This window comes from Lepidochelys olivacea (assembly GCF_965140295.1).
Source record: "Lepidochelys olivacea isolate rLepOli2 genome assembly, chromosome: 2".
Lineage (NCBI taxonomy): Eukaryota > Metazoa > Chordata > Testudines > Cheloniidae > Lepidochelys > Lepidochelys olivacea.
This window is the reverse complement of record NC_140412.1, coordinates 223949772-224458794: the sequence shown is the minus strand read 5'-3', so window position 1 is coordinate 224458794 and position 509023 is coordinate 223949772. Positions and strand designations below refer to the sequence as shown.

General features: G+C 42.3%; 2 protein-coding genes and 4 long non-coding RNA genes across 6 annotated transcripts; 4 read left to right on the top strand and 2 right to left on the bottom strand.

The window, feature by feature from the left end:
* Positions 1 to 89327: 89327 nt before the first annotated feature.
* CALCR (calcitonin receptor) lies at positions 89328 to 368262 on the bottom strand. Its single transcript, XM_084620901.1, has 13 exons — positions 367644 to 368262; positions 222909 to 222996; positions 208749 to 208902; positions 203744 to 203854; positions 192328 to 192440; positions 186615 to 186706; positions 176463 to 176589; positions 138052 to 138205; positions 130428 to 130488; positions 130265 to 130331; positions 124970 to 125188; positions 101301 to 101342; positions 89328 to 90978 (listed from the first exon to the last, which is right to left on the bottom strand). Exons 1-13 carry the CDS (start codon positions 367649 to 367651, stop codon positions 90757 to 90759), a joined length of 1458 nt encoding a protein of 485 aa, XP_084477027.1. The 5' UTR covers positions 367652 to 368262; the 3' UTR covers positions 89328 to 90756.
* On the top strand, positions 165325 to 198883 carry LOC311516631. Its single transcript, XR_014710466.1, has 4 exons — positions 165325 to 165473; positions 168321 to 168454; positions 196628 to 196695; positions 197859 to 198883. It is a non-coding gene; the product is annotated as an uncharacterized lncRNA (long non-coding RNA).
* Positions 285180 to 290007, top strand: LOC311515358. The gene is made up of 3 exons (XR_014710117.1): positions 285180 to 285641; positions 287215 to 287267; positions 288623 to 290007. It is a non-coding gene; the product is annotated as an uncharacterized lncRNA (long non-coding RNA).
* Positions 368263 to 414811: 46549 nt separating the features above from the next.
* Positions 414812 to 419116, top strand: LOC311516971. The gene is made up of 3 exons (XR_014710546.1): positions 414812 to 414899; positions 416475 to 416533; positions 418828 to 419116. It is a non-coding gene; the product is annotated as an uncharacterized lncRNA (long non-coding RNA).
* A 74020-nt stretch (positions 419117 to 493136) lies between these two features.
* On the bottom strand, positions 493137 to 499758 carry LOC311516923 (guanine nucleotide-binding protein G(I)/G(S)/G(O) subunit gamma-11). The gene is made up of 3 exons (XM_084621352.1): positions 499328 to 499758; positions 499105 to 499203; positions 493137 to 493593 (listed from the first exon to the last, which is right to left on the bottom strand). Exons 2-3 carry the CDS (start codon positions 499198 to 499200, stop codon positions 493468 to 493470), a joined length of 222 nt encoding a protein of 73 aa, XP_084477478.1. The 5' UTR covers positions 499201 to 499203; positions 499328 to 499758; the 3' UTR covers positions 493137 to 493467.
* On the top strand, positions 497596 to 500135 carry LOC311516924. The gene is made up of 2 exons (XR_014710529.1): positions 497596 to 498899; positions 499758 to 500135. It is a non-coding gene; the product is annotated as an uncharacterized lncRNA (long non-coding RNA).
* Positions 500136 to 509023: the final 8888 nt, after the last annotated feature.

The following is a 509023-nucleotide window of genomic DNA, read 5'->3' as shown; positions in this document are numbered from 1 at the left end:
GTTCCTTGGAACCAGGCATCCGGAACAATCTGATGTAATGTGTTAGTATATGCTGTGGAAGGAACTTCAGCCCCCAACTTGCCCTGCTGCTTCAGAGTTGCACAATATCATAAGCAAACCAATTCTTTTTCAGCTTGTGTTAAACTTTGAGTCTTTGCCACTGTAAATGACACTGAGGCATTGCTAGTTATTAATATCTATGAAGTCCTTATGTTGCAAAGCTGTGCTTTGCTAACTCACCTCCTGAATAAAGGCAGTGTTGCAAAATATCTGACAAAACTGGTTAATTTTGCAGTTTCTCCCCAAAAAATCTCCCAAGGGCTGAATGCCTGCAGATACCTGTTATGTTGCAAGTCATTCAAACAAGCTCAGCCAACAAAACTTAGATTTACTGCATGTGGGTGATATCTATTTTATTTATAGCCACAGTTTGAAAACTAAACATTGCATCAGCCACAAATTCAAAAATGGTTGTGATAATGGTGCAAGCACAGAAATAACATCATGTCCAAAGAGCAGTGTTTCTATGCATATTGACTATTTAAGGATATGTCCAAGTATGCTGTCCTTGTAGTGCCAAAACCATTCATTTCCATGTTCTACGGCTCACTCCTTACAGACATACAAGGAGAGTATTAAACTTCCAAAAGACCCCAAAGTACAATGAGTAACATTTTTGGATACAGTTAAGACTATTGACAATACTGATTTCATTTTATGGTAAAAAAGGTAACTGCTACATGGTAAGATATGCATAGGAGAGCATGCATAAAAAGTGCAAAGTAAACCTCTTCTTTTTATTGCCACACAATGGGTGGCTATGTAACAGTTATGTATGAATTTTGCACTGTGCTTAACCCAGCTACTAAAGGGTTATGTATATGTATGCAGATGAGCTCAACTCAGAAAATGTATGGATGAGCTGAGCAAGCGTCTATGGGAATTGTTGTCTTCCTATTGGCTTCAAGTGGACAGGAATAGTAAAAGGTGGCAACTCTCCTACTCCATAGCTACCTGGGGCTGGGCTGAATCTGTTTTAGTCTGGAGGCAGACGGATGAAAGCTACTAGAAAGAGCAGCGTCTTCCTCTGAACACAGATTGCTCTTGTGATCTCTGTGTCCCCATGTTTATTTAAAGTTAAGCAATTGTTCAGGAAATTCAAGTGGAGATTTCATCATACTTCATTTAAACAATTCTCCAAAGCCTCAACGTAGTAAAGCAGTTGCTTTTTTTCTCTTTATGGGGCAGGGTTTATATTGTCTTTAAAGTACCACTGGTTGTTGAAATGATTCTATAGTTGCTAATAATATGGTAAATATCTATTCAGAAACTAGGAGTTTCTTCTTTTGATTATTGGGAATATTTCATGGGTAGGGCCCTACCAAATTCACAGCCATGCAAAACACCTCACAGACTGTGAAATCTGGTCTTTTGTGTGCTTTTACCCTATACTATACTGATTTCATGGGGGAAACCAGCGTTTCTCTAATTGGGGGTCTGGGCCCAAAAAGAAGTTGCAGGGGGGACTCATGTTTCTTTTAGAGGTGTCGCAGCATTGCCACCCTTACTTCTACACTGCCTTCAGAGCTGGGCGGCCGGAGAGCAGTGGCTGCTGAGCATGGGCCCAGCTCTGAAGGCAGCAGCGCAGAAGTAAGGGTGGCAATACCATACTCTGCCATCCTTAGTTCTATGCTGCTTCTGGTGGCAGCTCCGCCTTCAGAGCTAGGCTCCCGGCCAGCAGCTGCTGCTCTCCTACCACCCAGCTCTGACGGCAACGCTGCTGCCAGCAGGAGCGCAGAACTAAGGGTAGTAGTACTGCAACCCCCCCTACAATAATCTTGCGACCCCCCCCCCACCCCCACAGGGCCATTTGGGTCAGGACCTCTAGAATTACAATACTGTGAAATTTCAGATTTAAAATCTGAAATCATGAAACTTACAATTTTCAAAATCCTATGACCATGAAATTGACCAAAATGGACCGTAAATTTGGTCGGGTTCTACTCATGGGTATATTTGGTAAGTGAATAGTCTGGAGTTGGGCAAAGCAGAAACTTCCTCTAACAAATTGACCAAAACTAGTCTGTGTACATATAAATATGTGGTTGCAAATACCAGATTGTGTGTGTATGTGTATAGATAGATATAATCCATTAAATAGTGCATTAGTATTATATAATGTACATACATGGATTTCAATATGCAGAATTTGGTATTTGCAACCAGACCTCTAACTCCCATGTATTAATATTTACAAAATAAGAAGTGTGTGATCATGCTGCCAACTCTGCATATCCAATAGAAAATGTCGAGGTCAGAGAGTCTTCATTAAGTACATGATAAATTGCTGATTAGTTGTAACAGATGACCATAGGTGATATAGCATCACTGTTCGACAGTAGATCCAAAGTGAATACTTTCTGATGTAAACCTCATGCCCTCAGCTTCCTTCATGAGAATTGTTTAATAGTGGTCACAGTGAATAAAGAAAAAAGGCATCAGAATCTAGTATGTGTGTTGAATACCACCTCACTTGAAGGCCAAATCCAACACTGGATCTTTGTTTAAGATATGATATTAGACAGAAGCAGGATTACCCTGTTTGATTTTTCAGAAAGCTTCAATTGTCTGAAATAGAATTTATATATACTCTAATCATGAAATCATGCCTGTACATTACCCAGACACATTCCTTATGTACTATGTATTATAATACTGCTGCAGCATTTAACAGTGATTAATTTTTGATTTGTCTGGAATTGATTGCAAAGTTAACTGACATTTAAGATCCATTTATTGCTTCAGTGGGGCTTGTGACAATGCAGCCCCACCTGGGGTATCCTCCAGTGGTAGGCCATGGCATAACCTTTGTGCCTGCCTCAGTCTCCCTTTTCTTCCAGAGACCCTAGTAACTCCACACAGGCTTTGAGTATAAATAGCCCTTTGTGGGGTTAATTCATTACAATCATAAACCAGAATTCCCCAGCACAGTGCAAACAATACATTCACTCTTTCAAACTCCAGTAGTCCATCAACACCAAGTACTGCTCCGGCATCTCTCAGCAGCCTCACCCCAGCTCTCAGGTACAGCATCTCTCATTGTGCCTCTCCCCATATCTCACCCCAGCTCCTCTAGCTGGGGTGCTTCTCTACCCTGCTTCATTCTAAGGTCTGACTCTAGTTCTTGCCTGGAGATGTCATCCTTCTGTTGTTCCCCAGCCTTCAGCCCTCTCTGCCTTCAGCTCCGCAGCCTCAGAGATCTAGCAGGCATTGTCCTCTGCTGCTCTCAGCCTTCAGCTCTCTCAGGCCTGGGACTCCCAAACTGCCTTCCTGCCTTTTCTGATCTGGCTCAACCAGGGAACTCTCACCCGTTCCCTTCTTCAGAGGCATCCCTTCCCTGAAGCTTGCAACCTACCTCTGTTCTCCTGAGCTCCCCCTTTAGACTCTATTGCCTTTGGCTGTCTCTCATTTATAATTCCCAGGGGCAGCCCCACCCTCTCATTACACCAAACTAGGCCACCAGTGGCCTCGGAAAAGAACTGGGCTTGATTTCATTTAAAGAGCCAACTATCCTGTTACTCTTCTGAGTCAATTCTCACCCATGTGAGGGGGGCATAATCTTGCTCTTAAAAAGCGCATGCATTTGATATGAATAATAAGGATCTATCTTTGTGCGCGGTATGTATAAATGGCTCTGTATGTATAAATGTTGTTTATTAGTCCACAGGAATTCCATTGTTGCATGGTATATTGTAAAGGTCCAATTATTACAAAGTGTTGGTGATGAAGCATAATACAGTCGTACGCTCAAAGGGCTAGATAATGCGTATAAACAAACACGTACTCCTTGCTGCTTGGAAAAATGCCTCCTCTGAAATACCGGGGTCAGAGGAAAGGCAGAACAAAACTGCAAGTGTACGGTAAGTCAGTATAATCAACCGATCACACACTGAACAAATTGGTATCTAGATCTGTTCTGAGCCCAAAAGGAGGTGAACCCTCTCTCACTGGTGGAATTGTCTACTTGAGTTAAAAAGTCTACTTGAGTGTTTGCACTTGTTGATTTCTTTCAGCAAAGACAAATATCACTGTGTGAATGAGTTTGACCATGAGCTGCTTCATGCCTCCAAGCTGCCAACTTCTGTCTCTTTATGAGCTGTTAGAATGTTTAAGCAGCCAAATGATCCAACTGGCTGAGTTTTCTTGGGTGTTTTATATTTTAAACTACACAAAACTGTGGCCATGAATTGTAATATCTCATAGCTCCACTGCCTTTTTAAAAAATGGTATCTCCTTGGTGCTTCTGTATTGTCTAATAGGGTGTTTGTTTCAACTGATTTACAGAACTTTTATTCTGGGAAATAGAAATGATGTTGTTTTTTAGTGAGATTATTACTGCTGCTGTTGCTATTCACTGATGGAAATATCCTGTGCAGATATGCTAAACGAGGTGAAATGTATATATTTTGTCTACTAGCTACTACGAGAATTTATACTGATAATGGCTGTGTCTGGCTTTAGACGAACAAGTCTATAGCTGAGCGACATTCATTAATACTTACAGAAGCAGCATATCACATTGGAGAGGGCACTGGCCAGTAATGAGTTGTATTCCAGTTTCCGGCACTAACTTGCTGTGTGATGTTGGGAAATTCACCTTGGAAGGGGGACGGATAGCTCAGTGGTTTGAGCATTGGCCTGCTAAACCCAGGGTTATGAGTTCAATCCTTGAGGGGGCCATTTGGGATCTGAGGCAAAAATTGGGGATTGGTCCTGCTCTGAGCAGGGGGTTGGACTAAATGACCTCCTGAGGTCCCTTCCAACCCTGATATTCTCTGATTCTATGTTTCTCTGGGTTTTAGTTTGTCCATCTCTAAACTGAGTAGTGATATTCGCCATCTTCTATAAAGTGCTCTGGAATCTTCAGTTGTTGTTCCAGAACATATTTTTCAAATAGTGGCAGGGATATTAATGCTATCCTTTCTAATGGTAATCAGCAACTAATGCTCCAGATAAGGCTTTCAAAATCATAGAAATGTGGGACTGGAAGGGACCTCGAGTGGCCACCAAGTCTAGTCCCCCGCACTGAGGCAGGACTAAGTATACCTACACCATCCCTGACAGGTGTTTGTCCAACCTGTTTTTAAAAACAGACAATGATGGGGATTTCACAAACCTGCCTTGCAAGCCTATTCCAGAGCTTAACTACTCTTATACTTAGAAATGTATTCCTAATACCTAACCTAAATCTCCTTTGCTGCAGATTAAGCCCCTTCCTTCTTGTCCTACCTTCAGCGGGCATGGAGAATTGAGCCCTGTCCTTCTTGGAACAGCCCTTAATGTATTTGAAGTTTATCAGGTCCCCCCTTAATCTTCTGGCTAAATATACCCAGGTTTTTTTAACCTTTCCTCATAGATCAAGTGTTCTAAATCTTTTATCATTTTTGTTGCTGTCATCCGGACTCTTTTCAATTTGTCCATCTTTCCTAAAGTGGGGCACCAAGAATTGGATGCAACACTTCAGCTGAGGCCTCACCATTACTAAGAAGAGTAGGACAATTACCTCCCATGTCTTACGTATGACACTCCAGTAAATATACCCCAGAATATTCGCTTTTTTTGCAACTGTATCACATTGTTGATCCACATTCAATTTGTGATCCACTTTGACCCCAGATCCTTTTCAGCAACAAGACTTCCAAGCTGGTTATTCTCCCTCTTGTATTTGTGCTTTGATTTATCCTTCCTAAGCGTAGTACTTTGCACTTGTCTTTATTGAATTTCATCTTGTTGATTTCAGACCAAATCTCCAATTTGTCAAGGTTATTTTTAATTCTAATTCTGTCCTCCCAAGTCCGAGCAACCTCGCCCTGCTTGGTGTCATCTGAAATTTTATAAGCACACTCTCCTCTCCATTATCCAAGTCATTAATGAAAATATTGAATAGTACCAAACCCAGAACTGACCCCCGCAGGGCCCCATTACATACACTCCTCCAGTTTGACAGCAACCATTGATAAGTTTTCTTTGAGTTTGGGCTTTCAACAAGTTTTGCACCCACCTTATAGTAATGTCATCTAGAGCACATTTCCCTAGTTTGCTTCTAACACTGTCATGTGGGACTGCCTTACTAAAATCAAGATATAGCACATCTACTGTGTCTCCCCAATCAAATAAGCCAGTAACCCTGTCAAGGAAGGAAATTAGTTGGTTTGGCATAATTTGCTTTCACAAATTCATCCTGACTATTCCTTATGATCCTATTATCCTCTAGGTGCTTACAAACTGTGGGATCTGAGTTACTACTGAGAATTCTTTCCTGGGTATCTGGCTGGTGAATCTTGCCCACATGCTCAGGGTTCAGCTGATCGCCTTATTTGGGGTCGGGAAGGAATTTCCCTCCAGGGCAGATTGGAAGAGGCCCTGGAGGTTTTTCGCCTTCCTCTGCAGCATGGGGCATGGGTCACTTGCTAGAGGATTCTCTGCACCTTGAAGTCTTTAAACCACGATTTGAGGACTTCAATAGCTCAGACACAGGTGAGAGGTTTACACAGGTGAGACACAGAAGTGGGTGGGTGAGATTCTGTGGCCTGCATTGTGCAGGAGGTCAGACTAGATGATCATAATGGTCCCTTCTGACCTTAATATCTATGAAAAAAAATTGAGGGTGTAATAATTTGTTCCTGTATCTTTCCAGGTATCAAGGTGCCCAAGGGCACATTACTTGTCAGAGAAAAATGTACGTGAAGAAGAAAGTGCCTTTCCCTTTGTCTCCTGAATTTTGTAGATGAAGATTCCTGTGTATTAAGACTATAGGAAATAGCCTTCTGCATGCTTTCTAATGAACCTATGCTAAAACCAGAGATGCATCAGACAGTGTAGATCTCTTTGAACAGCCAGGAACACAATCAGGTAGCTGCAAGCATTGCTAAAACTATGGTTGATATTATTCCTAGAAGTAGCAGTACAATACATTATTAAGCTCTATTTCCAGGAACAATAACATGGCATACATGAATGTAAGATAAGCAAATAAGAATGTGAGTGATTCTCAAGTGATTTATCTTTTTTTAATTAAAGGATCCAGGGATATTAAAATACACAGCACACATCGATGTTTATGGCTGTGACTTCTTCGATAGTATGTCAATAATATATCCATGCACTGTTGGTGAATCATGGAATTGCTTAGATACCAAGGTGATAGGTGCCTTAGGAACAGCATGTAGACACAGACAGACAGATGGTCAGTTCAGTGGCAGAATGATAGAGCTTCTCAAAAAAACATAGGGGCTTAATGAGGCAGGAAATTTACACAAAAGGACGAGCATTTATTTTGCTTTTTATTATTTTCATTATTACTAAATGGAAATGAATTTTAGAGAATAGGTAGGAGAATAAATGAAAATGTATGGCCACTGCCTTGGCAACATTTTTGATGTCACCATAGTTAGTTGAGTTGTCATACTAGTTAAGAACATAGGAATGACCAGACTGGATCAAACAAATGGTCCTTCTAGTCAGTATCCTGTCACCAAGAGCAGCCAGGACCAGATGCTTTAGAGGAATGCAAAGAGTCTAATAATGGGCAGCCATGGGTTATCCTACCAAGCGGGAAAATGTAATCCTAACCTTGTAATTTTTGACTGGAGTATGCACTTAGTTAATTATTAGATTTGAGTCAACGAGCTTCATAGGCACTCAAATACTAAGCTGCTGGGTACCATTTAAGAGCACTCATTTCATGTTGCTGAAATTGAGGCTAATTTTTCTCTTAGCTGCATTTTAAAGAAGTGACTGGTATTAATTATTAAAAGCCATCTCCCAAGCACTAATGAATAGCTGGTCTGGCTGGGAATTGAATGAGGTTTTCAAAGTGGAGTGCTGTGCACATTGGAAATTACTGAATCTGCTGATCTGCTGGCAAGAATGAGAACAAAACTAGAACTTAAATAAACAAAAACTTGCTGAAGGTCGATACATTGCTATATCAAGTACTTGAAAGGCATTAGTGAGTTCTGCCTTGGGTGTATGTATTATATGTTATGGACTTTTCAGTTGTAATTACTTTCACCAGGTTATTGACTGATTATCAGGATGAACTCTTTTCTCTAACTTGCATAATGACAGGTTTCAGAGTAGCAGCCGTGTTAGTCTGTATTCGCAAAAAGAAAAGGAGTACTTGTGGCACCTTAGAGACGAACAAATTTATTTGAGCATAAGCTTTCGTGAGCTACAGCTCACTTCATTGGATGCATCCCATGAAGTGAGCTGTAGCTCACGAACGCTTATGCTCAGATAAATTTGTTAGTCTCTAAGGTGTCACAAGTCCTCCTTTTCTTTTCTCTGAGTAGACTATATTGTAGATTTATAAAGGCTCCTGGAAATTTGGTTTATGCTGAAAAAGTTTACTAGCTTTGCAAGCCTTTATTTTTGAGCTAACAAACTAAAACAAATGGCTGGAGTACTGAGAGATGAATGTTAATATTTTGTAACTCTTCAGCATGTATTAATGCACCATGTCCATGGGAAAGGAATTTTCTAGAGAGACCAAAAACTCAACTCCCAGAGCATCGCCCATGGGAAGTTATTGTAGTGAGTTTATTTTCTGTACCCTTCCTCTTTCTCTACTAGTCCACAGGGTGTCACACAAGAAGCACATTACTAATGAGTAAAAGTCAACATTGTGGCGTGAATCCCAATTGTTATTTTACTGTTGTGTCCAGTAGTGCTTAGGAGCTACAGTCATGGGCCAAAACACCATTGCACTAGTCACTGTACGAAGAACAAAGTGATGGTCCCTGCCCCAAAGAGCATACCATCTATGGGTCTGTCTGCACTACAGTCAGGGAGCGTAACTGCAGCCTGTGTAGACCTACCTGAGCTAGCTGAAATCCTGTGAGCTTGGACACACATAGTGCTGCGGCAGTTGGGATTTCAGCACAGGCTAGCTGCCCGGGTAATTCCCAGGGTCCGTGTGTGTGTGTGTGTGTAGGGAGCTTGTGCAGCCCATGCTGAGGTCTGTACTGCTGCTGCTTCACTGCTATTGGTCCCTAAGATGGATAGATTACAGCTAGCTTGGATGCGTCTACGCACGCTGCTATCACACTCTGCGACTGCGGCATAAAGATCCCCAAAGCAGGAGGCCCATGGACTTGGACAGACAGATGGGGGTACATAAGACAATGCTGGTTGGCACTGAAATCAACGGTGGTGCAGAGGTGCAACTGAGAGAAGAAGTGAGCTCAATGCATGCAGTCATGGTGCCTCAACTCACTCACAGCAATACCCTAGTGCTTTCTGGGCCATGCCATTCATTGTTCTTCAAAAATACCCTCAGACCATATTTGGAATGAATGGGGGATCAGCCTTCCACTCCCCTCCAAAGACAATGACACATGAAAGTCATCCTGGCCTTCATAGAAAAGGAACTAGGGGGTCTCTTACACCATTCATAACCGTAGGTGAATGGACTTTTGCAGCTACCAGTGATTATGTGTTTGGAATCCTCGTCTTTTCCGTCTAAGATGTACCATGTTTGTGGTGGTATCATCATTGTCACTGCTATCTCCTCCTGTGTTGACAGCAGCATCATTTCTATCCCTCTGCGCTCCTCAGTGGAACAAGGAGAACACTTGGCCTGACACTAGCTCAGTGGCCTAACAATAAAAGGTCAAGTCAGCTGATGATGTCCATTTCTCTCTTTACACACTCTTGGATTCAGCAGCAAACGGAAAGAACAAGTGGTGCATCCTGGTCTGGTTTCTTGATTTTTACCAAGATTTTAAAAGCAAATTACTTCAAAACCATCTCAGTTGTCAGAGGTGGATGAATGGAAAAGGTCATGTTTGCAAACATAAAGATATTCCCCACCTCTGTTTTGCTTTATTTTCCAAAAGGAACCTCCATAATCAATGAAGAGTAGGGGATGGTGTGTATGAAACTCAGGTGTTACCCTATATAGCCTCAAACTAACAGAGAAAAATCCTACATGGCAAGTCATTGTTCATAGAAACACAATCAGTTCTTTGCTATGCCATTTGTAATGATCAAAGCCTAAGCTATGCCATTAGTTTGAAATGTCGATCACCCTTTGCCAGCAGCAGGTGAAGGGAGGAGAATATAAGCACACGTCAAGAAAAGGAGTACTTGTGGCACCATAGAGACTAACCAATTTATTTGAGCATGAGCTTTCGTGAGCTACAGCACACCTGTAAGTTAATAAGAACCCTCATCAAATCTGCACTGTAAACTTTTGTTTTAAATCTAACTGCACCCTATAGGATATGTCTACACTAGTGACTGTGGTGGTGTCCATGGGCAGACATATACCAGAACTGCCTATTGTCCAAACTTAAGGCCTGAAGGCATGTGTCTCAAGATAAGTAAACTAGCACACCTGAGGGCTGTGAGTAAGGTACCTGCCTTAGGTGTGGCGTGGTCCTGTCCCCATCCCAGTTTGTAGTGTGAATAGGGGTTAGGGGCATTTAACCAGGACTCGAGTTTTCAAAAATAGAACTTTATTGTGTGGAAAGAAAGTGCAAATACACAAGGCCAAACATTTTAGCAGCACTGTAAGAGGGCGACCCATAGTTCAAACCCTCAAGTAAACACTTAACATTTATGTTAATCTATTAAAAACGTGACAATATTTCATTCATTTTACCAAACATTTAGCACACTGTGGCTCATTCTGTGGTTTTCAAACATTAGTGTAGGTATAGTCATGGTTCTCCTTGGTTCCACTCCACCCGCACCCCCACAGTAGGAAGTGGTAGGGATGTGGGTTCATGTCACGCTGCGCCTGTTATGTGGGGGTTTCCATGGAATGGGAAGGCTGCTGTGTCTAGGGTCTCTGAACATGTAGCTTGATAATGCTCTGAAACATCTATGTTTGCTGCCTGAGGAAACCCAGAGAGACCAGGATGTGGGTGGTCATGCCTAGTGGCTAGAGAAGAAGCCAGTTGCTGGGAATCAGAGTCCCAGGTCAGAGCTGGAGTCAAATGGCAGGAGCAGGACTGGAAGAAGGCAGGAGCAAGATGGGGATCATGCAGCTGCAGGAGCTGTTGCAGCTGTGGATGAATGCTTTGAGCAGCCTCTGGACTGCAATCTGCTGACTGCCAATCATTCAGATGGTGTAGCCAATCAGCTGTGCTCGTTAGGTTGCCCATAGACTGGCTCAGCGGCAGGCCCTGATTCCTGACATGCACTTCCCAATGCAACTTGTGGTCCCTTTGCCTCTCCTGCATCAACTGCTCTCTCCATTCTTGGTCCTTCTTCCTGATCCCAGACATTTGGCCCCTCCAATCCCTGTGCTCCCTGTAGAGGACTGGAGGATCTCTCAGACCACATCCTCTCTGGTTTGCTTCTTTCGCCACCTGATCAGGGTAAAACATTCAGCAGGCATGGAAGACACCTCTCAAGGGCACCAGGCCAGAGGCTGAGGATTAAAACAGACAATGCAATGCATTACTAATACAAGACAATTAGGTGGGTGGCCCTTCATTCTCTCATGTGCGGCCGCCCAGGTGAGCACCTTAGAGGGAACGATCCGCAAACCACCTGAATGGAGCTCTCGGACCACACAGTTTGAGAACCTCTGCTGTAGGATAAATCAGATTTGTTTGATTAAATTATTTGTCTATACTCTATTTCTCAAACCAGGATTGGTTTAATTTAAGTAGTTAATATTGAAGAAATATGGCAAACGTTAGGACGCAACAGATGGCACAACCCAACTAGAAATCAGACATTTTTGCTGCATGTTTAAGTAGATTGTTAATACGGTATTAGATTTACAGTCGCAATGAAAAGGGAAAGAAGGTCTCCAAACTTCCTTATGTTATTTCTATAGGTAGCTTTAATAAGAAATGATAATTGTCGCTTTGGAGCCCTTTGTTTCATCATTGCTCTGCAGCTCAAGCCAGGGTGAGTACAGCCTAGCGGGGTGGGGATGTGGAGTGCCTGTTTAGACACTGGATGCCCCGGGGGATTTGTATAGGGAAACTACAGTGAATTTTGCCAGTATTTTCACAGGCAGTGTTGATGTTGGCTGATCTCTCGCTCCTGAGAGCGACAGAGACACGCAGAGCCCATGTGCTACTGGTGTCCTGAAGCCACCCAGACCTGGATGCCGCTTGCCTGTTTACTGCCCTGGCGCCGTGGGAACTCAGTGCAGAGTGTCTCCATGGACATTTCATCAGGATTGCTCAAGAGAGTAAATACGCCATTCCTGTTCAGATAAAGTACTCAGCATGGGGAGAATTGTGCCCCCCCCCTCCACCCCGCCTAGCTCAACAAGCCAAAGACTGGAAAAAGTGGACACTGCCGCTACCTCTGTCCCAGCGCAGGACCCTGAGCTGATGTGGACTGTGTAAACTGCACTGTGATACTCACTTCCAAAAAAATTCTAACATTTTACAACTAAAGTGAGCACTCAGAAGTCAGTGTCTTTGTTCTGTAAATGGGGAAAGAGGGCGGGAGGGGGGAAGGAAAGAAGCAGTGGGGAGAGGAGGTTTTGGGCTATGAGAAGGGAAAAAGTGCTTCTAAGGAGTAATGCATATACACACTTACCTGTGTCTCCCTCCAATTCCCACCCCCCTCCTCCTCCAGCTCATCATCCTCGCTGCGCACTGCAGGGGTCTCCGCGTTGGAGGTCTGCGGGGTGGGGGGGTGTCCGTGCCACGTATGACATGCAGTTTGTTGTAGAAGTGCCAGGTCTGCAGGGTGGCCCCAGATCTGTTGTTGGCCTCCCTCACTTTCTGACATGCCTGCTGAAGGTCCTTCGCTTTCATGCAGCACTATACATAACCCTGTTGTGCCCCCTCTGCAGCATCCCTTGTGCAGTCTGCAAACAGCGGTATATGTTTCTTTGGTTGCTCCTTAGCTGGGCTTGCGTGGTCTCTTCTCCCCACAGGCTAAGGAGATTTCCTGCTCCAGGCAGGAGAGCATCTGGTAGCTCTCTATGTGCATGGAGCTGGCATGGTTGGCGGCTCACAAAGGTGGGCTAGTAGGTGTTTTGCTAAGGTGGCCAATCAGGAAAAGGCATTTCAAAAACTTGATGGGAGTTTTAAACGAGGGAGGGTGGCTTCTGGTGTCTGTGACCATTGGGCAGTGCAGTCCAAAATTGTGACCAATGTGACCACTGTCACAGCGACAGGGGCATTGTGGGACAGCTGCTGGAGGACTGTTGGGATTGACACGGGGAATGCAGTGTCTCCACTTGCCCAACCTTGACACAAGTAAGTCAACTGTGCCTCTGTGTCTTTTCGGGAGATGCTGTTGTTATGTTGAGGTAACGGGGTGCTTACATTGGCACGAGACGAATTTAGGTGTAGACACATGCAAAACTAGGTGGAAAAAAGTCAATTAGGTTGACCTAACTTTGTAGGATACACCAGACCTCCGTTACCTTTCGGATCACCTCTTCCTAGGGCACCAGTTCAATCCCAAGACACAAATTATAATAGAGCAGCACTGAGGCTAAGTTTCACCTGCTGCCAATGGCCCCAAGAGCTGTCTTGGCAGTCAGGGACCACCCATTTGCAGGGCCATTTGCCCTGACACACTCCTTGTGCCTGCGGGTGTGCACTCCGAGGGGAGAGCATGACTAGGCTACACCAGCTCTGTACCACCTGGGGAATTCCTCTTACACAGTGGGAATCCTCCGGGGGCCAGTTAAGCTGGCACTATGGCTGCTTTGCACTGTCAGAGTGGGGCTGAGAATATGGCCTACAGTGTGACTGGTCGAGGGGTCGTGAAAGCAACTCCCCTCCTAGTTCTCATCGGTCACCTGGACTCAATACTCGGAGCCAAGTCTCTGTAAGTGAGAACCAGGAGTCCAGCGAGTAGTGTGCTCCCAGAATGCACAGAAGAAATGTTGTTGTTCTGAATTGTCAGGATTGAAGAAAAAAATAGTCGCTAATTTTATTTAGTTTTGAAGAAAAAAATAATTGCTAACTTTTATTTCTGTACTCCAGCACTAATTCAGTTAGTTCTACTACTTTCCGACAGGGCTATCCGTTAAAGATCATTTGGACTAGTACCATTTTCAGAAAAACAGACCTACTAAAAAATAGACACTCCACCTATCCCATTCAGCAAATGATTTGCAATGGAAAAGAAATCTGGCCTTGCCTTGAAGGGGTTAGAGGAAGAATGAATTTGCTCAGAAATAACGGTTTAATTTTCAGTCCTCCCATTACATTCTCCAAGAGGAGGGTAACCTGAAGAGAGAGGCATTTAATATGGGAAATCTCCTGTGATCTGATTCCTGAACACCTACAGTATCTCGCAGACAAAAGGCAGATTCATTCATTCAGAAAGTGTATGGAGGACTGGCTCCTCAGGTATAAAGGCAATTACAAACATTTGTTAATTAATGTACGGTACCACTGACAATTGTTTTTGAAAAATCATGGACAGCAGAGGAGGTACTAAGATTCTGGGGAAAAGCTCATTAAATTCTGCTTTTCAAAAATGGAAATTAGACTGATCCTGGCACTCGTCACACAGGTCTACATTTTAAAAGTAATAGTGCAAATATTAAGCACAACCGTCACTGAACAGCCGGCATATGAATGGAGCCATAAGCCAAAGCAGCAAAACACATTCAAAAAAAGGAATACATCTTCCCAGACAAAGCTAATTCTTTTTGAGGAGAGGGGTAATTCCATTTATTCAATCCATCATTTCCACCACACAGTTTGATCAACAGGCATTGAAAAATGTATATTAAAAAAATCTGATGACTGCAAAATAGAAGCAAAGAAATGTTCATCAGTTTGCACAAGAACAACCAGTTTGACATCTGTTGCCTGGTTTTGGACACTCAGCAAGTACTACAGTCCCTCTAGAAACAAACCACTATTGGCTGGACTTAGCCCCTTCCAACTCCCACGAACATCTTTCAGCCAAACATCCGAGCTCCTCACGTACTCCTCCATTGAAATCTTCCCCATGCATTTCTTCAAGGAGAGTGGGACATTTGCAGGGTATAGTAGCCACATTTGAATAGGGTCTTGTTTGGCTCAATGTGATGCATAACCAGAAAGGGTTAAAGCATCCTGCTGGATAAATGACCTAAATCCAACCCTTAAAGGCTTAGTGGTCGATAATGTTTTGGTGTGTTTACATATATTGGTAGAGGTTAACAATATACTCAAACAGTCCCTGTCTGTGCTGTATTCTGTTAATTCAGAGATAAAAAGGCCATCTTAACATTTAAATGAACTGTAAACTGAGAATTCATCTCTTTATGAAATGTATAGCAAATCACCTGCGAATGGTGGAAAAACAGGCAACTGCCTTATGTTAATCTGTATAGATAATTACCAGCAATGTTTAGGAAAGGAGTCTACTTCAAAAGTACCCATAGTTGCTCATTGTTCGCCAAAGGACTCCGAACTGTATAAAAAAGTCTTTGGTCCTGATCCTTTTTATTTCAGATAAAAACGGGAGGGATAGCTCAGTAGTTTGACCATTGGCCTGCTAAACCCAGGGTTGTGAGTTCAATCCTTCAGGGGGCCATTTAGGGACCTGGGGCAAGAATTGGAGATTGGTCCTGCTTTGAGCAGAGGGTTGGACTAGATGACCTCCTGAGGTCCCTTCCAACGCTGGTATTCTATGATTCAGATCTGCTTGATGATTCATGCAGGGGATGCTTAAACCCAAGATTGAAATCTCCAGCCCTAATCTGACATCACCCTAAAAATGGACATTCAACTATGAACTGATTCTGAAAGAACTCTTTGGAACTACAAAGCTTACCACCTCTGCTATACATGTCTGTATGTATACTTATCTTTTAAGCAATACTCTCTCTTGTCTTTTTTAATAAATTTTAGTTTAGTTAATAAAAATTGGCTATAAGCATGTATTTGGGTAAGATCCGGCATATTCATTAACCTGAGAGGTAACGTATCCAATCCTTTAGGATTGGTAGAACTTTTTTATATGATGAATAAGATTTTCAGTAATCATCATCATATTTGACGTGGGTGTCTGGGTGGAGGCCTAAGGCTGGGTTACTTTAAGAGAACTGTGTTGTTGGCTTCTGGGTAACCAGTGAGATATTATAGAAGCTGTTTTGTGCTAGATGTACTTCGTAAATCTAAGTATTGGAATATCCACCAGCTTTGGGGATTGTCTGCCCCATTCTTTGCAATGTGCCCTAATTGAGTGACCTCAGTTGGCTCCTTTGGGACTCTGGTCACACTCAATCTCTTTGATTCTTCCCCTTTCCCTGAGACTCTCCACATTTGACTAAACAATTAACACATTTTGTACTTTGTTAGTCTTTACTAATCAATTTGTTTTTAAAAAAGACGTCAAAGAGGAAGCAGTAGCTTGGTCTTGTGGTAAAGGCGCCGTACTGCAACTCACCATATTTGAGCTCAGGTCTATCATCTGCCACAGGCTTCCTGTGGGAACTTTTGCAACTCATCTAATCTCCCCGTGCCTCAGTTTCTCATCTGTAAAGTGGTGTTAAAAACAGACCTTTCCTTCACCCTTTGTCTGCCTCATCTATTCAGATTGTGAAATGTGTGGGACAGAGACGACATATTAGCACAGCACCAAGCACAACGGCGTCCTCCTTTTAGCTGGACTCACTAGGCGCTACCATAAACACAAGTCTAATACTCACTGACTTGAAAATGAATTAAAATAAATAAATCGATGCAAAATTATTTTAAGGGCTTCAAAAATTTAGCACCAGCTGATTTTGCTTCATTCCACATGCTACCTAACATTCATGATGTCTCAATGGCCAGAGAGTCACAGGTGGCTCATTGAATTAACCTCGTTAGGCATTAAGCACCCTGCCTGGGATGCAGCTCTTCCTCCCAAAGAAATGAGATTGGAAATCTATGATTTCAAAACAGCTTGAATGTGACGAGTTCACTGTTCTGCTGATACTCAAGGAACTAGTTGGAAGGTTTGGACATGGCCGTGTTTGCACTGGGTGCTTTTCTATAGTGCGTGTTGCTGTTCTAGCCAAGCACAATTAACAATATTTTTACTAATGACACTCAGACTGAGGTACTTTAGTATGACCAGATACTTGTACAGCCCAGTGCTCCTTTAGGGCTTGTCTACACTGTCCCACAGTTCAGACTATAGGGGTGTGAATAGCAGCGTGCACTAAAGTGCTTCACCGTAACTCCCCCGTGTGGACACTGCGGGTGCAAACTGAAAGGTTCCTAGTTGTGATAATGTAGTTTCCTTCAAACAGAACAATATTAATGCAAACTAGGAACCCTTCTGTTCATGCCCACAGCATCCACATGAGCCAGTTACAGCACAGCACTTTGGGGTGCACTGCTATTCACTTCCCCATATTCTAAACTGTGGGGTGGTGTTGATATAGCCTTAGACAAGTCTGAGGTCAGTGCTTTGAGGGTTTAATCCAAAGGGAATCTGTCTATTGATTGACTTCAGTGGGCTTTGGATCAGGCCTCAATTACATAAATGATTGAATAGAGGAATAGTGACCTAAGGATAGTGGCGTAGTTCCTATTTCTGTGGCTTTTAAAATTAGACAGGACAACGCACTGTGAACCATAGGGATCAATCCTGTATTCTTTTTTCTTTTTATGCTGGTGCAAATCTGGAGTAAAGCCACTGAAGCCAATGGAGTTACTGCAGATTTAAACTGGTGTAACTGACCGTGAAATTTGTCCCCTCTCTGTAATTTTCATGAACCAAATCCTGCCATCAGCAAACACTTGCTGAGTGAGAAAAATTGTGCTATGTTAGATAGAAAGAGCTGCAAATCCGTCATAGTACAAGAAGGCATTTCAGTGCGATTGAGCTGTAGGGTCACAAGGTGCTTAGCTAGCACTGAGCAGAAGTGAGCTGATTTCAAGCTAGAGGAGTTGATAAGGGGGCTGAGTGGCAGAGAAAACAGTTACATGGATTCATGCAGTGAGAAAAGTGTCAGAAATAGCTCTCGCAAGCCCACCTGAAGGTGAGGAGAAAATTTCAGCATCACTTACACACCAACGTGTCTTTGAGTTCAGTGACCCAGGACAGGGGGAAATGACTCATGGGGCAGGGCATCTGCTGTTCATCGTATGGAGGAATCGCATTGCAAAGAAATAAATGTGTGAGAGATATAGAAAATATCTGACTCATTATTATTGTGATACAGGTTTTTAAAATGAAGTCAGATACAGATATGAACCTGAAACACTTAACATCAAATATATTAACATTATATATTATATATCAACATCAATGCATTTCTTCCTCCAGGTTCATGTAGGTACAATATTTAATACAATTAAATGAGCCTTGTTGGTCCATCCCTGCACTTATATTGATTAATATTATTGTAGCTCCTCGAGGCTGCAACTGTTCTTGTGTAGACTCCCTGCCTCAGAAAGTTTACACTCTAAGTAGGCAAGACAGACAAAGGGCTGCAAGGAAACAGAGAGCTGAAGTGACTTTCCCCAGGTCACTGGCAGAGCTCGGAGTAGAAGCCCACTTTCCTGACTCCCAGCACAGAGCCTTATCTGCTAACCCATCTTTTCTTCCTCCTCCAACTGATCTCTGCTGGTGGCCCGTGTAGTTTGTTCTGGAGTTAGGCACTTTCCTGGATTATGTCCCTAGAATCTTAGGGTCCAATCCTGGAAGAGGATGAGTGCTTCTCAAGTCTTCACTGGGAGAGGAGGGTGCCACTGCCCAGCACCTCTCAGGACTGAGCCCTTAGGCACCTGTGATAAGGTAATTGTTAAGGTGATCTTAACCCATTGCACCTATCTTGGGATCTTAGGCCTGGTCTACACTAGGGGCGGGGATAGATCTAAGATACGCAACTTCAGCTACAAGAATAGCGTAGCTGAAGTCAACGTATCTTAGATAGACTTAGAATCATTTACTTCGTGTCCTCGCGGCGCGGGATCGACGGCCGCTGCTCCCCCGTCGACTCCGCTTCCGCCTCTCACCCTGGTGGAGTTCCGGAGTCGAGGACAGAGCGATCGGGGATCAACTTATTGCGTCTACACTAGATGCAATAAATCGATCCCCTATAGAGCGATCACTACCCGCCGATATGGCGGGTAGTGTAGACGTGATCTTAGGGGCAGTGTTAAGTGCCATGGGAGGCCTTGTCTTATGTTCTATGGTTCCCTTTCCTTTGTCCTACCTTCATAGCTGGCATTTTACTCTGCTGTCTTTAAAACAGAGAAGAACACTCCACATTATTTGTAGAACTGTGTGATTTCTTGGGGCACAGGGAACAAGAACATAAGAACAGCCCTACTGGGTCAGACCAAAGGTCCATTGAGCCCCGTATCCTGTCTTCCGACCGTGGCTAGTGCCAGGTGCCCCAGAGGGAATGAACAGAACCGGGAATCATCAAGTTATCCATCCCCTGTCGCCCATTCCCAGCTTCTAAGGTTTAACAAGGACACAGGGAGCATGGACTAACTACGGCTCAGCCCTGTGTGACTCCTGTGCCCATTTGGTACTAGAAGCTTAAAAATATCCCCATGTCGCCTTTAGGCTTCTCTGGATTTCTAATGCTCAGCACAGGTTGCCCCACTATTAGGTTTGTCTCAATTTTTCCCCTGTAAAAATAGAGACAACAGTTCTTTATTATCTGCAGCATTAATGAAAGAATCAGCTATAAGGTCTTTGGAGCAGGGAGCGGGTCTTTGGAGCTTTGTCTTTTTATTCTGTTTGTACAGCACCTAGCACAATGGGGTCCTGCTCCATGACTAGGTCTTCTAGGTGCTACCCCAATACAGAAAATAATTTCAAGTAGCACCGAATGGTAAGTGTACTTCATGCTTTATGTGCCCTTGAGCATGTCACTTTAAACTCTCTGTGCCTTTCTTTACAAAGGACTTTGAGGGCACTGGATGAAAAGGGCTAGAAAAAAGCTTATTGTGATTTAATTATTTGTTATTATTTAAAAAGACAAGGTCCCTGGCCCAAAGTGTTACCTTTTTTTTCTTTATTAGATTGTAAGAGTCACAGTGATACTCTGGTGGAGTACCAGGCATTTGCTGTTCCCTGTCTGAGACCCCACCACCTTGATGCATCCTGCCTAGGAAGCTGTCCTTGAAGAAGGAAAGGACAGCAAGTTTGGACCTCCAGGGGTTGCCTATAAAGGCCTTCCAGGATCAGCAGCTGGTGAAACCAACAAGACTTGGCCCTCCAGCAGCTAGATAGAAGGTCTGGTAAGCAGGTGGTGGCAAATCAGGGCCCAGCAGGCCAGTTAAAAATAGTGACTCTTTCTATCAAATGGCAGTTCTGGGTGAAGGCAGGAGAGGGGAGGAAGTATCCTCCCTCTATCTTTACTCAAGATGCCAGGCCTGGTCAGGATCTAAATCCAACTGCCCTTTTGCATTGAGGTCAGTGAGAGACTTCTGATTTATTTTGTGGACTGTAGGGCCATCCTGAGTTAGATATTATTGGATTGCTGAAAATTAGGTGAGCGCACAGTGCAAGATATCCAGCTGGCTCAGGTGAGCCAGTGACAGCTACTCTGCAATTTTATTTGCATGAAACATAAGAGTATAAGTTATCAAGTTGATTATATCCTGTTCTGTTGATCAATGCTAGAGGAAGCCCAAACTGATTATTTCTAGAGAGCTGGGGGGTAAAAATTATTAAATGTTGGAACAGAGTAAACATCATGAATCAATAGTGGTTTCTGGCAAACCAGGCATGGTCAGTGATTTGTTGAAAGATGACAGTGAAGCACCGCAGGAGATATGTCTCCTTATAAATTAGCCTGCTGTGTCTATAGATATTTATCATCTGCATCTTGGGTTCTTTTCAAAATGAATAGGCACAATGTTTTCAGTGCAAGTAGGAAGAATATTGCAACTCAATAAATTGCAGTGATGGTTTCTCTGATGATTCCAGACACTCAAAAGGAGAGAGAGCGAATTTCTGAAATGGTCAATATAGAGCTAGAATGTGTGTTTTGATATAAGAGAAAATCCCAGGACACTGTCACAATGAACCTCCTCCTAAGCCTTATCTACACTAAAGAAGTGAAGTCTTGCTAACTGAATCAGTGGTAGTTGTACAAAAAATAATTTCAGGTAGCACCATATGGTAAGTGTACTTCATACTTCACGCTGTCCAGGTCCTATTCAACTGAAATTCTGGCTTCTAGTAGGGAAGTTAGTGTTTGGATTCAAACTTCCCAGTTGGTCTATCTTGACTTCATTATTATGGGCTGATCCCAAAACCAGGATTTGAACACTTCTTAACCTTGCATGTGTGGTTCTGACTCTGACTTTTGCAGATCTGGTATTGCTGTAGTAGTCACCTGCCCGTACTTCACACTAGAGTCTCCTGATAAAAAGCAAAGTGGGTCACAACGTGACATACAAAAAGTAAAGCAAAGTTTACTGTCTGCAATAAAGATATTCTCCAAGGGGAGATTATGGGTCTGATTCTCCTCAGATCTACATTGGTGTAACTCCAGTGACTTCATTGAAAGTACAGATTTCCATTGGCCCACACTATTTATTATTTTGTGCATGGAGTATCTCTCTTCAGTGGAAGAAAAGAGGTCCTTCTTTACTGTAGAATTATTGTTCTCTTGATTCAAGAGGACTCCAAAACTGAGTCATGCAGCATTTTTGGTTTACAGCATAAAATAATATCCACATAGAGACCAAAGCAGAGTCACTACTGGTGAGTGTAAAAAGACTGAGTCAGATCTTCAGCTGGTGTAAGTCAACATAGCTCTGTTTGATTCAAGTTTAACTTTAAGCAGTGTCCCATATCCTGGTGATGGTGAAGATAAGAGATACATGGCTCAGTTCTGTAACCCTTGTGCATGCATGCAACATTTCCACTAGGTTTACAAAACCCATACTGAGCATAGGCAGAAGGGATAAGAGTCTTCCCTGCTTACAGGCTGATGACACCACAACACAGCTGCCAGAACTGCCAGTCAGGGAGCATGCACTCCCAGTTTTGACCAATAAGCAATAAGCTGTAAAGGAAGGAGAACAGAGAGGGAAGAGCAGGCAGGAAGGCTGGGGACAATGGAGGGGCAAAAGCTCCACACCAGGCTGGGTGACAGGGAGACAAAGGAAGACTGCAAGCCCCGGATTTAAGGGCTGATTGACTCATTTTAGGTCGAGCTGATGGACTGGGCTAATTGGAGATAAATAGAGGGGGACCAGTTGGGAGAAATCTGGGACCCCTCGAAAGGCTACCCCAAGAACAGTTGATGAGGTCCAATGAGGTTTGTAGGTATCCAGGAAATGCAGGATGGGTTCTAAATAGATATACAATAGCTCCAAACAACACACATAACAAAGTCATCACTTGCAATGTTGCTCGCAAGGAAGCTTGCAATGTTGTTGCTCAGTGGGGTTTTTTTTTGTTTGTTTTTTCTTTTTAAAATTTTATGTCTTTCTAAATGGGGCAGAGAGGAATTTCTCTTTGCAGTATTTCACATAAGTACACCCTGTATAATAACAAATAAATATAAAAGCTGACAGCATATTGTTCATGTTAAAGAGTTGCTGATAATAAGAGAAAATACTTTATCATATTCACGTGGTTGTGATTAATTTTTTATTGGATTCTCACAAAGAAACATTCAATGGAAAGTACAAAGAGGTACATGACTTATGGTGTGTATGTTTTCAAACACTGCACGCTTCCCGGGACCAATAGCATTAAGAAATTATGAAATTTTACAACTTGTCTAAGTGCACGACCATACAGCACTACATAGACATAATACGTTCGGGTAGGGGTAACTAATACAGTAGAAGATGTACACAGCTAGGGAGAGAAGGGGGGCAGATGGTAAGGAGGGAAAAGAGGAGGGGTCAGGTGCAATGGAGTTCTGGCCACATCAACAATTTTTTAACCAAATGTATCTAGCAACAGGGTTCATATTTCTTTGAATTCATATAATGGCGCAGTGTGGCCGTAAGCTATTGTTTTTGGTGGCTAACTCAGGCCTGAATACTGCTGTTCTATTCTGGGCATAGCCTATTCTTCCATTTTGGGGAATCAGGTGCATGGCGATCGTTGCAACCCTCAAGAAGTTCTATGGCCCGTGTTGTACAGGAGGTCAGACTAAATGATCATAAGTCCCTTCTGGCTTATCATAGAATCATAGAATATCAGGGTTGGAAGGGACCTCAGGAGGTCATCTAGTCCAACGCCCTGCTCAAAGCAGGACCAATCCCCAACTAAGTCATCCCAGCCAGGGCTTTGTCAAGCCTGACCTTAAAAATATCTAAGGAAGGAGATTCCACCACCTCCCTAGGTAATGCATTTCAGTATTACACCACCCTCCTAGTGAAAAAGTTTTTCCTAATATCCAACCTAAACCTCCCCCACTGCAACTTGAGACCATTACTCTTTGTTCTGTCATCAGCTACCACCGAGAACAGTCTAGATCCATCCTCTTTGGAACCCCCTTTCAGGTAGTTGAAAGCAGCTATCAAATCCTCCCTCATTCTTCTCTTCCGCAGACTAAACAATCCTCGTTCCCTCAGCCTCTCCTCATAAGTCATGTGTTCCAATCCCCTAATCATTTTTGTTGCCCTCCGCTGGACTCTTTCCAATTTTTCCACATATTCCTTGTAGTGTGGGGCCCAAAACTGGACACAGTACTCCAGATGAGGCCTCACCAATGTTGAATAGAGGGGAACGATCACGTCCCTCCATCTGCTGACAATGCCCGTACATATACATCCCAAAATGCCATTGGCCTTCTTGGCAACAAGGGCACACTGTTGACTCATATCCAGCTTCTCGTCCACTGTAACCCCTAGGTCCTTTTCTGCAGAACTGCTGCCGAGCCATTCGGTTCCTAGTCTGCAGCGGTGCATGGGGTTCTTCCATCCTAAGTGCAGGACTCTGCACTTGTCCTTGTTGAACCTCATCAGGTTTCTTTTGGCCCAATCCTCATATTTGTCTAGGTCCCTCTGTATCCTATCCCTACCCTCCAGCGTATCTACCTCTCCTCCCAGTTTAGTGTAATTTGCAAACTTGCTGAGGGTGCAATCCACATTATCCTCCAGATCATTTATGAAGATATTGAACAAAACTGGCCCCAGGACCGACTTCTGGGGCACTCCACTTGATATCGGCTGGCAACTAGACATGGAGCCATTGATCACTACCCGTTGAGCCCAATAATCTAGCCAACTTTCTATCCACTTTATAATCCATTCATCCAGCCCATACTTCTTTAACTTGCTGGCAAGAATACTGTGGGAGACCGTGTCAAAAGCTTTGCTAAAGTCAAGGAATAACACATCCACTGCTTTCCCCTCATCCACAGAGCCAGTTATCTCGTCAGAGAAGGTAATTAGATTAGTCAGGCATGACTTGCCCTTGGTGAATCCATGCTGATCACTTTCCTCTCCTCTAAGTGCTTCAGAATTGATTCCTTGAGGACCTGCTTCATGATTTTTCCAGGGACTGAGGTGAGTCTGACTGGCCTGTAGTTCCCAGGATCCTCCTCCTTCCGTTGGTCCGGTAGCAGACTCCCACCACAACATCACCCTTGTTGCTCACACTTCTAAACTTAATCCAGAGACTCTCAGGTTTTTCTGCAGTTTCATACTTGAGCTCTGAGCAGTCATACTGCTCTCTTACATTCAGTGCAACTCCCCCACCTTTTCTGCCCTGCCTGTCCTTCCTGAACAGTTTATATCAATCCATGACAGTACTCCAGTCATGTGAGTTATCCCACCAAGTCTCTGTTATCAGTGACCGAACAAAGGCTTGGTGGTGGAGTTAAACCTGTTTTAGCATGTAAAGAACCTACAATATAATTTTCAGCTGAGGTTTGGCTGCTGGAGCCAAGCACTGTTTTGATCCTTGTGTGCACCTCTTTCCACAGCTTCCTGACTGTTGGACAGTCCTGTAGCATATGTAGCAGGGTTCCTTTTTGTTACAGCGCCAACAAACATCAGAGGATAAGGCATTTGTCTTGTGCCACCTCTGTTGTGTCTGATACCTTTAGAATATAATCATTTGTTGTATCAAGCATAGCCTGAGATCCATAAAGGTATTTTTAACTCTGTAATGTGGTTTCCCATGGGATTCTTTTCAGGGCAGTGATAAATCCCCTTCCCATGCTTTCACAAAGAACTCCAGAATAAGAATTCCTCTTGATTAACAAAGTATGCATAGTATACAGGCCTGGGGAGGTTATGAAGCATTTCTACGGTTCCCAGTAATTCTGGGGCATATGGCAGTCCTAGGGCACCCAGCCCAGATCAAATTGATATATTAGCAAGTGTTTTAATTATAAATACTTCACTGAAGGTGACAGGTCATAACACTGCTTTAGCATTAGAAAACCATATTCAATTTGGAAACAATCGTCCTTAGATCATGTTTAGAATTCCTTTTCTCTTGTTCTTTTATTACAAAGGACATTTGCACGAGAATAAGATATTTGCTTTTCAAGAATGCCATCTGCTTCTGTTCATTTTCCCTACCTGAAGACAATGGTCAAGCTTCGGATCTCATGTATATAGGTGTACATACAGAATAGCAGTACACTAGAAATGCCAATCTGTCCCAGTGCCTTCTCTTTTTTGACCTAGTTGATTACAATAACAATTATGATGATGCCATAAACAAAGGATAATCACTGCTGAGCTGAACTTGTAACAAAACAAAGATCCTGGGGGGAGGGAATGTTAAATGCAAATATCCTTTGTTATAAATAAATGAGAAACAGGAAACTAGCACAAAGAAGCATAAGTGTTTTCAAATAGAATATGTTTCAAATCTTCTATAAGCCATCAGAAGTCTGTCTGTCTGTCTGTCTTTTTCTTTCTTTCTTTTAATTTCTTTCTTTCTTTTCTTTCAAGAAATGGGCAAAACAATTTATCTAAATTATGTTAGATCAGTCTGGGCTGCTCAAAGACATTATACAGACTGCTCCTCCCAACTGCTCCATCCTTGCTGTACCCTCTCCCACCCCCATGTCCTGCGTCCACCTCCAGCACCACCTCCTAGCCTATGCCCTGATCCTCTGGATCTCCAGCTCTGCACTACGCCTCCCACAGCTGGGCAAATCTCATAATCTTTATGCCAGGACCTGCCGTTGCTCCCCTTAATGCTGTGCAAATTCAACTGTTATCTCTATGTGGGACAGCTCATAGATCTATCATTTTACTCCAGACCTGTCTTCTTTTGTGCCAACTACAATCCCAGCCTATCTCTTTGACATCTCCTCATGGATGTCTAACCATCAGCTCAAGCTCAAGGTGGTTCATACAGAGCTCTTAATTCCCCCCTCCAAATTCTCCTTGCAGCCTCCTTTCTCAATCACTGTGAACACCATCATCCTGACTGTCACTCAGGCCCATAGCTTGAGTGACACCTTTTATTTGGACTTCTGTCTAGTTCCTCACAACCCGGCTATATTTAAGTCTTGCAGATTCTTTCCACATCTCTGAGATGCTAAATCTCATGCCCATATTCTTATCATTTCATGTGTATTATTGTAGTAGTGATTAGTATTATAAGAAAGCACTCATTAAAGCTTATCAATATTCAGACCTTTGCAAATATGTCATTAACATAATTTGGGATTTGGAATAATGTTAAAGTGTGTAATTTTGTTGCTAGATGTGAGAGTTTGCTGCCATTATTAATGTAAACTGGGATGTTGCTATAGCATGTACGTTAGATTTCCGGTTTGTTCCAAGCAATAGCTGTATGGGTTTAGGGTGGGTTGCTATGAAGCAGTTTTCTTAAGAGTGATATATAGTACAGTGTGTTCTTTATCTCACATTTTTAATATATACCTATTTCAATACAGATTTTTCTTCTCTTTCAGGCAGAGATTCACACTGCCCAACCTCCCCTAAACTAATTCTCAGAACAGCCTGAATTTTGAGAATCCATTTGTATATTTAGTATTTTGGCTAGTTCTGTGGGCCAGATGGTGCAAGCCTTGTAATGATGAGTGCTTATTTTTGTATGTGATCCTGTTTACTTTTAATTTCATTTACTTCGATGACACCACTTCCAGGAGCACACAAGGAGTTTAAACCACCTAGCTCTGTGCTGTTGTAGATAATGACTTGCTAATGAAGGACCCATTGATGTCAATGAAAGTCTTCCCATTACTTTCAGTGCACTTTGGATCAGGCCCTAAAAGCCTGGCTCTTGCTAGTAACTCACTGAAGTTAATAGGTTTCAGAGTAGCAGCCGTGTTAGTCTGTATTGGCAAAAAGAAAAGGAGTACTTGTGCCACCTTAGAGATTAACCAATTTATTTGAGCATAAGCTTTCGTGAGCTACAGCTCACTTCATCGGATGTTAATAGAGGCTCACCAGTATGAGCTTGGAATCAGGATCCAGGCTAGGGTATGTGTGAAAACTGCATTGAGATGTTTGGTTCTTTTTCTCCTTTCTACTCTCCAAGTCCCTGACGTGGAACATGTCAAACAGCATCCTGTATTGAAAGGGACATGTATCCATTCCATTTAAATTCTTGTGTACTTTGTTCATGTGTTTTGAAGGCACTCTCCCTGAGTAAATCAATTTACCATTAAAGAATGTGGAGTTTCACATTTCTGTGATGGGTGCAGTCCTTGTTGGATTTTGGAATGGAGCCAGGAAGCCAGACAGTGAGAAGTCAATCCTGGTGGCTAGGATTTGATCAAGACATCAAACAGAGAAAATACAAAGCAGTAGAGTCTTTATGATGGTAAAAAATCCATGTTCCCAGTAACTCCCTCACATCTGCAAAAATGACCTCGTATGGCAGCATAATCAGCTTATTTTTTTCATGTGAAAACAATAATTTCTTGCAGGGGGTCAGCAAACATCGGAGGTTAGAAGTAATTCCAATGTAATTTTGCTATATTATATGAAGCCACTTCAGACATATATATTTGTATAATACATGTAGGTACCAGTTCATGTTTTCCTCTCCATTGTAAGGTACCATTGTATGTATGCAGACACTTTCCTTTCTCTTTGTTTCTATTTTACAAAACAATGAAACTCAGACTAAAAAGTATTTCCAATATCCACAACAACCACAGAAGCACTGTGCAGTGTATCTGTACTATATAGATTAGGCCTCTGATTCAGCAAAACACTTTAACTACATACTTAAAGCCTTTTGACTTCATGTGTTTAACTGCTTTGCTGAGTAGGAATGGGATTACTCACCTAACTTTAAGAGTGTGCTTAAGAACCTTGCTGAATCAGAGTATAGTTTAGCTAAGAAAATGTTATCTGATTAATGGATTTCAGAAATCCTTCTTCACTGCAAACACATACCAGTAATTTACAAAGCTCGACTATATTGCACATAAGGTTAGACAAACTAATGCCATCCAGGAAGGTAATGCTGATACATGAGAGTGAATTTGCAAATCAGAATGCATCAGAAAAGAGGCTGTGTGCAATTAAAACACATTATCTGCCAAAGGGCAGAACAGTCCCCTACCTGTGTTGGCAAGGTTAGAGCCAGCTGTATCTTGATAGAGTAGGTAGGTTATTAATGTTCTCCTGTGAGAATAAAACAATTATAAGGGGGAGTCCTAATTTAAGGGGGAAGAATGGAATGCAATAATGTGTAGAGGAAGAACCTGACAATGTTCTCACATGGGTGTAAATCAGGCCTAGCTCCAGTGAAGTCAAAGGACTTTAAGCCAGTGTAAAATGAGATCAGAATCAGGCTCCCAGTGTTTTGAATAGCCATTAATGATAGTTCTCATTAAAGTGCTTAGCACGGGGAATGTACTAACACACAGTATTTTGATAGCAATTTGCCCAGGTTACTTTTCATATATTGAGATGTAACCTACCAATTTAGCTGGAAATAAGAGAGCCAATTTCTGTAAAACAGGGCCATTTCTAACCCCTGAAATGCACACTAACGGCAGCTCAGCCCTGTGAGTTTAATAGGTCATTGTCAGCTCTAGTTTCCCTGGCACAGGCCATGTTGAAAGCTTTTAGTTTTGCCGCTGGGTCTTGAAGTGGTTCTTAAACCTTTCAATGTATATTTTTTCAGAGAGCAAGAAAACTGATGCACCTGTGTCCAATTAGGAATCGTGGGCTAGTTTAGCATGGAAACTGATGCACCTTAGGTGAACCTGTTACTGGTGTAAAGGTCATTCTGGTTATGGCGGAAAAGCTTTATCAAAGAGGATGGAAACAGGAGAGATGGAATCAACTATGACAGTTAATGGTGAGAGGGGACTCACAGAGTGGAGCTTTAATCTTTTGTAAAACAATCTTCCTTTTAGATTTAGGCTGAAGACTTGATTGGCAGATATCTCTAAAACACATTAAATGTATTTAGCCCCATGAACTATTCCACTCAGTTTTCTTTAAATAATAAGTCCATTTAGAGACTTAAAAATAATCTAGCTACATTCAGCACTAAGATACAGGTAAACCACATGATCATGAATAGTACAAAACCTGTCTAAACGTGGTAGAGAACACCTCCCGATGAAGTGCAAACATCGCAGCAGTGAGACAAGAATAAAGCAAATGTGTGTAAAATAAACCATTAACCATAGCAAGCACATAATTGAAGTACTGGAACTACAATCAACAGAAAAGAGAGGGTTACAGGCCTGCTTCAAAGAACTATGGGACCTCTGGACTGGGTTCATCAATGACAAAACTCCCATTAATATCAGTGGTACAGGATCAGGCTCTATGGGCCAGAGTTTCAAAGTGATTTAGACTCCTAAAGTTGCAGACAGGCACCTAAATACCTTTAAAAATGTGTTCCTATGTGCATAACCATACGCCTGCACACTAAACCCAACAACTGACATTAAACCAAAGTATTACAGCCCATAGCAGCCTAGATTATTATGTTCCACAGGGAGAGAATAGGGGGGCCTGAGATGCACCAGTGCCTGAGGTCCTCACAAGGGCAGGGAAATGATTAAGTGAGATATTCCCAGATGATACTGGCAAGTGACCTGTACCTGCATGTTGCAAAGGAAAGTGAAAAATCCCCAAGGTCCCTGCCAATTTGACTAGGGAGAAAATTCCTTCCTGACCCCCACATATAGTGACCAGTTAGAGCATTTGAGGAAGAACCAGTCAGCCAAGCACCTGAGATAGAGAATATTTGGTGCCACCTCAGAGCCCTGGTCCATTCCATCCCATGTCCATCTGTGGTAAGCCCCTTGCTTTGAAGGAAGGAGATAAAAAAAGTCAACAGAATACATTATGGGGGGTTTGGGGGGGAAATTCCTTCCTGACCCGTGCAGATGGCCACCTGAAACTCTGAAGCGTGAGCTTTTAGGAATATAAGACATAAACTGAAAGTGAACCCCAGGGCTGCTGACAAATAATCCTGCCATAAGTGACACTCTTAAATTTGTCCCGCTCCATCTTAAAACTAATAAAGTTGTTTGCCCCACAACTTCCGAACCTCACCTTTCTGATTAGAAACCTTCTTCTGATTTAAATCCTCAATTTGTTCACGACCAGTTTATATCCATTTATTATGCAAATGTTGTCCTTTAGCTCTTCACCCTCCCTGGTATTTACTTCCCTGATGTATTTATAGCCAGCAATCATATCTCCCCTCAGCCTTCTTTTTGCGAGGCTAAACAAGCCAAGATCTTCCAGGCTCCTTTATAAGATAGGGCCACCATTCTCCTGCTCATTCTAGCAGCTCTTTTCTGCACCTGTTCCAGTCTGAATTCACCTTTCTTGAACCTGCGTGACCAGAATTGTACACAGCATTTCAAATACAATGGCATTAATACTTCTCTGTCTTTCCTAGAAATGCCTTACCTGATACATTCTAGGATTGCCTGTGCCTTTTTCACAGCTGTCTCACACTGGTGGCTCATATACATCCTGTGATCAAACAACATCCAGGTCTCTCTCCTCCTTCGTCAATTCCACTTGATGAGCCCTTGGCTTGTAGCAAAAATTCTTATTCGACCCAGTGCATGGCCTCGTACTTTGTACGACTGAATTTCATCCCATTTCTGTCACTCCCGTCTTCGAGGTCCAGCTCTTCCTGTGTAATATTCCAATCCTCCACTGTTTTGACGATGCCTCCCACCTTTGTATCATCAACAGATTTCATTAGCACACTCCTCCTTTTTGTGCAAAGGTCATTAATAACACTATTGAGAGAGGATGGTCCCAAGACCGATCCCTGAGGAACTCTACTATTAATCTCCCAATAGGCTGATAATTTACCTTTCAGCACAACCTGTTGCTCTCTCCTCTTTAGCCAGTTCCTCATCCACTTTACAATGCGTGTACTGGTCCCCATCTTTTCCAATTTAACTAATAATTTCCCATGTGGTATCCTGTCAAATGCTTTACTGAAGCCTAAGTACTGTCAGGGGACAGGCCAGCTAGGACCAGCTACTGGCCGGCTTCCCTGCTAACTGCACTGCTAGGCAACTAACAGGCCCAGCTTCACTGGCCTGGAACTGCCTGATTAACCACAGCAGCCTGGTTTATAAGCCTAGCAGCAACAGTACAGCAATAGCTGCTCAACTTGCTCCTTGCCTGCAGCTGCTCTTTGTTCGTCCTTTCCTCTTCTGCCTCTAGCCCTGATCCTGTGCCAGTACCAGCCTGCACCTGTTCCTGCCCCCAGCTCTGACCTGGCTTCTGACTCCTGGCTTCGATCCTTGGCTACACCTCCTGACTGGGACTCTGGTTAACCCTGTGGCTTAGGCTTTGGCTTCTGACTCTCAGCTCTGACCCTTGGCTCTGCTTCAGGACCAGCCTCTTCTGAGTTCCGCTCTGACTCTCGCTCCAACCATTAAGCCAGGCTGTCCATGACTTGGTTGCTGACAAGTACATTAGCTCTACTTCGCTTTCCTTATCTAAAAAGTGAGTTATTTTCTCAATGAAGGCAATCAAGTCAGGATTGCATGATTTTTCTTTCAGAAACCCATATTGCATTGCATTCCCTTACCATTTACCTCCATGAATTTAATTATTTTTTCCTTCACGATTTGTTCTAAAACCTTGCATACTACTAAGAACAGACTAACGGGTCTGTAATTACCCAGAACACTTTTTTCCCCTTTCTTAAATATAGGTCTGACATTAGCTATTCTCCAGTTGTATGATAATACTTCTGAATAGACACATTTATTAAAAATTCATGCTACTGGACTAGCGGTCTCATGTGCCAATTCTTTCAGTATTCTGGGATGGAAATTATCTGGTCCCTCCAATTTAAGCACATCAAGATCTTTACATTTTTCTTCCATCTCAGATGTGGTAAATTCCGTTTCTAGACTCTCATTTCCATCTGTCTTTATATGCACATGTTCCATCTTATTGTTGTTACTGAAAACTGAGGCAAAGTATTCATCTAGTTTTTGGGACATATCTGGATTATCTTTAAAGTCCTTCCCAACCACATCCTTCCTTATTCTCTCTTTTTATTCTTTCAGTGAATGCTTTCCAACAATCGATCAACCCAAAAACTTCCTCAGAGTGCCAATCCTAGAGCCATCTATTGATCTTCATTATCTTGTCATGCCTTCACACTTCTCTACAGACCAGAATATTCCACTGAAGCTCACCTGAGCTTCCACTTCTTTAAGCATCCTATCCAGCCTAGAGTAGTCATCTTGGATCTATTCCAATGGGAATTTAGCTGTGTCATTTAACCTGAGGTAGCACTATCAGTGAATTTTAACCCACTCCCATCAGGGCTCCTTTTCAGCTGCATGTCTACGTCTCGTATCCTTGCTCCTGACAAACAGCATGGTCTTCTGTTCACTGATCTAGTCTGGTGACTGGCCTTTCGATTCTTCTGAGTATGTAGTCCCCAATCACATACACCTGTCTCTTCCCAGTGTTTGTATGAATCTATCTTAAGTTTTGTCTCCTCAGTCCCCTGTACATTATCCTCATTTTTCCTTACTCTCTGATCCCTGGCTATCTCCATCATCTCTTTCTTTCTTCTGCAGAGACTGGCTTCCCTTCCTTTCTTCCTTGTCACCCCATCTTCTATCTGTTTCTTCTTTGCATTCCCCAGTGCGGCAAACCTTTTAGAATCATAGAATCATAGAATATCAGGGTTGGAAGGGACCCCAGAAGGTCATCTAGTCCAACCCCCTGCTCGAAGCAGGACCAATTCCCAGTTAAATCATCCCAGCCAGGGCTTTGTCAAGCCTGACCTTTTAATCATCTCGATTTCACCAACACTAGCTAGTCTCATCCTCTGATTTGTCCTTGTGGTCACATTCTTCCATGAATCACCCTCTTCTTCTGACAGTCTTCCCTTGTTTGTCAGGTGTCCACAGATCTTCAGTTGTCTGTACCACCTGTTCGCTCTTCTCCTGCATTATACCTTCCAGTCCCCATCTGAATTCCATTATCATCTCCATCTCAAATCCTTGGATCTTCTTTGGTATGAGCTCTATCAGGTGATATTCCATGCATAAGTAGTTTCTATCAGATACTCACTCAAGGATGATGTATATCCCACAGCTTCTGCATACAAATAACTTCTTTGTCTCCTCTTCTCCTCAGGTCACTTCTAGTGCTGCCTCTACTGCAAAAACTAACCTTTATTGTCTTTTCTTTCTAGACCCTATGCCTAGAAAAAAGAAAGGGAAGGGGAAAAATCTACCTCCTAAACACCCACTTACAAACTGCCATAGAAACTCCACTCTTGGCTGCTAGCTGTTTGCTAAAAGGCACTATAATATTCTCTGATTATTCTCCATCCCATTCTTTATGCATCCTAACTTCTCGTTTGCTTTTTTGGCCACAGCTGCACATTGAGCTGAATGTCTACCCCACACAGCTGGTGTAAAGGCTCATGTGGGCCTACAAGGACAATTAATACACCTAGTTGCACCCAGAGGGAGGTCAGGCCTAATTAAAGATGAACCCTAGCTGGGGAGGAGCTGGGTGGTGCTATAAAAATGAAAGTCTGGAGCCAAAGCGGGCTGTGGGAGGAGAGGGAAGAACTCTTTGGTCATTCTTTTGGTAGAAGGAAATGGAGAGACCTGAGGGTAACAGGAAGCATCCTGCATGATGAGGTAGAAGCCCTAGGAGGGAAAGATACATGGAAGACATAGGACTGGAGCAAGCTACAGTGGATGACCGTGACCCAAGGAGAGGAAGCAGACCTCTGGAGAGAAACTTGGGAAGGAACTGATCATTACAAAGGGCCCAGAAAGGACATTGGATTTACTGTCAGACTTTCTGTTATCCCGGTAGGGATGGAACTAACATGTGATCTGTCCAGAGATCTGAGCTGCGGGGACAGACCACCACAGGACTGGAGCTATTGCCAGCAAGGTGAGCTAGAGAGCAAAGAGTTGTTACACTGTGTGTGTGTGTGTGTTAGTGGTGAGTGCACTCTCCTAAACTGTAAATTTCACTGAGTTGTCCACAATAATGCCTAGGTCCCTTTGCTGAGTTGGTTACGTTAATTTAGAACCCTGTATCATGTATACGTTTTTCAAATGTTTCCCTCCAGTGTGTCTTACTATGCATTTGTCAAAGCTGAACTTCCTTGGTCATTGTGTTGCTTACTCCTCCAACTTGGTTAGGTCTGTCTGAATTTCCTCCCAAGGCTCTGGATATAACTAATGAAAAGTTTGAGTCATCTGCAAATTTTGCTCACCCTCTGTCAAGGTTCCTTCCCCACTCTGAACTCTAGGGTACAGATGTGGGGACCTGCATGAAAGACCCCCTACGCTTATTCTTACCAGCTTAGGTTAAAAACTTCCCCAAGGTACAAACTTTGCCTTGTCCTTGAACAGTATGCTGCCACCACCAAGTGTTTTAAACAAAGAACAGGGAAAGAGCCCACTTGGAGACGTCTTCCCCCAAAATATCCCCCCAAGCCCTACACCCCCTTTCCTGGGGAAGGCTTGAGAATAATCCTCACCAATTGGTACAGGTGAACACAGACCCAAACCCTTGGATCTTAAGAACAATGAAAAAACAATCAGGTTCTTAAAAGAAGAATTTGAATGAAAAAAAGGTAAAAGAATCACCTCTGTAAAATCAGGATGCTAAATACTTTACAGGGTAATCAGATTCAAAACATAGAGAATCCCTCTGGGCAAAACCTTAAGTTACAAAAAGACACAAAAACAGGAACATACATTCCCTCCAGCACAGCTTATTTTACCAGCCATTAAACAAAAGAAAATCTAATGCATTTTCTAGCTAGATTACTTAATAACTTAACAGGAGTTGGAAGGCTTGCATTTCTGATCTGTTCCCAGCAAAAGCATCACACAGACAGACGGAACCCTTTGTTCCCCCCACCTCCAGATTTGAAAATATCTTGTCCCCTCATTGGTCATTTTGGGTCAGGTGCCAGAGGGGTTACCTTAGCTTCTTAACCCTTTACAGGTGAAAGGGTTTTGCCTCTGGCCAGGAGGGATTTTATAGCACTGTATACAGAAAGGTGGCTACCCTTCTCTTTATATTTATGACACCCCCATTTCCAGATAATTTATAAATATATTAAACTACATTGGTCCTAGTGTCTGTGGCATCCAGGCTTGTGGACTCAGTGTTTTTCAAGCCTGCGCTTGAGCATCCATGCTGCATTGTAAACCTTTGCTTACAATTGCTGGACCTGGGTCTCACAGCCATACTGATGCATCCACACTACACTACACAGATCTTCTGACTCAAATCTGTGGCTTGAGGTGCATCCACACTGCAAAATTACAGGGCTCAGACCCGAGTCAGAGCAGGACTCTGGCTATGACCTGCCCCCGCAGTAGGGTCCCTAGGACCCAGCTCCTGAGTACTTGCTGACCCAAGTTAGACTGATTTGTATGTGGATGGAATGGGAGCATGGGGTCAAACCTGAGTCAGAGCCCTGACTTAGTGTGCAGCATGGACGTTTCAGACCTAGATAAACAGTAAACCAGTTCTCCATTATTCACTACTTTGTAGACTTGTTCAAAGAACTCTAAGAAGTTAGAATTTGTTTTGCAGAACTGTGCTGGCTAGACCCTATCATATATCATGTGAACTTCCCATATGTTTTATTATTCTAGTTTTAATTATAATTTTGACCAGTTTACCAAGTAGGAATGTAAGACTTACTGCTCTGTAATTTCCTGGATGAACCCTTGAGCCTTTTTAAAATATAGATACAATATTTGCTCACTTCCAATTCTCTGGAACAGTGGTTGTTTTAAATGAGAGACTGCATATTTTTGCAAGCGTCTCAGTCACTTCATACTTAAGCTCCTTTAGAATGCTAGATGTAACATCTGGGCCTGGTAATTTATTATTTTTAAATTATCAGTTTTTTCCAGCACCTTTTCCTCTGACACCTGGATCTCTGATAGTACTTCATCTCTATTACCAGAAATGAGCAGTTTTGGATGGGTGTTTCCTCAACCTTCTCTGCAGTGAAGACTGATGCAAACAAATCATTTAGTTCCTCATCTTCATCTTCCTTAAATTGCTCCAAATGACCGCTGGGGACCATGCAGACCCACTGATTTTTTCCCACAGACCTGCCCTCCCTCCCCCCCCCCCCGTGTCTGATAGACTTAAAACATTTATTGATTAAAAAAAACAAAAAAACCTTTAGCTAGTTGCTCTGCAAAATCTTTTAGCCCTTACAATTTCCCTTTTCCCTATTGCCTACTGTAATTTATGCTCCTATTTGTTGACAGATGAGTACAAGTCCTCTGAGTACATGAGCTGTCAGAATTAAAAGGATGTGATGGATTTTCATTACTTAAAGCTTTAAATCAAGACTGGAAGTCTTTCTAAAAACTATTCTATATATATTGCAACCAGAAGTTCTGGGCTTGATGCAGGTATCACTGCATGAAATTCTATGACCTGTGTGATTTAGGAGGTCAGACTACAAGATCACACCAGTCTCTTTTGCCTTTAAAATCACTGAATTTATGAACCTATCTGGTTGTGTTAGTGATATGGACATACATCAGACACCAACATGGTCCTCTATGTGCCAGCAAAGTTGATACTGATTACCCAGGGGGATTTCTATTAAAATAGTCCCAGTGAAGTTTGTACATCTGTTCACAGTGCCAAGCACCCATCTATTTACTCCCTGCCTCCCAAATTCCCAAATATCAAAAGTCACAGAACCAGATTCATCCTTGTTGGCATGCATGAGTGAGTCCCCCAGTACTCCAGGCGGATTCACCACCACAAGGACCTGATGGTGTTTCTGTTGCTCACCCTATTTTGGGCAGCTCTGCTGCTTAAGTCAGCTTTAATTTCTGCCAGGACCATCTCAAGAGTTTTATCAGTGGAGGCTGTTAATGAGATGGATCTGTACATCACCCCATCATCCAGGCCATGCCTCTTTCCTGGCCATTCCCTCCCTTCAGTGTGTTGGTCCTTTGTCAGTGGGGTGAAACTTGTGGCTGTGGACTTTCTGCTTCTGAAGCTGCACGCTATGATTTACGCAGGTTGGATCAGACCCATGGACGTTTAAGAGAAACCATGAAAATCCTGGAATGTATTACCCTTGTGATAGCAATGACAAATGTTCATCCATAGGAAGTTGTCAATTTCAGCTGGGCTGTAAAACACAATAGAAAAGACGAATAAGGTATGTTTTATATTTGGACCCAGCAGTGAAGAGAGAGACACAGGGAGAGTTGATTTAAACACAGCTGTTTGCTGTGATGACTTCATTGTTCTGGCACAAACAGAAATGAGGCTTTGCTCTGAGTAAAGAGTGCCCAAGCGTTTAAGGGGTAGGACACCACATTCCTTCACCCTACTTTTAGAATACGTCCCAAATATATAAAATTATGTTCATGGCTGACATAAAGCACTATATAACCTAATTAAAAGTTTCAGTGAACAGACTTTCAAATTGCAAAGGATTATTCTTTCCCAGAATAGCAACACACTAATTACACAACTTATAAATTCAGGCGCACCACTGGTTTTCAGACTGTCTTGGGATAATGTGATGGTGGTGCGGCATTGTCCTGTACAACAGGAACTGTCAGTGGTAAGGAATCAACTGAATCTGGTACCAAAGCCTCTTCCAACAACTTGTTGAAACTAGGAGTTGTAACAGAAGAATGTTCAATTGGAGGAACTGAAGATCTTGCTGGAACATCCCCGGACTCTGGAGCTTATCAAGGCTGCAACTGGTTCATATGTCAGTTTCATGAAGTACCGTCTAATAGCTTTACCACGAATGACACAAGTCCTGTGCATTTCACAAGTTCTCTAAGTACTCATTTTACTCCATAATTATAGGTGTTAAGCAATCCTGCGAATGAGCATGACTGTGACATGTTCTCTGGTGGTGGTGCTTGAAGAATTGCTTTCTTTCCCTAACAATTTCCTTAAGCCTGGTGCTTCAATTACATGTCCAAAGTATTCAACTGAGGGTTTGGAAAAACTCACAGCTGTCTTGTCCTCTCAGTTCACAGCCTTCCAAATGTTGCAAGACTGCATCCAAATTTCAAAGACACTCCTCATGGTCCTTTCAGTAAGGCCCCATGGGCCTAGAACCCAGGTCTAGGAAATCTACCAAGGAGCTGACAGCTCCAGGCTGCTACCCAGCAGCAGCTGTAAGTTATGGGTAGTTCCAGACTATGGGTAGTTCCGCCTCAAGGGTTTGACAGACAGCAGTCCCATGGCTCCTGATTGCTTCCCTGCCCTATATGAACCCAGGAAATAGTGTGGGTCTTCTATAGCTCCCATGGCCGTTCCTGCTCCTTGCTCTTGAATTCCTGGCTTGACCTGGGTTTCATTTGGACTTTGCCTCCTCTCTTGGACCCTGAAACCTGATTTCTGACCCTTGGATCAAGCCTGGCCTGCACCTGCCTATGAACTTCTCTGCCACTCCCAGCCTCAAGACCCTTGACCCTGACTACCCTTGCTGGGTTCCTGATACTTTCCCATAACAAGGCTGTCATCCATACAGTACTGAACTCTCTTCAGTCCCGTCAGGATCTCATCCATGGCTTTCTGGTGCAAGGCAGTGCTGATGTGATACTGAAAGGTAACCTGTTGTAGCAAAATAAGCCTTTTTGCATGTTGACTGTGAGATATTTGTGAAAAACTGGATCAATCTCCATTTGAAGCATTGAGCAAATCTAATTTACTGAAACACTGTCCTCCACCAAGAGTAGCAAACAAACCTTCAGCAATGTTCCCCCTAATTTCTTACATCCATGTGCAGAATTAATTTTATTATGTGCACCGATATGAGGTGATGTATGACACATCACCTTCATATTGGTGCACATAACAAAATTCATGTGGCAGGGGTGTGGGGCCAAGGGGTTTGGAGAGTGGGAGGGGGCTCAGGGCTAGGGCAGAGAGTTGGAGTGCAGGGGTGCGGGCTCTGGGATGGGGCTGCAGATGAGGGGTTCAGAGTGTGGGAGGGTGCTAAGGGCTAGGGCAGAGGGTTGCAGTGCTGGGGGTGGGAGGGTGAGGACTCCGGCTAGGGGTGAATGCTCCAGGGTGGGGCCAGGATGAGGGGTTCGGGATTCAGGAGGGGGCTAAGGGATGGGGCAGAGAGTTGGAGTGAATGGGGGGTGCAGGCTCTGGGAGGGGGCCACGGATGAAGGGTCTGGGGTGCAGGCTTTCCTGGGCTATGTCAGGGAAAGAGGACTCCACCCCCAGCCCTCTCTCGCTGAAGCAGCCCGGGGCTGGGGCCCGGGGAGAGGCGCCTCTCATCACTGTGGCAGCTCTGGGGCTGGGGCTGGCACAAGGGGAGAGGCGCCACTCCCCGATGCAGCCCTGCATGCCCAAAACTTGCTCCCCGCCCACCCCCTACTTCTCCTCCCCAGGTCATTGTGGCTGCACGGCCACGCAGCTTAGAGGGAACTTAGGTCTTCAGTATGAGGTGATAGATACTGGTCTGCACATAAAGCTGGATTCAGTGTCACTCAGAAATCTCCACACCTTCGGACTGCGTCTTCCTTCCTAATCCCTGGTACGATGGGTGTAGCCCACTCACTGTGCACAATGAGTGACAAGGCTCCAATGTTCTCTAAGAAGTCCAAATCATCTTCCACCAGAGGCTTCCCAGCTTAAGGCACAACTCTGGCCTTGCAATATTTTGGCTGGCTGTCAGACTTAACAGTGAACTTCACTGACACATTGCTTATCTGTCACGTTCCTTTTCAAAAACTTTGGAGTGTATGCCCAGTATTTCTTGATGGTTTTGAGGTGCTTTTGTGATTGCCTTGATCTTAGTCCAATTCATCTTGAGCTTCTCAAGCCAAATAATAGTGGATACTTTCCTTCAATCACATACAAGGGTAAAATGGCTGATTATCCATCTAGTTGAACTGTCACCTGAAGTATCCCTTTTGGACAGAAGATCCTTGGCACCTGTCATAACCATACAGCTAAGGGTAGCCTAGAATTCCTCCTTCCCTGTAAGGAGTTAAGAAGCTCAAATAACCTGGTTGGCACCTGACCAAAGGAACCAATGGGGAAAGAAGATACTTTCAAATCTTGGCCGGGGGAAGGCTTCAAGTGTGTTCTCTGGGGAAAGCAGAGAAGCATCAGGTCAAAAAACGCCTCCTATAAACCATCCTGTACAAGTCTCTGATATTACAAAAAGAGTAAATAAATAAGGCAAGGCACGTTAGATTACCTTTTGTTTTCAACTTGTGAATTATCCCTTGGCTACAGGGAGGTTTATCCCATTTTTTTGTAACTTTAAAGTTTTGCCTAGAGGGGAATCCTCTGTGTTTTGAATCTGCACGGTGAAGAATTTACCATCCTGATTTTACAGAGGTGATTCTTTTACCTTTATTTATCATTTATTTCTTTAAATAAAATTCTTCTTTTAAGAACCTGATTGATTTTTCATTGTTCTTAAGATCCAAGGGTTTGGGTCTGTGTTCACCTGTACCAATTGGTGAGGATTATTCTCAAGCCTTCCCCAGGAAAGGGAGTGTAGGGCTTGGGGGGATATTTTGGGGGAAGACGTCTCCAAGTGGGCTCTTTCCCTGTTCTCTGTTTAAAACGCTTGGTGGTGGCAGCATACTGTTCAAGGACAAGGCGGAATTTGTGCCTTGAGAAAGTTTTTAACCTAAGCTGGTAAAAATAAGCATAGGGGGTCTTCATGCAGGTCCCCAGATCTGTACCCCAGAGTTCAAAGTGGGGAAGAAACCCTGACAGCACCAATGTTATATTTCTGGGGTTCTCAAACTTTTTTTTGCTGGGATCCCCTTTGAAAATATTTCAGGCTGTGATGTCCCTCCCAATACCAGGCCACCCTTACTTTTCTGCTGCTGGAGGCGGCAGTGCTGCCTTCAGAGCTGAGCGCCAGGCCAGCAGCTGCTGCTCTCATGACCACCCTATAACAGTCTTGTGACCCCCCTCTTGGGTTGTGACCCCACTGTTATATTTGGACCCAGCAGTGCAGGAGACAGACACAGAGGGAGCTGATTTAAACACAGCTGTCTGCTGTGGTGACTTTATTGCTCTCAGAACAAATGGAAGTGAGACTTTGCTCTGAGTACACTGTGAGCAACCATTTAATGGGGAAGGACATCACAGTATGTGTGTCTTAATAGAAGGAGACAGTATATTTGAGCTGAAGGATGGTGTTTTGGAATGTAGGTGTTGGTATGTACGTTTTTGTTCTTTTCAATGCTGTTCACTCTGATTATTGGATTTTCCAGAATGACCAATGCCTTCCAAAGATAAGTTAGTGGCAAACAGTTTGGGCTGAAAGTGGATCACTGAAAGCTAATTCAAACAACGGAGTTGATTCTAAAGGGAGTATTGGACAGTAATAAGGAAAGATGTGAAGGCTGTGGTTTTCATTGCCACATTTGTGGGTATGTGGAAATGAGTAATAAGAGGTAGTACCAGCTGAGGCAGAAATGACTGTCAGTATTTTTGGTAATTATTAAATCAGTGAGTTAAATAATGAGAAGTTTTTGTGCTAAGGTAAGCTTATTAATTACTTATTAATAATTTGTAATTATACTTATATTGCTTTTTTCATCTAATAATTGCCTGTGATTTGGGTATATAAGTTTTTAACAAATGGGAAGGGAGAGAAGAACAAAAAGGCTAAATTCTTGTCCAAGGTCATGAAGTGAAACCTGGAACTCTCGGTTACCAATCCTGTACTCCAAGGATGAAAAAATATTTACTTTTGGAAAAACATTCCCTTGAAATCACTGCAATATGAAAGCTCTCAGGTACTCTGTTATCTCACAAAGTGGCTTGTGTGTTGCTGGAACTGCTATAATATTTCTTCCATTCTGTAGTCCTTGCTCTTGTGTTAATACTGTATATCTCTTCTCTGTTCTGGTCAACTTATTTATTTATTTATTTTGAATAACTGGATGTGAATATTAGTGCTTGTAAAAGTGCCAGCATTAATACTATTAAAATACATGGACTTGCAATGCTGCTGCCAATCCAGTTTGGGGCTGTAACTGGCGTTAACCTGTGCCAAACTGTGGTATCACTGTTTGCACAAGAATTCTGTTTAACATTTCAACTCAGTTCTCCAGGAAGGTGTTCACAGAGTTTTCAAAGCATGTTAAGCCTGTAGGAAGAAGTTTTGTGTGGTGGACACTGAATATGGGATCACACTGTATTCCACCACTTGAAAACAGCTCTTGGAGGCAATAGGTTAGTGAACGAAGATTCCACACACACCCCCTCCCCGCAAATGATATATGGTCTGCATTGTGAATCTGGAACCTGCCTCTTAGTTTGGTGTTTCAGTGTTATGCTTTTCTCTGGTTGGAGTGGTGAGTTCTGCCATGTGTATCCATGGGACTGCTTGTGGAGTAAGGTACTAATCTACGTAAGGGCGGTAGGTTCTGACAAAGATACTATAAGGATTGGAAAATTATCCTTTGCCCTGACAAAGGGAAATAGGGTTTTTTTTGGTCTAAGATGTAAAATCATATAAAAATTAGCTACAAATCCACAAAATTCTAAGGTACGACTGCTCCTCAAAAATGGAAGGAAGAATGATACTGGCAATTACCATCTTAAAAGTCCAGTTTCTACCTCTTGTAAAATAATGGAATAAAAGTTAAGAATCCTTCATCTAGCAATGATGCTGTGAGAATTAAATAGCTAGCGACACAGAGCTTGGTATAGCAACAACTACATGGGACAGACAGTTGCTAAATATTTGTAGACTACCAACAAAGACTTGCAGATGGAATGCGTGTTTTGGTGGCAAGGGTTGGTCTGGAAGATCAACTGCTGAGATAGCATAGGGCTAAGGCTGCCTTTTCAGCCAGAGATCCAACAGATGGAATTCTTGTAAGATTTAAGGAGTCAAATACAGTGCAACTCTTCTTACCTCGCATGACTGAAAAGTCATTTTAATTGTAGGTGTTGGTGCCAAACGTAAATGGTCTAGGCACAGGGCCACCAAAATCATATTTGGCTCGATGCCCAAATCTAGCACATCTACTACTTTACATATGTTTGTGCGTCATGTAGTGTTGATCTCTCTGTAATATTTTTTTTAAAATGTGTATTTAAAAACTTTGTACCTCCTTTTAGAAGAATAATAACACACTTCAACACATGTAGGTGTGGTCTTGAAATATGCACTTCAGTGCTGCCTTTGGCTGAATGTTGTACAAATGTACCCACCTATCATGACTGCAACTCTTTCCCTATTAGGAAATAAAAAGTGTTACTGACTTTTCCCTATCAGACTGCAGCACATTCGCTCTGTGAACAAGGATGCATTTGTCTTCCACAGTGTAAGAATAAATCCAAATAGATCACTGATAAGTCATCAAGCATGTTCATCAATGTAACTGAAAAAAAAACCTTTCAGTTCCTTAACTCTCTGCAATGTGAACGAATTGAAATAAAAACCTATAAGCTTTCTTCATCATGGGCTTTGATTGTTAACTTGATAGAAGATATCTCATTGCACATGTCCTCCTGTATCATTGCAGACATTTACCTAGATTTGGTCTGATCACGTGAGGTACTGAGCACTCTTAATATCGATAAAACGACTCTCAATACCCACCTTACGTAATACAGGGACTGTTGTAATATGAATATCAGGATACTGGAAATGGCAAAAGACATCTATGAAGCATGGTTATTTGGGGAAGCTGGAGGTACATTCTGGGAATGCTAAGAATCTTGTTTTGCTGCTTTGATTTATTGACTGACTGAGTTAATTCACTATTTGGAAATGATTCCTTTTTGCAGCTCTCTGGTCATGATTTACCATTGTAAGTCTCATTGTATGATAAGGTGCCTAGAACATTTTGTATGGGCATTTTCAATTCTTTTTTTAATATAAGTTAAAAAAAAAGTTAGCAACAAAATTCCTTAGCTCTTTAAACTTTCTTTTAATAAGAACGCTTTTAGAAAGGTTCGATTCCAAGGAGGTAGTTCAGTATAACAAAATACAGAACGTAGTTACCCCTACTGCAGGCAGCTAAGTTGTGTAACTAATCTTGGAGGTCTATTTTCTCATCAGTGCAAATGCTCTAGCAACTTTCACTTTCTGCATCTGCCCTGAGGGGAGAATATTACATTCCTTAGGTTCCCTTTTTTGTGGATGACGGGATAAAGGACAGCACCTAGACACCTTTGTTTGCACCACTGCAATCACCTCTTTCAGGCCCTGTACCTGCATCTATATTGGAATGCATTCTTTATGTCTGTGAAGCAGAAAACATGAAGAACAATCCTTTACTGAATAGAGGGCTGGGACAGGAGTAAGAATCAGGAGAGGGGCATTGAAAGAGAAGGGTGAAGTCAGACTCTAAGAGTGGGTAAATTGGACCCAATGAAAAAGAGAAATATGACTTAAGGTGGTGTGCAAAAAGCCACCAAACCTGTTTTTCCTTTGCTAGACACCACTTTTCTGGTCCTTTGGCTGTATATGAATGCAATGCTGTACAGGAAAGAGGCTGTCCTTTGACACCTGAGGCTTTGTAACTTGTAGATACAGACAGATTAAATTGTCTTCAGCATTTGCTATTTTCATGCAGTTGCGCACTAAAGAATATGATTTTCTGCTGAGAAGTGATTCTGTGGAAATAATGTCAGAGTAGCCTCCTTAGCATGTTCTCTGAGTGCAGTTTTAAAAAAATCAGTGCAATGCAAATTCAAGGGACACATATCTGACGTGATCTTTTCAAATCAATCTAGATCTTTCAAACTTGTTCAGAGATTTTTATTAACATGCTGTTATGCGGTGGGGGGTTCGGCCACTTTATTGAAAGTGTTGGCTGGGATAGTGCCTTCAGTTCAGACTAAATGAGGGAACCATTAAATGCCCCTTTGTTTAGTGATAGTTGAAGCAATGGAAAATCACTGCAAGCCTGGGCAGTGGGTGAGCCATGTGGTGTAAGGGGTTTGTTGGGGTCTGATAACAAACACAGGAGTGGGGGATTGATTTGATTGCAACTTGTGTGTGTGAGAGGGAGAGAGAGCGCGTGCAGAAATCCAAGGAGAAAGAAGAAGCACAGGAGCATAGTCCTAAGAAAAAGCCCAGAGATAGAGCGTTTAGGGAGAATGCTGGCTGAAAGGGGCTTATAGCTTGAGCAAATAAACTGTCTCCTGCTGTTGATTCCCACTGTGTTCAGGGAAACAGGACTTTATGCACACTCTTTGGAAATAAACAAAGAAATACCTGACTCTGAGATTTTCCTCCTAATGGAGCATCCCATAAGACCCTGAATATTGGCTAACTGCTCAGGTCAAATGGGTTAACAATAGGGCTGTTGATTAATCACAGTTAACTCATGCAATTTAACTCAAAAAAATTAATCACAAGTAAAAAAATTAATCGTGATTAATCTCAGTTTTAATTGCACTGTTAAACAGTTGAATACCAAGTAAAATGTATTAAATATTTTGGATGTTTTTCTACATTATCAAATATATTTATTTCAATTACAACACAGAATACAAACTGTACTTTATATTATTTTTATTACAAATGTTTGCACTGTAAAATGGTAAACAAAATAAATCGTATTTTTCAAGTCACCTCGTACAAGTACTGTAGTGCAATCTCTTTATCGTGAAAGTGCAATTTACAAATACAGATTTTTTTTCAATTACATAACTGCACTCAAAAACAAAACAATGTAAAACTTTAGTGCCTACAAGTCCACTCAGTCCTACTTATTCAGCCAATCGCAAAGAGAAACAAATTTGTTTACATTTACAGGAGATAATGCTGCCCACTTCTTATTTACAATGTCACCTGAAAGTGAGAACAGGCATTTGCATGACACTTTTGTAGCCGGCATTGCAAGGTATTTACGTGACAGATATGCTAAACATTCGTATGCCCCTTCATGCTTCAGCCACCATTCCAGAGGACATGCTTCCATGCTGATTACGCTCATTAAAAAAATAATGCATTAACTAAATTTGTGACTGAACTCCTTGGGGGAGAAATGTATGTCTCCTGTTCTGTTTTACCTGCATTCTGCCATATATTTCATATTATAACCGTCTCGGATGCAGAAACTACAGAACCAAACTGCCAAAAAAGAAAAGCAACCTTCTGCTGGTGGCATCTGACTCAAATGATGAAAATGAGCATGCTTCGGTTTGCGTGTATTATTGAGCAGAACCTATCATCAGTATGGATGCATGTTTTCTGGAATGATGGTTGAAGCATGAAGGGACATATGAATCTTTAGCGCATCTGGCATGTAAATATCTTGCAATGCCAGCTATAACAGTGCCACACGAACTCCTGTTCTTACTTTCAGGTGACATGTAAACAAGAAGTGGGCAGCATAACCTCCCGCAAATATAAACAGACTTGTTTTTCTGAGTGATTGGCTGAACAAGAAGTAAGTCTGAGTGGATTTGTAGGCTCTAAAGTTTTACATTGTTTTATTTTTTAATGCAGTTATGTACAAAAAATGACTCTATGTTTGTAAGTTCAACTTTCGTGAGAAAGAAATTGCACTACAGTACTTGTATTGAGTGAATTGAAAAATTCTATTTATTTTATTTTTACAGTACAAATATTTATAATAAAAAATAAATATAAAGTGAGCACTGTACACTTTGTATTCTGTGTTGTAACTGAAATCAATATATTTGTAAAATGTGGAAAACATCCAAAAATATTTATATAAATGGTATTCTATTTTAACAGCGCGATTAATCACAATTAATTTTTTAAGTGTGCGATTAATTGCGATTAATATTTTAAATTGCTTGACAGCCTTAGTTAACATAAAATAGGTTGTTTACAAAAATTAAAATAGATGCAGATTAGTGCATAAAGATAAATGAGTTTACAATCAGAGGGCCTGATCCTACAAACAGGCCTCATTCAAGGATTATTCAACCAACTGAAGATTTGCAGGATGTGCCCACTGGAGGAGAATTGAAAACTTTCCTTAAGCATAGAACAAAGGGACCTAAGGAAGAGAGGTGCTGAACTCATGTTACATTTGAAAATCCCAGTCTAATTATTCACATACACACAACATAGCTAATACGGGTTTTTTTCAATTACTTATGACCTTCACTAGTGCAGGATCAGGCCTCTAGCAAACCTGATGAACTCTTTATTATGGCTATCACAAAGTGACCATTAATGTATGACCATTACTGTGAATATTTGTCTTCTTTTCTGCAGAACATTTTTCAAGTTTCACTGGTGTGTTTCAAATGAAAAACATAAATCCTACAGCGCTGGGCACTTCCCATTCTGTATTACACACTTCATTGGATTTCCATTAGGCAAATGTTAATAGAGAATGTACAGTGATGTGAAATGAGTAGGCTGTCTTCAACACACAGGGAAATGAATCTTTAAAGAGAGTAAAAGAGGCCAATGGCTAACAAAACTTTTACCTAGCAAAATCACCTCAGTAACAACTTGTTCGTGACTTGCTGCTGTCTACACTCTGGCTGCAGCACATTGACTGCTGTAGTAAATTCACCAGTGGTAAAGTGAGCATCAAACTCATTTGGAAGCAGCAGAGTACAAAGTGACAGGAAGAGCTACGGGTCATGGACTACCATTGTCCCACTGCCGCTCTAGCCGTCTGTAGTACAGGATGTACGAGGGCCAGCATGTTGACACACAGCTGTGTATCCTTCTTTCATTAAAGCTTGTTCTCTGTTGCACACTGATCAAAACTAGGGACGTTTTAAACCTTTCTATTAAATGTGTGTTCAAATAAAAAAAAGGCAACCGCCGTGAATGTGCATGTGGTAATTCAGACGAAGGGGCTCATTCCTGCGGGAGAACAATGGCGACCTTGGTGTGCAGAAAAGCAATTGTTACTGCTTTATTATGATAAAGAGGTATCTTTAATTTTCCCTAGTTTTATTGTTACATACTCGGCCTATCGCTATGTGCCGTGAAATGAGTGTAGTGCCAGAAGCTGAGGCAGTAGAATATTAGGGAGGGACTGTTTAGCACCTGCCATGCTGTAAAGAGGAAGGCATCCTGACTATATAAGGAATGCAGGATATGAGCCACCATCCTGATGAGTAGCCCCTTACACCATAGGTATCTGATTGCGACTCCATGAAAGAAACTAATATCCTAGGCACTATGGTAATATATACAAATTATAATAACCATCACCCTAGTCAGTAGGGCCCTACCAAATTCATGGCTGTGAAAAATGCATCATGAACCGTGAAGTCTGGCTATTGTAGGGGGGTTGCCGTTTTGCCATCCTTACTTCTGCACTGCCTTCAGAGCTGGGTGGCTGGAGAGCAGCAGCTTCTGGCCAGGTGCCCAGCTTTGAAGACAGCGCTACCACCAGCATCAGCGCAGAAACAAGGGTGGCGTGGTGGCAGAGGGTGGGGGGGCAAGGCCAGTCTTATGGAAGGGCGACTGCCCAGGACCCTGTGGTCAGCGGGTGCTGTGGTAACACCTCCTGTCCCCATCCACCCAGTCAGCCCAAGGCCCCTTGAGCCCCCAAGCACTTGGCTCCGAGCCGGGGAGGGGCACGATGGGGGTGCCCCAGCCGGGGGCTCCTACCATGGCAAGGCTGGGGAGGGATGGGACTTCTTCCCCTGCAAGGGCGCCCTGAGACCGGGCCAGACCCACCTCTGGGAAGGCTCTGCAGCTGTTGGCCGGGAGTCCCGCTCTGAAGTCAGTGCTGCCATCTGCCGCAGCACAGAAGTAAGGATGGCAATACCACGATCCCCTTACAAGAGCCTTGTCTTCCCCCCCCCACCCTCAACAAGGCCCTTTTGGGTCAGGACCCCCACAGTTACAACACTGTGAAATTTCATATTTAAATATCTGAAACCGTGAAATTTAAGGTTTTTTAAAAAAAATCCTATGACCATGAAATTTGCCCAAATGGACGATGACTTTGGAAGGGCCCTCCTAATCAGTAATCTAATAGGGACCATTCAAATAGAAGGAACAAAGACCAAAATCACTACTTGCAAGAGATCCAATAATTTCACCAAAATAGTGATCGCCTAGGCTCGTTAGGCTTGGACCTTAATTTAATCAGTGAGCCCTAGTCAACGTTGCTCCTGGGTCCCTTAGTGACAGTTAAGCCATAGGACAAGAATAAACTCCCTTACAGAAAATCCCTGTGGCACAGGGGGTTTCTGAGCCACTGCCACACCAGCTCTGAGAGCAAGGAGCATTCCAATCCAGCCAGGGGTAGAGTGATGGGCAGGAAAGGGCATGTTCAGGGCATTCTTACGCTGGGGGTATTCTGCACCCTTGCAAAGCCTCATGGGGCCATTGCAGCAGATGTGCAAGCAGCAGAGTATGTGGGGGCTGAGGAGTGGGGCTGGGGGGAGCTTGTGTCTCCCCTGTGTCCATGTGCTAGGACAGAGATATATCTGCCTCACTGTCATCAGAGAAGAAAGCCCCGGAAAGCAGCTCCGATAATATTGCCATTGTCATAAAATAAGAATGACATGTAAGTAATTATATTCTTTATGACACTCCCATTTTCAGTTATGGCAAGCTTATATAGGAAAGGCAGAATACAAAAACTTAAAAATGCATTAGGAGTTGGCACCGAGACGATGAAAGTAGTGCAAGATTTCTCACCATGGAATAAAGCCACCCGAGTCTCATTTCCCCCGAATTCTAAATGCATTACTAGTTCCTAGTCCCTTCAAAATGTCACACAAAAATAAAATTAGCAAAGCCTGCCTCTTGTATCCAGTTTCAACCCTGAGAGATTTATTTTTGTAAGAAAAATATTTGCTAGACTAAGCAGTTTGGGAATATTGTTGCATGTTTTATTCTTCCTGATTGTTATATAGAATTTCTGCTTCCCCAAATATCAGGTACACACACTTTCTCTTCTCCCTCATTTCTCTGAATAGCTTTTGACAATAAGATGATGGAAAAACTTTATTGTACAGGAGTAAGATTGCCATCTGAAAGATTTTGAAATAGGGGAGTACATTTTTAACACACTGCATAGAAACAAAGCAGCACATTTCACATTAAGTTGCTCAGGTCACTCCTGAAGTCTTTGCTCTGTCCTTACGCCATTAACTTTCTTGAATGTTTTTATCTGGATTAGGTCTTCAGGGTTTGGACCACTGACTAACCATGTGGCTGTCCTGACTCCTTGAGTACAAGACATATTCTGAAATTCTTACTCTATATTTGCTCAGTAAGAGCTCAGGCAATTTACCATTGAAGTCAGAGACCTTTGCCCCAGTCAGAACTGCATAAAAACAGAGTAAGGATGTGAGCACTTCATCAAAGGCCAAATCATTCCCTGTGCTTTTAGTTGCGGAGAGGATGAAGGGTGCATAATGATGGCGAAAATGGGAAGGTGAATAAGGCTAAGTGGCATCATCACCCCTGAACACACAGAGTGAACATCTGGGCTCCATGGAGTTGAGGGTATGGCCTGCCTGATATGGGGATAGGTTCTGGAAATGGCCACTCTGAGTCACTGAGAGAATCCAAATTTCTTTTGATATCAGTTTCTCAAAGCAACACAACGCCAGACCCTTTTCCCAAAATCTGTATGTTTTTGTGGTGTTCAGTGATCAGTGCTTAAAGTGCTTGCAAGGGTTCTGTTTTACTCCGTGTCTGATTCCGACTGGCTCATGCCAGAGCCTCTTCAAGGTATAGTTCCCTCACATCTTCCATCGCCCGACAAACAATAACAATTAACAATCAACTTTAACATATACCTCATAGAACCACAGGACAACCTCCCTGTTAGTGGACATTGTTTCCCATCATAGTTTTCATTTTCGTTTTCCTGACGTGGTGGCAGCTCCTAAGATGTTTGTTTTTTCCTTATCTGTCTATTTATACATCCACAAGTCCCCGGTGACTCTGACATCATTTTCTAACGGTGCAGGCATTCTTGTTTTCGGTTTTCTGTTGCCCTAAATGTCAGCAGGTGACAAGCCATGCTTCACTGGTGCCATTCTGTAATTTAGTAGTGCTCAATAAGGATCAGAGGCTGACTTGGCATCCTTTTTCAGCGGCGGTTTTATGATTTTGACACCGTTTTCCACCAACCCAATGGGTTGGTGATAATGGGGACTAGCAGTTACATGTCTAAACATGTATTTCACTGCAAGCTGCTTACACTCATGTGCACTAAACTGTGGCCTAGTCAGACATTACAATGGCCTGTATTTTTAGTAAAAAGAAAAGGAGTACTTGTGCCACCTTAGAGACTAACCAATGTATTTCAGCATGAGCTTTCGTGAGCTACATTATAATTATATAATATCTGCTGCAGTTTCCACGGTATGCATCCGATGAAGTGAGCTGTAGCTCATGAAAGCTCATGCTCAAATAAATTGGTTAGTCTCTAAGGTGCCACAAGTACTCCTTTTCTTTTTGCGAATACAGACTGTTAGGGGGCTTATTCCTTCATCCACTTACTTCCCTGGTCCTTCTCGCATGAACAGAGAGCAACAATACCCGAAGTCCAAAGGTGCAAACAATTCAATGTTTATTGGGGTGAACTTCCAGCAAGCATGATTCCAGTTTCCTTCCTTAGTATCCTCCTTCCCAGCTCTGACACCACAGAGCCTTACACCTGTGTCCCTGTTCCCATTCCTACCCTTAGCAAAACATGATTCCAATTTTCTTACCCCCATTCCCTGCTCCCATTTCCCATGCCCACCCACACCCACACCCCTTAAGGTTAACCTGTCCCCCTTATTTTCAGGCTTGACTTGTTTTTTTCACCTCCCTTTCCTGAAGGGCCATAATCTGAGTCTTCTAGTAGCTTGTTTGCTGACCGGATGTATTCATTATTTGCAACTCCTTTGTGCCCATTAGTTAGGTAATTTGCATTTACACAGAGGCTTACTAGCTTGCTTCTGGATCCAAAGCTGTTAGCAGCTCAGACACTGTCTTAAAAGGGAAGCATTTTACTTCCACCAGAGTTCTGATTACTTTCCACTTTCATCTCCTGCTCTAAAACACACAGATCTGAAAAAGAAAGCACAACCTATTGTGGCTCCTTTTGGAACCCTATTAGGATTTTAATGAAGTACCATTTTTATTTGCATTTCTTTTACCCCTTCTCCAATATACACTGCACACGTCCTGGGAAAATGCAAATTCCTTCCATATAGTTTAACCTCCATAACATCATATTAGCCAAATTAATTTTACACAAGGTATAACTGCCTCCCCCATGCCTACAGAGTTTTCATGCACACCCACCAAAGCAACAATCTAATCCCCCAGAGCCATCCCAAGGCTCAGTGTTCCCATCACAGACTAGCACGGCTGTTACTCTGAAACCTGTATTTTTAGTGTATGTGAAAAGCCTTAACATCTGCCTCAGTGTCACTGTTAATTTGAAGCCAGTTTGAAATGTCTCTGGCCCTTTGCTTAGATTTTTCAATCTTTAAATGATCTTTATGTAGTCTTGTTAACATGCTTTTCTGTAACACCTTAGGACTCACCATTCTGGTGTCTTTAAACAAAATCCCATCTAGCACTAAGAGCTCCCTTTTAAAGTGATAACGGGCTGGGAATATGACCTGGCCTCCCTGGGTTAATAACCTTATTAACTTTCTACAGGGTCTCCTCCTGAGCAGTAGCTCTGCAATCACGGTCCACATTTTAGACACATTTTTTAAAAATTAGATGAACATGAACAAAATCTGCTATGGACTTAGGTCCACTGCACTTTTGTCCAATGCTCTAGAAAGTGTCTGTATGCACCAGATTGCTCTCAGGGTTGTATTCAATTTCAAATTTGGAAATCGTATGCTTGTAGCTGAAAAAAATAAAGTCTCTATTTTTGGGAAAATGCAGGGGAAAATTGTCAGGCCCTTTTGGCAATGGCAATTAGTGGGTTATCATCAGTTTCATGTAACACAGGCCTCCCATAAATAGACTCATAGATATTAAGGCCAGAAGGGACCATTATGATCATCTAGTCTGACCTCCTGCACAATGCAGGCCACAGAATCTCACCCACCCACTCCTGTGAAAAACCTCTCACCTATGTCTGAGCTATTGAAGTCCTCAAATCATGGTTTAAAGGCTTCAAGGTGCAGCGAATCCTCCAGCAAGTGACCTGTGCCCCATGTTACATCCATTTATTAAGGCCAAAGACTCCTTTTCTATGTGAGCTTATTGACACAGTTTTTATTAGTGTCCATCACACATAAGCCACTGGGCACCAATTTTGACCATAGTGCTGTAAGAGCACTGTACCAATACCTTCCTTGAAAAGACCTATCGATAACTTAGTTTTGCATTTACTTTCATAGTTCCAGAGGACTGGGGCATCTTTAATTAACTCCTTTGGTTTCTCAAACTCTAAGATTTGCATCCCCTGTTAGACCTCTCTGTACAGTAGCGCTCTGAGGTTACAGGTTTGGGCAGCTCGATTAGGTACAAATTTCCCTACGTTGTTCACTATTCCAAGGAATCTGTGTGCCCCTTTCATGTCTGCTTGGGTGGGCATGATGGTGACAGCCTCAACCTTGCTGTGATCTACCTGTTCACCTTGCTATGTTAACTGTTCTCCCAGGTAAGTTATTTCCCTTGCATGGAATTTGTTTAGCTTTAACCCAGAAGTTCTGGTTCTTTCCAAAGTTGCTCAGTGCCTTTGGTCATGCTGTTCCCCAGATCAAAACATCATCTATGTAAACCTTCAACACCATCAAAGATTTGTTGTACTTACTGGTGAAACACCTCAGGTACTGTTCGTAACTGAAATGGCAGTCTATGGAAACAGTGTCTCACAAAGAGGGTGGTGAATGTGTACAAACGGCTTTGTTTTTCTAAGCCAGAACCTGCCAGAACCCTGCTGAGGCATCAAGCATAGAACATACGCCTTTAGAGGGAATAAGCTCTCCACTTTAACCTTGCATTTTACCCATTTACCTTCTAATACCTGTAAAAGGCTTTTCTTTTAGTGTTAACGCTGTTTCTGGCAATTCATTGGCTTGTGCACCAGTGCCCAACCTAAAACGAATAAATGTCCCCTTTGCTATCAGATTCACAGTCCAATCGTTTGCTGCAACTTTGTCCATGGCTCCTATGAAGAATTCCTCTGAGCTAGCTGTGCAGTTGTTATCCTCTTTGTCCATGCTCTTTGCCGGTTCTTGCAAACTCTTGCAAGGTGAGGAAATCCACTGCATTTTGTGCATCTTTCTCCATTGGCCTGACATTTCTTGGTTGTGTCGGTTGCCACAGCACATGCAGCTCCATGTGCTATTTTTGCTGGACCCCGATCTTGAGAACCACAAGCCATTCTGTCTCAGGCCTCTTTTCTTATAGTGTTTTAGATTCTCTATTATGTCTACAGTGTTAAAGCACTGTCCACCCCATCCCCCATAAGCTTAATTCTGGACTGCGTGACTTTGACTTTATCAAGGGTTAATTCTGGGTCTTCCAGTAATCTCTTTCTGAGTTTTTTGTTCCAGGTCCCAATTACAATCAGGTCTCTTATCAGGGACTCAGTTAGCCTCCCTAAATTGCAAGGTTGGCTCTTCAGCCTTTGATCAGTCAAAAACTCTTCTGTGGTTTCATCTTCTTTTTGTAGCCTGTTTAAAAACATCTCTCTCCTTCGTTTCATTTTTCCATCAAGTTCAGTACTCTTCAAATTCCTTTAATACAGTTTCATAGTTGGTCGCCTATATCTGAAATAACTGAAAAATATTAAGCACACCGGGTGCTTCAGAACAAGCTATTATTGGAAATAAGGCTATCTTCTGACTGTCTTATTTTTGCTGACACCCTTTGCTTCTATAGAGAGAGAGAAGTGCTGTTTAAATCTTCCTCATTTGTTTTCCACCACTCTGGGTATTATCTTAGATCCTTTTTAGTCCTGGTACCATGTGGTGTTCAGTGATCACTAAGTGCTTGCAAGAGCTCTGCTTTGTTCTGTGACTGATTCACTGTCTCTTGCCTGGGCCTCTTAAAGGTACAGTTCCCCACTATTTTCCCTTTGTCGTCTACCTGGAGTTTGGCTGAGTTCAATACTATAGAATGTATGGGCCTGATTATGCGGTGGTTTGTAACCAATCATTAAAATCAGGTTCTGTGCCAAATGACTGGAGGATAGCTAATGTGACACCAATTTCTAAAAAGGGCTCCAGAGGTGATCCTAGCAATTACAGGCTGGTAAGCTTGACTTCAGTACTGGGCAAATTAGTTGAAACTATAGTAAAGAACAAAATTGTCAGATACGTAGATGAACATAATCTATTGGGGAAGAGTCAACATGGTTTTTGTAATGGGAAATCATGCCTCACCAATCTACTAGAATTCTTTGCAGGGGTTAACAATCATGTGGACAAGAGAGAATGTACTTAGATTTTCAGAAAGCCTTTGACGAGGTCCCTCACCAAAGGTTCTTAAGCAAAGTAAGCTGTTATGAGATAAGAGGGAAGGTCCTCTCAGGTATCAGTAACTGGTTAAAAGATAGGGGGAAAAGGGTAGGAATAAATGGTAAATTTTCAGAATAGAGAGAGGTAAATAGTGGTGTCCCCCGGAGGTCTGTACTGGGACTAGTCCTATTCAACATATTTATAAATGATCTAGAAAAAGGGGTAAACAGTGAGGTGGAAAAATTTTCAGATGATACAAAACTACTGAAGATAGTTAAGTCCCAAGCAGACTGCAAAGAGCTACAAAAGGATCTCACAAAACTGGGTGACCGGGCAACAAAATGGCAGATGAAATCTAATGTTGATAAATGCAAAGTAATGTACATTGGAAAACATAATTCCAACTACACATATAAAATATTGGGGTCTAAATTAGCTGTTACCACTCAAGAAAGAGATCTTGGAGTCCTTGTGGATAGTTCTCTGAAAACATCCACTCAGTGTGCATTGGCAGTCAAAAGACTGAACAGAATGTTGGGAATAATTAAGAAAGGGAGAGATAATAAGACAGAAAATACCATATTGCCTCTAAATCCATGGTATGCCCACATCTTGGATACTACGTGCAGATGTGGTTGCCCCATCTCAGAAAAGATATACTGGAATTGTTTCAGAAAAGGGCAACAAAAATTATGAGGGATATGGAACAGCTTCCATATGAGGAGAGATTAATAAGACTGGGACTTTTCATCTTGAAAAAAGAGACGACTAAGGAGAGATATGATAAAGGACTATAATATCATGAATGGTGTGGAGCAAGTAAATAAGGAAGCGTTATTTACTCCTTCTCATAACAAAAGTACTAGGGGTCACCAAATGAAATTAATAGGCAGCAAGTTTAAAACAAACAAAAGGAAGGTATTTCTTCACACAACACACGGTCAACCTGTAGAATTCCTTGCCTGAGGATGTTGTGAAGGCCAAGATTATAACAGGGTTCAAAAAAGAACTAGATAAATTCATGGAGAATAGGTCCCTCAATGGCTATTAGCTAAGATGGCTGGGGATGGTGTCCCTAGCCTCTGTTTGCCAGAAGCTGGGAATGGGCGACAGGGGACGGATCACTTGATGATTACCTGTTCTGTTCATTCCCTCTTGGGCACCTGGCATTGGCCACTGCTGGAAGATAGGATACTGGGCTAGATGGACCTTTGGTCTGACCCAGTATGGCCGCTCTTATGTTCTTAGTAGGACTATCAAGCGATTAAAAAAATGGATTGTGATTAATTGCGCAATTCAAAAAAACCCCCTAATCACGATTAATTGCATTGTTAAACAATAATAGAATACCATTTATTTATATATTTTTGGATGTTTTCTACATTTTCAAATATATTGATTTAATTTACAACACAGAATGCAAAGTGTACAGTGCTCACTCTATATTTAGTTTTGATTACAAGTATTTGCACTGTAAAAAAATAAAAGAAATAGTATTTTTCAATTCACCTAATGCAAATACTGTAGTGCAATCTCTTTATCATGAAAGTTGAGCTTACAAATGTAGAATTATGTACAAAAAAACTCCATTCAAAAATAAAACAATGTAAAATTTTATAGCCTGCAAGTCCACTCAGTCCTACTTCTTGTTCAGCCAATTGCTCAGACAAACACTTTTGTTTACATTTGCCTGTGATAATGAGGCCCACTTCTTGTTTACAATGCAACTTGAAAGTGAGAACAGATGTTCTCATTGCACTGTTGTAGCCGGCGTCGCAAGATATTTATGTGCCAGATGTGCTAAAGATTCATATGTCCCTTCATGCTTCACCCACCATTCCAAGAGATGTGTCCATGCTGATGATGGGTTCTTCTCAATTACAATCCAAAGCAATGCAGACCGACACATGTTCATTTTCATCATCTGAGTCAGATGCCACCAGCAGAAGGCTGATTTTCTTTTTTGGTGGTTTTGGTTCTGTAGTTTCTGCATCAGAGTATTGCTCCCGTAAGACTTCTGAAAGCATGTTCCACACTTCGTCCCTCTCAGATTTTGGAAGGCACTTCAGATTCTTAAACCTTGGGTAAAATGCTGTAGCTATCTTTAGAAATCTCACATTGGTACCTTCTTTGCGTTTTGTCAAATCTTCAGTGAAAGTGTTCTTAAAATGACCAACATGTGCTGGGTCATCATCCTAGACTGCTATAACATGACATATATGGCAGAATGTGGGTAAAACCATGGAGTAGGAGACATACAATTCTCCCCCAAGGAGTTCAGTCACAAATTTAATTAACTCATTTTTTTTTAACGAACATCATCAGCATGGAAGCATGTCCTCTGCAACGGTGGCTGAAGCATGAAGGGGCATACGAATGTTAGCATATCTGTCACGTAAATACCTTGCAATGTCAGCTACAAAAGTGTCATGCAAATGCCTGTTCTCACTTTCTGGTTACATTGTAAATAAGAAGAGGTCAGCATTATCTTCTGTAGTGTTTGTCTTAGCAATTGGCTGAACAAGAAGTAGGACTGAATGGACTTGTAGGCTCTGAAGTTTTATATTGTATTGTTTTTGAGTGCAGTTATGTAACAAAAAAAATCTACATTTGTAAGTTTCACTTTCATGACAAAGAGATTGCTCTACAGTACTTGTATGAGGTGAATTGAAGAAAAACTATTTTGTTTAACATTTTACAGTGCAAATATTTATAATAAAAGAAATATACACTTTAATTTCAATTACAACATACAATACAATATATATGAAAATACAGAAAAACATCCAAAATATTTAATAAATTTCAATTTGCTATTCTATTGCTTAACAGTGCAATTAAGACTGCGATTAATCACAATTAATTCTTTTAATCATGATTAATTTTTTTGAGTTAATTGCTTGAGTTAACTGTGATTAATCGACAGCCCTAGTATAAATGAGCAGAGATTAATGACGTAACTCTGTCTTTATCCAGCTAGGTTTCTTCTCTGGTTTTGGACCTGGAAAATATAATAAAAGTTCCAAGTATTTAATGGCAGAATATATCCCCTAGAGTTTATGGAATCCATGGAAACATAAACATATCCAACCATTTTTGGTGAGAATGTGCAACTTTTTCAAAAATAAAATCAAACAGATTTTACTGATGAAAGATGAATTAATATTTTCCAGCTACAATATATATCCTATTTACGCTGGAGTTTAAGGGCTGAGCCAGTACATGCTGACCATTTTTGAATGATATACATTAATTCACTACACAAAGTACATATAAAGCCTGTGTGATGGGTTGTCACCCCTGGGGTGAAGCCTGGAAGCCACTGGAACCGCTGTTCCCCCAAGCCATTCAGCTGGGTTGGCCTCTTCCGGTGGTCTGCTGGTGATTCAGGGCCTGGACGGGGTTGGCTGTATCACCCAACACAACAGCAGGTGCCGCCACACACCCAACTGAGTCACCTGAGTGCTTTACCTAAGCCACTTCTGGACCCACAATGGAGGCACCAGACAATTTCCCATCTTTATATCCTTGCTGGATTATAAACCCAGAATTATACTGTCTTGCACTGCATAGGGAGCTGTACCGTGCAAACTCATTAATCTGCTCCCCTCAGATGTGGGGAAGATATGTACCAAGACTTTGCTAACTGAGCTGAGATTTTCCCAAACATTTCACTCAAAAACACACTGGTTAAGATAAAACATGTTTATTAACTACAGAATGATAAATTTTAAGTGACAGCAAACAGATCAAAGCAGGTTACCTAGGAAATTAAATTATATTATATAGCATTTGAATCAAACACTATCTCATGCTGTTAGATAGTACAAGTAGTCCATCAAGCTTCCATACACAGGCTAGGAATCCCGTTAGCCTGGGACCAGCACTTCCCCCAGTTCAGTCTTGGTTCCTCAAGTTTTTCCAGGTGTTCTCTTGTGTGGGGAGTGAGGCCCTGAAACGATGTCACTCCCATCCCTTACAGTCTCTCCATAGGATGGGAACCCCTTTGTTCTAAGCCAAGTTCCCAGCACCCTTTGTGGAAAAATACAGGTACCTAAATAGAGTTTGGTATCATGTGATCTGGTCACATGCCCTTGCATGCCTTGCTGAGTCATAGCAGCCATTATCCGTAGGCTGTCTAAAGCATTCCCAGGTGAAGACAAGACTTTTCCATGGTCCACTGTCTTTGTTGATGGGCCATTAGCACTGTCTAGCTTCTCCACCATTGCACCTGAAAGGCTAGCCATTGGGGCCTCCAACTTCACGTCTCTCAGTAACACATACAAAGCAAAACTCTACAACTTCACATACAATGATGACACACACAATACAATGAGACATTAATGTTCAACAGATCAAAACCTGTAGAATGATACTTCACAAAGGGGGCTGGATGTCACAGCCTGGTCCTGCAAGATACTAAGAGCTACATTCACAAAGGGACCTGAGTTTTAGGGGCCTAGAAGATCCCAGAAACCACACTGCTATCCACAAAGACTGAGTTAGACACCTAGGCTCCCTATACAATGAATGGTGAGAGAGAGGTGCCTTAGAATGCCTTCCACAAAAGCCAGTATGCTAAGAGGGGAGTTACCTAAGCTAGCCAGTGGGAGATGCTGATAAGAGGGATGTGTCCTGCTCACCCCTCCCACCCCAAGCTAGGAGCCTAAGTCCAGGCTGCAGGGAGCCGCATCTAAGCTCTCCTGAAGTCTGACAATGTAGTTGTTTCTTGTGAGAATGACTTAGGTAAGTGCCTAGCCCTACAGAAAATGTCTGGAGGAGCTGTTGTTGCTGCCTCCCTCATAACTTTTACCCAATGGTCAGAGCACTTGCCTGGTTCAATTCCTCCCTCTGCCACAGGGGGAGAAAGACTTTGAATGGGGGTTTCAGAGTAACAGCCGTGTTAGTCTGTATTCGCAAAAAGAAAAGGAGTACTTGTGGCACCTTAGAGACTAACCAATTTATTTGAGCATAAGCTTTCGTAGCTCACGAAAGCTTATGCTCAAAAAAATTGGTTAGTCTCTAAGGTGCCACAAGTGATCCTTTTCTTTTTTAGAATGGGGGGCCTCCCACAAGAGTGCTCTAAGCATCAAGCTACAGGATGTTCTGATGTGGGGCTCCTTCAATCTCTCCTGTTGAAGCAGCTCCATAAATGGATAAATAATTAGTCATTGGAGCAGAGGGTCTCCCAGGCGAGTGCCCTAACCACCAGGCCACAGAGTCTTTCTCTGTCTGTCTCCTGGGCTTAGGTGGGAGAATAGGCATCAGGACACTTAGGATATGCCTACACTGGAATTAAACACCCATGACTGGCCCATGCCAACTGACTCAAGCTTGCGGGGCCAGGCTGCAGGGCTGTTTAATTGCAGCATAGACATCCAGGCTTGGGCTGGAGCCTGAACTTTAGGACTCACGCGCCTCAGACCTCGTGCTGCTGGCTGAGCTTGAATTTCTACAGTGCAATTAAACAACCCCACAGCCCGAGTCAGCTGGCACAGGCCAGCCGAGGGTGTTTAACTACAGTGTAGACATGCCCTGAGAGCAAGGTAGCAGTGTGCATGCTCAGAGGCAGAAACTTAGGCAGCTAGGAAACTTTGACCCTGAAAATGCAGGTGGTGAGTGAGTTTAAGTTGCCTACAGGATTCAGTAGGAGTTTTGTGGATTGCACTGAAGCCAAAAACTGGGACTTAGGCACTTATTTCTGAGTTTAGGTACCTAAATTTGGGGTTTGGGTACCTAAGAAGCTTTGTGACTTTAGCCCAAAGTGCCTCCAATGCTAGCTGAAGACACTTAGCACCCTCAAAGGGTTTGTATTGTGAAGTTACACAAAATATCTTCTCAAAGTATGAGCGAAATATCAAGCAACATTCTCTGCCATCTATTCCTTTCCTCAGGGTGTTGTTGAATGCAGATGTCAAAACTAAAGCATCTGTGGGAAATGTAAACTGAGTGTTAAAAGTCATCCCCAGTTTTTGTCAGGTATTTATGAGCTTGTGGTATGTATGTCTGTTTAAACAGCTAAAGAGCCCAGAAAGCACCGGTTGGGCTGTTTGTTGCTGGAGCCATCCATCTCGATCAGAGCTGGCAAATATGTCAGGCTTTTGCTTTTGTCTCGTTGTCTGAAACAATCAGCATTACTGGTTGAGCAACACAGCCACATGGGAAGATGTCCTGGAGACAAAATCGACAGCTTGTTTTGCCCTATTTAATTAAAATGCCTAAATTCTCTCTGTCAATGTGTTCTCTGAATGCAGTAGAAAAACAGATTTGTTGCCTGCTGAGAAACCTTATAATGGCTATGGCCTGAGGACATATTAAATCAAAAGGTGATGCAGTCCTGTGGTTGCTGAGTGGTTAAATTCTAGCCCCTCCACTAGGTTGAATATGACAGCAGCCAGCTGACACATTTCTCCTACACCTTGTCATCAAATATATTTATAAATGAGCCAAACACAGTAAACTTTCCCCATTCTCAGGCACTGGCAAATATAACAAAATTTAAAAGTTTCAAAGGAGTCCATAACTTGTCCTTAAGTAGCCTTCTCCGGTTTTCACTTATTCTGTTCCAACTGGTGAAGGAACATTTAACGATGTTTATGCCAATCCAGTGTACACTTCACTTACATTGTATGCACCAGTAGTTGTGGTTTCTTATGACACAGTTGTAGGGAAATAGTGATAAAACAGGAGATACAGTACGAAACTGAAGAAACAGAAGTAGTGATCATAAGGAGGTAAACATTCAAATATCTAAAGTAAAGTAGTCTGGCAGATTTATTAGTGTATGCTCAAAACAAACATATGAGTTACTGGCTTAGCACCAAATTCTGACCTCAGTTGAACCCACTGAAATTGGTAGGATTGGACAGATATAACTGAGGGAAATTTTTTTCCCCATTGTCTGTAACCATTGATATAACTGACAGAAATAAACACCATCATACTTTATGATACACACTAATTCTCCCCTAGGGCTTAATCCTGCAAAGTACTGAGCACACTTGTCTCCCATCGATTGCAGTGGAGGTTGGAGGCATTCATTCCGTATAGGACTGGGTCTCTGCTGAAAAACAAGCAAGCAATAAAGATAAATATGAAAACCAGAGAGTCAGGTGAAATCTGAGGGAACTTCATCTCACCAACAATAGGTCAGAGATTGATGGATACTGGGAAAAATTGCCCACAATGAATGTTGTTTCTGGGCTACCATCCAGATGCCCACATTCTCCTTTCAAAATAATCTGCGTTTGGGAATTATGTTCCCAAAAAATCATCCTGCAGCCCATGGGCAGCAGGTATAATAGGTCAGGGGAGGTAAAGCCTCCCCTGGCATAGCTGCTGCCTCCCCACCACCAGACACCTGGGCCGCAATGGCCCCGCCTCTTCCCTTCCCTGCTGGGAGTGGGCTTCCGCCAGGGAAGTTTTTGCTTATTTATAATGCGCCATGCAGGTTCCGGGGCAGCTGAGGAGGCAGTATCCGCTACTCAGCTTCCTGGGTTCATCAGTCATCTCCCTGAACCCGGGAAGCTGAGTAGAAAATACTGCCACCTCAGCCACCCTGGAACTTGCATGGCATATGTAAAAAGCTCAGCAGCAGTGTTCTCCGCCTCACCCGCCGCTGCCTGCCACCCCCCTCTCTGGAGGTCCCTGCCGCTGCTCGCTGGTTCCTCCTCTTCTCCCTGCTCAGCCCCCCCGCCACTCTCCCACACCACTCATCAGTCCCTCTTTCCACCCCCGCCACCACTCACCAGTTCCTTCCGGTGTGGCCTCATCTGGAGTACTGTGTCCAGTTTTGGGCCCCGCACTACAAGAAGGATGTGGATAAATTGGAGAGAGTCCAGCAAAGGGCAACAAAAATGATTAAGGGTCTGGAACACGACTTATGAGGAGAGGCTGAGGGAGCTGGGATTGTTTAGTCTGCCGAAGAGAAGAATGAGGGGGGATTTGATAGCTGCTTTCAACTACCTGAGAGGTGGTTCCAGAGAGGATGGTTCTAGACTATTCTCAGTGGTAGAAGAGGACAGGACAAGGAGTAATGGTCTCAAGTTGCAGTAGGGGAGGTTTAGGTTGGATATTAGGAAAAACTTTTTCACTAGGAGAGTGGTGAAGCACTGGAATGCGTTGCCTAGGGAGGTGGTGGAATCTTCTTCCTTAGAGGTTTTTAAGGTCAGGCTTGACAAAGCCCTGGCTGAGATGATTTAATTGGGGATTGGTCCTGCTTTGAGCAGGGGGTTGGACTAGATGACCTCCTGAGGTCCCTTCCACCCCTGAGATTCTATGATTCTATGATTCTATGACTCTCTTCCTGCCTGCCACGGCTCTGTGCGGCTCCCAGAAGCAGTGGCGTGTCCCCCCCTTCGGCTCCTACATGTAGGGGCAGGTGGGGGCTCCACATGCTGCCCCTGCCCCAAGCACCAGCGCTGCAGCTCCCATTGGCCGGGAACCATGGCCAACAGGAGCTGCAGGGGCGGCGCCTATGGACGGGGCAGTGCGCAGAGCTGCCGGGCCGCACCTCTGTGTAGGAACCGGAGGTGGGGACGTGCTGCTGCTTCCAGGAGCTGCTTGAAGTAAGCGCTGCCCAGAGCTTGCACACCTGACCCCCTCCTGCACCCCAACCCCCTGCCCCAGCCCTGATCCCCCTCCCGCCTTCCAAACCCTTTGGTCCAAGCCCTAAGTACCCTCCTTCACCACAAACCCCTGATCCCCTGCCCCATCCCAGAGTCCCAACCCACACTCCAAACCCTTCAGCCCCAGCCCAGAGCCCCCTCCTGCATCCCAAATTCCTCATCCCTGGACCCACACCAGAGCCCGTACCCCCAGCTGGAGCCCTCACTCCCCCGCACCCCAACCTCCTGCCCCAGACCAGAGTTCTCCCGCACCCTGAACCCCTCATTTCTGGCCCCATCCTGGAACCCACACACCCAGCCCATAGCCCGTACCATCTCCCACACCCCAATCCCCTGCCTCAGCCCAGAGCTGCCTCCCATACTCCAAACTCCTCCGCTCCACCCCCCCCCCAACCTGGAGCCCCCTTCTGCACCCCAAAGCCTCATCCCTGGCCCCACCCCAGAGCCCGCATCCCCAGCTGGATCCCTCACCCCCTCCTACACCCTAACCCCCCTGAGCCAGTCCAGTGAAAATGAGCAAGTGAGTGAGGGTACGGAGAGTGAGCGAGGCAGGGCCTCGGAGGAGCGGCAGAGCAGGGCTGTTTGGTTTTGTGCAAGTAGAAAGTTGGCAAACCTAGTTTTGCCACCTCTCACGATTTTGTCACAAGTCACACTATTTGGTGTTTTACTTAAAGCCCCAGCTCCCAGAGTCAAGTGGTTATATAAGAATCCCAGCTTTTATTTAATTTTTAAAAAAGGAAATGTCTAGCCCTCATGGTTTTAAAAAAAGCTTTAAAACATGACCTGAGAGCAGCCAAGAGTCTCAAAAACCAGAAAGTAAAGAAAAAGAACCCCACATTTAACCATTTAAAAAAATTATCATGATTTGTTGGGGTTAACTCATGCTTTTTGAAGGGCAGGGGGTGGCAATACTGGAAATCATTTCTCATAAGAAACCTGCAACTGCATTATTCTTAAACTCTTCCAGCCTTTTGGTAAATAGCTACCTAGCAGATATAAATGTTTTGTTTCTTTGCCTACTCACCTATTTATTGGGAATGTCTCTATTCTGGCCATCAGTGAGGGCACTCTTATTTTTCTTAAACTCATAAAGGGGGACAAAAATTTCTCTGCATTTTCAAAGAGTAATTCAAAGAAATGAAGGCTGAAAGTACCAACAGAGCCCTGATGTCAAGATGATATTTCTCTTGGATAAAAAGTTATTTTAATGTATATAAAAGCAACTGTAAATATGTTGAAAACAAGAAATCATACTTTGGTGAAACATCCACATGTGGCAGGTTTCAGAGTAACAGCCGTGTTAGTCTGTATTCGCAAAAAGAAAAGGAGGACTTGTGGCACCTTAGAGACTAACCAATTTATTTGAGCATAAGCTTTCGTGAGCTACAGCTCACTTCATCGGATGCATACTGTGGAAAGTGTAGAAGATGTTTTATACACACAAAGCATGAAAAAATACCTCCCCCCAGCCCACTCTCCTGCTGGCAATAGCTTATCTAAAGTGATCACTCTCCTTACAATGTGAATGATAATCAAGTTGGGCCATTTCCAGCCCAAATCCAGGTTTTCTCACTTACAATGTGTATGATAATCAAGGTGGGCCATTTCCAGCACAAACCTGGATTTGGGCTGGAAATGGCCCAACTTGATTATCATTCACATTGTAAGGAGAGTGATCACTTTAGATAAGCTATTGCCAGCAGGAGAGTGGGGTGGGGGGAGGTATTTTTTCATGCTTTGTGTGTATAAAAGATCTTCTACACTTTCCACAGTATGCATCTGATGAAGAAAGCTGTAGCTCACGAAAGCTTATGCTCAGATAAATTGGTTAGTCTCTAAGGTGCCACAAGTACTCCTTTTCTTTTATCCACATGTGGGTGTTTCTGTTATGTGTGCTATTACAAACTGATCATATCCTCCATCTCTCAGTTATTCTGTTCAGACTATTAGGATCAAGGAAGCCCATGTGAATGATTTAAAAAAAAAACACCTTTCAGGTTTCTGAAGGGATATTTGCCCTAGATGTAGGCAAGGGATCTGTGGAAATTAGAAGAAATGCTACAGGGATATTGTATCTCACAGTTCTTGTTTCTGTTTCTGCCTTTGGCTGTCAGCCTGTTAAAATATATTTCACATGGTGTAAAGCTGCAGTCAACTGCAAGGGCAGGAATGAGAATTTATGTACAACTCTCTCTAGTTAATACAGGAGGTCTGTTAGCTTCTAGTTCTTATTTCTTTAGCCCTTAGGAGATATTCTCTGGTCCACTCAGCATTTTTGCTCAGAAGGCAGTAAGCAATTGGAAACCTCTCGTAATTCCTGAGCTGGGAATTTCTCCATTATGGAGGAAGGGATTCTAACCCGGTAGGGTTACAAACCGGTGTATCTGATTCTTTCCCTTACAACTGCTTGCAGCACAGGGCATGTTAGGAGCTGGAAAGGGAGTGTTAAGGGCAGATAGGGAGGATGGCTGGAGTACGTTGCATTCCAGAAATCCCCAGCTAAGGTACCATAGCCATCTGGGATAGTGAGAGCAGGTCCCCTACAGCCAGGTTGCTCTAAACTGTGCTGGGGCCAGGGCCAAGAAGTAGGAAGCTTCAACTTTCTCTGACAACTCCTACCCCTCATTGTAACGAGTGTGGGCGGGATACAGCAGAGAATCTGGCTCCTTTGTTTCATCAGTTTTGGAATCAGAACCTATTGCCTTTGGACTTTCAATCTGAACCAGAGGTACTGCAGTACTGCTGACGCGTTTGGATCCTAATTTAAATTTCCCCAGTGTTCAGAATATTTACATCTGGGACTAGATCCACAAAGGGGATTTAGGCTCAGGGTTGCAATAGCTGACTTTTAGGTGCCCTCCTTCCTTCTGGAATCCATACTCCTGAATTAGGTGCCTGGACTCCCTATTTATTGCAGGGGGAGAATTAAGTGCCTAAGAATGGAATTCACAAAAGCCAGCATGTTGAACAGGGAGTTGTCTAAACTAGCCAGTGGAAGTTGCCATGGAGAGGGGTGGGGACAGAGAGAGAGAGAGAGTGATTTTATAGCCCAGAAGTTAAGGCACTTACTTGGGAGGGGCGGAGCTGCGCTATACAGGGAAGACTTGGTATAAAAAGCCACTTGCTAGGCGGACCCCAGAGCTACAAATAGAGGCAGGTAACAGGATAGTTTTGGAGGAAGTATGAGAGGCCTGTTTTCCAGGTTCAGCACTACATGTGATATCAAGGTGGCCAGTGATGGAACAGTGGTGGTGACCCGCCACAGATATGCCATGTTCTCTTTCCTGCCTGAAGCCAGAAGGGACTTCCTGTGCATAAGTTGCAAGTTGGTAGCTCTTCTGGAAGAAAAGATTCTTGGACGGGAGGAGCAAGTTGAGACACTACTGAGAATCAGAGAAACTGAAGAGTTTGGGAAACACCATTACCCCAGGTTCAAGGAATTATGGAACTGCCCACAAAGGAGGAAGCCTGAGAGAGGAAGTCAGAGAGGAGGCCTGGCAGTTTGTAACCGCCAGAGGCAAGAAGTCACAGTTCTCTAGGAACTCTTTACATGAAGTAAGCCTCTTTAATTTCAAAGACCTCCAGTGACCTGACATCCACCTGAATGCTTTAGACACCATTCACTAACTAGCAATTGTTATGAGGTAGGACACACTTTCCTCTCTAATGCATCTTAGAACCGTGGCAGGTGTTTCCCAGTTGTTTTATCCTTTAAACATAGATAGCAGTTTCTGGATCCCCAATACTAAGGATATGGTGCGTTAAGAATGCAGATAGACAGATGTCTCTGAAATCCAGGGAATGGGCTACAACTATTTCTGTTAAATTTGATAATGTAATTAACTTAGCAGGTAAATGCTACCACCAACTAAATAAAAGTGAGCTCCTACTTCCTTAAAGCAGATGCTTCAGGCTCATCTACACTACAGAGGTTACAGAGACAGTGCTGCTGTATTGCCATGATGTGATCACTTGCTACAACAATGGAAGGGGTTTTTCTGTCACTGCCGTTTATCCATCCCCTAGAGAGGCGACGGAAGAATTCTGATCGAAGCTGCCAGCATTTATATTTCTAGGTGGAGAATCTGTTGGTGTGTAAGAGTGTGAAATCAGTCAGCAAGAATAAAAGAATGTGAGCCAGATCCAAAGTGCATATTTCAATTCTTTAGAAAGGTGAATTTTCCTAAGACCTCACTGCTGTGTTTCTAATCCAATAATTTTCAATAGAATAGATAAAACTCCTGGTTTATTTCCTATCTCTGATTCAAATTATTCAGTACAGAAGACTGTACCTCCCAGAAGTGCTTATTGGATCCCCCACCCACAAAGGCATCATCTGGTAACAAACAGTGGCTGCATTAATACTGACACCCGCTTGGTGAGAGGGGACTTAAGCTAGACTTTTAGCACTAAGGATCCAATTCAGGAGTCCATCCATATTCAGCAAAGCACGTGCATAACTTTAGCCATGTGCTTTAGTCCCACTGAATGGTTGAACACTTTGTTGAACTGAGTAGAACATAAGAACGGCCATACTGGGTCAGACCAAAGGTCCATCTAGCCCAGTATCCTGTCTACCGACTGGCCAATGCCAGCTGCCCCAGAGGGAATGAACAGACCAGGTAATCATCAAGTGAGCCATCCCCGGTTGCCCATTCCCAGGTTCTGGCAAACAGAGGCTAGGAACACCATTCCTGTCAATCGTGGCTTGTAGCCATTGATGGACCTATCCTCCATGAACTTACCTAGTTCTCTTTTGACCCCAAAAGCACAAATTGAAGGCAGAACTCCTTTAGCTGTTAGAAAATACGAAGCGTTTTTCTTGATGGGGCCAGCCATTACTAGAAAACGTACTCTCACATGCTAAGACACTTTCATAGTCTAGCAGAGGAGTGGGCAAACTACAGCCCCTCAGGGCTTTGGATCCAGCCCGCGGGATTGCCACCCCCGTGGTGTTGCCGGTCCTGCGTCGCTCCTGAATGCAGCCGGCACCACATCCCTGTGGCCCCTGGAGTGTGTGTGTGTGTGGTGGGGGGGTCAGAGGGCTCTGTGCACTGTCCTCATCTGTGGGTTCCACACCCAAAGCTCCCATTGGCGGCGGTTCCCCGTTCCCGGCCAATGGGAGCTTTGGGTGTGGAACCCAGAGGTGAGGGCAGCGTGCAGAGCCCTCTGCCTCCACCTCCCCCAGAGGCTGCAGAGACGTGGTGCTGGCAGCTTCTGGGAGTGGCGCGGGGCCAGGGCAGGCAGGGAGCCTGCCTTAGTGTCGCGGCCATGCTGCCACCCTGGACCAACTCCAGGTAAGTGGCGCCGGGCCGGAGCCCGCACCTCTCACCCCTCCTGCCCACCGCACCGCAACCCCCTGCCCTGAGCCCCCAGCCACACCCCGCACACCTCCTGCACCCCAACCCTCTGCTCTGAGCCCCCAACCCCCTGCCTTGATCCCCCTCCTGCACCCCAAACCCCTGCCCGAGCCCCCTCCTGCTCCCTGCACCCCTCCTCCGCCCCAACCCCTTGCCCTGAGCCCCTTCCTGCACACCGCACCCCCTCCCACACCCTGCACTCCCTCCCGCACCCCAACCCGCTGTCCCAGCCCTACATACATGGCCCTGCATGCAGTTTCCCCACCCAGATGTGGCCCTCAGGTCAAAAAGTTTGCCCACCCTTTGTCTAGCATAAGCATGATCATTGTTACCGTGAAAATTTTAGGAAGATTTCAGCCACTAATACAGACTTCCTTATTGATTTTTGGCTCTTTGTAGTGTTTAGAGACTCCCAAATGTTTCATTCTGCCTTGATGAATGAAAACTGAAGGCAAATATGATCCAACCACATCATCAGTACTTCTTTGTTCTTCCAAAGAGCTTCAAAATGACCAGTAGAATGATGACATGGGTGAGGACAATGCACGAGACATTCCAGCAATGAACAAAGAGAGAGTTTTCCGATCAGATCATTTGTCAGGAGATCGTTAGTGATATATGGGAGCTTTCATGTCTAACGTCACTACTAGCATCTCAGGTCATGAGCAATAATTGTTACCGTCTGCCAGCTGTTCAAGATGCCTAAATGAAATGAGATGCTGTGGTCTCAGTCCACCTCCTCATGGAGAGCTGGTCACATCACCAAAGCAATGATTACAATTGGTGCTCTTGTTGGGAGTCTCAACACAGAGGCCAAAACTGAACAGCCATAGAGAAGAAATTAGGAATGACCCCTCTGGGTGGCGGATAAGGCACATTTCTGAAGCAACAGGGTTAAGTTAGTACCACTGTTAGCTAAAGGGAAGCCATCAGTTTACTGTGTGTCAACGTGAGCCTTGAATTTACTTCTCAAGGTGCCTTATATAGTGTGTGTGTACCTCTTCTGGTGTGCATTGGTTTCTCACATAGCAAGCACCTCTTGCCATTCCATGCTGGAGATGTTCTGTTTATATCTTTTAATGCCAAATTTCTAAAAGCGCAGGTAGGATTTGTCATTTCAATATTGCCATCTAATACAGCAAACACATATATTCTCTCTCCATTAGAATGCATGCTTTTTGGGGGCATGGACCATCTGTAGGTCATTGCGCATACAGGGGCCTCTATGTGATACCACAGTACAGATAATAATAATAATAAATAATAAATAATCATTAATAATAATTAATATGGCTGAAAGATCCTAAACAGGATTTGGATGATACTGGACTAAGATATCATTTCAGGAGGACTCTTTGCCTCTCACTTTCCTGAAATGCAATGTATTTCAAAACTTCCTGTTTGGAGACCCACATCCGTGGAAGGGCCAGGGTCTGTGCAGCTGAATAGAAAATCAGCAGGAGTAACTGGTTAAACAGAGTGGGAGTGAGGGAGGTGATTTCTGGATTATTTGTGGATGTAGCTGGGTCAAGCAAAATAATAGAAGGGCTAAAGGCCCTTAATACAAAGTCTTTGAACACCAGATCATATAAACAGGGCAGTTCTTGTGCTTTCAAAGCTCTCGAGCCTGATTTCTCAACAGGAAACAGGAAACATCCATCTCTCTGGAGCCTAGCGCTCTTTAAAGCTTTGAGCCTAAATAAGTTCAGATGTGCATTAACTCAGGTGCCTGTGGGAAGTCCATGGCTTCCCTGATGTTACACTCAGCTCCAAGAACAGTGTCAGAAAACTCAGTCTGGAACCTCTGATTGGACTTAATCCCAAGCTCAGCAGGGCTTCCCCATTGGTGTATGACTGGGGCAGGGTGGCTAGGGGCTGGAAAACTGTGTCTGCATCCCTGTCACACCACGTATTCTGGTGATGGTGTTTCAGAAATGACCTGTGTTGAAGCGCGTCCCTTACAATTAAGCACATAAGAATGTGCATACTGGCTCAGACCGAAGGTCCATCTAGCCTGGTATCCTGTCTTCCGACAGTGGCCAATGCCAGGTGCTTCAGAGGGAATGAACAAAACAGGGCATCATCAAGTGATCCATCCCCTTACATGAGGCTATGAACAAAGAACACATTTCCAGGCACATAAACGGGGCTGGAACAATTATTATAAGGAGGGTGCTGAAAGCCATTGAACAAAAGTGTAAACCTTGTGTATGATGGAAGCCATGCATTCAGATGCCATTATTACTTCAAGCCATGGGGTGGTGCTGCACCCCAGCACCTCTAGGTTGAGTCCCGCTGGACACCAATGTACAGATAGTACCCCAAACTGTAGATGTTACTGAAGAACTGGTGCTCATAGTAGAAAGTTTCTCCACAGTTTTAACAGTGGTTTACTTAGTGACAAACTTTCCTAGAGAGGAGAACGTGCTCCTGTCACTCTCAGAAACATAAAGCATTGACCAATGACGATAAAAATTATTTACAGCTCACAACAATTTGACATTTGACTCCAGCTGTGTGACTTTTGCACGCCATAATCCGACTTTAAATATGGTTTGTTTGGACTGTGAGGTAACTGTTTTGTCTTAGTTTCTCATTTGTTCCAAGGACCAAATTACACCAGAACAATGGCCGGAGAGGAAATCCGATGAGCTGATTTTGCAGGCTGTTGGAAAATTAATGCCGAGCCAGCAACGGCAAAAGGCAAGGCCTGCATAACCAGCACCTGCTTTTTATCAGCATCTGGAAGAATGAAGGTAATGAGAACATGAATTGCATTGCCTAGTGACTCGAAATGGGCAGCCCTAAATCATTTGCATTGAATGAAGGAAACTATATGGCTTGAATCTACACTAGATAGTTTTGTAGCTGTTTTTCAGGGTTGGGGCAGTTAGCTACTGGTCAGTTCTATAATTTGATACCTCACCAAGTGAACAATAAGAGATTTATTAAAAAAAACCCCATTAGATACATCCATGGTTAACATGCAGTCGTTTGTGTGAATTTGTATTCCCTGTAACTGTTGGCTACCTACAGTTTCATTACATAGTTTTTGAATGTTATCATCTGAAAGCAGGGCTCTTCCTCTTGTTTCTATCTATTTATTATAATTGGATTTAGCAGTGAGGCTAAAGTGATAATATACAGAAGCGGAATGGGACTCTCTGAGCTTCTTTGAGCTTCAAGATGTGCAGAATCTAGCTTTGACCAAAGAATTATACAAGCCAGGCTGCTGCATTTCCTTAGATTGTAAACTGCGAGAGGCAAGGACCTACCTATTCATTGTGTGTTTGTACAACACCTAGCATAGTGGAGCCTGGGTCTGTGACTGGGATCCTAGGCATTATGCTAATACAATATGCTACTAGCGGTAGATATGCCCAAAGGCCTGTGATGGGATGTTAGATGGGGTGGGATCTGAGTTACTACAGTGATTTCTTTCCTTGGTGTCTGGCTGGTGAGTCTTGCCCACATGCTCAGGGTGTAGCTGATTGCCATATTTGGGGTCGGGAAGGAATTTTCCCCCAGGCCTTGGGGTTTTTCGCCTTCCTCTGCAGCGTGGTGCATGGGTCACTTGCTGGAGGATTCTCTGCACCTTGAAGTCTTTAAACCAAGATTTGAGGACTTCAATAGCTCAGACATAAGTTAGGGGTTTGTTACAGGAGTTGGTGGGTGAGATTCCGTGGCCTGCGTTGTGCAGGAAGTCAGACAAGATGATCCTAATGGTCCCTTCTGACCTTAAAGTCTATGATTCTATGATTCTATACAAATAATAAGTAATACAAAATAGCTGAGTTGTGATAAAGAGACAGTGAAGGGAACTGACTCAAGCTTCTGTCAAAGGTATTTGCGAAGGCTAAGGCAGAGCTGGATCAGGCCCTGAATGCATCATAAATCAGCAGTCTGAACTGGCTAACCGCAAAGAAGGACTTTTAAATGATGTCTGGCTACTTAGATGTCAATATACAAACCAAGGTGCTGAAATGTTCCAATCATGTGTGAGTTTTGCACAGATGATTTAGCTTCAAAGCTCTATGCACAGAAATGTAAATGTTTTGGGAGTCATAAAAATAAATCTCATGGAGAAATAAAATGTTCTTGAATTTAAAATGCCAATTCTTCAGGATAGAAAAGAAGCCTTATATCATGGCTCAGGAAAATAAATAATCTGAGAGAAAAATAAAGAAAAAACATCTATTTAACGAAGAGAGAATTTATCTTAGACGTTTCTATGGCGCCCATCACAGTGGTATCTGGAGTATTATTAAAAACAAACAAGCACAGGAATGAATTCTCCCATCTGCCAGGCAGGCTCAGTCCTGTAAGGTGCTGAGTCCTCTGGACCAATCCAACAAAGTACTTATGCTTGTGCCTAAAACCTTACTCATGTGAGTTGTTGCATTCATTCTAAGGGGAGTTCTCACAGACTTAAAGTTAAGTATGTACTAAATTACTTCACTGGGTTGAGCCAGAGTTCTCAGCACCTTGCAGGACTGACCCCGTAATGTAGAAAAGCTAACTATGAACAAGTGATATTGCGAAAATGAAGTCTATTCTTTTGATGATGTAAATCATGTTGAACAGTATAAATAATTAGACTCTTTACAAGGAGGCTAAAATATTCAGGAAGAAGATGCCAACAATTAGCAAACAATCACCAAGGCTCTGGCATCCAATTTCACCCCCTTCTCCCTGATGTAAGGGGGATCCCCCGTTGCCATAAAACCTGCATAGGTGACTACACCACTCACGCCCACCTGGTGTAAGGGGTGTTTTGGTGGTGGGAAAAGGGAGGAGAGGGTGGAGCCACAGTATGACCCTCTAATGGTAGAGCAGTCTTTAGCCAGAGTAATAGCTACTCTCCCTTTTGCTGGGGACGGCTCGACCACTGATCTGGCCGAGCACTGGGAAGAGGAAAGTGGGTTAGAGTGAAAAAGGGCAGTGTTATGACCTGTGGCTGCATACACATAGTGAGGTCATCAGTAGCACCAAAGCTGGGACTTTCAGCCCCACAACTATAGGCCATTTGAGTTAATGGAGAAACATTTTACCTGCACATGAGCTGCAGGCAGTTGTAACTGCTGAAGGCCGCCTAGTAGAGGGGAGGCATGCTCCTATGCCATAAGCTTACACGCCATACCGCTAACAGCATACTGTGCCTTTGTATCAGTACATTTCTCTGCCAGCATGGAAATAAATCCCTGCTGGAACCTTTCCTGATTACTCAGTTGTGACACCATGAATTTCACACAGGTGTGAATACAACTTATGGGAAGGAGGAAAGAGTCTGACATGTTAGACTGGGACAAACAGAGGCTAAATATAGGATCTCTACATGAGACTGTTCTGAAAGATGCCTCAGCCCCTTTAGTAAAGATAGGGAAATACATAATGTAATCTAAATATAATCAGACCCTTTACAAAGCGGCGTGGGCCACAATTTTCTGGAAGAAGGGAAAACTGGCAGTGACCCGTGTCTGGGCCATATGTCCTACTCCCCTAGCTAATCCTACATTGGAAATCCTACAGTGACATTTGCACCCCAGAAGTTCTGCTCCCTCCCCACAAACCCAGTGGAATAATTTGGAAACAGAAGAAGATCTGAGGGCAATAGCAGCAGGAGCAGTGAAGATGAAGTGGCCTAACTGAAGATTCATAGATTCATAGATATTTAGGTCAGAAGGGACCATTATGATCATCTAGTCTGACCTCCTGCACAATGCAGGCCACAGAATTTCACCCACCACTCCTAAAAAAGACCTCACACCTATATCTGTGCTATTGAAGTCCTCAAATTGTAGTTTGAAGACCTCAAGGAGCAGAGAATCCTCCAGCAAGTGACCCGTGCCCCATGCTACAGAGGAAGGCGAAAAACCTCCAGGGCCTTCCAATCTGCCCTGGAGGAAAATTCCTTCCCGACCCCAAATATGGCGATCAGCTAAACCCTGAGCATATGGGCAAGATTCATCAGCCAGATACTACAGAAAATTCTTTCCCGGGTAACTTGGATCTTACCCCATCTAAAAACCCATCACAGGCCATTGGGCCTATTTACCATGAATATTTAATTACCAAAACCATGTTATCCCATCATACCATCTCCTCCATAAACTTATCGAGTTTAATCTTAAAGCAAGATAGATCTTTTGCCCCCACTGCTTCCCTCGGAAGGCTATTCCAAAACTTCACTCACTTCCATTGGAGTTATTGCCTGGCCATGAATTCTTGATCCACTCTCCAATTATGTATTAAATGTTAACATAATAGCTGGTGGGATTAATGCCATAGTTATTGTTACCCCAACATCTTGAGGTGAGGCTGTACAGCATTTTGGAGTGAGGGGGAGTGAACCTCCCCGCCCGGATCAGCAGACTTGGGCTAGTGGGGCTCACGCTAGGACTCTAAAAAATAGGTCTATGAAGCGCCCCCTTCTCCTCCCCGCCCCCCGCACCACAGGCTTCAGAGCCAGAGCACCAGCCTGGGCTGCAACTTCAAAGCACTGCCTGGAGAGCTATTTCGAGAGGGGAGCCCTGCTAACCTGAGTCTATCGACCCAGGCTGGGAGGCTTGCGCTGGCTCACTCAGAAATGCTGTCTAGACGTAGCCTTATGGTCTCAGGTACAGAAAGTCTTTCCCTTTATCAGTTAAAAGGGGCACATCTATCAGTGCACGTCCTTCACTCCGGGAGCTAGGCATTCCATAATGCCCAGCACCAATGCTAGTCTGAGTATTCCAGGGTAGTGTTGCCTTCTGTATACTGTGGTTAATGTTTCCATGATCCGTTCTGAAAACCAGGGTTTAATATTTCAGCTGCTCCTAATTATCTCTCTTTGAAACTTGGCTTACGAGTTACCAAACCAGATGCATTTTTCCAAGGAATCCACTAAGCTTTTTTGAAAGTACAGATCAATAAAACAGCAAACAGGATTTCAGACATATTTTCCCTAGATCAAATTTGGAATGTCCAGTTTGGAAAACATAGGAATATGCAAACAAATAGCTTTTTAACATGGACAAGGTCACTGTCTAAGCTGCATCACTCAGCCAGTGCTTAACATGGCTGGGTTGGACTTGGGCTCTGTAACGGGGGATACATTTCCCTCTTCCCACCATCCTTGATCACACCAGAAACTGCTCAGCTCTTCTTTTGGTGTCCACTCCATAAAATTTATTCAAGTCCCCTCCACCCACACCTGTACAGTGCAACACAACGGTTCTAATATCGATGACCTATTGCCTTCAGCCCCCTTTCAGTAGGGCCCTGCCACTGGGAGGAACAGAGATCTCCCTTCCTTGGGATCTCCAGTCTAGGCACAGCTAGCTCTCCCCCTGCTAACACTTTCCCCCTGCCTTTTACCAAGCTAGTTAGCTAATGGGCCAATTAGTTCCTTAATTCACCCAGCCTCTCTGATTAGCTATTTTTCTCTATTTCCTCAATCAGCTGTTGCTGGGGAAACTAATTGAGGCCACTTTGATCAGAGTGCTGACCTAGGCCTCAGCACTCTGTCTCAGGCTCTGAAGAGGAGGGTGGCACTCAGATATGCTTCTACTGTCCTGTACTTTGGCATTAAAGAGATTGCCGCCCCTGCTGTGGGGCAGCAGTAGAGTGTCACAAATTACATCAGAGAGCTACAAGTCAGAGAACTTTTGTTCTTTGTTTCCCAGAATGCTGTGAGGATTTTTCACGACTGTCTGTGTATGGAGTAGCTCAGGCTGTGGAGAGAACTAAAACTAAATGGTTTGGAGCCATTAGGGTAGAGGTTGTAGCTTATTATGGACCCAATTCTGCCACTCTTACTGCATAGCACCTTAGTCCATGGATAGTCACATTGGGACAAATTCTGATATCCTTGCTCATGCCGAATAGCATCTTACTCCATGAGCAGTCCTATTGAAATTGGTGGGGCTACTCCTGGTGCAAGGTATTGCTTACTGTGAATAAAATGATCAGAGTCTGGCGACTGAGTTCAATTGCACTACTTACAGAGTAAGATGCTATGCAATGTAAGTATGGGGGGATAGAGCTAGGTTCTTAATTAGTACCTGTTGTATTGTATACAAAGGCCTTGTGCAAACTTCCATACATCTCTGCCAATCAGTCCCAGAATGCAACTCTCCTGCAGTCTTGATATCTCTTGAGCAAAAGCTATTGCTTGGGCATTTATTTGATATATGTTTAATACAGCTACATTAAAGAGCCATTTGCCTGCAAATGTTTATATGAAAATCAGGGACTGACAAGGAGACTGAGACTGAGTGAGTAGCCATAAGGAGGTCCAGGGGAACAGTGGAAAACTCTGCAAAAGCTTGAGCAAAATTTGGATTTCAGTAGACAGTTTGCAAATGGAGAAAGTCTGGTTACCTATAACCCATGCCTACAAATCATAGCCTGTGTCATGTTAACATTGAATTGCACTGTATTTCAGACCAGGGCTGTCTGGAAAATTAGGGAAATTGATATACATGGACAAAGACTAGCGAGATGATCAGTACTCTTGAATTCTCTGCTGCTAAGAACAAATACCGCCCCCAAGAAGCAGAACAAAGTCCTTAGTCTGAAATACTAATGTTAAAAGTGAAAGACTGGTAACAAGCACCATTTCCTTTCATTTTATATATTTATAGTCATTTCTATGGTCTTCATCACCACTGATTATAGGTGACAGTGTCATGCTGTGGTGACTATAGGAAAGCATATGATGGAGTGAGTGGCTTATAGATAAAAGATATTTTTCTATGACTACTGGCTTGTCTACATGGTGTTTTAGTGCATGGCAAGCCAGGGTGTGAAGCTACACCACCCTAGCTTGCTGCACTCTAACTGGCTGTGTGGACCCTAGTTCCGCACACTTAAAGTTCTGCAGTGCACTTTGACTGACTGCTGAAAGTCACAGTGGACCAAACAGAACTTTTAGTGGACCAAATAGAACTTTTAGTGCACGATAGCAGGCTCCACAAGGCCAGTTAGAGCGCAGGCCAGTATGCCGGAGACTCACACCCTGGCTTGCTGCACGCTAACTAGCCATGTAGACAAATCTCAATGCACGAGAACTCTGACAAGCCTGTGTTAGTTTTGATTTCTAGAAACCCGTAGCTTTGCTGGGGACTTAAAGAAAAACCCATTTCAACCATTTTAAAATGAATCATATTTGTTTTTATTGCAAAAATAGAAGCCTCTCACCAAGCCAAAATATTCTGAGTAGGGAATTCAACACCAAACAAATGACATGTAAAACACTCTTGTGCAACACCTTAAATAAAACGAGAACAGAACCATTAGGGCAGCTGAGTGACACTGGTGGAATGCATTCAGCTTAGAATGGGCCCCTTTCGACACCAGGGTGATCTGACGACTGGAGCATCAGGATACTGAATCCACCTTTGAATTGGCAGGTGTTACTGTCTTGGCTGTCATGCATGTAACCTTCCTGAACACACTGCTATGCATAACACCATCAGAGCAAGGCTTGGCTAGTGCATCATTTCCTCACAAAGCGCTCTCCAAAAGCAGTACTTTTGGGGACGGCATAAAAACAAGGCAGCAGCACCCACTGGTTAACAGTGCCTGTGGGTGAGTTGGATGTTTGGGTAGGGTAGTAGTGAGAACCCCCTGTTTGACTCCACCGTTAGTAGCTAATATTTGTAGAACAGTAGGTATGATGGAAGGAGTGAAATCCTGGCTCCACTGAAGTCAATGGGACTTTTGAAGACTTCTGTGGGGCCAGGATGTCCCTCAAGGTCTTCAGGAAAAGAAAATTTCTTTGGAATGAGTGATTCTAGATGATCATCTATTGGTGAATTATTTACACCAAGCTTCAGCTAAATTTAATTATTTATATACACTGCACAATGCAACAGAACCACACAAGTTACATTCAGAAATACACATTTCCTAATATAGAAAATCATCATTGGTTTTTATGGTATAAAAACACAGCAACTAATACATGAAAACAGCCATGGACAAATCAAAGGAACAATTTCCTTAGAATTGTATCTGCATTAATGTTAGACATAAATAATGCATTTATAGCTTATTGACGGTCACTCAGCTTTACCAACAAAGAAATTTGTGCCACTCTTTCAAGCTATTTCATTTTACGAATGATGTATTTTGGCCATATTGCAATAAAACTCAGTTATGTAATATTTTCTTTTGATGAGCCTGTCGTATTTTAGCCAACCTGAAGTTCAAAAAGCTACTCAAGAAACCTAATTAGGGTATGTGGACATCCACTTTATGTAAAAATCATAATTCATCATGCTCTTGACTTGTGAATGTCTGTTGCTAATGTACCATGACAGTAAGTTAGGCTGAGGTACTTACTTGAAAAAGGTTATGTGTAATAATCCTAAAATATACATGGGATGAAACTTTTTCTTTATTTAAATACTGTGTCCTGCTCTGAATCATGGTTTGTAACTCAGGTGCAATTCTAGTTTTTGCCCTGAATGTTTCTGAGCAGTAAATATTTCAATATAAACAAACATTATGGCTGAACATCAGAGCTCTCTGTTTAAAATAGTTGTTTAAAAAGTAAAACTGGTACCACTTTGTCTCTTTGGTGGGCTACTTCTGCCCAGGGGATAGGAAACACAGTGTGGTTCCCTCTTCAGGATTTCCTACACCTTCCTCCATCTGGTGGTGGCGGTGATGGGCCCATCGGGATAGTGGCAGCTGTGCAGCCATCCCTTACTCTCCTCCACCATCATAGATCCTGAACATCCCTGGATCCCATGCAGAGAGGCTTCATCAGGGAGGAATAATATAATGGAGGAACAAACTGTGTCTCTCCTCCCCAGTTCTGGAAGTGAAGGCTAGAATATGGTCCATCTAATAGATACATACATATGCGTTGGACATACTAATTTATGTCTTGTAGTCAGTTTGTAGCCACAGAATATGCCAGAACTACTCCCCACGTCACTTGATGGCTAGTTAATCCTGAGAACTACCATAACTACATAGGCAGAAGCCAGGTAGCAACTAAACGCTTGCTGTGTACGCTAACATAATATATGAGCTCATACTCTAAAAATGCCCTTTTAATAATAGAATATAATAAGTAGAAAGTTTTATGTGATGACTTTATGTATATTACTGGCCTGAGCCAGCTATACCTGCCCATGCTGCATTCTGTAACATCCTAAAGCTGGGCTCCCTTCCATTTTATACAGCTAAATTCATGGCAGATTTTTCTCTGTCTTTTTTCCCCTGAGGCGGCCTGTATTGATGATGGCTTCTGTAATCCAGACTATTTACAATGTTCATAATATTTCTTATGTTCACAGCAATTAAGCAGTCCCCCTTTCAAAAGATGACGACCCCTTTCTTCACTGACTTTGTGGAGGAAACATGAGTCATTACCTTATCTGCCCGCAAAGTGAAACAAAAAACAAACACCCACCACAGGGGAAGTCCACCCCTGTGCAGATGGTCACCACAAAGGCCTATGTATCCCCTTAAATGCCACTTACACCCCCAAATAGGGCATATGTGGGACTTCATTGGTGCGTCAGCCTTGTGCCACTGTCTGTACAGGTATTCATTTCACCTTACATGCACAGGACTAATCCTGCAGGTGAAGGGGGATAATAAAAGTACCAAGAAAGTGTAACTTGTGGGGTTCCACATGGTGGCCAAGTCCACCTGCTCAGAGATCACGGCAGGATCTGGGACTTAGCTAGGTTTTTTGATGTTGTACAAAGAAGCTGTTATGCTGCAAAATGTTCAAGATAAAACAAATGTTAGTCCCGTTATATACAAAGACATCACTGATACAGATATTCCGGTGGGCCGGCAAGATATTACTACAGTGTAAGAAAATAAATGAGTGGGACGTATAAAAATAATCTCATTATTGCAAGCATTTTATATATGGATCATATTATCACTATATTTTAGTCCTGTTTGAAATATGAAGTGATGATGATGTTAATCATGTATCTTGAATGTCTGCCAGTTATTTAGGTATTAATTTCATAATATTTAAAACAGGCAGAGCCAAATTCTGCCACTGAAGTCAATGGGAATTACCTCTGTGTAACTCAAAATGTACTGAACCACAATTGGACCCTGAAGAAGCCTTTCCCATAATAATGGAGCCTTATGTGGGTGTTGGCAATGAGGTCTTCTAGGATGGAACAGCCAGAGCACTGAGAAAGAGACTACTTTATATTGTCACCACCCTTTTAGCCACTGGCAGCATTGCCTTATGGGGCTTTTCTCTTGGCAGGGGGAGTGGGAAGGGGGGAAGAGTGCCTCTTCTGTGGAAATATCTCAGGAATCCTGCAGATTCCTCACCATATAAACAGGGCATGTGTTCTGCTTCCAAAGATCTCTACCCTGGTTTCCTGCAATTTCTTCATGGTTACAAGATAGGGGCAGGAGTGAGAGCAGTGGACTGGCTGAACTTAGCGGCATGATCCCCTGGTTCCCTGAGAAGGAGTTAATATAGCTGAGTGACCACTAGGGGACCTGGAAACATTAGCACAGCTCTTACCAGGGGAAAGGACACCAGCATGCAGGAGGATGTTCTCTGGGGGGCCAGCTGTGCACAGAAGGCCCAGAGTTGGAGGTGTGTAAAGGTGAGTTTTACAACATCTATGCACCCTGATCTCTCCCCCATTTCCAACTTACATTGTGTGTATGTTGGCAGAACTTTGGATTACGCCCTATATAGTTAAGAGTACATACATATGTATATACTAGCTAGAGTTTTTATAGGATATTTGTGGCCTGTGCCCTGCAGTGTAAATTGCTTCCAAATCCACTTTTGGATGCTGCTTTAATTAAAAAAAACAGTAAGTGAGTTACAGGTAGATAGATGCCATCATTTATTTCGTTTCTGAATGTTTTTGGACTACTTGCTCAATACTTTCTCCCTAACTTTGTTGAAAATGTGCATCCTTAATTTATATACAGTAAAACCTCAGAGTTACAAACACCTCAGGAATGGAGGTTATGCGCAACGCTGAAATGTTGATAACTCTGAACAAAACGTTCTGGTTGTTTTTCAAAAGTTTACAACTGAACATTGACTTAATACAGCTTTGAAACTTAATTATGTAGAAGAAAATGCTGCTTTTCACCATTTAAATTTAAATAAAACAAGCACAGAAATAGTTTCCGTACCTTGTCAATCTTTTTTCAAAAACTTTCCCTTTTTTTAGTAATTTACATTTAACACAGAACTGTACTTGCTTTTTTTGTTTGTTTGTTTTTTTGGTCTCTGCTGCTGCCTGATTGTGTACTTCCAGGTCCAAATGAGGTGTGTGGTTGATTGGTCAGTTTGTAACTCTGGTCTTCGTAACTCTGAGGTTCTACTGTAATGTAATTTGTTAAAGCATTAGTATGAAAAACTTGTTTGGACCATATTATCTAGTAGGTGTTAAAATAAATCTCCAAAGAATTTGTACTCTTGACATACATCAGACAGGAGTGCACAAGTGGAATTAACAGTAGGCAATAAAATGTGGAAATTCTGGCTGTACAGAAGAAATGATTTCCATGAAAAGGTGTATGATTTCTGGCTGATGCACAGATGAAAGAGCAAAGAGAAATGGAAGACAAAGAGGAGAAAAATGCAGAACAGATCACAAAAGGTGTGTGTTTGCAGTGTCCCAGGGTATGAGAGAGACAATGTAGGTGAGGTAATATCTTTTATTGGACCAACTTCTGTTGGTGGAAGGTACAAGGTTTTGAGCTACACAGAGCTCTTCTTCCAGTCTGGAGAAGGAAGCAGAATGTCTGAGGCTATGGCTACACTACAGTTTAATGAAGTTGATGTTAGCACTGTAGTGTCCAAGAAGTGGATCTCTTGTGTGGACTGGTCCAGGCTGAGGTTGATGGTGGGATGGAAATTGTTGAAATCATGGTGGAATTATGTTGTTCAGGGGTGTGAATTAGCCACCCCCCACTGAGCAAGATAACTTATGCCGATTTACACGACTGTGTGGATGGCACTATGTCAGCAGGAAAGCATCTCCTGTGGACATAGCTACTGCTGCTCACGGGGGCTGGAGTAGTTAACCTGATGTGAGAGCTCTCTCCTGTTGGCTTAGAACGGCTACACAGAGAGCTTACAGTGGCACAGGTGTATCAGTGCAGCTGTGCTGCTGTAAGCTCTCTAGTGTAGCCATAGCCTGAGTTAAATGCAAGCTGGATTAGCATGAGGTAGTCACTTGAAGTGGGCAATTGAGGGTTAGATTGTTATGTATAAAGGGCTGAAGTGGACAGTTAAGGATAGCTGGCAGCAGCGTTACAAATTGCAATGGGCCATAAAACCAGTGTCCCTGTTAAGTCCAAGGCTTTTGGTTTCTAGCGGAGCTATGAATGTAAGTTCCCGGGCATGCCTTTTGAAGGTGTTGTACCAGCTTCCCTTGAGGACAAGTATTGAAAGATCAGAAATTGAGTGATACCTTTGTGAAAAGGGTTTTTGTCTTTTATCACTTTTCTGTCCCAACTTATATTTAGTTCAGACATGCTGCTTCCTTCCCCAGAGCCGAAGAAGAGCTCTGTGTAGCTCAAAACTTGTGCCTTCCACCAGCAAAAGTTGGTCCAATAAAAGATATTACCTCACCTACCTTTTCTCTCAAAAGGTGTTTGGGTAAAGCATGGCCAGTGGTGTCTTGTAACACTCAGGTTACACCCTCTCACGTGGCTGATGTTACACAATATAACCAAATGCAACCGTCTATCAAACTATAATATATCTGTGCCCTGTTAGAGAGAGTGTCTTTTTACCCCTTTCAACTCTTAATAGAAGAGAACATTCATGTTCTGGGCAAAATTCTCAAACTTGAGCACCTAATCTACATCCACAAATGACATGAAGGGTAATCAGACATCTTACTGCAGAAGAGAGAGATCCTCTCTCCATCCTGAGACTTCATGCACAATTTAACAGGTGGTTTAAAACTCTGATGCACAGCTACACTGTACTAAGTTGAGGGAAACATGCTAATCTTTATTTTTCAACGTTGAGAGGTATTTTCCCTTTTAAGGTTTTTCTCTGGTCCTGAAAGAGGTGCTGGCTGAAGATTCAACCCAGAGGTGCTTATACATAAATAGTCCATCTAAAAGTATCTGTACAATACCATGCTGCACAGAAATATCTGGAGTACATGTAAAATGTTTACTTTTATATTAAAGGTACTTTTAATTACAACCTCTGCCAAATATGGCAATGTCAGAGAACAGCACAGTGTTTCTGGCAGTGGATATGAATTTAGGACTGTTAAGGGAATTATATTTTGCCTGTATAGACACACAAGAATGTGGCTGTATGCTTTTTTTTTTTTTTTTTTTTTTGGGAGGTGGAATGTGAGCTCCCCTCAGAGCTGGCCTCAGACTGTCAGCTTCTTTGGAGATCTTGCCTCCACACCCTCAGCTCACTTTGTAAATATTTTGCTATGGCCATAATTGTGCCCCCTCTGCACCTTGGAACGCAAAGGTCCCAGTGCTGCTGTGATTGTAGGTAGTAGCAAAACTGCCATTGATTTCAATGTGATGGTTAGGATTGGGCCCAAAAAGCACAAGCTCTGGAATTCAGGCTCCCCCTGAACAGTCCATTCGAAGGATGAGAGCCTTCTGTGCCCCCTCCCATGAATAGAGAGCCAGAATCCGGCCCTAAATTTGGTAAACTATAATTGGGTTGGAGTCAATTACTGTTCCATGCATATGCATACAAATTTCCATAGGAGTCAGTAATAGCCAATCCTATATGCTTGCCTGTATCATGAAGACATAGCTGAGTTACAAAAATGCAAAGCACTCAAAATTAGGATATCTTTATTTTGTTAGTTTTTAAAATTTATATAATTGAAAAGAGCCAAACATTGTTTTTCGTTAATACTTGTAAGGGGAAAAAAATATAAGAACAGGAATGCGCTGAGATTTTTGCATCCCAGAACAAAGTTCTATCCCAGAGCAAAGTTTTATTGCCAAGTTATAAACACATGAAAATGGGGAGTTTGCAGTGGAAATGCTGGCAAACCTTTAATTAAGGCAGCGCTGCTGCTAGTTGTTATAAGGTGGAGCAAGCCATTTCCCCCAATTGTGCTGTATTTTTTTTTAACTGAAATGTATTTCTTAGGCATTTAAAAAGGACCAAATGAAAATACAGTCTCAGCATTCCATGCCATGATTTTTTGAATTTGTGTTTAGTTTCTGTACCTAATAAAGAAGAAGAACGAGAACCTTTCTGCTTGATTTAGCTATTCAAACAAACCAGCTGTACAAACACTTCTAAGCCAGGGCCAACATTAAGTGAAATGAGTTGTTATACGAGGGGATGGGGTTTCAGAGGAGAGGGGTCCTACTAAAGTTCTTGGTATAGGTTGTGTCTTCCCTGAAACTACTTTTTAAACCCATTGACTCAAATTTTCCTGCAGCTTTTTGACACTCGAGTACGAAATGTGCTAAAATAATAAACATTTCTAAAGGCTGGATTTGCTCATGCCAAGAAATTGCTATTGCTTGGTCATAGAAGGGTTCTCACCATCATTGTCATGGAGACTTCAGTGCTTTCTCTCAAGCACAGAGGTGAAATTCACTGCACCTTTGTAATGCCTTAGTAATCAGACTGTATGCAGGTGCAGGAAAACGCCACCGAGGGGTTGAAATTCTCCCCCTCAAACCCCAACATAAACAACAGCCCCTTCAACACTGCTGCAATTATTCCAGCCTAGTGAGTCAATTATCAATTGCAGTTCCTCTGTACCATTTGTAGAATTGGAGAATCTATGTACATATGACTCTGGCTTGAACCCATTGCTGCTTTCTGTGCAGGCCTCGGTGATGCTGGCATGGTTATAATGTCTGTAGCATACATGGAGCATGAAGACACCTCTGGAAAGAATATGCATATGAAGTAGGCCGGGGTGGGAGAGTTGGATTTTCTGTTTCAGGAGAAATTCCACTATTTTAATATTTTTTTTCCATTCCAAAATGGAACAAAAAACTAAACTTAAGTTTCCGACATAACAAAATTCTAATTTTTTTTTGTTTCAGGTCAATTGAAATACTTTTTTTGTGGCAAGAGCAAAACATTTGGTTCAAATTTTGACCTTTAAACTTTTAACTTCTTTTTATATAAAACCCCCCCGCAATTAATTTAGTATTGAAAAAAATCATTTGTAAATTAAAAAAATCAAAACCTTCCATTCTGAAAGTGTCAGAATGGGATGTTTCAACCTTATCAAAATGCCTCCTTTTGCCTTTGTTGTTTTGATGAAATTTCATCAAAATCATACATTTTTCAAAACATTTTAATTTTGATGAACATGGCTGTTCCCATTGTTTTGATGAAAACTTTCTGGACAGCTCTAACCTGCAGTCCTCATGTGAAGCTAATATTGAATTAAATAGATCTGTAGGCCAGATTCTCTGCTGATGAAAATTGTTGTAACTCCACTGACATCACTCAAGCTACTCTGGCCCACACCAGAATGTGAGATTTTCATCACATGAAGAGAAAACCAAGATCCTGAAGTTTGTTGCTCCAGCTGAGTTCATGAAGTAGAATGAATCAATGAATGAAGAAGCCAAAACATGACGTTCCCTTAAAAAAATATGTCACTAGTGTACTTTACGTGAATATAACAGACTCTGAAAAACAATTTGTACATATAAGTTACACAAGCATTTATCAGACCTTATGAATTATGTACATTTCTATTACGATAATCTATTTCCTGTAGTTAGAAATTAAGTACACCTGCTGGAGCCCTACTGGAAAGTACAATATGCATCAAAAATGTTCAGAAATATAAAATTCATAGTAAAGCTCCCTTGTTTTCTTTGATTATTAAATCCTCCATCGACCATGATAGCTCACTAGCAAAAGTAGAAATAGCAATACACAAAACACTCTTGTCCGAAAAAAATACCTTCCTTTGTACAGTCAGCAAAGCAGACACGTTCAGTGGTCTCCAACCTAGGTTTTTCACTGTGTGAATGGACAGGACTATATTTTCTCCCCAAATACAACACTGGATTAAATAAACTCTGAATTCCACTGTCAGTGAACTCATTCTTGAAAGGTCATTTTGTAGGAAGATGTGGTCCCAATATGTGTGTTGGAATGAAGAGGTTAGCACAGTTAGGTACAACCAGTAGTCCTCCATGTCAATTTTACAGGTGAACCGAAAAGTTTTGGGGCTCAATCCTGCTCAGAATGTTTAAAATCTCTCCCATATCAGCAAGCATGTGATTCATGTCTGTGAAGCGGGTCCACAGGGTCTGTGCACTATTTAAGTCCCATTCAAATACCTTAGGGCCTCATCCAAAGCCCATTTAAGTCAATCGAAATCTCTTCATTGACTTCAATGGCTGTGGATCAGATGCTCAGTGCTTGAGTGTTGCACAGGCCTTGTGTGAGCTTAACGAACTAATTTCACCTGGAAGTTCAGAATGTGAACTTGATCCTGCAGTTCTTTCTCCTCACAATTCTTCCTGCAGGATTAGACCCTCTACTTGGAGAATTAAGAGCTACAAATGCATTGACATTGTAAAGCAAAGTGCTGGATTTGAAATATTTTCCCTCCTTTACTTACCTGGCAAGCTCTGAGGTTAGAACTCTCAGAACTAATTATAGTTTAGGCAATCGAAGCACTGCTAAGAGTAGAGCAAAATTACTTGTTTATGCCTCAACCAAGTCTGTGATTCTTGCAGGGGAAAAACAAATCTTGGATGGAATCTCAATAAATAAAGTAAATAAAGAAGAAAGGGAGTTTAAAATATATTTGTGACTAGCTGGTGCCTCTGCAGAAGTCACTGGTTAGTGGAATTGTGACATCAGAGATAGCATTTCCTCGTCCTCTTCTTCCTTCTCCTTTCCAGTCCCTACTTCCCTGGTTCTCCCTCCTTTCCCTATCCCTTCTCCTCCTTGAATCCCAAAGATGGGATTGTGACACAAGTGCTAAATCAACCTTCAAACAACTCATGGCTGAATGCTGATATTGAGATAGCTAAGTGAAGCAAGTGACACCAAAGACAGGAGTAGGTGGGTCTGTGGCATCAGAGGTATGTGACTGTCTCCCTTCTGTTTTCATTCCTTGGGCCTGAGGCTGGTAGAATTTTGCTGACAAATATACGTGGATCACACAATAGGTAGAAGTGGAGGCAAACAGAATGAATGGCCTCTTTCTGGCCTATCTTCAAAGGTGCCAAATAACTGGTTAACCTAATAAAAAAGTCAAGACCTCATTGTACAAATACTAGTTGTTGGCTTTAACTTACCCAACTACATGAAAACCAGAGGAGAAACAGTGATACATTTCACTGGACATCCTTTCAGATACTTGGGAACTTTATATACAAGTTAAATTCTATAGGCAAAAAGTCCTAGGACTTGCAAGCACCTAGAACTAGAACTGGGTGAATAATAGGTTTTTTGGTTCACTTGCAATTCTGGGGGAAAAAAACAGATTTTTAAAATATTTTTCACTGAATCAAAAAATTAAAAAGATAAAAATATATGATTCAGGTCAAACAAAATATTTTGTTCAACCTGAAACATTTTATTGTTTTTATTTCAATTGAGCATTTAAAATTTTTTTAAAATAAAATTAAAAGGAAATTTCTACACAATCTTTTTGAATAAAATAATTTAAATATTTAATTTAGAAAATGTCAAAATGAAACATGATTTTTAAAATATTTTAGGGGTTTTGTTAACTGAAACAATTCAAAGAAACTGACATAAATTCATGGAATGTTTTGGTGTCACTGAATCTGCATATTTTGCAGAAAATAAAAGTTTAGCATAAGAGATTTTGTCAAAAATGTTTGCCAAGCTCTACTCAGAGCTGCCCAGGCACTGGTCCTATCAATTTGCAAGGACTTTTACATTCACCTTTGGAAAGAAATTGTAGCTATTTTACTCAGCCCAATGGTGTGTAACGGTCATTTGACACTGGCAATAGAGGAGCCTTACAGCTATAAATAAGTTACTCCTTGGCTGTAAGACTCATTTAACAATCATAAAAAGACCTTTAGTGTTTAATAATTACATAAAATATTGACTTTCTAATTATGAATATTTCTTCGGCTGTGACACTGGTATAAACTAGTTCCTCATCTCTTCCACTGGCCTCCTTTACTGCCAGCACGCAACTTCATTAGACAGACAAATGTTCACCAGCGGCAGGCTCAGTGTGTCAACAGCAATTAACAAAAATCTTAATTTCCAAATACATTTCACAGTTTATTCATAGTGCAAAATTTGTTCCTTACTTATCAGATTGCTGGGTGGAGTATTATGGCTACAGGTTTCCTATGAATGAATATTATCGAGCAACTAGCATAGCTTGAAAAAAAAATTTTTTTGAGATTTTTCCAGGACTTTCATGAGGCTCCCAAAGACGTATTTTGTTTCTCTACTGATGCTTATGCCTACTAGTGTTGAATGTTTTTAATGCAATAAATAGTTTACCTTTGTTTCTGTTGTGCACCTGATGTCAGGAGGGTAATTCTGTATGAGATCCTTTTGAGCTAAGGATTTGAATACCTTGGAATGACAGGTTTCTCTTCTCCCCCACCCCCAAGTGCAAACATTTCCAGGAAAGCAGCAGAGCTGATTAAAATGAAAACAACAACAGATTCCAAGCCCGTTACACCTAATGAAAGATGATCGTTTAAAGTCTAGGGTGAAAGAAAGTTATTTAAAGCAACAAATGCTGAACAATTCCAATTGGTCGTTAGTTAGTCCAGTCTGGAAACTGAACACTCCTTGCTATGAACTAATCCGTTCTTCTATATCTGCTATGGGATACCTTGAATTGTTACGACTATTGAATCTGTGTGTCATATGGCAAGTAGCAGGGACTGTGGAAAATCCAAATGTTTCACTGAATAGTTCCGTTCTCAGCCCTGTTTCTAAAAGCAGCATGCTGTAGTAGTATCAAATACTATATCCACCTCTCTCAGGCAGACTCTCGCTGGGCCATCACTGGCCGAAGCTGATGCTTCTATAGTTCGCGTATGATGTGTTCTGTTTAGCACTCTCTCACAGTGGCACTCAAGTCTGAACTCCTCCCTTCGCCCCACCCTGCCATGAACAGAATGCAAAATGACCTGTTAGTCTTGTTTTCCTCTGAGCTAGGCAGACGTCTCTCCAGATTTTAATGCAACGAGTTCAGAGTCATCTATGTATTTTCCATTTAACTGTTCGTTGGTGGAATCGTGATGATACAGATAAACTGGGACCTCGGTGATAGATGTTGCTGTGTAGGAGGTAGATCGCGTAGAGCAGTGCTCGCGTCGTCTTTGCCCCCATTGGGTCTTATACTGCATCCATTGCCTTTTTAGAGCGCCCTGTACCTGCAAGGGGAAGCCAAGCAATAGTTTTATCGTTATTATTAGTCGATGGAGTTGGCTGGGATTTGAACTGGCATAACAAGGCACAAACTGGCTCCCTTCCCTTTTTTTATTATGCTGGAAATTCTACTTTCCAATATCAACCCAGTGCCATGGCTTTTCACCGAATGTTTATTTTAATCTCCTTGTGTCCACCTTGCTTTGAGGTTAGAACTGGTTGAAAAATATTCAAGAATAGTTTTATTCAGGGTGAAATGTTCTCAGTGCAGAGAGCCAGCACACAGTGCTTAAGTAAAACTTCAGCAGTAAAGCTTAAGTGGTGTACACTCAGGACATTTTGCCCCAGCGAAACTAATCATGAATAGTAAAACTGAAGCAATGCAGAGGCCTTGGTGCTGGCCTGCTGCCCGCCGGTGGTTTTCATCCTTCGTACATACACCATCACGGGGAGGAGGAGAACGCAATTCCCTCAGACAGCTGATTTCAGACTCGGCCTATATAAACCATGCAGAGGAATACCAAACCTCCTTAACATCTTTACTGGCCATTCCCAGGCTTTGGGTCCAGGCACGAAGGAGTGAATGGGGTACTCGCCTGCTTGCTCCCTCCCCAAAGCAGGTGTGTGGAAAATAAGAGAGGAACAGACAAAGACAGAGTGTTGGGGTGGGTAATAATTTACTGCAACAATGTGATGTAAATAACTGCACTGGGAGCAAGCAGGTGAGGAACTGAGACATATGGATGTGTTCCGGGGTCACAGTGGTCCAGGGTGGTACAGATTACATACCACTCTTTCCTCAGGGCTGTGTCTAAACACACAGACTAGCCTTAAGATGGGGTGTACTTTTGACTTAGGTAGCAACATTTAAGTATCGTTGATATCCCTGGTAATGCCCTGAATTCTAATACATTTTATTAGTTCATAGACAGTAAATGTCACCCACACACAAATAGCAGCAGCAGCAGCCTCTGTACCTCTCTGGTGGGCTGTCGTGTCATAGAAACGTGAGGCTTCATTAGGCACTGCTAAAACTGTGAGATGCTTACAAAGCGTATAGTGGGTTACGTCACTATGCTAGGAAGGGATATGTCAGTGGCTTGCAACTTTGTATTTTTAAGCCAAGGGCCAAGCCGAGTGATCCTAAAAATCCTTCCTCATGCAAGTAGTTGGACTTCAACAGGACTACTTAACGCATAACAAGAACGACAGCCATATCATCTCTTTGCTGTAGTCCAGTTGAAGACAATGTGGTTAGAATTGTTTTCAGCTGGAGAAGTGTTGTTTTTATTTACTCTCCCATAACTCAAGAATGGCTGAATGTATTTTTGCTAGAGGCCAAGCACAGAGAAAGCCTAGGTTTATACTGGAAACCACAGTGCATCCTGACTTGTAAGGGGCATGACCAAAGTTTATTATGGTAATGCTAAGGGGAATGAGCTGCATTAATGAGATTTTCGTATCATGCCATTGCAGAAATTTGATTAGTGAAAAGGATCTCCGGTATGATCTAATGTGACAAGGCATTGCTAATACAGCAGCAAAGTTGTAGTACAGAACTGTAGGTAAGTCCTGTATGAATTTCAATTACTTAATGAGCAGCTTTCACCCTTACAGTGGTTCATATCGCGTGTAAATGCAGTGTTTCACATCAGTGAAACCCACAGAAAGGGACCAAGGGAAGCAATCTTTGCAAGGATTCATTCAGAGAAGTTCCCCACATCATTCTGTGGGGCAGGAGGAGATAGGGTTTCCCACCCACCCATGGGGAAAGGTCTAGAGGACAGTCCTTGAAACCTGTTGGATCGGAGGGAGGCCAGGGCAAGCTTTGTAGAAACCTTGTTTCTCTACACTGGCTCTAGCCACCAGCAGCCCCTTTCCCCCCTTACTAGGGTGATCAGACAGCAAGTGTAAAAAATCAGGACAGGGGGTAATTGGCGCCTATATAAGACAAAGCCCCAAATATCTGGACTGTCCCTATAAAATTGGGACATCTGGTCACCCTACCCCTTATCTACCTTGGAACACAACTTCATTGGGGTTGCACTGTGAGCAGGGACCATCATTGCCCTGGAGGCTACTGGAGTGTGGTTGGTGCTCTGCAGAAAAGATGATTTGGAGTTTACCCTTTCTGAGTAAGCTCCAGGTGGCTGGAAGGAGGAGGAGGATGTGTCCCCTGGTCTTGCTCCTGGCCCTCCTATGTCTTTCCCCTCCACTCTCCAGGAGGATCCCAGGACCAGTGAAAAGGCCCCTGTGGGTCCAGAGTGGGAGGGAATGCTGCTGCAGAGGGTGGGTGAGCCCCTCATGCACCCTCAAGCTGCTTCTACTCATGTTGTGGTCTGAGGTTGCACCAGGATAAATGCAGGCTGGGGACAAACATGGCTTAAAGAAGAGAGGCCTGATCATAGTATGAAGAGCTGCACAATCTACTGTGAGTAGCAGCTCATCTTGGTCTCAACAGGGGGTAATACTTTGGTTGTGGGGAGTTTGGAAGAGTGCAAGCATTCCTCTCCCGATTCAACCCAGGGTTAAAACTGCTATGAATTAAAATGAATAAACTCTATGTAGTACCGAGTGCATGAGGTTAAAGAATATATGTTTTTAATTCTTCACTGGCCTTTAGTTTATGAGATTTGTAGCTGCACTTACAAATTGAGTTCAACTGTATTTCTGTGCTAACGCCAAGGAATAGGGAACTGATTTCAAAGATCATATCCTCTGCTAATTAAAACTATCCATATGCAGATTTGAAATGTGTTAGCCACATGACTGTGCTTTTAAAAATCATGTGCGTGACATTAATATGTTAATAATCAAAGAGATTAATCAGCTGGGTGTTACACCACAATGGTGTGTGAAATAAACCAAAGTCTAAGTAAAGAGGAAGTTTGGGCTCACTTTATTCTTCAGCTCTCTGAAATGTTTTCTGTTCTCTGCCAGCCATTCACACCTCTTTGGCAAGAAAGACCTTTGGCTATATTTTCAAACAGACTTTCCATTTTCTTGGCCAACCTTCCAGTCTAGAAGTAACCTCAGAACTGGAAGTATGGTCTAATGAGCAGGCTAACGCAGAAAGCTCATGCCATCTGTATAGTATTGTTGTTGTAGAGAGGTACCGCAGTGCTGCTGGACATTGTCCCATCACAAGAATAACGTTCTGCAGTCATGGGTGGGTCCAGCTCTCAGCTTCGGGAACTGAGAAAATCATCCCCATAATTTACACATTCACTTTCTTCTTTTCCAATTAGTTAAGACATCAGCAATGTACAATGGCTTCTTATTCAGTGTCTTGGCGAACAGTGCTGTAGGCTGGGCTTGTACAGAATGGAGGAAAATAATTTGCAGTGAGGAAGTGAGTGTGTGGCTTGCTGCAAATACTGATGTGAAAGGCTAATAAGTCTTGTGAGGTTTTGGACAAACATCATCTGCTTCTGCCTTGAAGTGAACGATGCAGCAGTACAAAGTAAATCATTGACGAGCGGAACTTCTGTCACATTAATGCTAAGTCCCTACCTCTGTCATAGTATGTTTTTCCATGAAATATCACTCTGCGTTCTAGTCACTTGGCAGTATTTGGATACACAGATCTGGAAATGGTCTCTCACGAAGCCTGAGGACTGTGGCTTTAATCTATGCTGTGCATTCGATCCAAGCTGCAGCATGAGCTCCAAGAGGAATTCTAGTTGACTCAGCCAGAATTCTCCAGAAACCCAGGAGGGAACACATGCTGGAGTGGCAACATTGCCTACCTCTGGGAGAGGACAGCAGATGCTCCTTTCAATGCCAGGCCAACTCCAAGGACCAGTGTGGGGGGATCTCAGGCTGTCCCTTTCAAACCCCTTTTTTGGGGTGCCTAGTGCTGCCACTGATGCTAGCCAAGGGCAGTATCTCTGCTCTTTACCAAGATTATGGCCTTGAAACCCCTCTGTCTTCCCTTGTGCACCTGAAAGAATAACTGGAATTTGGAATAAAGTGATTGAGGACAAAAAGGAGGCGAGGTGTAGACACCACCTTTCCAGAAAGAGAAAATGTCTGAAGATTAATAAGGTCCCTAACTGAATCTCTATAGAACACTGTAGGCCCACTGCTGCTGTCTGTTTTCAGGCAAAACTCCCATTGAAATCAGTAAGAGTTCTGGCAGAGGAAGGACTGCAGCACTGGCCTCTATGGAGACAGCTTCTCACTTCCAGGTGTTAGACCTGTCACCCTACCCACTGAGTTTGTCTTTTGTCTAGTTTGTAGAAAATCATCTTCATCCACTGCTGCTATAATAAGTTTACTTAGTGCTTCGACAGCTACAGACAGAGCTAATTAATCCTCAGAGTGAGGCAGGGAACTAATTGCTATTATCCCGATTTCACAGATGGAAAGTGAAGTAGAGAAATTAGGTGACTTGCCAAATGCTACACGGGGATTTCTTAGCAGAGCTGGGCTGGGCTGAGAACTCTGTAGTTCCTGGCTCCTAGCCTTGAGCTCCCTATTAGATCACTGAAGGCTGGTCCTAATGGTTGTGAAGTTAGACTGGATGAGTGTAAAATCGTCCCTTTCTTAAATTAGGTGCCCCACTCTGACATTCTTTTATGGGTTTTGTTTATATTTATAACTCAAAAATGACCAATTATGGGTGAAATCCACCTTGGGGAGAAAGGGACTCTATGGGGGCTACACTGTAGCCTTGACCCCTGGGGATGGATTGCACCTTTCCAACATCCTCTTTTCTGCCACACTTCACCCACATGTTAGCCCAGTTACATGGACTATACAATTATGAGCACATTTTATGCTACTTGGATATCTACCAACAAAGTCCTGATTTACATGTACTAGCAGACAGTCTTGGGTCTATGTGCTATAAAATATGCCTATAATTATTTTCAAATTACTGATGACTTGATCTATAAATGGGTTCATGAATTTTACAACTGCTGTATGCACACATTGTGTGACATTGCTAAATATTAACCTGTAACTTTTTTAAAAAAGAAAAGGAGTACTTGTGGCACCTTAGAGACTAACAAATTTATTTGAGCATAAGCTTTCGTGAGCTACAGCTCACGTCATCGGATGCATTCCATGGAAAATACGATGAAGTGAGCTGTAGCTCACGAAAGCTTATGCTCAAATAAATTTGTTAGTCTCTAAGGTGCCACAAGTACTCCTTTTCTTTTTTCTAATACAGACTAACACGGCTGCTACTCTGAAACCTAACTTTTTAAAGTTTCACTGATTGGCTGTTTGCAGAGATAAGTGCAAATGAGAAGATTTCTAAGCACATCTCTCATTGTTACTATATATGATCCATTTCACCACGGATTCATTAGACCATCATCATATCTACAGCTGCAATCATGTAGTTAGACACCCAAGTGATAGAATGCACATACAATTATTTAGGGGAGCAACACCGTAGATGCAAAATTGGGAGCCACTTTTCAATCTCCGGCCCTATTTCTTATCTACTTTTAGGTTTTATTTAGTCCAAACATGCCTCTGTGATGTCCAGGTTTGCTAGGTGTGCTAGAGCCATGGAGATGCCTCCTGTTTCATTCCAAGCTGGCAATTCAGAGGAGGATACTCAGTCACTAGGAGACAGTATGTGACTACTCCTTTGCTGACCACCATACACATCAATAAGAGTATGGGGACTAGGGATTCAGTGAGTGTATGTTCTGACTGTTCACTGTGTCCCGGATATCCTCACAGTGATTTGGATCTTCTGGCTGAGTGACAATCAGTCAGACAATGAAGATTCTTAGAGTGGCTGAACACTGAGGAAGCAACTCTCAACTAACCACGGTATTATGAAGCTGGTCCTGGAGATGTCAGGTGTGAAGTCATCAAAGAGGACAGAGATCTCCCTCCTTTGGGGAACTCACTAACAGCTATGGATGTCTCCTACTACCAGCAGTTTAGCTGGGTGCTGGAAGAATGCATGAAGCATCACTCTTCTCCAGTGATTGAAATCTGAGCCCAGAGAGGGATCCGCATTTTACAAATAGCCATTATCAAAACAGTGGGCTGAATGGGCCAACACAGAATGCCAGATCCAAACACCCACTGAACTTTGTGGTGTCCAGAATCTGGATCTGATGAAGATATTGGTACAGTAATTGACTTGCTTTAAATTAGCAACAGGGAAGCCAATGGGAAACTTTAACATTTCCAAAGAATGTAAATATTCTGGATGTTTGGCTTTTTTCAAGACACTTTATTTTAAATAATAGATCATTTTACTGGACCTGAATTGCAATGGAACTCTTGTAGAAGTTAATAGTGTCTACATTACTAACCACCTATTGCAAACACTAAATTATGAATGGGCAGGAGAAACTGAGTGACCTGAGTATTAAGAATTTTGAGTAGTGAAATGAATATGGTATAATTCCTTAATATGAATGTATTCATTCTGATTCCTAATTTTATGTACATATTGTATGAAAGTAAGAAAATTGTGATGTATAGTTCATACTTAGTAATGTTCCTGAAACTTGGCCTTTGATTTTCTGCTTAATACCACATTATGCGTAAATTAGTAAATCATATAATAATTCATACTCTGTCAGCTAATGTCTTATCTAATTTACGAGTGACAAAACTTTGCAATGTATTATCTATGACGACATTGTAATATTTACAAGGACACACAGGGCACAACTTCATTGTTATACTTGGAAACCAGGAATAAGCTGATTACCAGAGTTCTACTGTGTATAAATCATTAAATATGCATTGGCCCAGAGAGAGGATAGCCCACTGGTCAGGGCATTCACCTGGGAGGGAGCAGATGCAGATTACAGTCACCCTGCTCCAGTGACTAATTATTCATACAAAGTGGAACAGCTTCAACAGGAGAGACTGAGAGAACTCTGCTCCAGAGTACCCCCATGGTCCAGGGGGTAAGGGCATTTTCCCAGAGGGGCAGGTACCTAGTTCAAATTCCTTCTCCATATTAGGCTGAGGGGGGAATTGAACCTAGGTCTCCCACATTCAGCCCAGCTCTAATCAGTGGGCTAAAAGGCAAGGGTGGGGTTGGGCACCACCACTTCTATTTGTTTAGGGGTATTCGGTGTGTGCACCTACTGGATGGGACTAGCAAGCTATTTAGGCAGGGGAACACCTACTTTGAGCATCCTGCTGCATCTTCGGTGTGAGATAGGCACCCCTGCACCTCACCTGAGGCAGCTGTCTACATGCGTACTGGCAGAAATTTAGGCACCTTGGGTGAGAGCCACAAAGGGATTTAGGTGTTGCAGCGCATTGCAGCACCTAACTTTTAAGCATCTAGAAAATCACCAATGCTGTGATCCACAAAGTCTTAGTTAGGTTTCTGGGCTCCCTCTACAGTCAGTGGGGAAAGACAGGCAACTTTGATGCGGTTCCGGTCTACAAAGCCAGCACGTGAGGGCAGGAGCCACCTAAGCTAGCCTCTGGAGACGCTGACCAGAGGAGTGTGCGCTAAGCCCAGCCCCTCTCACGGTGCTAGGTGCCTCAGTCTGGGCTCCGAGGAGGCACCGATCTCTGCCGGTGATCTACAAACGAGGGAAAGATAGGCGTTCAGCCACCTACAGTGCATGTGAAGCCCAAAACAAAACAGCTGTGTGTGTGTAGGACATCCTTTGTAATCGTTAACCTAGTGGATAGGGTACTTCCTAGGAAGATCCTAGGAAGTGGGAATCCCCGTTCCACCTGAGCGGGAGAAGGGATTTGAACAGGGATCAGCCACTTCTTAACTGAATACCCTAACCACAGGTCTATGCAATATTCTGGTGTGGGTCTCCGTCCATCTCTACTATTGAAGTTGTTTCATTTTATTTAATTAATTGTATAATTAAATGTTAATTCGGCCAGTGAAGAGGTAGAATGACTATGTAGCCCAGGGATTAGGGCACTTACCTGAGATATAGCCAAACCCTGATCAAATTCCTTCTCCCCTGCAGGAGGAAGGGGGGCTTATACTGGGGACTACCATATTGTGGGTCACTGCCCTAGCTGCTAGCCTACAGATTATAAGAGAAGTCCTCCTCCTTGCTCCACCCCCAGCTGTTTTGTGTGAACTTGCCTGAGGGACTCGATCTGGTAGGCAGGCGCTGAGCATCCCTACTGGATTGGATTCCCACATGCAAGTTAGTTGGACTAATGCCTGTCTTCCCTGGTTTGTGAATCACTCTGTGGCTTAGGCACCTAGAGTGAGGGACCAGTGTGCATGCTCAGAAACATAGGTGCTTAGGGAATCTTTACTGCAAATCTTATGCACCAAGTGAATTTAGATGCTTGCAGGGTTAGGCAGCAGGCAAGTGGGAGTGTTGTGGGTCACAGTGGTACCTAAAAACAGGACTTAGGCACCAAAGTACCTTTGTGGATTGCACCACTAGTAACTTTGGGTGCCTACTACTTTAGGCAGTGGCTGAGCAGGGAGTTTGAGGATCTCAGTGGTGCCTAAATGTTGGAGTTAGGTACCAAAGTCCTTTGATGGATCTAGCCTTTAGTCCAGGGGGGCCAACCTGTGGCTCCGGAGCCACATGCGGCTCCTTGTACAGGCACCGACTCCGGGGCTGGAGCTACAGGTGCCAGCTTTCCAATGTGCCAGGGGGGGCTCACTGCTCAGCCCCTGGCTCTGCCCCAGGCCCTGCCCCCACTCCACCCCTTCCCGCCCCCTCCCCTGGGCCTGCCTGTGCCCTCCCTCCTCCCTCCCTCCTCCCCAGAGCCTCCTGCAGGCCACGTAACAGCTGATCAGGAGGTACAGGGAGGAGCTGCCAGTGGGTGAGAGACGCTGGGAGCAGGGTGGGGGAGCTCATGGGCGGCTGCTGATGTATTACTGTGGCTCTTTGGCGATGTACACTGGTAAATTCTGGCTCCTTCTCAGGCTCAGGTTGGCCACCCCTGCCTTAGTCTATTTAGATTCTATGTCTTTGATTTTGGGACTCTATCCAGGATTTATATTGGGGATAATCTAGTATACTTAATCCTGCCTCAGTGTCTAAATGATCTGGACTAACTGACCTCCTGAGGTCCCATCGAGCCCTTCATTTCTATGGTTCAGATAGCCTAAATTCATACACAAAGTTATTCCCACAGTTATTTGCTCCTGCAGTTGGAGGCCTGCTTAAAAGTATGGCCAATATTGTGTAATTATTCCCATTGATTATCCAGTTAATTTTGATCCATGTTATTACACCAGCCATATTAGTCATTAATGTATGTACAGATGTGTGTAGCTTTAAGGGATAACATACTGAGTCTTGATTTTTGTTGAAAGAAGTTGCGTACCCATCTCCCTTTGCACAATGCTGAAAACTGAACTCTTCAAATGCACACAATTTTTACAAGAAATACCTTGTTTTAATTTCAACAGCGTTTCATGGTAATGCTCCCAATATGTTTCGAAGTATTTTTCTGCTAACCTGCTTTCAGAAAGTGGCTCCTTGTAGATACTAAAGCAGCTCTTGATGTGTCTTACCAAGCTATTTTTATTTATAATACCATTGTTATAGTGGAGTAGACCTAAAAGCAGTAGTAGGCACATAACATATTGATCCAGCTGTCAGAGAGTGGGAGAGAACTTTTACTCAAGGGTTTTTATTTATCAATTACTACTTACAAATCATAAACCTTAACAGGCCAATGCTGATCCTCAAATGAGTGAATGAAATGGCACTTCGTAATGACACAGAACTGTTTCTCTGAATATATGATGCAGAGAGTTTGTATCGCTCAGTTTAATTAGACAAGCAAGTTAACTTTTAAGGTCAGCGGTTGGACTGAGACAGTATACTGTGGTCGTTCATGACAGCATTTCTCTGGGAACTCAATTACTTTTTGCAGGATAAAAGCTATGATTAAAAAATAGTTTCTAGGTTTATGGATATAGATAGAAATAAAAGCTCTGGGAGATCTGCAGGACTTCCATTAATCTCAACAGGGTGTCGATAATGGTGTCTAATGGTCAAAATTCACATATTAGCACCACTGACTATTTCACTGCTGATTATTTTAACCAATCATCCCACTATTCTGAACTGGAGGCAGAAGCTGGTACGTGAAGGAGGCTGATATAGAATTCAACCTATTTTTGTCTTTCCTCTGACTTAAATTAAATTGAGAGGCTAAAGAGTGAGGACCTCATCCCCTGGACCTCATTTTCCACCATCTGCTCTGTAAAGATCATAGTCCTAACTCAAGTACCTTCCAGTAATGTTGCAAGGAAAAAAATATGGGCATGTAAAATACAGATTTATAGTGCTCTAGTTATGTTGATTGTGAACAACAGTCCAACTACTTTAAGAGGCTGAATGTGGTTCAGTACAGTTGATGAACTTCACATGCTTACCTCTCCATTGAAAAAGCAGAATATAGTTGCAACAAGTAAGCCCTAAGAAGGACAAAAACAAAATAGGTTAGAATATTTCCATGTTTGTGCATTATTGCTAATTTAAGGGTCAGAGTCATGAGATGAAGGGATTATGCTACGCTCCTACCTCCACAACCTCAAAAGACTGTCCTGTATAGTATATAGTCCAGTATTACAGTATCGCATTGATTTTTGCCTTTCCACCATGTTTTACTCGTGCCTATGTTGTCATGGTCTGCTGCCATTACCAGCCATTCCAGTTCACATACTTTTGCCTTTAAGCATTACAGTTGCTTCCTGTCAGGGAGTGCTAGAAAAGGGACATTAAATGGGCAGGGTCTAGTCCAAGGTAAGGGGGTAAGCTTAGGAGCAGAGCAGCTCATTGGAATGGAATCTTGAGACAGAAAGGGGGGAAGTTGAGTGACCTAGATGCAACTGCTCTTCTTTCAGAAGAGGGATGCAAGGGGAGCCGCACAGGCCAGGTGTCACATGTTCTTTTTTCAGCAGGAATGGAGTGCCCTAGGAGTTCCTCCTTCCCCTGAGGTCCTCAGCTGCTGCTCTGCCCCAGGCCTGCACACTCCACCCCTTCCCCCACTACCCCACTCCTGCCCCACCTCTTCCTGACCCTACTTTGCCTCTTCCTGCCCAGTTCTGCCCCCTCCCCCGAGCATACCTCCTGCATGCTATGGAACAGCTGATCATGGCACGTGGGAGGCACTGGGAGGGAGGGAGAGGAGTTGATTGACGGGGCTGCCGGTGGGTGGGAGGTACTGAAGGGGAGGGAGGAAGCTGGCTGCTGGTGGGTGCTAAGCACCCACTAATTTTTTTCTATGGATGCTCCAGCCCTGGAGCACCCATGAAGTTGCCGCCTATGCCCAGGAGCTCTTAACTGGAATGTGTGTTTGGAGAAGTGAGCCTGGGAATGGGAGACCGCATATGCCTATGTGGGTGGATGGAAGCATCAGTGGATGGGAAAGAAGGAGGAGAGAGAATGGGGTGAGCAAGAGGAGAGAGAACAAAGAAAAAGAGAGAGAACATTGGTCCTAACTTGACCCTCACTGTTTAAAATTAATCTAAGTAACACAATAGGAGTCAAGAGGGATATTTCATTACTGCTACAGCAAAATGAAACAGCATCAGGTCAAGAACATATGATGAGGAACTTGAGGAAGCATAAAATAAAGAAGAGCAATTTCTCACACTTAGGTGCTGCAATGCAGAACCACTTAAGTAGAAAAGAATTTTTCTTAAAAGATTTCTGTACTATGTTCTAAAAGGTATATTAGATCTTATTAATAGCATTACATAGCCACACTTAACATCAAATGCATTCATTTTAAATCACTTAAAATATTCCTTAAACAGTAATAAAATAAATGTAGCAATGACTTTTAGGGGGAAATTGCAACGTAGTAGCTAGCATTCCTGAGGGATGCTGTGGAAAAAAAAAAGGGGGGGAGGAGGGTTAGAAGTGTTGTAGCTTTGTCTTTATGCCTGAAGTCAAATGATTGCCAGTTAACTGGAGGTAAACACCTTTGTATAGTTAACTCTGGACACTCCCCAAATATATAGTCCAAGCTAGAACCCTAGGGGAACCAGCCATTTGAGGATTATCCAGACTAGCATTTGCAAAGTTGTTAACCACCTTGAGTGCAGTGGCAATCAATAAACTCAAGGTAAAAACCCTCTAGTGATGACAATACAAACCTGCCAGGGTCAGAGTAATAAAGAAAAGAACATAGAACCACTAGGAGCAAAAGATCCCCAGTAGACAATGCAGGAGGCAGGAGGGATACAGTTCAGAAAAATGCGATTTCTACTCACTTTTTTAGAATGAAATGTAGTTAATTCTCATAAACTTCAGCCCAGGTGAGAAGTTCAGCAAAGCAGTACTGGGCAGAGGGGAGAAGGCAAAGGTGACTTTATGCCCCTCCCGCTTTGCTGCTCCTTGATCCTGGAGCAGACTGGGAGTTGATTTGCCTTCCAGGGTTGCTGTAAATTGTGGCCATTTTTGCCCAACTGCCTATGGCCCAGCAGCTGGGAACTGGTGAGTTACTTTTATGCTTTGCCTCATCCCCTTTTCTCCAGCCAACCTCAACAGGACAGTAAGGCCAGCTTTAAAGTTCCTTTTGTGCTGCTGGATTTGGCTCTGAGGTGTGATACAGTTACATCAGTAAAACGCTTTATTCTGTGTTACCCTCTATGGCATAAACACAATAGATACTACTTAAGAAAATACAATCCATACAAATAAAAATTAATGCTCAGTTACTGTAGTTTAAAGAAACAAAAGTTTCCTGTGATTTTTGAAAAACTTGGTTGTAGCTGACTGCATTATTCTGAGTGGAAGCTTAATCCTGCTTTAAGGTTTAGCTTTCGATTTATACAACCAAGCATTTTTCAAAGCCGCATTTTTTAGCCTACTGGAAAAAAAAATCATCTATTTCTACATTGGCTTCATGTTCTTGTTTTCAGCATTGTCAATTTTTTTCCTCCCCCAAGATGTTTCAGAAGAGAGCTTTGGAATCTGTCTCCATTAGCTTTAAGATACTTTGCCAAAGTGCTCTTTAAATTCTTCTGCTCTTGTGTTAGCAAGAATTGGTAGCATTCATTATCTGAGTAGCACAGTATGCATGGTGTAACAATAGATAAACTATTCTAATACTGTAATAAGGATGTGTTAAGGCTTAATTCTCATGACACTCTTATAGTAAGATATTGAACATATATGTGGTATCTATTCTATGCATTGTTTTTTTACTTCAAATCTTCCAGCAGTGAAATCAGAAACAAGCTTTGCCAAAATCAGACAACTTTGAGGGCAATTTCTTTGAAGGGATAATGAATATTCAGGAAGTTGTTCATCTATAGTTTTGGAATAAAGAAAACACTTCAAAAAAAGCATCTCTGTTCTCAACTTGGAAGTTGTTTTCTCTTTATTATATGTCAGTCCTTCAAGGAAAACATGGAGAATGTGGAAATGGAGACTGTGAGATGACTGATTCCAAAATCAGACATGCCCAATGAGCACCATAAATGACAGAAAAGGTGAAACAACCCAGAGGGAAAGCTACAGTAACAGAATTCATAGTTTTCAGAGTAGCAGCCGTGTTAGTCTGTATCCGCAAAAAGAACAGGAGTACTTGTGGCACCTCAGAGACTAACAAATTTATTAGAGCATAAGCTTTCGTGGGCTACAGCCCACTTCATCGGATGCATAGAATGGAACATATAAGAAGAATATTGGACATACCATCCTTGTGGTCATAACAAAAACAAAAATCACAGGCTATTCACAGTCCCCTCACAGCCACCAAGGGCTGATGTTCAACATCTGGAAAAAATGTAGCTAGAGGTTGCTTGGTTTCTGGAAAGACCAGGTCAGTTCACTGCTGTCTGGAGGAGGGCCACTTGGGCTACTGATAAGGGCAGTAGAGGTGTTACAAGCTCACTGCCAGCTAGCTGGCTGCAGACTGAGTCAGTACTTCTGTTGAGCACCCCTCTGGCTTGAAGTAGATTCCATTATATACAGGGTTTACAGTTAGGTTCAATGTCTCTCAGCACCCCCCGTACAAATTGTTCCAGACCCCCTGCACAAACCCACCCTAAATCCTCTCAAGATCCTACCTTGAGGCCCCTAGTTTTCAGTATCGAAGTTTACTCACTTTCCACATTCTTTTTAATCGTCATTGAAGCACTTGTTGCTCCTTCCCCTATTAAAACAATTCTAGGAGCTGAGTTTAAGGGAGAAGTGGCCAGAGTACTACTTGTTCTGCCCCTTATGGAAATTGTGGTCAGCCTTATCTGCCTCAATTTGGGCCAGCTGCCAACCTTTTTTGCAAGCATAACTGTTTATTGATCTGTACTGCAATAGCACCTAGGGGCCACAGGCAGGGATTGGGGCCTTATTGTGATAGATGCTGTACAAACACAGAAACAAAAGATAGTGCCTGCCCCAAAGAGCTTACAACATAAATATGACAAGAGACAACAAGTGGATACAACAAGCAGATGGGGGCAACACAAGGAGCAGTGACACATTCCTGGTTGGCATTGCCAGCAAGAGTCACATCACACCAGCAGCCTAACCATTTTTGTGTTTTTCAGAGGCATCACGGCACAGGAGAGTTTTACAAGAAGCGAGGTGGCATTGCAGAGGACACATTTCCAGCTTCCTGTTCCAGAATAAGAGGAAATCAGTAAATTAAGGAGATTTAGCCTAATGCACACTGCTAGGATTAGATCAGGAGGACTCGCGCAGCATAAGTTTCTAACATTAAGCTGAAAAGAATAGAGGACGCTAATACTGATACTAAACTGGAAGAAGTGGTAGATACGCTGGAGGGGAGGGATAGGATACAGAAAGACCTAGACAAATTGGAGGATTGGGCCAAAAGAAATCTGATGAGGTTCAATAAGGATAAGTGCAGGGTCCTGCACTTAGGACGGAAGAACCCAATGCACAGCTACAGACTAGGGACCGAATGGCTAGGCAGCAGTTCTGCGGAAAAGGACCTAGGGGTGACAGTGGACGAGAAGCTGGATATGAGTCAGCAGTGTGCCCTTGTTGCCAAGAAGGCCAATGGCATTTTGGGATGTATAAGTAGGGGCATAGCGAGCAGATCGAGGGACGTGATCGTTCCCCTCTATTCGACATTGGTGAGGCCTCATCTGGAGTACTGTGTCCAGTTTTGGGCCCCACACTTCAAGAAGGATGTGGATAAATTGGAGAGAGTCCAGCGAAGGGCAACAAAAATGATTAGGGGACTGGAACACATGAGTTATGAGGAGAGGCTGAGGGAGCTGGGATTGTTTAGCCTGCAGAAGAGAAGAATGAGGGGGGATTTGATAGCTGCTTTCAACTACCTGAAAGGGGGTTCCAAAGAGGATGGCTCTAGACTGTTCTCAATGGTAGCAGATGACAGAACGAGGAGTAATGGTCTCAAGTTGCAGTGGGGGAGGTTTAGATTGGATATTAGGAAAAACTTTTTCACTAAGAGGGTGGTGAAACACTGGAATGCGTTACCTAGGGAGGTGGTAGAATCTCCTTCCTTAGAGGTTTTTAAGGTCAGGCTTGACATAGCCCTGGCTGGGATGATTTAACTGGGAATTGGTCCTGCTTTGAGCAGGGGGTTGGACTAGATGACCTTCTGGGGTCCCTTCCAACCCTGATATTCTATGATTCTATGACGCTGCTAGTTGTTTTTAATAACAGTCAATACTGGAGAGTGACTTGCTTGTTTTTCAACATCAGGGCCTCAGACACTTTCTGTTGGATAAACGTTGCTTCTTCACTGGGGTTGTGAAATGTGAGCATCACAGCCCCGAGATACACCACAAGCTCCTCCTGAGACTGCAAGGCCGTTAGGGGGTGTCTACACGGCCTGTGGAAGCAAGCCTGAGGATGGGGGTGGGCTTCAGAGCCTAAGCGGCAACTTTGAAGCACTTGTCTACACAGTTATTTTTAGAGCGCTAGTGGGAGCCCCCTAGCCCAAGTCTGCCGACCTGGGTTGGGAGGCTTGCTCCTGTGGGCTGTGTAGACATGCTTTCACTCTCTGGGATGTCTTTATCTTTACCTAAATGGATGCCATGCTTTCCTTCTGTACTTATGCTGCAAGGTATATGAAAAATCTTCTCCATTTTTATTTTTGCTCCACCAGCATTCACAGCTCCGCATGTACTTTCTCCTTACCTGTGAAACTGCAGACCCACAGTATTATTAGATATTAGCTTTGTGTTTTCTGAGCCAGGGGACTTAGGGTACAATTGATTTTAAGATTGCTGTGTTTGTACTCTAGCTTTAAACAGCAGGGAGCTGCATTTCCAAGAATGTCATTGGTGGGGGGGGGGGAGGCAATGATTCCTTCCTTGAGGACCACAGTGTGCAGATTTCTCCTTAAATTTCTCTTTTCTGTATCTCCCGTGTTCTTTGCTGATACCATTAGTTTGTACTCGAGCTGCTGCAATCTTTGTTGAAGCTGAGGTCACTCATCCTCCATCAAACAGCCTTCTCTCTACCTTCTCCACTCACTGTATGGAGTAATTAAGCTCTCCTGCTATATTTTGTCAGAGACATGCGATAACATTGATTTTGGAGTGGAAAGCGTAAGTCAGGACTGGTGTTATTTTAGGATTAACACCAAAGTTACAACTTCTGAAATTCTTTTTTATTTAACTACTGAAACTCTACGAAGATCACCTGAATCACAGCCTTCTGTTGAATCCTGCCCTAGTGTATGTTCAAATTTACCAGTCTTGGGACATTTGTGCATCTTCTTGAATTGATGGCTAGATTTTTCCCATGTTTGGAGGCCAATATTGGTCTAAGCACATTCTTTGCTTGACAGTTGTTTGGTTTGGTTTTCACTTCACAACAGTGTCTTTGAGTAGAGTTATATTCTGAAAGGTGACCTGTAAAAAATAGCTCGATGGGGTTTCACGTGGATTGTGTCTCAATGACTGCATATTAAATTTGCTCATTTTACCAATTAAGAGATACTTGCTAACTGCTAGGCCTGCAAGCTCAGCCTGAATTTTGGCAGCCAAACTGCCTGCCTTCTGCATTGTGCCTCATCACCAGCAATAAAGATTTTGTAGGTGTGATGCTGCCCTCAGTTATACCTCTTCACTCAAGGCCGGATTAATCTGCCCTCGCTCGACCTCTTCCCCCCCGAGGCCCCGCCCACTGCTTGCATGGGGCGAGGGGGCGGAGAGGAGTGAGGAGATGGTGAAGAGGTGCAAGTGGTGGGCGGAGCCTTGGGGGGGAAGAGGCTGAGCGGAGGCAGAGCCAGAGTCTCAGTGCTGGGGCCCCTTCTGAGTGTGGGCCCAGCCCCTCAACGCCATCAGTGTCATTATAAACCCAGTGCTGTGTGCACCTCCATGCGGTCAATTACACCTGTGCAACCCTATTGCCTTCAGTGGGATTGTACTGTTGTACTGAGATGGCATTATTCAAAGATCGTGGGGGTTGGATAGTTGGTCTTGAAACTGGAATTCAATGAACCATTCTGGTGAGGATGTGGGTATGAGCCAGAACAGAATCTGGTGCACACACGCAGGTCCTGCAGAGCAGACAGTAGAAAAGAACAGTAAATATTTATTTGTCACCAAATTGAGCAAGTTTGCGCCTGCATGCAGAATGAAACTGCGCTTTCAGGAAATGGAAACTGAGATGTGAAGTATCCTACTCTGAGTTGTCTCTGTAGTACCCTTCCCAATTAATCACAAGTACTGTTCAAGCCTGTGTAACTCTAAAGTTCTGGAGAAACAGAAATCGAAACTAAACATTGAATATTTAGCTTCACTGTAAAGTTGATTTTACTATATGGTGCTGAAACTTGGATACTTATTAAGACCTTCTTATTATCTGAACTCTACGTTTTCATAAACAGCTGCCTTAGACAAATCCTCACGATCAGATGGCCAGGAAAAAAAAATCACAAATGAAGAACTCTGAAAGAAGACAAAGCAGAAACCAATAGGAAAGGAAAGCCTGGATTTGTGCTGGATTTGCCTGGATTTGTGCTGGAAATGGCCCACCTTGATTACCATGCACACTGTAGGGAGAGTGGTCACTTTGGATGAGCTATTACCAGCAGGAGAGTGAGTTTGTGTGTGTGGTTTTTGTAGGGGGTTGAGAAAACCTGGATTTGTGCTGGAAATGGCCCACCTTGATTATCATGCACATTGTAGGGAGAGTGGTCACTTTGGATAAGCTATTACCAGCAGGAGAGTGAGTTTGTGTGTGTGGTTTTTGGAGGGGGGTGAGAAAACCTGGATTTGTGCTGGAAATGGCCCACCTTGATTATCATGCACATTGTAGGGAGAAAGAAAAGGAGGACTTGTGGCACCTTAGAGACTAACCAATTTATTAGCGCATAAGCTTTCGTGAGCTACAGCTCACTTCCTCAGATGCATATCGTGGAAACTGCAGCAGGCTTTATATATACACAGAGAATATGAAACAATACCTATTCCCACCCCACTGTCCTGCTGGTAATAGCTTATCTAAAGTGATTTCCAGCACAAATCCAGGTTTTCTCACCCTCCACCCCCCCACAAAATTCACTCTCCTGCTGGTGATAGCCCATCCAAAGTGACAACTCTTTACACAATGTGCATGACAATCAAGCTGGGCTATTTCCTGCACAAATCCAGGTTCTCACATCCCCCCCACCCCCATACACACACAAACTCACTCTCCTGCTGGTAATAGCTCATCCAAACTGACCACTCTTCAAGTTAAAATCCAAGTTAAACCAGAACATCTGGGGGGGGGGGGGTAGGAAAAAACAAGAGGAAACAGGCTACCTTGCATAATGACTTAGCCACTCCAAGTCTCTATTTAAGCCTAAATTAATAGTATCCAATTTGCAAATGAATTCCAATTCAGCAGTTTCTCGCTGGAGTCTGGATTTGAAGTTTTTTTGTTTTAAGATAGCGACCTTCATGTCTGTGATCGCGTGACCAGAGAGATTGAAGTGTTCTCCGACTGGTTTATGAATGTTATAATTCTTGACATCTGATTTGTGTCCATTTATTCTTTTACGTAGAGACTGTCCAGTTTGACCAATGTACATGGCAGAGGGGCATTGCTGGCACATGATGGCATATATCACATTGGTGGATGTGCAGGTGAACGAGCCTCTGATAGTGTGGCTGATGTTATTAGGCCCTGTGATGGTGTCCCCTGAATAGATATGTGGGCACAGTTGGCAACGGGCTTTGTTGCAAGGATAAGTTCCTGGGTTAGTGGTTCTGTTGTGTGGTATGTGGTTGTTGGTGAGTATTTGCTTCAGGTTGCGGGGCTGTCTGTAGGCAAGGACTGGCCTGTCTCCCAAGATTTGTGAGAGTGTTGGGTCATCCTTTAGGATAGGTTGTAGATCCTTAATAATGCGTTGGAGGGGTTTTAGTTGGGGGCTGAAGGTGACGGCTAGTGGCGTTCTGTTATTTTCTTTGTTAGGCCTGTCCTGTAGTAGGTAACTTCTGGGAACTCTTCTGGCTCTATCAATCTGTTTCTTTACTTCTGCAGGTGGGTATTGTAGTTGTAAGAAAGCTTGACAGAGATCTTGTAGGTGTTTGTCTCTGTCTGAGGGGTTGGAGCAAATGCGGTTGTATCGCAGAGCTTGGCTGTAGACGATGGATCGTGTGGTGTGGTCAGGGTGAAAGCTGGAGGCATGCAGGTAGGAATAGCGGTCAGTAGGTTTCCGGTATAGGGTGGTGTTTATGTGACCATTGTTTATTAGCACTGTAGTGTCCAGGAAGTGGATCTCTTGTGTGGACTGGACCAGGCTGAGGTTGGTGGTGGGATGGAAATTGTTGAAATCATGGTGGAATTCCTCAAGGGCTTCTTTTCCATGGGTCCAGATGATGAAGATGTCATCAATATAGCGCAAGTAGAGTAGGGGCTTTAGGGGACGAGAGCTGAGGAAGCATTGTTCTAAATCAGCCATAAAAATGTTGGCATACTGTGGGGCCATGCGGGTACCCATAGCAGTGCCGCTGATCTGAAGGTATACATTGTCCCCAAATGTGAAGTAGTTATGGGTAAGGACAAAGTCACAAAGTTCAGCCACCAGGTTAGCCGTGACATTATCGGGGTTAGTGTTCTTGACGGCTTGTAGTCCATCTTTGTGTGGAATGTTGGTGTAGAGGGCTTCTACATCCATAGTGGCCAGGATGGTGTTATCAGGAAGATCACCGATGGATTGTAGTTTCCTCAGGAAGTCAGTGGTGTCTCGAAGGTAGCTGGGAGTGCTGGTAGCGTAGGGCCTGAGGAGGGAGTCTACATAGCCAGACAATCCTGCTGTCAGGGTGCCAATGCCTGAGATGATGGGGCGCCCAGGATTTCCAGGTTTATGGATCTTGGGTAGTAGATAGAATATCCCAGGTCGGGGTTCCAGGGGTGTGTCTGTGCGGATTTGATCTTGTGCTTTTTCAGGAAGTTTCTTGAGCAAATGCTGTAGTTGCTTTTGGTAACTCTCAGTGGGATCAGAGGGTAATGGCTTGTAGAAACTCGTGTTGGAGAGCTGCCGAGCAGCCTCTTGTTCATATTCCGACCTATTCATGACGACAACAGCACCTCCTTTGTCAGCCTTTTTGATTATGATGTCAGAGTTGTTTCTGAGGCTGTGGATGGCATTGCGTTCCGCATGGCTGAGGTTATGGGGCAAGTGATGCTGCTTTTCCACAATTTCAGCCCGTGCACGTCGGCGGAAGCACTCTATGTAGAAGTCCAGTCTGCTGTTTCGACCTTCAGGAGGAGTCCACCTAGAATCCCTCTTTCTGTAGTGTTGGTAGGGAGACCTCTGTGGATTAGTATGCTGTTCAGAGGTATTTTGGAAATATTCCTTGAGTCGGAGACGTCGAAAATAGGATTCTAGGTCACCACAGAACTGTATCATGTTCGTGGGGGTGGAGGGGCAGAAGGAGAGGCCCCGAGATAGAACAGCTGCTTCTGCTGGGCTGAGAGTATAGTTGGATAGGTTAACAATATTGCTAGGTGGGTTGAGGGAACCATTGCTGTGGCCCCTTGTAGCATGTAGTAGTTTCCATCCCACCACCAACCTCAGCCTGGTCCAGTCCACACAAGAGATCCACTTCCTGGACACTACAGTGCTAATAAACAATGGTCACATAAACACCACCCTATACCGGAAACCTACTGACCGCTATTCCTACCTGCATGCCTCCAGCTTTCACCCTGACCACACCACACGATCCATCGTCTACAGCCAAGCTCTGCGATACAACCGCATTTGCTCCAACCCCTCAGACAGAGACAAACACCTACAAGATCTCTGTCAAGCTTTCTTACAACTACAATACCCACCTGCAGAAGTAAAGAAACAGATTGATAGAGCCAGAAGAGTTCCCAGAAGTTACCTACTACAGGACAGGCCTAACAAAGAAAATAACAGAACGCCACTAGCCGTCACCTTCAGCCCCCAACTAAAACCCCTCCAACGCATTATTAAGGATCTACAACCTATCCTAAAGGATGACCCAACACTCTCACAAATCTTGGGAGACAGGCCAGTCCTTGCCTACAGACAGCCCCGCAACCTGAAGCAAATACTCACCAACAACCACATACCACACAACAGAACCACTAACCCAGGAACTTATCCTTGCAACAAAGCCCGTTGCCAACTGTGCCCACATATCTATTCAGGGGACACCATCACAGGGCCTAATAACATCAGCCACACTATCAGAGGCTCGTTCACCTGCACATCCACCAATGTGATATATGCCATCATGTGCCAGCAATGCCCCTCTGCCATGTACATTGGTCAAACTGGACAGTCTCTACGTAAAAGAATAAATGGACACAAATCAGATGTCAAGAATTATAACATTCATAAACCAGTCGGAGAACACTTCAATCTCTCTGGTCACGCGATCACAGACATGAAGGTCGCTATCTTAAAACAAAAAAACTTCAAATCCAGACTCCAGCGAGAAACTGCTGAATTGGAATTCATTTGCAAATTGGATACTATTAATTTAGGCTTAAATAGAGACTTGGAGTGGCTAAGTCATTATGCAAGGTAGCCTGTTTCCTCTTGTTTTTTCCTACCCCCCCCCCCAGATGTTCTGGTTTAACTTGGATTTTAACTTGAAGAGTGGTCAGTTTGGATGAGCTATTACCAGCAGGAGAGTGAGTTTGTGTGTGTATGGGGGTGGGGGGGATGTGAGAACCTGGATTTGTGCAGGAAATAGCCCAGCTTGATTGTCATGCACATTGTGTAAAGAGTTGTCACTTTGGATGGGCTATCACCAGCAGGAGAGTGAATTTGTGTGGGGGGGTGGAGGGTGAGAAAACCTGGATTTGTGCTGGAAATCACTTTAGATAAGCTATTACCAGCAGGACAGTGGGGTGGGAATAGGTATTGTTTCATATTCTCTGTGTATATATAAAGCCTGCTGCAGTTTCCACGATATGCATCTGAGGAAGTGAGCTGTAGCTCACGAAAGCTTATGCTCTAATAAATTGGTTAGTCTCTAAGGTGCCACAAGTCCTCCTTTTCTTTTTGCGAATACAGACTAACACGGCTGTTACTCTGAAACCTGTCATTGTAGGGAGAGTGGTCACTTTGGATAAGCTATTACCAGCAGGAGAGTGAATTTGTGTGTGTAGTTTTTGGAGGGGGGTGAGGGGGTGAGAGAACCTGGATTTGTGCAGGAAATGGCCCACCTTGATTATCATACACATTGTGAAGAGAGTTGTCACTTTGGATGTGCTATTACCAGCAGGAGAGTGAGTTTGTGTGTGTGTGTGGGGGGGGTGGAAGGTGAGAAAACCTGGATTTGTGCTGGAAATGGCCCAACTTGATGATCACTTTAGATAAGCTATTAGCAGGACAGTGGGGTGGGAGGAGGTATTGTTTCATGATCTCTGTGTGTATATAAAGTCTGCTGCAGTTTCCACGGTATGCACCCGATGAAGTGAGCTGTAGCTCACGAAAGCTCATGCTCAAATAAATTCATTAGTCTCTAAGGTGCCACAAGTACTCCTTTTCTTTTTGCGAATACAGACTAACACGGCTGTTACTCTGAAACCTGATAAGTGTACTTGTGTTTTAAGACTTGAAGACTGTAAAAGTAGCAACTAACAAAGGACATATTTAATGAGACACCAGCAATATCTATTGACCCATATGTACGCAACAATATAAAAGAAATAGTTACTTCTTTTGCCATGCTTAACACGTAATGTTTGATGACTTTCTAAGACTATGGAATGTAGACATTTGCTTTCCCTAATACTGTCTGTTTTACTCTGTAGAAATAAAAGATGCCCCTGAAGGAGCCTTGAGGAGCTCAGCATAGGAAGTGAAAAGCTCCATTGCAATCTAATTTGCAGGAAGGGGCAAATTTGATGGGAAAATACCTGAAACAGAACAACATAGGATAGGCTTTAGGTAATAGCGATCGTTGCAGTACAGAAGAAATTGAGGAGTGAAGTGAAGATGATGGAAGTCCTATTACTAAGGGCTTGGCTACACTTACATTTTATGACTTTACACTCACCCCCCTGAGCGCAGCAAGTCAGAGCTCTTTAAAGCGCTAGTGTAAACAGGCTCCGAGTTCTGAGAGCCGTGCTCCCAGTGCTCGGAGCCATTCCCCTCATGGAGGTGGATTACCAGGAGCGCTGGGAGACCTTTCTCCCAGTGCTTGCGTGTGACCACACTCGCACTTCAAAGCACTGCTGCAGGAGTGCTCCCGCAACAGTGCTTTGAAGTTTCCAGTGTAGCCATGCCCTAAGGAATTAGCAGATTTACCTGAAGATAAGGATGGAAATGTGAGGAAAGTGATGGAGAATAGTCCAGTTTTCCTGGTAGCATAAAGGAGAGTGATGATAAAGAAGTATGTGGCTCACATGAAAAGGAGACTAATGACAGATAAAAGTCTGGTGTACATGAGAAGGAGAGCAATGATAAAGAAGAATCAGCCTCACATGATGACAGAAACAGCAATGAGAAAAACGGCACACCACAAATCAATATACCAGATCCTGCTTTATGGCTGGCCATCCTATACTCTGCCAATATTGATCATACAACTTTGAACCGGCCAGGCAAAATTGGGGATATTATGTTTCCAGTAAATGAACAGAAACGACACTTCTCAAAGTCACACTGCAAAAGTGTGCTTGAGAATGGTGAGAAACCGAATTGGTGTTGGCTAGTTTACTCGAAATCAACTGACAAAGTGTTCTGTTTTTGTTGCAAAATATTTGACAAGAATGCCAAATCTTTGCTTGCGCCTTCCGGGTACAATTACTGGCATAACTTAGCTGATGTTGTGAAGCAACATTGAAAGTCACCTGGCCATTTTACGGCCTATTCCTAGTGGTTGGAGGTTGAGTCCAGGCTCAAGCTGAGTAAATGCACACACACAGAAAACCTGCACATTATTAATGTAGAAACCCAGCATTGGCAGAACGTGCTCAAGCATCTGATCTCTCCCTTGCAAAGAATAATTTGACTTTCTGGGGCTCGTCAGATAATTTGTTCACTGAACATAATGGTAATTTCCTTGGTTTGGTAGCGCTCCTTGGGGCATACGATGATGTCATGCGTGAGCACCTACATTGAGTAGTTTGTAAAGAAACTATGGACCATGACTGCAGCAAAACAATACAAAACATATTGATGTGGCTCGGCAAAGTGAAGTACTATGCTATAATAATGGACTGCACTCCTGACAGATGCCATCACTGCTGCCAAAGAAATGGCAGAAAACTTAGGAGTTGAGCCTGTCTTCAAGGAAACTCATATTCATTGGAAGAAGAGACAGTTTGGTTAAAAGAGCAGAGTGAGGTGATGGGAACCTCAGAAGAAAAATTCAAAAGAGAGGTTTTTTGCTTACTCGTTGACACTGCTTGAGTATCCATCTAAGAAAGGTTTGGACAAATGAAACACCACAAAAAGACCTGGGTTTTTTTGTATGACTGTAGTAAGCTGCTGGCAGACAGGAAAATGCTTTTGAAAAATTGTATGGACCTTCACTGGATGTGACATATGGGGAATGTTTGGATGTCAATGATAAAGACCTCTATATAGAATTGGACAACCAGTTACATTTTGCAACACAGGAAGCACTCTCCACTCCAAGTTCTCCAATTCATCCATGATGCAGAACTGAAGGATACTTTCCCTAATGTGGATAGCTTTGAGGATTCTGCTCATGCTGCTGCTGGTCACAGTCGTGAGTGATGAGCGCAACTTTCTGAAGCTCAGGCTTATTAAAACATATCTTCGATTGACGATGGTCAACGAGAGACTGACATCACTTGCTATTTTATCACTTGAAAATGCCATTGGCCAGTGTTTGGATTTCTCTGATGCTGTGCTTCAGTTTGCAAGGGCAAAGGTAAGAAAAGTGACCTTTTGAACTAAAGGTCTAGTGTTTACTTTCTAAGGCAGTCACTTACTGTAACACTATTTAATACTGGCCCACCCAGTGTTGGTGCACAGTTCAATTTCTTGATGTTAGTACATTTCAGTTAAAAAGGTTCTATAAACACAGAGGAAAAATTTATTTATTTGCTTATATATGGCACGAAAAAATACAGATTTACAGATCCTAGCATGCAAATGTATTGTCTTATGATGGATAAATCATGCACGCATATTGTGCATCAAAGTCATGAAATGGATCACAAATGTAATAAAAATAACATATTCAAAAGTTTAACAAATGGGGAGAGGGGAGCACCAAAACTGCTCCTTACCTGGGTGCCATTTGGTCTAGGGCCGCCCCTGGGCAAGTCTACACTAAAAAGTTAAGTCAACCCCGCTACATAGTTGAGGGGTAATCCACACCCCTGAGTGATGTAGTTAAGCTGACCTAACCCTCAGTTTAGACAACACTGCCTTTCAGGGAGGTGGATTAACTACAGCAATTGGAGAACCCCTACACTCGGGAGCATCTACATGAAGTGCTATCTGCAGCTCTTCTAGTGAAGGCAGTTAACATCAACAGTGTTGAGGTGAAGATTATGAAACATTAACTTTGCAGGGCTGGCCATTGTGTGTAGATGGCTGATACTCGTCTTCCGAAGCAAGTCCTCTTTTCTCAACTTTGTTATGGTAAGAGGACTCGTGAGGGACAGAGGAAACACTACAAGGACACCCTGAAAGTATATCTTCAGAACGGAGGCATTGACCCCATGAATTGGGAAAAGCTGCCTGGCAATAGACTGCAATGGCATTGCATCAAACATCAAGCCTCAGCCTGTTTTGAAGAGAATTGCCCTGCTCAAGAGGCTGCAAAATGACAGAGGATGAAGGAAAGTGTGCAGCATCCTGACCAGCAGTTGTGCTCTCTCCAAGCAACCACCTGTCATCTACGTGGAAAAACCTGTAGCGCACGGATTGGCTTCCTCAGCCATCATAAGTCTCATCAATGACTTTTTTTCCCTTGGCAGCCGTCATCCTTGTATCGAGGGATAGCTGATGATGAGTGAAGACATAGCTTAAGACTGCAGCAGCAAAGATGGAAGGCCGTGGTGAAGGCCCTATGCTTCACATGGAATAGAGAGGCATAAAAATATAAGAGACTTATGTGAGGCACTGTGCAGAGAAAACATCTGGAAAGTCTCTGCTACTGGCCACGTTGAGGGAGAGGGTCAAGGTGAGGAGGGAAGATGGTAGGTCTCCTGCTGAGAAATGGCTGACGCTGAGTACTTGGGCACCCACTATCCTCTCCTCTCACTGCTGGAGCCTCCACTACTGCCCCTTTTACGCAGGAATATATTGTACAAAAATAGTGCTCTAGAAATAGCCAAGTGGCAGAAGACATCTTTTTGCCATTTTTAGTGGCTGAAATACACGAAGAGAGTTTAAAAATGAACAGCAACCCAAGTAAAAGAGAACAGGAAATGAAAGAAACATTCATCCTGTCAGGAGTAGCCCCATAGCTCTAGCTTTCCATGGCAGGATGAAAAGTTTCTGTCTGCTTTGGCACAAAGCACTAGTAGTGCTGTCCTTTTAAACCTGGGTGTGCATGAATGCATATCTTGTAAAACGGAGCAAAGCAGCATGGTATTTTTAAATGGTTAGTTTTGCTCTGCATAAAGCAATTACTCCACTTGTCAGCAGGAGTTAAATTTACAAGCTCCAAGCAATTTCTCTCTCAAAAAAAAATCAAACCTGCTCTTAGAAAATACAGAGCAAACATCATGTAATTGAGGCCTGTGACCTTCTGAGAGCTGTGTCCTTATTTGGCAAGGCAAGTGCTTAAATACTGAGCATTTTGCTCAGAAGCTGATACAAAATGTTGAATTAATCTTATTTCTTATGAAGGGCTAACTCCAACTTTCAGGAGCTCTGATTCAGTAAGGTATTTAAGCACATGAGGACCTTTAGGCATCGTGAATATTGACGGCCGCAGGATTATTCAGGTGCTTAAAGTTAGGCACATGCTGAAGTACCTTGCTGAATCAGGGCCAGGGAGACCTGTAGCTAGATAGACTGCAGTAATGGGCCGTGTGGATTTGCGCTGCATGAGTGCAAGCACGGTGGGAGGACAGAATTCACACCTGAACTCCCTGGTGCACACCACTTCACTTCTTTATGGGATGCCGCTTGCTCTCCCATATAAGTCCCTCTCTTCGGGCCACCGTGGAGAAATTTTTCATGCTTCTAAGGGACTTCTGAGTGCTGGTGAAAGGAACCTGTGTGCAAAATTCTGTAATTTTGTATGAGATATATGGCAGGATGATGTCTTCCATAAACTGCCAGAGTGATTTTATAGGCTTTTGAAAATCATGCCCTCTAAGGAAAATCAATAATTAACTAGATGTTCTGGAATTCAAATCTTTGCTTTGAGACACTTATATTAGTGGATGTCTGTGTTCAGTTGGATAGACGTGTCCATCCTTCTAGCTAGAGCCTCTGCTTCTGAGATAGCTGCTATGCTTTAAATATTCCTCTTAATGGGGGAAGTATCTCTTCTGTTTTATGTAATCTTCAGTTCCACATATTTTGAAACTGCACAACTTGTATTGGTGATGCTGAGGGGGGCTCTAAATTTCCATTTGAGAGATCTCTTGGAACCACTATGGTGCAGAAACAGCACATATTCATATCTGGAGCAGAGAAGCCATTTGTAACATGGATTTAAGGTTCAGAGGGGTTTGGAAAGCAGCCAGCCCTGTTCTGGAGAGAAGACCAGCAGGGAAGTGCTCGGAATCATGGAACACAGCTTGGCAGCATCAGGTTATTGGGTCTGATTATCAGCTAGGGAATATACATGAAGGCCCCAGCTCCCTAACGGAGCCTGTGACCAAAAGAGGGCTAGGAATAAACTCTTCTGTGACTACAGCAGAGAACCGTGAGGGGATAGGAGCCCTGTGGCCCACTTCCTATTGGGGTGGATGTCTTGTCCATTAAGCTGGCAGAAGCCAGGAAGCCCCAAAATCAAAGTTGAGAACAGGGCTATTACATTATTTTGTTGCTCCACGTTTCCTTTCTTTTGTACTGGAGAATAAACAGACCCCTGAGGTAAAGGCCATGAACTGAACTGGGAAGTGCTGATTATTTTTCCCAGGCTGGTGATTGAGTCCTCCAGCCTACACCATTTTTCAGTGTCACAATTGGGGGAAAAAAAGGCTTCCTTTTTATAATTTATAGATCAACTCCACAGATCTGCTAGGAGGATTTTGACCTATGTATAGTAACAAACATGATGTGACAATACTGAGGCACTGCATTTGAGTGATGAACAAATAACCTATCATAGCCCATATAATGAATAGCATATGTTTGCAGTGAAGCAGAATGTTCGGGGAAACAGACCACTTCTGCTTGAAATGATGAGTGTGGAGGATAATCTCATAAAGAAGAAAGAACAGTTTAGAGCAAGAGTGGCTCCTACTAGTCAAATTGACCTTTAGTGTGGGAAACTTAGCAGGGAACACCTCACTGTATTGTTTTCCAGCTAGGAATAATACCCTGTGAAAAAAGTACAGTTTATTCTGGGAACAAATACTCTGTCATTCGTGATCTTCAGTCCTCCTATTCTGACAATAGACTGCAGTGTTGCAGTTTGTACTTGTACTAATTGCGAGTGGACGGTTTGTTCAGTATGTCAAATCACAATTGTCATACACTGCTGCAATGGGTTATCGAAAAACAAACAAACCCCAAATCTGTCATACTAGCTATGAGAAGATGCTGGGAAAACAAGTATTTAAACAATTCAGAGCGGAACGTAAAAGTTACACTGAAACCATATAAAGAAATAACTGCTAATTACATCAACAGTGCTACAAGAAAATGAGCACACAGAACGTCACAATAATGTGACTATTCTGAATATGTGATTGTTATGAGAAATACCTGTAAAAGAAATGCTCTGAAAATGATCCAAAACTCTAACTCATAATAAAACTACCACAGAAAATCTGCATTTTGGTACCCAGCTAAGGATCACACAATAAGATAACTGCAGGGCACTCATGAAATAACTTATGTTGTTATATGTTGCTATGTAGTACATTGTGACCATACACCACTGCTATTGGAAACACTGATAATTATAAGGTAACTCATATTCCCAAAGCTCTGTACCAACCAACTTTAAGAGTTCTGGCCAAATGTCCCAAGAATTTGTTTACACTAGGAGATGCTAGATAAAGTTTTCCATTGTTGCTGTCAGTGGGGTGGCTGTTGGTAGGAATGGTGGGAATATACGGAATGATGGACTGACATTTCAAATAGAACTTCTCTGAACAAGGTTAGAGAACATAGGGTGGGATCCATGAAGGAACTCAGGCTTAACCCTGAGTGTTAACTCAGGTGTTAACCCTCCCACCCCTGAAAGACAAAAGTTTTTCCGCGACAAGTACCTGTGTGAACGGGGGGTTGCAACACTGAGCATCATGGTGCCTAACTTTTAGGTTCCTAGAAAATCACAGGAACAACACTGAGATCCACAAAGCTGAGTTTGGCACTTAGGATCCCTATACAATGAATGGGGAGAGACAGATGCCTTAGGATATGATCCAGAAAACCAGCAAACTAGGCGAGGAGCTGCCTAATCTAACCAATGGGAGACACTGACCAGAGATGAGTGTGCCAAAGTCCATCCCTCTCTTGGATATGTGCTTAAGCCTGGGCTGCACAGAGGTGACTATCTCTGCTTGTGATCCACAAGTGGGATCCCATCTCTTGGAGTCAGGCAGATGAGATGCCTACGCTGTTTCTTGCAGGACTGAGTAAGGCACCTGCATTGCTCCACACAAAGCAGCCAGAGGAACAGGCAGTGGTGCCCATCTTATAACTTTTAGCCTAGCAGTGAGAGCATTCAGCTGAGATGTGGGAGACCAAAGTTCAATTCTACCCTCTCTGTCAGAAGGGAAAAAAGACTTGAAAAGATTCTCACACCTGTCAGGAAAGTGCTCTGACCACTGAGCTATGGGATAGTCTGATGTGGGGCTCCTTCAGTCTCCCCCATTGAAGCTGTTACACAGTGGATAAATAATGAAAGAGTGATTGGAGAAGAGGGAGTAGACCTGAGGTGTCTGGCCTCCCAGGTAGGTACCCTAGCCACTGAATTAGAGTCATTCTCTCTCTGGACCTCTGAGCAGGTAACTATCTACAGTGGAACAGTCATGCCCAGAGGAAGAAACATGGGCACCTAGGGAACTTTTAAACTGAACACATAGGTGCTGAGTGATTTAGGCTCCTACAGGTTTTGGCAGCAGTTTTGCAGATCTCAGTGGAGCCCAGACTGGGACATAAGTGTCCAACCCAAGATGTAGGTGCCTAAGTCTGGGGTTTAGATGACAAAGTAGTTTGTGGCTCCCCCCCATTAAGGATAAAATGGTGGTGGTGACCTGGAGCCCTGTCTACACTAGAGCACCCGCCACTTTTACTATTGGCAGAGCTGAACCAGTGGCAGCAACAGTGGGGAATTTCTGGTCAAAAATCCTAGCACAGAGACCCATTTTACTTGCTCGGGGACTGATCTGTGGCTGTGGAAGCCCATAGGAGGTAGAATTTGCTTTCCTTGGACCTCTACCTCATCTTAACCCTCCCCACTTTACAACCGTGTTTGAGGGCACTTCTCTTCCCACTGTGTTTTCCCTTCTAATGACATGGAAGGACTACCCCTTTTTTCAGTGATGCCTCTGTTTAGGATTTTGTTTGTTTTTTCCATTGCCTTGGTATGTTCTAATTCCTACTGTTTGTTATTAGGATATTGTATTAATTCTCAGTGTTGTTTTATAAATAAAATGATTATCCCCACGGTCACATTGCCTCACTGTAAGTGGAGATAGCTGTATCATGAGCCTGACACTCAGTTACGATGTTAGGAAAGGCACACTTGTATCCCTAGAGACCACAGACGTGACAAAACACAGCGGTGCCTACAACAGGAAAAGATACACACCTTCTCACTATGTCTGATGGGAATTATGATATAAAGATGGAGCTTTTAAGAATTACACTCAGCTGTCCCTGCTAACCAGGCACTTGTCCATGCTGAAATAAGCACCTCCTAAATAATTACTCAAATTTATTTACAAGAAATGAGTGGAAACAGATTCTGCTGTAAGCTTTTCTACCTATAGGCCACCTGAATTTATTTTTAGTTTTTCATTCAGTGGTTTACTTGCACAAAGAATTGAGTGTCATTGTTAGCAAAAATCCAACATAATTTTTTTCAATTACTGTAGCTTATTTTACATAAAATAATTTAATTTTCCACCAAATACACGTAAGTTGTGAATAAGCAGTTTTCCTGGCAACTATGTAAGCAGTGTCAGGATGAGCTCCACCCTGACATCTGGTGGTGAGGTGTGGCAAGTTGTGGAAAAGAACTTCAGGGGCTGATCTCATTTGCATAGGCACACCCACCCCGCCTAGAATGAGGCCATAGCTGCCCAAATGGTCACTTTGGCTGCTGTAGGATCCCCAGTGTCTCTGTTATTGGGGCAGGAAGAATAAATTGTTATTACCCTGATTATGGGAATCAAAGACAGTGGGACTGTACTTGGCCTTTTGTTATGATGGAGGGACTCACCATCAACTAAGTAGCACTCGCTAGGCAAGGGTCATGGGTTCCAAAACTCTGTGAATTGAGAGAGGTTGGGGACAAGTATTAATACTTGGTGGTATGGGCCCCCTGGTGAGGGCCTTACATGCTAATTGTATTTCCTCCTCTCTCCACTGTGGAATATCAGAGCTAATTTTGATTTCATTAGGAGTCTAGTTACAGGCTGCTGAGCTCACTTTGGACTAATGGTGCACCAGCACTGAGGCTCCCCTACTACAAGCTGAATTCACCAAAGAGCTGAAATCACTGACAGTTGTGTTAAGTAGTGGGGGAGCCTGAAGATATATTGTGGAGAAGTTTGCGGGATGGCTGGAGTGCCTTGTGGACAGGCTGGTGGAGCAGTTCATAGGACGGCGGGAGCTGCTGGTGGGCCGCGGAGCAGTTTGTGGGACGGCGGGAGCTGCTTGTGGGCCGCAGAGTGGAGCGGAGCTGAGCGAAGCAGTTCGTGGGGCGGCTGGTGGAGTGGAGCGGAGCAGAGCGAAGGCCTATGGAGCTGTGGGGCGGTCAGCTTCAGATCATGTGAGGTGCCTTTTACCCCTGCCCCCATCTCCACCCAGGTTGGGAGGTAAAGCTCTGCAGATAAACTTTTGAACTCTGGGGCTGCCCTGACCAGGGACAGAGACTTTTGGGTCATCGGACTTTTGGGACTTTGGGTGATTTGGGGTTGCTGACTCAAGAACCAAAAGGGAAAGGGCATGCCCCAATTTGCTTGGGGTGGGTTTTTTGCTCATGGGTTGTGTTATGAATCCTGTTGGTGGTGTTTCCCCAACATAATGCCACATTGTTTCTCTCTGTTATTAAAAGGCTTTTTGCTACACTCAGACTAGATGCTTGCGAGAGGGGAAGTATTGCCTCTTGGATGCGCCCAGCGGGGGTGGTATATATTTGTCCCAGGTCACTGGGTGGGGTCTCGAGCCGGTTTGCATTGTGTTATTGGAATGGATCCCCTAGATATTGAACCTGGCCCTTGTTGCTGCCAACTCTGAAGGACAGAAGGGTTACAACTATAATTGATAAGCAAGGCATAGAACAGTGCTGTAAGTACAACACCTACTAAAATACACATGCACCTGTTATGGACAGCTTTTGCTCCTGCAATTGCTATGTATGCAGGCAAATTTGTGGTTTCCCAGGTACATTGGTTTTCAGGCATTTTGAGAAGTAGACAATCATTGTACATGCAGCTGAAAATATGGCCTAATATGTCAAGGTAATTGATACATAGATATCAGTGGAATTATTATGTTATTACTTTCCCCTTGGGAGGGGGGAAATTGTTTTGCACACTATCTCACTGATCTGTAACTTTCAAATAATTCTCCATCATGAGCCTCTGCACGAAAAAAAAAATAAGTAGAGGCCAATGGGATGTTTGTTCACTTTACACATGTCTAATATTAATATCACAAGTGCAATTTTTTGAAGTCTGCCACCCTCGGTGAATGATGGACAGCATGCATTGAAGCCAGGGTAGAGAGCCAAGCAATTGAAAATGATGTATTACTGTACAAAAGAAAGAAAATAGAAGACAGCCCTTTTGAAATATTGATACTGTTCTAACATTTTGATTTTATAAGCGTTTTGAAAGAGTTGTATTTTAATTTAAACAGCTTAAAATTGCGACTTAACAATTAACTGAGCCTTAATTATCTTGATCCTTTCTTCCACTGCGTACAAACATCTCTTCCTTGACACAGCGATTTCCACATACAGTTAATTTTAATATCATCCCCTCTGCAGTGTTTTTGGAAAGGGCTGTCTGAGCACATTTGCATTAGCAGGGCTTTGAACAACATTTAAAGCCTTATGTGATCTCAATTTTCTTTACTCAATGCAGAAACATCACTATTCTGTAATTCTTGAAGCATTTCCCCAAGCTACTGGTGACTGTTTGCACACTAATAATAGAGCCACAGAAGAAGGGAATATATGATGTGAAAATGTTGGAGAAAAAGGAAAAAAAACAAGCAGTCATAATTACTTTCAGAGACAAAGCATTTGGCAAAAGAATCCTCTGCTAAAATTAACCCTACTGGCAAATACATGTACACATAACTTGCTATGATATTCCATACCTGGTAATGCATTAATATATGCATGATGTAATCATATATTTCTCCAGCAAGTCTGTTTTCTGGTCTCCAGGGAATAATGACAAACTGAATTCCTAGTAAGGGCACCAGGATTAGTGTGGCTCTGACAGCTTTCATGTACATGTTGGACTCAGCCCGATGAGTATCTCTTAGCTTTGTCACCAGAACTCGGACGATGTTAAGCAAAAAGAAAAAATTGACCTAAAAAAGAGAGAGTCTTTATTGGTAAAACACTCAAATTAAAATACAAAACCCAGCAATGACAACAAAACACAGCTTCATGGCCCTGTTAGAGCTCAAAACAACAGCTCATTGGGATTGACATTGTGCCCGCAAGGGCGGGGGGAAATACCAGCGAATGGATGACACTCAGGCGTGAAAATAGTAAGTTACGCTTTATTGAAGGAAGAACTTACGCTCCAATCTGCGCGGGAGCCCCTAGGACGTGAGGAGGGACTGCAGGGGACTCTGGCCATTCGGGACAGCTGACCAGGCAGGACTCCGCCGATGGGGAGTCCTCTGCGGTGTTATATTCTCCATGCTTATCTCAGGGTTTCATAGGGTCAACAGCTGGTTACATTCTTACATGTATAATTTATGCTTGTTATATAAACTGACTTGTTTACAGGCAAAAAATATGCTGAGCTATGCGAAGATATCTTTTGGCAGGGTCTGTCAGACAAAGTTCATTGAAACTGCCTGCATCCTCCGCTTACATCCAGTCACATGCTCAGTCCACCACTTAGCTCCTCGCCAATCTTCCGCAACCTTGCCCCTTCAGGCATACAGACCAAAGTATAACAAGGAGTCTGGTGGCACCTAAAAGACTAACAGATTTATTTGGGCATAAGCTTTCGTCGGTAACACACCACTTCTTCAGATGCATACTCCATGCATCTGAAGAAGTGGTGTTTTACCCACAAAAGCTTATGCCCAAATAAATCTGTTAATCTTTAAGGTACCACCAGACTCCTTGTTGTTTTTGTGGATACAGACTAACACAGCTACCCCCGATACTTGAGACCAAAGTATGTAACCTTGGGTGCCTTAACACACCTACTGCCAGATTTACATCAGTGGAGGATGTGCCCCCTAAATCCCTTTTTGGGCTGTAAGGGCTCAATCCTGCAAGGTGCGGAACTCTCTGGCTCCAATCTGGCAAAGCACTAAAATTATGCCCACTCAGTACCATCGAGTTGTTTACTGAACTCAATGGTACTACTCATGTGCTTAAAGTTAAGCATGTGCTTAAGTACTTTGCTGGTTTGGGCATTAAGGACAGAATTTTCAGAAGGGCTCAACACTCACATTTGTGGTCAGATATTCACATGAACTCCCGCTAAAGCCAATGGGAGCTGTGCATGCTTATCACCTCTGGAAATCAGGCCATTTGGTCCCTAAGGAAACGGTACAGCCTGAGTATAAGCAGAATATGGACTTCCCATCTTTCTAGTACAGCTAGCTCATGTACTTTCACACTAATGGCACGATATCATGCACATAGCAGTGACATAGTTTCTCCACTTGTCAGATTTTTGAAAACATTGGAATGATTTTGCTGTATTACTCAGAGCTATATTAAAATAGTCGTAACTCCATAAATAGATGAGAGAGCATATCTGGGCCTTCCAGCATGAAAAGCCATGATCAGGAAAGCTTCAGTATTGTAACTACTGAGAAATACCTCAAATGTTTTACATTTGTGCTCTGCTTAGCAAGGAATAATATATGATTTCTGTGTCCCCACTCGCCACTTATTCTCCAGGCTTCCCCCAGGCCTCGCTGACTCAGATCACCTAACCTTTACTTTCAGAATTCCTTCAGGCAACTGATTAAAAAAAAATGTCTGTTAAGGTAAAAAGATGTGGCTCCTTTGAACCTGCCTGTCACTCTGTTTCTGCTGGGCAAAGAGCAGATATTGTGTTTCCATGACACAGCCACATTATGAATAGCACATTTTCAAACCAGGTATTATAACTGAGCCCCTGCAACCTCAAAGGCAGGGGGGCTTTGTCTGGATGGGTGAGGGAATAAAAGGTAGTAGCTCCTTTAAAAATCACCCTCTCTTGTGGATTCGGGTGGTGATGGGTAGGCATTATCTGTGATGGTGGGGCTCCCATAAACCATTGACCCCCTGCACATCTGAGAGAGGGGATTTAAGCCCTGTCTCTCCAGGTTAAGCACCTTCTCATGACTGCATTAGCTCTATTTTAAAGAAAGATTAACTTTTCCCTAGAAACATAGGGTGTCTGAAAGATACAGCATTGGAGAAGAGTATTAAAAATCCAAAAAGACTTATGTGCCCTCTGTCAGACTCAGCATTATGACAGCAGAACATTTTTTAGGCTGCTTTAATAAATCCGGTGCTGGGAGCTAAATTCCTTCTAAGCTGCACGGCCGCACATCAGGCTATAAAGGTGTGACGAAGTTGGGGAATTTTCTAGTGGTTTACATGAACAGTGTCTGCGCGCCTCAGTTTTCCTGTGTGCTGCATGTTTAACAAGGTGGTGGGAGAGGGTTTTTTGTTGCAGAGGACCAGGTGTGACCTCACCTAGCACCTGGGACCCCGGCCAATGGCCTGGATATGGGGGATTCTAGTGACTGGTGACCAAGAGGCTCAGCCCAGCTTGGAAGGCAGCCAGTTCAGGGCAGTGGAAGGACAATGGGCTGAGGATTGAGGACCCCGGTTACCTGACCAACCAGTTCCAGCCATGGGGGAACATAGGATGGAGGAGATAGGGCCCCAGCAACCTGTTTACCTGGGATGGAAGACAAAGCACAGGGGAGGAGCTGTTGGGGCTGGTGATATAGGACGCCTTGGCTAGAAAGAGGGGACTGCTGGACTGGGGAGAGAGAGCAGTCAGAGCCCATCTGGATGTAGTAGAGACCTAGATATATTGTGCTGAGGGATGTTAGGCCTGAGGGCCCAGAGAGTTTCCTGTGCTGGGTTCAGATGCTCAATAAACCCTTCTGTTTTACGCTGGCTGAGAGTCACTCCGGTCTAGAGATTAGGGTTGCATTATTCCCTCTGGGGGTGGAGGACCCAGGGGATACAGAGTGAATTAACTCCTTAGGGGGGGCCACAGTGAGAGACAGGCATTCAGAGAGGTGCTGTTCCAGGAGGCAGAGGGGCCTATGGCTTAACCCTCAAGAGAGAGAGTGGACCCCAGAGAAGGGCTGTCGCACTGAAGGGGGTTCCTCCCAGGGACCGTACAGAGCTGGGAGAGAGCATGAGTCCTGAGAGTCTGTGATAAAAGGGCCAAGCACGCGTGCAGCCATAGAGGTCTGGGGAAAGGAGAGAGGTAGGTGGGGAGGGGAGCAAGTTGGGGGCATGCAGGGCTGCTGCGGGGAGAGACACCTCTCCCCCGGCCCTGGAGCTGCTGTCAGTGGGGAGAAGTGCCTCTCCCTGGGAGCTGCTGTTAGTGGGGAGAGGGCTGGAGGCTGTCCCCTGGCCCCAGCCCTGGGTCAGCCTGTACCCCAAACTCCTCATCCCCTGCCCCACTCCACAGCCCACACCCCCAGCTGGAGCCTTCATCCCCTGCACCCCAGCCCCCTGCCCCAGCCTGGAGCCTCCTCCCACACCCTGAACCCCTCATTCCCGGCCCTACCCCAGAGCCCTCACCCCCCTGCACCCCAGCCCTGAGCCCCCCCACTCCAAACCCCTTGGCCCCACCCCGCCACACGTCACCTCCATATCGGTGCACATAACAAAATTCATTCCACAGGTGGATATAAAAAATTAGAGGGAACATTGGCTGTGAATGATTGTAAAGAGGAGGAGTTCACTGAGTATTCTCATTCTAGGCAGGAAAATTTGTTACCATACCAAGCAGTGTGACTTGTTTTCACAAATGCTATATTACAAAACTATCCTGTGTAGTTTTCCATTTCCCATATGTGATTAGAATAATTAAACTTAGAACGGAGATAGTAAGTTATTTTCTAGACAATTTTTAGGAAGCATACTGCAGCTTGGTATTGCTGAAATCCAGTAACAGTTCTTAAAGGAGGTTTAGAACAAGATTTTAAAGATTTTTAACTACTCTGAAACAGATCCATGTTCATTTATAGACATTTCCACAATGCTCAGCACCATCGCATTTGATCTCTCAGAAAAATAATGTGGATGTTTGCAAGTAGATGTCAGATCCCAAGCCAATGAAAGTTGAATCTGTTGGGATGCTGACACAGTGCATCTGGGTGACAAATGGAGATAGGACTAATGTTTGGTATGAATAAAAACTTTCCCAAAATTTCAGGGTGTTCAGGTCTGTTTACCAGTTTGTGTATTTTATATTAATAGGACAGTGGAACTAGTGGATTCCCTGATGCATATACTCCTGTCATATGAACATTAATGGAAGTTACGGGGTTGGTTTTACTATATAGGCAGAACTTGTAGGTGCCTAGGGTGGCAAGACAGAGTGAGTGGGAAAAAAACAAAAAAGCCAACCTTGGGAATCCTAGCTGCAACTTCCTTGATTTGCAGTCTCGTGCTCTGTGCTGCTCCTACTCAAGCATTCTATTCAGGTTCTTATCCCCCCAGCCTCTTCCCAGTTTAGCTCCCTACCTCTGTTCCCTTTTATTACAGCATCCAACAAAAAAGGGTAATTCACCACTGGAACAATTTACCAAGGGTAGTGGTGGATTCTCCATTACTGGTACTTTTCTATCTGGTAAAGATCTATCATGTCTCTAGGGAAAAGTAATTTTAAAATCAAGACAGGATATTTTTCTAAAAGCTATGCTCTAGTTCAAACAGGAATTATTTTGGGAAAGTTCTGTGGCCTGTGTTATGCAGGAGGTTAGACGAGATGATCACAATGTTCCTTTCTGCCTCTGAATTTATGAAAACCAATGCTGAATTATTGACTTGGTCTCAGGCTAGTCTGAAACATAGTTATTTCACGTATACCACATATAATGCAGCACATTTAGCACAGGTAAGGTTAACTGCATACAATAGAAGATTCAGTAGTTTAAATAGCTTGGCCATGATTTTCAAAAGGAATGAATGATTTTGGATGCCTCTGTTTTTAGATTGCCCCAACCTGAGACACCTTGAAGGGGCTTGATTTTCAGAAAGTGCTGAGCACCCACCCTCTGAAAATCAAGTCCCCTTAAGGGGGTCTCAGGTGGGGCATCCAAAATCACTTGCTACCTTTGAAAACCTTGGCCAACCTATTTAAGATACAGAATCTTCTATTCAATGCAATTTTGCATCATTTCTGGGAAGAGCAACTAAACTATTAACATGATAACAAATAATATTCTTACCAATAAAGCTGCCATTACGGGTCCATGAACAATATAGAGCAAGTGAGTGTCAACGCTCATCCAGCAGCTGGAGGAAGAATATATCATTAATTCAAATACATTTTTATACAAAGCTATAAAATGTGCTAAGTACCTTTAAAATAGATATAATACTCATACTCACTTGTCATTGAAGTATTTGGCTCTTGCAACAGCGTGAATAGATGCTGGCACTAAAGGAAACCCTACAATGATTAACGGTATACATCAGCCTTCATATTTTTTGGCATGCATTTCATGTGACACTTAAAATAACATTTCTTCTTTTTAAAAATCACGTATAAATGGGAATTCAAAGCTTTGACAAAAGACTTATAATAATAATATAATAATTGACTTTGAGTCATATGGCTTTCTCAGTTGTGAGATGTAGAGGAGAGTAATTGTGATACTTCTGTCAAAAGCAGCCATGGAGAAGTGTCTTGCTACCATCTCAGCTCAAAGCTGCTGTCAGTCACTCCAGGCATGTTGAAATATATGCAGGGAAAGGGGGAATGGCCAGCCACACTGGGGAGTAGAGAGAGGGAGCATGATATTCTAGGTGAAGTATTCCCTTTGGAAAGCAGGGTTCCTTGATATGTAAATCCCCACTGAATAGTGCAGCAGTAACTTATTCTGCGTGCCAGGTGATGGAGCAATAAATGACAATACAGCAACCAGGCTGCTTTTACTGAGGCTGAGGCCCAGGCCCTAGAAAATGTATAGAGTGGAGCCAGGAGTCTTACAAGCGTGTGAAATCTTGGAGTGTTTACTCTGCTAATCCTGCAGATTCCCAGATACTGTACATTCAGATGGCCCTACTCCACATGTCTATCATTAGTAAGGAGGATATGGTAGAAATCCTGACTCTTCCTATCCCCATATCAGCTCACGTAAGTCCTCTTTTGATGTGAAAGGGGAGGATACTGCACTTACAGACTGCTGTAGGGGGCCCATTTTTCTTTTTATGCCAATCCTGCAGAGGGAACCACTTGTACGAGGCTGAAGGTGTGGAAACCTGCCATGCTGTATTCTCTTCCTAGACCGAAGGAGCAGGCTTGATGTTTTCTAGTCATCCGGGGTTTTTTTTGAGAATCCTGCCTCCAAACCCTTGAATCTTGGGAAATCCATGCCACACTAGTTTCCCACCCCCACCATTAACAGCGTGGTGATTCAGTAATCAAGCCTTTCCCTCTGGTTGCATGTTACTTCCCATTCCAACAGGCTAAGAACCATGAAAAGGGGAGGTTTGCTAAAATGATAACATTAATTTATACAACATTTTACTTTGTAAACTGTGATGGACCTGGTAAGCAGGAAACGACCTTATCCAACAACTCTGTACAACCCCTTCCCTTGACCATGTGTGTGGAAGGGGCCCAGAAACATGGAAAGACCCTGACCTAGGATGTGTCCTGGTTCTTGGAAAAACAGCAATGGCATGTCAAGCCAGGAGCAGCAAGGAAGCAGGATGCATGGAGAAACCACCAGCAACTGTGTAGCTCAAGGTGTGACTGCTGGGTGCAGGTCTGTGAGGGACTTGTGAGGAAGCAGCAGAGACTGGGAAGGAAGCCAGTACAGAGGGGACCCAATAAAAGAGATACCATTAAGTGATCCTGGCTTGGAAACCTGCAAGTTCCTATTTGCTTTGAATAGAAGACTGGGCTGAAGAGGGCACCCCAGGCACTAAGCCTGAAGAGTCCGAACTCTCTGCTGGACTAACCCAGGGGCCCAAATAAGATCTGCTATTGTTTCCTTTGAGTTGTAAGTATTTAAGCCTCCATAGCGAGGGTATTTGCAACCTTTGCTTTTCTTGCCATCCCTGGGAAAATACTCTCTCTCTTTAGCTAAGTGTCTGAGTGGTGATTGGAACCCATCTGTGCTAGTTCTTAGGGGGCCTAGCGACTGAATCACCATCAGTGCTTGCCTCTGAGTTACACTGGCCCACCACTAGCACCTTAGAAGTAGTGAACCAGTCATCAAGGGTTTAACTAGGTCAGTCAGAGTATTATGGGTTGGGGTCACGCTCCCTTACTTCCTGTTTACTGAGTGGGAGTTCCCCTCACTGCTCCACACACTCTGTTGCAATGTATTTAAATAAAGCAGCAACTTCGCAACCCTTAGTCCTGTGAGTAGACTTATTTTTGTTGCATGAAGCGGTCTCTTTACAACAACTTTGGTGCACCACAGTCCAGCAGCTGTGCTAATTACCAAACTAAAGGCCACTGCTACGGTGTCATGTCTTAGTGATGCCTCGCTTTAGCACTGCCAGCCAAATCTCTGACTTTCTAGCTGGCCGCTCCCTTTTGATATGTAACCAATTGCTGCCATGGGGCTGCCAGCAGCTCTGTAGTGATAAGCTAGTGCACCTTCTAGTCACCATTCCTTTTTCTGCACACCCGAAAGCCATATTTTCATGTGAATTTATTTGTTTGCCGCCCACCACACAGTGGAGGTTACCACACTGTGGAGGATCCTAAGTTTGTAGACTTTATATTTATAAATTAATTAGGGCTGTCAAGCAATTTAAAAAATTAAAAAAATTAATCGAGATTAATCACGTGATTAAAAAAATTAATTGCGATTAATCACACTGTTAACAATAATAGAATACCATTTATTTATATATTTTTGGTTGTTTTCTACATTTTCAAATATATTGATTTTAATTACAATACAGAATACAAAGTGTACAGTGCTCACTTTATAATTGTTTTTGATTACAAGTATTTGCACTGTAAAAAAACCAAAAGAAATAGCATTTTTCAATTCACCTAATGCAAGTACTGTAGTGCAATCTCTTTATCATGAAAGTTGAACTTACAAATGTAGAATTACGTACAAAAAATGCATTCAAAAATAAAACATGTAAAATTGTATAGCCTGCAAGTCCACTCAGTCCTACTTCTTGTTTAGCCAATCGCTCAGACAAACATTGTTTACATTTTCAGGAGATAATGCTGCCCATTTCTTGCTTACAATGCCACCTGAAAGTGAGAACAGATGTTCTGATTGCACTGTTGTAGCCAGCATCGCAAGATATTTACTTGCCAGATGCACTAAAGACTCATATGTCCCTTCATTCTTCACCCACCATTCCAAGGGACATGTGTCCATGCTGATGATGCATGTTCATTTTCATCATCTGAGTCAGATGCCACCAGAAGAAGGTTGATTTTCTTTTTTGGTGGTAGAATGTAGTTCTGTAGTTTCCGCACTGGAGTGTTGCTCTTTTAAGACTTCTGAAAGCATGCTCCACACTTCGTCCCTCTCAGATTTTGGAAGGCACTTCAGATTCTCAAACTTTGGGTTGAGTGCTGTAGCTATCTTTAGAAATCTCACACTGGTACCTTCTTTGCGTTTTGTTTAATTTGCAGTAAAAGTGTTCTTAAAATGACCAACATGTGCTGGGTCATCATCCGAGAATGCTATAACATGGAATTTATGGCAGAATGTGGGTAAAACCATGGAGCAGGAGACATACAATTCTCCTCCAAGGAGTCCAGTCACAAATGTAATTAACGCAGTTTTTTAAACAGGCATCATCAGCATGGACACATGTCCTCTGGAATGGTGGCTGAAGCATGAAGAGACATATGAATGTTTAGCATATCTGGCACATGAATACCTTGCAATGCTGGCTACAAAAGTGCCATGTGAATGCCTTTTCTCACTTTCAGGTGACACTGTAAATAAGAAGTGGGCAGCATTATCTCCCATAAATGTAAACAAACTTTTTTCTCTTCGTGATTGGCTGAACAAGAAGTAGGACTGAGTGGACTTGTAGGTTCTAAAGTTTTACATCGTTTGGTTAATTAGTGCAGTTATGCAACTAAAAAAAAATCTACATTTGTAAATTGCACTTTCACGATAAAGAGATTGCACTACAGTACTTGTATGAGATGAATTGAAAAACAATATTTCTTTTGTTTGTCAGTTTTACAGTGCAAATATTTGTAATCAAAAGTAATATAAAGTGGGCACCGTACACTTTGTATTCTGTGTTATAATTGAAATCAATATATTTGAAATTGTGGAAAAACATCCAAAAATAGTTAATAAATGTCAATTGGCATTCTATTGTTTAACAGTGCAATTAAAACTGCAATTAATCGGGATTAATTTTTTTAATTGCGATTAATTTTTTTGAGTTAATCGCATGAGTTAACTGCAATTAATTGACAGCCCTAAAATTAATACATTTCAAAGTGAACTAGTTGAAAAACAGTTTTATTCCTTTCTATAGTCAGGAGGAATGTAGCTCTTTGGATTGCTTGCTTTAAGCGCCAGTGACCTCATCAGTGCTTTTAGGAGAAACACAGAGACCTGAACTCAGGCCTTGGCAAGCAAAGCTTTGTTCGGTTCACCTTCAAAGAATGCTCATGGCCAGAAAAGTGACCATGTCAATATGATGTCATTTTGGTCACTGTTATCAGCTCCCTGGGGGTCTTCAAGAGATATCCACTTACTCAGCTGCCAAAATAATTTTTCACTACAGTTAGGACTGCAGAGTCAATGAACATCAAACTGGATCTTTTTCTGTTTCATGCATCACTAACCACAATATTAGTGATGTTCCTGTTGCAGAATCTTTTTAATGACAATAATGCAGAAGAAGAAGCAGGAAGAACGTAGCTCCAGATCCCATTTTTATGGAGCCACTTAGTAATACCAAAATTTAAAACCAGGGATTTACGTGAAAAATGTATAGGTGCAGTGCTACACATGGTGAGAGTGGTGTTTTATTATTCTGTTAGGTGCATATGTACAGAGAACTTGGCTCTACACATTCAAATGTACATCTTTAGGTACAATTGAAAGTTTTCATTAGTATATTATAGTTCAGCAAGCTCAAATTTAACTAGCTTTAATTTCCAATGTTACTCTCCAAATTTAGGCCAAATTGTGATCTGCCCTTGTGCAGTTCCACAAAGTTTGGAGGGGTGAACCAGAAACAGAAACAGTGAATAAAGACTGCTTGGTCTTTACTTCTTCCAGGAAGCAAAACACACAGAGAGGGATGGAAGAAGATGAGACCATGATTCAACTCTCTTTCCCCAGACCTGGGCATGGCGCTGCGCTGGTTCACCAGAAAGAGAAGGGGCAATCTGTACCATCCTTATAGATGAAACAGAGCATAAACCCCTTGGGCTAACTAAGAAGCGCTGCGGGAGACGGTGCATCCTTAGGCACCAGGCAAACCTCTCTTGGTCATTCCTCAGAGCGGTGCAGCTATGTGCTGTCCCCTATATTGAGATGTGTGAAAAATCACAAATTGTAGCCTCTAGGAAGCATCTGAAAGTAGCCAGCCAGTGATAAATATGACAAATCCCTACAAGCGAGCCCTGTTCTTGCTATGGCACAAAATGGAGTTAGGCTTGAGTGCACTTTCAGTTACATTGTGAAAGAATCTGTTTCAGCATGGCCCTAACCAATGATCCCCCATTGAATTAAATGCAGTTCAGGCTGTTTGAAACAGCAAAACAGAGTGTAACTGAGTGCATTTGAAACTATTTCTCCTGACCAGTGATTTAGGGGTAATTTACTAAAACACTGAAATAATAACAGATAAAGAAAGGGATCTCAGAAGGGAATGTTGCTCGAACAAATCATGCTAGAAATACACAGTTGCCTCAAGGGTCAACATATTACAGAACCTATTCAATTATTTTAATTACCTCCGCACGGGGAAGCATGGGGAACTTTCTCAGATATTTTCTTTTCTTTAAAAGCTATGTTTTACTATTGCTTTAGTGGGTCTGGTAAATAAAGCGAGCTCGCCTAGTACTGAAATTGACAGCGCTGAAATCAGATTATTGTTATAGTTATATAGTATACATATACAGTGTTTTCAAACACAGTTGAGTCACATTCACTAGCCATGAAATGAGAATTTACACAACAATTTACTGTGTAAACTAAGGGCCAATGACATGATGACATGTCTTATAGTGGCAGCCATGCCCTAGAACTTCCAGCCAACTTTTGAACTTTCTAAGTGGCTACTCTGTTTTAATGTGTAGAAAGGAAACATTTAAACGTGACACAAAAAGAAAGGTGTTTGTTTCACTGTTCTCCTATTTGGGCCTGATCCACCACAATAAATCTGAACCTTCTGAACTGTGGAGCCTTCATAAGGCCGATGTTCTTGCTCTAGCACAGGTCAGCTATTCAACTGACAGACACGCTGCACATACCTTTCCCCAATTATGAAGTTGTCCAAGGATAAAAAGACTTCCCCCTATTTAGGGCTCATAATGTTCCATGCATTTTTAAATCTTAGAGTATGCAAAATCCCTCCCTTCCCATGAACGTTGCTAATCTCACAAGAAAGGGAGAGACAATTTCTATCTACTCTGGAATTTACAGGATGGAGATGTTCTCCGGGGCTTAAACTGGGAGAAGCTTTTAAGTTCTGTTTAATTCTTAAGGTTTCTGATCAGTGGTGGTGTGCCATGGAGTACTGAGTCCCATATAGCTCAGGAACTGAGGAGACTGCCACACTCTTAAGTGATCCCTCCCAGGGAAAGGAGCGAAGCATTGCATTTTGCTGTCTCTGTCTATAAAGGAATCATAGAATCATAGAAGATTAGGGTTGGAAGAGACCTCAGGAGGTCATCTAGTCCAACCCCCTGCTCAAAGCAGGACCAACCCCAACTAAATTAACCTGTCATGGGAGGCCTGAGAAGTGGTCAGGGAGGAATTGAGCAACAGATGCAGGTTCAAGTCAGTTCTCATTTTTGTCCCATCTAGTTTATACCTAAGCCCACAATTTTTTTTCCTGGTGAGGTTTGGTTTCTTCCTACCATAAATGAAAAGAAGCTCAGCAGACATGAATCTTGCAGAGGGGGTGCTGGACAGCACAGGGTAAATTCTGTCGGCTGCCTCTTGGGTTTGTAATAGATAGACATGGGCAAAGAATCCTGAAATGAGAAGCATGAGAAAGACCTCTGAGCTGCTTCCCAGATGTGTTAGTGAGTTCTGTGATATGGGCTGGGCACTCGTTCACCGAGAATTGGAATGAGACCAGAAATTCGTTATCTGTAGCCAGCTAAAGAAAGTATTGATGGTAAGGGCTTTCTGTCACCACTTACCTGGGCTGAATTTACAGCAAATACTTTTAAAATGAAAGAGTCTGCATCCCACTGTAAGGGACTGGCTGTGTGTATGTGCATGTGTTGCCTGTTAGTGGCCAAACAACTGAGGAGGATGAGGGCTACCACTATTATTACTCCTAGACAAGAGACATGTTTTACAGACTCAGAAGAGGCCTGCATATTTGGAGCTGAAGGAGCATAACTCTAGACACAGCTCCCTAGGTTGTGTGCATGTGATTTACATTGTCATTGGATCTGTTCTCTGCAGCACATGGATTTGTAACATCAGTTACAGGGCATTGAGGATGTTTACTTACTTATCTGTATATCGCTCTGAGATACTTAGACATATTACCTTATATTTTGGGGGTTAGAAATTTACATGTTCAACACTTAGCCATTTCTTCCAAGACTACCATCATCAAGGATACCAACTACTACTATCACAGACATGTGTGTATTAATTACGAGTGCACACACTGTCCTGTGCAAATAAATGAAATCCAGTTCAAATTTAGGCTCCCAAGAGATCAAACTTAGGTTCTAATACACACCCTTGAATAAAGCTAGTTCATGTGTGCAAGTGGTGGCAGGATCGGGTCCCTAGCGTATAAAAGTGCCATAAACATTGGAAAGAAGCGACCGAGAAGATATGAATTGTAAAATACATACCCCAGCCCAAGAGGTAATACCAGTGCAAACGCTGCTCTTCAGCAAATACTGCCACCACAATTAGAGTGTGAAGATATATGCCCTCGCAGAGCATCCAGAAGTAGTTACAACCCAGCATGTACTGGTGAAAAAACTGCAGCACCTTGCAGCTTACCTGTCAGACAAATTGGAGAGTAGTAAACTGTAGATCTGGACAGACAATGGTTTACAAACTGTATCCAAGCAGACAAACAAAAGATCAGTGCCAAGCTTCAAAGACAACATTTCCTAGCATTTGCTAGATTTCTTCAGCAAATGTCATTGACAGAGCTATAACATATTCATACATCAGAAAAATGGAGTCAATGTATCTCATAATTGATAAAAATCAGGTGCCAACAGCAAAATTAAAACAAGCATGATCTGGTAAAACCACACTTCAAAACACTTTCAGTCTGATAAGTTTTAGAACTGAAGTAAACAACTTTTTCTAAAAAGCCCAGACAAGTTCTGTGCAGAAGAGTTAAACAACTGAGTCTGTCCAAATGTCTAATTCAGCTGTTTTATTTTGCATTTATTCAAATAATTACTAGCTATAAACAGCTCTCCTGTTTGATTTTATACTAATGATCCACAAAGATATATACAAGGGATGCACCATATTTACAGGTGTGTCTACACTTAGAATGCTAGAGCAGCCCAGCTGTAGTGCTTCAGTGTAGACACTACCTACTCCGAGAGGAAGCGTTTTCCTGTCAGCAGAGATCTTCCACCTCCCCGAGAGGCAATAACTAGGTTGACAGAATAATTCTTCCATCAACCTAGCGCGATCTAAATGGGGACGTAGGTTGGCTTAACAATGCCATTGAGAGGTGTGGATTTTTCACACCCCTTGCTGATGTAGTTAAACTGACCTAATTTTCTAGTGTAGACCACACCTAGAGCTCTTATTCACTGCCTACTGAGGACGAACTGCTATTGGACTCAGTGGGAGTTTCTCCTGGTTAATGTGCCATGAATGCTGAGGAGGGCCTCTAAAGGTATATACAGTATTACAGTACTTTCCACTGCTCTTACGGAAGCAAAAAACAAGGGGGAAAAAGGAGGAGAGGTGTTACAAAAGGCCAGACTGTGCCCAGCTCCTGTGACATTTTTCCAAAAAGGAAGAAGGTGTGAGGATTCTCTCACCTTGGTGACCTCTAGGAGAGGTTAAATGTAACTGCAATCCTTGCACTCGCTTGAGCACAAGCCCTGCATGAAGCCATTGCTACTAGAAACCTGAAATGGGGCCATGGCCATTGGCTCACAGGTTGTGAAGGGAAGTCCAGTTGTCTACCATTTTCTGCCTACCTGCCAAAGCTCCAATGGTGCGGAGCAACTCTGTATCTCCCCCTAAATGGGTTAGTGTCAGTGAAGCACAGTCAAGCTGAGAGGATTGAGCAGGACAAGGCCAGTTGCCTTTACAGTTCAAGGTTTCCAGTTCTCTATAAACCAAACCTTATTGCCACAGGGTATGAGGAGAATTCTGTTTGTATACAGAGGGGCTCCTTGCATCCCAACATGCAAGGAGGTTTTGAGGATGCGATGAGCTAGGCTGTTGCTGCAGTGTCTGCGTGAATCCACTGGCTTGTGGCAAGGAAGCACAGGAGCCTCAGAACACCAAGGCTGCAATGGTGACTGTTGAGTGACAGCTGCCATTCTGTGGCTGAAGCAGCAGATTCCTTCCCATTGCTTCTGTCGAGCTCCCCAGGGCACAGCCTGATTACTTGGGCTGTGAGGTGGGTTTAGGCTTTATTTGCCTCTTTAGTGACAAAGAAGACATTATTTTCTGTCACACAAGCAGAGTACTGTACATATTATCTCTTTCTGGAGGGCTCAGCCTGCTCCTCTTGGCTAAAAAGGCTTGTTTTATCACTCCTTAAAACTGTCTTTTCTAGCTATAAAGCACACACATTTACTTGTGTTTCAATATCTGGGTGTGAATTTCAAGGCTCAGGAAAATGCAGAGCTGACAGAATTAACTTGCAGGGCTGACTTTATTTTTTATCATTTCTTTTTCCACTCTATACACAGGCAGACTAGGCAGTTCATCATTTTCCACGGTGCGGCTGAGTAGCTTTGACAAAGCATACAGACAGAGGAGTAGGATGTAATACAGATGTCTTGTAGGAAAAAAATAAAATCCTGTTTTTTATATTGGCAAATGTGCTCATTATGCTGCTTAATTGTGTCTCATATTGTTTTTCACAAGTCTGGGTCAATATGTGCCATGCCTCAGCCCTTGGCATGTGCTGAATATAGCCTGTCAGCTGGGGGCCAACCTTTCTCCATTCACTTTTTATTGATCGCTCATCCTCTTAAGCATTGCCTTGGCTGACAGGCACACAGAGATCTATAAAGATTGCTGTTGAATCTTACTGGCTTTTTACCTGACATAAAGTAACTATGCCAAGGTCTAAAATGTCTGTGGACTTCCGTGGTGAACTCATCACTATCTTGTAGACAGAGTGGATCAAGATGAGCATATCTTACATCTGGCCAGCACTCCCTCAAGTGTTGGAGGGCACCAGCTTGGCACCTTCAGACACACGTTGCATCTAGCAGCTATTACGAATCATGGTAATTGTCTGAGAGTGCCGCCTACGGCCACAGTGTCTTCTGTGTGAGTACTGAATGGTCATGTGCTGGGTGCCCCTGTCCCACGTTAAACACCAGACTGCGTAAGACCACTCCACTTGGTAGTGCTGACTCTGGTAATGGTGCTGTAGAGTCGATTGGCAATGGCTGGGGTTAGGGAGAGGAAGAAATGATTGGCAGATGCTGCCTGATGCTTTCTGGCCAGCCACTGCCAAATCAACAATTTTGTATTTCCCATCTGAAATGGTAATGAATCTGGAGTTCATTGCACTGTGAATGGCAGCTGCAGTTGCATTTTTCCACCAGGTATATATGCACACTTGTAGGGTAATTTGACCAAAACCAGTTATTGTCATAATTTTCTCTTCACATGTAAGATCTAACGCACACATAAGCACAGTGCAAGTTTCATGGATACTAACTGTATTTATTTCCCATGATGCAACACTTCCCAAGCTTCATTTTCTTTATATTTATTTCCCCTTCCCAAACAATTAAAGTTTGTAGCTTTCTAAATTCAATTCTGTACCTACCTGACAAGCTAATCCCCACACACCCATTTCAATTTACGGCTTCTTTGAGGCACTTAGTCACTAGATATGCAATAGGTTTAAGGAAACTATCAGGCTAGGCATGAGGGATGAATTTGATTACGCTTGGATCACATCTCATTAATTTGAGAATAAATTCAAAAATGTTGGCTTGAATGGTTTAAACATGGCAATCCATCAAGATGGATCATGTTTAATGAACATTATTCAAAACATGGAGCAAATCAGTTTTTGCTTACGATGAACAAAACAGTACAGCATCTTTCATTTGTGTACAAGTGGTGTCATGGAATTTGTGTGGAACAGCTACAGTCACAAGCAGCATTTTTCTTAGTCCTTGTCAGTTCTATTAACGTGAAAGAAAAAGAACGAATGCTGAAGAAGAATTTACATTATAATTGGCAGGCACAGTTACCAAGTCATTTGGCAGGTTATTAAAAAATGCTGACAAATATAGAAGCACTGTATCAGCACAGATTTGTCTGAGCTATGAAAAACCACGCCTGCTCTAAACTAGGTCTCTGTAAAGTGCTTATGTTACTGTAACAATTATACTGAAACTGCAAAAAGTTAAAGGAACAACTCTTCCACCATTTACATGCCTGATAACTTTGACTTGCATAATTAATTTAAAAAAGTAATTTAATGTGGCTCCGTCATATGTTACGCTCAAGTGACATCGGTATCACTATGCCGCTCAGGGGTGTGAAAAATCCACACCCCTGAACAACACAGTTATACCAACCTAACTCCTGGTGTACACAGCGCTGTGCCGATAGGAGATCTTCTCCCGTCAACACAGCTACCGCCTCTTGTGGAGGTGAATTCATTACACTGATGGGAGGAGCTCTACCCTTTGCATAGTAGCATCTTCACTGAAACACTACAGTGGCACAACTTCACTGGTGCAGCTGTGCTGCTGCAGCATTTTAAGCGTAGACTTGCCCTTAGAGTATAAGCTTTTGGGGGAAGGGACTGTCTCCTTGTTATGAGTCTGTAAAGAGCCTAGCACAATTGGGCCCTGGCTTCTAGGTGAAACCACATTAAAAATAAATACAGCAATATTATTTTATCATTATTATTAATAAAAATAATAAAAAATATTCTGCTATCTACAACCCACACATTTCTTGGAGACATTTCCAGCTACAATACATAACAGAAATAATGCAGGGGATACAGAAACTGATCGGAACATCCCTACATGGGAAAGTCATATTTTCTCTTACACGTAATCTGTCCAATTAAATTTTAGCAAGACAAGCCAGAGGCTGGATTTTGTGATGCTCTCGAGGTCTACAGCCCTGATCCTGCCAGAAGATCCACAGCCGAGCTCCATTCAGAGATTTCATGGGGGTCCGCTCATGTGGATCGTCTTGCAAGACTCAGACATAAGATAGATTTCAGAGTAACAGCCGTGTTAGTCTGTATTTGCAAAAAGAAAAGGAGTACTTGTGGCACCTTAGAGACTAACCAATTTATTTGAGCATAAGCTTTCGTGAAGTGAGCTGTAGCTCACGAAAGCTTACGCTCAAAGACATAAGATATGCATTATACTGCAAGTTACATTTTATCTGTTCCTCTGTTAACACAAGGGCACTTGCTCATATATACTTGACACTTCTCAGATAAGACTTTCCATACCACTTGATCACCTCTGAATAAAAACCACTATTCAAGAACAAAGCATCAATTATTATTACTATATTATTATCAAAATCCATGAGGATTATATACAAATAGCATAACACCGTAAAATATCATATACCATGAATCACTGTTTGAAACTAGACAGATTTTTCATACCTTCTCATTAGTTTGGATGAATGGGGCAAATTTCGGTCACAGCTTTGGACACAGCTGAAGAAAGTCTCATTGATTTCCTGCCTTCCCTCCCTCAGAGCTGTTCCCTACAGTATTCAGGGTGTCAGGCTGACCTGGCGATCTGGTGTTTCTACCTCCCTGGGCCAGCTTTGAATAATCTAGTTCTAAGAGTATTAGAGCAAGTGCTGACTACACAGAATAAAACCTCTCATTCTAATTACCTCTGTTTATTTGTGATCAGTCTGGGTGTGCATACAATTTATGTTCAAACAATTTCAGAGAAACCGCTCTGTGACAATGAGCCAGACAAGGTTATTATTTTATATTAAGCCATCTATGTGGGCCAGATTAAGTCAAAAGGTGCCAAATTTGCCTCAGTTTTAAAGAGAAATAAACATATTAGATCCTCACTTGGGGGTCAGTCAGTACAGTTCCATTGACTTCAGTAGAGCTCTCCTGATATATATTAGCTGACGATCTGCTCCATTGCATAGTTGTACTGACTGCTGCAGTAGCTGTATGTGATTTATTATCGGCATTCAGTTTGAAGGCAATAAAATATTTTCTCAGACATTCTTATTTAGCATTAAAAGGGAGTGTGTTGGGTTTCAACTACTGAGCTGCTTCATAGTTTTTTCTGGTTATTAGGTTATTATTCTAGGAAAGTATCCTTAAATTCCAAGTATCCGTATTTTGGACAAATAAGCAGTAAAGGACTTTTCCAAAGTAATGTTATGCTAAGCATTGTGACTCTAAAAAACTGGCTATCAGAACACATCATACCTGCTCATATGTCAGTGCCTATTTTCAGAAGTTTATGACTCACCCATTAAAACATGTTCCAGTCAGAAATATGGCACACAGGCTCTCAGACTAAGATGGAAGTTTTAATATACTTTTTTAAAATTTAAATTTAAAAAATAAAATGGACACAGCTTAGAGGTACACTGCATTCTGTGTAGTTCAGGGACATAGTATGTAACGTTTTAAAAGGGTACAATTTTCAAAAGTACCTACATGATGTAGAATCCTAAGTCTCATTTCCAAAAATGACTTAGGAACTTACCCAAAGTCTCACTGAAAGTAGAATAGGAATTAAGTTTCTAAGGGACATATGTGTAAAGGTATTTAGGTTCCTGCAGGTGCAGGTTTTCAAAAGGCACCTAGGTGCCTAACTCCCATAGGTGTCTAAACACTTTTGAACATCCCACTAGGTGCTAGTTCCATGTAGGCATCTGTCATAAATATAAAGGGAAGGGTAAACCCCTTTGAAATCCCTCCTGGCCAGGGGAAAGCTCCTCTCACCTGTAAAGGGTTAAGAAGCTAAAGGTAACCTCGCTGGCCAAAATGACCAATGAGGAGACAAGATACTTTCAAAAGCTGGGAGGAGGGAGAGAAACAAAGGGTCTGTGTCTGTCTATATGCTGGTCTTTACCGGGGATAGACCAGGAATGGAGTCTTAGAACTTTTAGTAAGTAATCTAGCTAGGTATGTGTTAGATTATGATTTCTTTAAATGGCTGAGAAAAGAATTGTGCTGAATAGAATAACTATTTCTGTCTGTGTATCTTTTTTGTAACTTAAGGTTTTGCCTAGAGGGGTTCTCTATGTTTTTGACTCTAATTACCCTGTAAGATATCTACCATCCTGATTTTACAGGGGGGATTTCTTTATTTCTATTTACTTCTATTTTTATTAAAAGTCGTCTTGTAAGAAAACTGAATGCTTTTTCATTGTTCTCAGATCCAAGGGTTTGGGTCTGTGGTCACCTATGCAAATTGGTGAGGCTTTTATTCCAACATTTCCCAGGAAAGGGGGGTGCAAGTGTTGGGAGGATTGTTCATTGTTCTTAAGATCCAAGGGTCTGGGTCTGTAGTCACCTAGGCAAATTGGTGAGGCATTTTACCAAACCTTGTCCAGGAAGTGGGGTGCAAGGTTTTGGGAAGTATTTTGGGGGGAAGGACGCGTCCAAACAGCTCTTCCCCAGTAACCAGTATTAGTTTGGTGGTGGTAGCGGCCAGTCCAAGGACAACGGAAGGAAAGGAAGTCCAGAAAGCAGCTGAAACTGAAAGCAGCTTGTTTTTTCTCTGCTTTGTGGCCAAGCAGAGACAAAAGGGGATTATCTTTGTGAATTGCAGGTTTTCTTTGCCTGGAGGCAGGGTACTTAACTCCTGCAGGGAACTTCACAGTCTTCCAACCCAGAGTTTTTTTTCTTTTTCTTTTCTTCCTAAAAGTAAATAGGGGGTGTGTGTTCTACCCATTTGCTTTTTCTTTGGGCTGGGTAAGCAGGTTTCCAAGTAGTTGGAGGTTTTTTGCTTTAATTTGGGCCCAGAGAAGAGACAAGGGAATTGTCTTTTTCTGTAGGCTGACAGTCACTATCAGAGAATAGGTATTCTATTCCAGCACAGCAAAATTTTACAGCCAAGTTTTGTTTGTTTATTTCTAAACCTCGGGTGTAAAGTTAGTTAAAAACAGAGAGGTTAGAATGACCAAATCTGCAGCTCGACTACAGCTGGAATTAGCCAAATTTCAGGCTGAGGAAAAACAAAGGGAACATGAAAGACAGATAGAACTCATGCGGCTGGAGAAGGAGGTACAGGAGGCTGCCCACAAGAGGGAAATGGAGGCAAGGAAGCATGTGGAGGAGGAGAAGGAAAAAGAGAGGAAGCATGTGGAGGAGGAGAAGGAAAAAGAGAGGAAGCATGTGGAGGAGGAGAAGGAAAAAGAGAGGAAGCATGTGGAGGAGGTGGAGAGGATAAAGGCCCGGCAGAATATACCAACAAACCCTAACAATCCTTCTCCAGGTACCACTTCCCATCCCAGAAAGTTCCCCACCTACAAGGCAGGTGATGATACTGAGGCCTTCTTAGAAAACTTCGAAAGGGCCTGCCTTGGGTACAACATCTCTACTGACCAGTACATGGTAGAGCTGAGGCCGCAGCTCAGTGGACCCTTAGCTGAGGTGGCAGCTGAAATGCCTAAAGAACACATGAACAAGTATGAACTGTTTAAATCCAAGGCGAGAGTCAGAATGGGGATAACACCCGAGCAGTCTCGTCGGAGGTTCCGAGCCCTAAGGTGGAAACCAGACATGTCATTTACCCGACATGCCTACCACATTGTGAAACATTGGGATGCCTGGATATCAGGAGCAAGTGTTGAATCTCCAGTAAATTTGCCCTTCCTAATTCAAATGGATCAATTCTTAGAGGGTGTTCCTGAGGAAATAGATACATCCTAGATGGGAAACCCAAAACTGTAATCGAGGCAGGAGAGATTGGAGCCAGATGGGTGGAGGTGGCAGAGAAGAAGAAAACTGGTCGCAGTTGGAGCGGAGACCAGAAGGGACCACCCCAGACCACACCCTATTACCGGGGGCCACCCAAGGCCCCACCTACCTCCCAAAGAACCCTCCAGACCCCTTATCGTCCCACCACCCCATTCTCCAGCAACCCACCTCGCCCCGGTGACCCGTCAGCTGGACGATGTTTTAAATGTAACGAGCTGGGGCATGTAAAGGCCAACTGCCCCAAGAACCCCAACAGATTACAGTTCATTGCACCGGAATCACCCCAGAGGTCTGCAGGCCCAGATACCTCCCAGATACCCTTGGAGCGGAGGGAAACTGTGAGTGTGGGTGGGAAGAAGGTCACCGCGTGGAGGGACACCGGAGCACAAGTGTCAGCTATCCATGCTTCCTTAGTGGACCCCAATTTAATCAACCCAGAGATCCAAGTGACGATTCAACCCTTCAAGTCCAACTCTTTCAATTTGCCTTCAGCCAAGTTGCCTGTCCAGTACAAGGGCTGGTCAGGAATGTGGACTTTTGCAGTCTATGATGATTATCCCATCCCCATGCTGTTGGGGGAAGACTTGGCCAATCATGTGAAGCAGGCCAAGAGGGTGGGAACGGTCACCCGCAGCCAGGCTAAACAAGCCGTGAGGCCTAGCTCTGTTCCGGAAACTTCTATCAGGACCCGGTCAGAGGTGATGGACCCAGACCCCAGGCCAATGTCTGCAACAGCAGTAGTGGATCCAGTTCCAGAGACCCAGGTGGAACCAGTCCCAGAACCGGAACCAGCCGAACAACCAACACCAGACCCAGTGTCAGCACTGAATCCAATACTTGCAACCTCAACACCAGAGGGCCCCACCGACCCTGAACTGGCAGCAGCAAATAACCCGACCCAAGAGGCTCAGCCGGAGCCTGAATCCCAACATAGTGCACCAGCGGAGAGCGGTTCACAGTCAACAGAAACAGCTCCATCCCCTATATCGCTTCCAGAGGGACCAAGCCTAGGTCCACAATCCAATGAGGAACTGATGTCTCCAGCATCAAGGGAACAGTTCCAGACCGAACAGGAAGCAGATGAAAGCCTCCAGAGAGCTTGGACGGCGGCACGGAGCAACCCACCGCCTCTCAGCTCTTCTAATCGATCCAGGTTTGTTGTAGAAAGAGGACTTTTATACAAGGAAACTCTTTCTGGGGGACACCAGGAAGACTGGCATCCTCAGAGACAGTTGGTAGTTCCAACTAAATACCGGGCCAAGCTCTTGAGCTTAGCCCATGATCATCCTAGTGGCCATGCTGGGGTGAACAGGACCAAAGACCGTTTGGGGGGGTCATTCCACTGGGAGGGAATGGGCAAGGATGTTTCTACCTATGTCCAGTCTTGTGAGGTGTGCCAAAGAGTGGGAAAACCCCAAGACCAGGTCAAAGCCCCTCTCCAGCCACTCCCCATCATTGAAGTTCCATTTCAGCGAGTAGCTGTGGATATTCTGGGTCCTTTTCCGAAAAAGACACCCAGAGGAAAGCAGTACATACTGACTTTCATGGATTTTGCCACCCGATGGCCGGAAGCCATGACTGGAAAAAGGCTAATGTAGTGCCAATCTTTAAAAAAGGGAAGAAGGAAGATCCTGGGAACTACAGGCCAGTCAGCCTCACCTCAGTCCCTGGAAAAATCATGGAGCAGGTCCTCAAAGAATCAATCCTGAAGCACTTGCATGAGAGGAAAGTGATCAGGAACAGCCAGCATGGATTCACCAAGGGAAGGTCATGCCTGACTAATCTAATCGCCTTTTATGATGAGATTACTGGTTCTGTGGATGAAGGGAAAGCAGTGGATGTATTGTTTCTTGACTTTAGCAAAGCTTTTGACACGGTCTCCCATAGTATTCTTGTCAGCAAGTTAAGGAAGTATGGGCTGGATGAATGCACTATAAGGTGGGTAGAAAGCTGGCTAAATTGTCGGGCTCAACGGGTAGTGATCAATGGCTCCATGTCTAGTTGGCAGCCGGTATCAAGTGGAGTGCCCCAAGGGTCGGTCCTGGGGCCGGTTTTATTCAATATCTTCATAAATGATCTGGAGGATGGTGTGGATTGCACTCTCAGCAAATTTGCGGATGATACTAAACTGGGAGGAGTGGTAGATACGCTGGAGGGGAGGGATAGGATACAGAAGGACCTAGACCAATTGGAAGATTGGGCCAAAAGGAATCTGATGAGGTTCAATAAGGATAAGTTCAGGGTCCTGCACTTAGGACGGAAGAACCCAATGCACAGCTACAGACTAGGGACCGAATGGCTAGGCAGCAGTTCTGCAGAAAAGGACCTAGGGGTGACAGTGGACGAGAAGCTGGATATGAGTCAGCAGTGTGCCCTTGTTGCCAAGAAGGCCAATGGCATTTTGGGATGTATAAGTAGGGGCATAGCGAGCAGATCGAGGGACGTGATCGTTCCCCTCTATTCGACATTGGTGAGGCCTCATCTGGAGTACTGTGTCCAGTTTTGGGCCCCACACTTCAAGAAGGATGTGGATAAATTGGAGAGAGTCCAGCGAAGGGCAACAAAAATGATTAGGGGACTGGAACACATGAGTTATGAGGAGAGGCTGAGGGAGCTGGGATTGTTTAGCCTGCAGAAGAGAAGAATGAGGGGGGATTTGATAGCTGCTTTCAACTACCTGAAAGGGGGTTCCAAAGAGGATGGCTCTAGACTGTTCTCAATGGTAGCAGATGACAGAACGAGGAGTAATGGTCTCAAGTTGCAGTGGGGGAGGTTTAGATTGGATATTAGGAAAAACTTTTTCACTAAGAGGGTGGTGAAACACTGGAATGCGTTACCTAGGGAGGTGGTAGAATCTCCTTCCTTAGAGGTTTTTAAGGTCAGGCTTGACAAAGCCCTGGCTGGGATGATTTAACTGGGAATTGGTCCTGCTTTGAGCAGGGGGTTGGACTAGATGACCTTCTGGGGTCCCTTCCAACCCTGATATTGTATGATTCTATGATTCTAAGCAGTAGCTCTAAGCAACACCAGGGCTAAAAGTGTGTGCCAGGCACTAGCAGACATTTTTGCCAGGGTAGGTTGGCCCTCCGACATCCTCACAGATGCAGGGACTAATTTCCTGGCAGGAACTATGAAAAACCTTTGGGAAGCTCATGGGGTAAATCACTTGGTTGCCACTCCTTACCACCATCAAACAAATGGCATGGTGGAGAAGTTTAATGGAACTTTGGGGGCCATGATACGTAAATTCGTAAATGAGCACTCCTAGTGTTTGGGACCTAGTGTTGCAGCAGTTGCTCTTTGCCTACAGAGCTGTACCACATCCCAGTTTAGGGTTTTCCCCATTTGAACTTGTATATGGCCGTGAGGTTAAGGGGCCATTGCAGTTGGTGAAGCAGCAATGGGAGGGATTTACACCTTCTCCAGGAACTAACATTCTGGACTTTGTAACCAACCTACAAAACACCCTCCGAACCTCTTTAGCCCTTGCTAGAGAAAACTTACAGGATGCTCAAAAAGAGCAAAAAGCCTGGTATGATAAACATGCCAGAGAGCGTTCCTTCAAAGTAGGAGACCAGGTCATGGTCTTAAGGGCGCTCCAGGCCCATAAAATGGAAGCATCGTGGGAAGGGCCATTCACGGTCCAGGAGCGCCTGGGAGCTGTTAATTATCTCATAGCATTCCCCACCTCCAACCGGAAGCCTAAGGTGTACCATATTAATTCTCTAAAGCCCTTTTATTCCAGAGAATTAAAGGTTTGTCAGTTTACAGCCCAGGGAGGAGACGACGCTGAGTGGCCCAAAGGTGTCTACTACGAAGGGAAATGTGGTGGTGGTGTGGAAGAGGTGAACCTCTCCATGACCCTTGGGCGTATGCAGCGACAGCAGATCCAGGAGCTGTGCACTAGCTACGCGCCAACGTTCTCAGCCACCCCAGGACTGACTGAACGGGCATACCACTCCATTGACACAGGTAATGCTGACCCAAATTAGGGTTCAACCTTACCGGGTGTCTCCTCAAGCTAAAACTGCTATAGAACGGGAGATCCAGGATATGTTACAGATGGGTGTAATCCGCCCCTCTGAAAGTGCATGGGCATCTCCAGTGGTTCTAGTTCCCAAACCAGATTGGGAAATACGTTTTTGCGTGGACTACCATAAGCTAAATGCTGTAACTCGCCCAGACAACTATCCAATGCCACGCACAGATGAACTATTAGAGAAGCTGGGACGGGCCCAGTTCATCTCTACCTTGGACTTAACCAAGGGGTACTGGCAGGTACCGCTAGATGAATCTGTCAAGGAAAGGTCAGCCTTCTTCATGCATCTCGGGCTGTATGAATTTAATGTACTCCCTTTCGGGCTGCGAAATGCACCCGCCACTTTCCAAAGATTTGTAGATGGTCTCCTAGCGGGATTAGGAGAATATGCAGTCGCCTACCTTGACGATGTGGCCATATTTTCGGATTCCTGGGCAGACCACCTAGAACATCTACAAAAAGTCCTTGAGCGCATAAGGGAGGCAGGACTGAACTGTTAAGGCTAAGAAGTGTCAAATAGGCCTAAACAGAGTGACTTACCTTGGACACCAGGTGGGTCAAGGAACTATCAGCCCCCTACAGGCCAAAGTGGATGCTATCCAAAAGTGGCCTGTCCCAAAGTCAAAGAAACAGGTTCAATCCTTCTTAGGCTTGGCCGGTTATTACAGACGATTTGTACCACACTACAGCCAAATCGCTGCCCCACTGACAGACCTAACCAAAAAGAAACAGCCAAATGCTGTTCAGTGGACCGAAAAGTGTCAGAAGGCCTTTAACAAGCTTAAAGCGACACTCATGTCTGACCCTGTACTAAGGGCCCCAGACTTTGACAAACCTTTCCTAGTAACCACAGATGCGTCCGAGCGTGGTGTGGGAGCAGTTTTAATGCAGAAAGGACCTGATCAAGAATTCCACCCTGTAGTGTTTCTCAGCAAAAAACTGTCTGAGAGGGAAAGCAACTGGTCAGTCACTGAAAAAGAATGTTACGCCATTGTCTATGCTCTGGAAAAGCTACGCCCATATGTTTGGGGACGGCGTTTCCACCTGCAAACCGACCATGCTGCACTGAAGTGGCTTCACACCGTCAAGGAAACTAACAAAAAACTTCTTCGGTGGAGTTTAGCTCTCCAAGATTTTGATTTCGACATCCAACACATCTCAGGAGCTTCTAACAAAGTGGCTGATGCACTCTCCCGTGAAAGTTTCCCAGAATCAACTGGTTAAAATCGTCCTTGAGATGTGGAAAATATTGTTAGTCTTTATGTACTTGGTAGTATATTTAGAGATGCATGTGTCTTATTAACTCTGTTTTTCCTAGAGCTCCAGGAAGAAATCCCAGCCAGTGTTTCACCCTAGCTGAGATTTGGGGGGGCGTGTCATAAATATAAAGGGAAGGGTAAACCCCTTTGAAATCCCTCCTGGCCAGGGGAAAGCTCCTCTCACCTGTAAAGGGTTAAGAAGCTAAAGGTAACCTCGCTGGCACCTGACCAAAATGACCAATGAGGAGACAAGATACTTTCAAAAGCTGGGAGGAGGGAGAGAAACAAAGGGTTTGTGTGTCTGTCTGTAGTCGTCTTGGCCGGGGACAGAACAGGAATGGAGTCTTAGAACTTTTAGTAAGTAATCTAGCTAGGTATGTGTTAGATTATGATTTCTTTAAATGGCTGAGAAAAGAATTGTGCTGAATAGAATAACTATTTCTGTCTGTGTATCTTTTTTGTAACTTAAGGTTTTGCCTAGAGGGGTTCTCTATGTTTTTGAATCTAATTACCCTGTAAGATATCTACCATCCTGATTTTACAGGGGGGATTTCTTTATTTCTATTTACTTCTATTTTTATTAAAAGTCGTCTTGTAAGAAAACTGAATGCTTTTTCATTGTTCTCAGATCCAAGGGTTTGGGTCTGTGGTCACCTATGCAAATTGGTAAGGCTTTTATTCCAACATTTCCCAGGAAAGGGGGAGTGCAAGTGTTGGGAGGATTGTTCATTGTTCTTAAGATCCAAGGGTCTGGGTCTGTAGTCACCTAGGCAAATTGGTGAGGCTTTTTACCAAACCTTGTCCAGGAAGTGGGGTGCAAGGTTTTGGGAAGTATTTTGGGGGGAAGGACGCGTCCAAACAGCTCTTCCCCAGTAACCAGTATTAGTTTGGTGGTGGTAGCGGCCAGTCCAAGGACAACGGGTGGAATATTTTGTACCGTGGGGAAGTTTTGACCTAAGCTGGTAAAGATAAGCTTAGGAGGTTTTTCATGCAGGTCCCCACATCTGTACCCTAGAGTTCAGAGTGGGGGAGGAACCTTGACAGCATCTAAATCCAAAATTTAGGTCTCAAAACCCCCACTCAGCTACCACCTAACCTTGTAGGTGCCTGAAGTCCCTAGGCACTCAGATATCTGTGTTAAAGTTTCCATGGCACCTAAAAAGCTGTCAGTGGGCATGCACAAAGCCACCTCAATCTTGAAGCCTAGGTGGCTAGCTCATGCCTAATTCCCAGTGGGATTCTCATACTAGGCATTCCCCCTCCCCCACATCTTGCCTGTTGTGCCCAATCCAGTGGCTGCGCTCAGAAGCTGCCTAATAGGTCTTCGCATAAAACACTGATGGGGGTGCCCCAACCTTACAACCTTTAGCCCAGTGGTTAAAGCACTCACACATGAAGACCAGGGTTCCAATAATCAATGATCAAGAACTGATCATCAATAATTAATCAATAACCAAAATGTAATATGGTTTGAAATTATCAAACAATTAGAGAGAACTTGGCTAAGTCAGAGTGATTGAATGTATTAGAAAGTTAGCCCTGGTCTACACTAGGAGTTGAGGTCGAATTTAGCAGCATTAAATTGATTTAACCCTGCACCCGTCAACACAATGAAGCCCTTTTTTTCGACTTAAAGGGCTCTTAAAATCGATTTCCTTACTCCACCCCCGACAAGGGGATTAGCACTTAAATCGGCCTTGCTGGGTCGAATTTGGAGTACTGTGGAAGCAATTAGATGGTATTGGCCTCCGGGAGCTGTCCCAGAGTGCTCTGTTGTGACCGCTCTGGACAGCACTCTCAACTCAGATGCACTGGCCACGTAGACAGGAAAAGGTCCGCAAACTTTTGAATTTCAATTTCCTGTTTGCATGGTCACCTGCAGCTTGCCATGCTGGCCAGAGCTCATCAACAGAGGTGACCATGATGGAGTCCCAGAATCGCAAAAGAGCTCCAGCATGGACTGAATGGGAGGTACGGGATCTGATCGCTGTATGGGGAGAGGAATCCATGCTATCAGAACTCCGTTCCAGTTTTCTAAATGCCAAAACATTTGTCAAAATCTCCCAGGGCATGAAGGACAGAGGCCATAACAGGGATCCGAAGCAGTGCTGCGTGAAACTTAAGGAGCTGAGGCAAGCCTACCAGAAAACCAGAGAGGCAAATGGCCGCTCCGGGTCAGAGCCCCAAACATGCTGCTTCTATGATAAGCTGCATGCCATTTTAGGGGGTTCAGCCACCACTACCCCAGCCGTGTTGTTTGACTCCTTCAATGGAGATGGAGGCAACACAAAAGCAGGTTTTGGGGAGGAGGAAGATGATGATGATGATGAAGTTGTAGATAACTCACAGCAAGCAAGCGGAGAAACCGGTTTTCCCGACAGTTAGGAACTATTTCTCACCCTGGACCTGGAGCCAGTACCCCCCGAACCCATCCAAGGCTGCCTCCCGGACCCGCCAGGCAGAGATGGGACCTCTGGTGAGTGTACCTTTTAAAATACTATACATGGTTTAAAAGCAAGCATGTGAAAGGATTAATTTGCCCTGGCATTTGCGGCTCTCCTGGATGTACTCCCAAAGCCTTTGCAAAAGGTTTCTGAGGAGGGCAGCCTTATTCCGTCCATCATGGTAGGACACTTTACCACACTAGGCCAGTAGCACGTACTCGGGAATCATTGTAGAACAAAGCACTGCAGTGTATGTTTGCTGGCATTCAAACAACATACGTTCTTTATCTCTTTGTGTTATCCTCAGGAGAGTGATATCATTCATGGTCACCTGGTTGAAATAGGGTGCTTTTCTTAAGGGGACATTCAGAGGTGCCCATTCCTGCTGGGCTGTTTGCCTGTGGCTGAACAGAAATGTTCCCTATTGTTAGCCACGGGGAGGGGGGAGGGGCTAGCCACGTGGTGGGGGGAGGCAAAATGCGACCTTGGAACGAAAGCACATGTGCTGTGTATGTAATGTTAACAGCAAGGTTTACCGTGAAAGAGTGTACCCACTGTTCTATAAAATGTGTTGTTTTAAATACCACTGTCCCTTTTTTTTCCCTCCACCAGCTGCATGTGTTTCAAGGATCACAGGATCTTCTCCTTCCCAGAGGTTAGTGAAGATTAGAAGGCGAAAAAAAAGCACTCATGATGAAATGTTCTCTGAGCTCATGCTGTCCTCCCACACTGACAGAGCACAGACGAATGCGTGGAGGCAGACAATGTCAGAGTGCAGGAAAGCACAAAATGACCGGGAGGAGAGGTGGTGGGCTGAAGAGACTAAATGGCGGGCTGAAGAGAGGGCTGAAGCTGAAAGGTGGTGGCAGCGTGATGAGAGGAGGCAGGATTCAATACTGAGGCTGCTGGAGGATCAAACCAATATGCTCCAGCATATGGTTGAGCTGCAGGAAAGGCAGCAGGAGCACAGACCACCGCTACAGCCCCTGTGTAACCAACCACCCTCCTCCCCAAGTTCCATAGCCTCCTCACCCAGACGCCCAAGAACGTGGTGGGGAGGCATCCGGCCATCCAGCAACTCCACCCCAGAGGATTGCCCAAGCAACAAAAGGCTGGCATTCAATACGTTTTAAAGTTTTAAACTTTTAAAGTGCTGTGTGTCCTTGTCCTTCCCTCCTCCACCACCCGTCCCGCTGCTTCTCTCCTCCATCACCCCTCCCAGGCTACCTTGGCAGTTATCCCCCTATTTGTGTGATGAATTAATAAAGAATGCATGAATGTGAAGCAACAATGACTTTATTGCCTCTGCAAGTGGTGATCGAAGGGAGGAGGGGAGGGTGGTTAGCTTACAGGGAAGTAGAGTGAACCAAGGGGCAGGGGGTTTCATCAAGGAGAAACAAACAGAACTTTCACACCGTAGTCTGGCCAGTCATGAAACTGGTCTTCAAAGCTTCTCTGATGTGCACCGCGCCCTCCTGTGCTCTTCTGACCGCCCTGGTGTCTGGCTGCATATAACCAGCGGCTAGGTGATTTGCCTGAACCTTCCACCCCACCATAAACGTCTCCCCCTTACTCTCACAGATATTGTGGAGTGCAAAGCAAGCAGTAATAACAGTGGGAATATTGGTTTTGCTGAGGTCTAACCGAGTCAGTAAACTGCACCAGCGTGCTTTTAAACATCCAAATGCACATTCTACCACCATTCTGCACTTGCTCAGCCTGTAGTTGAACAGCTCCTGACTACTGTCCAGGCTGCCTGTGTATGGCTTCATGAGCCATGGCATTAAGGGTAGCCTGGGTCCCCAAGGATAACTATAGGCATTTCAACATCCCCAACGGTTATTTTCTGGTCTGGGAATAAAGTCCCTTCCTGCAGCTTTTGAAACAGACCAGAGGTCCTGAAGATGCGAGCGTCATGTACCTTTCCCGGCCATCCCACGTTGATGTTGGTGAAACGTCCCTTGTGATCCACCAGAGCTTGCAGCACTATTGAAAAGTACCCCTTGCGGTTTATGTACTCGCCGGCTTGGTGCTCCAGTGCCAAGATAGGGATATGGGTTCCGTCTATGGCCCCACCACAGTTAGGGAATCCCATTTCAGCAAAGCCATCCACTATGACCTGCACATTTCCCAGGGTCACTACCCTTGATATCAGCAGATCTTTGATTGCATTGGCTACTTGCATCACAGCAGCCCCCACAGTAGATTTGTCCACTCCAAATTGATTCCCAACTGACCGGTAGCTGTCTGTCATTGCAAGCTTCCACAGGGCTATTGCCACTCGCTCCTCAGCTGTGAGGGCTGCTCTCATCTTGGTATTCATGTGCTTCAGGGCAGGGAAAAGCAAGTCACAAAGTTCCACGAAAGTGCCCTTATGCATGCGAAAGTTTCGCAGCCACTGGGAATCGTCCCAGACCTGCAACACTATGTGGTCCCACCAGCCTGTGCTTGTTTCTCGGGCCCAGAATCGGTGTTCCACTACATGAACCTGCTCCATTAGCACCATGATGCCCGCATTGCCAGTGCCCGTGCTTTGAGAGAAGTCTGTGTCCATGTCCTCATCACTCTCGTCACCATGCTGACGTCGCCTACTCGCCCAGTTTCGCTTTGCCAGGTTCTGGTGCTGCATATACTGCTGGATAATGCGTGTGGTGTTTAATGTGCTCCTAATTGCCAAAGTGATCTGAGCGGGCTCCATGCTTGCCGTGGTGTGGCGTCTGCACAGAAAAAAGGTGCAGAACGATTGTCTGCCATTGCTCTGACGGAGGGAGGGGCAACTGACGACATGGCTTACAGGGTTGGTTTACAGGGAATTAAAATCAACAAAGTGGGTGGCTTTACATCAAGGAGAAACAAAAACAACTGTCACACAGAATGGCCCCCTCAAGGATTGAACTCAAAACCCTGGGTTTAGCAGGCTAATGCTCAACCCACTAAGCTATCCCTCCCTCTCGTATTTCAGGCAGGAATTCACAGAGGGAGGGAGGGAGGGGGGAGCAAACGAATACAAAACAAATCTGGTGTATTTCCTGTTTTGATCCACTCCATCTATCTTTTACATCTTTGGCTGGCAGCAGACGGTGCAGAAGGACTGCAAGCCATCCACATCTCTTGGCTGCTCGGCAGAAGATGGTACCATATGACTGCTAGCCATCCTCATCTCCTGCCTGCCCGGCAAAAGATGGTACAATAGGACTGCTGGCCATCCATATTTCCTGCCTGCTCACCATAAGATGATACAATAGGACTGCCTGCAGGACTAAAGAGAGTGACCTGGTCGAGTCACTCCTAATTTAGTCTGCCCAGGCGCTCCTGACCAACCTTACCAAGGCGGCCAGGAGCACCTCGGACACAATGATGATGGTTTTCAGGCCTATTGCACCATCTGCTACCACAAGACAATGGGTTGCTGCTGCTGTGTAGCAATGCAATACCACGTCTGCCAGCACCCAGGAGACATACGGTGACAGTGAGCTGAGCGGGCTCCATGCTTGCCGTGGTATGGCATCTGCACAGGTAACTCAGGAAAAAAGGTGCGAAATGATTGTCTGCCATTGCTTTCAAAGAGGGAGGGAGGGAAGGAGGGCCTGATGACATGTACCCAGAACCACCTGCGACAATGTTTTTTTGCCCCTTCAGGCATTGGATCTCAACCCAGAATTGGGCAGCGGAGACTGCGGGAACTGTGGGATAGCTACCCACAGTGCAACACTTCGGAAGTCGACGCTTGCCTCGGTACTGTAGAAGCACTCTGTTGAGTTAATGCACTTAATGCACTTACAGCATTTTGTGTGGGGACATACACAATCGCCTATTTAAAAACAATTTATAAAAAAACAACTTCTATAAATTCGACCTAATTTCGTAGTGTAGACATATCCCTAGAGATCAGAACAGTGCCTAACAGATATAGGCATCATGGTTACCAAAATCTGGAGAACCAGCCCCCCAGTGATGACAAGATGTTCCCAGTCTTGGTTCTGAAAATGGTATACAAATTGACATTCTTATAGCCCCCCCCCTTTTACAGTTTGGTTCTATTATTTCCTCATTTACTCAGACAAGATACATTTCAGACATCTGTTATTTACTTAGATCTCTTTGGAAAGTCCATCAAATTTTGCTAACTTAAGCATCTGTTCCTGCATCTTAGGACATTGCTAAAAATAATATTCCTTGCTTAACATTTCTTGTGCTGATAAGTTTTAGCAGGCTAGCATTTAACTCTTCTTAGCACGACTCCCAAAGCATCATAGAATCATAAGACCCTGGAAGGGACCTTGAAAGCCCTAATCCTGGTCATCTAGTCCAGTCCCCTGCACTCATGGCAGAACTAAGTATTATCTAGACCATTGTCCATTAGTTTAAATAGCTCATCAACAAAAATCAGGTTTGTTGTGATTTATCCGATTCTTGACATTTATGCCTCAATGTAACATTTTTAAGTGTATTGTTTTTGTATTTGCAGAATCATAGAATAGTTCAGAGTCATTAAAGGCCCCCCTTCCTGTAAGGGCTTTGCTTTGAAAGAGCAGATGAAAGTTTGTGAAAGGCAACCTAACCCATAGAATGCACTCAGCACCACCTTCACTCCCAGGTCAACTGTTAGTATTTGTGCTAATTAATCTAACATTTAAGCATGATGTGATGGGCAACTCTGATTTTGTCATGTATGTGTTGTTCAGGGCAAATGATATACAATCTACTTGTATTCTGCTTTTTAGAATAGCAAGTAGGCTGCAGAGCTAAAAGAAGTCCAAGGTCACCTCCTGTAATAACAATAATTAGATATTCCTGTCACTTATGTACACATCTGAAATAGGATACTTGCTTCCTTCAAGTCTCTTAGCTACTGGGAGAGATACAGAACTCCACATTACTCAGATCTCTTGAGAGTAATCAAAGAGAAAGCGGCAGGTGAGTAAACATCTCAATAAAATACAGAGAACTTGATTAGTGTCAGAGTCCTTTGAACAATCATTCCACTCCACTTAATAGTTGCAGCCTCACAGGAGCTCACTACTCAGTCCATACAAAGGTTAAAATAAATAGAGTCTCTCTCGTGTTTGATAAGAGTGTCAGTGTGGATGAGGCAGAAAACAGACTTCACATCACTGCTGAAGTTCTGGTTATGAGAGTTTAGTGGACCTGTTAAAAATAGAGCAAGTGAGGAAAGATACATAATGGAAAATTTGTAGTAAGAGTTCTCTTTCTTAGATTGCAGAAATATGTAAGAATGACAAGACTGGTGACACAGGGTAGGCAGCTGATACTAAAAGCAGGTTATCCTGGTCTGGTAATTCAGGCTGATTAGTATAGTTATCAGAATGCAAGTGCTGATGGATGAGAGCTAGCTGGTTTAGGAACAATTCAGAGAAGACTGATAATACTCGGGGGTTTGGATAAGCAATCAGATAAAATGGTAAATTAAATCAAGACTGTTGATTGAGGGGCTGTTCCCTCTGTTTATTGCTCAAGTTTGCAATTTGGGGATTGTGTTAGCGCTACAGTGGCTCCTGAATGTTCAGGTGGCGCTCAGTGTAGCATGTATGATTACCTGCCCCATGGGCAGATGGCGTATGTGTGCATCCGGTGTGAGGATGTGTGCATCCTGGCCCTCAGAGACCGCGTACAGGCTTTGGAGGCCAGGATTGCGGAACTGGAGGAGCTAAGGGAGGCAGAGAGGTATGTTGATGAGGCTTTCCGGGACACTGTAGATTTGTCCCACCTCCGGTCAGACAACCCCTGCGCTGTTAAGGGGGATGAAAGGCTCAGGGAAGGAGAGCAGTCAACAGGTGCAGAAGGAAACCTTCCCATAGTCGGGACCGTCCTTCCAGATGATGTTGGGGTATCCTCTCGCACTGAGGTTACCTCTCTGTGGGAGGGAACTCCAGTCATTAGGAAAAGGCAGGTGTTAGTAATGGGAGATTCGATCATTAGAAACATAGATAGCTGGGTTTGTGATGACCAGGAGAACAGTATGGTGACTTGCCTGCCTGGTGCGAAGGTTGGGGATCTCTTGAGGCATCTAGATAGACTTATGTGTAGTGCTGGGGAGGAGTCAGTGGTCGTGGTACATGTAGGTACCAATGACATACAGAAGGGTAGGAGAGATGTCCTGGAGGCCAAATTTAGGCTGCTAGGAAAGACACTGAAATCCAGGACCTCTATGGTGGCATTCTCAGAAATGCTTCCAATTCCACACGCAGGGCCAGGTAGGCAGACAGAGCTTCAGAGTCTCAATGTGTGGATGAAACGATGGTGTAGGGAGGAGGGGTTTAGATTTATTAGGAACTGGGGAAACTTTTGGAATAGGGGGAGCCTATACAGGAAGGATGGGTGAATGAGACTGCCTCATGTTAAAGGAGGATATTGATATAATAGGCATCACAGAAACCTGGTGGAGTGAGGACAATCAATGGGACACAATCATTCTGGGGTACAAAATATATCGGAAGGACAGAACAGGTCGTGCGGGAGGGGGTGGCACTATATGTGAAAGAAAATGTAGAATCAAATGAAGTAAAAATCTTAAATGAGTCCACATGTTCCATAGAATCTCTATGGATAGTAATTCCATGCTATAATAAGAATATAACAACAGGGATCTATTATTAACCACTTGATCAGGACAGTGACAGTGACGATGAAATGCGAAGGGAGATTAGAGAGGCTATCAAAATAAAGAACTCAATAATAGTGGGGGATTTCAATTATCCTCATATTGACTGGGTACATGTCACCTCAGGACAAAATGCAGAGACAAAATTTCTCAATTCTTTAAATGACTGCTTCTTGGAGCAGCTGGTACAGGAACCCACAAGGGGAGAGGCAATTCTCGATCTAGTCCTGAGTGGAGCGCAGGATCTGGTCCTAGAGGTAACAATAATAGGACCGCTTAGAAATAGTGACCACAATATAATAATATTTCTGCGGTGGGAAGAACACCTCAGTAGCCCAACACTATGGCATTTAATTTCAGAAAGGGGAACTATGAAAAAATGAGGAGGTTAGTTAAACCGAAATTAAAAGGTACAGTGACTAGAGTGAAATCCCTGCAAGCTGCATGGACACTTTTCAAAGAATCATAGAATCATAGAATATCAGGGTTGGAAGGGACCCCAGAAGGTCATCTAGTCCAACCCCCTGCTCGAAGCAGGACCAATTCCCAGTTAAATCATCCCAGCCAGGGCTTTGTCAAGCCTGACCTTAAAAACCTCTAAGGAAGGAGATTCTACCACCTCCCTAGGTAACGCATTCCAGTGTTTCACCACCCTCTTAGTGAAAAAGTTTTTCCTAATATCCAATCTAAACCTCCCCCACTGCAACTTGAGACCATTACTCCTCGTTCTGTCATCTGCTACCATTGAGAACAGTCTAGATCCATCCTCTTTTGAACCCCCTTTCAGGTAGTTGAAAGCAGCTATCAAATCCCCCCTCATTCTTCTCTTCTGCAGGCCAAACAATCCCAGCTCCCTCAGCCTCTCCTCATAACTCATGTGTTCCAGTCCCCTAATCATTTTTGTTGCCCTTCGCTGGACTCTCTCCAATTTATCCACATCCTTCTTGAAGTGTGGGGCCCAAAACTGGACACAGTACTCCAGGTGAGGCCTCACCAATGTCGAATAGACATTGTCGAAAAGACACCATAATAGAGGCCCAACTTAAATGTATACCCCAAATTAAAAAACACAGTAAAAGAACTAAAAAAGAGCCACCGTGGCTTAACCACCATGTAAAAGAAGCAGTCGGAGATAAAAAGGCATCTTTTAAAAAGTGAAAGTCAAATCCTAGTGAGGTAAATAGAAAGGAGCATAAACACTGCCAAATTAAGTTTAAAAATGTAATAAGAAAAGCCAAAAAGGAGTTTGAAGAACAGCTAACCAAAAACTCAAAAGATAATAACAAAATGTTTTTTAAGTACATCAGAAGCAGGAAGCCTGCTAAATAGCCAGTGGGGCCCCTGGACAATCGATACACAAAAGGAGCACTTAAAGATAATAAAGTCATTGTGGAGAACCTAAATGAATTCTTTGCTTCAGTCTTCACAGCCGAGGCTGTTAGGGAGATTCCCAAACCTGAGCTGTCTTTTGTAGGTGACAAATCTGAGGAATTGTCACAGATTGAAGTGTCACTAGAGGAGGTTTTGGAATTAATTGAGAAACTTAACAGTAACATGTCACTGGGACCAGATGGCATTCACCCAAGAGTTCTGAAAGAACTCAAATGTGAAATTGTGCAATTATTAACTATGATTTGTAACCTGTCCTTTAAATTAGCTTCTGTAGCCAATGACTGGAAGATAGCTAATGAAACGCCAATATTTAAAAAGGGCTCTAGAGGTGATCCCAGCAATTACAAACCAGTAAGTCTAACGTCCGTACCGGGCAAATTAGTTGAAACAATAGTAAAGAACAAAATTGTCAGACACATAGAAGAAAATAAATTGTTGGGCAAAAGTCAACATGGTTTCTGTAAAGGGAAATCATGTCTTACAAATCTATTAGAGTTCTTTGAAGGGGTCAACAAACATGTGGACAAGGGGGATCCAGTGGACATAGTGTACTTAGATTTCCAGAAAGCCTTTGACAAGGTCCCTCACCAAAGGCTCTTTCGTAAATTAAGTTGTCATGGGATAAGAGGGAAGATCCTTTCATGGACTGAGAACTGGTTAAAAGAGAGGGAACAAAGGTTAGGAATAAATGGTAAATTTTCAGAATGTAGAGGGATAACTAGTGGTGTTCCCCAAGGGTCAGTCCTAGGACGAATCCTATTCAACTTATTCGTAAATGATCTGGAGAAAGGGGTAAATAGTGAGGTGGCAAAGTTTGCAGACATACTACACTGTTCAAGATAATTAAGACCAAAGTAGACTGTGAAGAACTTCAAAAAGATCTCACAAAACTAAGTGATTGGGCAACAAAATGGCAAATGAAATTTAATGTGGATAAATGTAAAGTAATGCACATTGGAAAAAATAACCCCACTATACATACAATATGAGAGGGGCTAATTTAGCTACAACTAATCAGGAAAGAGATCTTGGAGTCATCGTGGCTAGTTCTCTGAAGATGTCCACGCAGTGCGCAGCGGCAGTCAAAAAAGCGAACAGGATGTAGGAATCATTAAAAAAGGGGGAGAATATCTTTTTGCCCTTATATAAACCCCTGGTATGATCACATCTTGAATATTGTGTACAGATGTGGTCTCCTCATCTCAAAAAAGACATACTAGCATTAGAAAAGGTTCAGAGAAGGGCAACTAAAATGATTAGGGGGTTGGAACGGATCCCATATGAGGAGAGATTAAAGAGATTAGAACTTTTCAGCTTGGAAAAGAGGAGACAAGGGGGGATATGATAGAGGTATATAAAATCATGAGTGGTGTGGAGAAAGTGAATAAGGAAAAGTTATTTACTTGTTCCCATAATATAAGAACTCGGGGCCACCAAATGAAATTAATGGGCAGCAGGTTTAAAACAAATAAAAGGAGGTTCTTCTTTACACAGCACACAGTCAACCTGTGGAACTCCTTGCCTGAGGAGGTTGTGAAGGCTAGGACTATAACAGGGTTTAAAAGAGAACTGGATAAATTAATGGAGGTTAGGTCCATTAATGGCAATTAGCCAGGGTGGGTAAGGAATGGTGCCCCGAGCCTCTGTTTGTCAGATGGTGGAGACGGATGGCGGGAGACAGATCACTTGATCATTACCTGTTAGGTTCACTCCCTCTGGGGCACCTGGCATTGGCCACTGTTGGCAGACAGGATACTGGGCTGGATGGACCTTTGGTCTGACTCAGTATGGCCATTCTTATGTTCTTATGTGGCAGCTGTGGTCAAGACTGCTGTTTTCACCTACACTTGGCAGGAAAGTTGTAGCCTCTCTCTCAGAAATTGCTAGAGTTCTCCATGCCTTTATCACTTTATGATTAGACACTGAAATTCACATAACAGGTGCTACAACATAAGACCATTTAGAGTTACATTTATGCAGAAAGTGATTAGGATGTTACACCTCAGGAACACGTTACTGTAGTGCTATGGGATCTGTACTGGTTTCTCATTAGATGTAGGTGAACTATCAAATGTTGCTTTGACAAGAATGATTTGGGACTTGGCTACCTGAAAGACATTCATAGATTCATAGACCACCGCAATAATCTAGTCTGACCTCCTCTATAACACAGGCCATTGAACATAACACAGGTCATGGAATTTATGAGAGAGAATATAATCCCTCTCTTTGTGATACTATGATAGTTGAAATCTACAGAGATGACTAAACTAAGACTCTGCCTTAGGAGAGAATTTAATAGGAATGCTCATAAAGTAAGGCCTGCAATGGTATGGTAGTAGAATCTGACCCAAAATAATAGCGTTTTTTTCTCCCCTGCTATCAGCTAATTAATTTGGTATTGCCTTTCTATTGAAAAAGCACCCCTAATGATTTTCTTGAGAAAGTCTGAATCTTTCTCATGAAGGGTAGCTACATGATATGTTTACAAGCTGAATCCAACTGATTAATGCTCTTTACTGAAGTGCTGTCTACATATGCTGCATATCCTTTTATCATTAATACTTGGATCCTACAAGTTGCATACTGCTGGTCACTATCTCACTACTTAGCATGGAATTGCTACCTGAAAAGGGAATTTGATACTGACGGGGTGAAATGTAACTCTAAATTTTTTATACAAAAGTTATGAAGAAATTAACAAGAATATAAAATCTTGGGGATAAAAGAGAATTACTTCTTTCTTTTTATGCTGTTTAATCCTTTACAAATCTATCTTCAAAAATTAATGAAAATATTATTCCACCCAGGGAAACAGTACATTCATTTTTAATAGTACATTCATACATGAGGGAGAAAATACATTCTTTTTGTTTTCAATATGTCAATTCAGTATTCACGCTGCATCTTCATCAGTGCTAATTGTGTTAAGTTTTAGGTAACAGGAATAATTGTTCATTCCTAGGATAAACTATGAGAGGCTGACTAGGATGACTCACTGCTGAGTTACTCCAGTTTTATGCCAGTATAGTTCCAATGAATTCAGTCACACTAGAGTAAAACTGGAGCAATGCAGTGGTGAATTAGGCCCTGAGTTTACTGCTGGCAGACACTTCCTTTGCAAATGACCCTTGTCATAAATATATGTCATAAATATAAAGGGAAGGGTAAACCCCTTTGAAATCCCTCCTGGCCAGGGGAAAGCTCCTCTCACCTGTAAAGGGTTAAGAAGCTAAAGGTAACCTCGCTGGCACCTGACCAAAATGACCAATGAGGAGACAAGATACTTTCAAAAGCTGGGAGGAGGGAGAGAAACAAAGGGTTTGTGTGTCTGTCTGTAGTCGTCTTGGCCGGGGACAGAACAGGAATGGAGTCTTAGAACTTTTAGTAAGTAATCTAGCTAGGTATGTGTTAGATTATGATTTCTTTAAATGGCTGAGAAAAGAATTGTGCTGAATAGAATAACTATTTCTGTCTGTGTATCTTTTTTGTAACTTAAGGTTTTGCCTAGAGGGGTTCTCTATGTTTTTGAATCTAATTACCCTGTAAGATATCTACCATCCTGATTTTACAGGGGGGATTTCTTTATTTCTATTTACTTCTATTTTTTATTAAAAGTCTTCTTGTAAAACACTGAATGCTTTTTCATTGTTCTCAGATCCAAGGGTTTGGGTCTGTGGTCACCTATGCAAATTGGTGAGGCTTTTTATCCAACATTTCCCAGGAAAGGGGGAGTGCAAGTGTTGGGAGGATTGTTCATTGTTCTTAAGATCCAAGGGTCTGGGTCTGTAGTCACCTAGGCAAATTGGTGAGGCTTTTTACCAAACCTTGTCCAGGAAGTGGGGTGCAAGGTTTTGGGAAGTATTTTGGGGGGAAGGACGCGTCCAAACAGCTCTTCCCCAGTAACCAGTATTAGTTTGGTGGTGGTAGCGGCCATTCCAAGGATAACGGGGGTAATATTTGTTACCTTGGGGAAGTTTTGACCTAAGCTGGTAAAGATAAGCTTAGGAGGTTTTTCACGCAGGTCCCCACATCTGTACCCTAGAGTTCAGAGTGGGGGAGGAACCTTGACAACCCTCCATTCATGTTAAGGCAGAGAGGCAAGCTCTTGAAGAAATTCTACATTCAGGCCGCCACATAATCCATAACTGAGGCCTGCTGTGGGAAGGATGGGTCACGACACAATTGGAGCCAAATCCTGCCTTCCCTCCATGAGCACTGTAGGCCCTTAGTGCAGTCTAACCATTGTGGTTTGGTTGTGCTTGAAGGGAGAAGCTGAACAGAGCAGGGTATTCCACTCTACCTGCATGCCACAGAGTCCTGCTCTGCAGCACCTGCCTCTGTGGTTGTTTGGAAGGTGGGGGCTGGGCAGAACAACCCATACAGGGGGAATCTAGGCCAGCAGCCACCATTACTACTGGTCTCATGGGGTAGAGAAGGATTCTCTTCCCTTGACTCCTATGGAGGTATCCTTCACATAACACGTTAATTCATGCTTTGCACATGGGACCAGGGTGTGGTCATGAAAGATTCCCCAGTGTTCTGAGACTCCAGTGTAGAAGGGCCTTAACTGTTACGCAGCTAGACTGTGGCTTTTAAGCCACAGCTCCTAGGGCAGCATGATCTCTTTGGTGCTACTCTTTGTGTACAGGGAGAATGCAGCATGCTCCATCGAAGGTGAGGTCAGTGGAATAGATTGCTCCCCTTGGTGTGTCAGCCCTGCTTTGTGGGCCAGGACCCTGCCCCCTTCTTAGAAGTTCAGCTGTGAACAGCTCCTGTGTAGCCACACAAACATATGGGATGCTTCTTCCCGGGTTGTATGGTTGCACAGATACTGCTCCCAACCTGAGCCATAATGATGATGAAGCACAGGGCAGGGCTCAGATTGGTAAGGACACTGTGGTATCCTTAACTTAAAATCTCCTTAGCTGGGTTGGTTTGTCTTGAACCCTCAACAATATTTTAAGAGGGTTTATTTTCCTGCTTGGTTTGGAAATGGGAATCAGCTGTGTGCAAATAATTTTTACAAGGAGGTTCAAAACAACACTAGTTCCCATTCTGAAAGATGGTGCCAGCATTTGTGGTGTCAGGAAAGAAACATGTGCCACTGAAATACATGCTGCTCTTCTATACCTACAGACAAAGGCTAATTAAAAGCAGGCTAGCTGTCACTGGGGATATGGGACCGATGGCAGCCTATGAGCCCTGATTCATCTAACTCTGCTTGCAGGCTTGTCTTGGTAAACTAGCTTGGGAGAAGGAAACTAATTGGATTTGAACATCTTATTTCTACATTTCATTAGCAATTATTCTGGGGCAACTGCAAAATTAAGGCACAGCTCTTTTGTTTTGGTTTCAAAATTAGAAAGCATAAAAAAGAGCAGCCCTCTGCTCTGCCCTGCCATGCTGGAGTCTCAGCTGGAATTCCTAAGAGCAACACTTTGCTCCTTTTGCTAGCAGTGGTTGGAGTGCTGTGAAAACAGCACAGTTGGCCTCTTCGGGATGGACTTTACAGTTCTCTGCAGCAAATCCTCCTTCCTTCAATTTCTTCAATTGTGTTTCCCCAATAAGAATTTTATTGTAACACAGAGCAAACAGAATGTTCTTGCATTTAGAAGAATGTATTTGGTCTCTTGGTGGTGAAACGTGGTTTGTGTTGACGACACAGAACTCTGTGTGGCAGAGGGAACTTGATTTTTGAATCACGGAATTGCTTGACTGCAGGTTTACGGCACTTGCTAGCAGTAGTCTCCTCAACCTTCATGATCTGAAGAGTGAGTACGGGCACGATGGTGGGCACCCATATCATGGTAGCACTGTGTAACAGCACCAGCAGTTGTCAAGTCCCTGTATTCCATGTACATGTTGTGGGTTCCACTATGAGAATCATAGCATAGCCAGATACCAAAGTTTTTCACCCGCAAAGGGGACTTTTCAAATACCTGTCCACAGTACAATTTCAATGTAAGTGTTTATAGGCTCTAAAGGGAGTCCCAGCCACGGATCCTATGAACAGGATTGGTAGGAGTGAGGCTGTGAAGCCTGGTGTGAGTTTGAAGCTGAGTAAAATGGAATGACACAAAGTACCTCTGAATGAAGGAGAAACCAACCCAGCATGCAGTCTGTGCAGGACAGTGATGTTCTATGCACGAACATAAACAGAATGGCATTCACCTGTTAACTTTTCAGTCTGAACCCAAATTCTCAGCCTAACCATTTTTTCCCTCCCTGCAGACAGAACAAGTCAAGGTAGTTAAAAGAAAACCATGGGAGACTGACCAAGGCCACTGCCAGCTGTTTGATGTACGACTGAGCAACTGTCTCTGCGAGAAATGCAGAAGTGTGATTGGCAGTGCAGATTGACAAAGGTATTTAGGCACCTAAAGATGCAGAGAGGTGCCTACTGGGATTTTCAAAAGTGCCTAAGTGAATTAGGCATCTCCCTCCCTTTGATTTTTCTAGTCTTATCTACAATCAGTAGAGGCCTGAAATCTGGCTGTTTGTTCCTTTTTTGTTTACCTTGGCCAATGAAAATCAGTGAAGTCAGTTTCACCTTGGTCATAGCTGGGTTTCTATTCCTGTTCTTAGTTGTGCCCTACTGAGATTTCACATAGAAGGGGAATGCTTATTTGTTTTAAAACACATGTTTTTTATGAGATTCGTTTCTTTTTCAAAATTAGAACCATTTCTATTTTGCTTTACAGTATTTACATTTTAGCTAAATTTCAGATGACCGTGTTTCTTTAAGGACACAATCTTCTCATTCTCACACCCGGTGTAAACCCACTGATTTCAGTCACAGTTTGCATGAGGGGAAAGTGAAACCAGAATTTGTCCCGCACTGACATGCACAAAACCTAGCGAATATTTTCCTTACGACACTTGTGGTTATCTTATTCACACAATTAGTCCCACAGAAGTCAATTAACTGCTACAATTATAAACATGGGGCTCAATCCTGAGCCCCACTATGACTCATTTGCATACCTCTGGCAGTGCAAAGAAACCACATAGTTGGTCAGCTGTGGAATTCTCTGGCATAGTAGGAGATTCCTAAATGGCAAGGTGACAGCATAGCCTTCCTACAGGCATCTCTCAGCCCCTAGTGTAGAGGGTGTGCCAGAGGCTGGAAGAGGTGTGGCTACAGGTCACTGAACTTCAGCAATCTGCAGCGAGAAGATTCCCCCTTGCGGGCTGTTGTAGCCAGTTTGTATTTTAGAACACATCTTAGTTTGATCTAGACTATGCTGGGGTCTAAAATGGCTCTGGTTTCCCCGTAAGCAACCTACACGGAACTTAGAAAGAGGAACAGGGATTTTAGGATGGAGAGGCACCAGGAAGTCATAGCTAGGAATGCTAAAGTGCAGATAGAGCAGTTCTGTGAATAGTTGCTTTAATAAAGAGCCAGTTTAGTGTAGTAAAAATGGAGTCCTCCCATGTTATTATCCAGCACACAGTACACAGAACAACCCCCACTACATGGAGCTGCATTTCTTGCTGGCTCCCCAGTCTTTGTTGTGTCCAGCAGAGACTGAGCAAATCAGAAATTTGAGGCTAACAGTGGTTATACTGAAGTTAATAGGAATTTTAACAATTTATCTTCAATGGGATCATTTTTGGATCGGTTACTGAGACAATTATATTTTAAAAATTTCTCAGGACTCTGTCAGGCTACATCAGAAAGAATCATAACTAAGAAAAGGCAGAAGATGCCTGCTGCAGTGCTAACAAGGAAGATAATAGTTACTTTCAGAAAAGAGCTACAATTATTTCTGCTTCTTCAATATTGCCCGTCACCTTTATTTTCCTGGCTCTCATTCCCTGTTTATCCCTCAGGCAATTGCATTTTAGTCCCATAAATCATATAAGCTTTCCTCTCCACACTTTATCATGATACACTGTTCATTTCTTTCTGTGTCTCCCCATATTTTCATACAGATACAGGAAAACCTCATTTGAGCTGAATGATGGTGACTTTACTTTTAATGAGTGAATGGGGGATTATTTATGGCATCCTGCTGGTAATGATTTTTTGGTATATTATTTATACCACAAATTTTGTTGTTAAAGTTTTTACCTATTGAGAATATTTGCTCTAGTGCTGTTCTTTCACTTTCCTTTTATGCACCGTTGGCAATGCTAATGCTGGACTGGAGTGGGGAAGAGGTATGTGGTTTCTCTTGGAGGCATAATTCTTTTCATGCAACGCACTTGGCATGGTGTATCTGTACAGCACTCCTTAGACAGGGCAGATCAGCAATGCACACTCACCCAATCATTGGGCTGGAGACAGGTCTGCTCCCAGCTAGTGCCTCTTCAAAATGTGCAGGAATGGGGAGGAGACCATGTGATGCTAGTCCTGAAGAAAGCACAGTGCACCCTCCTCTATGAGAGTCACTGAGTGGCTGTACTTCCTGTGGACTCCAAGATATCAGACCTGGCTGAAAAGCAATGCTCTTAGGCGTGCCCAATGGGGTCTATACCAAGAAAGCAGCCAAAACCAAAGTGATGATGGAGGAGGTTGCTGGGTTCAGTTTAGAATATCTTCATTCCAATCTTGCCCTGCCACTTGATATGGAAAAGCTGATGAATATGATGAGAATTGAAAATGTTAGTCCAGTGTTCTTTGGCCTTCCTCACTTCCATACAACAGAGTTGGTATGACTGTGATTCTATAAATCCACAGCTTTGTAGCAAGCTTGATGTTACAACGGATCTATGGAGGCTGTCAGGCCCAGAGCAGGCATGAAACATGGCGGCAGCAGCAGCAGCTGTTGTTATATGAGCACCTACATCTTTTGAGCATCCTCCAGCACCATCTATGACAGCCAAAATATTTGAGGGCTGCTACATATTTGAGGTCCCATCCGGACAGGTTAACATGACCTGGTTGTAATCTGGAGCTGGAGGCTGTTGGATGGTAATGGCCAGGGACTTAGTTTTATCTGGATTAATAACCAGTCCAATGCATGCAACTTCTTGCCTGACCAGATCAGCCACTAGTTACAGTGATTCACCAAACTGAGCCAACAAGACAATGTCATTCACTTATTAAAGATCCCAAAGCAGAATGGTGGTACAATAATACTGTCATGTGTCTTCAGCATCTCAGGGGTAATGTTACAAACCCCTAGTGCCTTCCCGGACTTCAGTTCATGGACTGTGGTCCAGATCCCTTCTTGGTTGAAGGAAAGTGGCTCTACTGTGACTTCCTTCCCCTCTTCAAGTGGAAGCAGGGTGACCAGATGTCCCGGTTTTATAGGGACAACCCCAATTTTGGGAGCTTTTTCTTATATAGGAACCTACTACCCCCCATCCCCTCTCCCAATTTTTTATACTTGCTATCTGGTCACCTTAAGTGGAAGAGGGACTGCAGGTGACGGACAATTGAAGAGCATCATGACACGGTCTTCCCATCAATACAATTGATTCTGCAGACTCTGGCTGATGCTGCCAGCCCAATTCTTTACTGGAGAAGCTGGTACCACATTCCCTTGCAAACACCGCAAAGTTGAATAGGGAGTGGCAGCTAGTAGTAAACTTCCTTCCAAAGTTGAACCCACTCAGCCTTTGCTTTTGCTCTCCATACACGTGTCTTTGTCCATATGTTTGCATTTGGAAAGGAAGATGATGTCTGTCTGTATCTGTACAAGTTTTTTCATGCAGTTGATAGATTTCCACTCCATAGGGCTAAATGCAGTGCCTTGCATGATGACAGGTGTCAGAGTAACAGCCGTGTTAGTCTGTATTGGCAAAAAGCAAAGGAGTACTACAGCTACAGCTCATGCTCAAATAAATTGGTTAGTCTCTAAGGTGCCACAAGTCCTCCTTTTCTTTTTGTGAATACAGACTAACACGGCTGTTACTCTGAAACACGCGTCTTTGAAGACTCAAATGGTAGTCTTGTTTTTTACTTAGCGCCAACAGCTGTGAGCATTTACTCCCTGACTCATAGATGTCATTTGAAGGGCTGGCGCCCCATCACTAAGCTGGCAGAGGTCAGCACAGATAACCTGAAACAACATCACTGACAGGGGAGTGAGACTTCACTCCATAATGCTTCAATAGTCTTATGTGGTTCAGAATGGAAAGCTGTCTGATAGCTTGGTTGTAATAAGAGCTTTTGGCTGAATCAGACTAATTTCAGCTCATTAACCATCTGTCATCGAAGTCAGAGGCACACTTTTGTCAGCAAAAGCTGATGGTCAGTGTCAAGTTCAGCACTTCTGTGAACTTGTAACATCCAGTGTTAATCGCCAATGATTGTTAAGGAGGACATGATTAATAACAGTCCTAGTGAAGCCAGCTGGGCGGTATCAGGTCTGCTTGTGAATCTCTGGCTGACAGAAGAGCCCGTCAGAGATCACCATGTTGTTGGCAGCTGCAAATTCCAGCAGTTGCTGCACACTCCTGTTCTGCCCAATACCAAACTTCCTGAGTGTACGCGACCTGATGTAATTTTTCCTGCGTGCAGGAAACTAAAGTCACCCCGTATCGTGATGACATTTCTTTCCAGAGTGTCATTAAAGAGTGACCACAGTTGCTGGTAAAAAAAAATATCTGCAGCTACATTGTTGGCCTTGGTTGGATCATTACATTGCGATGATGGTAAGATGCCCACAGCTGGTACAGAATCGGATGGTGCTAAGTCACTCATTAATCACTCACCAATCCTGCAATCATCAGGCATTGGATGAAAGTACAATGCCCACCTGTGCTAGATCAACCTGTTAGGGCAGCCTGAGGGAAAAAAAATCATATCATCTTCGATTTTCTTTTCACTCATTCCTGGCCAGTGCACTTCAGCTAAAGTGCAGATCTCAGTGTTCAGGATTTTCAACAGCTTGATAAGGGGGAGGGGCTTTAGCTGTTTCGGACAATGTGCAAATGTTCCAGTTTTACATTTGTCACCAACATGAAGAAAATACTGGAATGGCCGCTTTACAAGGTTTTATTGGTCATTTTTTGCCTCAGTGGCAAAGAAACTCTTGGTTATTTCAACTACAAAGATATCTGACAACTGCCACGTTAGTTTCAATGTGAAAAAAGGAATTTAGTTTCATAGCATTATACATATATACACACACATATACACTGCTATATCTCTTTATTCGATTGTCCATAGACTCTTTGCTCTTCTTCTTCCCCTCATCCTGGGAAGTCAGGGTTTGTATACTTTTTCTCTTCCATCAGTTTAGGTCCACATAAATTCAAGAATAAAAATAGAATCAAATAATAAGATAGAACAAAAGAAAAAGAAAAGCATAATAATAAATACATTTAAGAAGCAGTTTCACTTACCATTTTACATTGATGGAATTGCCACAAAATGGGTTTAAATCAGTGCTAAGGAACATATCCAAGGGGCAGGGTATAAAAGATTCTTTCCAGGTCCAGGTGTATGCATTGGAACCTGGTCTCTTGATAGTAAAAGGCTCCGTAGGAAGAGAATGGGTCTTTAGGGTTAGGGAAACAAGGACTTGTTTCCTGGTCTCGTCCCCTCAGCATCCATTACATAAGACAGGCTTCTTTCTTCCTTCTTGTTGTTGTCTTCCATTGGTGTTACTGACATCTTCATAAATATATAGGAGTTCACTGGGAGCAGCCTTTCCATGCTACCTCATATTTAAAATCCACTCTGAAACTTCCAGAAGGGAAAAATGCCCAAGGAATGAGGTGGAATAACATTTATTTTTAAAGTATTTTTCCATGGTGCAGAATAAATAAATGCTACCTACGTCACATCTATATCTGGTCATTAAATAATGGATATCTGTGACTGTTTGAAATTCCCATTGGTATAGCAATTCCTCCTCCACTCTATGATATGTATGCCTGCGTATTTCTGATGCTTGAGATGCACTAACCCATGTGTCCATCAAGCTGGGAAGAACCACAGGAGAAATGAGGACAAATATTGCAAACTGCAAAAAGTCAGAAGCAATCATCTGAAATGGACTTTTAAAAATGGCAGGTGTAACAAATATAAATCAAAGCAATATATAAAACCTTTATTTGCTTTGTTAAATTACTACGAAGTGAAAAGTGAACAGGAATATTTCTGGTGTGATTTAAACATACATTTATTACATTTTCAAAAGATTTTCATTATTTTTTGAGAACATGCCCCCAAATGGTCATTTTCTCTTCCCAGCCATATGGTATGAGAAGAATAGAATAATAATAATAAAAAAATGTATTGCTTAGTACTTGTGGGGAGCTCTTTAACCATAGATTTTGAAGTGCTTTGCAAATAAATTCTGTTACCTTCCTATTTTTAAAGACATGGAAATTGAGACACTCAATGGTTATGTGACTCACCCAACATCACCTTGTTAGTCAGTAGAAGAACTCAGGTCTTCTGACTTCTAGTTTTATGTCTTATCTACTAGGGAGCAGTTCACTGCTGGATCAGGCAGAAGAAGAGTTAATGGTGAGGGAGAAGGCACAGAATAAGGCTCTGATTCATCAAAGCAATTAATCATGTGCTTATATTCTTTGCTGAATTGGAGCTTAGTCATATGAATATCTTCAGTAACAGCAGTGGAAAGCCAGAAATGTACTGGACAGGTAAATTTCTTCGTATATATGTTTCCTTTTCAAGTATGATCCAATCTAAAGAATTTCCTCTAATTTAAGACACTAATTAAGGCCCCAATCTTGCAGGGTGCTCTTCATGGACAGATCTTTGTACTTATATGGAGTCCCACTGAAGTCATAAGTATCTATCTATGCTATTCCTGTAGCACTCATTATCATAGTTACTAAGGGCCAGATGCCAGTGCAAACTGATGTATCTCAATTAACTTCAATACAGCGATGCCACCTTACACCAAGAAACCCTGGCATGTTATACACCAAGAAACCCTGGCATGTTAATCCTGGGCCAGGATTTGATCCCAAATGAGGATCTGGTCCTAAATATCTACATATATTTGCCTCATGTCTCCTTTATACATCAGTAACTCTCAATGCACAAACCTTCTAGCTGTGACCTCAACATTTATTAAAAAGCACTCTGATTTAGATAATTTACCTCTTCCGCCAGGAAGTATCATTTTTTAACCTGAGCTTGAGGTAATTATTCCTACTTAAATTTCAGCAGCCTGATGTTGATGCTTTGCTTATCATGTACAAGCTCTTCATCTTCAAATATCAAGAGTATTTTTATCATACCCTTTGCGTAAAATGGAAACATAGGAATATGGAAACAAAATATGCAGTAAGGTAGAATGAAATGTGTTTGATTTCTTTTTCTGTTCTATTTTTTAATCTCCAGATGGCCCCTGAAATGGATCAGATTTTTCTGTAGTCTGTTCACATACTACTTTAATTATCTTGATTAACTGGTAGCACATGTTGAAAGATGCATATAAGAAGGTAATACCATGATATTATTTAATTGCTTTTTGAAACTTAGATCTAGAGAAATGATTAAGCCATAATTTAAATATCCTACTAGAAGACAAACTGATAAATATTATGACATAACTTTAGAGATCACAGGCCTGACATTCTGTATCAGTGTACGCTACTTCAGCTCTATCGGACTGGGGTGAGTTACTCCTAATGTGAGTAAGGTCAGACTCAGGCCATCTGTGTTTAACACAAATTTTTGAAATATTTATCAGCTGATGGACTGGCAGAGTCCAACAATATGCAGAGCTCCTTCATCTACCTAAAGAGGACTAATGGTACTTAAAATGAACTGAGCTTGTGCCTTGCTTTATTGGCTACTGGGAAGAGTTTGGTAAACAGTGAAAACTGGACTGTATACTGGTCCCTGCTTCAACAGTACAAAGCACCCAGAATCCCAGTGGATTGGTGCCCCAAGAGTTCCCCTGCTTGGGGAAGTCCCCAAGGATTATAGAGCCATATGGTGGCCACTTTACTCCCCATCCCCACTCTCTGATAGAGGGCATGTCTGGGAGAAAGGGCGCATAGGCAGGGCCACTCTACCCTTCAGGAGCCATTGTTAGCCAATGTAAAGTAGAGTCACTCTGTGCTGGGGATAGGACTGCAGGCCAGGATCAGAGAGACAGAAAAGTGATTTAACTTTTGAGCTCCCTGCTGAACTGTACCGATGAAGTCCTGGAACTCTAGCTCAATGGATTGTGCAAATTCTCTCTCAACATTCCAGCAAGGCCATGCTGCTAACAGAATTACTTTACTTTCAAAGCCTTATGCTCCTCAGGACAAATTCTGAGATTCTTATTGAGCAAGTATCTGCCAATGGGAGATATGCTTGTGTAAGTCTCTCTGAATTTGGTCCTGTATTTTTGACCTAGTGCACTGCAAGGCTATCGTTTACAAACGTATCCATGGTGGATTTGTTTAGCTATGTTCTGTAAAAGAAAGGAATAATTAAATACTTACGGGATCCCTTTTTACAAGGCCTGGATTAGGCACTACTGCGATGAGGTGGGCGATGGTAAACACAGAGTTAAGAACGTAGGAGAAAAACAAATTCTTATGCAGTGTTATCCTTTGACAGCTGAGGCTCCTGAAAAATATGTACCACAAGTTGTAAATCAGTGCTTTTATTCTGATGTCACTTTAACAAGCACATACTGGCAACTGTTTCTCAAGAATGCCCTTTGGCAACAGTCCGTCAGAAAACACATGCCTAGCATTGCAGCCATGGGACACAGCAAAGTTTTTATTTTTTTATTTTTACACCTGTTTAGCACCACATGCTTTCCAGACCATGCTGTGAGGAGCTATCAGCTTAGATTCAGTACCCTAGAGGTTGGTTTTTTCACAGCACCAGAAATGTTAAGTGGTGAAGCAGAACCCTAATAATTATTACAGATGTGCATGAATGCAAATTCTGAACAGAAGGAATACTGTTTTCAAGGAACTGCTCTCTGGAAACTGAATATCTCAGACATTCAGATAAAAATTAGTTGATACTTTAGGAATTAGTGATGAGCCAGGGTGGGAACCTTGGACTGGAATCCCCTTCAATTTCAGGGAGATTTGGTTTCGTATCCTGCATGGTTCCAGCTCAGATCACGCACCAGAATAGGCCTCTTTTTCTGTTCAGATGTGGCTGAAATCTTAGATGATTTGCTGCTTTTTTCAGGATTTCCACCATTCAGGGTAAAAATCTCACAAGAACAGCTCATATTTCTGTACCAGCAAATCATTACCATAGCCTCGATTTGGCCTCAGACCTGATCTCTAGCCAAAAGCTAATTCACATCTGAATCTAAACATCACCTCCTCAGCTCGTCTTTACTAAGAAGGTCTAACCTCAGTGGGGCCCTATGGTAACTGAAAGTGAGCAGGCAAAACTGCTAGGTAAATGAATGATCAGCAAGTGAACCAGGTAAACAGCTAAGTGTAGCTGAGGGAACTCTTACTCTGCACACTACAAGGAGCCATTTGAACTGATGGCAGGCTTCCATTTAAAATCCACTGTTCTGTGTGTGTGTGCGCGTGTGCATGGGTGGGGCTGTGCGAGCATGCACGCATGTGCATGCTACAGGTTGGTGTGTGCATCCAGAATGCTCTGTCTAAAAAAAGAAGTAAACAGACTCTAACAGATCTAACTCCAGTTTCCTGTTAGTGATTCTGGGAGGGCCACTGTCAGGAGCATTGGCCCCTGTTGTGAAATGGGGTCAGATGACACCACAAATTAAAGAAGAGCATTGAGTCCCATGGTGTTGGCATGGAGAAAGTGTGCGCTGAAATACTAACTCTGCTGCTGTGGTCTCCTCTGTGCTAGTCTGTGGGGACAGAGTGTGACATAATTTCTTTTAATGGCTTGCAAGTATTGTCACAATGCTGGTCCTCTGGGGCTTCTCAGGGGTGAGAGTTTATTGGAATGAATTTGTTTTGCACAGGAGGCACATAAGTGCAATGAGTGCCACACCTGTTATTTGGTCCAGGGTTAGAAAGCTCTCCCTTCTAGCTCACAGGGTCACCCAGAAATGGTAAATATAGTACCAGTCACTACTGAATCACTGTATCGCTTTAGGTAGTGCAGCCACTGCCAACAGCCAAGACACCACATAGTCCCAAAGTAGGGAAAAAGTGTGTCCGGCAGTGAAGGACTGTGGATGTATGAGGGAACTTGTTCACTTAACAGCCACACATGCAAGCTGTCTTGCACAGAGTCTAAAGCCAAGGGCTCTATTACTTCAATCCAAATGTCTTGTGCTACTCTCTGTTTGCCTGTCCTTCTCTCTAGCATAGTTCAAATAATCGACCATGTGGGGTCTAAGTGCCAAAACATGACTAAAAGTAGCATTTCAGAATAAAAAGTAATTTTATTCTCTTTTTCCACACACCCTTATCCCCCAAAGACCTTGCATATTTGGACGTCAGTTGAAAAAGGAAAATGTAGCCAGTAGAATTTGCATAGGATTCTTGTGATATGCTCTCACAAGCTTTTTTACACAGTAGGCTGGCAGCTGCCTGCTGTACTAGTTGTAGTTTTCCTGCCACTAGTTCTGAAGAATTTCTGAAGTGCCTCTTCCTGTTTTCTAACGATGATCATTTTAATGATCATTTCTGTGACTTAAAACTGGGTCTCGGTGGTGAAGTAACCAATGGAGATTCCAGATAGCATTAATGCTTTGCACTTACGCTGTAGTACGCTTCATCCAAGGATTTTGAAGCACTTCACAAACACTAATTAATGAAGGCTCAGGAAACTTCTGTGAGCTAGTTAAATACAAATCTGAGAGATGGCTATACCAGCGCAGAGAAGTCAAATGGATATGCAAGGTTGGAAAGTGGGTCAGTCGAAGAGCTATCATTAGAAACAAGGAGTCCTGATTCCCAGTCCTGTGCCCTAGGCATTAGAAATGTTGCTTCTTCCCTTAATATCTTGATGGATTTGATGGTATTATTACCATCATACCTATGCACACATCACAACCCTCTCAAAAAAACCCCAAAAAACAGATAATCAAATACAACTGCAGTAGAAACTATACAGATGTCAACATGTGTGCCCACTGTAACTACTCAATCGCTAGAAATGTCATCTTTTCTAAGGCCTTGTTTATATTACCGCAGTAAGTTAATCTAACTCCAGTTACGTGAATAACGTAACCGGAGTTGACGTAGTTTAGGTTGAATTACCGCACTGTGTGAATGGGAGACACTGTCCTGTTGACTTCCCTTACTCTTCTCAGAGTGGTGGATTACCGGAGTCTATCTGAGAGTGCTCTCCCGTCGATTTAGCGGGTCTTCACTTGACCCGCTAAATCGACACCTGCTGCATTGATTGCAGCAGTGCCGATCTACCGGTAAATGTAGACTAGCCCTAAGAGAAGGAGAATACTGTGGCAGTGGTGGATACCATTGTAAGGTAACTGTTAGCAAATGTGGACTTTAATGGTAACCGACAACTCTGGTGGTATTAGTGGAGTAGGATGACATGAACAAGTAGTTGTAACATTATGTTCCTGAAGTGCACTAAATATTTAATGTAAAAAAGAAAGATTATTTGTGCCCTAGGTAATTTCAAGTGGCACATTAAGATAATGCTTTGTTGAAGAGAATGATGGTGTTTTGCTCAGGGACAATACTTAGTGTACTTAAAAGACCTTATTAAACTATGTTTATCATTTTATTTTTTATTGTTTGTAAGTTTGAAACACTTTCTTCTTCCTCACCTAATTTTGCCTTTTTTTTACAAACACTGATTTTTCACCATAGTTTTGAAATGGAGAGAATGGAGGAATGAACTTATACTAACAACAATTTACATTTATATAGTGTCCTGTCATACCAAATCAGCTTTGATTTTGCATCGATTGATGACTGCACAGAATGAAGAACAGATGGCCGTAACTGGTCTGGGCTTCAGCCCTTTTGCATTGCTCCAATGGCACAAAGAGGTCAGAAAGCTGATTCATATAATCAACTAGGAATTTCCCTGGTGTGGAAGAATTCCCAGGTGATATAGCTGGCTTTACACAGCTCACTCTCCTGGCTATGATATAGGGGAAGAGTTCAAGGACGGAGCTGCCATGGCCAGAGTGTACTTCTTTCTCCCTATAGCCAACTGTGGAATGGCCTCTTGAGGCCTGTGGAAATTCTGCCTAATTTAAAATAGCCCTAAGTCTTCTGCCAGTGCCTGGACTAGCCCCTAGCAGTCCTGGGGAGCAGGAGAACACAAAAGTGGCTTTAAAAAAGCTCTGACAAAGCTGTAGCTCTGAGCCAATGTGTTTGTACATGAACTACTGCTGCTGATACAGACCTGATGGAAAATGTGTATGGAGAATTTGTAAGCTTCACAGAGATAGTGGCTATTGCTTTAAAAAGAAAAATGGATGAATTTGTAGTTTAATTTTGAAAGGCTTCCCCCAGGCAAAATGGCACAGGCTCAAAGTAGGTCAACTTTTTGGTCCTAGTCTTTTTTATACTACCTTTTAGCTAGGGTACTTTCATTCTTTTAACCAAAGGTTCACATGGCTTATTTACAGAGCAGCACAAAGATCCTAGAAGATTTTAAGATCCAAATATCAAGGCATGAAACTATACCTTGTGTGGTTTTCCATGATTCCTTATCTTCCTAGCTGACTAAATGAAGTAATTGAATTAGTGTATTGAATAGTGCTTTGTTTTAAATTACTGGAGTGAGATAAAGAAACAGGTGAAAATCAATTAAATTTTGTGCTTTCAAAATTGGAAATTTTAGTTCAGAGAAGCACTAGCTTGGGAAATAGAAATGCTGTTGAGAACCCGGGCCTCATCAACCATTCCTTCTTACTGAACTGTAAACTCTTGTTGAAGACAAGGCACATAAGAAATGAATGACTAGATCCTGCATTACATATCATGGTGGAGGAGGGCAAGAGTTCTTGAAGATCACAGGTTTATTACTGTGGTTAGTCAGAGCTTGCAAAATCAAGTTGGTGATTTGGTTAGAGTTGATTCTCCAATGGGCAAATTTTGGATTTGGTTTTTTTACTAGAAATCCTGGGATACATAAAAATCACAGAGTAATTGAGAGCAGTGTATGCAAATCATGTCCTTTCCCTCTCACTGAGGTAATAAAATAATTTGAAATTGCTGGATGTTTTCTGTTGGAGGTAAAATCCTGTATACCTTACTTGTGCGAGTAAGAACTTCAATGGAACTAGTCCCCTGGGTAAAGATAGGATTTTGGGTTTTCTATATAAAATGGCATGTCCCGGAGTCTAAAATGAAAAAGCCTTATCATATAATATTGGTATCTCACTTTAGTTTGGTATGTTATATAAATGAACATGCTCTTGCAGGGGTTGGAACGCTGAAGTTCACTCCTACATACGACAGGATAATTACAGTTGTCTTTAGGACAGAAAAGAAAAGAAGCCAACAATGAAAGCAATTTACAGTCATGGTGGTGTGGTGAGTGAGGAGACTATGTTAGATTCTGAGTCATTTTGCTGGCAAATCAATTTAAGACAAAACACACTTATGCCACACTCCTACAACTCACATATACATTAGTGCTGCCTTGCAAAATTGTCAAAAATTTACCAAGCACAAAATCTTATCACCCACGTTATCTGAGGATAATGGTACTGAAAAGACTAATTATATTTTAGTTGTTCATTCAGGCACTGATCCTGCAAACACGTATGCACATGCTTAACTTTACTACTGTGAGTAGCCCCTTTGAAACTAAACTAAACTAAACTAAAGATAGTCAAGTTAAACAAAGCACAGCATGGGATTGCCTGCAACAGCAGGGGACTGGATTCAATAAAGGAGATTCCTTCCAGTCCTATGTTCTATGTTCACAGAATCAAATTGGGGCCTTAAAAAACCTGGTCTCTCAGGATGAGTGGGAGAGTAGAATTTTGTGACACTGCATTAGAAAGTTAAAGAATAGACAAATGCCTAGTACTGGCCTTCATAGAGCCGCAGTTTATAACTATAAGAAAGAGAGAGGAATCTTGCCCTATCACAAAAGTGCCAGTAAAGTGAATAGTTCACAAAATACTGAGCAGTTTTTCGCATAGTAAATACGGTTTTCATACCCATGTTCCTTCTCAGCTCTCCTTTAATACCTTTGTCTGAATTTTGTAAAACAAATTCAAAGTTTAGTCACTTGGATAAGAATTGGCAAATTCAAACAAAAAGTGTTTTTTTCTTATATATCTTTATAATTCTATTAGTATGTCTATTAGACTCAGGGCCATATTCTCAGCTAGTGGCATAGCTCCGAAGATCTCAAAGAAGATAAGTTGATTTACATTAATTGAGGAGCTGACCCATATGCTTTGATATTGCCAATATATATGCAGGTGAAATTTGGATCAAAGAAACACAAGCAAAATTAACACATTTTAAATTGAGCACAATTTTATCTAAAAGAAACAGTTTTCTCCCTTGTACACCTCTAACGTGTATCCTTCTAATGTACCTACCCTTCATCAAGCTGTCTAGAAGCTGTAAACAAAGGTAAGGGACACATATCTAAGATTAGATCTTTAGCTGTGTAGAACTATTGCCTCACTACCCATGTATTTCAAATCACTGCCATCAATCATTAAATAGTCCAGGCCAGTGGGTCTCTCTCTCTCCCCCATAAACAAAACGACTCTATCTTTCTATCCCTCCTCCACTCCTGTCTCTTCACTGATTAAACTACCATCTCATCTTCAACATGATTTTCTTTGACAGATTTGGAGAGCAAGATTTTTTCCCATCTTTTTGACCTACTCTCCCAACAGAACTTCCTTGACTGCTTCCAAATTGGCTTTCAATCACTTCCCAGTACTAAAAATACTGAAAATAATATGGCACCTTGTCACACCAAATCATCCTGGTTTGTGCACCAGCATAACTAATGGATAGTTTGTTTTAGCCTGACGTGAATTTTTAAGACTAAATTATCATCTCCAAATAAATACGGGTTTATAATAAAAAGCTTGCAGATTTTTAATTACTACTGATTGTCATTATTGTGCAATTACTCTTTCTTATGCACTGTATAAGAACCTTTTTAGAGAAAAAGATGTTTGTCATATTTCCTGTTTTCCATACTCTTGAAGTCTTCTATATATATGTTTTGCAATTAGCTTAATTGGTTTTGATGTTGCTTTCTTTCTGTTCAGCTCTTGAAAGATGCAAACTTATTCTGGAACTGAAATTCCAGTAGGATATAATTGTGCGCATTACTTGTTCTGATGCAGACATACTTTTAAAATTGTCATGCTTTTGTTGTGGTGTGGAGTGGAGAAAGCTTTTCTGAGTGGCTTTTTATCACGCAGATTTGGAAATATTTAACTAGTCTTTGAAATTTGCAGTTGTCCTACAATTAGTTTTGGTTGTGTTGTGCTGTGGGGGGGGAGGAGGGAAAGGATAGCTCAGTGGTTTGAGCATTGACCTGCTAAACCCAGGATTGTGAGTTCAATCCTTGAGGGGGCCATTTAGGGATCTGGGGCAAAAATTGGGCATTGGTCCTGCTTTGAGCAGGGGGTTGGACGAGATGACCTCCTGAGGTCCCTTCCAACCCTGATATTCTATGATGGTCCACATTTCCCTATTTGTGAGTTAGAGTTCTGGGGATGGATCCTCACCTGGTGTTGACTGGTATAGTATCATCTGTGGACCTGGTCCCTAACCCCAGAAGTTTTTTTAAAATTTGTCTGTGTCATTCCTTCTGTTTCGTCAAAATATTTGTGAATATGCACTATCAGTGCTGCAGGTTTAGTTTATTATATAATGATGAAAGCAAGTACTGTACTAATGTTGCTTAACAACAACACGTCTGGTGTAAATCAGCATAGCTTCAGTGACGTCAATGCAGATTTACCCCAGATGAGGATCTTCCCCAATGATTCATCTTCATGTTTGAACATTTTCCTTGTAATTTGCATTCTCGTGCGCTCTCTCTCTCTCTCTCTCTCACACACACACACAAACACAGCAGCCGCCATTAAGAAGTCATCACTGACCAAGAGTTACCATACATTGGTATCTATGATACTCTAAATACAATGAAAAGTTAGGTAAGAACAAATTGGGGTACTTAAACTGTTAAAAATGCTGTTTTTTTAGTTAGGGTGACTACTAGGGCTGTCAACTAATTGCAGTTAACTCACACGATTAACTCAAAAAAATGAATCGCGATTAATCAGTTTTAAATCACATTGTTAAGCAATAGAATACTGATTAAATTTCTTAAATATTTTTCATGTTTTTCTGCCTTTTCATATATATTGTTTTCTGTGTTGTAATTGAAATCAAAGAGTATATTATTTTTGATTACAAATATTTGCACTGTAAAAATGATAAACAAAAGAAATAGTATTTTTCAATTTACCTCATACAAGTGCTGTGGCGCAATCTCTTTGTTCTGAAAGTGCAACTTAGAAATGTTGATTTTTTGTGTTACATAACTGCATTCAAAAACAAAACAATGTAAAACTTCAGAGCCTCCAAGTCCATTCAGTCCTACTTCTTGTTCAGCCGATCATTAAGACAAACCAGTTTGCTTACATTTACAGGAGATAATGCTGCTCTCTTCTTATTTTACAGTGTCACCAGAAAGTGAGAACAGGCATTTGCATGACATTTTTGTAGCGGCATTGCAAGGTATTTACGTGACAGATTTGCTAAAGATTCATATGTCCCTTCATGCTTCGGCCACCATTCCAGAGGACATGCTTCCATGCTGATGATGCTCATTAAAAAAATGTGTTAATTAAATTTGTGACTGAATTCCTTGGGGGAGAATTATATGTCCCCTGTTCTGTTTTACCCACATTCTGCCATATATTTCATGTTATAGCAGTCTTGGATGACGACCCAACACATGTTGTTTATTTTAGGAACACTTTCACTGCAGATTTGACAAAATGCAAACAAGGTACCAATGTGAGATTTCTAAAGAAAGCTACAGCACTCGACCCAAGGTTTAAGAATCTGAAGTGCCTTCCAAAATCTGAGAGGGAGGCGGTGTGGAGCATGCTTTCAGAAGTCTTAAAGAGCAACACTCCCATGCGGAAACTACAGAACCCGAACCACCAAAAATAAAATCAACCTTCTGCTGGTGGCATCTGACTCAGATGATGAAAATGAACATGCTTCGGTCCGCACTGCTTTGGATTGTTATCAAGCAGAACCCGTCATCAGCATGGACGCATGTCCCCTGGAATGGTGGTTGAAGCACGAAGGGACATATGAATCCTTTAGCACATCTGGCACGTAAATATCTTATGACGCCGGCTACAGCAGTGCCATGAGAATGCCTGTTCTCACTTTCAGGTGACGTAAACAAGAAGAGGGCAGCATTATCTCCTGAAAATGAAAACAAACTAGTTTGTCTGACCAATTGACTGAACAAAAAGTAGGACTGAGTGGACTTGCAGACTAAAATTTTACATTGTTTTATTTTTGAATGCAGGTTTTTTTACATAATTCTACATTTGTAAGTTCAACTTTCATGATAAAGAGATTGCACTACAGTACTTGTATTAGGTGAATTGAAAAATATTATTTCTTTAGCTTTTTTACAGTGCAAATACTTGAAATAAATAAAATATGAAGTGAGCACTGTACACAATGTATTCTGTATTGTAATTTAAATCAATATATTTGAAAATGTAGAAAACATCCAAAAATATTTAAATAAATGGTATTCTGTTATTGTTTAACAGTGTGATTAATTGCTTGATTAATCATGATGGATTTTTTTAATCGTGTGATTAATCATGATTAATTTTTTTAATTACTTGACAGCCCTAGTGACTACCATTTCTCTTTACTGAAAACAGCAGGCTCTGTTCTGTCCTCCAATAGCCCTATACTACTCTCACTGAAGTTAATGGAAATTGTGAATATATATCTGAAGCAGAATTGAACCCAGGGAGATACCTCTGCCACTTCGACAGAGATATTTCATAAAAAGCTATATGCCAGACTTACACTGTGAAGTATACAATTTTATTGTCCTAATTAAACTGCTATACAGATGTTGCAAATATTTTTATGAACATCAAGACCCTTTCAAACTCCTTCCACAAGATCTCACTTTATAACCTCCAGTAGGATTCAGAGGATGATTACACCCTATGTAATTTGTTTCAGGTTCACTGGGTTTCTGGTCCGTGGCCCAGATCAGCAATTGATGAGGAGTATTATACAACTGAGGTCAGAGAATGGTGGACCCCAAATTATAACCCAGTAGGATCCTTTGGTATTACAATAGCTACCAGCATACTCAAAGAGTCAATAGGCAACTGGTGAATCAGTGAGGCCTAATGAATCCCCAGTCACACCACCGTTCTACTGGCCACACCTCGGATGCCAACCATAAAGAGGATAGTGATATACGATCCAGGCTATATGCACTACTGAAAGATCCCTGTACATTGGAGAGATCCTCCTGCGATCAGGTACTTTAAGATTACTTGGCACAAGAACTGGGCATATAAATTTCTTCCCGTATTATCAGGAACAATAATAATAAGTTATCATAACTGTCAAGTCCCCCTGTATTCCCACAACCACTCCTAGCATTTGGTAATATGTCAGAGAAGAAAAAAAGCAGAAGCTGAAAGAAACACTTACTTGAAATAGAAGAAAATCCCCAGGGAAATCAACAATGAAGTTATAGACAAAGCATGGCCTACTATAGCCATATAATAAAGTATGAATGCCATCTGGAATAAAAAAAAAGAAAACGTGAAAAACTAGCAAGGAGCAATTTAATTCTTATTGTGCGCAAGAATTTGCAAAACCAGCCAAACAATTTTGATTTATTTTGATTTAGAAGCTTATTTGAGATACTCCTGAAACATTCACAATACATTAAAAGGCATGACTAAAAGTAAAGAGATGAGATTAAGTGTTTTTTCACAAGCAGGGTCTGCTTCTGCCCCCAAAGGCAATGGCAAAATTCTAATTAACTTTAAGGGGAAACAATTAGATTTATTAGAACAAAAAATCAGATCCATATTGCAAATGCCACCTAAAACACATGGCACATTCTTCAAAAAATACTTTGGAAAAACAATTTGTGTTAATTAAATTTCCCATGTCTGAGTCTCCTCTCACTTACACCAATACGAAGAAGTAAGTCCATGGGACAAATTCTGCTCTCAGACTGATGTAAATCCAGTGAAACTGCCTGGCCAATAGGCGTTACACCAATCAAAAGCTATTATAAGTGGCAGGAAAAACAGACACCTGGTCGATATCACCAAAATATAAAATAGGCTTATTCATTGTTTCATTTGCTGTCAATTTACTACTGAAACAAAATCACATGCAACAGCACTGGCAATAGAATGCTGCATTATTCAAATGTCATATTTGTTCTTGGCCAAGCCCTTGAGTGTCCTTGAGCTATAGAATGATTTCTGGAAACTGGCAGCTGGGAAGTCTCCACTATTACCTTCTTTAATGAAAGGATTGATATTTTAGTAGCATACTCTGAGAAATCATTTATTAGCTGGTCTGCTAGGCTTCCTTTCTGTCTGGAGATGCTTCATTAGTTCTTCTTTTGTTCCACACAAGAAGTTTCCCTTTTTCGTCTTAAATAATTAAATGAACTCTTTTTAAAGGAACGTCCTCCTCCACAAAATACTTAAGTACCATACCAGCATTTCAGGCATTGTTTTCCTATTCCCCACTGCCCTCCCTTTTCCTCCTGTGTTTCTGGCAATGTGGGAAGAATTGAGGGAGAAGGGGTGTTTCAACAACACTTTGAGATCACTCATCTTCAGTTAGCATCTAGCTAGCTTCTAATTACCCAGCTTTCTTTAGTTGTGCTGCATGTGATTCTAAATTTATGGGAGTTATGAACACAATTTGCAGTTTCATTTAAAATAAAAGCAGAAAAATTAGTTCTTCACGGTGCAGGGGTATTTTTTTAAACTACTCAATGCTCTTGCCATTTTACAGTTATGGTGTCAAGTCCTGCTGCCACTGGCTTAAATGGGAGCAGGACTGGGAGTCTTTTTTGTTTGTTTGTTTACACTGAAGTCACTTTACACAGTTCTGGACATCTTAGTGGACATAAAGTGGGTGTAAATATAATTGGCCAGATTATTGATACCTACCAGAGTATTGTATAGTGGCCACAGTGTATATAAGCCTATTTGAATGTATAACCTAGAGTTTGACTGTTTCTGCACACACAGTAGTGAGGGTGCAAGGAGCCTTCCACCTCTTTATGTTCCTACACAGTGATCAGCCACAATATGGGTGGAGAGTGCAAATGCTAGGCTAGCTGCTCTGGTGATGATAGAAACTCCACATAGAAGAGGGTAGGATGTAGTGAGGACAGGGTAACTTTCTTGACTATCTGATTAGAATACTATTTTTTCATGTATGTTCCTTGTCGTTCCTTGACTGTTTGCTGAAGTTATGCTGTTGCTTTTATGCATGTCCTAGTTAGCACATCTTCATAGCCAGAACTTAGTTCACACAGAAGCCATCCCTAAACTTTTTGATTTGTTGTTGCTCTTGTACACCAAGATTGCTATGAACCACCTATAAAATGGAAAAGAACTATGGGTATTTACATACAAATGAAAGTACCAAGTATGTTTGTGTGTGTTTATCCTGAAAGACTGAAACCTGTTCAAACTGTCAAACATTCATTTTAGGGCTATGAAGGCATTTTTAAACACATTACCTCAAAGTCAGCAATAACATTTGTGATAACACCATAAAAGCAAACTGTGTGTTTGTTCAATGCAGATTTCTAAAAATTAAATGAAGGTAAATCTGAATGCATTGGACTGTCAAATAATACATCATATAGTGTCTCTGCACAACTGTAACAGCCTCTGCAGTGTAGACTAATGAACTGATATATCCTACAAATATAGAATATTTGGTATCTCCTATTAAATCAGGACATATGTTGAACTGTTCTAGTAACTCTGTATTCCTAAAAACTCCACCTTGTTTTATCTCATCTCCCATTTAGGATTTATAAAGCTTTGTATATAGCTTTTTGTCTTCAGTATGGAATGCTACTAAATGAAATACTTTTGATGGTCACTTTTTTCAACAAAAAGAAAAGGAGTACTTGTGGCACCTTAGAGACTAACCAATTTATTTGAGCATGAGCTTTCGTGAGCTACAGCTCACTTCATCGGATGCAGTATGCAGTATGCATCCGATGAAGTGAGCTGTAGCTCACGAAAGCTCATGCTCAAATAAATTGGTTAGTCTCTAAGGTGCCACAAGTACTCCTTTTCTTTTTGCGAATACAGACTAACATGGCTGTTACTCTGAACCTTTTTTCAACATTTCTTAACTGGAAGGAACACTTTGTTAAAGGTAATCTTAGAAAATAACACCTCTTATTCCAATACTAATGAGATTATCACTATATACTGGATAGAAGTTTATAAATTAAGCACACTCTTGGTTTAGGAATATATGGATTAAAGGTAAGCGGCCAACTTGGCATAACTATAGAGATGGGATCCTGCTGCAGAAAAATAAAATGGAAAATACAGAAAGACGTAACATATGCAAAAGTTTCCTTTGTATTTTATCTGCACTTTGGCTGAATTATGTTCAAAATTCTTCTTCTGGAAGGCATGCTTAATAGATAACAGAACTACATTTTTGCCTGTCGGTATTGTGCTAATATCTAGAAAAATGACGTTTTCACAGTCCTTTTATTCAATGCCTTTGGGACCTCAAGTTGTTACTATTACTATAATAGTTGTTACTATAATTGTCTGTGTCACACATAGGTTAGCACATTTTACACCAATGGTTCTTTATGGTAAAGAAAAATCATCTCAGATCAGTCCAATAGATCTTTCCAATACACTGTAGAATGGTCCGTTACTAAGTATAACCGGACATTTAGGTAGCTGTTTAGAAAACGAAAACAAATGAGGGTCTGGCTCTTTTCCTTCTCGAATTCCAAGGAGTCATAAATTATTTACTGTAATCAAAGTTTTCTGGGGTTCCACTCAGATTTCAGAAATGTGTTGATTTTGATAAGCACCCCTAAGTTTATATTTTTTAAAGCTTTTCCTCACATTTCTTGGTCCTTGTCTCTTTTTGTGTCACCTTTGGTTCAGTATTCTTAATTCTCTCCTCAAGGTTAGCATCCTAATCCTGCAGACAATTTATGCACATATTTAACTTTACTCACATAAGTAGGGCCATTGATTTCAGTGGAATTGTTACATGTTTAAAGTTAAGTGTATGCAGCTTTGTAGGACTTTCTGGCTGAGCAGTGTCTTTGTATCAACTTATTTTCAAAGGGCTTGAACGCAGGGCAATGACTTTTACTTGTGAAAATGTGGGGGGTTTTTTGGTTTTTTTTTTTTTTAAAGTCATGCTACGATTTAGCCCAGAAGAAATACCATCAACAGCTGGAGTTGCTTGTCACAGTAACTTCAAATGAAACGTTAAACTGCATCTTCACTAGCACTGGGCAAATAAGTAAAAATAATAGTCATTTAAAATTATTATTACAAAATTAGTTATATTAATTGATCACAAATTCTTCATCCAGTTATTAGCCCAGCTCTAGGGATGGGTAAATAATTTAAAAATACTATCAAATAGGGGGACAAATGTGAAATGTATAGAGTAAATATTTGAAGGCTTATAACAAGATTATAACAGGGTTCAAAAAAAGAACTAGATAAATTCATGGAGAATAGGTCCATTAATGGCTATTAGCCAGGATGGGCAGGGATAGTGTCCCTAGCCTTTGTTTGCTAGAAGCTGGGAATGGGCACCAGGGAATTGAACACTTGATGATTACCTGTTCTGTTCATTCCCTCTGGGGCACCAGCCATTGGCCACTGTCAGAAGACAGGATACTGGACTAGATGGACCTTTGGTCTGACTCAGTATGGCCATTCCTAAGTTCTTATGTTTGATCAGCTCTAATCCTTTCCTTGGCTTAGTTATGTCACTATTTCATGGAATATTTTCCATATCTGGCTAACTATGTCAGTTATGGAGACAGTAGATCCTATAATGTTGATATCTGTCTAGTATAAAATAGAGAGAGATGACCAACTCATTTTAGAAAGGTAATAAACTGTACTCAGATAGTAAAAATGTTTAGTTCCTATCATCCTAGGTAAACTGGAACTAGTTCTGTACCCTATAGGTGACAGGTTTTATACCATACTAGAAATCCTTTGTGTAATTTAGTTTTCCAACTGCTTTTTTAATGAGAAAAAAAATCACCAGATGATCACGTTGATGGACAGGATAGAAGGAGCCATTGAAGTAGGTCCATATAATACATATTTACCTACCATAAATGAATATTCGAAGTAAAAAAAAGTGTCAGAGTAGCAAAAAACATTTCAAAACTCATTGATGTACTGATGGACATTGATCATTCATTTCAACCCATAGATTTGCTAGAGACCACAAAATTCTGGGTTGAATGTTTTATACAAATAAAATACAATTAAGTTTTTTTTTAATTTATCATTGTACCATTTTCTGTATTCGCTTTTCCCATGATCTGTGTCCATTTTGATTACCATTTCTTTTGGCAAATTCACAGTGGGTATATGATCCAAAATAGTGCTCCCACCCCGCAGATTTATGCATGTGCTTACTGTTACATATTCTGAGTGGCCCCACTGACTTCAATGGAGCTACTCACCGTGCATAAACAGACATGTGCAAGTCTTTACAAGATCAAGGTCTAAATGTTTCCAGAAAAATTACGTCTAGTCTGTTCTACAGTATAAGTAATTGACTGTTGTGGAGCACACACAACTCCTAATGAAATTAATTGGAGTTGTAGGTGCTCAGCATCTCTCAGAAACAAGTCCTAACCGGCATGGCACAATATACCATAAAAGCACAGTGAATCTATTGTGTCTCTATGATCTCTTGGAGAGAGCAACAGTAACACATTGATTCATGGCTTGCAGGGGGTTTGCTCTTTCAGCAAAGACTGACACAAATGAATGTGCTCATGTGAATAGCCACATTAAATTCAAAGGTTTCCAGGATAAGGGCCTAAGATTGCTATAGTCCACTGAAATATAATAATTATCTAAGAAGCTTTTATTCTGAAACAACCTCCTCTCCCCACAGAATTCACATGCCAATATATAATTTAAAATACTTGATAAAAACATATACCTTAGTGGCAGTACACAAAAAAAAACCAAGTAATTGGATCATCTCTTACATTGTCAAGATTCCAGCTAATCTGCGATATTCTGGCTAAACTTTAGATCATATAAATTTATCACAGATAATGTGCTGTTGGCCCAGCTCAATATCAGTCTCAGAAAATACTGAAATGTTAATCAGAGCCTACCTTCAATTTTTCAGAGGTGAAGGAGTTACACAGTGTATAGTTGGACCAAGTCCGATTGCTCTCTGGATGTCGGAACCAATTTCCTGTTTCATCACAGTATTTTGAAGCCCTTTCTGTCAACAAAATGCAAGTGTTACTACTTTAGTGCATGAACATTACAAAAATCCCAGCTTCATTTAGATGCAATAAATTATGCAATAACTCAATACGAAAAGGCAACTGAAAATTGTTTGTGTGTGAGAGCAATGCCAAAACCTGCTAACTGAACAATGCCGGCACACCTGGATGCTCATTCACAAACACACACATATCTTGTCTTTGCACAACCTGGTATGTTCACACATTCTCAGTTTTCATGCCCAACTGTGCTTGCATGTAGTTTGTTGGTGCAAGGAGTTTCTGAAAACCTGACCTTTAAGGGAAGAGCCTGACACCATTACACAGGCACAAAAGGACTGAAATAGTTAGCAGAGCTTCAAGAAAGGGGAGTGAGGGGCATCTGACTCTGGAGAAGCCATAAATGGGAATCTTTACCCCTTGCAATTTATGGATCAACACGGAGTTCCTCTCTCCAAGGCAGTGCAGTGAGGCCACAGGTGGGACTAGTAGGCTGATAAACTATATGGCTAAAAACACGGCTAAAACAAGCAATGGGGAGTGGGAACAAAGCAAATAATGTCTTCTGTCACAGCCCATGAGCCACAGTAGTGGCTACGCAGTCACTGTGCTGGCAGTGTTTGTGTGAGCGCGCATGCGTGTGAGAGAGATAATTCTGTACTCTCTCTCTTTAAGCCCCAAACTCACTGAAGTCAATGGGAGTTTTGCCTGCATTGAGATTTTAAGATTGGTCACACCACTGGTGAAAAAACTTCAGCAAGTAGGTATCCTGGTGATTTATAAAAACCTAGGGTGGACAGACGCTATAGGAAACAGTCCATACCTTCAGTTTCATTTGAAATGGTGACAAGCAGTGTCTGTTTAGTTAATTTACTGCATGTAGGGATCCTGTCCACATGTGTACATAATCTCAACTACTGAGTGCTGAGCACTCCAGCTTGATTCTCCAGCATCATAGCCTTGGCTTGAAGTGGTTTCCATTACATATAGGATTCACAGTTTGATTCAATGGCTTTCAGCATCCCCATTATAAAAATTGTTCCTGCACCCCTGTCCAGCATTGTTTTGTAAAAATGTGCTATACAGAGAATTACATGTCAACATCTGGGCCAAATCCTGCCATCCATATTCAATCCTCACTCACCTGGGACTCAATGGAAAGCCTGGTTGAGCAAGAACTCAGATTTGGGCCATAGCTGTGAACGGCTGGTGTTTTCTGGGACTGAAGTGAACTCTTTTAAAATAACATAAAAGTTATTTTAATTTTCACCTCGTCTAACTTTGTAGTTGTATTAGATCAATAGCCATATCAGCAACATTTCCGATCAATACAGTTTTACAGAACAGATTAATAATATTTCATATACATACTTTGTTCACTCTGTGCATTAATTTTCTTCTTGAATTCTGATATTGTGTGATTTATTTTAATTCTTAAGATTTATCCTTCCCCACATACTAATGAAAAAAGCAAGTGAATGCACCGACAAAACAAAGATTTATATAGAGCGTGTTATCCTTCTATGACCAGACACATGCATGATTTAGAAATAGTTGGAAGACTTGGAAATAGTACATTTTACATGCTTCAAAAAAGAACACTCTTGAAATAGCTGCGAGTTTCAGATCAACAGCTCTGGGGGCCTACTGTATAAAATCAGTACGTGCACAGGCAATACAGAGAGGAAAAGTACACATTATCTCAGCCTTCCATCAATTTAACTTAGATAATCTTAGACTGCATTCATAGCATCTTTCCCATTGTACTCATTGCCAGATATTATCTAAAGCTGGAATGAGTTTCAGTCATAAATAGAGATTAACAGTTACTATACTACAGAACACAATGTACAGAGTTTTACCTACTATTCTATGGTACTGCACACTGTATAAAGCTTTGCTGATATGCTATGGATCATAACATTCCTAACATCCATCTCTGTATTCTGATGTCTGAGTTGTGCTCTGAGGTTCAGAGGGTAATCTTCTGTCTAGTACTTTCCATTTAGCCCAGAAAAAACATCGTTGATCCTGGTTTGGTGGCTTTTTCCTCTATCCCCTTACTGCCCTCTAATTTCTCTCATTCACTCTCCCTCATCAGAAAGTGCAGTGTGTGATGTTAGTGTGTTGATCAGTGTGTCTCTTTTTCCGATAAGTCATTTAGTAAGTTTGACTCCCAGGCAGTGAGCAAAGATCATCAGTCAAGGGGCAATTTTCTGTAGCAACACTCTCTGATGTTGGCGGTTTATAAATAATTAGTGACAGGCTAGCGGGTTTGGAGCTCATCTGCCTGTGACAAACCTGAGATGTGGTAGTCAGATCATAGACTCGTAGATATTCAGGTCAGAAGGGCCCATTATGATCATCTAGTCTGACCTCCTGCACAATGAAGGCCACAGAATCTCCACCCACCCACGCCTGCAATAAACCTCTCACCTATGTCTGAGTTATTGAAGTCCTCAAATCATGGTTTAAAGACTTCAAGGTGCAGAGAATCCTCCAGCAAATGACCCATGCCCCATGCTACAGAGGAAGGCGAAAAACCCCCAGGGCCTCTTCCAATCTGCCCTGGAGGAAAATTCCTTCCCGACCCCAAATATGGCGATCAGCTGAACCCTTAGCACGTGGGCAAGATTCACCAGCCAGATACCCAGGAAAGAATTCTCTGTAGTAACTCAGATCTCACCCCATCTAACATCCCATCACAGGCCATTGGGCCTATTTGACATGAATAGTTGAAGATCAGTTAATTGCCAAAATCATGTTATCCCATCATACCGTCTCCTCCATAAACGTATTGAGTTTAATCGTGAAGCCAGATAGGTCTTTTGCCCCCACTGCTTTCCCTGGAAGGCTATTCCAGAACTTCACTTCATGGTTAGAAACCTTCGTCTAATTTCAAGTCTAAACTTCCCGATGGCCAGTTTATATACATTTGTTCTTGTGTCCACATTGGTACTGAGCTTAAATAATTCCTCTCCCTCTCCAGTATTTATCCCTCTGATATATTTATAGAGAGCAATCATGTTAGGGAAGATTAGCATTTGAAGCAGTTTTATATGAGTTGCCTCCCACCCCTATATGATAAATCAGGTGCCTCATCCTGGGGCATCGTGCTCTTTCCCAATGCCCACTATACTGACTCTCACAGTAAAAATATTTGATTTCTGTTTTAAACCTACTATTCTGGATTTAAATGAAGTAGTGGCCATTTAACCCAGGCTTTGCTTTGAGCTGTTCTGCTGGCTGTTTTTAAGGCAATGTGACTAGAGCGGTCCTAGAGTAGGCGTTGGGCTATGAGGTCAGGATACTTAGTCTTTTCTTTTTTGAATCAACACAAGTACTAGTAACAGAGGGCTTTGAAAATAATAAAATAATGTGTGATGGAAGGACAAGATTTATATCTGTGTATCAACAGGGGGAAACAAAAGTGGCGGTCTTTGGAGCATTCAAATGATATGAATTATTGCAAATATGACGTTTTGATTGTGAACTGTTCATTTGGACTATTCATCATTCATATTCTGGGACTGGAGCACTGAAATATTTTAAACAAGTTAACAAGGAGCAATAAACAATCAGATACATAGTTTTGTATGAAAAATTATTCATGCTAAAATTAATGAAGCTTTTAGGATTCATAACCATTTTCAAGAGTAAGCCAGAAGTCATTTTCATGTCACAAATATATTGCCCCATGAGTCCCTGTGAAACAAACTTGATAGTTTTATTCAATGATCAGCTTTTTCACTATTAGATCAACTCCACTGATAACAGACTTCTGTGAGCTTTTAAATTTTTTGATTGTTGCTACTAAACATTTTCTTTTATGTCAGCAAATGCTAGTAGTTGGATTGTTCTTGCCATTCTCTGGAAAGAAGTGATGCATGCTTTGCCTCACTGACTCTACACACCCCACAGATGATGAATAGCTGATATCCCTACAGAGCATCTGATTTATGTACGTCCACCAATAAATTATTTATAGAAAAAATATTTCAACTAACAGATAAATGTTTATATCACACAGAAGCCCATATAAAGCTTCAACTCCAATGTTGTCATCATAATAAAAAAAAATCAGAAAAGTCCACGAGAAGCTAAGCCAAAATATATATAATATAAGCATATTATGTACCTTGGGGAAATAAATAATTAATTCAAAACTATAACTGTCCATCAGGATGAAAAGAGGAACAGAAGTGCACAGGAGCGAGAGGAGGAAAAGAAAAGACCCTGAAGGACTTGAGGGTGAGTGGACAGAGATTTAAACTGGAACAATAGATTTTTTTTTTTTAAATTTAACCCTGAACAGAATGATGTCACCTCAAAATGTATATAAACTGAGGCTGTACTTCCATATTTGGACTACGGTAACATAGATATGGCATTTAAACTTTACTCATTAAGCCAAATAGAGGCCTGATATAAGAGGATGCAGTGCCCTAATAAGTTAGGGGTAAATGTGATATTTTGCTGCACTCTTTTAAACTTTACTCCAAGAGCTCATCTTGATAGTGAAAAATGACTGATTTATTAAACGAAATCAAAGACAGAAACAAAACCAACAAAATGCATGATCAAATGGTACCTTGTGTCCAAACAGGCTTGTAAAGATAAGCAAGCACACACTTGGTTCTGGGAGATGCTTGCCTGCTTCAACCAGACAGACTTCCTAAGCGCTAGGGCAGGTTTTGTTTTTTTAACATATTATTTTTTAACTTTATTTTTTAATAGGGAAACAGCCTGCAGATATCCAAGCCAAATTAAGTTGATGAATTTTATATACACACAACTCGTGTACTATTCTGTACAATTCAGACAAGCTAATAAAGGATAAAGAAGCAGTCTTGCTACAGATGGGTAGGGAGAAAATATTCTGCTTGTCAAGAAAAAAGACTTTTTCAAATACACAAAACTAATTTTGCAACATGTTATAAATGATAGATGTCATAATGTACTTTGCACGGGCAGTTTCCTGTATTACTTATGTGATAAAATTGGGCCAAATTCCTCCCTGGTGTAAGCCATTAACATCAGTCAATTATGCTAGTGATATATTTGGTCTTTTACCTTATTAGCACTTCTGTTACCAATAGTAAAAATCTACATAATAGACCACATTCATTCCTGTTTTGACTCCACTGATTCGAAAAGGATTACACAAAGGACTAATCTGACCCAATGCATAAAAAATTTGCACCTAAAAATATCAACCAAAACCACAGCACTTTAGAAGCACTACTCCAAGATATAGGGGATGAGCCAATGCAGCTATTGTAGTTAGTGGAGTTGAAACAATGATCAATTTGTCTCAGGATGTTTTCCTGACAGACTGCTTTGTAAGAACATAAGAATGGCCATACTGAGTCCTACCAATGGTCTACCTAATCTAGTATGTTGTCTTCCAACAGTGGCCAGCGCCAGATGCTTCAGAGGGAATGAAGAAAACAGGGAAATTATCCAGTGATCCATCTCTTGTCATCCAATCCCAGTTCTGGCAGACAGAGGTTTAGGGACATGCAGAGCATGGGGTTGCACCCTTGGCTATCTTGGCTAATAGCCATTAATGGAACTAATCTCCGTGAACTCATCTAATTCTTTTTTTGGACCCCGTTATACTTGGCCTTCACAACATCCCATGGCAACAAGTCCCACAGGTTGACTGTGCATTGTGTGAAGAAGTACTTCCTTATGTTTGTTTTAAACCTGCTGCCTATTAATTTCATTATGTGGACCCTGGTTCTTGCGTTACGTAAAGGGGTAAATAACATGTCCTTATTCCCTTTCTGCTTTTATAGCCCTCTCTCATATTCCCCCTTAGTCGTCTCTTTTCTTTAAACTAAACAGTCCCAGTCTTTTTATTCTCTCCTTGTATGGAAGCTATTCCATCTACCTAATCAATTTTTTGCCCTTGTCTGCACTTTTCCCAATTCTAATATATCTTTTTTGAGATGGGGGCAACCAGAACTGCGTGCAGTATTCAAGGATTATCATTTTGCACAAAATGTTCCATGTGAGAAAGAGATTGCAATAAGAAGAAGTAATTTTGTACTGAGCAGGGCAGAATTGAAAGAGTTTATAGAGGCTTGGATATTTTTTTAAAAAAATATGTCCAGTAAAGAGCAAAGGAAATGAGTAGTGTCATGGGGAAGGAGATACAGAAAACTGTAGGAGATTGGTCAGACTAATGATCATAATGATCCCTTCTGGATTTAAAATCTATGAAGCACATTCTCAGCTGCTGTAAACTGGCATAGCTTTACTGAAACAAATGGAACTATATCAATTTACACGAGCTGAGACTGTGGCAGAAAAATAATCAACTGAATGCCGGGGTACATTGGTGCTCTCTTTGTGCGTTCCTAGGCCATTCTCTCCAGAGTACCGTCTCATCTTATTTGTTTTTTACACTGTTTCCCTTAGCTGTCAACATCAAGTGTAGGCTTGGCACAATTCATTGTTGTTTTTTTTTATAGTTTCAACAGAAAATATCAGTGTTAATTTTTAAGCATTTTTTAATTTTTATCTATTTACATTTTCCACACTTGTGCAAAATTATGGGTTTAAGCATTTTTTGTATTGTTCTTGATTTAAATTTTCACAGTTGCAGGAAATTACGGGAAGTCAGACAATAATAATCTAATGACAGCAGATGGTGAGATTCAAAAAACTAAAGCTTTATAAATGTTAAATCACAAACTGTCAAAATCACGTCAAAATTTTATCCTTAAATCAAACTCTAAGAAGTTCTCAAACAGCATTTTTCTTACTTTACCAATCTGTACATTTCTGTTAATATTGATGGAAATATTTTTTGTCATTTTGTGTGTGTATGGTGAAACTGACATTTATCGACATTTACCGATAAAAATCGAATCCTGCTAAGTCTAGTTAAGTGTCACTGTGAGGTTGGATTTGAGTAGCTCGTGTATATAATGTACAAAGAAGCGGATGACCAAATGCTTATGGTCAGACTATGTATGATCACCAGATCCTATTTCATTTTTCAAATTATGAATGCAGAAAGTAGCAAAGTCCAAAAAGAAAGCTGCACAGCATATTTTATTCTTGGATTGTTTGTCCTAGTATTCAAAGCTGCACATGGATGTTAGGCAAGAAGAAAATTAAGGAACTTGAGGTAACTTAGTTGTCAGTGATTTATTATATGATACATTGCAAACCTCCCTGAAGCCCCAATCCAGCAAAGCACTAAAGACCATGCTTTTTGAAGTCAATGGGATTCCACATGTGCTTAAAGGGAAGCACATGCTTAAGTGGTTTGTGGGATTGGAGCCTTAAAGAAAGGAAAATTTGACTATGTTGCTGTTTTTTCCCAGTAAAACTGTTATTCACTAGGAAGACTTCTTTTTTCCTCAACAAAAATCTGAAAATCTAGTGCGTTGTATTGACCAGTAATTACTTGCAATTCAAACCTGAACACAATTTATCAGTAAAGTTCAACCTGTGCTTTTGTCCCCTCCAGTTCCCTCCCTTAGCAGCTGCAAGATTCTAGTCACCACAAGACTTACTGTCTCCCTCATATGTTTTTAATTCCTCATGTCAAGAGCAGCCACCTGTGAAACAAACTTCTGACCACATGCTGGCTTGTGCAGCACCTGTAAATTATTCTATGGTGCCTGATAGGAGGAAAGTTACTCCAGCTGAGCCGAAAGAAGATGAACAAAGAAGATGAACTGGTCACTGTGTCAGGGAAAAAGTGGCAATTGACAAAGATGCAGACTAACGAGCTAACAAAGGAGCAGAGAAAAATGCTAAATGAAAAGTGTGGAATATGAAAGACAATAAGTGTCATCCATGAACATTACAGCAGTAAGATTAGCAGGAAAATTGCAAAACAGGGATTTCCCCCCTTGTAGTTGTAAACAGATCCCACTAATTAGAAGCTGTTCACTATGCTAACAACAGACACTAAAATTAATATAATTCAGAGATACTTAGGTCCGAAGGGACCACTGTCATCATCTAGTGTGACCTCCTGTATAACACAGACCATAGAACTCCCCAAAATAATTCAGAGAGCATATCTTTTAGAAAAACATCCCACCTTCATTTAAAAATTATCTGTGATGAATCCACCATAACCGTTGGTAAATTTTTCCAATGGTGAATTACTCTCACCTTTAAAAATGTATGCCTTATTGCCAGTCTCAATTTGTCAAGCTTCAGCTTCCAGCCATTGGATTGTGTTATACCTTTCTCAGCTAGACTGAAGAGTCCATTATTAAATATTGTTCCCATGTAGATACTTATAGCTTGTAATCAAGTCATCCCTTAACAGTCTCTTTGTTAAGCTATATAGATTGAGCTCTTTGAGTCTATGACTGTACAGGGGGTCTTCTAATCCTTTAATCATTCTCATAGCTTTTCTTTGAGCCCTCTGCAATTTATCAACATCCTTCTTCATAGCACTGAAACAGTGTTGGCCGAATTCTGCCACTTTTATTCATGTTGATTAGTACCTTATTGTGCCAGGTGCTCCACTGAAATCAAAGGGACAAATCGTGGAGTAAAGTACTGCTCATTGTGACTGAATGTAGCTATGTCTATATGAGTGGTTTAAACTATTAGATAGAATAATGTTGTTGTAACAGGGACCATAAGTACAAAACAAGACATTGGAGACAGCAAACCAGGTGGGAAAGCATGATTTTCAAACTAGCAACAGATGGCTTGAGAGCTGGAAAAAGTATTACTCTATAATCATCCAAATACAGTGTGATGAGGCTGTTGATGTCTATGGGGAGACTTTTGTGAATTCTAAACTGTCCAAGATCTGTTTTTGCTATCAGTCCAAGAGCATATGGAATAGAGATGAAACAGGATTGTTTTTTGTTGGTTTCCCATAAAAACCATGGAAGCAATGGTAACAGCAGACTCTTAGTAAATGGAGCATGTATTTGGGGGTGGAAAGTGTCAAAAGAAAATCTAATGGTTGTGGCACAAAAATGAATCTTCTTGATCAAAGGGATTCATGATGCATGACAGTTCTTCTTTTAAGAAAATGTGATAATTACAAAAAGGAAAACGAATTGAAATTGCAGCTGCTGACCATATAATAATCGGAGGGTGCGGGGGAGGGGGAAGGGAGAAGAATTTTTTTTACTGAAGATGATTACAATAGAAATATTACTGTAGCAGCTACACTTCAAAATTAAAATGTTATGTACAGGGGCAATATCAAAATGTAAATGAAGAACAAGTGACAACTGTTCTTTCTGACAAGCACCTTCAACAAAAAACACAGACCTCCCACAAGATTAAATTTATAATTAAAATTACAGGAGAAGGGTGTTGTGTAAATAGCGACGAACCATGTGAGATAAGTTTATATTTTGCAACTATGCTTTTAAGCTCTGGAATTCTGTGTCTGATGGAGTTCCAAATCAGTCAGTTGGAGCACAGCTGGAAATGAGCTTAAGTATACTGACTGGTTAAACAATGAGGTGCAACGGGGTTCAAAATTAGGCAGAAGGCATTCACCCATCCTGACTGGAATCTCTGAATAAATTCTTCTCAAGGCAACTGTGCCAAAATGCTGATTTTTTTCAAGAGGAAAATATTGGATTTCATCCCAGTCCCTAAAAATGAGATTGAAAAAATTAGCGTGTTTACCTTAGAAAGGAGATGAATAAGAGGGGACAGGGTAAAAAGAATATAAATGATGAATTGCCTAGAGAAGCTAGATTGGGAACTTCTGTTGACTGTTTGATAAAAAGGGGACATTCACTGAAATTAAAAGGTGGGAAATTCAAAACCAATAAAAGGAAATATTTTTCCACACAATGTGTGGTTAAACTGTGGAACTCACTACCCCAAGAAGTCATTGAAACTTAAATCTGAACAAGACTCAAAAAGGGGTTTGATAGTTATATGGATATCAAGAATATCCAGAGTTATCATAATTAATTGCAATAATTTTGAAAGGGTTATTAAACCTTGAACTTCAGGATTAACCCAACCTTTAACGAGTAGAGACCAAGATGAGACCTAATGTGGATGGTGGGGGGCAGATTATCTCAGCTCTACCTGCACAGGGTTCTTACACCTTCCTCCAAAACATCTGATGCTGGCAACTGTCAGAGACAGCAGCGTGGACTTGGATTGTAAACTCTCTGGGTCAGGGACTGTCTTTTTGTGTGTGTTTGTACAGCACCTAACAAGGTTGGGCCTTGGTCCCTGACTGGGGCTCCAATGCAGCATGATAATACAAATAAACAAATAAATAATAATCAGTGGACCTTGAGTCTGACCCAGGGTGGCATTTCTTATGTTTCTAAATGTGCAATAAATTCACTGCATGTAATAAAGAACTAATTCTGGCTCCAGGCAGTAGCACTGGGGATTTAAGGCATTAATTTTTTAGTATGTATTAGTCTATTCATTTACATTCAAATGATACTTACTAGAGTAAATATTGCTGAAGCCTCATTATATATGACTGTTAATATTTAGAATTATACAGCTAATAAAATGTTTGTTCACATTATTTTTTAATCCGTGAATGGCACACTTTGCCGGAGGGTTATCCAAAGTTCCATAGCACTACGAGGCATAAAGTAATTCTCCTGGTTAAATATCATTAGAATTTAGAACAAAATTGTGTCTTCCTTCAAATAATGCCAAATTAGTGGAGTTGAACCCTTATCTAAATTCCTAGTTACACATTCATTGCTTAGATCAGACATCTCCCCACACTTATATATTTATCAATGTTTCTATTTTCTACTGAAACCTCTCAAAAATGTTTTGGAACCACACATTCTCTCAATCTCTTTGGCTACAAGTTATTTCTATGAATAATTCAACAAACAATCTGCACTAGGACTCTGTAGTATAATAAAAGTTGATTCTGATTCTGTTCTTCCACAGGCTTTGTAAAACTGTCTTTGCCAGTAGAAACTGTAGAAAGGAATACCCAGAAATATTTATTTTATGAAGACAACAGCACTAGACTTAACATCTGCTGCTCAGCTCAGAGTATCTAAAATGGGATAACTATAACTGCAGGCAAATATTAAAATTATCCAGCAAAACTTTCATATAATTGATTTCAGAGATGTCAAATGAACATGTTCTATAAGTGAAATGAATGTATGCTATAACTTAAGAGTAAGAAAACACCCCGAGATGATTACAGAACTGGGTACATTTTCATTTAAGAGTCTCTGAGATTTCACAATGCTGTAAAAACCATTAGAAACATGTGAATTTTCAACAACATGAAGACTCCAAAGACTTTCTTACTAAAGATAAAAGATGAAAGGAAATACTCTACCAGTTGGATCAAAGTCTGGAAAATAATCTGGACAATTCTGAGCAGTGACTCTTCCAGCAGGTGTGTCATCCCAGCACAACCATCCATCCCAAGTTCGGTTGCAGAACAGACCTAGTCATTTAGGAAGAATGTGATAATTCATTTTAAAAAACTGATCACACTTAACCCACTCTGTTCTATTCCTCCACTGTCCACTTGTTGCACAGTACAGAGTTCTTCATGCAGCAAAATAAAATTATTGCTACACATTGAATTGCATTCAAATGTAAGTCTTAATGTCTGACTGCCATTGCTGGTGGTGTCCTTCTTGTTGAAAAGTGATGCTTTTTCGCCAATTGAAAAGAACTTCCAATATAGGGCCTTATCCCGCAAAACCAAAAGTCCCAGTTCAGCAATCCATTCATATTCAGCAAAGCATTTAAGCACACGCTAAAGTGCTTAACTGATTTGGGGATTTAGTCACATGCGTAGTACATGTACCTTCAGTTTTTCAACACCTTTGAAAATCAGGCCCTGATTGTATAAAGCTGGAATTTTAAAAATTTAGAGGCATGCCCAGTTAAAGGCCACTTTTGAATATGTAGGTTTCTATATTAAACACTAATGGAAAAACTGTGGCTTTTATGTCAGAGCCCATGATTAGGGCTTCTGATCTTAGGTTTTAACCAACAGACATCAACAAAAGCTCCAATACAAACAAGCAAACAGAAAATAAAATTGGTACTTAGCCAATAAACACTGAAAAAACACCAGAAATGGTATCTAAGGGCTTGTCTACATAGAGCTGTAATGTGTTTGCATTTTTACCTTCAGTCCTTTTGGTACGATGTCCATCTGTTTGCATTATTGCTGTAATGTGGACTACCAGGGTGTGACTTCTAAACCACATTAATGTGGGGTGCATGAACTGGTCTGTGTAGACCCTGCAGGTGTCCACTAAAGATTTCCTAGTGCACTTTACTGTAGTGCTGTTTGAAACAATAGTACTTTAAAGCACACTAAGGAACATTAAAGAGATTATTCATGACAATATATGCAAAGAGAAAGTCCTGAACATCCCCCTCCCTCCAATTTTTGGACATCTACATACAATTCAAAAATTGCTAAAAATACACCCCCTCCTAAGAAATTAATAAACTCAGAAAAAACAGATGCCCTACCCATGATGCAGAGGTTGCAGACACAGACCCAGGTCCTGCAATATGATGCATATAGGCAAACCCCTGCCCTTGTGTGCAGTGCAGGAGCGGTGCCTTATTCAGATCTCCTCCCAAATGATCCTGGGGGATGCAGATTACAGCTCTGCCACCCTTCCTCTGCTGTATTACACATTCCTCCCCATATCAGGCTAGCCCCACTGCTTGATGCAGTCCTGGGAGAGCCGAGCTATAATCCTGTCTTGGGCAAGTACCACTTGTTAGCGCATAAGGAGGTAGCACTGCCTAAGCTCCCTAATGGGGTTATGCCCAGCCCCTGAAATGGAGCAGAAGTGCGTGGGGAAGATTCCTTAGCCCTTTTCCCCACCATACTTATCTACCCACTCTGGTCTGGGCACAACTGAGTCCTGACTTCCCTCTTCTAATTGTTAAATCAGAACTAGTTTACAGCCTGTTACACTGAGTTCACAGATTGATAGCGTAACAAATGACACCACAGTTTTGAATGCTGTGACATAAATCTGCCACTAGCTGCAGGTTTAGAAACAAATGCAATTAAAAATCTAAGCTTTGGAAGTATTTTTAATTTTAAAATCAGATTACGCAGGAGAAAGAACATTCACTGCCATGGCCCACTGCAACACCTACTGAAGTCAATGGACATGGAGTCATTGACTGTGGTGATCGGGGGTAACATGAATTTTCAAAATCCTTTGATGGTTGGTGGGGGAGATTTTGAAAGGCACAAATGGCAGTTAGGCTCCTAACCGACACTAGAAATTAACGGGATTTGGGCGTCTAATTGTGATTGTGCATTTGTATCTCTCTCCCAATGGAAGCAAATCTTCTTAAAGAAAGTGACAGCATTTATAACAGATGGAAAAAGATTTTAATAGATGACTGACCTACTGAAGAAACTATACCCATAGTAGATATTTTAAGTCAGTAGATCTGTTGTCTAAAAATGGACGCTTTCAAATTTAATGTTTCAGCTGAAATTTACCGTGCAATTTTTCTTTTTAGGATCACTTGTTTTCTTATTATCTAAGAATCCATGTATTTTTATTTTTCTCCAGCACATCTGTGTTGATAATGAACTACTTGTTCAGGTTATTAACAAACCATGATGTTACCTCAGTGTGGGATAGAAGTACATACCCTCAGTTAGTTATGTTTCTTTCTGTAAAGCACTTGACTGCCCTTCTCCAAGGGTTTGAAATATATTTGCATGAGCTTGAGGAATTAGTTGGTAAAATCAAAAGCAGAGAAAAATAGCAAAAGCACAGTGCAATTCAAACACATTTCTGAAAGGCACTGCGGTCTGGGCTGTATAGGAGGCTTTGATTTTAATTTTTAAAACATTTGTCATGCCTTGAAATGAAAAAAAAAAACCACTGATGTTTTTCAATACACTATGCAGCCTTTCCTTCAAGGAAAACAACAAGACAATTTTTTTTCACTGGACATATCAGATATGCACATCTAAGTGATAAAATAGAAAAGTGACAATCAGAAGAGAATAATGAATTATAACTGGCCCAGGAATAATACAATTTTGAAAATGAAGGAGGGGTGGGGGAAATGCTTCTCTTGAAATCACTTAGATTGAGATTCTGTGCTGCAACTTAAAGGCAGACTATGGCGGCTTTAAGCCACTTGTGTGCCCTCCCAGTCCTGGGCTCCTTCAAAGGCTGGAGAGGCTCCTGAAGTATAAAGCCTTGGGGTCTAAGTTATGGCAGTCTCTCTGGGTTGCCCTATGGGCTGTAGGGTGCATGGAATTGCTGCAGCTTTGCATGCTGAAGCCCTGCTCCTGATACATCCACTAAACCAAGGGATCCTCTCCTCAGAAGACAGCATTATAGCCGACTTCTGCAATTCCTGAACCAGGGCAATCTGCTGACAGGGTATTTAGAGCCTCTTTATGCTGCTCCAGGCCTTTTTTTGAGGTCTAAAGGATTGGAGTGAGGGGTAAAGGTCTTTTTTCGTATAGATTTTTCTTCATAGAACCAAACTGGAAAAAAATCATTTCATACATGTTGAAATCATCTCAGTTATTCTCATCATCATAAGAAATAAAAAAACCCATATCTTGTATCAAACCCAGCTGAATCAAATGACAACTTCAGTCTAGCTGTCAGTCAGCGGCACATAGGAGTTGCCACACTGCACTAGACCAGCATCCATCTCCTGTCTGCGGAAGAGCAGCAGCAGAGGAAATTGCAAGAAGTCCTGCAGTGCAAATTAGTCCCTGATCCTGCAAATCCTTAAGCACTTGTGTAACTTTACTCACACAACAAATCCCACTGAAGCCAATGGAACTTTTTATACAAGTGAATCTACACAGGTTTGCAGAACTGGGGTCTAATAGAATAAGCTGCCCATAATGGATTTTTTCCCCCTAAAGCCCAGCAATTAGAGTTTTGCTTTTGCCCTGACACATAAGGGCTTATATCCCTTAATGACTGGTTTATCCTGTCTTATAACTATGGAAGTTCTCATTATGGACCTAAATCCTATGCCCATTGCAGTCAATGAGAGCCTTTCCACTGACTTCAATACACTTTATATCAGACCTTGAACATCTAAATGTCAAATCTCACAGAGCTCAGTAATATCCTGTGGGCACAATAATATTTTGTGGTACTAAGTCCTTTAGTTTACATATCCATTGTGTAAAAAAATACCTTATTTAATCCAATATAGATGTCATAAATTTGTCAGCTTTCAATTTCAACAAAATTCTTTGTTCTTGTATTATGAGAAAAACCTATCTGATTTACCCTCTCTGTACCATCCATTATTTTGCATCTCTTATCATGCCCTCTTTTAGTTGTCTCCTCTCTATACTAAACAGTCCCAATAGGTTTATTTCTTTCCTCACATAAAATCTCAATGCCTGTAATCATTTTGTCAGCCTTCTCTGGCTTATTTTTATTTCCACGGCATCCTTTTCGAGATAAGACCAGAACTGAACACAGTATTCCTAGTGAGGGTGCTTCTGGATTTATAACATGACAGCATTATACGTCCCACATTATTTTCCATTCCATTGCTTTATACATCCCAATATTTTGTTTGCTTTTTTGACCACTACTCCACAGAACCAGCCTTAGGTGTACTGTCGCCCAGGATGGAAAATGTGCCCACCCTTCCTTCAAAAAGCACACACACACACACAAATTGAACCAAATTAAAAAAAACCACGACTCCCCGCTTTGACCATGATTTGGTGCCACTGAAAATTGGCAGCCTACGGCTCACCCAGCCACTCTTGCTTCAGCAGAGGTTTCTTTGAGCTGTTCACAATAATGCCTATGACTGGATGGTTACATTTAACCTAGAACACAGTACATTTAGAACATCTACGTTAATTTAGAAACCAGAAAGGTGTCAGTCAATAAATAAATTATGAAAAAATGAAATGGCTAGTTGAAGCAAATAGAATGACATCTATAGTGAAGAGATTGCTAGTCACATTTTCTCTCTTTAAAGTATTTGTGTGGGTTTGATACTTGTGAAAGGTGCTGGACTGACAGCCGTAAAGACTGATGTTCCCAAAGCATGAACAGCAATAATTCAAGCTTCACCGCATTGCCAATGCAGTGTGCCTCAACGGTGTCAGGGAGGAATGATCTCTAAGGGTGAGAGGATAGTTCATTCTCTATGATCATTTGTAGGGCTATTCTCCCTAAAACTGATACAATAGGTGATAAATTGGTATATTTTGCAAATGCAGACAGTAAGACTATGTATAATAATATTAGTACACAGAAGGAAATGTTCCTTTACAGTTATACAGAAAATATGTAATTACAGGCTTTTCTCCCCTCCCCCTCTTTTGTTTTTACCTTTTTTTCTATATGGTGGATCTCTGTTCATTCTCTCATAGCATTTGAACTGTGAATCTATTATCTTCTGTCGTACTGGTGAATGTTCAGTTACTACAGGCTCTAATGTAGGATCAGTATAATTGACAGTAGAAGTAAGACTTGGAGCCATTCTCTGCAGAAAGGAAAATCTGTTAATGAAAGTGAGTAAAACCAGGAGGAGAAAATCAAAAACATGAGGTTCAGAAATCTCTGTTATCCTTACTTCAAAGGCCTTTTATCTGCACATATGCTTAGTAATTTTTATGGAACTTTTATCTTTGGCAAAGCAAATTGTAAAGATAGTAGTTTTTCTCCACTAGAAACTCAGCATTTTAACCACATTCTTTCCCTTACACTAGGTAACATAAAGAATCATTAGAGACCTTGAAAAGGCTGAGAAACTTTTCATTTGTATTATTGGCCTACAGGTACTTTTTAAAATCTGCCCTCCCACAAGCAGCTGCTCCCAGCTATCCTTTCTAGTCAAAGTAGGTTTTTCCACTGTATCCAGCATTGTGTATCTTATTGCCATATCTTATAAATCAACGGAATGTTTCATATTCTGAGTGATAGAATATGTAGCCCCCTTTGATTACAATGGGCTATATTGTGGCATTTATTCCACAGCCCTGTGTGAGGACAGGGCATACTCACACTACTCTACTAGAATGAGGGAAAGACTGTCTCAGCCAGGGAAAATCTCTTCTGTGCTGGGTCAGTGCTCATGGGAGTGCACATCTTGTTCCACCCATTAAGATCTGATTGATCCCTCTATTGCACCAGACCAACTCTGTGGGCCAGTCTAAAGTGAGAGAGCGTGGGGCTTTTGTTCCTCTCCACCCTACTCCACCCCTGTTTTGTAATGTGCTCCCGATGGGAGGAGAATGGAATGAGCAGTTCTTATGGTCCCTTTCTTGTTCGACTCCCTACCTCTCCACAACAGCCATCACAATCTGGCCCATAGGGATTTGTGGGTGCTTTTCACCTTTAAAAATCAGGCCACATTTATTTCGGTGCATACATTTTTTTTGGAGTGTAACTTCAGGCACCCAAGTTTGAAAATGTAGGACCCAACCTTTACTATTCCAAGCCTAGTTTTCCTTAGAGACTAGGCATGCAAATCTGTTGGCTTTAATACAAGATTCCTTTTTGGCTGCATTGTGTTTCTCAAAACCAAAATGTATCTTTGGCTTTCCCACAAAAGATCCCAGGAGTATGTTTTAGATGATATCTACTCCATTTATAAGTCACTCACTGCAAGCCTGCGGGGTTTATAGTAGCATTTGATGATTTAAACAGGCATTTATAGTTGTACAAATAGAAAACATGACAATTTTCAATGGTATTTTAATACCATCCTATTGCTCCAAAATAATACTTGTTCCTTATTGCTCAAGTGATACCACAAACTATTGCATTCAAATGTTTGTTTCATTTAACAGTACTAGATCACTTTTATATGGTCTATAACATGGACAGTGCGTTTGAATTACAGAAAGCAAAGATTGTATTCTATCACAATTCTCCTGTTTCAAGTTATTTCATTTTAGCCCTATAATGCCCCCATATCTAATGGAATTTACAATCTCATTTGCTACCAACATTTTAATTCACTAACAAACAGCCATCATTTGGAGTGTAAGTGGGATGAAGAACACATTTTACTTCATTATATGCAGATAATTGTTTGAAACAGGAAGAAGGGAGATATATTCTTGATAGGTTCTACTCTATTCTTTTAAATTTAGGTACTTATACTACACCCTTCACTCAGTAGTGAGATATGTCTGGATGGTTCCGTTTGGATACTTGGATAAAAATGAATTAAAGTGTATAGAAAGCCTAGAACCAAGAACAAATATGTAAATGTACCCCAGATCAGTGAAAAGGGAGTGGGACCCACAAAAGACCTTCCAAAGCAACATCAGCAACAACCAAATATCAAGCATCAGTCATTAGGATGGTTCCAAATGAGATCCATGATGTGCTGATGTGACAAGGTGCAAGAGGCACTTGGGAGAGCCATGATCAGAATGCCCCAAAGAATTTGACGCTTACACCAATTTTACAGCAATGCAACGTCATTTAATTCAATGCTTCAGAGAGATACTATTAAAATGTCCAATTGCTACAGCAAGCCTCTACTTGTATTTTCTACATGTTACTCCATGTAGCCATTAATTTCAGCCCCACCCAACCCTGGTGTTGGAAAAAGGGGATGTTGCGGATTTAACTTAATTTCAAGGAGGAATTAACAAAACATTCAGTGAGCAAGGAAGGCTACAGAGGGATGGGATGAAAGAATAGAGGGACAGGGCCTCCATATGAATGGTCTCTGCTTTTGGTGGCTTCCCTGCCATGCATGGAGATTTGGAAAGATCTGCAGATTTTGGAGGTAGAGCCACCTGATTTTTCTGTGCATAGAGCTTCCTTTCCCCTAAATAGGTTTCCCCTGGAGAAGGGATGATCTGACCCCCTTTTTGGCCAAACATGATAAAAATGAATTCAAAGATTAGCAATGCCAGAAGAGATTGAAAAGTTTGTGATCCTGAACTATACATGTTTGTTCCACTAGAGTTTTCCTTACAACTTAGAGAAAAATTCAAATATGAGGTAAAAGGGGAAAATATAAATCTATATGTTAGAACAGTAAGAACATGTTAAGTAATTAAAAAATCTTGCCATCCTTTTCTAACCTTTTCAAGATGATCTTTTTTATATATATAAATAAAAGAGGACTGTGCATTCACCGAGGCTACATAGGACAGAAACATAGTGTACCTTGAAATTAAAAGCAAGAAATGCCAGCAGAAAGGAAATGTACTAAAGGGATCTTGTAGTAAGTGCGGACACGATGATTTACTATTGTAAAGCCATTTTTAAAGGGGATGATAGTCTTTTTGTCAGTAGGATATTTCTGAGAGAGAAGACATCTTATTCTTGAAGAGCAATTTTAAAAATTGCCACACACAAAGGGACTAGGCCTGTTCCCAAAGAAGATAATGGCAAAACTCTCATTGGGTGTATAGTTAAAGGAGAACACCTCACTCTGTGATTGTTGGTCTTGTGTGGGTGTGGGTGTGGGTGTGGGTGTGGCAGCAGTGTGTGTGTGTGTACAAATGGGGTAAGATCTCACACCCTGCTTTGTTAATTTTGTATTTAGGACAGTGCATTTTATCTGTATCTATATCATCTATTGTTTAAATTAAGCTATAATGTAACAAATGGGACTGTATTCTCTAGTCATTAGAAAATGTAAAGGGTGAAATCGTGGCCCCATTAAAGTCAATGGCAAAATTCTCACCAACTTCAATGGGCCCTTGATTTCATCCAGAGAAATTAAAAACACAGGGGTGACTTTCTTAGGAGTGTCTTATAAATAGAAACTGCCTTATGGCATATAGTAAATATTTTCTGTATTTGGATAAAAACCAGAACATTAACATTTTGATACAATGGGCCCAGATTCTCAAAGGTAGTCACTGACATAAGCTCAGTTTTGTTTTTTTAGTGCACAATCTTTTTAGTCCATACATCAGGTAGGTTTGCACAGTTTATTTGTGCATGCATACTTTTGAAAATCTGACCAATGTTTTGTAAGTATGAACAGTATTTTTTTTCTCTCTCCCACTGTCTCTTAAAATCAGGTACAAAAGTCTGAGGACAAAATGTGAAAAATACATTTTTGGAGCTGTCAAGTTTCCTTCCCCACCTGAACTCTAGGGTACAGATGTGGGGACCTGCATGAAAGACCCCCTAAGATTATTGTTACCAGCTTAGGTTAAAAACTTCCCCAAGGTACAAACTTTGCCTTGTCCTTGAACCGTATGCTGCCACCACCAAGCGTTTTTAAACGAGAATAGAGAAAGAGTCCATTGGGGACGTCTTCCCCCAAAATATCCCCCCAAGCCCTACACCCACTTTCCTGGGGAGGGCTTGATAAGACTCCTCACCAATATGTACAGGTGAACACAGACCCAAACCCTTGGATCTTAAGAACGATGCAAAATCAATCAGGTTCTTAAAAGAAGAATTTTAATTAAAGAAAAGGTAAAAGAATCATCTCTGTAAAATCAGGCTGGTAAATACCTTACAGGGTAATCAGATTCAAAACATAGAGAATCCCTCTAGGCAAAACCTTAAGTTACAAAAAGACACAAAACCAGGAATATACATTCCCTCCAGCACAGCTTATTTTACCAGCCATTAAACAGAAGGAAATCTAATGCATTTCTAGCTAGATTACTTACTATCTTAACAGGAGTTGTGAGGCTGCATTCCTGATCTGTTCCTGGCAAAAGCATCACACAGACAGACCAAACCCTTTGTTCCCCACCCTCCAGATTTGAAAGAATCTTGTCCCCTCATTAGCCATTTTGGGTCAGGTGCCAGTGGGGTTACCTTAGCTTTTTAACCCTTTACAGGTGAAAGGATTTTGCCTCTGGCCAGGAGGGATTTTATAGCACTGTATACAGAAAGGTGGTTACCCTTCCCTTTATATTTATAACAGGAGCTTTAGTCATTTCTATTGTATATAGGAGTGTAGCAAGGGGCATGGCTCCCTCTGGGCCTGACAGGGAGGAACCCAGCCCACTCCCTGGTGGGTAAATCCAGGCTAGCTATGCCTGCCCCTTCAGAAGCAGAGGGGCGAAACAGGAAGTACAAAAGGTGGGCCCTCCAGTTCAGTTGGATGAAGCCAGTGAAGGAAACAGACACCTCCCACCACTGCTGGGGCTTGTGCTCTACATCACAGAGCATTTAAAGGGGCTACCAGAGCTGCCAGCTAAAGAGGGCACTGAGGAGCTGCTAGGACTGCTGCTAGCTGTGTACCCTGAGGAGACAGAGGACATGCACAAAGTGAAGGTACCCAGTGAGGGGGTTATAGGAAGTAGTCCAGGAACACCAGACAATAGTCTGGTTGTAGTGCCAGAGTGCTGGTTGGCATGTTGTAGTGGGATCCCCATTGACCCAGTGGCAGAGCACTCCACTGTAAGGGCCTTGGGATGGGACCCTGTGGAGTAGGATGAGCCTGGGTCCCTTTACCCCACCCCTAGGATGGCTGCCTTCCCTCCTTAGACCAAGAGGTCTGTGTTTGTCTGCCGTGTGCCTGAATTAGGACATCAGGCAAGAGACTATTGGGGGGCCTGCCTGAGGGCCTGAGCCCCCAAGACTATGCACTGCTCTGCCCTGCCTGAGGGCCAGGGACCTAGACTCTCTGATGCCTGGCTCTGCCTAGAGGACTAGGGCCTCAGAGGCTACTAATTCCCCTTTAAGCCAGCTTTTCCAGAGATGTGGAAGCAAGGAGGCGTGGCCTCCCTCCAGGCTTGACGGGGAGGGACAGACACAGGCCTCTACAAGGACCTTATACTGCACCCACCACTCTGGTATTAAATGGCTTGATCCAAAGACCACTGAAGTCAATGGTGGTACATCTAGAATGAGGTGACGTATTATTGTTGCATCCTCAATTTTTTCTTTATGAGGTTACTTAAGTAAGTATCATAGACTGCAAAAAAGGGTTATGTATCTCTTATCCTTATTTGCATACAAAGAAGCTTTAAAGTCACTTGGGACAAGTAGGGGAAATGACTTTATTCATAACATCCTATGGTCCACTCTTCCACAGCTATAGGCTCAGATACACATATAGGCTCCACATACAGGTCACATAGGTTCCTATCCAACTCCGACTAACGTCAGTGGACATTGGATCAGGTTATTAGTTCCTTGGAGAAATTATCAAGGAATTTGGTTAGAAATCTAAATTTGGAAATTTAGATTTGGAGGGTTGTAATTGGGTATTTTTGGAATTAACCTTAAGATGCTTTTTTTCTAACATCTGTTATGTCATAAAAGATATTTAACAAGACTAAGTAATCTTTTATCGATTAATATCTGCTATACTATGTGGGTTTGTATTTTCCGTAAGTACATTATTATGTATTGAAAAAATTTCCCAGCCATCAGTTATTTCAGATGGAAGTACAAATAATGTCAATATGTTCAGTAAAGTAGAATACCTTGTGCATTACAAATTATTCTTTATTAAAGAGAAATAAATAATTCACAACTTCATAATCAGGACATTTGGCATATGGCATAAGTGATCAGTATTATTTCTTCTGAAGAAACTGCTTTAGTGATGTCTCATGCAGCAGTTTAGCAGCCGTACATATGATGTCACTCCTAAAAGTCCAAGTAAATGACGTCATACATACGACCACCAAGCCACCACTCAATAAATGACAGTTATAAGAAGATGAATTATTATTATGAGTAGAGTGCTGGGAATACTGATGATCTCTTTATACCTAGAATTTGTAATACAGTCCAGATGAAAGCAATTTGTATATATTATTTGTCCCACTCTACTATGAATTCTTAAACACATGTAAATCCGTCTGTCTTATCGATGCAAGATTTTCTTCATTTGTACAACAGAGACTCCAGATAAAAGAAACATAAAATATAGTTGTTTCAGAAACTGCTTCATGTGATGAACAAGTTTCCAAAAAGGCACTACTCCATCATTAGTAATGATAAAAACATAAAAAGTACTGTATAAATTATTGACTCTAAGTAACATTTAGGATCAAACGGTATATATTGAATCACTTTCTTTCCTTCCAGGTGTCTTTTTTCTAAACTAAGTATAGTAAAATTGGTAACCTCTAATGTTGAGCCCAGAAAAATCTCTTATGAATTCTGGCCAAGTCAATAATATATTATTATTGGTTCTGGTGGCTGAAAAATATCCTCCCAATTCTTTTTTAAATTGCTATACCGTCACCACTATACGGATCACTAAATTCCTATCCTTCGGTACATCCAATCTTTGAGTGGGAACACAGCACATCTCAGCAAGGGTTACACAGACCCTCCAGAACCTTGAATCTGGTCCCATGTCTCTTCACGACTATTAATGGCAGGATAGTGATAGAATCCATTGAGCATGCTTTAGGAGGGCAATTAATGCACGGTACTCTCAATGTTATAGAACATTATAATAATTTCCCCCCATCTTTTAATATTTGTTTAACATGAGTAAAATAACTTTGAAATATTTAATGTTAGTTCCTCACATTCATACACTGAACATTAAAATTCTTCTAATATTTAGCTAGCATTAAAGCAGGATAGAAGCTAGTTTTTATACTGCGATCCCATGATGCTTACATCACTAATATTGGCAGGTCTTTAAATAAGGAAGAGACCATCACTAGCATAATGGGAAGCCACCGTAATTTTAGTGAAAAACAACTTTTCTCTTCATTAATATTTATTATACTACTTTTGTGAGGCAGTCCTGCAAGCCTGGCTCACATGGGGAATCCTTACTTATATGAGTAGTCCAATGGAAGCCATGGGCTTGAAGGAAGACTATATTTGGCCTTTTGTCACAAGGAACTGCTTTAGACCAATCAACTTCAGTCAATCAACTTTAGACCAATCAACTTGAATTCACAATGACATTATTTTATTTTTTAAATTTTAAAAGCAGAGACTGAGCTAAAACCTTGGAGCATCCCTTAATTTGAGAATCTACCTTTTTCGGTGCAGGCAGGCTTTTGTTTAATAGAAAACTGTACCCATTTTGTTTGTACCACAGTTTGAAAATAAGCAATTGCAGAAACACACTCACCACGTCTAAACTATAAAATATTTATTTGCCTTCAAGGGGGATACCTGTACAAGTACAACTTGTACATTTGAGCCCCAGTTGCTTACAGCTGGCTGGCAATATGTAGCTGCAAGGTGGAATATTCACTTTAAAGTAATTTTTTCAAAGGCAACAGCACAGATAATCAGATCCTGCTCCTTCCAAATAGCTCTTAGGGGAAAAAAGTAAATAGTGAAGAGATTTAAAATGATGATTCACCCCTTATTGCATTTATTATGAGAAGCTTCCACATGTAATATGAGGCAGCTCAGCGAGATCCATTTTCTTCTGAATAGGTTGGCCGGTGGAATTCGGTCCTATACTTTCCTCAGGAATCTGCAAAATTATACTCTGTGTACAATATGTGCTCAACAGATTCCTCTATATTTTAAATTAATGATCAAAATCAAGAGTGGATTCTTTTACCTTTTTTCAATAAAGTTAACGAATAGTAAAAATTGCTTTGGACTTTAAGAACTATACAGCACCTGCAAAAATGGAAAAGCCCTCTCAACAGAAAATAATTTAGAAAGTTATATATATTTTAAGTGTGAGGTGGCATAGGACCACTCAAGAAAGCTCTGATTGGCTAGAGGTGGTGGAGGACACTGCCTTCCAGAGATCCGGCAGGGTCTGCCTCCTCTGTTGTGGGGGTGGGATGGCTGCAGGAAATTGGCTAACAGACTAATGGAATTTCACTGGTGATGACGAGTGTCTTTCTCAAACAAAAACAAGCGGCTGGTTGCCCATGTCTTGAATTTCATTACGGTGGAGGTTGTCACTCCAAAACCAAGAGAGGAGATTGGCTGATGGTCACATGGGTGGCTCTAGGCCAATCAGCTAGTCCCAGGGGTTGGGATTGGAAAAGATGCTGCCACTGTATTGGCAGTTTGATTTTTGGACTAAAATAGAGAACAGCTGGATGGACCCTGGAGCCACAGCAGAGGGGTGTGATCCAGAGAAAAGGTGAACTCAGTTGAAAACTCTGGACTAACTCATCAACAATGGGGATAGATGGTCCAGGAAACATGAAATGGAACTCACTGTTCAATGAGTTCACAGCACATTCTAGCTTCAGTGACTACAGCAAAGCATTGAGTCTTACTTCATTTTGGGCTGGGGCTACTGGAACTCTTAATCAGGTCAACAAGCATTAATCTATATATTTAGATGTGGGGGACTGGGTACACTGTCTTGTTGCTGGGGAATGCATATGTGTAACTTCCCAAAGGGGGTCTCCTCTCGCCATTGCCCCTGATATGGATTGAGGACCTGTCCTGCTTAGTTAAAAGTATTGCTTTATTGCTTATAGCAGTGTCCATTCCTGGGGTTACCTCCTTCCTCCCCAAGGGCGGCGGCGGGGGAGGTTGATGTTTGCCAGGGAAAAAAAGGGTTTGTCCCTCGCATCTGGATTAAGATCTAGAATCCACTCAACTAACTCCAGATGGCCCCCTACCTGGCAAGTGTTATCATGGACAGGATTTGTGGAGGTTAGGCAGGAACCCTTGGGACCATGTCAAGTCTGGATCCCTCAGGCTGCCCATCCAATCCCAATGATGCTGACATATCCTATGGTGACCCACTGACTGCCCTGGTTTATGGGGGATGGTCAGAGCAGCTTCTTGGCTTTCCAGGAGGGGCTAGAATCTGCATTTCAAACGTATTGCCCCCCGAAGCAACAGAAAGCCAGGGTCCTGCTCAGCCAGCTGTGGGGAGCTGCCTAGAGGAAGTAAGAATAGGACATAGCCGGATGACCAGAAAGACACTGTTGAAAATATCTTTAGGCAGCTAGGGGAAGTTTTTTTGGCTTCTGACTTCCCCCCCATTCCCTATGAACAGATGAAGCAATTTTATTCTCAGACTCAGAAACCCACAAAATGCTAAGTGAGTTTGCCTTGAACAACAACCCACCAGTCCATCAAAGGGATGAATCCCTACCCGGCCTAGATCCTGGAAGAGCAGTTGACTGGGTGATTGGCAGAAGGGGCCTATGTTCTGCAGTCACTGTGCACCTTGCTGGCCCAATGCCCAGACATGGGCTTTAGAAATTTTAGGGAGAAGGTTGCTCAGGTGGTTGACTCACAAAAGTCTGATGGGGGCCAGGGCTTGCCTGCCACCAGATATAAATAAATTATATTAAAAATTGTGAAGGCTGTAGTGATAGAGTACCAAATGAAGGGTATGCTCATTAAAATGGCAAATGTCTCAGTAACAGAACTGCAGAAATTTGTCACCATTACCTAAGTTTTCCATAATATCAGTTTACACAATTATATACAATTACAATCTGCTTTTGATTCTGTCACACTGGTTTACCCATGATTAATTTGTTTTCCTTGTTTTTAAAATGACAAATATTTCAAGGGTACATGAACCTTTCAGAATTTGAAACAGTTCAGACCTTCCATGTATAGTGTAGTCACTGAGGTGTAATGGCTATGCAAAAGTTGTGGATTTAATGACCCTTTGTCAAGGATTTTAATAATCAAAAGACATTTGTAAAATACAATATTGGTCTAATTGCATCTAAATCCACTGTGTAGCCTTAATCTGGAGCAGAATCATTTTATGATTACTGAACACTTTGCAGGTGAGCCTGCACAGAAATATAGGGAAGGCTCAGGTGAGAGAGCTTACCCCATTGTGCCCCCTTTTAGGGGGCATGGCTAACACTGCAGCCTGTACACATGATGCTGGCATCAATTTGCAAGTCACTCCAAAAGGGGGTGGGGGATGACTTCTTCCTCCTTTCTAATTAGCCAACAAAGCTGGCCAGCCACAGAGGGGAACAAACAATCCTGTTTCAAACCGTCCCCCCTTCATCCATGTTGGAGCTCTGGGAGACATTGTGCAAATGCTCCCTCCTTCTAGTACCCCAGCTGGGGTAGTTCTGCACCATCACCAATGCAACTATCAGAATATGATGACACACTTTCCTCTGAACAGAAAGCTTTTATTGTACATATATACTTAGTCCTGCCATGAGTGCAGGGGACTGGGCTAGATGACTTCTTGAGGTCCCTTCCAGTCCTATGATTTAGCTTACATCATATGGTCACTTCCTGTTTATAAAGCACTAGCTGAATCCTGGACTAATGACCTCTGAGGCCAAGTTAATAGGAACTATTTTTCTAGTTAAATCTGCACTCCCTCCTCCTCCATCTCCCCTCCCCAGCTACAGCCACCCACCCTCTACTTCATCTTGCTCCTCAGGAACCCATAAATATTAATCCCTGTTTTACTAAACACAATCTCTCTTAGTTCTCCCTGATCTCCTCCATGATCTCCCTTCCCGATATACTTCATCTCACGTTCACACAACAACTCCTCTGGCCTCTCTCCACCTCCTCTCACCCTCTCCTAAAAGCTAAATGGGAAGCAGGCCTGGGGAACTACCTAACTGCTGTGCCAGACTGAAGGAAGCAAGGGCCAGCAATGTCTCTAAACTGTGCTTAACACATATGAAAGGGAGCTGATGGGGAGCCTCATATAAGTGCTCCTCCGTCATCTGTTAGAGCAGAGGAGGAGGGAGTGGCATAGAGGTGAGAGAAAGGGGAAGGAAGAAGAGTCAAGAAATTAGGAAAAAAGTATAAAAAGGACTAGAGAGGGGGATATTGAAAGAGGAGATGGGGAGGGGCAGCTAAAAATTAATTTTAAAAAATTGCTTATTGGAGAGGGTGGGCATATAAACCTTCGTCGGGGTCATGGGGACCAGGGGGTCCATGCCTAGCTATGAGGAGTTGGTTAGGGTGAGAGGATGGGCAGTGGGTGTGTAGTGGAGGCAGCCATGTAGGTAGATGGATGGTTAGTTCCAATAGCAGTATCCATTCAGAATGCAGACTGACCTTACATTCATTGAATCACTGTTCAGCATCCTCGTACTCTGACTGGCTAAGATTAATTCCAGTTCAGCACAATTATTTATAAAATTTGAGTCTTAAGTGAAGTCCAGAGAAGAAGTTTAATCAGTGTCAGAGGTAGTTTATAGCATAGACATCAACACTATTCTTACTGCATATTTAGAATGCATAGACACTCACTCATAGTCACTCAGTCCTCACTCTTTCCTCTCTGTATCACCAAGAAACACTGATCTTAAGGCATACCATATTTCTGAGAGATTTCTTCTGCCAGTAGTTTTATTATTCTTGTTTTTTAATCAGTTGGACACCCATTCCTTGTCCTCTGTGTACAACAGTAATAGTGTAGACTTGTATTAGATTTCAGAACATTTCTACTGGTTACCATTTGTCAGGTGTCAGAAGAACATAAGAATGGTCATACTGGGTCAGACCAAGGGTCCATCCAGCCCAGTATCCTGTCTGCCGACAGCGGCCAATGCCAGGTCCCCAAGAGGGAGTGAACCTAACAGGTAATGATCAAGTGATCCCTCTCCTGCCATCCATCTCCACCCTCTGACGAACAGAGGGTAGGGACACCATTCCTTACCCATCCTGGCTAATAGCCATTAATGGACTTAACATCTATTAATTTATCCAGTTCCCTTTTAAACCCTATTATAGTCCTAGCCTTCACAACCTCCTCAGGCAAGGAGTTCCACAGGTTGACTGAATGCTGAGTGAAGAAGAACTTCCTTTTATTTGTTTTAAACTTGCTGCCCATTAATTTAATTTGGTGGTCCCTAGTTCTTATATTATGGGAACAATAACTTTTCCTTATTCACTTTCTCCACATCACTTATGATTTTATATACCTCTGTCATATCCCCCCTTAGTCTCCTCTTTTCCAAGATGAAAAGTCCTAGTCTCTTTAATCTCTTCTCATATGGGACCCACTCCAAACCCCTAATCATTTTAGTTGCCCTTTTCCGAATCTTTTCTAATGCTAAAGTATATCTTTTTTGAGATGAGGGGACCACATTTGAATGCAGTATTCAAGATGTGGGCGTACCAGGGATTTATATAAGGGCAATAAGATATTCTCTGTCTTATTCTCTATCCCTTTTTTAATAATTCCTAACATGCTGTTTGCTTTTTTGACTGCCGCTGCACACTGCATGGACATCTTCAGAGAACTATCCGTGATGACTCCAAGATCTTTCTCCTGATTAGTTGTAGCTAAATTAGCCCCAATCATATTGTATGTATAGTTGGGGTTATTTTTTCCAGTGTGCATTACTTTATTATATTTATCCACATTAAATTTCATTTGCCATTTTGTTGCCCAGTCACTTAGTTTTGAGAGATCTTTCTGAAGCTTTTCACAGTCTGCTTTGGTCTTAACTATCTTGAGCAGTTTAGTATCATCTGCAAACTTTGCCACCTCACTATTTACGCCTTTCTCCAGATCATTTATGAATAAGTTGAACAGGATTGGTCCTAGGACTGACCCTTGGGGAACACCAGTAGTTACGCCTCTCCATTCTGAAAATTTACCATTTATTCCTACCCTTTGTTCCCTGTCTTTTAACCAGTTTTCAATCCATTAAAGGATCTTCCCTCTTATCCCATGACAACTTAATTTACATAAGAGCCTTTGGTGAGGGACCTTGTCAAAGGCTTTCTGGAAATCTATGTACACTATGTCCACTGGATCCCCCTTGTCCACATGTACGTTGACCCCTCAAAGAACTCTAATAGATTTGTAAGATGATCTTCCTTTACAGAAACCATGTTGACTTTTGCCCAACAATTTATGTTCTTCTATGTGTCTGACAATTTTATTCTTTACTATTGTTTCAACTAATTTGCCTGGTACGGACGTTAGACTTACTGGTTTGTAATTGCTGGGATCACCTCTAGAGCCCTTTTTAAATATTGGCATTACATTAGCTATCTTCCAGTCATTGGGTACAGTGGCTGATTTAAAGGACAGGTTACAAACCATACTTAATAGTTTCGCAATTTCACAGTTGAGTTCTTTCAGAACTCTTGGGTGAATGCCACCTGGTCCTGGTGACTCGTTACTGTTAAGTTTCTTAATTAATTCCAAAACCTCCTCTAGTGACACTTCAATCTGTGACAATTCCTCAGATTTGTCACCTATAAAAGACTGCTCAGGTTTGGGAATCTCCCTAACAGCCTCGGCTGTGAAGACCGAAGCAAAGAATTCATTCAGTTTCTCTGCGATGACTTTATCGTCTTTAAGTGCTCCTTTTGTATCTCGATCGTCCAGGGGCCCCACTGGTTGTTTAGCAGGCGTCCTGCTTCTGATGTACTTAAAAAACATTTCATTATTACCTTTTGAGTTTTTGGCTACCTATTCTTCAAACTCCTTTTTGGCTTTTCTTATTACATTTAATTTGGCAGTGTTTATGCTCCTTTCTATTTACCCTTCTAGGATTTGACTTCCACTTTTTAAAAGATGCCTTTTTATCTCGCAGTGCTTCTTTTACTTAGTTGTTAAGCCACGGTGGCTCTTTTTTTTTTCTTCTTTTACTGTGTTTTTTAATTTGGGGTATACATTTAAGTTGAGCCTCTATTATGGTGTCAGAAGCAATTCATTTTTCTTTTACTTACGATTAGAAGCATAATCAGTAAGAAGCAACTGTGAGTTGTTTTTTCCATTGTGGATTCTTTCTTCAGTGACACGTTTCTGCTGACCCTTCTGGGAATTGAACAACAACAACAAAAAACAGATTAGACCTTATTTATCCATGGCCAGTTGTGACAATTTTCCTGCCCATTTGGTATCCCGTTAAAAGTTTTGCATGTGTTTTTGTGTATGTTTATGATTGCACTGAATACACTGAGGAGGATTGTATGTTTTCACGTCTGTCTCTCTGAATGTTTCTTTTCCATCTGGAGAGAAATTCATTTTTATCCTTTGCACTTTTAAAACCTTAGTTTTTATAAAAATGATGTGATTAAAAGCACATTGCAGTTTGGAGGAAAAAAGCTGAGCCAACATCAGAACATCCCATTTTGACATTTTTGGAATGAAACATTTCAATTTTTTGTTTTGAAATTATTTTTATTTTAGAACTTTTAAATTGTTTATATTACAATAGAAGACAAAAAAAGTTGAAATGAAAATGGTTTTGATTTTGTCAAAATGAAATGTTTTGATTGGAAACAAATTCCCCTCCCCAAACTTTTCTTTGAGAAGAATTTTGAAATGTTCAGGTTTCATTCAAATTCAAAACAAAAACCAAATTTTGAAATCTCGTAATTCCTCATGAAACAGAATATCAGTCCTCAACACAACACTTTCCTGGAGATAGTTTTTAAAAAGGCCTTAGTGTCCCAGAGAGGAACATTATCAGAAGCAGCATGTGGCCAGCTCAATCTTCCCCCTTAATTCCTCAAAGCCAGTTGGGTCCTTTGGGTGCCTGCACAATACCATTGTTCAATAAAGAATAACAATGCTTAATAATAAAGTAATAATAATATCAATGACAAGTTTCTTTCAAATGCTGCTGGCAACTTTATTTATTCAAGTCTTTCTGCAGTACCATAGATAACCTTCAGACATTGTTGGAAAGTGACCGGCATTCACACCTGTATTTTTCTGATATCTTAGAATCAGAGACTGAGATGTGTTCTGCTGAAGTCTTGGGACATGATCCTGCAAGACTCCACATATTTGAAACTTCCATAGACAGCAGTGGGAGTTCTGAGGGCAAAAGACAGAATTTGGCCCTTTATCAATTTTACAGCTAGTGAGCACATACAACCACTCACATGCAACAGTGCATCAGCATCAACATTGTAACTAAATCACTCATTTCCAAGCAGTCTGGCATGAAATATATTATCCTTTGGGATGAAGGAATACAAAGGGGATACTTTCTAATCTAAGGAAGAAGGAGCACAGGCTTTCTAGCAGGCTGCAGGGAGCAACTGCCACTTCTATTGCCCTTGTGTAGCAATCAGAGACATTAATATAAGTAACCCATATGATTTTAAAAGTTTTTAAAACACATAAGGCCTGATTCTTCCTTGCCTTGCCTCTTGTGTTGTGATTTACATCTATACAAAGTAAATGGAAAGTGGGTATAAATTGCTACCATCAGAATGTGAATATTTTATCCCTACTTTGCTCAGGTGTGAATGACAACACACGGTAAAAAGCAATGGAAAACTTCGCCCAAAGACAGCAGATTTGTATCTGATAAGATGTAGTCCCTGTTTGAACCTGGGCAGTGTAGAGGGGAAATCTCAATATTGATGGAAAAATGGTCATCGATAAAATTATCGTAATTTATTTTGATAGAGTTCGATAATTACAACCTGCCTGCCCCTTTACTGAATTTCAAGAGATACCTATAATTATTTTTATACCCACCATGCTTGTAGAGTATAACAACATATGCTCTATTATGAACTGTCAGGCTAATTTAAAGAAATTCCAGGAGGCTTCTGCTTTATGTCAATTTGTAAGAGGCTCCTAAAAAGTCAAATACGATAACGCTCTCAGCCATAGAACACCTGTGTGTTTATACAGGTTCTAAAATGCAGCTTTTATAAACTGCTACCTTGTTTTAATGCTATACTATTGCCTTTTATGTTATGTTTTGAAAATGTGTATAAGCTTTGGTTATTGTCCTTTGTACAGGACATTTTATAAGGTGTCTTTAGTACCAGTTGTAAATATACTGTGGATGACAGGTTGTAAATCCAAGGATCATTTTGGTTAAAAAAAACAAAACAAAAACAAAAACAAAAAAACCCAACCAGACTACAAGGGGTTTTATCAAAAAATTCAGTACCACTGCTTAAATAAATTCCTTACCAAACTCTGGAAAGCAAGAGCCATCTCTCCAGAGACGGTGAAGATGAGACAATGCCTTCTCAAATGGCTATTTAAATTTAAATACTCTTTAAGAATTAATAAGTTTTAAAATACTATTTTGAGAACTGAAAGCTTTTACTGCTGACATAAGGATGCTTGGGCTTATGTGAAGAAGAATTTCAACTCCTATTAAATCCTGATGAAGCTAAAAGGGATCTCAGAAAATGGACTAAGTAAAAGATAAATTCCAGCTCTAAAGATGTTCTAAGCTGTTCCCACCAGAAAGACAAAGGCAGTGTAACAATCAAGTTGAGCAAAAAATTACAGCTCTATTGCATATGTATTAACAGATTCTACATTCATGAACTGAAGACATTACCAAGACCAACCCACAAAGGTACTGAGCTAATAAAAGGATGACTACAGCTAATTTGAATCTAACCAAGCCTGAAAGAGGTGCATTTTTCTTCTCAATGAAATTCAAGGCAAGCGAACAGTATAAAACTCTGAATTAAGCACAAGTGCTCTACTCCTCTCTTCAACTTTACAGCAATTTGTCACAGTTCAGGGCAACTACATCTGTGTTTCCCTCTTGTTGTCCGGCAAGGGCACCAACTTTTAAACTCTCAGCTCCTCAGCCATCACCTGTCTTGGGAGGAAAAATACGTCTCCCTCCCATCCGACTGGGGTTTTTCCAGGCTGCACAGTTCCCTGCCTACACTATGAATTACCCTGCAAGTTAGACTGCCTAAGCAGGCCTGCTTTGTTTTCTCCTCAGACAGTGTAACTGTCCACAATTATAAGGTACCACACAGCTTCTCCTAAGCAAGCACATTTATTCTTAAGGTGAAAGCATATTAAAACAATAAAAGAACTGCAGGCCAATAAGCTTACCCAAGATGATCCCAACAAGGGCTCTGGTAGCAGTCACTTCTTCAAACCCCACACATGGGCTTTTCCCTGTGGTTACAAGCTCATAACACCTTTTGCTCAAGAACCACCATAAATCTGTAAGTCACTCCTTTATACAGTTTGTGCCTTTGATTTTGGGACCCTGGGAATAGGAAATCAGTAGATAATATGTTTCACCTCAGGGGTAACTTCAAAAGATAGGATCTGTATGTGGGAATTTGCATTCCCTTCCTCCTGAGTATTTCCAAGGAAATGCATCCAATTAAAAGTTCATTCTTGTCTGGCATATCATTTAAAAGAGTTCACTGAAGCTCATAACACTTCCCAGGATTTAGATTAGTCATGTCTCCCCCTAGATACTTCATATATAATCCCACAATAATACATAAACATTTGCATTTTTAATATAATATGCTCACTAGATACTTAAACAATTCAATAACATTTAACTTAATGCAATAATGTTTGTCCAGAATTTTGCAGGAAATTGCCATATCTGTCACATACACATCACAGTTCATCCTGCTCAATTCTCCCTTGCAAGCAAACAGCAGCTGTAAAACAATAGGTAGGAAGAACAAGAGAAGATACAATGCAGTACAAAAAGCAGCCATCATTCTGCAATATGATGACATCACCAAGACTACAGCATTGTCGGTGAGATAAAGTTGTAAGGCACTGGCAAGGAATTAGATTTAAATGTTTCTTGTAATGCTGAAATGCTATTGTAACTTAACACCATAACAGCTTCTCCTGTTAAATTCCAGATTGTTCAGATTATGTATTCCTGGAGAGGAAACATAGGCTAATCTTTGGTAAACAGAGAGAAATAGTGGGATTTAATTCAGATTTAAGAGTTTTGATATTCATTAATTTGCCTGTTTTAAGACAACTCCTTCAATGGCTCCTTCTGAACAATTCATGCAGTTTCATAGGATTTATTTACATTACATTATAAATTTTTAGATTATCCAGAATAAACCATACAGGATTCACCTGCTTTTAGACAAAATTATTTTGCCCATCTATAAAAGTTTTTTGCTATTTTTGATATACTAAGTCTCGACTCACTATTAATTTGGAGTAAAGTACTTTGGTTCCCTCCCAGAGTAGACATACTCTCAAAGGTGTAATCTCTGTTGAAAGTTCTCTACACAGAGACATACAGAAAAGAATGCAGCTGAAATAATCTTTGGGTTTTTTTTTGTGTTTTGTTTTATTTTTCTTTCTTTAATAGTAAAACAGTCGCAGTTAACAGTTGTGATTATTTTGCTTGTCTTTAACCATGATGTCCCCAAGGTATGGAACAAACTCCATGTGACTAAAATAGCGGGAGTCATATCTCTGAATTGGCATTAAGAGAGACAATTATTAGGGTTTGGCATCCTATTTCTTGTTTCTCTACACTATAAATTATAGAAGTTTTTGAGATAAAATGACTTGATGTTCAACATCTTGAAAGCCTTCCCTTTCTACCTCACAGAAGGGACAAGCTGGTTTGCATCTGCAGTGCTCAAGAGGTGACATGTTGGGTGATGACCACAAAAATAATCTTCAATAACAGTATATTGTCCACATATTTGTACTTGATCAGGAATGCCAAACAACTGAACCAAAGGAAACAATGGTGTAGTTAGATCAGAGGTTAAATGCTTACAATTTTTCCCTACAGCTTTTCCAAGGCATGTGTTTGTTCAAAATTGTATCATCAGAAAAGGCAGGTTTGTAGGTGAAATCTGCTTGCTTATGCAAGATTAGAAAAGATAAAGGATGTGTAGTTATATGTGTATATACACATACTTATGTGATTACTCTGTGCTATCCAGCAAACTGCCAGTCTTGCTTGTAATTCTCCATTCTTTCTTTTCTGTTCTTCATGTACCTCCTACTGCATTGGTGGGAACATGGTACACAGGAGACAAATATTTTTCCATATATGTAGCACAGTTATTTTTTTTTTAAATATGCTTTTATTGTTAAACAGCTAGCATCATGACAACATAGTACTAACAGAAAACTCAACAGAATGATATAGTTAGTGGAGACCATGTGAACAATTAATAGTGATTATAGTTAAAAAGCTAGTTTTTGACCAATAGGTGCCACAAAGTTATATCTATGATACCACCATTTCCACCTACATTTAGCACTGGAAAAAATTACATTATCGCACTGTGTGGTAACTGTTGATAAATCCTGTCTTTTAAAATGATTTCCTAGTGAGACTGTGGACACACTTTCTTACATGTTGAAAGAAGTATTTTTAAAAGATTTCATTCTCATCTCTCCTCCTAATTAAAAAGGCTGATTGTAACTACCTTTATATATCCACTTCCCCCTTTCTGCTTCCTATTTCCTCTGGTGGTTGTGCTAAAACATATTAGATTGTAAATGGGTAAGAATTATTTCCCAGACTAAATCTTCTACAATCTTTCTTGTTCTGCCCAGCAGTAACCACACCTCATAAAACTCCAGTACCTATTTTCATCTCTTTTTCAGACATCTTTTCCAAGAGCATTGTCTTCTATAAGCCAAGTAAGAAGGATTTTGATGTAAGACTGGGTTTTGGTTTTGTTAACCATACTAAAGCCCAATAATAAACTTTGCTAGGCACTTGCGTTAGAATCAATACAAGATTAAGGATGATGATCACAATAAATACAAAAGTATATGCAAGGGTACATCTCTCCAGTAGGAATTAGTTAATGGAGAGGAGCATAAACAATGGATGGGATCATCCCCTATAGACATACATGGAGAGGGGGAAACTTATGTTGAACTCCACCTCCTGTGGGGAAGGGAAGTGGGGAATCAGCCATCTCCATGTCGCTGTTTCCTGTCTGTGTGGTCAGGGATCAATGTGTGAGAACAGGTAACTTCAGTGGTGAAAAGCAGCAAGGGTGTGGGACTAGTGCTGTGTGTGCATCATCTCTGAACCAAGCCTATGAAGAACCTGCTTACATGTAGAGATTGGGTGTCCAGCAGCAGGGGCCAGCAGAGGAATTCCTGGCAGTGCAGCTACATTGGAGCTGTGCTCCCAGGGAACTGGAGGGAGGCAGCAGGGGCTCTCTGGCCTCCAGTGGACACCTAAGATCTGGTCTTGCAGGTGAACTCTCTGCTTATTCCAGAGGTTCAAATAGCCTGTGAAAACTCCATGAATTTGAAGTCATGCTCCTCTTATGCCTCCATCTGTGACTGAGACAAGGCAGGTGAGGTAATATCTTCTATTGTACCAACTTCTGTTGGTGAGAGAGACAAGCTTTCAGGCAGCTCTTCTTCAGCTCTGGGAAATGAACTCAGTGTCGCAGCTAGATACAAGTTACAACATTGCATGCATCTGTTTGTAAGTGTGACAAGCCGCCTTTATAGATAATAATGCCTGGTAACCTCTAGCTAGTCTACCATTTCTAAACAGTGAGTGCAGACAGGCTCACTCTTTGAACAGATCTCCCTTAATTTGCCAAATAGCAGTTGGTCATTATAAGAACTCATAACTCTGAGACACAGGAAGGGATGGTAACTCCTGGGCACTTCAGGCTTTTGTTACACAACTATTTTAGGTGGCTTTTTATTGCATTTTTCCCATATGTGCACCCACTTTTCCTCAGCAGATGCTTGTTCTAATAAACAGTCTCTCACTCACTTGGTGACCCTTATTATAATGGAGTTTTCTAAATTCTGATCTCCTTTGAATATCTAGTGACTCTTATGAAAACCCAAATGACTCTTTGTTTCTTTCTTATAAATGCCAGCTATTGTACACTGCAATGTTGTTGGATGTTGGACACCAAGTTTCCAGCACCAGGGGTGTGTGGTCGGGGCTTGCTGCACTCTTCCCTTCCTGCTGCAGATAAAGCCCTCTGCTTGGGTGGTGTGGCACATCCCCTTAAAGAAGTGAGTCTTGGAGTTAACACCCCTTTGAGATGGATGGGTCAGTTCATAACTGTCTGACAGATTGTACCAGGCTATCTGCAGACTCAGACATGATTGCATGTCTGATATTATGATTGCACTTGGGTCCTCTTTTCAAGCTCTCTCTGCAACCAAAGGGCTATAAACTTACACTCTTTTTAAAATGAAAACTCAGATTCTGATGTCATCTAGAACAGTCCATGAATATGTATTTGGTAAAGTTCATTATTAGTTATTAATCATAGACACACTCTTAAAGCACAATATTTTCTATTATAAAATAAACTTTTTATACTCTATTGGTTGTAATAATTACTCGTGAAACGCCAATGTGTTTTTATGTCTTTATTGGTTTGTTCATGAAGCATGGCTCATGATGTGTTCTGAGCTATGATTACTAGTTCTGCTGCCTACAACTGCACTACTAACAACACTCTTCTGTTGGTCCTGCAACTTTCTAGAGTTCCAGAACTGGATTTAAAGTAATAATCACATTGTCTTTGATCCTTATGTTAGTGTCTACAGCTGCAATACTAGACCAAACAGAATGTTCATTATGGGAAAGTGCTGCGTTAGCCACATAGTGTGGCATGTCCACCAAGTAATCTCACCACATGAAAGGAGTGTTCTATTCAGTCAAAAAAGGACTGAGAAGAATGGGAGAGGTTTCAGGAAAGACTCCTCACTGGTTTTGGAAAAAGAGAGTTTGTTGAGACATGAAGAAATGAGAAGAAAAGAATTTTGGAGAGAAATGCTGAATAAAAGTGTTTTGATCATTCATATATTCTGCCTATAATGCTGCTTTGTCCTGCAATACATTTACAGTATTGCTGGTTTTGTTTTAGTCCTTTTAGCTTTCCAGCCTGATCCTGCAGAGATTGAGCAGCCGGAAGAGCAGCAGCCCATGGTGAGGGCTGCCACACCATGGCAAGCCTCTTGGATGGAGGAAATGGCAAGGACAGCCTCCTTCGAGGGCTTTGACCTCCTTGCAGACAGACTCACTAAAGAGCTGTCTGCAGAAATCTTATCTGGGAGGAAGGGAACTCAGGGGAACACACCAACTGCGCACTGAGCTCCTGCATCCAGACACAACCACAACAGGAGAGGAACATCAGTCGTTACTATGACCCAGCAGCAGCATCCAGGATCCAGAATCTCTACTGGTCAAACCACCCTACGGCTATCAGAGAGATCCTCGATGGGCCCTCATCCTACTGCACAATCCCATCCGAGAGACTATTCTCATACTTCAAGGGGGTGTTTGACCATGTAGCTCAGAACAATGCTCAGTGTCCGGAGTGCCTTCATCCTCTACCTGGGTTGACTATGCAGAGGACCTGGAACAAGACTTTACCTCATGGGATTCATACATACATACCTGAGATTCTTTAAATGAAGATTTACTGCCCAAGCAGAGGGCCAAATCCACTGGTACTTGATTAGTTTTACTCAGTTTTTACTCAGGTAACACCCATTCACTTTCAGAGGAGTTTACTTGTGTAAGTGTTTCAGAGTTTGGCCAGGAAATAAGGTCCTTAACCTTCTCTTGTAAAAGCACCAGTCAAGCCAAAAGAACTCTGAAAAATATCTGTTGGGATACGTATCTTTAGTAGGATTAATATCTACCAAAGTTGCAAGAAAGCCAACATCTGCAAGTGTAATAGAATCCTTCCCAGGCCTCTTTAAGTAAATTGCATTCATGGAAAGCACTTACTCTCTTTGAAACTACTACTAATTTGGAAAATTAGCACATATTGTACAGTCTGTTGGACCGAACAAGGCTCAGTCAGTGAACTTGTTTTAGGAAGCTGAGATGGGTGAGATGGTACTTTAGCTTTCTGTTACAGAAAGAAGAAGACTATACTTGACAGAAAGGCAGCTACAGTCCAAGCAGATGGACATATATCAAATAACCAACTAAGGTTCCTTTGTATTTAGAACTTATATGGTAAATGACATGTTTTGTTGCCCTATTTTTCTTAAAGATGACTAGCTAAGGAGAGAAGACTGTTTTGCCATGAACCATAGGGCACACTCAACAAAACAACTAGTGGTAAATGTGCAAAGACATGCTCAAGGAATTCAATACTTGTCTCTCATGTATTTTGAAGGTATTCTTTGTCCTGCACAATACCTTATTGAATGTTTGTGATTAAAAGGAGTGATCATAAATAGGGCAAATTGTGAAGGGTGCACATTTTCATACTGAGCACGACTAGTACATAAGAGATTTTTTTGAAGACCAAAATTAAACTTATTTTGGGCAGCTTAATCTTTTGACACTGGAAATATGTACTCTAAATAAGAATTAATTACCTGAAAATCCTGTATATAGATGTGCCAGTATGACCAACAGGTTATCAGAAAAGGTGGTTGTTTTACAATGCAATAGCCCACAGGTAGTTTTCATGCAGGGAGGAAGATGAACTAGGCTCAGAGCAACCATGGATAATTCAGCAGTAAAGATCAATATGGAATATATTGCTAGCAAATAAAATTGTCACTTTTGAATTAGTTAGGAAACCATCTCTAATCTCAGCTGTTAGACAACTGCTTGTATAGTGGTTAAAAGAAAGACAAAGGAATCACGTACAGAAAGGAATTGACATATCAAAATGGTTTTGCCAACTGGGCAAACTGGCTGTAAAATTGACAGTATTTTTAAGGTCTGTGTTAGGAAATTTCCTCTGAAGTCTTTGGGTCCCCGTCCCCCCCCCCCCCAAAAAAAAAAAATCAGCCTGAGGAAGATTTAAAGCTTGTAAAATTTCAGTCCAAAAGGTGATTGCTTCACAGAGTTAAAAGTCTCTGAAAAGACAGGTTTATTATAGTGATGATTTTACCCTCCTAGGGACTGATTCTCCAGTGGTCTACACCTTATGTAGTCACTTACACTTGTCCAAAGTGAGTGCTAAGTGGGTATAAGATGCTATAATTCTGAATTTCTCAGGTATAAATGACTAAATAAGGTGCAAGGCAATGGATAAAGAGACATTATATTCTCATAATAATGAGTCTCTGGATTAAATATCACATATCAATTATCTCACATAAGAAGCAAGTTTATGTTAGAAAAGGATCAAAAACTTTAAGGAAATCCTTAAATAGAAATGTTTAAAGATTATTACTGCTAAAATTAACAGGTTTGCTTGACTAGTTAGTTTCTGTTGCTTTTTTTTTTTTGGATACTCCACCAAAAACACTCAATATTTAAATTTAAAATTTATCATTTTACTATGGAATAAGTTCATACAAATTTTGGGGAAAAAAAATTCAAATGAAAACAACTTATGTTAGAATATAGTGTGCATTTGCAGTGTGTAGTCCTATATTTTCACTATGGATTGTGTGTTATGCACAACTATACAATGTGTAATTGCATATGATCCATAATAAACTAGAGATAGTGGGCCAAATCATATGTGGTGACAACTCTGTTGTGTTTCATCCACTTACAATAGTCCTAAATTTGGGTCAGTATTCCAAGGGAGCTTTTATAATATATTATCTAAATGAGCAGTAAGCTCACAACCCTAATGGTTCACAGCAGAATTAGGTCAAAAGCTATAAACACCTAATACCACCAATGGAAGGTTTCCTTTACATTAATTTTTATATTGCTAATTCAAAATAAACCAAACTATATTATGGTACAACAGTAAGCAGTAAATATCCAAAGTATCATATAAAGATTTAGCATATGTCTTCATACCCAGGCTCTTACCTAGGCTTTAGCCTCGTCCTCATCCCCTATTGTCCACAAAGAAAAACCTCTGAGCTGGATTTGGAGGAGTTTTATTCCTAAACTAGTTTACATAGCTGGGGGTGAGGGTGAGAAGCTTTGCTCCAATTTAACTTGGGCTGGAACCCACCCACTTTGCAGTGAGGATGCAGGCAAAATAATTCAAGTTTTGACAGTCTCCAATGCTCTTCCTGTAATTCTTCCTGAACAACAAACAAGTTCTCCTACAATTGACTGGGAAAGAATCCTAGGGTGCCTCTGCACAAAGAATTGTGGGATATGATCAAGACACATACGAGTGTAGAAACAATGAGGACACAGTAACTCAGGTAGAGCTTTGCGCTCACAGCTGGGCTAAGCTAACCAGGTGCTAACCTTAGATCTAGGTGCCAGTGACCTGAGTTAATTGGGTAGGGCAGACATAGCCTTTCTTTTATTAAAGGATAATCAGGCAAAAATACTAATGATAAAAAAGAGAAAAAATATGAATGCCAGTAAAAATGTCATCAGTGTATAATGCCAAATATTTTGGAGTGGTAGAATAAAAGAAACAGTCAAAGTAGAAGAAGATGGTAGGACAGAAGATAGCAGTATTGTAGCAGGACCAGAGGAAGGAACATGACAGAGCATTTCTGTTGCTTTAAGAATGCTTAATGGAAAGAAAAGGGTTTTAGGTAGAACAATGTTGACCACTTATCACATGATAAATGAAAAACAAACACACTGAATGAATGCAAAAAAGATTACTAATTATTCCACAAGGCAATCTAATTCCTTGCCGCCTAGCATTACTGTGAAAGCTATGGTTTAAAAGCCACCATCACATTAATATAAATTAGCAAGAATGGGCTAAAATTCCAAAAGGCCTTCTTAAAAGTGCCTTCTATATTTGCAGGTACATATCTGGCAACGGTGCTTGCAAAAAAAGTAATTAGGTGTGCAATTAACTGATATGTGTGAAAATGTAAGTTGCGTATACCCAAAATATTGGGCCAGATCCTCAGCTGGTATAGATCATTGACTTCAGTGGAGTTACACAGAGTTATGATAGGTTAGGATTTGAATCACTATGTGCAAAAATTAAAGTGATCCTTTCAAAATATAGATCTATCTGTCTGAGGGCTTGCCTACACTTACTGGGGGATCAACGAGTGGCGGTCAATGCATCAGTGGTCGATTTAGCGGGTCTCGATTGCAGATCGCTCTCCTGTCGACTTCTATAGTCCACCAGAACGAGAAGAGTAGGGGGAGTCGGTGGTGGTAAGTAGATCTAAGCTATGTCGATTTGAGTTATGCTATTCACATAACACAAATTGCCACATATTTTAAAAAGAGACATGAGTTAAATAAAAATCACTAAATAAACCGTAATTGATATTCCAGTAAAGTTATTTTTATATTAAACCATCATTGATTCCAAGAGCTCATGCAGAATGCGACTTTCATGCCTGCTTTTGCAACTAACTTTTTACTGCTCTTGACGTATGTCCCAGGTTGAATGTACAGTACATTCCATACTACTGAATGTATTGCGGACATTCTAACATTTCATTGATGCACTAAAGGACCAACAGCAAAAGAGGTTAAGGCAGGCAATGAAAGCCAAGGGGGGATGTTTGAACTAAGTGTGTTTCTCCTTCCAGCTTCCAAAATCTTTCTGTACCACATTAACAGAATCTTTGTTTAATCAGAATTGAATGTAACATCACTCATTACACTGTGTGCTCTTTGATCAATGTACACGCATTCTTTGATTCCCACACATAGTGTCTTGTTGAATAGTACTAAGCAATGTTTTAATGGTGTGTTTTAGATGCCTCCAGTATTCACAGGATTACATATTGAAAGAAAAGAAAATGATACAATATTTATTTGCAGCTAAATCCTGAAATCCGTGCTCTGTTTCCACTCTCTTTTTACTCAGGGAATCTCCTATTGATCCTTTGTTTGTATACATATCATTTTATAGGTTGTTATTGAAAGCAAATAAATACTGCGGGGAAAAGATAGATATTATACTTTCCAGTTGTCTCTAATTCTTATATAATCAGACCAAGTGTGACAATCATTAGACTGGATTATAAACTAAATACCGCAACACATTTTGAAGTAACTTTTTTCTCATTTGGCAATGGAATAACCAGTGTTGCAGCTGAATCTGTGGTTGTTTCATCCTAATCCTGATGAAGGAACATTGAGATGAAATAGCAGCATTTTTGTTCCCAGAGGATATGTCTGATTTATACACAAATCTCACTAATAAGAAATGCAATGCTGCTTATAGTTTAATGTGAAAATATGCAGACAAAGATGCTATAACACTGACATGAAAGGTTACAACATCTGTTAACACACCAATACTGAAATAAATTAAAGATAAGGGGAAAAGTAGTAATTTGGAGCTGCTATCCATTTTTTATACATAGTTTTAAAACGGACTTTGTAATACTCTCTATGAAGAACATTGACATTAAACAGAATTAAGGAAATATGGGCCAGACAATTAAACAAGCCTCTCTCCAGAGCCTATTACAGATTAATTAACTACTTCCTGTCTTATCTCCGCCACCAGTAATTTTGATACTATTATTTTACAGGCTTAGATGGAATGTAACAGTTTCAATTAGGCCAATATCAGCACATTGCTTAACTTTCCATTAAACATTTATTACAATCCTTGAAGAGGAAGCTTGTTATTACAGTGCATTTTTTAATTCTGAAAGCACCAAAATGATGCTTTAATTAAAACCCCTATGCTTGACTAACATTTAGATATAAAGATTTTATGTGCATGGTAACTAAGAAGGAAATGTTCCACATCAATATAAAAGATTCTCATATTTGAATGAGAGTTTGAGGTTATAGTGGAAATACTAGAAAAAAGTTCTCAGCTTTCAGACTGCCATATTTTTCTCCATCCACACTCTACTTGTTGCAAATCTCTTAATGCCTGATCCTCAAAGTGCTAAGTGCTTCCTGCAAAGTACTGCATGTTCTCAGTTCCCTTCAACAAAAGAACTTCAAAAGCAGACTTCAACAAGAAATTGCAGAACTGGAATTAATTTGCAAACTTGACACCATCAAATTAGGCCTGAATAAAGACTGGAAGTGGCTAGGTCACTACAAAAAGTAATTTTCCCTCTGTTGATACTCACACCTTCTTGTCAACTGTTGGGAATGGGCCACATACACCCTGATTGAATTGGCCTCATTAGCACTGATCTGCCGCTTGGTAAGACAACTCCAATCTTTTCATGTGCTGTATATTTATACCTGCCTACTGTATTTTTCATTCCATGCATCTGATGAAGTGGGTTATAGCCCACGAAAGCTTATGCCCAAATAAATTTGTTAGTCTCTAAGGTGCCACAAGGACTCCTCATTGTTTTTGTTGATACATACTAACACAGCTACCCCTCTGAAATTAGTTCCCATTGACTTCAACAGGAGCTAAGGATGCACAAGATGTTGCAGTATTGGTTCCTTAGTGCTGGCATTTTACTACTCCCCAGTGATTTTCCTTTTACTGATTATACACATAAAGTGAACTTTTGAGGGAGCACTGGGGAGCTAATTACACTCCTGAAAAGAAAACAACAGAACTTGGGACTGGGGAGGGATATACTGGCACTGACATTGAAAATGGTACATTTTCAGATACTGAAAATGTATTAAAGCATAATGTATTGCCTCTCTTAGCTTTGTTGCTATTCCTTTTCTTATTAATATACAATTCTAATTAGCTCAATTCTCTCTCTCATTTTAACCCTATTCTTTTGCATATCAGTAATAATATTAGTTTAGTTCTGAAGTACATAATATAGGGCTATGAACATATATAGGGTACCTTTCCTCTGGGGTCAGAGGCAGCAGCTGACTGGCTGATTAGTCCCACACACTGCACCTGGGAAAAGACCTACAGCTTGTCGGGCTGATCCTCATAAAAAGAGAAGCAAGAAATAGAGAGAGTGAGCTGCAATGCCTACCAGACACTAGAGCTACTGATGGGAAGAACAGCTTCCAGAAACAAAATGGACAGAAGGGAGACTGTGGGAAGTCCTATTATCATTAAGGCTTTGAGGTAAGAATCAGGAACTTTTGGGTTGGGGAATTTATTGGGGGGAAGGGACAGATTTGGGGAAGTTTTGATCTTGTTTTGTTGAGGAGACTGAAATAATAATAAAAAGCCCTTCAACTGACCTTGCTGGAAATTACCTTCCCCCAGACTCAATGAGAAGGTTTCAGGCAGAATTCCACCAGGGAGGGTGCTGGCTTAGCAAGAGCAAGCTTGGGTCCAGCTGGAAGAGGGGGCTACAAGACAGGTCACAATCCTTTACAAGGACCTAATCTTGTCCTGTCCAAAGCACTGAGGGGGAGCAGAGACCCAGCATGGTGCAGCTTTAATTACAAGAATCCTACCAACTCAGGACAGTGGACACACTCTGGAGAGGAGCAGCATATTCCCTGCCTAGCACCCTTTGCATATTCAGGAACCTGTGATGGTTCAGGGGTCAGTGAAACCTCCAAAGTATTCAGAGGTATCATTAAATGTAGAGTAGCTGCTAAAGCCAACTTCCAGTGCACTTCTATGATGAGGTCTTCACTCTGAAGCAATATAGCAATGTCTGCACTGGCAATATGCTGTACCTGTGTTGCAGCTCATTCTGTTGAGGCAAAGTAAATTTATTTTTATGGCCCCTTTATAGTAGTTAAGATGAAGCCTAGAATCAGGCCTAAACTGTCTATATCTCTAGCCTATAAAAGGGTCCCTTGGCAGATCTTCATAAGAATGGCTTTATTGGGTTAGACCAATTGTCCACCTAGCCCGGTATGCTCTCTTCCGACGGTGGCCAATGCCAGACGTTCTGAGGGAATGAACAGAACAGGGCAATTATCCAGTGATCCAGACTCTGTCATCCAGTCCCAGCTTCAGTCAGTTGGAGGTTTATGGGCACCTGGAACATGGGGTTGAGCCCGTGATCATCTTGGCTAATAGCCTTGATGGACCTATCCTCCATGAACTTATTTTTTTAAACCTAGTTATACTTTTGGCCTTCACAACATTGCCTGGCAATGAGTTCCACAGGTTAACTGTGTGTTGTGTGAAGAAATATTCCTTTGTTTGTTTTAAACCATGGCCACTGGGAGCTGCGAGGGACCATGCCTGTGAATGGTCAACAAACAAAATGTCTTGTGGACCGCCTTTGGATTACCCTGATGGGCCGCATGCTGAAGATTGCAGATCCCTGACTTAAAATATTCATACATGATCAAAAGTTTCACATAGAAAAATAACACATTACCTCTGCCATAAATTCTATCCCCAGATAAAAGTGCCTTGAAATGGAAAGTACTTTGTGTAGCAAATATAGGATGGAAGGGAATCCTATTGAGATGAGAACTGGGATTCAAAGGAAGCTTTCAAAAACGTTGGAAAAAATGCAACACCCTTTACTCAACAGCCCCATCCCTCTTGATTCTAAGCATACAAGTTGTCTGCTCCCTTGATCTCAAGCACATGTGTAAGTTTCTGCAGGATTGGGGCCTTATGAAACATCAAGGCAATTATTCTGATGAATTTAACAGAATCTGGTTGAAAATATAGGATCCCAGGCTCTGAGGGAATGGGCTTTACTGTACTCAGGAGGACAGGTGGCACTGGGGGGAACCTCCCGCCTTTCCCCCCTCTACTCTATGGTTTGTTTAGTTTTCTGATGACCACCAAGGTTGCTGGTAGTGATTGCTCACATGCTACAGATAGCCTTTCCCTGTGGCTTGCCTTTCATTCTTGCTGGTGGGATCTTTGACCTTCCTCTGCAGTTTGGTTTAGACACATCTGATGTCAAAATAATTTCATTAATTGTAACCTAACTTTCTAGTTCAGGCAGTTTTTGAGAAATTTCAGCACAATTGTACAGTTATGTTTTCACAATCAATATACTGTAGACTGACAATGATTTGTCTAAAATGTATGGATCCTGTCAACTTAATCAAACAATTGTCTGAAATTGTTACTTACAATTATTACAAATAATGTGGATTATTTTGACAAAAGATTAGAGAATAAAGAATTGCTCTATTTTCAGTTTCTTTCCTCTATGCATTTGACATCACTTTGTGCATAATTAGTTTCACTGTTTCTCCTGTGTAATAACTTCCCTCTCTTTGGGTGGGTGTTTTGCAAAACAACAGGGGAGAGAAAAATATTTGTTTCCACATAAAACAACATGATTATAAAGCCACAAATTGGCAGGTGAATTAAGAGACAGGTTTAGCACTGGAAATTATATATGACTCATTTTTTTAAATCACACTTCAACTTGATAGAGTCCTTTTATCTCTATGCCCATATCTGACCGTGAGCGGTGCAGGGATGGTCTCTGTATGTAGGCAGGGTTCAGTTTGGATCGGCTCATTCAGAGCTCTTTGCAGGATCAGGGTATATGATACCAGCACACAAAACTGATGTTTTTACATAGGGAAAGCCTTCTAGAGCAGCGGTTCTCAAACTGTGGGTTGGGTTTCCAAAGTGGGTCGCGATCCCTTCTTAATAGGGTTGTCAGGGCTGTCATTAGATTTGCTGGAGCTGAAGGTCAAGCCATGCTGCCCAGGGCCAAAGCTGAAGCCTGAGGGCTTCAGCTCTGGGTGGAGGGGTCAGGTTACAGGCCCACTGCATGGGGCTGAAGCCTTTGGCTTTGCTGCCCCCCGCCCCACTGTGGTGGTGGGGCTCAGGCTTCAGCCCTGCTCCTGGGGTCATGTAGTGATTTTTGTTGCCAGAAGGGGGTTGCAGTGCAATGAAGTTTGAGAACCCCTGATCTAGAGTTTACTGCTTAGAAGTAAAAAGTCAATATTGTGTACTTTATTTCCAATTCCAGCATGGCAGAAGGAAGGGATAATTAGGCTTATGGGCTGTGAGATTGATAGTATTTAATTAGTACCTGCTAGACAGCCACCAGACTATCTTGGTGAAGCTAGATGTACCAGGGATATCTCAGACACATTGCTTTTAGCAAGATGCTATTAGATCTGTAAGACCTTGAAAGCTATTCTAGTTTACTCAGTTCTGCTCTAGTAAAGCCGCTATGCCTACGCTTTAGTAAAGCCAAAGGGTCTCTTGGGATAATTACATTTTCTGACATCTACACCAATTCAGAAACACTACCATTTTTGGTTCAGGAGACTTGTTTTAATAAGCCAGTTGATGGAGGAGTACTTTTCTGTATCCATGGACAACATTTCAAAGCTACCTTCTGCAACTGTAAAAATCTTTGGGCATCAATTGAAAGACCCATATTCTTATGCAGAAATGTTCATCTGCATGTACTAATACAGGTTTGCCTGGCATGAATGTGTGCAATAAATGTGAGTGTGGTGTGTGTGTGGAAGTCCAGGACAAGGGAAGCCTGTGTATTCTGTGATTCCATGGCTACAGAATCATCTGCAGAATCCACCTCTTCCACGGAATTCTGGCCAGAATATAAGTTTTCATTTTATATCAAAAACATTTCTAGTCATTCGGATTCTAAAGAAAATTTTCCAACTGTAACCAGAATGCAAACAGAGGGAGTAATGTCTGCCTGAATCTGCAGAAAGCCTCAAACAGTATTTCAAAGGGAAGTGTAAACAGCCCCTTCATCTTGCTGGGATGTTAAGCTTTCATTGTTAATAATCATTTTTAAAAATTATGATTAAATGATGGGGAGTGAAACAGCTTAACAGAGACATCCTCATATCACAATCCTAAACTGCCTCCCACACCTTCCCAGGTGGCAAAAGCCCCTACTTCATTCTTCCCAGTGAAGTATACTCCCCTTTTTTCCTCTGATAACTTTAACAATGCATTTTAGAGTACAAAATTCCATAGCACATGGAAATGAAAAATGTGGGACAACATAAAATTAATCATCAATTCACAGTGAAACTGGGAAAGTTGTCCTGATTGCATAATTCATTTTCATATTAACTAAATGGTCCAAAATCATAACTAGTGAAATAACGCACATCTTGCCTTTTCCCACTGATAATGATTTGATGTTGTGTTCTTCTGATCCCACCCATTTTTTGATTAGATCACACAGCATTCTAGCTGATACAAAACTAATACAAATCTAGCTTATGGATGGATCTGGAGATCTGCGTTTTCTTGAATATAGCCCCACACAAGAGGAGCTGAGTGTTGGTGCACAGGGAGTTGCAAGTCCTGGGCCTGGATAAATAACTCCAAATTTCAGAAATCAACAGTGCAGATGTGACAATATCACATAGGCATTAGTGACTTGACCTTTGCCAGGAAAGGTTAAGTGTACATGAAACAGATCAAAGCTGTGAGTGAAATGAATGACAGACTGCACAGTTATGTCAAGGACAAATCTTTCATTACCCTCGAGCTCAAGAAAAAGCCATTGTGTATTTCGTGCTGGACCTAATGATGATGCCGCATTAAGGAGTATAAACTCGGAGCCTATGCACAGGCTCCAGTTCAGCAAAGCACTTTAATAAATACTCAGCTTCAGCATATGCTTAAATCAATCCTTCTTCAGCAAAGCACTTAGCCATGTGCTCAACTGACATGCATGTACTTAGTCATTGGACCTTTGGCCAACTGAAAGGGCAGCAGTGCTAGGCTTAGAGGATCCATGCCCAGTGGGGACTGCTGCAAGGTGAAGCCCGTTGCATTTGCGATGGGAAAACTGAGGTGATCTCAGTGGGGAAACCCCATCAATAAGATAGAAAGGGGACCTTCACACTTGTAAGATTTGACCAGTTTGATTCCCCCACCCCGCTTTCTAATCAGCTTAAGAAATAGATAATAAATGAAACTATGGGATAGAATATTTCAGAACAATTAACTGAGCTTAAACTGCAGAAGCAGGAAAGAGACAATATTCCTCTTCTCTCCAGTCTCCCCACCAAAAGCTGTTCAACAGGATATCAAATTCTGAGCAGTAATAGTTTGCTCCCACACTCAGAGCTCGTCATAAGCAATATTTGTAGCACACTACATCATAGCAGTAGAACACACCAAGCAGAAAAGCCACAGAAAATCTTTTAGAAGGTTACTGGCGTTTGGAAAGGTGTAAATCACATCACAAGCAAATGAATAAAGAAAGCACTATATAATGAAAACAATATTTTTCATTTATTATCTGATGTGGCTATCTCAGTGGACGGACCATGACCCAGAAGATTTCCCTCCGCCTAAAATAGGCTTCAGAGGAAAGAGGGAGTGTTCCGGTACCACCCTCAAGCCCACCACTAGCAATCCACTCCATCAGTCAGTCAGTTTCTTGACCAAAACTGAGATAAATCCTGCAAAGTGCTGAGCACTAATGGGAGCTGAAGGAGTTCAGAACCTCACAAGATCAAGCTAATTAGCAGAAGACCTGTAGAATACAAGGCATTTTGTCATCTTAACTGAAGAAATCTTGAGATGGTGGTCAGTAGCTGGAGAGGTAAAGAAGAATACAGAGAAATGTGAAGATACACGTTTCCCAAGGTCGACTACATGGGTGTTCCCCACCAATAAAAACAGAATTTAAAAAACCCCAGTCTTTACTTCTGACAGGTTTCAGAGTAGCAGCCGTGTTAGTCTGTATTCACAAAAAGAAAAGGAGTACTAATGGCACTTTAGAGATTTAACCAATTTATTTGAGCATAAGCTTTCGTGAGCTACAGCTCACTTCATCGGATGCATTCAGTGGAAAATACAGTGAGGAGATTTATATCCACACAGAACAGGAAAAAATGGGTATTATCATGCATATTGTAAGGAGAGTGATCACTTAAAATGAGCTATTACCAGCAGAAGAGCTGGGGGGGGAGGAGAAAACCTTTTGTAGTGATAATCAAGATGGGCCATTGCCAGCAGTTAACAGGAACATCTGAGGAGCAGTGCAGGGGAGGGGGAATAGTTTTACTTTGTGTAATGACACATCCACTCCCAGTCTCTATTCAAGCCTAAGTTAATTGTATCCAGTTTGCAAATTAATTCCAATTCAGCAGTCTCTCGTTGGAGTCTGTTTTTGAAGTCTTTTTGTTGTAATATTGCGACCTTTAGGTCTGTAATCGAGTGACCGGAGAGATTGAAGTGTTCTCCAACTGGTTTATGAATGTTAATTCTTGACATCTGATTTGTGTCCATTTATTCTTTTACGTAGAGACTGTCCAGTTTGACCAATGTACATGGCAGAGGGGCATTGTTGGCACATGATGGCATATATCACATTGGTAGATGTGCAGGTGAAAGAGCCTCTGATAGTGTGGCTGATGTAGAAGTTACAAAGATCACTGATGTTCTAGTGTCAGTTTGTGTAATTCTGTTTGCAAGGGATAGGTTTACATTTAACTAAACCGATCTTAATATATGCAAGAAACAATTATTGTTGTGAGCAATAATAATTATAATCAGCCACTCTGCTCTTTCACTTTCTTTTTCTGGAATACATGCTAAAATGATTCCTGAATTTCTAATGAAGGAAAAGGACTCGAAGCTGTTACTGACAGTACACAAAAATAAAGAGTTGACAGTAAAATGTTTCAGAGTGGTTGTGATTTAAATATTATATTTAACAAAGCACACGGTATTTGAGTATTCATCTAAACAGCAGAAATGTAATCTCATTACTATATTGATTCTGAAACCAAATAAACAAAACATATTGCAGAGTTTCCAAGTAGCAGCAGCTAGAGGCCAATACTTATGTGCTACTAGTTACTATTAAAAATATTACAAACCAATTGTCCGACTACAAGAAAACAAATAGTAAAGAAAAAATGACTGTCTATACTATGTTAAGTCTGTTTCTTTTCTGCACTGATCCTAGCTTTCTAGATTCCAGCACTTACACGTAGATCCTGACACAAAAAGAGCTTGCATCAGCAAATCCATGAATGAGACAAAAATCAGGGTCTGCAGACTTGTGAACTGAACTTCCAGCATAGTCATTGTACACAGGACATCTTAGAGAGAATGACTCTGTACCCTGGTGGTTAGAACACTCATGTGGGAGATCCAGGATCCAGTCTCTCTACTCTAATGGGCTAAAAATTATGAAGGAACTCCTTCTCCATTTTGTGTGAACTCACATGCAGGGCCTGATCCAGTGGGTAAGCTCAGAGTACACCTGCCAGATCAGGCCCCACAGGTCAGTTAGGTGGAGGAATACCTATCTTCTTCTGGTTTGTGAGCCCACCTACAGGGTTCAGCAGCAGGTGAGCAGGGGGTTTGTGAATCCCAGTGGGGCCTGATTCTGGGATTTAGGCAGTCAAAGTGGTAGTTGGGCACCAAAATAGTTTTGTGAATCTAGCCCTTATTGTTTTTACCTCTTGTCTCTGATTGCTATGTACCTTGGAGGGAATAAATAATACTTTGTTTTGAAGAAGCTGTTTTAGGGTCACTTCAACCAGCTGCTGGTCAGAGAGTCTCAGATGAAAAGGACTGACAGGTGCCAAACCCAGTTGGTCCTGCCAGGTTACCACAGTTGGTAAATGGGGGAAGGGGTAAAAAAGGTGCTGCACCTAAGATACCTAGTCTAATAGCGGTAGGACTGCATCTCTCCACTAGAGAGGAATGAAGGCAGCAAAACCTGTCCCCAAAGTGGAGCACTTGAGCAGGACTAAGGTCTGGTCTACACTACACACCTAGATCGGTATAACTACATCATTCAGGGGTGGGGAAAAATCCATATCCCTGAACGACATACTTATACAGATATATACAACATACTTATACTCACCCACCATGTAGACAGCGCAATATTGGCAGTAGAGCTTCTCCTTCTGACATAGCTTCCCCCTTCTTGAGTATCTGGATTAACTAAACTGAGAGGAGAGCTCTCTCCTGTCAGCTTAGAGCATCTTCATTAAAGTGCCGCAGCTGCGCTGATGCAGGGTTTTAAGTGTAGATGTGCCCTAAGGAGCAAATCAAACATATCCAACTTTAGTTCAATTTCGGATATTACACTCTTCCTTGTGGTTAATAAAAAAGTTTAGTGCGCAATACCCTAAATTGAAGTGAAGTTGGATATGTTTGACTTGCTCCATTTTTTGCAAAAATGAAATACATCAATAATAGTGCTGCAATATATATTTGAAAAGGATATTTTAGGATCATTTGTCATCAACTCTTAAGACACTTAAGAGCTGATGACAAATAATTAGTAAAAGTCTTATAATTTGCAACCAAAAGTACAAGGTCTTTGGGAGCAGGGACTATGTCTTTCTACCTGTACAGTACTATGATTGAGCACAGTAAGATAATCTATATTACTTTGAAATTACAGAAAATGCCTTGTTATATCTAAATCACTGCTATACTTGTTTTGGAGTTAGTGAATAAAAGAAAAAAATTAGATTAATCCACAGAGGAATTTAAACTGCATTCTTATGGCAGGATAGAAATCCACATTTCAAGCAGCTTTTTATTAAATAAACCAATGTCTAATATGACATTTTAACTAAAGGAATAATGGCCTTTCACAAGACTGTCTGTCTGTTAGGCAACTTGATTATTAATCTGACATTCTTCCTTAGGTTGATCTCAGGTCAGTTGCATTGAAGCATTCAAGACTTCTGATTATTCCAGGTCATGATAAAGGTGTGTAATATGCTTGAAGTGTGTCCAATTTCCTGGGGGAAGTTCTTTTCTTTTTGCTTCCAAATGGATATATGAGAAGGGATCAATAATTGTTTTAAAAAAAAAACCCACTGAAATATTTAAAAATAGATTAACTCATAAGGGGAAGGACTTTAGTTCCATTTTAGTTTTGCTTTTAATTTTTGTATGTTATAATATCCTTGGTTTCTGGTCATTAAAAATATGCTCCATTAACCAATCACCAATAGGTGACTGCCTCAGAATGATAGGAGCTTATCAACCATCACTAGTTTGGAAGCTTATAGAAACTGTTTTGCCTATCTGGTACCATTCATGTTAAGTGGAAGTTTGCTATTAACTTCAAGGGAAATAGGATCAGGTTCTCTAACTGTACATCTACACTGAGGGCGGGAAAAAAAACCCAACCTGGAGCACCAAGTCTCAAAACCCAGGTCAGTTGCCTTGGGCTCAGGTTACAGGGCTAGAAACAGCAGCTTAGACTTTCCCACTCAGCCTGGAGCCCAGACTCTGAAACCTGGCAAAGTGGGTGGGTCTCAGAACCCAAGCCCAGATGACTACACTGCTATTTCTAGCCCCCTAGTGTGGTTGGCTCAGACTCTGAGATTTGCTGCCACAGGTTTCTCCCCCCCACCCCCGCAGTATAAACATAACCTGAATGTGTCAGACAAAGATGGAAGCTGCAATCAAATACATCTCTCCAGCTGAACTGCATTTAGCAATGGCAACTTTGAGAATGCTAACTAGACATTTAATGCAAAAGCCTTAACAAAAAAAACCTCAAATCAACCTGACTCCATAAAGCTCAAAAGCCCATCTACCCATTCTCTCTACCCAAATGCCCTGCATTTGTAGCTCATACTGAGCCTCTGGGAAAGCCTAACAGAGGCTCCAAAGCCAAATTAGTTTTATTTCCCACTTTTTGCTAAAGTCCTGAAGTTATACAGATGAGATGAGTTTCCAGCACAGAATTTGCTGATCTCTGGGTGAATGCTTTCATTGCCCTTACTTGAAATTTGATTCCAGGAGCCAATCTCATACATTGCTAGCTGGCAGCTCTCCAAAGTTTGGTATCAGAGATGGAAAATATTCGTACTGTGAGAAGATACAATGTAAAAACCCTGTGGACTGCAGATTATGATGATATATTAATAAGAGCAGATATGATTCCCTAACTCCATATCACAAAGAAAGATAGGCAGCTGCTTCTGATTTTCTGGCTGCAATTTAAGAATTTTTTTTCATTTTAGCACCTGTGACTGAAACAAAATGTCACACCTTATTTTGAGACATGTCAGGAAAAAAAAACTTGTTTGAAAACAATCTCGGGTATAGGAATGAAGCAGTATTATGAAAACGCATTTAATTGCTAACTGAAGCAGTTCCATCAGAAAATTAAGCATACAATATCAATATATGGAATTTAAGCTAAATTTGTAGATCCTATGTAATTGCTTTCTACAGTCAAACATAGAGTACGACTCAAGTGTTAATGCTAGAATAGACTGAAGTCAAACAAAATTCTTGCATTACCTTACAAATGAGGACGGGAAAGTTTTATTTTTGTATTTGAGCTGAGGGATGGAAACTCTCCACACTTAAATCTAAGTTATTCCCAACAGCACTTAAATCATCTTACATCAAACCATAGAAGGCGGTAACCAGGCAGAGATGTATTTTGCTCACACATAGTAGGTTACCCTGATCAAATCAAATTGTGAATATAGCCCTAAGGAACTTAGGTGTTACGATACTCATCACAATACCTAACTTTCAAACTCCAAAAAACAAACAAAAAAAACCACAACTTATCAAAGGAACAACACTGTGATTCACAAAGCCTGAGTTATGTGCGTAGGCTCCCTATACAATGCATGGGGGTGATAGGTGAGTTAGAATGCAATTCACATAAGCCAGTATGATAGGCAGGGAGCCACCAAAGCTAGCCAATGGGAGATGCTGATGAGAGGCATGTGTGCCAAGCCCTCTAAAGAGTCATTGGGCAGAGAGTGAGAATGGACTCTGTATTCTGGTGATCAGAGCTCCCACTTCAGAGTGGAAAACCGAGGGTCCAGTCCCCCTGGTCCAATTAGTCTCTTTATTTATCCACAGTGGAACAGCTTCAACAAGAGACTTATGGAGCCCTACATCAGCATATCCCATGTCTCAGTGGTTAGAGCACTCTCCTGAGTAGTGGTTCACTCTTATTCAAATCCTTTCTCCCCATTTCTGGTGGGGCAGAGGGAATTGAACCTGAAACTCCCAGTTATAAGGTGACCACTGCTGCCACCAGCTAGAGCCAGATTTTGTATGGGGCTCAGTCTGGTAGGTGGCCTTTGAGCACACCTCCTGAGTTAGGCCTCACATGCCAGTTAGGCAGGTGAATACCTATATTCCCCTGTGGATCACTCTGAAAATTAGGTAGGAGATAGTGTAACCCACACGTCTTCTGGGTGTGGTGTTTTGTCCCATCTAGTGGCACCGAGACCCCTTAGAGAGATAAAATGCTCTACAGCCTTAACTAAGAGCCAGTTGGCTTTTAGTTCATGCAGTCGAGGCTCATGCACTAAGCTCCAGAGGCCCCAGGTTTGATCCCGCCCACTGATGAGTGGGGGTCTGTCAGCATTACAACAGCATCCAGACTCAGAGAGTGAGGGAGCAGTGTGCATACTCAGAGGCAGAAATGAAGGCACCAAGGGAGCTTCTATCCTATAATACACATCAAGTGAGCTTCAACTTCTATAAGGTTTGGTATAAGTTTTGTGGATTGCAATGAAGCCTAAAACTGGGACCTCAAGCACCTTAACTCAGCTATAGGTCCCTAAGTCATGGGGGGATGTTAGGCACTTAAGTCGGGCAAGCCATTCGTCCAGTTTTAAGCTGGATAGTCCTACTTTTCTAAGGTTTGTCCCCCATCCGGTATTGAGACAAAACCTGATGTGGTTGTGTCTGGTATCAGACTGGGGATGCCATTTTGAGAATTGGTGTGACCTTGCACACCAGTGGGGGCTGGCTCACACCATGCCTGGCAGTACCAGAATGGCCAGTATTCTGAGGATGCGTGAGTGGCCACCCTTACCCAAGTACCTTTGTGAATCTAGCCCTTAGGGAACAGAAGTCAGCACTATATAGATGCAATTTAAAACTTCCACAGTTTGCTTTGGAATAGGCTGACTTGAACAACATAACATACAATTTCATGAAATATTTTCCTGGGGGAGAATATCCTTGGGCCCAAACATACTGTATCCTCTTTTAAAGGTGAATATGCTTTTACATAGCATCTCTGCTTACAGCAATGTAACTCTTCAACATTAAAACATATACAGTCTCTCTCTCCCCCCTATATATACACACATAGTATATACACAGCTCATTATCTCCAATTTTATTGTATATGATTATTGTATTATAAAGAACTAAGTATTTTTATTATACGACACAAATCATGTTCATGTGGACATTTTATAAGTGGAAAGTTCTACTTTATACTAATTTTTAAGGAAACAGAAGAATGAAGAAGACAATGAAGCCTAGGAATGCCCATCCCTTTGCAGACTCAGGAAATGAGTGTGTGTGGCAGTGGTATGATCTTAGAGGATACCTGCTTAATACTCATGAGGAAAGTGAAAACAAGTCCAAGGTCCTTGACAATATATGTCCTGGACAGTCACCACACTTAAGCATTTAATCCCATTTGTCATATGGGAGGATGAGGGAATAATGCTTCAAGTCTACTGTTTCTGAAGTTTACATTCTCAGACAAAGTTGAGATGAATGCAACTCCCTCTGCCAGCATACAGAACAGTCTCTAGGAAATGTTTAGGGACAGGGGGAGGCAAGACTTTGAAGGAGCTGTAATGCGAGAGGAAAGCCTGGGGCCTGGACTACACCTAAAACTAAAAAAAAAAAAATTCACACCCGAGAGACGTAGTTAAGCCTGTGTAAGCCCCGGTGTGGACATTGCTAGGTCAGTGGAAGAATTCTTCCTTCTGTTGTCCTATGATACTAATGGATTTACTACAGTGATGGAAAAACCCCTTCTGTCCCCCTAGCAAGTGTCTAACTACAGCATCAAAGCTACAGAGCCACAGTAGTGGAGCTGTAGTGCTTGTATTATAGACATACCCTGAGTTACAGATTGGTTTGTACTGTAAAAGGTTACTCACAGCACCCAGTTTGCTTTTCTCACAAGGTGGGCCAGTATCCCCTTTATTACTCTAAGCCATTAAGCAGAAAGAAGGGGGGTGGGATGGGATTGATAGTGCAAATCAGGTGTCACCCTTACACTGCAATAAAGTTGTCTATTATACTTGTAGTTTTGGGATGACCTTTTCCCAGAAGCTCCCTGCATAGTGAAACAGGTATGCTATCTCAGGAAGCAAGTGGGGCTTAGGCCAGGAGATGGTAATTGGGCAGCAAGTTTCTCTGAGTGCAAAACAGCAGTATTTTTCTGATCTTTTGCTGAGTCCTGGGGAGTGCTACAGAAATGCTGTATGTGCATTCAGTAACTCATTTACAGGAGCACCAGTTCCGAATGGGAAAACACAGGACAGGATGCTGGGACCTTTAGCAACCAAGCTAAAATGAGTCAAAAGTATGTTGAAAATGTAATTAAAATCTGTTATCACCTACCTGAACCTATATATGGCATCTCTATGAAATTTTATGCAATATAAAAAACTTCTAAAATCTGGTTTGTATTCATCCCTGAAAAAATATATATTCCAGAGTCTTTACATATTGTATTTTCGCTGACAAATGCGATTGGGAGGGGAAAAAAACCCTAACATATGCTAGCCTCTTGTACACCAATCATCTGGAAAACGGATATGGATTAGACATTCTTGATTAAACAAGCAGAGACCAAGTGACAGACATGGAAGGCCAATTTTGTTTTCTTTAAATCCAATGGATACTATTAAACTAACAGCTGGATTTTAAGTACACTTCATTCAAGTACAACTGAGACCTAATTTTTTATTTAACTAAATTCTAATCCAAATCACTAATACTTTTTCAGTTATAGCCAAATTATTCCTTGTTCTATACTTCAGATGTGAATCTGAAAGCAGGAGAGTAACAACAAAAATATTTAGAATTGGCTTCTCGTGTTCTGATTGGCTTCATAAGAACATAGAGTTTCAAACTAGAAGGGACCACCCGATTGTCTAGTCTGCCCTGTACATCACAGGCCATTAAATACCACCCCATCACTCCCATTCCAAGACAACAAAAAGAATTAGATTGAAGTACTGTTTTTCCTTTAAGCACAAAAAGTTGAAAAATAAATCCACTTAGGGTCCAGTTTTCAACTGTCGTCTAAAAACATCAACAATTTTTGCTTATGCATCTATTTGTACACCCCACTCTGTTTCATATTCAAACGAATTTGTACCTCTCAATAGCCCACTACTTCCTCACAGCCTCAGGGAGGTCCTGTCAGAAGCCCCCACCTCAGTTTACTCTTCAAGAAGCTTCTTCGAGAACTGACAAACACTTTTGTCTGTTTATAACCTTTTTGGGTTCTGACTTTATAAATATAACAAATCTTCAAAATAAAAGTTCAGGTCCCTACCATTACCCTAATATTAGGTCATTCCCAGGCCTTTTCTGCCTGTTGTCTCACTCACAAATCTCAGGTCTCTGCTGGGGCCTACTCACTACCAGCAGCCTTGGTTCTCCTGGAGAACTCTCCCTCTGCAGCTTCCTGCTATCCTTCATAAGGAAACCAGGTGATTCCTGTTCAGAAGTGCATCCTTAGCAATCAGGATTGTCTAACCCCAGGCCTTTAGCCCTTAGTGGGCAAGTGATCTTGTTAAAGCATCTGTGTGGCAATAGAGAATTGATAGAGACATTCCTCTGCACACCTGCCACTGAGGGTATTGTGTGCACAAACAGGCGTTCTTGCAAGTAGCATGTAATCATTTTGAGGCCAAATGAAATATTTGTCCTATTCATTAAAAAGAAGAACAAATTAAGACTCTATTCATAAAAATGTTGTCCGAATTATTTCCATAAAGTGTCATGGGTGGAACTCACTCTCTGACTTATACAAAATTATTTTTGGCTTATTCCTAATAACCAAATACCAGCACTATTATGACATAACTGTGAAGTGGGAAAGGATTCAAGGTATTACCATGCCACTGAGCACAGCAAGAATCTAATTTTACTTGCAGAATTCTCACAGCAAGGAGTGCCAGAACATAGAGCTTTTTAAACTGAAGAGGAGTTTTCCCAGGCCAAAAGATACAACGAGCATGTGTTTTGCTCTTTTAGGGCTCATCATGATGTTGCAGTAACCAGTGCCTTGCAAACAAGAATAGCAGAAGTCTCCCGACAAGTTTAGATTCCACACCTTATTACTTTTTATGGGGAGCACATGAACGGGGGTGGTGGCCAGATAAAAGGATTTTCCTCATTGTTCATCAAAGCAGGCCCTCTTTGCTGTAGCCAACCGGAATAATTAACTCCTACTGGACAAATGGCTCAGCCTTACAAAATCCTCTTCACTCAGAGGTCTTTACCCAGATCCCTGTGTCTGTCTCTCTGCTGATAATTGCATCAAGGTCTCTGGAAGCTTCAACAAAGATAGCAATATTATATGCAAATATCTAGAGGTTCAGTTACACTTGACTGATGTTAATACCTTTCCCTTCCCTTTTCAGATTTTAGATAATCTTCTCCAAGCACAGAAATAATGTGTAAGGCATAACAGTTTCTTGTGTCACTTCAGCATAATCTCTTCACTTTCATTCTTTAGATTAAATTATGTATTATTCATCTGCTGCAGATGGGTTTCAATTACAAATGTGAAATTCCCAGGTCTGATTTGACTTTTACTAAAATCCATTCATACTGGGCGAAATCCTGATCCTGGTTTTAAACAGCAGGAAGAGGTGCTTAAACTGGATATGGCCACATAAACCAGCTGTGGACCAGATCAACTGCTCCTAAAGATGTTTGGTCCTAATGTGAAGACTGCGGGAGAAGAGGACCTACAGGTCGGTGCTACAGAGCAGCTCACTGGGCAGGGAGTTGACATAAATAAGATCTCTATCCCTGTGGGCAGGATGTGCCATAGTCTTCCACCATACGCTTTCCTCTGAAATTTCTGGTTTTGGTCACCGTCAGAGACAGGATGCAGGGATAGAGAGACATAAAAAGGTAAGAACGGCTATATAGGTCAGACCACGTGTGCATGTAGCCCAATGTCTTGTCTCCCGTAGTGGCCAGTACAAGAGCTTCACAGGCAGTGTACAGAAAAGGGAAGTTAGAAGAAAACCAGTCTTGTTTCCCAGCCTCTGTCAGTCACAGGTGTTAGAACATAAGAACGGCCATAGGGTCAGACCAATCACAGCCATTCGAACCCATTTACAGTTTTGGCCTTCACAGCATCACCTGGCAACAAGTTCCAAAGGTTGACTGTACGTTGTGTGAAGAAGCACTTCCTTTTGTTTGTTTTAAATCCACAGCATACTAATTTCATTGGGTAACTCCTGGTTCTTGTGTTATGTGAAAGAGTAAATAACACTTCCACATTCACTTTCTCCACACCAGTCTTGATTTTATAGACCTCTATCAAATCCCGCCCCCATTTTCCATGACGATGCCATGGATTTATATAGTGGCATTACGATATTTTCTGTCTCATTATCTATCACTTTCCTAGTGGTTCCCAATATTTTGTTAGCTTTCTTGACTGCTGCTGCACATAGAGCAGATGTTTTCAGACAACTATCTACAATGACTCCAAGATCTCTTTCTTGAGTGATAACAGCTAATTTAGACCCCATAATTTTGGATGTATAGTTGGGATATTTTCTAATTTGCATTACTCTGCATTTATCAATATTGAATTTCATCTGCCATTTTGTTGCCCAATCACCCAGTTTTGTGAGATCAGTTTGTAACTCTTCGCAGTCTCCTTTGGATTTAGCTATTTTGAGTATTTTTGTATAATCTGGAAATTTTGCCAGATCACTGTTTACTCCTTTTCCAGATCATTTATAAATGTGTTGAAGAGCACTGGTCCCAGTACAGATCCTTGGGGGACACCATAATTTACCTCTCTCCATTCTGAAAACTGACCATTTATTCCTACCCTTTGTTTTCTGTCTTTTAACCAGTTACTGATCCATGAGAGAATCTTCCCTTTTATCCCATGACTGCTTAATTTGCTTATGAGTCTTTGGTGAGGGACCTTGCCAAAGTCTTTCTGGAAGTCCACTGGATAACCTTTGTACATATGTTTGTTGATCCCCTCAATGAATTCTAATAGATTTGGTGAGACACAATTTCCCTTTACAAAAGCTGTGTTGACTCTTCCCCAACATATCGTGTTCATCTATGTGTCTGATAATTCTGTTCTTTACTACAGTTTCAACCAGTTTGCCTGCTACTGAAATTAAACTTATCAGCCTGTAATTACCAGGATTGCCTCTGGAGCCTTTTTAAAAAAATTGGCCTCACATTAGCTCTCCTCCACCATCTGATACATAAGCTGATTTAAGTGATAGGTTACATACCACAGTTAGTACTGTAGTTCTGCAATTTCATATTTGAGTTCCTTCGGAACTCTTGGGTGAACACCATCTGGTCCTGGTGACTGATTACTGTTTAATTTATCAATTTGTTCCAAAACCTCCTCTACTGACACCTCAATCTATGACAGATCCTCAGGTTTAGGGTCACCCCAATCATTGAACCCCTAACCATCTTGGCTAACTGCCATTGATGGACCTACCATGACTCTGATACAGTGTGGCAGTTCGTGTGTTCCCAAACCTAAATGGATCACCAATCATTTGTTTGCGCTTTTTGGGACTACCGGACTAATTTACCCTCTCTCTTTCATCTGCAAGCTCCGTGTCCTCTGGTAGTTTTGTACCTCATCAGATGAGGATGGGGCCAGCAGCAGAACTCGCCTAGAGACAACTGGCTGTTGCTGTATCACAGAGTGAGAGCCCAAAAAGATGGATGGGTAAGGAGAGAAAAGCACCTGTACTCTTCCCACCTCCTCACCAAGGCAGGGAGCCATAGGAAAGCACACAACAGGTCCCTCAAATAAATGAAAAGCTGACTGAAGGTGGAGCGACACAAGCACCTGTCAGGGAGGGAGTGGGTGCACTGTAGGAGGAACTGATCACAGCAGAGCCTGGAGTGTAGGAGCAATCAGCATGCAGGGGAAGCGGCATGCAGATAATGAAACTGTACATTCACGGTGATCCCTCCAGCTCCCCTAGCAGAAATGGTGGCAGCTGCTGGGCTGCTTCTGCACTCCTTATTGGTCCTTTGATCTTCCTTTAACTCCACTTTCTCAACCTGTTGCGAGTGTGACAACTCTTTCATTCTGAGTGTGGGGCTGCGGGAAGAAAGAGCTGGGCTTCTTTTCTTGTGGCAGATCAAAGGGAGCTGAGGAAAGCGGAGTCCCTTAGCCTTTCATAGCACTCAGTTCCTATTACTGTTAAACCAAAAGATTGCTTTCTAATTTAGCTGTCACAGTCTTCAGCACAAGTTTGTTGCAAGCTAAAAGGGAAAAAAACCCTACCCTAGTAAATCCAAAATTACAGAAGGAGTGTTTTATGTTTCCTTACATGAAGTCTAAAAATAATCAACATTGAAATCATGTTGCAATAGGTTTATGAATTATGGTGTCATGGATTCTTCAATTTCTCCCTGGTAGCAAAATCCTCTAGGAAAATTGCATTCAGAAATACAATGGAGTAACCATGCTAAGGTAACACAATCTTTAATAAATGCAATAGCTGTAATTTTAGGAATGATCTTTTAGCTACTAGTATGGGTCTTGGCCACCTATAAAAATCTTAATTATGAGCCAGATCCTCATCCTTGGTCCTGTTTGGTGCAGGGGCCCATAGTGCTGTCTTGATTCTTAGTGGGGAGGTCTCTCCACCCCTGTGTATTTTAATCTTAAAAAAAAAATCCAAATCTAAGTGCACGATCTAGATCGTTCTGTTGCTTAATTAAACCCTACTTGGATCCAAGAATACACGTGTCCAGATTAACGAAAGCATGATGAATAGCATGTTGAATAGTTCACACAAATCTTCCATGAGGTTTAATTACTAGTTCTGAAATGGACGTCTGAATGGAGACCACTGTTTTACAGTTTAATTAACTCATTCTCCCTTGAATGTACAGCATGTTGCAATCTGTTCATTATATACCAGAGGATTATCCAGACCAAAAAAAGAGAAACGGCTAAATAAGGATTTATCAGAATAAAAATACAAACTATGCTAGTTTGTATCCTAGGTACTGTATTATAGCTGCAGTATAAATATGAACCTAAATCTTATTTATACTATATCCAGGGGAATTTACTTACTGATATTTATAACCATAAAGAACCTATTATGTTATGTTTGTCCACCCTTTGCTATTATTTTGTATAAGAAATATCATGCACAGAGCAGCAACTGGAATAGCATAGTTTTCATGGCAAGTAAAATCTTGGGAAGTTGAAGAGCCTGTTAATGCATAACTAGAATAAAATAGAAATTAGTGTCAAAAGTTGGACATCACAATCTCACAGACCAATATCATTGTGATGAAAAACCTGTTGATTCTATTCTTATCAAATCCATTCAGATGGAGCTGCAAGGATACAATATGAATAGATCAATAGATTAGAATAGCAGTAGATTTGTTTTATATTTATGTATTTATAGTTCTTTTCAGTTTATTTTAATTTGTTTCAATTTTGAATACTACCCTCAAAAATCACAAAAAGAATTCAAAGATGATATTAAAAGCGCACTTAATTTACTTTTTACCATTCGTGCTTGTTTACTCTCTGCATTACATTCAGCTGTGGGCCCAACCCCTACAATGGTTCCCATAGACTGTAAGCTCTAGGGGGCAGGAATCATGTTTTTGTTCTGTGTTTACAGCACCTAAAACAATGAGGTCCTGGTCCATGACTAGGACACCTAGGTGCATCAGTAATATAAATAATAGATTCAGGCAGACAATTATTTCCACTGGAGGAGCCAGTGAAGGACTGAGGCTTAAGGCAGTAAAACTAACGGTTCCTCTTTCTATTCAGTTTCCCTTTCTGGATCTCATCCATTAATATAAGGTTATGCTGCATTACAAACCTTACAGCAGAATGTTTGAAACCCCCAAAATATTTTAGCCAAGTTTCTCAGATTAGTGATTTTACAACCCTCCATTTATTTAAGCAAGAAGAAAAAAAAGTGGTGAAAATGTAACCCACTGGGAAGACTTAATCAGGAAGTTATTACACAACCTTTATCTTCATTACCACAGAACAGCAAAGTTCACTCTTACAACTTTAAGGTGAACTGTACTTCCCAAATGCCCCAACTACTTCCCCTCCCAACTCACTGGTAAACTTGCCTGTAATACAAATACCCAGAATCAAGACTCCCATTGACTTCCATGGCCTTTCGATCAGGCCCTAACTAACTGGTTCCAACCTTGCCAACCCCAATCTGCTAACCCAATCTCCTTTTGTAAGACTTCAATCTGGAAACCTTTACCATTCCCAAACTTCCATCTGCCAATCCTCTCTACACCACCACCAGACAAGTTCCACACTTGTTGCAGAACTCTCCCCTTTCCCCCTAGAAAGTTTTCCCTACCATTTTCAGTATATTATAGATTCATAAATTCATACACTGGCACGGAAGTGCCATCCATCTGGCTCCCATAACAATCTGATCCATTTCAACAACTGAGAATCACAGTGAGAGCGGCAGCATTGTAGCATGTCACATACATGTGAGTGAAATGTGAATAATTGCACAGACAGCAATGGCACTCATAGCCATAGCCAAAAAGACAGCATGTACCCTGCATTTCACTTTACTGACATTCATGTTACATGCCACAAAATATAATAATCATATTTAGCACTTTTCATCCAGAGCAGCAGTTCCCAAACTTCTTCCGCCGCTTGTGCAGGGAAAGCCCCTGCCAGGCCGGGCCGATTTGTTTACCTGCCGCATCCGCAGGTTCGGCCAATCGCAGCTCCCAGTGGCTGCAGTTCGCTGCTCCAGGCCAATGGGAGCTGCTGGAAGCGGCGGCCAGTACGTCCCTCGGCCCGCACCACTTCCAGCAGCTCCCATTGGCCTGAGCAGCGAACCACGGCCACTGGGAGCCTTGATCGGCCGAACCTGCGGATGCGGCAGGTAAACAAGCCAGCCCGGCCTGCCAGGGGCTTTCCCTGCACAAGCGGTCGAATAAGTTTGGGAACCACTGATCCAGAGGTACTGTAACCCTTTCACATCCTAGATACATAACAGATCACTCAAAGTTCTAAAACAATGTTGTTCTACTTATATGAGTACTTATATGGGCTAGACTGTACCACTAATTTCAATGGGACACTTCACTTAAAAATGATGGCATTCTATAGCCACTTTTTCAATACTTGGATTATTTTCCAAGTATCAGATTGTGATTTAGACTAATATAGCCATGCATGGGAGCATGGGGGAATAACCTCCACCTCTACTTTTAGTACCCCTACATTGTGACTCAGAGACAGAGTGGAAGGACACAGGCTATGGGTCTGGAACCCTCCTTCCCGAGCAAGTGGATGTTGAGTCCTGGCTCCACCCCTTCAATGAATCAGCCAGCAGAGCTGACTCTGAGACAGATGGCGATACAGGGCTGCAACAAATCACTTTTCCCCAGGAACAAATGGGGGAAGCATGGCAGGTACTGTAAATCTGAATCACAGTTTCCTCCCCGGGATCCTCCTAGGCTGGCACAACTGAGGGCCTCTCCTTATACAGGGCTGAGTCTAAAGGCTGAATCAAATCCTTAATGAAGATGATTATCCCAATAATAGGCCTGATTATCCAATAATTTATACACATCATTAACTTTACTAACATAAGTAGTTCCCTTAGTGGGTCAAATTCTGCCACTTAATAGAATCTGGCCCTCAAGCAAGTACATTGATTTCAATGAGAACAATTAAGGAGTAACATATTATTTAACATGAGTAAAAGTGGTTGAATCTTGCCAATCATTCTTTTGTTCTGGTACTATAGACAAAGCCAGTGTATCCAGTCATCAGAGGAAGCACAATTTCCCCTCACAAATCCTATTCCCAGAACTGGCGTGACATAAATAATTAAGTCATTATTAGCATAAATTATAGTAATAAGTAAGCAAGAGGGCTGTAATTGTGCTGCTTTATGCTTAAGCAGCAGTGCAGGAGGGACGACGACTAACTCTTTCAATGCAAACTCAGAGTATTACGAGACAAAAAAATAATGCTTCTCTTCTTCCAACAGGATTTTCCTGCAATGGAATATTACTCAATATTATTTTTAAAAGTAGCACTGTCAAGTATTTTAAAGTTCTCAGAGCAAAGCAAATGGTATAAATAATAACATTCGTATTACTATGGTAAAGAATTTGGGTTTGATCCCCTGTAGACACAAATAATCCTTATACGCATAGGAACAGGTTCTGCCATGCTTACTTACACAGAGTACTACCTTACTCTGCAAATAGTCACATTGAATAAAACAGGTTAGGATAACAGAATCTGGCCCCAAAGTATTTCCACTGAAGTCAATGTCACTATTTGTGTGAGGCCTGCAGAATCAAGCCCTTCATTTCTTATTTTGCAGCCTGGTCTACACTAGAAATTTACTTTGGTATAGCTACACCTCTCAGAGATGTGAAAAATACTGAGAGACATAGCTATCCCGACCTAACCCCTGGTGTAGACAGCATTAGATTGATGGAAGAATTGTTCCCTTGACCTAGCTACTGCCTCTCAGGGAGGTGGATTACCTACACCGATGGGAGAAGCCCTCCCGTCAGCCTAGGTAGGGTCTACACTGAAGCGCTACAGTGGTGCAGCTGCGCTGCTGCAGCATTTTAAAGTGTAGCCATACCGAGTATCGCATTAGAAATATTTTAAACATTGTGGCCTTCCTACAAAAGGATTTACTCAACACTGGCCGTGTAGACCCCAGCTTTATTTGGTATTTTAGGGAAATTAGTAAACCAAGGAAATTATACTCCATTCCAAACACATTCCTGCTTAAAATGTACAAGTCAGGTTATTAAATATTATTTCATTCAAGACATCAAATTAGAATTTATGCTAGTCATAGATACTGTGCCAAGGAAGCAGATTCCACAAGACTAAATTCAGCAGGACAATGATGAAAAACCCTAGTGACTTTGCGTTAACCTCTTATGTTTACTCACATATTTAAACAATTGATGATGAACTATTCCTCACAAGACTTTAGAAACAGAGAAAAAGATCTGTGGTGATAGATCAATGAGATATCACCACCACTAAACAAAGGCTGAACAGTAGCTAACTTCTAAATATGTGCAAAGACACCTACGCTAAAGGAGAATTCAAATATTATGCATGATTATTTTCTCTCAATTTATGCACATAACTGTCATTAAATCTAATAGGAGATAATATATGTAAATTTATGCCAAAACAACAATATATTTCATTAGTTATTATGGCTGATACAGACTGGAATAATCCAATATTTACAGTCTATAAATACCCAGAGCTAAGAGATAACAAATAAATTAGAGAAATTTACCATATCCTTAATTTCATGAGACCAAATCTCTTTGCACAAGCTACATGTAGCTTATGCTTGAAAGAACTAACAGCATGTCATTAGCAGAATCCTTGTTGAAGGCACCAGCAGTAAGTTGTTTATTGGTAACTATAAGAATGCCCAACTCATGTAAAAAAGACTGCTCATCTGTACTCCATACAAACCAGATTTCTATAACGGATTTCCCATGTCCTTTTGGGCTACTCTGAACAGAATTCTGCACCTTTCAAGGCATAACTCCAACTCAGTACATTTCAAGTAGCAGCAATTTACTTGCCATTACAATTACATTTTCTGCCTTGCAGGCAGTTCTATCAAACGTTAATCCAGGTTTCTTCAAGCTAAAGCACAATATCCCGGACTCCAACATTTTAATAATAATTTCAGATAAATTCAAGGGAACTGATGATTTTACATGATTCATTTACATTCTCCAACCAAGAGAGACAAAGAAATTTCATTGCAGCTACACTTCATCAGCTACTATTTCTGTTTGCTGTTATTTCCCATGGAATTTTTTATTTTCAACTATAAAGCTTGGGTTGACACAACATGAAATGCAAAATTGACAGACGTGACAGTGGTAATACAGATATTGGGCCATATTTTATGGACAGGCTGACCTGTTCTGAGGGGTGAGGATGACAGCATCAAAGGTAGCTTCAAGAAATCTTTACATATTTCCAGTACTGGTGCTTGGTCCCTAGAGTTAGCCCAATCTGAACACTATTCTATCTTGCATTGGCTTACAAGGACCCTCTTAGGGGCATTCTGGCTGGATTCAGATTGTCCTATGTACACCATCTAAGCTGGGCATGAGAATTGGATGAACTTCTATACTGTGACACTGGAGCAATTACCCAGGCAAGTGGAATCCTCTGCTTGCTAGGTCAGCCAAATGGAGCAGTGCAAAGCAGCCTTAACAGAACAGGGAAGTCTGGTTCTATGTACCCAAAGCACTGCACACAGAATAACTAATAAATCCCCATCACACCCCAATGTGATAAGTGTGAAAAGTATTATTAGCCTCATTTTGCAAATGAGAAAGTTGAGGCAGAGGGAAAGTTATATGCCCAATACCATACACTGAATCAGTGGCAAAACCAGGATTCAGTCAGGAGTTCCTGACTTCAGGATCCATGCTTACTCCTCTAGACATTGCTGGCTCTCATGCTGAGGTTTAGCCATGCAAATACAAGTTTTGCACATTCACCAGGTGACTGACAACTTTCGCAGGCACAATCTATGTGCCCAACACTGAAAGTGTGTCTGAGATATGTGGTGTATATAGCTGTGATTCTATTTTCTGGGTACTGCATTGTCAAATATGAGAAACTTGCCTCAGCTAGGGATGAGGGTTTGGGGGAATTTAAGATGGAGCATATTACAGAGTGATGTGTCTATTGTGAAATTCTCTCACACAAAAGTTCTTTCTTTATTGTTTTTCTTAATCGTAAACTAAACTCATCTACACTGAAAGTATATGTTTTGGAAAACATAACAATGTTGACATTCAACAGACGTATGTTTAAACACCAAGTTCACATTGTGTATATTTGGTACCCAGTACACTCATCAGCCACTGGACTTGTATTTCACTTGCTGAAACCTAAAAAATGAGTCAGCTATATTTGTTTTTATTTATATTTCCAGCTCATGACATTTGGTAGGCATAACATTTCTAGGACATAAATCATCATTTAATTCTGTTGTTTTAGTGTGAGTTCAAACTGTCTTTTTCTGCATTTCACAATAAACATCAAACAAGACACTCACGCTCCAGCAGGCCAGCATGACTAATCAGTACTCAGTCACTTCTGGTTGTTCTGGCTTTTATGGGAATAATGGTTTCAGGGTCTATTTGCTGCAGATTGAAAGGACACGGGAAAATTGAACATATTGTAGTGCCTAGGCAAATAACGTCTTCCCCTTCCTCCCAGATATTGGCAACTTGCAGGTTTGCTTTTCATCCCATGGTTAATGGGTGCATAGTATTGAGTTTAACATGGTCAAGTTGCATCTGTGGGGAGACATTTGTGAATATTTAAATCTCCTGCAAGCACCTTTCAACTCTGTTGTCTTATCAGCAGAGAAGACACAGAATATTTTGTTACTTATGCTAAAATAAACGTAATCCATGCCTGCTTGGTGTGGCACTCTGTCCTCCTCTAGTGGCACCCAGCCCAGCTAGAGATTGATAAGCCTGCTACAGCCTTAGCTAAGAGCCATGTGGCTTTTAGTTTATGCAGTAGAGGCTCATACACTAAGCTTCAGAGATCCCAGGTTCAATCTCACCTACTGAGGAGTGGAATCTGTCAGTGTTACATAAATTTTGCTTGAAATCTTAGGCACTAGTGTGACTGATGCTCTATAAATGTGTAAATATGTATACATACAGCATGGCACAAAGCAGTACAAACACAGAGGAGAATATGGTCCTCTATATGCTTATATAGAAAATTGATGCTGGCCCTCTGATCCTATCTATGCTTGACGCTGTAGGAGACAGTGACCATTTTCATTTGAGATTATGGTTTAAATTTGGATTCTTCTAATCCCAGGAGAACAGTAAGATTTAGTTAGAAACCAGTTCATAATTTTAATGTATCTAAAAGATATCTGTTCAGAATATTAATTTTGCCTTGAAGAGTCTTGAATGTTAACATGTTGTACTCAATGGGTGAGGAGCTTGAGTACCAAAGGGCTGCAGAATTGGGCACTAAATCTCTCAAGAAATGTATCCAGTAACATTGCAGAACCCGGATTTCCAAATAAATATCTTTCTCCTGTAATTTTAGTTTTGTCCATGCCTTGGAGAATTCTTTAAGCATACGGTTCTCAGAAGTTGATTACTGATGCTGTTTATAGGCCTACTCTGAAAACCACCAGAGTCTTTCCATAGACGTTAGTGGGAGTCAGTCAGGGCCTACGTGTTTTGACTGTGGCACAAAGGGCAAAGTGATGCTTAAGGGACGAGGGACAGAGTGACTACTGAATCACGTATGGAGGAAGAGGCTGTTTCTATTTCCAAATGTAGTCAAAATAGAATAGCCTTATCAAAACTTCTTTCCAACTACGGTAAATCTTGTCTTAAAAAAAATCAGAGGTGCAGGGTATACATGAACATTAATCCCCACTATTGTCTTTAGGTAGCAGAGCTCTTCCATAAGAATTTAAAGCTTTAAGATCACCCAACTATGATATAAAATCTCTGCAATACAGCGTGGTCTGTAATTGGCTCCACCACATGAGATTTAAAGGAGACCATTAGGATATGGCATTTCTCATCTTGTTTATTAATTGTACATTAAATTAAATTGTAGAATCAAGAACTGGTCAGACCTAGCTATGCTTTCTAGCCTTCTTTTACCCATTTTATCTTTTAGGGTTCTCCATAAGGCCAGCTTCTGTCTTCCAGAAATCTGATCTCTGCAACTTTTTGAAAGAATTAACAGTACAACCAATGTTACATAGACAGCTGCACTCCAGAGAAAAGCATAGTGAAGAAGCTTGGCAACATGTGACCTCCAGAAGAAGAAGGGGGAATGTCCGGGTTCCAGCAACGCAGACACAGGTAACTAACCGCTTTCATGTTCTCTCCACAGGTACCTTTGCGGAGAGTGGACCAGATGATATGTCTGGGGGGAGAAAGCAGAAGGAAACTCCGCTGGTTGGAAGGCATGAGGTGCACTGTCCTGAGATGGGGGGTTCCACGACCACCACTCCCAAGAGAAGGAGGCGGGTGGTGGTGGTCGGGGACTCTTTCCTCCGGGGGACTGAGTCATCTATCTGCCGCCCTGACCGGGAAAACTGAGAAGTCTGCTGCTTGCCAGGGGCTAAGATTCTTGATGTGACGGAGAGACTGCCGAGACTATTAAGCCCTCGGATCGCTACCCCTTCCTGCTTCTCAACGTGGGCACCAATGATACTGCCAAGAATGACCTTGAGTGGATCACTGCAGACTACGTGGCTCTGGGAAGAAGGATAAAGGAGTTTGAGGCGCAAGTGGTGTTCTTGTCCATCCTCCCCATGGAAGGAAAAGGTCGGAGCAGGAACCGTCGAATTGTGGAAGTCAACGAATGGCTACGCAGGTGGTGTCTGAGAGAAGGCTTTGGATTCTTTGACCATGGGATGGTGTTCATGAAGGAGGAGTGCTGGGCAGAGACGCGCTCCATCTTACGAAGAGAGGCAAGAGCATCTTTGCGAGCAGGCTGACTAACCTAGTGAGGAGGGCTTTAAACTAGGTTCACCGGGGGAAGGAGACCAAAGCCCTGAGGTAAGTGGGAAAGCGGGATACCGAGAGGAAGCACAGGCAGGAACGTCTGTGAGGGGAGGGCTCCTACTTCATACTGAGAATGAGGGGCGATCAGCAGGTTATCTCAAGTGCTTATATATGAATGCACAAAGCCTTGGAAACAAGCAAGGAGAACTGGAGGTCCTGGTGATGTCAAGGAATTATGACATGATTGGAATAACAGAGTCTTGGTGGGATAACTCACATGACTGGAGTACTGTCATGGATGGTTATAAATTGTTCAGGAAGGACAGGCAGGGCAGAAAAGGTGGGGGAGTAGCACTGTATGTAAGGGAGCAGTATGACTGCTCAGAGCTCCGGTACGAAACTGCAGAAAAACCTGAGTGTCTCTGGATTAAGTTTAGAAGTGTGAGCAACAAGAGTGATAGACCACCGGACCAGGGGGATGAGGCTTTCTTCTGGCAACTCGCAGAAGCTACTAGATCGCACGCCCTGGTTCTCATGGGTGACTTTAATTTTCTTGATATCTGCTGGGAGAGCAATACAGCAGTGCATAGACAATCCAGGAAGTTTTTGGAAAGCGTAGGGGACAATTTCCTGGTGCAAGTGCTAGATGAGCCAACTAGGGGGGGAGCTTTTCTTGACCTGCTGCTCACAAACTGGGAAGAATTAGTGGGGGAAGCAAAAGTGGACGGGAATCTGGGAGGCAGTGACCATGAGTTGGTTGAGTTCAGGATCCTGACACAGGGAAGAAAGGTAAGCAGCAGGATACGGACCCTGGACTTCAGGAAAGCAGACCTCGACTCCCTCAGGGAATGGATGGGTAGGATCCCCTGGGGGACTATCATGAAGGGGAAAGGAGTCCAGGAGAGCTAGCTGTATTTCAAGGAATCCCTGTTGAGGTTACAGGGACAAACCATCCCGATGTGTCGAAAGAATAGTAAATATGGCAGGCGACCAGCTTGGCTTAACGGTGAAATCCTAGCGGATCTTAAACATAAAAAAGAAGCTTACAAGAAGTGGAAGGTTGGACATATGACCAGGGAAGAGTATAAAAATATTGCTCGGGCATGTAGGAATGAAATCAGGAGGGCCAAATCGCACCTGGAGCTGCAGCTAGCAAGAGATGTCAAGAGTAACAAGAAGGGTTTCTTCAGGTATGTTGGCAACAAGAAGAAAGCCAAGGAAAGTGTGGGCCCCTTACTGATTGCAGAGCCATTGGCCATTATCTTTGAAAACTCATGGCGAATGGGGGAAGTCCCAGATGACTGGAAAAAGGCTAATGTAGTGCCAATCTTTAAAAAAGGGAAGGAGGAGGATCCTGGGAACTACAGGCCAGTCAGCCTCTCCTCAGTCCCTGGAAAAATCATGGAGCAGGTCCTCAAGGAATCAATCCTGAAGCACTTACATGAGAGGAAAGTGATCAGGAACAGTCAGCATGGATTCACCAAGGGAAGGTCATGCCTGACTAATCTAATCAGTCTAATCGCCTTCTATGATGAGATTACTGGTTCTGTGGATGAAGGGAAAGCAGTGGATGTATTGTTTCTTGACTTTAGCAAAGCTTTTGACACGGTCTCCCACAGTATTCTTGTCAGCAAGTTAAAAAAGTACGGGCTGGATGAATGCACTATAAGGTGGATAGAAAGTTGGCTAGATTGTTGGGCTCAACGGGTAGTGATCAATGGCTCCATGTCTAGTTGGCAGCCGGTGTCAAGTGGAGTGCCCCAGGAGTTGGTCCTGGGGCCGGTTTTGTTCAATATCTTCATAAATGATCTGGAGGATGGTGTGGATTGCACTCTCAGCAAATTTGCGGATGATACTAAACTGGGAGGAGTGGTAAATACGCTGAAGGACAGAGATAGGATACAGAGGGACCTAGTCAAATTGGAGGATTGGGCCAAAAGAAATCTGATGAGGTTCAATAAGGATTAGTGCAGGGTCCTGCACTTAGGACAGAAGAACCCAATGCACAGCTACAGACTAGGAACCGAATGGCTAGGCAGCAGTTCTGCAGAAAAGGACCTAGGGGTGACAGTGGACGAGAAGCTGGATATGAGTCAGCAGTGTGCCCTTGTTGCCAAGAAGGCCAATGGCATTTTGGGATGTATAAGTAGGGGCATAGCGAGCAGATCGAGGGACGTGATCGTTCCCCTCTATTCGACATTGGTGAGGCCTCATCTGGAGTACTGTGTCCAGTTTTGGGCCCCACACTACAAGAAGGATGTGGATAAATTGGAGAGAATCCAGCGAAGGGCAACAAAAATGATTAGGGGTCTGGAACACATGACTTATGAGGAGAGGCTGAGGGAACTGGGATTATTTAGTCAGCAGAAGAGAAGAATGAGGGGGGATTTGATAGCTGCTTTCAACTACCTGAGAGGTGGTTCCAGAGAGGATGGTTCTAGACTATTCTCAGTGGTAGAAGAGGACAGGACAAGGAGTAATGGTCTCAAGTTGCAGTGGGGGAGGTTTAGGTTGGATATTAGGAAAAACTTCTTCACTAGGAGGGTGGTGAAACACTGGAATGCGTTACCTAGGGAGGTGGTAGAATCTCCTTCCTTAGAAGTTTTTAAGGTCAGGCTTGACAAAGCCCTGGCTGGGATGATTTAATTGGGGATTGGTCCTGCTTTGAGCAGGGCGTTGGACTAGATGATCTCCTGAGGTCCCTTCCAACCCTGATATTCTATGATTCTACAGTACATTCTGGAGTCAACCTGTACATTTCATGAATCAGGCAAGGGGTCTCATGGGAGCCATTTTTCAGTCAAGTCTCCAGCTGTACTTATTTTGAAGTAAATAGAACACATGTTGTGTTAAATATTAAAACTTGCCAATTGAGCATACTGCTTTTTAAAAACACTATTTTTCATTTGCACTTCCATGTAGGACTGAATGTGGCATGAAGCCACCAGCCAATATTGAGGACATTTGAGTTGGTATTGCGGCTGACACAGACACAGCAGTATAAATGAGAGCAGAGCTTTGTCCTAAATTGCCACGAAGAATAAGAGAGAGATGAGAATAATTAGAAATTAAATTGAGTTAACTTTTATTAAGTTTAATGTAAAAATTACTAACTACACTAATGACAGGTTTCAGAGTAACAGCCGTGTTAGTCTGTATTCACAAAAAGAAAAGGAGGACTTGTGGCACCTTAGAGACTAACCAATTTATTTGAGCATAAGCTTTCGTGAGCTATAGCTCACTTCATCGGATGCATACTGTGGAAAGTGTAGAAGATCTTTTATACACACAAAGCATGAAAAAATACCTCCCCCCACCCCACTCTCCTGTTGGCAATAGCTTATCTAAAGTGATCACTCTCTTTACAATGTGTATGATAATCAAGTTGGGCCATTTCCAGCACAAATCCAGGTTTTCTCACACACCCCCCCCCCACACAAACCCACTCTCCTGCTGGTAAAGCTATTATAAAAGCTTTCATAAAAGACAAAGTCTGGTCTAGCATGTCCTGTTTGGGTTATGGGCTCGGTTCAAAACCACTGAATACAGTGGGCTGAATTCCACTGAATTCCATTGACTTTAATGGAAGTTGGCTGAGATCCAATATTCCCAGTTCTGCTGCAGACTTGCTACAAACAAGTCACAGGTGAATTTCTTTGTGTCTCAGTTTCTCTATTTATAAAACAGAAAAAATACCTACCTACATGACTTTTTCAATAATGTACGTAAAGCAAGTTGAGATCTGTGGTTGAAAGTGCAAAGCATGGAACAGTAAATGTTATTTCTTTTTTTTCCATTTTGTGGGGGATTTACATTCAAGTTAACAAAACAGATGAGCTACATGGAGGCACTGTTATCATTGGGCGGGATATGCAAAGAGGTTGTTGGTGGTTTTGGTTTTTTGCCTATGGCCTACAGTTACCTATAAATTTAAGCTGCAAACTGTGAAGTACTAATGAGAAAGAAAAGTAAAAAGCTCTGAAGTATGGATATCAGGTCAAGTCAGAAAGCAAGCAGAAAGGCGTCCTTTTAGGATTTTTCTAATATAACATACAGATTATGTGCACTTTTTACAGAAAGTGTCAAAAGAGGTGACAGTTTTGTCATTAAGGACATAAAGTAATATAGATGCTTCAGAAATTCCTATGTACTTCACCTCAGAAAAAGTGTGTTGTATTATTATTCTTGTACCATAGCAATATCTAACTCCAATTCCAAATTTTCCATATGGGTAGTAAAATGTTTCTTAAATTTTAAGAATTAATTTTATTTTTACTAAAGATATGACGTTTGGACAATATTTTTGACTCATCAAAACAATTCCTCCTGGAGCTCCATGGCAAAAATCAATCCAGAAAAATCAATTTATACTGCTCTGAGACTGTACTTTTGATTGCTGTAATAGCAAATATAATAGCTCTCCTGCAGCAGGTGCTTATTTCAACTTGGATTTTCAGTTCTTTCTTTATGAAAGCAACTGGCTGGATTTATTGGCAAAAAACCTTGGTAAAAGAAAAAGAAAGAGAACCTTTTACTACCTTTAATGAATTGCCTAACAAGAAAATGCCAGCTACTGCTGAAGTGGGATTCATAACACTGCTTACTCTAAATCCGCCATGCTGTACTACATTATCATACTTACTTTCCCTTGCTATTCACCCTTAGTATTAGCAGATTACTTAGACGAGAAATTTCATAGAATCATAGAATCATAGAATATCAGGGTTGGAAGGGACCCCAGAAGGTCATCTAGTCCAACCCCCTGCTCAAAGCAGGACCAATTCCCAGTTAAATCATCCCAGCCAGGGCTTTGTCAAGCCTGACCTTAAAAACCTCTAAGGAAGGAGATTCTACCACCTCCCTAGGTAACGCATTCCAGTGTTTCACCACCCTCTTAGTGAAAAAGTTTTTCCTAATATCCAATCTAAACCTCCCCCACTGCAACTTGAGACCATTACTCCTCGTTCTGTCATCTGCTACCATTGAGAACAGTCTAGAGCCATCCTCTTTGGAACCCCCTTTCAGGTAGTTGAAAGCAGCTATCAAATCCCCCCTCATTCTTCTCTTCTGCAGGCTAAACAATCCCAGCTCCCTCAGCCTCTCCTCATAACTCATGTGTTCCAGTCCCCTAATCATTTTTGTTGCCCTTCGCTGGACTCTCTCCAATTTATCCACATCCTTCTTGAAGTGTGGGGCCCAAAACTGGACACAGTACTCCAGATGAGGCCTCACCAATGTCGAATAGAGGGGAACGATCACGTCCCTCGATCTGCTCGCTATGCCCCTACTTATACATCCCAAAATGCCATTGGCCTTCTTGGCAACAAGGGCACACTGCTGACTCATATCCAGCTTCTCGTCCACTGTCACCCCTAGGTCCTTTTCCGCAGAACTGCTGCCTAGCCATTCGGTCCCTAGTCTGTAGCTGTGCATTGGGTTCTTCCGTCCTAAGTGCAGGACCCTGCACTTATCCTTATTGAACCTCATCAGATTCTTTTTGGCCCAATCTTCCAATTGGTCTAGGTCCTTCTGTATCCTATCCCTCCCCTCCAGCGTATCTACCACTCCTCCCAGTTTAGTATCATCCGCAAATTTGCTGAGAGTGCAATCCACACCATCCTCCAGATCATTTATGAAGATATTGAATAAAACCGACCCCAGGACTGACCCTTGGGGCACTCCACTTGATACCGGCTGCCAACTAGACATGGAGCCATTGATCACTACCCGTTGAGCCCGACAATCTAGCCAGCTTTCTACCCACCTTATAGTGCATTCATCCAGCCTATACTTCCTTAACTTGCTGACAAGAATACTGTGGGAGACCGTGTCAAAAGCTTTGCTAAAGTCAAGAAACAATACATCCACTGCTTTCCCGTCATCCACAGAACCAGTAATCTCATCATAAAAGGCAATTAGATTAGTCAGGCATGACCTTCCCTTGGTGAATCCATGCTGGCTGTTCCTGATTACTTTCCTCTCATGCAAGTGCTTCAGGATTGATTCTTTGAGGACCTGCTCCATGATTTTTCCAGGGACTGAGGTGAGGCTGACTGGCCTGTAGTTCCCAGGATCTTCCTTCTTCCCTTTTTTAAAGATTGGCACTACATTAGCCTTTTTCCAGTCATCCGGGACTTCCCCGGTTCGCCACGAGTTTTCAAAGATAATGGCCAGTGGCTCTGCAATCACAGCCGCCAATTCCTTCAGCACTCTCGGATGCAACTCGTCCAGCCCCATGGACTTGTGCACGTCCAGCTTTTCTAAATAGTCCCTAACCGCCTCTATCTCCACAGAGGGCTGGCCATCTCTTCCGCATTTTGTGATGCCCAGCGCAGCAGTCTGGGAGCTGACCTTGTTAGTGAAAACAGAGGCAAAAAAAGCATTGAGTACATTAGCTTTTTGCACATCCTCTGTCACTAGGTTCCATTTATTTCCATTTGTCTTTTCACAGTACTTTGAACTCAAGATACTATACTATGTGTCACCTATACACCATCAGCCAAATTTTCTGGGGGTGTAAATTGATGTGGATTTTTATCAGTTTGCACCAGCAGAAAATTTGGCTCCAATAACAGTTGACTAAAATTACCAATTTTATAACAACACTACACTAATTGCTGCAAGCATGGTATGGGTTATCCATTTCTTGGACTCTATAAGGCAACACTAATATGCCACCTATTATCACACTAATGTTATTTTAACGTGATCAAATGTAATAGTCAAATATACTACACTGATTAAATTCTGATGGGTAAAACATAAATAGTCAGATGACTGGCCCAGCACACTTGATGAACTAAAGGAAGTTCATTCAGACACTAGAAAGTGGAGTGTGACTGTATACAATAACCTGAATTTTTTGGTAATCTATGGTTGCTTCTGTCTCTATGTAGAGAATCTGAGTGTACTGTGCTGTCCTGTACTATTCTTGTACTTCAGTGGAACTCATCTAGAAAAATTTATGAATAAATCTTAAAGATAAAAGTGATAGGATTAAGAGAATTCAAAGGGGTGCAGTATTCTGCAAACCCATATCTGGGACATACATAAGAACATTACATAGTGCTTTTTATCTTCCAAACACTTTATGAATATCTATTCATTAACTGTTATAACAACCTTGTGAAGCAAATGAGTGTTATCATCCCCATTTTAAAATGGAGAAACTGAGGCAGGAGGTCTATGGCTTTTAATATTCAAAGACAGGCACCAGCCAATTTTTTGTACACACATCATGATTGCATATGTAAATTGAGTACTGTTTGCACAAATGGCTGGTGATGCATCTAACTGGTTATTTACCTGATTTGTGCACACCATCAAGATACTTTACATACATGCATCCACCTCTGAAAACTAGGAGAGTTACTAAAGCCATGGTTGTGCAGTCCTGTGTTTTAAACTGACTGTTTCAATATTGGATTAGTGGATCTCAGGAGCTGAGAAGGTCAGTTTGGATGAACTTTCCTCAAACTGGGCAGCTCTTCATCTCATTCCTTTTCTCCAAATCCATGAAAAGCTACTCTGCAATTGCGGACTTCCTGCTCCGCTGATATGTTCCAAAGTGCACTGGGCTGTGACTGGAGTTCCAACCGGGAAAGTGCTGGTTAATGGAATCGATCTATTGGGATAAGGTAGATAATTGCAGGGGAAAGAGAAGTCCAAATAGTCAGCTGTCTCTAAGGTTTTTCAATATTTTTATTTTATATCCTAAGGGATGTAAAATGAGAATATGAAATAGTAAACCGTAGAGAACCTCTGAATATTTGAAAACAAAGCAAAACAAAAACAGAAGTATCTACCTTATCCCCAAAGGTAGACTCCATGCTCCAGTGTTGTTCATTGATGGGATTGAAGTCACCAGCCCTGTGCATGCTGGGACATCTCAATGGAGCAGGAAGTCAGAGATAGCAGGGTTGCACTTCACGGACCTGAAAAACAATCAAAAAGATTAGGTGAAACAATATGGTATATTTCTTGGAACAACTACTAATTACATTAATTTACCAGGGCTACTACTGATAAAAATTATAAAGACATCTGGCTCCTTTCTACTCCCACCGCAACGAGTGGCTTCAACACAGAAAGGATCAGGCCTGTTAGTATTGTTTATTACCTGTTGTGCCCTGGGAGTCCCAGTCTAGGATCAAGGACCCATTTTGCTAGGTACTTCCCTGTCACCATGCGCTCACAATCTAGAATTATAACAAGACAAAAGTGGATGAAACTGCCAAATAGAGTAGAACAGGTAAATGAATGAACAGGGAGACAAGCCTAGCCATCTCAGCTGAGGACCTGCCTAGCCATTGTAAGTATGAATCACCTTTAACATCTCTTTAGTTTTTCATTGTCCATGTTGGTAATATGGTATGGAGATGAACCATTTCACAGCCCCTCTGAACAAACTGTAGTATTTACATTATCTCTGCATCTATAGTTCTGCCTGTGAAGGCTTGCAAAAGCTAGAGGCTGCAGTATGTTAAATTAAATGTTCTGTTGAAAAAAATAGATCACTGCTTTGATGGGTATTGAATTGTGTCAAGCTTCTGGGCTGTCTGGAGTAGTTATGCTGCCCTCCGCTTACTATAGGGAAGCAAAGCAATGATCAAAATGTAGACAAACAAATAAAAGGGTAAAATTTTATATCCCAGCTCTGAAAAAGAAAGCATAGTCTTCATGAAGAATTTCACAGTTAGGCAAAATTTCAAAAGAGGATCAGTTGATTGAGCTCTCAGTAGCTTTGCAAAGTATATCTATAACACTACCTAAAACACAGAGCTGGACTGGTGGAAGACATTGAAGCTAAGAAAGCACAAAGAGGGGATCTCTGCTTTGTTGCTACAAGCCTGAGGAAAACAGAAATGTTTATAGTGTTGTCTTCCATTCCCAAACGAGAAAGAAATGGGAATTTAAAGAAAACAATCCTTTTGGGCATATTTTGATTTTGGAAGGTCGATCAAAGATGATGCTTCGTTTAACAATGATTTCTGAAGCACATTAATTGTGGCATTTATTGCTGGGTGGCCTGTGGCAAGTGATAACAGAATACAGCAAAAATTAGTTAAAACTGGTTTATAATATGCTTCCAAGCATCATATCAGGACATGAAACAGATATATGACAAGAAAGATTCCACTCTCTGCAAACAGTTGCACAGACTACAAGTCTGAATGCCACTGCCAGTTTACCAGTAAGTACAGCTGATGTTTAAAAATAATTCCAGAAAATTCGAAATCTTCTTTTGAATCCAATTGTTTCAAAGTGAGAGAATTTTTACATCTAGCTACCCAATTCATGAGCACGGGTATTACTTACTCTACAAACACACAAAGATGTCCAGATATTATTATTTGTGCTCATCAGTGACTGTCCATGCACATGTCCTCTCTTTGAAATGGTTTGTATGAATTTGTTGTCTATCATAGTGAACTATTCCGTAGGTTCAGAACTGTTCTTGGTTATCATCACACATGCACAATTCCTGTTAGTTGCACTACCTGGAAATGTAGTATTCAACTGAAGTACAAAACAATGAGCCCCATTTTTTACTTTTTAAATCTATATTTCTGTTACTTCACCATTGCCTTTTAGAAGCAATTCATAGTTCTAATGTCATCTGAAAGAATAGTGACACATGTTTTGGTGCTTTGGTGTTTTTCTAACAGCTAAAAACAGCGTTGTACAAAAGATACATAATGAAAAAAAGTTAGGACCAAGTTTGTCAACAGGTAAAAGAACATTTCAGTGAACCTGCTTTAACTTCCAACTATGGCTTCATTCTGAGCAATGTGGGCCTGAGGTGTGACAAAATCAGGGTCATGAAAATATGTGGTTTTGCAAAATTTGATGATTTGGCTGAATTTCACTTTCAGATTTGAATGAAGATCAAAATTCAAAGTGAAACTCAAATATGTCTGAACAGAATTTAATGAATAGCTTTTGTCATAATTGCCATAATGAGACCAGTCACCACTCTCTTATTAGCAGCAAAAGATAATAATTGATATTATTCTGTTGACTTCAGTGGGCATGAAGGATGGCTAGCCCAACACATTCTAAATGGAGTTATAATGTCAATCCTAAATAATTTGTCTTGTGAAGATATTTCTCCATTGTAGAATTTTAACTAAATAACTTGCAAAGACAACGTTAAGCATATATTATTTCAATTCATACGGTAAAGGTTATATTTACTTTACATACAGAAGTGTGCCCATTGGTGGGGGAGGAGGGAGGAGAGAAGAGGACAAGGAACCTCTTCACCCATCAATGCATCTGTAGAGGCATCAGGTGAAATACTATCCAGTTGGGCTGCTGCTGGTACACTTACCACTACTCAAGGACACCAAGAAGGTGTGATCTGTTAGATGTGGGTCTGATCAACCCTGTATACCTGCTAGTTCAAAGAGGGAGATTTACCTTTCTGCAACAGATGGAAGGAGGGATGCTTATTTTGCTTATTCCATATTCCTGAGGCTTTCTGCCTGTACCTGCCCTGTACAACTGAATGTCCAGATTTACCACTATTGTGATCTGTATTACACAGTACTGTACTAGGTGCAGTTCTTACACATAGTGAAAGGCAGACCCTGGTGAGAAGAGTTTATAATCTAAATAAACAAAGTAAGTATTATTATCCACATTTTACAGGTGACAAACTAAAGCACAGAGAAATTAAGGCCCTACTCCAAAACCCACTGAAATCAACGGGAGTCTTTCCATTGAGTTCCAGGGGCTTTGTGTCAGGCCTTAAGTGACTTTTCACAGATCACTTAGGAAACCTGCAGCAGAACAGGGAATTGAACCTGATCTCCTGAGACTCTAGCTAGCACCTTAACCACAAAATCATCTCTCCTGTCCCTTACTCAGCTACTTCAGACACACGCCTCCTCTGCTCCATGTTACAGGTAACTTAATCCAGAATTTAGTCCCAACACCATAGATTGACTTTAGGTTCTGAATTACTGGAGTATACTGTACAATGGCATTTTTAGATTGAGATCTCTTACAAGTCTGGCATCTGTTTATTTTTGAATGCTGAAAAATACACCATTATTTAAAGAATAATTTTAACACCAAAAATGTTAGCAATAATTCTTAATTCTTCAGACTTAAGAGTGATGTTATTTACTGCAAGCAAATGCAAAGAAAAAATATATACAGCATTGCATAGAGCCATTTGTCCCCCTCAGCTACCATATGCACACATAATTCCCATAACTTCATTGGGAGCTGTGGAGGGGTTTACAACATATTAGGCCAGAATAGAATATACGAATCCTTTTATACATCAGTCTATTACCTTTTAACTTAAATTCACCAGCAGTACAAATACTCAGATATTCTGAATTATTTTACTTCTTCACTGAGTTTTAAAGCTTGTAGCTGGTAAGTTTCATGTGTGCACTTTTCATCTGTGCAACTTTCATTTCCCACCAGCTGGGAGAAGTTTTGTGTCCCACCAGGGGTATAAACTATGTTTCCAGTTACCCCTGTATTGATAAAATACCAAGTGCTTTGTGTTCTTGTTTAGATGATTTTATCTGAGATTTGAACCATGTAACACTTTTACAAGGGATATTACTTCCATTATATCTCTGGGGTGGATGACAGATAAACAACAGATAATTTTGGCTTATCTGTGTCAGAATCAGAATTGGGATTTCTACAGATGCTTCAAGTAGGGATGTGTACAGCTTCCATGACTCATCCTTATTGGCCCCAACAGATCTCCAGTAGGGAGGATAGTCTGTTAAAATGGGCATTTTAGTCCATTACCCAATCACCCATTAGTACAGGTTTTACAGTCTCTGTTGAAATTTAAGGACACTAGGGGCCAGCTCTTTCCCTCCCACTACTCCCCACTTTCCCAAACTTTCTCCTTCATGCTGCTCAAGCAGTGCAAAATATCTGGAAGTCTACCATTCTGTGTCCAAGTGGAATCACTGGCTGGCAGAAGAACACTGTAGTTGGCTCTGCACCACCTTTTCATGGGCCCTCTGGTGTCAAAGGTGCATTGGCTTTGCCTCCATTCTCTCCCCAGACACATTGAACTCTGGTGATCTCAAGACTGGTGGAACAGTCACTGGGTGACTGTTGAGGTTGGTACAACTTAGAGTAGTTCTTAGGAAAAATGGCCACTAGCTGATCCCATGATTTGGGGAGTAGACAAATGTTGAAGCCACTTTTTCCTTCTCTTCTTGTGGCATATGCTGTGCAGAGCTTGGCCAGACCAGGTCTGACCCTCTCTCACAAAGATCATCCTCTGCCTCTTGGTTACTTAATTTGCTGTTATGGAACCTCCACAGAAATGGACACACCATGCACTTGGTTGATCAAGCGCTGCATGGATAGAGGCTTGCCACTTTGAATAGATGTTAGTAGGTTTGACACTTAAGACATCAAGTTGATTGTGGACATTTTCTGCAGGAAATTGTCCAGCACACCAGAAACATTGGCTTGGCATCTTATAAAAGTAATGATTTTGCTCCCATATATCTCATTCTAAACCACAAGAAAATCTAATATGGTTCCTAATACCATAGCTCACATAGCCAGATATTTACCTCTTAGCACGAAGACAGCCAAAAATATAGACAAAAATTAATGCTCTTCATTACTAAAGTAACCACTCCTTTGTGAGGAGCCAAACAGGGAAAGTGGCCTGCAGACCTCTATAACACTGAAGTATCACAGACATACACTATGGGTTTTCTGCCATATTTGGGAAAAGGCAAGGAAAGACACCAACAACTTTTAGGGTAGTGAGTTTTATTTAATGTAGGTACCTTTATTTTATAGTAGTCCCATCACACTGCCTTGAAAGGACATGTGGAAAAAGTGAGGAAGCTTTCATTGTGGGGAATGATGGATTAAATTATTAAATAACTAGGAGGGAATAAACCTTCAGCAGATCAGACCCAGTAGGTCCTCAGGCCCCATTCTCATCTAGATAATTGTCCACTGAAAACATGTTTCAAATATTGACAGCTATGCCCCACCCCAGCAAAAGTGGAAGGGCTTCCCTTCTGCTACAGAAGATGGAATTAAAGATTATCTCTCAGAGCTCCCTTTTATTTAAAAGGAGTCAGTTTAAGATGCTGGGGCAAGGTAGATTGGTAATGAGATGCACTTCCAAAAAAAATCTTAGATCTGTCCCTACATATATGCTTTTTTAGGGACACAATTAGGCTATATTCTCTGTTTAATGATTCATCATAGCGATGTGTATGGTCCTCATCCAATTAAGGCAGTTGAGAGCCAGCAATTGGCTTCAGTGGTTTTGGTTCAGGCCCTGTAAGAGTATCCCTTTTGAGAATGGTATTTATTCACATAAAACTGTATCACAATCTGTTTGAATCAGGCAGGATGCTAATTCATTTATCCTCAGGAGAGGAAAGTGTCATCCAAAGTGTGGCACTGTGCATCAGTAACATGTGTAAATCTAGCCCCATATTGATTAACCTTTGACCACTGGGCAGAGTGAGAGCAGATTTTGAAAGCTACTCCACATACCTCCACTAGCCAAACCAACCTGACATACAAAAGAGGAGTTTGAAACTCTTCCATTGTCTGCTGATGCACAGTAATTCACTGACTAAGGGGGGGGGGGGGACATATTGAGACCTCTGACACAACCCTAAGAATGAGTATGATTTTGTGACTCGATGGGACATTATGGGATTTGATATAGAGCCTGATCCTGTAAATCCTTATTAATGGTCCCTGTTCAGCAAAGCACTTAAATATGCATTTAAATTTAAGCATGCATGTAAGCCTCACTGAAATCAATAGAGACAGACTTAGGCATGACGTTTAATTTTTCCTGAATTAGGGCCAATGCAAGCCAAATTTAATGGGACTATTGACAGAAATAAAGGTGTGCAGAATCAGGCCATTACTGTATATTCTTAAGCTCAACATTATGTTGGGCTAACTTTATGTTCCCATCATGTTTTTCCTGGGACCATTCTCAACGTATGAAACATAAGAGGTGTAAGCAGCTATTACTGGAAACCAAGAGGAAATTACAGATGACTTTATTTAGAAACAGAAATATTCAGAATACATATTTATCAATTCTCAGGTTCTGTTCAACTGGTATTTCTTTTCAGTTTTCCTACTACTGTAATGGAACTCACATACATTTAATCAATATTTAACATGTTTATTCTTAACTCAGCTACGTTATTCTAATTTTTGTCAACTAACTTTTACATTGGTTATGTCTGTTGATACTTAACCTGCATGAACAGAGTGGTGAACAATAAGATTTCCATATGGATCTTTGTGAAAGCCCCACATCTCTGTCAGAAGCCTTGAATCTCTGTGAGATATTTCTTTCTATTGCACAGTAGATCAAGCTGAACTGTTATTTAGATCTGACAGCAATAATATCTTCAGAATAACCCTTTTATTGATCCTTAAAGACTTCCTTAAAAGTACACTGGCGACATTGTTTTTATTTTCCGCAATTTAATGTCAGTAGGAGTTCTCAGTTGCTGGACAGAAGTACTTTACACTCCTGCTTTAATCTAACCCTTTGTGGATTCCTACTGAAGTAATAAACTAGTGCTTTGTGCATGTAGGTAACATGAACAGAACATAGCACTTTTTGACATTCCCGCTGCCAAGTGTTTTCTGCTTGAATGAAAGCATTTGTGGAAGTTAACTGAATGAGCACAAAGAAAATTACATAAACCTAGAACCAGGGACCTTAATAAAAGGTCACAACTTGATGCCCAAATTGTGACAGGTTATCTTCCCTCTCTTATGAAATAAACATTAGTCATACCACACGTAAGCCCTTTATTTAGTTTATATCTAAGAATGCACCATGATATTTGATAGACATGGTGCTTTTCTTTTCAGAGATATAGTTACACCTGTAATTGTGCTAAAATAGAAATGGGCTCAAGACACAAAATTCACATCTGCATCTTAATCCAGATTTTGAAACTCCCAAAGTTTTGTTGTATTAAGATGTGAGGTTTGGTTCAAACGACCTAATTAGCCCCTAAAGAAAAGGCCAATCATTTTCCAATTCACTGTCAGTCTACCATAGCCAGAATATAGCGACCTTCCATACATTATGAAGTGTACTATCTTAGCCAAATGTCTGCTTGTTAGGGTTAGTGAGGTATAAGAGGAGTTTTCTCTAATGCTGAGATTAGAGATGGTATTTGTCAAATGCTACCTGTTGCCAGGATAGCTCCAAGAGTGGGAGTCTGACGGTGCCCCCCATAAGGCTTTATGGAAATATTCTTATGAATATATATATATATATGACATAACTGGAATATGTTCTAGGTTACATATGCCATGTAACATATCTATGTAAAGGTTATGATCTTCTGAATCCTATTCATTAATCCTATTCATATGCATGTATCATTTTTGTATTTGAAGTTATGAATATTGGCCTTGTACTGGCTTGATTTCTAAATCACCTTGTAGAGCATTTGGTCAGTTCCCGGAAAGGAATTCGCAAAGTTAACTGCCCAATCAAGAAGTACTTAAGGAACAATGCATCTTGGAATGCTCCAATCCACATAAGAAGTCTTCCTGGAGACATTCAAGATAGCAGCTGGGCAATGGTTTCTGCATGTAAATAGCCCAACTTGATTGTCATGCACATTGTGTAAAGAGTTGTCACTTTGGATGGGCTATCACCAGCAGGAGAGTGAATTTGTGTGGGGGGGTGGAGGGTGAGAAAACCTGGATTTGTGCTGGAAATGGCCCACCTGATGATCACTTTAGATAAGCTATTACCAGCAGGACAGTGGGGTGGGAGGAGGTATTGTTTCATATTCTCTGTGTATATATAAAGTCTGCTGCAGTTTCCACGATATGCATCTGAGGAAGTGAGCTGTAGCTCACGAAAGCTTATGCTCTAATAAATTGGTTAGTCTCTAAGGTGCCACAAGTACTCCTTTTCTTTTTGCATGTAAAACTGTGAGTCATGTATAGACATGTGACTCCAGAACTGGAGCTGGACTTTGCATAGGAGCAGGTCTCCACCCACAAGAGAAAGTCTATTTAAGCCAGTGGGAGACCCCTCCATTTTGTCTTCAGCTGGCTAAGGAGATAGCCTCTCCACCCCCAAGGATACCTGAAAGAAACTGGAACAAGAGACAGTAACTACAGGAGGTGTGATTGATTGCTGGACATGGACTGAAAGGAGATTAGTCTGTAAAAGGAAGCTTACTGGAACTGGTAAGGTTTTGTCTGTATTCAGTTTTATTAGACATAGACTTGCGGGTTTTATTTTATTTTGCTTGGTAATTCACTTTGTTCTATCTGTTACTACTTAGAACCACTTAAGTCCTACTTCCTGTATTTAATAAAATCACTTTTTACTTAACTCAGTGTATGTATTAATATTTGGGGGGGGCAAACAGCTGTGCATATCTCTCTATCAGTGTTATAGAGGGCGAACAATTTATGAGTTTACTCTGTATAAGCTTTATACAGGGTAAAACAGATTTATTTAGGGTTTGGACCACATTGGGAGTTGGGCATCTGAGTGTTAAAGACAGGAACACTTCTGTAAGATGCTTTCAATTGTGCCTACAGCTGTTAGGGGACGTAGTTCAGACCTGGGTCTGGCTCAAACCAGGAAAGGCACTGAAGTCTTAAGCTGACTGGGCAGGAAAGCAGGGGCAGAAGTAGTCTTGGCACATCAGGTGGCGGTTTCTGTTCAGTAGATCATAACCTTTACATAGAGATGTTACATGGCATATGTAACATAGAACATATTCCAGTTATGTCATATATATTTATAAGCATATTTCCATAAAGCCTTATGGGGGGGGGCACCGTCACAGGGAGATTGCCTACTGACACTGCCTTGTGTTGGCAGGATATTTATACTATTGTGCACAGAGGCCTGTATGATGGACTGATATTTGCAAATATTTATACAAAGGAATGTAAACTGAAAATGAAAGGTCTCCGTTACTAGAGGATTTTGGAAAAGCTCAAATGGGGAAGGAAGCTCTTTTTTCTAACTAGACTTCTAATGTTGATCCTCTTAAAAGTCTGATTTGATTCAAGGTCCAATTGTTGTAATGGATAAGAAGTTTACAAACGTGCTTAAAACTGCAGGGGGCTGAAAGAAAAACTGGATATTGACACAGTGGTCATGCACGCTACTCTATTCTACCATAACAGAGCATTAGGAACTGGAAAAAGAATGGACAAATTCTAATCTGATGACTTTGGGAGAAAAATGACATTAATTGACTCCCACTGATGTCAATGAAAAAATTCTGATTTACTTCATCTGGAGCAGGGTTTGTCCAATATGAAGTTGATGGGAATCCAAGGCAGAGGGGAGATAGAAGTAAGTGAAACAGGTCTGACTAATGTGGAATTCCTTTCATATGAGTTGCGAAATACTGTAACACTGGAAATGGAGTAATCCGATTCGGAAAGTGAAAGACACATGACACCATGTCACAAGTGGAGGACAGGGAAGACCACAGGGAATAATCTATGTGAGCATAGAGTGGGGACACTGAGAAAACTGGGCGCCAAACAAGTCCCCTCAGTCTACCATGTTGTTGATTTCACTCAGCATTCAGAGGAGCGCTGTTTCGAGGACTCATACTTGTCTTGGGGGCAGGAGGAAGTTCTGGGATGGAGAGGACAGAGCATCAACATGGGACAGACTTTGCTGAAACACACATATGCAGCCTGTCATCAGTCTTCAGAGGTTTGCAAAACCCGGACTACACCCAGGAACGGGACAGGTCCCAAAATATTCCTTTTTTCCCCATCCGAGACATAGACCAATGGCCACCCTCTGTGGAGAGAGCAGACAGAAGACTTGTTACATGCTTTTTGTAAAGTGTGCTGCCCTAGAAGGAAGGCCAACATTTTGAAACTGCAGTTTCAGTGTTTCCAAGTATATTATATAAGGAAAAATAAAAGTCCTGTTCTTTAGCACCCCAAAAAGGTTAATGCCTTTCAAGGTAACCTGAGAATCAAAGTCTTTTAAAACTTGTTTTAGACTGGTACATTATGGCCACCAGCCCTAAGTGCTATGTGGAGTTTGTGAATCAAAAGGAATTCCTGACTGCCTGAAGTGGTGTAAGCAAAATGACACATTTGACACTTTTGAAGTCTCAAAGTTAAAATTGATTTGCTCTTTTTTCTTTAATACCAAGAAGAAAACTCAGAGATTGACTTCTGTTGGCATGGCTACCAGGATTTATCAACCAAAGAAGAAAATGTTGACAAAGGATGAAAGGTCATTTCACTCAGAAACATGTTTACTTTCATCAGGAAACCACATCTTTTGGAAATGTGGAGGCTTGCAGTTCTGGAGCTGACTTGCTATAGATGGGGCTTTATGCAATCCCTACATTCCAACACCCCCCCTTGTTGTGGAAATGCCATCCTCAGAGTCACATTAGAACAAGCCACCCACTTCACCAGGGAACCAGGAGCCACAAGCAGAGCCCAGAAAGAAGGTGAGGTCAAGTAGGGGTGAAATGCAACAAGAGCAATTGACTCCCAGAGCTGACGATGGCAACAACACTGGTGACTGACTCAGCCCTTCCCATGGCAATCTCCAGCAGCATAAAGAACGACGAGTACTTGTGGCACCTTAGAGATTAACAAATTTATTTAAGCTTGAACATGAAAAAATGCCATACCTACTCTAACGAAACCAATCGATTAAGGTGGGCTATTATCAGCAGGGGAAAAAAAAAAAACTTTTCTAGTGATAATCAGGATGGCCCATTTCAAACAGTTGACAAGAAGGTGTGAGTAACAGTATGGGGAAAATTAGCATGGGGAAAAATAGATTTTAGTTAGTGTAATGACTCATCCACTCCCAGTCTTCATTCAAGCCTAATTTAATGGTGTCCAGTTAGCAGATTAATTCCAGTTCTGCTGTTTCTCGCTGGAGTCTGTTTTTGAAGTTTTTTTTGTTCAATAATTGTGACTTTTAGGTCTGTAATTGTGTGTCCAGGGAGGTTGAAGTGTTCTCTGACTGGTTTTTGAATGTTATAATTCTTGATGTCTGATTTGTGTCCATTTATTCTTTTATGTAGAGACTGTCTGGTTTAGCCAATGTACATGCCAGAGGGGCACTGCTGGCACATGATGGCATATATCACATTGGTAGATGCGCAGGTGAACGAGCCTCTGATAGTGTGGCTGATGTGATTAGGTCCTATGATGGTGTCCCTTGAATAGATATGTGGACAGTGGGCTTTATTGCGAGGATAGGTTCCTGGGTTAGTGTTTTTGTGGTGTAGTGTATGGTTGCTGGTGAGCATTTGCTTCAGGTTGGGGGGCTGTCTGTAAGCAAGGACTGGCCAGTTTCCCAAGATCTGTGAGAGTGAGGGATCGTCCTTCAGAATAGGTTGTAGATCCTTGATGATGCGCTGGAGAGGTTTTAGTTGGGGGCTGAAGGTGATGGCTAGTGGCGATCTGTTATTTTCTTTGTTGGGGGCCTGTCCTGTAGTAGGTGACTTCTGGGTACTCTTCTGGCTCTGCCAATCTGTTTCTTCACTTCAGCAAGTGGGTACTGTAGTTGTAAGAACGCTTGATAGAGATCTTGCAGGTGTTTGTCTCTGTCTGAGGGGTTGGAGCAAATGTGGTTGCATCGTAGAGCTTGGCTGTAGACAATGGATCATGTGGTGTGGTCTGGATGAAAGCTGGAGCCATGTAGGTAAGTATAAACACCACCCTCTACCAGTCAGTAGGTTTCCGGTATAGGCTGGTGTTTATGTGACCATCGCTTATTAGCACTGTAGTGTCCAGGAAGTGGATCTCTTGTGTGGACTGGTCCAGCCTAAGATTGATGGCGGGATGGAAATTGTTGAAACCATGGTGGAATTCCTCAAGGGCTTCTTTTCCATGGGTCCAGATGATGAAGATGTCATCAATGTAGCACAAGTAGAATAGGGGCATTGGGGGACAAGAGCTGAGAAAGCGTTGTTCTAAGTCAGCCATAAAAATGTTGGCATACTCTGGGGTCATGCGGGTACCCATAGCAGTGCCGCTGACTTGAAGGTATACTGAAGGGTTAATGTCTAGCTATTCCACCTGGAAGCAGGCGGGGCACACCCTGACTGTTTCCTAGGAGCAATGCACACATTGCTCTATCCAAGGACAAGGGCTAGATATGAACCCTGAGAACTTGATTGTTTGGACAGCAACTGTGGGAGGTTTCTTTAGCCTGGGCTCAAGGCCTGAGAACCAGGATTGTAGTAGATAGAGGATGGTAACTAAGCATATGAATCAACGTCATACATTCCTTTGTGTAGCAGTGTGTAATGCTTAGGGGGAGAAATATAATAAAAGGAGAAGGTGGAAGGCAGGGGGGGCAGAACAGCCCATCTCCGCTGACCAGCCTGTTTGCTTGCATAAAGCTGTGTTCTGTCTCATCACTGAACCGCAACAACTGGCGCCCAACGTGGGGCCCTCAGCACTCACCTCGCCCGGCAAGGGTTTCAGACGCGTCACTCATCCACTTCGTGGATCCCGGTGAGTATTTTTCATTGTGGTAAGTATGGGAAGCTCCCTCTCTGCTTTGCAAGTGCAACACCGCAATGAGCTGCAGTATTTGCTGCGTAAGGCTCAGCATGACTGCCCGGCTCGAGAACTCACTCTCCTGCTACAGGAGGTGCGTGCCAAGTGCCCGTGGTATCCTGAAGCTGGAAGCCTTAAGCTAGCGGACTGGGAGCGATTGGGCCAGACATTGCACAAAGAGCCTCGGGCACCCGTGCAGGCTTTACATGCCTGGCACCTCTGCCGCGACGTGGTACAGCGTGTCGCCTCAGACAGACCCTCCCTCGCGAGGCTGGTGCTCTCGCCGCCCCCGTCCGCCCCTGCAGTCATCCCCCCTCCTGGCGATGCGACACAGCGTGTCGCCTTGGAAAGGCCCTCTTCAGCACCAACAGAGGAGCTGCCGATCCTGCCACCCCCGTCCGCTCCTGCAGCCATCCCTCCCCCTGCTTCGCCCCCAGTGCCTCTATTACCACCGCCTCCCTGGCCTTCCCCACCGGAGCCGGTGTGTGATCACCCTCCCCCCATGGGTCCCCCGGAGAGTCATCTGCATCTGCTCAGAAGCTTTCGCTGGTGCAACAAATGGTTCACGCAGCGAAAGCTCGATCAGATCTTACAGCAGAGGAGCTGGCTGATCTGGTCTCCGTTTGCCCGGTGACCTGGCAGAATGATGACCAGGGCAACCCCGTGGGCACCTGGACCACTCTGCCATACTCGGTGGTTAGAGAGGTAAAGAAAGCAATTCGTGAATTTGGCCTGACTAGCACCTTTGTGCGTGGTCTCATTGAAGGGATGGGTGCTGGGTACTCCCTAATCCCTGAGGATTGGAAAACGCTGCTGCGCATGATGTTGTCACCCAGTCAGTATGTTATTTGGCTTAGTGAGTATCGGCAGATGGCAGAACGCCAAGCCCAGGTATATAGAGAGCAAGGTATCATTTATGAGCATTTGGCAGGGGAGGGCCAGTTTGCTACTATTGAGATGCAGTCTCAACTCCCTCAGGCCGTCTTCCCCATTATTTCCACCTGTGCCCAGCATGCTTTCAAGAAGGTCCCGGATTCAGGCAAGCCTACCAAAAGCTTTGTCAGTATCCGTCAGGGTGCCTTAGAGTCCTTTTTGGATTTTACCAACAGATTGCAGGAGGACACTGACTTTCAGCTGCCAGGGGAGGTCTGTGCCATACCTACACAGGTGACGGGACCTCTCCCTGCCGGCTTTGTAGGTCTTGTTCTCCCTCGCTCACATGCTGGGAAACAGGGCTTTTTTGTCATTCCAGGGGTCATTGATGCTGATTACACTGGCATTATTAAGGTTCAGGTGTGGACTCATCTTCCACAGTCGCTCCCGCGTGGACGGTCAATTGCACAATTGATTTTAGTCCCCTATCAGGTGCCAGCTGCCGCGGATCGAACTCGGGGTGGAGGAGGCTTTGGATCTACGTTGTCTCACTCGCCGTCTCACAGCGCGTCTTCTCCACTTGTTGCTCTGACAATGTCAGTCCGCCCCTCGAAACCTCAGTTAACACTTCTTTTAAATGATGTTCCTTTTACAGGGCTGGTGGACACTGGAGCTGACGTTACAGTGATTCGTGACCTGGAGTGGCCGGTTAGTTGGCCTACGGTTCCTTCTAAAGAGTTGTGGGGGATTGGGGGTAGCAAACCCGGGCGCCAAAGTTTGTCTTGGGTCACGGTCTCTAAACCGGGAGGCCGTGCCCTTGCTACAATCCGCCCTTTTGTGCTCCCTGTCCACCTCAATATTTGGGGCCGTGATTTACTTACAAGGTTAGACACCACCCTCGATATTAACATCTGATGGCTCTCCCCACCGAGGTGTAGTCACTTATCAGTTGGGTGACCCCCCTCGTTGGCATTCTCGTTTTACACTGCCTCAGCGTTCTGCACAGCGTTCAGAATTGGCTGCTGTTATTTTGGCTTTTCAATTTTTTGCTGATTGTCCCTTTAATTTAATTGTGGATACCCATTATGTTTATCAGGTAATTGATCATTTACCCCTTGCCCTCATTACCCCTCAGGTTGATGCAGACCTCCTTCACCTGTTTTTGTCTTTACAGCATCTTCTTGCCACTCGTCATTTCCCTTACTTTGTTGCTCATATTCGCAGTCATACCCCTCTGCCTGGGCCACTCACTGAGGGCAATGCACGCGTCGATCGCGCGTTGCGTGGTCAGGTAAATTCCCTTTTTTCTGACCCCATTGAAAGCCATGCCTTTTTTCATCAGTCTGCCTCTGTTTTGGCCCGGCAGTTCCACATTCCTGCTGATCATGCACGTTCTATTGTTCGTTCCTGCCCCCACTGTGCTGCTGCTGCTCCTACTTTTTCTTATGCCGTTAACCCCCGAGGTACCGCAGCAAATCAGCTGTGGCAAATGGATGTTACTCATGTACCACAATTCCGCCCCTATTCATTTTTACATGTTTCCGTTGATACTTATTCAGGTTTCCTTTGGGCAACCCCACAACGTGGGGAAGCCACTAACAAAGTTATTCACCATTTGCTGGCCTGCTTTTCTGTTATGGGTCGCCCTTGCCAAATTAAAACAGATAATGCCCCAGCCTACTGCTCTGCAGCCCTCTCCACCTTTTGTGCCCGCTGGGACATCCGTCTTAAACACGGAATCCCTTATAATTCCACGGGCCAAGCCATTGTTGAACGTGCCAATCGCACACTCAAAACCTTGCTAGATAAACAATTAAAAAAAGGGGAGCTGCATCTCCGAACCTTAGGAGACATTCAACAACAGATGTATATTCTCTTGTTTACTTTAAATAATTTAACACTGAATGCAGATCAGCAGACCCCTGCGGATCGGCATTTTCACAAATCTGAGGTACTGGAAAGACCGCGTGTCTTTTACCGTCAGCTGCCCGATCCACAGTGGCTGGGCCCAGCACCTCTAATCACTTGGGGTCGGGGATATGCTGCTGTGTCTCTCCCTGCAGGACCGTTGTGGGTTCCAGCCCGGTGCGTGCGACCAGCACTTAAACAACATGGCATGGCACCAGGGGCTGTCGAATCCCATACCAGAGTTTCAGCTGACCTTGGAGGAGACCGCGTTGCCCCCCCGAGTCGACAACGGCGGGACGGAAACGGAGGAGGCGTAACGTCCCAAGCCAGCCCGTGACAGGGGGAGCAGTAAAAGCATTGGTCGCCACGGCTCAACGAAAACTGGCAGCAGATCAGCAGCCAGAAACTCCTAAGACTTTGTTTGTGGCGATTCTCGCCCAAATCACTGCTAATTCTGTGATGATTGTGTGCCTTTTGTGCCTGCTATTTTTTGTAGGGGTTGGCTCGGAAGCGCCTCCCCCGTTACAAGCCCGAAGGAGAATAAGATACTGCTCTTTGCTTATGCTAATCTTTTCTCCCAGTATTTTAGCATGGCTAATTGGGGCCCGGCCAACTATACTCTGCCTCGCACGGCTATATTCCTTCACACACCGTACCCGGCCGGGGCTCACAATGTCACCTGTGCGCGTGTAGTTAACTGCACTAGTACAAAGGTGCCATTGGGCTGTCAAAAAATTTCTCAATCCCTTTTAAATTGTTCCCATGCTGTTAATGTTTTATATAATTATGGCCATATCATCCTACCATCAGGATGGGTTTTTACTTGTGGTTCATGCACCTTTAATTATATTCCTGCAAATTTAAGTGATGGCACCCTTTGCTGTCTTAGTAGAATGATATTTAGATTGCCTTTTGCTGGTTATAATTGTAGTAAAAGAAGTGTACCCCTTTTAGATGATTATATTGCAGATGTTAAGCTTTTGGTTATTTTGTGTTTGTAATCATTGGGCTTATTTTTTGTTGTTGCTGTGTACAATGTATTCCTTCCTTGTTAAGACTTTGTAAAATTTTGCCCTGGAAAGCTCCCCAGGTTATGTCCTTGTCTGTCTGGGAGTTAAATTAGCATGATAAAAGAAATTGGCGGCTACCATGAGATGGCCAATTATCAATAAACAAAAAAAGGGGAGATGAAGGGTTAATGTCTAGCTATTCCACCTGGAAGCAGGCGGGGCACACCCTGACTGTTTCCTAGGAGCAATGCACACATTGCTCTATCCAAGGACAAGGGCTAGATATGAACCCTGAGAACTTGATTGTTTGGACAGCAACTGTGGGAGGTTTCTTTAGCCTGGGCTCAAGGCCTGAGAACCAGGATTGTAGTAGATAGAGGATGGTAACTAAGCATATGAATCAACGTCATACATTCCTTTGTGTAGCAGTGTGTAATGCTTAGGGGGAGAAATATAATAAAAGGAGAAGGTGGAAGGCAGGGGGGGCAGAACAGCCCATCTCCGCTGACCAGCCTGTTTGCTTGCATAAAGCTGTGTTCTGTCTCATCACTGAACCGCAACAGTATACATTGTCCCCAAATGTGAAATAGTTGTGGGTGAGGACAAAGTCACAAAGTTCAGGCACCAGGTTTGCCGTGACATTATCGGTGATACTGTTCCTCACAGCTTGTAGTCCATCTTTGTGTGGAATGTTGGTGTTGAGGGTTTCTATATCCATAGTGGCCAGGATGGTGTTTTCTGGAAGATCACCAATGGATTGTAGTTTCCTCAGGAAGTCAGTGGTGTCTCAAAGATAGCTAGGAGCGCTGGTAGCATACAGCCTGAGGAGAGAGTCTACATAGCCAGACAATCCTGCTGTCAGGGTGCCAATGCCTGAGATGATGGGGTGTCCAGGATTTTCAGGTTTATGGATCTTGGGTAGCAGACAGAATACTCCTGGTCGGGGCTCTAGGGGTGTGTCTGTGCAGATTGGTTCTTGTGCTTTTTCAGGGAGTTTCTTGAGCAGATGGTGTAGTTTCTTTTGGTAACTCTCAGTGGGATCAGAGTAATGGACTGTAGAATGTGGCGTTAGAGAGCTGCCTAGCAGCCCCTCGTTCATATTCCGAGCTATTCATGATGATGACAGCATCTCCTTTGTCAGCCTTTTTGATTATGATGTCAGAGTTGTTCCTGAGGCATTGTGTTCTGCACGGCTGAGGTTATGGGGCAAGTGATGCTGCTTTTCCACAATTTCAGCCTGTGCACGTCAGCGGAAGCACTCTATGTAGAAGACCAGTCTTTTGTTTCGACCTTCAGGAGGAGTCCATGCAGAATCCTCCTTTTTGTAGTGTCATTTTCACTTTGTAACAAAGATAGCAGTTCTGTACTGGTTTTTGTAACTGTTCTCTGAGTAGTAGTTTCAAAATTTTAATCTCACAAAAACAAAAGATATTTTTCAGATAAAATCTTTTGGACAGATTTTGCATTTTAACTTTGAAATGTAGATCTCCAAAAAGTGTGATAAGTGAAGCATGTGAAGCTGAGAGCAATTTCAGCTGAACATGGGTTATTCCGCCTATAACATAATTATGACTAGCATATCTAGCAAAGAATGAGTAGGAACCTGTTTTTGATTAGTCAGCTAGAATTAGCAGTTACCCAAATGACATATGGGGTATAGGAATGATTCAAGCATTGGTCATCTGTGGAAATTCTCATCCAGACACACAGAGCCACAACAAACGAAAAAGGAGAATCTAACAGATGTTCAATCATTCTGGTCATGAGCAGCAGCCAGACAAAAAAATCCAATTGGAATCTAGCCCTAAAAGCTTGTATCAACAATACATTTTTACTAGAAAAGAAAAATGGTGGTGAGAGTCTCCAGCCAACAGCTAGAGTTATTGAACCAGAATTTCCATTCCAAGGGAAATACTGACATTTCTAGATAACATTTCATTTGGGATTGGAATGAAAAGTGAAAATTTTGAAGTGTCTCATTCAATGACTTTTTAAAAAAATGTTGTTCTGAATTCAACTTCATTATAATTTTGTTATAATTAATAGAATATAAACATAAAATGTCAAAACAAAAAAAATTAAACCGTTCCATTCTGATAAGGTAATAATGAAACTTTTCAACCTTTATTAAAATGAAGCATTTCATTTTTTTAAAATGAAATCACATCAAAATTACCACATTCTTGTGGAATATTTAGGTTTTGGTGAATCATCATTTCCCAATAGGAAAAAAAAATCTCTCTCTGAAAATGTCCATACTTCTAGTGGTTAAGCAGCACAGGATAAGAGAGCGGGGCTAATGGGTAAGTCTATGGTCTCTTGTATTCTCTTTTTGCTGCCTTACAGCAATCTTCACCTAATGTTTTGAGATAGCCCTGCAATTTTAAGTGCAATAAAATCACTGAAGGTGACTGTCAGCCAAAATACATGCATCTGTAACACAAAAAATTAAATAGGCTATCAGGCATATGTTCAAATCTGTCCAAATTGTGGATGAAAACAGAGTGTTTGTAAATAGAGATGACTGAATAAATAATAAATAATAATAATAGCAGCTCATGAAAAATTCTGAAAGTGTCAAATGGCAGGGTTCAAAATGAACCAATTTTCATTTTCCTCAATTTTTCATGCTTTTCTGGGAAACCAGTAGAAAGTTAGAAACAGAAATACATTATTGAACCCATAGTGAAATTTGTTAAATAACAAAAAAAATGGTAAATGAAAAATTGCAATAATAACTTTGGTAACAATATCATTAAATGTGATGAAAATTGTTAAATTTTTAAACATTTTAAAAAATGTTTCAGTTTTTCAAAGCCAATGGTTTTTAAATGACATTTAAAAAAAGGGGGGCTTTTTTGATGATAAACATTTTATGGATTTTTTTTAAACCAGTTGTACTTGTAAACGGAAGACTAGAACTGAAAAATAGGGGGCCTAAGAAAGAAAAGTACTCTGCTCCACAACAAAATCGAAGCTATGCAAAATAGCAAGAATCTGAGTTTACTGAGAATTAAACCCAGAATGGATGAATTAGAGTAACCTATAGTTATAAAAGTTTTAGTAAAATCTTTATTGGATATAAAATCTGACCTCTTGGTGAAGGTGAAGCAGGTGTACTGAAAATACCATTTTATTAAATATCTTACTCTGATTTCCCAACACTTAAAGAAAGACACAAAACTATGATTGTCTCCCAAAGAGAGAGAGAGAGAGAGAAACTGACTTTAAAAAAAAATAGAAAGAAAGAAAAGGCAGCTCTATTGTTATTTAGCATGGTGGATCACAGTATTTTGATTATATCTGGACCACCCAGGACAGTAGCTAGCAGATTATGTTTAACAGGAATGGTCTATAGAGGCACAGAAAAGCTGTCCAAACTCTGATTCTTATTAAGAGGAGTAATTTTTTAAATCATCATTATTATTGCAATGGTTCCAAGAGATTCTTGGAACGAGAACTACAGAGAGAGAATGAGATGAGGAGCCACTACAGGGAGAGAGAATGAGAAAATGTATTTCCCTGGGACACTTCTGTTTTCATTGTGATTTATTAATATTGCCAACAGCTAATTGTATTTTAAAGTGACATGGAAGCTTTGAAATGCCATGTTACATTGGATTGAACTGATTTACAGTAGTGAAGTACAGTGTCAGGAAGCTGTTTTGGTTTGTCCAAATCAACTATAGTTTGGCTTGAGCCAGAAGAAATGAGAGAGATTTCAATATGTATTTTGAGGAGAGGGCTATTTATAGTGGACAGAAGTGTCATAGAAACTCAATACAAAAGGAAATAATGTTGCAGCAGCTGCTGCTTTGAATTTGCATGTTATTTCTGTTTTGTATTTTCTCTTTCCTCTATGAAACTAGAGGACTAGAGATATATCATAATCCTCTCTTGGTTACTGTCCTTCCCTCCTCCCCCGGCCTTTTCTTCTTGTTTTCATCTTTTATGTTTTTGGGTTTTTTTTCAAAATATGATACATTTCTGCAGCCTAATTAAGAACTAATACACAAGTATAATACTACATCTATGTCAGTTTCCTGATCTGTTGCATTTATTTATTTATGCATGCGTTCAAGTTCAAAACAACACTTGAGTCAGCAGTGTGCCCTTGTTGCCAAGAAGGGCATTTTGGGATGTATAAGTAGGGGCATAGCGAGCAGATCGAGGGACGTGATTGTCCCCGTCTATTCGACATTGGTGAGGCCTCATCTGGAGTACTGTGTCCAGTTTTGGGCCCCACACTACAAGAAGGATGTGGATAAATTGGAGAGAGTCCAGCGAAGGGCAACAAAAATGATTAGGGGTCTGGAACACATGACTTATGAGGAGAGGCTGAGGGAGCTGGGATTGTTTAGCCTGCAGAAGAGAAGAATGAGGGGGGATTTGATAGCTGCTTTCAACTACCTGAGAGGTGGTTCTAGAGAGGATGGTTCTAGACTATTCTCAGTGGTAGAAGAGGACAGGACAAGGAGTAATGGTCTCAAGTTGCAGTGGGGGAGTTTTAGGTTGGATATTAGGAAAAACTTTTTCACTAGGAGGGTGATGAAACACTGGAATGCGTTACCTAGGGAGGTGGTAGAATTTTCTTCCTTAAAAACTTCTAAAGGTCAGGCTTGACAAAGCCCTGGCTGGGATGATTTAATTGGGGATTGGTCCTGCTTTGAGCAGGGGGTTGGACTAGATGACCTCCTGAGGTCCCTTCCAACCCTGATATTCTGTGATTCTGTGATTCATGCAGTACATTTTAAGACTATCACTGCCATGAGCGGGGGCTTAGAATAATAAGCCATTTGATCATGCATCCGATGAAGTGAGCTGTAGCTCACAAAAGCCTATGCTCAAATAAATTTGTTAGTCTCTAAGGTGCCACAAGTACTCCTTTTCTTTTTGCAAATACAGACTAACATGGCTGCTACTCTGAAACCAACATTATAATTGACAATCATATTTTTTTGCCCAAAGATATCTGTACATGGTTTGATAGAATGACAATTTTATATTAACTTCTGTTTTCATTTAATTTTTTACATTAATTTAGTTTAAAATGATGGTTTTTAAATTTGAAAAATGTGAGAAGTTTTAGTATTATGTTGTAAGTGCCATAAATGAGCAGAGTAAGAGGACATCAGCACCTGCATATTATACAATAAATAAAGAAAGAGATGGACTTCTTGATTGACAGAGTTTGGACACAGATTCAGGAAGCTGATTTGAAATGAAAGAATGGGGGGGGGAGAAAAGAGTACAGCTGCATTCAAAAAAATCCAAAGTTTATGAATATTCACAATATTCACTCAGCTATAGAGAAGCTGTGTGACTGAAGTAAAGAAAAATAGAGAGAATAATGTATTTGAATATTACTGAATGCACTGTAAAAAAGAAAACTAGAGGAATAAAGTATTTTATGTAGCGTACTTAAAGAAAATTTGGATCTGCTGTGTCTCTGACCTCCAGGGGCATAGGGCATCACAGTGTAACCATATCACCAGCTTATATTCCATCAGTGACAGCAATATCTCAGCTCCCAACCTAGCACAGCAACCCTGAGATGGCTGCCTGTGCAGTCATAACCTTTTCATTTCCTTTTCCCATGGCTAAAGACCAAAGAACATCTATTCAGGTAAATAAACTCAACAGCATTTGGTAGCAGTAGGTGGATGATACTAACTCTGCCAGATGAGTGGGGTTTCTCTACACTAGAGCAATGCATTGATTGTAGTTAACTATTCAAATTGTAATTACCATAATTCAGCACATCCACACTTGGCATGCATACTCTTGGATCACCTCCACATTCACACTACATTCAATCAAGTTATTAGCAATACCTCCCAAGTACCTATCCTGGAGTTCCAAGCAACTACCTGTAGGTCAGCTGAAGAGAATGATTGTCCATGAATTCTGATTTGGTGAAATAAAGAATGAGAAATTGGCAACAATGATGATGTGTGAGACTCTGTAGTTTTGTGCAAGTTTTGTTTGTAAGATTTGCACCCCAACTTCAAAGTGAAACTCTTCCTGCTGGAATTGAAGAGGAAGCAAATAAAATGTTTAAATGAACTCCTTAAAGGCAAAACCACCAAGTTTTGCATAGCTCTGATTTTTCAGGCATTTATTTTTAGAAATGACTTTCTCTCTTCCTGGATGGCAGTCTGTTATCTTGCTAAGCAATCAGATGTATTTTTCAGCGCAAAGGTGTTACATGAAGATCTAGGATAAACTTTATTATGTGGATGATGCAATATCTGTAAAGGAATGGCATACAAGGCATACCTTATTTAATACAAAAATAATAGATCTCCTCAGTGATCAGACTTCAGTAAACAACAACAAATGAAGATGAGAAGAGAGAGAGAGAGAGAGAATTAAAATAAAACAGTAAGAGGTTTGTTCTCCTTGGCATGAAATCATTTTTTCTGTGGAAAAAAACTGGTTATGCTGCAGCATAACAGCTGCAAAGTTTTAAAAGTTGTCACAAAACTGAAGATTTAAAAATATTTCATTGCTTTATCGCTACATTGCCAATTCTAGCTACACAAATTGAAGCTGTGACAGATGTTAGCAATGCATTTGGTCCCACAATACAGGTTTTCTTCTGAGGGACAGGAAAAAAACAGATCTTTTTTGTTGTTGTTGTTTTAAATGTAGGAACACAGCATGATGTTCTGCTGCCCATATGGTTTGGGGAGCATTCTTTTTTATTGGCAAAGTCATCTTTGCATTTCATCCTGATAAAATGTTTGGCTTTGCAATTATGCAAAGCCATTAAAATACAATTTGTGTTCGTGGCTCAAACCCTAGCAATGTGCATCTTTCATCTATCCCCAAATAATTCCCTTTTAACACTGCTCAAATCCCTTAGTCCCTTGAGTTGTGTGTATCTCTTATCTTCAGCACTAGGATAGAAAGATGCATGGCTAAAAAACCAAACCCTATAAGAAACAGAGAGAACAATTTCCAAAAATAGGAGACCATTTCAGGGATGTCATTGTTTTCAAAGTCCTTGCTGGCACAGGCTTTCATTCTTTACTTAATCATGACCGTAACCAATAATCGGGGGAGGAGGGCGAGCAGGGCATGCTATCAGTGTGTTAAGCAGCTAACATCTTAAATATCAGAAACAGAGAGCGGTAATTTAGAAATGTGTTTGGTCTTTACTGGAACATAGAAGCCCATGTCCACACTGAAACTCATAACAACCTGTTAACAGCAGAAATAATGCACCATCTGGGGAAGGTAAAGCATAAGCAGATATAAAGCATTATGGGCCTGATCCCAAAGTTCATTCAGGTCAGTTAGACTCTTTCCACTAACTTCAGTGGACTTTACATGTAGTCCTACATACAGATAGCTATACTGTGCCCCCTGCTACTTATATTGGATAAGACAAGAGTTGTACACAAAGTTAATACGGCAAAGCAATCATTTGGGAAATGTTCATTCTGCAAGTTTCATTGCATGCATAAAATTTCATTACCGATTGCCTCAAAGCTTAAAGATTTAAAATTTAATTCTGTAGGCTTATTGAAGGAACACACTACTCTACTAGTTTGTTGTGGGTCACAAAGTTTGAATTAGAATTGCCCTAATGTTCCAAGACTAGCATGAATTGTTCGTTTTCAAGAGGACCGCAAATGCTAATTAAGTAGATGCCTTATGAGTTGTCACTTTGCATATTTCAACAGTCATAGCTATGTGTGAATAAATTATATGCACTATTAAAGGGTGAATATCATGCTCCAAATGTAATAAAAAAGAAACTCTCCACAGAGAAGACTTAATTTTCTCATTTACTTAAGAAAATGAACTATATTCCCATCTCACAAAACATGAATTTTAAAAACACTAACCCTATTTATTAAACTTAAACACTTAAAGATGGTTTTAAAGCAGAGGTCGGCAACCTTCAGCACGCGGCCCATCAGTTCCCGGCCAATGGGAGCTACAGGAAGAAGTTTGGGCTGCAGGGATATACTGGCCACTGCTTCCCGCAGCTCCCATTGGCTGGGAACGGCGAACCGTAGCCACTGGGAGCTGCAGGGGGCCGTGCCTGCAGATGGTCAAGGTAAACAAAATGTCTCACCTGCCAGCGGATTACTCTGATGGGCCACGTGCCAAAGGTTGCCGACCCCTGTTTTAAAGGGGAAAAATCTGGAAAAGCAAGAAGGGGCAAGTTCTCAGCTGGTATAAAATCATTGTGCTCCATTTAAATTAATGTGTCTACTCCAATTTACATCAGGTGAGGATCTGCATCTAGAAAAAATAAGGTTGGACCCATTCCCCAGTACGAGACTGGAAGAATATTACAAAATGTAGATAGCAAAGGATAGTGTCTCAATATGGACCTAATCCTATTCACTGAATTCAATGGCAGAGACATGAGCAGGATCATCGCCTATGATGTTATTATCTTAACTGTAATGTTACTTATGTGATATGTCAGAAATATCTCAGATAAGAAGTGGACCAGGAGCACAATGGCCATTGTAGTACAGTGGTGCAAAGCTATGACTTAGCCAACCAATATGAAAACTACACAAGAAAACTCTCTTTAAATATACTGTTCAGTACAGACCCATTCTGGAAAAGAAATTAAAAAAAAAACATTTTAACAACATAGCACTTTGCATCACAAAAATATAATAAAATTTATTAACTATAGGTCAAATCCTGCAGATTCTGTTAAAGGAGTGCTTTGTATCAATTTCTCTCTCTTTTTTATATTTATATATATAAATATAAAGAGAGGGAGGGAGAGAGAGAGTTAATTCCTGTAGCTCAGGGGGTCTCAGACTTAATTGCACAGCGATCCCCTTCTGACAATAAAAATTACTGTATGACTGCAGGAGGGGAGACTGAAGCTTGAGCCTGCCCAAGCACCACCACCCCAGGTCGGGGGGCCAAAGCCAAAGCCTAACCCTCACTGCCCTGGGGGGGAGCGCAAAGTGGAGGGCCTGTAACCTGAGCCCCGCCATGCGCTTCGGCTCAAGGCGGTGGGGTTTGGGCTTAGGCGTCAGCCCTCAGCAAGTCTAATGCCAGCCCTGGTGACCCCATTAAAATGAGGTGGAAACCCACTCTGGGGTCCTGACCCACAGTTTGAGAACTGCTGCTTGTAGATGAAGCTTAAGAATATGTTTCCAGGGTTTTGTAGGACCAATTCAATTTTTGTTGTTATGCACTCCATTGGCTCCATTTGGCTGCTGTTTATATCAGCTCTTAACAGTCCTCGCTACTCAGGCAAAAACTCCCCTGGGTACTTAAAGTCCGCAAGGTTTAGCCATACTCTGATCCAGAACATCTCCTTAAGATCTGGACAAGTAGGGAGGCCCCAGCTGCCTCAGCAGTACCATCTCCTGACTCTATGGATACATCTCTCTGGATGATCCACAGGGAATCAGTGTTGGTGGAAGAGAAAGGAACGGGAAAGAGGCACAACTCTGTGTCAACATCCTCTGTTTCCAAGCACAAATCAAAACAGCAGGGAATACAGCTTAGATTTGTATTATCACCCTTGGAGTCCTCTCTACTACCAAGCAGCTGCAGGAGCAAGGGACCCAACAAATGAAAGCATAGCTCCTGGTGAAGTTGCAATGCCAAGAGGAAGAATACCAGTGAAACAGCCGCCTTCCCTGCGGGACAGCTCAGCTCTGTGTGAAAGGGATTCCCTTCTTCACAGTTCTCTAAGATCTATTGGACAGAAAGGGCAGCACCTCCAGAATCCTAATCCTTAACCAACATGAAGGGAATAATACATGGAAAACTCTGACGTTCACCCTACAGAGTTTTCCTCCATCCAAAAGTTTACTATACCAATCACTGGGGTTTTCAGCAGGTAGAGCAAAGGTTAGGGTTAGGGTTAGCCACAGCTCCTTTTCTTAATAGAGCGAGGATATTCTCCTCAGAATTTTCTGTTAAGTCAGAAATTGGCAGGTATGTAATATCATAAAAATCAGCTGGGGTATACAGACAAAGAAGTCAATGGAGCTATGACAACTGACACCAGCCAAGGCTAGAGCCTGTCATCACTAACTAACAAATGAAGGTCTTATTGTATAGCAAAGGCTGAGCTACAGTTTGTGAAGTGGTAAAATAAATTTCTACACCAACCACCAGGAAAAGAAAGGGAGGAGCAGGGAACTCATTCAGAAATGCTAGCTGTAATCTTAAAAAAAAAAAAAAAAAACACCAAGAAAAAACCAACTATTTTCACATGTATTTCAGAGTTTAGTCACACTGGAGAGTGCTTCTTTATCTTATGAGATTTCATATCATCAGGCTGAGCAAAACTGCTCTCTGGAACATCCAGTGAAATAAGAAGCAAAACTCCCACAGATTTCAGAGAGAGTTTTGCCAGACTATCGAGTCCAGGACTTGGCCCCCCAAAATTAGTAAGGTGTTGCTATGTCACTATAAATATTAATATCCCACACAGAAGCCATAGTGAGAGGAACTATAAAAATAAATAAGATCTCAGTAGATGGCCCAACTCTGCAACCATCACTTGCACAAGTAATATTCGCTCATGACATAAAGCCTTTGCTTTCAGTGAGGCTGCTTACATGAAATTAAGGTTGCATGATAAAACCTTGTAACATGTATTGTGGCAGGGAATCAATCCAGTCCTCTTCAAATGTGAATATATTTGGAAAATTACAATATTTTTCACCAGAGCCAGCAAGGTCAAATTACCCACTTCAGCCAACGTAAGCAGTTTTGACTGATTAATGATTCTCAAACTAAAGCTTGTTGCTTTCTTCTAAGTACCCTTTTAAAACTAAATATCTAGATTGCAACATTTATTTTATTTTGATGCAATATTTGAGCAGTTTTTTTAAGTTGATTGAATATATACAAATAATTTTTACTCAAATTCATTATAAAACATTTTAGCCACTTTCAAATGATTGTGTTCTGTTTGGAATGAATTGTTACCAATAAAGGGCTTCAACTTTATGTTGAACGTTCTTGGGCCTGATTTAAAGCCTACTGAAGTCAATGGAATCTTTCTTTTGGCTTTTGGATCAAGCCTGTATTTGGCCTGAAGAATTTATTATAACATCAAGAAAGAAGGTCATTGCTATCCTAGGAACTAATCTAGCACCCAAAGTCAAAGGAAAGACTTGCATTGACTTCAGTAGGAACTGGATCGAGCCCTGTACCCTTCTGCCAGGGAGATCTACATGCAGATTCCTTAAAAGCCAAAAGAATTCCTTTTAATCCAACAGATGAACTGAAGAGAGATTCTGAATCCCCCTGTTTTGACTAGGTCCCCACCGCAGCTAAATCTGCAAGGATTCCCAGATCTTCACTTCTTCCTTGTTCAACAAATAACATGTCCCTATCTGGGCATGTTAATTTTTTTTAATTTAAAACTGTTTTTATTTTTCTTAAAAGAGAATGCATAAAGGAAAGAGAAGAAAACTTATGAAAAAGAATTCAGTCCATAAAAACACACATTTAAAAATATGTAATGAATATATATTTAAGTTCATTAGGGTTAAATCCTCCAGCCAAAGGTTTAAGTAAGGGGGACTTCAAGGGAGGGTAACTCCCTCTCCTTCACAAAATGAAAGGAGCTAGTCTTCCCCAGCTCCCTGGTAGAGTACAGCTCCTGCTCCCCCCACTGCCTCTATAACTGGTAAAGTCAGGGTAGTTAAGCACTGGAATAAACTGCCTAGAGAGGTTGTGGAATCTTAGTCAATGGAGGTTTTTAAGAGAAGATTAGACAAACACCTGAGAGGGATGTTCTAGATAATACTTAGTCCTGCCATGAGTGCAGCAGGGGAACGGACTAGATAACCATTCGAGGTCCCTTCTAGTCCTATGAGTCTCAAAGTGATAACTCACCAGGAAAAGGAACCAGTGCCTGGCTGAGAAGTTTCTTGGGTTTCCAGTAATTCTACCAGTAGGTGGAGCAGCAGCAAGATGGAAGACTTGTCGTCTCCTATCTGGCCCTTCACCAGCTCCTCCTACTCTCCAGCTGGAGAAGAGAATTAGAAGACTTCTCATTGCCATCTCTAATGAGAGCGCAGGGGAAGAGAAGAGGAGACTCCACTCCAACTTCCTGTCACTCTCTCCAGCAGGAAAAGATTCCAGAGGACAACAAAATGGCCCCGTCAACTCCCTGTCCTGCCCAAGCATTCTGTACTAGTGGCAGTCAGGTGGGGAGAAACTGAAAATGAAGGGAAGAAATAGGAGAGATGTATGAATGAAGAAGTATGGAAAAGGGGAGAAAGGAAGAGTAATGAGGCAGAAAGGAGATTTGAATGGAACAGTAGAAAAACTAATCTTAGGCAAACATTGAACAACTAAAGAAATGAGATGCAGATGGAGTGGTGAAAAATATGTAGTGACTTAAAGAAGGCAAGAACAACAGAAACAGTGGGAGCCATAGCAAGTAAAGGATATTTTTCAGTTATTCTAACAGAAGCCTGGTGCCCAACGGAGGAGGGTCTTGAGAGAGCTGGGTTTAGATGGCAGATGCACACAGAAACCCTGTATTCTTTCAGAAAGGCGAAGGGATAACCTGCCATAATTTTATATGGTGGTGCCTATTGGTTTGAATGGTTTTGGTACAGGTTTGTTGATATTTTAATATTACATTACTTTTCTCTGGGAAGTTACAGTTATATTCTAGAAAAGGGTAAGTACTTTTTTTTCCAAAAATTATTTCTTCTGATCTCAAGATATTAACAAATGCAGAATATGGCTTCAGATATTTAAAAATTTTCACTGAGAAGTGATCCCAGAGTCTCCATTTTTATTTGTTGTTTTTACATCATCAGTACAGGAGCCTCATATAGGTCAAGTCTATATAAAAGGGCATTTACCGGAATGAAGGTAGTTAGAACCAGGGATGTATAAAGTACTACTAATCACACACACATTTAAATGGCTGGATAGGAACAGTTTCCTAAGGTACATAATTCCTTTCAGAGACACTTCTTCTTTGGTGTCTTCCCTTGGGCATACCCTGTCATCACACGATGATGGAAAGCTGCATCACAATTACCACCAAAATGGGTGAGTGCCCCCTTACTTTGATCTACTTTAGCTTGTGGTGGGAGCCCCTGCAGCAAGGAATTCAGAAGCATGGCAGATAGATCAGGAGCAGGAGATAGCTAGTTGCACCACAACTCTATGGATCCACTGGTCTGATACCAGGAGCAGGGACTACAAAGTGGGCTATGGATTCTACTTCTGGAATCATAACTCCTGCAAAAGTGTTGTGCGGGTTCCCCCTGCGCGGGGGAAGTTTATAAATCCCAGAGCTCCCCTCAGCAGTTTACCTCTGAACAGCCCAAGAACATGGGCTGTGGACCAGGATTTGGGACTTGAAATACTGTTGAAAATATTTCCCTGGTACACCGGCTATCAAGTGCACAAATGGTAGTTATTAATAACAAGTGTCCTTGGCTACGGCTGTTTCAGGTGCATGGTTGTTAAGTTTCTTTTGATTAAAGGAAGTAGTTCATCAGCATAAAGAGCTGTATTTAAACCTCCTTAGGATCATGTAGAGTTCAATCATGAATGTAAAATACTGTTCAGGTTACATATTGAACACACTCTCAAAACATCTTTGAGAGCGTTTCATCTTCCTGTGGACAGAAAATGTTTCAGTATGTGCAAGGAGACTTTCTGAAGTCATTAATATCAAAGCAACTATATGTCATACCCAACCTAAACTAATTCAGAAACCATAAATTCATATAAGGGCTTGTCACAGTGCAGCTCCTGCCTGGAGCACCTCACTGTAGCAGGCCACAACATAGCAGTCACAGCTGCCCCAGTTTTCCCTTTCAGAGTCCCCATTCACTTCAGGCTTTCTTGACACAATACCACCCTTCTGGGCCCTGGTTTATTATAAAACCTTGTGCAACTGGTCCCAGACATATAGTCCATTTCTCATTCCAGTGCAAGCAGTCACTAAAGCTCATCCCTTGATGCCCCACATACCACACACTGGCACCTTTGATCACATTCAGGCTCTGTCAGTCCTCCCCTGTCCTTGTACCAGGACAGCCAGCCCCACCCTCCCAATTGCAGTGCAACCCCACTCTTGCCAGTGAGAACCCCCATTAGACTTTCTGCTGGGGAGAAAGCAAGGGAACATCCCTTATTCCCTGTGGCCTTCTCGTGATTCCTCTAGGTCCAGGTCTCCAGCCCTGGAGAAGTCAGCAGCTAAACTCCTCTGCCGCACCGCTGCCTTCAGTCCTCTTAGGACCTAGGCTCCAGGTTTTTGGGTTAGAGACAGCAGGCAGCTCCCTCTGCAGCTCCTCTTGTCTTCATCCCTCTGGCCTTCCAGACTGGGGATGCTAACTAGCAAACCTCTTGCCACACACCTTACATTCAGCCTTCCACCATGAAACACCTACTCCTTCCTTCCACAACCTCCTCCCATTCCACATCGCTGGTAATTTTCACCTGTCCCTGACTGAACCAGCCTGCTCTGTCTCTCTGGGTATGCCTGCACTGCAATTAGACAGCCGCAGCTGGCCCACCACAATTAAACCACTAGACCCCTGTGAGCCTTAGTCAGCTGGCATGGGCCAGCCACAGGTATTTAATTGCAGTGTAGACATACCTACAGGCTCTTTCCCTGATTCTTTATTGCTCCCAGGTGCTGACCCATCCTTTTGATTGCTCAAATGGAACACCTGCTCTGGCACAGGAACACTGGACCGACTTAGTTTACTGGGACCAAGTTCCATGTGACAGGGCTGTATTATCTATTTATCTTCCTTCTTATTGTGCTAGGACATTAATTGTATGTACTCAGAGGCTCTGCAGTCCTATCAAGGTGCTTTCATTCCATTCATAGTGGAAGAATATGTAGTGAGTGACAATTGCCACAGTTCTGGTTTAATTCTGAAAATTCTAGGCTTTCATTACAAAAACAGATCTTTCTTATTAGCTGTGAAGATACACCTAGCATGTTGTAAACCGATATAATGCAACCCAGCCCAATGAGAAACTGTATCTGAGCCTACAAGGGCAGTACAGAAGGAGGGAACTCAGTTACCCCATTCTCCTCAATGATGTGTGAACATCAAAACCTAATTCAGCGCACTTAAATGCTAAGTGAATTGAGCACAGGCAGTTAAATAAAAAACCCTAGTATGCCAAATGCTGAACCAACAAGAGGGGATGCCATTTTAGATTTGGTTTTGATGATTTGAGTAGTGAGGACCTCATAGAAGAAATGGTTGTAGGGAACAACCTTGGTTCGAGTGATCATGAGCTAATTCAGTTCAAACTAAATGGAAGGATAAACAAAAATAGATCTCTGACTAAGGTTTTTTTATTTCAAAAGGGCTAACTTTAAAAAATTAAGGAAATTAGTTAGGGAAATGGATTAGACTGAAGAATTTGTGGATCTAAAAGGCGGAGAAGGCCTGGGATTACCTCAAGTCAAGGTTGCAGAAACTATCAGAAACCTGTATCCCAAGAAAGGGGAAAAAATTCATAGGCAGGAGTTGTAGACCAAGCATCTCAGAGAGGTGATTAAGAAAAAGCAGAAAGCCTCGAAGGAGTGGAAGATGGGAGGGATTAGCAAGGAAAGCTACCTTATTGAGGTCAGAAATGTAGGGATAAAGCGAGAAAGGCCAAAATCCATGTAGAGTTGGACCTTGCAAAGGGAATTAAAACCAATAGTAAAAGGTTCTATAGACATATAAATAAGAAGAAAACAAAGAAAGAAGTGGGACCACTAAACACGGAGGATGGAGTGGAGGTTAAGGATAATCTAGGCATGGCCCAATATCTAAACAAATACTTTGTTTCAGTCTTTAATGAGGCTAATGAGGGGTTTAGGGATAATGGTAGGATGACAAATGGGAATGAGGATATGGAGGTAGATATTACCACATCCGAGGTAGAAGCGAAACTTGAACAGCTTAATGGACGAAATCGGGGGGCCCAGATAATCGTCATCCAAGAATACTAAAGGAACTGGCACATGAAATTGCAAGCCCATTAACAAAAATTTTTAATGAATCTGTAAACTCAGGGGTATGACTGGAGAATTACTAACATAGTTCCTATTTTTAAGAAAGGAAAAAAAGTAGTGATCTGGGTAACTACAGGCCTGTTAGTTTCACATCTGTAGTTATGCAAGGTCTTGGAAAAGTTTTTGAAGTAGTTAAGGACATTGAGGCCAATGGTAATTGGGACAAAATATAACATGGTTTTCCAAAAGGTAGATCGTATCAAACCAACCTGATCTCCTTCTTTGAGGAGGTAACAGATTTTTTAGACAAAGGAAACACAGTGGATTTAATTTACCTTGATTTCAGTAAGGCATTTGATACGGTTCCACATGGGGAATTAGTTAAATTGGAAAAGATGTGGATCAATATGAAAATTGAAAGGTTAAATGAACTGGTAATAATGAACTGGTTAAAGGGGAGACTACAAGGGGTCACATTGTAAGGTGAACTGTCAGGCTGGAAGGAGGTTACTAGTGGAGTTCCTCAGGGGATCTGTTTTGCGATCAATCTTTTTATTACTGACCTTGGCACAAAAAGCAGGAATGTGCTAATAAAGTTTGTGGATGATACAAAGCTGGGAGGTATTGCCAATATAGAGAAGGACTGGGATATCATACAGGAAGATCTGGATGACCTTGTAAACTGGAGTGATAGTAATAGGATGAAATTTAATAGTGAGAAGTGTAAGGTCACGCATTTAGGGATTAACAATAAGAATTGTTGTTATAAACTGGGGACGCATCACTTGGAAGTAACAGAGGAAGAGAAGGACCTTGGAGTATTGGTTGATCACAAGATGACTATGAGCCGCCAATGTGACACAGCCGTGAAAAAAGCTAATACAGTCTTGGGATGCATCAAGTGAGGTATTTCCAGTAGAGATAAGGAGGTGTTAGTACCGTTATACAAGGCACTGGTGAGACCTCAGCTGGAATACTGTGTGCACTTCTGGACTCCCATGTTTAAGAAAGATGAATTCAAACTGGAACAGGTACAGAGAAGGGCTACTAGGATGATCTGAGGAATAGAAAACCTGTCTTATGAAAGGAGACTCAAGGAGCTTGGCTTGTTTAGCCTAACCAAAAGAAGGCTGAGAGGAGATAGGATTGTTCTCTATAAATATATCAGAGGGATAAACACCAGAAAGGGAGAGGAATTATTTAAGCTCAGTACCAATGTGGACACAAGAACAAATGGATATAAACTGGCCTTTGGGAAGTTTAGACTTGAAATTAGATGAAGATTCTAACCATCAGAGGAGTGAAGTTCTGGAACAGCCTTCCAAGGGAAGCAGTGGGGGCAAAAGACATATCTGACTTCAAGGCTAAGCTTGATAAGTTTATGGAAGGGATGCTATGATGGGATACTCTAATTTTGGCAATTAATTGATCTTCAACTATTAACGGCAGATATGCCCAATAGCCTGTGATGGATTGTTAGATGGGGTGGGATCTGAGTTACTACAGAGAATTCTTTTCTGGGTGTCTGGCTGGTGAGTCTTGCCCACATGCTCAGGGTTTAGCTGATTGCCATATTTGGGTGTTGGGAAGGAATTTTCCTCAAGGGCAGACTGGCAGAAGCCCGGGGGCGGGGAGTGGGTTTCGCCTTCCTCTGCAGCGTGGGGCACAGGTCACTTGCTGGAGGATTCTCTGCACCTTGAAGTCTTTAAACCATGATCTGAAGACTTCAATAGCTCAGACATGAGTTAGGCGTTTGTTACAGGAGTGGGTGAGATTCTGTGGCCTGCATTGTGCAGGAGGTCAGACTAGACGATCATTAGGGTCCCTTCTGACCTTAAAGTCTATGATTCTATGAAATGCAAAAACCTGTGTGTCTCTATAGTATAACGACTGCACACTTAAAATACAAAGAGTGAGTAAATCCAACAGTTAAGGTTCTAACAGAAAAGTTTATTCAGCCTCATTGCATATGTGGTATTTTATTCCCATATTTCTAGTTAAATGCATAGCTTAATGTTATTGTTTATGTAGCAAAATACATGCCCATAATGCACAAAGGATATTTGAATATTTGAATTCAGTAGTACTTCATTTTGTACTGATGCATACATAAGCTTTAGAAAAAGGTGTTTTTATTTAGTCTGTTTTTATGCTTTGGCATGAAAATGTTAGAACTCCACACTATTTGTTAAAGACAGAAAAAGAAGTGTTTGCACTGCTGCATAGCAGAAATATTTCCAAGTGCTTGTGTCAAGGTTCCTCCCCCACTCTGAACTCTAGGGTACAGATGTGGGGACCTGCATGAAAAACCTCCTAAGCTTATCTTTACCAGCTTAGGTCAAAACTTCCCCAAGGTACAAAATATTCCACCCGTTGTCCTTGGATTGGCCGCTACCACCACCAAACTAATACTGGTTACTGGGGAAGAGCTGTTTGGACGCGTCTTTCCCCCCAAAATACTTCTCAAAACCTTGCACCCCACTTCCTGGACAAGGTTTGGTAAAAAGCCTCACCAATTTGCCTAGGTGACTACAGACCCAGACCCTTGGATCTTAAGAACAATGAACAATCCTCCCAACACTTGCACCCCCCCTTTCCTGGGAAATGTTGGATAAAAAGCCTCACCAATTTGCATAGGTGACCACAGACCCAAACCCTTGGATCTGAGAACAATGAAAAAGCATTCCATTTCTTACAAGAAGACTTTTAATAAAAATAGAAGTAAATAGAAATAAAGAAATCCCCCCTGTAAAATCAGGATGGTAGATATCTTACAGGGTAATTAGATTCAAAAACATAGAGAACCCCTCTAGGCAAAACCTTAAGTTACAAAAAAGATACACAGACAGAAATAGTTATTCTATTCAGCACAATTCTTTTCTCAGCCATTTAAAGAAATCATAATCTAACACATGCCTAGCTAGATTACTTACTAAAAGTTCTAAGACTCCATTCCTGGTCTATCCCCGGCAGAAAACAGCATATAGACAGACACACAGACCCTTTGTTTCTCTCCCTCCTCCCAGCTTTTGAAAGTATCTTGTCTCCTCATTGGTCATTTTGGTCAGGTGCCAGCGAGGTTACCTTTAGCTTCTTAACCCTTTACAGGTGAGAGGAGCTTTCCCCTGGCCAGGAGGGATTTCAAAGGGGTTTACCCTTCCCTTTATATTTATGACAGCTTGACTTCTGATATAAATAAAAAGCTAGGACTAAATATTACCCCCTTTGTTTAGGTGCACCAAAAAGGAAAGATGATGATATAACTTCTTCACATGCACAGCAGCATGGCAGGTTCCATACCCAGTTCTTCAGAGAGTATTTGGTGGTGGCAGGAAATGGGCTACCATACAAATTAGTTCACTATATTGCCAAACAGTCAAGACCTGATAGCCATGGGTATGCCCACACTCATCACTGGCTAATGCATATGCTAGAGTCTGAACTATGCAGTGGTTCTTTTTAGAAAGAAGCAAAGATTATCCACCAGCACATACAAGCAACTTTCCCAGCACTTGCAAAATGGCTTTGATAGGAGATGCATGGCTAAAGCAATCACTGCTCGTCTTCCCCATGCAGTTCCCACACTGGAAGGCAGAATTTCAATTTTAAATACTAACAGCATTGATACATGCTAACAGCTAATGATAGCAGCCTTCAACTACCTGAATCGGGGTTCCAAAGAGGATGGAGCTCGGCTGTTCTCAGTGGTGGCAGATGACAGAACAAGAATTAATGGTCTCAAGTTGCAGTGGGGGAGGTCTAGGTCGGATATTAGGAAACGCTATTTCACTAGGAGGGTGGTGAATCACTGCATTGGGTTACCTAGGGCTGTGGTGGAACCTCCATCCTTAGAGGTTTTTAAGGCCCGGCTTGACAAAGCCCTGGCTCGGATGATTTAATTGGGGTTGGTCCTGCTTTGAGCAGGGGGTTGGATTAGATGACCTCCTGAGGTCTCTTCCAACCCTAATTTTCTATGATTCTAATCATACTGTTCAGATAACCATGTTCTCCTCCTATCACAAACATTTTCTCCTAGTCTTTTCTTCTCAAGCACATACTCATTCGGCTTACTTCACAGCAGCTAATGTACAGAAGATGATTTGCACTAACAAAACCCACAGTAATGTTTTGTTTGGCATATATGCATCAATGGAGAGTTTTAACTTGATCCATTGGCTTTAGGACTGCTGAGTCACACGATTAATTTGAACGATTTTAAATTTCCTTCATGATTAGAGAACTAATGATTTTGAATGAGATTGGGAGATATGAACTGAATCAGAATTGGTATATATTTTTTCCTTTGATGAATTAATTGTAATTGATTTATCTACTGACACTCTTGAGGGCTTGACATTGCAGTGCTTAGATAGGCAAAATTATTGTTGTTGAAGTCAATGGGAAATTTTTCTGAATAAGCACTGAAGATCCTGGCCTCATGGCTGAAAAACTAACACTAGTTATACCTACTGAGCCTCTGTGAGGATTATAATAGTTAGATGTTTCAAAGCTATGATCCTAAAATATACTTGGCTACGAACTACAGTAGAATTTCTGAGTCATGGACATGTGCAGTTATTCAAGAGTTTTAGGTCTGTTCATAAACTTTGTTTTGCCAGCGTTCAAGAGCTGGGGAAGGGAGTATGCAGGAGATTAAAGCATAAAGATTTCTTCATTCAAGAGTCCATGGATCAGATTCTCAGCTGGCACTGAGCCATATAATTCCACATAAGTCAAAAGTGTTACACCAGTTGAGCATCTAGCTCACTCAGTTTAATTGTAGTGACTTCTAGAAGGGCTTTCACAATAAATAGAAATAAGAACAGAAAAAGTGATATACCAAGTCAAACTAATTTAAGATTACTAAATGTTTTCCTTCAAATTTTGTCAACCAAATGAATCTCAAACAATTTTTACTAAATGGCAGAATATTAATTCTATTAAGTAATGTAGAAACTTAGGGTTATTCTGTGAATGGACCCATTGAAACCATTGGGACTTGCAGAATGAGTTACTGCTCAATTTGACTAAAGTTGGTAGAATCAGGCCTGAAAGATGGGATCCATGAAGGGACTTCGGTGTTGCAAAGAGGAGTGTCACAACCCCTTACTTTAAGGCACAAGGAAAAAAAATCACAGGATGTGATCCATAAAGCCGAGTCAAACACCTCAGCTCCCTTTACAATGAATGAGGAGAAACAGGATGTGAGTCACAAAAGCTAGCATGATAGGTGGGGAACCACCTAAGTCAGCCGATTAGAGATGCCAACAAGAGGGGTGTGTGGTAAGTCCCACCCCTCTCTTGGAGATTGGCACTTAAATCTAGGCTGCAGGGTGGTACCAAAGTCAGTTTAGCAATCCACGAATGGGAACCAGCTGCCTGGTGTCAGGTACCTTAGGTGCCAAAGCCACATTTTAAGAGAAGAGTTAAGCACCTACCTCACTCCCCACAAAACAGCAAGAAGAGATGACACTGACAACAGTGGTGCCCATCTTTTAGCCCGCGGGTTACAGCACTCACCTGGGATGTAGGAGACCCAAGTTAAATTCCCCTTTCCTCTGTTCAATGGGGAGGAAAGGACTTGAACAGGAGGGTGCTCTAACTACTGAGCTATGGGATTCTGATATGGGGTGCTCTTAATGTCTCCTGTTAAAGCAGTTTCATTGTGGATAAATAATGAAAGAGTGATTGAAGCAAGGGCAACTAGACCTCCCAGGTGGTTGGCCCAGAGAGGGAGGGTGGGGAACACATGAAACACACCTTTATTCACATAAAACTACATTTAAAATTATTTTTATAAGGTTACAATGTATACACAGAAAGATATGAATGAAATAGAACAAAACATCTTAAGTGAACATTAAACATGGATCACTAAACCATCATCATCAACAATATTTTGAGTGAAGTTGGTAACACACCAAGTCAGCTGTAAAATGTCCAGTTACAAGTCAATTTATAGAAGAGTAATCAATCTGCAGCCAGGCCACAATCAGTGTGCACAACAACCCTGCCACATTACAGCCCTCCACCCTGGCCACTCTGTTCTGGTGAGATTTTGAAACATCCAGTTTTGCCTGGCCTGCCAAAAAGTTAACCAGGTAAGAAGCTGGCAGAATGCGAGCACAGTATCTCACTCTAGAACAAGCAGGGGGTTGGAGAAACCCACTTACAAACCACTGAAGAGCTGATACAAAAAAACAAAAACAAACAAAAAAAAGAGGATTCAAACAGGGGCAATGAGGGAAAAAATGAAAGCTTGTCTGATGCTGGATAGACAAAAGCACTGTGCAAACACCTCAGGGTTGAAAACCAGCAGCTCCTCTAAGATCCACAGGCTTCTAAGATCCACAGCGGGTTAGGCCATGCTCTGTGCAGAAGCTGCCAGGCATGAAAAAGGCCACTACAGAATGCAGGCAAATCTAAACTCTGTAATTGACCAGGTGCCAACAAAAAAAACCCCTTCTGACAGTTCAGTGAAACAGGGTGCAACCAATGATAATTGTTAAAAGAAAGTGGTTAATGTACTTTTGCATCTGATCCAGGAGACTCGGGGAGGATCCAGACACACCAGTTTTCTATTTGCAGAAAACCGAACACCCTTGCCCCACACATTCTCCAAGGCCATATCCCCTGCCCACTCCATCCCCCCTCCCTCACTGTCCCCCATCCTTGCTCACTCATTCATTTTCACTGTGCTGGTGCAGGGGTTTGAGGTGTGAGAGGAGGTGAGGGCTCTGGCTGCATGTGTGGCCTTTGGGGTGGGGCCAGGGATGAGGGGTTTGGGGTGCAGGAGTGGGCTCCAGGCTGGGACAGGTGGTTGGGCTGCAGGAGGGAGTACGGGCTCCGGGCTGGAGATGTGGGCTCCAGGGTGGGGCCAGAAATGAGGGTTTCAGGGTGTGGGAGGTTGATCCAGGCTGGGGCAGGGGGTTGGGTGCGGGGGGGGGGGGGGCTGAGGGCTCCAGATGGGGGTGCAGACTCCGGGGTGGGTCCAGGGTTTGGAGCACGGGAGGGGGTGTTGGCTCCAGGCAGCAGTTACCTCAGGTGGCTCCCGGGAAGCACCAACATCTCCTTCGGCTGCTAGGCAGACGCATGACCACGTGGCTCTGCGCGCTGCCTGCACCCCCAGCACCAGCTCAGCAGCTCCCATTGGCCAGGAACCATGGCCAATGGGAGCTGCTAAGCTGGAGCTGGGGGTCGAACCCCCACAGCCATCCCTCCACCTAGGAGCCAGAGAAAGATGCCGGCAGCTTCCCGGGAGTCATGTGGAGCTGGTTAGGGAGCCTGCCTGTGCTGCCAACTGTACTTTTAACAGCCTGGTCAGCGGTACTGATGGGAGCTACCAGGGTCCCTTTTTAACTGGGCATTCCAGTCAAAGACTGGACACCTGGCAAACCTAGCCACAACACTGACGCCACAAGATTGTTAGCAATCAAAAGCAATCCCTGAAGAGAGAGTCCAGGAAGGAGCCAGCGCTATCTCTACAAGTGGCCCTAGTTCCTCAAACACATTGACCAGACCCAAAGAAAACCCCCAATACCTTAATCCCAATGGTGCCCCACTGTAACTGTTGGGGCAACAACGCGGGACTGCTGAATTGCCAAGAGCCCAACATGCTCAAATTACCCTTAGTCCAGTTAATGGAGGCAGGGGAAATTTGTTCATATACTTGTGCCTGTTTACAAAGTGCCTACAAGTTACCTTCAGACATAATGAAAACGGAGAGGTCATCAGAATAGGCTGACAGAGAAACTGGGAAACCCTCTGGCACAGACAGGCCAGTCAAATGGTTCCACACTCCGGGCATACAATACCCCAGACAGAGGGCACCCCGACATATGCCACTGCAATTTGGGAAGCAGCAGCTAAAACCTCCCATTAATCTATAAGACACTAAAAACTTTATGGTACAATAAAGAAATATATGATGTGAACACTGGCACAATTCCAAAAGCTTCTAATTTTTTAAGATAGCTATGGCTAATTCTATTAAAAGCCTTCTTCTGATCTATCAAAATAAACCCCACATCTAGTTTGCGAACAGTGAAAGTTTGCGAACAGTGAAAATATCATGAATTAAGAACAGATTACCAAAAACAACAACAAAAACCCAGCAGCTAGGAATACAATATGTCTGACAAAGATGTATCAAAGTCCAGACAGTCCTTCAGCTGGTTGGCTAAGGCCCTGGGAAAAAAATCTTCTAATCAAAGCAGAGGAGAGAAATAGGTCTCAGAGCTCTTCTTTTTGGTGCAACTGGGTGGTTACTGAGGGGCAACTCTTTCTCCTGGATACATTCCAGCACTACTAGAAAAAAAAGTCAGTACCACGAAGAGGCCAAAAGGTTTGTAGAATTCAGACGACAGCCCATGGATACCTGGGGCCTTGGCTGTAGACAGCTGCTCGACTGCAACAGAGAACTCCTGTAATGACAGTGGGGCGTCCAGGCAACACTGTCCTTCACAAGTTAGATGGGGTAACCCCTGATGTAGCTCTGCCATTGTCAGCACATCACAAGCTTTGAGCAAATACAAAATACCGTAAAAGGAAACAGCTGTTTTCCAGATCTCAGCAGGGTTGGTCGTCAAACAATCATCCAGCAGCCAGAGGCAAGAAATCTGCCTATGGCCAGCAGTCCTTTTTTCCCACCTGGAAAAAACCCTCATGGGAACATCAATGTCATGCAGCTGGATAAAACTGGTCTGAACCAGGGATCCCTGCACCTTCTCTTCCAACAAGTATCTCAGGAGTTGGCACTTCTCAGAGTCGGATGAATCTGCACCAGGATCCCCACATCAAGGTTGCCATCAGGGTAATCTGATTATGGGCCACGAGATATTTTGCTGACGTTGACCATCCGCAGGCACAGCCCCACGCAGCTCCCAGTGGCCGCGGTTCACCATTCCCAGCTAACGGAATTTGGGTCATATTCTGAATAATGATATTGACAATTTGTGATCCTAGTTTCTTGTTAGTATACTGAACACTAATGGAATAAAGAGCAGACCCTCTAATCCAAATATGGATTCATTTTTCCTCATAGAACACGCATGAACAGATCCCTAAATTTAGTATGAATACCATATGTGATGAGGAAAGGCCAATTTGCTAGTACAATAAGGAAATTACCATCAGTTAAAATCCGGCCTATATGTGAAAAACATGCTTTACAATAAATCTTGGGCTGGTTCTTCTTTGGAAAACTGTGTAGACATTAAGGTCCAGATTTTTAAAAATATGTACATTGACAGATGTAATCAATCTGCAGTCAGTGTTACAATGTCTAATTGATTTAGGAGCCTACATCTCATTTTCAAAAGGGATTTAGGCACTAAGGAGCCTAACTCTCATTGACAAATTATTTTAAAATGATATTTAGGCTTTTATATCAGTGAGGTGTTGCAATGCTAAGGGAAGAAATGCCTAAATATTTTTTTAATCTATGTCTTACGCTCTGATTTTGGCAGAACAGTACAGTATAGAACCATGTGCAGAAGAACCACACTCCTATAGAGATGTTCCCCTCCTGCTCTATGTTGTTCATGACAGTGCTTCATATTGTTAAACTGCACTGAAAAGGGACTGAATAGCTTCACCCAGCTGATTTAAAGTGACAGCCATTGTAAAAGATCTGTTGCCAAGTTACATAAGGCCATATCTCCCAGCTCCCACACACCATAGACTGAGTAGCTGGGCCAATGTGCAATGAAGGTTCTGTTTGAGAATGAACGAAGGATACTCTCCCAGCAAGCCGTGAAGTGCTCTACAACTGCTATGACAGTCCTGAGGTTGCTCCACTGGCCTCTTACACAATCGTACCAATGCTTAGTCCTCTGGTGGGTAACCCATAAATCCTATCCTCACCATAGGTAGACAGAGGCCCCCCTGGAACAGGGCTCTGCAGCATGCAAAGGATACAGGCCCAGATTTTCAAAGGTATTCAGGCTCCTAACTTTCACTGATTTAAAAAAACCCAGAGTTTCTGTATTCGGGCAATGATATGGGATGCCCCAACCTGAATGACTGGAGCCTGAGTACATTGCCTGACATGCCCTGAAGGAGTGCTACAGAGGAACTAGGCCTCAACAGATGTAATCAATCTGCTCAGCTTTTGAATACTGTCCTCACTGGCATTAATAAATTATGCTTATTACCCAAGTTCTAGCATTGGAATAGTAGAATTTTATATTCCACAGAATATTACTAAGACTTTGGTTTTGGAGCCTGGACTGTTACAATATTGGCAAGAAACATATTAGAAAAGGGATATTATTATTATATACAGCAAATCACTACTGATATCATTAAATGGTACAGTCTAGACAACTAGGAATAATTAACACAAACTGGAGGAGAAGGAGGAAAAGGCCAAGACAAAAGAAAGAAAAAGGAGCCTCATGGGGTTGCTGTCCCCTTGAAGGGGAGTCTGGGGTCAGGCTATCCATGTTGAACTAATCTAGGGGGAACAAATCTATCTAGGAAGTTCATTGAATAACGAGCACCTGAGCTTGGTAAAAAGCCATCAGGGCTCTGTGGCAGAGAGGTGTGCTCAGAGAAAGAGCCTCTTCTCAGGCCCCCAGGAGAAAAGTTGTACAGCACCTGAGTCAAGGTGAGAGACCACAGGCCAGAGAGGCCAGAACTGAGAATCCTAGGCCCCAAGGTAGAGTGTTGTGCAACCACGAAGCAAAGGGGAGAGACTTTATTTCAAGATTTGCATTTAACAAAGTAGAAGCCCAGCAGGGGAATTTTGTCTTACACCCTTTGGACTGTGTAGAGTTCTTAAGGGGACCTGTGAAAGGGAAACTGAGGGAGCATCTGCAGCACCACAGCAGGTCAGCAGGGGATGCGATAGGGTATGCCCCCCACAACAGGGAATCTCTGGGCGAAATCCATGAAGGATTTAGCTGTTGCAAAGCTGAGTGTCACAATGTCTAAGCTTTAGATGCCTTAAAAAACCCCACACACAACGGGAACAGCACTGCAATCCACAAAGATGAGTTAGGTACCCAGACTCCTTATACAATTAATGGGGAGAGATAGTGGCCTTAGAATGTGATCCACAAAAGCCAGCAAACTAGGTAGCTCTTTGCCGAAGCCAACCTGTGGGAGGTGCCTTTGTGCTAAGCCCTGCCCCTTTCCTGGAGATAGGAGCCTAAATCCAGGTTGTGGAGAGGCACCTAGCTCTGTTAGCAAGCCATGAATAGGAACCCCTCTCCTGAGTCAGGTGTCTATGTAGTTTTATATGGGAATGCCTTAGATACCTGCCCTGCTCCACACAAAAGGCCAGTGGAGGTCGTGGTGCCACCAGAGCCCACCTTAATACTTTTAGCTCAATGTTTAGAGAACTCACTTGGAATGTGGGAAACCCAGGTTCAGTCTGCCCCTCCCTGGCAGAGGGGGAGAAAGGTTTTGAACAGGGTTCTCCCACCGCTCAGGAGAGTGCCCTAACCACCAACTTATGGGATATTATGATGTGGGGCTCCCTCAGGGTCTCCTGTTGAAACTGTTTTGCTGTGGATAAATAATGAAAGAGTGGGCGGAGCAGAGGAACTTGAGCCAGGGTCTCTTCCCCACCAGCTGGGTGCCCTAACCACTGGACTACAGAGTCATTCTGACTCACTCTCTCTCTCTGGCCCAGTGACTCATTAGTTATCCACTGTGGAACAGCTTCAACAGGAGAGGCTGAAGGATCCCTCAGAGGTCACCTAGTGGATTGGTGGACAACTGAACACCTGTCTTCCCCTGGTTCGTGAATCACTCCGGGGCTTAGCTAAGAGATAGGCATTCAGACACCAAAAGGGAAGCAGCAATGCATATGCTCAGAAGCAGAAACTTAGGTGCCCAGAGAATTTTTACTTTGAAAAACTTAGGCATAGAATGAGTTTAGATGCCACTAGTGCAATGGCAGTGCATCATGGGATATATAGATTGGCTAGAGGAAATAATCCACAGAGGAGAATGCAGGCATGAGGCACCCAAACTACCATGATAGCAAAGGTGAACCTAATCAAATTGAAATGTTTTAATTAAATGCAACAAACAAAATATTTTGATTTGGGAATATCAAAAGTTTTGTTCAAAAATTTTGAAATGGAACATTGACACTTCCAAATCAAAATTCTTTGGAACTTTTGGTTCCCCAAGAAGTTTTGATAAATTGACTTTCGTTCCAGTTCATGACAAACAAATCTTAAAATATCATAATTTTCCCCTAGATGGAAATTCTGATTTTCAGTCCGCTGTGCCACATATCTTCTTCATTTGTATGCTGAAATCATAAAAGGAAAGGGACGTGCTTGCCAAAATTATCAGACTGAGTATAAGATTTGTTTATTGTATAAAATCCACTCTGTTATACTTGTGCCACCCCAAGGAAGTTGATGGTGTTATATGGGTATTAATGAAAGTGGACTTTGTCTGTTAATAAACTTTCCCATAATTAATGCAGAAACATCTGCAAAGATTCTCTTCTTAAACAGGATGATACAATGTAGGACTGGAAGGGGCTTCCTAGGTCATTGAATTCAGTCCCCTGCTATAGCAGGCAACCCCGTCACATAATACTGTTCATGAACTTCTTAAACTCCGTCTTAAAACTAATTGACTTGTTTACCCCACTATGCCTATTGGGAAGCTGTTCCAGAACCTCGCTTCTTTGAGGGTTAGAAATCTCCTTCTAATTTTCAGCCTAAATTTGTTCATGGTAAGTTCATCATTTATTTTTGTGCCAACATTGTCCTTTAGCTTAAATAGCTCTTCCCCTTCCTTGGCATTTACCCCCTGTTGTATTTATAGAGAACAGTAATATTCCCTCTCAGATATCTCCAATCTACTTTTTCGGGGTGGCACAGGTGTGAATGAGAGCACATACATTGATATTGTGGGAAGCAGAATGGACTAATGGGATCAAATTTTAGTCCAAGATCTTAGATGTACATAATCACAACACTCCTGTGAGCAAGGCAGGTAGGTAAGTATTAATTTTTTTCAAACAGGGGAACTGACAGATTATATGACTTGCCCAATGCCACACATCAGACCACGGGTAAATCTGTGACTGGAAACCATATCACTCAATTTCTAGTTCCACTAGGCTATGCAGACTCTGATTATATTCACTTATGTGCCCTGTTAAAGATCTGTGCATGTAAGCAGAAAATCTTAAGCAAATTTTCCAGCTCAGCACATTTAACATGAGCCATTAAAGTCAATGAAGCTTTTATGTGGGTCCTGTGATATAAGAAAGTTATCAAAATTGTTCTTCTATGTAGTTTTACCCTAGGACATAAGCACAAGGCTAAACAAAGGCATTTTTGTCCAGGCCTTCTATGTTCTCCATAGATAAAAGGTAGAGAGAAAACATTTCTTCCATGGCAAATTCAGCAGGCAGTTATTTTTTTTTAACAGTTGAAATATGCTCATTCCATAGATACAAATGTGTTCTGTACAGAATCTTTTGATATGCTTGCCGAGTGTTTTAGTGTTCTTGTCACAGTAATTTATGCCTAATTAAATAATAACAACAGTGACTATGATGAGAGGAGGAAGTTTTATACTGGGAACATTCATTAGAGAAATTTGAGCCATATAAGCTGTTTCTACTCCAATGATAACTCCACACTGAAGATAAAATGTCAAAAGATTTTGTAACCTATTCCGAGGAGAATCTTTCTAAATCATACTGTATGAATAACTTACAATATCTTTTTATTTTAGCTTCAAATGTTCAATTTCTTAGTCTTTCTTTCTTGGCCATTCCTTATAAAAATTCTTTTTTGATCAACTCCACCATATAACAGAATTTTAGAAGCCAATGTTACGGTCTGAAATTAATGCAAGTTCCAAAGTTAATGTGTATTTAACCATCCCAGCCAAACATTTGAACTTGGGTTTGAATGGTGATGTAGGGAAATCCATATCATAATCAAAATATATTTAATCTGACATGCCTGGTGAGAGTAAAAAAAATAGAACTGAAAATAATGGACAGTTCAGTTAAATGTTAATTAAGAGCCTGGTCCTTAAAACTGCATGTAAAGTTAATTGTTAATTATGGATCACCGTAATTCTGGAATTTTCCAGCTCTTCCGAGTTTGACTTTGCAACCTTAATCGTTTTTATGAACTTTCTTGTGTGAAAATAATAATGGATACACAAAGTACATCAAAAAACAAAACATATTTCAGCCATAGCCCTTCATATATTTTTCTTAATCATATTAGTAGTAGTTTCTAATGGCCTACCAAGAATGGGGCTCCATTGTGCTAGGCACTGTTCAAACACAAAAGCGTAGGAAACAACCCGTACCCCAAATATTGTATCAATTAAGATCAATTTCTCCTCAGACCAAAATGAAGGATTGTAAGACTGTCTTATTTGGGACATAGATTGCGTCCACCTATCTGAGTTTAATACCACATCGCACATTGTGGCCACCTCCAGAGTGACAAATAATATATACAGCTAACTCTAAAGAGAGTGTTTTCATCTTTTTCTGCACAGATGTACAGGCCAAAACCTCTTTCCTCCCCACTACTGGAGAATGGTTTCTCTCATTTTATCTTCCCCTTGCTCCTCTCTTCTTTCAAATATTGCTTCTTTGATATCACTCCTCCACTTATATTGAGCCGTCCACCTATTTGACCTCAGGTACACTCCCCCACCTGTATAAAATGGCCACTTGCCTCCCTCTCACTCATTGACTATCAAAAAAATGGTCATAAACGAACCTCTTCTATGCAGCTAGTAAACTGTTGCTCAGTTCTGCATCCTGAAATTTATGTTATCTCCTAATTATACTGCCTAATATATGATCCCCGGATAATTCTGATTTTAATATTTTACAACATTATCCATAGTGGTGATGGAGTCCTAGAAATTACATTATAATATTAAATTGTAATGTATAATAAAAAATAAATGTCATTATATGTTTTCAATCTACTCCTGCTACTCCTCAGAGAAACAATTGTTAAGTTCCAATTTTTCCCAGCTTGAAAATTCATAAATGAACCATAAAAATCATATTAATTGGTACTAATTATGATGAGATAATGATGTTGCTAATGAAAGATAAGGAAATAACCCTACCGTAGCATTTCCATAAACCAGCATGCTCAAAATGCTTTTTAAATATCATAACTGTATCACAGCAAGTGATTTTAACTCAGATATCACAAACATTTAGCACCACATTGTTAAACTGTATTTTTTTGTCTTCTGGTGAGAATTAGCATCTAACTGACACACTTTAATGAATGGGATCAAGGGTTACAGTTAATTTTATCCAGCAGCTCCTGAAAAGTTCAAACAGTTCCTCTTGGTAAAATAACCTCTTTCTTAGAGCTGCATCTAACATTGCAACTAGAACCTAATAATCCAGCCATGCTGGATGCTAATCATTAGCTGTACAAAAAGATTAAGATCAATTTCAATGCAATTTAATGCTTTGTTTCCACTGTTCATAGAAAATGGCTCTCTGAACTGAGCTTGATGCAGTCCTATTAATATTGGATCAAAGTTTGAACTGACCCTGTGCAAGACCTGGTATGAGAGAGAAAGGTGATTCAGTGCGGGGCTGGTCTCCTAATATGGATTGGGCCATTCTGACAGCCAGGGTTCAACCCTTTTCCCCCAGTTACCTCCACTATACTGTAAACCATGATGAGTCTGGCATAAATGCTATTCTACTGCCTCTACACCACCTGAGGGTTGCCTCATGCAAGGGTAATTTTCCACTGGCTAGATCCCCCAGTTTTAGCACAGCTTTTTGCTGGTTCCTGGTACAAATCTGTCCTAGTGGACCAGGTAATCTGACCCTTTGATTAAAAAATGCTGGCACCAGATCTCTCACTAGAAGACTTTTGAACTGTTATTTACGATTTGCAAAAGAGTGACTATTATTTCCAAAAAAATTTCATCAATTTCAAAAAGAACTCCTACTGCAGTTAACAAATTGAGTACCATAGGGCTATGATTATGAAATGATATAACAATGTCTATGTTGATATTCATTTAATTTTTTACTCTGCATGCATTGTTAATGTTCCCTTTCCACCAGGTGATGCCAGCAGCAGCAAAAAAATCAAGTTCAATATCTAGGGGTTTCCTCTTAACGTTACAAAGCAGAACTGTCTCGAGAAATCTGGGAAACTAAACACCAGGCCTGAATGCCTCTGACCGGGAATGCTGCCCCACTTGCAAGCACTAAGTGTATATAAAAGAAAACTTTTATTAAGAGTACAGAGAACACTGTATTAATTTGGGAGCACACTGCAACAATGATTCAAAAGTAAACATGCACCCCCCACAGTATCATGAGCAGTGGTCCTTTGCCTCAGTTTCTCACCTTGTGGCACGAAAGTCCAATGGATGACCATCCTTTTAACATACCACTCCCCTTTTCTGCTGCACCCCACTTACAGTTTGTCCAGTCAGTAAGGTCCCAGAATTCTGGATGTGCATTCACATCCAGCTCTTGAGGGGAGTGATGCCTTTGTAGTTGCTACTGCAATTTGCCACTGCTGCTGCCCACCAGCCAACTTCAGTGCCTTTAGCTACAATGCTGTATTCTCAGGTTCTTCCACCTAGCCCAGTTCTTAGTGATTTCAGCTCTTAGAGATTTCACCAGATAGTGGGGAACCTTACTACTGCCAGCAACATTAGCCCCATACCAGGTCTAAGGCTCAGCCCCTTAAACCAGCTTATTACTGATGTCAGCTGTAGTGATCACTGACACAAAACAAGTACTGTCAACAGAGTCTAATCAGCTCTAACTTGAAAGACTGGAGGGAGAGGATCAAATAGCATTTAAGACCTTTTGAACAGAACCTACTAAATAGAAACACCTAGCTTTACCCATTCCCCCTTTGTTTTTCATATGGGTTTGGCATGACTACCCCACACTCAGTGAGTTAGCTTACAGTTAGGGTGGCCCCCTCAATTAGGGCATATTAAGTACAGTTCTGCTGCCCTTTAGTCATACAATAAGGAAAACAATATTTCATTACCCCTTAAATGAATGTTAACCCACAACAGCCAAAATTGATCTTTATGGCAGAGCAGATTTGTCTGCTGATCATTTAGACAAAGTAGGTGTGTCTATGTGAATACAGTCTGCTCCTGAGGTCTTTCCCCCCAGTTCATTAATAGAGGGCAGGTCAGAGGTCATTCAGATCATGAGCTTACATCATTAATTACAAAACAATGAAAATCAATCCCACAATCAAATGCTTGTCTTAATCATTATTGGTCATTTGAGGTAATAAAACAGATGATAGCAAGCCATCCAGAACTTTCCTTCTGTCCATACATTTTAATAAGAGTGTGATAAAAAGGATAGAAAATTTACATTTTCTTTGCTGACCACAAGACAGCTCTTGCTCTTTCAGCACAATCTAATCCAACCTCAGGCCCTGTTTTAAATCTAATCTGGATCCTAACACCGTCTCTTCAACCCATCTCTGGATAAAATATGGTATAACAAAAAGGATTTGTTTTATTTTAATAACTACAGTGGTGGATATAACATCTCTAAGCCACAGAATAGAGATAGATGAAGAAAACTATGAGAAATGGACAAAAATAGGTAGGGCCCTACCAATTTCACAGCTGTGAAAAACATGTAAGGGACGTGAAACCAGCCCTTTCCCATGAAATCTGATCTCCCCTGCTGCCGGGAGCCCGGGGCTCCTAGCTGTTAGTCCGGACATGTTGGGGAGGGACAGGAATTGTCCTTCCCCTGCATGGTTGCTCTTGGTGGGGAGATCAGACCCTCTTCCAGAGGCAGTGCAGAAAAAAGGGTGGTATACCCTCACTTCTGTGCTGCAGCAGCCGTGAAATTGGTAGGGCCCTACCTAGTCTTGTCCATTTCTAATAGTTTTCTTCATCTATCTCTATTCTGTGGCTAAGAGAATTCCAGGCTTCCATTTCCCACCCCCCGGCAGCTCCTGCCATGGCTCCACTGAGTTCAGGGCTTCCTCCCCCGGCAGCTCCTGCCGGGCTGGGGGCTTCTGCTCCCAGTGACTGCAGCCACGGCAGCCTGGGCTTGGGGCTTCTGCCTTCCCCAGCCGAAGCAGCCACGGCTCTGGGCTTCCTCCCCTTGCCGTTCCACCCCTGTCGCATCAGCCGGAGCTAGGGACAGTCAGGGCTCGGGGCTTCCTCACCTACACACCAAACCGCCCCAGACGAAGCTTGGGACAGTCCAGGCTTGAGGCTGCCCGGGCTCAAGGCTTCAGCCCCATGGCAGCAGCCAGGGCCCAGGACTCCCAGGCTCGGGGCTTCTTCCCTCAGGGGTCCTGCTGAGGCTCAAGTGACCCAGTCAGGACTTCTGCCCTGGGGCTTCTTCTAGGGCTAGGATACCCATTTTTCCAGTGGGGCCCGCAAATTGGCTGGGGGGCCCTGCCTTAATCTGTCACTGGCCTGGACTAGCAGCTAGGAGCCCCTGACTGGGGTGCTCCCAGCAACATGGGGAAGATCCTACCCACCTCCACGAGCCTCCTCTAACTGCAGGAAGCTCGGAGGCTGCTGCCTTCAGAGACCAGCTCTGAAGTGAGGGTGGCAATCATGGGACCCCCCCCACAACAACTTAACAACCCCCCCCCTTACAACACCTTGACATTTCAGATGTAAACATCTGAAATCCTGAAATTGACCAATTTTAAAACCCTCTGGTCATGAAATCGACCAGAATGGACTGTGAATTTGGTAGGGCCCTAAGAATACGGGAGGAGACATGGAGTAAAGGAAGGAGACTTCCCAATAAGAGTGCCAAACTGTTCTGTACTCAATTTATTTATTCATCAGAAAATGATAAGAGTACCAGGCTAGAAAGGCTAACTTGGCAACTATTCCCAACCTTCTGCACTTGTTCAGTCCTTGTTGTTAATCCAGATAATTTTTTTGCATGGGGAGGACCACAATACAACAAGTCTCTAATAGACATCTCCTCTCCCATCCATTATATCACAGACCCAAATTCCTCTCCTACAGTCTCACAGACCAACGCCCCTCATCATTATCACACTGCATTCCTATAGTAACCACAGCAATTGTTTACATGGAAAAACAATATTAGGAACATATTTAATGTATTTTCAGATGTCCTTTAGTATGATTTAGTGGCTCTAAACAAGGAGGAGAGATAGCACCATGAGAACACCACCAAGTGCTCAATAAACCACAGTTGGAGAACCTCTGATGTACATTTTAAACAACCTTTTGAAGCCAAACATGCTTTTCAGGAACTATTATCATCTTCAGACATCCAATCAAGCTTCACATTCTTTGTAATTTAGGTTTTAGCATTTGTGAGCAGTGGCAGTGTCTCTCACACAGCTGTCTGTAGGAATATGCTCCCACATTAGACATTAATCTTCTTTTGTGCCAAAGTAGAATGTTTATTTAGTCATTGAAATGCATTACTGAGAAGTAAGGACACAGTGAAAAATGCTTCAAGCTATCCTTGCTACAGAAGGATCACACAACGAATGTGGAATTTAGCAAGAAAGATGCTGTGTATTAGAAAGTGTATTAGGGATTAATTTTTTGGTCTTAAATAGTTTCTAGAAACAAACAAAGGCTGTAGCCAAAAATTAAATGTTAAATTGTACAGAATCAGCGTGTCATCTAGCCCCTTTTCATGGCTTGTGCATTGCAGGGGGAGGATCTATTTAAAGTCATTTTATCCGCCCATTAGAGCGTCCAGAAGAATTCAGCGACAACCTGTCTGTGAAAATCTTAATTGTGAATGCCGTAACTGAATGAGCAACCTGGAAATTTTATCTATTCTGAAAATAATTTTTTTTAAAAATCCACTCAGATTCACAAACTGATTTACAGTCAAGTCTGACTGTGTGCTAATATTAACATTCCCTCAATTCAGGTTGTTAACAGTACAATTAGAGTATTTTAAAAATACATATTTTGTCTTACCTTATTGAAAACTAATTGCTTGTCTACACCAGGGGGAGGGGAGCAAGCTTTTTGGCCCCAGGGCCACATCTGGGTATGGAAATTGTATGGCGGGCCATGAATGCTCACAAAATTGGGGGTTGGGGTGCAGGAGGGCATGAGGGCTCTGGGGTGGGGATGGGGATGAGGAGTTTGGGGTGCAGGAGGGTGCTCCGGGCTGGGACTTAGGCGTTTGGAGGGTAGGAGGGGGATCAGAGCTGGGGCAGGAGGTTGGGGAATGAGAGAGAGTCAAGGAGGCAGGCTCTGGGCGGCACTTACCTCAAGCAGCTCCCAGAAACTGTGGCATGTCCCCCCTCCAGCTCCTATGTAGATGCGCAACCAGGCAGGTCTACGCGCTGCCCTGTACGCAGGCGCCACCCCTGAAGCTCCCATTGGCTGTGGTTCCTGGCCAATGGGAGCTGTGGGGGCAGCTCTTGGGGTGGGGGCAGCGTGCGGAGCCCCCTGGCTACCCCTATGCATAGGAATCAGAGTGGGGACATACCGCTGCTTCTGAGAGCCATGCAGAGTGGGGCAAGACCCCAAGCCCGCTTCCCAGCTGGAGCAGGGCAAGCCCCAGACCCTGCTTCCCGGTGGGAGCTCAAGGGCTGGATTAAAATGTCTGGAGGGCCGGATGTGGTCCCAGGGCCATAGTTTGCCCACCTCTGGTCTAAACGGTACCAGCAAAGCACATTAAAGGGATGTGAATAGTAAAGTGCACTAAAGTATTGCACTCTAACTGCCCCATGTAGACCCTGCTGGCATGCTCTAAAAGGTATTCAGTTTGTATTAACATAGCCACAAGACAACATTAGCATTAACTAGGTATCTTTTAGAGCATGCCGCATCAGCGTGCTTTACAAATCATACCCCCCTTGGTTTGGTTTTCCATGGCATGTAGATAAACCCAAATAATAATAGTTTAGACATCTGTTAGGTCTTGCATCTGAGTGCTTTTCAAAAATGTGTGAGTTTAGGCACATGGCACTTTTATGAAACAGGGTGGGTATTATTTTTCTTGTTTTTCAGATGTGAAAACTGAAGCCCAAGTTCATGGAAGAAGTCTGTGGTAGAGTTTGTTTTTCCTGTGGATCTTCCAACTTTCTGGGGGCAGGAAGTCTGAAGGTGTACACAGCCATTCAGTGCATCTCCCATCTGGCATCTTCTCCATTCCCCTTAGCCCCAGCTACCCTGTCTACATGGCTAATGGACCATGTGGGTTTTTGGAAGAGGTGGAAATGCAGCTCCATGGGAGAGTGGACCATCTCAAGCTGCTGTGATTCTTCTTTGCACCTATGCACAGTGACTTTCTCCAGGTTAAACTAAGGTCTCAAGTGTGTGCCAGAGTCAGGAACAGAAGCCACATTTTTGATTCCCTGCTTATACTATAAGACTATTCTAATATTCCTCTATATTGACTATTGGTCCTAGTACCATCTTTGTCAAAGTTAGGCAACTTAGTTGTCATCTTCCTCCTCTTCAATCCATATTATACACTGGTACAATACTGTTCTGTTGGAATCAATTTGATATGTTAATTAAATTCTAAGGTGATAATTAGATATGCTGGTCATAAAATTAAAGTTATTTCCTTTGCACAAGTAATCATGAATAATAAGGTTGTTTCTATGTTAAATCACTGTGTGTGTTTAGTGAGTATGGGAATTACAGAAGTAGTATTGAGCTTTTATAATTTGCGATTCTACTGCAAAGCCAACTCACGCTGTTGGTCTAGAAACCACAGAAGCACAATTGTAACCTCTAAAGTAACCTTGTAACCTCTAAAGTAAACAGAATAAATCATTTTTTTAAAGGGGTTAACCACATTTGAAAATAATTTCAGTGTTAGATAACCAAAGCCAGTCGGACAGCATGGCTTGCCAGAGAGTGACGCACACTTCAGCTTATCTAATTCTGCATTTTCACTTTACAAGAAATTACATTATGTATATTTCTTGTGAAATATGTTCAAGCAAGCTATGAAGTATTCCTCTACTATATAGCTGTTCATGAAGTGTCATGGCAAGTTGTATAACATAAATAAAGCCTCTGGTTTTTAGTTTAAACTGATATTTTAATGGCACGCTTGTATATAAAATTCCAATATACTTGCATACTGACAAACATTAAATTTAAGACAAACCTTTCCACACTCTTTCCTTCTCCGTGTTCAAATATATTTGTAGTGTTCTTGTGGCCTGTGGCCATCAGTCACACATTCTTCCTTGTTAATTCTGAACTGAGAAGTAATGAAGGGCTGATGTCCAAGGTTCTCATTTTGGATATGCCTTATAATTACTGTAAAAATCCTCAAAAACTTTATCATATCCTCTCCACATAAACTGAGAAAAGCTGGAACAATATTTATTTTTCTTGGCAATGGTGATAAATAATTAGTCTACAGGACGCAATTTGTTTAGCAAAATGAAAAATATACTATCACCAGTTCACACAAGGAAAAAAAAAATCTGTAATTTACAATTGGGATGGTTAACTTTCACATATCAATACCTCTTCATCAGCCTGAGTACCTGAGACATATGTCTTGTGGTTGATTAATACTACTGTGTCAGCAAGGAAAACATCAACACTGAAAACATCATAAAAAGAGTAAGTTTGGGGAGTAGAGTTCTTCCTTCATTTCTCAGTGAAACAAAATATTTCCTTAAAATGTTTAGAAGAGAGGAGACTTTTCCCATTAGTTAATAATTTTAAGTAGCAGTACTTCAAATTTTGAGCCTAAAAACCGTTGACATTGACCATTTAAAGATCTTCAGCAGTCAGGATTTGTTGCTGCTGTTTGTTTTAAATCTAGCAAATCTACAGTGCTATTGGCTGAATGCTTCAAATACATGATTGAAGGGACATTTTAACAGATCCATATTTCAAAGCTACCCCTTTTCTTTCTAGTGTAGCTCAGCCACGTGCAGCCATTGTTGTGACAATCAGACCTACACATTTACTCTAATTGTGAGCTCAACTATAAAAAGTGATGTCTTAAGATGGCATAGTAACCTATCACAACAAACTTTGATGGGAAAATGTGCAAAAGTGAGACAGAAAGACTAATTAGTCCAAATGAAAAAGGTCTTCTGGTATAACGCAAGGACTATTTTAAAGATCATGCTTGCTAAACAAGAATAGCATGGAACTGGAAATCTGTGAACCAATATTGTGGTGTCAGAAATTAGGCCTAATTGGTGGACAAAATAATGAGGGGATGGGGTATTCCACCCATCAATCCCTAATGGGGTCCTTAGAGAACAGACTGGGGGCAGGGTGGGGGAGGATGACTACCACAATGTTGGCTGATTGAAAGACTAGAGAAGCAGAAGCTGCTGTCTGCTAACAACTGCTGGAGCAAGCTTCACCATCATGGCTGCCACCCCCACCATCTCCTGGGACTCTGGACCTGCTTCATCCTCATCCTAATCCTAAAAAGTGTCCTGACCAGACTACGCCAGACAAAGGGACCCAGATGACACCACCACGACCACTGGTTCCAGCTAAATCCTGAATACCACTTGGGATGTGCAACTTTGTCTGTCCCCCTTCCCTGAATGGGTCCTTTTCCTTCCCATCTCTCTCCATTTTCCTTCTCTCTAATAAGAGTCTGGCTTAGCCAGGCAGGATTGTGTATTTTACAACACTGCTGTGAGACTGTGATCAGAAAGAGGCAGATAAAAGCAATGTAGCCCATGCTGGTACAAGTTTGCCAGGGCTTGGAGGGCTGAGAAGACTGTTTTCAGAGTGGTAGCCGTGTTAGTCTGTATCAGCAAAAAGAACGAGGAGTATTTGTGGCACCTCAGAGATTAACACATTTATTTAAGCATAATCTTTCGTGGGCTAAAACCCACTTCATCGGATGCATGCAGCGGAAAATACAGTAGGAGGATATATATCTATATATCTATATATACGCGCAGACACACACACAGAGAACATGAAAAAATGGGTGTTGCCATAACTTATCACTCTCGTTATAGTGAGTAAGGTGAGCTATTATCAGCAGGAGAAAAAAAAACAAAAAAACCTTTTGTAGTGATAATCAGGATGGCCCATTTCCAACAGTTGATAAGAAGGTGTGAGTAACAGTAGGGGGAAAAATTAGCGTGGGAAATAATTTTACTTTGTGTAACGACCCATCCACTCCCAGTCTAATTCAAGCCTAATTTAATGATGTCCAGTTTGCAAATTAATTCCAATTCAGCAGTTTCTCACTGGAGTCTGTTTTTGACAGTTTTTTGTTCAAGTATTGCCACTTTTAGGTCTGTAATTGAGTGCATTCATTCACCTGCACATCTACCAATGTGATATATGCCATGAGCCAGCAATGCCCCTCTGCCATGTACATTGGCCAAACCGGACAGTCTCTACGTAAAAGAATAAATGGACAGACGTCCCTAATATTGCATGTTCTCTTTAAACAAAACAAACAAAAATAATAGGATTTACCTTTACCACTCTATAGGTAAGCTGTATTCTCAACATTTCGGCAATAGAGCATGCAACACAGAGTGTGTTATGGTGTCAAACTGAGCAGGAGCCACAATTTGCAGGGGAAGAGAAGAACTGCACTTTGCAGACCTATGACAAAATTAAAATACAAGTATGCTGGAATGGCCCTTTTAACCTGTTTATACAGGATAGTCAGCATATAATACGTACACCTTTTTTGACTAAAAACATATTTTACTATGTAAATCACACATCAACTGAAAAGACAAGATCATATTCTTGGATCCAGGGAGGCTATGTTCTATGCAGGACCAAAAGACAAGGGGAAGAGCTGGTATCATGCCACCTTTTTGCTCTAAGGGCAGCCATGAGCCAGCTTAATGCTTAGCAGAGCTCAGAAAAGCCAGGGAAAAGGCACAAAGTAGACAACACAATGCTGACAGTCTAACCCATCATTTTCAACAGCATATGCACTCATGTTACAAACTGCTAAGAGAATATTATTGCACTTTAAAGCTAAAATAGCATGTTAACTTCTCTCCAGTGATCTTAATTTTATTTTCAACTGTTCTTCCCTTCTGAAATTTGCAATTCAATGCAATCAATTTCACTTTGGTTAAACACTTTAATATGCTGTGATAAAGAGACGCAATTGATAGTCTAATTTTGTTGTATTTAAAATAGTTGCTGTATTATCAACACACATGATAAAAAAAATGGCACTGGCAGTTATGTAGAAGCGGTTTACTCATCCTCTGGCTGGATGAGGGAAAGATACAGTATCTTACATTTTATATAGCACATTTCATCTCAAAGGATTCCAACCTGCTGTACAAACTATACACACTAAAATCACATCACTTTCAATGCAGCCATCTTTGGGATGGAATAAAGTAGTTGCTTAATAGTCTACAACAACTCTATTTAACAATTTAAGGACCAACCATGTAAATATTTTTGCATGCAAGTAACTCTTGCCTTTGTATAGTCCATTGAGTTCAACTGGAATTATTCACACATTAAATTTACTAGCATGCACAGTTATTTGAAGTACCGGGACCTAAAACAGCAGATGAAGGAGACTTCAATCCTTATCCAACTGAAATTGCATTGCAAATTTGTGCAAGGACTGTCTTTTTGTTCTGTGTTTTTACAACGCCTAGGCCAATGGGTTCCTGATCTATGACTGGAGCTCTTAGGTGCTACGATAATAAATAAAATAAATAAAAATAATAGATGGAATGTAATTACAAGAGCTTGTTGGAAAAAGGAAAATGGGGAGAAAATCCCAAAAGTTTTCATGCAATATTTTTCCATTGTTTTGATAAAATTTCAAAACCATCCCAACAGCTTTCAGTCTAATAAGAAAATGGGTGAGGAGAGGGAGAGGGGAAACCAAACATTTTTGCATGTTATTACATGTTCCCCAATTGGAATTCTTGCAGGGCAGTGTGGCTAACTCTTGTAAAAGGCAACATGGAATCTTTAATGATCATAAGTGGTCTAGATCTCATTTTACATCTCTTCCAAAAGACAGTGTCTTCAGCAAAACAGAACCCCCATAGCATGGGTTCAGTACTGATTCTGAATTAAGACTAAAAGAAAAGGAGTACTTGCACCTTAGAGACTAACCAATTTATTTGAGCATAAGCTTTCGTGAGCTACAGCTTACTTCACGAAAGCTTATGCTCAAATAAATTGGTTAGTCTCTAAGGTGCCACAAGTACTCCTTTTCTTTTTGCGAATACAGACTAACACGGCTGTTACTCTGAAACCTGAATTAAGACTGCCACCTAATGAATCCTCAGTGCAATTTCCTGCAGCACTTTTGGTTTTCCAGGATGGTTTTACCAAGCTTGACTCTGATAAACCTTACGTTATCTAATGAAATCACAATCCGAGGTGCTGGGTGTCAACTCAGCACTTACCTTTGGATGGTTAGCCATAACACTGGGCCAAATCCTGCTGTCCTTACTGCATCCTGACTGGGACGTAAATCGCTTTTACTTCTGTAACGCCAACCCACACATGGGCGTCACCAACGGGGCTCAAACCTGGGACCTCTGGAGCTAAACAAATGAGCTTCTGCTGCATGAACTAAAAGACATGTCTGTTAGCCAAGGCTATAGCAGGCTCATCATTCTCTAGGGGGCCTAGCCACCACTAGAGGGGGACAGAGCGCCACTCCGAGCAAGCAAGGGGTTACACTTCAATGGGAATTTTGCCTGAAGAAAGATAGAAGGAACTGAACCATCACTTGGAACCACAGTGACCTATCCATATCAAGGGGAATATGTAACAGAGTATGGTGCCATTTGTTCATTTGGACAAACTCCTTCCTCTTTTGAAACTTTCTCCCTTCCCTTTTGTGCTTGGCAAATTTCCTGAAATATGCACGTCAACTCAGAAATAATGAAAATCCACTAGTTCTTCATTGATAATCAAATGCAAATAGCATTACCCTTTTCAGTTAGGGCATCATATCCAAGGCAAAGTATTTTGTGGAGGATCATTGTTTACATAATCTCATAGCTGTCAAAAGCCAGTGAGATCACCTTGAGAAGGATTAAGGGATTTGCATTGATGAAATACTAAAATAAACATGATAGTAAGGTAGTGCAGGAATTAGGGCCGATTGTTATCTCTCTTACACTAGTTCTATTCTGGCATAGTTCCACCAACTTCAATGGAGTTACTTCTGAATTACACCTATGTAAATGAGAGGAAAATATGGCCCATTATCTTTATGGGCAGAGCAGTCTTAAATTCATACCAGTGAGTCAATTACCCACTGCCTGTGTTTTGTTGTTTTAACCTATATTTTCTTGATTAAATGAGGAGCTATTAGAATTTTGAAAAGTAGTTTATAAATCAGCTGGTAGCCAGGAACAATAATATTCAAAAGATTTCCATAGAAATGGGCTCATTACGTTGTTCGTTGTGGAAACAGGGTAAGTGGGTTTAGCTTGCATGTTAAAAGTCTAAAAGGAAATTGTTGTAGGTAGCGCAATTAATCCGGTGGTTGCAAGATAAAGTTTGTGTGTGGGGGAGAGATCATCAATTATTTTGCTGACCCATTCTTCAGGTAAATTACACAAACTTAGGCTGAATTCACAAAAAGATTTAGGCACCTAACTGCTCCTTTAGGGGCCTACATCCCAGAATCAGGCCCCACTGGGATTCACAAAGCCCCTGCTCAGGTGTTGCTCAACCCTGAAGGCCTCTAAACTCTTCCAGAGCCTAATTTTTTGCTGAAAAATTTCCCTGGGTCCCTCTATTTCTGAGCACATACACACTGCAACCCCATGTCAGGCATCCAGATTTATAAGGCTCAGAGTGATGCATGAACCCCAGGGAAGACAGGTGTTTCTCCACCTAACTCACCTGTGGGGCCCAATCAGGTAGGTGTGCTAGCAGAAGTACCATCACCACTGTTTCCCTGATAAGTTTTAGCCCACTTGTTAGGGTATTCACCTTAGATGTGGGAGACCACAGGTTCCACTTTCACCTGAGAGAGAGAAGGGATTTAAACTGGGCTCTGCCTCTTCTCAGGTGAATGGCCTAGCCAGTGGGCTATGGGATATTCTGAGGGATGGGGGAAGGACCCCTCAATCTCTCCTGTTGAAATTGTTTCACTGTAGAGAAAGAATTTTAAAAGTCCTTGCAGCAGGAAGACTGGATCCTGGATCTCCTCCATGTCCCAGGTACATGCACTCACAACAAAGCTACAAGTCATTCTTATTGCATTCCTGCATTCTCTCTGTCTCCCCCAAGGACTCTCTAGCTGTGGTTAGTGCACTCACCTGAGAGGTGGCAGATCCCAGCCTCTTGCTAAAATAGCATAGGCACCTAGCACAAAAAGAGGTTTACAGTTGAGAATCCCAAGCGGAGGGAGGAGCCACCCCTGTGGTCCAGATTTAGGCCCCTATCAGTGGGAGAAAGGTGCGACTTAGCACATCCATACCCCTCAGCTTGGCATCTCCCATTGGCTACCTTTAGGCAAGGAGCCATCTCATGTGCTGGCCTTTGTAAATCCCATTCTTAGACACCTATCTCTGTATAAGGAGTCCAGGCACTGAACTTAGGCTTTTTGAATCCCAGTGATTTTCTAGGCACCTAGAATTTAGGCACAGTGATACTCAACTTCATCACATCTAACTTGCTTTGTTAATCTAGCCCTTTGTGCCTACATACTGACACATCACTTCAAATCACTAATTAACTCACTCTGCCCAGCATCTACCACCTGCAGATAGTCAGGAGTCTTTAAGGTCCTGCCTGCACCACTGAAGTCTATGGGGGGTTTGCTGCTGATTTCAGCTGGAGAAGAATTGGACCTTGGGTGCTTGACCAGATACCAAATCAACCATGTTAGCAGGAATCAGATAAAGTATGCCTGAAGCAAAGAACATGACATTTCCAATTTAGCCTATCAAGTGTTAATTATGAAATGCCTGAGGTACTTAGTACAATGAAGACAAAAATGATAGCTGAACTAAATTTTGAACCAATGTGCTGCTTCACCAACTGTATCAGCAATAGTTGCCATGTCTTGATCAAGCCTAGATCAATTACCATAACATAATTTAAATAATTTAAATTATTTAAATTAACAGATTTGATGATCAAATATTACATCATTTGGAAGTATAAACCGGCCACTATTAAAATCATGCAAAACTGTTTCATTTTAGGAAAAACTGTTTCATTTCCTTTTTTTCCCTCTCATCTCTTCTGTCCCTCAAAAGGTTATTTATCTTAAAATGGGAGACATTTGCTAAGATAAATCAGTTACAGTATTTAAATAAAAACAATAATGCAACTTGAAGTATCGTCATCTCAAACAGCCACAGAGCAGCCTGGAAAGGGCACTGAACGGAGTAAAGTTTTGAAAAGACTGATGATAGGCAACAGCAAAAAATAAGAGGCATGTTGAAGAACATAAAAGCTGCGAATATTATGTATGTGGATGTCACTGCCTCAGTTCTACCTCTGCTGAAATTCTGCTATGTGCCTTTCCCTTCTTCTGTCATACTGCTTATTTTCCACTCCCTTTGCTATGGCTTCCCTGAATCCCAGCTCTCCAAAGTGTAGTTGTGCAAGGAGGTGCTGCCTGTCTTTTCAGACGTTTAAAGAAGCACAACCACTTCACCTTATTCTTGTTCAACTTCATTGACTCCCCATTAACTTGTGGATCCATTTCTTAATTGTTTCCTGTCTCTAAAACTTTCTACAGGCTTGCTCCAAATTTATCTCATGGATCTTGTCTCTTCCTATTTTCTTTTCTTGCAACTTCTGCTCACCTAGTATTGCACCTCTGCTGTGTCCGTCCACTCATTCTGGCCTCTGTTGATTCAAGAGCCTTCTTTACAGATCTTGTTGTCTTGAACATCCTTCCTGTAACATTCTGCCTTATCAGATTCTCCTATTTTCATTTCTTCCTCCTTGATTATACCTCTTAATTTCACTCAGCTTCTACTATAATTTGTTAATTAACTCTAACCATATTATTTAACTTTGTAGCATTGTGTGTAACATTTGACATGAAAGACACTATTCCAAATAAAGTTGTACTCTGAACAGATATGCTTCAAAAGATGTCCTGTTCCTTGAACATTTTCATTGATTAAAATTGGGGAGGGGGATTCAGTCCTTCACATATTCACAGAAGCTGTCTGGAACTAGCTGACTGGGACATATTTTATTAACACAAAATATTGCATTGTACTTCTTAGAATAAACAAAGCACATGATGCTCCTTGCAATATGCAGCAGATGGAAGCTGTCTACTTGTGGCTTTACACATCCCTCAGTAAGTTCAGAGAGTTAAATCCAACATGTGGGGATGTATGTGGTTTTGAGACACCCTCTGGGGGACTATGGGTCCATAAATCAGTGTATTGATTGCATTCATCCAAACATGCATTTTTCACTTGTGACAGATGTACTGTCTATAACAGGGGTGCTGGAACAATTTTTAGAGTGGGGGTGCTGATGATGGAAACCATGGAAATGATGTATTTGGTGTTTGTTATTAGTACTTCAAACCCAAGGGTGTGGCAGCACCCTCAACACTTCTTGTTCCAGCACCACTGGGCTACAGTATTCATTTAGTAGGCAATTCAAACCGCGTTATAGTTCTAATGAAAGTTAGAACTAACCAGAGCTTGACAAATTTACCAGACATCCATCAGCCCAAGGTAGATACAAAAGATGAAGGTAGTGGGGAGAAGGACTCCACTAGTGAGGTCTAGGAGTATTCCACATTTGCTAAAAGTGTATAAGGAAACACTCATGTAGTGGATGGATCTTAGACTTATGTGGCTCCCTAGTGGATTGTACAATGTGTTCAGCAGTGATTCATTTGGTCCCTCACTGAGGTCTGTGTTTAAAAAGGTGCTGGTCAGTAATTTGATTCTGTTTGACTGAGTTTCTTCACATTTAAAGGTTAGTCTTTGGTCATTTTTGGGTGCTGGTGTGAGGAACATGATTCAGTTTTACACAGCTTTAGAGATGTACGAGAGCTGCCAACTTGACTTCCTGTGGATATGGAAAACATGAACTCTAGTGACTGTCTGCCATCAACTGGCTGTAGGTATCTAATATTTGTAGGGTTGCCACCCGTCCGGTTTTCACCCGGACAGTCCAGGTTTCAGCTTGTGTATTCAGCTGCCATTTCACAAGCCCTGATGTCCATTTATTTTATCTGGGGGGGATGAGGTGGAGCTGGGGCAGGGCATGGGGGATGGGGGGGGAAGAGGGAGAGTAGAACGCAGGGCCTCAAGGGAAGAGATAGAGCAGTGGTAGGGCCTTGGAAGAAGAGGTAGAGGAGGGGCATAGCCTCAGGGGTCTGGTTGCCACCTTTCTAATGACTGGTAATTCTAAATGTTTATCGAATAAAGCAAATATTAGACCAGAGGTTCTCAAACTGTGGTCCGCAGACCACCAGCGGTCCACAAGTTCCATTCAGGAGGTCCGTGAATAGCTCCCTCTAAGGTGCATGCCTGGGCGGCTGCACATGAGAGAATGAAGGGCCACCCACCCACGCACAGGCGTGGCTCCACATATTAGGTGCCTGGACCCTGGAGAAGACGCACATGTAAGGTGCGGGGGTGGCCCTGGGTGGAATTGGGGGTAGGTGGGAGGGGGCAGTGAGGTGAGAAGAGGGGGTGGGGGGAATTTGGGACATGCAGGGCTGCAACGGCGGGAGAAAGAGGTAACTTTCCCCAGCTCCAGGGCTGTAGCTGAGAGAGAGAGAGCACGCGCGTGCCCTCCTTCCCAGCCTCAGCTCTGTGGCTGCTGTGGTGGGGGGGGAGACCCCACTTCTTCCCAGCCCCAGGCCAGGGGCTGCCACAGCGGGAGAGAGAGGGCACATCCATTGCATTAGAAAAGCAAGACTACTGACATTAAAATATGAGTTGTGTGCTTTTATTTGTAGAACAAAAAAAACATTTATCATTAATTTTTTTTAAATATAGTGCTTTTATCCAAAGCGCTTTGCAATAGTTAGCTAATGGTACAAACAACATTTGGAAAGATCATTAAGTGGTCCATCGAGACACTCAGCAATTTTCAAGTGATCCACGGAAAAAGAAGTTTGAGAACCATTGTATTAGACTATTTCTAATATTTATCTATTGGGACCTCCACATTATCTGTGTGTCACCACCTCTTGAGGTGGTCTCTCCAGAGGCCTCAGCTTCTCCTGGCTGACGCTCTTAAATTTGTTTTCAGTCAGGTCAGTTCCTGGACCCTCACCTTCTATTAAGCCGGTCAGCCCTTCACCCTTTGGGCTTGCAGTCTCTTTCAGTCTCCTGGCTGTTTTCTTGGAGGCCGCCTGGTGCAGGGCTGTTATCACCTTCCTATCTCAGGCCTTTCTGCCTCCCTTTTCTTCTCTGCTTTCCTCTTTATAGCAGGCTCTTTTTCTCTATTGCTTGCAGCTCTAGGTGCCTGCTTCCATGATTGGCAGGTGTGGAGTTGTGATCAAGCTGCTTGCTTGTAAACAGGAGAGACTCTCCTCCCCTCCCATCTATGTTCAGTATGGGCTTTGTAGACCCTATTACAATGTATATTTATGTGTCCATCACTCAGATTAGTGGGCCTGCATCTGAGGTAGCTGTTGCATATCAGCTATTTCATCTAATAGTTGAATATCTTTCCTGAGTGACATGGAATTCATTTAAAAAACCTTAGTGACAGAAGGTTGTATAGTTTATGTGAAGTGGGTAAACAATACTCTTCCGTTGCTAGAGCCTCCCTCTGTTTTCAGATCTATGGGAGGCAACATGCATGTGACGTACAAGCTGCAGAAATCCGTACTTGGAGAAGGAAAGCCTCTGGAGAAGCCACAGTTCTGAACTAAAGCAAAGATAAACCATAATTTCTGTTGCTAATTTCATCCTTCTCCACTGATTGGTGAGAATATGTTGTCCTCCAAATTTAATGAATTGGCATTACTGGCCAAACTGGGCATCTGGCCAACACCCACTGAAGTCAGTGGAAATATTCCCAATAACTTAAATGGGTATTGAATTTGTCCCTCTTTGTCAAATTACAACCCATGCACCCATTATGAAGTTAATGAAACTACACAAGATGAAAGTCAGTGTGGAATTCGACTCTATTTGTTTGAGAGGTAGATAGCAGCCCTTACTTAATGATTTGGAGGATGGTGTGGATTGCACCCTCAGCAAGTTTGCAGATGACACGAAACTGGGAGGAGATGTAGATACACTGGATGGTAGGGATAGGATACAGAGGGACCTAGACAAATTAGAGGATTGGGCCAAAAGAAATCTGATGAGGTTCAACAAGGACAAGTGTAGAGTCCTGCACTTAGGACAGAAGAACCCCATGCACCGCTACACACTGGGGACCGAATGGCTCGGCAACAGTTCTGCAGAAAAGGACCTAGGGGTTACAGTGGACAAGAAGCTGGATATGAGTCAACAGTGTGCCCTTGTTGCCAAGAAGGCCAATGGCATTTTGGGATGTATACGTAGGGGCATTGCCAGCAGATCGAGGGACGTGACCGTTCCCCTCTATTCAACATTGGTGAGGCCTCATCTGGAGTACTGTGTCCAGTTTTGGGCCCCACACTACAAGAAGGATGTGGAAAAATTGGAAAACATCCAGCGGAGGGCAACAAAAATGATTGGGGGACTGGAACACATGACTTATGAGGAGAGGCTGAGGGAACTGGGATTGTTTAGTCTGCAGAAGAGAATGAGGGGGGATTTGATAGCTGCTTTCAACTACCTGAAAGGGGGTTCCAAAGAGGATGGATCTAGACTGTTCTCAGTGGTAGCTGATGACAGAACAAGGAGTAATGGTCTCAAGTTGCAGTGGGGGAGGTTTAGGTTGGATATTAGGAAAAACTTTTTCACTAGGAGGGTGGTGAAGCACTGGAATGCGTTACCTAGGGAGGTGGTGGAATCTCCTTCCTTAGATATTTTTAAGGTCAGGCTTGACAAAGCCCTGGCTGGGATGATTTAGTTGGGGATTGGTCCTGCTTTGAGCGGGGGTTGGACTAGATGACCTCCTGAGGTCCTTTCCACCCCTGATATTCTATGATTCTATGATCTGCCAACATTCCCCATCTGAAGGGCAGATTTCCATACTTGTGGCAGCAAAACCTGAACGGAGCCTTGATTTCACCTAAAGTCAATAGATTAGATAGATTCTAATTCTAGTAGAGTCTGAGTCTATATCTATGCTAGCACTTTTGTCAGTCCAGGGTGTGAAAAAACACCCCCCCCAACCAACATAAGTTTCACCAACAAAAGCACTGGTATGGACAGCACTATGTCAGTGAGAGCTGCTCTCCCACGGACATAGCTCGATGTTTGTTGTGGATGATTTAATAATGCTGACGGGAGAGCTCTCTCCCATCAACATAGAGTGGCTATACAGGAGACCTTACAGCGACACAGCTGTGCCACTGTAAAGTCTGTAGTGTAGACATAGCCTGATATAGGTCACACTTTATATGCTTGTGCCTGAAAAACAAAAAGTTGTTGCAGACTTTAGATTGGGTAATTTAGAATCATAGAAATATTGGGCTGGAAGGGACCTTGCATAGTCATCAAGTCCAGCCCTCTCTTACACCTCCTCTGATCATCAGCTAGTAGAGAATTGTCTGGATACACGTTTTCATCAACCTTTCAGCTAAATGAAAATGGGAAATCTAGCATTCAGACACACTTCCTGAAGGCTCTTCAGTCTATAAACCAACTGGTGTACTACAATGAGACGAAAAAATATAGCACTTTCATCTCACAGATATACTAAAGATTCTAATTCCTTCTTTTTAAAAGGACATTGTACCCTTATTGATCACCCTATCAATCTGAAAGACCACAGCAGAAAAAACACTTCACATTATGAATGTACTGTTAAGTCCATTTGATTTTACCATTAAAATCTACACTTTCATATACATTTGACTTGTGTGTGTTCAAAATTTTGATTAGATTTTTAAGGTCTGATTGTGCAACTGCACCAGCAGAGCCTAGCATCTGTGCTTATTCACAGGGGCTTTGCATTCCCTGATATGAAAGACTGGGGCTCTCTAACACTATGATAGATACTAGAAGCCTTCCAGAGATTGGGACTGTTTTTAATTTGTGTGTGGGGCGGGGGGGGGGGGGCTGTGCCTATTGCATACTTCAAAATGTTGAAAGAGTGTCCACCCAGCACTTCTGAAGGAACTGAGCATGTCTTAGACACAATGGCTCTAGGAGCGTCGACTAGAAAACTGTGGCATGCATCTCCTCCAAACTCCACTTGTAACTGAAAGTCACAATTTAGTCCTTGGAATGAAAAGGTAAATAACCACAAGTGAAAATGATGAATGAATGGGAATCTCCAAAGCACACATACATGTTAACAATATTTCTTATCTTTAGAACCTTCTGAACTGTGTAAAATGGGTACAGTATTCTACTAACTGTTTTCAGCAGGATAGGTGGAAATATCAAGGGAATGGAATTGCTCATACCAAAATAATGCAATATATTTTAGCCAGCAATATTGCATTGCAGGACAATATGTATTTTGGGCCAAGGCCCATAGTGTTTTCTCAGTGACAAGCTGAATTTGAGCTAATCATGTCACTTTAATTGAAGTTCAGGAAAATATATAAAATGCCAGAGACTGTGTAATTTTTAAAGCTATTTCTGTAGCTCCAGAGAGGTGATGTGAACATAGAACCATGGCTTTAAATGAAAAATACATTCAGAATAAATTAGATGTAGCCTCAGTTGTATACAGTGACTCTGGTTTTAAATAAATGGAGAAAAGGTGTTTGCAGGAAGTGAAAACAGTTTGGCAATTCTGCTGAGTCCCTTTTCAATTTTACCTTTTGGAAAGACCTGGATTTATTTAATGTAATATAACAGAATCCATTGACTAGTCTCAGTAGTAACACTCCGAGGCATCACCTGATGCATTGTAGATAAATGACACATAATAATCCAAATTAATCCCCTGTGTAATTCCACTGATTGTAATGCAGCTGCTGAATAAATCTGGCCCAATCTTTCCAAATTTTGTTTCATGGGAATCTACCACTTCTATTTAGTACCAGAGATTACTTTAACACTAGAGATGACTTGCTCAGTCGTCATCAATCTAGCTATTTAGTTCTATGGTTTCAAATCTACCATAACTGGAGAGAGACTGCTCAGTATGATTTTTTCTTCAACTATTGTGAATTGGACCAGAGTTTTTGACACATTTAAAATGAAGGTGGACCTCAAGACAAACTGGTAGGCGGCTGTTCAATTTGATGAACAGATGTCAGGAAGCACTTTGTCATGCAGAGTAGAAAGATTCTGGCAACTCACCATACTGATTCACTACACATTCCCAAACATTTCAAATGTATGTGCTCTCTATCTGCAGTCACTTTGCAAGTTATCCACTTGGGTTTTAGATGGGATACCCGTTAATTAAATGGACAGCAGTGTGACAGGTTCCCCCCAGGGTGCCACTTGGAACTGGGGTACCACTGAGCCTGCCTGACCCACCAGCCTGGGCTCCCTTTCACACTGTGTTGCTGTGATAAGTTACCAAGCTCTCCAAGCCTGCTCTTTTGTCAGCATACACACAGATAGGGACACACCCAGCTGCAGCTTTGCACACAGATGCTGAGATCAGCTCTGCATGGGAAGGCTCAGTTAAGGCACCCTCCCACACTCTGGAATGTAAACCCACAATTATACCTTCTTGTGCTGCACAGAGAACTGTACAACATAAGTTCATAAAATTTGCCCCCTCCCTCAACATGGAGAGAGACTGCAACAACTTTCTGCCCCAAGTTACAATTTCCACACACTGGTTTTAGACAAAGCAAAAACAAGTTTAACAACTACAAAAAGATAGATTTTAAGTGATAGCAAACACATCAAAGCAGACTACCTTAGTAAATAAACAAACCGACAAACTGAGTTTAACACACTAGATAAGGAGGATATGAATTAGAAAATTCTCACCCTGAGTGAAACAGGCTGGCAGATTCTTAAGGCACAAGCTGCCTTGGCTTTCCCAAGTTTTAATACACTGGCTAAAAATCCCTCTAGCCTAGGACCGTCACTTCCCACAGTTCAATCCTTGCCCCTCAGGTGTTTCCAGGTGTGTTGTTGTAGGGAGAGTGAGGTACCATCATGATGTCATTGTCCCCCTTTTACATTTTCTTCCCACTGCTGGAAAGTTCTTTTGCTGTGACCTGGGTAAAACAGTTCCCATTGTGTAGTGCTATCTCTAAGAGGTTTCTATTGTACCCAGTTCCTGGGGTAATCCTTGTCCTTGTGTGCATTTTCTCAATAAGTCATTAACATTGTTTGGCCTTTTTACTGCTGTACCTGAAAGGCTGCTTGTGAGCGTTTTCAACCTCACATGTTTCAGTAACATATACATAGCCAAACTTCATAACTTCACATATGATGATAGCACATACAATCCAATGAGATATTAATGTCTAGCAGATCAAGACTTTTAGAATGAAACCGCACAAGGCATACTTTGTACAAAACATATTCTAATTACATGACAGTGGTGAATATTGGGGTGCCAGGGTGTCACAGGTAGGTACTTGATATTAGTGTCCCATGACAAAGACTAGCAGCTTGAAGCACCATATTATTTAAAATATTTCCAGGCAATCTGGCACATTCTTTTATAAAGCTTAAAATCATACATATGAAGAATAGACCACTTGCAAGAAACATCCACTTACACAGCTATCATTGTCTAAATGCTTTCTTGTTTGGAAAAAAAACTAGAAGTTTCAGAATTATTAGAATATAACGGAGGAAAATTAAATGCACAGAGATTTGAAATTAAAATCATTTGTTTAAGATGTCATAATCTCTATTTCAGCTGTAAAGTATGAACATTAAGTGCTAAGAACAGGATTCTCAAACATGGATGCAGCAAAAGACATATTTAGCACCTAAACAAAACAATTACCAAAATAACCTGACTGCCCACAGCTCCCAGTGAATTCCCATAGAAACAGAGTGCTCAGAGCCTATGAAAATCTGGCCATTTTTATGTAAGGGCCCAACTATGAATTTGCCAAATACTTTAAGCATCCAAGTTTGAACACTTTCACTTAAAAATACAGTATGTAAATCCTTGCTCAGGTGTAATCCATATATATGTTTGATCCTTTGATGTTTTTCAATGTAAATTCTGCAAGATAATACGCTTAAGAAAAACTACGAAGACACATTAACAGTATGTTTATATGATGCCACCTACTGGACATCTTATCATCCTCCAATAAAAGACGAGGGATAAATAAGTACAACTGCAAAACCTATAAAAGTCTGTTTAGCAGGGAAGCTCCCTAACATTAAAAGAACAAAAAAGCAGACAAAAAACACTTCTGCTCCTTAAACTCAGGGTATCCCCAGAAATCTGGGGTTAGCTTTCATTATTACCACAGTCCCACTCTCACATATCCTTCTTTTCTCCTCTGCATTGGCAACAGATCTTCATAGGAGTTTATTACAGATATGTTCCTTTTAACTCTTCACCCCTTGCTCTCTGTATTCCTGCTGAGGCATTTTACTTTTTAAATAATCTGTTCATTAATTTTTCAAATGTCTTAGGCCAGGGGTGGCCAACCTATGACTCCAGAGCCACATGCAACTGGTCAGAAGTTAATATGCAGCTCCTTATATAGGCACTGACTCCGGGATGGAGCTACAGGCGCTAACTTTCCAGTGTGCCAGGAGTGGTCACTGCTCAACCCCTGGCTCTCCTCCAGACCCTGTCCCTACTCCACCCCTTCCCACTCACTCCCCTGAGCCTGCCATGCCCTCGCTCTTCCCCCCCCCCATCCCAAACCTCCTGCATGCTGATCAGAGGTGCAGGGAAGGAGGGGTAGGTGCCGATTGGCAGGGCTGTAAGTGGACGGGAGGTGCTGGGAGCAGGGGTGGGGAGCTGATGGGGGACTGCTGACGTATTACTGTGGCTCTTTGGCAATGTACACTGGTAAATTCTGGCTCCTTCTAAGGCTCAGGTTGACCACCCCTGTCTTAGGCTAACAAGCATTGTAGAAAATGGAAGCCACAATATTCTTCTGTCTGGAATGATTAAAAAGACATGGCACATGCATGCATACACCCACATCCACACAGGTGCTGGAATTAATGGATAATACTATTTCATCAAAATCAGATCCCCTTGGCACCTAAGCAGAATGAGAAGTTAAGAATGGAATTTTACCCATAACTGTATTTCTTGCCTTTTATGAGAGTCTCTCTCAGCTTTGGTGAGATTTAACTGCTCCACTGCTGCATTCTGCTTCAGTGCTTTCTTACATTATATCTCTTCATTACATCCCTCCATTAGAACATTGCACTGCAATAGGAAAGTACCAGTGCATGGGAGGCTACTACAAATACATCTTGCCCTCCCTCACGTCTAGTATGTTAAGTAGCACTAAAAAATTTGCAAAAAGTGGTCCGAGTTTTAAAAATCTCCAAAAATACTCCTCAGAAAAGTGTATGGTCCTATGTATTATAATTGTTTAGATGTATTATAGTGCCACGGAGAGACGGCCTGTGCTAGACATTGAACAAACACATAGGGCCTGATTCTCACTCACACTAAAGTCCCATTACACTATTCCGGCAGAGAAAGGGGCATAAATTACATTTATGCCCACGTTAGGATCCCTTTACAGTGCTAGCATGAGGGAAAGTGGCTTTGGGGCCTGGTCTACGCACAGTTTTTGTAGAGGTATAACTATGTTGGTTATGGGTGTGATTTTTTTACAAATATAGTAATTATCCCTCTATAAAAGTGATAGTTTATTACCTTTCTCACTGGGGAATAAGTCATACCACTTTAAGCACATTTACATTGATATGAACTATGTCCACACCATGGGAATTATACCGCTTTCAGTATGCTGGTATAATTAAAGCAGTACAGCTTGTATAGACTTAATATAAATGAAAGTCAGGATTAGTCTGTTTAAATATGTGCTAAGAGAACTGTTGGAAACTAGTTTTTATTTGTGAGGGTGACGGTTGCAAGTCACAAATGTGAAGCTCAGGACTGGCTATTAGCTCCTAGTTCAGCTAAAGGAACGAGTCAACTTTGTGCCTCCTGGATTCTTGGGTCACTAGACACTAGTCTGGTTCCAAGAAGCAACTTAGAGAAGTCCTGCCATTATGACATAGTAAAGAGATTTATTTCATGTAGTAAGAGATACACATTTTTATTGGTATTTTACCATTCGGTCTTCAGTCATAAAAGAACAGATGCTAAATTCCAGTCTACATAAATAGTTTATTGATTCAGGCTGGTAACCTAAATTACTATTTATTGGTTGCTTATGGGAGCACCCATAATGCACTAGCTGCTTTCCAGATATTCAAGAAAGACCTCAGAGTCTAAGGACAGACATAGGTTATGGGAAGGGGAATGAGAAATAGGGATTTTTTTATTATTAATTATTATTATTATTATTATTTTTTAACACCAGTCAGTCAGATTCATGGTAGGCAGCATGGCAAAAGTGGATCTTTACAAGGACAAGACAGAGACCTTGTGCATAGGCTCAGGATTTTAGATTCATGCACAGAGGTCATGGGGAAGAAGGCATGGAGATGAATGTATGAGAAGCTGACAGACGGAGGAGCATATTGCTATTCTGTTGAGAACAAGATTGATTTAATACAATGATTAGACACCACAGTCAGCAACTTTGTCACAGTGGACTCTGGCACTAAAGCTGAGCTCACCAACCACAGGAGGATCTCCTAAGTGTAATGTAATGCTTCAGTGATGTACAGCTGGACTAGCACCTTCTAAGCCTGCTGTGGCTGAGGGGAAAGGATGACCCAAATTGGCCCCATAGTGCCACAGGCAGCCAGTGTAACTTAGAGCAGCCTCTAGGATTATTGACCAGCACACAACCAGCCCAAGGTCAGGGAGAATGTAAAGTCACATCCCTTTCTGCTACCCTGTGCACTCTTTGGTCATACCCAAGAATTTGAACCTACATCAGCATCTTATCTGAAATTATATCTAAAGAGAATATCAAGGGATGTGAATTTAGTCAAGTAAGAAAATGTTCAAGTTACGTAGAAAAGGGAAACGAGCAGAAGGAAAGCTTTTAATTAGCTATCCTTCTCTAACATTCAAGAATGAGTACATAACTGGGTATTTCTGATTTCTTTTGTTTTTTATTTTTAAACTATCACTCATTAAAGAATTTATTTGAGTCTCCATCCATCTCATCTTCACTTTAATGATAAACTGTACATTACCATGATCCAAAAGGGTCAGGACAAGTCAATAGTGTACTAAGAATATTTCATTTGCATAACCTTACTTTCTTGGACATATACACACATTCATTATAGCATACATAATATGTCCTTATTAAGGTGATCGGCACATTATATATATGGCAAACAAAAGTCTCTGACTTCTTAAGATAGTCTCCTTTCTAAAGCCAGAATTGTAGAAGAGAACTGAAGTTAAAGATTTTAAAGATTTTCAAGGCTCAAAAAAAGAAATTAAAACACTTCTGAAAATGAGAAAGCAAGTTGTCAAGGGAGCCTTATCCAAAGCTTATTGAAGTCAATGGGGGCCTTGCCATTGATTTCAATAGGCTTTGGATCAAGCCATTAAAAAGAAAAGACATCAATCACATACAATACTTGTATCTATTATTAGGGAATTAATAATTTTTATTAAGGAAATCCAGTTTTTGCTTTCAAACAGTTTTCACAGGTTTGTGTATGTGTGTATATATATATCTTACCCAGCAGTGCAAGCAGGGCAGTACGGTACGGCATACCAGCAAGATATTTATAGCGGATACGGTGTATTGGAAAGAGGAACAGCAGAACGTGGGGCTGTTGGGGACCACAAGGCTGAACCACAGGCTCTACCAGGAACTGCAGCGGGGAAAGGAGCTGAACTCCCAGCCCTGCCCCCTACCCTTCCACGGAGCTGCATCTCCTCCAGTTCCCAGCAGCAGCCCCACCAGAGGACAGGGCTGGGGGCAGTACAGCCAGCAGAGGAGCTGCCGGCATGCTGCTCCTTTACCCGCTGCGGTTCCCGGGAGAGCCCTGAGCCACAGGGCTCTCCCGGGAACCGCAGCGGGCAAAGGAGCAGAACGTGGGGCCACCCAGTGGCCCCACACAGGCAGCTCCTCCAGTGCGGCTGCTGTACCACCACCCAGCCATTCCCACGCCAGCCCTGTCCTCTGGCAGGGCTAGCTGCCGTACAGACAGAGGAGACCCTGCGTGGAAGGGCTGGGGTGGTACAGCCATGGCACGCCAGAGGAGCTGTGGGCGTGGGGCCACTGGGCAGCCCCATGTTCTGCTTCTCCAGCATAGCGGGAGGGGGAGGGGGGTGCGGTACTACTAGGCTTATTTCTACACTGCTGCTGGTGGCAGCGCTGCCTTCAGAGCAGCTGCAGAGTGGTGGCTGCTGGACGGGAGCCCAGGTCTGAAGGCAGAGCTGCCGTCAGCAGCAGCGCAGAAGCAAGGGTGGCAATACCATACCAGGCCATCCTTACTTCTGCTCAGCTGCCTGCAAAGCTGGGCCCTCAATCAGCAGCCACCACTCTCCAGCCGCCCAGCTCTGAAGGTAGCAGCGCAGAAGTAAGGGTGGCAATACAGCAACCTAGCATAAAATAACCTTGTGACCCCCCCTGCAACTCCCTTTTGGGTCAAGACCCCCAATTTGAGAAAAGCTGGTCTCCCCTGTGAAATCTGTATAGAATAGGGTAAGTTAAAAGCACGCAAGACCAGATTTCACGGTCTGTGACACATTTTTTCATGGCTGTGAATTTGGTAGGGCCATAGACATAACTGATAACAGTAATCGGTTGTCAACCTCTATGTGGACCAACACTAGAGGGGGAAGGGACAGTTTCCCAGTGGATTTCACAGATATCTGCTGATATCAGAGGAATAGGATGAATGACAAAACCTGAAGAGGGTTCTTCTGTCCATGCTGCACTAATGTTAGTGGATAGGACTTCTGTAACATTTCTGTTTTACCTTAATCTAGATTAGATATTCTGTGCTGGCTTCATTTTGGTCACTTTGTGCTTTGCCTAGGAATAAAACTAGGGTCCTACTTTCCTACTGCTTTGAAACCCACCTTATTAAACTGGATAATGCTATTGAGCTATTTACAGTATAAGGTTGATATCGAGTTGTAAGTAACATTAAGACTGACGCCCACTACACATTTAAAACTAAGAAGTGACTTTGTAAAAATGACATGGGTTTCCAACTCTATTGTGTCTTAGTCAGGGTGGAGTTCCTTCTGAGGTGTCTCTACATTAGCGCAAGGTCACAGACTCATGGCTATCCTATATTACTTATTTTAAATAATATTTCTGATAATCTGACAATAATTTAAACAGTTATTTATTTTTTTAAAAACACCCTTCTAAGTTATAATGTCATATCAATAACAACTTTCTATGTCAAAAAATAAAATGAAAAGGTGAAATAGAATTAGCTATAAAAGCACAGAAGGGTTCTATACTTAAGTTTGTCATGAAAACGTCATGAAAACAACGAAGTTAATCAAGATCATCAAGTAACTGCTGAAGAAAATTTTTATGCAGACAAAGTTCAAGAAACTGAACAAAACACAGAACAATCGTCTGAAACAGATACAGACACAAAACAAGAAATTACAACAGTTGAAACCGTACTAGGATGGGATATAGATGACACTGGCGCATGGCCGAAATCGTTAACAAATTACGTGACATTATACTTGAGAAAGGCCCTGTGAGAACAGTCTCGAACATCCTAAAAGACATTAGAGGCAGGAAATTCACAGAAAACAATTACTACAAAAGACTTTCTAATGGTGACGGTGGCTTGTGTACTCTAAATGCAAGGATGCTGTATTTTTTCCCCATACAAGATTGTCAACAGTTGCAATTTTAACATAGCAACCGTGGGTATTAATGATTGGCAAAATCTTAGTCACACATTACCATAACATGAAAAGGCACACCACCACATTGGAAGTATGCACAAATGGTGTAAGCTAATTGTAAGGTTAAAAAAAACCAGACAACTCTTGATGCCCAAAATCAGAGAAGCAGCATTGGCGTCGTGTTCTTGAACATCTATTGCTGAATATCCATCAACAAACAATCTTGCTTTTAGAGGAAGCACTGACAAATTATACCAGCCCAAGAATGGCAATTTTTTGGGCCTTGTACAACTGCTGGGAAAATTTGACAGTGAAGAATGAACATGTCCAAAGAGTAACAGAAAATGAAATACATGACCACTATTTGGGACCAAGAATTCAAAATGAACTGATCATACTAATGAGTGGTAAAGTGAGAGACAAAATTGTTTCATTGGTTTCTTTGGCAAAATATTTTGCCGTAATCTAGATTGCACACCAGACATAAGTCATGAAGAACAGATGTTGTTAGTAGTGAGATCTGTCTACACTAGTGATTCAGCACAGATTCCAGTTAAGGAATCATTTTATCACATTTTTAGAAGTCGAGGACACTACAGGTTTTGGACTTATTCAAGCTCTCCTTGATGAGCTAAAACGAATGGGATTGTCTGTAATGAACATTAGAGGACAAGGCTGCAATAATGGCACCAATATGACAGGATGCATTTCTGGTGTGCAAGCTAGATTGCTGGCGGAAAATACACGAGCCTTTTTTTGTTCTATGTGCATACCACAGCCTTAATTTGATTTTGTGTGATATGGCCAAGTCTTCTGTAGAAATTATTTCTTTTTTTGGTTTGCTGCAATGCATTTACATGCTCTTTTCAGCTTCCACTCAATGATGGCAAATATTCAAAGCACGTTAGTGGTATTACCGTTAAGCCTCTATCTGAGACAGCGGAGTAGAAAGTGTAAAAGCATTGAGATATCAATCTGAGGAAGATTACAAAGCCCTGTTTGCTATTTCAGAAGAACCCAGAGATCCAAAAGCTAAAAGTGAAGCACAGTCATTGGCCTCTGAAATATCCAGCTTCAAGTTTCTAACATCTGTCTTAATCTGGTATGACCTTCTTGTTAAAATCTCAAGTGTAAGCAAAATAATGCAGAGTCCAACAATGCAGCTTGATTCAGCACTTACCTTACTAAGCAGCACACAAGACTTTTTTGAAATACAGAGAAACTGGATTCAAAGAAGCACAGGTTACAGCAAGAGAGTTTGCAGAGGCACTCGGTGTAGAACCAAAATGTCCATGTCCGAATGTAAAAAGAGTTTCAAGGAAAAAATGGCAAGCAGAATATGAAGGAGCAGATGAGCCCATAGAAGATCAGAAAAGAAATCTGAGGTTGAATTTTTTAATGTTGTGATGGAAAAAGCAATATCTACTGTTGATGAACAGTTTAACACGATGAAGAGTTTGGATTTTTTTATGACATAACTAAATTCAACGAAATAGGAAAACAAGAGCAGCTAATGAGAAAGTGCAAGAACCTAGAGAGCCTCCTGAAGCACGGTGATAGTTTTGATTTAAATTGACTTGAACTGTACGAAGAATTGAGTACACTGTCATCAATGTTGCCACATGCAAAGTCGATGACAGACGTACAGTTTATTCATACCAGCAAACCTGTTGACATGTATCCTAATGTGTACATTGCCACTCGTATTCTACTGAAAATTCCTGTAACAGTAGCATCAAGAGAACAGAGTTTCTCAAAACTAAATCTCATTAAAAGACTATTTCTGCTCTATGAGTCAAGAATGCTTGACTGGTCTTGCTATTCCTGCAATCAAACAAAACATCACTTCATGTTTGTCATGCGATGACATTATTACTGATTTTTCAGCCAAAAAGCCAGAAAGATTGCTTTTAATTAAAAACAAATCCTTGCTTCAATACCTCTTCATAGTAATTTCCAATTATATTATTAAATTCATTATATTATTTGCATCATTCTGTCAATAAATAAAAAAAAAATTCTATAGCACTACTTCTTTAGTGCAAGTATAGTCCACCAGCATTACAGTGTGCTTAATTTGTTTAAACTGTTTTTAATAAAGTGCATGTGGCAAGTTTTCCAATACCGTAAGCTTATGTTTGTGTTGCTAAGAGCGAGTCAGGCATAGGGGCACCAGTTTAATAATACTGCATAGGGCCCCATAAATCCTAAGGATGGCCCTGGCAGAGAGAACTCTATGTAACCTTGAAAGCTTGTCTCTCTCACCAACAGAAGCTGGTCCAATAAAAATATTACCACACCCACCTTGTCTCATAAATATAATTGGCATTTTTGACTAGCTGTAATGATCATACTAACTATGTTTTCTTCAGATTGTCTACATATTTGAGGAAAACTCTAAAGCATACCCAAATATCACAATAGTTACTTTAACATCTCCATCATCAATCATCTTCTCAAATAATCTGTCAAGGTTGCAGCACATCTGGTGAATCACCTTCAAATGAATTAAACGTAATTCTGCCTCTCTGGCCAAGTAGTGAGTGTTATGCATGTGGTGAGTGGATATGAGTATTCTCTTCTTCTTATCAGTAAAATTGAACTGTAATGTCCTGTCCCATTTGGCTTTTATCCTGATCAGCAGAGGAGTTGGTTGTGCCAGTATTAACATCACTACTGATATCTCGCTGTTATTGCTGAAATTTTTTTTCACTGAGTTTCTGTCAGAGGAGGGAGGCATTTTTAGTAATCAGTCAGGGCTTTATAGGATCATTACTAGTGAAAACTCCTGATGCAATGAAGGATGCACTGAATCAATGCATGATTGGCCATCCTGACCATGCCCTAGTGCAGTAGTGGGCAACCTGCGGCCCACGGGCCACATGCAGTCCAACAGGGTAATCTGATTGCAGGCCACAAGACATTTTGCTGACTTTGACTATCTGGAGGCACGGCTCCCTGCAGCTCCCAGGGGCCATGGTTCACTGTTCCTGGCTAATGGGAGCTGTGGGAAGTGGCGGGCTGTGCTGGCCTCCCAAAAATTCGACCTCCTAAAAATCTGAATAGTAGTCCACTGTAATTAAGTTCTACTTTTCACTGAAGGCTAATAAGTCTGCTCTCACCTTTTCCTGTGGTTTTGTGTGCTGCTCATATGCTAACTGTCAGGAATCAGGGCCTGAAGAGAGCTACTCTCCAGGCAGCTTATCAGTACAGCTGGTCTGCAGGAGGCTGCCTGAATAGCCACACCACCTGATTGGCATCAGAGGCCAGCTTGTAAGCCAGCAACAGCTTGCCAGCTTCTCACTGCTCACACCCACCACTGTGCCTGCTCCTGCATTACCTTGTTCCTGCCTTGCACCCAACCTTGCCTCTGTCCTATTCCGAAAACATCCTTGCCAGATACCTGCTTGCTCCAGTCCCTGCCCTCTGGTTTGGTCCTTGGCTCTGGCTCCTGACTAGAACTCTGGCTCAACCCTCAGCTCTGGCACCTGCCCTTTGTTTTGACCCTTGGCTTTGGCTCCTGATTACTGACTACAGCTCTGACCCTAGCCTCTAGGCCTGGCTCCCACCTGACCACTAGGCTAAACAGCCCACTTCCAAGTCCACTGACAGTAAGAGAGTCTTTTTGCTGGTGGTTATCAGAAGACCGATAGGTATCAAACCCTTCTATCCAGGAGCAGAGTTGTCATTCCCAGACAGTAAACACACTCTTGAGCCCATCTAAGACAGCTGTCAATGCCCAGGTGTAAGGCATGCACTTAGCATTTGTCTTCTGGTCATCTGGCTCTCTTGACTGCCTCTATTTGGATGGCCTTTTCCATAGCCTTTGATTCTACCAGCTTCACTGTTGAACTTGGGAGATTGAATCCAAGAACATGCTTCACTATGTCCTGATCCCCTTTCCCCAAACTTGCTGATGCTGGGTTTATATGCCCTACTCAGGGTGTCAGCTAACACCAGTAATCATCCTGGACAATATCTGATCTCCACCTGATAGCACCCGGTGCATCAGCATGCACTGCAATCTCTTTGGAGCCCTATGAAGGGACTTTGTCATGATTGTCTCTACAGGTTTGTGGTCTGATTGCACTATTGCTGGTGGCCATAGGTGTACTGATGGAATCACTCCTCCCCAAATACCACAGCCAGAAAATCTTTCTATTTGGGTGTACCCCTGTTCAGTCTCTGACATGGCTCTGCTAGAAAAGCAACTGGCTGCTTCTGCAAAAAAGAGCTACATCCAATCCTCTCTCAGATACACCACACTGGAGCGTCAGTGGTTGTCCTTCAGGACAGGGGCATCCAGTAAATTTATTTCAGCCGGTCAAATGCTTGCTGTTGGGAGCCTGCAGAGTCCCACTCAACAGCCTCTCTCGTAAGCTGACATATGGGTCATCCTACTGTAGCCAGGTGTGCACAGAACTTGGACAGATAATTTATCATTCCTATGAAGTGCTGTACCCCTTTGACATCCACTGAAGCTTCCAAGTCTGACTTCCTTGTTGGGATCTGCTTTCAGTCCCTCTGCTGTGAGCAGATGTCCAGTGTATGCCCTTAATGCTGTCTGAGTCACACTTTTTCTGGGTTGAGCTTTATGTTCTTGTCCTTGCATCCGTATAGAAAAGCTTGTAGTTTTCTGTCATAGTCTTGTTCAGCTTCTGTGTCATTGTTCCCTTCATCTAAAAGAAGGATATCATCTGCAATTACTTTCACCCCAGGCAGTCCTTTGAGCTTATGCCAGTCAGCATTAGCAGCCATCTGTAGTAATCAAATGGTGTTGGAAAGGTTGTCAGCATGCTGGACTCTTTTTTATCTAAGCTTATGTGCCAAAACCAATTCCTTACATCGCAGACTCTAAATATTCTGCCTGTGGAAGCTTCTAGCAAGCTGTAATCAACTGTGGTTAATATCATCCTTTCAATACCCAGTGCAGTGGCTTTGGCTCTATGCAGATGTGTAAGTTGCCTGAAGACCTCTCTACCACCACCATGCTGTTTACCCAGGCTGTACTGGTCTCTACATGTGCTATGATACCCCTATGCTGCAGACTTTCGAGTTCCTTTCTTGGGGCCAATGGAGTTTTCCTTCATGGTAAGCACACAGGTTCCACTGTGGGGTCTACTTCCAGCCACTGCTTTCCTCTGAGGCACTCATCTTTGAAAACATTCCTATATGTTTTAAATTTTTCTCCATTGTCCATGAGACTCCCTCTTTTGCTTCTTGCACTATAATATTCTGATGCTGATAAAAGTCATGGCTTGTATGGCTATGGTCCCCAAGAGGGGCCTGTGATGCTTACCATCCACCACCACAAACTTCATAGTAAGTAAGCCAAAAAATAAGACTGTGCCAACTGAAGTCCCATTTTCCTATGGGTTGTACATTATTAGAATGAACCTGCTCTTTTTAATGGTTATGTTCGAGTCCAAGTTACCCCGAGGAATCACATTGCAGGAGGCCCTTCTGTCCTGCTCAAATCGCACAGGGGGTTTCCCTCTTAACATTGTTGCATGAAGGTTAGTATTGTCCTTTGTTGCTTTCCTGTCCAGCCTGAACCTGATGTGCTCTGAGACTCAAGGAGAGAATCATTGTTATCATCGTTGTCTGATGTGCCCCTTGCACCCCACATATAACTCTGACAATCTTTCTGGGACCTTCTTCCGCTCTTGTACACACTGTTAAAATTGTTCAACATCCCACATTCCTTGCAATGCTGTCCCAGTGCAGGCTACTTCTCCTTTACCTGCTCATGCTGTCTCCCTATGGAGTAAATGCATCTCACTATGGGTATAGGACCCTGGCCAGCTGCACTCCTTTGCTGCTCTCTAGCTGCATGTGCTTCTGGGGGTGTTATGCTTCCTGGGCTTTTCATTATTTCTTTTGAGGTTTCTGCTGCATAATCCATTGTCTAAGCATTTGTCAAATGTAAGTTCACATTTCCAGAGCAGTTGCTCCAGCAGGCGGTGATCCCAAGTGCTGGAAACCATCCTGTCCCTGATTATGGAATCTGTGAAGTCCCCAAAATTGCCTGTAGCTGCCAATGTCCATAAGGCAGTAACACAGGGTTCTATTGCCTTCCCTTCAGATTGGCCTCAAATGACAAAATTCCATGTTGCTCCACAGTTTTGTTCTGCGTTGGGGAGCAATAGTTGCCCAGAGCTCCTAGGACTGTTGTGAGGCTTGAGGTAGTGCTGCAGACTTCTTTGCCTTGTTCCTCATAAGGTAAAATAACAGTTTTCCTTTCCTGCTGTTGTCCTCCTGCATGGCCAGGTCTGTGAATGCCTGAAACTCCTCCTTGCACCATGTCCATCACTGGGCTAGGTTTGTGTCTGCAAACTCCAGGGGGCTTCAGACTCAGTTCCATGGCCCACGCTGCCACCTGTTGCACTGCAGAGAACTCACAGCTCAGATAGTCCCACCACGTTTCATTTGCAATGAGTGAAGGTGAATGCAGGTTAAGTTGAACAAGTGGAACTTTATTACACCCTATGCAGTGCTCTGTCCATGTGGCTGAGTTGCTTCAAGCATAACTCCCTGTTTTCCTAAAACGCCCTCCAGGGAACATGGGCCCTCTCACTCCAGTTCCACTGATCACGATACAGCGTAGGCAGGTCTTAGGCATTTTTTCCAGAGTGTCATGTCTTTCTGAGAATGTCTTGACAGTGGTGATGGCTGAAGGAGAGGACTGGATATATTTATATGAGAAGCCATCTGTAGGTATTTGCAGTGATGATCTCTGAATACTCTATAATTTTCTCAGATCTGAACAAATGGCATACAAAACAATATGCTGCTGATTTGATTGTGCTGCCATTAACATTAATGGGAATTCTGCCACTGACTTCAATGAAACAAAAATTGAGGCCTGTACTGTACAAATTTCCTACCCTGAGACTACATTCCTCTTGCTATGGATGGCTCCAATTAATGGAAAAGGAGTACTTGTGGCACCTTAGAGACTAACCAATTTATTTGAGCATAAGCTTTCGTGAGCTACAGCTCACTTCATCGGATGCATACTGTGGAAAATGCACAAGTACTCCTTTTCTTTTTGCAAATATAGACTAACACGGCTGTTACTCTGAAACCTCCAATTAATGGGTTTATCTATGCTTCCCCCATAACTGCACACTGACACAGGTGCTAGGAGAATCAGGCCTTAATGACTTTCTAATATCTGGGTATTGCAATTCATCTGTCCAAAGAGTTATTTACAGCATAGTCTGGACTCAGTTTTAGCCCCAGAGGAATGCACATATAAAGGACTGGCTCCAAAGCTGATCAGTGTCAATGGGAGTATTTCAGTGAACTTCACTGGCCTTTGGATGAGCCCCATAGTGCTCTTTATTGTTTGTATGTATTTGAAATACTGTCCATAAAAGGAAGTACTGCAAATATAAGATGTGAAAACTTTATTATACTCTTATCTGTATAAGAAAATGACTAAACCTATATAAATAATGTGCCACCTACATACATATTCCTATTGAAATTCTGGAAGTTCAAAAGCAAATTTCCTTTGCTGGGCTATTTACGTGCATATTTTCTTCTCTGTTAATTAACTGTGTACTTAGCAATGCATCTTCACACAGAAGATAAACGTCAAAATAATATGTATGCCCTTGTTCCATTTAAAGTAAACCATCACTTCATCTGACTGTATTCTACCAGTTCTACAAAATCATTTTTCTACATTTTCTTGTTCTCCCACCCTGTTTTTACCATCAGTTTTCTTTTTCTTCTCCTTTCCCCTTTCTCTGTCTGAATCTCTTTGCCTTTCTCCCTTCCTTCCATTCCCGCATCAGCGTACACACTCATCCTTACTCTTCTCCCACAATTTGTCCCCTCCAACCCTACAGCACTACTTTGAGCATAGCACATCTCCCTCACCTGGAGCTTGTGCCCTTCTTAGGAGCAAAGATTGGGTGGTTGAAAGAAGGCATGGCCTCAGTGGGAGCTAGCCTAGTTGATGAAAACACAGAGCACCAGGAGTTCTTGTCAGTAGATTTGCATAAGGAGGTGGCCAGTCTCAGCTACTTCTCCCAGTGCTAAAATTGTGGGTGCTTAAAAAGTTTCTTTGGATAATCAGGTGAAGTCTGAATTGGAAGGTGTCAAGTCGTGAATTGAGAGCCCTAGAATATTTATGGTACAAGAGATTGCACACAGCTCATTTAATAATATCAAGAGAGGTTGAGATATTCTCACTAGCTATTTGCCTCAAGCATTAAGTGTAACTTGGAGAAGCACAGTCACAACCAGCCAAAGAGCATCAAGTGCCTTTTGTTGTTCCTTGTGCTCCAATGAATAAAATGTGACATCTAAAGTACTGTTGCTTTATGCAATGTCATTCATTCAGTTTCTGCAAGGAATAAGGCACAATCTTCTAAAGAAGGCTACTATCTGGTGGCAGCTGATACACAGCAAACAATGCTATCAGGCTTAAGCAACAAAAATTGATAGACCTCTAAGAGCCTTGAAGGAAGCTTTAGACAGGTACCTGACTAAGTGTCCAGTAGGGAAGATCTGGATACAAACAATAGCAATAAAATCTCTTTTTTCAATTATATTTGTTCATGTTTCTAATTAGTTTAGTGTTCATTAAAGGAACCAGATTGATAGCAATTGAAAATGAAGCTATTTGTTTATCTATAGCACAATTACAGCACAGGCTGTAGAAGTTCAAGCTACCCATACTACCTCTCTAATGCACCTTCAGCTTGTTCAGGAGACAGAAACTTTAGGAAGAAGAGGCTAACTCTCTGTGCTCATTTAGTCTTTCTTCTGAGTCTTCCAATAAGGATGGTAATTCGTCCCACTGGTGACAGCAATTATTGTTCTGTGGACACTGCACACGTAAGTAAATATTTCACTTCAGAAAAATTTATATGGAAAATTAAATTATCCTTTGAAGAGGAGTTGTACCAAATCTGGAGAGTAAATGTGAAATAGGAGGATTTTAGTCTTAATAGCACATAAAAACGTAAGAGTGGTCTTGTGGGGTCAGACTAATGGTCCAGCTAGCCCAGTATCGTGTCTTCCAATAGTGGACAGTGCCAGATGTTTCACAGGGAATGAACAGAACTGAGCAATAGAGTGATCCATCTCCTGGCATCCAGTCCCACCTTCTGGCAATCATAGTTTATGGGACACCCAGAACATGGAATTGCATCCTTGACCATCTTGGCTAACAACCATTGATGGACCTATCCTACACGAACTTATCTTATTCCTTTTTGAACGCAGTTATACTCTTGGCCTTCACAACATCCCCAGGCAAGGAGTTCCACAGATTGAATGTGCATTATTTGAAGAAGCACTGCCTTATGTTTGTTTTAAGCCTACTGCCTACTAATTCATTGGGTGACCCCTGGTTCTTGTGCTATGTGAAGGGTAAATAACACTTCCTTATTCACTTTCTACACACCATTCATGATTATATAGACCTCTATCATCTTCCCCCCCACCACATCAGTAGTATCTTTTCTAAACAGAACAGCCCAGTCTTTTTAATCTCTCCTCCTAGGGAAGCTGTTTCATACCCCTAATCATTTCTGTTGCCCTTCTCCATATTTTTTCCAATTCCAATATCTTTTTGGGAGAGGGTGACCAGAACTACATGCAGTATTTAAGGTGTGGGAGTAATATGGATTTATATAGTGGCATTGTGATATTTTCTGTCTTATTACTATCCCTTTCCTAATGGTTCCCAACATTCTGTTAAATGTTTTGACTGCTGCTGCTGCAGCACATTGAGGAGATACTTTGGAAGAGCTATCCACAATGATCCAAGATCTCTTTCTTGAGTTGTAACAGCTAATTTAGACCCATTCATTTTGGATGTATAGTTGGAATTATGTTTTCCAATGTGCATTACTTTGTATTTATCAACATTCACCTGCCATTTTGTTTGTTGCCAGTCACTCAGTTTTATGAGATTCCTTTGTAACTCTTCACAGACAGCTTTGGACTTAACTATCCTGAGTAATTTGGTATCATCTGTGGACTTTGCCACCTCACAGTTTACCCTTTTTCCAGATCATTTATGAATATGTTGAACAGCACCATTTCCAGAGGAGATCCCTAGGAACCCTGCTATTTACCTCTTTGTATTCTGACAACTGACCATTTATTCCTACCCTTTGTTTCCTCTCTTTTAACTAATTACTGATCCATGAGAGGACCTTCCCTATTTTCCCATGATTTCCTACTTTGCTTAAGAGCCTTTGATGAGGGACCTTGTCAAAAGCTTTCTGAAAGTCCAAGAACAATATATCCACTGGATCACGCTTGTCCACGTTTGTTGATGGCCCTCAAAGAATTCTAATAGATTTTGTGAGGCATGATTTCCCTTTACAAAAGCCATGTTGACTCTTCCCCAACCAACATATTGTGTTCATCTGTGTGTCTAACAATTCTGTTCTTTACTATAGTTTCAACCAATTTGCCTGTTACTAAAGTTAGGCTTACTGGCCCGTAATTGCTAGGATTGCATCTGGAACTTTTTTTAAAAAATTAGCATTTTGTTAGCTATCCTCCAGTCATCTGGTACAGAGGCTGATTTAAGTGATAGGTTACATGCCACAATTAGTAAATCTGCAATTTCACATTTGAGTTCCTTCAGATCTCTTGGGTGAATACCATCCGATCCTAGTGACTTATTACTATTTAATTATCAGTTTGTTCCAAAACCTCCTTTATTGATACCTCAATCTGGGACAGTTCCTTAGATTTGTCACCTAAAAATGGCTCAGACGTGGGAATCTCCTTCACATCCTCTGCAGCGAAGACCAATGCAAAGAATTCATTTAGCTTCTCTGCAATGACCTAGTCTTCCAGGAGTGCTCTTTTAGCACCTTGATCATCCAGTGGCCCACTGATAGTTTGGCATGCTTCCTGCTTCTGGTATACTTTAAAAGAAATTGCTGTTAGTTTATGTCTTTTGTTAGTTGCTCTTCAAGTTTGGTTTTTTTGAATTAGGCCAGCCTAATTATACTTTTATACTGGATTTGCCAGAGTTTATATGCTTCTTTCTATTTTCCTCGGTGTGATTTGACTTCCAGTTTTTAAAAGATGACTTGTTATCTCTAACTGCCTTCTTTCCTCTGCTGTTTAGCCCTGGTGGCATTTGGTCCTCTTACTATCTATTTTATTTGGGGTACACATATAGTTTGAGCCTCCATTGTAGTGTTTTTAAAAAGTTTCCACGTAGCTTGCATGCATTTCAATTGTGTCTTGCTTTTAATTTCTGCTTAACTAGGCTCCTCATTTTTGTGTAGTTCCCCTTGCAAGTTAAATGCTAATACAGTACTACATATACTTCAGTACAATCTTAACTCTGGAGCTGCTACTGACCCCTGTATAATAATTCATATAATGCATCTCACTATTTTAAAGGGATTTGTGCCTATTGTCTTCTGACATCTTTAAAGAGGTGACATACATCTCATCTTGAGTAAACTCAGAACTATGTCTGTGAATTCACTTGGCATCACCCATAGAAGTGTCCATTTTCTAAAATGAACAACGGAATAACAATCTGCTCTGCTAATCTTGGAGAAGCAGTTCAGTATTCACTAGTTCATCCAGGAACTGAAAAGCATTTCACACACCTGCTTCCTAACCTGTGTTTTGCACCAAGCTAACAGTGGCACAGCATGGCATATTTAGCATGTCACAGCTAAGAGTAAAACATTTTTCATATAGATAAAGCTAGAGGTGGTGAACAATAAAACAAAATATTAATTAATGTATTCAAAATATTTGCAAATTTTGTCAAATGTATTATTCACCCAATTCTTGGCAATAGTAAACAAGACTTAATTAATGCCATAGCTCAGGAATGACATGCTCCTTGTTTATGCTGTTGTACATGACTAATCTGGAAAACATTTGTTGCACTGTGTCACACAGAACAAAATGTATGTTTCCAGAGTGACTATTAGTGATTAATTATCCGAGGTATGGTGAAAATAGCCAGGCTTGCCAAATCTCTGTTGTATCTTCTATAAAGTATAATTGCATTAATTGATTAATAATCCAAGTTCAGATGATAGACCTAGGTTCCAACAACAAATTTTTGCCCTATTGGGTGCTATGCCTGTGCATCTGAATCACCTTCATTGATGAAGAAAAGATTGCAGGTAGAACAGTGGTATGTGGTATTAGTGCACTAGCAGCTGAAATGCAGAGGCTGGAAGTGCAAACCTCACTTGGTATGAGCAGTATTGTTTAATGGAGTGGGGGGTAAGGGTGCAAAAGTAAGAGTACCACTACTGTAGCATCAGTCCCCCTTCCTTTGGCCCTATGGAAGCCTCTCCATGGAGGTTCCATGAGGTCTGGGAGTTAGGGAGGAGGAATAGCTTCTCTCTGCAGCAGTGCCCATCTCTCAGAACTGTAGAACTTTAGTGAACAAGCGGTAACTTACCTGTTAACCCTGTATGTGATAGGACCCCCTGTGAGGGGGCAGCGGCTAGAGAACAAGCCCATGGCAACATAGCTTTCATGGTGCTTGACCTCTGCTCCTTCGTATCCAGTGATTTCTCCTATCAATTATGTAAAATGGTCCCAGTTTCACACTTTGACTGGATACACAAACTTTTGGTTGTTCTTCCTGTCAGGATATTTGTATGTTCCTCTATTGCCAGATGGTGAGTCACAGCACAAGTCACTGAACCAAGTCACCTTGCACCAGGATTTGACTATAGCCAGAGTACATTAACCCATACTGGAACTGTAAACTTAGAAGGGAAAGAAGAAACATGCTCTTGGGTCTCATTTGACGTCCACCAGGAGATGCTGTAATTACACCCATGTCAGGACAAGCCCTGTACATCTAACCCTTTTTCTCACAATGGAAGCATATGGTTCTCTCTGGTATGTTGTTGCTCCCTGAACTAGACCCTGGAGATTGAACTCTGCCACATCCATGATTGGTCTTCTATCTTGAGAAGGGAAATGGCTTGTATCATTCTGCTGCAGTCTATTTGGGCAAAATGGAGAAGTTATCCCACCAATTCTTCTCCAGAGTGCACTGAGCTGCACTGGTCCTGTACACTCCCTCTGTACCAGTGAAACCAGCAAAAAACACAACCTTCTGCAAGGGGAATTTCTTTGGCCAATGACTCTGTCCAGTGTCTGTATGCCCATTCTCTTCCCAATGAAGGAAGAATCTGCAGGAACCATTCCAAGACAACCCGCTCTGCCATGTGCAACACTAAGTAGATTTCTGATTCTAGCCACCTCCAACAAAAGTCCTTGAGTGCTAGTGTCCCAAGGGATACCTCTCTCCACAGAATCAGCACAGAATCATTTGTTTCCAGAAGATCCATGATGACTGTCTTTACATGCTAGTAATCCACAACCATTTGTCTGTCTAAGGTTGTGGTTGCCACTTGTGCTTATCCTCATAATACTGGTCCCACCTGAATAGTTCACTGGTCCAGTGGACAGGCCAATCAGTACAGTAGGCATATACATTATTGGAACATCTCCAAGAAGACCTCTGAGACACTTCTAGGTACTGTGCTGGTTAAAAGGAGGCCCAGTTGTAATGTGCCCAAATTCAGGCTTTTCAGTATCTGTTAGTGGATTTGGCTCCTGTCCTATTGACAGGGTTTCCAAATTGTAGTTGCTGGGTGGATATCAAGTCAATCATCTTTGACTGATGTTGCTTAAGCTACTGCTGACAGTGATATGTGTCTATGGTCTGAGATAATGGCCATTGTCTCTCAGTGGCATTTGCATGCAGTCTTAGTTACACTGGATCCACATAACCATAGATCCTGTCTCACCCCAAGTCTGTAGACTAACCCAAATATCTCCACGCCCACTCTGTGGATTAACCTTTAGCATCAGCTTATGTGGGGACAGTGTGGAGATCCCTGATATAGTATGAAGGGAGTAGAGGGTCCCCTATGTAGTTGCTCCAACCATTCTCTCTATCATCAGTTCAGCCTCACCATAAGAAGCCTTGCATGGACCCTTATACATGCATGATTTTCATCTATAGTACAAAGAAAAATATCTAGAACCTAGTAGACAACCATGGACCATATTGTGATACTTAATTTTAGTCAGCATTCCATATTGAAATAAATGGCACAACTGGGCCCTATAATTTTTCACCACTACTTATTCTGCATCAGAAAAAAAACAGTGAAATTTTAGGAAGATTTATCTCTAGAGCTTCTGAATTTTTGGAATTATTTGCTACAATGTCTGTAAGGAAGCAGGTTCATTTAGAGCCAAGAAATTATATTCCTGGCATTTGTTACAGTCCTGAAATACATGCTTCTAGCAGTCAAACTCACTCCATGCCTTGGTGTGAAAGTGATTAAAAGCGATGACAAAATAAAAAGTGCGTGTGAAGACCAAAAACAGCACAGAATAAACAATATGTAACAATATGCTGTTCTTTGGCAGGCTATTACTAGTAAATATTGAAGTTAACTAAAAACTAGATCAGAGTTAGGTAACAGTGCATTAGTTATTCCCCTCTGGACACATTCATGAAATGATCATGTAGGGCTCAGGCTGTCAAGGGTGTTTTGGGTGCGAGCAGCCTCAACGCCCATGGACTTTAATGAGTGCTCAGGATGCAGTGTGGTCCAGGACACTAGTCCGAGTCAAGATATCTGGGTTCTAGTCCTGGTTCTGCCACTGACCTGCTAGATCACCTTAGGAGAGTCATTTCTCCTGTCAGCCTTTGTCTGTCTTGATTATTTAGATTATAAATTCTTCAGGACAGGGATCCTTACTGTGTTTGTACAGGGTCTAGCACAATGGGGTCTCCAACTCAGCTGAGGCTTCTTGGTGCTACCATAATACAAATACTTGGGAGCTGAAAGTGCTCAGTACTTTGCAAGATCAATCCCCAGGGAGCCAATCCTACACTATTGATGTTAATGGGAGTTTCAACATTGACTTCTATGTACTTGTGACAAAATGGTCCAATCCTGTTGCCATTGAAGTTTATGGGGATTCATTTTTTATCTCTAGAACTGATGTGCATTGACAGAACTTGAGGGGAAATTTGCATCATACCTGTCTGTATTATATGTGGTTGAAACAAATATTATAATTTGGTCCCTCGCTTTCTTGAAAATCTAATACATAGATTTGATTTTTTCAAATGAAACCCAGAATCTTCTTTCATATCCAGGGAGTATTCATGAAAATATAAACCATCTCAAACTTTCACTTCCTCTAATTTTGTGCAATGGTGGTGGGATCTCTCTTTTTTATATTATATAGTTATTATATAAAGGTGGTTTATCCATCAATACACCAATCTTGCTTCTGATACATAGAACATTATAGACATTGAGACTATAACACAAATTTAGCAGAGTGAGAACAGTAGGCTAGGTCTTAAGTGAAGTTATTTGTTTTGAGCTGGTAGAAAATTGGGATTAAATTTCAAAAATAAATTTTGCAGATTATTTCTGTTTTTTTCACCAAATTCTCAACCTTATAAAAACTGACCATCTCTAATAATCAGTAAATATCTTAAAAAAAACCAGAATTCATCAAATCATATTTTCAAAGAGTTTAATCAGCTAATTTTTGTTGTCATCTGGCAAATAAATTAACCATTAACAGTTCAAACCTACAAGGTGCTGAGCCTCTCTTGAAGGTGCTTAGGGCCCTCCTCATTAAAGCCACCCACTAGAACCGGACCCTAATAAAGCTCGAAATTTTCAACCAGTTCTATAGATAGTCAAATAATGTTAATAAATAATTTCTAAATTTTATTTTGCATAACTTTTTTCATTAGTTGACTCTATTAAACATTGCTATAACTTATTTATGATGAATTCTGACAAAAGTTTCAACAAAGAATTCTGACTTACGTTATATGACAAGAGATGTAAAGTCTGAGCAGTCTATTCTTTTTAAAAACATAATGCTACTTACTGAATATGGAACACTTTTTTTATATTTCTTAAGCATAGCCCAATATGCAATAGCAATTCTATGGAGAGTTGTAAATTCTGTCACTAATCGAATTTAGACTTTGCTGTGCCATCTTCAACTCAAAGCTAGTTGGCACTCAGCCATAAATGATGATAAAAATCAAGGGTGAAATCCTGCCTCTATGTGAGTTTTACCATTGATTTCAACGGGACCAAGATTTAAACCCAAATATTTTAAGCAGAGCTTTTTCCATGAAGTTACTATTTAAAAAATAAATCAAGGAACTGAAATGTCAGGTTTCGGTTTATCGAGAATAATTTGCTATCAACCAGCATGAGTGTAACTGTACACATCACAAAGATAACTTACTGGAGGTCACCTACTTCTAAAGGTTGTCAGATATCTGAAGAGATTCAAATGAAACATTAGCTTTCATGCATTTAATTTACCTTCTTGGTAAATAGGTGTAGAATTCTGACTAGTAAATTAAAGTATTCCTTCAGCTAACCATTACCTACAGTGTGGGTTGTTAGTAAAAGAGAAATCTTAAGCTGTTCAGCATGGATACTCTCTCAATAGTAGAACAATAAAAGATCTTCCCAGTTGGGAAAATGAAAAGCTTCTACAATACATTACCTATCTTAACAGTAGAGCAAGAAGCTTGATTTAATCCAATATCTGAAGAAAAAATAATTAATTTGGATAAACTGAATTATCAAACCCATCCTCCATGCATCTCATTCAGCTCCTCTTACGACAATCACAGGGGAAATGAATATGTTTGGAGAAAATACCATACACTATATGCTAATAGCTAGGAGTGATTACCAAAATATTGGCAATAAGGAGTTTATTATAAAGATTTTTAAAAATAATATGTATCTGTCTGTGCTCCCCCCTCAATTATTTTGCATTCATCCTTTGAATTAAAACTACTATTATGTAACTGAAATAAAGGAAAATAGTAAACGCTATAATATTCTCATTATTAATAAAAAGGTTCAAAAAAAACCCACCTAATCTTGTCAACAAGTCTACTGAAACACCACCAGGAAGAAAGAAATGTAACAATTCAAAGACCAGATTAAAAGGTACCCAGATTGCATTCGGGCATGGAAAGTAATAGGCACACAAGAAATGAATTCCCATCAAAGATGCCAGTATAGAAATAATATTTGCTAGGGCTCAGAATATCTCAGTGTATATTTGTAGCTTTTAAGTGCAATAAAAAATACTGATTATCAGTTCGACAGATGGAAAATAGCCTGGAAATATCCTGAGACATTAATTTGAACCATTAAGTAATGACTCAGGTGTCAGTTAAATGCCCCATGTTTCAGGGATGGACAATTGCTCCTGTCTAGAATTCATCTTGCATTTGAAATGATCAGCCAATCAGCGTAAAGGCTAAATTAACACTGTGGAATTCAAGATTCCTCTTCTCCCTACCCCAAATTATTAGCACTTCTGCATCCAGCTAACACCACTTCTGCTTTACACTGATAATCACTTAATTCTCTTCTCACAGAATTTCAAATGGCTTCTTATTTGAAACATTAAGTCCAACCGCGGGTTGTCAAACATGCTGCAATGTTCAGATTTTACAGTCCAACTCTGTGTGGTCACTAGCTTGCACGCCATTCTGTTAACTACCTAACATCACGCAGACTAAAGGTCTTGTCAAAACGACAACTCCTTTGGCGGGGATCAGCTATCCCCGGCACGCTTAGAAATCCACCCCAAAAGTTACAGGGCGCACGGGGAGGCGGGACTGTTAGTGTATGCAAGACCCCAGGCCGGGCAGAAGGGAGTGGGCGAGGGTGTTCCGCCAGAGGATCCCCCTTCTCTGCTGAAGAGCTGTTGCCCACCAGCCTTGTGATAACTAATCTGCAGCAGAGCGTGTGGGGCTGACCAAACCTTGCTCACTTGCAGCTGTCCTGTAACTGAGGATGGAGACGCTGGATCGCGTTTAAGCCAAGCAGCCCGCCTGCCCTCACGGTGTCGTTCTTTGGGCTGAACACACACGCACGCACGCCACACACTCACACTCACACACTCTCTCTCTGCAGCTATAGAGTCTCGGTCAGATGTTTTATTTAGAAACGCTTGCCCCACTGCATAGGTTCTGGAACTAGGGGTGTGGGATGACCAGATGTCCCGATTTTATAGGGACGGTCCTTAATCGGGGCCTTTTCTTATATTGGCGCCTATTACCCCCACCCCGTCCCGATTTTTCACACTTCTAGCTGGTCACCCACCGCTGCACCCGCTGGCTTGAAGTGGTTCCCAAGGGGTTACCGTTTGGTTCAATGGCTCTCAGCACCGCCACTATATAGGTGTACACAGGCGCTTCCCACCCCCCACAGCTCCCCACCGCTCCCCTGCAGCCCTCGCCCCGGACCGTATCACAAGGCACCGCGATGGGAGAGAAACAAAGTTGCCGGGACTTACAGTCTCATTCCTCTGAAGCGCTGGAGCCGCGCGTCCCCTCCGCGGCCGGTCCGTGCCGAGCCCCTTCAGTCCTCAGAGGCGGAGGAGCGGGGGGTCATTGCCCGGCGCCGGCCCTTAGATCCCAGGCACAGGGAGAGCCCCTGCCTGCCGCCGCCGCCGCCTCCAGCCGCTCCTCAGCGCGGCATGTCCCCGCGGCGAGCCCTGCGGGAGGCGCCGACCCGACCCAAGGGCAGCAGGCGGGCGGCTCAGAGCAGGCATAGACGGGGACTCGCGCGGGCAGCGGCAGCATGCCCGGAGCCACGCATGAGGGGCTGCGCCTGGGAACCTAGCGGCCGCGCCCCCCACCCAGCTCCGGATCCGGGGCCTCTGCCTACCACCGCCCCCTGCTGCTGCAGCGCCCTGCCCCCGGCTCCTGCCCGCCGCCTCCCGCTCGCTGGCCAGCCGGGCTCGGCAGCGCGGTGTGAGCGGGAGGTGGCCGAGGGGACGGTAGGCGGCGCCGGGGGCAGCCCCTCCCGGCTCCGCTGCGGCCAGCTGGTGCCCGCCGGGGAAGAAGACAGGACCAGGGACCGGCGGCTCAGCCCCGGCTTTAAAGGGGCCGCGCTCCCAGCCGCCGGGCAGCTTGGCGGGACGGAGCGGGAGCGGCGCGAGCCGCGTCACGCCGGAGGGAGGGGGCTCGGCGGCAGAGGGGCGGGCGCGGGCGCGGGGAGCCGCATCAGCCCAGGGGCCGGGTGCGAGCCAAGCCCCGGCTCTGGGTGTGCAGCTGGGGCTGCGTCCAGCCCCTAAATTGGGTTTCCGCCAGTGGCCCCAGCAGCCTGGGTAGGAAGCAAGAGCGGGGTCCCATTGGGGTGGCCAAGGAATGGAGGTCGGGTCCCAACCGCGGCCACCTTCCCCCAAACAGAAAGCCCGGGATGGGGGGGTGAAAAGGGAGGAGCTGCCTGGCACCCCGCCCCCGCGGAGGGCGCTGACTGTGTGTGAGAAGGGGTCGCCAAAAAATCCCACCACCCCAGCAGGCGGTCACTTGTGGCGGTCCCTCCTGCCACTCTCATCAGAGCCGGGGTGGCAGGAGCCCCAGCCCGCTCACAGGGGTCCCTGCTGGGCTCAGGCCTCCCTGCTCCTGGCTGCGGACAAAGTAGTGGGCTAGGGAGAAAGAAGATCTCTCAGCCCCACCTGAAGAGATCCTGGACAGTTGTAATTCAGCCCTGGTGGAGATCAGATGAGGTATCCCCCTTGGAGCCGATCTGCTAATAGTTTCAAATTCATTGATTTTTTTTCCACCATAAAATTATTCAATGAACATTTTTCCATTATTCACCCAGTTCTGCGTCATGATTTCACAGGACGGAGTGCCGAATACTGAAGGCTCAGCTACATAAGCCAGTAGGTGGATGGGAGTGAATGAAAAGAAGGTGCCATGTCCCTATTAGGTACAGTGCATGAATAGTTACAAAAATGATATAACCTGCTGCTATTAGTGGTACTAGGGAATATTCCTATAAACCTTTTATATCCAGGGGTAGAAAAATTTCCCTAATGAGACAGAGATACATGGGAAGCAGTGAGCTAGAGTTAAAACATCAGGATGAACGCTTTCACTTTTTAAAGTAAATGGTTTAGCCCTTTTGATTTTGAAGATTCCCCTTTCAAAGGTGAACCAATACAGTGATGTCTTCATGTGACTGCAAAGAGAAGATCTAGGGTTGCCATCACTGCTCATACCTTCACCAAACAGAAGCAGAGCTAAATTTGGGAAGACTTTCATTAGTTGCACTGCTACCCTTTAGAACAGCAGGGATTGGCAGAGCAGGAGTCCTGTCAATTTCACACTGCTGTTGCTCTTAGGAAAGCTATGACAGGATGCAGTGGCAAGCAATGGAAGTATTTATGGCAGAGTAACCCACAAAATACTCAGTATCAGAGGCCAAAGAATATGTAGAATAGCAAGGCATCACTTCTCTGCATAGTAACTAGAAGGCTGGATAGGAAGAGTAGAGGGTTTTCTCTATCCCCAGTAACCAGGAGGGTCTAGGGAGGGTGGAAAGACAGAAATACTGCCTTCTCTCCTTTCCAGCAGCTAGAGAGGAGTAGGTAGAAAACAAGTTAGTCGTAGGTCCCCATGCAGGGTCTAGGCACAGTGCTTTCATAGTAGCTGGGGCTTAAGGGCTGGGTTTCTCCTCAGGGACATATGGTCTTGCTGGTGGGTCCATATAATTATATTGTATTTTTCAAGGTCCCTTTTTAAATCCTATTTTATCTTTCACTTTTTTTCTCATGGAATATCGTACATCTGCTGAAATACATCTGCCATACCATTGTCTGGAAATACCTCTTCCAAGCTTTTCGGAGTACACTGCTATCCCAGTTAGCCATTAGCTCACACGCAGTACAATTCTGCAACTCTTATTCACGTTGACTAGCACTTGCACAGGGACACCCCTTTTATTCTAAGGGATGACATGCATGAGTAAGTACCACTCCGCAAGAGTAGAGGATGCTGCTGAATCAGGTCCATAACAGAGTTTCATGATTTATTTATGAACTCTCACATGATAACTAGTTGTACTCCCTTTTATTAACAACAGTGGGGTCCTGACAATGCACCTTGCCCCCTTGGGCAGAATAGATAACGGAGTTGTTTTGTGTTGTTGTCATTGTTTCATAAATGGCAGATCTAAAAAGTCAAATCTTAGCTGAGAGATTTTGGCGAGTTCCCCCCCTGCTATCAAGAAAATACAGCTAAAGGAAAATGTTGGTATATATTGTCTTTCTATAGCTTGTTAGTGAAAGATAAGGTTGTGTTCCCAGCTCTACTATTTTTTACACCATCTCAAGATATTTATTTTTGATATTTTGTCTAAAGTTAATTGTAACAATTGGAATTTATATGAGGCCAAATCCAGCTGCACTGAAAACAATGGGAAAATTGCCATTAACTTCAACAGGAGTTGGATTAAGCCCATAGTGCCTTTCACGTGAAGATTTTAAAGCACTATATCAAAGTGGGATTGATGCCTTTGTAATATTAAATTTATACTCTAAAAGTGGCTGGACTGAAAACTCTGGTAATGAAAGGAATACTTATAGAACAAGCAAGAGTAATGGAGGCTTCCTCATACTGTCTGCAAATATGCTTCAGCTCTGACCTGGATGGAGCCCTACGTGTGAGACGATACTTCAGTCTCAGCCACACTGCCAGTACGGAAGCCATTCAGCCTAGACATCATTAATTGGATGATTTCTTTAAGTTTCACAGCAGAGGTGCACAGGGTTATGAAGAGAGGGTAGTGTCCTGAAGGAGCAATTCAGGGAGTGCATTCCATGCATAGAGGAATGCAGTATGGAAGAAGGCACAGAGATGCTTGGATGTGAAGCAAATGGACAGACAGACAGGCACTGTTAGTACAGCACAGAAAAGGAGGGAGGCTACACAATAAGAGGCAAATGTAGAGAAGCAAGTGCAGACAGGCAGAGTGGTGAAGGGCAAGAAGCTTAAACTTGATGCAATGAAACAGGGAGAGCTAGCGGGAGGATTTAAAGAGAGGGGTGATGTGATCAGACAGATGTACAAAGAAGATCTTAGGAGCACCATTTTGTATGGACCAAATGGACATGAGATAGGTATTAGGGAAACTGAGAGGAAGAAGTTAGAATAAGGAACATAGAAGATGGTGAGGGTCAGGGCAAGTACGTTGGCTGCCTGGACAGAAAGAAAAGAGTGAATAGCTTAGAAATGCTATGAATAAAGAAATGGTATAGCCTGGGTATGCAGGGTAAAAATCAGTTACTAACCTGATCTGGTTTTGAAGCAGCAACCTAGTCTTGAAAGTTTCTGCATTTCATTACTAGTCCTAGGAATCATCAAGTCTCCCAAGAAACTTGTGTTTTGTTTTAAGTTTTCCCATTTCAAACTTCATGGATTAATTTGATGTTATCCTGTTCTTTAGAAATGGAAAATGCAAGGCATATTTGGTCATCCAGCATCAACTATCTCATTAGAATGATGCACAGATTGCCTCATATAATGATAGATTTATTTCAATCAGTTTCTTAATGTAGTACTAGCATGGGTAATTACATTCTCCTTACCTAAATTCCCTCTGCAGTTTTAATTGAATACAATATTCATTCTTCATTTTACATCTAGGAATTTGCTAGTGGATCCCACCAGAGTTTTGTGGAGGGGGGGTCTAAGCAGGAAGAGAAAAAATGGTTCTCATAGATAAATACCTTGTTTAAAGACAAATATCTTTGATACCATAAATAGGAAATTGTAAATGGAAATGATTAAAAACATGACAATTAATTGCTTTATGTTTTCAAAGGATACACAGTAAATGAATGCATTCCCTAGGGTGAAGTTCCCTGTTATGACTATTCATGCTTTATTAATTTTTCCATATCAATTAGAATAATTTATCATTTCATAAACAGCTATATATTTTTAATTGGAAAAGCCCTAGGTAATTAAAAATATTGGTGGCAAAAATACAATATGTTTCCCTTGTTTCTTACAGGGGGCGGAAAGGGAAGGCAGACAAGATAATGAACAACCAAGCAATGGGGAAAGTTTTCAGACAGATATATTCTGATTCATTCAGGCTCAATAGGTATTTTCCAGCTTTGCTGCAGAAGGCTAATACTCCAGGCCCACTCTAAACCTGTGTGTGTGGGTGTGCATGAATTCCAGACAGAAATCTAACCAGGCATCAAAAAAAAAAAAAAAAAAAGAAGAGCTTTTCAGCAGAACCAAATACATGAGCAGCTGCTATAAATTACTTAATTTATATAGGTATATTTTATAAATCATTAAGTATAATATACTACACACACCATCTTTAGAAACTATGCCAAGAGCATGTTGAAATTTTTAGAAAGACCTCTGGCAGGTACATTCCATAAGCTAAATATACTTGCGAGGTCACATTAACATAAGCTTTGTGTTAATTCAGTTTATAATGTATTTCTAATGCTGGAAAGTTAGAGTTCCCTGGACTCCAAAACCAATGCAATAGTCTATGCTGGCACCTAAAGACATCGGCATAAGTTTGTATGGGTGAAATCTGCCCCTGTATAGGGACCCAGGTTAAGGCTTGAGCACAATTGAAATCTCATTTATACCCTCAAAGTATAGTTTAAGTGAGACCTAAGTGGTGCATTGGCTTTGTACTGGCTCTCAGAGGAAGGATGAATTTCAGCTAAAATCTTTAATTTCCATAACTTAGATAATACTGTATCTGCTATATGCTAGATTCACAAGGGGGATTTAGGCACCTAACTGCCCCATGAGGTGCCTATGACTAACATTTAGCCACCAATGGCATTCACAAAACCATTGCTTAGCTGCCACCTAACCCTGTAGCTGCCTACAGTCCCTAGGTGCCTAAATTTCCACAGGTAAAGTTTCCTAGGTATCTCAGTTTCTGCTGCTGGGCATATGCAAAGCCACTTAAGGGCTTATCTACATGGAGCAGCAATGTGCACTACGGGGGCTGTGATTTCTAAAGTGCATTAATGTGTTGCACGCTAACTGGTCCATGTACTGGCATGAACTAAAAGCTCCCTACTGCCCTTTGACTTTTAGTTCATGCCAGCAGGTTCTACATGGACTAGTTAGTGTGCAACACATTAATGCACTTTAGAAATCATACCCCCATAGTGCACATTGCTGCTCCATGTAGACAAGACGTAAGTCTTGACACTTCCTTAACTCTGGCAGGATTCACAAACTAGGCACTTCCCTGCCATCTCCCAGCAGGGCCTGATCTAGTAGAGATGCTCTTGGCACACCTAACCCACACAGAAGACAGCAAGGAAGAGGAAGTGTGCTCCCTCTCACACTCAATAGCACAACACATATCCAGGAGGTGGGAGATCTGGGTTAAAATTCCACCTTTACCTTATTCAGAACAAGGACTTGAACTGCCCTGGTCATAGCAGGGTATTTATACACTGTGTATGGAATACTTATGTAGTCATTGGGCCAATGAGAATGACTCTACACCCCAGTGACTAGGGCACACATGTGAGAGGCCTGGATTCAAGTATCTGCTCTGAATCCGACAGAGGAGGGACTTCAACCCAGTTCTTTGACCTACCAGGTGAGTGCCCTAACCACTAGGCTATTGTGTATGGGGCCAGGGGAGCACCTCCTCCTCAGTTTTTCTTGAAAAAGGGCTGACCTGGTTTAGACACCTAACTCCAAGCCAAGATTCACAGCTGAGAATCCTGAGTGCAGATAGGTGCTTCCCTCCAGTCCAGAGTTAGGCACCTAACTCCCTTTGAGAGGTGGGGCTTAGGCCACACTCTTCGCCTTGGCATTTTCTACTGGCTAGCGTAGGAGTCTCCCTCCTCAGTGTGCTGGCTTCTGTGAATCCCATGTTTAGGCACTCAGCTCTTCCCAGACATTGTATCGGAAGTCTGAGCTAACTCAAGGCTGGGAATTTCACTAGGTGGCAGGGCCTAAAGTCCCTTTTGTGTACCTAGCCCCATGTGTCCATGTTATCACTGAGAAATTATGTGCTGGTTTTGTAAATAAGAGTGTCATCATCATCATGTTCCTATTACGCCTGCACTATAAAGTAGTGTTGAAAGTACGCAGCTCTGATAAATCTTGAGTTTGGTTTTGGTGTTGTATTTTGATGATTTCCAGACTGTATTTAAGCTCCTGAAGGTATTACTGGCTTAATTGATTTTGTTCTGGACATCCTGGCTTGTTCCACCATCCTGGCTGATGGTGCTGTCCAAGTATGTGAATGTTTCTACATTGGTGAGAACATAATCCTCTATCCATACTGGTGATGGTGAGGCTATATTAAAGGTCATAATATCTGTCTTACTGCGGTTCATTTTCAGTCCAATTTGCTGACTGAATGCGTTGAGTCGAGTTGTTTTTTCTTGTATATGGGGTTGGGTATGTGATAGGAGAGCGACATCATCTGTGAAGTCCAGGTCTTCAAGGAATGAGAAGAGTGCCCATTGTGGCAAATTGCTGGCACGATTATGATAGGTCCCGCACTTCTTCTTCTTGTGGGGGGGTTCAGGGTGCAGTTTCCTGCCCCTGAACTAGGGTATCTACTGTCCCACTAGTAACCCAGAGAAGGGTAGTGGAGAGGGAGAGACCCAGGCCCGCCCTCTACTCCGGCTCCCAGCCCAGGGGCCCTAGAGATAGTGGCAAACCACTTGAACTAGTGCTTCCTTCCCCTGGGCTACTTCTCTTCAACTTGTGGGGCTTCCTGCCCTCTCTCTGCACAAGCCGGGTGTCCCTTTACCTAGGGTCTTGGTCTTCTAGGCAGCCACGGCACATCTCCAAACTCTCCTCTACTTCAAATCCTTCAAACTACACTCTGCTCCAACTCCTTCCCCTGGCTGATTGAAACAGGGTTTTTTTATCAGGTGACAGGCTTCAGGTGCTCTAATTGGCTTCAGGTGCTTTTAATTAATCTGTAGAAATCTTCTTCCCTCTACAGGGAATAAGGCTTCTCCTCATCCTGGGACTTACATATCTTTCCTAGATCACTCTCCTGCTGCCTTCTGGCCATGCTGTATCACACCATTTAATGCCTCTTGGCATGTCTTCTGTGGTACGCCACATTACTCAGTTGATGGCAATATTGAAGAGGATTGCAGACATGACACAACTCTGATGTACTCCTGTTTTGACTTCAAAACTGAGCTCACTGTGATCAACACTGCATGTAAAGTTGAAATAGAAGCTTTTGATGACATTGATTATATGGAAAGGAATTCCGTATGTCCACAGATGCACCATAGGCTGGTCCTGTGAATGCTATCAAAAGCCTTCTCAAAGTCTATGAAATTTATGTAGAGTTGCCATTGCCATTCTAAGCAATGTTCTATTATGTTTCATAGAGTGAAGATCTGGTCTGTGCATCCACACCCTTTCCGAAAACCAGCTTGCTCTTTTCTGAGAATGCCATCAACTGCCTCTGATATACGCTGGACTATGATCTTACACAATACTTTGCTTGGCACAGATAAAAGTGTGATAGCACACCAGTTATTACAATCACTGAGAGTTCCTTTCTTTGGTATCTTCACAATAACCCCATTGGTCCGCACATACTACATCATCATAATAATATAGTAATGCAGAAAAACTGGAAAAGGTTTTAGCAGCCTTTATTCAACAGCACTGATTTGTTATTGTTATCCCAAATACACTTTAGAAATCAATGTGTATGGTTTGTAATTACTTTCCCTTTTCAATGTAATTGTTTTATAACTAGGTCATTGGTAGATACTGTTGATTGTACTGTGCAGGTACTAACATTATCTTTCTTTGGACTCTTAGCTGAGGTGGACCTTGATGGAATCCACTTCTGCTATTATCAAATTAGTAACTGCCTCTTTGACTGCATGTTAATATTGCTAATGAAGATGGGTCTGAGTCATAAAGCTTGTATCTGGATTGGAACTTCAGTGAAGTTCAGTGGTGTTCTGATCTGGGCCAACTATGTCATTCAGAGCTGGAGATTCTGAATTTCCTGGGGGTATTCAGATTGTGGGTTATGGGTCTATAATAACTGGGATGAACCTATTGCTAAACAAGAATCAAACGAGAAGTAATCCTGTGTTTACTTTGCCTTTCTTTTTTCATCTTAAGTCAGGTATGGCTGCAGATGATTTTTTCTGTATTTCAGCTCTCTTTTTTATATTCAACTCCTTTTCAGTATTGACAGGCAGTGTGGTCTAGTGGAAAGAGCACTAGATGGAGACTCAGGAGATCTAGTTTTTATCTTCAGGTCTGCAACTGATCAGCTGTGCTACTTCAGGCAGATCACTTCACCTCCTTGTGCCTCTGAGGCCCTTCCAATCCTTCGTCTGTCTTGATTATTTAGAATTTAAACTCTGGCACAGATACTGTCACTTATTATGCGTATGTACAGCACCTAATACAATGGGGTGCTGATCTCAGCTGGGATCTGTAGACACTACCATAATAAAAATACATCACTCGTGGGAGCAAAGTGATTATGATTAGGAAATCTGCTATGATTTTTGTATGTAACCCTTCTGCCCGTCAGAGTTGGCAGCAACAAGGGCCGGGTTCAATATCTAGGGGTTCCATTCCAATAACACAATGCAAACCGGCTCGAGCCCCCACCCAGTGACCTGGGACAAATATATACCACCCCCGCTGGGCGCCTCCAAGAGGCAATACTTCCCCTCTCGCAAGCACATAGTCTGAGTGTAGCAAAAGTCTTTTAATAACAGAGAGAAACAATGTGGCATTATGTTGGGGAAACACCACCAACCGGATTCATAACACAACCCATGAGCAAAAACAACCCCACCCCAAGCAAATTGGGGCATGCCCTTTTCCCTTTGGTTCTTGAGTCCAGCAACCCCAAAAGTCCAATGCCCCAAAAGTCTCTGTCCCTGGTCAGGGCAGCCCCAGAGTTCGAAAGTTTATCGGCGGAGCTTTACCTCCCAACCTGGGTGGAAATGGGACGGGGGTAAGAGGCACCTTACGTGATCTGAAGCTGACCGCCCCATAGCTCCATAGCGGCGCTCCGCTCCGCTCCGCCAGCCGCCCCACAAAACTCCTTCGCGCAGCTGCACTCCGCTCCACCAGCCGCCCCACGAACTCCTTCGCTCAGCTGCGCTCCGCTCCGCCAGCCGCCCCACGAACTCCTTCGCTCAGCTGCGCTCCGCCAGCCGCCCCACGAACTCCTTCGCTCAGCTCCACGGCCCACAAGCAACTCCTGCCATCCACACACTGCTCCGTGTCGAACTGCTTCGCCAGCCGTCCCGCAAACTGCTCCACAATATATCTTCAGGCTCCCCCACTACTTAACACAACACTCAGTGATTTCAGCGCTTAGGTGAATTCAGCTTATAATAGGGGAGCCCCAGTGCTGGTGCACTGTCAGCCCAAAGTGAGCTCAGCAGCCTATAACTAGACTTCTAATGAAATCAAAATTAGCTCTGATATTCCACAGTGGAGAGAGGAGGAAGTGCAATTAGCATGTAAGGCCCTCACCAAGGGGCCCATGCCACCAAGTATTAATACTTGTCCCCAGCCTCTCTCCATTCACACAGTTTTGGAACCCATGACCCTTGCCTAGCGAGTGCTACTTAGATGATGGTGAATCCCTCCATCGTAACAAAAGGCCACGTACAGTTCCAAGCACAGTTCCCATAATCAGGGTAATAACAATTTATTCTTCCTGCCCCAATAACAGAGACACTGGGGATCCCACAGCAGCCAAAGTGACCATTTGGGCAGCTATGGTCTCATTCTAGGCGTGGTGGGTGTGCCTATGCAAATGAGATCGGCCCCTGAAGTTCTTTTCCACAACTTGCCACACCTCACCACCAGATGTCAGGGTGGAGCTCATCCTGACACTGCTTACATCCTCCCCCAGCCGAGACTTTGTCGTCCCGACAAATCACACTCCCTTTATACCAACTCATTGGTTTCCTCCAAAGGGCCTCAGGAAGCCCACTTTAGCTTCCACAAGCCTGTGTGCTAAATGTATTGGCTCCTCACTAGTCACCCCAGGTGCATCATAAGTTAACCGTTTCACTGGTCTTATCACCCTGTCTCGTCTATTGAGAATCTCTGTTGCCGAAGTAAGGGGAACATCCTCTTGAGTGACGGATGGAGAGGCTTCCCTGGAGGGTCCCTCGGCTACTGGTGTAGGCCCCTGCACTCCTAGTTCTAACGCTGGAGGGTCCAAGGTGCCCAGGACATCCTCTACCTGTCTGTCCCCATTGTCCAATAACCTGTGTGTGTCGTCACAGGGGGGTCTCATCGGCAGCACCGGGGTATCAGAAAGGGGCCTAAATAGTTCCGCCATTGGGTTTAGGGCGGAAGAGGGAAAACTCTCGTTTGGTTCAGCTGATCGAGACTGAAATCTTGTCTCCATCCCAGGATACACCAGGGTTGTGTCTTCCTCCTCAGACTCACTCTCAGATGTGCAGATTAGGGGTAAGTTAGCTGCAGGGGGCCCACTGTCTGTGTTGGATGGCGGCTTTGGTCTAGCACCTCTGTTCTGCCCGGCGGCCCTGCCGTGGCCCATCTCACAAGGGGTGCTTACCAATTCCCCCACAGGGAGCAAAAGGTTTCTATGCACCGTCTTTATTTGCCCTGGACCGTCTTCAGGTTTGATCTTGTAGACCGGCAGATCTCCCAGCTTTTCCATCACCAGGTAAGGTATTGCCTTCCATCTGTCAGCTATCTTGTGTTTGCCAGCAATACCCAAATTTCGCAGCAGGACTCTGTCCCCCGGCTGGAGCTCCTGCGAACGCACTCTAGCATCATATCGATGTTTGTTGCGGTCTGCGTTCTTCCGAGCCGCAGCGGTAGCTAAGCGATAAGCATCCCGCAGCTTTTCTCTTAGTCGGGATACATATTGCTGATGAGTTTCATAGCTATCTCCATCCTCTGATACACCAAAGCACAAGTCTATGGGTAATCTTGGTTCTCGCCCAAACATCAAGAGATATGGGGTGACTCCCGTAGCATCGTTCTTTGTGGCATTGTAGGCATGCACCAGAAATGCGACATGCTGGCTCCAGGTTGCCTTCTGCTCTGGTCGCAAAGTTCCCAACATATCTAATAGGGTTCGATTGAACCTCTCTGGCTGAGGATCACCTTGGGGGTGATAAGGCGTTGTCCTAGACTTTTTAATTCCTGCTATCTTCAGCACCTCCTTCAGAAGGTGACTCTCAAAATCCCGCCCCTGATCAGAGTGTATCCGAGCCGGGAATCCATAGACTGAGAAATATTTGTCCCACAATACTCGAGCAACGGTGGTGGCCCTCTGATCACGTGTGGGATATGCTTGTGCATACCGTGTAAAATGGTCAGTCACTACTAGAATGTTTCCAACATTCCTCTTGTCTACCTCTACAGACAAGAAATCAATGCATACCAACTCCAAAGGTTTGTTGCTGGTGATGTTCTTGAGATATGCAGCCCTCGTGGGCAGAGTTTTCCTTTGAACACATCGAGCGCAAGTCTCACATTTCCTGCGAACATCTTCAGCCATTCGGGGCCAATAGAACCTACTACGAATAAGTTCCAGGGTCCTCTCCATCCCTAAATGCCCAAAGTCATCATGCAGGGCCCTCATGGCCAGGGCTCTGTACTTTTTTGGCAGTACTAGTTGTGCTCGTTGTTTTTGTAAAGGGTCAGTGGTCATTCGGTGTAGCACTCCCTGAATCAGTTTTAGTTTGGTCCATTCTCTCAATAGTAGTTTACCCTCCGGGTTAGGTGGGACAACCACAGTTGGGCTTCGCCCCTCCCTTTTGGCAAGTAGTGTATCACGAATGTCAATATCTTGCCGCTGGGCTTCTTGCCAGTCAGCCGCATTGAGCATGGGCAAAGGAGATTGGTCTAATGCAATATAGTTCACCGAAGCAGAAGGCATGCATTCAGGGGGCAGGCCCAAAGCTTCTGCAACACATCCCTGAAAGTCTTCACGGGCCTCTGGCTCTCGGCGACTCACACTGCAAATAGCTCTCACTCCATCTGTGGGTATCACAGCAACTTCTGGAGCCTGCGGACGCCTGGACAATGCATCTGCATCTACATTGCTTCTCCCTGATCGGTACTGAATGCTGAACTCATAGCTAGCCAAGGCGGCCACCCATCTCTGCCCTGTAGCATCCAGCTTAGCACTTGTTAACACATAAGTCAGTGGATTGTTGTCTGTCCACACCTGGAACTGAGCACCATACAAGTAGTCTCGAAATTTCTCAGTGATGGCCCATTTCAAGGCCAAAAACTCCAGCTTGTGGGTGGGATAGCGAGTTTCACTATCAGACAATCCTCGGCTGGCAAAGGCTACAGGTTTACATTTGCCTTCCACTTCCTGGTACAGGACTGCTCCCAGACCCTCCAAACTGGCATCAGTATGCAGGATAAATGGTTTGCTTGGGTCAGCAAAAACTAGGACTGGAGCATGAGTTAGGCAAGTAATGATTTCTTGAAAAGCCCTTTCACATCTCTCATCCCACCGTGGCCCAAATGGTGCAAAGGGGCCATTGTGTCTCTGCACAGGAGGCTTTGGGGACCTCCCCTTATTCTTGGACTTAGATTTGTTCTTGCTGGACTGATGTCCCCTGGTAAGATCATTCAGAGGCTTTACAATCGTAGCATAGTTTTTCACAAATCTGCGGTAGTAGCCACTAAATCCAAGGAAGGTCTTGAGTTCTCTGTAGTTACTTGGACGTGGCCATGTAGTGAGTGCTTCTATTTTATCAGGATCAGTACTCACACCTTCTTGGGACACAATGTGACCCACATACTTCACTGAGGTTCTGCAGAACTGGCATTTGTCAATTGAAAGCTTCAGACCATAATCCTCCAACCTATCAAGCACTTTAAGAAGTCTTTCTTCATGCTCCTCTAAGGTTCTTCCAAACACAATCAGGTCATCCAAATAAACTAACACTTGCAGTAAATTCATGTCTCCCACAACTTTCTCCATGAGACGTTGAAAGGTGGCAGGTGCTCCAGAAATCCCTTGGGGCATGTGTTCGAACTGATAAAACCCTAATGGGCAGATGAAGGCTGTCTTCTCCTTATCTTCTTCTCCCAGAGGGATCTGGTAGTATCCACTTCGAAGATCCAACACAGAGAACCACTGGCTTCCCAGCAAACAGTCTAAGGCGTCTTGCACTCGAGGCATAGTGTACTGGTCGACCACTGTACGGCTGTTTAGGGTGCGGTAGTCAATACACATCCGGATTTTCCCATTCTTTTTGCGGACTACCACAATGGGTGAGGCGTATGGGCTGCGGGACTCTGTAATGATGCCATTCGCAGCCAGCTCCTGAAGATGATGTCGCACATCTTCCATCTCAGAGAGAGCAATCTTCCTAGATCTCTCCCTGAAAGGTCGAGAGTCATGTAGTCTGATATTGTGCTCTACTCCTTTTGCACATCCCACATCCCACTCATGCAGTGAGAACACCTTGGATCTTTCACAAAGTTTCTTCCTCAGGCGATCTTTCCAGTCCTCGGACACTGGTGAATCTCCAAAGTCAAACTTTGCTGGGTCTATTGCCGGAACTGGAGTTTCATACTGGGGTTTTACAATCGACTCAGGCTCAAAGAGGTCTGCTATCTTTTGTCCTTGCTTCACAAAAATATCACGACTCGTTTCATTAGCAATCAGTATAGTCACCCTTTCCTGGGCTTCAGCAGGTAGGGTTATGACTCCACTGGGGACCAGCACTCCTTCAGGGAGCTCTCCTCCCATCGGCTGCTCTATCATTGCTAACGTCCCTTTACTGCCTTTCAGACAGGTACTCATGACAAGCACTTCTTGCTCCGTCCTTGCAGGCACTACTAAGGGGGTTGTGCCCGCGTACTTCAGTGCCCCAAGCGGTAGCTCAGATGTGTCCCTTTTAGCGCTCTCAATTTTCCTATAGGCTTCAGCACAAAGCGTATGGATCATCAGGGTATTCAGGTACTGGTCCCCAGCCCACCTTCTGCAGTAATCCGCGAGTACCTTGAAGAGACTGGAGTTGGTCCCTATCAGCACAGACACATCAGAAGTCCCTTTAGGGTCAGGGCATATTAAGGCAGCTGTGTCTACCTCTTCTCTCACCCCAGCAACCTCCTCTGGGAATTCCAGGTGCACTATGACATACCCTTGATAGGGGTATTCATCCATGCTGAGGCCACATAGGCCAAGGCCAGTCAGTGGCTGTATAGGCAGGTGCCTAAGCATCTGTTGGTAGAATGACTGAAATATAATAGTCACTTGAGATCCAGTGTCAAGCACTGCTTTACACTCCACCCCTTCGATCCTCACCATGACCTCTGCTCGAGGCCCTATCAGTCCTGCAGGGATCCCAGCTGGACAGTCTTTTCTGGGGGAATCTTCAAATCCTGCAGACCTGGGGGGTCCCCGTCCCCAGACCCTCTGGCAGCTACCGGATCTCTCCCAACTGATCCTCAGCTTTCCATACACTAAGGAGGGGTTTTCTTCATTACGGCACTTGGCAGCACTGTGTCCATCCTGACCACATCGGTAGCAGAAGAATTGACCTTTCCCCCTTCGCCTGGGGGGGATGGTGGCTCTAAGTGCGGGCTTCTCAATCGCCACAGTTTGAGGCTTCTTATTCCTAGAAGTCTTAACTCGGTCAACGGTACTTTGCAGCTCAGCTATCCGTTCCGTCAGGACCTGCATTTGTTGGGCAAGTTCCTCTCTGGTGCTCACCATCAGTACACTGGCCATTTGCAGTGGTGTTGTGCTGGCTGGCTCCGATGTTTGGGCTTCCCAAAACTCACTGGCAGCCTGCCTTTCTTCCTCCTCTCGGACCTCTTTTATCAGCTGGGAGTAACTTGGGGGATGTTCCCGTCGTTCTCTTAGCCGGAGATGAAGTAGAATTGGGTTCTGATACTGAGTTCCTCTTACAATTTGAGCCAGTCTGGTCTGATCCATCTGCTCAGCAGTCACTGCTCCCCTCATGACAGCTCTCTGAAGCAGTCTCTCCAGTCTCTGTATGTAGGCTGAAGCCTTCTCGCCCTTTTGTTGTCGGGAATTAAGGAACTTACAGTAGCTGTCTTCAGGGCCCTCTACGCTCCCAAAGTTGTGTTCAAGGGCCTCTAGGCAGTCCTTCACACTGACCCCAGGGTCAATGAGCTTCAGGGTGCGAATCACATCTAATGCTGGGCCGCCAAGGCTCTCTATAAGGCATCTTCGCTTTTCTGCATCTGGTACGGCCCACTCTTGCAGCATTTCAGTGGTATGCTCTAACCAGGGTTCAAACTCCTCCTCCCCAGCAAATAATCTTAACTTACGACAAGAGTCTGACTCAGCATGGGGCAGCACAACCTTTTCCAATATTTGCCTCAGAGCTTTTGTCCAATCATCAGCCGAGGCTGCAGCCTCCGAGCTAGAAGCTGCTGAGCCAGGGCCCAACAAACCTGACATATTAGCCATTATACAAACAGTAATTTCCTCAAAATATAAGCACAAAAAAAAATATATAAATTGTTTCCCAATGTAGTGGATCACTCAACAGGTGCTTGCGAGGGGTACTGACCCAGGCGATCCCGGACGAGCCCCCAAAAATGTAACCCTTCTGCCCGTCAGAGTTGGCAGCAACAAGGGCCGGGTTCAATATCTAGGGGTTCCATTCCAATAACACAATGCAAACCGGCTCGAGCCCCCACCCAGTGACCTGGGACAAATATATACCACCCCCGCTGGGCGCCTCCAAGAGGCAATACTTCCCCTCTCGCAAGCACATAGTCTGAGTGTAGCAAAAGTCTTTTAATAACAGAGAGAAACAATGTGGCATTATGTTGGGGAAACACCACCAACCGGATTCATAACACAACCCATGAGCAAAAACAACCCCACCCCAGGCAAATTGGGGCATGCCCTTTTCCCTTTGGTTCTTGAGTCCAGCAACCCCAAAAGTCCAATGCCCCAAAAGTCTCTGTCCCTGGTCAGGGCAGCCCCAGAGTTCGAAAGTTTATCGGCGGAGCTTTACCTCCCAACCTGGGTGGAAATGGGACGGGGGTAAGAGGCACCTTACGTGATCTGAAGCTGACCGCCCCATAGCTCCATAGCGGCGCTCCGCTCCGCTCCGCCAGCCGCCCCACAAAACTCCTTCGCGCAGCTGCACTCCGCTCCACCAGCCGCCCCACGAACTCCTTCGCTCAGCTGCGCTCCTCTCCGCCAGCCGCCCCACGAACTCCTTCGCTCAGCTCCACGGCCCACAAGCAACTCCTGCCATCCACACACTGCTCCGTGTCGAACTGCTTCGCCAGCCGTCCCGCAAACTGCTCCACAATATATCTTCAGGCTCCCCCACTACTTAACACAACACTCAGTGATTTCAGCGCTTAGGTGAATTCAGCTTATAATAGGGGAGCCCCAGTGCTGGTGCACTGTCAGCCCAAAGTGAGCTCAGCAGCCTATAACTAGACTTCTAATGAAATCAAAATTAGCTCTGATATTCCACAGTGGAGAGAGGAGGAAGTGCAATTAGCATGTAAGGCCCTCACCAAGGGGCCCATGCCACCAAGTATTAATACTTGTCCCCAGCCTCTCTCCATTCACACAGTTTTGGAACCCATGACCCTTGCCTAGCGAGTGCTACTTAGATGATGGTGAATCCCTCCATCGTAACAAAAGGCCACGTACAGTTCCAAGCACAGTTCCCATAATCAGGGTAATAACAATTTATTCTTCCTGCCCCAATAACAGAGACACTGGGGATCCCACAGCAGCCAAAGTGACCATTTGGGCAGCTATGGTCTCATTCTAGGCGTGGTGGGTGTGCCTATGCAAATGAGATCGGCCCCTGAAGTTCTTTTCCACAACTTGCCACACCTCACCACCAGATGTCAGGGTGGAGCTCATCCTGACACTGCTTACATGTATTTAACTTTTTTGTAGGGAGTAAGTTTCCTCCTGGCTGCATATTATTTCTTTAGGTCCATAAACATACGTAGCATTTTAAAGAGAACAAAAATAAATGTTCTTGTCCCAGAAAGTTTATAATCTAAAATGAGATGACAAAACACATGAGACATCATGTGGAATGTAGACAAACACTGGGTGAGATAGGGGAACAAGAGGATGACCGCTACAGAAGAAAGATACGTTTGAAGATGTTGATACATTTAACTTAAGGATTCACCTTCCCACCTCTCCCTCACTGGTATATTATTTTCCTTCCACCTTTCTTCACACCACTCAAGCATACACACATGCACATGTACACGTTTATTCCAGTAACATTACTGACACAGTATCTTTTCCCCTTGTTTTCCAATAACAGCTGCCCATTTAAATCTCCCAGCCAAATTGTTAACACAAACCAAATGCAGTCATCAGGACCAGATATTCAGCAAGGGCTGAAGAGCACAGAGCAAAAGTCACAAAGGATGTGTTTATGTGATGATGATTTAAAACTCTCCTTTGCACTCCCCTGATAGTGGTGCTCCTCTTGGTATGGCCATCCTAGCTGGGCATCTGAGGGGTAACCAACCAGGTCACATTTCTCCAGCCACACTTCTTTTTGCCTGCTACAGTTCTGTGGGTCTGAAAAATCACATTTACACAAGCTTGATCCTCCTTCTGCTATTTAAAGGCTGCAATTCAGTGAAGCATCTGGCCCCGCATCTTCCAGATTTTAAGATATCACTGGAGCTGCCAATGGAAACACATTCACTCTGACATTCTTCCTATTCCCATTGTGTATAAGTTCCATGGCTTTAAGCCCCTATCCACTCCTCAGTACTTCTTTCCATGTTAAGCTCTTTGTTGTTAATCAAGTCTTATAAATACATTAGTATTATGCTTTTGAACATTTTTTTCCCCAAAATCAAATTGGACATAGAAGGGATACGGAATTGCTGCTCTCGTAACAATTCTTTTTAGCTATAGCCATGTATTGAGTAGCAAGCACACTGGAAGCTTCCCATCCCAACACAGCTCTGCCAGTGCATTTCAGTCTTGGGCTGCAACATCCTTTCTATTCAAGTGCTGGATCTTCTATGAGCAGAGGGTGCCAAATATGTTGAATGCTTTCAGATACCAGCAAGTTTAATGAGTTTGAAATGTTTACTTAAAGGAAAACTCCACCTTTTTTGCTTAGTCCAGCGAATTGAAATTTGAGAAAAGTAAGAAGTACTTATTGTGAAATGGATTTTAAAGTACGTTTTTAAAATGAAAGGCATTTCTCAGTTTGTTGCTTGTCATGGCCATGTTGCATTAAAAAAAAAGTGGCATGTTTGTTGACATTAGGCGACTAGGAAGTAGAACCCAGTGTAAGAAACAGTAAACCAGTGTGTCCTGCCTTACAGGGCTTTAACAAAGACCACATTTTTAAAGTGGTTATAACGTGCCTTTACATTTGCATCTGCAATTTTACATATGCAGAGAGAATTTCAGTTTTGTTCAGAGAGCCAGTGCAAAGGCTATGCATCACTTAAGACCTACTTCAGCCCTATTTTGAGGGCATAATATGACTTGAGTGATGCACAATATTTGTGCTGTTCCCTCAGCACAGGGGTGAATTCCAGTCACATCATTTTGCATGAGTGGAAGCTAATATTTGTGTAATTGTGCAAATCAAATGCAAATCCTGACCTGGCATGCAGGGAGACCTCCTATGACCCATGAAGCTCCACTGAATACTGCCTGCTTGCATCTCCTTGCAAGCTCAGGGACTATTTTTCCACATCTTTTGCACATCCCAATGTTGATTTCAGCTTGTGCAAAACACTGTGAGTGATAGCTATTAAATAATTTTAAATAATAAATAATGATTAAACCAAAATGTAAAGAGCTTGGAAATGAGTTTATAATGTATTATTTATGGCTCCCATACTTTATTGTTGTTGCTATTTGCATAGCCCTGCAAGAGCATCTGATGCTAACTGGTATGTAGGATGTGTCAAACAAAACCCACACAGTGGGTATCACATTTATGTCACACTATGGCAACAAGACCATGACTTGCAATAAACTGAAACTTGGCACTTTAATTTTATTTTCAGTTGTATGCCATAAATCATTGATGGCATTCTCCTTAGTTTGTTGAATTTACAGATTACAGGGCAAAGCAAAATGAGAGGTTTTCTTTTAAAATGGGTGAGTCTGGTCTTTTTGCTGGTATGCTTATCAGGTATGGATTTCTTTGCAAGATGGGATTCAGATTGCAGACACATTTGAAAGTCTGGACTAAAGACATAATGTATTTGATTTATCTGTTGCTTGTGTAATAGCTATTATCAAGCTGCGTGAGCCCAAAGAGATATTTGTGCCTGAAGGAATGCCACTGTATAAATATGCAAGTTGTATTGAATTTTATTGTGCTAGTGTAAAGTTTATTTACTTCAAATGACAATACCACACAAAAATCAGAATATTGGCAAACCTCTATATTCTGACAGGTTTCAGAGTAGCAGCCGTATCCTAAAAAAAAAAAAAAAAAAAAAAAAAACAGGAGTACTTGTGGTACCTTAGAGACTAACAAATTTATTTGAGCATAAGCTTTCGTGGGCATTGGATGCACTGAATGGAACATATAGTAAGAAGATATATACATACAGAGAAGGTGGAATTTGCCATACAAACTGTAAGAGGCTAATTAATTAAGATGAGCTATTATCAGCAGGAGAAAAAACTTTTGTAGTGATAATCAAGGTGGCCCATTTAGACAGTTGACAAGAAGGCGTGAGGATACTTAACATGGGGAAATAGATTCAATATGTGTAATGACCCAGCCACTCCGAGTCTCTATTCAAACCCAAGTTAATAGTATCTAGTTTGCATATTAATTCAAGCTCAGCAGTTTCTCCTTGGAGTCTGTTTTTGAAGCTTTTGTGTTGCAAAATTGCCACCTTTAAATCTGTTACTGAGTGGCCCGAGAGGTTGAAGTGTTCTCCTACCAGTTTTTGAATGTTATGATTCCTGATGTCAGATTTGTGTCCATTTATTCTTTATTCTACAGTACTACAACTATTACTACTAATAGATGATGAGCCAGGATGCAAAGTTGGACCAAACCACACCCTGGGTGGGAGGGGGCACAGGAGAGAAGAATTCATTATCTTTTCCTCAAAGTCTTAAATGGTGCAATTTTGTCATCCCGTGAGTATGGGGCCTGTGGGCGTCTTACCGTTAATTTCAAAGAGCCTTGAAATACATTAAAGGTTTTTGTGTGTGTATTTTAGTGTTTGTATTTGTGTGTGTGTGAGAGAGAGAACAGTATAAAAACAACACAGTTGTAAATTTATCTCTGCCAGAGCTAAGATGTTTGGCATAATGTCAAGAGTGGGGGTAGTGAATGATTTTCATGACATTTTACAAAATATTGTTGTTTTAATAGTACATATTCCATAACTGACGAGCTTGGCCCAACTTAGTCAAGAGCTATTACTGAATGAAAATAAAATATGTAACTTTTCTCTTGAAACATTGGAATTTAGAGATTGTCCTAGCAATGTTAACTGAATTAAATTTGTACAGTCAGTATCCAATCCTGATCTTTATGAAGTTATATGTTAGTTTGGACATGGATTTCAGTTGGAACAGAATCAAGCTAATAGTAATTATTTTGTTGCTTCATCACCCTGAGATGTAATCACACAGAAGACTTACAAGCAGAGTTACTTTATTTCTAGTATTCCTAAGAGAAAAAAAAAAGATTACCAAGTATGACTTGCTGCATGGAATTTGGCTGTTTGAGTTCAATGGCAGGGCATTTCATACCAGTTCAGTATTTGTGCACAAATATTACCAAGCACATGACTGTGCTTGCATAAAAGCTCTACGAATTAGACCAGTTTCAGAAAAAAGAGAGACCCACTTTGGGGCTTTTCTTTTCTTTGCACAGTTGAATGTCCAGCTGCAGATTGCTCTTCTTTGTCCATTTACAGTACATTTCTCCCTTTGTTCTGTGATTTCCCCCCACTTTCTTTTCTTTGATGAAAGTATGTTACATGTTCAAAATTCCTTTCGAAACAGAAAAGGAAAAGCCTGGACAATTTTAGTGGTATTCTTAGAGGATATGTTTTTTTACAAACTAAACTACGTAATATATTTTTAAAAGCCAGTATATTGGCGTTTTACTTTGCATTGCTATTCTAACAGCTAAATAAGAGTTTAGTTTTGCATTTCTCACTCAAGGTATCTCAGTGCACCATAGGTGCTGAAACTAGAGGTGCGGGGGGTGCTTCTGCACCCCCTGGCTTGAAGTGGTTTCCATTACATATAGGGTTTAAGTTTGATTCATTGGCTCTCAGCACCCGACATGGAAAATTGCTGGTTCCCCGTTCTCAGCCAATGGGAGCTTCGGGGGAGGTACCCTCTGCCCTCCCACCCCAGGGGTCGCAGGGGCGTGGTGCCAGCTGCTCTGGGAGTGGCGCAGGGCTGGAACCAGGTCAGGCAAGCAGGGAGCCTGCCCTGGACCCACTGCACGCCACTGCCACCCTGGAGCTGCTCCAGGTAAGCGGCACTGGGATGGAGCGTGCACCCCGATCCCCTCCTACACCCCACACCCCAACCCCCTGCCCCGAGTCCCCTGCTGCTCCCCAACCCCCTGCTGCACCCTGCTCCCCTCCTGCACCCCAATCCCTTGCCCTGATCCTGCACTATGGACCCCTCCCTGCACCACTGCACTGAGCCCCCTCCCGCACTCCGCACCCCCTCCTGCACCCCAACCCCCTTCCCTGAGCCCCCTCATACACTCCACACCCCTCCTCTGCCCCAACCCCTTGTCCTGAGCCCCTTCGTGCACACTGCACCCCCTCCCACACCCCAACCCCTTGCCCCAGCCCTACATTCATGGCCCGCATACAATTTCCCCACCCTGATGTGGCCCTCAGGCCAAAAAGTTTGCCCACCCCTGTGCTAACCAGACCGCACATGCTCTGAATAAGCGAGCTAGCTATATCGCAGGCTGTAAGGGCTGAGCAGGATTTTCCCTAGAGTTGCTGCTCCTGGCTGCTGAGGGCCACGGATGTCTGTTCTGCCAGACATCAGAACTAAGAGTAGGAAGACTGTCTCTCCTGAACTTCCAGTGTTCCCCTTTCTGACACACAGGCAGCATGGAGGAAAGGAGAGAAGAACTTGACTGAAATGCAGTGGAATGAAAAAAGGGGCTGTCAAGGTTCCTTCCCCACTCTGAACTCTAGGGTACAGATGTGGGGACCTGCATGAAAACCTCCTAAGCTTACTTTTACGAGCTTAGGTTAAAACTTCCCCAAGGTACAAACTATTTTACCTTTTGCCCTTGGACTTTCGCTGCCACCACCAAACGTCTAACCGGTATTTATTATTGGGAAAGAGTTCATTTGGAAACGTCTTTCCCCCCAAAATCCTCACCAGAACCTTACACCCCTCTTCCTGGGGAAGGCTTGATAAAAATCATCACCAATTTGCATAGGTGACCACAGACCCAAACCCTTGGATCTTAAGAACAATGAAAAAACAATCAGTTTCTTAAAAGAAGAATTTTAATAGAAGAAAAGTAAAAAAGAATCACCTCTGTAAAATCAGGATGGTAAATACCTTACAGGGTAATTAGATTCAAAACAGAGAATTCCTCTAGGCAAAACTTTAAGTTACAAAAAGACACAAAAACAGGAATATCCATTCCATTCTGCACAGCTTATTTTCTCAGCCATTTAAAGAAATCATTATCTAACGCATATCAAGTTAGATTACTTCCTAAGTTCTAAGACTCCATTCTGTCCCCGGCAAAAGCATCACACAGACAGACACAGACCCTTTGTTTCTCCCCCCTCCAGCTTTGAAAGTATCTTGTCTCCTCATTGGTCATTGTGGTCAGGTGCCAGCGAGGTTATCCTAGCTTCTTAACCCTTTACAGGTGAAAGGGTTTTTCCTCTGGTCAGGAGGGATTTTAAAGGTGTTTACCCTTCCCTTTATATTTATGATAGAGGCACGGGAATAACGGGGAGGGAGCGGATTACAGGAACCAGAGAGTGGAGCGGGGAACAGAGCAGGAGGGTGACAGGGGGAAGATAGGAGGAAAGAGGTGGTAGGGACAGAAGCCAAGAGATATGGTGGACAAAAACAAAGGAGTGCAGAGACCGACTATAGATTCAGGGAAGAAGGGTAGCTAGAACCACTAGAGCACATCACCCTATTGGAACTGAACCCAGTCGTCATGAGTTTTTGCATTTCTCTCCTGTCAGCAAATAGCTATGAAACCCACTGGCAAAAGATGTCTTTCTTCCCCCGCCCCTGCCCCGATTGGTCAAAATAAAAAATAACAGCCTACTACTGTTACCAGTTATTCCTTTAGTGAAGAGAGTGATTGGGGTTTGTGCTGTGGATCTAAAGGTCTGAGTCTTGCTGGTAAATCAAGTTGGAGGGTCAAAATAGTACCAAATTATGTAATTTCTATTTTGTTTTAGTTTTTTAAACATTGGAAATTACCTTAAAAATGACATTAAAAGAATATTATTTTGGTTTTAAAGTCAAGCACTCAGAAGTTAGGAAATGCTAGAATTAGGGTTGCCTCTTGTGTATATGCCTTATCAGACAGTCTTAATGACATAATCACATATTATTTTTCCCACAGGATCCCCACCTTATCCAGTGAATAGGTTATTCATTATTACTTTTTATTCTCCACATTCATTGTGTGGCCCCGGCATTATTCTTTCTCTGCCTCCGCCACAGAGTTCCTGTGTGAGCTGGGCAAGTCACTTAAACCCAAATGTTCATAGTTAGTCACTAACTGTGAATTTCACATTTTCTGGGTGGCCAACATGAAACACTCACGGTCTGATCTGCAGAAGTGCTAAGCACTCACTGCTGCCATTGACATCAGTTGGAGCACCCAACATTGGTGGACACTTCTGATTATTTTGGCCATAATCTCTCTATGCCTCAATTCCCCATCAGTAAAATGGGGATGTTATTATGTCACCTATTCTTACTGGGGTGTTATCAAGATAAATTCATTTATGTTTGGTGAAATACTCAGGTGCTATGGTGAGAGTGCCATAGAAACACTCAGGAGGAAGTTAATAATTTTATATTCAGTGCAGGGTTTGGATGGTGTGCACTAAATAATCCTGGGACCACACACTGAATGTGGAGAATAATAAGAAATATTGAATAATTAACTACCCATTCGTTGAATGAAGTAGGGATTCTGTGGAAAAAATAGCATGGCATCATGTAATTAAGGAATGTACCATAATGCATTACAAGTCGGGCGGGGGAGGTTTGAACTAAGCTTGCATGGACAGTCTCAATTCTGGCATTTCCTGATTTGAGGGCTTTAATTTGCAGCATTAACATTCTTTTCAAGTACATTTTAAAAATATAACATATAATGTTGCTTTCTTTTCTTTCTTAGGGCCTCTGAGGGCCAACTCCAACTTTAAATAATGAAGTTGATTAAATCATACTCATATTTATTCAATAATTTAGTGATTTTAAGAAAAAATGGATGAATATTCTCTACTTAACTGTCCGGCTTATAGAATTGTGGATATGTGTGAATTTATATGTATTTTGCACATTTTTTCAAAGTAATATTCTTAATTTTCTTCCATTGTTCACAGATCTACAAATATATCCATTAATTTGGCTGTGGCTTTGACTTAGGGATGTGTTTGGGGAGGAAAAGAAGAGTGAATATATTTGTTGGAATTAACAAGAATATTTCTGCATTATTTCTACATTGTGTCAGTTGTTTTTGAATGAAGTACTGTTGCTGGAAGACAAAGTGACTTAGGCATGTTCCATAATGGGCTGTTTTTCTGCAGTGTTCACTATATAGAAGACTGAAAACATGGAGGGGATAAGATTGAGGAAATTAAACTTCCAGACAAACATTCTGAAAGTTTTTCTAAGTTTAATTTTAAGCTCTCATTATCTCTCTGTAATTGTAATCTGATTCTTGTCTGCTCGTCACCTCTGCTCACTCTGCTGTTAAACTCCCCCCAGGAGCTCTGGAATTCTGTGAAGCTTCTCTGGGATCAGAAAGAAAGAGAGAGAGCACCAGGAAAGCAGGAGGACCTTTAGGGCAAGTTAGGAATGAACTGAAGGAATTAAAAGAGTTTGTCTGCCTGAGGGCCAGATCCCACCTTTTGCACCAAGATGGATTTGTGGCTCCAGTGGACATATTCTCTTGTAGGCAGGACCAGTGAGGGTTCTGAGCTGGGGTGTGGCCATGACTAGAGTCCTACCAAATTCACTGTCCATTTTGGTCAATTTCATGGTCATAGGACTTAAAAAATTATAAATTTCATGATTTCAGCTATTTAAATCTGAATTTTCATGGTGTTGTAATTGTAGGGATCCTGACCCAAAAAGGAGTTGTGGGGTGGGGGGCGGGGTCACAAGGTTATTGTAGGGAAGGTTGCAGTACTGCTATCATTACTTCTGTGCTGCTGCCGGACCAGATTTCATGGGGGGAGATCAGATTTCATGGTCTGTGATGGGTTTTTCATCGCCATGAATTAGGTAGGGCCCTAGCCATGACATGGGAGAGCCAGGTGGGATGTTCAGGGAAGAAAATCCAAATATCTCTGTCATTGGCCTGACAGAAACTTGCCTCCAGGGGTCTCCTACCCCAACTATTCTTACATTTCAAATCCCAAATGTGTACTCTTCACTTAGATGTCATCAGGCTGCGCTCCCCCAGGCCACTCTGATTAGCTCTGTGGTATCTGAGTTTCATTCTTGTCTCAGTCTAACACTTTCACACTTTCTAGTACTTGAATCCAATGAGTACTTATAGTAAGTGTTGCCAGCTAGTTCTGTCAAGTACATCTTGAAAAGTTTAGCCCCTTCCAAGTCCATAAACTATGTTGCCATAATGGGTGAATTTGTGGATTGGAAATGAAATTCAGTTATTTCATTACCAGTAAAGGGTTTCCAGGTACAAAAATATGGGTCATGTGCACACAAGGTGAACTGAATTGAAACTGTCTTTTCAGCACTGAAGTTTTCAGAAAATAACATTTGTAATGATCCCATACTGCTCATTGCGATATGGCAGCATTGGTCAGCTGAACAATTGTTTCAATGACATTTGACCTGATTCTGCTCTCAAACTGATGTAAATCAGGAGTAACACCATTGAAGTCAATGAGCTTGCTTCTCTTCTCACTTGCAGTGGTTTTACATCGGGGTGTCTATATTGATTTTGATGGAGATATGTTTGATTTGCACCACTGTGGGAGGATAATTAGACTCAATGAATTAACACCAGTGTAAAGTCTCTCCTGTCAATGTAATAGGTTAAAATAGCAGCCATTGTTGAAACCAGGCAGACCCAGAGGGAATGACACCAGTTTGGAAAGATGGGGAGAGCTGATTTTGAGTGACACTTAGATGTTGCTTGGGGTAGTGATCTTGATTAAAAGGTGTTGAAAAGGGTTAAGACACAGAGATATGCAATGTCTTGACTCAGTTTGGATCAAGTTATGCTGATTTACATCAGCTGAGGATCTGATGTTTAGAGTTTAAGGCCTTTGGGACAGACTTTGTCTTCTGTAAAGTACCATACACACTAGGGGTGCTATAAGCATCAAAAATAATATATATAGCTATGGATTTGGAGAGAAAAAAATTAGTGTCTGAAATGCTTGATTACATGAAAAATGTTCAACTCAGGATTTCAGGGAATTGGAGTTTATCTGTGGGACTCAGGAAATTAGTTGAGTGCTGTAAACAAAATCAACTCCCACGATTGTTTCTCCTTAGCAGGAAAACATTAGTGGATATACATTGATACAGATTTAAAAAAATATTATAAAGTGAATGTGGTGCACTTGTGAAAAGTGCTGGGGACTGGAGGCCCTGTAGAGTTAATACTGTATATAGAGAAAATGGGATTGCTAGAACTGCCTGGAAAATGTATTTTGTTTCCATGAAAATTTTAGAAGAAAATGAACATATTTCACCCTCTTGACATTTATCACTGAATTTTTCCAATTCTAATTTTTTGGTTGTCAACAAATGAGAAAAAAATGTTTTTGTGTTTTCAAATTTTCAATGAACTCCCTCAACTAATTGAATTCAAAGGGAAATGTTTGCAATAAAGCTTTGATTTTATCAAAAAGGAATGTTGCATCTAAAAAAGTTCTGGTAAAAACTGTTAATTGAGCCGTAAGCATAGCTTCCCTTCACTTGGAGGGACCGTCTTTAGGTGTCAGAGGATTTGTTCAGTTTCCATAGTCATTTAGCCCTTGGTTGTTCTAACCCGATTGAATGGAAGGGTGACAATGAGTGTCAGTGCTCGTTTTAATGATGTGGCCACTTCTTTCCTGAGAACATCAATTTATCTCCCACAGGTCACTTAACTTCTGCCTCAACCAACAACAGTCTGGGTCAGATCTGAACTGTGATCAAGACATGAAAGATTTCATACATCAATACCAATTCTCTAGCCTTTAGTCACGCTCATTTACAATGGAAATGTCCTATTCAGCAGTACAGCCTTCTCCTCTTCTCAGTCATAACTTTTACAAATATTTTGAAAGAATGACAGCATTTCATTCCTACTTGCAGGGCTAGACAGCAGAATGGCCTGCAAGGGGATGACAGCCTTGGGGACACTACTGTAGGGATAGAAAACCGGTTAATGGCAGATAACTCCCATTGATTTTAATTGCCTATGTAAGGAAAGACTGTGAAAAAGCTGTGTAAGGCCCTCAGAAATTGGCCTTCCTTCTGGAATGTAAGGTGACAGAATGACTTTAATTTGATAGTGATATAAAATGTCAAGATTTTGGGGTAACCTTCAAGGCTTTGGCCCATATCATCTGCTGGGGAGGATCAGATCAGGCACTCAGCTGCTGCCGTGATGGGCACCAATACAAATCCCTAAGACAGACAGATAAATCAGGGAGAGGAAATCTTCTGGACAACCCCTATATTATCCTGTTACAAAGAAAGGGTTTGCACAGGAAAAGGCTCTGGGGCCTTCCCCCAAATCTGAAGGTCCACGGAAGATCAAGCCCATTCATGACGAGGAACTCAGCCTCTACCCAGCCCAAGTAGCTCCACTGGATCCACATTGTCGGAGACTCCCCCAGCCTCCACTGCCTTCAAATGTATTATCTCTTCTGCAAAGCCAGAGGGAGATGATATGCAAACTTTAGAGTCCTGCCCCCATCTCACCCATTCCTCTACTCCTTGCTAACCCAGCCTCATCCCCCTTCCACCAGACAATGTGAAGAGGCCTTTGAAGGGTCTATAGTGGGGTGGCCAGCACTGAGGCTTCTCATGGAATCTATGGTGTGAAGACCAATTGAGCTTCCCTTTCACATGGAATGTGGGAGATCCATATACAGAGAATCCACTGTGTATGGAGAATGAAAAGGGAAACTTCCATAAGTGGTAATGGTAAAGTGTGGTGCTAAAGCACAGGGTTCAAAGTTACTAAAATAGTGTCCTTACTTAATCAGTGTGTGACACTTCAAAAACTGTGTCGCAACAGGAAGGGGCTATCTTTAAAACAAGCACTTGTCCTGAAGTGCCTGCTGTTCATGAGACATCCTCAAAACCCTCCTATATACTAAAAAATGAGGCGCTGAAGAAACACTCTGAAAACTCAGAATAATTTCCTCTTTCCCTGGTTACCCCTCAGCAAGATGTAAATGCCTAAGTTATTGTACAGCGTGCGTTAGACAAAAGCAAAAGCTGTCCTAACTGTCAGCATAATCCAGAAAAATTGATGACTTTAAAGACCTTCAGCATAGGGAGTGCTGCCACTGTTAACAACCTGCAGTGACTCAGCTATGGTTTGCGTGAGAGCAAGTCATTTTGCCACTTACTGTTGGTTATTGAATTTGAAACCCTCTGAGGTTTTTCTGAAATAAGAGCTGTTAAAAAGTGAATGCTAAGAAGGCGATCTATTACAGGAACAAGAGGTTTTAAAAGAAAAGATTGATGAAGTTAAAGGGACTCTCTCAGGTCACTGTAGCTTAACAGTCTGTTTCTGATCGTGGCAACACTGCTGTAAATCAGGTGTAACTCCACTAAAATTAATAGAATAACACAGAGATGAATCACTCAAAAAAATACAGGCTTGGTAAAAAGCAATCTTAGAAAATACTTAGCATCAGTAAAAATATTTGCATGATTTTTTTTTGAAATTCCAAACAAACTTGTGGTTTTTTGGTTTGGTTTAAAATAGGGCTGTCAAGCAATTAAAAAAATTAATCATGATTAATCATGTGATTAAAAAAATTAATTGTGATTAATCTCTCTGTTAATAATAGAATACCATTTATTTAAATATTTTGGGATGTTTTCTACATTTTCAAATATATTTATTTCAATTACAACACAGAATACAAAAGTGTACAGTGCCCACTTTATTTTTATTAGAAATATTTGCACTGTAAAAAACAAAAGAAATAGAATACTTCAATTAACCTAATACAAGTACTGTAGTGCAATCTCTTTATCATGAAAGTTGAACTTAGAAATGTAGAATTATGTACAAAAAGTAACTGCATTCAAAATAAAACATTATAAAACTTTAGAACCTACACGTCTACCCAGTCCTACTTCAGCCAATCGCTCAGACAAAGAAGTTTGTTTACATTTGCAGGAGATAATGCTGCCCACATCTTGTTTACAATGTCACCTGAAAGTAAGAACAGGCATTCACATGGCATTGTTGTAGCTGGTATCACAAAATATTTACGTGCCAGATATGGTAAAGATTCATATGTCCCTTCATGCTTCTACCACCATTCCAGAGGACATGTGTCTATGCTGATGACGGGTTCTCCTCTATAACAATCCAAAGCAGAGCAGACTGACATGTTCATTTTCATCATCCGAGTCAGATGCCACCAGCAGAAGGTTGATTTTTCTTATGGTGGTTCGGGTTCTGTAGTTTCCTCATTGAAGTGTTGTTCCTTCAAGACATCTGAAAGCATTCTCCACACCTCATCCCTCTCAGATTTTGGAAGGCACTTCAGATTCTTAAACCTTGAGTCGAGTGCTGTATCTATCCTAAGAAAGCTCACATGGTACCTCTTTACATTTTGTCAAATCTGCTGTGAAAGTGGTCTTAAAACGAATGTGTGCTGGGTCCAAGAGTGCTATAACATGAAATATATGGCAGAATATGAGTAAAAAAGAACAGGAGACATACAATTCTCCCCCAAGGAGTTCAGTCACAAATTTAATTAACACATTGTTTTTTTAACAAGCATCATCATCACGGAAGCATGTCCTCTGGAATGGTGGCCGAAGCATAAAGGGGCATATGAATGTTTAGCATATCTGGCACGTAAATACCTTGCAACACCGGCTACAAAAGTGCTAGCAAACGCCTGTTCTCACTTTCAGGTGACATTGTAAGTAAGAAGCAGTCAGCAGTATTGCCCCTAAATGTAAACAAACTTGTTTGTCTTAGCAATTGGCTGAACAAGAAGTAGGACTAAGTGGACTTGTAGGCTCTAAAATTTTACATTGTTTTGTTTTTGAGTGCAGTTATGTAACAAAAAAATTCTACATTTGTAAGTTACACTTTCATGATAAAGAAATTCCACTACAGTACTTGTATGAGGTGAATTGAAAAATACTATTTTTTTATAAAATTTTTACAGTGCAAATATTTGTAATAAAATAATATATAAAGTAAGCACTATACACTTTGTATTCTATGTTGTAATAGAAATCAATATATTTGAAAATGTAGAGAAACATCCAAAATATTTAATAATTGTCAATTGGTTGTTTAACAGTTATTGTTTAACAGGACAATTAATTGCGATTAATTGTTTTAATCACAGTTAATTTTTTTTTAGTTAATCGTGAGTTAACTGCAATTAATCAACATCCCTTGTTTAAAACAGTCACCTGATGTATGTGCAACCCAATCAATGCTGCACTAGTATAGGAGAGCCAGAAGGTGAAACTGACAAGACTATTGTCTTTGGCCAAGCTGAATAAAATGCAAAGGGAGAAAGGTAAATCTGGGAGGGGGGTGTTAGATTATTCAAACTGAGATCATTTAAGATATTATTATTAAGATAGGAAATAATATATGTATATTATATAAGTACAGGATTGCAAATTTTGTATTCTCCTCAGAATATGTATCCCACAGAAGTGAGCTCTTCTGGCATGAGGACTGCAGGATCTGTACTTCGTAGCATTAACAGAGAAAATGAATACAGTGTCACAGAGTCAACGAGCGATTTTACAAGAGCCTGCATCTTAAAGGATTTAAATGGTTCCTTCCAGTATCATTACTTTGCCACTCATCTATGTTGAATTCAACCTACCATTGTACCAAATGGTAGCATTTCACCTAATTGAGTTAGGTTTTTTGGAGTTCTTCCCAGTCCTCCCTAACCTTGACTAATCCTTACGCATTTATGTGCCATCAGCAAGTTTTCTCACTTTGCTGTTCACTGTATCTTCCAGTTTGTTGAAAAATATTTTGAATGCTATCAACCTCTTTCCACGCTGAGTACGGGCCATTTCTTCATGGTTTTTTCCTCTAGTTATTTGATTTCATAAATATAACCTGCTGTAGCATTTCTTTAGCACATTTGGGACTCATAATTTCCTTTGCTGTTTTGCCCTTGATCAGAGATATGATATGAGTTTATATTTGATGGCAACTGCATATTGTTCACTGTCTGATGTGTGGCATATATGTTGAGCTGCTCTTTTTTTTTTAAATTAAAATAATATATAAATGCTGGCTTCAAAAATGGAAGTGCTTGCTTGATTTTACTTGTTCGTCTGTTCCTAAGATGCTGATTCACTTTTTAGCTTCTCCAACCCAGACTATAGACTGATTCATTGAGGGCAGAGAAACAGGTTGATTAATTCCAATTCTCTGTAAATTGCACAGGACAGCTACATTATTTGAGCTGTTGCAGAATCCTGAAGATCATCCACAGAATAGGGCAAAATTGCCCAAAGTTACAAAATGTGCAAAATTTCTTGCTTTCCACTACAATTTTTAGATGTGTTCATGGTGGTAAAAATAGTGACAGATCTTGCAGATGAAGTCTATTTTTCATTACAAGACAAACTCCCTGTCCTCCATGCTAAAAAGATTTGAGTCTGAAGTTAAATAGTAAAATGCACATTGGCTGGGGTGTTTCACCAAGCTGATGCTTCACTACTCCCCAACCTAGTAATCGTTCAAAGCACATGGTATATCAGGTTGGCTATCAAACACCTTGTCCACACCTTCAGATTTGTAGAAACCTTTGCCCCATCTACATCTCATCATTCACTCCCCCAAATTCCCCTGCCCACTCTATATCAACTAACTGGACCCCTTTTGTTTCCTTCTCCCACAAGCATCTGTGCACTTTCCTCCATGCTGCTACCCTCCAGGACTGGGCTAATCTCCACCATTCAGCTTCCCTCTCCTCCTTCAAAATATCCTAATCTTAGCACATGTTTTCAACTAGCTTGCCAGTTTAATAAAACACATTTTAAAAAAATCTATAAAGTATCAAACTAAGCCTAACAAAAACATTAAAAGTTCACACATATAACATCACTATCTTATGCAATGCAAACCTCACCCCCATCTGAAGTCATCTCTGTCTTCGTTATTCTAACATGAGCTCTTAGAGGTAGGGGTCTGCCTTTCATTCATCTGTAAAGCACCATGCACACTTGAAGCTTGATCCTGCAAGATGTTGAGTTCTCTGGCCCTGATCCATCGTTGGGACTACTCATGTACTTAAAGGCCAATGTGCAGTTAAGTGCTTTGCTAGATTAGAGATGTATAAATAATAATAAATGTAATAGAGCGTCCAGCCCTGGTGTCTCTGCCTCAGTAAAAGAAAATATATTAGAGACAAAGATTTCTTCATTGTGACTGGAGGAAGGACTCGAGAAAGCTGTAATTTATTTGTATTTAAGAAACGTGAGTGGAAACTGTTGGCATGCTAGCCAATCACGTGAGTGATGTAGGATCTCTCTAGCCTATTAGCCATCCTTTGCTTTGAAGAGATAAGGTGAGTTGGGGTGTGGGATAAATGGATGGTAAAACATTACCTAAATAAGAGTGAGATCCCCTGGGATATTTGTTTTACTACTTTTTTTAAACAAAACAAAGCAAAAATCTCATTGCTTGTTCTGCAGTGCCTAGAAGGAAAATGTCAGACACCACATTTTTAACTATAGTATTATTACTTAATATTTCTATTATGCTAATACCCAGAGTCTTTGTTTGTGCTTGGTGCTGTACAAATACATTTGAAAACTTGGTTCCTGTCCTAAAAAGTTTACAAGCTAAGGTCAATATGTTTCTGCGAGTGCACAGAGATCTGCCCATGCAAAGCTCATTGTGGGATCAGGGCATATTCACATGCATAAAGTTAAGCAGGAGTTTAAATGTTTGAAAACTTGGAGCTTATTAAATACTACACAAAGTTTCACAACAAATACAATATTTGTCTTGGTATTCCATTGAAGTGAATATGTATATCTTAACCTATAATATTATTTTTTATAGTTTCCAACTTGGTCTCTGAAATGTGGGTAATAGGCCATAATCTATTATAGGGGAGTTATGGTTATTTCCTATCAGCATTTGTTTATACATGCAGAGGAGACCCAAAACAAATGAATAATTTCATATTTTAAGTGTATATTTTTGTAACTTGAATTTACTTAATCTAAAATTTCAAGTAAGCTTTACACCACAGTCATTTTTGGTTACAGTATATGCACAAAGTAATTCTATATTTTGCACTTGCTTCAGAATCTATTGACTAAGAAGATAGACTTAAGCCTTCTTCTTACATCCCCACATTGGTTCCAGAGTTCAAAATGCTGATCAGCTGGGAATTATGTTTATGTGTAACTTACATGAAATTAGAGTTCAAAGTAAACGTTCAGGAAATAGTTCATGATCAGGGCCTCAAAAGTTAAAGGGCAAGATTCCTACTTCATTCTGTTTTAAATCCTAAGTAACCCCATTAGCTTCAACAGAGTTTGCAAAAGTGTAACCCAGGTCATATTCTTACTCAAAGGATTTATTTTCCTAGGATATGATGAAAAAGCTTATTGGCTAATTTTATGGAAAGCAACGCAATAGAACTATGTAAAAATCACTTCATCTACAAGATTTACAGCTTTAGAGCTCAGATCTGGATAGATGTTTTGTCTAGGTTATTAACTTCTGTGTTCCCAACCAGTTTACCTTGCAGAAGTTACAAATCAAATCTGAGGTTGGTGCCACGTGCTTCTATAGCCTAGTCTAGTCAAGCATATTAACAATATTTATAGATTTTTGTTTCAAAATGAGATTTTCCTAAAATTACTTTCAGTATGTCTTTACAAGCGTCACAATGATTGGGAACATAGTAACAAACTGTCAATATAAGTCCCTTTCTTAGTGATGCGTTTTGTAAGTAAGGAAATTCAACCGTCGAATCAAATCCTTAGCTGGTGTAAATTAGCGTAGCTCCATTTCTCAATAGAGCTACGCTGATTTACACATGCTGAGGATCTGGCCCATGTTACCTGTTACTGATGCATTACTTTCTATCAGGGATCAGAGTGGCACTTACAATGTGCATTTCCCAATGACTGAATTGGTCTAATCCTTCTTGTACTAGCTGCTGGTTACTGCTCTCAGTAAAGGTCTGGATTTTCCTGGGAATGAAAGTCACTCCTAGATGAAATTTCTGGAGAGATCTCACATGCTTTGAGACAGGTATATCAGGGGCAATGTCTAGATCTAGTCCATCTGGTTTCATTTCACTACACAACTAGCTCTTAGGCTTTCTTCATTTGGTTAGAACTATCCTGGTGCTAGTAAACGTTTGGCCTCATTCCAGCAAAAGGATTATCATGGTATATATATAAAGCATGGAATATGTATATTTTGCAATATCTAGATTCATAGCATTTCACTGCTACATTCATCTTCTCAAGGTTAATTACATCAAGGCTTTCAAAAACCCAGTTCTTCTCATACTTTTCATGAATTCTGGTGCCATGACAGCAGCACGTCTTTCATATTATTGTGTGATGAAATTTGATAAAGGGGTAGAGCAGGTGAAATAGTAAGCTCATGTATTTGAAATGCCTATCATTCCACATTAATTTTAACAATCCAACATTTTTCAATTTCCGTTTGCCATATTCACTTTGTGTCAGTTCTCCAGTGACTTGTCCTGCATTGGATTCGCTTTAAGCAGCAGAGGCTAATGAATATCAAAATAGCAATTTCAGTAGCATTGACTATCCAAGTGCCACATGCTGATTTTGATTTTTGCAGCTCTTGCCCCATTTTATTAATAGACTGAAATATATAAACCATTCCGTGGGTTTCTTCACAGATTTGTCTACAGCATCCTCCTCCGTTCTCTCTCTTAAGGAGCAGACCCTCAGTTGGTGTAACTCAGAACAGCTCCATCAGCTTCGACGGAGTAAAACTGATGTATCTGAGCTGTGGAATCTGGGCCTTGTTTTTCAATCAGAGAACAACATGACTTTTGTAGGCTATTATTATGTGGTTATTCACTTGGAATACTTTTTATCCATGAAGGGACAAATTCATCTAACCCTATGTGAGAAGTCACATTGACCTTAATGGGACTATTCACACATGATACAGGTGAAAAGGGTTTGGACTTCAAAGTGGTGGAAACAGTGTTATACATGACATCAGGGCTGCTGCTTAGATAGTAGATTTTTGTGTTGTCATGCATTCAAATAGGAAGTAATGTACTCTACAGCTTTTAGCATTTGAAAACTGGATGGCTGATTAGCTCTTGTAAAGATACATCTGTGCTCGGTCATCTTTTTCAATTTCTTTTTATCCATTTTTCCTCACATTTTCCTCAGTTACTTCTTCAGAGAATATATCCAGGTGTGCAGACTTACTCCAGCCATAAAAATAATATTAATTTCAGATATCACTAGATATTTATTTTATGAATTCATTTATTTGTGTACGCATCGATTAAAAATACTTTGTTACCTGACTATCCAATGCTTCTTTAATCACTTGCCATTTATTTTGTATCTTGCTGGTATTTATTTTGCTTTACTATAAAGAGATTTGGTGCAGCAATTTTCAAATTATATCAAATTTCTCTGGTGTACATTGGGGAAAATCAATAAAATGAGAGGGAAGCAAGAGCTATGACTCATCGACTAATACAAATGGCTGATATGTGTCGTACTGGAATGCGTGAAATGAAAAAATAACAAACAATCTTTAGAAAAAATGTTTTTTTTTAAAAAAATAACCCATTTATTGTGTTTCAGATCTGCTACTTGTTTGGGTCTAAAATATTGTTTGTGGGTGACCAGTGATACGGTTACTGAAATTTTATCAAGCTGTGTTCAATTATCACAACATTTCTGCTCAACTTTTGGATACATCTTCATAGGCTGCAGCTTGTTGCTAATGTCAACAAAGTGGAAGACTCTCTAAGTTTGATAAGATCATATTCTCCTCCAGCAGGTGTCACTGCAGCCAGTGGGAATAGACAAAGTGACAGAAATAGGGCTATGTTGCAAAAACCCACTTACTAAGCTGCTGCATAAACATTTTATTTAGAATCTAATTATTTCCTAGTCATTTAAAATTAGTTTTAAAAGTACAAGAGATCTCACTGATAGATTTAATAAAGATGAATTTGCAGTTTACTGATAAGGTGAGCATTTTCACATCTTGATTCTTTTACTTTTCTAGCAAAATGAGATGCATCTAGTATATTAAACCAAAGAAAAGAGTTTTAAAAATTAAAATTTGTCATCATAGAGTGATGACATGATATTTTATGCATATCCTTCGAAATAATATTTAACTCCCTCACTGCCATAGCGGTGGCAAGCTCCAAGATTACAGATTTTGAATTTACAATGTCAAAGGCTTTTCACTTCCCTTTAGCATAGCCTAGCTTTCAAAGTAGGAACTGATTCTTGTATATAATTATTATTATTTAACATTTATATTGCCGTAGCACCTGGAGGCTGACCAGGCTGGGGCCTTTGTCCTAGGAACTATTCAATCACATACTAAAGTATAGTCCCTGCCCCAAAGACCTTATAATTTTTTTTACCATTAGTAAGGCTGATTTGTTCCCATTGACAATCACTGGGACGTAGGATTCTAAGTAATTTAGGTGATGTAGAAATGTTTTGCCCTTACATTTATGTCCTAGCAGTATTCCTCTTTCCAGTTCCTGTATGTATTTTTTGCTTCAACACAGTGACTCTGTTGATTCTTCATGGTTTTCTTTCAGGGTCAAATTGCTTCTTCCTGTGCCTCCAAATCTCTTAAGATCTTCCATTCGTCATACACTCCGTTTCTTCTTTTCTCATAGAACCTGCTACTAGTTTCCCTAATTTCCCTATTTTTTTCATTAATGCATTTGATTACCAGGCAAAAATGCAATGCACATAGCCTATGATTAGAGACATGAACATTAGACCCACAGAAGCATAAGTATGCTTGGTTGTACTTGTATGATCAGGATACTCTTCAGATTGTCAAGTAGGTCTTTTAAGTATAATGGTAATTTTTGTGTGAAACATTGTATATATTATTAACAATGCTATGCTAAAAGGGCCTGGTACAGCTGATCAACTGTTCTATTCACACTGCAATTTAAAGAATATAATACAGTCACCATCGTCTAGAAAACAAAACAAGAACAAAAGTAAGATATTTCAAGATTAAATTAAGTCTTCTTAATGATGGAACATGGTGTTCCATGAAGGAGGAGTGCTGGGCAGAGACGGGCTCCACCTTACGAAGAGAGGGAAGAGCATCTTTGCGAGCAAGCTGGCTAACCTAGTGAGGAGGGCTTTAAACTAGGTTCACCGGGGGAAGGAGACCAAAGCCCTGAGGTAAGTGGGAAAGCGGGATACCGGGAGGAAGCACAGGCAGGAATGTCTGTGAGGGGAGGGCTCCTGCCTCATACTGAGAATGAGGGGCGATCAGCAGGTTATCTCAAGTGCTTATATACGAATGCACAAAGCCTTGGAAACAAGCAGGGAGAACTGGAGGTCCTGGTGATGTCAAGGAATTATGACGTGATTGAAATAACAGAGACTTGGTGGGATAACTCACATGACTGGAGTACTGTCATGGATGGTTATAAACTGTTCAGGAAGGATAGGCAGGGCAGAAAAGGTGGGGGAGTAGCACTGTATGTAAGGGAGCAGTATGACTGCTCAGAGCTCCAGTACGATACTGCAGAAAAACCTGAGTGTCTCTGGATTAAGTTTAGAAGTGTGAGCAACAGGAGTGATGTAGTGGTGGGAGTCTGCTATAGACCACCGGACCAGGGGGATGAGGTGGATGAGGCTTTCTTCCGGCAGCTCGCGGAAGCTACTAGATCGCATGCCCTGGTTCTCATGGGTGACTTTAATTTTCCTGATATCTGCTGGGAGAACAGTACAGCGGTGCGTAGACAATCCAGGAAGTTTTTGGAAAGCGTAGGGGACAATTTCCTGGTGCAAGTGCTAGAGGAGCCAACTAGGGGGGAGCTTTTTTTGACCTGCTGCTCACAAACCGGGAAGAATTAGTAGGGGAAGCAAAAGTGGATGGGAATCTGGGAGGCAGTGACCATGAGTTGGTTGAGTTCAGGATCCTGACACAGGGAAGAAAGGTAAGCAGCAGGATACGGACCCTGGACTTCAGGAAAGCAGACTTCGACTGCCTCAGGGAACAGGTGGGTAGGATCCCCTGGGGGACTAACATGAAGCGGAAAGGAGTCCAGGAGAGCTGGCTGTATTTCAAGGAATCCCTGTTGAGGTTACAGGGACAAACCATCCCGATGTGTCGAAAGAATAGTAAGTATGGCAGGCGACCAGCTTGGCTTAACGGTGAAATCCTAGCGGATCTTAAACATAAAAAAGAAGCTTACAAGAAGTGGAAGGTTGGACATATGACCAGGGAAGAGTATAAAAATATTGCTCGGGCATGTAGGAATGAAATTAGGAGGGCCAAATTGCACCTGGAGCTGCAGCTAGCGAGAGATGTTAAGAGTAACAAGAAGGGTTTCTTCAGGTATGTTGGCAACAAGAAGAAAGCCAAAGAAAATGTCAGCCCCTTAATGAATGAGGGAGGCAACCTAGTGACGGAGGATGTGGAAAAAGCTAATGTACTCGATGCTTTTTTTGCCTCTGTCTTCACGAACAAGGTCAGTTCCCAGACTGCTGTGCTGGGCACCACAACATGGGGAATAGATGGCCAGCCCTCGGTGGAGAAAGAGGTGGTTAGGGACTATTTAGAAAAACTGGACGTGCACAAGTCCATGGGGCCGGATGAGTTGCATCCGAGAGTGCTAAAGGAACTGGCGGCTGTGATTGCAGAGCCATTGGCCATTATCTTTGAAAACTCGTGGCGAACGGGGGAAGTCCCGGATGACTGGAAAAAGGCTAATGTAGTGCCAATCTTTAAAAAAGGGAAGAAGGAGGATCCTGGGAACTACAGGCCAGTAAGCCTCACTTCAGTCCCCGGAAAAATCATGGAGCAGGTCCTCAAAGAATCAATCCTGAAGCACTTACATGAGAGGAAAGTGATCAGGAACAGTCAGCATGGATTCACCAAGGGAAGGTCATGCCTGACTAATCTAATCGCCTTCTATGATGAGATTACTGGTTCTGTGGATGAAGGGAAAGCAGTGGATGTATTGTATCTTGACTTTAGCAAAGCGTTTGACACGGTCTCCAACAGTATTCTTGCCAGCAAGTTAAAGAAGTATGGGCTGGATGAATGCACTATAAGGTGGGTAGAAAGTTGGCTAGATTGTCGGGCTCAACGGGTAGTGATCAATGGCTCCATGTCTAGTTGGCAGCCGGTGTCAAGTGGAGTGCCCCAGGGGTCGGTCCTGGGGCCGGTTTTGTTCAATATCTTCATAAATGATCTAGAGGATGGTGTGGATTGCACTCTCAGCAAATTTGTGGATGATACTAAACTGGGAGGAGTGGTAGATACGCTGGAGGGCAGGGATAGGATACAGAGGGACCTAGACAAATTAGAGGATTGGGCCAAAAGAATCTGATGAGGTTCAATAAGGATAAGTGCAGGGTCCTGCACTTAGGACGGAAGAATCCAATGCACAGCTACAGACTAGGGACCGAATGGCTAGGCAGCAGTTCTGCGGAAAAGGACCTAGGGGTGACAGTGGACGAGAAGCTGGATATGAGCCAGCAGTGTGCCCTTGTTGCCAAGAAGGCCAATGGCATTTTGGGATGTATAAGTAGGGGCATAGCAAGCAGATCGAGGGACGTGATCGTCCCCATCTATTCGACATTGGTGAGGCCTCATCTGGAGTACTGTGTCCAGTTTTGGGCCCCACACTACAAGAAGGATGTGGATAAATTGGAGAGAGTCCAGCGAAGGGCAACAAAAATGATTAGGGGTCTGGAACACATGACTTATGAGGAGAGGCTGAGGGAACTGGGATTGTTTAGTCTGCAGAAGAGAAGAATGAGGGGGGATTTGATAGCTGCTTTCAACTACCTGAGAGGTAGTTCCAGGGAGGATGGTTCTAGACTATTCTCAGTGGTGGAAGAAGACAGGACAAGGAGTAATGGTCTCAAGTTGCGGGGGGGAGGTTTAGGTTGGATATTAGGAAAAACTTTTTCACTAGGAGGGTGGTGAAACACTGGAATGCGTTGCCTAGGGAGGTGGTGGAATCTCCTTCCTTAGAAGTTTTTAAGGTCAGGCTTGACAAAGCCCTGGCTGGGATGATTTAATTGGGTATAGGTCCTGCTTTTGAGCAGGGGGTTGGACGAGATGACCTCCTGAGGTCCCTTCCAACCCTGATATTCTATGATTCTATGATTCTATGTAAAGTCCATTGATTCCATGTATTTGCACCTACTACATACCAGATGTCAGTTCAGAGTTTTAGATGTTGTAAGTGATGCAGTTTGAGGCTGGTGGATCAGGTGCAAGCTCTTGCCAAGGCTATAGGTGTCAGCTAAGCTCTGACAAATTCATAGCTGGAAACCAGATCAGCTCACCTGTTTGTAAGTATTGTTCAAGATAGGTGTTAGACATTTAAGAATGTGTTTAGTGTTTAGACTCTTTAAAATGCTTTTAAGTTGCTGCATGCATTAATCTTACTTGTAATGTCTTTATCTCATGCTATAAGGTAATGAGTTCATTTGTTGTATAATTGTAAAAATGCCTGATCTGAATTTGTCAACTCAGGCAGGAGGCGTGGTTCCCCTGTCCATCAAGAGGACTACCAAAACTAAGTGGGCCCTCTGACACCCATAAAGATGCAAGAAAGCTCATCCCATAAACTTGAATTCTGGAGGAAGGAAGGAAAGATAGCTGATGTGAAAATTCTTCATCTCTTTGCTGTTCGGGCTCTCACAGGGCAGGAACTAGGAAACAAAAGCAGAGATCCCCAGGGTGAACCTGGGCTAGCCCTAAAAGACAATCAGTGCTGACAGATTACTACATCTCTGTCACCTTTTGGAAACATAGACTGTAACTCGGATGTCTGCACATGTTGCCTGCTTAACCTATAAATAACTTTATCGTTTCTTTTCCCTACTTAGTTAGTTTAATATAGGACTGGCCACAAGTGTTGTCTTTGGTGTGAGATCTGAGGTAGAAATTGATCTGTGGTAAATGACTGGTCTCTTAGGACTGAGAGCAACCTGGATATTTTGTGAGCTTTGGTGTAAGTGACCTTTTATCACTAAGTCCAGCTTGCCTGGGTGGCACGATAGACTGGAGTGTCCAAGGGGACTGTTTGTTACTCCAAATTCTTGAGATTCTTATCTAACATTATGGACCAGATTTCAAAGAGATGCATGCATGCAGCGGCACACGCCCAATTGTGCATGCCTAATTTGTTCACATAGATACCCAATTTGTTCTGCAATCATGATATCTGTGCACACAAATGGCTAGTTAGGCGTCTGATCATTGGTACGTTCAGTCAAACATACACATCTTTGAAAATCTAGCTCTCGATACTAGAATAGCGTGCTGCTGTTATATTATTCGGCTGTTATCCACGGTGTATGTGTTTATTGGCTAGATAGCAGACAGTCTCCATGGTTATCAGTCCAGTACCTTCCACGATTACTAACTTCACTTTAAAACATTGTTTACATTTTTAAAAATAGTGACAGACTAACTGTGGGTCAAGAAATTGGCTACTACAATTTATGAATTCATCATGATGAAAAACAAGCTGGAGATGTAGCAAATTAATGGAAAATGTTAACAGAGTTTGGTCAGTCCTTGAGAATATTGGTAAAGGGGATTTGATTGAATGATTTGCCAAATAGCTCTCAAAGACTCTAAGAAAATTAATCTATTAAACTGGAAATTACCTACTTTGACAAGTCTTGAAACACCTCCAGGGGAGAAGGGGTGTCAAAAAGCACTGGTAACATGTAGTTCAACCAAAGCAGGGAACAAGTTAATTCAATCTACCAGGCAGCCAGGAGTTGATAAAATTGGAGATCCCAGAAGTTCTTTATTTCTTGAGTATTGTGTAAGTCCTTGATGAAGAAGGAAGGTATTTTCTGTGCCTCGACACCACAGTGATGTTGCATTATAACTACTTAGATATGATGGAAAGACAGGCAAATAGATACTAAATAAAGACTGTTGAAATTAAAGAATTGGGATTATGACAATGCAACTGAGTTTGTTATGGAAAAAATTAAAGAGTCATAAGAAAAAAATATCAGCTCACTGGATTCCTCCCCCGCCCCCGCCACACATACACCCAGCAGATGAAATGAAACAGTTGATCATTACATAGATAGCTTCAGGTTTAAGGATAAGACCTTTTCCTGTAGCCATATGTAAGGTCTGAGGCCTTTGTCTGTAGCCATACTAGGAAAGCAGCAGCCATTGGCCAAAAAGCAGAAAGCTACATCCTCACATTTAATCTAAATACCATTAAAACAATGTACTATCGGGCTGTTAAGAAAGCGATCCTGTCCTAATAGGACCCATCACCATCAGATAAAGAAACAGATCTTAAGATGGTTAAAGAAAACTTTGTTTGATGGCATTCTGTCTAATAAGAAATCACTTATCAACAGTTGTGACGGTAAAATCTACACTTCTATTGCTTTGCCTTTATGGTCCTCACTTCTCTATTGTTTACCTGTATGGTCTCTGTCTGGTTCTTTGATAGTTTCTCTCTGTTGCATAACTAATTTTGCTAGGTGTAAATCAATTAAGGTGGTGGGGTATGATTGGTTAAAGAATTGTTTTACAATATGTTAGGATTGGTTAGAAAATTGTTTAGTAATATTTTAGTAAAATGATGGGTTAAGGTACAGCTAAGCAGGACTCAAGTTTCTCTACATAAATTGGATCCAAAAGGAAGTTCTTTGGAAACAACTCCAGGACACAGCCCCAAGATCAGAGCTGTCAGACCTCAGCACTCTGCTAATGACACCATGCAGAAGCTGGAGTTCCCCAGCTGACCTGATCCTGACTGACCAACATGAAAAGTTCATCTGCCTTATTGGGAGTGGTGAGCATTGTATGCTTAGAGTGTGCATTCTGTTTTGGTGATTGTTAATAAATAGAGGTTAAGTAGGCTATTAGTGTGTAAGGCTCTTTAACTGATAAAAGACTCTGCAAACCCTCAGAGTGTAAGGTTATGCCCTGAGCCCATGGAAGAGTAAGGGAGGGTGCCTAAATTAAGAAGGTTACACCTTGAGCCCAAAGAACAGGGTAAGTGTGGGTCCCCTTGGAGTATGCGAATAACAGATTTTTTTGCAGGTAATACAGGTAAATTGACCATGAAATCCCTAATAAACATTATATCAACCACAATCTCTCCACCACTGAGAGGATAATTATACAATTCCTGACATTCAACCACCAAGATAGTGATCAAACTGGCAGATAAAGGGGGCACCATCGTAGTCCTCAATCGTGATTACTATGTCAACAAGATCAACCAACAACTCTCTGATCCCATCTACTATAAAGAACTCAAAGAAGACCCCATATCACAATTCACACAGGAATTTAAGGATATTGTTAAATCTTTCCCCAAACAACTCCAAGAGAAACTACAACCTCTTCCCCCAGGAACACATGCCAGGGCATGGTTCACCCCTTCCCTGATACTTGCCCCTTTTGTGGTGAGAGGGAGACCCTGGTGCACATTTACATCAAGCACGCCAAATTGCAGCCCCTTTTCTGGCTCCTCCAAAACCTTCTTCTTAGGTTCTGGCTGCACTTTTCCCTGCACCTTCTGATCGACACTCACCCCACCTGTGGTCCCATGAAGTCACAGATCTCCTTGTCAACCTGCTCCTGGCACTGGCCCAGGTGGCCATCCACCACACCAGGAGGAGTATGCTGGTCAGGAAGGTGCTCTGCGACTGTGGGGCCTATTTCTACTCCTCCCTGAAGTCATGTCTCCAGGCAGAGTTCTTCTGGACCATGTCTACTGGCTCACTGGATGCCTTCAAGGAACAGTGGTCACCATCTGGGGTTCTCTTTGCCTCCCGCTTTTGACCCTGTAATCCCTACTGTCATTTCTATTCTCTCATTTGTTATCCCCCGATTCACCAGATTCACCAGGATTCACCAGAGTCCTGGGTCCAGTGGCTCCTCCTCTTACGCTGTGGGAGGGGCTTTAGATATGGGCAGAACTTGAGCCACCCCCGTAAATTCAATTGGTGCCCCTCCAAGGGCGCTCAGGTGAGTCAGGCATACAGCAACAACTCAGCTGCACTGACTTATCCTTCCACAGAGCCTGCAATGACACAACCCTCAGGCATATGGCTGCAACCTATCCCTAAGATGAGCCAGAGTGAGATGACCCCCCAGGCTCAGGTATTTCCCCAATCCCACCAGAGCTGCGGATCAGTTCATGCAATAGCACTAGGTAGCCAGGGATCCTTCTGCTGCTTCACAGTGTATCAGACTATCAAGATGCCCAGCCTGATAATGATTCTTTTCCTGAGCCCTGTTCCAGTTTTGTCTTTGCCCTACTCTGACCTTGCTCCAGCCCAGTTACTGACCTGCTCCAGCCTTGCCTCTGCTTCCTGACCCTCCCTGGATACTCAGACTCTTACTACCCAGCTTTGACCTTTGGCCTGTATCTGGACGCTGGCAACAATACTGATTTAGCTTGTCCCTGGACTCTGAACACCCTGCTTCAACCCCTGGGTTGCACCTGGACTCTGGCTACGGTACTGATTCTGGCTTGTCTACAGAGATACATACCGTAACACACTTAACTCTGCGTTCACCAAACAAGGACACTCCACCAGAGAAGTAGATTGCATCATGGAACGAGCCACCCAAATACCACAAGAAAACCTGCTTCAAAACAAGAAAAAGAAAATCCCACCAACCACATACCCCTAGTTGTCATTTACTACTCCACACTGGAGCCCATATGGGGTATCATCAACAGTTACCAACCATACTTTCTGGGGTACCCAATCCTGAGAGAAATCTTTCCTGAATCTGTCTTCCAGGGCCTTCCAACAATCCCCAACCTCTCCAAGCTAATCATCAGAAGCAAGCTCCCCACAGACCAGCACATATCAACTCAAAATGGCACCAGACCCTGTTGGAACAACAGATACAAAACTTGCAGACATATCTCCATTGCTATGATGATAAATACCAGCCACAATACACCTTTCAAGAGCCAAAGGTCCCACATATATTATCACAGTTTGTGATGTACCTCATCCAGTGCATCAAATGCCCCAGCAACAACAATGTGGGTAAAATTAGACAATCACTATGCTCTTGAACTAACTCACTAGAAAAAAGATAAAAGACAAATCATCTTATCACCCACGGGCAAAACCTTCTCAGGAATCGATCACTCCATATCTGACCTCCCAGTACTTGCCCTCAAATGAAACCTGCACAACACCTTCAAAAGTTTTGTTTGAGAGCTTCAATTCATAACTCTGTCGGACACTAAATATCATGGACTTAACAGAGAGATTTGTTTTATTGCCCATTACAACAATTTGTAAAACATCCTGCTGCCATCTAACCCTCCTTTGTTCTACAACTGCAAACATGTTCAGTGTCCACTTCATTGTAAGTTGTCTCCTACAACATGTGTGAACCCCTTATGCTTAACAATCTGTTTCACCTTGTATTTAGCTGTAACACTCTGGTTATCTTCTCCAGACCTGAAGAAGAGCTCTGTGAAGCCAAAAGCTTGTCCCTTCAACTGATAGAAGTGGATCCAATAAAAGATATTGCCTCATCTAGTCTTTGTTATGGAAGATAATCTTATATCTGTGTCCAAGAAAAAAAGTAGAATTAGACATCCAGGATCAAGATAAGGAAGTACAGAACATTCTGTTACCCCAGAACTTGACCGAACTTGACCAAACTAAACCGCAGCCATTTTGGGTGTATTTAGCCACCCAAAGCAGAACTAGGAATAATTGTCAAGGCTCTCATAGGCAAGGCCAAATTGCTGCAGTTGCAGCTTTGCTAATCAGAATGGGAGTATTGGAAAAGAGTTAACAGATCATAAGAATGGAAGAGAGTGAGTGAATAGCGACCTTGGTTTTTGAGTGCCCCTGACATACAAGTTTTATTGTTGTTATGACTAGAAATACTTTGCTGATAAGCAATAATGAGCAATTTGTTGAAGCTAGGAGAATTGGTGACCCAGTAGGGGTTAGTATGAGTTATGTGTTTTGAGAGAGTTTGATATAAAAGATTAAAAATAAATACCTCAGAGCAGTCCGAGAGAGCTTTTCTTCAGGCAAGAAGCTGATATCTAAACTCCCCAGCAGCTGGATGGAAGAAGGGTCCCCTGAAGCCTGGCTGTTGATCACTTGAAACCATCTCAGACTTTGGGTAACTACTTGGGGTGCTCTGAACCTATCGCTATAGCAGGGGTTCTCAAACTGGGGGTCCCCTCAAGGGTCACGAGGTTATTACATGGAGGGTTGTGAGCTGTCAGCTTCCACCCCCAAACCCCGCTTCACCTATAGCACTTATTATAGTGTTAACTATAAAAATGTGTTTTTAATTAATGGGGGGGGGTCACACTCAGAGGCTTGCTGTGTAAAAGTGGTCACGAATACAAAAGTTTGAGAACCACTGTGCTATAGCATATATGTGTCTATGCCTGAGCCCTAATAAAAATTAGTTTTAGGTAAAAGCACTCTGGTTTGTATCAATCATTTATCAGATGGAGGAGCTCTGTCCCCATTGATTTATTCTTGACACCACCTGGAGAGAAACAGATTAAGTTACCACTGCTTTGGGTTCAGAAAACCCTAGGTAACAGGATCACCTTCTTATATGTTAAGAATGTTATATATCCTAGTGAGTATCTCAATGCCTTGCCTTTACTTTGGAAGAAAATGCATATTTACAACTGCTGGCTCCTATAGTAATCAGAGCATATCTGAGGAATTTACAGTATGCTTTTCATGCTATGTTAAAGGCTTATTCTTGTAATGAGACATTATCTCTCTGTGTATATAATTGCAATGTGATGTTTTATAGCTTACAGCCCTGCTGTGAGTTGAATTACTTCTTTGTGATTACAAAGATTGCATATAGCTCAAGTTGTTGTACAGTCTGATTTCTTGTTTCATGGAGTTAGGGACATGTGTATTCATTGAGTGAATATTGGAAATTCTGTTTCAAAAACGCGATTAAAAATGAACACCTCTGTCTCCAATTCTGACTGGAAACTGTAGATTTCTCATTGCTCTTCTGAGATTTATTTCTCCAAGTACGACTGGCCCATGAATCAGTTTTCTTGAAAAAAAGTTAGAGCTTTATACAACCATTTTAGCAAAAATTTTGTAAGATTAACATGACTCATTAAACAAAGTGGCAGAATTCTTCCGCTTGAGGAATGAGTTGCAATCATACTTTCAGGAAATCTTCAATGTAAGAGCTTTATTTTGCTTTTGCAGATCCATATCCATACTCTGTGTTTCAGGCTCATCTCTACTTGAAATAAAGAAAATACTGCATTTGTACATTCTGGATGAAGCTCATTGATTGGGTATCAATTTTACCCTCTGAGCATTTTATACCGTCCCTCTGAGTCTGCAGGTTATTTCCAACATCCCATGAAATCCACTAAACCTACCTGCACTGGTATCCATGTGCCACTAATTGTACATAATTGGTAATCTATTTATTTGTACCATAAGCTGTATGGGGCAGGGAATTCAGTTTCTCAGTCTGTACATTTTAATGGCAGTGGTGCTATATACTAATAAAGGCAATAGCAGTCATTTAGGTGTTTTAATCTCTTCAAACATTTAACAACCTTTATATTGTTAGGATTTTGTGTTAACAGGTTGACATTCAGTTTCAATTTTTTTAAACTTTTAACATCAAAATCTTGTATGTATATTCAGTATTTACTGGACATATTCTAATGCTTATTACTCACTTAATCCACAGTCAAAGGATCTAAAATTTACAAATTGAAAGCCTACAAAGAAGATAAATCTGAAAAACAGGTAAATGCTTTAGTAATTTGAGACTAAAAAGTGTTACTCCTAGCGAGTATTATTTGGGGACCTTTTGCTCTACTCACTTGGAAAGCAAGAAGGTACATTGCTGAGTAGAGATTACATTAGCAATGGTCAAAATGTGATTAAAGACACTGAAAGTACATGCGACGTTATTAATCTGGGCACATTTGGTGTTCATCTCAATGTGAGTATATATGGCTGGTTGTCCACAGTTAAAAAAATATATATTTTTTTCCTTTTCAGCTGCCATTGGGTTTGGTAACCAACCAGCTTTTCAGATGTACCCTAAAAATTACTCCCATTTGTCAGAGAAACCAACAATAATCTCTTATTGTTTCTGATAAGGGAGTTACAGTCATTGAGCAATAATAGCTAGTTTCTAGGGGAATACTGGGAAAGGTAAATGCTCATGCCATTTGCTTTCTCTCTTAAGAGGAATTGGTGAGCTGCAACACAAGTAATAAACTGCTCCATTTAAATGTCATGCAAAGAAAATAGACCTTTTTCACGTCATTTTGCAAGCAGCCATTTGTGGAGCTGAAAGGAAACTGGACAGAATAAAATGAAAAGTACTGTAGTGTAGGGACTTTAATAAAACTCCTCTGTCCTGAGCCTGTGCTGCAGAAGCCCACACAAAACATCCCAAGCTTTGAAAACAAAGTTTAGGACTTTCAAAGCATGGAAGGCTGCTGTTCAGAGACTCTATTTTATCTGGTTTGTAATGTAGTTACTGAAAAAAATGAAGGCATCCGACAAAGTGAGCTGTAGCTCACGAAATCTTATGCTCAAATAAATTTGTTAGTCTCTCAGGTGCCACAAGTACTCCTTTTCTTTTTGCAGATACAGACTAACATGGCTGCTACTCTGAAACCTGAAAAAAAGATATTTTCCTAGCTGTGATGAATAACATTCTTCTCCAGCATCCTGTAGACTCATTTAAAATCTGTCTCCTGGCCTGTGTATGTATGATGTAGGCTAAGTTTTCAAACACTGGGGCCTTAATTGTACACAGACCAGTAATTGTACACAGAGTATACTTTTGCATATTTGAAACAAACTAGTCTACGTGCAAAACAATCCTAATAACTGCACCTCTAAAATGGATAACATGTGCATAGGTATAATTTCTGGGTGCAAATTAGGCACCTTTGTTTGAAACTGTAGTTGTGTTTGCCTGTGATGGCTACACCTGAATAGTCCTCAGTTCACAAACCTGTGAACTTCTTTTCATATCAGACCTATTTTGTTTCTCTGATAACTATTACTGTTCTTTTTGAGGCTTAATCAACCCTGTTTCATCGGATAGCATTCACCCTCCCTATCAACTCCAGGCTGATCAGATTTGATTGTGTCAAAGTCTGAATCAGTATTCTGATGTGTTTGTCTTGAGCAGTAATCAGCCCAGAAGTGTGCTTGCCACTCCTCACAGAATTGAGTTGGCGCGGAGTATTCCTGGCCTAATTTTCAAAGCTGAGTACCCACTGAAGTCAGTGATCCCAATCCAGAAGGGTGCTGGGCACCTCCTCTGAGAGGTTCTGAATACTCTCAGTTCCTACTTAAGTTGGTGGGAGTTGAGGACACTCATCATTTCACAAGAAGTTCATTCATAGATTTTAAGATTCATATAGTTTTAGTCCAGAAGGGACAAGTATATTCATTTAGTCTGATCTCCTGCATAATACAATTAACACAATGAGGTACTCTGTGCGTTGCAGGACTGGGACCTTTCTGGTGACAGAGTGCTCACACATGTGCGCATTTGTGGGTAGGTGGATGGGGGACAAAGCATAAGTCTATTGAAAATTTAATTTCCATATTCTGAAAAGGGAAAATTCCTCACCCAGCTGTTTGGCATTGGAATGTGGCCTATCTTTAACCTCTGGACAACTCCAAGCAAATATCACTCTATCATCCCCAACTCCCTACCTTTCATTACAGAGTTACCCTTTGTAAAAAAAAAACCTTAATAAATCAGGCCCCATGAAGGGAGGCACATTCTAGAGCCAACCTCAGTGTGGGGGTTGATTGAAAGAACCTCAAGAGGGGTGGAGAGTGTACTGTTGCGGTTCAGATAAAAGACAGGACACGGCTTTAAGCAAGCAAGCAGGCTGGTCTGCCGACGGGATTGCCCCCTGTCAGCTTTCCACCCTCTCTTTTATTTCTCTCCCCCCCTGCGCATTACATACTGCGACCGCAAAAGGCATCAATAAAGGAAATAATATGACTTTGATTAATATTCTTATTTACCAGCCTCTATCTACTACAATCCTTGTTCTCAGGCCTTGAGCCCAGTCCAAGGAAGCTTCCCACGGTTCATGTCCTCTGGGCGACTTCCCATGGTCCATGTCCTCGGACGGAGCAGTGTGTGCACCACTCCTACACAACAGTCAGGGTGTGCCCTGAATGTTTCCAGGTGAATGAACTCTACATGAACCCTTCAGTGTACCACTAAGGCCACAAGAGGATGTGCTGGAAAGGGTCACCCCGTGACAGGCCCTAATCATTGGTCGGGCTTCCTAGGTACTATAGTAATGTAAGTAATAAGTAAAGCTTACAGAAGGGGCCTAAACAGAGGAAATCTCCTAGAGGAGTTCTTCTCTGAATGTACTGGAGGGAGGAAGGGATGTATCTCTCTTGTGGGACCTCTTATGGTGGAAATAGGACTGTTTATTTCTTCCTAAGAAATCAAGTTAAGAGCTTGTTTAACATATCCCCCTGGCCATTGACCTTCCCTTTGTCCTCATCTTCCTTAGATCTATCACACAGATCTTAGCTCACTTCTTGCCTTGTTCAAATCACCACAAACCTTTTAATAATATCATCCATTTCCAGGGGTTTCTCCTACTTTAGTAGGGGAGAGTGTGGCTTAAGAGTTATTTTAAAAAGCCTGAACTGAATCTATGCTAGAGCTCCCACCCTGGGTACCATGAGTGCAGCTGTACTTGTGGCACTGAAATAGTGGGAGATTTTGCATAGCATTTTTGGGGTGACACAGCCCCAGAGACTCTTACGTAGAACTCTCCCTGTACTGAAAGCAGGGAAAACCCGGGGAAAGATTGACAGTGCACAAAAGGTCTCTGGAGACTTGAACAGGGCAAAAGATGTGTATTAATTTCAACCACAAATTATGATGACAAAGACAAAGGGCAATTCTATGAAAATGGTGATCTATTGAGCAAGCTGTTGGCTTGGTTTCTCAGGAAGAAATAACATTTAAAACATGACCTCAATAAAAGGAGAGACAAATCTGGGTTTTCTTGAGCCCTCTCTGTGTGTGTACAAAAATATGAAGTTCCTTCATTTTTTTTCTGACATGGGGGATAGGGAAAGGATTGTGCATTTTAAAATACAAGAAAAGGAGTACTTGTGGCACCTTAGAGACTAACCAATTTATTTGAGCATAAGCTTTTGTGAGCTACAGCTCACTTCATCGGATATAGGTCACGAAAGCTTATGCTCAAATAAATTGGTTAGTCTCTAAGGTGCCACAAGTACTCCTTTTCTTTTTGCGAATACAGACTAACACGGCTGTTACTCTGAAACCTGTCATTTTAAAATAATTTCCCTAATGAAATGTCAAAAAGAAAAAAGAAATGGAATGTTCTCTTATGAAAACACAGAATTACATTGATATAAACTAATAAGACTTAGAATATGTGGGCATCACTCAGAATTCCTCATGAAATTTAATGAGTTAACAAACCCATCTCTGTTATTATTTATTTGTATTGTCATAATATAATGAAGCCATATAGAAGATGCGGCTCAAACCTTACAACAGTTTTAACTGATCTTATTTTAAAATCAGAGAAGGATGAGAAACTGTAGATCTTATAGACCCATCTCCATTTTACTCTAAGTGTAGACTTATTACACCAGCTCATTAAGGTCCTGATTTTAAGAAGGGATCCATGCAGGCAAATCTGAAGCCCATGCAGAATCTCATTGACTTTAATGGGATCCAGTATGGGTTCAAGAGTCTATGTAGATCCTGTTGTAGGATCAGGGCCTAAAATGCTAACCAATTTATTAGAGAGGGGAAGAGCGGGGTCTACTTTTACATCAATGTTTGACAACTTTTAATATGACATGTTTCCATGTTATAATGTATATAGTAAAAGGCATTAAGAACATTATATCTGTGTTGGTGACACAGCAAATCTTTTTCCTTTCTGCTCTGAAGATTTGTGTGTTCGAAAAAGAACTTTGACCCAAGGTTTATTGAATGGTAAACTTCCTGTACATAAAGGCAGTGGCCAAAGAAATAAAAACAATCAGATATCAATTCAGACCTGCTGGAGAGGTCTTGCGGTCCTCAAATGAAATCAAGTGGTCCAATTGCAGTACAATCATTGGTTACAGCAAGTAGATGATCCATATATTAGCAGGTACTAGCTGCTTTCTGTCATCTCACTGCATACGACAGAGATTCTTCTGTATTTGCCAAACTTAAGAGATCATAATTCAAAATATCAAATTATCAGTTTTATAGCAGTTTTGAATGTATCCAACAAAAGCGGCAAGAATTGATCATGTTCCTACTTTCTGATAAAATGGAGGTGAAAGGAATATTCAGATTGTGAAACAATCTGGATCTTTACTTAAATATTTGGCCACCAACATTTTTACTGAAGGTGAATTCTACTCTTTGACTCAGGTGGTGGATCACTTAACTCTGAATTTTTGCCATGTAGATTCAAGAGCAGAATTCAGCAATTATTTGGAAAATGTCCAGTTTAACATGGACTGATTATTAAGAAAAGAGAGGATAATTCAGGCTAGTGTTTTATCTTCAAACTTGTGTTTTAAGGAACAATGTACATTTACATATTGTTTTATTAGAAATATTTTCCCTTTAAAATGATGTTACTCAGACATTCCACTCAGTATATTTCAGGGTTATTACTGCTCTTCTCAAGTGGCTAAAATTATTGAAACAGGCTTAGCTCCCTGTATTAGAACACTGACAAATGCATGCCACTATGATCAGGAAATGTGTAGGTAATTTGTCTTATTCTTTATCTAGCTATGCACTCATGAGAAGGTAAGTTTATCAAGGGATTCTGGTGCCATCATAAACCCCAAGAGACATACTTGAATGAATTACTAATGTTACCAGAAAATTGGGATGTAATTAACGCCTTGTACATAGAGGGCCAGATCATCAGCTTGTATAAATCAGCATAGCCCCATTGACTTCAGAGGATTACACCAGCTGAGGATGTGGCCCATATTCCTGGGAACTTTATTACATGTAAAAGCACCGTTCTGATATGCTTGCTAGTACCTGACAGCTCTGCATCCTGCTATTAGCATTGGCATGGCCAAGGCTTCCAAAAGCAATTACAGCTGTGCTGAATTTTAACAGCCATTTCTTATAAAAAGGAGAAATGAAGATTTCACAATGCTCCAGATTAAGCTGATCAAATAAAATGCAAAAGCTAAACAGCAGCACAGAGGTACTATTCAAAGAAACAGCAGGTCAGTAATTGGAGTTTTAAAGCTTGCATTTTTACAGCTGACCTGATGGCCTAGATGCACATGAAGCTCCTAGTTGTCATGTAGGGAATGTGGGTTCAGTTCTTGAACCTGGTCTGCCAATTTGCATTGCAGATGAGTTGGAGCAGTGAGCTGTGGGAAGAGTGAATGTTTCATGTAGCTTAACACACACAACAGGTCTGGGGGGATCTTTTGCTCTTTCAGGGTTGTCCCAGGATGCTGGCTTCCCTCATTCTCAACCTACTGCTGCTGGCTTTTTTCTGGGCTTGTCATGGGTGCATATACCCCATGCTGACCTGGCAGCCAAAGGGATGCAGGTACTGCTGGCCAGTGGCCAGTGCTGATTGGTAGCCTCACAGAAGCTGGGAAAATAAAGAGCTGGGAAGCAGAGAGGCATGGCAGCTTTCAGAAGATCAAGCAGGCTGCAGAAGGAAACTCCTGCCCACAAGCTGCTGAGAAGCTGTTCAGAGACTGCACCCAAACACAGGATAACTGGATGTATGGCCTGGGGAAGCCTACAGAAACCAAGGGAGGTAGAAAGGAGCTCAGGGCACAACAGTGGGAGTTGTTGAGGCCTGATTTTCCCTGGTTTAGGGCCCTGAGCTGGAACTCAGTGAAGTGGTTGGGCCTGGGTTCCCTTACCAACCCTAGAGAGACCTACAAAAGGCATTTCCGAACCTCCTGAGCATCAGGACCAGCTGACTCTGCCAAGTATAAGGAAAAACCCTCATGCACCCCGACGGGACTGAGACTAGCCCATAGTCCAGAGTGAGACTACCATAGATACCCGGGCGAGAGGAGCTGACTGATTGCCCCGTCAGTTGTAGTGAACTCTGGTGTAATGCTCTACCAGGCCAAAGGGGGTGCTGTTGCATCGAGGCACCAGCTCACAGAGCCCTACAGCTGTAGCTCTCCAGTCTCAGCAGCAATCTGGTGCTCCATTGGGATTTGCTCCATAGAGTGCACCGCAGAGCTGAAGTCAGAACATGTCTGCTTTGGGGATTCCAAGCTATGGTGCTTTCTGAGCATCAGGGAAGCAGTGCTGTTTCCTGTGGTTCTCTATCAGTGTGACAGATTCAGGGGAAAGGCTACTAGGTCACACCAAACCAAATGCTGCTACCTAGAGAAGATGCAGCCACCTGCAAAAGATTTCTTGTTACCAGACTGTGAGACTGAGCTGCATACACCTCAAAACATCTGTTCTGTTGACAGGGGTATGTGATACCTAGTTGTTCTGTCAGAACAGTCCTTACACTACAGCTGCCCCTGAATCACCTCAGAGGTGATCTCATCTGTACATAAAGTACTATAAGTTCCTGCTTCTCAGATATCTCCATTTTAGTCCCACATTCCCAGTCTTCCACAGAAATTTGGTATCTCCTCACTTTTATTGCTGAAAAGTTACATCAGAAATGCAGAATGAAACAGAGGGCAACAGAAAGTTATTTACCTTAAAGGAATGAATCTTACAGCATTATGAGTTCAGTGTGGGGTGGCAGGTTGAGAAGTGTATTGTTACAAGTCAAGTGTCTGTGAGGCAGTGGGGAGAACTTACTAGTACATATCTTTCCCAAGCCTCATTAAAAACTACATCCCCATCTCAGATGAAACAAAAATCTCAATCTTGGACACATTCAAATTGTTCAGGCAATGTCTCCCTCATTAGAAATCAGTAATGATTATTTTCTCAGAGATGCCTGTGAAACCCTGTTATCCTTGCACGAGTTTTTGCTGGTATTTATGGATGACTAAATCTGAAAACAATTGGTGCACACATGTAGCTGGGGGCATAATTTGGCCTGCAGAACTTCTGTCAGTGTTAATGATGTACAAAATGGCAAGAATCCAACTTTATGGTCAGAGCCCAGGGTGAGTTTGTGCGAGCTGAAAACTCAATACATTTGATACAGGTATGGAAATGAGTGAGCCACAGTGGATATGGAACTCCACAGTGCCATGTTACACAGTCACCTTTTAGACAGTTCATGTAAAATATTTCAAAGGTTATCTATCAAGTTTACATTAGGGCATCTAGCTTCCCACGGATACACGGATACAACCTCTATTGACTTACAGAACTTGGGCAGGGCTGAATCTGGTCCATTAGAATCAGAAGATTAGGGTTGGAAGAGACCTCAGGAGGTCATGTAGTCTAACCCCCTGCTCAAAGCAGGACCAACACCAACTAAATCATCCCAGCCAGGGCTTTGTCAAGCCAGGCCTAAAAAACCTCTATAGATGGAGGTTCCACCACCTCCCTAGGTAACACATTCCAGTGCTTCACCACCCTCCTAGTGAAATAGTGTTTCCTAATATCCAACTTAGACTTCCCCCACTGCAACTTGAGACCATTGCTCCTTATTTTGTCATCTGCCACCACTGAGAACAGCTGAGCTCCATCCTCTTTGGAACCCCCCTTCAGGTAGTTGAAGGCTTCTCCAATTCCCCCCTCACTTTTCTCTTCTGCATACTAAACAAGCCCAGTTCCCTCAGTCTCTCCTCGTAAGTCATATGCTCCAGCCCCCTCTCCAATTTGTCCACATCCTTTCTGCAGTGGGGGCCCAAAACTGGATGCAATACTCCAGATATGGCCTCACCAGTGCCAAATAGAGGGAGATAATCACTTCCCTCGATCTGCTGGCAATGCTCCTACTAATGCAGCCCAATATGCCGTTAGCCTTCTTGGCAACAAGGGCTCACTGCTGACTCATATCCAGCTTCTCATCCACTGTTATCTCCAGGTCCTTTTCTGCAGAACTAAGGCCAATCGATCCCCAGCCTGTAGCGGTGCATGGGATTCTTCTGTCCTAAGTGCAGGACTCTGCACTTGTCCTTGTTGAACCTCATCAGATTTCTTTTGGCCCAATCCTCCAATTCGTCTAGGTCACTCTGGACCCTATCCCTACCCTCCAGCATCATCTGCAAACTTGTTGAGGGTGCAATCCATCCCTTCATCCAGATCATTAATAAATATGTTGAACAAAACCAGTTCCAGGACTGATCCCTGGGGCATTCCGCTTGATACCAGCTGCCAACTAGACATCAAGCTGTTGATCACTACCCGTTGAGCCCGAAAATCTAGCCAGCTTTCTATCCACCTTATAGTCCATTCATCAATCCATATTTTTTTAAGGTAAGGTGGTTTTGTTTTTTAAATGTGATTGTCAAGCACAGAACACCAGGCGTTAGTGAAGACTGCCCAATAAAATGCTAAGGAGCTTCACAATTGCCCTATATTTTAATAATCTGGTAAAGCTAAGGAGTCATTCCTTACTATTCAGGATAGATTTTTCTTTTAATGCTTTCATGACAGCCTCTTTTTTCAAGTGCATTTTGAATGAGAAGAAGTCATCTTCAGGGAGTTCTGTACGTGTTCATTTTATGTTTATTTACCAATCATATTTTCTGCAAGATGATGCCAATTAATGAAAAATGCAACCAGAATTGCCTGAAGGAGACCAGTTAGTAGTTGAAATATAAACTTCAGAAGAAAAGCTTGCCCTAGATAACAAGCAAGCATGAAAAATCAGGACACTTTTTTGGAGGTGGAGGGGCATAGTTGTGTATAAGACAAAGTCCCTAATACCTGGACAGTCTTGGTATTATCAGGAAATCTGGTCACTCATCCTAGGTTGCCCAAAGACTGTTGTCCAAATGAATGCATTGATAGAATAAGTCAATTGCCTCTTTTCTCTTATGATTGTTTTGCCTTTCCTTATCGATCCAGGATAGAGTATGCTGAGGCTACATACCACTTCTCTGCCTGTTAAACTCAGGTGCTCCCACACTAATAAGCAATACGTAAAATAAAACATTTGTAATATGCTTACAAGGGCTTGTCATTTTGGTAGAAAGTTTATTTGGGGGGCTTCATTTTGTATTTTTTAAAATATAATGGTATTATATCAGATGGAATCTGTGCTAGTTAATCAAGTTGCTGGGTGGCTGATCCCTATTCCCTGGTAAAGGTTAAAACAAAAGCCCCTCAAGCTGTTTGAAATGAGCTTATTAATAAAAATACAAATTTATTAATATTTCATGGACTAGTTTGCTTTCTATGTGGATGAAAAGAGAAGAACCTGTTCCTCTAAGATCGACTACAGCAGGTCAGAAATTGTTCCATGAGCATCAAATAACTTCAGTGCGCCAACATCCTCAAATAACATAGTAAACTCTGCCTCGTTCTTTTGATTTTAATAGAAAGGAAATTGCTGCAATGGAAAAATTGTCACAGATACATTCTCTGCTGATTTGAAAATAAATCTTTTTGTAGCTTTGACTCAACGTTTTCTTTTCCATTTTAATAAATGTCATAGTTGTAGGAGACAGTTATCCTCTCACAAAATTCTGTTGCAGTGGGACTTAAGTATGTGCTAAATTTTAAGCACATGCTTAAGTGTTTTTTCTGAGTAGAGATACATTTAGCAGGTGTTTAAATGTTTGCTGAATTGAGGCCAAAATGTGGCTCTTATTTTTTTTTTTTAAATAACCGTGTATGGTTAATTCTAGGCTTATTATTAAGGTTGCCCAATACTTCCCATTACAAGAGCCTGTTTACAGTTGCTTATAAATTTGAAAAACTTTAATTAGCTCAGATTTTCAGGATAGATATCTGCCTCAGGCTGGATATTTTTGAAAACTTTCTGCCAAAACAGTTCAGTCTTTTTCAGAAAAGGTGGCTAGGGAAAATGCACTGTTTAGCCCATGATAAATTCTGGTCACCATTTTATGAAAGCTTCTTTGGAGGAGGGGCGTGACATTTGGCATGGGAGGCCTGTGTGTCAGAGGTGTGATTTTTGCTGTCCCCATGAAAATCTACCCAATATTTGGCCATGTTATAAGTGTGAAGAGAAAGTCAAAATAGGAGAAGAGAGGAGAAGAGAGGAATACTGAACGTTACACAAACTCAAAAAGCATGCAAAGAGGCAAGAGAAACATAGCTAGGACAAAGATGTCATGAAATCAAAGAATATGAAACTAGAAACAACCATAAAGGTTCATTGCACCATTCAGAGAATGATGAGAAAGAAGACAAGAAAAGGAATTAGCTACATGAAAACTAAGGATGGCAGAGTGTACGATATAAAAACAATATCCTGGAAAGATGGACTGAATACATGAAGGAACTTTTGACAGTTCTGAAAAAATGGAAGATATAAACATTAAAAGATGGAAAAGCACACATTATTACAATGTAGAAACTAAAAAGACACTAAAGAATAAAGTAAGGAGAAGCATCTGGGCAGGATGGTATTGTGATTGGAATGCTATAACCTCTGAATGATGATTGAAAAACTTATCTGCTAAAACTTTTAAGTCAGATATACACACAAGAACTTCTGGAGGACTTTAGGAGGTCACATGCTAGAGAATGTGAACATAAACTATACACCTGCTTAGTTTTTGTTAAAAATTGTTGGCACACAAATACATCAACATCTTGAGACAAGAATTTGGCATGAGTAGGCAGGAAGGAGGCAATCTTTTCCCTCAGGATTTTATGCAAGCACGTGATAGAAGTGCAAAGAGAAACTTATATGCGCTTTGTAGATTATGAGATGGCATTTGATAAAATCCAATATGACACAATGATACATGTTCTTCAAAAACATAACACTGGCTTTTGAGATACACAATTAATTTTAAAAGCCTGCATTGGGGACAGAAAACAGCAATCATAAAAAACTATGAACTATCTGAGCATTGCAGCATCAAGGAAGGTGTACATCAAAGTTGCATTCTATAACTATTTGACATGTATGTAGATGGTATAATGAGGCACAGTTTAGAAGACACCAACCAGAACATGCAGATTGTGACAGGTTTCAGTTGGTCCACTGAGCTGCTGGGGAGTGGTGGGGAGCTACTGCCTCACCCGCAGGCCTTGGTCACACCTTTCTGTTACTAGGGAATTAGCAGAGGGAGGTGTGCTGGCCAGAGTCTGTAGTGTGCCCCTCAGGCAGGAGGAGCACTGGCAAGAGTCCGTGGCAGTGTTGGGATTCTGCTACCCAAGACGGGTTGGCCAGGATAGGGGAACGCAGGCCCACCCAACTCCACTGCATTTCAGCCCAGGGCCCTGACAGTGGCGGGAGGAGAGGGTCCCACCACTGGGTCAGCAGGGAGCCATCTGCAACATGCTGACCAAATAGACCCACCACACTGTGCAGTTCTGCCCCTGGGCTACTTCCTACCCAGCCTCTCGAGCAGGTCCCTCTGGTCCCTCCAGCTCGCCAGGGTATTCAGCTGCTGGCAGCTCCAGCTCCCTCTCCGCATCAGGCTCACACTGGCCCGGGTTATTGCCTGGCTCCTCCAGTCCCTCCGGGTACTTGGCAGCTGGCAGTCCTAGACCTTCCTCCAGGTCAGGTTTCTCCTGGTCCAGGGCCTCCCCTGGCTCAGCAGCAGGGTCTGGACAGAACAGCCAGCAGCCTGTGTCTGTCTCCCTCCCTGGTGCTGCCCTGACCCACCCTTTGTACTTCCTGTTCCACCCCGCCCCTTCTGGCTTGGCCTGGCCCCGCCCACTCAGGCTGTGAGAGTGGTTCTTTACCCTCTGGTTCAGAGGGAAGCCACCCTGGCTCCCTACACAGATCAATGGCTTATTAATCAATAATGAAAGATACATCAATGACCTATTTTGCATCACTTTGACTAGAGAAGTATTTCAGAACATGCTGACATTGTTCACAGCAATGAGCAAGAAATACAGAATGGCTGTTAATGTTAGGAAGACAAAGTGTGATAAGAAAACACACCTGCACACAAGGAAGGCAACAGCTATACCTTGATGGCTGAGCGGTGGAACAAGTAAACAGGTTTCCCCCTATTTAGGGAATCTAATTTAAACATCAGATGGAAGATGTGACCAAGAAATTAAGAGAAAGATACAGCTTGCAAAAAATATGTTCAACAGCTTCCAAAGATTTCTATGTTTTCAAAAGTTTAAAACTGCACAGCAGCACTAGATTGCTGAAGTGCTACATGTGGTCTGCTCTTCGGAAGCTGGACACTTAAAAAGACACTGAAAGAACACTTGGAGCATTCATGTTTTGGAGTTATAGAAGACTGTTAACAATTAGCTGGATAACCAAAACTACAAACAAAGGAGTGAGGAGAAGAATGAATTTAAAAAGAGCACAATTACTTGCGATCCTAGGTAAAAGAATAACGCCTTTTTGTAGACACATAGCTCACCGATTGCAAAGCGACTTGCTTCCAGCAATCATCTCTCAGGCAAGATCACAGGCAGACCAGAAAGAGAAAGAAAAAAATCCAGTTACATCATAGATACCACCAGATGGACTCTAAAAGAGAGTGGAAGTTTTACAACACTGTCATGATGGTGAAAGATGGAATGTGGTGATTGACAATCTTCACATTGGAGATGTTACTTGAAGAAGAAAAGTCTAAAAAATTGCAGTTCATGCTCAGTACAGACTTGATAGAGCATCACAGCTAAATTCTATCAGCCCTGGATGTGCTCCATCCTAAGGCTGAGAAGAACTTTCCCTGCAATTCCATCCCTGGGATGCTGCAGGCCAGGCTGGGCCAGGTCTGTATCTGGGCTTGGGTCTGGGCACTGAACAGGGACAATGAGTTGGGGGAGGAGTGGGGGACACACTGAGATTTGATGAGGAGCCTGGGAAGGCAGACTGGGAATCAGAGTCAGCAGGAATGGGGATCCTGGGAAGGAGGGGGTGTGAGAAAGAGAGAGCTCAGATGAGGAGCCGGGAAGGGAGAAATTGGCTAGGCTTAGTTAGGAGACTGGGGAGGAGTAATTAGAAATAGTTGGGCAAGGAGACTGGGAGTGGATAGAAGACTGAGACAGACAGTCCAGAGTGGTGAGACTAGTACTTGCTGGGCAAGGAGATGGGGACTGAGATGAGAAGCCTTAAGAATGGAGACATGAACTAGGTAGGTAAGGACAATGGGAGTGCAGGGTATTGAGAGGTGTGGAAGAGACAGGACTTGGACAGAGACAGGTTGTAGGGGATGAGGCAGAGGGGTTAAGCTGGGGGGAATAGACAAAAGAGTCTACTCACTCAAGAACACTCCCCTCTCTGCAGTTAGCAAATGTCTGTGCAACCTACCGGCAAAGGGTCTCATCATTTTGACACTGCCTCCAACCACATCTAACCTGTTGCTGACCCATGTGGGTGTCAGTATGATACCACATGATGGAATTTCTGTTTTCAGTTTTGCTTTTTAAACAACAGCAAATTACACAAAAACAAACTGTGAAAAGAACATTCTTGAGGTTTCAAAATCAAGCACTTAAACTTTAGAAAATACCAGAATGAAGGATGCCTCTCACAGGAGTGTTGTGAAAATAAATTCACTCATGTCTGTGAAGCACTCCGATATTATAGTGATGAACTCCATAGACAAGCCCATGTGGAAATTAATAATTCTGTCTTCAGAGCAGGGTTTGAATAGAGTGCAATAAATAAGACCTCAGGCTGCATATTGTTCAATGGAAGAGAAAACAAAATATTGACTCGCTGTTCATGAAGTGAGTGCTGTCCATTCTGTGCATTTCCTAACTTAATTCTGGCACTGCCTAACTTTTGAGTGCTTGACTTTGCAACCTTCAAGATCTTTTATCAGGTTTGTGTGCTATCTATCTATCTATGTTTAAATTGTACATGGTGGGGGGGTGGAGAGGCTCTGCTATTTCTGAATGTTCCCAGGTAGACGTCTCTGTCTCAGGGAGGCAGGTACGGCATCAGCAGAGAGAAGGGCCAGCAGTATCTCCTGGGACAGAAGAGGCTTCCTAAAGAGAAGAGATTGCTGCTTCTTCCTAGAGCAACAGTTTGAAGAGCGTTAGGAAGAAAGAGCAGCTCCTCAGGTGATCCGAGATGCTTTTCCTGATAGTCGCTAGACTTGCTCAGTTGGACCCATTGAAATCAATGTGGCTGTTCCATTGACTTAGTAGGTATTGGATGAGGCCTTGGTGGATCCGAGACAGGGACTTGTCAGCGGAGGCTCCCACAGACTGTATCTTGCTCCCTATAATGGTCCACGTGGTTTTACTGGTGTTTCAAGTGCAGTACAAACAGAGCCATATTAATGGACAGGCTTACGGGGCCCCTTAATTATGATCTTACATATGTCATTTTATTTATTAATGGGGCCATAAAACATATATGTAGCCTGTATGCACCACTGTTAGAGCAGGAAATACTGTTCACAAGTTTACATTTTTATTTAGTAACACTGGACACTCCCTCCCTTGAAAATTCTTTGAGTGGTTTTGACACGACTTGACTGTTTTTAGATGAACACAAGTGTGCTTGACCTACAGTGTGACTATGTAAATTAATGTACACACCACTGTGCGGTTGCTCACGCTGCTAAAGACTAACTGTTCCTGCTATGCGAATTTGTGAATCATGGATTTGTGTACCAACTACTGCTACTCAAGCAAATATGCTAAATAGAGGGGTGGGAGTTTAAAAGAAGTAGCTATATTAGAAAAAACTCCAAAGCTTAGTGTGTTTTAAAAACAAAACAAAAAACAAAAAAACAGAAAAGCTCCTACAAGAGATTGAAAAAAAAGACAGGGAGCAACACGCCTGTCGGGAGCTGGTAATGTTGAGAACTTGCACACAGAAGGAAAGGCCATAGAAGTATAGCAGTGTATTACTATATTGAAAGCTGCGCAAGAAGAAAAGATACACTGTTTTTACACCTCCTGCATGGTGGAGAAAATTAACTGAAAAGGAAACGGAGTTTGGGGTTGTGAAAGATTCAGCTGTGTTCAGAAACATGGATGTGGAAAACATCCTGACGTCTGCACAGGTAGTTGCATGGAAAAGGAAAAATATTTTAAAATCATTTATTTTTATTTTGTCTGCACAGTTATGAAGTAGTTGCATGAGATTGGCTTATTTACTCTCTCCATCGACTGGAAATGTTTACTGCGTTACATGTCAAACTTTTCTCCAGTAGCTCATTGTCTTTTACAGAAGGATTTAGTGATTGGAAACATCCTGAGTGACTCTGAGCAAGAGAGGGGCACAGAACACTGAAACTGCATGCTGGCTTGTATAACACATCCAAAATCATCTGGGAGGGACAGGGTTGATGCTGATCTGGCAGTCCAGTTTACTTCAGTACTGCAGAGGTGTTCTTCAGCAGGGGTTGCAGCTGTAAAGTTTCTGAGTGCTCATGGATTTGGCTTCCATGGCCAGCATGAAATGCTAGGATCCAAAAGCAGTGGGTATTATTTGGGGATTTTGGAGCTAAAATCAGTTTGATCCATTTCTGCCTGACCACCTGGCTAAATTTGGGCAGAAGAGGGAAAGCCCTCCTACCTCTCCTCAACTATATATGACAAATTCATTGAATTGAAGAGAAAGAAAATTTAAAATGCCATAACAGTAGAATTACAGCAAGCCAAATATTACTCTGTAATTGTTGATTCAGCTCCGGATGTAGCACCTGTAGACCAGCTCATATTCATCTGTGGATGTCTCAATTCAGAGAGGCAAATAGCTGAGTGATTCATCAAGTTTCAACCACTTGAAGACCACATAGATGTAAACCTGGCTGAACCTGTGCTGGCTATGACAAATAACCTAGGTTTGGATATGCCTTACTGCTGTGGACAATCGTATGATAATGACAGCAATATGGCTGGTTATTGCTATGGTCGGTAAGCCCATCTAAGGAAAACCCACTAATACAGTATGTGCCCTGCAAGACACATTCCCTAAATTTATTTGAAGTCAACAGTGTTCAGATGCAGTCCCTTTTGGGGAGCGGGGAAGATGTGAGGTTATGCTGGCACTGTACTTTCTGCTCTGCATCAACATACTGTTGGAAAACTATTTTCCACAATGTAAATACTGACACTAATCAGAGATTGTTGACTCTCAAAGTCTGTCAGATACATGCTGGTGTAGTTGTGCCAGGTCTATCACAGCAGTGTGTCAACAATAAAACAGTATTCAACAAGCCTTGGAAGGGCTGTCAAAAGAACAAATCAGGCTCCGGAAGCTCATTTAAATGCAGCTTCTCTTCAGAAGAAAATGAAACCCAGTAGACCTTGCAAAGGGAATTAAAACCAATAGTAAAAGGTTCTACAGACATATAAATAAGAAGAAAACAAAGAAAGAAGAAGTGGGACCTCTAAACACTGAGGATGGAGTGGAGGTTAAGGATAATCTAGGCATGGCCCAATATCAAAACAGATACTTTGTCTTAGTCTTTAATAAGGCTAATGAGGATCTTAGGGATAACGGTAGCATGAGAAATGGGAATGAGGATATGGAGGTAGATATTACCATATCTGAGGTAGAAGCGAAACTCGAACAGCTTAATGGGACTAAATCGGGGGGGGCCAGATAATCTTCATCCAAGAATATTAAAGGAATTGGCACATGAAATTGCAAGCCCATTAGCAAGAATTTTTAATGAATCTGTAAGCTCAGGGGTTGTACCTTATGACTGGAGAATTGCTAACATAGTTCCTATTTTTAAGAAAGCAAAAAAAAGTGATCCTCACTGGTGAGACCTCATCTGGAATACTGTGTGCAGTTCTGGTCTCCCATGTTTAAAGAAGGATGAATTCAAACTGGAACAGGTACAGAGAAGGGCTACTACGATGATCCGAGGAATGGAAAACCTGTCTTATGAAAGACTCAAAGAGCTTGGCTTGTTTAGCCTAACCAAAAGAAGGTTGAGGGAGATATGATTGCTCTCTATAAATATATCAGAGGGATAAATACCAGAGAGGGAGAGGAATTATTTAAGCTCAGTACCAGTGTGGACACAAGAACAAATGGATATAAACTGGCCATCAGGAAGTTTAGACTTGAAATTAGATGAAGGTTTCTCTCCATCAGAGGAGTGAAGTTCTGGAATAGCCTTCCAAGGGAAGCAGGGGGGGCAAAAGACCTGTCTGGCTTCAAAATTAAACTCGATAAGTTTATGGAGGAGATGGTATGATGGGAAAACATGATTTTGGCAATTAATTGATCTTTAACTATTCATGGTAAATAGGCCCAATGGCCTGTGATGGGATGTTAGATGGGGTGGGATCTGAGTTACTACAGAAAATTCTTTCCTGGGTATCTGGCTGGTGAATCTTGCCCATATGCTCAGGGTTCAGCTGATTGCCATATTTGGGGTCGGGAAGGAATTTTCCTCCAGGGCAGATTGGACGAGGCCCTGGGGTTTTTCGCCTTCCTCTGTAGCATGGGGCATGGATCACTTGCTGGAGAATTCTCTGCACCTTGAAGTCTTTAAACTATGATTTGAGGACTTCAGTAGCTCAGATATAGGTGAGAGGTTTATTGCAAGAATGGGTGGGTGAGATTCTGTGGCCTGCATTGTGCAGGAGGTCAGACTAGATGATCATAACAGTCCCTTCTGACCTTAATATCTATGAGTCTATGAAACAATTGGTGACAGCTTTCATGGTACACTTTTGGAACACTCTGCTTGATTGGTTCAAACTGACTAACATCCAGATGCAGAATATAGACCTAGATCTAAGTACTGCTGTTAATTTACTGCCCTCCCTGGAAACCTGCATCACCAACTGGAGGCTTACAATAAACAATGTTCTGTCTGAATATTTTGGAGCCCAGTATAAACTGGGTGTGCTCGATGTCAATGACGCTTGCAGATGAGCAGCAGAACTTGCTGCCATTTTACCTCAAGACATGGATCAAAATGTGCCTGGCAAATGCTATCCGTTTAAGTTCTTTGCAGAGAGTGAGACACAAGTCACTGTACACACTGCAGCAGATACTATGGCATAGTCGTCTTCATAGAATCTCCTTCCTTAGAGGTTTTTAAGGTCAGGCTTGACAAAGCCCTGGCTGGGATGATTTAACTGGGAATTGGTCCTGCTTTGAGCAGGGGGTTGGACTAGATGACCTTCTGGGGTCCCTTCCAACCCTGATATTCTATGATTCTATGATTCTATGATTCTATGATTCAGTCTCATTTCCTAAAGTTGACATTGCCCTGTGATTTTTTTTCTCACCCTACCTGTGACAAACTATAAAGGAATATACAACACATGCTTTTAATCAAGTATTTTGACTATAGACCCTGCATGAGTTCTATATGATTGCCAGGAGTGGCACTGGGAGGGGGCTTTTTATATTATCAGTCAGCACTTGACCTAATGTCTAATTTTATTTAATTTCTGTCATAAGCCCCCATACTATAGCAATAGGCACACAAGCAACCATTGAAGGACTGATTTCTGCAATGCTTCTTTACATCAAGAAGCATCTTTGTGAATGACTGGCCTTCTCTGGTAGAATAAAGATGGCAGAATTGAGCCCTAGATGAATATTTTAACTAAAATTATTTAAAATGATCATGTTGTTTGTATTGTTTAAAGGGAGTGTTGTAAAGGCCAAAACTATAACAAGGTTCAAAAAAAGAACTAGATAAGTTCATGGAGGATAGGTCCATCCACAGCTATTTGCCAGGATGGTCAGGGATCCACCCCATGCTCTGAGTGTCCCTAGCTTCTGTTTGCCAGAAGCTGGGAGTGGATGACAGGGAATAAATCACTTGATGATTGCCCGTTCTGTTCATTCCCTCTGAAGCACCTGGCATTGACCCTGTCAGAAGGCAGGATACTAGGCTAGACGGATCATTGGTCTGACCCAGTATGGCTGTTCTGATAATTCTGTGAGAGGTGCTGTGTTAATAGCACTGGAGGCTGAAAGCTTTGGTTCATCGAGAGAACAGGCACAACATGGGCAGCAGCAATCAAATCATCCCTGCAGGGGTAGAGCAACAAGTTTCATTGTTCTTCAGAGACTAGTAAAGAGGATTAAAGTTTTACAGATGGCGCCTGTTGTTCTGTGATCTCACATTACTTTGGGATTTTTGCAGGTCACAAAGTGTATGATTCATCTTCATTCTTTCCATTCTTGAACTTCATGAAATAGCTACTGATTCACTCTGAAGTTCAGCTAATGCCTAATAGCTCATCCTGCCCCTTACTAATCCAATAACATTCAGGCAGTGTCAGAGGCTAGGGGATCATATCATTTCAGCCAGTCTAGAGGGGAAAAAAAAAACTCATGAGAAGTGATTATGGAGTTATCTACTGAAAGCCAAATGGAATGGAGGAAGGGAACCGTGCCACTACACTTCAACCAGAGACAGCTGAGAGAAATAGAATTTCTCTTCAACTTGAGGAGAAGAGATAGGCAGAGGATGTTAAGTCTGTTTTTGCAAAACTTAATCAGCTGGGGTTTGGTTCTGCAAAAACAAAAGTAGGGTGGTTCAGATCTGGGTTCAATTTTACTGAGATTATGAAAATTTGAGTAAGCAGTCTGGATAAAAGGTTGTGGTTCCATCTATCGTTGTAGTGAGCAAAGGAAAGCTGGTGCTGCTCATGATGTTTTTGTTTTTTGCAAAACCTCGTCCATCTGATTTTGGTTTTGCAAAACAAGGGTGACTCCAATTTGGGTTCCATTTTATCCCAACCACCAAATTTGGAAGGGATTCAGACTCAAGATTCTAGTTTGTGGCCTCGTCTACATCTAAGCATGGGGGGAAAGACACCTTGAGGTAGCTGGAGCCCTAGACACCCCTGTGACACATAATAGACTAGTCTTCTGTAGACTATAATACTTTGGACTAATTTTCCTTAGTAGGTTTAGCATGCGGGCACTGGGTGGTGTTGCTGCCTGTGATATACGAATGGTCAAACTAGATCATAGAATCATAGAATCAAAGAATATCAGGGTTGGAAGGGACCTCAGGAGGTCATCTAGTCCAACCCCCTGCTCAAAGCAGGACCAATCCCCAATTAAATCATCCCAGCCAGGGCTTTGTCAAGCCTGACCTTAAAAACTTCTAAGGAAGGAGATTCTACCACCTCCCTAGGCAACGCATTCCAGTGTTTCACCACCCTCCTAGTGAAGAAGTTTTCCTAATATCCAACCTAAACCTCCCCCACTGCAACTTGAGACCATTACTCCTTGTCCTGTCCTCTTCTACCACTGAGAATAGTCTAGAACCATCCTCTCTGGAACCACCTCTCAGGTAGTTGAAAGCAGCTATCAAATCCCCCCTCATTCTTCTCTTCTGCAGACTAAACAATCCCAGTTCCCTCAGCCTCTCCTCATAAGTCATGTGTTCCAGACCCCTAATCATTTTTGTTGTCCTTTGCTTGGCTCTCTCCAATTTATCCACATCCTTCTTGTAGTGTGGGGCCCAAAACTGGACACAGTACTCCAGATGAGGCCTCACCAATGTCGAATAGATGGGGATGATCACATCCCTCGATCTGCTCGCTATGCCCCTACTTATACATCCCAAAATGCCATTGGCCTTCTTGGCAACAAGGGCACACTGCTGGCTCATATCCAGCTTCTTGTCCACTGTCACCGCTAGGTCCTTTTCCGCAGAACTGCTGCCTAGCCATTCGGTCCCTAGTCTGTAGCTGTGCATTGGATTCTTCCGTCCTAAGTGCAGGACCCTGCACTTATCCTTATTGAACCTCATCAGATTCTTTTGGCCCAATCCTCCAATTTGTCTAGGTCCCTCTGTATCCTATCCCTGCCCTCCAGCGTATCTACCACTCCTCCCAGTTTAGTATCATCTGCAAATTTGCTGAGAGTGCAATCCACACCATCCTCCAGATCATTTATGAAGATATTGAACAAAACCGGCCCCAGGACCGACCCCTGGGGCACTCCACTTGACACCGGCTGCCAACTAGACATGGAGCCATTGATCACCACCCGTTGAGCCCGACAATCTAGCCAACTTTCTACCCACCTTATAGTGCATTCATCCAGCCCATACTTCTTTAACTTGCTGACAAGAATACTGTGGGAGACCGTGTCAAAAGCTTTGCTAAAGTCAAGAAACAATACATCCACTGCTTTCCCTTCATCCACAGAACCAGTAATCTCATCATAGAAGGCGATTAGATTAGTCAGGCATGACCTTCCCTTGGTGAATCCATGCTGACTGTTCCTGATCACTTTCCTCTCATGTAAGTGCTTCAGGATTGATTCTTTGAGGACCTGCTCCATAATTTTTCCAGGGACTGAGGTGAGGCTGACTGGCCTGTAATTCCCAGGATCCTCCTTCTTCCCTTTTTTAAAGATTGGCACTACATTAGCCTTTTTCCAGGAGATCTGGTGATCTCTCCTGGCCTTAAACTCTAGACTCTATAAATAGTATCAGGCAGATTTAATCTTAATGGAGACTGGAGAGGCGGAGGAAGCAAACCTCTCCAGCCAAATCCTAAAACAAGGTTCCTCACATGAAATCACCTGGAGACAAACATAGGTTGCAAACTGAGAATTGTCACTAGAGCCTTGATCACAGCATCCTCTGATTAAGGCCTGGCATCCTACAGTAACTTTTGAACATACTGTACTTTATTTTGAAATGACCAGGGAGGCACCAGAGGATATTTTTTACAATTTGTTTTGTCAGTGGCATTTCTTTAGTTATTGGCTTGTTTCAGGTTAGCACCGTACTTCGGCAGGGCCACGTCACTCCGTTACCCACTGGAAGGAATGAAGAGTGCTGGCTGGCAGGAACACATTATGAAAAGTGTGGTGGCTCTGTCTATTCAGTGGAAGCTCTCCAGCAGTCAGAGCTTTTTCCAGGATATTGTTTGTTTGGATTTTTAAAAAAATTGTTGGCAAAATTATGGCATCAAGCGTGTGGTATTTAAGGTTTTATGTGAGTAAAGGAACGAAGCTTCATCACTGGAGGGTTAAGAGAAAGTTAAATTACATGTCATTCTTGCTCAAGCTACATCCTGGTCACTGTGGCTGCTTATCTGTAAAGGTCCAGGTTGTGCCCAGTTGCTTTGCTGTTGAAAGAGGGCAGGGAGTGTACAACGAGCCTCCATCCTTGTGCTCTGTGCTGCCTCTGGACACAGCTGCAGTGCCTATATTATGCAATGCTCAAGGACCACTCCCTCTGTGCACTCACTGGGGAGAGGAGAGGGACAGAGAGAAACTGGGGTCATGGCCCCACTCTCCTAGAAACCAGTTAGTGAAACTAGCCAGGCACACAAAGGGAAGTATGCTGCATGTCCTCAAGGCACAGTGCCCAAATTGTATGACTGGTCACGACTTGGTACAGAGGGGCAGTTTGAAGCAGGAATAGTGCAGAACGGCCTTCCCCAGAGCAATGAGTTTTCCCTTCTCCTGCGTGAATTCTGAATCAGTCTCAGCTCGGTGCTGCTTGGCTTAAAGATTGTCCCGAAGACAGCACTAGAGCAGTGGTTCTCAATGACCGGTCTGTGGACCAGCCCCGGCCTCTGAGATCTCCCTATTTAGGAAGGCAACAAGCCAGTCCCTGGTTTCAAAAAGGTTGATGAACGCCGCACTAGAGCACCTGTGTAATGGGTGGGGCTGTCTGTGCCAATAGTTATTCCAGTATATAGGAGAGTTATTGAAGACTATAAGAGCCACAGGAGCGGGGATTTCAGGTAGCAGTCGTAGGAAACGAAGTACAGCATGGCATAACAGTAAGCCTGACGTCTATGGATTGCTCTTTATTTATTGTGTGATGTTTGGTGATTTTTTTGTCAAGCCTATTTCTGGTTTTGCCATTAAACCAGCTGCAGTACAAGTTAAACGTCCCAGACTTAATATGTCAGTATTCCACACCATCTTATTTTAAACCAATGGCACCAATAAAAGATACAGCTTTAGTGCTATTTACATTTCAGCTTTGATTATTCAGGTGAGTGCCATATAACATTGCTATGCTCTGGTTTCCTTTTCTCCTCCCTCCAAAATCAAGATGCACGAGAGGCACAGCTAAAGGATATTGGAGGAGCCTCATATAAGTAATTTGGTTTGGGATGAGATTCTGACCTTCCCCAAAGTATTGGCATGTTGTAGTATGGCCCATTACAAGGAGAAGCCTGAGGCATGACATTCATATCTGGATCTTGATCCAGGCTTCTTTAGTGTTTGAATCCAAAGCTCCAATTTGGGACCACCTGTACTTTCTATTAATGAAATATATGTTTCCTACTTCACATATTTCAGAAAATAGGCTGTTCATTTCAGAATATTTTAGCTGTTGTTTGGATTGTCATTCTTTGGTGTACAGGAATAGAACTGCATTTGGGGTGGTTAATGGAGTGAATACTGAATCTAAAGTTTGCCTCTTTTACTGTGAATTTATGGCCATCAAACCCTTTAATGACAGCAGATTAAGATTTTCTGCTTTCAGTAATTTGTGGCACTTCTATTTTCCATATGCTGGAAAAGTACCACATCTGTTCTTGTTTATATGATTGTGTGGCAGTTTCATAACGCACAGAACTTCTAATAAAATGCTAGTGTTAATTGTCAGTTCAGTTCCAGTCTGATGTTCTTATCATTTATAAATGAGTAAAGATCTTCAGAATGTTGTTTTAATTAAAATTGTGGTGCTGTACTCAGAATAGGGTAAATATTTTAAATTTGCTATCTTGCAAACTAAACTGGAGCAAGGTACGTCACTTTTTAGGATGCAGAATTGCATGATTCATCATGTTATGCAGACACCAGATTGCTTTTTTTATAAGTACCAGGCAAGCTATATAGCAAGAAAATAAAACAGAAGAGAGAAAAGTAATACCAAAAAATTGATGAAGTATCTTGTCAAAAGGTCTTATGGTACTGTAAACAATAGACTAGAACACTTTTTTAAAATAGGCATTGACAGAACAGTATGTGCCAAGATCTGTCCTGAGTTTCACTCCTGCAATCCAACTCATGGCAGAATTGCCCCCTATGTCTCAGCATACCAGAAGATGATGTACTGTCCTGGCACTTGTTTAATAATTACACCCATTTAAAAATCAAAGATCTCAGCTCATTCTTTTTAGTTTTTCAGATTATTGCAGTGCTAGGTGCACTTGGTCCTGAAGCAGGACCAAGGACACCTAGACCACACTGACAGATGTTTGTCGAACCTGTTCTTAATAGCCTCTAGTTATAGGGATTCCACAATCTCCCTATGTAAACTTTTCCATTGTTAACTAGCCTTAGAAAAGAAAACTTTCAAATTGTAATATCTAAGATAGATCTCCCTTAATGCAAACTAAGCTGATTATTTCTTGTCCTACCTTTGGTGGACAGGGAGAACAATTGATCACCATCGTCTTTATAACAACTTTTTACATATTTGAATACTGTTATCATGTTGCTCCTTAGATTAAACATGTCCAGTTCTTTCCTCATAGGACATGTTTTCTAAACCTCATAGCACTTTTGTTGCTCCCTCTGGACTTTCTCCAGTTTGTCGACAACTTTCTTAAAGTGTGATACCCAAAATTGGACCCAGCGCTCCAGCTGAAGCCTCCCCAGAGCGGAGTATAATGCGTTTTTTTTTTTAAGCGAGAAGCAAGGCCGATATGAATTTAGGACAAAATATCTTGGTTTGTTGTCATGTTGTAGAAGTAACATACTGCGCATATAAGTGCACAAATGGGATTGATAATGGAAGAATGGGGCAGAAGAAGAGTGTACCAATGAAGAGCAAATATAATATATTTGAAAAACTCACCTTTCATGCCATGCATTTCTTTCTTCAGCCAAAGTGAATTCTATGGAGTCTTGTTATAACAGCAGTCACTGGAGTCAATTGATAGTGTCCCTTGTCATATAATAGGTATCTAAACTTCAGCAAACCTGGCCCATGTCAAAAGTAAGTCTCTTAACAGCACTTCTGTGTGTCACACCTTTTAATTATACGTGTCAACCACCAATTAATTCATTCCAGCTCCAAAAGGCTTCACTAAATGGATTTTCAAATTTCTGAGAAGACTATATACATTTTATTTGTTTTTAATATTCAGATCTTTATTTTAGGAAAGTTACCCGTGGTTCTCTTCAGTTATATGGCTCCATGCTGTCTTACTTTATGGCTAACGGGAGTGATATAGGGTCTAAAATGTAGAATGTAACAAAGTGCAGCATATTGCTGCCAGTGACTTTTCAAAGACACTTATATTCACCATCTGCTATAGGTTTTCAGCACATAACCAGCAGTAAGCCTTATAATTTTCATGGGGTTTATGGAGAATTGCAGGTGCATGGTCAGATTTGACGGTTGTTTAATTTCTTGCTTTATTTTTACTTTTGCTTTCTTATCGTCATTAATAAATACAAATACATCATTAATAATAATACTGCTGCATGAGAAGTATCTGAAAGAATGAGGTGAGACCACATTGACTAAAAATCTAACCAACTTTAATGCAGCCGGAGCCCTCACAGAAGCACTTGGCTCTCCTAGAGCTGGCAACAGGCCCCACCACATGAAGACTTTGCTTCAATTCTATTTCCCCAGCATCTCTCTCAAATCACACCTACCTGCAACCTAGCCACTGTGGGAGGAGAAATTCATTGCAATGCATTTGTCAACACTGTGGTTTTATGAAAAATAGTCCTTGTCAAGCAAACTAGATATCTTTTGATGTGATTATAAATTTGATTGACAAAGGTAACTGATAGACTTCTGCAAGGTGTTTGATTTACAACATTTAGGCAGTCTTATAAAAAAAACCACTAACCAAAATCAATATAGTACATATTAAATGGATTAAAAACTAGCTAATTGATAGAGCTCAAAATACTGAAAATGGAGAATCATTGTGAAATGGGAATTGTTTTTAGTGCAGTCCAGCAGAGAGCTGCTGTTGATGTAATGCTGTTAAATATCTTTATCTATGACCTGAAAGAAAACATAAAATCATTACTTGTGTAGGCAGCCTCTATTTGAAGGGTCTCTGAACTTAGCTGGTAATGTTCTAGTTGGAAAGATCCTGAATGCTGCCATTCAGCCTTAGACACTACAGCTCCCATGGTGCCTGGAGAAGAGAGAGACTTCTGCTCCTGGGGATAAGGGGAGCCTCATGATGAAGGCAGAGGCAGCATCAGTGGGACTACTGTCTCCTCTTCCACCTCCCTCCCTGAGGAGCATGAGGACTCTGCAAGGCCATGGGGAGGGACAATCTCTATGGTGCTCCTTTTTGGAGCGCGTGACTCCTCAGCATGCCCCAAAACATAGTGACGCCCAGTAAATCCTCCAACGGAAATGAGCTGAGTTTGGAATTTTTAATGACACCTGCAAAGGAGGAGGGTGCACATGATTTCCTTTTTTTGTTGCAAACCCGTCACCCAGCACTGGGGCTCCCCCCGTACAGCGCAAACTGCTCCACGTGGCAGACGATGCCATTGGCCCACACAGTGCCTGTTGGAAAACAAATCTCGCCTATCGTTTCAATTTTTAAACAGCCCTCTCTTTGCTAGAGCAGCATGACTGGATGTAATAGTAGAAATGTAGAGCAGCATGAATTGGGTTTTCATCAGCATATTGGCATTTGGCACACAGGCAAGGGACAGAATATTTTCTTGTACTCATTGCAGGCAACCATGTGCATGCTCCAAAGACACGAGGAAGGACCTTGTCATGCAGCCATTGACAAGACTTCCCATTGTGCTAATATTTTTCCTTTTCATCACTTTGATTTTGCTTTGTGCCACTGAAAACAATAGCTACTAGTCATGTGACATAAAGGACCGCTAGTTATGGGCCCCTCTTTGTATAATTATCTTATTTAACAAGCACAAATGCAGATCATTTCTTCTTTACGTTGTGTGTTTTATTTGGTAACCAAGAACTAATCCAGTTTCAATGGGAGGGAGGGAAACATGTTGCTTTGGGGAAGATCATCCCTCATTCAGGAACACAACATACAGGGGACAAAAATTATGAGTCCTCACTTAGAAAGCACCAATCCAGTTGAACGGACAGGGATGCGGGGAGGGAGCAGGGCTTGCTGCTCCATGCAGTGCTATGAGGTTTGCCCTTAAATCTGCAGATCTCTGAGGAGCCGAGCAGAGTTCAGATGATCCATAGGGGTTAAGGTTGTCTATGTGGAGAATCCCTGGCTTCCTGGAACCTCTGGGCTTCTTCAGGACTCCTCCACTAACCATTGCTTCTGACAAGAACTTGGTAGGAACTGAGTTCTTCATTTTGGGGGGAATTGGGGAATTTTGAAACTTCTTCCATTCTGAAACCAAAACAGTTTGAATTTTGCAGCAAAATCAAATTCTGAAAAAATAAATGGTTTGGGGATCAATCAGAATGTTTTGTTTCAACAAAGTCAAAATGTTTTGTTCCATTTCTGCCTTTTTCCTATTTTCTAGTATACATTTTTAAAAAGTGAAACAAAATGTCATTTTGAAATAATAAAAAAATAAAAATATTCCAGTCCAAAAAGGTTGAAACAAACCTTATAGAAACTCCCTTTGTCCATTTTTCTTTCAAAATTAATCTTCATCAAAGCTGACACATTTCTATGAAGTGTTTTGCTTTCAACAAATTGGCATTTTCTGAGAGAAAATGTTCCACGGAAAAATGTCCAATCAGCTCAACCTCAACCCCCTCACTCTCATCTAGCTCTTAGTGTGGGTGGGTGCGGGGGGGGGGAGGGGCGAAGTTCATACATTGTGAATTCACAGAACACCTACCAACTCATTCACCAACCAGTGCTGTCTGCAAACACCTTTGTATAATCTATGTGCAATTTTTTTAAGTGCCACCCTTCAATGAGTGGATTGAGGAAGCTGCATGATAAATTTGATGAATGGCTTGACTCTTGGTTGTTCCCTCTCCCCTAAATTTATCCTTGTAAAGCAAATGTTCATGCCTTCAAATATGGGGAAATTGTAACATGGTTAGTACACTGCCTTGATTTAATTCTACATAACTTGATAGGATGAAGGAAGCACACTACTCATTGCCGGCATAATTTTGCGTCAGCTTAATTGTTCCTTTAAAACTGGTCTTATCTTGTGAGATGCACATAAGCTTCCCTTGCACATTTTCAAACAGAAAGTGATCTATCAATAAAAGTAATTCCATCCTGTGCTTACTTCAGTTGATCTTAAGTAATGCAAAGGCATGAATGACTGCAGTGTCAGAGGAGGATTATAGGGGCTCCATTTCCAAAAAATTCTTATAAGAAATGTAGGCGTGACCCTATATCTATCCTCATCTTTCCACAGGGAATGACTCATACCATAGAAGTAGATTAACTCTCAAAAGATGTACTAGTGGATTGACACTCCCAGCTATCAAGGGCTATAATTTATGAATAGCAGGGAATTCATTTATATGAGCTCTCTTCCTTCCACATGGCTCTACTTTGTGGCCAAAATCATGATATATATGCCGAGCTCCTATGGCAGGTCAACCTTTCTTCCAAATAGGTCTGTGGAGCCAGGGGGGTTGGTCTTTCAAGGCTTGTTTGGTTAGGTTGACTGAAGAGAATGTTCCAACTATAGAAAAGTTGAAGTCATGACTGTTTCATTATGAGTGACACATTATAACAACATTTGAGCCATCTGAGACAGTCAAACCAATGTAGAGTTACTAAGCCTCACAACACCCCATTGATGTAGAAATAGTATGTATTTATTATTCCAGTTTTACAGAAGTGGAGGTCAAGAGGCATTAAGGCCTCAAGCCTCAGAAGTATTCAGGTGCCTAACTCTATTGATTTTAACAGGGGTTGGGCACCAAAATTATTCTAATGATCTGGGCCGAAGTGATTTGCATTCAAGGTCACACAGCAAGTCAGTGGCAGACCTGGGAATATAACCCCAGAGTCCTGAGTCTCACTTTCAGGTTCTAAACACTAAACACTTTCTTCTTAGGGAGGGAGAACTAAACTCTGTTAATACCATGATACTGTGCTTTATGTAACAATGCAAAATATTGCTCTGTCTTCTTAAAACTTTACATCAGATTCACAAGGAAATGTCCTTGCATCCATGTGATATCTGACTAAAAGAGTATTCATTCATATAAATGGATCATTACAAAACCTTTTTGTCTCATTAGTTAAACAGGATGAAATACTCCCTCAGACCCTAAATGTCTCCTACACTCTTTTAAAATATGATTTTTCCTATCTTCTTTCTCTTTAAGTGGTGCTGATCTATTATTATACACAAAATGAGCTAGAAAGCTTTCTGCTTTGATGCTACATCCATTTTGCTTACAGGATCCCAACCACATTTGGAACTCATCAAAGTTACATCAAAGAGTGTTATACGTTGCTGCATCAAAGAGGTAGTGATGGGGTAGCACTTTTAAGAGCTAAACCAGTAGTTTTCCTCCTCATCTTCATGTCTGAAGGGATTTCAAAGAAAAAAGTGGTGAGGCATCTTTATAAACAATAAACAAATGGAACACCTTCTGCAACAGTGAGGACTTGTCTTCAAATGAGCTTTACTGTTCACCCATAGAAATAAATTCCATATACTTAAAGTAATATAATTCATTTAGGAGTGGTCAAAAATCTAGTTCAGCTCTTTAGGAGTAATGTAACTTTTGAGGAATGGTAAAGGGATGAATAATGATATTTAATCATTCATGGTGATTGCTTGTATTTAAATGAAGAGAGTTGGATTGTCTCCCAACAATCAACATATGGAGGGATGCAGCCACTGTCTGTGCAGCTCCAGGCTGCCACATGGGAGGGTGACTAGCAAAGTAGCTACAATGACAACTCCGGTATCCCTTCCCTGTAGATTCTTGTGCATCATGAGTTTGAGAGTGCTGCAGTCTCTAAATGACACAGCCCCTTCTCTCGCGAGAGGGACAATTCTGGGAGAAATCTGTGAGAGGAACTTCAGAGTTTTCCTTCCCCTTACCTTCCTGCCCAGCCTGTTCTGAAGGTCATTGGTTTGTATTTAGATCAGGTCAGTATAAATGAAAGAGTGTGAAAATGATTTTTGGTTCCCAATATGGAATGAGTTATCAGTCTCAGTTCCAGTTTCCAGGGGGCAGGTGTTCATATCAGATAAAGCACCTGTCACAGACCTACAGAATCTGTGCTAGGCTCTGCTTTTAACTATCTCTTGGAGTAACCCCTGGAGTGTGGCAGATCCCCAAGGAGTCCCATCTTCCTTTAGGGTAGGCCCCGCAGCCTCACTCCCTCTTAGGCTGAGCCTCTGGGTTCTAGTGCTCCTGTTTCATACCATGAGCTCTGCCCAGAGTCCAGATGAGACACACTCCTGGTTAGAGACTTCAGGGACCTGCACCTCACCAAGTATTTGCAGTGGCACCAAACAGCCTTTTCAAAACAGTGTAGAATTTATTAGTCAGCTGGAGCACTGCATTGGAAATCTTTAGGTTAGCATAAGAAATAAAGGTTCAAACATAGTCCATAATGGTCAAGCCAGAGCAAACCACCAGCCAAGCTGTAGGGGTTCTATCTAAGGCTCTGTCTCTCTCTGACACCGCAGTCCCAGAAGAGCACAGACAGCTTCTATCCCCTGGTGGTCACATCTCCATCCTTTGTTCTCAAGGCAGGGCCATCCTGAGTTCCAACCCCAACCCCCCACCACTGCCAGAACATCCACTGTTAAGTGTCAGTTGTTGAGTCATTGGAACATGTATTGTCTCTCTGGTCTGCTTGTTGATCTGGACCTGTTTCTACCAGTTCCTTAATGACCTATACGTTCTACCCAGACAGCGAGGTGACACACTCTCCTGTGTTGTTCCAGGAGCAGTGTTAAACCTTTCCCCCCCCCGGGTAGTAAGGCATAGTACAGAAGCAAACTGAGGCACACATAGGATTCATAAAAATATTAGAGAAAATCCCCACTTTGTCATAGCATCATCAAAAATGGCACTAGTCACTGTCTGAGAACTAGACAGACCTATCTGTATCTTGGAGACTCTGGCTTACTCCTACATGGGCTCCTTTTCAGTCTCATGGACCTGTTATCTGACTCTGCTCTTTATTTAGTACCAGTGTATCTGAAAGCAGACTTGGCCAAAGTTCCTTTAAAACAGGGTATGTTAGTGGGGCAGTGTTGGGAAGCTTGTACTGATACTGACCATGCTTTACCTATTCTGTCAATAAGCAAAGGACTTTCCCAAGCTTTGAATTTACTTCAGAATAAAAATCCATTTTAAAAGAGAGCTCAGATTATTTCTTTATTTAATTTGCATTGATGTGGCAGAACGTTCTCAACTTGGCACTGTATTATGGAACATTTTATCAGAAATAAATTCATATGTTGTACAAGGTACTTTTCTGTGCCGTTTCACAGATGCTATAATGGTTTTTGCCACCATGTAAATTTCAATTATATATTTTTTTACATTAAGCAGAATTGTGAGACTCCCATTTCCTGCTATGTAAGTCTTGTAAAATGAGCATTGTTACATTGGATAATAACTTGCCGATATCTACTGTAATCTCTTTTTTTTGCAAGAAATTCACTTGTAAAGGTTCATTTAATGTAAATTAATAAATTAAACATCATTAAACTGCTATATAAATCATTCATTTAAAAAGCTACTGTATATCTGAGCCCACACTCTCTAAAAATGAACACAATCTCCTAATGATTAATGCTATAATTTTCATCTTTTTCCATGTGACTGAACACAGGACTATAAACTAATCATCACAGCTTTTCGCATAGTGTGATTTGCAGTCAATATATCATTTTCAACTTACTTCACACTTGTTGCATTTCTCAGTCAATTTTAGTTGACTCTTTCTGAAAAGGATGCATCTTCTACTATAGGAAAATGCCTATCCATTAATATACTGTGAATAAGCCTTGCAAAATTTTACTCTCCTTGGATGAGTAACTTTTACTGATGGACAAGTAAAATATCGTTAATTTTCCCCATTACTATCATTACCGTCATCATAGTAAATGGCCCCTGAGCCGATAATTGTTCATGATAATTTTGCAAACCTGCCACAAATAGATATCAAAGCTCAGATAACCCTGAAGTTCTCCTAACTTCATCCAAACTCTACTCTGCTGGTGCTTAAAGACCCACACGTTGCCTGACATTGCACTTAGTTCTTGGGAACGTTTTCCACGGGAAGACAATTCTGCTGACCCACCGCAGCCTGTATTTTGATTTTGCTGTTGGTGTTTCAGTGGATGGCACTCTCCCTCTAAGTCACTACAGAAGCAGTGACACAGCAGGGTGTGAGGAGGCATTGTGATTATGCTGCAGGCCTTGTCATCTTTTGGATGTGTAAGACGTGTAAAAAAAAAAAAAGAGAGAGAGAGAGAGACCCTGAATGCTTGTGGTCATGTGCAATTATAATTTTTATTAACGATTAAAATGCAATGTAAATGATCATGTCTATATAACACAGAGATTTGTTGTGGCTTCTCTAACTACTGCTGCATTCTGGGGAGCAGGGGGGAAACCACACACCAGTGGCAGATGGAGACATTCTATCTGCAGAGGAAAGAAGCTGGCACCATGCCCTGGGGGAGCCCATATAGGAGCAATAGCTGCTGCAGCCAAAAGAAGGTGCAGCATGAACTCCCTCGGTGCTAGCTGAGGTTCAACAGCCAGGGTAGAAGGGGGTGAAGCCAGGCCTCTGGCTCCATTTCAGCCCTCCCCCCCACACCCTTATTGTGTGACATGATTCCTTTTTGGAACTCCTCCTGAGATAATACAGCTAGACTTTTTGCCATGCTTGGGGCTAATCATAATCTAGGCCTTTGTAAATAAAAGGCAAAATTCTCTCTCGGTTAAATGGGTACAACTTTATTGAAATAAAATTTGTACTGCTATTACCAAGGGAATTTGGCCACTAAACTACAGCAGTTCCTTTGGAAAGTGTATTTGTCTCCTCTGTCACGAAAGGCATAAAGGTACTTTAAGCTAATTATGACTGGATCTTCAGTTTGATTTGTACAAAGATCTTTATCTTTGAGCTCACCTGATCTGATTCGCTCATTTATAAACCCTATAAACTGCTCTTTTTAAAAAATGTACTGAATTCTTAACATGAATTATCACTCATAATGAAAGCTAATGACTATTTGAATCGTGAATTGGGCTTAGGACACAGTTTTCTCATCCACTCTCATACAGGTATGCCTTTCCCCCAAATAAAATATGAGTTTATGAAACTATTTTTCCATTGACAAGAGAAGAACACTTATAAATGTAAAAAACTGAAGAGATGTTATAAATGTTTTACGCCAGTAAAATGTACACTAGCCACATAGGTGTAAGTGTACTCAAGAAAATGCAGCAGAATCTAATTGAAGCGAAATCCAATTTGTCTAGGTATTCTACAGACTCTGATTTGGAAAGATTGCTAGCACTTTGATTCAATAGGAGATTGCGTCCATTTCTAGTAACTGTTGCTGTGGTGGATGTACATTGATCTTGTATCTTAATGATTGGTATCCAAACTATTTAACTGAATGCAAATGTTTGTGAAAAGTGCCACAATGACATCCCTCTTGTGACCCACAATACACATACACCCAAGTTAGTAGCCAGGCAAGGATGCTTACTGGGAGTGGTATTAGAAACTTGAATATAGTGCTAAGATCTACATTTTGGATATACAGTATACCAGAGGTGTGTAATTGGTTTGGTGAGCTAATCTACATCCTATAATATTTTTTTTATTTTTTTTTTATAATTTTTATAATTTTTTAATTTGCCTAGTATTTTTGTAATACAAATATAAAATTTCTGTATGGACCAAATTCAGTCTTGATCATCAAGTCATTCACTCAGCCTAAAACAATTGTGTTAAGAGAATACTGAGGACCAGATTCAGATCCCCTTACTCATGTTGAATAGTATATGTAGTCTTGGTCCTTCTCAGGGAATAGTCATTGTGAGGAAACATACCAGAGTCTGGCCCTAAGATGTCATAGTTAAGAGCTCAAAAGTCTGACATGATAGTGTGAAAGTAGAATGAATTATATTGAAATTATAATTCATTAAAGAAATGCTACTTGAAGGGTTTGTTGAAATATAGTTGTCAGGAAGAGGAACATTAAGGAGTGTGAGACAATGGGTCCTCAAACTAATTAACTTTTTAACTAATTAACTAAGTTTCCACGGTATGCATCTGATGAAGTGAGCTGTAGCTCACGAAAGCTCATGCTCAAATAAATTGGTTAGTCTCTAATGTGCCACAAGTACTCCTTTTCTAATTAACTTAGAGCTCCTACTGAACTAGGAGATTGGTAAAAGTTAGTATGCAAATAAGGTATGTGATGTATATTTGTCAGTTTCTGCTTTCTTTTGTCTCTTATGTTAAATTGGCTTTGGCTTAGCTGTATAAATAAGTTATCTTGAGCCTCAGAGAGGGGCTCACATCTGGGTGCATTAGCAAAGCGCTTTGCTAATAAACAGAGCGGTCTGACAAATTATGTGAGTCCTGAATCTGACTTTGACAATTTGGAGGTTCCACTGAGATGGCAACCGTCTTCTCTGGGGCTGTGTGACTCCTGACTGTTCTTAGGATCGCCGTGGCAAGCCGGCACCTGGGCATTTGGCCCGAGCGGTCCTCCGCCAGAACGGAAGGGTGCATGACCACAGTGAAGTCTACGCCATTGAACCTGTTGGTTCCCATTCTGTTCTGGTAGGGATCCCGGGATCTGACATCAGGAATCTGGTCAGGTAATTATTTCTGTGTTTTGTCCGGACTGAGGACTGTCTTGTCTCTGTGTCTATCCGTCCTCCCTGTGGTGTGTTTGAGTCTGGGCGCCATCTCCGTCTGGGGATCGGCTGACCAAAGGGTTCCTGTCCCCCCGGTCTGCATGAGTGAAATCTGCACAATCGCAGCTGCACCGCGCCTTGGGTAAAACCCTTGGTGTGAAAGCAAGGGTGATTGAGGCAGTAGCCTGTGGGCTCCTTTTGTGTGTTGCACCGGGCATCGCTCTGATGAACCCAACTTTCCTTGTTGTGTGATTGGTGTGTGAAGTCCTCCTGTATGGGTAACCAGACGTCTAAGTCGGGACAGTTCCCTAAAGGAACGCCGGCTCAGTTTATGTATTTTAGGAAGAGTCCGGACTCCTGTAAATTTCTGGAAAAATGGTCTAGGCTAAGGGGGTCAGGTAGAGTGGCTACTACCACCACTACGCTTCTGTCCCCAGAAGCCTTTACACCTACTCTGAGGGAAAATGGGCCCTTTTCCCACAGAAATGGTCTATAAGGGACTGCTGCAGGCAGAGAGAGAATCTGATCAAAATTGTTTGACTATTGGGTAATGTAATCAAAATCACTAAAGGATGTAAGGGGTTTCTATTGGTACTTAACTTGGCTGCTCCTGGTTGTGTCTAGTTGTACAAGATTGAAGTGTAATCGGGGTACAGTTGTGTAAAAGAGTAATCACAGTGCAAGGGATGTTAGGCAAAAGAGAATTTTGTGTGTGTGTATAGTGCTAAAATCTGAAGCTGTGTCTCAGCTATTACCTGAGAATAAACTTATAGCTTGGTACAGCAGAGAAACTATTGCAAACATGGTCTGTTGCACAAGAGGGGAAACTGAGATACACCACCTCATGAATTTCATAACTGATCAGTGAGTGGGGTAATTCACTAGCCTGACTATAGAACAGCCTGACTATAGAACAAAATAAGTACAGCCTGGAGGTAATTCTTCTGTTTTTCCTGCAATTAGCAAGGAAATTTGTAAAAGAAAGTGGTATTATAATTAAGCAATAATCTGTCCCCACAAGGGGGGTGGAAATTGTTTCTTTTGTTTTTAGACTCTACAAGCAAGCTGGTGCCAGCAGAAGAATAACTCAGAATATCCTGGATCTATGTTTTGTGCTGTTTGCTTGTGGTGTTTGTCTTGTTGCTAGCATTGTTGTGTTTTAATGAACAGAAAACCTCATGACATGGGTGGGGGGTGGCTTCAAAAGACTGACCTTGGGGGGGTGGGGAGAAGATGTGTATGGGAATGCAAAAGGCTAACTCAGGAGAATCCCAAAATTCAGTGGCCACTGTTAGGATCTTGGGACAAAGACAAACTCAGCCAACCTAAAACTAAATTGGCAAAAGGAGAGGTTGATTGTTTCATGCAGTGGTGGGAAGAGGCAAATCATAGGTGGACAGGATCAAAACTTGCCTCTCTCAAAGATTCTGGCTTCTATCCCACCAGATGCAACTCATTTTACTGTTGTTGATTTGTGCTCTGCTTTCTTTTCTGTCCTGGTTCACCCTGACTCCCAGTTCCTGTTTGCCTTTTCTTACAAGGGGCAACAGTACACATGGACCACACTGCCCCAGGGGTATACTGAAAGCCCGTCATATTTTTCCCAAGCATTAGCCTGAGACCATGCTGACCTTGTTTTCCCGTCTAGGTCCACACTAGTCCAATATGTAGATGATCTACTCCTCTGTTCCCCTTTGTTGTCTGCCTCTGAAACTGACTCTTTAGTGCTCCTTACTGCCCTAGCAAATAAGGATCACAAAGCTTCTTGCTCTAAACTACAACTCTGTCAAGCTTCTGTCACATACCTTGGCTTTCTCCTCTCCCAGGGTTCCCATGTACTTTCTCCCACCCATGTCTAAGCTATCCTTAGCTTTCCCCGACCCCGCTACCCACACCAGGTCCAGAAGTTTTTAGACATGGCTGGATTTTGCAGACAATGGATTCCCCAATATGCCTCCCTTGCAAAACCTCTCCAGGAACTCACTTGATTCTCTGTGCCTGACCCCATGCCATGGCCCCCTGAGGCCAATTCTGCCTTTGTTTCCCTCAAACAGGGTTTGGCTTCTGCCCCTGCCTTAGGGCTGCCTGACTATTCTAAGCCTTTTACCCTTTTCTGCCACGAACAATCTGGGTATGCACTTGGAGTTCTCACTCAGATGCACGGAGAAAAGAACCGCCCAGTGGCTTATTTCTCTGCCACTTTAGACCCTGTTGCCCAAGGCTTACCCCGCTGCCTGCGTGCTGTGGCTGCTGCAGCTCGCCTAGTCGAAATGTCTGATTCCCTTGTTCTCCGCTCTCCTCTTACCCTCCTGGTCCCTCACTGACCTCACCCTGCTCCAAGACTCTGCGCCAGAAACCGAGAAAGAATCCTGGGTTGCCCAAGGTTGCTCTCTACATCCCGATTCCTTTTGGCGCTCGCCTGCTGGCGCCTTTGTAGCCCCCTTTTCACTCTACCCATCTCTGGCCGCCCTGCTACACGGTGTTTCGCATGTCAGAAAGGAGGGGATGGTCTCTGCTGTAACTAAGACAGGATGGTGGGCCCCCCCATTTTAGCTCTTTTGCAGCCCGCCACTGTGCAGCCTGTACCATTTGCCAAAGCCATAATATTGGTAAACCTGTAAAAGCGGCCCAGGGGTTCCGGGGCCTGCCTCAAGCACCGTTCTTGCACAAATGCCTAAGTGTCAACAATATGAATTTATATTGGTTATGGTATGTTTATTCTCCGGTTGGATTGAAGCCTTTCCTTGTCGCAAGGCTGACTCACTGTCTGTTGCCAAATGTCTGTTAAATCATATTATGCCTGCCAAGGGAATTCCTGCTACTCTGTCCAGTCATCGGGGTACACATTTTACTGGACAACTTGTTCAACACCTGGACCATATAGTGCGTATCAAACACCTGTTGCACTGTCCCTACCACCCACAGAGTGCAGGTGAAGTTGAAAGACGAAATGGTGTACTTAAGAATAAGCTTGCTAAAATTTGTGACTGTGCAGGATTAAGCTGGCCAGTAGCCTTACCATTAGCCCTTATGGACATGAGATCCACTCCATCCCAAAGGCATAAATTAAGTCCCTTTGAAATTGTTATGGGACGCCCTATGCGAGCTATGACTACCATTACTCCCGTTTCAGATTTGAACTTGACTCACAGTGTGCTCCTTCAGTATTGCAAGGGACTAATGCAAGCTGTAAGTCACTTCCATTCACAGGTTCGAGTCGCCTGGCCCACGGAACCCACCTCCGATGTTTGCCACAACCTCGAGCCAGGTGATTAGGTCTACGTACGGTGCCATCATCGAAAGCACGTCTTGGAGCCCTGGTGGAAGGGTCCTCATCAGGTACTGCTTACTACACAGATGGCTGTTAGACTATCTGGCATCGCAGCATGCATACATGCTTCACAGTGTAAGAAGGCACCATCCCCAGAGAACCAATCATCACCTCAGGACAACACAGAGTCAATTTTGACTCCAGAAGAAGACGTAGAGGAACAGTCTGCAATACCTTACAACCTACGCTCTCGTAAGGGTTACCAGAAGCAGACAATGAACAAAAAAAAAAAAAAGCAGTAGCGAGCCTAATGCCTACTGTCTGGTGGGCATAAAACCATGACTGCGGTTCCCTCAGTTGAGGTTGTCAGAACCAGAAGAGCCTTGCCTCCAACATGCGCCTCTGCCTGTTCCTTGGCTGCTGGTATCTTATGGTCTGGGGAGACCACGATGACAATTCTTTCATCCAGCAGCAGGTGTGGATAGCTCAGACCCTTAATATTTCTAATTGCTGGGTCTGCAGTCACATCCCAGCCCACTCTCAAACTGGTGTTCCTGTCCTGGCTATCCCACTCAAGTCCCCAGACCTCACTGGAGGGCCTTGTCCATTTAACAAAATATGGAACAGCAATGACACTTGGGAAGCGGTGGGAATAAATGCATCTAAATGGATAAGTGTGGTGGAGGGAAAAGGTCATTGGTGTTGGGTGTGTAATGGGACAGGACTGGATCTGGGGAAAAGCCGTTGCCTTCAGCATATTGTGGCCAATGGTGTATGGGATTATTCAAACAAAACTAAAAAGTGGCGGGCCGGGTATGGAGATATGAATTTTTTTCTCAACCTGGGATCAAACAGAGAAATCACTCATGTTCCCCCTACAGTAACCTTAGTGAAATCAATACAGTCTTTCAATGTCATGCAAATAACACCACTCCTCGTAAGGAGAATTACTCTGTACCCTTTGGGGAATACTACTCCTCCTTTGCAAACACCTATATGACAAATGGGTGCAACCGACCCTTCCTGGCCTTAATAGGCCATCACTGGGTGTGTGGGACCAGAGCTTATACCACACTACCAGCTAATTGGTCAGGAATCTGTTATCCCGCCTGACTCTTCCCACAATTCTGAGTGCTAGGAACCTTCCCTCAAGAACGCCTCTGCAATTTCAGGCGAAAAAGAAGGGACTTAATAGATGCCCAATGGTATGTAAATAACATAAGCCCCTTAACATGGGAAGAGGCCATTGGCGGTTCCTTAATACCATTCGGGGGAGTAATACATCATGCAAAAAGGTCTACAGTAGGACCCTGGTCTACAGTAGGACTTTAGGTCGAATTTAGCAGCGTTAAATCGATGTAGACCTGCACCCGTCCACACGATGAAGCCCTTTATTTCGACTTAAAGGGCTCTTAAAATGGATTTCCTTTCTCCACCCCTGACAAGTGGATTAGCGCTTAAATTGGCCTTGCTGGCTCGAATTTGGGGTACTGTGGACACAATTCGATGGTATTGGCCTCCGGGAGCTATCCCAGAGTGCTCCATTGTGACCGCTCTGGACAGCACTCTCAACTCAGATGCACTGGCCAGGTAGACAGGAAAAGAACCGCAAACTTTTGAATCTCATTTCCTGTTTGGCCAGCGTGGCAAGCTGCAGGTGACCATGCAGAGCTCATCAGCAGAGGTGACCATGATGGAGTCCCAGAATCGCAAAAGAGCTCCAGGACCGAAAGGGAGGTACGGGATCTGATCACTGTATGGGGAGAGGAATCCGTGCTATCAGAACTCCGTTCCAGTTTTCAAAATGCCAAAACATTTGTCAAAATCTCCCAGGGCATGAAGGACAGAGGCCATAACAGGAACCCGAAGCAGTGCCGCATGAAACTTAAGGAGCTGAGGCAAGCCTACCAGAAAACCAGAGAGGCGAACGGCCGCTCCGGGTCAGAGCCCAAACATGCCGCTTCTATGATGAGCTGCATGCCATTTTAGGGGGTTCAGCCACCACTACCCCAGCTGTGTTGTTTGACTCCTTCAATGGAGATGGAGGCAACACAGAAGCAGGTTTTGGGGACGAAGAAGATGATGATGATGAGGTTGTAGATAGCTCACAGCAAGCAAGCGGAGAAACCAGTTTTCCCGACAGCCAGGAACTGTTTCTCACCCTGGACCTGGAGCCAGTACCCCCTGAACCCCCCCAAGGCTGCTTCCTGGACCCGGCAGGCGGAGAAGGGACCTCCGGTGAGTGTACCTTTTAAAATACTATACATGGTTTAAAAGCAAGCATGTGAAAGGATTACTTTGCCCTGGCATTCGCGGATCTCCTGGATGTACTCCCAAAGCCTTGGCAAAATGTTTCTGGGGAGGGCAGCCTTATTGCATCCTTCATGGTAGGACACTTTACCACTCCAGGCCAGTGACATGTACTCGGGAATCATTGTACAACAAAGCATTGCAGTGTACGTTTTCTGGCATTCCAACAACATCCGTTCTTTATCTCTCTGTGTTATCCTCAGGAGAGTGAGATATAATTCATGGTCACCTGGTTGAAATAGCATGCTTTTCTTCAGGGGACACTCAGAGGAGCCCATTCCTGCTGGGCTGTTTGCCTGTGGCTAAACAGAAATGTTCCCCACTGTTAGCCACAGGGAGGGGGAAGGGTTGAGGGGGTAGCCACGCGGTGGGGGGAGGCAAAATGCAACCTTGTAACGAAAGCACATGTGCTATGTGTGTAATGTTAACAGCAAGGTTTACCCTGAAAGAGTGTAGCCACTGTTTTATAAAATGTGTCTTTTTAAATACCGCTGTCCTTTTTTTTTTTTCCTCCACCAGCTGCATGTGTTTCAATGATCACAGGATCTTCTCCTTCCCAGAGGCTAGTGAAGATTAGAAAGAAAAAAAAAACGCACTCGAGATGAAATGCTCTCCGAGCTCATGCTGTCCTCCCACACTGACAGAGCACAGACGAATGCATGGAGGCAAATAATGTCAGAGTGCAGGAAAGCACAAAATGACCGGGAGGAGAGGTGGCGGGCTGAAGAGAGTAAGTGGCGGGCTGAAGAGAGTAAGTGGCGGACTGAAGACAGGGCTGAAGCTCAAATGTGGCGGCAGCGTGATGAGAGGAGGCAGGATTCAATGCTGAGGCTGCTGGAGGACCAAACCAGTATGCTCCAGTGTATGGTTGAGCTGCAGCAAAGGCAACTGGAGCACAGACTGCCACTACAACCCCTGTGTAACCAACCGCCCTCCTCCCCAATTTCCATAGCCTCCACACCCAGACGCCCAAGAACGCGGTGGGGGGGCCACCGGCCAACCAGCCACTCCGTCACAGAGGATTGCCCAAAAAAAAGAAGGCTGTTATTCAATAAATTTTAAAGTTGTAAACTTTTAAAGTGCTGTGTGGCATTTTCCTTCCCTCCTCCACCACCCCTCCTGGGCTACCTTGGTAGTCATCCCCCTATTTGTGTGATCAATGAATAAAGAATGCATGAATGTGAAGCAACAATGACTTTATTGCCTCCGCAAGCGGTGATCGAAGGGAGGAGGGGAGGGTGGTTAGCTTACAGGGAAGTAGAGTGAACCAAGGGGCGGGGGGTTTCATCAAGGAGAAACAAACAGAACTTTCACACCGTAGCCTGGCCAGTCATGAAACTGTTTTTCAAAGCTTCTCTGATGCGTACCGCGCCCTCCTGTGCTCTTCTAACCGCCCTGGTGTCTGGCTGCGCGTAACCAGCAGCCAGGCGATTTGCCTCAACCTCCCACCCCGCCATAAACGTCTCCCCCTTACTCTCACAGATATTGTGGAGCACACAGCAAGCAGTAATAACAGTGGGAATATTGGTTTTGCTGAGGTCTAAGCGAGTCAGTAAACTGCGCCAGCGCGCCTTTAAACGTCCAAATGCACATTCTACCACCATTCTGCACTTGCTCAGCCTGTAGTTGAACAGCTCCTGACTACTGTCCAGGCTGCCTGTGTACGGCTTCATGAGCCATGGCATTAAGGGGTAGGCTGTGTCCCCAAGGATACATATAGGCATTTCAACATCCCCAACAGTTATTTTCTGGTCTGGGAATAAAGTCCCTTCCTGCAGCTTCTGAAATGGACCAGAGTTCTGAAGATGCGAGCGTCATGTACCTTTCCCGGCCATCCCACGTTGATGTTGGTGAAACGTCCCTTGTGATCCACCAGAGCTTGCAGCACTATTGAAAAGTACCCCTTGCGGTTTATGTCCTCGCCGGCTTGGTGCTCCGGTGCCAAGATAGGGATATGGGTTCCGTCTATGGCCCCACCACAGTTAGGGAATCCCATTTCAGCAAAGCCATCCACTATGACCTGCACATTTCCCAGGGTCACTTCCCTTGATATCAGCAGATCTTTGATTGCGTGGGCTACTTGCATCACAGCAGCCCCCACAGTAGATTTGCGCACTCCAAATTGATTCCCAACTGACCGGTAGCTGTCTGGCATTGCAAGCTTCCACAGGGCTATCGCCACTCGTTTCTCAACTGTGAGGGCTGCTCTCATCTTGGTATTCATGCGCTTCAGGGCAGGGGAAAGCAAGTCACAAAGTTCCATGAAAGTGCCCTTATGCATGCGAAAGTTTCACAGCCACTAGGAATTGTCCCAGACCTGCAACACTATGCGGTCCCACCAGTCTGTGCTTGTTTCCCGAGCCCAGAATCGGCGTTCCACAGCATGAACCTGCCCCATTAGCACCATGATGCATGTATTGGCAGGGCCCATGCTTTCAGAGACATCTGTGTCCATGTCCTGATCAATCACATTACCGCGCTGACGTCGCCTCCTCGCCCGGTATCGCTTTGCCAGTTCTGGTGCTGCATATACTGCTGGATAATGCATGTGGTGTTTAATGTGCTCCTAATTGCCAAAGTGAGCTGAGCGGCCTCCATGCTTGCCTTGGTATGGCGTCCGCACAGAAAAAAAGGCGCGGAACGATTGTCTGCCGTTGCTCTGACGGAGGGAGGGGCGACTGACGACACGGCTTACAGGGTTGGCTTCAGGGAGCTAAAATCAACAAAGGGGGTGGCTTTACATCAAGGAGTATTTCAGGCAGGACTTCACGGAGGGTTCCAATAAGAAATGGTGCACCTAAGTTATTGTTCTTATTGGAACAAGGTTAGTCTGGCCTCTGATTGATACATGGCTAGATTTACCTCCCTGCACCTTCTCTGTGAGTGACTGCAGTGTGAGCTAGAGGAATGAGTCCCCTAGACGGGGAAGGAGGCAAATAAGTACAAAAGAAATCTGGTCTATTTCTTGTTTTGATCCACTCCATCTATCTTTTACATCTTTGGCTGGCAGCAGACGGTGCAGAAGGACTGCATGCCATCCACATCTCATGGCTGCTCGGCAGAAGATGGTGCAGTAGGACTGCTAGCCATCCTCATCTCTTGCCTGCCTGGCAGAAGATGGTACAGTACGACTGCTAGCAATCCGTATCGCCTGCCTGCTCACCATAAGACGGTTCAATAGGACTGACTGCGGGACTAAAGAGAATGACCTGGTCAAGTCACTCCAAATTTAGTCCCTGCGCCCTTGTCTGCCCAGCCGCTCCCAGCCGACGTGGCCAGGAGCACCTCGGACACGACGATGACGGCTACCAGTCGTATTGCACCGTCTGCTGCCAGAAGGCAATGGGTTGCTGCTACTGTGTAGCAATGCCATACCGCGTCTGCCAGCACCCAGGAGACATACGGTGACAGTTACCTGAGCGGGCTGCATGCTTGCCGTGGTATGGCGTCTGCACAGGTAACTCAGGAAAAAAGGCGCGAAACGATTGTCTGCCCTTGCTTTCATGGAGGGAGGGAGGGAAGGGGGGCCTGACGATATGTACCCAGAACCACCCGCGACAATGTTTTAGCCCCATCAGGCATTGGGATCTCAACCCAGAATTCCAATGGGCTGCAGAGACTGCGGGAACTGTGGGATAGCTACCCACAGTGCAACGCTCCGGAAGTCGACTCTAGCCTCGGTACTGTGGAAGCACTCCGCCGAGTTAATGCACTTAATGCACTTAGAGTATTTTCTGTGGGGACACACACACTCGAATATATAAAACCGATTTCTAAAAAACTGACTTCTATAAATTTGACCTTATTCCGTAGTGTAGACATACCCTAAGGTTACAAGCAGTAGTTGAAATAATGGCAAATGAAACCGGAGAAAGTTTAAGAGCCCTGGCCAAAGAAACAGGGGCAATCTGACAGATGGCTCTCCAAAACCGTCAGGCATTGGACATAGTGCTCGCGGCAAAAGGAGGGACTTGTGCTCTTATTGGAAAAGACTGCTGTGTGTATATACCAGACAACACCAATGAGGTAATAGATCGTGCTAGCCACTTAGAACAAATCACATATCTTCCCCACGAAGAGCCAAGTTCTTTATGGAAGTGGCTAAGTAACCTTTTCAATTTCTCTGGCATAGGAAACTGGTTGTTTCAGGGAGCCCTAACTCTCCTGTTTGGAATCCTAATAATTTTTGTATGTTTTCAGTTACTTTCCTGTTGTATCCAAAATTGTGTCAGGCATGTTACACAGATAGTTGCCCCAAACCAGAGTGCTAATTTGGTTATTTTAAATATCACTGATGAACAAAGAGATAAAGAACGATTGATATGTGGAACCCAGTCATTGTTGGTCATTGCATAGCTTGACCAAAAGGAGGGATTGTGAAAGTAGAATGAATTATATTGAAATTATAATTCATTAAAGAAATGCTACTTGAAGGGTTTGTTGAAATATAGTTGTCAGGAAGAAAAACATTAAGGAGTGTGAGACAATGGGTCCTCAAACTAATTAACTTAGAGCTCCTACTGAACTAGGAGATTGGTAAACGTTAGTATGCAAATAAGATATGTATATTTGTCAGTTTCTGCTTTCTTTTGTTTCTTATGTTAAATTGGCTTTGGCTTAGCTGTATAAATAAGTTATCTTGAGCCTCAGAGAGGGGCTCACATCTGGGTGCATTAGCAAAGCGCTTTGCTAATAAACAGAATGGTCTGACAAATTATGTGAGTCCTGAATCTGACTTTGAGACTAGAGATAAGGTTGCATAGCTAACTTTCAAGCAGGATGTGTTCTTCCTTTTTATTGACCCTCTCTTTCATGAGAATGAGAGGTCTTGGTCTTTTCGGATATATATACCTCCGCACCCCTTGTATTATATATAATGTTGATTTTGGATGTTTATGGACCCTGACTAACCATCTCCTTTGTCTTCATTTGTGTGTGTTTCAAGTAGACACCCAGTTCAGCTAGACTCATACACTGAACACTAACCACACAATTAACTGATAAAATATATTCACCCAATATAAACATAAACAAGAGAGCTTTTGTTATTGATTAAACTTGGATGAAACCTGGGCAACCCTGCAGGAAATGATATTTCTTAAGACTCCTCTGTACTCTTTTCCCTAAAAGAGCTGGGTGAATAATGAACAAAGTTAGTTGTAAAATAATTTATTTGAAAAATGTCAAAAAGATTCATTGATTAAATTATTTGATAACTCTTTTCCCAGGGGCTCTGCTCTCAGCTCTGAAAATGCTCTTGTACTTGCAGAGTGAGAACTACCCCAAGCAGGAGCTGGTCACACTTGGAGAGTCCAACTCTTTTATTTGGCAGCGGCCAACCAGCCACCCCAGAGCCTTCTCTGACAATATAGTGCCTGGACTCCTGTATGACAAGATGGTTGGTATACAATACCCCATTTCTCAGAACTTCTGGGCCTGCTTCATTAACCAAGCAGCATGATCATCTGGCTTGTCACTGAGTGATAGCTCCTTACTGGTTTCCATTCTCTCTAATTTTCCTTATCTACCTTAGAAACTTCCAGCACATTCTCCTGAAGACTCTAAGGCTTCTCTCCTGATCTCCAAATGCCTCAGTTGTGTGAAGTTGTGTGGTCATGTATGAAGACAGCTCCTTCACTGACCATGCACTGTGTTCCTTGCTTTTGAAAGATCAATCTTACAGCTTCTGTTTGAAAAGGGGAGAGAAAGAAGAAATGACAAGACAGAACTACAGCTGAATATCTGAATCATGGAGTTACCTGTACATCTTATTCCCTATGCCATGTAGGAATTACAGTCAGAGGTGTGCTGTAGGTGATGATGAAATACTAACAGATTATCTCAGTTTTAAAGATGCCTGTGCTCACTCTTTAAGGGTCAGCCCATCTGTGTTTTAATCCACACTTTGTTTTTGAGCTCTGCTGGCTACCCAGTGGGTGGGTTTCAAAGTCTAGCTAAGGGGACTCCCCTCAGAATGAAAATACAGATTTATTAATAACATTTTGCAGTCACAACACTGGAAATGTTTCCCATTTGTTCCTCATTGAGACTTAGATTAAAAACCAAATCCATCCAGTGTTGCAGAATGGAAGTCTGTCCCAAGTGACCAAAGACTCCCCACCCTGTTCACCAGAGAAAAATCAGTATCTGGGAGCTTTCACTACCTCATACAAGCTACCGCTGTGTGGAAACTGAGATTTTTGTATTAGTACTCTTTAATGCAGTCCTTGTTTAGAGCCAAATAGACAAATCATTATGAGTGTGTAAACCTTTTAATATGACATATTTCTTTTTTCATTTAGGAGTCTATTTTTTTTCCCCATGACTACAAATGCAGATTAGTGGTAATAGCAAACTGGCATGTCAGCTTACTAAAGAGAGCAATTTTAAGAGTCATGGCCCTCCTTCCAGCATGCAGCAGCAAACCTCATTCACCATTGTCAAATAGGAAGATGAATCTATTTTAAGTGACTGAAATATTATGCACAGCTTGAATAAATGTTTAAAATAAACACAGTAGAAGAAACTGTTTGCGAAAGAAGATAAATTAGCTTTGAGTGCACATATTTTCACAAGCCCAATAGCTCTATTAAAACTCACATATCTAAGTCTCTTAGACTCCAGCTCTGCAGTGTGAAGCATGTGGGCAGACCCCTCTGCTGGTATAGAGCCCCATAGAGGTCAGAGGTCCATTTGTGTGATCCACTTTGCAGGACTGGGACCTTTAGTGGTGCACTGGCGTTTACGGTGTAATTACCAGTAGGGATGGAGGCCAAAGTATAGTTTTTAGTCTCTACACAGCACTCTTTCAGCCAATGCTATTTTTAATTTTTCCACCTGAAAGGACAACATTTAGTTTTAGGATGTTAAGACTTAGGTCTCCAACTTCAGTGCTGTTGTTCAGCACTGCTCAAAACAGAGCCAACCTGGGATTCTGAAAGAATCAACTATTTTTGTTTTGCTTTGTTTTGGATGTTGTTTTGTTTTGTGGGTTTTTTTAAATGCAACATGAGGGATTTTTTGTTAGAAAACGTAATCACGCTATAAAAAATTCAACTGTCACATAGAATACATGCTTTAATATTACATGAATTGCTCTTACAAATGGTCAGGAAAGTTTTTTAAAATTCCAAGACATGCACAGTAAGTGAAACTGTAACAGGATAGAAGAAAAAACTCAAAGATTTTTTGCTCTTTTTGTTCAAATATTCATTTTACAACAAGTTTGTAACTGCTGTGACTGAATCTGATGAGGTAATTAAAAATTAAGCTCTGTAAAAGTAAGGAACAGCACAACCATAATTAGTACAATTATGAAGGCCACTCACATATAGTAGGTTTGAAAATCGGAAATGGAATGCAACCATTTTAGAGCAGTGGTTGTTAACTAGGGGTACATGTACCTCAGGGGGTACTCAGAGATCTTCCAGGGGATACCTCAACTCATCTAGATATTTGCTTAGTTTTACAACAGGCTACATAAAAAGCTCTAGCGAAATCAGTACAAACTAAAATTTCATACAGACAATGACTTATTTCTACGGTTGCATATACTATACACTGAAATATAAGTACAATATTTATATTCCAGTTGATTTACTTGATAATTATAGGGTAAAATGGGAAAGTAAGCAATTTGTCGGTAACGGTGTGCTGTGACACTTTTGTATTTTTACATCTGATTTTGTAAGCAAGTCGTTTTTAAGTGAGGTGAAACTTGTGGGTAGGCAAGACAAATTGGACTCCTGAAAAGGGGTACAGTAGTCTGGAAAGGTTGAGAGCTACTGCTTTAGAGGATTGTGTTCTTTGTAAGCAGTCAGAATCAGCTGATATTTTTTACTCCTCTTATTTTTTTTTCCCCCCCTACTTTCCCTAAACTCACCTGGTCACTGATTCTCCAGTAAATTTTCAAGAAGCTAATGAGCTCCTAAACTTCAGGACAGAATATATGTGCATTTGACTGTGATTTTGCCCATCTGATTATTCTAGTAAAACCAACAGAGATTTTTTGACACTGCAACAGAAATATTAAGTTTTTAATGCATTCTTTGGATATCTGTTGGTGACTTTAGACTATGAACTATCAGTAAGAATGAAGAGAGATGTTTTCTAGAACTGGCTGCATGCAGATTTGTATCCACTCTCCCTGACATTTGAATATTTGTATTATGTATTAAAGTGAAAAAGGTTGAAGGAAAAGGAAATTATACTACTCAATATTGGTCCTTTGGATTTTGTTCACCAGTTGATAATAAATTATTTTTTTCTTGTGGTCTTGATTCATTTCACTTTCATAATGTGACTTTAATTTTAACAGAAAGTGTAGGTCAGTTTGTCATTTGGAGTTATAAAAAGAACTTGAAAAATTTATACTAGTTGTTGATAGGGAAACTCTATGGTTGGCTTTTGAAAAATCACTGACTCCGAACACAGATAATATAGTGCTGCCAAAATCTGAACTTCTGTCTAGGAGATGATATTGCAATATGTAGTCAGACACTCAACAGTAGAATGATTATTCCTTTTTTTTTTTTTATGGTGGGCCTGAGAGACAATCTACAAGTGGATTTATTTGTTTTGGTGGATGAGGAGAGTATCCAAAAGCAGGTGAACTGTGACTGTAACTAGCCTGTCTACCAACTGCAAGACTACACAGATTATTGCTGTCCTACATGGGGACTGGAGAATTCAGAAAAAGATCAAGTAAACCTGCTTTTATCAAGTATAAAGAGAGTGTTGCACTGCAGAGTTTCCACATCAAGACCTATTGGATACACACAGATCTTTCATTTGCATGCAATGTCTGACAAAGTGAGGCAGAACATTTTCCAGAGCTCCTGCCAGAAATGTACAAAGGATTTTTTCAAGTTTATCTACAGATGTAAATAATCTTTGACATTTGTTCTGCACTGTAAGTGATTATGGTTATTTCTTCACTGCAGAAAAGGTGGGGGAGCTTAAAATGGGATAATTAACATCCATTAACTATCCTGCTGTAAAATTCTAGTGGAGACAAGGTGCTTTTGTTTTATTGCAAGGTCAGTCACGGATGAGGATAGAATGTTGACCTTGCCTCGCTAGCTCACAATAAAAACTACAGTGGCTTGTCTCCACGAGGATTTTATAGCAAGATGACTATCCTGTTAGTTCTTTCATGGTAAACACACACCTTTTTTGGCAATGGAAGCAAAGCCTCAGGGACTTTACTACACGATATGTTTTAAGGCAGACTGATGTTCTCAGTTGCACCACAGAATTCAGGTTTTCTGAAAAGCTGTCATGGGGGACCAAAGCAGAATAATGTGGTATGAAACACCTTCAAAGCAGTGGAAGATGGGGAAAGCAAGCTTCTTGGTATGTTCCCTCCCCGAGCCTTTGGGCACAGCTGAGCCTCCAGGGAGCTTCAGTGGGCACTTGAACAACACCTTTCAATTGGACTAACTGCACTGGAGAACATTTCAAAGTGCTAACTCCCTTGCCAATGCTAACAGACTCTTCATGCTATGTTTCCCTTGAATAGACTAACATACAGAATCTACATACTAAATACATCCATTTGCTTTAATAATACATTTACAGTGCCCAAATCTGTGCCCACTACTTGATAAATTATAGAACAATACATTTCATTCAATAAGATATGTGAAAGCTGTTGGCAGAATCTTTATTTCATTGCCACTTGTATCGTTTTTTATAATATACAGATCCCAAGTTGTCCCTTTGCTGCTGCATTTCTGTTCCTGTCCACCAGCTGGGAACATTTTGCTATGGCAAGATAAGCAGATCTGCTTTCACTGCCCAAGCTGTACTAGTTTTATACCAAACCAGACTTTTAAGTATGATCATCTGAAAATAGTAGTATGTAAACATCCACTAATAAGTGCAAAGATTCTTCCATTTAATTATTGAAAACCAGAATAGCCTTTTTAAAGTCCATTTTTACATTAATCCCAGCCCATGATTCTTCTGCAGAATTTATTGGAATGGTACTTAGATGCCAAAAAGACAAAGGGATTCCCTTTAAATGTGGGATTTAAATGGTGCAGATTGAAAGATTAGGGACAAATTTTCTTTTTAGTTTACATCAGTGTCACCCTAATGTCACTGGGGAAACAAGGGTCTAAGTGAGGAAAGAATTTAGCCCTTGGTACTTATCTTGTCATGATAAATTCTGTCCAAAGTGAGATGACTTTGCAGGGACAGAAAAATGATCACATCCTCTCATAATAGATATGTCACAGACTCACCATCCCGGAGAACTTCCTCATAGCAAGACCCAACATTACAACCCGTAACAGGATGGCTTGCCCTATGTGCTGGAGAGCTTGGAGCTAAGCCAACCCTAATTACAGGATGAAGCCCAGCTGAGAGGAATCAGGTGATTCCATTGTAAAAGGAACAGAAATTTGCAATGAAAGGGAAGGGGAACCTTAGGAAGTTGTGGTAGAGTCTGCAGAGAGTGAGGAAAGCTCTCCAGGCAGGCAGGTGAAAGAGAAACCTTGGGTTTTGTGTGGACTTATGAATGGACTTTGGGGGGTTTGAATTTTACTTTCAGTTCATTTTATATTAATAAACCCCCGTCCCCAAACAGGGATGTTTTTTCTAAAGAAAAAAGCCTGAAGTGAAGTTTATTTGAATAGTTCAAGAGGAGAAACTGAGGCAGTGCGACTCTAGGCCATGAGGGGGGTCTACAGGAGGTATCCAGCCTGGTTATACAATTCCTTTACCTGACCCTCCACCTCCAGACTTCAGTGGTCTGTGCATTGACTTGCCCTGTGGCCAGGTCACACCGAGACTCCTACCAGAGGAACAATAACCCAGCACAGAAGAATTAAAACTCTTCCACCCTTCCCAGCCTCAATCCTACAAAGACTTTTTGCCCCTCTCCCAGGCTCTGCAGAGTTCTTCATCATTCTAGTACAGCGTGCTATCTCCAGGGGCTTTCTCCCTGGAGGCCTGGTCCCTCCTGAGCTACTGTCCATCTGCAATTCTTTGCTGGAGCCTCTCTCCTCCATACCTGCTTTAGGAATCGTTTTCTCCCCAGCTGCCCTCTCCCTAGGATTCCAGCTCCTTCCTGCAGTCCTCTGTGTGGTTTCTCTCCCAATGAGCAAATACTTTCAACTACCTCTCTCCTATTGCCCTACAGTCCTTCCTTTATGGGAACCATGCACTCAGGTTCTCCTGAAATAGGTCTAATCCTTAATTGCTGTCTTCCCCTCCAGATGCTATAGCAGGAGAGCCCAGGGCTAACTGGGCTCTCCTGCTCCCCATAAGCCTATCACTGTCATGCGGGGTACCTCATCACAAGGTACATAGGCCCAGATCCACAAAGGCATTAAGGCTCCTCACTTAATGGAAGTTAGAAGCCTAAATACCTTTTCTGGGTCTGGGCCATAGTGTTAAATTGCCCCTTTCCAATCCCCTACCAAGCTATAGTAACCAGAGGTGATGCAGCATTTCTCCCCAAGGTGTGGGAACTGCTGAGCAGAAGCTTCATGGGAGGTAATAGGTGATAGTTAGGTAGAGCAGGGGGTTGCTAGCCCCATTTCCTCCTCCACGTCTCATCTCTGTTTCCCAAATCCAGCTGCATAAGAGTGCACCAGTGGAGCGAAGGGAAAGGGGGACTACAGAGCATGGCTTAGGTGGACATTAAATTGGGAGGGAAAACTATTCCAAGTTCCATTCGCAAGCCAAGCTCCGTCCTCAAGCCATGCTCTCCCAACAGGAGATGGCAAAAGGAAACATCACAGTACATTGTGCTGATGTTGAAAATGGAATCATACGTGCACTGCTAAACCATGCTGGGATCATCAGACTTGGCTGGGTTGACTCTCCCTCAATGAGCAAATACACCCCTGGGTTCTGCTAGGCTCTTCTCCAGCTTTTTGGCAGGGTTACATTGGCTTCTTTCCCCCGTGCACAGTGGAACTGCAAAGTTCTGCTGTGTCTGGGCCCTCACAGGTGGTGGAGGAGGTCAGGATTTGCGCCATATTTCAAATCAATAAGTGCCAGGGTTGATACAAAATTTTCTGTCAGAACTGTGTTTGGATGGAAAATGGGGGTTTCCCCAAAAGTGTGTGCTTTCTGCAGACAATTGTGAGTTTTTGTACAAAACAAAACAAAACAAAACACAAAAACTGGAACATTTTTATTTTTGAGCCAAAATGAAATGTTTTTTGACCAAAAGAAAAAGAAAATTTTCTGTTTCTGGTGAAAGGTCTACTTTTTACACACACACACACACACCAACATTTTTAACCAGCTCTAATAGATGCGAACATGTTAGTTTCACCGCTATGTTTTTTAAAAAACGAAAGATAAACACCACAGTTATTTTAAAGAGAATTTTAAAAGCAGAATTTGGATGATCTAAGTGTTTTTACTTACAACGAGACAGCAGTTGTGAAGGGAAAATGCTCTTCCCTGGATTCTGTCGGAGAAAAACACAGTTCTCACTCTCAGGTTGGGTGCAGCAAGTCAGATACACTTTATTATCTCAAGCAATTGCACAAAGGGAGAGAGTGCACTAGGACACAGCGTTTTCCCCCACCTAGGCAGATCTCTCTAAAGATAAACAATTAGAACAAGTATTTATATCTTTATTACAGACAATAATAAGCAACAGCTGCATATTGTTTATACATATTCCTTCATATCTTATTTTTCTCAATTTCTCTTATAGTCTACATTTTATTCTTATCCAATGCAAGGTCACAACAGCCTCTTTCACAGTTCTTTTCCACTCGCTTCGCACTATCCCTGCTTCTACAAATCTCGCGTTATTAAAGCTAGAGTTACCCTGACTCCTGCTCATTTCAGAAGCCTGCATCCAAATTCCCTTTATCTACTTCCACACTCCCCCCTTTTGTGCCCCCAGCACAACTATCAATTTTAAACTTCCATTTTCATTAAATTTTGTATTTCAAACTCTGCATCAAATACTGCAACCTTAGGGGTTTTAATTGGATACAATGACAATGCATGGTTAGTATGGACATGGAAAGTATTATTATTATGACATCCTTTACAACAACAACAACATAACCCTAAACCAAATAACAATACAAGCAATAATGTGCCCACAATAATACTATAATGGGGTTGTTACACAGTTTTAGTCACAAAACACAGTACATCATACTTAATACATAAAGTAGACATTCTATAAGCAGTATGAAAGGCATACTTTTCAACTTGATATATATTTTGAAGCATATGAAGTTGCCCTTGCAACTCAGAAATTTTCTGAATCTCTGGTAGGAGTGAAAGTAAATTTTGGAATCAATCAGGTATTAGGGTGGTCCAGTTAAAGAGTATCTGAAACCTACGGGCTGATTGAAAAATTCTATCAGCAGGTCTGCAGCAGTGGTGAGATTAAAATGAATATCTTGTAATATGGTGGCCTCAACATGCACACAGCTATCATTAGCTTGGAAAAGTAGGTGTCCTGTCAGGGTAGTTCCTTGTCCCATACCCTCCCAACAAACTTTGTCATGAACAGTGACAACTTCCCCTGGCTTCAGTTTGCGTACACACTGAAGCTGTGGGGATTCTAATGGCCAGAATGTCCCTCTCCCAATCCAAATGTCGGGTGTTATTCTGGGAGCACTGACTAAAATTAATTAGGCATACCAGGTAGTCTAAGTTCCCAAATGTCTTGGTGAATTACCCAGTCCCACATGCATCCTCCCCATGGACCCGGCAGGATATGGTATGTGGGAGCCTACATCCCTCCAACTGGTCCATATGTGTGCTTTCTGCAGACAATTGTGAGTTTTTGTCCAAAACAAAACAAAACACAAAAACTGGAACATTTTTATTTTTGAGCCAAAATGAAATGTTTTTTGACCAAAACAAAAAAAAGAAAATTTTCTGTTTCTGGTGAAAGGTCTACTTTTTACACAGACACACACACGCACACACACACACCCCAACATTTTTAACCAGCTCTAATAGATGCGAACATGTTAGTTTCACCGCTATGTTTTTTAAAAAACGAAAGATAAACACCAGAGTTATTTTAAAGAAAATTTTAAAAGCAGAATTTGGATGATCTAAGTGTTTTTACTTACAACGAGACAGCAGTTGTGAAGGGAAAATGCTCTTCCCTGGATTCCATAGATAAAGTAATATCACTAACCTAAATTCACTGCCATAAAATTATTAACCAAAAGATCAGATCATCCTTTCTCAATACTAGTCATTCAATCTTTGTTCTGCTTTCCTTCAAACTTTAGACAACTAGATGCCGCTTGTCTGTTTTCACTTCTGTTTTCAGGTTTGTTGCGATTTTATTTTTGTTTTTTGTTTTTAAGGAGTCCTGCAGTTACTGGCTAACATGATGGCAGTTTTCTGTCCTAAACTTTTCCATATATAGAAAATGAATCCTTCCGACCCTCATCTGCTTTCTCTCCCTGTCTGAATACATTGTTTTTTTTGTTATGTGACTTTCATGCTAGTGAGGGGTCCTAGAGACTTGAAGTCCTTTATCCACAAAACAGGTATCACGCTGGCAGCAGTAGCAGATTGAGCAGGCAGATGTTGCCCCAGATCCCTGCGCTATATATAAATGGAGGGTTACAGAGCTCCTGGAATGTTGCAGTGGTTTTGATTTTAAATACCAAAGCCAGCTGGAAAACAGTTGACTTCCTGAGTGGCTTTTCAGCTTCTCCCCTCTCTACTCCTCGTCCATACCTAGCAAAGTTCTCCTTATCTCTTTCCTCCTTTATCCTCTTGATAATGTATCCAACATCTCAGCCCCCCCCCCACTTTACCTCCCCCATCAGCTGTTCCTTCCTTTTCCCACCAGAACTTCCCTGATGCTCCAGGGAAGGGTGCATTCTCAGGTACCTGTCTAGGTAGGGGAGAGGCAGAGTGCAGTTTTGATGGACCCTTTCTTAACAGGTTTCAGAGTAGCAGCCGTGTTAGTCTGTATTCACAAAAAGAAAAGGAGTTCTTGTGGCACCTTAGAGACTAACCAATTTATTTGAGCATACGCTTTCGTGAGCTACAGCTCACATCGGATGAAGTGAGCTGTAGCTCACGAAAGCTTATGCTCAAGTAAACTGGTTAGTCCCTAAGGTGCCAAAAGTACTCCTTTTCCTTTCTTAACAATCTTACTTGTGTCCCTGAGCAGCAGAAATCCTGATTTGCCAGATGTATTTGGTGTCCTTCAACTCTCAGCTAATGGGGATTCTGCTGTACTTCAAGTCTATATTTTGTAAAGGCTGATAATGTAGTCCTGTACCAGTGGCCCTGATTTACTCAAATAGTCCCATTGACTGCAGTGCACTTCCTTGTGTGAATAAGTGCTGCTGATCTAGCCCTTATATTGGAAAAGACCAGTTTACCTCATTTAAAATCTGTATGCTATAGAGCAATGCAACATACCTGAATGCTTTATCATTATTTTTATAATACTGGGTGAAATAATAAACCCCCAGTTTAATCATGCAAATAGATAAAATGGTGACAAAAATCCAGTTAGCATTCGTACTCCTCCATCCTCCCAGTCTGAGCATTCGGAGAATTCAAGAACATGTTGTGACCTATAAAAAGATTTATTGCACTCCATGTGGCAAAAATGATAAAGGCCCAGGATGGGCACAGAACGAGATATTTGGCAGTACACAGAGGGTCAGATTATGTACTTCATACAGAGGCTCATGTAGTGGACAATATACCACTCTGTCAGCCTTAGGGCAGTTCTCTCAGCAGGTGCAATCCCTCTCTCATCTTCCCAGCAGTGTTTTTAACCAGTATTTTGTAGTGAAATTCACTCCTGTGCAGTTCTTGGGAAAGTATTTGCCTCTAATGTTCCATCTTTGTGCAGTGGGTGATTCACACTGGTGATTGTTTCCCCTTCCAATTTTCATGTCCTCGCTTGTCAGCATTTCCCAAGCACATTACAACTCCAAGAGAGAGTAAAACTTCCTTCCTTCCTGTTTTGATGTTAAGTTGATCAAAGTGTGCCACTCTTCAGTTCCCATCAATACAATTATACTTTCATCCGACAAAAAAAATATTAGCAATTTTAGGGACTAATGCAAAGCCCTCTGAAGTCAAAGTGAGTACAGTAACTCCTCACTTAGCGTCCTCCCGCTTAACATTGTTTCAAACGTGGCTGCTCAATTTGGGAACATGCTTCTTTGAAGTTGTGCAATGCTCCCTTATAACGTCGTTTGGCTGCCTGCTCTGTCCACTGCATTAAGATTTTGTGGAAGAGCAGCAACTTTACAAGGGAGCATTGCACAAGTTCCTCTTCTCTGCCTCCTACCCCTCCTTCCCAGAAAGTCCTAAGCGCGAAGCGCTGGGAGGGAGGGGGAAGAGCAGAGAAGCACTGCGTCTCCACTCCTCCCCGGAAGGTCCTAAGCGCCACCAAACAGCTGTTGGGGGAGGTGGAATCCGGGTGGGAAGAGGTGGGCCTGGAGTGGAGCGGGGACGGGAAGAGACGGGCCTGGAGCATCCCCCAGCAAAGTCACTGCCTGTTCTTCTCTGGGTAAGCTGCCATTGCCGCTGCAAAGGTGTTTCCTAGCGTCCTTGCCTGCAGCGGGCTGTGCCTGTGTGGGGTAAGCCAGGGGCACTTCCCAACCACAGTACAGTACTGTACAGTGTATAATGCCTTTTGTCTGCCCGAAAATATTTCCTTGGAACCTAACCCCCCGCATTTACATTAAATCTTATGGGAAAAATTGGATTCGTTTAACATCGTTTCACTTAAAGTTGCATTTTTCACGAACATAATTACAACGTTAAGTGAGGAGTTCCTGTAGTTCACTTATCACAGTGGCTTTGGATCAGGCCCCTAAAGATACTCTTTGTTGTTCCTAATATCATTTTAAATGGGTTTGTTGAAAGAAAGAAAAAATTCCTAGAAATCAACTACTGATTTCATTTCCTTGGGCAATGAGAGTTGTATTAATTCATATTGTGATAGTAACACCCCAGGATATTATAGAAAGGGGGAAGATACATGGCACTCAATTTCACAGTCATTTTTATTTATTTATTTATCATTTGATTACAATTTGGGGGAAAGTATGTGCCTATAACCTTGCATCTTTGTGTTTTAATCTGGTTTTTTTTTTCAGTGTAGTTGCTCATTAAAGAGCCTCTGTTGCTGCATTTTTGTATTTATTCCTTGTTCTCTTTTCTTGTTTTCTTTAGCATAAAGCTGCTCTGCATCTCTGATCCAAACTGGGGATAGAACATGAGGAAACACTGATAATGATTTAAAATTAAATACATGTGATCATCTCTTTCATAGTATTGGCTAGGGGCTCAATGCCCAACCAAGTATTATTTCTTAACTCTTTTATATTGAATGGAGCCCAAACTAATAAAAAGGAAGAGGGTGATGATGATCCCTGCACCGTTGAGGCAGTTGGTACTGTTCTGAGACCAATCCTGTGAACATTTATGCAGAAGAGTAATTTTACTCGCGCTAGAAATCCCACTGACTTCAATGGACTGTGAGTGGCAAGGTGGGTGAGAGTAATATATTTTATTTGCCCAACTTCTGCTGGTGAAAGAGACAAGCTTTTGAGCTACACAGTCCTTCTTCTGGTGTTCTTCTGTGACCCTCAAAAGCTTGTCTCTTTCACCAGTAGAAGTTGGTCCAATAAAAGATATTACCTCACCCACCTTGTCTTTCTTATATCCTGGGACCAACATGGCTACAACAACACTACACCTATGCATAGCAGTTACCCGTGTTCATGTTTTCAGAATTGTGCCATTGGTATGTTATCTACAGTATGGCCCCAATCCTGAAAACACTTATGCATTTGCTTAACTTCAAGGTTGGGAGTAGACCCACTGAAGTCAATGAAACTACTCACATGCTTAAAGTGAATTGTGTGCAGGAGAGGGACCTAAATGAAAAAAGACCATGAAAGATCCCTTTGCTTGTGTAGAGTTCATTGTAGGATCACAGCCTAAGTTCTCAAAAAATTTATTCCTGACTTTAATGCTGCAGTATGTGTAATTATACAGGAATTTCATACAAATAGGCCTTTAATTCTACTTCTCCTTTGAATAAATATGACATGGAATTCTCCCTAAAGACATGTTCTTTCATCATATACAAAATGTTCAGTCATTTCTGTCCAATGGATAATCTTTTTAGGAAGCCTTAATTAAAATAGGGACTTTACATAGTGAAGCTTTATTTAGAACAGCATCATTAGAACTAAGCAATGACCTAGACTCCCCAGTGTCTTGATTCAATTTAAACAACCCCTTTGGTGCCATTGCCTTATGGATTACCATATGCTAAACATTAACTAATAAATACTGTTGAATAACAGCTAATCTCTTTATTGCTGCTAATCCATATAATTTCCTTAATGAAATATGACATTGTAACATCCTAACAGTGTGGTCTATTAGAGCTATAAAGCAGTGATTGAAGCCCCATAACTCGGAACATTATTTAAAGCTGGACTTGAAAAAACACAAGATGTTAAATCCTAGTCTCATTGAAGATGATTGAGGACTTCTGCTGATGATTGAGGATTTGGCTCTAACATAGGAAATTATCCCTATTCAGGCAGGACACGTCAGCATGTGTGTATGTGCCTTCCTGAAATCAGATGGATTAAGCACATACTTCAATGCTTTTCTGAACTGGGCCCAAAATGGGAAATTGATAGGGGTTTTGATTCAAAGTCCACTGAGTTCAGTGAAAGTCTTTCTGTTGAGTTCAATGATCCTTGAATCAAATCCAGAGACAGGAGATGGTCTATATCCATGATTCAGTAAAGTACCTAAGCACATGCTTAACACTGAGCATGTGAGTAGTCCCATTGACTTCTCCCTAGCTCAGATTTTTACTATATGTGACTCTATACTTTCTTTCACATATAGTGGCACTCCCCCACCAGCGTAACCTAATCTGGACTATGTATATTCCTATATATTTTATACCCTAGTATTACTGTGTCCCATTGATTATAATTGTTCCACCAAATTTCTGTGAGGCTTATTAAATCAATAGCCTCATTTAATACCAGACACTCAAGTTTATCCATCTTATTATTTAGACTTCTAGCATTTGTAAACAAACACATAAGTATGGGCTGATTCCTGCAAGGTGCCAAATGTTTTCTCCAAGGTAGAGAGCATATTCACTCCCATTGACTTCAGAAGTATTTTAGCAGCATATAATATCTGTCTATCAAATCTTTACATGTAGCCATTTATAGCATGCTCATCACCATATTATCTGTGGACTGAGTCTTAATTAATGCAAGTGTGTATTCTGACACACTCAACAAACTCTGAAAATCTTATTTTCTGACAATTTCAATATAAAATATAATATAATATAATATACCACTCATTAACTAGAATGTTAGGGGAGAGAGAAATATAACAAATTCACAAGCATAAAGTGTGAAACTAGGGATGAATCAATCTATGGCCAAATTTGTTAAAAATTGATGTCTAAAGTTAGACTTTAACTCTATCTGTAGTCTTCCATAACAAGTATTAAGGATCCCAACTTTCAGTATCCTTTTCTTTTTTTTAAACAAAAAAGGACTGTATCTTCAACATGTCCCAATGTGCCTTGGTTTTATGGCATGAATCTTATTTTAGTGCAGGATGCCATTTGTCCATCTATAGAACTGAACACAGATTTTTTAAAAAAGGTTCTGAAGCGTCCAGATAAGTATTTGTTCACTTCCAGGCAGAAAGAATGGTTATTATAGTATTTCTGATGACATCCAAAAAGGCAGCTTTTTAAGTTTTCCCACTTTAACAAGATTCCAAAAGTCCATTTGGTTTGGATAAACATCTGAGTTTTTGAATGCTTATCTGCACCTAAACAGAACTATAAACCTTTTGATGTTCAGCCATTCTTACTGATCTCAGATTTTGGTCACTTTCTGAAACTGATCCCATAAAAAAGTGTATCATCTAGAAACTCCATTGCTTTTGTGGGTATACATTAAAGGGCCCATATTAATGTTGGTTTTATTTTAACTATTTAATAGTTGTTTTAACTAAGATCTAATTAGCTTTTTCAGTGATGATTAGACCTGAATGGAGTCCTGTATAAGACTTTTGAGAGACAACATAGCTGGGCCATTAACCTGAGTTCTATTCCAGGCTCCACATTTGGTGTACTGTGTGATCTTGGGTAAGTGATCTTGGCCAAGATCCTCAAAGGTACCAAGGTGCATAACTCCTATTAAAATGAAAGGGAGGAAGTTGCTTGAATACATTTTAGGATGTGGGCCTTGTCTGTCTATCCCCTCCCACCCTTTATCCACCTTTTCTACTTAGATTGTAAGCGCTTCAATGCAAGGGCTGTCCCTTACTACATGTTCGTACAATGCCTAGCACAATGGAATCCCAATCTCAATTGGGGCCCCTAGATGCTGTTATAATACTAGTAGTCAATACTACTAATAAAGTTGTGTTTCAAGGTATTAAATTGGTGCCATGCTCTCTGCTACCTGTGGCTGATCTGGAAAAAATCTGTATGGAACTTTTATTGTTTTAGTCTCTTGAGTTTTACTATGAACTGACTGAGGTTCTGACTTTGCAAGCCCAGTGTTCAGCCTCTGCAATAATGAAATGCACTGACCTGTCCCTGGAGATGAGAGAATAGGGTCCTTCTTGGGTTTTATGTACCTTCGCATACAGTAATTAATGCTTTCCCCTAACAGAAATATGACACGTACATGTTCCTTTTATAATTGTAAGTCAAAAAATTTGGTCCAAATAGACTCTTCTGTCTCACACATTTTTTTCGTCTGAGGCCTGTGGTGATCCTTGAGTTTGTTATTTTAGAAAAAGTACTAAAGATGTTCTTTCCAACAGTCTTAAGTGAAATGTGTCTCTTCAGCAGACTGGTGACCTCAGAAGGGCAGTGTATGATGCGCAAACTAGCAATTAAATCCTAATCCGTTGAGGTCAGATTCAGTGTCCATTATTTATGTTCCCTTTGCTTATACATGCATGACCAGCTTTCTTTAGCTCTAGGACTTTCTCGGCATTATAATAGAAAGAGTTTCAACACACTTCAGATCTGCTTTAGACTATTTCTATCACGACTGAGCATTTAAGTAGCCACAGTTTCTATGTATCACCTCTACTGTTTATTGCTTAATGCTGCAGTTACTGTCCAAGACTGGAAGCATGCTTAAGCAGTATGCCAAGGATATCATGTGCATTATATTTCAGAGCACACACGGTATTGGCACCATTTTCGGACAGAAAGAAACAAGGGTAATGCCCTGCCAAAAATGATTGCAGAAGTGAGTATAGTCCTGTGGGTAGACCATCTGAGCAGGAGTCAGGAGACCTCGGTTCTGTTTTGGGCTTTGGGCAAATCACTTAATATCTCTGTACCTCAGTTTCCCCATCTGTAAAATGGGAATGAAAATTCTTACCTCTTACCTGCATTTGTAAGACTGCTTTGAGACCTATTGCTGAAAAATTACATGAATGAGCAAAGTACTATTATTATTTCCTGCAGCAAAATCATTTGACAAACTAGATGTGATGGTGTTTACCTGATACAGTTTGTGTACCTCTTGTTATAAGATTTCTGCCATCATATGGTTAGATTAGTATTCCTATCCCACTATTTCCCTGTGCTGGTGATGTCACATACTTGACTTGATTTATCATTGTTTTGGGGAGAATCAACTTTTTGGGCTCACAGCACTTTAATCACTAGTCATTTAACCCAGCTAATAGATGAAGAAAAGATGACATCCAGTAATATTTGGTATTTAATTACCCTGACATTATTACTTTAAAAGGATATGTTTATGGAGGAGATAGTATTATGAGATTGCCTACAATGGCATGTGGCCCACTGGTGACTTCCAGTAGCAAAAATCTCCAACTGCTGGAGATGAGACACTAGAGGGAGAGGGCTCTGAGTTACTACAGAGGATTCTTTCCCAGGTATCTGCCACATGCTCAGGGTCTAACTGATCACCAGATATGGGGTTAGGAAGGAATTTCCCCCCAGGTCAGATTGGCAGAAACCCTGGGGGTTTTTCGCCTTCCTCTTCCTCTTCAGTGTGGAGCATGGGTTGTTCGCAGGTTTGAACTAGTGTAAATGGTGAATTCTCTGTAACTTGAAGTCTTTAAACCATGATCTGAGGACTTCAGTAACTCAGCCAGAGGTTAGGTGTTTATTTCAGGAGTGGGTGAGGTTCTGTGGCCTGCAGTGTGCAGGAGGTCAGACTAGATGATCATGATGGTCCCCTCTGACCTTAAAGTCTATGAGTCTAAGAAACCACAAATCCCAAAGGGTAGTGATAAAAACCAACACATACTCCTGGCAGCCACCACTTTGAATTCCACTCATCTAAGGAGGAAATTCCAGACTATGCAATTAAAACTATAAATGTAATCACTGTGGGTGAAGGTGGTGATCAGACCACTTATGTGTGGTTGTGTACATGAAGTGACCAAGTCATGACAGCTATAGGAGAGTGGTGGAAGGCAAGCATATCAGTGAAACCCTTTTCCCTATGAACTGAAAAGAAGTTACCTCAGGTTAACCAGACACACCTGAGTCCAATTAAGGGCTGCCAGTGACCTTTAAACCGCCCCCTCCTCTGGTGAGAGAAAGAGAGAGGTAGGAGGGATGAGAAACAAGGTTTAACAAGGAGAAAAGGCTTCTCCTAGGTGGAAGGCTACTCTCCCAAGTTAACTTCTGTTTGGGAAAGGACTGGCAACCAGAAAACAGCGTAATAAGGCTATGCCCTGGGGAGGGGCCAGGAAAATGTATTTATTTTATGTTGTGAGTTTGTTTCTGCTTAAGAGAATTACTCGGGCCTACCCTGAGTTCCACCTTGTAAATACTGAAAAATAAAGCAAAGTGAAGAATTAAAAATTTCTGGAGTAGGGCTGATTTACTACAACTTCTCCCCTGCCAGAGGGAGGCACACTGAGGCCAACGAGGAAAAGGAGATGCCTTCTCACAGTGCCTATGAAGGCAATTTACTTGTGGAGGTGTCACTGAGGGCATAATTTTTCCTGCAGAACCTTTATTACAGATGACAATGCACAAGAGGGAAAGAACCCAGACTGACTTTGTAGTGCTGGCAGTTAGGAAAATAATCCTTTTACTTGTACACTAAGCAAATTCGATATGGAAATTGTTGAGATGAACATGGAACGCTACACACATCTATTTTTATATTCTACTTTTCGGAATACCGCCATAGCACACTTTAAGAGACTTTAAGAAATCCACTGAAATATCATGGAAAAGTGAGAAAATATGGTAACAATTCTGTTGGTCTCTCATGAGGGTTTTTATCCCCTCCAAACTTTTAGGACTTTTTTTTTTTTTTTTAAATTTCCCAACAGAACTCTGAATGTCTGCATTCTCCCTATAAATGTTCATTCCTATGTTTAAACCTACTAAATTCTTGTCTTTAATGATATCTTGTGACAATGAGTTCAAAAGGCTAACTGTTCATGGTTTAAAAAATGTATTTCCTTTTATCAGTTTTACATTTGCTGCCTTTCAGTTTCACTGTCTCCCTATTCTTGCATTATGAGAAAAGTTAAAGAGGAGTCCTATATTTACCTTCTCTGGACCATATATTATTGTGTACACCTTTATCACATACCCTCCTCACATATGGAATGTCCATTCATCCATGCCTCTAATCATTTCTGTCACTCATCTCTGAGCCCCCTCTATTTTTGTGAGATGTCTTGCATGAAAATAAATCCTCTCTGTTTAGCAGTTCATCTGCTTTTGCCTCTTTCTTATCTTTCACATGAAGTCATAATCCTGTATGTGTGAAATCCTAATTAGTTATGTGATTTAACTGAAGTCTGTAAAGAGCTTCAAGAAGAACAGCGCTAGAAAAATGCAAATGACTATTATGGTGATTAATAATATTGTAGTTATTATTTTGCTATATTTTATTTTTTGCTTCTCAAGATAACTCACTGCTGTTTTTTATTGTAATTAGTAAAGTAACAGATAATCATATTTATTCCCTCCAAGGGCAGTTCTGACAGTAAGTGGCAACACAAGGAAAAAAACAAAATCAGCTCTTTCCATCACCATTACTGAATCTGTAAGACATGCCTATCTAGATTCCATAGGGGACCTTCCTATTTACACAGGACGGTAAAGTAGAAATGGAATGCTGTTGTTTATCGAACTCTTTTTCTCAGCTCTCATTCTCTCTCTCCAGCTAGCCTGAAGCTTCAACTCAAGCCCCTGCACTGGCATTAATTGCAGTCTACAGAGAAGAGAGACATTCAAAAGACTTGCGCATAGAAGACAGCCAGAATAGCACTGATAAGAGACTTCTTCACAACCAGTAAGCGAAACAGGGAGTGCTGGAGAGGTTTCCTTCTGTTGCCATGCAACCAAATAGATACAGTGCACTCACAAAGAAATTCTATGCACCGAAATATAGGTTTCTGAGAATAGCATCATTCAGTTATGGTCAATGGATATTTTACCATGAGATTCATAAATGAGGTCTTCTTGAGTGGTAATCCCTGGCCATACACAGAGTTGTGTATGGTTGTATGCATACAGCATTTGTGTTATCCCTCAAAGCTCACACACTGACTGTTATATCCACTAGGGAAACATATGTGTATTAAAATCAACTGAGGATTTGTCCCCAAAATACTTACATAATACTGCAATCAGAGAAAAGAGGAGGAAGTGGAGCACAGGATCTGTGGGTATATTATATGCTTTCCTCAGGAATGCTGGGTTCCATGTAGTTTGCGCCTGACCTCTCTGCAGGACTGAACTTCCCCTATTTAGAAGAACATTCAGTGCACAATGGGTGAAGCTCCCCACACTTAGTAAAAAGAAAAGGAGTACTTGTGGCACCTTAGAGACTAACCAATTTATTTGAGCATGAGCTTTCGTGAGCTACAGCTCACTTCATCGGATGCATACCGTGGAAACTGCAGAAGACATTATATACACACAGAGACCATGAAACAATACCTCCTCCCACCCCACTGTCCTGCTGGTAATAGCTTATCTAAAGTGATCATCAAGTTGGACCATTTCCAGCACAAATCCAGGTTTTCTCACCCTCCGCCCCCCCACACACAAACTCACTCTCCTTATCATACACACTGTGAAGAGAGTTATCACTTTGGATGGGCTATTACCAGCAGGAGAGTGAGTTTGTGTGTGGGGGAGCGGAGGGTGAGAAAACCTGGATTTGTGCTGGAAATGGCCCAACTTGATGATCACTTTAGATAAGCTATTACTATCAGGACAGTGGGGTGGGAGAAGGTATTGTTTCATGGTCTCTGTGTGTATATAATGTCTTCTGCAGTTTCCACAGTATGCATCTGATGAAGTGAGCTGTAGCTCACGAAAGCTTATGCTCAAATAAATTGGTTAGTCTCTAAGGCGCCACAAGTACTCCTTTTCTTTTTGCGAATACAGACTAACATGGCTGTTACTCTGAAACCCACACTTAGTGTTCTGAATCCATTCCCTCCTGCAGGTTTTAGTGAAAGAAAATATGATTGTAGACCAGGGGTTTCCAAACTTGGTTCGCGGCTTGCTCAGGGTAAGCCACTGTCGGGCCGTGAGACGCTTTGTTTACCTGAGCGTCCGCAGGTACAGATGCTCTCAGCTCCCTGTGGCCACGGTTTGTCGTTCCCAGCCAATGGGAGCTGCGGGAAGTGGTGGCCTGGCCCACACCGCCTCCTGCAGCTCCCATTGGCCGGGAACGGCGAATTGAGGCCACTGGGAGCTGCCAGTGCCTGTACCTGGGGACGCTCAGGTAAACAAAGCGTCTCACGGCCCGACAGTGGCTTACCCTGAACAAGCCGCAAACCAAGTTTGGGAACCCCTGTTGTAGACTACTATGTTTTTAAAAATCTCAAGCCCAAATCATGTATTTCCCAGCTGATGCACTTTCCTTCCTTTAATAATTTAACATCCTCCCACTAAATAATATGATCAGTGGGTAGCACCTGTTATCCCAATAACCTGTCACCTCCCCCTCAGTTTGCTAGTGGCTAAACTATGAAAAGCTTATTCTGAAATTATATACAGTATTTGTAATTACCAGAAGAACAATACACTTTTCTCTTCTGCTGCTGTCCTATGGATGTAGGGAATGTGACAAAGATAAATCAACCAACTTCATTCAAGTGATTTCATTGGGAATTGAGGGCATGCTGCAGTATTTTGCAGAAGGTGTTCATCCTCTCAAAGGATCATGCTTTCTAATTTTTACTGCACTGAAAACTTTTCCTTAAATGCTCTAAATTTTTACACTACAGAAATGTCTCATAGACTTGAAGACCAGAAGGGACCATCATGATCATCTCTTCTGGCCTCCTGCACATTGCAGGCCACAGAACCACACCCACCCCCTCCTGTAATAGACCCACAACTTCTGGCTGAGTTACTGAAGACCTGAAATTATTATTTAAAGACTTAAAGTTACAGAGAATTTACCATTTACCATTATTTAAACCTACAAATGATCCATGCCCCTTGCTGCAGAGGAAGGTGAAAAACCTCCAGAGTCTCTGCCAATCTGCCCTGCGGGAAAATTCCTTCCCAACCCCAAATATGGCAGTCAGCTGGACCCTGAGCATTTCAGAGGATACCTGGGAAAGAATTCTCTGTCATAATTCAGAGCCCTTCCCATCTAGTGTCCATCACCAGCCGTTGGGGATATCTGCTACAAGCAGTCTCAGATATACGTGTCATTGTGAAAAGAAAAGGAGGACTTGTGGCACCTTAGAGACTAACAAATTTATTTGAGCATAAGCTGTAGCTCACGAAAGCTTATGTTCAAATAAATTTGTTAGTCTCTAACGTGCCACAAGTCCTCCTTTTCTTTTTGCGGATACAGACTAACACAGCTGCTACTCTGAAACGTGTCATTGTAGGCAGTCTCATCATACCATCCCTACCATGAACTTATCAAGCTCAGTCTTGAAGACAGTTAGGGTTTTTGCACTCACTGCTCTCCTTGGAAGGCTGTTCCAGAATTTCACTCCTCTGACAGTTAGAAACCTTCGTCTAATTTCAAGACTAAACTTTTTCATGGCCAGTTTATATCCATTTGTTCTTGTCATTTTGTTACAGATTTCGCTGTGGTGGTGGTGGTAAAATCAGGGGGTTTCCGGGTGCCAAATGTAGGTCCAGTGTGCTGCAGAATACACAGGGCCTTAACTATACTAAATAAAGAATCATAGATAAAAAGTGGTCACCATATTGATTTGTAGCTTTGCTATGGGGATATAAACCAAGACCAACTATTATCCAAAGGACATGGTCTCACATCTTCTTTATTCCAGTATCCCCATTATAGCATTGCAGCAAGGATGGGATAAGAGTAATTGGACCAGATCCTCAGGTGGCATAAATGAGAAGTTGATTTACACCAGATAAGGCTCTGGCCACACATGTATGGAGAATTGCACAGGTTCATGTCCCAGAGCCCTCACTCCCATCGCCAAGACAAAAAAAAAAAAAGAAAAATGCAGAGTTTATATACAGCAGACGAATAAGAATTTGTTTCCTCTACAGTACATTTGAATGTAATCAATCTCCATTTTAACAAGTTGTTGAATACTCTTGCTCTATAACCTTGTACAATAGAGAAAAAAAGTTACTTCTCAGAGATTTCCAAGAGGAAGGGTGGTGACCTAAAAAGTAGAAAAGGAAACTACTCATATGACAATTTCAATATCCCTGCTGAAAACAGCTCCCTGGAATTACATGAGTCTCTTCCTCTTCATGCTCAAACAATTGGAAAATTACAGATAGAGTTATATTTTTAACCTAACAGATTACAGAGAAAAAAAGAATGGAAACACAAAATAAGGATTTCGGAGTAATGAAATCCAAATAATTATTTCTGTAACTTCTCCTGTGGTTGTGTTAGGGTTTGTCTACCCAGGAGAAAGTTACATCAGTTGAACTACAGGTGTAATTTTAAACAGGTGCAAATGGTTATGTGGCCACTCTTATTTTACTTTAAGAGTGATTTATTGCAGGTGAGAGTCAGCTCTACACTAAAAACTTGGCTGACATAGCTTCAGTGCTTAGGAGTGTGAAAAATCCATATCCCTGAACAACATAGCTATGCTGAGCTAATCCCCACAGTAGACACAGCTAGGTCTATGGAAGACTGTTTCCATCTTCACAGAGGTGGAGTTCCTACAGTGACTGAAAAGCCCCTTCCGAAGCTGTAGGCTCTGTCTATGCTATGGGGTTATGCCAGCATAGGTAGGGCACAGTAGCTACGCCGCTATACTCCCTGTAGTGTAGGCATGGTTTAGCTTAAGTCAACTGGGACAGGTTTAAGCTAAACTAAAATAAATCATTCTTTAAATATAATAAGAGTATTTACAAAGGGGTTTTGTACAAGCTTAACTACAGCAGTTTAAAAATGGATTAAAGTTAAATGAGTGAAACTTTCATGTATAATCAAGTCCTCATTCTGGGAGTTATGTATATGCTATAGAATTGGCCTGTAAAATAAAATATGATCTTGTTTAATATAATTTCTTGCGCAATACAGTCATCTATCAAAAATACACATATTGCTCCAAGCTACTGTAGCAGGGATGACCAACCTGAGCCACATGCGGCTCTTCAGAAGTTAATATGCGGCTCCTTGAATAGGCACCGACTCCAGGGTTAGAGGTGCCAACTTTCCAATGTGCCACAGGGTGCTCACTGCTCAACCCCTGGCTCTGCCACAGACCCCTTCCCCACTCCACCTCTTCCTGTGCCCTCCCCTGAGCCTGCAGTGCCTTTGCTTCCCCCTCTACCCCCCAGAGCCTCCTGCACGCCATGAAACCGCTGATCGGGATGTACGGGAAGGGAGGGGGAAACGCTGATTGGCGGGGCTGCTAGTGGGTGGGAGACGCTGGGAGCAGGGTGGGGGAGTTGATGGGGGGCTGCTGACTTATTACTGTGGCTCTTTGGCAATGTACATTGTTAAATCCTGGCTCCTTCTCAGGCTCAGGTTGGCCACCCCTGTACTGTAGTATCTGAGCATCTCATAATCATTGTGTTTATCTCCACAACTCCCCTACGCAGTAGGTAAGTGCTATTATCCCCATTTTACAGATGGAGAACCGAGATAGAGAGAGGCTATGTCGCACAGGAGATATGCAGTGGGAATTGAACCCAGGTCTCCCAAGTCCTAAGCTAGTGCCTACTAGACCAGTGTTTCTCAAATGCTGCCACCGTGGCCACATGCAACCACTAGGGGCTTTTCGTGTGGCCATGACAGCCTCCTGGGTGGTGATAGGGGAGGGGGCAGGCACAGAGCATCGGCCTCTCCCACTTCCTCCTTGTTGTTCCTGGATACGCTGCCCTGCACCGCTTCGGGAGAGAGGTGGGACAGAACGCAGCAGAAGCAAGGGGAGTTCTTGACCCACATTGGACAGAGGGGGTTTGGGCAGCAGGTGCCAGTGGTGGGACTTCAGGAACCTGGCTGTGCAGCCCCGGGCTCCAACTGCGAGGCAGAAGGTACTGAACCCCCCCCCCCCGCCCCCAAGCTCTGGCCACGTTGCCCTGGCCTCCAGCTGCAGGGCTTCAGCCTCCAGCCCCTGATTCCAGCTGCGTGGCAGCAGGCTCCGGCCCCCAGCTCCAGTCCCAGGCTCTGGCCAGGCAGGCGCCGACCCCCAGCCGCATGGCAGCTGGCTCCAACTGCAGGGCTCTGGCCATGGGGTAGCAGGTGCTGACCCCCAGCTTCGGCCATGGAGCTTCAGTTGGTCTCTGGCCGCACGGTGACAAGCACTGGACCCGGGCTCCAGCCACGTGGCCTCTAGCCCCTCGTGCTGATCTCCTGCCCCAGCTGCACAGCAGCAGGCACTAACCCACAGCTCTGTTCCCGGGCGCCAGTCACCAACCGCTGGGCCTTGCCAGGCAGCAGGCGGACGCTGACTCCTCGCTCCAGCCACGCACCCCTGGGCTCCGGCACCCAGCTCCAGGCTCTGGCCATCCGGCAGCAGGCACTGGGCTTGGACGCTGACCCACAGCTCCGGCTGCACAGCAGCAGGTTCCAATCCCTGGCTCCAGACACACAGTTCCTGTCCCCGTCTCCAGGTTCTGGCTGCGGGTACTGTGCCCCGGTCCTGGCTGCATGGTAGCAGACACCAAGCCCTGGCTTTGGCCACATAACAGTGGGGCTCATCACCCATCCCCACAGCCCGTGGCCACTGCTGCTGCCTCCCACGGCCCTGTATACACCACCCCCAGACCACCACCCCTGAACCCTGCTGCCTTCCTGGCCTTGCAGCCTTCCCCCTCATTGTTCCGGGGCCCCTGCTTCCTCTCCCGGCCCCGCTCCATCCCACCACTGCCTCTGCTATTTAACTCGTTCTAAGTTTTAGAGTTGCCAAGCATAACAGCTGGTAATATTTTCTATTAAATAAGGGACAAACCCTAGTCCCTAAGCACCTGCACAATCCTACAGCCCCAGAACAAAGTGGAAAGGGTGCAGTTCCCCGACACATGCAGAGACGAATGCAACAGTTCTGCAGCCTCTGTGCACCACAAAACCTAGCTCTTCATGTGCCTCCCTATGCGCTAGTGTGTGTGGAGAGGAGTATGCTGTCCAAGGAAGTTGGTGAATCTGTGACTTCTCAGGTACACAGGTCAAACCCCCGCATCTGCAGCAAGGATCTCTGCAAACCTAAGGCTGCGGGAGCAGCTACAGAATTACTCTGCTGTCACTTCACAGATTGGGGAGGATTCCTCAACCTAGGTACACACAATTTACTCTGGCTTTGTGCAGGATCCAGGGGTTCAGTCTAAGTGAATAATATTAACATTTGTATTAACAAACTAATCAAGACGTAGAAATCTTTCCTTTATGTGAACAGAAAATCAAGGCACAGCAGAATATATACAAGGAACACATACATATACAAACCTCCGGGGAAGAGGCCTAACATTATTCATGCTTATCGACACACTAATTAAACATCCTTTAAACTAATGAGACAATGGTACATCCTGTTTGAGCGTGAGAAGCATGAGTTGTCATTTTACAATGAAAGAAAAATAAACAACGTCAATCAAATGTCTTTCCCCCCACTGAACTAAGATATAAAATAAATTTGGAAAGGTTAAACTCATCTAGTAATGCACAAAATCCCAAGTGAAATGAAATACTACCCACCGGCAGGAACCATAGCATAAGATGGACCCGTTTCACCCATATAGTGCAAAGGAACAGTGCCTGAGTTTCAGCGCTACATAATGCCTCCTCCCATCACAAACCCTAATGATTATCACAGTTATGCCTTGTAGGTCATAGTGTAGAAAAAGTGGTTCAAGCTTCTACTTGTGATAGTGGTATAGATATCAGGCTGTCAGAGCCATGTGACTTGGTAATACACTCTTCTACACAGGTCATAAACCCTGGTTCTCAGCTCTGTACTCTAATAGTATTCTCTGCAACAATACTTTTAATGGGCTGAACCTGACTGTCAGAGACCAATTAGTATGACTATGACTGTTGCTTTAACTAGCTGTTAAATCCAGGATCTCTTCACAATAATTATTGTTACAGAGCACCTTGACTGCCACTTCCTCAAACACCCCCTTAGAGAGATCCCTTATCTCACATTATACACAGAAAGTGAAGGGCCAAATTCTGATTTTACCTGCTCCATCAAATGCTGAAGTAACTCCATAATCTCCAATCACAGGAAATACTCTGAATTTACACAAATGTGACTAAGAGCAGAATTTGGCCTTGTAATGAAGTTGAGGACAGATCTGAAGCAACCCTGTGCACCTATTTAGAGCAAAAATAGATTGAGATTTTAATTATAAACAGGAATGTCAAATGATGACAACTTGTTTGGCTGGGTTTTTTTAAAGTAAGAACATTTAAATAGCTTTAAAATTAATAAAAAATAAAGGACTTTTCCTCCAAATCAAAGAGACTTGGAAGGTCTCTTTAACAGCCACAAACTCCTGTTGGATCCCAACCATAAGCCTTCATAGAATCATAGAATATCAGGGTTGGAAGGGACCTCAGGAGGTCATCTAGTCCAACCCCCTGCTCAAAAGCAGGACCCATCCCCAATTAAATCATGCCAGCCAGGGCTTTGTCAAGCCTGACCTTAAAAACTTCTAAGGAAGGAGATTCCACCACCTCCCTAGGTAGCGCATTCCAGTGTTTCACCACCCTCCTAGTGAAGAAGTTTTTCCTAATATCCAACCTAAACCTCCTCCACTGCAACTTGAGACTATTACTCCTTGTCCTGTCCTCTTCCACCACTGCGAATAGTCTAGAACCATCCTCTCTGGAACCACCTCTCAGGTAGTTGAAAGCAGCTATCAAATCCCCCCTCATTCTTCTCTTCCGCAGACTAAACAATCCCAGTTCCCTCAGCCTCTCCTCATAAGTCATGTGTTCCAGACCCCTAATCATTTTTGTTGCCCTTCGCTGGGCTCTCTCCAATTTATCCACATCCTTCTTGTAGTGTGGGGCCCAAAACTGGACACAGTACTCCAGATGAGGCCTCACCAATGTCGAATAGAGGGGAACGATCATGTCCCTCGATCTGCTCGCTATGCCCCTACTTATACATCCCAAAATGCCATTGGCCTTCTTGGCAACAAGGGCACACTGCTGACTCATATCCAGCTTCTCGTTCACTGTCACCCCTAGGTCCTTTTCCGCAGAACTGCTGCCTAGCCATTCGGTCCCTAGTCTGTAGCTGTGCATTGGGTTCTTCCGTCCTAAGTGCAGGACCCTGCACTTATCCTTATTGAACCTCATCAGATTTCTTTTGGCCCAATCCTCCAATTTGTCTAGGTCCCTCTGTATCCTATCCCTGCCCTCCATCGTATCTACCACTCCTCCCAGTTTAGTATCATCCGCAAATTTGCTGAGAGTGCAATCCACACCATCCTCCAGATCATTTATGAAGATATTGAACAAAACCGGCCCCAGGACCGACCCCTGGGGCACTCCACTTGACACCGGCTGCCAACTAGACATGGAGCCATTGATCACTACCCGTTGAGCCCGACAATCTAGCCAACTTTCTACCCACCTTATACTGCATTCATCCAGCCCATACATCTTTAACTTGCTGACAAGAATACTGTGGGAGACCGTGTCAAAAGCTTTGCTAAAGTCAAGATACAATACATCCACTGCTTTCCCTTCATCCACAGAACCAGTAATCTCATCATAGAAGGCGATTAGATTAGTCAGGCATGACCTTCCCTTGGTGAATCCATGCTGACTGTTCCTGATCACTTTCCTCTCATGTAAGTGCTTCAGGATTAATTCTTTGAGGACCTGCTCCATGATTTTTCCGGGGACTGAAGTGAGGCTGACTGGCCTGTAGTTCCCAGGATCCTCCTTCTTCCCTTTTTTAAAGATTGGCACTACATTAGCCTTTTTCCAGTCATCCGGGACTTCCCCTGTTCGCCACGAGTTTTCGAAGATAATGGCCAATGGCTCTGCAATCACAGCCGCCAGTTCCTTTAGCACTCTCGGATGGAACTCGTCCGGCCCCATGGACTTGTGCACGTCCAGCTTTTCTAAATAGTCCCTAACCACCTCTTTCTCCACAGAAGGCTGGCCATCTATTCCCCATGTTGTGATGCCCAGCGCAGCAGTCTGGGAGCTGACCTTGTTCGTGAAGACAGAGGCAAAAAAAGCATCGAGTACATTAGCTTTTTCCACATCCTCTGTCACTAGGTTGCCTCCCTCATTCATTAAGGGGCCCACACTTTCCTTGGCTTTCTTCTTGTTGCCAACATACCTGAAGAAACCCTTCTTGTTACTCTTAACATCTCTCGCTAGCTGCAGCTCCAGGTGCGATTTGGCCCTCCTAATTTCATTCCTACATGCCCGAGCAACATTTTTATACTCTTCCTTGGTCATATGTCCAACCTTCCACTTCTTGTAAGCTTCTTTTTTATGCTTAAGATCCGCTAGGATTTCACCGTTAAGCCAAGCTGGTCGCCTGCCATATTTACTATTCAAATATAATTAGTAGTAAAAGCTTTGTAACCTCCAAGGCCTGAGGGTGGACTGTGTGTGGCTAAGAAGCTAAGTGATTAGTATTACTATTGTCTTGATTACAGCTCAGATTGAAACTGTCTTTAAACCACATTACATAAAAAGAAAGGTTTACCGCTGATAAGTGGCTACATACAAAGAGTTCTGTCAATTAATATTTTTCAAAGTATGTCGCTAGAAGAAAATAAATCTTGGCCTTGTGATATAATGAGCCAAACTTGCCCTTGTTGTAACTCTGCTAACTTCAGTGGAACTACTTCAGGGAAAATTTGGACCAATATTGTTTATTAATACGAAGTCTCCAAAGACAGAAAGTCATTTAAAGTCATGTTTTTGACAAAAGTTTCTTACCTGTTTTCTAACAGCCTTGAAAAATATTAAAATCAGGTGTGTTTTAAAAATCATTTTTTTCTTTCCCACCGTGTTTGTTGTTTAATGTGTACATTTCACTTAAGGTGGCTAATGAAAACAGTTGTGTGCATTGCCTGCCTAGCTAGCTATCCATCCTCTATTTCTCCTTCACAGTACTATAATTTCCAAGTTGCAAACGTGACCTGGAGAATGTCTGAAGGTGAACAAAAATGGTTTCGCTCATGTTTTTAAACTAAGTATGAAACATTTCTGTCAGTATGAGGTTTGGTATACAGATAGTTACACATGTTATTATTGTACCAAACCTACAGTAAATATGGAGACTAAACTACCTGGATCTAAACAAAGATACTAGCAGCAATCTTAGGGCGAGGTGATGTGTGCACCTCATTGAGCAGGGCACATGAGGGACTCCATGCTACACACCAACCTGCCAGTTTCAGGGCCACCCCTCCTTCCCCCTTTCTCGTGCCAGCAGGGGCTGGGATCAATCCCCGAACTATCCTGCTCAGAAAGTCGTGCCCCTCCTGACTCCCAGCCCTTGGCGAGGGGTCACCGCAAGGGGCTCCCGAAGCATCAGGCGGCAGTCACGGCTGAGCCCACGGGGCCGGCGTGCTCGGGAGATCCGGGCAGGGCAGCGCAGCGAGGGGCACGGTACCGACACAGCTGGATCGGGGGTGGGGAGAGCCGGCTCACAGGGAGCGGGAGAGCAACTGCGGCCTCGCACGGGTCTCTTCACGCAGGGCCCAGCCCGCGGGCAGCTGGAGACGAGCCCTGCGCCCCGGCCCCGCCGGAGCGAAGCCAGCTCAGGCTGCAAAGTACCAGGCTCCCTCAGGCCCGAGCGAAGCGGGGAACCGCCCCCAGCCGCGCCGCAGGGCAGGCTGGTACCTTTCGCAGAGACTCTCTCAAGGCGTAATGCTCCCGCGAGTACAGCAAGCGGGCTCCGTCCCCGGCGGCTCCAGGGGCGCGGCCCGAGCTGCCCGCCCGCAGCGGGGCCCGAGCGGGGCCGGACAGCCCAGGGCTCCACTTGCCCCACTCCCCGCGCGCCAGCAGCCCGCGCCAGCTCCTAGCCATGGCGGGGGCAGCGCGGGACGGGAGGGAACAACACACATGCGCAGCCGCCGCCGCCGCCGCTCCCCGCCCCGCGCCTGCAGCCAGGGCCGAGGCTGGGGCGCTGCCTGGAGTCACCTGCCCTGCACCTGCTCGGCGCGTTCCTCGCCGGGCTGAGCGGGCCGGGCGCGTTGGGTGCCGCGACAGCTGCCCAGCGCGGGACCTGTAGCTCGCAGGCTGCAGCCCTTAGCAAACCCAGGCGGCTGCGGGCTACACGCTGCTCCCGGGAAGTTTCCGCTGCTGGGAAAGGCGCTGCAAACAGCCCCTCCCCGTGCGCCCGCCGGTGTCGGGGACTCAGCCTGCTGCTCCAGTCGTTCGAACTTAGGGGTGAGAGATTTTTCTCTTCCTTTTGTTCGGTTTAGTTCAATGAGACTTTTAAACGACTCGATCGTCCCGCCTTGACGTAGCCCCGAAGTAGTTCTTGTTCTGGCGGCTGGGTGGTTCAGGGTGTGCCACACGCATCATGCAACGAAAATCCAAACGTTTGATCATGTTCTTTGCATATCTTTGCTAAGGAACACTAAAGCGTTGGTAGAAGCAAGAGTTTTTATTAAAACAAGCTAGTAAACGCAAGAGTCAAGAAACAGCACGCTAAACAGACACTACAGGCAAATGCCCATTAGTACATTAAGCAAGTATCTGTCCCCTCTGGGGAACAATACTTAGAATACAATTTAGAATATTATCAAGTAGTGAGATATAATTAGATCATATAAAGAGATAAACAAGAGTCTCATTCAAGGTTGGTGTTGTTTTTAATCCATTGACAGTACTTGTTCAACAAGGACCCATGGAACTGAGGACAAACTAGTTATACGCTAAAGGTACAATAATGTATGTTCCAATTGCAGGAAATTTTTCTTTCATGCAATGACGCAGCCTCCTTTCTCTTTAAAGGGATTCCTATCTTCAGGAATACCCTTGACCAAAGGATCCTCTCCAGATCTTTCTTCAATGTAGTTCTTTATATCTTCAGAACATTTGGACACCTTAAATAAAAGAAGACATAAGGTTCTGCTTTATACATAGCAATCACATTTCCCATTAGACTATAAAGACAACGTTCACTGCATAACATTCATTTTCTCTTTCTTATATTTACATAATATGTAAAGGACCTGACGCTGCAAGTGCTCCACATGTGATCACCGAGCACCTCCAAAATCTGTCCCTAATTTAAAACAAAAACAAACACCTACTTGTGTTATAATAATCTCTAACATTATTAAAACTGAAGGGATGTTAAAGGTCAAGTTTCTTTTCTTTTTATTCCCACTACTGTTTTGTAAAATGTATTTTTTTTTCTTCTGAACCAGTCAATAAATGGTTTATTTGGTGAGCTGTTTGTTCCTCTTCCAAGCATGTGTTTCATATTTATTGGCAAAAGAAGTAAAGGTCATATTTTTCAAAAGTGACGAGTAATTCTGGATGCATCAATACTTTGGTGTCCAACTTGAGATACCTTTTAGGAGCCTCCTTTTCAGAAAACACTGAGCGTTCTCCTTCTGAAAATCAGGCTTTTAAAAGTATCTCCAGTTGCACTCCAAAATCAACAGTCACCTTTGAAAATGTTGGCTAAGATGTATTTTTTAAAAAATCTGCAAGCAACAGCTTAATGTTGCATCACACATCCACATAAGCTTCTGTGTGAAAACATATACTATATCACAGTAGGTACACAGCCTAGTCCTGCAGTTACTGTGCATAAAAATCCTCCACTGATTTAAAAATAAAATACGAAAACCTAATAATTTATTTAAATTAAGATAATTTAACTCACATTATTTCAATGGTACTCATATGCAGAATCTGCTGCAGAATCAGTAGAATTTGAACCCAAACTCAATGTAACATTACACATTTTTCCAAACAAATGCTTCAGTAGCCTTTTTTTCTATTATAACAAAAGCCAACAGCCAAGGTGTAGTCCTACAATAACAAGCCTGTTGAATGGAAGACAACAAATTCAACAAGGAAGCACATTTCACCTATCAGTTACAAAGGGTTGTTATAAACAGCAATTAGTATAACATTCTGAAAATTATGAAAAACACATTGACATTGTCCTTTCAAGCATACAGTGGTTCTCCAGTAGACACTTGTTTGCAGCAACACTTTGTAAGAGCAACCTCCCCATATGAGCAACATTTCCCCTGGGAGTGCTTTCCCTACTGTGAATTGTTGACACTCCCCATAACAACAACAGCCGCTGAGGAGCAACATAACTAAAGAGCACCATATGTTCCTACTCATGAGCATCTACTGTAATATGCTATGTGATATTTTGTGACAAATTCATAGCAAAATAATGTGCTAACATGGGACTATAGTCTCCCTTCCAATTTAGAGAGCCACAGAAGGGGGGAAACTCCTAGAGCAGTGGTTCTCAAGCAGGGGTCCATGTCTCCCTGGAGGGGCCACAGGCAGGCTTCAGGGGGTCTGCCAAGTAGGGCCAGCATTAGACTTGCTCGGGCCCAGGACAGAAAGCTGAAGCCCCACCGCACTGGGTTGAAGCCCAGGCCCCTGAGCCCCATCACCCGGGGAGGAAGCGGAAGCCTGTTGCCCATTCCCAATTTCTGGCAAACAGAGGCTAGGAACACCATCCCTGCTCATCCTGGCTAATAGCCATTGATGGACCTATCCTCCATGAATTTATATAATTCTTTTTTGAACCCTGTTATAGCCTTGGCCTTCACAGCATCCTCTGGCAAAGAGTTCCATAGGTTGACTGTGTGTTGTGTAAAGAAAGACTTCCTTTTATTTTAAACCTGCTGCCTATTAATTTCATTTGATGACCTCCTCGTTCTTGTGTTATGAGAAGGAGTAAGTAACACTTCCTTATTTACTTTCTCAATACCACTCATGACTTTATACACCTAAATCATATCCCCCCTTATTTGTCTCTATTCTAAGCTGAAAAGTGGCAGTCTTATTAATCTCTCCTCATATGGAAGCCGTCCATACCCCTAATCATTAATCCTAATCAATAGCCCTGATTGCTGCCCCTTAATGCGGGCCCTGACTTTTATATGCAGGAGAAAACCAGTTATTGTGGCACGGAGGGGAGGCCATGGAATTTTTACAGCACACAGGGGAGAGGGGCGGCCTCAGAAAGAAAAAGGTTGAGAACCCCTGTCCTTGAGAAATGTCTATGCTCTGTACTTTCCCAAGGGAGAGAGATTTGAAACCCTACAGAGAAAGCCAGGGGTTCAGTCTCCAGACCCTATGGGCAAATCCCACGGATTCTGGAGATCCCCTTTGTTTATGCATCCCTCATTCTGCCTGATTGCCTCTTCCCTAGAGCAACATGGATTCACCTACAGAAGCAACAACTTGTTCCTGATGTCTTAGATATCTGGAATGTTTGAGGACTGCATTCTGAATAGAGTTTCTTCTTCCCAGGTCTTCCCCCTACCATTTCCAAGAGAGCTCTGCAGAGGCACCATTGGGAGGAGTCCCCAGGAAGAGGCTTCTGATTGTTTCTGGGAAGGGGAAAACTTGACACAGTGGCTATTCTTCCCATTTTTAGTGGCTGTGGGCACTTCCTCTGCCTCATTTACTGTGTTTTGCTCAAACAAACAAAACAAAACCTACCAAAATAAGACACTCCATAGCACATGCTTCTCTCCCCAAAGGAAAGAGGATGCGGAAACAAGCAACAAATGATAGGTGCATAGTCACTACTGGAAGATGTTCAGCTATTATGGTGATGAACGTGGTATAAGAACTTATATATAATAGAAACAGAAGTAGAATAGTCATGACAACAGAATCAATACATCTGGCCTACTTACAGTAGAGAGATTCTAATGGACATAGGTGCTGGAAGTGGGGGTACTGGGGGTGCTGCACTTCTGGCTTGAAGTGGTTTCCATTGTATACAGGGTTTACAGTTTGGTTCAACAGCTCTCAGCACCCCCACTATACAAATTGTTCCAGCACCCTTGCCAATGGATTATGAAAAGTTAAGTCTTAGGCCATAAGAAAGAAACCAAAATTTTCCACTGGCCATTAAGTGTATCAAATAAGTTCTAATTACCCATAACCTATGACTAAGTCACAGTAGGGAGGAACATAGGCCCAATGGTTAAGAACTTGGATCCCATCCTGCAAACTATTATGCACATACTTAGCTTTACTACCGTGAGCAGATCCATTGATTTCAGTTGGGACTATTCATGATGGTAAAGCATGTGTGAAAGCACTTGCAGGATTGGGGGCTTAGGTTGTTTCGATCTTGAAGAGGAGGATCCTTTTTGCTTATGAGAAAAATTTCTCTTGAGTATGAATCTGTATATTTTTATTCATCGAGGGAGATTATTTTAAAGGAAATTTCCTCACTACATCATGTCAAAATGAAGAAGAGGGAGTTTTGCATTTGATTGAAGTCAAGGGGACTTTGATAGGCATATTTGCTTTTGCCTATGAGAGGAGTAGGGGATGTGGCTCTGTTTGCGCACAAAATTCTCATGTCAAATGGTGATTTATGCATATGAATAATCGGAAACGTAATTGACAGGAAATAAAAGACTGGAATGTATAACAGTGCAACCTTAGCATCCATAAAGGTGAGGGACACTCTCTTTGCTGGCATTCAGGAGATTCCTGACTATGCCTTCTCCTAAATTTCTCAGACTCTCAGCTTATTTACAGTAATGTCCTTTCTTTTTAAATACATTAGATTATGTGCAGCCTATGGAGTGTTTTTCAGTCACTTCAATGTTTTTGAGGCAAGAATCAGATGTTCTTATGCATTTATACACATTGCAAGGGGCTCTGGATCCTATTGGAGCTTCTTGGTTCTGTTGTAATATAAATAACTATAATCACTCTAATAAAAATCACTGAGATCTATTTCACGGGCTAAAATACCCCTCTGACATCAATATTTTGTTTCTGAGCAAAGTCCCTGAACCTGCAGGCTGTAACTTTATTCAGATGGATAGTACCATTGACATCGTGTGAGTAAAGTTATACAGCTGCTTAAGTCGATGCAGGGTTAAATTCAGGGCCCCATCCTGCTCCCACTGAAGTGAACAGGAGTTTTGTCAATGACTCCAATAGGAACAGGAGCAGATCGGAAATCTATGTATCAAGAAGGTTCATCTCCAGAAAACGTGCATGGTAAAATACATCCCACGGTGTTGACTGCATACTACTTCACAAGGTGAATCACCAGAAACAACGACAACAACAAAACACCTTTAACTTTTGAATCGACCCTTATGGACCACGGTTCTCCAACAACTGTTCTCTGTTGTCCTTCTGTGGACCACTTCACAATAGGGAGAGACTTTGGGGGATTCCTCCCACGCTCCCCGGCCATTCTGTGTCTGGCCTGGTAGCCCTGCAAACCACCAGAAAGAACTCTGAAGACCAGACTCTGAGAACCACTGGCTTGTACTGTTTTGTTTTAACTAACAAGGCTGCTTTGAATGATAGGACTTGGTTTCTGGGAGCCAGCAAAATCATTTTGTGTTCTAGAACATCTCCAAAATGTCTATTTCCGATCAAATTCAGTGGGGGCGGGGGGGGGATCCCGTGGTTGAGGTCACATATTCCAATGTTCAGCACACAGTGGATATTTTATCCCACAGTTTAAAAGTCTGAATGGTCCCTTGTCTTCATTTCCTCTTCGGAGAGCAGTTTCAGCTGCCCTGTGCCAGCTGCGCCGCGCCCTCGCTGAGCCCTTGGGTTTAGCTGCAGCGACTACCGGATTTAGCGCTAACACCCTATGATTAGCTTGTTAATGTGTTTTCCTCCTTCTTTCTACAATTATAGAGACTTTCTCAGGCTGTGTCACTCACATTTAACCTCCACAGGTCTGGATCCTCCTTCCTATAGTTTTCAGAAGTGTTTAGCTCTGGTTTCTGTGGCGGAAGGTAACAGGTACAGTAGCCAGAAGCTAAACTACGTGGGGAGCGAGAAACTAACCTAAAATCTCTTAAAGTTACTGCGCGTTAAGGATATTTTAAAAACACACAAAGACACCAAGGCCCCAATGTCTGTTTCATCGCTTCAGTTGTTGAGACAGACTTCAACGCCCACCTCCACCTTCTGCAAGAAGGGAGAGCTCGTGGGGTCTGAAATCCTTTCCCCAGTCTGAGATCGCACTTGTGCGCCTTTTCTCCCGTCAGTGAGCCCTTGAGAGGAGGCGAAACTAACCAGCTCATTGAACCGCGCTGGCATCTGTCTGCAGGTCTCATTGCACTCCCATAAAGAGAGTCAGCGCTTCGGGGGGCGTGAGGACCCTTCCCCGCGCTGGGAGATGCACTGCGGCGCTCACCATTGAGAGGTTAGTTGAGGCACTGTTGTGAACCTAAGGCTGAAAAGAAGCAGAGTAACTTCCAAACTGCCCCCAACCCCGGAGACTCGAGAGCTAAAGATCTTGTTCACGCCCCAGCCTGACCTCGTCTCCAATCTGCCTCCCCAGGGCGATGGGGCTATTTCAGCCGCAGGCTCTCAGGGGGCTGGGGAGGGGGCAGCCTGGGGGAACTCACCGGTTGTCTTTCCAACTTCACTTCTTTCCGGAGCTGCTCAACTTCCATTTTCAGTTTATCCTTTTCGCTCAAATCCTCTATATTGATCGCCGGCATTTTCTAGTTGTAAAAAGGGGAGCGAGTTACCCTCTCGGAGGAGGTGCTGGGACCCAGCGGTTCGCGAAAGAGCCCCCTCCCCACCCCACCCTACCCTACCCTACCCTACCCTAAGGGCATGACTTACTGTTGTCCCGGGCGAAATTGACCCGATTCTCTGAAGTAACAACTTCCTCTCCAATAAACTCCCTCACGCACCTTCCCCAGAGTGCTCCGGTCCAGCTAGCTACTCACACCCGCGGCTCCCGGGGTTTAAATCAGCAGCATAAGCTTCCTAAACGGATCAAACCCAGCAGTGTGACCTCCACCCTTCCACCCTGACCGAAAGGACGTTTACACTAGGCACTGCACACAACGAACAACGATTTACTTTTCCCTCCCCTTCCTCCATTCAAATCTTCAGTTCTCGCCTTTGCTGTATAAATAGGTATCAACTCTCTTATGTAAACCTGGCCGGCCAGTAACGGAGGGGGTTGGGGGGAAATCGGGTAACATTGATTAATCCGTTTAAATCCCAGTGTATTTAATCTGGTATTAACACGGAGTTCGACACCTAGGCGCAGTGTCACCGCTGTAATGCAGAGAACAAGGCGCGGAAGGAGGAGGGCTGACTGCTCTGGGGAAGAGGATGTGTGTGCTGAAAACTTTCTCCACAAGGAAGAAGCCAGACATATTTAGAACACACGTCCTTTGAGAGGAAGCAGATTTGCTGAGGAAATGTCCGGCCTTTTTGTGTGCCGGACTCCTGGTGGTACCGAACGACAAGGCTGGTGGAGGAAAGCGGTGGCGGTTAAGACGGGCATATAGACTCATATAACAATGTTGCAGCAAGAGTGATCTGGTTCACAGAGCACAGTCTGGAAAAGGACCACGAAATCCCCCTTGAAATTGTTTCTTCCTTGTGTTAAATTAAAACACTCTGTAAACATTTGGAACTCCTGATTCGTCTGACTTTCTTTTCTCTGCTGGGAAGGCGAATGGGAGAGGTTGGGTGGCCAACTCCGCCGGGAGAGCTGTGTGGTGTGACTCCAGTTAATGGAGTGCAATGTTTTCCAATCCACCCCCCTCCCCGCCCTTCTCCGCCTCTCTTTCTCTGTTTTCTCTCTTGTACAGGGACAGGTTTCAGAGTGGTAGCTGTGTTAGTCTGAATCAGGAAAACAACAAAACCCCCCAAAAAACAAAAAAGAGGAGTACTTGTGGCACCTTAGAGACTAACAATTTTATTTGGGCATAAGGGTTGCTGGGCTAAAACCCACTTCATCAGATACATGCAGTGGAAAATACAGGAGGAAGATATATATACACAGAGAACATGAAAAAATGGGTGTTGCCATACCAACTGTAATGAGACTAATCAATTAAGGTGGGCTATTATCAGCACCGGTGTATATATATCTTCCTACTGTATTTTCCACTGCATGCATCAGATGAAGTGGGTTTTAGCCCAGGAAAGCTTATGCCCAAATAAATTTGTTAGTCTCTAAGGTGCCACAAGGACTCCTCCTTTTTCTCTCTCCTTTGTACTGCCATTCTCTCCCTTCCAAGCAAAGCATTTTGCATAAGCAGCACAATTGCTCAAACAAAAGGCAGGGGGACCCTATTCAATGCCTGCCTATGAAAAATATGTTGTTTGGAATGTGGTTGTAGCCCTGGTGCTCCCAAGATATTCAAGTGGGGAGGTGGGTTTTTTAGTAATATATTTTATTGGACCAGCTTCTGCTGCTGAGAGAGCCAAGCTTTAGAGCAGATCTCTGCTGCAGAGCATGTCTCTCTCACAACAGGAGTTCCCCCAGTAAAAGATATTACCTCACCCACCTAGTCTCATTAAAGACACCACTTTATCACTGTAGCAAGCCACAACAAGCATAGGAGAGAAGCATCCCACATTCAGAAACAGCTTCCTTGTCTAATCTGCATGCAGCTCCTTTGCCAGGTGTGGAAGAGGTTGGGATCAGCAGTGGGACAAGCTGCTGATTGAGGGCATGGTGTTGCTGAACTTAAACCAATCAGAGTTCCAGTTTTGAAGGTAGCTCAGCCAGCCCAGTGCCAATCAGGGTCATGCCTGGAAATATGAGTGTGGCATATGTGGGTACATGGATAAGTGACACAGACTACAACATGGCCCTGTCTAGTTGCCATAGGTGCTGGATTCAGTATAGGGAGGTGTGCTGGGATCCACAAACCCCACACTGGGGAACAAGGGGTAAAGGAATGGCTCTGGGCTCAGCAAGCCCCCTGCCCCCACACCTGCAGGAAATGCTCCAACTGGAGGAGGAGTTAAGAAGTAGGGGAGCAGCTCCTTAGGGGGCAGACCAGGGAAAACAGCAGACCTGTGACCTTCAGTGTCAGCTGAAGAGAGCTGACAGAAAGGCGGAATCTCTCCCCATGACAACTGTCAAAGGGTCCCTCTGTGAGGGAAGGGAGGAGCTGCTACAGAGATAACCTGAGGAGGAAGCATTTCTCATTCCCTCTCAGGTGGACTCTGAGTTTTGTTAATCCTCCTTTACGTTGTTTGGACTACCCCAGCAGGGGATCTGATCTGCCCCAGGAGCGTGGGCCATGCTGCAAGAGGAGGCAGTTGCCACCCAGGAAGAGAAATTATATGCAGTTGCCAGAAAATTCTGTATACTGAGTGGTCAACCCTCATGCTGCCTAAACACAGATGGTGACCCAGGAACTATCACAGGGGGGTGATAGGAAGTGGCCTGGGAAGGACAGCCTTAAGTCTCCCTGGCTGTCAGACCACTGATAGCCTTCAAAGAGCCCTGGGTCAGAGCCTGGTGGAGTGGGAGGGCTGGGGCTCCCCTACCAACAGGTCCCTGCAAGGCATGGGCCTAAGCCCTGATCACTAGGAAATGCTACTCTACCAACCAACCCCTGAGTGAGGACTAAGAAAAGGAGTACTTGTGGCACCTTAGAGACTAACAAGGGAAATTGTCTTCCCTCCCTCCTAACTTTCACCTTTTCTTACCATCACTTGCTGTGTCTTCTCTTCAGAGCCTACACTCTCTTGGGCATAAACTGTCTCAATGTGTTTGTTTAGTGTCTAACACAATGGATCCTAGATCCTGATAGGGACCTCTGGCTACTACTGTAATATATTAATAATTAATACACTCAGACAGCCATGTCTCATTCCACTGAATAAGGCTGCATTACTGTATCCTTAGGATTACACATCTGACCATATAAGTGACCACATGGAACAAGGAGAGCTCAGTACTATGATGTCATGTTTGTTTCCTTTCACCTTCTCTCCACCCATACCAGCTATGCAACTCCCTTCAGCTTTTATAAAAAAAATCCCCAAGACCCACCTTTTCCTCTTGAGTCCTGCTGCTGAAATGTTTTTTCAAGGCTTCAGTCTTCTCCTGCTTCAACCACTGCAACTTTCCCCTCTCTGGCCTACTGATTTTTACCTTGCCCACCATCAGTCTCCCCAGAATGTAGCTGCTAAAATACATTCCCTTTCTCACTGTTCATTCCCTTATTTTCATCACTTACCTGTTGCTTTTGGAATCAAATTCAAGCTCCTGGTTTTCACTACTCGGCACTGTCTAGCACCACTGCTGCTGCCTGTATCTCAGTGCTTCTGTTTCCTTGTATCAGCACAGCCACACTTTGCACCTTGCAAAGTTTCTGCTTACTTACCCTAGTAGCTACCGTTTAGAGTCACAGGTAAAAAACAAGTGTGCATTAGGGGAAAGTTGGTAGAGGACTTAGTGAACAATTTTGTAGCATCTTCTCTTTATGGGTATGTCAAATGTGACTCCTATTCAGGAAAGCTATGGTTCTTGCCACTCTATCTCCAAAAATGACTCCAATAATGGAGGCAAATCTTACTCACTTTATGCACATGACTAGTTCTATTGACGTCATAAGAATGGCCATACTGGGTCAGACCAAAGGTCCATCTAGCCCAGTATCCTGTCTTTTGACAGTGGCCAATGCCAGGTGCCCCAGATGGAACCAAAAGAATAGGTATTCATCAAGTGATCCATTCCCAGCTTGTGGAAAACATCACTGTCCATCCTGGCTAATAGCCATTGATGAACCTATCCTCCATGGATTTATCTAGTTCTTTTTTGAACCCTCTTATAATCTTGGCCTTCACAACATCATCTGGCAAAGAGTTCCACAGGCTGACTGTGTGAAGAAATACTTCCTTTTGTTTGTTTTAAACCTGCTGCCTATTAATTTCATTTGGTGACCCCGAGTTCTTGTGTTATGAGGAGTAAATAACATTTCCTAATACTCAGTGGAATAACATAAAAAAGCAAGATTTCAGTGTCCACAACTGTGCACGTTATCACATAACACCCTAAAGCAAAGACCCATTTGTATGGTCATTTTATTAGTCTCTTCTTTCTTACTAAGAGCAGCTCTACATTTTAAATCTCTTGTCTTGTTGAACTGAAAGCGCAGTTGACTAAATATTGCACCACACTGTAAAAATGATAGACAGGTTTAAATTAAACAATGGTTTATGTGTGTGTGTGATGGTGGAAGTGAGTGCATTAATTCTGCTGTTTGTTTAAAATATTCAATTTTTTTTCAATTCTAACCAAATATGATGCATTCTAAAGAACATCAGTCTAGTCACATTTAAGTCAGTTGAGAATTTGTTAATATTAGAAAAATGACATTTTGACTTTGCAAGAAATGGAAAAGGTATGTTTGCACTTCAGGGAACCAAGTTTCATTACATCTGATGCTACTAATAACCCTAACTAAAACCCAGGACATCTGTTATTAACTGTCGCAATACCAGGATTACTAAACATGACAGCTGTGTCCTTGTGGTAACAGCTTAGGTTGTATTAAGGTAGTTTGGTCTGTGTTACTAAACCATCCATTTATCCCTTATCAATTTGATTATAAATATGTGTGTGTGTGTAGATAGATATAAAAGCTAAAGGATATTTTTTAAAGAGAGAATACAGATGGATGATAGAAATACAGGAAAGAAGTATAGGGAGAAAGAGAGCTCTACAAAATGGCAAGTCCTTGTTGCTCCAAGGATCTAGACATCTAAGGGAGACACAGCATAGTCAGGATGACAATAAAAGGAAGGGAGGACATCAGAGTAAGATATGGGGATAGAGTTATTTTTATCTAAGATTTTATTCTTCTTCTCTCAACTAATGTATTCAATCTGGAGAAAATGTTAGTTAATGAAAGGTCTATATGTAATGGTATACTTTAAAGATAAAAAAGCTCTGCTAGACAATTGAGCTAATCCTCTGCCAGGACAAGATGGACACCCTTGGTGTAGATTTCTATATGTTAGAGAACATACTTTGATTCAAAGCTGTAACTGGGTATATGTGCAAGAGGTTAAAAGTTCTCCGCTGCCTCCTTTTTAAATTAAAAATTATTCACCAAATACAACTCCAATGGGTTACCTTTTTTTTCTTGCAAAGTCCACTGAAATGTTGCAGTGAAATACAGAGGCAACAGCGCCATAATATTAGACAGTTTCCCTAAATAGTCAACTTCATTGTAATTTGCATAGATTATTATAAAGCCAGAAGGGACCATTGTGCTTCTCAAATTTGACCTTTGCACAAGGACTTCCCTAAATTGATTCCTGTTTGAACAAAAGCATGACTTTTAGAAAAATGTTCATTCTTAATTTTAAAAATTGCAGTGATGGAGAATTCACGGCAACCCTTAAATTGTTCCAAGGGTTAATTGCCCTCCCTGGTTTTTTGGTTTTTTTTTAAAGCACCTTATTTCTAGTCTTAATTTGTCAAGCTTCAATTTCTAGCCATTGGATCCTAAATCTTTGTCTGCTAGATTGAAGAATCTTCTATTATCAAAGTTCTGTTCCCTGTTTATAGTCTGTGTTCAAGTCCCGCCGCCCCTCCCCCAACGTTTTTTTTTTTTTTTGTATAAACTGCAGTCCCTTGCATGCACTGGCCTAAGGGTCACCATGCATCAGCTTTTCCAGCAGCCACTAATTTCCCTATTTCTAAACTTTTACTCAACTTTTCCTTTCGTAAAAAACGGAGCTGCCACAAACTCTTACATTTGAGCAAAAGTAAACGGTTATTGCTAACACTAAGTACAGTCACCACAAATAGCACTTAAATGGGATATGTCGCTTTAGCATCATCAAACGGAACAATGACTTGAAGATGTACCCAGTAGCCGAAAAGGCAAGGTAAGAAAGGAGGGGTCAGTTATCCTTTGATAGGCCCGTGATCAGCACGACAGGACAAATCGGAAACTTGCCTTCTCCCCAGCAGGGGGTTTGACAGGCAGCTTATTGCGTAGCCTGATGTATGATTGATCCGCACAGGTGACAAGGGGGCAATCTTGCCTGCCATCATCGCGGAGGAAGTTGAAAGCATTCCTCACGCTCAGGACTCCCTGATGTGCCACTCTTGGCTCCTGGAGCGGAGCTGACGGTTGCTCTATTGTACCCTCCCCGCCCGCTCTTTCCCTCCCTGGGGGGAGCAAAGGGCCTTCCCCGGAGTTACTCGCCTGGGAACTGCCCAGGACCCAGCGGAACCTGGCCGCGGAGCCGGCCTGACGCGCTCCCAAGCGGTGGGAAGGGGCTCTTCGAATCGCCGCCCTGCCCCATAGGCGTGACTCGGCCTGCGCGCCACACCCGCGCTCTGCGGCCCCGGGGGAGGTGATCTCGGCGGATATAAGGGACGGAGAGATGGGGCAGGGGGGCACAAGCGCAAGTTTACAACTTTAAAATTTATTGAATGACAGCCTTTTTTTTGGGCAATCCTCTGTGGTGGGGTGGCTGGTTGGCCGGAGGCCCCCCCACCGCGTTCTTGGGCGTCTGGGTGTGGAGGCTATGGAACTTGGGGAGGAGGGCAGTTGGTTACTCAGGGGCTGCAGTGGCAGTCTGCCTTTGCTGCAGCTCAACCATACACTGGAGCATACTGGTTTGGTCCTGCAGCAGCCTCAGCATTGAATCCTGCCTCCTCTCATCACGCTGCCGCCACATTTGAGCTTCAGCCCTGTCTTCAGCCCACCACTTACTCTCTTCAGCCCGCCACTTACTCTCTTCAGCCCGCCACCTCTCCTCCCGGTCATTTTGTGCTTTCTTGCACTCTGACATTATTTGCCTCCACACATTCGTCTGTGCTCTGTCAGTGTGGGAGGACAGCATGAGCTCGGAGAACATTTCATCGCGAGTGCGTTTTTTTTTCTTTCTAAGCTTCACTAGCCTCTGGGAAGGAGAAGATCCTGTGATCATTGAAACACATGCAGCTGGTGGAGAAAAAAAAAGGGACAGCGGTATTTAAAAAGACACATTTTATAAAACAGTGGCTACACTCTTTCAGGGTAAACCTTGCTGTTAACATTACATACATAGCACATGTGCTTTCGTTACAAGGTCGCATTTTGCCTCCCCCCACCGCGTGGCTACCCCCTCAACCCTCCCCCTCCCTGTGGCTAACCGCGGGGAACATTTCTGTTTAGCCACAGGCAAACAGCCCAGCAGGAATGGGCTCCTCTGAGTGTCCCCTGAAGAAAAGCACCCTATTTCAACCAGGTGACCATGAATTATATCTCACTCTCCTGAGGATAACACAGAGAGATAAAGAACGGATGTTGTTTGAATGCCAGCAAACATACACTGCAATGCTTTGTTCTACAATGATTCCCCAGTACATCTTACTGGCCTGGAGTGGTAAAGTGTCCTACCATGAAGGATGCAATAAGGCTGCCCTCCCCAGAAACCTTTTGCAAAGGCTTTAGGACTACATCTAGGAGAACCGCGAATGCCAGGGCAAAGTAATCCTTTCACATGCTTGCTTTTAAACCATGTATAGTATTTTAAAAGGTACACTCACCAGAGGTCCCTTCTCCGCCTGCTGGGTCCAGGAGGCAGCCTTGGGTGGGTTCGGGGGGTACTGGCTCCAGGTCCAGGGTGAGAAACGGTTCCTGGCTGTCGGGAAAACCGGTTTCTCCGCTTGCTTGCTGTGAGCTATCTACAACTTCATCATCATCATCATCTTCTTTGTCCCCAAAACCTGCTTCCGTATTGCCTCCATCTCCATTGAAGGAGTCAAACAACACGGCTGGGGTAGTGGTGGCTGAACCCCCTAAAATGGCATGCAGCTCATCATAGAAGCGGCATGTTTGGGGCTCTGACCCGGAGCGGCCGTTCGCCTCTCTGGTTTTCTGGTAGGCTTGCCTCAGCTCCTTAAGTTTCATGCGGCACTGCTTCGGGTCCCTGTTATGGCCTCTGTCCTTCATGCCCTGGGAGATTTTGACAAAGGTTTTGGCATTTCGAAAACTGGAACGGAGTTCTGATAGCACGGATTCCTCTCCCCATACAGCGATCAGATCCCGTACCTCCCGTTCGGTCCATGCTGGAGCTCTTTTGCGATTCTGGGACTCCATCATGGTCACCTGTGCTGATGAGCTCTGCATGGTCACCTGCAGCTTGCCACGCTGGCCAAACAGGAAATGAGATTTAAAAGTTTGCGGTTCTTTTCCTGTCTACCTGGCCAGTGCATCTGATTTGAGAGTGCTGTCCAGAGCGGTCACAATGGAGCACTCTGGGATAGCTCCCGGAGGCCAATACCATCGAATTGTGTCCACAGTACCCCAAATTCGAGCCGGCAATGTCGATTTAAGCGCTAATCCACTTGTCAGGGGTTGAGTAAGGAAATCGATTTTAAGAGCCCTTTAAGTCAAAATAAAGGGGTTCATTGTGTGGACGGGTGCAGGTTTACATCGATTTAACGCTGCTAAATTCGACCTAAAGTCCTAGTGTAGACCAGGGCTAAGACATGTAAGCCCGCGGCAATGGACGCAGCTCAGTGAATGGCAGGACTTTCCATTTCCCCCTCAGCTGGACAAAGATACTCCCTCTGAGATACATCTTTTTACCCTGATACAAACAAGTTAGTACTGTCTCTGACATAATTAGTTACTGCCCCCTGACGTGGCTAGTTATTATCAACTTGTACATACTGTTTAATTAAAACATTTTAATTACTTACTGTCATCCCTGACCTTCCCTTTTAGGAGGGGTTAGTGTGTTCCTGTTATTCTTGGGAAATAAGTTTTTACCATCCTTAATATCGGAATGTGTTTGTGTAGGTACTTTGTGCTTAGCACTTCTTAAAAATGTGTATTTTTGCAATATCAGCCCTGTTTTTGCCAAATTCTGTGAGTGGGTTCTGCCTCATACCATGTCTCTGATACAAGGGCTTATGTTTCAGGCTCCTTTCCTACTACATAATATAGATCCACAATATTCATTTATAAGAATAACCAACTGTATCACATAAGGATTTCATCCTGAGTGTCTAAGTTATCCCCAACTCTGGCCCTTCCACATATGGTAGAAGGCTAGATGGCATAAAGGGCTCCAATAATCTGTGTATCCCACTGTGGGAAGATTCCCCATGCTCAGGCACTGAGCCACAAGTCTGACTTCTGAGGATTTCCTCACAAGCCCTGGTGTAGGGTGAGTGACTAGAGGAAGGAAGGAGAGTCAGGGGAGAGCTGCACAACACTACACTGTGGAGATTCCCAGCAGTGTTGCTATCCGTAGGGTAGCTATGAGGAGGCTGTCATAACTTAAGACTTGGGCACTTTGGTCTGAATGAAAGTTAGATGCCTAGGTGCTATTGAAAATTCCATTAGGTACCTACTACATCTTTAAAAATCTGGTCCTTACTGGTTGGCTTATGCCATGAGGCAGGCCCAGGGTTTCTATCCTTTATTTTTAAAAAAATCTAATCTAACACTGAATGTTCTTCTTATTAAATGCCTAAACCATTTTTGAATTCTCCTAATGTCTGGATTTAGTTATATCTAGAGCCATTGAGTTCCACAGGTT

Bases quoted from the DNA above. Each gene is read 5' to 3' on its own strand.
- CALCR (XM_084620901.1), bottom strand. The intron at 208,903-222,908 runs GTAAGTAAAAGA...TCCTTTCTGCAG, and splicing joins TACTGATTATGCTTCTAATC to AGAATGGCTCCAAGTCTTAC. The intron at 138,206-176,462 runs GTAAGTATTTAA...TTTGTCTGACAG, and splicing joins GCCTTGTAAAAAGGGATCCC to GTAAGCTGCAAGGTGCTGCA.
- LOC311516923 (XM_084621352.1), bottom strand. From the start codon at position 499,200: ATGCCGGCGATCAATATAGAGGATTTGAGCGAAAAGGATAAACTGAAA. The intron at 493,594-499,104 runs GTGAGTTCCCCC...CTTTTATTTAAG, and splicing joins TGAAGTTGGAAAGACAACCG to GTGTCCAAATGTTCTGAAGA.